General features: G+C 39.2%; 4 protein-coding genes, 1 non-coding gene and 2 pseudogenes across 31 annotated transcripts; 3 read left to right on the top strand and 4 right to left on the bottom strand.

The window, feature by feature from the left end:
* Positions 1–32,345: 32,345 nt before the first annotated feature.
* CASK (calcium/calmodulin dependent serine protein kinase) lies at positions 32,346–441,710 on the bottom strand. 20 transcript variants are annotated; one of them, XM_016942910.3, is made up of 27 exons: positions 441,085–441,710; positions 370,089–370,201; positions 304,163–304,268; positions 260,761–260,838; positions 254,553–254,625; positions 186,639–186,741; positions 180,489–180,664; positions 175,653–175,775; positions 151,858–151,941; positions 141,996–142,095; positions 138,006–138,023; positions 127,348–127,469; positions 106,918–106,995; positions 104,307–104,387; positions 95,725–95,913; positions 87,058–87,136; positions 78,955–79,040; positions 77,174–77,242; positions 74,424–74,492; positions 72,991–73,026; positions 71,108–71,304; positions 60,064–60,179; positions 52,290–52,355; positions 52,103–52,183; positions 48,410–48,612; positions 41,353–41,436; positions 32,346–37,999 (listed from the first exon to the last, which is right to left on the bottom strand). In XM_016942910.3, exons 1-27 carry the CDS (start codon positions 441,141–441,143, stop codon positions 37,823–37,825), a joined length of 2,766 nt encoding a protein of 921 aa, XP_016798399.1. In that variant the 5' UTR covers positions 441,144–441,710; the 3' UTR covers positions 32,346–37,822. The 20 variants fall into 20 exon arrangements, with proteins under 20 accessions (XP_016798399.1, XP_016798397.1, XP_016798400.1 ...); XM_016942908.3 differs by having other exon boundaries at positions 52,290–52,370; XM_016942907.3 differs by having other exon boundaries at positions 36,601–37,999; positions 370,071–370,201; positions 441,085–441,293.
* On the bottom strand, positions 88,323–88,429 carry LOC112207158 (U6 spliceosomal RNA). Its single transcript, XR_002941625.2, has one exon. It is a non-coding gene; the product is annotated as a U6 spliceosomal RNA (small nuclear RNA).
* LOC129138643 (14-3-3 protein zeta/delta-like) lies at positions 190,851–192,351 on the bottom strand. Its single transcript, XM_063803841.1, has one exon. It carries the CDS (start codon positions 191,630–191,632, stop codon positions 190,895–190,897), a length of 738 nt encoding a protein of 245 aa, XP_063659911.1. The 5' UTR covers positions 191,633–192,351; the 3' UTR covers positions 190,851–190,894.
* GPR34 (G protein-coupled receptor 34) lies at positions 204,076–214,732 on the top strand. Of its 8 annotated transcripts, none has more exons than XM_009438958.5 (4): positions 204,094–204,205; positions 204,864–204,956; positions 206,264–206,351; positions 210,674–212,301. In XM_009438958.5, the coding sequence occupies exon 4, from the start codon at positions 210,753–210,755 to the stop codon at positions 211,896–211,898; it is 1,146 nt and encodes a 381-aa protein (XP_009437233.1). In that variant the 5' UTR covers positions 204,094–204,205; positions 204,864–204,956; positions 206,264–206,351; positions 210,674–210,752; the 3' UTR covers positions 211,899–212,301.
* On the top strand, positions 239,372–244,030 carry GPR82 (G protein-coupled receptor 82). The gene is made up of 3 exons (XM_016942920.3): positions 239,372–239,509; positions 241,991–242,061; positions 242,209–244,030. The coding sequence occupies exon 3, from the start codon at positions 242,243–242,245 to the stop codon at positions 243,251–243,253; it is 1,011 nt and encodes a 336-aa protein (XP_016798409.2). The 5' UTR covers positions 239,372–239,509; positions 241,991–242,061; positions 242,209–242,242; the 3' UTR covers positions 243,254–244,030.
* LOC129138644 (small ribosomal subunit protein uS8-like) lies at positions 263,366–263,843 on the top strand (annotated as a pseudogene).
* Positions 437,430–437,525, bottom strand: LOC112207178 (U6 spliceosomal RNA; annotated as a pseudogene).
* Positions 441,711–576,716: the final 135,006 nt, after the last annotated feature.

A 576,716-nucleotide genomic window follows, 5' to 3' on the forward strand; every position in this document is an offset into this window, starting at 1 on the left:
GGAGGCCCCACCATCTCCACCCCAGAGGGCAGAAACTGCTTGTGACATTACATGAGTTTTTCAGATTCCAGAAGCCGGAGAGCTCCATCTTTGTCCCATTAACCCTGTTGGCCAGGAAATGTCCCTTCATCTACTACTGGCTCTCCTGGGTGATGGGTGTGGGGATGGCATGACCTTGTCCTCAGTGTCATCCAGAAAGGATGAGGGGGACAGGTGTCATAGCAGGAATATTAGTTCATTCTCACATTGCTAACAAGACATACCTGAGACTGGGTAATTTATAAAGGAAAGAGATTTAATTGACTCACAGTCCCGCAAGGCTGGGGAGGCCTCAGGAAACTTACAATTATGGCAGAAGGGGAAGCAAACCCGTCTTTCTTACGTGATGGCAGCAAGGACAAGTGCGGAACAAAAGGGAGAAAAGCCCCTTATAAAACCATCAGATCTCGTGAGAACTCACTATCACAAGAACAGCAGCATGGGGGAACCACCCCCACAATTCAATTACCTCCCACTGGGTCCCTCCCACAATAAGTGGGGATTACGGGAACTACAATTCAAGGTGAGATTTGGGTGGGGACACAGCCAAACTATCCATATCACCAGGGGAGGTGGTATTCTTGTGTTTAAGCAGCAGTAACTCCCCTCCCTTCCCCTCCCTTCCGCTCTCTTCCCCTCCCCTCCCCTCCTCTCTCTCTTTTCTCGGGACTGGGCTGATTTGAGGAGTCTTCTGTCTAATTCTCCTCTCCCTGGTCTCAAGCAGCCCCTGGTCTTTGGTGTCTGTCCCCACTGTGGTCTCGGGTACAGGCAGGGGTACCCAGCACTTTGGTGTCTGCCCCCACTGTGGTCTGGGGTACAGACGAGGGTGAAGTGTAGCCACTCCCGGTCAACTCCAGTTCCTGAACAAATGTTATTTCTATTCCATTTATGTTCCAGGCAGAGGAAATGTAGAAGCACTTAGACAAACATGTGCAATCTTCAAGAGAGTTCCCTTGACATTTTGCTGACTTTTACAACTGTGATCCTGAGAGGAGAAAAGGAGTTTTTGTTCACAGGCGGACTCACTGAAACACCAGCCTGCAGGGAAGCCCATGGAGGTCTTTCCTTCGTGGTTCCCATTTGCCTAGCAGGAGTTCCCTAATGGGCCTACATCACCTCAGGCCTAGGCCGGCTTGTGGCTCGCTTGCCATCCAGTAGCAGGTCACGTGGGTTGTGGCATCATTAGTTACAAGCTGCAATACAAAATGATAGTAACAAAGTAGATGGGGAAATTTCCACATGCATCACAGGTAGTAAGATAAGTATTACTTCATTAAACGTTTGCTTCAGTTATGTGTGTGTGCTTGTGTGCGTGTGTGTACACCGGATTACAATACAAAAATGAATCTTTCAGCTGGGTGCAGTGACTCATGCCTGCAATCCCAACACTTTGGGAAGCGGAGGCAGGAGGATTGCTTGAACTCAGGAGTTTGAGACCAGCCTGGGCAACATAGTGAAACCTCGTCTCTACTAAAAATAAAAAAAATTAGCCGGGTGTGGTGGTGCCTACCTGTAGTCCCAACTACTCGGGAAGCTGGGGTAGGAGGCTCGCTTGATTGCTTGAGGCTGCAATGAGCCATGATGAGGCCACTGCACTCCAGCTTGGGCAACAGAGTGAGACCCTGTCTCAAAACAAAACAAAACAAAAAGCGGCCGGTGCAGTGGCTCATGCCTGTAATCCCAGCACTTTGGAAGCCCGAGGCGGGCAGATCACCTGAGGTCAGGAGTTTGAGACCAGCCTGGCCAACGTGGTGAAACCGCGTCTCTACTAAAAATACAAAAATTAGCCGGTCGTGGTGGCAGGAGCCTGTAATCCCAGCTACTTGGGAGGCTGAGGCAGGAGAATCGCTTGAACCCGGGAGGTGGAGGTTGCAGTGAGCCGAGACTGTGCCATTGCACTCCAGCCTGGGCAACAAGAGCGAAACTCAGTCTCAAAAAAAAAAAAAAAAAAAAAAAAAAGCACCTTTTTCTGTCAGTCACAATCATATTTGAAAGCCAGTGTCAGCTGGGTGCGGTGGCTCATGCCTGTAATCCCAGCACTTTGGGAGGCCGAGGCGGATGGATCACTTGAGGCCAGGAGTTCGAGACCAGCCTGGCCAACATGGTGAAACCCCATCTCTACTAAAAAAAAAATTACAAAAATTAGTCGGGCATGGTGGCGTGCCTGTACTCCCAGCTACTCGGGAGGTTGAGGTGGGAGAATTGTTTGAATTCGGGAGGCAGAGGTTGCAGTAAGCCAAGATCGCATGCCACTGCACTCCAGCCTGGGGCGACAGAGTGAGACCCTGCCTCAAAAACAACAACAACAAAAAATTAGCTGGGGGTGGCGCACTCCTGTAATCCCAGCTACTCAGGAGGCTGAGGCAGGAGAATCGCTTGAACCTGGAAGGCGGAGGTTGCAGTGAGCTGAGATCGCGCCACTGCACTCCAGCCTGGGTGACAGAGCAAGACTCTATCTCAAAAAAAAAAAAAAAAAAAAAGAAGGAAAGAAAATCAGTGTCATAGATCAATATGATTCCTTATTTGTTTTCAAGGAGCATAAGATTGAAAGTAAAGTGCAGTAGTACTCCATTTCATTTGTTGCTTATTTGTCTTCTGGCCACTGTATTTTCCTGCACCACCACCACAAAGTGGACTTGCCTTATTTATACCATGTTTAAAGACATAGTTAAATCCAAAGAAGTAAGACTGGGAATTTTGAAGGTTACCTGGGCAGTCAGGAGTTATTAGGTTGGTGCAAAAGTAATTGCGGTTTTTGCCATTACTTTCAATGGTAAAAATAATGTAATCGAGGTACTCTTCAGCCTGAAAAGGCAGGGTGAATTTTTATGTGCAGAGCAGGCCACTAATGAGTGCTGGACTCCTGCAGTGCAATTCTGTTTCATTCAATATGTTAATAACTATTGATAAGAATGTCTTTGAATGACCTTCTTGGTGTCTTGCAGTGATACTTATCAAAGTACTCAATAACATGAAGAAAAAACCCCCACCCAACCACCCAAGGATGAATGATTACAGAGGTTGTGATCATTTAGGATAAATCCCATCGTGTCAGCTCTGTGTCCTGTTCCTAATACTGTATCTAACTGCCTTTCCAAAATTCTCCAATTTCTACTCCAAAATGGTTGTTGCTCTGGAAATCAAATGGTTACCATGATTGACTGCCAGGCAGGTAGTCAATGCGTAATCACCTTAGTGATTTAGTTCCTTTAACAATCCTCTGACATAAGCATTGTCATCCTCATTTTGCAGATGTGGAAACTAAGTTTAGAGAATTAAGTGACTTGCGAAAGGCCCAGAGCTAGTAAATGGCAAAACTGGGTTGTGAATCCAGGTCTCTAAGTTCCAGAAGCTCCAGACCCTGAGTAAATGTCCCTATCTCTAGATAATGAGGTGACATTTCTCTTCTGGGGCTAATAGTTGTAGTTCAGAAGAAATGACTTTTAAAAATTCCAAAAGAATTATACACCATGACCAAGTGAGATTTATTCCAGGTGTGCAAGGCTGGTTCAATGTTTGAAAATTAATGTAACTTATCATGTTAACAGGCTAATGAAGAAAAATCATATGATCATGCCAACTGGTGCAGGAAAAGCAGTTAACAAAATCCAACATCCATTCATGATAAAAATGCTCAGCAAGTTAGAGGGGCATGATTTCAACTTGATAGAATTTACAAGAAACCTATCACATTGGTGCAAAAGTAATTGTGGTTTTTCCCATTGAAAGTAATGGCAAAGGGCCAGGCGAGCTGGCTCATGCCTGTAATCCCCGCACTTTGGGAGGCCGAGGCAGGCAGATCACCTGAGGTCAGGAGTTCAAGACCAGCCTGACCAACATGGAGAAACCTCGTCTCTACCAAAAATACAAAATTAGCCCGGCGTGGTGATGCATGCCTGTAATCCCAGCTACTCGGGAGGCTGAGGCAAGAGAATCGCTTGAACCCAGGAGGTGGAGGTTGCGGTGAGCCAAGATCGCGCCACTGTACTCCAGCCTGGACAACAAGAATGAAACTCTGTCTCAGAAAAAAAAAGTAATGGCAAAAACCACAATTACTTTTGCACCAACCTAATATTACTAATATTAGCTGGGTGTGGTGGCACATGCCTGTAGTCCCAGCTACTTGGGAGGCTAAGATGGGAGGATCCCTTGAGCCCAGGAGGTTGAGGTTGCAGTGAGCTGGGATCAGCATGCACTGCACTCCTGACTGAGCAACAGAGCAGACTCTGTCTCTAAAACAAAAAACCAACAAGGAAACAAAACCAAGAAACCTATAGCAAATACCATACTTACTGGTGAAAGACTGAATGCTTTTTTTTTTGAGACAGGGTCTCAAAATGAGGCGAGGATGTCCACTCTTTTTTTTTTTTTTGAGATGGAGTCTTGCTCTGTCGTGCAGGCTGGAGTGCAGTGGCATGATCTTGGCTCACTGCAACCTCTGCTTCCCAGGTTGAAGTGATTCTCCTGCCTCAGCTTCCCGAGTAGCTGGGACTATGGGCATGAGCCATCATGCCTGGCTAATTTTTATATTTTTAGTAGAGACGAGGGTTTCACCATGTTAACCAGGCTAGTCTCAAACTCCTGACCTCAGGCAATCCACCTGCCTCGGCCTCCCAAAGCGCTGAGATTACAGGCACGAGCCACCATGCCTGGCCAGGATGTCTACTCTTACCACTTTTATTTAACATAGTACTGGAAGTTCTAGCCAGAGCAATAAAGCAAGAAAAAGATAAAAGACATACAGAGTTGAAAGGAAGAAATAAAACTCTCCTTATTTGCAAACAACCCAATTTTCTATGTAGGAAATTCCAAATAATCTACCCCAAAATTCCTTGAACTAAGAAGTGTGTTCAGTAAGGTCACAGGATGCAAGATCAATACACAAAAATTAACTGCATTTCTATACATTAACAGTTGTGAAAGGAAACTATCTTGGGCCCCCAAAATCACGAAGCTAAAAGGAAAAGTCAGGCTGGGAACTGCTTAAGGCAAACCTGCCTTCCATTCTATTCAAAGTCACCCCTCTGCTCACTGAGATAAATGCATATCTGATTGCCTCCTTTGGAGAGGCTAATCAGAAGCTCAAAAGAATGCAATCATTTGTCTTTTGTCTACCTATGACCTGGAAGGCCCCTTCTTCCTTCAAGTTGTCCCGCCTTTCCAGACCGAACCAACGTTCATCTTACATATGTTGATTGATGTCTCATGTCTCCCTAAAATGTATAACCACTTGGGCACCTGTTGTCAGGACCTTCTGAGGCTGTGTCATGGGTGCATGTCCTCAACCTTGGCAAAATAAACTTTCTAAATTAACTAAGACCTGTCTGATTTTGGGGGTTCACACAGTGAACACATGGAAACTGAAATTCAAAACACAACATTATTTACAGTCACTCCAAGGAAAATGAAATACCTAGGTATGCATTTAACAAAACATGTACAGGATCTGTTCAAAATGCTGATGAAAGAAATTAAAGAAGGCCAGGTGCTGTGGCTCATGCTTGTAATCCCAGCACTTTGGGAGGCTGAGGCAGGCAGATCACGAGGTCAGGAGTTCAAGACCAACCTGGCCAACATGGTGAAATCCCATCTCTACTAAAAATACAAAAATTAGCTGGGTGTGGTGGCAGGCGCCTGTAATCCCAGCTACTTGGGAGGCTGAGGCAGGAGAATTGCTTGAATCTGGGAGGCAGAGATTGCAGTGAGCCGAGATGGCACCACTGCACTCCAGCCTGGGCGACAGAGAAAGACTCCGTCTCAGGGGAAAAAAAAAAAGAAATCAAAGAAGACCTAAATAAACAAAGAGACATACTGTGCTCAGGGACTGGAAGAATCAACATAGTAAAGATGTCAGTTCTCTCCAAATGGTTCTAGAGGAGTAATGCAATTCCTATCACAGTCTCAGCAAGGTTATTTGTAGACATAGACAAGCTCATTCTAAAATGTATATCTGAAATGTATATGGAAAGACACAGTCCCTAGAATAGCTAAAGCAATCTTCATGGAGAAGAATAAAGTGAGAGGAATCACTCTACATGATACTAAGTCTAACTATATAACTACAGTAATCATGACTGTGGTATGGTCAGAGAGATAGGAACATAGAAACATAGATCAATGAACAGAATAGAAAACCCAGACATATGTCCAGGTGCAGTGCTTTACACCTGTAATCCCAGCACTTTGGGAGGCAGAGGCGGGAGGATTGCTTGAGCTTAGGAGTTCAAGACCAGTCTGGGCAACATAGTGAGACCTCGTCTCTACTAAAAGTAAAAATAAAAATAAATTAGCTGGGCATAGTGGCATGTGCCTGTAGTCCCAGCTATTTGGGAGGCTGAGTTGGGAGGATCTCTTGAGCCTGGGAGATTGAGGCTGCAGCAAGCTATTATTGTGCCAGTGCACTCCAGGCTGGGCAATTCAGTGAGATCCTGTCTCAAAAAATAATTTAAGAAAACCCAGACATAGATCAATGCAAATATGCTCAGCCAATTTTTGACAAAAGTGCAAAAACCGGATTTTAAGACATCATCTAGCTACATAATCAAGGCTCTGTGGTACTGGTAGAGGGATAGACAACAGAACAGCAGAACAGAGTAGAGAATCTACAAATAGAGCCACACAAATATGCCCAGCTGACTTTTGACAAAGGTGCAAAAGTAAATCAATGGAGGCTGGGTGCAGTGGCTCACACCTGTAATCCCAGCACTTTGAGAGGCTGAGGCTGGCGGATGACTTGAGTAGTTCAGTTTGAGACCAGCCTGGCCAATATGGTGAAATCCTGTCTCTACTAAAAATACAAAAATTAGCCAGGCATGGTGGCGTGTGCCTGTGGTCCCAGCTACTCAGGAGGCTGAGGCAGGAGAATCGCTTGAACCTGGGAGCTGGAGGTTGCAGTGAGCTGAGATGGTGCCACTGCACTCCAGCCTGGGTGACAGAGCAGGACTCCATCTCAAAAAAAAAAAAAAAAAAGTAAATCAATGGAGAAATGAGAGCCTTTTCAGCAAATGGTGCTGGAGCAATTGAACATCCATAGGCAAAAAAATGAACCTTCAACCTAAATTCACACCTTAGATAAGAATTAACTCAAAATGAATCATGAAATTAAATGTAGGGCTGGGCGCAGTGGCTCGCACCTGTAATCCCAGCACTTTGGGAGGCTGAGGCAGGCGGATTACGAGGTCAGGAGATCAAGACCATCCTGGCTAACATGGTGAAACCCCGTATCTACTAAAAAATACAAAAAAATTAGCCGGGTATGGTGGCGGGCACCTGTAGTCCCAGCTACTTGGGAGGCTGAGGCAGGAGAATGGCGTGAACCTGGGAGGCAGAGCTTGCAGTGAGCCGAGATTGCACCACTGCACTCCAGCCTGGGCGACAGCGTGAGACTCCATTTCAAAAAAAAAAAAAAAAAAAAGAAATTAAATGTAAAATACAAATTATAAAACCTTAAGAAAAAATAGAAAATCTGTAGGCCCTAGGGCTAGACAAATAGTTCTTAGCATTGAGGGAAAATTGACAAATTCTATCTCATCAAAATTAAAAAATGTTGTTCTGCAAAAGCCCATGTAAGTAGGATGAAAAGACAAGGTATGGCCTGGAAGAAAATATTTGCAAACCGCATATCCCACAGAGGAATCTCAAAACTTTTTGGTAAAAAAGCCAACAATGCAATTAGAAAATGGGCAAAAATTACAACAGATATTTCACCGAAAAGGATACACAGATGGTAATTAAGCACACGAAAAGAGGTTCAGCATCACTAGCCATCAGAAAAATGCAAATTCAAACCATAGTGAGATAACACTACACAAAAAGAAAAAATCATGACAACACCAAATGCTGCCAAAGATAGGGACAAACTGGATCACTCATAGATGGCTGGTGGTAATGTACAAGGGTATAGTCATTCTGGAAAAAGGTTTTCAGTTTCTTACAAAATTAAACATCCAACTGCCCTATGATCTAGCAATTGCACTCCTGGCCATTCATCCCAGAGAAACAAGAACTTATGTTTACAGAAAAGCCTGTACATAAATGTTCACAGCAGCTTTATTCATAATAGCTAAAAACTGAAACCAGCTCAGATATCCTTCAATGGGTGACTGGTTAAACAAACTCTGGGCTGGGCGCAGTGGCTCACGCCTGTAATCCCAGCACTTTGTGAGGCCGAGGTAGGTGGATCTCCTGAGGTCAGGAGTTCGAGACCAGCCTGGCCAACATGATGAAACCCTGTCTCTATTAAAAATACAAAAATTAACCGGGCATGGTGGCTGGCACCTGTAATCCCAGCTACTCGGGAGGCTGAGGCAAAAGAATTGCTTGAACCTGGGAGGTGGAGGTTGCAGAGAGCCGAGATCGTGCCATTGCACTCCAGGCTGGGTGACAAGAGCAAGACTTCATCTCAAAAAGAAAAAAAAAGAAAGAAAGAAAGAAAAAAAAGAAACAAACTCTGCTATCATTTTTTTTTGGCTTTCCCCTGCTCACCACTAGTAATTTTCATTTATATATATATTTTTGCTTTCTCTATTTTTTTTTAGTTTTTTCTTTAAACTTTTTTTGTAGATTTTTTTATTTCTCTAGTTTTATTTTTTCTTTATTGCTTTAGTTTTGTTCTTCTCTGGTTTTAAAATACATGCATCAAGTATACACCTACTATGTACCCACAAAAAATAAAAATTAAAACATAAAAAAATTAAATACATTCATCAGCAAAACAGAACATTGTGAATCATATTGTCAGAAGCTCCTCCCAGGGATGTAAAACTTTTCTCCCTCAAGCTGAGCGGTGGCATTGCGGGTTTGCCTGGCATGTTTTTGACCTTGTAAAACAGCATCCTGTGGTTAGGAGCTGGTCTCTAGACGAACGAACCCAATACAGCACTTTAGTAATTTCAGGTGATGGCTGACAAGGAACGGCGTGTGCTTTCTGGTTTCTCTGGCACATAGCTGACATCACAGGGCTTACTCCTTGTGATTTAGGCGGCAGCTGCAGGAACAGCCTTCTGGAAAGACAAAACCAGCATCATTTGTCTCACCTCTCCTCGGAGTGCTGAAGCTTCCTTTTCCTCATTAGGAACATTCCTTTTACCTCAAAGAGCTATTGTGAAGAATGAAAAGCAGAAATAGCTGGGAAGCACTTCACGCCAGCCAAGGAAATGTGAGTCACCGCTTGAGTCTCAAGTAGGATTGGGCTCAGCTGTGAGTAACATAAACCCTGAAATACCAGTGGCTTAAACGAGGTAGAAGTTTATTCCTTTTTCGTAATAAAGTGCAGGAGTGTGACAACATGGATGATCGTGGAGAACATTATGCAAGTGAAATTAACTAGTCATAGAAGGACAAACACTGCATGATCTCACTTACATGTGGAATCTAAAAGAGACAAACTGGAAGAGTGGAGTGGAGTGGTGGTTACCAGGGGCTGGGCAGGAGGGGTTGGGGAGATGTTGGTCAAAGGGTACAAATTTTGTACCTGAAGAGATCTATTACTAAAATGGTGACCGCCGGGCACGGTGGCTCACACCTGTATTCCCAGCACTTTGGGAGGCCGAGGAGGGTGGATCACCTAAGGTCAGGAGTTCAAGACCAGCCTGACAAACATGGAGAAACCCCGTCTCTACTAAAAATACAAAAAAATTAGCCCTGCATGGTGGTGCATGCCTGTAATCCCAGCTACCTTGGAGGCTTAGGCAGGAGAATCGCTTGAACCCGGGAGGCAGAGGTTGCGGTGAGCTGAGATTGTGCCGTTGTACTCCAGCCTGGGCAACAAGAAGGAGACTCCGTCTGGAGAAACAAAAACAAAATAACAATGTATTGTATACTTGAAAATTGCTAAGAGAGTAGATTTTTTTCTTATTTATTTATTTTTTTGAGACAGTCTCACTCTGTCATCAAGCCTGGAGTGCAGTGGCACAATCTCAGTTCACTACAACCTCTGCCTTATGCCTCAGCCTCCTGAGTAGCTGGGACTACAGGCATGCGCCACCACGCCTGGCTAATTTCTGTAGTTTTGGTAGAGACGAGGTTTCACCATGTTGGCCAGGTTGGTCTCGAACTCCTGGCCTCAGATGATCCACCTGCCTTGGCCTCCCAAAGTGCTGGGATTACAGGCGTGAGTCACTATGCCCGGCCACCAACAGACTTTGATCATGGCGACAAAAACATGCACACTGTGCCTTTCATATCAAGCCAACTCTGGGTTGCAACTGGCCTGAAAGTAGGAACCCCCACCCTTGGGAGAACTCACCCTTAGCCCTGTCCCAGGCCCTTGGGAGGTTTGCCCCATCTTGGCATGGCTGAAGGTAAGGGCAAGCACATGTCCTTGCTGCCCTTAGGGTTCTCATCTCCCTGCTCTGAGGGATTCCTCCTGTTTGCCCGGCGTTACCTGCCTGCTTTCAGCCTGGCGCTTGAACACTCCCCAGGTCCCAGAAGGGAAAACTGCTCTCACAGCCACTACTTCTCCCATTCCTATGGCCACCTGCAGCCCCATATGGGAGACATCGAGCAGTTTCTGAAAACATACAGGGGATGGGAGTTGGGATTCCTTCTCTCTAGAACCTGGTGGTTCAACATCTATATCAAGCATCCACATATGACAAATCAAGTGACCTTGAACAAAACTACTTAGCCCGGGCATGATGGCTCATGCTTGTAATCCCAGCACTTTGGGAGGCTGAGATGGGTGGATCACTTGAGCCCAGGAGTTCGAGACCAGCCTGGACAACATAGGGAGACCTTGTCTCTACAAAAAAATACAAAAATTAGCCAGGTGTAGTGGTGCACGCCTGTGGTTTCAGCTACTTGGGAGGCTGAGGTGGGAGGATCACTTGAGCCTGGCAGGTGGAGGTTGCAGTGAGCTGTGATTGCACCACTGCACTCTAGCCTGGCAACAGAGGGAGACCCTGTCTCATTAAAAAAAAAAAAAAAAAAAAGACACAAGGGCTTAATATGGAGATGTAGCGCAGGGCAGTGAAGGTGGGACGGGCCTGTGCGAAGAGGCATCAGAGAAGACTTCACAGAAGAAACGTTGCTTGAACTGTGGTCTGAGGTGAGCAGGGTCCCTGGCTGGACAAGGAGGAAGGGCATTCCCAGCTGAGGGCACAGCGCGAGCAAAGCCAGAGAAGCTTGGAAGAATGTGACCCAGGGCAGCCAATGGCAAGATGGCTGGGGCCATGGGTGCGTGGTGGGAGATGATGGGAAATGAAGCTGGAGTGGAGGCAGAAGAAGATTGGAAACATGTCTCCCGCACTCACTATGACCCTGGCACTGTGCTAAATACTTTATAGATATTGTCTGGTTGAAATTTCATAGTGACACTATGAGGGAGGTATTATTATTATTCCCATTTTACAGGTGAGTGCATTGAGACTCAGAGAGGTTAGGCATATTGATGAAGATTGCATAACAAGGACTCAGTAGGGCTGGGACTTGAACTAAGTCTGTTGGACACCAGGGCCTAGTCTCTTAAACAGTTAACACTTTTTCCTGCTGGCATTAGAGGGCTTTCGGAAGCTAGCTAGCTTGCTTTCTTTTGGTCTTTCCTTCTTTTCTTCCTGTTTTATCTTGTCTGCTTTATTTTTATTTTTATTTATTTATTTTTTTTTCTGAGACGGAATTTTGCTCTCGTTGCCCAGGCTGGAGTGCAATGGCACGATCTCGGCTCACTGCAACCTCCGCCTCCCGGGTTCAAGCGATTCTCCTGCCTCAGCCTCCTGAGTAGCTGGGATTCCAGGCATGCGCCACCACACCCAGCTAATTGTTTGTTTTTTAGTAGAGACAAGGTTTCACCATGTTGGCCACGGTGGTCTTGAACTCTTGACCTCAGGTGATCTGACCGCCTCGGCCTCCCAAAGTGCTGGGATTACAAGTGTGAGCCACCGTGCCCAGCCTTGTCTGCTTTATTGAGACATGAATTATATACCATATAATTCCTCCACTTAAACTATTCAGTGTTTTTTGTTGGTGGTGGTATTTTTGTTTGTTTCAGACAAGGTCTTGCTCTGTTGCCCAGACTAGAGTGCAGTGGCACAAACTCTGCTCATTGCAGCCTTGATCATCTAGGCCTAAGTGATCCTCCCACCTCAGCCTCCCATGTAGCTGGGACCACAGGTGTGCACCACCATGCCCAGTTAATTTTTATGTTTTTTTTTTTTTGTAGAGGCAGGGTCTCACTATGTTGCCCAGCCTGGTCTTGAACTCCTAGGCTCAAGAGATCCTCCTGCCTTGGCCTCCCAAAGTGCTGGGATTACAGGTGTGAGCCACTGTGCCCGGGCCTACTCATAGAGTTGTACAACTATCATCACAACCAATTTTAGAACATTTTTATCAACCCCGATCAAAACCCCATACCCATTAGCAGTCATTCCCCATTTCCCCCCAAATTCTGTCCCAGAACTGGAAACCACTAATCTACTGTCTGTCTCTATATATTTGCCTGTTCTGGTTAGTTCATATGAGTGGAATTGACATATGCATCCTTTTGTGTCTGGCTTCTTTCACTGAGCATAATGTTTCCAACGTCTATCCATGTTGTAGTGTGTGTCAGCACTGCATTCTTTTTTTTTTTTTTTTTTTGAGACGGAGTTTTGCTCTTGTTGCCCAGGCTGGAGTGCAGTGGCACGATCTTGGCTTACTGCAACCTCTGCCTCCTGGGTTCAAGTGATGCTCCTGCCTCAGCCTCCTGAGTAGCTGGGATTACAGGCACCCGCCACCACGCCCAGCTAATTTTTGTATTTTTAGTAGAGACAGGGTTTCACCATTTTGGCCAAGCTGGTCTCGAACTACTGACCTCAGGTGATCCGCCTGCCACGGCCTCCCAAAGTGCTGGGATTACCGGCATGAGCCACCGTGCCGGGCCCAGCACTGCATTCTTTTTTATGGCTCAATCATATTCCATTGTGTGGATGCACTGCATTGTGTTTATTCATTTGCCATCAGTTGATGGCTCTTGGAATCTTTTTAATATATTTTTAAAAATGTGTATAAATGTATGGGGTACATGTGCAATTTCATTACCCACATAGATTGCATAGTGGTCAAGTCAGGGCTTTTAGGGTATCCAACACCCACATAATATACCTTGTACCCATTAAATAATTTCTCATCATTCATCCCTCTCGCCCTCCCCTCACCCTTCTGAGCTTCCATTGTCTATCATTCCACTCTCTACATCCATGTCTACACCTTTTCTAGCACCCACTCATGAGTGAGAACGTGTAATATTTGTCTTTTTGTGCCTGGCTTGTTTTCACTTAAGATAATGACCTCCAATTCCATCCATGTTGCTGCAAAAGACATGATTTCATTCTTTTTATTGCCGAATAGTATTCCATTGTGTATATATGCCATGCTTTCTTTATCCACTTGGAAGTTTTTAAGCAAAGAAGAAATGGAGTAAGAGTTGTGATTTAGAAATATTATTTTGGTGAGTGAGGAGATGAGAAATCAGTTAGGATGCCATTTCCACGGCCTCCATAAGAAAGGATGAAGGCTTCCAAAGTGGGGAGGTTGGAAAATCTAGGACTGGAGGCAGAGATGAGGGGACACATTGGAGAGATGTTTAGAAGGCGAAAGTGACTTGACTTGGCCATGCTTTGGATGTGGGAAGTGAGGGAGGAAATGGGAAACATCTAGAATACATTTGTTTGTTTGTTTGAGTCGGAGTCTTGCTCTGTCGTCCAGGCTAGAGTGCAGTGGCTGGTCTTGGCTTACTGCAACCTCTGCCTCCTGAGTTCAAGCAATTTTCCCTGCCTCAGCCTCCCGAGTAGGTGGGATTACAGGCACCTGCCACAACGCCCAGCTAATTTATTTTTATTTTTATTTTTGTTTTTAGTAGAGACGAGGTTTCACCATGTTGGCCAGGCTGGTCTCGAACTCCTGACCTCAGGTGATCCACCCACCTTGGCCTCCCAAAGTGCTGGGATTACAGTCGTGAGCCACCACACCCAGCCTAGAACACATTTCAATTTGTGTCTTGAATGATGGGTAGATTTGGGGGCCATTCACTCTGAAGTGGAAGAAGACAGAGGAGAAGCAGGTTTGGGTAGAAGCAAGAGGGAAATAATGAGTTTGGTTTTGAGCTGTTGAATGTCATTTTGCAACCAGAACAAAGAATATTCTTCCCCAACTCTTTCTCTCAATGTTGGGGGTCAAGCATCTGAACATGATTCCTATTTGGGGGTATATTTCAAGGTAGGTGGGGAGGTGGAGCCCTACTTTCCAATTTAAATGATGAAGAGAGGCAAATATTCTTTCCTCTCCCTCTCTGGCAGGTGGGGGTGTGATCAAGGCAGCCCCAAATGGATACTCCTGTCTGGGTCTCTCAATCTTGAGAGAGGGACAGAAAGATACAGGCATTCAGAGATTATTCAGAGCAACTGTGCAAATAATCCCCCCAAAATTTGTTCTGGGATAAGATAAAGGGAAAAAATAACTGCTTTGGAATAAAGAAAAGATGAAAAAATTAAAAGAATAACATAAATATCTTTATTTTCCAAGTAGACAGTATCCGGGTTCCTGCTATTTGTGAGTTTTGTTCCAGAAAGCAAACATTATCACAACCTGTAACTATATACTAATAAACTGATCATTTACAAAATTAGTCCCCATTTAAACTCTCCTCTGTCTGAGAAGCCCTGCCTGGCCTTTGCTTCCATGTCTTTGTCATCAGTCTCTTGATGATTGTCTGATGTTGTGATACCTAATTAAACTGTACTAAACAGTACTATGCACTTGATTACAAATGGAAATTACAAACATTGCAAAAAGATGCAGATTTTATAATGTCAGTGAAAATGATGCTGAACTGCATTGCAAAGCTCTTGACAAATGAGCCTCTGGTAGTGATACCAAGTAGCAATTGAAGAATAAATTGACAATGGTGATGATGGGAACATCAAAAGAGCATAATGCTACAGTTTGAATGTCGCCTCCAAGACTCATGTTGAAATTTAATTGCCAGTGTAGTGGTATTAGGAGGTGGGGCCTTTAAGATGTGATTAGGTCATGAGGCCCTGCCTTTAAAAAAGAAAAAATTTAAAGAAAAGAGGTTTAACTGACTCGCAGTTCTGCAGGCTGTGCAGGAGGCCTCAGGAAATTCACAATCATGGCAGAAGGCAAAGGGGAAATAAGCACGTCTTCACCTGGCAGCAGGAGAGAGAGAGTGAAGGGAGAAGTGCTACACACTTTCAAACCACCAGGTCTAGGGGGAACTCTATCACCAGACAGCACTCGGGGGATGGTGCTAAAGCATTAGAAACTACCCCCAACCACCTCCCACCAGGCCCCACCTCCAACACTGGGAATCACAGTTCAACATGAGATTTGGGCGGGGGAACAGAACCAAACCATGTCAAATACAATGGATTTTTGCATGTTGACTTTGTATCTTGCAATCTTGCTAACCCCACTCATTGAATTTCATTGAATTTGCTTTTTTGTAGATTCCTTGGGATTTTCTACATAGACAACAATGTTGTTTGGGAATCGCGACAGGTTTATTTCTGCATTTTCAATTTGTATTCCTGTAATTTGTTTCTCTTGTTTTATTTTACTGGCTAAGAAAGACTCCCAGTAGATGTTTTTTTTTTTTTTCTTGTTTGTTTATTTTGAGACAGAGTCTTGCTCTGTCACCCAGGCTGGAGTGCAGTGGCGTGATCTTGGCTCACTGCAACCTCCACCTCCCGGGTTCAAGCGATTCTCCTGCCTCAGCCTCCTGAGTAGCTGGGACTACAGGCGCCCACTGCCACACCCAGTTTTTCTTTGTTTTTGTTTTTGTTTTTTTGTCTTTTAGTAGCGATGGGGTTTCACCATGTTGGCCAGGCTGGTCTTGAACTCCTGACCTCCAGTGATCCACCTGCCTCGGCCTCCCAAAGTGCTGGGATTATAGGCATGAGCCACCATGCCTGGCCAGTAGGTGTTGATAATAGGGGCAAGAGTGGATGTCCTCATCCTGCTCCTGGTCCTGGGAAAAGGATTCTCTCACCTCAGTACAGCACTGGCTGTACTTCGTCAGAGGTCTTTCTTAGATTGAAGAAGTTATTTTCTGTTCCTGCTTTGCTGGGATGTTCATCACGAACGCATGCTAAATTTTGTCAAACGCTCAACTGTCCGTTGCTTGATGTAAAAGGCTTACAACTGTGTTTTGGTGCTTTTTAACAAATCCCAGAGTCTGTGCTATCTCAGTGTTAGCGTTTACTGACTGTTGCTCTCCATTTAAATTGATATTTTCCTGGTTCACTTATGCCAAGTAATTTTGGGTTTTATCCTAAAGTTCAGGGTTTTTTTCTTTTTAGAGATGGGGTCTCTCTCTGTCGCCCAGGCTGGAGAGCAGTGGTGCGATCATAATTCACTGCAGCTTTGAACTCCTGGACTTGAGTGATCCTCCCGCCTCAGCTTCCTGAGTAGCTGGAACCACAGCACCTGGCTCTTTGACGAATAAACACTCCTTGGTTTGTTGTTTGCCTTTGGTTAAATTCCAAAGCACTGAAATGGTTGTTTCTGGCTTTCGTTCAGATTTACAGGTGCATTTTGGGGAGAGGGTTTGTTGACCTCCTCACTCCTTCACGCTGGAAATCTTTAGTATCTTTTATTATGCAATTCAATCTTCCGTCCAATGTACGTGTTGAATGCCTCCTGCGTGGCTGTCTCTGCCTCAGCCACTGGGGACCCAGGGGTGAACAGATACACCACCTTCTCCCACAGTGCTTGTGCAACCACCGAGCAAACACACTGGGTTACTTCCAACAGTGAAAAGTACAGCGATTAATATCCAACTTTCATTGAGCACCTGCCCTGTGCCAGATACTGGTCCAAGCACCTGCAGGAAGCATCTTACCTTCAAAGTCATCCCAGGAGTTAGATATGCCCATCTCATGGACAGGGACACTGGGGAACAGGGAGCCTCAGCTGCTGCCCTCAGGACTTCACCTGGCCACATCAAGTGCTGCCAACATAGTAGGCCTTCATCAAATATTAGTCAGCATTTCTATTTTCCTCTGCAGATGGTGATACTATCTAAGAGGCACCAGCTCCAGCCAGAGAGCTGGGCAGCAGCTGCCAGCCAGGATGAAGAGCCTCTGATCCCGAAGGCAATGGGCAGAGCTGGGCCACCAGGACCATGGGGCAAACATGCCACTCTCCCTCCAGGTGCCAACCAAGGAGCCCTGGGGGTCCAACCCTAGCTCTGGCTTTGGCAGAACTCTCTCCTTGCCCACAGACACCTGTGGCAGGAGGACAGTGCAGGTGGCGATAGCTCCCAGTGGCTGAGCGAGGGCTGTGAGCCTCTGCACTAGGAGGCCTCTCCCATCTAGTCCTCCCCACACACTGGTTAGGAAGGTGCCACCATCTTCCCATCCACAAGAGAGGAGACAGTGGCTATGGAATGGCAGGCAGCCCTTACAAGTGGGACTGGAAGCCTTTCCCTCCCACCCTGTGGGAAGCCTGTGGCCATCATCACCCTAGTCCAGCTGTGCCCTGTCCTTGTCCTCTCCAGCTGACTGTCCCTGTCAATGTCATCCCTGCCAATGATCACATCCCAGCAGCAACCTGGGCTGGACCGAGGCCCCCCTTTATGAATGGATTAATGTTGTTACTTCAGGAGTGGGTTAGTTATCTTGAGAGTCTGGCTCCCTTTTACTCTGTCTCGTGTTCTCTTGCCCTCTTTAGCCTTGTGATACCTTCTGACATGCTATGATACAACAAGAAGACCCTCACCAGATGTGGCCCCCTTGATCTTGGACCTCTCAGCCTCCAGAACCGTGAGCCAAAGAAATTTGTTTTCTTTGTAAATTACCCAATCTGTGGTATTCTGTTACAGCAGCAGAAAACAGACTAAGACATGTGATAAGCAAAAGATTGACAGAGACCCTTGGGAAAATCAATGAAGCCCCAGAACCTTTTACTGAAATGATTATCTTTCTACTCCAAAAGTCAATCATAAAGTAAAAGGCATAGTATATTCCATCATACAATTTTGTACAAAAATATATAAAAAATTTAATCTATTACTTTTTCTAAGTATCACAGCACAGTTGCAATTATGCCTTTTTTTTTTTTTTTAGACGGAGTTTCACTCTTGTTGCCCAGGCTGGAGTGCAATGGCGCTATCTAGTCTGACCACATCCTCCACCTCCCAGGTTCAAGCAATTCTCCTGCCTCAGCCTCCTGAGTAGCTGGGATTACAGGGATGCACCACCACGCCAGGCTAATTTTGTATTTTTCGTAGAGATGGGGTTTCTCCATGTTGGTCAGGCTGGTCTTGAATTCCTGACCTCAGGTGATCCACCCGCCTCAGCCTCCTAAAGTGCTGGGATTACAGGCGTGAGCCACTGTGCCTGGCCAATTATGCCATATTTTTGAGGGCATAAGATCAAATATATTCATTATTTTCATAAATTTTAGGTTTCATTCCCAAGATAAGAGTTTTAATCAGAACTTTTTCTTTATTACTTAACACAGTCTTGCTCCCTATTTCAAGTGGATTCACTTTTATTGATCTTTTTCTTGTATTGATTATCTGGATATTATGAGGAACTCTCAGGACTATTAAGAGTGTCCCCCAGAATGCAAAGATGGTTCACTACCTTTTTTTTCTTTTTTTGAGATAAGGTCTGCTATGTTGCCCATCCTGGAGTGCGGTGATATGATTTTGGCTCCCTGCAACCTCTGTCTCCCAGGCTCAAGCCATCTTCCCACCTCAGCCTCTTGAGTAGCTGGGACTACAGGCACATGCCACTATGCCTGGCTAATTTTTGTATTTTTTATAGAGACAAGGTTTCACCATGTTGCCTAGGCTAGTCTCAAACTCCTGGGCTCAAGCAGTCCTCCCATGTTGGCCTTCCAAAGTGTTGGGATTACAGGCATGAGCCGCCATGCCTGGCAGTTCACTCCCTTAATAGGGGAAAATCCATATAATTATCTCAATAATGGCCAAAGAATTTATTTGGGCCAGGCACAGTGGCTCACGCCTGTAATCCCAGCACTTTGGGAGACCAAGGTGGGTGGATCACGAGGTCAGGAGATTGAGATCATCCTGGCTAACATTTGAAACCCCGTCTCTACTAAAAAAACAAAAACAAAAAACAAAAAAAATGAGCCGGGTGTGGTGGTGGGCGCTTGTAGTCCCAGCTACTCGGGAGGCTGAGGCGGAGCTTGCAGTGAGCCAAGATCACGCCACTGCACTCCAGCCTGGGTGACAGAGCTAGACTCCAACTCAAAAAAAAAAAAAAAAAAAGACATTATTTGATAATGTTCAAAACACATTCCTGATAAACATTCTTGACAAACTAGGAATAGAAAATAAGTCAGCATTCTAGAATCAAGAACCATTCTAGCTAGTTTAAGTACAGAAGGAATGTATTAAAAGCTATTAGGTCCACACAAGGTAGCTTTTAATTACAAAGGGGAAAATCAGTAACTTAATAGTGGAGAAACTTGGTAGGCACCACTTTAATAAAGTGATCAATGTTCACATCACCAGAAATCAGACAAACTGACAACTTGTGCCTCCTGATATAATGCACTAAGAAGGACACACTATCACTTCTGTGGTATTCTTACAGAAATGCATACCTGAATTTAATCATGAGGAAACATCAGAGACACCAGAATTGAGGAATGTTCAACAAATAACTGGTACTCTTCAAAAGTGTCAAGGTCATGAAAGACAAAGGAAGACTCAAGAACTAGCCCAGATTGAAGGAGACATGATGACTAGGATGATGTGTGATCCTGGACCAGAAAAAGGAGGACATTAGTGAGGCAATTGGTAAAATTTGAATAAAGTCTCTAAATTAGATTACAGTAATGTATTAGTGTTAATGTCTTAATTTTCATCTTTGTACTGTTATAGTTTTACATTTTACATTTTTAAATTTTTATATATATATATATATATATATATATATTTTGTTTGTTTTGAGACGGAGTCTCACTCTGTCACCCAGTCTGGAGTGCAGTGGCGTGATCTTGGCTCACTGCAACCTCTGCCTCCTGGGTTCAAGCAATTCTTGTGCCTCAGCCTCCTGAGTAGCTGGGAACTACAGGTGCCCACCACCAAACCCAGCTAATTTTTTATTTTATTTTATTTTATTTTTTTCTGAGACGGAGTCTCACTCTGTCGCCCAGGCTGGAGTGCAGTGGTGCGATCTCGGCCCACTGCAAGCTCCGCTTCCCGGGTTCACGCCAGTCTCCTCCCTCAGCCTCCGGAGTAGCTGGGACTACAGGCGCCCGCCACCACACCCGGCTAATTTTTTGTATTTTTAGTAGAGACGGGGTTTCACCTTGTTAGGCAGGATGCTTTTGATCTCCTGACCTCGTGATCTGCCCGCCTCGGCCTCCCAAAGTGCTGGGATTACAGGCATGAGCCACCTTGCCCGGCAATTTTTGAATTTTTAGTAGAGATGTGGTTTCGCCATGTTGGCTGGGCTGGTCTCCAACTCCTGACCTCAGGTGATCCACCCACCTCAGCCTCCCAAAGTGCTGGGATTACAGGCATGAGCCACCGTGCCCTGCCTTTACTGTGTGTGTGTGTGTGTGTGTGTGTGTGTGTTTTTTTGATGGAGTCTTACTCTGTCGCCCAGGCTGGAGTGCAATGGCATGATCTCGGCTCACTGCAACCTCCACCTCCCGGGTTCAAGAGATTTTCCTGCCTCAGCCTCCTGAGTAGCTGGGATTACAGGTGGGCACCACCACGCCCAGCTAATTTTTGTATTTTTAGTAGAGACGGCATTTCACCATGTTGGCCAGGATGGTCTCAGTCTCTTGACCTCCTGATCCACCCGCCCCGGCCTCCCAAAGTGCTGGGATTACAGGCGTGCACCACCATGCCTGGCCCTATACTGTTATATAAAATATTAGCATTTAGGGAGTCTGAGTATATGGAAATTCTTTGTACTATATTTGCAACTCTTTTCTTTTTTTAAAAAAATATTCAGGCCGGGCACAGTGGCTTATGCCTGTAATCCCAGCACTTTGGGAGGCCGAGGCAGGTGGATCACCTGAGCTCAAGCGTTTGAGACCAGCCTGAGCAACATGGTAAAACCTCGTCTCTACTAAAAATACAAAAATTAGCCAGGCATGGTGGCGTGCACCTGTAATCTCAGCTACTCAGGAGGCTGAGACAGGAGAATGGCTTGAACCTGGGAGGCAGAGGTTGCAATGAGCCAAGATAGCGTCATTGCACTCCAGCCTGGGCAACAAGAGCGAAACTCCATCTCAAAAAAAGAAAAAAAATTCATTTATTTTTGTGGAGACAGGGTCTTACTATGTTGTCCAGGCTGGTCTTGAACTCTCAGCCTCAAACAATCCTCCTGCCTCAGCCTCACAAAGTACTGGGATTACAGATGTGAGCCACTGTGCCCCACCTATATTTGGAACTTTTTTGTTTCAAAGTATTTCAAGTTTAATTTTTTAAATTTAGAATTTAAAAAACTATTAGGGTAGATCAAAGAATCCTGGGGTGAGCTGGGCATGGTGGCTTGCACCTGTAGTCCCAGCTACTCAGGAAGCTGAGGTAGGAGAATAGGTTGAACCCAGGAGTTTGAGACCAACCTGGGCAATATAGCGAGACTCCATCTTTAAGAAAAAAAAAAAAAAAACAATTCTGGCATGGACCAGACATTCAACAGTGAAGAAAAAAAAAAAAGAAAGAAAATTCAAACTGTCTTGAGGGGTTCCTCCAGCGAAGCCCCATGGCCACTGCTGCTGGGCGTGGGAGTCAGAACCTCTGTCACCTCTGCCCCTGACAGCCAGATGCCACCACTGCCATCCTGATTATAAAGCTCCTCATTGGACACTTACTCCTCATGTTGCTTTCTTCTGAATCCAGGTGCCTTACAGGGGCAGAACCTAGATCACACACATGCCTGGTTGTCAGCTGCAAGGGAAGCTGAGAAAGAGAGCCTGTGGCTTCTACTTTGAGGAGATTTACTTATAATGTAGAAAATTCCAAATTTCAGAGGTTGTTCAAAATATGCCAGGCCCATTCTGTGGTTTGCCTTTTCAGCTTCTTCTTCTTCATCTTCTTTCTTTCTTTTTTTTTTTTGAGAGAGGGTCATGCTCTGTGGCCCAGGCTAGAATGCAGTGGCATGATCACAGCTCACTGTAGCCTCGACCTCCTGGGCTCAAGCAATCCTCCTGCCTTAGCCTCCTGAGTAGCTGGGGCCACAGACACACACAACCATGCCTGCTTAATTTTATTTTTTGTAGAGACGGGATCTCACTATGTTGCCAAGGCTGCCTTTTCAGCTTTTTATTATATCTTTTGATGAATAGATCTTAATTCTTAACATCCCAAATTTAATAGTCCAATTTATTAATCTCTTTCTTTATGGTTTGTGCTTTTGTGTCCTGTTTAATTTAGCTTGGAAGTTATACATTCTCATTTTTCTTTTAGTGGTTGCTCTAAGCTTGCATCCTTGACTTGCCAAATTAATTAATCCTAATCCCTTCTCCCTTGACAATGTAAATACTTTAAGACGTATTAACTCTATTTACCTCCTTTGCAACTTACATGTCAGAGTTATCATGTATTTTAAATCTTTTAAAAAATTTTTTTTGAGACAGGGTCTCACTCTGTTGCCCAAGCTGGTGTGCAGTGGCACAATCTTGGCTCACTGCAGCCCTGACTTCCTGGGCTCAAGCAATCCTTCCACCTCAGCCTCCTGAGTAGCTGGGACTATAGGTGTGTGCCACCGTGCCTGGCTAATTTTATTTTACTATTTTTAGTAGAGACGGTGTCTCACTATGTTGCCCATGCTGGTCTTGAACTACTGGTCTCAAGCAATCCCCCTGGCTTGGCCTCCCAAAGTGCTGGGATTACAGGTGTGACATGTATTTTAATTCTATGTATATTTATTTATTTATTTATCTATTTTTTGAGACAGGGTCTCGCTCTGTCATCCAGGCTGGAATGCAGTGGTGCGATCTCAGCTCACTGCAACCTCCACCTCCCTGGTTCAAGTGATTCTCCTGCCTCAGCCTCCTGAGTAGCTGGGATTACAGGCACATGCCACCATGCCCGGCTAATTTTTGTGTTTTTGGTAGAGACGGGGTTTCACCATGTCGGCCAGGCTGGTCTCGAACTCCTGACCTCAGGTGAGCCACCTACCTCGGCTTCCCAAAGTGCTGGGATTACAGGCGTGAACCACCGCGCCCGGCCTAATCCTATGTATATTTAAAACCCAAAAGATCTGATTGCTATTTGTTTATACAGATGTATCCATCTATTTACCTGTTTTCTCCTCATGTGCCTAATTATTTTGTGTCATTTGTCACATTGTATCTGCTAAATTGTAGACATTATTTAAGGCCTAGGAGTATGTTAACTTCCTCCAGGGATGAATGACATTTTCTTCTGGGAAGCACCCAGGACACAACCAAGCTGGGATCACTTCAATCAAATGTCAGGGCTTGAGAAGATCTGAAGGTGAGTAGTCGCTGTGAGGACCTGTTTGAGGTTCACCCTTCCTCCTAGGAGGCAAACTTTCAGGGTCCCCACTGAAAGTGAGAGAAGGACGCTAGCCCCTCTCACTCCAGCAGACACACCCGACTCCAATTCCTTCCCCCAACCCCTGTGCTGGTCAGCTTCTAGGCTGCCTCTTCTGGAGTGGGCAAATGGCACCTGAGGAGAAGTGGCCTTCAGTGCTCTCTCCCTCCCTTGGACATCAATTTTCTCCCAGATCCTGGCCCAAACTATCTTGTTAGTTTGCAAAAGTTTCCAAACAGATGTTTTAAATATTTCAATCAGCTGCTTTAGTTGTCTTAAGAATGAGGATTGGGTCCAAATTACATAGCGTGCTATTCATGAAATATAAAATATAATTTTTTTTGTAAATTTTGGAGATTGAGTATTGCTATGTCACTCAGGTGGGTCTTGAACTCCTGGGCTCAAGCGATCCTCCTGCCTGAGCCTCCCGAGTAGCTGGGATTACAGGTGTGTACCACCACACCAGAAAAGTGAATTTTTGAAGTTCTTTATAAGTTCTGGATGGCAGTTCCATGTGCTGCTAGTGTCTCCAGGCCTGTGGCTTATCTTTTTAGTTTGTTTATGGGAATTTTTTTTTTTTTTTTTTTTTTTGGTTAAAAGACAGGGTCTCACTCTGTGGCCATGGCTGGAGTGCAGTGGTGCAATCTATAGTTCACTGCGGCCTCAAACTCCTGGACTCAGGCCATTCTCCTGCCACAGCCTCCCAAAGTGCTGGGAGCACCTAGCTTGTTTATGCAGATTTTTGCAAATAAACTTTTCAGTTTTCAATTTCAAGAGATTCAACTTTATCAATCCTTTTCTTTCATAACTTATACATTTTGTGGGTTTTTAAAAATTGTTTTCATTGAGGTGTCTCTCTGTGTTGGCCAGGCTGGTCTCAAACTCCTGAGCTCAAGCAATCGTCCCACCTCAGCCTCCCAAGTAGCTGGAATTAAAGGCATGAGCCATTGTGTCTGGCACATTTTGAGTTTTATTTAAGAAATTTACCAGGCCCTGGTGGCTCACACCTGTAATTCCAGCTCTTTTGGAGGCTGTGGTAGGAGGATTGCTTGAGGCCAGGAGTTCAAGACCAACCTGGGCAATGAAGCGAGCTCCTGTCTCTACAAAAAACTTTAAAAAAATTTGCCAGGTGTGGTGGTGCTCTCCTGTATTTCCGGCTACTGGTGGGAGAATCACTTCAGCCTAGCAGGTCGAGGCTGCAGCGAGCCATGATTGTGCCACTGAGCTCCTGCTGGGAGACAGAATGAGACCTTGTCTCAAAAAATAAAAATAAAAAAGGAAAACAAAAACCACCCAAAGAAATCTTTCTTATCCTGTGGTCATGAAAAATATTTTATATTATATATATATGTACATATATATATATATATAGCCAAATATGCGTGTGTATATGTGTATGTGTGTATGTGCATGTAATATTTTAAGATTTTCACAGATCTTTCAGCCATCTAAAGTTTTATTTTTTATGTATCATGAGGTAGGGATCTAATTTTACTTTTTCCATATGAATAATTCTTGAAGAGTTCATGATTTCACCACTGCACTGAAGTCCCATCTTTTTCTTTTCTTTTTTTGAGATGAATTCTCGCTCTGGAGTGCAATAATGCGATCTCAGCTCAATGCAACCTCAGCCTTCTGGGTTCAAGCGATTCTCCTGTCTCGGCCTCCCGAGTAGCTGGGATTACAGGCGTGTACCACCACGCCCAGCTAATTTTTTGTGTTGTTAGTAGAGACTGGGTTTCACCACGTTGGCCAGGCTGGTCTCAAACTCCTGACTTCAGGTGATCTGCCCGCCTTGGCCTCTCAAAGTGCTGGGATTACAGGCGTGAGCCACCATGCCCGGCCTGAAGTCCCATCTTTGTCATCTTCAGTTTTTCATCCGCCCAGGCTCTGTTTCTGGGATCTCTATTCTGTTCCTAGGGCCCTGCACACCGTGTTCACTACTTCACTTAAGCTCACTAATATATTTTGTTCTCTGATTGGGCAACTCTGCCCTTAAGATGTTTATGCTTTTCAGCCTAGTACAACTCTGCCACTGCAGTTTGTTTAGATGAACAAGCTGTGTAGCTCACTCAGCTGAAAATTGACAGCTTGAGTTCTTAGGCAGAAATCCAAAGCACTTATTGGGATGAAGAAATTATTCGGACTGAATTTCATGTCTTGCTATGAGGTGTCCTTTGACTTCGTCCCTTTTCCTCTTTGCCACTCTGTGAGCCCCCAGTTCTCAGGTCTGGCTGGCTAGAGAAGGGTGTCCTCGCAGGGAAGCAGAAATGTTCCCAGGCTCCTGATGGTGGCAGCCAGGCCTAGTGACATGGTGAAAGCGGACCCGGAGAGTGGCTGGCGTCAGCCATTCCCAGGCCATGCTCTCTGCTACGCTCCCATCAGGCAGCCATAAAAGAAGTGCTCAGGTTGATTCACTTTAAAAACTGTACGGAGGCTGGGCACGGTGGCTCAGGCCTGTAATCCCAGCCCTTTGGGAGGCCAAGGCGGGCAGATCACCTGAGTCCAGGAATTCAATATCGGCCTGGCCAACATCGCAAAACCCCGTCTCTACCAAAAATACAAAAATTAGCCGGGCGTGGTGACAGGCGCCTGTAATCCCAGCTACTCGGGAGGCTGAGGCAGGAGAATCACTTGAACCCAGGAGGCGGAGGTTGCAGTGAGCTGAGATCACACCACTGCACTCCAGCCTGGGTGACAGAGTCAGACTCTGTTTCAAAATAAATAAATAAATAAGAATAATAAATAAATAAAATATTACAAGTAGACTTGTAAAATAAAGAAAAACTTCATTGATTATCCTATCATAAAGCACTGTTTAAATTTGGGGATATTTATTAATATTTATGGTTAAGAGCCCTCAGGTCAGAGGACTCAGGGTGGAGGTACGCTCAGGCATGCAAAGCACTCAGTGACCGGAACATCAGAGTGACGGCTCAGTCAATGGTACTAATTGCCTCTTTACAAAAATTTTTTAATCAGCATTTGCTATGTCGCCCAGGCTGGTCTCAAACTCCTGGCCTCAAGTGATCCTCCTGTCTAGCTGGGATTACAGGCGTGAGCCACCACACCCAGCTTGATTGCCTTTATTTTTATTTATTTATTTAGAGACAGGGTTTTGTTGTCACCCAGGCTGGAGTGCAGTGGCGCAATCATGGCTCTCTACAGCCTCGACCTCCTGGGCTCAAGTGATCCTCCTGCCTCAGCCTTCTGAGTAGCTGGGACCACAGGTGTGTGCCACCATGTCCTGTTTGCCTTTATTATTTTAATTTTTTTTAAATTTACTTATTTATTTTGAGACGGAGTCTCATTCTGTCACCCAGGCTGGAGTGCAGTGGCAGGATCTCAGCTCACTGCAACCTCCACTTCCCGGGTTCAGGTGATCCTCCCGCCTCAGCCTTCTGAGTAGCTGGGACTACAGGCGCATGCCACCACGCCTGGCTAATTTTTGTACTTTTTGTAGAGATGGGGTTTTGACATGTTGCCCAGGCTGGTCTCGAACTCCTGGGCTCAAGCAATTCACCTGCCTCAGCTGCCCAAAGTACTAGAATTACAGGTGCGAGCCACTGTGTCACTTACATTTTCTTGATCATTGAGATATTTTTCAATGTTTTTAATAGTAGCTCTCTGTATAGTCTGTGCAATGTTCATCATGTCCTTTGTTCATTTGTTGGAATGTTAGCATTTTTAACCACTTTATGTCTTCATTGTATAATAAATATATTAACTCTTTGTGTATTATATTTGCTGTAAAATGCCTTTCCTTTCTGTTTGTGGTCTACAAGTTTTCATATCAAAGCTGTAATGGTTTTGGCCGGGCGTGGTGGCTTATGCCTGTAATCCCAGCATTTTGGGAGGCCGAGGCGGGCGGATCACCAGGTCAGGAGTTTGAGATCAGATTCCTAGCCAACATAGTGAAAGCCCGTCTCTACTAAAAATACAAAAATACAAAAATTAGCCGGGTGTGACGGTGGGCACCTGTAATCCCAGCTACTCTGGAGGCTGAGGTGGGAGAATTGCATGAAACCACAAGGTGGAGGTTGCAGTGAGCCGAGATCACGCCACTGCACTCCAGCCTGGGCAACAAGAGCAAAACTCCGTCTCAAAAAAAAAGAAAAGAAAAAAATGCTGTAATGGTTTCATGGGGTCAAATCTTTCAATTGCTTTCTGACTTTTTTCTTCGGCATAAGGTTAAAAAGTTACCCTCTTCCAGAGTTTTACTGACTACTCATTCTATTTGTTTTCATTTTCTAGCACTGAATTTTAATATTTAACTCTTTAATTGGGCTGAAACTAATTTTGGTATACATATATATATATATATATATATACACATAATTTTTTTTTTTTTTTCTGAGACCGAGTCTCGCTCTGTCACCCAGGCTGGAGTGCAGTGGTGCAATCTCGGCTAACTGCAACCTCCCCCACCTGGGTTCAAGCAATTCTCCTGTCTCAGCCTCCTGAGCAGCTGGAATTACAGGTGTGCCCCACCACGCCCGGCTTATTTTTGTATTTTTTTTTAGTAGAGATGGGGTTTCACCACGTTGGCCAGGCTGGTCTCGAACTCCTGACCTCATGATCTGCCTGCCTCGGCCTCCCAAAGTGCTGGGATTACAGGTGTGAGCCACCGCACCCGGCCAATGAACAGTCATTTTATAAAGGCCCAGAAAAATCATTGTGTGGCATTTGATTTGGTATTATATTAAGCCTACATTAATTTGGAAAGAACTGATGCCATTAAAACATTTAATTCTTTCATCCAAAAACATTTCTCTGTTTATTTGCATCTTTTATATTCTCAGTGCAGCTTTGCCCTTTTCTCATATCGATCCCATGGATTTGTTAGTTTGAAAACACTTGTTGCAGTTGAGAATGGCATCCTTTCCCCACTTAATTTTCTAACTTTACTGTGAATATACAAGAATGCTATTGATTTCTGGGTGTTTTTGTATCTGCTCTTTATTATTTATTTATTATTTACTTTTTGAGACAGGGTCTTGCTCTGTCACCCAGGCTGGAGTGCAATGGCGCAATCTCAGCTCACTGAAACCTCCACCTCCTGGGCTCAAGTGATTTTTCTGTCTCAGTCTTCCGAGTAGCTGCTTTGTAACTCAGCTACTTGTTGTCTAGTTATCCTTTTTTGTGTTTCAAGGTATACAATGATATTATTAGCAAATATGGACAATTTTGTGTCTTTTCCAATGGTTATACTCTGTTCTGTTGTTGAGAAATGCTTTAAAAGCAATAGTAGCATTTTGGGAGTCTGAGACTGGCAGATCGCTTGAGCCCAGGAGTTTGAGACCAGCCTGGGCAACATGGCAAAACCTCGTCTCTATAATAACAAAATACAAAAATTAGCCGGGCATGGTGGTGCCTGTAGTCCCAGCTACATGGGGTGATGAGGTGGGAGGATGCCTTGAGCCCGAGTTTGAGGCTGTAGTGAGCTGTGATCACACCACTGCACTGCAGTCTCGGTGACAGAGTGGGACCCTAAAAAGATAAATAAATAAAAGCAATAGTAAATAATTATGATGGAGGAAGATATGTTATGTAATAGAACAGTGTGTTTAGTATGACTTTCTTACTGTATTAAAAATATGTATAGGGCCAGGTGTGGCTCACATCTGTAATCCCAGCACTTTGGGGGGCCCAGGTGGGAAGACTACTTGAGCCCAGGAGTTTGAGACCAGCCTGGGCGACATGGTGAAACCCCATCTCTACAAAAAATACAAAAATTAGCTGGGTGTGGTGGCACAGGCCTGTAGTCCCAGCTACTGGGGAGGCTGGGGTGGGAGGGTCACTTAAGTCCAGGAGGTTGAGGCTACAGTGAGCTGTGATTATGCTACTGCACTCCAGCCTGGGCAACAGAGTGAGAACCTGTCTCAAAAATGAAAAAAAAAAAACCAAAAAGCAAAACATATATATATATACACACACACACACATACATAAATTTATACTAGCCTGCTAGCCTGACAGATATACATAGATATGTTTATAGCAGTTGGCTCTGCATAGCAGAATGTGGTTGAATCTCCCTTTTTTTTTGTTTGTTTATCCATATTTTCTAATCATTCTATGATGATCACGTGTTATTTAATTTTTAAATAATGGCAATTTTAGTGCTTTTGTTCTGTCACTTCTAGGTGGATTATGTTGGCTGTGGGTTGAAACAGTTATTCTGTATATGTTAAGAATATTTCCTATCTTATTTTTAAGGGTTTTTTGTTTGTTTTTAAATTAGAACTGGGTGTTGAATTTTGTGAAGTGATTTTTTTTTGGCAGCTGCAAAGATGATCATGGTTTTCCTTGTTTCTTTTTTGTAACTGAGACATATTTTACAGAAAATAAAATGCACAGATCCTAGGTGTTCAGTCTGATGTGTTTTGACCATTGTATACACCCATGCAACCACCACTGAAAACAAGAAATGAACATTTCCACCACCCCCAGAAAGTTCTGAGGGAAATTCTGTGGTAAGCTGTTGATCTGTGTGGCTAAGCTGCTGCCACCTGCTTTGTACATGGTCTCCATTTCCCCATCTCCGGCCTCAGTTTAACATCCTGCAGGCCCGAAGCCACTTTTTTTTTGTTTTTTTTTTTGAGACTGAGTTTCCCTCTTGTCACCCAGGCTGGAGTGCAGTGGTGCAATCTCCGCTCACTGCAACCTCCGCCTCCCGGGTTCAAGCGATTCCCCTGCCTCAGCCTCCTGAGTAGCTGGGATTACAGGCATGTGCCACCACACGCGGCTAATTTTGCATTTTTAGTAGAGACAGGGTTTCTCCATGTTAGCCAGGCTGGTCTCAAACTCCTGACCGCAGGTGATCCGCCTGCCTTGGCCTTCCAAAGTGCTGGGATTACAGGCATGAGCCACTGTGCCCGGCCTGAAGCCACTTTTGAGGTCCCAGCAGGCTGCCCCCTCTGTCACTCTCAAGTTGTTCATCACACCATTCTGGTGGCAGAAAGGAGCCAGATTCTCTGCAGGGCAAGTGGCCATGGGGGGAGGGTTATAAAGCTGCCTTTGGAGGAGCGAAGAGGGCAACAGCAGTAGATTGAAGCCTTTCAAGATCCTGCCTAAGAATGCATCTATGGCAAAAACATTTCTGGGCACCACCGCCTGAAAGGTTTATTTTTAAATTTTTTTTTGAGATGGAGTCTTGCTCTGTCACCCAGGCTGGAGTGCAGTGGCACAATCTCGGCTCACTGCAACCTCTGCCTCCCGGGTTCAAGGGATTCTCCTGCTTCAGCCTCCTGAGTGGTTGGGATTACAGGCACGCGCCACCACGCCCAGCTAATGTTTGTATTTTTAGTAGAGACGGGGTTTCACCATGTTGGCCAGGCTGGTCTCGAACTCCTGACCTCAAGTGATCCACCCGGCTTGGCCTCCCAAAGTGCTGGGATTACAGGAGAGAGCCACTGCACCTGGCTTCAAAGGTAATGATGGGTGAGGAGATTAGGGAATACGTGTGGTGGGTGCAGTATTTCCGACAGTGCCACAGCCATGGGATTTTATCTGCAGGTCCCATGCCTTGTGTGTGTGCTCACTTGTTGTTAAAGTCACATACCACTTTCTGGAACATTCTCTCCCAGAGCATCCCTTCCTTTAGTGGCTGGGTGGCTTACTTGCACTACAACACTGACCTTTCATGGGGCTTGCAACCTTCAGTGACCTTGAACTCTGTCTATTACCCTGCACCAATCTCATTGCATTCTTTCTGCACGATGTGCTGTTCATAGCGGTTCATGGAATGATCCCTAGTGTTATTTCTTCAGTTTATCATGTTATAGCAAATTGGGCAAAAACACAGAAAAGACACGTTTATATTTTTCTACCAGCTTAATATTGCCATGTTGGATGTGTTTTAAATACCATGAAGTTCAAAAAATGAGCTTAATGGTGGTAGCATTTTGCTTTCCGTCCTCTGTATATCTAGGGTAAGAAGTCTGTACAAAGGTAACAGGATTTTCTGAACTAAAAGGCCAGGGGCTCAAATTTTGGGTCTGAATGTGGCCTAAACTCTTCTATACAATTTTTGTAGCGTGATATTTATTTGAGTAAAGCAAATAATCACTGGTAGTTTATGTTTCCTTCATATGTGTCTTCTGAAAGTGAGCCAGGTAAGCTCATTCAGGCCTGGGCTCTTTCTAGGGTGTGTGTGACACATACAAGTGTTGTCTCTGAAGCCACCATGGTTCCTTGCTTGGGCAAAGCGTAGGGCAAGGGCAGGGAAGGAATCGTGTGTAAACCAGGCTAGTGAGGCACGCCAGGAAGCATGTCCCAGACTCCAGCCAGAGACCAAATCAAACCATGAAATCACAAAGGCACTGGGCGGGGCGGCAGTCCTGGAGCAGGCGTCCTCCCACGGCTCTTGATGCAAATGTCAACCAAGGGCCACATTTTCCATGCTGTGGCACCTACACCACCGAAATCAATTTAGACTTCTATTTCTAGGAGATGTCACAACTTAGACTTTTTCTTTTTTCTTTTCTTTTTTTTTTAAGATGAAGCTATTTTAAGCCTGCATCCAAATGCAAGCAACTGAGCTGGAACTGCTTGCAGGATGCCGTCTGTTAACAGCCATGGCTGAAGACTGAAACCTGCAGGATGGGCACCAGGAGCCTGGGTCGTGCTCCTTTACAGGGCCAGGAGCTGTCCCTCTGCAACACCCCCACCCCACCCCAACCATTGTGGGAAGGTGTCTGAGGCCTAACTGCGTGGATGAACTCTGCAGAGGCCTTTAGACATCAGGCCATCCCTCTTCTTTTAACCCTCTGTTGTTTGTCCCCAAGCTGTTTGGCCTGCAATCTGAGGAGACAACTGCCTTTTCATGTTTTATACATTTTATTCATACATTTCTCCAACTTTGAAATGACAAAAGCCCAATTCTATGGTTTCCCATTACACAGCATCCTACAGGTATGTATATTCTACAAGGAATACTATGGAGTTTCTCTTCTTCCCCTGTCACACAAGATAACTGATTAGGGTTTCATCAACTTGTACTGTGCCGGCAGCGCACCAGCATTCTGGTTGTTCCGGCGACAGGGCAAAGGGATCAGGATGGGAGGGCGTGTGCTAAGGCATGTAAATAGATACACACAGAGAGAAAGAAAAGCAGGACATTTACAAAGAATCCAAACCTTTCCAATCCCTTCGGCTCCTGGGTGTTGAGGGACACCTCCTGCACAAACGCTCTTGCAAGCTAAGGCTCTGCTGTACCCTGCAAATACTTACAATTGGATACGGTGAAATATACAACAACCATTAACATCTCTCTCTTTTTATCACTGAGACAATACTTCAACACCTTTTATAAAAAGGCAATAATACATACAGAAAAAAGAACACGTTGGCAAAACTTTATGCAAAACCACCCCAGAACTGAGTTTGAATGGCGACGTGCCTACACTGCAATTAAACACGATACTCGGGTCTTAGCACGTGAGGATTGGGCGGCCTTCACATCAGTCACGCTGCCTGCTGCACCCGGCAGCCGCCTACCTGCCTGCACAGATGACATTCCGGGAAACAGCTAAGACTGGAAATCAATTCCCCCAATTCTTGGTCTCTTCCAAATAAAAAAAAATAGGGGGAGCCACTCACTGTGGAGGAATGCCTGTTTCTGTTCCCAAGGACAATTCCCGCTACAGAGGTTGTACTTCCTCTGGGTCCAGAGAGGGTCACCCCTAAGCCTCTGTCAGTAAGAACACTGGCGTGTTCTCTCAGTCACACACCAGAGAGAATGGAGCTAACACATAAGTAGTAGCTAAATTCTGAGTTTCTGAGCATACGCAGAGATGGAGTTGTGCTTGGGGCCAGAAAGGAGGTCTCCTGTGTGGTGACAAACATCTCTTTCCATTTTCTTTTGCTCAGTCCATTTGCACAGGTTCGAGGGAGTTGATGGAGGGTCAGACGAGAGGTGGTGGGAGCTCAGGATTTTCTATCCCCACAAAGAGCTAAGACTTAGGAGTGCTGGCCCCAGAGATGGTGCAGCCCTCTTTCTACTTCTGTTTCTGTGGGCTCTGTCTGCCCACCTGCTGCACAAAGCAAGGCAGGGGAAAGACCGGATGGGAACATGGTGGTGAATATCCTCTTTTTTTCCCTTTTCCCCCACTTCCTGGATGTATGTGACAGCTAAACTTCACCCACTAAGCTGGAAAATCTGGGACTCCCCATAGCTCCAAGTTTAAGGCAAACTGATGTGTGTGTGCACAGGCAAAGCCAATCAAGCCATGAGCTTGGAGGAGAGTCCTGTATCCAGAGATTCCAAACAGAGAGGGAAATCTTATTTCTAAAGGAGTTAGAAAAGGAAAGGCTCTGGCAAATGAAATGATCTGTGATTAAAGCTTGTAGCCTTTCTGTAAGCTGCAGTGAGAAGGAAAGCATCTTTTAATAGAAGAATTAATTAGAGGCGCAGAACAAGAAAGCCACGCTCAGGGACCTTTAACTTATTACAGGCTGTAATCGCTCTCAGTATTGTAAGCCCTAGTCAAGAGGATGGAATTAGGAGGCTGTGTTCAGTTCTGAGAAAACAAGAAACACACACGAGTTTGATAATAGGAAGCAAGAAGGAGGAGGGATGAGGATGACAAGGAGCTTGGTTTTGGAATGCCGATTCCAAGGTGCCTTCTCTTTCCAAAGAGACAGTGTGGGAGGCATTTCTATTAAGAATTTGTTAATCAAGCAGTTTTCTTGGTAGCTTTAGCAACACATTCTCTTTGCCCCAAGTTAAGAAACTGGCCTGAAATGAAAAAAAAAAAAGGACATGACATCAGTGGGGGACAAAAGAGAGCTGGCTTTGGGCTGCCTTGTTTTTCAGGGGCAGTTTCCACGCTGGGAATCTTCCTGGAGGGTGGTTCAATTGACTAAACTTTTTCAAGAAATAAACTTGAAGCCTTAATGAAGAGACAAACACAAGTGATTTAAAAACAAAAGAACTCTGCAGCGATCAGATCAAAGGCTGTAAAAAGATAACACTAGCTGCAGCCCAGGCCTGCCTGGAGCACAGGGGAAGGCTTGGCCCACTGGCTGTCTCTAGCAGCCTAAGAAGGAATTGGACGGGGAACAGGAACACCTCCTGCATTTCTACCGCAGTGGGGGACTTTGCGACATCTTTAGATATTCTGCCACCAATAGGATGGGCTGGGACGATGCCTTCTGAATGCAAATAGCAAGAAGTAGGTCAACCATTTCTTTTCCTCTCTGAGCAGATTTTAAATCATCTCACCTGACAAGAGATACATTTAATTGCATTTAAAAAGGCTACAATGTTATCTTGACACTGGGAAACTTCCAGATGAATTAAATTGAGTGACATTTCCCTTTTTAGCATTAAAATGGGATATGCTGTATGTGCAAAGTAATTACTGTCTTGTGACTGGAAAATCAGGACATTTCATCTTTTTAACAAAGAATTCAACATATAAAAACACTCCCTTTCTTGCTGTGGGGAATGGAGTTGGGTGGGGGAGAGAACCTTCAAAATGTGGCTCTCCACTACTTCAATTGACCACTAATAAGATTTAGTACTCTAAACATTCATTCTGGTCTTTAAAAGAAAGAAAGAAAGAAAGAAAAAAGGTTCTGCTGATGGAATGGAAGCAGTAAAGAAGCTTTTAGCAATTTTCTCTGATTGCTTAGTGGACAACTGTAATGTAGCAGTAGCAGCAGTAGCAGCAGCAGCAGCAGCAGCAGCAATGTACTGAAATTACTCTGAATTCAGAAATGTAAGTGTATGCAGCTAGGTCATAAAGACACTGCTTTAGAGAAGACATGTATTAGTGGAATGGAACAGGTAACATCTTTGAGAAGTCAATGAGTTCCGCATGCAGGGATTTCACCATCGGAATGATGGCAAGAATGATGCCTGCCTGTGTGCTTCTCAGAGGACGTATAAAGCCACTGAGGATGAGTGCTACAGTGCTTGTGAATTCTGGGGCCACAGACATTTAAGTTGGCATTGCTTTTCTCCTCCTCTGCTTAATCCACCTTTATAAATATGGCAGATGGCTTAAGACAGGCATCATCAGCATCTCTGGAGATGTGGGCTCAAAGGGCAAGTGGGGGCGTGGGGGTTTCCACTAGAGGGAGGGAAGTTTCTGTTCCCCATGTGTTAGTTGTAGTTGTCTTTGTGCTTCACCAGAAAAGAGGTAGAGTGCGCACCTTCACACTAAGAGCCCGAATTGTGGTCAGTACCATACCAGGAATGACTGTCTGGCCTTGGCATCTATCAGATTCGAATCAGTTCTAACACAGCCCTACCCAACTCTTTGAAGGTTTCTCTCTCTTTCTAGTGTGAGACCACTGTTGAGCTTATCTCTGGTTTGGTGGCTTGGTCACCCCACTGTGGGGCCCAAACAGAAGTAGTTCACTCAATACCTTGTTAGTAAGTTGCAGACTCATCTGGTCACTGGCAAAGAACAACATCAGAAAAAAAAAAATCGCCACCATTTAATAATAGGCGGTGGGGGGCGGAGGCGGGTAGGGTGTTGACAACGTAAAAGAAGTATACTAATGCCTTCTCTGTTTGGTCCTTTAAGAGGAGCTGTTCAGCTCAGAACACACCCTGCACATCCTGCCAAGGCACAAAGTGACAAGGCCATCTAACCTACAGGAAGCAAAAAATGATGGTATGTTTTCAAGGATCACAGGTTAATATAAGCACTTCACACCCTCACATGCTAATGAAAAACATTCTACTGACCTCTGGCAAAGATTCTGAGAACCCCAGCCCGAATCTCCTGTATTGGAAGAATGTGACTTCATGGAAGGGTTATGAGATGGTTAATGTCTCTAAAGCAACAAGGACAGATGATTCCCCTGTGCCAAGGGATACAGCAAGAGGAAGGAGAGACCACAGGTGGCCTCCAGTACACCCGTGGCCCTTGGGCGCATGGCTCTGTGCGAGTCAGACGTGGTCCAGCTGTGCTCTGGCAGGCTACTTTGTCACCCTGCCAACTGATACTCACTCCTGGGCCTTCAAAGGTTCAATGAGCATCTAAACAAATTATACAATTGTAAAGATTATCAGCTTGGAAGCCTGAACAAATCTATAATGAAATGAAGGACCCAAAGGCATTTAATTATTGAACACATAAAAGGAAGTATATTTAAAAAAAATTGGTCAAACTGTCCTGTTAGTTATCATTTTAAAGGAATTTACAGGGCTGTTATAGATGATTCTTTTGGAATATTTCAGTTTATAGCAAATGCCTAAACTGGTTTCTTCATTGCACAGTATTTTCTCTTAAAATGGGTGCTTTAAAACAATTACATACAGATTAAAAATCCTCATTTCTTTGCTTAATTAAAACGTTAATACTCTTAGACAACACAGATCTGAAATGGTGAAACCAGCAATTCCCCCCACCCCACCTTACAACAAATTAAATTGAGACAAAATTACAAACACATTTCACTACATGATTATTGTTAATAAAAATCAGTTTCTTTTTTTTTTATAAAGTTGCCCAAAATGCAAGGGATGTGCATAGGTTTACAACTTAGTCATAATAGCATTTTATTCTTATTCCCCTGGGTGTGCCCCATGAACGGAATGTAGAATGTACTTTGCTGTAGATTACAGATTGTTTTGTCCAACACAGACACACCGACAGCATAAACGCTCGCGACTGTCCACATGCATTAAGAGTCAAGACCCAACTTCAAATCTCTAAAAGGTTTACAGGGTGCTTCAAAGAGACAGTATCACATTATCTGGATGTTACATAAAGGACTTAAAAAAAAATACTATGCTAAAAAAAAAAAAAAAGAGAGAAAAAAGGCCTTTAAAAATTTATGACTGTTTTGTAATCACTACACTAATTATTTCAAATAAATAAAGGAAAGAAAGATATCCCAATATTCCAATCCATAAAATCAGACTCTAAAAAGAATGTAGTGTTCCACCCCCAGTCAAGGTAACAGAATCATTGTTTATTATTATTAAAATAGATTATAGAAAGCAGCATCTATTTTGTGCAGTTTTTAGGGGCCTTGGAAATAAAAAGCTATGATTTCCAAAAATATAACATTCCAAAGGATTGAATAATACATACATTTAAAGATACATTTTATTAAAGTTTAGGAGAACTGATTAAAAAAGATACTGTCTCTTTAAATTAGTGTGTAATTGTTTTTCTCCTCCTATCTATTCGGACATGACAATAATTATAAATGTAGGTCACACTACAACTAGGTAGTCTCTAGGGATCATGACCTGCTGACACAAGGCCGATAACAAAGAGGCTTTTCCACAAATGAGGTGCTCCCAGTTATGCTCAGATATCTGGGGAGAGGCCTAATAGACCCAGGAGACAGGGACCCACTGTGGGGCTGTGCACACGAGCTCAACAGCTTCCTCCAGATGTCTGATTGTCTCATCAATTTCATTGTTGATAATTGTGAGATCGAAGTAGTGTGCATATGTTCTCTGTAAGATGTCAGACTCCTTCTGCAGACGCTGAAGAGATTCATCCTAAATGGTGATGAGATGGAGGTAGGGGTGGGCATGAGAGGAGGGAAAAGCAAACAGAAGAGAGAAATCAGTTGGATTCGTTCTCTTTTCACATTTTTGTTCATCCCAGTGTCAGAAACAGTCAAGGCCAGACCCTGATATGCCATATGCCAGCATGAGGCCAAGTCCGCTCCATGACAGAGGAGACAGTGATTGCTCAACATGCAACAGAGGGTCCATGACAAAGCAGACGAACCAGAGAAAACAGATACTCTTCAGGAAACACGCCACCCCCACTCAGGCCTAGCTGTGCCTGTCCCCAGGGTCAGCCTTGGTAGGGCCATGCCAGGTGTGGGTTACAGTGGCTATGGTGGCCCAAACAGGCCAGCAGGAAGCCCCCCGCCCTAGCCTCAAGCCACTCTCCCAATTGGCGAGAGGGCTACGGTGGCAAGGCTGGAGCTCTTTGCCCCCCTCCCCTTGGTCCTCCACACTCACTGGAGCCAGGCCTCAGGGCCCAGCTGTGTTTGCACCAACAAGTCCCTGCCCTTGGATGACAAATTAAGTTGTATTTTTTCCTCTTCTACTTAAAGGTGCCACACGTTCTAGGAATTCAATTACATATAATGGCCCTCACTCAATAGCAGCTGATGCCAGAGGCAAAAGCTCTTTGAGTGTTACAAATAATGGCTGGAATAAGGCTGTTTCCCCAATAAACAGCACCTGGCATCTGATGAATCCCCCCAAATTGGTCTGCATTAGAAGTGGCTAGACAAATGTCACTGTTCGTAGGTCCTCATATCTCTCATGAAAAAAACAGAAGGAAGAGAACTCTAGGGAGTACTGAACTCTAGGGAGGTTTGCTGCAACAAAGGATGTTCCCTAAGCTGCAGCTTGCCACAGATTTTAAGAACTCTTGTAAGACGGATCCAACAGGAGGAGGGAGTTTAGGGTCCCAGCTTTTGTCATGCAAGTATAGCTTCTGCTACAGAGTGGCAGTTCTTTCAAGACAGGGGTCTCTTAAGAGCCACCAGAAAGAAGTCTGCCTCTATATCTTCGCAAGTCATATTTGTCATGCTGAACTCCCAAAGGGCAAGTTCAACCTTGACACTAGGGAACTTTGTGAGTCAAATTAACCACCCCCTACCTGCCAAACACTAGGTGGGTGAGCTCTTGGGCTGAGTCTTAAATATACATAGAGATAATGAAATACCTCTTTATTTGATTAGTGGCTATCTCTCCAGCTAGGGCATAAACCTGTCTTGTGTGCCCTGTAATTGCTGTGCCCCAGCATTAGGCATAGTGCCTTACGCATAGTAAGTGCTTAATAAATGCTGTCAAAAGAACAAGCACTTGTCTGACTAGTGCCAGTCATTATAGGGTTTTACAAGTATTAAATCTAAAATCAAGAGACTGAGCAATTCTTCCAGGAAATTGGGGCCCTGGGTGACAGAGACAGATCTCCAGAGAAAATAAAAGATGCGGTACCTTCAAGGACCTAGGAGCCGTAGTGCCCAGTACTGGCTTAGGGCCCCTCCCCTCCTCTCCTCTTCTCTAAAGCCCCTCTGTTATTGGCAAGAGACCTTTCCTGGGAGGCTGCTGGGAGGTCCAGGCAAGCCTCAGCTCTCTGGGTACAGCTCTCAAGAAAGGGGACTAGAAGTGAGATAAAGAGACTTGCTTGATTCTGTCCTGGCACTGCAGTGGGCATGCACAGACATCACAGCAGACAGGAACTCAATCTTTTCTCTCAGGGCACTCTGAACCAAGAATGTCCTACCTGTTTTGTCCTCTTTTACTGGCATTTCAAAGCAGGACAGGGCATGCTTTGAATGTTAGTGTTAAGTACTACAGTGTAGATAAGACCCCAGTTAATCATCACCTTCTAGTTCGGCTTGCACTTAAAAAGCATAGTATTTTCACTGTGGCTTTACTTTATAATCAACACAATGCAAAAAACGCCATTTTAGCAAATGTGCATTCACCCAAAGACAGGAGTGCTTCCTACCAGGATGAAAAGGAACAATTCCTACAACATCACTCTCTGGCACACGGGATTCTATTTGAATATATAGTCCTGAGCTTCAAAAACCACTAGCAGAGTTTATGATTTGCTCAGCAAGCTGGGCTGATGAAAATATTCAAGAAAATTTATGGCTGAAAGTATCACATTTTTAATGTAGGTCTCTTTACAGAAAAATAAAGCTCCCTCTTAAGAATCTTTTAAGACGAAGCTATATTTGTCAGTCTCTTCCTCGACAACAGCTTGTCTGTGTGCTTGACTCACACGTGAGCAGGGTTTAACTCAGTGAAAACAAAATGCCTTTATTCTAACAGCAAAAGCAAGGATTTGTGGGAACAAAGTGTCTACATTCTAAATCTATTAAAAGAAACACGGCTGTATTTCACCACCTCCTAGCTGGTACTTACAGGCAATTTTCTGCACCATTTTGGCAGCTATGGAAAATTAGTAAAGGCAGGAAAACAGGCAAAACAAAAACAAAGCAAAGATGATGATTCAAGAAAAATACATGGCAACTGAAGGATAAAAGCTAACCACAATGTGGAGTTTCAAACATGCTTATGTATTAAATAAGATGGGAAGGTAGAATTTTACAAAGGAATATACCTCTTGCAGATGAAATGACAAAAACATAATGACGGAAAATATGAGTAACATAGGTAAATCAAAATCCTGAATCTTCCTTAAAGGTACACAAAGGGAAAATTTCCAAGCCATGATTTAACTAGATTTTAAGCTTGAGTGAGTTTAGGTCAGTGTTGACTGAACAGAGTCAATCAAGAGTCCTCTGATGATTTCTAGAAGCTGTGAAAGCAATGGTCTTCAGGATAACTTTGTATAAGAGTCTCCCCTTAACTAAGGAACCTACAGAAGATAGGCACTGCTACACTTAGCAGACACATGGTAACTACCCTTTGATCTGCTCAGCAATGGAAAACCTTCTAAGTCGGCAGCCAAGTCTCATGAGCACCATGTCTGTGGCAGTTTCTGACTTGAGCTGGCTTGACAGTGCACAGAGCTGATTTCTAGGTTTGGTAGTCTTCAGGGGCCTGGAGAGAAATTCCACAAAGGTTCCGCTCCAGGGGCCACACAATCCCTATCCGGAGAGGGAATAGGCTGGCAGCCCTGGAGGTTGTGAGACACCTGGGATGCCTCGGTCCTGGTGGGAGTGAGGGTGTTTGTCCTCAGATTTTAGAAGTCAGCTTACTGATAAGACTGTCCCATGTAGCATTCTATTCCACATCCCATTTCATCAGAGCAGCCTTGCTGCAAATGTAGACTGACACGCTTCTGACTGTGCTGGGGAGTAAGGCTTGATCCTTACAGCTTATTCGGGGAAAAACAGATTGATTCTTACCTCATTTAAACCTGGAGTAATAGTTGGTGCAGCAATGAAAACAACAAAAGGAGCAAACTCTGCAGTTCTCAGGACCTTCAGTGCCTGTGTTAAGAAAAAAAAAAAAAAATCCCGACTTAAAAGAAGAAATAACTAATGTAACTTTCAAATGAGTCTATAAAAATTTTTATACAACTGAAAATTCCAAGCTCTTGGCTCAAATTTTTGGCAAGGTATTATTAAATTTACCAACTTTATACATAACTTATATTACTTTTTTTCTAAAGGATGGACAATAGCCATCAGAAAATAAAAGTTGGCTAACTGGACATTTTTCTTATGACTCACGAATCAATCTATTTTTCTTCATAAAAGTTAACACTGATTATGTTGGTTAATGTTCATTTAAACCTGGCTATTAGTTTTAGCCTGAATTTTAATCAACAGGAAATGCATTTAAGGGGAGACTTCGACCTGCCGGCTGGTTTTACCACTAATCTGGAGGCCACTCCCTCACATTTCAAATTTCAAATTGCTAGCCAAGGATTGCTAGCAAATCTGTCCACTGTAACTGTGTGTTGCTCTGCAGAAAAGCCCCCTGGGACTCCTGGGGAAGGGGGAACCTTGCCCAGGGCTGGAGTTAGGAGCCCTAGACTTTGTGTCTTAGTCCTGTCGCTAAAGACACTGTGTGGCTGTGGGCAATGTATAGACCCATGAGAAAATGCTGCACTCAAAGACAGAAGGGCCTCTGAGATCCCTTTCAGTTCCCTTCTAAGGCATTGAAAACCTCTAAATGCCAGCTACTAGTTTGGATAGACATACTGCAACGCTGCAATCAGACGCTGCGGGAGTTGATTCTGCTAAGGGATTACTGTTTCAGCTCCTCCCCAGGAGGATATGATTATCTTGGAGGTTACAAACTCCCTTCCAAGGAACAAAACCCAACACATACAGGTGCCCAATTCACAAGTGACTGACATGTGATTAATTCATATGCGCTGTGGTAAATATCTTGCTGTCACTTACACAAGAATTTAACTATCCTGCTCCCCACATATTTTTCTTTCTAAATGGTCTTTAAATTTGCTTGCTTCACGCTATTCCTATTGCTCCATCTTTTGCCCAGCTTATTGTAATAGTAATTAGACTGGTTGCCCTGCCTCTGGTTTTGCTGCTTTCCAATCCATACTCTACCCTGCTACTGGAATGATCTTTCTGAAATTCAAAACCCATGGCTCCCCTGCTCAGAATGCAACAGTTCCCTCTTGGCCTCAGGATAAAACGTATACTCCTCAGCATGAATGTCACCTCTCTCCCTCACAAGCATGCCTATGCTTAACCTCTTCAGCCTTTCTCTCTGCTCCTTTGGCTCCATGGACCAGCCTTCCTGAACTACTTTCAGTTCCAGAAAGGGCCAGACTCTCTCTGGCTTCCTGGCCTTTTGATTTACTACTCCCTCTGCCTGAACCTCCCATCCTCTCTTCCCCTTCCCCACTTGCTCTTTTGCTTGGCTGAGTAATCCTTCAGAACTCAGTACTGATGCTCTTTTCTTTGGGAAGTCCTTTGTGAGCTCTGAGACCCTCCCATGTGCTCCTGAAGTACCCATCACGTGGGAAACCCAAGACCCCAGGGACTAGCGGGTACCCTCCTTGAAGGGAGGGACTGTGTCTTGTTCAGCTGTCTCACTCATGCCCAATATGGCACCCAGCATAAACTGCCCTTATGAAAAAATTAAAATGTAAAAATAGTAGATATAATTTGCACAGAATTTATCTTGTCTTTTAAGGCAGGTTCATCTACAGAGCACTCTACTCTCTTGGCTGAAGGGACTCTCTTAGCCTCTTTGTATATACAGGCATGTAAGAGACAAATTTGACATGAAAGGTTCTTTCTTTTTTTAGTGCAAGGTTGGCTTTCACTAGGATTATATTTCTGAATTTTAGTCACACAGCATCTTCTTGTGGGTTTAGGGAGACTGGTACATTGTATTTATCCATCAAAGTTTTTTAACTCTTAAAGTCCTAGGCTCTGATTCTTCTGGTAAGAAAGCTCTTTAAGCTTGCATATGTTAATTTTTGAAAGAGGTAACTGGCAATTTCTTTGCCAATCCTTTTGTGGCTGAAGACTTAAGCAAGGAACAAACATTATGACAAAGTCCATATATAGCTCAAGCAAGCTAACAGGGATCTTCACTTAGAAATATCCTTTATGTCAGTATTATCTTAGGCCTTTTTTCCTTCCTTCCTACGCTCATAGATCAGGTGAATACAGGGTCAGCTGAGACAAGGTTTTCTCATCACCCCTACTCCCGGTCACACACATATACCCATCCCATAGCCTGCTTCTGGGCAACTGAGATGGGAAAGAATCCTATTTGCTTCTATCCCCAAAGCTACTCTAAGTGCTAGATGGAAGTCCACCCAGCCTGGATGCTGAACGGAACCCACAGATGAAGTAGAGAATGACACCCTGGGCATGAAATGGTTTTTTTCTGCACTCAGTGGCCCAGCCTGCCAGCTACCCAGTCCTTATCATGTTTTCCATTCCAGCTATCACATTACAACAGCAGAAAACAAACTGCTTGGAACATTAGTTTAGCTTCCTGCAGATTGCCCAACTCTGCACTGCATTCACACCCTTGGTCTATATCCATAGACTGCACTCACTGCATAAAACCATCAATGGTGGCCATGTTCCTCACATTGCCAAATGCCTCTTATGTCTACGAATCAGGTTATATTCCTTGATTTCCTTTTTTTTGCCCTGGTTGTCAGGAAGTTCAGAGCCAAATTTAATGTTTATCACAGTAACTAAAGTAGCCCTGTGGTTAGCATATTTGCTTTCTCCTCCTTTTTGTAGCTTTTTCTATTTCTATACTTTATTATTGTACTTTCAAAAATTCTAAGATGCCTCAAATCCTGATTGAGATTTTCCTGCCTAGTCAGCCTCATATTTTCAGCAGACTCACCACACATTTCCTCGCTTGTTCTTGAAGGTCTTTGGGCCATACTCTGCACTACTTACGGGTCTCAAGTGGGTGCCACTTTTGGTGCTGTGGTAGCCTGGCTGAGGTTCAGAGTTACTTCAGGGACAGGAAATGGAATTGCTCACAAGGATTCCCCTCTCTCAGGCAGTTAATAGGTGACTTAAAGATGAACTCTAAACCCTCTTCCTTTCTGACTCAGGATGAGGCACACATTTTTTAATGTTCATGGGCAAATATTTCTCTCCGAATCTCTCTGGGATTCGGAGAGAGAGACAGGGACAGAGAGAGAGACAGAGAGTGAGAGAGAGGGGGAGAGGCAGAGAGAGAGACAGAGAGAGAGAGAGAGTGTGTATGTGTGTAGAGAGAGAGAGAAACAGGGACAGATATGGACAGGGAGAGAAAGAGCATGCTCTAGAAAGATCACTGAAAGCATGCTAGATTCAGATAGTCAAAGTAACATTAATCTAACATTTGTGGAGATAAATTGATTCTATGGCTTGGCTATGGCCAATAATTAATCTCAGGTTATTATCCTCAAGGAATAGAAACTCATTTGACCCAAGTGTATAAGAGGCAGATATCTATTCTGGTTTGCAAACTTAAAAGGCACACAGAGGCAAGCATCTGAGTCATTTTGTACAAAAATCTAAGGGTTTAGGAAGAGTGCAGTGACCCCAGAACCCATCTCAAGAGAGCTAACTGATTTCACAAAATAGTCTCTGGTTCAGAACCTGGCTCTTGTTTTAAAGTATGGATTCCTAACAGGACTGTACGCTGCCTCTTGATGATGACCTCTTCCGCTGTGGGCAAAAGCAAAACTACAAATATTCTGCTACTATTAACTTTTTCATGCTACAAATGGATACATCAGAATAAAGTTAAAATCTAAAACCATCACATTAAGCTCTGATTACACACTGGGGCTATTACAGTTTCAGCTTTAGGGGCACAGATTATTTTCTGAGCCATAGCTTTATTTTCATGAGAAATAAATTCTACAGCTTTTCTTAGGTTTGACTGAATTATAGATTTTTCTGAATGTTAAGAAAAAATGAGGCTTTACATTGTACTACTATGGATAAGGTGAACCATCTTAAGGATTCCCAGGGTTACCTCTTCTAGGGTGGTACAGTGAAAGGAAGTGGGGATTTATTGTAAAAGAATAAAAATTTAAAAATCAACACAGTTCAACTTCACACCTCACTTTCAATTGGCTGTAAAGCCTTAATCGAGTCACAATTATGTTAAGCCTTGGTTTCTCCATCTACAAAACTAGATACTGATCTCCAGCTCATAGGGTTACAAGGATTAGGTAAGAAGTCATAACGCCTGGCAAAATATACAGCACTATAAGAACATAATCTATTACTATTTTATGAGAAGCTAGGTTATTAATTTCTTTCTAGTTTAATGTCTTTACCATCATCCTCTAGCTTTAAAGTTGGACCACAACATCTTATCATATAGTATTATTAGACGTGCTCAATTGGGCCTCAGTTGTCTGAAATAAGATGGCATAAAGTATTAGACCTGTACTAAAAGAGCTGGACATGTGTTAGGTGGTTTTCCTATGGTCCACATGTAGTTTGGCAGAAGTGAGAGGATTCTAAAAAATGCCACAAGGCCCTTCTGTTATGGACAGTTTTGGATGTACAATGAGGAAGGAATTTCATCCTCACCATCTTGTCTTCTGAACTGTATTCTTAGCTCCTGACCCTGTGCTTGACATATAATAAGGGCTTAATACAAGTTTGTTGGATTAAATTGTCTGTAAGATACAGTAGAGGGGTCATCTAAGAAGCTGGAGTGGGAAAGGGGGATGGAGAAAAATGTCCTAAGGAGAGAGCCTCCCTGGAGCAGTGAAGCTCTGCCTGAAAGCAAGTTGTTCATGGTCACGGGCATCCTGAAGGCAGGATGAAGGCCTTGTCCAGCTGAGGAGAGACTGGGCTGAGGGCAGAGAAGCCCGAGAGTGAAGCCCAGTCGGTGCAGACTGCGGGCATTCTCAGCTGTACTGTGGTATGCAATGGTCATTGTGAGACCAGGACTGGCATGAGGCTGGCCTGCGCAGGAGGGCCTGGGACCAGTGTAGTCAACCAGACCAACAGGAGGAGCAGGACCTGGGCAATCCCTATCCCCAGGGCCGCTGGCCCAAAGAGACTCAGGCAGCCAGGATGCTTATGGCCGGCCCTCAGGGCTAGGTGGATCTGAGAGATCACAGTTTTGAGAGGCAGGGACCCAGGAAGCAGGAGAGAAGAGTGCAGGTGAGCTCATCCAGCACTCAGGGGAGCAGAGGAGAGTGCCCAGCCGGGGTGAGGAGGTGCTTTGGGGCCAAGTGCAATGGGTAAAAAGTAACTGCTGTGGGTGTCCTGAGGAGGCTGAGAGAAGTGTCTCCCACTCAGCAGTGCAGAGCAATGCATGGCTGTGCAAGGGCAAGGAGACAGGGAGAGCTGGACGCTATGGGTGGAGCAGCAGCAGCAGCGGCAGCAGCAGCAGTGGCGGTGGCGGCGGCAGCAGCGGAGGCAGGTAAGGCAGAAAGCCCTCGAAAGTGGACTTAGGTAATGCAGAGGGAGTCTGAGGAGCCCTGCAGCCAGCATACTGCTAGAGACATTACTACCAGCAGAAAACGACGTTCAGGTGAAGACCAGTGTGGAACCCAAGGAGAGGATGTCGAAGACCAGGACCAGGATTGAGACTTTGCCTCTAGCCACCCCTGGCCAGAAGATTTTTCCAATCCCTAGTAAGGAGGGATTAGTAGTTAAACAAAAATCAATCTGTGGTACACATCATATATTTAGTTCTATATAGGTCCAAGTTAATTGTTAAGTAAACGGCAGTGTTCACCCTACTGCTGCTTTCCTCCCTAGCCCCTTAAACAGATCCTTTTGTGGTTTCCAAAGTTCCAAGTTCAAGAACTCCATCAGGTGTTGTAAACGGAAATGGGTGAACCCACTGGCCACGAATTAGGATCCTGGAGCCCAGAAACTGAGCTGTCAGGTCCCAGGTCACACAGACTCTGGCTATATAGGTTCTGTCCTTGCTTTAGGGATGGTTAGGGGACCAAGTCTCATACAGTGGCCCTTGAACAGGGATTCGCCCTGCCTAGGATAGCCAGGTAAGCCTCCTGATGAAACACAGCCTGCTTGAGGGAAGCTGGTCTACTATTTCAGCAGGTAGCATACTGGTTCTATTTCTAAGGGTTAAAGGAGATTTGGTACAGATCAGTCCTAGAAATGGCAGACCCAGGAGTCACATGGCACCCACAAGCCTCTCCTACAACCCACCTTGATGTCTACAACTCCCAAATCCTTCCTACTATACTTTACCTCCCATATCTACTTGGTTTGTACTCAGAGATGAAAAAACAGCTTGTCAGCATTTTTGATGTAAAGCCTTCAGCTTTCTCTTTTTCAAGTTTAATAATTCCTACTGCAAGACATATCTAGAAACCATTTCATCATCTCTGTGTCTGGCTCTCTTTTGAGTCCTCTTCCAAGTCTTTATCTCTCTCCTAGTTTTTGCTCAGGGTCAGGCATTGTGCTCAGGTAAGGAAATGGCAGAGGCTGAGAGCCACCATGGGTTTCCATCCCTGCTGTCTCTGACATCTGGGCTCACTCATGCTTGCTTTCATAAAGCTAGTGCTGTGTTTCAGATCCAGGCCCCAGGATCAGTTTCTCACTGGAGATTAACATAATGTGCTGGTAGAGGCTCTGATGGTCCAGCGTGAGCTGTACCCAGAGAGGGAAGGTGGCTGTTGTGATAACAAAGTGCCAGAGCCTCATCCTGAGGTCAGATGATCGTAGGATTTCTGGCAGGCGTAGACACAATCAGGAACCTTATTGAGCTTCTGCATATAATAAACCTCTTAAGAGAATAATCTCTGCTTCTTAAATACATGGTGTGTGCACTGAGTCCAACGATTAGTCAGCTGGCATTCTAGACTGTGAACCCCCAATGCCTCCATTACTGATACTTTTCTGCGGTTTATGAAATTATTATGTGACCTGTGACTTTCTGATGGCATTTTTGATTTCAGAATCTGTGCTTATTGGCATGCAGGCAGGATGTCAGACATTCGGGGAGGCTGGGCATTACCTGAGGCTCCACGTCCAGTATTGCAATCAGCCCCTGCTCGTGGATCTTCCGGATGGTCTCCAGTTTTGTCCCATACATCGCATCCTCGTGGCTGCCGTACTCCAAGTACTCGTTATTAGAGATGTCTTGCATCATTTGGTCATGAGATACAAAGTAATAATTCTTTCCATTTTCTTCGTCTTTCTTTGGAGGTCTGGTTGTATCTGCAAAGTCACATGGCACAAGAGGTTTAAAAGGCTGAGCTGATGAGCTTACTACGCTCCCAACACATTTACTCAAACCCAGTCTCTTCCTAAAAGCTGTGGACTCTTTAGCGTATATCTCATATCCCCTGTTCTCACCCCCAGTGGATTTGCAGAACTAAATTCTAGAAACCATATTTATCTGTGTGCATCACACCATAGTAGCCAGTGAGTTGTCTGGTTTGGTGAATCTTTCAGTGTTCAGGTGAGATGTATTTTATCCCTTCATGAACCACCACAGGAGGAAGACGTGAAATGACCCAAGATTAATATAACTCACTGTATGCCTTCATGCAGTTGGGTCTTGTGTAGAAGGAAAAAAGGAGAATAAAAAAATGGAAAACTGCATATGGTTAAATTTAAATAAGCCAAAATTAAATAAAATTCAAATTTTAGTTTCTCAGTCTCACTAGCGGCATTTCAAGGATTCAATAACCACGTATGGTTAGTGGCCACTGTACTGGACTGCACAGACATCAAGTACTGTCATTGTCACAGAAAGTTCTATTGAAAAGTGATGTTCTATAACATCTTGCAAAAGGAGAATGTTAGGATACAGCAAAAGACACGTTACACTGAAAACACAATGACTGTGGCCAGACATACCCATAATTATTATGGAAGACCTAAATCAGGAGGTGACAAACTGGCTTATGGGCCAAATATGGTCTACTGTCTTTTTTTAATTTTTATTTTTTTATTTTGGAGACAGAGTCCCACTCTGTAGCCCAGGCTGGAGTGCAGTGGTGCGATCTCAGCTCACTGCAACTTCCACCTCCTGGGTTCAAGAGATTCTTGTGCCCTCAGCCTCCTGAGCAGCTGGGATTATAGGCGTGTACCACCATGCCCAGCTATTTTTTGTATTTCCAACAGAGACGGGGTTTCACCATGTTGGCCAGACTGGTCTCAAACTCCTGACCTCAGGTGATCTGCCCGCCTCAGTCTCCCAAAGTGCTGGGATTACAGGTGTGAGCCACTGCACCTGGCCACCTACTGTCTGTTTTTGTAAACAAAGTTTTACTGGAACACAGCCATGTGCTTTTGTTTACATATTGCCTATGGTTGTTTTCATGAGACAACAGCAGAGCTAAGTGCTTGTGATAGACTGTATGGCCTTAAAGCCTCAAATGTGTACTATCTGGTCCTTTACAGAAAAGGCTTGCCCACCCCTCACCTAAGTGAGTGTAACTGAAGTATATGCCAATAAGCTCTAGTTCTGTGGATACTAATAGGACCAGTATCCTGCAAAACACACTTTAGGAAATGTTTTTCTAGATGAGCCAGGAACACTGGTTTTAATATTCTCTCTCCCTACCCCCCTTTCTTTTCTCCCTTCCTTCCCTTTTTTTCCCTCTCTCTCTCAATTTCTTTGCTTCCTTCTTTCTTTGAGAAAGAACAAATTTATGCTACTCTCTTCTGTGTACATGAGCCTAAACTAACGGGGAATCCCCCTTTCCTGCTAGCCTGTTAGAACATAAAGTGCTCGTGGTCATCAAAATGTGGACATTTTAAGAGAAGCCCTTTCTCTAGGCACATCAAAAGCTGAAGAACCGGCGTTACTATTTATTTATTTATTGAGACAGGGTCTCACTCTGTTGCCCAGGCTGGAGTGCAGTAGCAAGATCTCAGCTCACTGCAACTTCCATCTCCCGGGTTCCAAGCGATTTTCATGCCTCAGCCACCCTAATAGCTGGGACTACAGGTGCGTGCCACCATGCCCGGCTAACTTTTGTATTTTTAGTAGAGAGGGGGTTTCACCACATTGGCCAGGCTGGTCTCAAACGCCTGGTCTCATGTGATCCACCCACCTCGGCCTCCCAAAGTGCTGGGATTATAGGTGTGAGCCACCGCGCCCAGCCAAGAACTTACATAACATATTGATGTTGTACTATCTTCAGTCATCTCAGTAGTTAGATATATGTTATATACACATACAGGGTCAAATATTTCAAAGACTAGTCATGATTGACATCATCAAAGGTAAGTTTTAAAACCAAACTAGTTAACTGGCCATTTAATAACATGGAAGTTCAGTTGTTACGTGGTTAAGAAGAAGCTAAATGTTAGCTAAGCTTGCTGTACTCATGATCTAGACATAAGGAGAATTAAAAGAACACTTCAAAGTGTTTTACTAGAAAACCCCAGTAGTGCCAAATGAGACACTATTGGATACATTTCTTTTCTTGTGTAAATCAGACAGGGTTTTGGGATGAAGGTTGTCTCATGAAGCCTCCTGGCTCTCTGAGGTGTACAGATAACTGTAAGTGGTATTGACATTGCTTCAGGAAGGCATGTGAAGGCCCTATAGAATGGAGCCAATCTTCACATTTTCTCCTGTTGCTCTTAAAAAATAATTTTCCTTTAGCTCTTCCAACCCTGAGCTGCTAGAAAGCTTCTGGGGTTAAAATTTTATTTATTTTTTTTGAGACGGAGTTTTACTCTTGTTGCCCAGGCTGGAGTGCAATGGCACAATCTCGGCTCACCACAACCTCCACCTCCGGATTCAAGTGATTCTCCTGCTTCAGCCTCCTGAGTAGCTGGGATTACAGGCATGCACAACTATGCCTAGCTAATTTTGTATTTTTAGTAGAGACGGGGTTTCTCCATGTTGGTCAGGCTGGTCTCAAACTCCCGACCTCAGGTGATTCGCCCACCTCAGCCTCCCAAAGTGCCGGAATTACAGGCATGAGCCACCGCGCCTGGCCTAAAATTTTAAACTTTAGAATAATGATGATAATAATGAAATGATAGTGGTAGATAGCTTCTACTTATCCACCATCTGCTAAGTGCTTCATACACATGATCTCAAATCCTCTCTGCAATCCTGAATTACTTCATTTTATAATTGAGAAAATGAAGAGGGCAAGAGGTTAAGAATAAGATACAGAAAATAAGGAGAATTAAAAATCTTACAGATTTGAAAATCTTTACAGAAACAACTGTTAGCATATTGATTGGGTTTAAAAAGTGGTAAGAAATCAACAATTTAAATATTAATTAAGGGAAAAAAATTGTCATATCAGAAACTGTACAACTATGAAAACTTATTTTTCTGAAGAATAATTCATCTAGGTAATGTGTATGACATATTGTTAGAAAAATTGTTACAAACAGAATGGATAAAACTAATTTTATTTAAAACACACACACAGACACACACACACACACACACACACACACTTTATACACATATCTGTACTAAGACAAGCCTAGAAGGGTATACAACAGAGAAGCCTAGAAGGGTATACAACAAAATATTTATAGCACTTATTATAGGGAAAGAGGGGTTGGGATTATTGTTAACTCATTTTCCTCCTTGTTCTTTTTTTGATTTTACAAATTTCCTATAATGAACAGTTATACCTTATGTAATCAGAAAAAAATACATAAATTATAGAGTTAAAAAAGTGATAGGAAAAATATAATGAAAAGAGATTGAGACATTGCTTACGTGGAATAGGGTACGCAAACCGGTCTGGGTGCTTTGTGATGAGAGTGTTTTTTATGTGTCTTCTCCCAACACCATGTGCGCCTATGTCATTTAGAAAAAAAGAATGTTAAAACTGACAACTCTTAATAATGTTCACAAAATGTTTTGAAAGTGAGAATAAGCAACCCACTTACACAATCAAACTTACCTAATAAGACTAGTGTTTTCCTCTTGAATGCTGGCAGTTTTACTACTTCTTCATATGTGACAAGATCTAATTGATCAAACACTAAAACGCAAAGATTTAGAAGAAAGATAAATTTGTAGAATGACTATTTCATGTACATAAATTATAATTTTACTGGCAAAACTACAGTTATATTAAAACCATGTCTTAAAAATATGAATCCAACTTATGATATATGGCTTACATGTAATTTAAGTCATATAGCATCTAGGGAGAAATTTTCATTTTTAAGCCCATGAAAATGCTCTTTAGAACTAGGGGCATCCAAAGATGCTGAACACATGCATTAAAATGTCCAAATCTAAAAGATACTACATATCTTTTCATGTAGTATCCAACAAATCATATGAATTCATTTGAAACCACATGCTGTTCATATTTTTCCAATTCTAAGAAGTCAGCAATACTAAAAAGAAAAAGTCTACAGACAGTGACCAACATGAATATAGCATGAATGCAACTAAAGTTAACCAGGAGAGGGGCCAGCTAGATCATTTCTAGAGATGGATGAGAAATGCATGGACAGCTGGTCTTTAACTTCATGGTTCTTTCTTTCAACAGAGTTGATGAAGGTGGCATGCTAGATTCTAAGGCAAGTTCTGTAACTATTGCACAAGCTTATCAATGAGCATCTCACAAGCTTTACTGTAACCCAGATATCCACTCAATGGAAAGTCTTGAATATGTAAGGAGAGTTACATGCTTTCCTGGGCCTGAAAACTTGTCGCCCATTACATGGGCAGCCTGTGTATGGTGGATCAGGATGGAAAGAATCATGAAGCAGAGTCTGAGCTCAGAAACCTTTGCAAAAGTGGAGTTCTCTAATCACTACAGACTGAGGAGAAATACTTTAACAAATATTTTTCTGAAACCTGCCTCTTAACACTATGATAAAAGCAATTTCAAGCAATGTACAAAACTTTCCTGAGCAGATGCCCATTCCTGTTGAAATTCAACATGGTCCAATTCTCACACACATTTGGAAATTCTCACAAAGGGCTAAAATTGTATGTCTGTGTTTCCTGTAATATTTTTTGTATGGTCATACCCAAATGCTGTCAGTTACATACTGACATTTCTTTTTTTAAAGAATATTGAATAAACCCTGGATTTTAGAGGGGTTAAAATAAATCAGTAAAATTGATTTGATGATGTAATAAAGGAATCTGGGCTGCTTTATTATTTATTTATGTATTTATTTTTGAGGTGGACTCTCGCTCTGCCACCCAGGCTGGAGTGCAGTGGCGCGATCTCGGCTCACTGCAACCTCTGCCTCCCAGGTTCAAGCGATTCTCCTGCCTCAGCTTCCCGAGTTACAGGCACCTGCCATTACGCCCAGACAATTTTTGTATTTTTGTTGAGACGGGGTTTCACCATGTTGGCCAGGCTGGTCTTGAACTCCTGACCTCAGGTGATTCACTGGCCTTGGCCTCCCGAAGTGTTGGGATTACAGGTGTGAGCCATCGTGCCCGGCCGAAATCTGCGTTACTTTAGCCAATCATTTATTAAGAGAACCTTCTACTCCTAGAAACAATATGGCCAAATGACTGTGAATATCACCTTAGTTCTTAACATTAGTGATTTGCCCAATCACTTAAAATGCAAAATAAGATACTTGGGAATAGAATAGATCAGAAACAAACAAAAAGCACCATTATCACAATATATAAAAAAAGAAACATGATATATTAAAATAGAGGTTAGTGTATATTAATGGGTATTTGCACATTTGTTTTCTTTTGATAACTTGATTTATAAAGGTTGATTGAAAGTCTTTAAAGCATATCCTCTAGCAATAGCTAAAAACCAAGAAATGTTTTCTGTGTTCAGAATGGCAGACTCACAAAATTAAAATGAACATGAGGCTCTCTGTGGTAGGGCTAGTTAGTTATACTGCAGTAGTAATGGAGTGATGAGAGTTGCAAAAATAAAAGCAGGAGTGCTGATGGCATTATTTTTTAGACCTATTGCCCTCTGAGTGATATTTCCATCAAGAAAAAGTATGCTTACAGAAGAAGTGCATTGACAAGCAGATATGTTTTAATATATTTTAATAAAAATAAGCAAGCATCTCACAAAAGAGCAAGATGATGATGATGACACAAGCTTTCCGAATGGTATATACACACACCTATCCCTCTATAGAGCCCTAACTCTGATCCTACCAAATTTAAGACTTGTCATTTTTTTAAAAAACACATAAGAATGAGTTAGATGTCAACCATCAAAACCACAAACAGACGTGTTATGAAAATGAAATGAAACAGATATGTTAAACATCAATATCTTAACCATAAATGAGCAGCATGAAGAGGTTACTCTGGTCTAAATGAAATTGCCACACGGTCATAGGGTTGAGAAACAATAAAAAAAGGGTATTTTAAAATAAGAGATATCAATAATATTAGGAAAGCACTTAAAGGATGAGCTTTTAAAGGTTTTAAGTTGCTTGCTGATAAAAAAAGGACTTAATAAAAGAAAACCACCAAAAACACAGAGGCATAGTCATTCAACAGGTTACTTACATGCACAGAGGCCATTGGGAGTGAGACAGCATGAAAAATGTACAGGGGTCATTGAAATATGGCTTTTCATATATTAGTAAAATAAAAGTATAATATGTATAAAATAAACTTTATCATGCAATATTCTAAACACAAGGCAAATAAATCACATTAAGAAACAAACTCATTTTAATAGAAATTCGACAATATCCTTATATAAAAGCCAGCGGATTTTATATACTAGCATATGCATAGACATTTTATCGAGAATAGTTACAAGAAAACCTCTTCAGAGAGTGTAGACGTGGAAGCCTTTTGCTTTTCACTTTGTACCTTCCTGTACCATGTGTAATTTCTAACCATGTGTGCCTATTACTTTTATTATTATTATTATTATTATTATTGACACAGGGTCTCGCTCCTTCACCCAGGCTGGAGTGCAGTGGTGGGATCTTGGCTCACTGCAGCCTCCGCGGACCTCCTGGGTTCAAGTGATTCTCCTGCCTCAGCCTCCCAAGTAGCTGGGATTACAGGCGTGTGCCACCACACCCAGCTAATTTTTGTATTTTTAGTAGAGATGGGGTTTTGCCATGTTGGCCAGGCTGGTCTCGAACTCCTGGCCTCAAGTGATCTGCCCACCTCGGCCTCCCAAGGTGCTGGGATTACAGGCATGAGCCGCTGCGCACAGCCTATTATTATTTTTAATGCCAACAGGGCAGTGAGTTTATGGGCTACTTTTTGTTTCCTTTAGAGTTGCTTGTATTCCAGAAAAAAAAGAATAGCTTTTAAAGTCAATAGTACTAATTTGTGGTATTAAGCATAATTTAAGCACACCTATGAATGGTACTGTAGAAATCCCCTATGTTCAAATATGTGTACGTAAATAGAGTATTTCGGGGCTCTAACATTTAAGAAAACAAATTAATGAAGACTTCCTAAATTTTTAAAAAGTTTACACTAGTAACTTGATCTAAAATGACTTTTGGAAGTCCTGGGGGCTGAGGAATCTCAATGCCTCTAGAGTTCAGTTGTTCCAGCCACACCACAATGCTTTTTGTACCAAGTATACATGGCTAGAAACCTTCTATGTGTTACAGAAAATGTATTTGCTGTAAAAGCTACACACACCATAATCAAATCTATTCCCAAGGATTCAGAAATACTGTCTAGCATAGTTTGCTCATATTACCCTGATTTTCTGCTAAACTACTCAACATTCCAGACACTTCTTTTAAGTATTTATGTAACTACTTTCCAGGTTGAATTTTTTCCATAAAAAAGCCATTAACATTGAATCCTTGTCTCAGCTGGAAATGCTATCAAGATCTTCAAATACTATAAAGACCTCCAATTCAAAAGAGCATTGCACACTGGTAGCATTGGGTTAAGAAGTACATACTTGAATGCCCGCAGGGGTCAGGTAGCTAATGTGGTTGAATGAAGTGGGCCAGGTGCAAAAACAGGGAGTGGTGCGGACAGTGTGTGCTGGAGAATGAGCGTCCATTCAAAGGCCATATTAACCACCCAGAGTTACTAAAAGAGAAAGTGGACCTGGTATTGCTGCATTCCTTGTTCTTCTAAGGGAACTCTGAAACCCAAATTTTTATGTTAAATATCCTGACTTTCACACGTGATGACTTATTAAAACTTAAACACTGTGTGTGTGGGAGTTAGAGGGACAAAATTTACTTATGGGTCAAATTCAGCGAATAGGCTGTCACTTTATGATGGGAGTTGTAGGTAACACAGTTTGAACAGAATTCCACTTTAACAAGCTATGTAGAATTTCCTAATGACAAAAATGGAAATAATTCTAGTATTATCATTCCCACCAGTTCTAGATAATGACAAAATTCCCAACCTTCATTTGTACCACAAATACAAATAATGTCAGAACTTGATAAGGTTTGGATCTTGCCATCAATATATGATGAATTCTCAAAGATTTGAAGCAGGAAACAAAACATACGGCCCTTATTTTAATTTACTGAGTAGTAACAGAAGAACAGAGTACTGTATTTTACCATCAACTTCTAAAAAAGCCAGAAAAATCCTTTTGAGATATTGTTTGATCTGTGGCCCATGAGCCCATCTGGTTTGGTATGAAAGGCTATGATATCTCTAAGTTCTCAAAGCAACTGCCTCACCAATGGAAGTCAAGAGTATTTGTTTCTCACTCTTTTAGAGCAATTCTTTATAAGGACACTTCTGTATATTGGGATGACCTTTCATCGTAGCTAAAAGCAGAACAGCTGATTAAATACTTGACCCTATGATCTCTTGTAAAGCAAAGGTAATACTAAGCAAATGGTTCTTCTGGACTTTCTAATGAACAAAATGGAAGAGTTGGTTGATGACACAGAAGAAACCTGAAGAGATGGTGACAGAAAGGAATGCTAGGCTTTGCAGGCAGTGTATTTCAGAAAGTCAAGGAAGAAAGCTGGGAATCTTCTCCCAAAAAGAGAAACTAAAAAGAGAGCTCACAGTGATTATTTTGCAGGTGAGGGAAGCCTAACAATGATATCCTAACTAGAGAATCACAAATAGGCCTAAACACAAAGTTCTACAAAGACACTTAAGGGGCTCCGCAAGGACCATCTAAGAAGCTCAGACTTTCTTTCAAAGGAGGGCCTTATACACAGTGACACACACTGACATGTAGAACAACCCCTTAAGCATGGCAAGGAAGGTTCTGATGCCCAGAAGACCGCTGGTTAGGAAAATACTGATGATACCAAACGGGTGGTGGCAGTAGGCTCCCCTGTCCTCTCAACCCCTCCTTTCTTCATTCTAAGTTGACAAGAACTTAGAGAGGTCAATGGTTTGGGATAGGAGGTAAATGTCAAAAGACTGAGGAAAAAGCAATTCTGTTCTACCCCTATTAGGCTCCTGCCTTCTATGTCAAGGGTGACAGCTTTCAACCTGGATAGGCAATGTCTACCAGAGAGCAAGAGCCTGAGATAGACAGTACAAGAATACTTGGCTTCATTGAATGATCGCCATTTGTCAGGCCCAGTGATGAAAGAACCTGAGACCCACTGATCTTTAGAATTAGAAAAGATCTCCTTGATTGACTAACCTAATTCCCTCATTTCAAGGCCCGTAGGAGCGAAGTGATTTGCCCAAATTGCACGGTTACTCAGGTGTGCTAATTCCTGGTCCTATCTCCAGCTGCCTATTAAGCTTACAGGTGTGTTTGCAGGACCACTGTGCACCATCTAACGGGAATCAGAGAATGGGAGCAATGGAAGAAGATCAGTGATACCCTGGTGGTGAAAGAGTGGAAAAAGTGAAAACACTGGCTGCCAGATCGGATGCTGATTCTCTGGCAAAATTCTTAAATTAATGATTAAATTGACTCTTTGACAGCATTTAGAGAATTCTAGTTTTTCAATGAATTTCTTACTTTCCTCAGAGCTGAATTAAAGAATATTGGCAAACTGAATACTCATGTTTACATGACCTCTTTCAGTACAGCATAAATCTAATGATAAACTGACAGCCGGAACCAGCCATTTCTTTGCTTTTCTAGGTGTAAGTTAATTTCAATCCCATCTATACCTATGTATCATTTAACACTGCTGTACAAATTACAAGGTGAGATGCATACATTTCTCAATTTATATGACAACACATCTCCTTGTGAGCCTATTAGATTGTGTTAGACTGTTAGAAGCTGACAGAAGTAAGGGCAACTAAGGAGACTTGGTAATAACCACTGACGTTTTGTGTGAAGCAACATTCTGCTGATACTGCTGTGCATTTCTATTTAGTTTATTTTTATTTTGTATAGACAGGGTATTGCTGTTGCCCAGGCTGGCCTCGAACTCCTGGGCTCAAGCAATCTTCCTGCCTCAGCCTCCTAAGTAGCTGGGATTACAGGCACCACCATCGTGCCTGGCTCTGCAGTGCATTTCTTCAAATAGTATACTTGAGCATTTGCTTAATAGTTGCTACATTTTGTGTAACTAGTCTGCTTTATTTCTTCCCTTCATAAAACCAAAAAAGCCATTATGAAACTACTGCTCTGTAGTAGTACATAACCAGAAATTATACTGTTTTTGGAAATAAAAATGTGGTACAATGTAACTAATGCGAAGGGAATGATTCCTTATTTAGCTGAGCCATTTAAACTTAACCCATGTGGCCACTCACATTCATTCCACATTATACAGCAGTTTGAAATGTTTACTTTTAATCTCTGATTGAGAAATGAACAATTCAGAGTACGTTATAACATTTACAGAGAAAAATGCATTTCATACTTGTCAGAAACATTATGCCATCAATCTGGGTATGCATGACTAGATTCACTTGATTTTTTGGGCCACATTTCTAATTTTTGGAGTTATTTCTGAAACCTTGGGAACTAACCTAATGCCAGTCAGGACTTTCAATTCCTCAGAAAAAGTTCCTTATAAAAGGAGTTGTATTAAGAAGTTATTGAAAATAACTTCTTGTATTAGCACTGCTGTATATCACCATGCATTTTCTTTAGCTTAAGTTGCACCCTGTGAATCTTCTGGGGATTCTATTGCAACAACAGATCATGCCTTTTTGGTATTAATTCCAGTTTTCAACAAGACAAGTGAACATTTTGACTTAAGTTGAATACAAACTTCCATATGGGCAAACATACATACTATAAAGGGAAGGCCAAGATAAGATTCTTGCTCTTGTGGTAGCTTGGAAATACCATGAGGGAAGAAGACGACTCACAGAAATGGACAAAACCAAGTTAGTGTCCATGTCATTTGTACTCTTTCAAACCAACCACAGAACCATTTGTGGCACAGTTCTCTGATAAGAGCACACCTCTACCCTCAGATGTTTATCTCAGGGCCATGCCCAAGGGCCAAGCAGGAGCCAGGCGGGAGGAGATCTGTTCAAGACCAATCCCAGCCAAGGAGATAAGAATCCTGGCTACTCAGCAAACTCTCCAGCTTTCATTTCTCAGGGGAGGACTTAACGTGTTGGATTCTTTTCATTCCAGAGGATACTATTTCAAAATAACATTTTTGTCCTATAAAGTATAGCTCTGTAAAATATCTAGCAAATAATCAACATATTAATTGGAGGTAGGGTTTCTTAAAGGTTTTGAAAGTTGATGAAGATCTCATATGGTAGAATTTTTTGGATAGAGAACACTGAAGACTGAATTAAAATATTATATCTTTTTAGGTCTTGGAGATGCTTAACCCAGCCTCAGTAACAGTTGTGCTTTTCCCTACCTGCATTGTGCTTTGCCAAATATTTATCTTTGTACTGCTTCTTTTTCTTGCCAAACCAAGTACAGCTGGCCTGCTGCTCCTGTTTGGTCTTCTCCATGGCAATGCAAGCTACTCGCCTAGCACACACAAAAAGAAAAATAAAATAAAATGAATTTATAATTCTGGTTGATAAAATAGAAGAGTCATCCATTTGAAGAATTTATATAAAACAGCATAACCATACTCATCCTAATCTTTTAAAAAATTTGGACAAAGGCTATTCTTTGGTTTTCATGACAATTTCCTAGAAATGTTTTTAAAATATAGGCTTATATTAAAATGGCATGGTATTCCTTGAACATATACTGACAACACAGATTAGATGCCTAAACATGTGGCCATGAGATACAGTAGAATGTTTCAACACAGGCCTGGTTTGAATTCTGGCTTTGTCACTTGTTAGCTGGTACTGAGCACTTAATGTTAGACACTTTTCTAGGAACTTTACATGTATTAACTCCTTTAATCTTTCTAACAACACAGGGAATTGCATCACCATTTTACAGATGAGGGGATTGAAAGAATGAAAGGTTAAGCAATTTGCCCCAAATCACACAGCTAATAAGTGAAAGAGTGGGGAAGGTCTGGCACGAGAGCTCATGATCTTAGCCAGAATATTCTATCCGCAGTGTCTTTAAACTCTTGGAGCCTTTTGGATGGCTATTGTAAAGGTTTAGAACAAAAAATGTAAATAATTCCCTAGTACAGTACCAGGCACACAGTATATGCTTAATAAATGGCACTACTGCTACATGGAGATTCTAAGATAAGATATAAAAAGTGTGCTCTGATTAAATTCACAGTTATAACCACGATCAGGAAATTATAATTTTGATCTATAATATCCAGCATTGGTAACATAAAGATGATATTAAAAAGTTGCTCTTTCAGGTTCAGGCTAAACAAATACTTGCCTTTCAGAATATTGCCACAGAAGACTTTGCTCTCCTAATGATTTTGCTCATGGGGGCCAACCAAGGGTCCCCAAGTGAGTCACATATAAGAGTCCAAAATCACGATCAGAATGCCATATGGTGCTATTGTAAATGGCAAGTTGCTTTACAATGACATTGTACTGATTTACACTCCTACCAGCAGTGTATGAACATTCCTATTGTTCCACTTCCTTGGCAACACTTGGTATTATCCGTCTTTAACTTTAGCCATCATGGTGGATGAATAATGGAATACCACTGTGTTTTTAATTTACATTTTAGTTTACGTTTCACTCATTAGTAAGACTGATCATTTTTTCATATGTTTAATGGCTACTGAATTTCCTCTTTCGTTAAGTGTCTGTTCAAGTCTTTTGACCGTTCTTCTGTTCAGTTGTCTTTTTCTCGTAGATTTGTAGAAATTCTTTATATAGTCTAGATATTATGCTTTTGTTAGTTATTAATATACGTGTTGCAGATATCTTCTACTCTGTGGTTTGCCTTTTTGCTCTCTTTATGGTATCAATTGATGAACATAACTTATTAGTTTTAATTTAGTCAAATTTATCAGTCTTTTCTTTAATGGGAAGTATTTTTGATATCTTAAGAAATCCTCAGCCAGGTGCGATGGCTCATGCCTGTAATCCCAGCACTCTGGGAGGCTGAGGCGGGCGGATCACCTGAGCTCAGGAGTTCACACGAGCCTGGGCAACATGGGGAAATCCCATCTCTACTAAAAATACAAAAAGTAGCTGGGTGTGGTGGCATGTGCCTGTAGTCCCAGCTACTCCGGATGCTGAGACAGGATAATTACTTGAGCCTGAGAGGTGGAGGTTGCAGTGATTTGAGATTATGCCAGTGCACTCTAGCCTGGGCAACCGAGCGAGACCTTGTCTAAAAAAAACAAAAAAACAAAAATGAAATCCTTAGCAGGGGATTTCCCAACACTTTGGGAGGCCAAGGAGGGAGGCTCACTTGAGGCCAGGAGTTTGAGACCAGCCTGAGCAACATAACAAGACCCTATCTCTACAAAAAAACACAAAAAACAAAAAACAAACAAAAAAAATTAGCTGGGTGTGATTGGGTGTGATGTTACGTGCCTGTAGTCCCAGCTACTAGGGAGGCTGAAGCAGGAGGATGACTTGAGTCCAGCAGTTCCAGGCTGCAGTGAGCCAAGACTACACCACTGCACTCCAGCCTGGGAGACAGAGACCCTGACTTTAGAAAAATAAAAAATAAATAAAAATGAAAAGAAATCCTTCCTTGTCCCAGATGATATTCTCCAATATTACCTTCTCAAAGTTTATAGTTTTGTCTTTTACATTTTGGGTATTAATGTACTAGTACTGCTGTTTTTTTTTGTTTTTGAGACAGATTCTCCTTGTGATGCCCAGGCTGGAGTGCAGTGGTGCAATCTCGGCTCACTGTAACCTCTGCTTCCCAGGTTCAAGCAATTCTCATGCCTCAGCCTCCTGAGTAGCTGGGATTACAGGTGTGTGCCACCATGCCTGGCTAATTTTTGTATTTTTTTAGTAGAAATGGGGTTTCACCATGTCGGCCAGGCTGGTCTTGAACTCCTGCTTCGTGTGATCCACCTGCCTTGGTCTCCCAAAATGCTGGGATTACAGGCGTGAGCCACTGCGCCCGGCCTAGAACTGATTTTTGCTTATGGTGTAAAGGAGGGGTCCAATTCCTTTTTTCTTCCTAATGGATACCCAATTGTCCTACATTATTTAAAAGCCTGTCCATTCCTCATTGCTGTGCAGTGCTATTTCTGTCACACATCAAGTGTCCATTTACGTATGAGAGTGTTTTCAGGTTCTCTATTCCTTTCTGGTCTATTTGAGCATCTCTAAACCCATATCTTATTATCTTGCTTACTATAGCTTTATAATAAGTCTTGGTATCTGGTAGAGCAAGACCTCCTTCCTTGTTCTTCAAGAGCATTTTGGCTATTCCCGACCTTGTGCATTTCCATGTAGACTTTAAACTTAGCTTGTCAATTTCAAAACTGTTGGGATTGCATCTTATCTACGAAATCTATCTAGGAAGAATAGACATCCCTGCAATATTGAGACTTCCAGTCCTTAAACACAGTATGTCTCTCCATTTACTTATATCTTTTTAAATATCTCGAGATATAATTCCCCCCCTCCGCCCCGGCCGAGACGAAGTCTTACTCTGTCACCCAGGCTGCAATGCAGTGGTGCAATCTTGGCTCACTGTCATCTTGACCTCCTGGGTGCAAGTGATCCTTCCGCCTCAGCTTCCTAAGTAGCGGACTACAGGTGCATGTCACCCATTTATTTTTTTTTCTTGAGACACAGTGTCGCTCTGTTGCCCAGGCTGGAGTGTAATGGTGCGATCTCAGCTCACTGAAACCTCCGTCCTCCCAGGTTCAAGTGATTCTCCCTGCCTCAGCCTCCCAAGTAGCTAGGATTACGGGTGCCTGCCACCACGCCCAGCTAATTTTTATATTTTTAGTAGAGATGGGGATTTGCCATGTTAGCCAGGCTGGTCTCGAACTCCTGACCTCAGGTGATCCGCCTGCCTTAGCCTCCCAAAGTGCTGAGATTACAGGTGTGAGCCACCGAGCCTGGCCTAATGTTTGTATTTTTGTAGAGACTGGACCTTGCTATGTTACCCAGGACAGTCTCAAACTTCTGGGCTCAAGTGATCCGCCTGCCTTGGCCTCCAAAAGTACTGGGATTACAGGCATGAGCCACTGTACCCGGTCTCAATAAATTTTATAATTTATTCTGTAAATGTCTTGACATCTTTGTTAGATTTATTCCTAGGTTATTTTATTTTTTAAGACAGACTCTCTCTCTGTCGCCCAGGCTGTAGTGCAGTGGCACAATCTCGGCTCACTGCAACCTCCACCTTTCAGGATTGACATATTCTCATGCCTCAGCCTCTTGAGTAGCTGCGACTACAGGTGTGCGCCACTACACCCAGCTAATTTTTGTATTTTTTTTTTCCCTTTAGTAGAGACGGGGTTTTGCCATGTTGGCCAGGCTGGTCTTGAACTCCTGGCCTCAAGTGATCCGCCCACCTCGGCCTCCCAAAGTGCAGGGATTACAGGCATGAGTCACCACGCCTGGTCATTTTTTAATAAAGGCTTTGTAAATGGTATTTTAAGAAACACTTTGTAACACTAAAACTTTCAAACACATACAAGGATATAGTGTAATGAAACCCAGCTATCTACAACCCAGCTTTGACAATTATTAGTCATAGCTTATTTTATTTTTTCATTATTTATTTATTTATTTTTGAGACAGAGTCTCACTCTGTTGCCCAGGCTGGAGTGCAGTGGCACGATCTCGGCTCACTGCAACCTCCGCCTCCCGGGTTCCAGCGATTCTCCTGTCTTGGCCTTCCAAGTAGCTGTGATTACAGGCACCCGCCACCACGCTCAGCTAATTTTTTCTGTATTTTTAGCAGAGATGGGGTTTTGCCACGTTGGCCAGGCTGGTCTCGAACTCCTGACCTCAGGTGATCCGCCCGTCTCGTCCTCCCAAAGTGCTGGGATTACAAGTGTGAGCCACTGCGCCTGGCCTTATTTTATTTATACCACCTTATCATAGATTATTTTGGAACAAATCCAAGAGTACAGTTTTCTTCTGAAATCCCTTTAAAATCTATAGGTTCCCTCTCCCTCCTTTTTCTTTTCTTACAATTTGTTTGTTGTAGAAACTAGTTTGTCCTTTAGTTTCTGTAGAGTCTGGATTTTTCTGACTGTGTCCCTGTGGTATCTTTAGTATGTCTCTCTGTCCTTTGTATTTCCTGCAAATAGGTAATAAAACCTAGAGGCCTAATCAGATCCAGTTTTGTTTTTTGTGTGTGCAAGAACACTTTATAATATTATGGTGTTGCAAGTGGTGTTATGTATGGTACCCTTTAAAAGTTTTATTTTCTGCTTGTGGCTTGTAAATAGAATTGATTTTCGTATATTGATTTTTTTTTTTTTTGAGATGGAGTCTTGCTCTGTCGCCGAGGCTGGAGGGCAGTGGCGTGATCTCGGCTTACTGCAAGCTCCACCTCCCGGGTCCAAGCCATTCTCCTGCCTCAGCCTCCCAAGTAGCTGGGACTACAGGCGCCCACCACCACGCCCGGCTAATTTTTTTGTATTTTTAGTAGAGACGGGGTTTCACTGTGTTAGTCAGGATGGTCTCGATCTCCTGACCTCATGATCCGCCTGCCTCGGCCTCCCAAAGTGCTGGGATTACAGGCGTGAGCCACCACGCCCAGTCCCTTGTATATTGATTTTATATCAGCAACCTTTCTAAACCTTGCTACTAATTCTAATTGTCTACAGATTCCTTTGAATTCTACACACAGAATCATATCATCTGCAAATTTTTTCCCTTTCTAGTAATGTTAGTTGTAGGTTTACTATACATGTCCTTTATCAGGTTAAGTTCCCCTCAATTCATAGTTTATGAGACTTTTAATCTGATTGGGTTTTGAATTCTACCAAATGCTTTTTCTGCATCTATTGATATGACTATGTGGATTTTCTTCTTTAGTCTGTTAATCTAGTGGACTGGCTGATTGGTTTTCAAATGCTGAACCAACTATGCATTCCCAGTACAAACTCCACTGGCTCATAATATATTATCTTTTTGGTATATTACTGGATTCAATTTGCTAATATTTTGCTGAGGATTTTTACTTCTGTGTTCATGACAGATACTGGTATGTAGTTTTCTTTTCTTGAACTGCCTTTACTGAATTTTGGTATCAGGGTAACGTTGACATCACAAAATGATTTGGGAAGTATTATTTTCTATTTTCTTAAAGAGGCTGTCTTCCATATCTCTTACTCGCTCTTGTTCACTGAAGTTTTTATGTATTTATTTTTGGTTGGGGGAAAGACATTTATTGGAAAATACTGCGAACTCTCAGTAATAGTATCAAAGTCCATCTCCATATATTACCCACGTGGCATACAGAGGAGGCTGATAAAGGCTTGCTTTGGGGATTCTTTTGGTGCAAGTCAATATGTGCTATTAGTCAGAACTAAAAGGCATAGAATCTTTGGAAACAAACAGAATTGAGGAATTTTTTGACAGGTTAAGAGACAAAATCGTGTGACCTTGTGAAGCTTATGTTACAATGTAGAGAGTATCTTATAATAAATGTTCTTAAGCTTAAAACAAAAATACACGTTCCCAGGAAAAAATTGTGGCATAGTCTCATGTGGTGTGATGACAGAGGAATGAAATTGATTTTTACCAGACACTCCAGAAATAAACATTAGCTCTTTTAGCTCAGTAAGTGCACAGAAACTGTGTTAGGGTTAAGGTCAACCTGGAAGGAAATTTCAAACACATGCCTAACAATTTATTGATGGCTTAGATCAGGATCTTGTAGGCAAGGCAAGGGGAGGGATGACAGACTCCGGGAGCTAAAATATATTGAAGGACTAAATTGATGTGCCTAGAGTAAGGCATTTGGGTCCGAAAAAACTGATTTCTCATCTAGAAAATGTGAAGAATGTGACTTGGTAGCAATATATTTGATCAAAGTTTTGGGGGTCTGGCTGATACAATTGTTTCAAATCTTTCTTGTTAGTATTGGATGCCCACTGACATCCCAGAGGCCAATTCAGTTTCCAAGCAAAGGAAAATTGATCTTTCTCTTCTGCCAGGAATAGCTTCCTATACCCCCAAAGTCCTATTCAGGTCTTGGGGTACACACTGCCCAGTGGGCCTCTTTCTTATCATCTCAGTTAGAATCCTTTTCTCCTTCTATATATTTTTCAACTTTAACAGTTCAGTTTTTTGGCAATATATTGAACATATTTAAAGTATACAAATTTATCAGTTTTGATATCTGTAAACATCCCATGAAACTATCACTACAATCAAGAAAAACATATTCATAGCCAGGTGTGGTAGCTCACACAGGTAATCCTAACACTTTAGGAGGTTGAGGCGGGCAGATCACCTGAGGTCAGGAGTTCGAGACCAGCCTGGCCAACATAGTGAGATCTCATCTCTATCGAAAATTTAAAAATTAGTTGGGCGTGGTGGCGGGCGCCTGTAATCCCAGCTACTTGGGAGGCTGAGATAGGGGGATTGCTTGAATCCAGGAGTTCCAAGCTGCAAGGAGCCAAGATTGCACCACGGCACTCCAGCCTGGGAGACAGAGAGGGACCTTGACTTTAGAAGAATAAAAATAAAAAATAAAAAATAAAAATGGCTGGGCGCGGTGGCTCACACCTGTAATCCTAGCACTTTGGGAGGCCGAGGCAGGCAGATCACTTGAGCTCAGGAGCTCGAGACCAGCCTGGCCAACCTGGTGAAACCCTGTCTCTACTAAAAACACAAAAAATTAGCCAGGCGTGGTGGCAGGCGCCTGTAATCCCAGCTACTCGGGAGGCTGAGGCAGGAGGATCACTTGAACCGGGGAGGCAGAGGTTGCAGTGAGCTGAGATTGTGCCACTGCACTCCAGCCTGGGTGACAGGGCGAGACTCCGTCTCCAAAAAAAGAAAAACATATTCATTACCTCCAGAATTTCCTCATGCCCCTCTGTAATTCCTCCCTCCCTCCACCCCCATCCCTAGGCAACTGTCATTATAGATAAGCTTGCATTTTCCAGAAGTTTATGTAAATGGAATCATATAGCGTGTTCTCTTTTTTGCCTGGCTTCTTTCACTCAGCATAATGATCTTGTGTTTCATCCATACTGCTGCATATATCAATAGTTTGATCCTTTTTATTGCTGAGTGGCATTCCATTGTATGGCTATATCACAATTTATATTTACCCACTGATGAAACTTCAAAAAAATGTTAGCCATTCTAATAGGTGTGACCACTGAGATTCTAATTTTGTTACTGCATGTTTCCCCCTGGATGTTCCTCTGGTTCTTTTTAAAATCTGCTATGTCATTAACATTTTTTTTCTGCTCTCTGAAGATATTTTACAAGCTTATTACTGATTTTTAAAAACCTGGGCTAGGCGTGGTAGCTCACACTTGTAATCCCAGCACTTTGGGAGGCTAAGGTGGAAGGATCACTTGAGCCTAGGAGTTGGAGATCAGCCTGGGCAACATAGTGAGACCTCATCTCTACAAAAAAAAAAAAAAAGAAAAAGAAAAAAATTAGCTGGGTGTGGTGGTGCACGCCTGTTGTCCCAGCTACTGGGAAGGCTGAGGTGGGTGGATTGCTTGGGTCCAGGAGGTCGAGGCTGCAGTGAGCCGTGATCATGCCATTGCACTCCAGCCTGGGCGAGAGCACAATACCTTGTCTCAAAAACAAACGAACCAACCTGGTAAGCTTATTTTTAAAATCTTTGTCTCTTAATTCCAATATATGCAGTAGGTTTGAGTTTGTTTCTACTATCTGTCATTTCTGTTGGGTCTTACTTGTTTCCTTGTGTGCCTGATAATTTTGACTTGCTGGCTACTGCCCTGGAAAAAGTTTATGTCGGGCGGATAGGATGAAGTTAGTGGGGGTTAGGATAAAAGTGTTTGCCTTCAGAGACTTTCTGTTTATACCATACATCTGAAACTATTAGTAAAGAAAGGGGAAACTTCAAATCAAGTACATGGCTTCAGCTCCCCTGGCTGCCCCAGGCTGTGTGTACCTGGGTGCAAATCCATTCAAGGTGGACTGGTGGCCACAATTTGGAAGTTTGTTCCCAACTTCCTCATCTTTTGCTTTGCTCAGTGACAAGGCAGCTTTCTCTATAGTCCTCCGGTGTTGAAGGGAAATAAGGGTATGCTTATCTGTTTCCTTTTAGCCTGGAGGGACTGCCTCTTGCACTCCTAACAATGAGGAGGGTCTTCTAACAGATTCCCCAACTTGTACTGGCCTTAGATCTTAACCTTGGTTCTCTGGCACAGAAGTGTTCAGTAATGACAAATGCCCTGTTTGCAAAATGGGCCACTTGGTAACTCTGATATTCCACTTATCATTCTTATTAAAGGCTTTCACATAAAAATTGGTCACTGAGGCCTGGTGTGGTGGCTCACACCTGTAATCCCAGCACTTTGGGAGGCCAAAGCGGGTGGATCACGAGGTCAGGAGTTCACGACCAGCCTGGCCAACATGGTGAAACCCTGTCTCTACTAAAAATACGTGGTGGCAGGTGCCTGTAATCCCAGCTACTCAGGAGGCTGAGGCAGGAGAATTGTTTGAACCCAGGAGGTAGAGGTTGCAGTGACCTGAGATCATGCCATTGCACTGCAGCCTGGGCGACAGGGCGAGACTCCGTCTCAAAAAAAAAAAAAAAAAAAAAAAAAATTGGTCACTGAGCTCCCCAATACCTTTTTTTATTTCCCGGAGACAGAGTCTCACTCTGCTGTCCAGGCTAGAGTGCAGTGGCGCAATCACAGCTCACTGCAACTTCCACTTCTCGGGCTCAAGCAATTCTCCTGCCTCAGCCTCCCAAGTAGCTGGGATTATAGGTGCCTGCCATCACACCTGGCTAATTTTTTTTTTAATTTTATTTCAAGTAGAGACAGGGTTTTACCATGTTGGTCAGGCTAGCTTTGAACTCCTGACCTCAAGTGATCTGCCTGCCTCAGCGTCCCAGAGTGCTAGGATTACAGGTGTGAGCCACCGTGCCTGGCCCCTGATACCTTTTCAGCTATTCAGTGCTTTCAAGGTCATTTTAAAAACATATTTTCTGTGGCACTTTTCATTTTTTTTCATCAGGAGGATTTATCCAAATAATCTCATCCACCATTACAGGAAATAGGAAGCAAATCTGCTTTTTGCACTGCCATCACTCAGAATTCCTCCAGAGGACTCAGAGTTCTAGAAATTGGTGAAACATTTATATAGATGATCTGACTAGGCAGAAGAGGTCTGGAATCTACACAATTATTTTCAATAAATGCCCATAATATATGGTAACATTAAAGAAGACATTCTGTAAAATGTAAATATCAGTAAGAATATAATGGCATCATCATGACAATGACTTAAGAGATTGCTTTCCTCCTGCTTATGCTTGAACTGTTTCTCGAAGATCAGACTGAAAGACAATGCCAGATGGAAGGCTGCTGCTTCTCCATTTGGGCCCACGTTTCCTTATGTATAAAATGATGGCATCTGAAGTCCTCATCAGCTCCAACATTCTAAATTTAATACTATTTTTTGGGGAAACATGGGATAGCTGAAAGAGGCGATCAAGCAAAAGAGATTAACTGAGAAATCTCTTAACTAGTGAGAAAAATAGATAAAAGCAGGTAGAAATTTCTATGGACTCAATGTCTTTGGTCTCTTTTAGCTGGGTTCAAGTATTTTAGGAGGAACTGGCAGGATGCTTAATGGCTGTTATTTTTTGCCACATGAAACAAAACTCAGACATTATCTCTTTTGTGCTAGAAATAATCTGGTATATTGCCCAAGTACCAACAAAGGTAAAACCATCAATATTTTCCAAAAGACAGTTCAACTAAGGAAACGGTAACAATAATAGCAGAAATAGATTTTATCAAAATATACAGTGATCTGTGACTCCTTTTCTCTCAGTTAAAAACAGTGCCTAAAACCCCTAACTTTAGCCTGCTTTTAGGGCTTAAACTTTCTAGCAGAAAAGGTATTTTTAAAGGACTGGCAAGGTAAAGAACAAAGCTTCTGACTACCTCCTTCTAACAGTGAAATACATTTTATCTTCAAATACTCTGAGTGACACTGAAGCACTGCACCTACATTTTTTGCTGGTGGTGGGATGGGATGGGCATGAAAGCATGTAGAAGGGCAAGGAGAAGGTACATTTTTTAAATGCCATTCTAAAACAATTATAACAGCATATAGGAGTGGAGGGCTCTGCTGTGAGACCATGACTTGGCTCAGGGCTGCTCACCCAATCTCTTTCCAGACCTTCCTTTCTTTTTGTGTAAAATGAAGCCCTGACTCTGCAACTAGGATCTCAGTAGATACTGAAGATACAGAATTCTTGGATGACTAATTTAAATTTTGTTTGGCTCATAAAGGAAGGAATATATCAAACAGGTTTTACACTCTAAAATAATATAAAATTGGAAAATGGATGGTCAGGGCTTTGTTTTTATAACCAGGCAAAGCAAAACATGCATAAAAACATACCATTCCTGAAGTTCAGGAGAAGGAATGAGACCTGCAGTTCCATTTTTGGAGTTTTCCAGTTTACCCTGCCACCAATTATGATCATCCTTACTAATAATCTGGATGATGTCACCAACTCTGAATCGAATGCCAGCTTCTTTACAGGGAATGAGGTCATCCTTGGCTGGATCATATTCAAATTGTGCTCTTACGTAGATCTATAAAACAGGAGTTTGTAAGAAAGGATGCCATAGTGATGTGAAAGAGAAGTTAGCTCTAATGTCATAACCACACACCAACACTTACAATACAAACAGGACATCAGATGGTGAAAGCAAAAACGATGCATGGAAATACGACACAAAAAACTTCTACCGCTAGAAACAATGTACTAGTAATCTTTGATGAGTATAGCTTCAAAACTTTGCTGTTTTTATTTGGAAGGAACACTTGAAATACTTGTTTAATAAAAATAAAGACTTAATTTATGCTTTTACTGTTACAGAATAGGCCTCTAATTATAGAAAAGTATGCTCGCTCTTTTTTAAACCTGCATTGGTGATGCTGGCATTATGGATACGTTGTCATGACTGTGTGGCAGCCTTTAAGCCATAAATACTAGCAGTCAGGATAGGTTTTAACCCTAAAGCAGCACACGATATAAAATTAGCAAGAACTCTGGGTTGGTATCTTGCTGTACAATGCTTATATGACAACTGGCAGTGTGTCTACACACTGCTGATAAAGTTAAGTGTAACTCAAACAATTTTTTAAAAGTTAAAAAAAGCTTCATTTTTTTCTAATTTAGGTTTTAGGTTTGTATTTTACTCTTCTGAGAGAATAAAAATGAATTTGAACCCTAGCTTCCCCCAATGTAACACTTGAAATCAGCACAGAGCTTCAAGACATGCATAGTTCAAGGCTCTGAGTTTTATGATATGTGAGTTTACTTAGGAAATAGATTAGCATTCAAGGGTTTATTATATGGCAGCATTTTATGAATTATTTTATTTTTTAAATGCTTTAAGATAAGGTAATTCATACCCAATGTTCCATCAATTATACAGTCTTAAGACAAAATTATGGGTGAATTCTATCAGGTACTAATTTATACATATCTTAACACTAAATCTGATTATTTTTAATACCATATTTCAAGATAAAAATCCCATAAAAATTCTATCTCTTGAAATTAAAATTGAATATTAATGTTTAAGTCACTGTAAAACCAACCTGAAGACTTTGGAACCACTGTGTGATTTTTTCTGTTTATTTTCAGCAATCCAGCCTATAAAATTAACAAGTCTCTGCATTTGCATTTAAAATCTATACCTCTAAAGTGCTGGCAATTTGAAAGTTACTTGCCAGTATTAGGCAGCACTTAACTTTTCATGTTTGAACTAACACAGGTATATCAGGATGTGAAGCCAAGATAATTTATATTCTTTTCTTATTTTTCATTGCAAATGGCTTTTAGAAATACACATGCAAATACACATTTAAGAAAAAGCTTTCAACTTCAGAAAATTTTTGCTTAAAAATGTTCATCAGCATTTTAAGAATAACTTTTTAGTTAGTCTTAGAAGTCTAAGAATTTTATAACCTTTAAAATTCTTTTGCATGCCAGAGGCAGGCCCACAGCCACCCCCGAAGGCTGAATTCTTAACCATTAATATAAAATTATCAGGTTGAAATTACAATAACCATTACAGCTACAAAGATGTGAGGAAAAATTCTTTATAGAGAATTAGTCATGTGTAATGTGTTAAAATGAAATGGTACAAGCTCTCAATGCTCAAATGTTATGGTCCAAAATGCAAACATTATGGGATGGAAAGGGTTAATAAAGGATTGGCTATTAGCAGCTCAGTTTAGAGAAGTTTCTATAGAGGATATCTATTCACCTGTCGTCCTTTTGGTTGGGTAGTTGATGGCAAGTCCTGTAGAATAAAGCCAACCCAGGAGAAAAATTTTCATTTGTTTTTCAAGAGTACAAAGTACTTTGTGTGTTCTGTTACAATATGGTTAAAAAAAATGAGCTAGATTTAAGTTGTAAAGAGATAATATACATTATTCCATTTATCAGAAATGTTGAGTTATCAAAAAGTCAAACCCAGGCCATTTAGCAGCAAGCTGAAGAAAGCAGGTAAGTTTAAGCAGAGAGAAAATGTGTTCTTAAGAAACAACTCAGCATCTTCAACACAAAAGCCACTGCAAGTGAAACAGCCTATTAAAAAAAAAATAAATAAATAAAAGGAGCTGTTGCCCTTTTCAACTTAGTCACTGCAACCATTTAGATTTTGAAAAATTCAATGGCTATATGGCTTTTCATCATCTTAAAAGTATTAAATGTTAACTGTTATGAATGAATTCCTTTGGTAGCCTATTTTAAAGTTGAAAATAAAGTCATAGACAATTTTCTTTCATAATTTCTCTTACGATATACTTAGAATATCATTCCATTTGAGATAATTTCTAAATTATTTACAATTTTACCTGATAAAAAAGTTGATATATTCTCAAAGGGCAAATTAAAAGTCAGGATAGAAGAATACTGCTGCATTAGAACTCTCAATAATTTTAACTGGGTCATAAACAGCAGTATTAGCAACCAAAATATTGCCAGTCTGCACCTGTTAAGTGCTTCCATTTGTTTAAATAAGTTAAAAACAATTCTTTCTATATTCCAAAGTGGATAGTTCTGAAAAAAATTTAAAACTCCAAGTTCAAGTCAAATATAAAGTACTTTGTGTTAAAGATGTGATAACAGCGTGGCTTAAGTGCAGTTTGAAGCCAGTTCTTTTTGCTTTTCATATCCAGGCAAGGCTTATAATTCACAAAAATATGTGCACGTACCACAATAACAGAGGGCACACCAATTCGTAAACTTAGATAGCGGAAACTAAAACATGTTGCTGATATCACTCAGAATAGAAAACTACAAAGCCCAAGAATACCCAAATGCCTACTCTGCAAAATTCTTACATTTATCTTTTTCAAATTAAAAAATATTTAGAAGTTTAAACAAATTTCCGTTTACATCCTTTGCATAGGTTTGAGCAAAGTCATACATACAAGTGGGGTGGCATAGAAATATTTTTAGAATGACCAAAGCAGTCTTGAACTACATTTCTTCAAATTTAACTATTGAAGGGGATTTTTAATGAGAAGGAAATGTTGAAAAAGATTTTCCAGGAGTAAAGTGCATTGTAGCTGTAGTAGCCTTGTATATCAGCAGAAGACACTATTTCCACTGAACACATGTAACTAGAACACTCATGGCAGGTGAGCACCAACAAAATTGTCACACTTTGTTGTGTGGAGCTAAAGTTCTTACCGAAACAGAATTGTTAGTGCTGCTATGACCATTAGCTGGGGACTGTCTGGAAGTGGAAGGGGAATCTCTCTGAAATAAGACACAAGGTTCATTAACACAGAACACCAGCACAGAAACACAGAGATATTTACATCAACAGTAACAACCACAGTCTGACAACCATTTCCTTTGAGGTTTGAGCTGTATAGGTGCCATACTGACTTGCTTGCATGATTTCACAGAAGTACGAAAAAAATTTTGCAGTTCGAAGGCTCACATATTTTAAGTGATGACTGTGTCATTCATTAATCAATTCTTTCCTATCTCTAAAATTCTATACCTTTTCTTTCTTTTAATGAGACCCAGAAGAGTGACTTGATATTAAAACCCTATCAAGTATAAGATGACAAACATTACCATAAATTATCGTGCTGAAGATCCCAACTGCCTAATTTTTATTAAAGATTAGGTTTGAAAAGTATTTAATAATTTTTAGTACCTGTGTCAAGAGTTACTAACTGACCCAATCTGAAGAGAAACAAACCTAAGATTTCACATGTTACAATCACCTCAGAATCTTTCTATTATAGAATAAATATTATTACTAGTAAGGGTAAAAGAGATATACATCAGAGAAGAACTCTTTTTTTAAGACTATTTTAGCAGATTGATTAAAACAATAATCTCAAGCCTATAACAATATTACACTTCCAGCAAAGATCCTAGGAGCCACAGCCACTCTTCCTATATCCAGGCTCCTCTATCGCTTGCTTTCTCTCTACTATTCTATACACTCAAAATATTTTCCAGGCTCCATTCCCTTAGTGTCCAAATCAACTTTAACGATAAGAACAAGGAGAGGAAGGAAATAAGTACTTTTTAATTTTTGCTTCTGTAGAGTTCTTTTAAGCCTTAGAAATGTGCATGCCTTTTTAAAAGACATTTTTTTTCCCTAGATGACTTAAGAGCATTTCTAGAACCTGTCAGCCTTAAAGGTAATGAGATCCCTTAGAAGAGCATTCTCATATGTTAGTGAGCAAGACTGATCTCCAGGTGCCACCCGCAGAGACTCAAGTCAGTAGAGCCAGGGTGAGGGGCAGGGGTCTACTCTTTAACCAAGGACCTGGGGGATGCAGATGCAGGTGGCCAGAGAGCATTCTTTTTTTTTTTTTTTTTGAAGTATTGCCCTAGCTGGGAAGAGTCCAACCACAAGCTTGAATTCTGCCAGGGAACAGGAGGGCCAAAAAGGCTGGAGGTGGAGCTAGGAGAGAAGTATCATTATTTTTTCTACTATTCAAAGGCAAAGAAGGTAAGAGGGGTTCTTCTTACTCAAGAACATAGAATTTACATCTATGATACTGGTTCCACCCCAAACTAGTTCGACCACTTAAAAAAAAAAGAGAAACTTATGTTGTATTAATAACTAACAGTACCTTCTGGTTAGTTAGCCAAAAAGACAAAAGTCAATTGTATTTACTAAATTTCTTCAACAGATGAGAAATGATATAAGGACATCTGTAATTCTGGAATATTAAAATTATTTACATAGAATGTTAAGTGTGACATTCTTTGTTTCCCAGCAAAGTTTGTGTTCTAGGTAACAAATTTCAATACTCTGAATCCTGGAACAGAAGCAATTCTGCATTTTCTTTTGAAATATACTATTAATTGAAGTTCCATAAAAAGCCACCAAGAGGAGCTCAAGACCCGTTATAACGGACACCTCAATTGCCATGGCTCACCAAAAATATACTTGACAAAACTATACATTTTAATATGTGTCTTCAATAGGCTTTTAAAAAATATGAAGCCTCTGATTTTTCTTATGAAATTTACACCATCACTAGAGACTAGAAGTATGACAATTCTCTCTCAGGTTCTCCTAAGTACAAATCCAATAAGTTACTTGTCAGTCTTAAAAATAAACTTTAGGAAATGTGTACTTCATATTGATGCACACATTCTCGGAAGATGCACATGAAAGAACAAGCTTCAATAAATAACACTCGAGCTGAACGTGCAATGACCAAAGGATGATATCATTTATGCCCATTTATATTTCCAATACAAAAAGAATAGATTTTTGAATCTCATTTAACAACCAACACAAAACTGAATAATATAGGTTGGAAGAACTATAATTTCTACAGGATAAGCCTATTTTAAGAAAGAAACTTTGGGGCTGTATTACTCTAGAAAACTTACTTGTTTACAGATCACATACCATTCTAAATTTAAACAATTTTACAAAAGGTTGCAAAAGCCTATTTCCCTCTAGTGAAGTCAATTATCAATTCATTGCAGACTTAACTTCCATCTAGAGACCTGTCACAATTGTATGAACAACTGTATCTCAACAGAAATAGATCACTTCTCAGATCCTTGGAAAGAAGAACTATCTATGTGATTTCTTAACAAGGGAAGTGAATGAACTTCCTGGAAATATTACTGCAATTATGGCCTTTAGTTTTTTTCCCTCAGACACTCCGTTTTTTCCTTATTAAGCTTTATGTCATCATTTGTAACTTCTCTACATTTTGCTCAGATTTCAGCCTGCAAAAAGTTCAAAGTGCTGAGGAGATCCACATGGAAGCAGGGCTGAGTAGGTGGATGGGACCTACTCTGTTCCGTTATCTTTGTTGTAAAATTGGTGTGCAGTGATCTAACAGCACAGGCAGAAACAATTTCCCAGAAAGCAAAAACATACAGCCATCAGCAGACAGTTAGTTAAGAACTCAGAGCAGATGGGGGTGGTTTGTTAGAGTCATTACCTCACAGGACGAAGACTGAGTGCGGTAACTTGGCACAATCTTGAAGGTAATACTCCCCCGCATTTCCCTCTGGAGAGGGGGTGGTGGGAAAGAAAGAAAAGTTTTCTTACAAACAATTGTTCACAAAACCATGTAAGAAGCCACTCAAAACACATGGGGGCAATTAGCACAAGCCATCTGAGAGCACATAGCTGGAAAATGAAACGTAGTCACGAAGCAGGGACTGCTCGAGTTAACAGTAGAGTAAGTTCCTGGGAAAAGCCCAGCAGCCGATTGCCTTTTGCTCATACAGCAATGGTCTCACAGATCTTCAATGGTCACCTTTTTATAGATGTGAATGCAAAACTTTCTAAGTGACAGGCCTTTCAAAAGTGAATATACATTGAATTAGACAATAGACTAGGTAATTACATAAAAATTACATTGAGTATGCCACATTATAATGGTGTACCACATAGAATATGCTTTTTACTTTAAAAATTTTTTTATTTATTTATTTTTTTGAGACAGAGTCTTGCTCTGTCATCCAGGCTGCAGTGCAGTGGCACCATCTCGGCTCACTGCAAACTCTGCCTCCCAGGTTCCAGTGATTCTCCTGCCTCAGCCTCCCGGGTAGCTGGGATTATAGGCACGCGCCTCCATGCCTTGCTAATGTTTGTATTTTTAGTAGAGATGGGGTTTCACCATGTTGGCCAGGCTGGTCTCAAACTCCCGACTTCAGGTGATTCACCCACCTTGGCCTCCCAAAGTGCTGGGATTACAGGCATGAGCCACCGCACCCAGCCACTTTTTGCTTATTAATTTTGGCTTTTTTTTAAAAAAAAAATTTTGGGCTGGGAGTGGTGGCTCACACCTGTAATCCCGGTACTTTGGGAGGCCAAGGCTGGTGGATCACCTGAGGTCGGGAGTTCGAGACCAGCCTGGCCAACATGGAGAAACCCCGTCTCTACTAAAAATGCAAAATTAGCAGGGTGTGGTAGCGCATGCCTGTAATCCCAGCTACTTGGGAGGCTGAGGCAGGAGAATCCCTTGAACTCGGGGGGCAGAGGTTGCAGTGAGCTGAGATCACGCCATTGCACTCCAGCCTGGGCAACAAGAGCAAAACTCCGTCTCAAAAAAAAGAAAAAAAAAATGTTTGGTGAGTCTGTGAAGCTTATTTCATACTTAATAGGTATTCATAACCTGGGTGCTACTACACTGCAGTGGGAAAAGGGATCAGAGGCCCCAAACACCTCTGTCTGCTTGCTATGACAATGAACATAGGCAAAGGCTGTCATTTTGCCTTTTTTAAAAATCCAAAGCCTAATTTGAATACAGATTTTGGATATGTATGGTCAAAAATGGCCTGGTCTACCGTGGCTTTCCTCCCTTCTATGCTGTAGAGAAATCCACGACAGCTGGCTATGACTCAGCTCAACAGGAAAGAGGTTTCTGACACTGCTGATGTCAGGAGAGTTGAGGTCAGTGAGAAACTAGTTCACATGTACAAACACTGAAAAGGTTTTCTTTAATCATCTGCTTAGTAAGAAACAGGAGATAAAGGATAAAAGGAGAGTGTTAAAGCCCACACTGCTAAAGACAGGCAAAATGTTTGTAAACTCTGTTGTATTTCAACATTTTTCTAGTTGTCAGTTTTATGAATGTTATATAAGTTCAAGTCCACATAAATATGGTACCAGAAATTCTCTGATTACAGAAGAATACTCCTTATTTGTATATTTAAAAACAAGCTAACAAAGTAAAAGTCAATTTTAGGAAAGGAAAAACTTTCATTTACTTACAAGCATTTTTTGCAGTTGTTCCACTGTTTGGTTAGCCACACTGATGCCATTGATTTCTCGAATTTCATCACCAACATGAAGTGTACCTAAGAAATTATATAACATTATAAACATGAAATGATATATGCTTTCATAGTAACAAAATCCAGAGGCATCAATGTAATTTTTAAAAACTAAGTTGAATATTGAGGGCCAATATTTCAGAGACAGGTACAAGTTTGGTTGCAGCAGAATTATTTAACTCATGTAGTAACCTCATCAAAACAGATATATCTACTTGTGGAAGGCACAGTTTTGATGGATGGCTGCAGAAATCTATTTTTCTGAGAGAGGTGGTATGTATAGTGGTTTAAAAGTATGGCTTCTGGATCCAGACTGCCTGGGTTCAAATTCCAGCTTCCTTGCTTACTAGCTTTAAGATCTTGGGTAAATTACTGAAACTCTCCATACCTCAGTTTTCACATTTGTAAAATGGAGATGAAAATAGTACCCATCTCATAGGATTGTTTTAAGAACTAAACAAATTTAATAAATGCAGAAGGCTTAGAACTGTTCTTGGTGCATACCAAGCACCATGACAGTGTTTGCTGCTATTGTTATCTACCAGATATGATACGAAGGTTGTCAGTTTTCCAAGAGTTGTGACATGATAATATCTACATAACAGCAAATTCTGTTAAAGATAATTTAATCTTTTGATTGGCATTTCAGCATCTTGTAATACTTCAGCTAGAAAGAAATGACCAAGAACCAATGCTTAGAGTGTTATTTACAATGTTGCTTCCTTATTTATAAATTGTGCAGAAATGTACACACTGACCTGGCTTCATTACAAAAAGATACCTCTGCATGCAACAATTAAAGAATAAACATTCATCTTAAGTACACGTGGGCCATTTATAAAAACGATTAAAGTGCTATGCCATAAAGCAAGTCTCAACAAACCTCAAAGAAATGGTGTCATACAGACTACATTCTCTGACCACAATGTAATTAAGTTAGAAGTAAATTACAAAAAGATATACAGAAAATCCTGTTAAGTGTGAAAAGTAACAATTATAAATAATATAGGTCAATGAAAAATATCATAATAGAAATATAAAAATACTTAGAACTGAGTTATAAAAATGCTTCATGTCAAAACTGGTGGGATACATTAAGACAGTACTTAGAGGGAGAGTTTAGTCTTAAAGGCACATATTAGAAAAGAAGGCTGGGCCAGGCGTGGTGGCTTCCACTTGTAATCCCAGCACTTTGGGAGGCTGAGGTGGGCAGCTCATGAGGTCAGGAGTTTGAGACCAGCCTGGCCAATATGGTGAAACCCCGTCGCTACTAAAATATAAAAATTAGCCGTGCGTGGTGGTGGGCACCTGTAATCCCCGCTACTTGGGAGGCTGAGGCAGGAGAATCGCTTGAACCCGGAAGCAGAGGTTGCACCATTGCACTCCAGCCTGGGCGACAGAGCGAGACTCCATCTCAAAAAAAAAAAAAAAAAAAAAGAAAAGAAAAGAAAAGAAGGCTGGGCATGGTGGCTCATGTCTATAACCTCAGTGTTTTCGGAGGCTGAGTGAGGCGAGAAGATCACTAGAGGCCAGGAGTTTGAGACCAACCTGGGCAATAAAGCAAGACTCTATCTCTACAAGGTATTAAAAAAATTAGCTGAGTGTGGTTGCCTGTAGTCCTAACTCAGGAGTCTGAGACAGGAGGATTACTTGAGCCCAGGAGTTCGAGGTTGCAGTGAGCTATGATTATGCTACTGCATTCCAGCCTGGCCGATGGAGTGAGACCCTGTCTCAAAAAAAAAAAAAAAAAAAAAGACTGGAAATAAATGAACTATGTGTCAAATTTGTAAAGTTAGCCAAAACCAATAGAAAGTTAAAAAAAAAAGGAGATAATAAAAATTAGGTCATAAAACAATGAAACAGAAAATAAACATATAATGAAGAGAATGAACCAAACCCAGAGTGGGTTTCTGAACAAACTTCTGGCAAGGTTGATCAAGAAAAAAAGAGTAGGCACAAATAAACAATATTAGAAATGAACAGGGGCATAATGACAAAGATGGCAGAGAATAAAAAGATGAGAGAATACTATGAAGAAGCTCTCTGCAATATTTTAAAACTTATTTTTTTTAGGAAAATGTAATTTACCAAAACTCACTCAAGAAATAGAAAGCCTGGATGGCCTTTTAATGTTAAAGAAATTGAAGCAGTTGTTAAAAAACAAAAACAAAACTTTCTTAAAACTAAAAACCAAAACATTAGGCTGTGATACTTTATAGGCAAGTCCTGCCAAACTTTCAAGACACAAATCATTCCAATATTATATAAAGTCTCTCGGAGAACTGAAGAGGGAATACTCTCCAAGTCATTGTGTGAAGTAGATATAACTTTGAAACTAAAATCAGAGAAATACAAGAGAGGAAAATTAACTACGGGCCAGTCTCACTCATAAATGCACATACTGAGATCTTATAAACAAAACATTAGCAGACAGTCGGGCAGTACATAAAAAAGATAATATGTAATGACTAAGCTGAGTTTATCTGAGAAATGCAAGGGTAGTTTATCATTAGGAAATCTTTAAAAGACATTCACCACATTAACAGATAAAAGGAAAAAAACAAATGATCATCTCAGCAGATTCTGAAAGAGCATTTGATTAAATTCAAAACCCATGCACAATTAAAATGCTCAGCAACTAAGAATATAAAGGAACTTCTTTAGCCCTAATAAAAGGTATGTACTAAAAATCTACATTATTCTTAATGAAGAAATATTGGAAAGGTTCCTTTTTAAAAAAGCATTTTTTTCTAGAGACAAGGTCTCTCTCCGACACCCAGGTGAGTACAGTGGCATGATCATAGCTCACTACAGCCTTGAACTCCTGGGCTCAAGCAATCCTCCCACCTCAGCTTCCTGAGTAGCTGGGACTACAGGTGAGCGCCACAATGCCCGGCTAACTTTAGATTCCGTTTAAAAACAAGAATAGGACGGGATGTCTACTATACCACTCCTTGAAAGACTGCAGGTCCTAGCCAGTGCAGTAATATAACAAAGAGAAGTTAAAGAAATAATGATGTTTCCTGCTGTCAATATTAGACAGATCAATGAGACAGAAGGTTAACAAGGACATCCAGGACCTGAACTCAGCTCTGCAACAAGTGGACCTAATAGACATCTACAGAACCCTCCACCCAAAATCAACAGAATATACATTCTTCTCAGCACCACATTGCACTTATTCTAAAATTGACCACATAATTGGAAGTAAAGCACTCCTCAGCAAATGTAAAAGAACAGAAATCACAACAAACTGTCTCTCAGACCACAGACCAATCAAATTAGAACTCAGGATTAAGAAACTCATTCAAAACCGCTCAACTACATGGAAACTGAACAACTTGCTCCTGATTGACTACTGGGTAAATAACGAAATGAAGGCTGAAATAAAGATGTTCTTTGAAACCAATGAGAACAAAGACACAACGTACCAGAATCTCTGGGACACATTTAAAGCAGTGTGTAGAGGGAAATTTATAGCACTAAATGCCCACAAGAGAAAGCAAGAAAGATCTAAAATCGACACCCTAACATCACGATTAAAAGAACTAGAGAAGCAAGAGCAAACAAATTCAAAAGCTAGCGGAAGGCATGAAATAACTAAGATCAGAGCAGAACTGAAGGAGATAGAGACACAAAAAACCCTTCAAAATATCAATGAATCCAGGAGCCGGTTTTTCTGAAAAGACCAACAAAATTGATAGACCACTAGCAAGACTAATAAAGAAGAAAAGAGAGAAGAATCAAATAGATGCAATTAAAAATGATAAACGGGATATCACCACCGATCCCACAGAAATACAAACTACCATCAGAGAATACTATAAACACCTCTATGCAAATAAACTAGAAAATCTAGAAAAAATGGATGAATTCCTGGACACCTACATTCTCCCAAGACTAAACCAGGAAGAAGTTGAATCTCTGAATAGACCAATAACAGGCCGTGAAATTGAGGCAATAATTAATAGCCTACCAACCAAAAAAAGTCCAGGACCAGACGGATTCACAGCCGAATTCTACCGGAGGTACAAAGAGGAGCTGGTACCATTCCTTCTGAAACTATTCCAATCAACAGAAAAGAGGGAATCCTTTCTAACTCATTTTATGAGGCCAGCATCATCCTGATACCAAAGCCTGGCAGAGACACAACAAAAAAACAGAATTTTAGACCAATACCCCTGATGAACATTGATGCGAAAATCCTCCATAAAATACTGGAACGTCGAATCCAGCAGCTCATCAAAAAACTTATCCAACACGATCAAGTCAGCTTCATCCCTGGGATGCAAGGCTGGTTAACATACGCAAATCAATAAACGTAATCCATCATATAAACAGAACCAACGACAAAAACCACATGATTATCTCAACAGATGCAGAAAAGGCCTTCAACAAAATTCAATGGCCCTTCATGCTAAAAACTCAGAATAAGCTAGGTATTGATGGAACGTATCTCAAAATAATAAGAGCTATTTATGACAAACCCACAGCCAATATCATACTGAATGGGCAAAAACTGGAAGCATTCCCTTTGAAAACTGGCACAAGACAAGGATGCCCTCTCTCACCACTCCTATTCAACATAGTGTTGGAAGTTCTGGCCAGGGCAATCAGGCAAGAGAAAAAAATAAAAGGCATTCGATTAGGAAATGAGGAAGTCAAACTGTCCCTGTTTGCAGATGACATGACTATATATTTAGAAAACCCCATCATCTCAGCCCAAAATCTCCTTAAGCTGATAAGCAACTTCAGCAAAGTCTCAGGATACAAAATCAATGTGCAAAAATCACAAGCATTCCTATACACCAATAACAGACAAATAGAGAGCCAAATCATGAGTGAACTCCCATTCACAATTGCTACAAAGAGAATAAAATACCTAAGAATCCAACTTACAAGGGATGTGAAGGACCTCTTCAAGGAGAACTACAAACCATTGCTCAACGAAATAAATGAGGACACAAACAAATGGAAGAATATTCCATGCTCATGGATAGGAAGAATCAATATCATGAAAATGGCCATACTGCCCAAAGTAATTTATAGATTCAATGCCATCCCCATCAAACTACCAATGACTTTCTTCACAGAATTGGAAAAAACTACTTTAAAGTTCACATGGACCCAAAAAAGAGCCCGCATTGCCAAGACAATCCTAAGCAAAAAGAACAAAGCTGGAGGCATCATACTACCTGACTTCAAACTATACTACGAGGCTACAGTAACCAAAACAGCATGGTACTCGTACCAAAACAGAGATATAGACAAATGGAACAGAACAGAGGCCTCAGAAATAATGCCACACATCTACAACCATCTGATCTTTGACAAACCTGACAAAAACATGAAATGGGGAAAGGATTCTCTATTTAATAAATGGTGCTGGGAAAACTGGCTAGCCATACGTAGAAAGCTGAAACTGGATCCCATCCTTACACCTTATACAAAAACTAATTCAAGATGGATTAAAGACTTAAATGTTAGACCTAAAACCATAAAAACCCTGGAAGAAAACCTAGGCAATACCATTCAGGACATAGGCATGGGCAAGGACTTCATGACTAAAACACCAAAAGCAATGGCAACAAAAGCCAAAATAGACTAATGGGATCTAATTAAACTAAAGAGCTTCTGCATGGCAAAAGAAACTACCATCAGAGTGAACAGGCAACCTACAGAATGGGAGAGAATTTTTGCAATCTACCCATCTGACAAAGGGCTAATATCCAGAATCTACAAAGAACTCAAACAAATTTACAAGAAAAAAACAAAGAACCCCATCAAAAGGTGAGCAAAGGATTTGAACAGATACTTCTCAAAAGAAGATATCCATGCAGCCAACAGACACCTGAAAAAATGCTCATCATCACTGGTCATCAGAGAAATGCAAATCAAAACTACAATGAGATACCATCTCACGCCAGTTAGAATGGCAATCATTAAAAAGTCAGGAAACAATAGATGCTGGAGAGGATGTGGAGAAATAGGAACACTTTTACGCTGTTGGTGGGAGTGTAAACTAGTTCAACCACTGTGGAAGACAGTGTGGCGATTCCTCAAGGATCTAGAACTAGAATTACCATTTGACCCAGCCATGTCATTACTGAGTATATACCTAAAGGATTATAAATCATGCTACTATAAAGACACATGCACACGTATGTTTACTGCAGCACTATTTACAATAGCAAAGACTTGGAACCAACCCAAATGTCCATCATTGATAGACTGGATTAAGAAAATGTGGCACATATACACCATGGAATACTATGCAGCCATAAAAAAGGATGAGTTCATGTCCTTTGCAGGGACATGGATGAAGCTGGAAACCATCATTCTCAGCAAACTATCACAAGGACAGAAAACCAAACACCGTATGTTCTCACTCATAGGTGGGAACTGAACAATGAGATCACTTGGACACAGGGCGGGGAACATCACACACTGGGGCCTGTCAGGGGGTGGGGGGCTGGGGGAGGGATAGCATTAGGAGAAATACCTAATGTAAATGATGAGTTGATGGGTGCAGCAAACCAACATGGCACATGTATACCTATGTATCAAACCTGCATGTTGTGCACATGTACCCTAGAACTTAAAGTATAATAAAAAACAAAAAAGAAAAGAAAAAAAAAAAAGAAATAATGATGTTGTGGCTTTACTGAACATATAAAAATTATTAAAAATAGCAAACAAAAAACACATACTGGAATCTAAAACCAAATATCCTCCTGTGGGAGTGCTGTACACCCTCTACGCCTACAAGGATTCCTCTGAAAGCAGCAATGATGCCAGACATCATGTTGTGTACACAGTGGTCTCCTCTTATTCTCAAGAGGAGAATAAGGCACTAAAATGCTTAGAGTGTTACTTCTCGCTCTCTGGGGGTAAGGAAAGAGGTGTTAAGTACAAAAATAACCCTATCTCAAAGACAGAGAGTCTGCCAGAAGAATCATTTTTGGAACATCCTCTAAATACTAGTGCATATAACTCAATCCTTTCAAAGAAAAAGCCTAAATCCACATATCCAAACCCTGCCCATCCTTGAGAGTTAACTGAAGATGTACCTTCTTAAAAAATCATTCTTCGAGCTGGGCAAGGTAGCTCATGCCTATAATCCCACCACTTTGGGAGGAGGCAGGCAGATTGCTTGGGTTCAAGAATTGGAGACCAGCCTGGGCAACATAGTAAAACCCCATCTCTACAAAAATATCAAAAGTTAGCCAGGCATGGTGGTGTGCACCTGTGGTCCCAGCTACTCAGGAGGCTGAGGTGGGAGGATTGCTTGAGCCCGGGAGGAGAGGTTGCAGTGAGCCAAGATTGTGCCATTGCACAGCCTGGGTGACTGAGCCAGACCTTGTCTCAAAAAAAACCCCCACATCATTCTTTGTCTATTCCAGTTCTTAGTGAATTCTCTCCACAGAATGACTGCACTCACCATGGCAGGTATTAATAATTTAATCATCAATTTGACATCTCTTACCATTTAATTTTTGTATTATTTAACTCTATGATGTCCTAATTTATAAATAGCATATCTAATTCCTAAATGAATGAGAGAACACTTCTTAAATGGTTATTTATTTACATATATCTTTTACTCTAGAACAGATGTCTCTCCTACATTGTGAGGCCCAGTGTAATTATTTGCTTTATCTCCCGTGGTCCCCATAAGTAGTAATCTAATACAGAGATGCTCTGGCTAACAGAACTCTAATATATTCTCCCTTCATTATCTACATGCTGGAGCATGTGCAGATGAATAAGAAACAATGGAGGCCAATAATGATTAAAATCAAAGATGATTTTAAAAGATTCTTTATATGTATCCTTTATACTTTCTTAGCTGGGTGTGATGGCATGCACCTGTGGAAAGCTGAGACGGGAGGATTGCTTGCACTTAGGAGCTCAAGACCAGTCTGGGCAACATAGTGAGAGACCCCATCTCAAAAACAAAACAAACAAAAACATTTTCTTCACTAGGCTACAGGGAAAAAAAATTAAGGAAGGCAAAGAAAGAAATATATATGAAACTTACCTTGCCTGTGAATCATGCCCCCATGCATAATTCTTGCAACAATACAATGATTTAGTTCATTCATTTTTAAAGTGATTCCCTGTTAAAAAAAAATAAAAAATTCAGCAAAAGTAGAATTACTATGACAGTACTTCTCTTAATATTTGTGATTTTGCGGTAGATAATTTTAATTATCAAAGTTAAAAAAAATTAAAGAAAATATGGAAAATGGAGAAGACCATCCAGTATGCCACGCACACAAAATTGCTCCATGACAAAAATACTATTTTTGATTTTTTGATTGCTATATACATATATTTTATATAATGCTTTTAACACACTATTTTCTTTTCTTTTCTTTTCTTTTTTTATTTTTTTTTGAGACAGAGTCTCATTCTGTCACCCAGGCTGGAGTGCAGTGGCACGATCACAGCTTACTGCTACCTCCACCTCCAGGGTTCAAGTGATTCTCCTGCTTCAGCCTCCTGAGTAGCTGGGATTAAAGGTGCCTGCCACCATGCCAAGCTAATTTTTGTATTTTTAGTAGAGACGAGGGTAAGGAAAGAGATGGTTTACTATGTTGACCAGGCTGTTTTCAAACTGCCGACCTCAAGTGATCCACCTGCTTTGGCCTCCCAAAGTGCTGGCATTACAGGTGTGAGTCACCATGCCTGGCCGATAGTGCTTTTAAATCTTCTAATTATGATTATTTTCCCTGTTGCTCCATTTTTAATGTTGCCTATTATTTTTAAAAACAGTTTTCATTGATATATAATTGACATACACATATTTAAAGTGTACAATTTGATAAGTTTGACATATGTATGAAACTATGGCCACAATCAGGATAGTGATATATCTATCATTCCCAAAAGTTTCCTCATGCTCGTTGGTAATATCCTCCCATCCCTCCATACCCTCCCCACCACATCCCTAAGCAACTACTAATGTGACAATCAAAAAGCTGATAATATAGTTGTCGACCAGTCAAAGGCTGATACAGTCAACTTTTGCTGACTACAGATTTGTTTGCACTGTACATAAATGAAATCATACAGTATGAACTCTTTTTTGTTGCTTTTTTCACTCAGCATAATTATTTTGAGATTCCACCATGATGCTGCATGTATCAGTAGTTTGTTCTTTGTTCTTGCTGAGTGGTATTCCATTGTATGGACATATCAATTTATCCACTCACCCACTGAATTGTTTCCTGGTTTGGGCTATTGTAAGTAAAGCTGTATTCCTGGGTTAATCACCATTTGATTATAACATATATATATTTTAAAGATCTGGAACACTTCATGCATTTGTATGTCATCCTTATACAGAGGCTATGATAATATTTTCTGTACTGTTTATATTTTAGTATATGTGCTGCTGAAGTGAGAACATATTAACCTTTTCATATATTGTTGGATTTGCTTTGCTAAGATTTTGTTTAGAATTTTTACATCTACATTCATGAGGAATACTAGTCTATAGTTTTCTTTCTTTGTAATGTCTTAACTGGTTTTGGTATCAGGGTAATGCTGGCTTTCTAGAATGAGCTGGGAAAAATTCCTTTTTTTTCAATGTTTTGAAAAGAGTTTGTATAGAATTGGTATTATTTCTCCATTGTATGTTTGACAGAATTTACCAGTGAAGCCATCTTGACCTGGAGTTTTCTTTGAGGAATAGTTTTTAACTACAAATTCAATTTTCAAATAGTATAGGGCAATTCAGTTTATTCCTTCTTAAATAAGCTTTAGTAGTTTCTGTCTCCCAGGGAATTTTTCCATTTTATCTAAGTTGTTGAATTTATTGGCATAAATCTGTTTATTTCTTTATCATCTTTTTTATATCTGTAGACTCTGTAGTGATGCCCCTTCTCTCATGCCTGATGTTGGTAATTCATGTTTTTTTTCCCCGTGATTGTATAGCCATTTTTCCTGATCAGTCTGATCTTTCCAAAGAAAAAGTATTTTTTGTTTTATTGATACTCTATTGCTTTCTGCTTTCTATTTCATTAATTTCTACTTTGATCTTTATTATTTCTTCTCTTCTACTCATTTTGGGTTTAATTTACTCCATTTTGTCCTAGTTACTTTTAAGGTATAAGCTGAAGTCATTGATTTGAGATGTTTCTTCTTTTCTAATATAGGTGTTTAATGGTACATATTTCTCCCTAAGTACTGCTTTAGTGGCATCCTGCAAATTCTGACATACTGTGGTTCATTTTAATTCATTACAAAATACTTTTTAATTTCCCTTTTGATTTCCTCTTTAATTCATGGGTTACTTAGAATTGTGTTATTTAATTTTCAAGTACTTGGCGATTTCTCTCTCTCTGTTATTCATGTCTAATTTAATCCCAGTGTGGTCTGAGAATATACTTTGATATCAATAAAGTTACTCCATCTACCTTTTGATTAATGTTATCACAGTATATCTTTTTCTATCTTCTTACTTTTTTTTTTTTTTAAGAGATGAAGTCTCACACTGTCACCCAGGCTGGAGCACAGTGTTGCAATCATAGCCCACTGCATCCTCGAACTCCTGGGCTCAAGTGATCCTCCTGCCTCAGCCTCCCAAGTAGCTGGAACTGCAGGCATGCACCACCAAACCTGGCTTCTACCTTTTTACTTTGAAACTATTCTTTGTGTATGAAGTGCATGTTTTACAAGCAGAACATGATGATTGATACAGTCTGGTATAAATATATATTCTTGCTATTTGACTTCTATTTGTTCCACCTGTTCTGTTATCTTTTTCTGCCTTTCTTTGTATTATTTTTTATTCTGTTTTCTCTCCTGTGTTTTCTCTCACAACTCTTCATTTTGTTGTTTTAGTGGTTGCATTAGGGTTTATAGCATCTATCTTTAACTTGTCAGTGTACCTTCAAGTGATATTATACCACTTCACATATAACCCTTATCCCCCCCTACATCATATAAGAGCCTTACAATAGTATATAGTACTTCTATGTCTTTCTTCCTGACCTTTGTGCTACTGTTGTCATACATTTTATTTTTCCATATACTATAAACTCTAAAACACATTGTTATTTTTGTTTAAATTGCCAATTATAAGAGATTGAAGTAATAAGAAAAAGAACTTATAGATTTACCCATATAGCTATCATTTCCAGTGCTCTTTATTCCCTTTTTGTAGATTCAGACTTCAATCTGTTATCATTTTCCTTCTGCCTGAAGAATGTCCTAAATATACTGTGGGTCTTATAGTGTGGGTCTGCTGAATTCTTTCAGTTTTGGTATGTCTGAAGACATTTTTATTTTGCCTTCTTGTTCTTGAAAGATACTTCTGCTTGGTTTAGAATTCTAAGTTGAGAAATGTTTGTTTTTAGTACTTTATGACACTGTTCTTGTTTGTACTGCTTCCGATAAGACATTGATGTCATCCTTATGTTTGTTCCTCTCTGTGTAAAATTTCTTTTTTCTTTTTTCTTTTTTTTTTGAGATGGAGTCTCGCTCTGTCGCCCAGGCTGGAGTGCGGTGGCACGATGTCTTGGCTCACTCCAACCTCCACCTACCAGGCTCAAGCAATTCTCCTACCTCTGTCTCCCAATTTCTTTCTTTTTTTTTTTTGTTTTTTTTTGGTCTGTTTCTCAGATTTTCTCTTTGTCATAGGTTCTAAGCAGTTTGATTATGATGTAGCTTGGTATTGTTTTCTTCATGTTTCTTGTGCTTGGGGTTTGCCATGGTGTTTGGATCTGTGGGTTTACAGTTTTCATCAAGTTTGGAATGTTTTCAGTCATTATTTCTTCAAACATTTCTTCTTTCTTTTCCTCTCTTCTTCATGAACTCCAATTAACCATGTATTAGGCTGACTGAAGTTGTCCCACGGCTCAGTGATGCTCTTTTCATCTTTAAAAATTCTTTTTCTTGCTGTGTTTCATTTTGGATAGTTTTTATTGCTCTGTCTTCAAGTTCACTAATCTCTTCTGAAATGTCTAATCTGCCATTAATCCCACAGTGTATTTTCCTGCTAATTCTATTATCTGTCAGTTCTATGTCATTTCTGACTGATTATTCTCCATATTATAGGTCACACTTTCTGGTCTTTTTACACGCCTAGTAATCTTTGATTAGATGTCAGACATTGTGAATTTGTTGCATAGTTGATGTTTTTGTATTCCTAAAAATATGCTTATGTTTTGTTCTGAGACTTAGATCAGTTACTCGGACATAGTTTGATCCTTTGGGTCTTGTGTTCATGATCCATTAGGCAGGTCTGGAGCAGTTGTCAGTTTGGGGCTAATTACTTCTCATTACAGAGATAAGACTTCCCTGAGCACTCTATACAATGAGCCATGAATTAGAAATTTTTCTAGTCTGACTGGTGGGAACAGGTAGTGCAGGCGCTGTTCCTTCCAATCCTTTTGGATGGTTTTTTTTCCATCCAAAGTGGAGAGTGTTGGGGAGTTTCCTATTAGACATGCACTGATCAATACTCTGCTGAATACTTGAGGGAGATCCTCTACAGATCTGAGGTTCTCTCTGTGTGCAGCCCTCTCCTCTTCAGTACTCTGTCCTATGAACTCTAGTTGCTTTGGTCACCCCAGACTCTCAGCTCTGTCCCCTCAATTTAGGGAGTCTGCCTACTCTGCTTTAGTTCCCCTCCCTGTGCTGTGGCCTGGAAACTCTCTCAAGGCAGCATGGTGGGGCATTCATATGGGTCACCTTGTTTCCTGTCTCATAAGAGATCACTGTCCTTAGTTGCCTGATGTCTAATGTCTTGAAAACTGTTCTTTCATGAGATTTTGTTTTTTATATGTTGGGTTGTTTCAAATGAGAGGATAAATCTGGTCCCAGTTACTCTATCTTGGCCAGAAATGAAAGTTCTACAGTCACATTTAATGCCAGAATACTATTCTACAGAGTGGATTACTTTTTGTTTTCTGATTATCCACTATTAAAAAAAACAAGCATTCATAAACATATTTTTTGCACTAGATCTGGTTAATCCTAAGAATCACACAGGGAAATTTTAAATAATGCTGACTCTTAAACCCACTCTTTAGATTTAAGCTCAGGAGGCCTGGAATGGAGCCCGGAAATCTGTACTTTTTAACAGGCTCCCTTGCTGGAAAGTGGCCTTGAATTTGAGACGGTTAAGGGTAGGGACTGTGTCTTTTATTTTTCACTAGAGAATAACACTGTCAGAAAGCTTGATAAAAATATCTGAGACTTTATACTCTAAACTTAATTTGTACCATTCCACAAACTATAACTTTGCATGGTTCCTATTTTGCAGTTTTCAGAAGTGGTAGGTGAGCAATGTGAAAAACTGGTTTATCAAAATGTTTCCAGTCCTAAGATTCAATTGTAATATTCAAGTTTCATTTCCAACTTGTACATTCAATCAGCTTGTATGGTTACTAAGAAAAGTGTTCCTGGAAAAATGCTGTAAATTAGTGTGTAAGTCAAATCTAATTTCATAAGGGAAATGATAGTACAATAGAGGTTCCACCCTTGAAACTAATAGATTTATGTATTCATTCAACTAACATTAACGTGAATTTACTATGAGGCAGGCACTCTGCTAGGTACAGTAGCAAATGAGACAAAAAGGGTCTCCCATGGCCAGGAGAAGTTCACCTCAAACCAACTGTAGTTAACATTTATTATTCTGTAGGTCCCAAACATTTCTCTGTAGAGAGGAACTGATTCACTTTCTCTCTGTTTCCAAGTTCACAAATTCTAGGGAAGGCATTGGCATAGCTTGGGTTAGGTGCCTACTCCTGAACCTACCAGCTTGAGGGGAGATATTAGGAAAGTTATACTCCTGGCCTTTCCCTGTTTATATAAGCCTTTCCTCTATTTTGTATGCTAGTTCAAGCTTGATTTTTGTCACTTGCAACTATGGGAATTCCAATCAATAAAAAAAAAATTATGAGTATGATGCTACAAATGGGAAAACAGAGGTGTGTAACAGGAGTATGTCACCCTTGAGGAATGGACACATTGCAGAGGATCTGAAAAACAAAACAGATCATATAGGAATATCCTGCACAGTAACATAATGCTTTGAATAAGACAACTAAGAAAGCAAATAAAGTTGTATTAAATGCATTAGAGATTTACACTCTATTATTGAAAATATATATTTTATATTTCATATAAAATAATTCCTGTTTTCATGGAAACCCATCAAAAGGAGAAGAAATATACATCTTCACTAGGATCATCGAAGACAGAAAAGCTTTTGGAAGGAGACTTTTAGGGGAGACTCAAGACCATTTTACACTTTCTGAAAAAGTAACTCAGGGATGTAGTTTTATGCTTTTATTCAGTCTATGTTTCTTTTTTCTTTTCTTTTCTTTTCTTTTTTTTTTTGAAACGGAGTCTCACTCTGTTGCCCAGGCTGGAGTGCAGTGGCGCAATCTCGGCTCACTGCAACCTCTGCCTCCCGGGTTCAAGCAATTCTTCTGCCTCAGCCTCCTGAGTAGCTAGGATTACAGGCACCTGCCACCACACCTGGCTAATTTTTGTATTTTTAGTAGAGATGGGGTTTCACCATATTGGCCACGCTGGTCTCGAACTCCTGACTTCGTGATCCGTCCGCCTCGTCCTCCCAAAGTGCTGGGATTACAGGTGTGAGCCACTGCACCGGGCCAATTCAGTCTATGTTTCTATGTAGTGAGTCTTCATACAAACAATCAAGCAGCTGTCATTGGACTGCTTGAGAACTTAATGATCCCAAGACACTCTGAGGCCTCCTTCTTGTGGTCCCTTCTACCTTCTTGCCTGCTTTGCCTGGCTGAACATCACACCTTCTTCCTGCCTCTCCAACACAGCTTTCTCTCCTCTCCAGCTCTGTCATAACTGGGCTTGTTAAGTAAACCGTGCTAAGGTACAAATTTACTTGTTTAATGTAGCCAGCCCTGTGGAACGTGAGCTCTAGTAAGGGGCAGTGTCTTATCTGACAATAGATCACTGGCATCTAATAAGAGTGATTTGCACTTAGTAGGGACTTCAAAAATATTTGGTGAATAAATGAATGAATATATAAAATGAATGAATGGAATATTAGACTTTCAGAGCTAGGTGGGATCTTGGGGATCATTCATTTAGTCAACTATGCTTTTAGAGATGAGCCAGCTGAGGTCCACTGACATGAAGTGATTTGCCCAAGACACCCAAAACCTGCTGTAGCCTATGCTCTTAAGCCAAAGAGTTGCCTGGATAGTACCAGAAGGGGTGAGGTGATCTGCATGCTCCCCATGTGCTGCAAGATAATATTGTATAACTGGCAAAGATTACTAAATGAGGATTAGGACCAGAAATGTCTAAGCTGAGGGCTCTCCAAAAATCATGGTCATAGAGTCACTGCTATAACTTTTCCCTTAATCTAAAAGGCAACTTTCAGAAGTAGGTAATTTGTTTTTTTATATCCTAATATCCCTTTTCTATGTTCTGAGGAAAAAGATATGAATGCATAAATTTGAATTTTTTCCTCTTCTAAAGATATGGTTTCTCCTCCAACTTGGAACTTATCCAGTGTTCCCTGTCTCAACGTCCATTCAGTTTTAGAAGACTAAAGCTTAAGGGCTGTGCTTGATCCTTGCTTCTCCCTCAGTTCTACTGTCAATCCATTGTTAAGGCTTACTGATTTTACCTACTCTTTCATTATTTCTTAAATGTGTTCACTTATTTCCATCTTGACATCCATCCCTCAAGTTCAGAGTTCCATCATATCTGCCCTGCACTGCTGCAATAACAGCCTCTTAACTGGTTTCTGTACATCCACTCTTGACCCCTCTCATACATTCTCTAGAGTGATATTTCCAAAACAAAAATCTGATATTATCCCCCTGCTTGAAAGTCTTCAATAGCCTCCCATTGTTTTTAAGATAATGAACATAATCCTTAACATGTCTTCCAACACTTGTATGATTCTGTTCCAGCCACTCACCTTGCTGTCTGCAGTTCAGCCATGGTGCCTTCTTCCCATTGGGAAACTATGATAAGAGCCTTTTTACTACCAGGTTTACACATGTGCTATTTGGTTTGCCTGAATGGTATTCCCCTGCTTCCCCTCACTCCCCTTGCTCTGTTCAGTTAACATCAAGGAGCCTTTCCTTGATCTTCTCAGTCTACGAGAATTCTGAGAATGGAGGCAAGGTTCAGCATCAATTCTCTTCCAACTCTACTCCCAAGCACTGAGTAAATTGATTCATATTAAGTAGGTAGCTGGGAGTGGAAGAAATTTATTTCAACAGTGTTACTCAATTCTTTGAATGCCCCCTGAATTAATCTTCCTCTAATTTTGTTGAAGGCAAAAGATCTGAAAACTATAAGATTTATAAAAGGATGATTTTTACAATGTTACTAGACATTCACTTTCTCAATACCAATACCAATATTTCAAATTGTCCCTTTCTTTGCTGCCCCAGAGGTTTTTACACCCTGGAGGAATGTTACAGTATGTTCCCCTTTTTTTGGTTGAAGGGCAATTGTGAAAGGAGAGGTGAGAAAGAGAACCGGAACGCCTAAGACATAGTTTCAGGCAGAACAATTCTAGAAAAGAAGGGCAGGGGGGAACTGAAGATCTGGAAACTGATTTCTTTAAAACTATCCATGTCTTCCTTCCCTCCCCAACTCCTAGTAGCATAGGTTGAAGTTAGTTGATATAACTCACGCTGGGATTTTATGAGAGTATTGAAAACTTTCTCTTCCTACTTACCATTGGTTCATCTGTGTTCTTTTGAAACTGTACCAGCCGAACTCTGGTCACATTCTCCATATCCATGTCTCCGTTAGCACTTTCTGGAGAATCGCCGTTTAAATAGGGAGAGGTGGGAGGAGGTGTGACCCTCAATGCTTCATCACTGTAAACTTCATGTGCCACTACGTCGTGAGTCTGAAGTAAGGCCTAGTGTTTTATGAAGAAAAAAATTATTAATAACATTACTATTTCAGCAGAAATTTATTTTATTTATTTATTTATTTTGAGACAGGGTCTCACTCTGTCACCCAGGGTGCAGTGCAGTGGTGAGATCTCAGCTCACTGCAGGCTTCATCTCCTGGGCTCAAGCGATCCTTCCTTTGCAGCCTTCTGTGTAGCTGGGACCACAGGTGCATGCCACCACACCTGGCTAATTTTTAAATGTTTTCTTTGTAGACATGGGGCTGACAAATTTATCCTATAAACATATCTCATTCTTTTCCTCTCAAAGGTATCATTCATCTAAAGAGAACATAGAAAGTGTGTAATATCGACATCCAACTATCTCAATTTTTTTGTGACAATCATGATAAATAGATTTTTTAAAACGTAAGTGAATAAATGAGTGAATCAATGAAGAGATGTGTTTGATGATTATCTGGGTCAGAGGTGTTATAAACTAACTTGTTAAAATGAAGGTAGATGGTACAATTTCAAATAATTTAGCTAAAAGAATCATCTATAAATAGAGTTGGCAAATTTGTGCTGGGGCTTAGAATTGAAACAAATTTAAAAAGAAATGGTGCAACAATTGGAGTATTGAGCAAGTATCTTTCATCAATGGCATTTACAATGACACTTTTATATAACCCAAAGGATGAAAATAATTTATAGCATATGATTTAGAAAAAGAAAAAAATACACACAGATGTACCTTAAAAACGTAATCTTCCAAAATATCACATATGATATGGAACTCAAACTCTAAATACGTTAAATTTTTTTGTTCATTATATTTTTTGGAGCACTTGTTTAAATAAAAAATAAGTTGAGAATTATTATTATGACTTCTTTTTGCAAAGCCTATTAACAAAGAGAAAGTGATTTCTTTGAACTGACCTCTCTATTTGTCAGCTTGGTGAACTTCGACAATAAAATGTCCCTTGTTTCCCTAAAAAAGAATATCCTTCTACTCACCACACTTTTTGTGCCATCATAATAAACCCTCTTTATTAAGCATAAATATTTGAACATTTCTATTTCAAAGAGAATCTACAGCTATCAAAATGTCTGGAGCTTTATACAAAGATTATATTTTCTTATGTGCTAACTATAAATTTGGTTCTATTTTAATTTGGGATCTGTGTGGTAATATCTGCAGATAATGAAATGCAGTTAAAATTGCTTTAAAAATAATAACTCATAGCATCTGAAATTAAGTTATTTTATTAAAAGGCTTAAAAAAGTCATGACTTGGCTATTTAATTTTAAAGGCATGCATACGAGGCAAAAAAAAAAGGTAACAATCTGGTAAAATCATAAAGAAGATAATGCTGATTTGTTACCAGTAAAGAATATGCTTTCAGCATTATACACAGTTGGGTTTCTAATGGAAATGGCAGATATTTTCACAATCTCAGAAGGCTGGTCTAAACTGGGATTTGGGTGAGGAGCACCAAGGGGCACTAAGCAATACATAGCTTGAAAGTAGTGCTCCATGATGGCCCTGGGGACCTTGGCTTCCTCACCAGTGCCCTAACTGCACCTTGTACTGGTACTCCTGAGCCCAAGTATAGAGGCTGTGCTATGTGGGCAAATCCCTCTTTTTCTGATTTAATTGTGGTCACGTAAGAAACCAAGATTTAGGGCAAAAAGCAAAAATCAGTAACATAAAAACTGGAACATTTCATTTGCTAAAATTATGTTCGTCATATCACTGCAGCCTTGACCTCTTGGGCTCAAGTGAACCTTCCACCTCAGCCTCCCAAGTAGCTGGGACCACAGGCATGTGCCACCACACCCAGATAATTCTTGTATTTTTTGTAGACACGGGGTTTCACCATGTTGCCCAGGCTGATCTTGAACTCCTGAGCTCATGCAATTCACTCACCCCGGCCTCCCAAAGTGCTGGGATTACAGGCCTCTACTCATTCTTTTAAATTATATAAGCAAACATTTGTATTTAATGCATTATTTACAAGGAAGGATTAAGCCCACAATCATAAAATAATACTCAAACTGGACTCTAAAAGAAAAATGCTTAAATGATGTCACCAAATAAGGTCATACTCGATATTAACCACAATTTGGCACTGTAAATGATTGCTACCACAAAACGAAACTTAACCTAAAGCTCTAATTCATATCCAAACAGAAAAAGGGGGCCACTTACAGACTATCTTTTTAAAAGCCTAAAAGAGTATATAAAATAAAAAATAGGGAAACCAAAATTTGAACATTTTTCTTCAAATATGTTAAGACGTATGAGTGAGCAGTTGTCACTAAGCTGAAATAGCTGTCAGTTTTAACTACGTAACAATTGTGTAATAGGAAAAAAACACTTTCACTTTTTGTACTATAGTAAGGATATGTATAAGACAACTAACAACATCAGACAAGAGTGGAAAAAATCTGACTATTTAATGTTTCATATTTTACAGCTGCAATAAGCAAAGGAAATATTCTTTTTAAAAAGTCAGCCTTTCAAATGGAATAACTAAAAAAGTAATCAGTGAGATAATATTCTTTTATGATGACCTCTAAAGATACAGATTTTAGGCCAGGTGTGGTAGCTCATGCCTGTAATCCCAGCACTTTGGGAGGCCAAGGAAAGAGGACTGTTTGAGCTCAGGAGTTCAAGACCAGTCTGGGCAACAAAGTGAGACCCCCGTCTCTACAAAAAATAAAAAAAAGTAGACAGGCATGGTGGTGCATGCCTGTAGTCCCAGCTACTTGGGAGGCTGAGGCAGAAGGATTGCTTTGCCCAGGAGTTGAAGGCTACAGTGAACTAAGAAGGTGTCACTGCACTCCTGTCTGGGCAATAGAGCAAGACCCTGTCTCTTAAAAAAAAAAAAAACACAGTTTTAAAGTCGTTTAAATTTACCCTTATTTCCTCTTCCTTTAGTTACTGTAAATATCTACAAGTATCTGCATTTTCAGTGTTGGGTAATTCAATGTTAAATCCTCATGTTATAATAATCAGAAAGCAAAGAAAAATTCGGATGACTGAGCAAATAAGTGTGAAATTATAAATATGCCAAGAATAACTCCCAAACCTTGGCATAATAAAAAAATTGTAAGTATTAACATATTTCCCCTTAGCTATTAATATTTCTTTAAAAATACCAAGATTTTGAAGCCATGATTTAAAAAATGCTTATAAGATAGAAAGCCCCAGCATTTAAAAGCTTATTTAATATAGTATATATATATATATATATATATATCTCAGAATTATATTTCCCACATAAGATATTATCTACACATAAGCTTATTTAGGAATGACCAATGAGCTCAACTTAAATTTATTAGAAAACTGATTAGCATTATAAATCAACTGACTTTTAGGAGCATAGGCTTTGGCGCTAGCAGGATCTGGCTTGAACCTCATTGAGGCCACTGACTAGGTGAGTGACCTTAAGCAAGTCTCTTTACCTTGTTAGGGCACAATTTCCTCTCGGAATTGTGAAAAGGGTTTAATTACACCAGCTTCCATCCCAACCATCAGCAAGTCCTCTTGTATGTAACCATCTCCAACACAGAAACCCCATCTGCCCATGTTCTACCATCCTCACCTTTCTCCAAGCCTCTACAACCTCTCACAACAGCCTTCCAATTGGTCTCCCTAAACTCTTATCCCCCCTACAGTCCGTTCTCTACACATCAGCTCCAGCAAAGCACAGATTAGATATTTTCCTGCGTGCCATCACTTAGTGTCATCCTACTGCAATCAGGAGAAAACTGCAGACTCCTTACAATGGCCTGGAAGGCTTTTATTTATTTATATTTTTTATTTTATTTTTAGATGGAGTCTCGCTCTGTCTCCCAGGCTGGAGTGCAGTGGTGCGATCCCAACTCACTGCAACCTCTGCCTCCTGCGTTCAAGAGATTCTCCTGCCTCAGCCTCCTGAGTAGCTGGGACTACAGGCGCCCACCACCATGCCCGGCTAATTTTTGTGTTTTTAGTAGAGACAGGTTTCACCATGTTGGCCAGGCTGGTCTCGAACTCCTGACCTCGTGATCCGTCCACCTTGGCCTCCCAGAATGCTGGGATTACAGGCGTGAGCCACCATGCCTGGCCTTATTTTATATATTAAAAAAATAAATAAATTGGTCTGGCCTCTGCTGACCTCTCTTGGTACAGGAAGTACCACTCTCTCCCTTGTTAACTGTATCTCAGCCACAAAGGACTTCTGCTCCTTGAATCTACAAAGCTCTTTCCTGTCTCTGGGCCTTTGCATTTGCTCTTCCTCAAAGGAGTCTCAGCCCAAATATCTACTCCTCAGAGGGGCTTTCCCCTGACTATCTAAAGCAGCTCCCACTTTACTATAATCTCTGCACCATTATCCTTTCATTTCTTCATAGTTATTATTGCCATATGAAATTATCTTGTTAGCTTACTTGCTCATTGTCTACCTCTACCTCTCCTACCTGTCCTCCCACCCCACCTCCACTAGAGTGGAAGTTCCATGAGCGCAGGGATCTTGTTTGTCTTATTCACTACTAGGTCCTTAGTGCCCGGCATAGTGTGCCTGGCATACAGTAGGCATTTACTTATTTGATAAATGAATGAAAATGTCTTTTAAGCACCTAGCTAGGTATTCAATAAATTATAAAAATTACTTATTATTTCTGAAAATGTTTACTAATAGCAATGCACATATTAACTTCTCTCTGACTTCAGAAAAGCAAAACATATCGAGACTTAGAAGACAGATAAGCTGTCATACAATGGGCTATATGAGCCGTAATGATTTTGATGAAAAAAAAGGCTCCTATTTGGGTATATGTTAATTTATTTAGCTTACTTCAAATCTGAAAGATCTATTGGTCTCATACGGCCCTATATCATTCTCTGAATTGACCTGAGTTTACTTAGCAATTTATAGAAAGACATGTCTGTCCAAATTCATTTTTTATTTTTATTTTTTTTTGAGACAGAGTCTCACTCTCACCCAGGCTGGAGTGCAGAGGCGTGATCTCGCCTCACTGAAACCTCTGTCTCCTGGGTTCAGGTGATTCTTGTGCCTCAGCCTCTCAAGTAGCTGGGACTACAGGTGTGTGCTACCACGCCAGGCTATTTTTTTTTTTTTTGTATTTTTAGTAGAGATGGGGTTTCACCATGTTGGCCAGGCTGGTCTTGAACTCCTGACCTCAAATGACTCTCATTCCTCAGCCTCCCAAAGTGCTGGGATTATAAGCATGAGCCACAGTTCCTGGCATTTCTTACTTTTTGAGACAGGGTCTCGCTCTGTTGCCCAGGCTGAAGTGCAGTGGTGCCATCATGGCTCACTTCAGCCTTGACCTCCCAGGCTCATGTGATCCTCCCACCTCAGCCTCCTAAGTAGCTGGGACTAAAGGCATGTGCCACCATGTCTGGCTAGTTTATTTTTAATTTTTTGTAGAGATGGGGTCTCCCAATGTTGCTGGTCTTTGACTCCTGGGTTCAAGCAATCCTCCTGCCTTGGCCTTCCAAAATGCTGGGATTACAGGTATGAGCCACTGTGCCTGGTCCAAAATTTATTATATATCTGTTTCTAGCTATGGAACACTGCACAGAGCAGTCAGCCAAGGAGAGGCTAACCTATCTGCAAACGGGCAGTTCCTAATCTATTCAATGTTTTACTGATAACTTACTATGTGCCCTATACATGATAGATACTATGGAGCAACTAATAATAGGTATCAGATAACATCTATTAGGCATTAAGCATATGTCAAGCATTGTGCTACGCACAGTAGATATATCAGCTACTTAATTCTTATTCTGACTCCACGAGGTTGACTCAGAGTCAGAGTTCATAAAGTTACAGTGGCAAGGATGGAGTTCAACCCCAGGTCATCTGTATTCACATCTTTAACCACTTTTATAATATAGAACAGTGGTCCCCAACCTTTTTGGCACCAGGGACCCATTTTGTGGAAGACAATTTTTCCACGGATGGCAGGGTGGGTGGGGGTGGGGGATAGAGGTCGGGGAATAGTTTTGGGATGAAACCGTTCCACCTCAGATTATCAGGCATTAGATTCTCATAAGGAGTATGCAACCTAGATCCCTCGCATGCGCAGTTCACAATAGGGTTCCCACTCCTATGAGGACCTAATGCCTAGGCTGATCTGACAGGAGGGGGACACAGGTGGTAATGCTGGCTGGCCTGCTGCTCACCTCCTGTTGTGCGGCCTGGTTCCTAACAGGCCACGGATGGGTACTGGTCAGTGGCCCAGGGGTTGGAGACCCCTGCTATAGAAGACATGCTGTCTAAAAGGGAATGAATTATAATCTGGGGAAACACAGCACATATGCATGAAACAGTGAACAAGATAATATTAACGGTAATTTAACTGCAGATATTTGTGATTCATCACATTTGAGGATTATTAATAAAGCATATAGTTTCTTTATTCTCCTGCTCTGTGAAATAGAGATAATCACAATGACTAAATGAGATCATAAGCTCAATGAGAACAACAAAACTGGGCTGGGATATGGAAGGACAAAGAAAAATTGCCCTGGCTCATTCACTGGGAAGGGACTTGCTCTGGCAGGCCAGCAAGCATTAGAATGTTATGCAGGTGAATACAAACAAGTGGAAAAGAGTTAGAGAAGAGAAAGTTCAAAAGAAGGGTAGAGAGGTTACAAGATATCTTGATAAAAGAGGTGAGATTTGAATGAAGTTCTGTGTTTATACACCTACGTTGTAAAAATGCACTCATCTACAGGCATTAGAACCTGTATCCTAATTGTATTTCACTGGACAGTGCTGTTACCATAGAATAAAGTCAAATACTCTCAAGGATTATACTTGAATTCAGCCTTTAATGCTTGGGTGGGAGAGTTAGGAAGGATGAATATGGTAATTGCTTCTTTCCAGGTAGTTACTTTGAGGAAAAAAACTTTATTTCAATAACTTGGTTAAAAGTTTAGAAACACTATCATAAAGGGCCAGGCACGGTGGCTTACGCCTGTAATCCCAGCACTTTGGGAGGCTGAGGTGGGCAGATCACGAGGTCAGGAGATCAGGACTATCCTGGTTAACACAGTGAAACCCCGTCTCTACTAAAAATACAAAAAAATTAGCCAGGCGTGGTGGCGGGCACCTGTAGTCCTAGCTGCTCAGGAGGCTGAGGCAGGAGAATGGCGTGAACCCGGGAGGCTGAGCTTGCAGTGAGCTGAGATTTCGCCACTGCACTCCAGCCTGGGCGACAGTGCGAAACTCCGTCTCAAAAAAAAAAAAAAGAAAAAGAAAAAAAGAAACACTATCATAAAACAGCATATATATAATAACTCACAGGTAATTGCTTTGATACACATATTATACTGTTACTATTATTTTAAAAGTGTCACCTGTGGCCAGGCATGGTGGCTCATGCCTGTAATCCCAGCACTTTGAGAGGCTGAGGCAGGAGGTAAGGTCAGGAGTTCTAGACCAGCCTGGCCAACATGGTGAAACCTCGTCTCTACTAAAAATACAAAAATTATCCAGGTGTCGTGGTGCACGCCTGCAATCCCAGCTACTCGGGACGCTTAGGCAGGAGAATTGCTTGAACCTGGAAGGCGGAGATTGCAGTGAGCTGAGATCGCGCCACTGCACTCCACCCTGGGTGACAGGGTGAGACTCCATCTCAAAAGTAAATAAATAAATAAAAATTCAAAGTATCATCTGTAATAGTAGTTATAAGAACAAGGCTTTTAAGTCAGATTTTCTCCCAAAGGGCAGTGAGGTAAATTTCCACTTTTCACATATTTTTCACATAAACTGATGTGGCTAATGCTTTTAAAATGGTATATTCAACATGAATTTCCATCTGTAATTGTGTTTTTGTATTGCAGTTAGGTAGATAAGCATGGACCTTTTTCCACAGCAAAGTATCTTATCTATTTTGAGCTTTGAGCTTTGTTTAGTTATTTAGCTTTATATTTGGCTAAATACAGGTGTTATCCCCATTTTCCATATAGTAGAAATGAACCAAGAAAGTGCAGCAGTTTTGCATTGTCAAAAGAGATGTAATTCTTCCAATATATCACCTAGATTCAGACGATTCCTTATTATTGAAAACTGTCTCTAATTTTAGTTCTTTGTGGTTTAAGTAACATAAACAGTTCCAGTGACTAAAGGACTACCCCATAAGAAAGAAAATCCCTTGTCTGATGAGTACAGTCCCTGAAAAGCCACTTCACCAAGAGTATCTTTACAGTTGTGACACAAAGTAAACAAAAGAGTCTTAAAATATTTGGTATTACCTGGTATTGTAATCTTAATAGTCTCATATGATATGGATAAAAATGCATGAGATGAAGCTGGCTACATTTTATGAGGGTAGTTTAAAAACTTCTTATGAAAGTGAGGTTTCAGTTCTATGGAAGTTTAATTATTACTTACCATGAAATGAGGTTGTGTTAAAATACGCTTTAGTTCCTTTGCGTCGTTATTCTCAGGGTAACATGAAATTTCTTCCAATACCTAAAAAATAAACAAGATATATAATAATACAAACATGACATAAGATTTACAAAATGTTAAATTCTTTTAAGTTAAAAATTATGAGTGGATTTTTATGGCAGGCAAAACAATTATTTTGAAAAACTTTTCATTTTATTCAAATGTTATTAATACATAGAAGAACAGTATTGATGGTAATAAAAATGAAGCAAATTGTTCTAAAAGTCTGTCAACTATAACCTAAAAGGTTATTGAAAAATATAAAGCAAAATGACAAGCCTGCAACATATATTTATTACAGATTTATGAAACTTAACGGAAGAGTATCTCTGAATATCTTTTTCCAAACTCACCATAAAAATCAATATGGACAAAAAGTTAATAAGAAGTTTTCTTTTATATTAACAGCACTGCCAATTCCCTTTAGAAATGTCAAAATGACACAGGCACAAATAAAAACGATTTCAAGAACAGAACTAATTAATTAGACTACTTAATTAAGAATACACAAGAAATTTTTCTTTAAGTAATGTAGAAAATGCAAAAATGCCTGCCGGATCAATGTTTTTCCCCATAGTCATCTGCCCACACAGAGAAAGTCATGCCTCTGCTAATGGCTCTTAGGGTTAAACGCCAGGGAGCCTAAGAGAACAATTTTTTAAAGCCTTATTTTCTCTTTCCACTCAAATTTTCTTCACTAATTAGTCATTAACATTTTTCTGCACAGGTAAAATTGATTGTTTTCAAATAAAATTGTTTTAAAAAATTCTCCTTTACCACCAGGATGGAGTTTACCTGTATAAGTTATTTATGGGACATGAACCCATGAAAAAGCCTCTGTTCTTTTTCTGAGTAAACACCTGCTGCTATTCTAACTGCATATGGCTGGATTCAGAGGTTTGCATTACACTCAACTGAATTCCAACCATCAAGCCAATCAAGGATTGCTTCGGCACAACTGGATGGCAGGATCATACCACCATCCATCCAGGAGGATTCTCACCTCAACCTGTGAAAACCATACAAAAGCTTCCTACTGGGGCAGGAGGGGGATGTTGTGAGGTCACATGGCCCGAGCCTTAGATTTTAGCATCATAACTAGAATGTTCTGTGCTACTCAACTACTGCCTCAGGGAAGAACAAACAAACAAGCAAAAATGACAGAGCTTTCTTATCCGAATACCCTGTTCATTAGAGTGCTGGTTATGCTGTTAATTCATATTGTTTCAAGATGATAAACCAATTATCCTTGGTGTATTTTATGCTCCGAGTTTCTCTACTAGGGAAATGAGAGGACAAAACCACATACTCTCTCTGGGTCCTTGCTCCTCTCCTAGTTTATTTTTAAATACAGAGGTGTGGTATTTCCACCTAAGCAGGGCTAGGGGGAAACCAGCAGGTTTTCACTGTCCAGTTGAGCCAAAGAATTGTCCCCAGAGTCTCTCTGCTTCTATCTGCATATTGTGAAGACAGGGTGGTGATTCATGCCTCTATCAGCGATATCTTAATTCCCTTCTATGAGCCCTTGGTGGTGAAGTCAGAGACAACCCCTCCAAGCTAGTCCTGACCAAGTGGGCAGGCCGGGCAGCCTCCACTGCATGGGTTTCATTTCTCAGTGAACGTACACCATCTTCCAGTACAGACTTTCTGTCTAAAATCTGGTAGGGAAGGGATTATGTCCTTCATAGTCTTTCACATAGTAATTTCACTTTATAAGAAATAATTTTTCTAAAAGAAAAATGTTTATTTGCACAAAGACTGACATGATCAAAAAATGAAAAAAAAAAAAAACCCATGTGTCTAACAATGGGAGAATTGCTAATATGTTATACTTTAATAACAGCAAAGAAAAATATTGCAGTCATTAGAAGTTATATTTGTAAAGATCAAGTAGAAACATGGAAATATGCTTATTATATAACGGTAGGTTAAAAAAAGACACATTTTGATTACAACTATAAAAAAATTTATATGCAAATGGAGAGTGACTAGAAAACGATATATAAAAATGGAAACTACTGTGTTAGGGTGATGAGATTATGGATCTATTTTTATTTTCCAAACTTTCTGCAATGTTGTATTTCTATCATAAATAGGTTTTTAAAAGTTTGTGACAGATATAGCCACATACCTTGACAATTTACAAAAATGACTTCTTTGAACTCAGTATATTTAATTGCTACAGAAATTTAATTAACTTTCAAACATTACCACCTTCAAAAAGCAACTCAAATTTTTATAGCATGTCTATTTCCACCAAGTGTTGTAAAATAACTTTCTTTTTTAAAAAACAGAAAAAGAGAAGTAAAATTGATGGTAATGTATTCAAGTTTACATCACAGAACCAGAACTAGAAATCTAGGCAATATTGCCGCAGAGATCTTTTTTTCTTTTCTGTATGTTCAGTAATAAACTTAGAAATACTAAATCTGAATATAATGAGTCAAATTGTGACTCCAGGGAAACTGCCTCTTAATGTGCAACAGAAATGTCTTCAATAAAGGTGGCAAATATGATGATGCCAAATACTTCTATAAAATATATCACTTACCTCTTTGGCTCTCTGTACTGCATCGCTTGGAGGATTCCTGATTTGTGGTGAAGACTTTGTGTTAATTTTGTCATACAGCTAAAAAGCAAAGAAGAAAATCCAGTAAACACTCACAATTCTTTGCTAAAAATCAGAGCTTCATATTTATTATTTCACTAAACAATATTTTTCTTTTAAAAAGGCAGGCTGATGATTTCAGTGGGATCCTCTTGGTAATAACCTCTGAATTGTTCTGTGAAACTTGTCAGAATATGAGTCTTATGCATATCTTTTCAAAAAATCATCTTTAAATAGATGGACCAAAATTCTGTCAATGTGGCAATTTCCTTGTCATTTAAAATTCATCAATATTTCCTCAATCACAGTGTTTGTTTCCTCTGACAGAAGCAACTTTCAATAGCATGAATACAGAGTAAAATGAAAGAATGCTTTCTGGCCAAGGCACGTCTATACGGAGTAAAATGAAAGAATGCTTTCTGGCCAAGGAACGTCTGGAAGAATTTTCACAGAAACCTAAATCTTGGGAAAGGGCAAACCCAACTCCTTCTAGGAAGGAATGTTCTCACAGAGGTTTATGGTTGTTTTACTAGGGCTGTTCATTAACAGAATCAGTGCTGGTATCCTTCAGCAGGAAGTCAAGGACATAAACTTTTTTTTCTTTTGACTCTGCCAATTCAGAGTGGAGAAGACACTGAAAAGAAAGCAAATATACGCTGGGCGCGATGGCTCATGCCTATAATGCCAGAACTTTGGGAGGCCAAGGTGGGCGGATCACCTGAGGTCAGGAGTTCGAGACCAGCCTGACCAACATGGCAAAACCCCGTCTCTACTCAAAATACAAAAAAAATTTGCCGGGCATAGTGGTGGGCGCCTGTAACCCCAACTACTCGGGAGGCTGAGGCAGGAGAATTGCTTGAACCTGAGAGGTGAAGGTTGCAGTGAGCCGAGATCACACCATTGCACTCCAGCCTGGGCGACAGAGCGAGATTCTGTCTCCAAAAAAAAAAAAAAAAAGAAAGAAACTAAATATATTTCTAAAATTCCACAAACCTAAATGATCCAAAGTTCAGCTTTCTGAAGAACATACATTTAATTATTTTAGAAATACAATTAAAATATTAATTTCTACCTCAAATAAAGTGTTTCATAGTCAACAGTCTGCTTTGAAAAGTGAAAAGTTAAAGATGACCTCGGCTGTTGTGAACACTTTTATTTCCTAACTTCTCTAAAATAGGTGGGGATTTTCGTGGTCGGTTTTATTCTTTTTTTTTTTTCTTCACCTACTCTGTACACCAATGCTAGTTGAGAAGTCAAATACTGACTATAAACATTCTTCAGATTATAGTCAGATTTGCTTATACTAATGCAAGATAAATTTTTATGACTTATAAATATTTGGGCCACATCATACATAAAAATGCCTAACAAAAGCAATGTGAAGATAGAGCAGGGACAATTTTTTAAATGATGTATTAATTAAGAAAGCACTACTAAATCAGAGATTAAATAAATAGTATAAGTAGACTAGTAAAATGCTGCTCTATTTAAAACATTATATTAACATTTTAGGGAAATGGTGATTTGTGGCTGGTCCACAAAAGTTTGCCCAAATCCCTGTAAAATATATGTGGGCAGTCTCCATCTTCTGAATGCTTTCTATCTCTAAAGAAATGTCAATGTTGTAACTGGGATCATATTTTCCCACAAAAATAATGTTATAAATAGTGATTAGGTTTCCAGACTAGCCTATAGAAATGAATTGCACTGCATGCATGCAATAAAAAATAGTAAAACAACAAAAAACCACCACCCAAACCCAAACAAAATGCAAAACCAAAAAAACTAAGAAACCATAAAACACACATATACACACACACTACATTACATTTGCAAGATGAATAAGTTCTAGTGATCTGCTGTATAACATTGTGTCTATCATTAACAATACTGTATTGTGCACTTTGTTTTTTTTTGAGGCGGAGTCTCGCTTTGTCTCCCAGGCTGGAGTCCAGTGGCTCAATCTCGGCTCACTGCAGCCTCTGCCTCCTCGGTTCAAGTGATTCTCCTGCCTCAGCCTCCTGAGTAGCTGGGATCACAGGCGCGTGCCACCACGCCCAGCTAGTTTTTTTGTATTTTAAGTAGAGACGGGGTTTCACCATGTTGGCCAGGCTGGTCTCTAATTCCTAACCTTGTGATCCGCCCGCCTCGGCCTCCCAAAGCGCTGGAATTACAGGTGTGAGCCACCGTGCCCAGCCAACAATACTGTATTGTGCACTTTAAAATTTGTTGAGAGGGTAGAGCTCATGTTAAGTGTTCCTATCACAATTAAAAAAATACATAACACTTTAAAAACACATTTAGTCACCACCTGACGTGTCATAATATTAATTATCAAGCAAAGTTTAAATAATCTAAGTGAATACATAAAAATATTTTTATAAAATCTCAAAACCGGCTGGGTGCAGTGGCTCACACCTGTAATTCCAGCACTTTGGGACGCTGAGGCAGGCAGATTGCTTGAGCCCAGGAGTTGGAGAACAGCCTGGGGAGCATGGCAAAACCCTGTCTCTGCAAAAGAAATACAAAAATTAGCCAGGCAGGGTGGCATATGCCTGTATTCCCAGCTACTCAGAAGGTCAAGGCTGCAGTGAGCTATGATCGCATCACTGCACTCTAGCCTGGGTGACAGAGCAAGACTTTGTCTCGAAAAAAAAAAAAAAAAAAAAAAATCTCAAACCTGTTTGAGAAAAAAAGCAAATTTAATTTGAGGCTTTACAAGTTGATAGCACCATCACTTTATAATGTCTAATTCCATGATAAACTGTAAGTTTTGCCTTTTTCTTGATCAAGGACTATTATTTCCAACATTTTCAACTATGATTATGGTTCGTTTCTATTTAAACATTTAATAAATGCACATCAATTTTTCTCACAAAGAAAAAATAATCCCACAACTCCCCAAATTGGAGATAATTTTTGACCTGGTCTTACTATGTCATATACAGTTCCTTAGGTCTTATATCTGTAATTTCTTAAGAACGTGCGGCCGAATCAGATGTAGTACTTATGGAACATAGATTCCTGGACCCCCCTCCAGACCTACAACATCAGAATTTAAGAAGGAGGTCCAGAAATCTGTGCTTTAATAAACTCCTCAGGTATTTGAAAATCTTATGTCCAGTGCTAACTTTTGAGAGTACTAATAGTACTACTACTAATAGCAACAATATTACTTTTATTGAGCACTTACTAGATGATAGTTACTAGTCTAAGCTCTTAACATATACTCATTCACTTAATCTCAAACAATCCTACGCAGTTGGTTACCCCTACTATTCTCACTTTAAGATGAGAAAAATGAGGCACAGAGTGGTCAAGTGAGAACCGCTGTTCTATCCATACAACTTCATAGGTGGCACACAAGTGCCTGGAATCTCTTTTGAGGCACTGCTCCAAGGAAAATACTCAGACCAAATTTTCTTCCATGCCTTTGGTCTGGTCTGATCCAGTTCAATCACCTAAATTAAATTCAACTCACCTAAAGTTCAGTGGAAGTAGTGGCAGGATGAGGGGGAGGTGGGATGCTTAATATGAAAGGCAGATACAATGGAAAGGAATTAAAAGATGGGGCTTCTACCTGAGGTGGGGGCATTGGGCTCTGCTTCTTCTAAAAACTGCAGCTCTCAAGTCCTAGAAACTGCACCTCTCAAGGCAGCCACAGGATAGAGAGGATGGTGTCCATGTGGCAAAGAATACACTGTGAATCTTGGCTGCTGGCTCATCAACCAAAAGGGCAAGTAAGAACTGAGCAGGAGGGAGTGAGGAATGGGCTCATTTTGTCACTGTCAGAGAGAAGTGACCCTTTGTTGGTTCATCCACATACCCATCCACTCAATATTTATTGAAGTCTTACTAGGTACTAAAATGTGGGGTTCTATGTACTAGGGATACAGAGATAAAAAGATGAGAGTTTCTGTCTTCAAAGAGCTCACAAATTCCAAAAATCTGTATAACCAAAGGCCCAGAAATGTATGAAGGATTCATCCCTTTGGAGACCAGAGAGTAAGTAGTTTGGTCCCCAGCAATAACAACTGGCAATGATCTCAGTGGGCAACCCGAAGTTGGAAAGTATCTTGATGTATATGCATAATATGTCAACCTTCATTTCCCCCCACCAATTTCTACATTTTTGTCTTAGAGACTCAAAATACTTTAGTGATATCCATAGCATATACAAAGCATTTGAGAAATATAGCAAAGCAGGTAAATAAAAAGTCATCAATGGAAAAAAGTTCGAATGCGATGTAACATTGAAGTGTTTAAAAACAGTAGTTAGAAACATAGTGCTTTTGGATTTCTCATTCTCATGGGTCATCTGCATATTATATGCTGCCTGCAAAGATATGCAGGACTCAAATTTCAAATCTAGGTAGAGTTTTGTCAAGGTCTGGGGCAAATGAGAGGTAGCTGGGTTTTGAGAACAAAGGAAGACTGCAGCTTGTCTTTCTTACCCTTTACCCACCCCCCATTCTATCATATATAAAGAATATATAAAATGTTACTTGGGACCTTACCAGTAGTCTTGGACTTTCAGCTAAAGCCCAAAGCTAAGGCCAAGAGGAAGTAAATGGCACTGAACCTGCTATGAAGCTGCTAGACCACTTCTCCTGGGCTTGCTGAAAGGCAGTCAAAATGGCCCTTCCATATTCACCCCAGGACCCCTCATTCTGCCTATAGAGGCAGAAGTCTGGGATTTGTAGGAGTCACAGGACTAAGAAGAGCAAGTATTTGATTATTCCCTTCTCCTTCTTGTTCGGGAGGAAAGGAGAGGGGATTGCACCCTCCCTCATACAAAGTGAAGGATGGTAGATGCCCCAAAAGAACCACGCATTAGACACCGGAGGTGCCAGCCAGAAGAGCTCACTATCTCATTCTCTGGAGGGATGCTTGCTGAATTGTAGCAACTTATAGGCCCACCTTGGTACACTAGAAAGGATCTCTGTGTGAGAGAGAGTCCTTGGGGCAGCTTGACATGTAGCATTTGGGGTCCTAAGCAAAAAGAGACTGGTGCCTGCCTCTTTCATGGCTGGAGGCCGCCTGGGGCAGGCCATGCTTATAGTGTATGTTGAGTTAAGCACGTGTGTGTTTCCCATGAGTCAAGGAGACACTGCAGAAGGTAGCCTGGCTGGAGCCATCTGGATACAGCCCTGCCCAGGAGGACAAGAGGACTCAGAAGTAAAAAGCTATGTGGTAACCCCTGGGGGCAGGGGACGAGAACGTTTCTGAGACCAGGTGCTGAGTATACTGACGATGCAGAAACCACACGTCTGCAACTCAGGACAGAGCCAACACTGGGGTGTCTGCCACACCAAGGGCATCAACAGCCAAGAGGGAACTGAATGTCTGAGGTACATTATAGAACATGCTGTTTAAGTGGTTCTTTTTCTTTCCCACGACCAGACTCGGGTTCTCTGACATTAGGTAATAGCCCCTAGCGTGAGGCTGAGTACATAGTAGTGTTTAAGAAATGCTTCCTCTAGAAAAAATAAGTATTATATTTGGACTAGTACATAGAAATTGTAAATAGATTAAAAAAAATTCAGAGTAACGTAAAATAAACACACCAGGAATATTTATTTCAGCTTGTTTCTTTAGGAACCAGATATTATTTCTCTTCGATCCTGCATGTGCAGTTAAAAACTTTCCCTCAAAATTAAGAAATGTGTTTTGACTACATTTAATTCTTTCTTTTGTATCTTTTAAGTCTGACTTACTTTATACAATTTTCAAGGTAAAAGAGACCTTAGGGCTGGGTGTGGTGGTTCATGCCTGTAATCCCAGCACTTGGGGAGGCCATACGAGGTAGGAAGATCACTTAAGCCCAGGAATTCAAGACCAACCTCGGCAAGATAGTGAGACTCTGTCTCTACAAAAAAATAAAAAAATTTGCTGGGTGTGGTGGTGATTGCCTGTAGTCCCAGCTACTCAAGATGGGGAGGTGGGAGGATTCCCTGAGCCCAGGATGAGTGAGCTGTGATTGTGCCACTGCACTCCAGCCTGGGTGACAGAATGAGACTCTGTTTGGGGTACCAAAAAAATAAAAATAAAAAAAAGAGGAGATCTTAGATGTCAACATGATTCAACTCCTCCATTTTAAAAAGTCAAAAGCTGAGTTCCAGTCAGGTGAACTGTCATGGTCAGGGTCATACAGCCAGAGTAGCAGGGACCTGACCCTGCCCTGCTGATATGCTGTCCTTTCTCTCATCCAGATCTCCTCAGCTTGTTACTAGAATTCAGTAATACACAATGCCTTGTGCCAGGGAGATATCTTTGGCAAATACTTGGGAAAAGAGCTGTAAAAAATTCTATTTATAGGCTGCAGGGAAAAATACACTCAATATGATTTGAAAACTATTAGCCACTCAATTACAAGCCTTGCCATGTTAAAGAATGTCAGGATTCTCACCTGAGGTGAGGAGTTCGAGACTAGCCTGGCCAACATGATGAAACCCCATCTCTACTAAAAATACAAAAATGAGCCGGGTGTGGTGGTGCATGCCTGTAGTCCCAGCTACTAAGGTAGCTGAGGCAGGAGGATCGCTTGAACCCGAGAGGTGGAGGTTAAGGTGAGCCGAGATCACACCACTGCACTCCAGCCTGGGCAACAGAGTGAGACTCCGTCTCAAGAAGAAGAAAAAAAAAAAAAAAAAAAAAAAAAAGAATATCAGGATCCTAATCCTATCCTGGCAAGATAGGAAATATTTTAGGCTTTGCAGGCCATATGATCTCTGTCACAGCCACTAAACCCTGTTGTGTTGTATGAGGGCGGCTGTTAATAATCCATAAATGAATGAGCATGGCTGTGTTCCAATAAAACTTTATTTACAAAAACAGGCGGCCAGCTGGATTTGGCCTCAGGGCCACAGTTTGTGAATCCCTGCTCTAGAAGCTTAAATTCAAGTTGTATTGGAATGACAAAATGTATTTCCTTTTGCTATTTGCTTTCCTGAAATTTGAAGGTATCAGGTGTATTTGTAAAGCTGAGGTGTGAAGGGGGAGGAAGAGAGAAGGAAGAATGTTAATAAATTATCCCTAGAGGGAAAACAAGAATGAATCTGTTACTGTTTACTCTCTTTTTCTAATGAAATTACCATTACCCAAATTCAGCACTTTTTATTAAAAAAAAAAAAAACAAAAAACATGTACACACAACACCAGGGCAAAACAAGGAAATGTGAACAGCTGCAAGGGAAACAGGCAGTCTCATATTGTCTCACAGATAGGCCTGCTCTCTGCAAATCTCTGGCACTGAGTCAGATATGACCACACATAGCTACACCGACACGCTTCATTCATCTTTCTGTCTTAGGAAGTGTCGCCACAGTTCCATAAAGAGACCACATTCTACATTTGACATGGGTTTTCAAATGAAGCAGAATAAACTTGGTAGTGATATTAAATTCAAATCTCCTGAGATTGTACTTTCAAACATAAAGATGATAAAATCAGTTAATATGTCACCTTTTATTTACATTCAAAGCACTAAATCAAGTTTCATTTTTTATCATACTCATTATATCACATTATCTTCTGATTTCTTAGTTATCAAATAGAAACCTGTGTTTTGCTCATAGTTTATGTGCAGTATTTATCAAGATCAACATTTAAAACGGAATGCATGGTAAGAAGCTATAAAATAATTATCACTGAGTTGTATGTCCCACTAACTTTTTTTGCACAGAGAAAACCAAATCTAAGGACCAGAATGTATATTGTTTGAGACAAGTTTATAACTTTTGCAACTATACTGTAGGCATAGGCTTGTAGGGTTGCAAAGAACATTGATGTTCATTAGCAACCATCATCTTATCACTTACTTTATAGATACTGAAGAAGTTTCCTGCTGGAAAAGAATGAAAGTTTGCAAGAATCAAATATTTAGCTGCAAAATATTTAATGAATGTGTCTGTGATGATCCTAATAAAACAGATAATAACAGTGTGCACGGAATTACACTGTGTAGCAATAATGACCATTGAAATAACTTGTTCTGGAAACACTGACTATCTTATTAAGAACTTTCTTCAGTTTCTGTGAATTACGTGGGTAAATAGGAACAAAGTTCCAATGTCACATCTTTTCAGTGAACTGAGCAGATCAGCCATCAATACATAACAGGTATTTTCTCATATACATTTGAAATTGAGCAAAATATTAGGGAAAGCTGATTTAATACTGAAACACAGAGAAATGATATTCAATTACTGTACTGGAACTGATTTTCTGAAGTTGGAGATCACAGAAAACTTTGTAAGATCTAAAAATCTATTTTTCTTGCTCAAGTTTACATATAAACTTGTTGAGGCCAGCTGCAGTGGCTTGCATCTGTCATCCCAGCACCCTGGGAGGCCAAGGTGGGCAGACTGCTTGAGGCTAGGTGTTTGAGACCAGCCTGGGCCACATGTGGAAACCTCGTCTCTACAAAAAATACAAAAATTAGCCAGGTGTGGTGGCGCACTCCTGTAATCCCAGCTACTTGAAGGGCTGAGGTGGGAGGATTGCCTGAGCCTGGAAGGTCGAAGTTGCAATGCGCTATGATTGCATGACCGCACTCCAGCCGGAGTGACAGACTGAGGCCCTGACACACACACACACACACACACACACACACACACACACACACACACGGTCCTTTCAAAGATCCTTGGCATCATTAAACATCATGAAGTTCAAGCTTGGAGAAGAGCAGTGTATTTAGCAGTGGCCTAAAGATTGCATGATGGGCAACGTAAGTGTGAAAGAAACATTGCAAAATTTAAAATGGCATTTTCAAAAACTTAAGGAGCTACAATTAAACACTAGGAAGAAGTTTTTTTCTTTTTTCTTTTTTTGAGACGGGGTCTTGCTGTGTTGCCTAGGATGGAGTGCAATGGCACGATCTTGGCTTACTGCAACCTCCGCCTCCTGGGTTCAAGCAATCCTCCTGCCTTAGCCTCCTGAGTAGATGGGATTACAGGCACACACCACCACTCCCGGCTAATTTTTGTATTTTATTTTATTTTATTTTTAGTAGAGACGGGGATTCACCATGTTGGACAGGCTGGTCTTGAACTCCTGACCTCAGGTGATCCACCCACCTCGGCCTCCCAACATGTTAGGATTACAGGCGTGAGCCATGGCGCCCAGCTGGAAGAACTTCTATAACCTGTCCTTCTTACAAATCTAAACACAATTCTGTATCATTGGGATATTATAAGTTACAAAAAGAAATCAAAATCACTCAGGCCATTTTTCTTTTTTGACGTGCAAAGAATGCCTATCCTACCTGCACCAAAAATTGTTTTTCTTGAAATTTTATATTCTACAAAATTGCTAAAAATCAATTTATTTTAAATAGTTGAAAGCACTCAAATAATAGTCATACAGATGACTATCTGCATGGAGATAGCAAACTCCATTCATTTGAAGGGAATTCATTTGAAGATTTGAAGATTTCATTTCATTCATTTTGAAAATTTTACAAATCTTAAACTAAATTTGTTTCTCATCTTAAAAAGTGTGTAAATTCCTAAATCTAGTGACTGAAATCAAGGAGCAAGAGTTCCACCCTGGAATTTAGATTTTCCCTGGACTAAGGTTCAGGGCTGCTCCCAATACCATGGCCCAGTTTGTACTACATAACTCAAGTTGAAGATGGACATGTAACGGACAACTGCTTACTGTATTTAGTGGCCAAGAAGAATGTTCCTGGATGCTCTTGAGTTAGGTGTTCTGGGAAAGCTTTAGTTTAATAGCTTAGCAGTGAAATGCTAGCTTAAATCAAGTTTTAGTAAAATCATGATGGGGAATATATCCTTACTTGAAGGTGCAAGAAGGAGTGCAGCTGGCCTAGTAATACGCTGCTCTAAATCCATTATTAAAGTTTTCTTCTGTCAGCAAAAAAGGCAATTAAAAAATCAGTACATCTGGGCCAGTACAAGATTTCCTGAAAAAGCTACAAAAATCCTTTGGATCCTGACAGCAAAAGAACCTCTAAGGAGGCCCTTGTTTTGTTTAGGTTTTATTTGCCTGTATACAGGGCTGCTTTTGTTCTAATCCTATTAGAACATCGCACTTACAGGGATTTATTTATGAATTCAAGAAATTAAGACTTGCTTGACCTCCTAGTTCAATCCAAGAAGACTGTGCCTTTGGTGGCCTAACAACATAGGCCAGTGTGGCAGATTTCTGGTCAGTTGGCAGCTATTTCTGAGAAACTCAAACACTGGCCTCAGATGACCTAGCTTGAGTGTTCTCTATGCCTTTTTCAAGTGGGCAAATAACTCTAAAATTAAGCCCTGTAAAACACAAATCATAATGCCTATTCTTGAGCAAAAGAAAGCATGAGGAAAAAAACCAGTTACATGATATAATATAGGCAGATTTTATTTTGTTTTAATAAAATCTTCTGAAATACGGTACTTTTTAGTATCAGATACAAGAGCTTGCCCAACTATGAGAAATTTTCACTATGATATTAATTTCCTTTCTATTTTTTTAAAGTGTTAAAATCACATTTCCTAGCTTGGCTCTTCTTAAGCAACTACAAGAGTTAAATGATATTTACATTAAATGAACATACAATTATTAATGTGCTGCTTTAAAAGGTAACATTTATGTTACATTAGGTGTGTCAGATAATATTTTATTTAATTATTTTTGGCTTTTGCTAGCATTTTTATTTTGCATAGGTAAACACCAAGCATTTGTACTTGGTGTAGCTGTAGCAAAAATGAATTTCTGTCATGAAAAATTTAAAGAGAATAACACAAAGGCAGTCTGGCAGAAGAGTTTTATGAGATCATGTTTGAAGGGCCACAAAGAGAAGAAAACAGCTATGTTCTTGGATTATGAATGCTGCAAGCCACTCCATCGAACATTCTTTAACTGAGCATATCACATTCCTTTCTAGGGGGAAACCCCTCCTTTCCTTGAGCATAGCATAAAGAAGAATCAGTGCTTGTTGTACTTTGAAGGCTTTCTGCAAATTCCTTTGCCTTTTGGTAAAGTTGATCATGGTGTCATAAAAAGAGAATGGCACTCAGTGGGTAACACTGATACTGGTGACAAGCTGATTCATTATTCTTGGTATTCTAGAGTAAATTCTAAACCCTGCTTTAAGAAGTAATTTATCTGAACAAATAAGGGAATTGGAGGGACTCCCGTAGTCATTAATTAATACTTTCAGTGGAAATCACACATTCCTTCACGAAGATGTATAGCATAAGATCTAACTTGCATCCTAGAAAGAGTAATTGTGTGGAGATGGAACGAGGCAGAATTCCCTACGATTAGACAGCCTTATTCTGAGAATTTGGTTTTTCCTAGTACATAATTATCAACCACAAAACATCAATATTGGATGAGTAGACAAACAAAATGTAGTATACACACACGATGGAATATTATTCAGCCTTAAAAAGGAAGAAAATTCTAACACATGCTACAACATGGATGAACCTTGAAGATATCATGCTAAATGAAATAAGCCAGACACAAAAGGGCAAATACTGGATAATTTCACTTATATACGTGGTACCTAGAGTAGTCAAATTCATAGGGACAGAAAGTAGAAGGGTGGTTGCCAGGGGCTAAGGAGAGGGGTGAATGGGTGTCAGTATTTAATGGGTACAGACATTTAGTTGGGAAAGATGAAAGAGTTCTGGAGATGGATAGTGATGATGGTTGTATAACAATGTGAATATACTTAATGTCATTGAACTGTACACTTAAACATGGTGCAAGTGGCAAATTTTATGTTATATATATCTTGCCACAACAAAAAAGACCAAAAAATTGATGTTAAAAAAGTGTCAAAAAGCTGTGAATTTTTGGAAATGGCAAATATGTACTTGAATGTAGAAGGAATGAACTAAAATAAGTTGCTCTAAGGTGTCTTCCATATTGAAAATCTATAAAGTTATGTAATTCATAACATTTTCAAACAAAAAACACAATTTGGACTTCTTCCATAAGGCACAACTACACACTGGTTAATAAAACAGTTCTTGGGAGAAAAAACCATATTTAGTATTTTTGAATCAGTGGTAAATTCTTAGCCACAAAGCTAAATTTTAATTTAGTGTAATGGCCCTGTGAAATCTAGTGGGATGATAGTAAATTTATATAGTTGTACAACCACCATCTCAATCCAGCTTAAGAACATTTCCGTAATCCCCCCAAATTCCCTTGTGTCACATCTAAGAACTCTTTGCCTAACCCAAGGTAATGAAGATTTATTCCTATATTCTTTTAAAAGTTTTATAGTTTTAAGCTCTTAAAGTGAATCTATGATCCATTTTGAGGCAATTTTCTTTTGTGTATGGTATGAGACAGGGTCTAAGTTCATTTCTTGCATATGGATCTCCAACTGCTCCAGAACCATTTGAAAAAAAAAAGACTATCCCCTTTTCCATGTAATTGCATTGGCAATCTTGTTGAAAATAAATTGACCATAAAGGTGAGGGTTTATTTCTGGACTCTTTTTTGTTTCAGTGATCTGTATATCTATCCTTATGCCAACACCATACTATTTTGATTATTATAGCCTTATAGTAAGTTTTGAAATCAGTTATCCAATTTTTTTCTTTTTCAAAATTGTTTTGGCATTTTTATATAAATTTTAGGATCACCTTGTTGACTTCTACAAAGAAATCCTACTGGGATGTTGATAGGGACTGCACTGAATCTATAGATCAATGTGGAGAAAAGCGCCATCTTAACAATATTAAGTCCTCCAATCCAACAGTATATCTTTGCTCATTTATTTAGATCTTTCTTTCGCAGCATTTTTTAGTTTTCAGTATACAAATCCTACATTTTTTTTGTTCAATTTATTCCTATTTTATTCTTTTTATAATATTGTGAATATTTCTTTAATTTTATTTTTGGGTTATTTTTTGCTCACATATAGAAATTTAGATAATGTGTGTATATTAATCTGGTATCTTGTGACCTTGCTAAGCTTGCCTATAATGCTATTAGATTTTTTGTGGATTCCTTAGTATTTTCTACATGCAAGATAACAACTCTGGGAAAGGATGATATTACTTCTTCCTTTCCAATCTTCATGCCTTGAATTTCTTTTTCTTGTCTTAGCTGCACTGGCCAGAGTCTCTGGGGCAATGGTGAATAGAAGTGGGGAGTGGACAATCCTCATCTTGTTCCTGGTTCTATCAGTTTTCTATTGCTGCTTAACAAAGAACCATATGCTTAGTGGCTTTTTTTTTTTTTTTGCTAAGTTTATTGACATTTATTTACATTAAGAAAGAAGGAAAAATACTTTGAGAATATTCACGACATATGGTATTTCTAGCTTTCAGGTATTTTGTTTCATGCCGTACTTTTACACTGACAATACTACTTCAATACATGGAGGGAAACAGATATGGGAGGTTTTGCCCCTCCAGTTAGAAAACAGTGGAGAGACACTCAAATTCAAAGGGAACAGCAATGCGCTTCAGTCTACAGCCCCAGGAGGCAAGAAGCACAAAGACCACCACCACTGGGCAGGGGCCCACTGTGCAGCTGGTTTCATAATTGCCAAAGCTGACTCTTAAGACTGGATGGGGCCCTGAGAAATTACTAGTAGCTCATCCTCTGAAGGTCCTCAGATAGGCTTTATTATTCTAGACATTTAAATGCAAATTGGCTGGACCACAAATTCTTGGGAAACTTAGCTTTGGCATTTCCTGATTGGCAATCTCTTTAAATATCCAAACCTAACATTGTATTTTACTTACTTCTCAGACCCCAAATTGCTCAAAAACATTATCTCCAGATTATTGTAGAAGTTCCATCTTTTTCCTTTAGGAAACTTCTGAGTTCTAAAAATAAGCTCTTCTAAATATGGCTACTAATTTAATGTCATCTCAAAAAAGCGAAATAGTAAATCAAGAATTGTAGTTTTCCATGGCTAACTCCAGGCCAGATGGAAAAATGCTAACTCTCCCTAAACGGTAAAAAATTATAATAAAGATGTTGGCCATACAAAATATGAAAGATTCCAAGTATCAGTTAATTGCTAATGCAATATTTAAAAGTTACTAAGTCTATTATAAAAGTCTACTTATAAATTAATATTATAAAGACTCCTAAATTAATTGCTACTGCAATTTTAAAAATTCATCAATAAATTGCTATATTAATCTAATCACCCATTATATTTTCAGAAACCACAATTTTAAGACTTCTTACAAAAATAATCTTAATTAGGTGGGGGCATTTACTATGGAAACAGCAGTGCGTAACAAATGCTAACAGCTGTTCAGAGGTATGACAGACAGCCAGTTAATGTTTAAAACTTAGTTGTCAAAGTTTGGCAGAGAGATGTGTCATTTAACAATGTTTTGTAACACTGGTGATTTACAAACTAAACATTTATTATTTTAATAGGAAAATTTATACTAGAAACTGAGAAGACTGAAAACTACTACCAAATAATACTTGTAAAATGTTTTTAATCCAAAAAACATGGCTTTTCAGTCCATCAAAAACTCACCCACCCACTGACCTTCCAATGTATCACATACAAATTCCAATCCATAACTGATTCAAAATATCATTACAAGACATAAATAACACTTTAACACCAATTCCCAATAAAGCATAATTAATGGATGACAGGGTAACATTTCATTATTTTATATTAGATTTGTGTAATTTGCACTCACATGTGAAGAATTAATTCAGGGTTAAATCAGTTTTCCATGCTGTACTGGGGTGAATATTGTCCCTCACTCAAAATTTATGTTTACCCAGAACCTCAGAATGTGACCTTATTTGGAAATAAGTGTCTTTATAGATGTAATTAATTAAGATGATGTCATACTGGATTAGGGTGTCCAATGACTGGTGTCCTTCTAAGAAGGCCATGTAAATACACAGACACACACGCACAGAGAATGACATGTGATGACGGAAAAAGAGACTGGAATGATGCATCTACAAGTCAAGGAATGACAAGGATTGCAGGCAACCACCAGAAACTGGAAAAGACAAGGAAGGATTCTTCCCTGGATCCTTTGGAGGGAGCATGCCCCTGCCAATGCCTTGATTTAGGACTTTCCAGCCTCCAGAACTATGAGACAATCAATTTCTGTTGTTTTAAGCCACACAACTTGTGGTACTTTGTTATGGCAGTCCTAGCAAACTAATGTCAAATTGTACTTTACTAATTGATCTATACATTTCATACAAAGATCATCTTAGCACCAGTGCTTTTAATTTTTAAATACAGGCATACTGCAACAAGCTGGACCAAGCAGTTCCTCATGCCTCTGTATTTCTTCCCACGAAATGAGAAGCTGCGTATGTGTGCCAGGCTGGAACTACTTGGATAGCAAATATTTAGAGTTTTCTGTATCAGTTTCTAACTACAGATTAAACTAAATGTGTTTTACTCAAATTCAAAGGCTTTCAGAGAGCATTTCCCTTTCAGTAGAATCACAGTACTTCTCCATTTTAATGTAAATGTTTCAGTTTGGCAGTTTTGTTTCCTGTAAACAAATTCTAATAATGCTTCTTCAAATTTTGAGCTTGTTATTATTTTAAGAACATGACTAGAAAAAATAAAGTCATAGATAATCTTTAGTTTTTCTTAGGAACTTAATCCTGTTTCTTTTTGTCAGCCTTAAAATTATGGCTTCATACCTAGCTATTTAGAATGTTATTGAGTTAACAGAAATAACATAAAAATGGTAAAGATATTTCCTAAAATGGCTCAGTGGGATTAATTAGCCTTAATTAATTCATGGTCCATAAAACTATGCCCCCTGGGTGTCCCTACTTGGAATCCTTAAAAAGGAATTCATGCCGGGGCAATGACTCATGCCTGTAATCTCAGCACTTTGGGAGGCCGAGGCAGGAGAACTGCTTGAGCCCAGGAGTTTGAGACCAGCCTGGTAGCCTGGGCAAACATGGTGGGACCTGTCTCTTCAAAAAAAAAAAAAAAAAGGCTGAGTGTGGTGGTGCACCTGTGGTCCAGGTACTTGGGTGGTTGAGGTAGGAGGGTGCTTGAGCTCAGAAGGTCAAGGCTACAGTGAGCCAGCCTGGGAGAGCCCTGTCTTAAACAAAAAACAAACAACAAACAAAAAAAGGCAGAAGAATTCGTTTTGATTCTGCAAAACAAAACAATTCCAAATCAACCATGGTATGTGGAACATAGGAAGAAAGAAAAATGAAAGGCCCAATTTTTTTTGACAGAGTCTTGCTCTGTCTCCCAGGCTACCATGCAGTGGTGTGATCTTAGCTCACTGCTGCGTCCACCTCCTGCGTTCAAGCGATCCTCCTGCCTCAGCCTCCCAAGTAGCTGGGACTACAGGCGTGCGCCACCATGCCTAGCTAATTTTTGTATTTTTAGTAAAGACAGGGTTTTACCATGTTGGCCAGGCTGGTCTCAAACACCTGACCTCAAGTGATCCTCCCGCCTCGGCCTCCCAAAGTGCTGAGATTATAGGAGTGAGCCACTGCACCCAGACTGAAAATCCAACATTTTAACAGCTGCTCCTCAAGAGTTCGTCATAGCCATTTTTCTTCCTTAATGTATACCACAAACATTTAAATATTAAAATTTTTTAAACGATTAGATTTCTCTATATGGCAGTCACTTGAATTCTTCATTGATTATATTATTAAAATGTAGCCTGTTAGCTGTGAAATGAGCTTAATAAGCCTTATTTATGGGATGTAGGGTATGAGGGCACATTCTAATGATGGTTTATTTCATTCATGATGATTAAGCTTTCATTCATTCATTCATTCATTCATTTTTGAGACGGAGTCTCGCTCTGTTGACCAGGCTAGAGTGCAGTGGCACGATCTCGGCTCACTGCAATCTCCACCTCCTGGGTTCAAGTGATTCTCCTGCCTCAGCCTCCTAAGTACCTGGGATTATGGGTGCCCACCACATTTTTGTATTTTTAGTAGAGATGGGTTTCACCATGTTGGTCAGGCTGGTCTCGAACTCCTGACCTCAGGTAATCCGCCCGCCTTGGCCCCCCAAAGTGCTGGGATTACAGGCGTGAGTCACCGTACCTGGCCTAAACTTTCATTTAGAAATAGCTCAGTTTGGAGATTCAGAACCACATGCATGCAAATATTGTCCAGGGCTCGGCCTCACAGTCATTAATTTGACTGGAGTTCATGTATGGCACCTGTTTACAAAATTCAGAAGATACTGCACCTTTTTTTTTTTTTTAGAGATAGAGTCTCACTTTGTTGCCCAGGTTGGAGTGCAGTAGTGTGATCACGGCTCACTGCACCCTTGAATTCCTGGGCTCAGGTGATCCTTCAGCCTCAGCCTCTGGAGTAGCTGGGACCACAGGCATACACCACCATGCCCAGCTGCTTTTTAAATTTTTTGTAGAGATGGGGTCTTGCTTTGTTGCCCAGGCTGGTCTTGAGCTCCTGGGCTCAAGTGATCCTCCCACAATGACCTCCCAAAGTGCTGGGATTACAGGTGTGAGCCACTACTCCTGGTCTTATACTTCACCTTTTTAATAGGCATGGTTCATTTTCAGTCCAACAGCTCCTCTTTCAAATTGACCTGCACTGACAGGGCAGATACCAATAAGGCAGATACTTCTTTATAATGTAAACAAATGCAAAGGAAAGTTAAGTATGTTTTTCTCACTAACATCTAAGAATCTCTTCTGAAATTGTGACAATTTATACCAAACAGTGCAGCAGTTATTCGTGTCTGAATAGCTGCCCCTTTCTTTGTGTAAGCCAGTAATGTTCCTGCTTCTCCCCTGCAATCTCAAGCTTGATGTGCTCAGATACCTTGCTATATCAGTAAGAAAAAATACAACTTTGAAACCAATTTGGGCTTCTCTCAGTGTTTAAATTACAAAAAGTCTTTGTTACAAAAAGTCCTTGATTCAAAAGAAGGTCAGTAAATCTACCTGGCAATGACCTAACCACTGACCACAATAAAATAAACAAAATCTCCACACACTGCTGTAGCCTTTTCTAAATATTGCACTAACTAGTTCTAGTAAAGGGTATAAACTTCAGTGGGAAATACACAATTGTGAAAACTTTCTGCAGCAATGACAGTGAATAGATACTACTTAAGATAAATTACACTAAAGAGAAGACCCAATTCCTTATCTTCCTGAGCACATTTCTAAACTATGTTCCTCAGCTCTCACATCCAGGTGAGCACGTGACTAGCAGTTGCCAAAGAATGTGAGATAAACCCATTTCCAGGCTTGACCCTGCAAGATTCTCCATGTTCTCTCTTCTCTCATTTGCTGGCTAGGTACAAAGGATACAGTAGAAGATTCCAAGACCCTGGGAAATAGCAGTGTGACCTAGAGGAAGAGGCCTGGGTCTCTGAATGACGGTGTGGAAAAGACCTCCCTCATCTACCTGCATTGGACTGTGAAGTGAGCAAGAAGTAAACTTCTATTCTGTTAAGCCACTCAAATTTTAGAATCACATGTTATAACAGTTAGTCAGCCCTAATTAATATGTACACTATATACAAAGGCCAAACTAGCCATGAAAATCTGATAATTAATTTGAACTGACCACATTTGGGGAAAGAAGCAACTGTTAGATACCTACGGCTGCATTTAGTGTGAAGCTGAAGCATAATGCAACAAACACTCTTAGCTGAGCTTTTCCCAAACTGGTCCTCATCAAAACAGAACTCAACAGGATTGTGAATAAAAGTTTTGTGCCCAAATTAGTTTGAGAAATGCTGATAAAGAAAGTTAAAAAGGTTACTTTCCTTTAGATCATCTCAGAGCTATCAATATACCAATGCCCATTGTGGATCTGTATAAAAAGACTAAAGAATGTAGCATTTCCCAAACTTATTTAGTCAATAAATAATTTAACCAATAAATTTAAGATCTACTTCCCCCTCCCACCATGGCAACACCCATAGCAACCTCCCAGAGCAATGCTCTGTAGAACACATTCTGGGAAATTTTGCTTTAGCTTCATTTACATCATATGGTGAATTATTCAGCACCAAACAGTTCTAGGCACCCCAAAGCAAGTATAATTCTCTCATTAAGGGAAGATTTTTCTTGTAAAAAGACCAACATGTTCAAATACCATCGAAACCACCCAAGAGTTTTCATTGCTGAAGTGAACCAAGTTCTCTAAGAAAGGTATTTTACTTAAAATGTGACTGAAATGAAAATGGTCAGCTTCTGTTTTTTCCTTTGTATCCCAGTCTGCTGTCAGTGGAGCCTGTAATATTTAAAGATGGAGTATATGCTTATGTTTTAAGGAGAAGACATTGAATCTATGGAACAAAACAATGTTAAATATGAAATGTGTGTGGGAATACAGCCTATTGCACAGTATCCCATTTGCTTTTCTCTCTCCTATACTCATGCTGGAGGTATAATGTTTTAAAGTAATGTGCAAAGCAATAAAAAGTAATCACAGCTAACCTCAATGGATTCTTTTAACAGAAATACAAGATAATTCAGTAAAGTAGGATTGTACTCTACTCTTTTTTAAAACTCACATACCACTTGCATGCATTATGTACATATAATTTATAAATATAAAGATATATAAATTTTTCCCCATTGTAGCCTGCTAGGCTCTATTGCATTTGTACTGTACATATACTGTATTTCTTTTTTCTTTGTTTTTGAGATGGAGTTTCGCTCTTGTTGCCCAGGCTGGAGTGCAATGGAGCGATCTCGGCTCACTGCAACCTCTGCCTCCTGGGTTCAAGTGATTCTCCTGCCTCAGCCTCCCGAGTAGCCAGGATTACAGGCATGCACCACCACAACTGGCTAATTTTGTATTTTTAGTAGAGATGGGGTTTCCCCATGTTGGTCAGGCTGGTCTCGAACTCCTGACCTCAGGTGATCCACCCGCCTTGGCCTCCCAAAGTACTGGGATTACAGGCATGAGCCACGGTGCCCGGCCATATACTGTATTTCAATCATGAATTTTTGATGGATGATTTCCCACATTTCTCATAGACTTAAGGCAACTGAAAAGGATTGTTATGATAGACATCTGAGAATTCATGTAAAGTAAAAAGGTATGCTAAATATTCAATTTCTTTTTTTTTTTTTTTGAGACAGAGTCTTGCTTTGTCACCCAGGCTGGAGTGCAGTGGTGTGATCTTGGCTCAGTGCAGCCTCCGCCTCCTGGGTTCAAGTGATTCTTGTGCCTCCGCCTCCTCAGCTCAGTCCTAACTGGGACTACAGGCATGCGCCACCACGCCTGGCTAATTTTTGTATTTTTAGTAGAGACCAGGTTTCACCATGTTGGCCAGGATGGTCTCGGTCTCCTGACCTCCTGATACACCCGCCTCTGCCTCCCAAAGTGCTTGGACTACAGGCATGAGCCACCGTGCCCGGCCAATATTCAATTCACCAAAAAACAAGAATAATAAAAAGACAGACTTACATCTAGTAGTGTGTGAAGATGCTGATCCTGGAAAACACTGTGTAGAAAATCTAGGTCCTTTTCACTGCAGTCTGTAAGCGCATGAATCTCTTCCAGGCTGTCCAGCACCTGTGAGACTGCTCCTAAGGGGGACAAACAGAAAAGAAACAGCCAGTATAGAAAGTCAATGTCAAACTAACTTTTTAAACCTAAATCTTACACTTAAGAACAATGAATTCATATCAGAACTTCAAAGGCTAGTGTCTTTACTGAAGGATAGACTTAAATGAGTTTCATATCATTTAAGGACACAGTATTTTCAGAGAGTTCATGTTCTTATTAATGTATTTGTGTGCTCTTCATTTTTCAGAGGAAACTGCAGCTTATCTTCTTTGAATTAATGAAATTTATCAAGTATAACCTAAGCACTAGAAGATCTGGACACAGCAAGTTTTATGTCAGGAAGAGAGTATGGGTTTCAGGACTCCAAGATGTTCTGAAATATTATAGAAACAAGGTTGGCCTTTTACCCAGGTGCATTCCATCAAGAACTGAAGGTAAAGCCAGCTGTAGATACAGGGAACAGACCTTCAACTGGGAACTCCTGCTGCTTAAAATAGGCTTCTTAGTTTTTAAGACTCGAACTTTAGTTAACAAAAATCCCAGTCCACTCCTTTTTTTTCCTTTACATACAGACTCAAGAGACCCAAAGTCATTCTCATTCTGTTTTACTCTTACCCTTCTTACTCAGAAGATAAAGACAAAGTATAGGTACGCTGACTGACGCTTCCAAATACCGTATTAAATTTCAAGGCAAATCATTTTTGTAGGGCAAAGCAAATGGAAGTGCCATCACTTTAAGTTTCTTCTCATAACCAGGAAACCAGGTAGATGTCAGTAGGGAAAGATACACAATGAGGAGTAACAAAACCATTTACACAGCCTTAAAAAAAAGATCAGCCTCTTTTACATTGCAGGCGATATGCAGAATACACATATATACTCCACAAAAAAAGAGCTCCAAGGAGCTAAGCTTCAGAACATTAGTACACAGTAGAGAAACTCTAAGAATAAGTGTCTCATTGCACATTTAAGTCTTTGGATCAGTGGTTCTCAACCAGGGGCAATTTTGTTACCCAGGTGGACATTTCCCAATGTTTAGAGATATTTTTGGTTGTTACAACTACAGCGGGAGGGCAGCTATTGCTATCTAGTGGGTAGAGGTCAGGGATGCTGCTGAACATCCTACAATACCCAGGACAGCCCCCACAACAAAGAATTATCTGGCCCAAAATGTCAGTAGTGCTGTGGTTGAGAAATTATATTTTTGATAAAGATAAAAATCTTTATGCTCCAGAACTCTGTTTCTAATTCTTCCTGACTTAGACCTTATCCATTCTCATGCAATTATTGGTGAGAATATATATCAGTACCACTTTTCCAGAAAGCAATCTGGTAACATATATCAAAAAGCCTTAAAAATGTTCATGCACTTCGATTTAGTAATTCCATTTACAAAAACCCACCTTAAGGAAAAAAATGGAAGATTTATATATAATGATATTATCATACAAAATGGAAAATAAATCTAATAGAGGATGATTACATAGGTTATAGAATATCCATATAATGGAATATGTAGCCAAATGAAAATTGTTTTTGAAGAATTTCAAAGACACAGAGAAATCTTCATGATATAGAATTCAAGAAAGCAGAATGCAAAACTAAATAAACTGTATATTCCCAGTTACGATAAAAAACCAAACAAAACATATATGCAAACTCAGGAAAAACAAAAAACAGAATGAAACACAGCAAAAGTGTTACAGTTGTTATCTTTACTGTCCTATTTCTATTTCATTCTGTTCTTATCCATACTTTCCAAGTTTTTCTACAATAGCAAAACAAAACAAAATGCTATATAAGCTACTGATTTTTGTAGCTCTATTTAATTATGTTAAAGATTTGGGTCTTAAGCCACATACTGTGTGGCTGTCCACGTGGAAATTACTGTAGCTATTTTTAAAAATTTGACTTTTTATTTTGAGATAATTGTAGATTCACATGCAGTTGTAAAAGAAAATAACACAAAGGTCTCATGTACCCTTTACCCACTTTCCTCCAATAGTAACATCTTGCAAAACTGTAGTACAATATCACAACCTGGATATTGACATTGATACAGTCGAGCTATAAAACATTCCATTATCACAAAGATCCCTCACACTGCCTTTTTATAGCCATGCTCATTCCCCTCCTACCCTATCCCCTCCTAACCTGTGGCAACTACTAATCTGTTCTCCATTTCTACAATTTTGTCATTTTGATAATAAATGAGGCTCCTATTCTGGGCATACTGCCTATGGGGTAGCCCCGGTCTGCAAGGAGGAGTCCCTCTAAAAATTAAAAAATAAAATAAAATAAAATAAAAAGAATAAATGAAATCATACAGTATGTAACCTTTTGGGACTGCATTTTTTCACTTAGCATAATTATCTGGGGCTTCATCCAGGTTGTTGTGTGGATGTACCAGTTTGTTTGACCATTCGTCTGTTGAAGGAACTATGGATAATGTTTTTTTTTTTTTGAGACAGAGTCTCGTTCTGTTGCCCAGGCTGGAGTGTAGTGGCATGATCTTGGCTCACTGTAACCTCTGCCTCCCGGGTTCAAGCGATTCTCCTGCCTCAGCATCCTGAGTAGCGGGGATTACAGGTGCGTGCCAACACACCCAGCTAATTTTGTATTTTTAGTAGAGATGGGGTTTCATCATGTTGGTCAGGTTGGTCTCAAACTCCTAACCTCGTGATCTGCCCGCCTTGGCCTCCCAAAGTGCTGGGATTACAGGCGTGAGCCACTGCGCCTGGCCTGGATAATTTTTTTTTTTGAGGCAGGGTCTTGCTCTGTTGCCCAGGTTGGAGTGCAGTGGCATAATCTCGGCTCACTGCAACCTCGACCTCCTGTGCTCAAGTGATCCTCCCACCTCAGCCCCCAGAGTAGCTGGGACCACTACACCCATCTAAGTTTTGTATTTTTTATAGAGATGGGGTTTTGCCATGTTGCCCAGGCTGGTCTTGGACTCCTGAGCTAAAGCGATCCTTCTGCCTTGAGCTCCCAAAGTGCTGGGATTACAGGTGTGAGCCACCATGCCTGGCTGGATAATATTAAATTTTGAATTACGCCTGCCAGGCTATTGGTATCCTTTCACTGAAAACATTAAGTGGATATTAAGTGGGATAAAAGAGATAAATGGCAGAAATCAGTCCTCATCTCCTCTGTTATTCCTAAAGAGGTATTAACCCAATCCACTTCCTTCTACCTGATCTTCTCAGGATTTACTTTGTTCAGAGTGCCCCCCCCCCATCAAAAAATCTGGAAATTAGTTAAAAGCCAATTTTCTCTTCATCCTTTACTGAAAGCCTTGGAAAGCAAGAGATGATGTGAAGAAATTAGTCCCAAATGTCCCACTGAACCCCTGACCCCAGCATGTCATCAACAACAGAATTAAATGATGCTAGGTTTATCAAGTTACTAAAGCCAGTTCTAAACTTCTGGACTTATGAAACCACAATAACAAAAATACTAATCAAGTGCCGTTTTTGTATATTAAAAAATTCAGCTGATACCACAGAAACCTAATTATCATCTTCACTCAGTTATCTTAGTGAAATCTTACTGAGTTTTTTTTTTTCTTTTTTTTTTGAGACAGAGTCTCACTCTGTCACCCAGACTGGAGTACAACGGCATGATCTCAGCTCACTGCAACCTCTGCCTCCTGGGTTCAAGCGATTCTCGTGCCTCAGCCACCCAAGCAGCTGGGACTACAGGTTACCACGCCCAGCTAATTTTTGTATTTTTAGTAGAGACGGGGTTTTACCATGTCGGCCAGGCTGGTCTCGAACTCCTGGGCTCAAGTGATCCGCCTGCCTCAGCCTCCCAAAGTGCCCGGACTACAGGCCTGAGCCACCGTGCTCGGCCTTTTACCAGCATTGCTCATGCTGATATACAGTTTATGTAGCAGTTTATTAATAATATAAGATTAAAGCAAAAACAACCTTTTATCAAGTGAATACTAAGATGGTCAGTCTCAAGACCAGGAAGCAATTTTGGCTGTACCAGACCAGAGATGTATCATTTGTTGGATTGTGAACTTCCCAAGTGCTCCATGCCATTCCTGTACCACCAGCGCACTCCATGAGTTACTTATGTGTGTGCTTGTTCACTCTTTTTTCCCCTTAGCTGTAAGGTCCTTAAGGCAGCTCTTTATTTTATTCATTTTATAATATCTACAAAGTATGCACTGAATTAAGTACTTAAGGAAACACTAACAGCAGCTCCCAATTCTTGAGTGTTTATTATGTTCCAGGAACATCCTCAGGACAACACAGTAAGGCAGATATATTATCCCACCTTCTAGATAGGGAACTGAGCTTCAGAAGGTTCATGGAAGGGCATAACTAGTAAATGGTGGAGCCAGGACTCAATCCTGGGTTTGTTTGGCTTCAAAGTCTATGTTTTGCCTAACTTACTACACTAATAGGCTATGCTAGGAAACAAACATACAGGAAACCTTCAACAAGAAGTTGTGTGGTTTATGCATGAATATGGAGGTTGGAAAAGAACTTGAACAATGCCCTACTGGGTCAGACAATAACCAAAATCTTTTTTTTTTTTTTTTTTCCTGAGACAGAGTTTCACTCAGTTGCCCAGGCTGGCGTACAGTGGCATGATTTCAGCTCACTGCAACCTCCGCCTCCTGGGTTCAAGCAATTCTCCTGCTTCAGCCTTCCAAGTAGCTGGGATTACAGGCGCACACCACCACACCCAGCTAATTTTTTGTGTTTTTAGTAGAGACGGGGTTTCACCATGTTGGCCAGGCTGGTCTTGAACTCCTGACCTCGAGTGATCCGCCCGCCTAGGCCTCCCAAAGTGTTGGGATTACTGGCGTGAGCCACAGTGCCTGGCCCCAAAATCTTTATTGAATATTCCTGCTTTTTGCTAGGTACTAGGCAAGGGCTTCAGAGAAATCAGAGATATGATCACTGGCCCTGAGGAAGGGGCTCTCAGACTGGTGTGTGAAGTAGGCATATTATACCCTGAAGTAAACGGTATAGAAGAGGTAAAAACAAACTGACACACAGGCTGCCTAGGGAGGAGTTGGGGAGCCGCAGAGAGGTGGATGAGCAGGAATTCACCACCCCCACACAGGATCAAAGCTGTGTTGACAGGACCAGCAGATACTTTGCTGGAAAGCACAAAGGCATCTGTTAGCAGGCATTTAAAGTAGACAAGAGCCACAATTCCAACAGGTCTATTAAACCTCCTTGGATCTGTCACCTCTTCTGAACTGATTTATAGTCTTATCTTGTACCCAAATATGATTAACTTGATGGGTTCTCAATCATGAAAAGAAGCACTTCCCTAGTTGTACTCAAGTTGTCTATTTCAAGCTCTGAAAAGTGCCCCTATTTTTAAGTTTCTGTAATTAGGTAGAAAAATGAGAGTTTTTATTCCATTTCTCCTTCATCTTTTCAAATGGAATAAATACATATTTTTGGCTTAACCTCAAAATCTGTCTTCACCCTTGATTATTTTAACACCTTCCATTAACACCTGTTCTAGTTCCGTTATTTCTTTCTTTGGGTATGACAAACAGAACCACAGAACACATTCTTGGTTGGATAGATGTGTGTATAATTGATATCTGTAGTTCAGTACCAACCATCTAAAAACCCCATGGTGTTTCAATTCATTATAAGATATAAATAGACACAAAGACACTTCTCGGGCTTCTCCATTGCTATTTGTTTTAGATTTTAAACCCCGAGGCAGTAGTGATTATTAATATAACACATGCAGCACATGCTAATTAAGATGTTACTAGTTTTCATTTTGAAGATCAATACTGTCACATATAAAATAACTATTTTTCTCAAAGACTAAAAAGGCTGTTTTTCCTATAAAACCTCTGAATAAACTTGTAACTATCTTGAAAACAAAATCAATCAATAAAAAGTATACAAGTTCACCTCAGAGGGCAGTTGATTTAACGGCAGGACTGTAGGTATCCTATTTACCTCTGTATTCTGGGGTGTACTTTGCAGAGTCCTTTGTACCAAGACACTTCATAAAATGGCCTGATTAAAATGATTTTTTTCTGAGTAAATTCTGAAGAATTGAAAACAAAGTATGAGAAAGACTTAACCACAGAAAACAATTTCTTGTATAGTACTGTTTCCTTAAAGCCACATTTGAAATTATTTTAATACTTATATTTGTATTAACAGCTTATAATTTCCAGAGTGCTTTTATACTTACTACCTTATGTGATTCCACAATAACCCTGTCTCTGCAGGCAAGTGTTTTTTTTGTTTTGAGACAGGATCTTGCTCTGTTGCCTAGGCTGGAGTGTAGTGGCGTGATCCTGGCTCACTGCAGCCTCGACCTTCTGGGCTTGAGCAATCCTTCCACCTCAGCCTTCCAAACAGTTGGGACTACAGGCACGCTACCATGCCTGGCTAATTTTTTAAAAAGTTTTTTGTAGAGTTGGGGGTCTCTCTCTGTTGCCCAGGCTATTCTCAAATTCCTGGGCTCAAGCAATCCTCCCACCTCAGCCTCCCAAAGTGCTGGGATTATAGGCATTGAGCCACCGTGCTTGGTCAGCAAGTGTTTTTATATTTGAAAAACCAGAGGCTCAGTAGGGTTAAATAACCTTTCCAAGGGCCACAGGCAATAAGCAGAAGATCAAATCCTAGAACCCAGGTCTCACTCCTAATTCAGTGTTCCTTCCATAAGAGACTGCCCCCCACCCACAAAATCATGTTTTATCCTCAGCAATGCATCAGAATGATTTGCATTTGGTAATGAGGTGATGTCCAATTTCTTTTTTTTTTGTTTTTTTGAGACGGAGTCTCGCTCTGTCGCCCAGGCTGGAGGGCGGTGGTGTGATCTCGGCTCACTGCAAGCTCCGCCTCCTGGGTTCATGCCATTCTCCTGCCTCAGCCTCCCGAGTAGCTGGGACTACGGGCACCCGTCACCACACCTGGCTAATTTTTTTTTTTGTATTTTTAGTAGAGAGGGGGTTTCACCGTGTTAGCCAGGATGGTCTCAAACTCCTGACCTCGTGATCCACCTGCCTCGGCCTTCCAAAGTGCTGGGATTACAGGCGTGATGTCTAATTTCTGTTCTCTCTTTAATCTCAATTTGATTTACCATATAAGGTTTTTTCCTAGCCCTTGGTCCAAACTTCCACATTCATGAACTTATTAGATACTATAATGCCCTGCCTTCAGAATAGTATTTTGTTTTCATAATTCATTTGGCAATAAAGTTTGTATCTAAAAATCAGGTTTATAATCATACTTTTTTTTTTTTAAATAGAGATGGGATCTCACTATGTTGTGCAGGCTGATCTCAATCTCCTGGCCTCAAGCAATCCTCCCACCCCAGCCTCTCAAAGTGCTGGCAAGGCATAAGCCACCATGACTGGCCTGCACATTTTAACTTTGAGTACTTCTACTTTTTCAAATAATCTCACCAGTACAAACAAGTTTTTCAAAAGTTTTCTGCTACTATTATGAAATAATAGTCAAAAAAAGCATAAATATGTCAACTGTTTAAAAAATGTTTCTATTTCTTTAAAGAGAAATATGCTTTTAAGGTCAATACAAGCTTTGAGTCTAGAATAATCTCATTACGAGAGTGGAAGTCTCATAAAAAGGTTGACGAAGTAAAAATAACCCAAAAGGAGGACAGAAAAATAAACAGTCAAATGTTTAGACTAAAAATTTCTCAGTGTTAAAGTAGGCTGAGTATGTCTTAAAAGTTTTTCCCCTTACATTTTACTACGAAAAGCTTCAAACATACAGAAAGTTTGAAAGAATCGTGCCCACCACCTAGATCTTACATATGTTGACAGTTTGCTGTATTTGCTTTATCACATGTCTACCCATCTATCCATCAGTTCACGTATTTTTCATTCATTTCAAATTAAATGGCAGTGGCCAGCATTAGTACACTTCACCCTTAAAGACTTCAGCAAAGATTGCAATGCTTATTTTTCTCTCTGAGGTAAAATTTACATAGAATGAAATACACAAATCTTAAGTGTACCATTCAATGAGTTTTGATATACCCAAGTTTTCACTGTAATTGTTTCAAAAAAGATTTGTGTATTTCTTTTTTTTTTAAAAAATAGTACAAACTTTATTCATAAATAAAACTTCGTAAAGATAAGAGCAGGGACATTTCCTGTTTTTAAAAGGGAATAGTGGAAGGCAGTATGCCATCTTATTTAAAATCACAAGTTAGGTTTTTCAGATGGATGACAGTTGAGATCATTAAATCCCATTCCTGCTTCTCAGATTTTCACAAAATAACACATTAAATTCTCAATGTGTGTGTATTTCTTAATTTACAATGTATAGCTATGAAACTCAGCATCACTGAGCAAATCTAGAATCTGAATCTAGCCTAGCTTCTTCTAAGAGTAATCAATACCTTTTCTATTATATTAGTGATCAATTAATACATTGTATTACTACACACACACACATTATCACCTACTCAATCAAAGCCCCTCCTTGCAAGCACAATACTTTTAAAAAAAATCTGCTTACTAAGGTATACTGTTTTAAGTTAAAATTCGCCATTTAAGTGTACACTGTCATCACTTCAAAAAAGTTCTCTCTTGTCCCTTTGCAGCCAATCTCTTCCCTCTATCACCACACCCTGTTCAATACTTTTTATTCCCACTGCACAAAGCAAATTCTTTGTTATCAATCAAGTTATAAGCAATAATGAATCCTGTAATGGAAACTGTATTTTGGACATAAGCATCTGTGCCATATCCAACTCAAGTTATGAGAACTTACATATGGTGATACATGCTTTAGATTCTCCATATGTAGATTATGGTACAGATACCTTGAAATTTATTAAAGGAAGTAAACTCTGCATATGTATTCTGTCAGCGTATATAGATGTTATAATCTCTAATGCCATTATGATTATTAAAATAGTCTATGCTTCCATATAGAAACATCTTCGAGCACAGATTTTTCAAAGTACTTTAATAACATTCTGCTATTAAGTACCCACTCGTGTAAAGCTTTACAACTAAGGAAAATCACTACTGATACATCCAAGATGCCCATTCTCAAATAACATGACAGGTTGGCTGATTAAAAAAAAAAAAAAAAAAGAGGAGCGCTAAATCTAGATGGGAAGAATCTTACATTTTAATAGTTATTAATTTGTACGTGGTGGGCAGCCTCTAAGATGGGCCCCAGTAACCTGGTCTCCTGGTATTTCCACCCTTGTGTAATCAGTCCCCTCCCCTGGAGTGCAGGCTGGATTTACTGACTCATTTCTAATGAACAGAATAGTGCAGAAGTGATAAGACGTCGCTATGAGATTAGGCTGTAAAGACTGTGTCTTCAGTCTTGGGCACTGTCTCTCACTTTTGCCCCCCTCTTTTATCTTTCGTGCTGGGAAGTGAGCTGCCATGCTGTGAACAGCCAGCCCTGTGAAGAGGACCACAGCCAGTAAGGAACTGAAGCCTGGCAACAAACATGTGACTGAGCTTGGAAGAGGATTCCTCCTGCAGTTGTGCCTTCCGGTGAGATAGCAGCACTGGACCACAATCTCATGAGAGATCTTGAGCCAGAGGCACACAGCTAAGCCACACCCAGATTCCTGACCCACAGGAACTGTGAGATGACAACTGCTGTTTTAAGGTAATTCATTACCCAACAATAGGTAACTAATATACTATAAGATTTATATTAAATCAGCTGCAATTTGAGCTACAGATAACTAATGTAAGAAACTGTGAAAATGAATTCAATCATTAGTACCCAGGCTTTCTCATTTATCTTTGAGGTAAAGGTTTATTTTTTTAATTAGAATTTTTATTGAGATAATTGTAGATTCACATGCACTTGTAAGAAATAATACAGAGAGATCCCTTGTATTCTTTGCTCAGTTCCCCCGTTGGTAACATTTTACAAAACGATAGTATATTATCATAACCAGAATACTGACATTGATACAATCCACCCATCTTATTCAGATTGCCTCAGTTTTACATGTACTCAACTGTGTGTACATTTCTTACATTTTAATTTTCTCCCAAACTCAAATTATGCCCCTTTGTAATTAAAATCTAGCTATTACATTATTCCTTATAAATGTTCTATCTGATGGTAAAAGTTGTTAAGAGATATGATTTCAGAATTTATTTCACAGGTCCAAATAAACTGAAAATGGACTCAGTAACAGGAAGCAATAAAGACCACTTACAGGTGATGTAATTGTCAAAGAAAAATTCACTTACCCTGAAAGTTTTCTTGAAAGCAAACTCTAAAACAAATGTTACTCTTTCCCCAGAATTAATGTATTCGTATGTGAAATTCAGATGTGAAGTATTAAGTGCCGTTGAAATTTTAACACTGTCTTTTTTCCTCTTATGAAAGAAGTGAGAACTTAATATTGTTTGTGCAACAATGCCTCAAAAATCAATATATCCAAGTTTTAATTTTATGACCAGGCAGTGTTAAAATTAATACTTAAACAACTACACACAAACAGCCAAGGAAAAAGTCAAGCTGATTACGAACCATGCAAAGCCAAACACTTTTGCATAAAAGATACACCTTAAAGGAAAACAAAGGGATACCTACTTTCTGCTGCTAGAAGTCCTAGGAGGAAGGCAGCATATGGACAAACAACAAACAGTATGATTTTAGAACAAGCAGGTTATCACAGTTCGGCCCACTATATGAGCCACCAGAAGCATGGTCCCCCAGCCGACCCCAAAGTGAGCCCTCATGTTCCATGAGTACAATCACTGGAACTGTTTGGGATTTCAGACATCAAACGTTGGGTTCTGATTCTGAATTATTTGATTTGAAATATGAGAAACGAATATTTCAACATTGAATTTTTTTTTTTTGAGATGGGGTCTCACTCTACCACCCAGGCTGGAGTACAGTGGTGCAATCTCAGCTCATTGCAAACTCTGCCTCCTGGGCTCAAGTAATCCTCCTACCTCAGCCCTGGCTCCCTACCCTCCTGGTAGCTAGGACTACAGGCACATGCCATCACGCCCAGCTAATTTTTGTATTTTTAGTAGAGACGGGGTTTCGCCATGTTGGCCAGGCTGGTCTCGAACTCCTGACCTCAAGTGATCCACCCACTTCCACCTCCCAAAGTATTGGGATTACAGGAGTGACCCACCGTGCCCAGCCCCACTTCAAGCAATACACAGTTCAACATAAGATTAAATGAATTCTAGTAAATGCATAATGTATGAATTTCAATAATCAAAATAGAAAATTATCATTTATAGAAAAATTGTTTTACATCGTAAACAATATACCTAAACATGTTTGACTTCTTATTAGATGACAAGTTTTTAAACTGTTATTTTAAATATTCATATTTTCCTAAATGCATAGAGTATTACTCTTTTTATTTTCCTTTCCTTTTGTTTTTGAGATGGAGTCTTGCTCTGTCACCCAGACTGGAGTGCAGTGGCACGATCTCGGCTCATTGCAACCTCCGTGTCCTGGGTTCAAGCAATTCTCTTGCCTCAGGTGGATTACAGGCGCGTGGCCATCATGCCTGGCTAATTTTTGTATTTTTAGTAGAGATGGGGGTTTCACCATGTTGGCCAGGCTGGTCTCAAACTCCTGACCTCAAGTGATCCACCCACCTCGGCCTCCCAAAGTGCTGGGATTACAGGCATGAGCCACTGTGCCTGGCCCCTTTTCTTTTTTTTGAGACAGAGTTTTGTTCTGTCATCCAGTTTTGAGTGCAGTGATGCACTCACGGCTTACTGCAGCCTTGACCTCTTGGGCTCAAGTGATCCTCCTGCCTCAGCCTCCCTAGTAGCTGGGACCACAGGTGTGTGCTACCACGCTTGGCTAATATTTTGACTTCTTACAAAGTAGAGGGTCTCCCTATGTTGCCCAGGCTGGTCACAAACTCTTAGGCTCAAGCAATCCTCCTGCCTTGGCTTCTGAAACTGTTGGGATTACAGGCATGAGCCACCATGCCCAGCCTTTAGCTCCATTTCTAAAGATGAAAATGGTAGTAGAGATCTTGACCTAAAATCTCAAAGAGATTTATCCTAAATATATTATAAGCATGTGATTATATCATACAGCCACAGTATGACAATACAAACCATTACTGGATCCACTCCCCTTAAATAGGGTCCACTGTAATCTGAGTGTGAGGAGAGAAGACGGAGGTTTCAGCTAACAAAAGAAGTTACAGGTGGAGGAAACAAAATGGAGTGGAAGAAAAGACAGACGTGAAACAATAAGAAGCACTGGGGACCACACCTATAAACACAACTAGATCCCTGCCTTTCATGTGGGAAGGGCTCTGGATAATGACCAAGTCAGCACAAGAGAAAAATGGCAAGGCTTTCTCCTCAGAGTCTCTTCTCTAAGATTCCCATTTCTGAATGTTTTTGGAAATCACCTTCACTCAAAAGAGGAAGATTCACATCCTAATCGGTAAAGGTCAAAATGAGGAACTGTATAACTGCTGGAATGGGAAAGTTGATCTTGTCATTTTAAAAAAGTTCTAAATTTTTGTGGGTACATAGTATGCATTTATGGGGTACAGGAGACATTTTGATATGGGCATAATGATCACATCATGGTAAATGGGGTATCCATCACCTCAAGATCTTGTCATTTTGCACAAGGTACAAGCACATACTAATTGGTAAGAAATTCTGTGTGTATGTATGTGAATGTGTAGGTGCACACACATGTATAAACAGAGGAGAGGAGAAGCATAAATACTGACAGATGCTCATGGTATCAACAGGAAAGAAGCATTAGCACAGTAATTCTTCCTATATTACTAACTGTGGGACAAAAACCTCAGGCTCTAGGAAGGGCCCAGGGCCTCAGTCCCAGTGGTAATATATGAATATTGATGAAGCTAGTCCAAGAGTACAAAAATCAAAGATGACAAATATGGAGTGGCTCTAATGAAAGAAAGAAAAAAAGCTGAGGCCAGAGGACACATGATTCAGGAGTTAAGTAAATAAAAAACGCATAAATAAAAATTTAGAACGCACACACACACACACACACACACATTTACATATACATATAAATGGACCCTATGGGTTTTTAGTAAATGATTCTTGAGAATATTACACTGGTAAGATGGAAATCTGAGCATTTTATAAAATGGTTTCGGTTTTTTATTTTTTTATCTCTTAATTTTTTTTTTTTTTTTTGAGACGGAGTCTCACTCTGTCGCCCAGGCTGGAGTGCAGTGGCGTGATCTCGGCTCACTGCAAGCTCTGCCTGCCGGGTTCACGCCAGTCTCCTGCCTCAGCCACCCGAGTAGCTGGGACTACAGGTGCCCACCACCACGCCCGGCTAATTTTTTTGTATTTCTAGTAGAGACAGGGTTTCACCGTGTTAGCCAGGATGGTCTTGATCTCCTGACCTCGTGATCTGCCCGCCTCGGCCTCCCAAAGTGCTGGGATTACAGGCGTGAGCCACTGCGCCTGGCCTTTTATCTCTTAATTTTTAAGAGGCGAGGTCTCATTTTGTTGTCCAGGTTGGAGAGCAGTGGTGTGATCACAGCTCACTGCATCCTCAAACTCCTGAGCTCAGGTGATCCCCCTGAGCCGGGTGCCTCAGCCTCCTGAGTAGCTATGACTACACACGCACACCACTGCACTGGCTTATAAAATGATTTTGTGAACACTGGCAGGTTGTTTCAGGGGTACTTATATACAGCTCATCAAAACAAATAACTCTTCTGTGTTCTTCCCCTTTGGATACTTGTATGCATGTGTTACAGATTTTTTTTTTTTCTTTTTTTGAGATGGAGTCTCGCATTATCGCCCAGGCTGGAGTGCAGTGGCATGATCTCGGATCACTGCAACCTCTGCCTCCCGGGTCAAGCGATTCTCCTGCCTCAGCCTCCCAAGTAGCTGGGACTATAGGCGCAGGCCAGCACGCCTGGCTTTTTTTTTTTTTTTTTTTTTTTTTTTTTGTATTTTTGTGTTTTTGCAGAGATGGGGTTTTGCCATGTTGGCCAGGCTGGTCTCGAACTCCTGACCTGAGGCCATCTGCCTGCCTTGGCCTCCCAAAGTGCTGGGATTACAGGCATGAGCCACCATGCCTGTCCGTGTTATAGATTTTTATACAGAAAGAAGAACTTGGTAACTGTTTCAGGAGATAACTCACAAGACAGCTCTACACTGAAAGATTCCATTCAAAGCAGTGCTGCCCACAGTCTGATCTAATACGACTGACCTGGGGAAAAGCTTATATTAGAAGTTTTTGTTGAGAGAGAAGGTAATTAGAAAGATCCCAAAAGACTGACTAGGATGTTGGATTGGATGGAGTGCAATGCTGGGTCTAGAGTGTGGAAAGGGGAAGAAGTATTACTGAGGTGAAAAGAAAAAAAAGTGAAGTGTTGGTTTTGGAGCCACAGGAGAAAGCAACTTTGGTATTAAAATGAAAAGGAACAAGACACATGTAGACAGGATTTGGTTGCTGACAAACTTCCTTAGAATCCGTTGGAGGATTTAACTAAATGCACAGAAAAAGTTTATTCACAATGGGAGAGAATGGATGTAAATGCCAAATGACTCACACAGGTGAATAAGTGAATTATCCAATTACCTGAGGAGGTAGGGTCTTCGGAGAAATCTGGTAACTCTTCAGGGGGATCCCCATAGAATGAGTTGAATTTGTGACTTGACACAGCGGCTAGTACTGCACCCTAAAACAAAGAGATGAAAAAATAGATTATTAAAACAAATACACAAATATAAATAAGTTATTTAACAAATTATTTATCTTAAGGATTATCCATTAAGTCAATATAGGAGATGATGGCTAGAAGAGAGGTAGTTTTTAAATTATTTCAGATTCCTTGAAATAAATTACATATGCATATACCAGAATAACTAATCGGGAATTGTAGAAGTATATGAAACCACTTACATCTTGAATTCAAACATGTAACACAGGATGGAATATTCTGCAGTTATTATAAAATGATGTTGTAGAAGGGTGTTGAGTGGAATGAAAAGATGTCTGTGATTAATTACATGAAAAAGGTTTAAAATCAATGTATATTATAATCTCATTTTTGGGTAAAAAAGTTAATATGGATATAAAAGACTGCGTATACACCAGAATGTTAATAGCATTAATTATCTCTGGGTGGTAGGATTATGTGTCATTTTTCTTTTTAAGATCTTTTTTCCCTCTTTTTGTTTTAACAATGACAATGTGTTACTTTTGTATAGTAATTCTCCATCAGGCCACACAACAGAATCAACTACATATGACTCTTTTAAGCTATATGCATAGCCTCCCCTTATTCCTAGTTGGAAATCACTGCCATTTGAGTGCATGACATCCCTTAGGACTGTAGAGTGGAAAAATATTGGGAGTTACTACTTCAGTAAATCATATTTATTTTATTTTTTATTTAAACAGCTTTAGGGGTACAAGTGGTTTTTGGTTACATGGATAAATGGTACAGTAGTGAAGTGTGGGCTTTTAGTGAATCTGTCTTCTGAGTAGTGTACAGTGTACCCAACAGGTGATTTTCTATCCCTTGCCCCTCCACCCTCCCCCATTCTGAGTCTCTAGTGTCCATTATACTACTCTGCATGCCTCTGTGTACCCATAGCTTAGTTCCCACTTATAAGGGAGAACATGTGGTATTTGGGAGTAAATTATTTAACCTCTCTAGGCTTTCTTATCTGTAAAGTAAGAATATGAAAACGGGCCGGACGCGGTGGCTCATGCCTGCAATCCCAGCACTTTGGGAGGCCGAGGCGGGTGGAACACCTGAGGTCGGGAGTTTGAGATCAGCCTGACCAACACGGAGAAACCCCGTCTCTACTAAAAATACAGAAAATTAGCCCAGCATGGTGGCGCATGCCTGTAATTTCAGCTACTTGGGAGGCTGAGGCAGGAGAATTGCTTGAACCCGGGAGGCAGAGGTTGCGGTGAGCCGAGATCGTGCCATTGCACTCCAGCCTGGGCAACAAAAGTGAAACTCCGTCTCAAAAAAGAAAAAAAAAGAATATTAAAATGGACTTATCTTACAGGATTGGCAAAAGTCATAATGTATTAATGAAAGTGCTTTGCAAATTGTAAAGCATTCTGTAAGTGCATATCATTACTAACCCTACTAATAAAGATCTAGAACATGAGCACAGCCTTTTGCTGGTCTATGTAGAATCACTCATTTAGTTAGTTTATCAAATCACCTAAGTAGTCTAAGTCTAAATTTTAAATATTAACTCTTGAATTTTTCTGGAAAGATAAAACTTGTTTGTGTTTAGGTATCTGCTAATATGAGAACATTATTATTATTTTTTTGAGACAGGGTCTCGCTCTGTTGCCCAGGCTGGAGTGCAATGGCACAATCTCGGCTCTTTGCAGTCTCAACCTCTCAGGCTCAAGTGATCCTCCCATCTCAGTCTCCCAAGTAGCTGGGACTACAGGCGTGTGCCACCATGCCTGGCTAACTTTTGTATTTTTTTGTAGAGATGGGGTTTCACCATGTTGCCCAGGCTGGTCCTGAACTCCTGCGCTCAAGCGATCCACCCACCTCGGCCTCCCAAAGTGCTGCGATTACTGGTGTGAGCCACTGCGCCTGGCCAGAAAACATTAATAAAATATATTTCCACAAAGTTTACTTACTGTAGAAAGGGAAGGGCAAAAAGAGAGAAGTGATATTGATGTTAACATTCCAGGTAACTTTTGAGGTTTCCGAAAGTCTAAAGTTACGCATGAAAGGTTCTTATGCAGAATTATAGCTACCATGTTGAAAAAACAGTAGTGAATGTTGGGTTCTTCTTTTTATAAAAACTTATTTTACTTTACGTATTATACATGTTTCCTAAAAGCTGGGTGGGAATGGAATTTTTATATATCAAATCACGTTTCCCACACACGGAAACTAGGCTTTTAGAGATGCTTTATTTTTATTTCCAAATGAAGTACAACTGTATTTCTTAAGATGTTAGTTATACGCTTCAAGGCCTGTTCTTGCTACTATTGTCAAAGATCTGTAATAAATACCTATACTACTAGGAAAACAGTATCTAAAAGAGCCCTGAGATGCAAATGCTTTTGAAACAATAGTAGTATGCTTTAAATTTATCTGTCTTATGACTAGCAGTTTTGTTTATGTAGTTTTTTTTTTTTTTAAATAATAGAAACTGAGTCTCACTATATTGCTCAGGCTGGTCTCAAACTCTGGGGCTCAAGCACTCTTATGGCCTCAGCCTCCCAAAGTGCTGGGATTACAGGTGTAAGCCATGGTGCCCCACCTAATATTTAGTTGTCTGAACCCAGTGACTACAGGTGGTTTAAATATTCAATGCAAGCCATTATGTAAAACAGCAACATCATTCTGAAATAGGTCACGGATTCATATAATTTTATTAGTTTGAGAATCAACCTTAGAGATTATTCATTCTAAGGGACTCATTTTGCAGATGAGAAAACTGAGGTCCAGAGAGGCTTAGCAACCTGTTAAGGTCTCTGTCAACTTAGAGACATAATGAAGAGTAGACATAATTGACATTCAATGACTACTCTCCCCAGTTCAAGGATTTCTACTATACTAGGGGTCAGCAATTTTTTTTCTGTAAATAATCAGACAGTAAGTATTTTAGGCTCTAAAGGTCATATGATCTCTTTTGCAACTACTCAGTTCTACCACTGTAGTGTGAAAGCAGCCATGGACAATAAGCAAATTAATGTACTTTGCCATGTTCTAATAAAACTTTATATACAAGAATAGGCAGTGGGTTGGATTTGACCCCCAGGTCATAGTTTGCCAACCCCTGTATTACATTATTGCTACTGATTGCTAATAATGTAATATTGCTCATCGATAGCAATAATGTAATACAACAATTAAAAAATCAGATTTTATACAAGTAGTTCTTCAAACTTTCTGGTTTATTAAACCCTTGACAAAGAAGTTTTCTACCTGCTTTAATTTAGAAGGTATAATTTAGTATCTTTTAAGGGCGAAACGTAATACTTTTGAGTTAATTAGACTATTCACAATCTGTTAAGATAAATAATATTAAAGTTGTAATTTTCTATCAAGCAAATTAACCTAGAAAGGAGAAGGCAGATTATAAATTCAGAGAAAAAGAGCACCACAAGTTTTTAATTTGTAGTTAAGAACTAGAAAGAATTCTTAATCATAATTATAGTTTTCTTGAAATGTCAATATGTCAAACATCAAAATGGAATGCTTCTGGCTAGATGATTCTGTGTGGCATTTAAGGAAGTGGAAAACAAGAAAATGGTTAGGTCAGATTTCTGCTAAGTTTAACTACTGAATGCACTTAAGGAGGGAACAAAGTTATTGAGGAACACAAGAGCTGAACAAAGATGTATTGCTGACTTGAAGACAAAAGCCAAAAACCGAATACTCCCTTTTTGGTATTTCCTGAGCTCAGAAACACGCATCATGAAGTTTGATAGGCACAATGGCAGAAGGGTATATTTTTAAACCCTAAATACAAAATACACAAGTATTGGATATAAAATAATTGGCTTTGTACCTAAATAACAAGGTAATATATAGTCATATTCCTGAGTGAACAGGGAAATATACTGAGGGGAGAAAGTGTATCACCAGAACATACCAATAGGAGTGTGACAAAGAAATTTGAAAGATAATCATCCTATTAGAATTCAGATGACTGAACTCAAAAGCCCTAAAAAGGGTGGAGAATTTGGAGAGGTTGAGGCTGAACAGAGATGACCAAAAGTCAAGAAAATCATTTCAAGGTAGAGATGTTAAAGAATTTGGGTTGATTATACTTAATAATTAGGTCCTAGATGATAATTAGGTGAGATGATTAATTAAATCAGAACTTTTGATATGTCTCCATATAGCCAAAACCAGAGTTATCATTCAGTTTAGTCAGCATAGCCTATACATATATAATACTCAAACATAACCTAAACATAGGTCTAAAACCTTTAATTTCATAATTTTCAGTCAGGATATATGACTAAAAGAGGCTGCAGTATTTTCTCTAGAGAAAATGAAAAATGAGACTTGTAAGTGTACTAGATATAGTTATATTTAAGAGTAATTGCACAGAATAGATATCTTAGAAATTCTTTTGGGTCTATGTAAAAGTATTTTATAGAGATGGTCTTAAATGTACATAATTTTCAAAATCTATTGCCCAACAGGAAGTAATATATTCTACATTTCAGAATCATAAACTGGTGGGACATGGTGGCTCACACTTGTAATCCCAGCACTTTGGGAGGCCAAGGTGGGAGGATTGCTTCAGTCCAGGAGTTTGAGACCAGCCTGGGCAACAGAGTGAGACCCTGTCTCAATTAAAAAAGAAAAAACAACATATATCTATATATGTATTTCTTTTCTTTTTTTGTTTTGAGATAGAATTTCGCTCTTGTTGCCCAGGCTGGAGTGCAATGGTGCAACCTTGGCTCACTGCAACCTCCGCCTCCCAGGTTCAAGCAATTCTCCTGCCTCAGCCTCCCGAGTAGCTGGGAATATACAAACATGTGCCACCATGCCCAGCTAATTTTGTATTTTTTTTAGTAGAGATGGCGTTTCTCCATGTTGGTCAGGCTGGTCTCGAACTCCTGACTTTAGGTGATCCGCCTGCCTCAGCCTCTCAAAGTGCTGGGATTATAGGCGTGAGCCACCGCGCCTGGCCTATATATGTATTTCTTAAAAAAAATCACAAATTAATTGATTTGTAAAATCAATATGTAAGATCAAAATCACTTCACTTATTATTTGTGGAACTTTTCATACCAGAATATTTGCGGAACTGCTCATACCAGAATAAGTTTTCAGTTTTTAGAATTAAGGTCCCCACCCCGCTTATTTTTGAGACAGAGTCTTACTCTGTCACTCAGGCTGGAGTGCAGTGGTGTGATCACAGCTCACTGCAGCCTTGACCTCCCAGGCTCAAGTGATCCTCCCACCTCAGCCTTCCAAGTAGCTGGGACCACAGGCGTGTGCAACCACACCCGGCAAATTTTTTATTTTTGTAGAGCCGGGGTCTCCTTATGTTGCTCAGGCTCAAAGGTTACCTTTTGGATACCAGATTTAATGCTCTGATTAGCTGAAGCCCACAACGACTGCTGTCTCAATTTACTGCCTTTGTACAAACCCTTACTACAGAGAGGACTGTATGTAAATGCTGGGTTTCATTAAGGTACAAACGTCTTTGATAAATCTTTAAGTTAGTTTTTGTTGAACTAACAGAAAATTGCCAAAAAATATCTATTATAGCTTCCTGGTTGACCTATCAAAAAGTGCTGCTTAGGTATAAGCATTACTCTGCAGGTACCAAGACTCTATAGCAATACCATACAATAGAACTATCTGTGATGAAGGAAATTTTCTAAACCTGTGCTGTCTAATACAGTAGCCATCAGTCACACGTGGTATTGAGCATTTGAAAGGTGCTAGCGCAACAGAGCAACCAAATTTTACATTTTATTTAATATTAATTTATTAAAATTGAAATGTAAGCAGTTACATATGGCTATTTACTACTGTACTGGATAGTACAGCTTTATACAGTATTAGAAAATGGCACTCCTAAACAAACCTTTCGTAGTTATGCACAGTTCAGGAACACAAGTGACCAATCAGTAAGTCAGAGAATACTTTTGCAATTTGCAAAATTAATAAAGGCTGGGCGCGGTGGCTTATGCCTGTAATCCCAGCACTTTGGGAGGCCGAGGCGGGCGGATCACTTGAGGTCAGGAGTACAAAGCCAGCCTGGCCAACATGGTGAAATCCCGTCTCTACTAAAAATACAAAAATTAGCTGGATGTGGTGGTGCCTGTAGTCCCAGCTACTTGGGAGGCTGAGGCAGGAGAATCACTTGAACCTGGGAGGCGGAGGCTGCAGTGAGCCGAGATTGCGCCACTGCACTCCAGCCTGGGTGATGGAGTAAGACTCTCTCAAAAAAAAAAAAAAATAATAATAATAATAAAGAAAAACTGTAGGAAGTTATTAGAAATCCTTGCTTTCTGTATATATAGGAAATAAATGATTTTATCCTCTTAACTGAATCACGTGGACTCGACTCACCATTTCTTAAATGGACTGCAATAAACTTACCCAAACATAGAATATTGCTTCTATTTGTATAGAATTTCTTCAACACACTTTACTGTGGGGAATTTGCTTTCTAGGGGTAGAAATAATTGAAGAAGCAATAGGGATGACTTCAGAATACATTCCCTCCTGAGTCTCTTCTCTGGATAGATATCCTCAGATAACAACAGTTACCACTTTCCTCAGTACCTCCTTCAGTAGATGACAGCCAGGGTTAGAGTACAGGTGTGCCCCCTCAAAAGCCCCAGACCACAGAGCACAGATTTTCCACACAGCCTGGATATCATGCAGTCTGTCTCATGTATCCTAATATTCAGTTTGAGAAAATATCCTCATATTCAGTTCTGTGCTCAGAACGATGTAGTTTATTAAAGAAAGTATTGTTATCTAGAGGATTCTTTTTTTTTTTTTTTTTTTTTTACTGAAGTATTACAATTCCAGCGCTTAGTATGAATTAGGAGGAAAAAATTCGACACATGAAACATGTGGTAACCAAAATGGGGAAAATACATTTTCCATCATTCCATCATGACTAAGTTACCAAAGTAATTTTCTTTCTTTCTTTTTTCTTTTTTTTTTTTTTTTGAGACAAGGTCTCACTTTGTCACCCAGGCTGGAGTGCAGTGGCGTGATCTTGGCTCACTGCAACCTCCGCCTCCCAGGCTCAAGTGATCCTCTTGCCTCAGGCCCCCAATAGCTGGGATTACAGGCATGCACAGCCACCACACTTGATTAATTTTTGTATATTTTGTAGAGACGGGGTTTCACCATGTTGCCCAGGCTGGTCTTGAACTCCTGAGCTCAAGCGATTTGCCCGCCTTGGCCTCCAAATGTACTAGGATTACAGGTGTGAAACACTGTGCCTGGCCACAAAAGTAATTTTCTACCGCTTTCTGTGAACTCCCTTTTAATCACTTCCAAGGGAGTCATTACAAATTAAACTGTCACCCACCACTGAGGAGGTTAAGAATAGTGTCTGGGTAGGATGAGCACCTAGTTGTGTGAAAATAAAGTGTATGGTGGACTCTGAAAGCCAAGGAAGTTGCAATCTCTGTTCTAGAAGTCCACTGAAGAGGCAGAATGGGAATTAGTTCCTTGAGGATGGTAGGTGTGACATGTTTTAACAAGGTGGCTGAACTACTCAAAAGAATACAGCCTTATCAGAAGCCAAACACATTCACTAATGACCCTGCTGATGTTCCTAGTTCTAGGTTGTTTGGTGGGTCTTAAAACTTTAAATAGCCCTGCAAGGGGATGTGGTAAATCCACATGACCCCTCTCTGTTTTGACAGCTTGGCCCTGTCCAAATGAATCTTAGTCACCACTTTGGCTATTTTAGGTCCAAGTCTGATTCTGTGGCCCCGGGAGAAGTACAGCATGTGTTTCTTGTGATGGGGCAAGCCCAAGCTCTCTGGTGAAATGTTTGTATTTGGGCAATGAAAGGTTCAACCCCATACAGTGTAATGTCACATGAGGCCAAAGCAATTAGGTTTACAATGACTTATAGAAGAGTTGACAAAAAAGTGTAATAATAGTTTCTTTGGGGAGGAAACTAACTTCAAAAACAGTTGACCAAATTTCACTTTGGATAATAAAAGAGTTTTTTATTTGTAGGCTACACAGGTTTAGGTGGATATCAAGGCAAAAAGAATAAAAGTTTTGGGAAACTTCTTTGGCTACCATCTCAATAATGGCTTATCATTAATAATTATTTTGGCCAAGGATTTTTAAAGCAAATAGAGAAGAGTCACTTTGAACCCTTGACTGCAAAATCAGTGAGAAGAAAGGCTAAAATGGGAATAATCAACACCAACAATGATATGTTAATATTTCCCTTGTTCTATAGTAGCATGGTTGAATAGATCCTTCTGTAATGATGGAAATGTCCCAAGCTACATCTGTGCTGTCTAATATAGTAGCCACTAGCCAACTGTGGTTACTGAGCACTTGAAATGTGCTAGTGTGACTGGGAAACTGACCTTTTAATTTTATTTAATTTTAATTAATTTAAATTTAAATAGCTGCATGTGGCCAGTGGGTACCATGTTAAAAGTTTCAGGTCTATAGGATAATATTGTAGCCTAATAGTTTCCTCAAAATTCATATAAATGTTTTTATAAGTCTAGAGTTATACATAATAATTCACTAATTTCAGGGGTTGAAAAATAAAATGGTATTATTAGAATTTATGGCATATCTGAAAATACTTAAGAAGAAAAGTTTTATAGTTGGCAGGAGTCATGTGACTAAGGAAGACTACTATCTAATCAACCACTTAGAGAACAGTTAACATTTTTCAGTATCAAAAGTAAGTCAAACATAAATTAATTCTAAGAAGTTAAGATAATCAATTTCCCTTTGTTACTCTGGAGGGTTGGGTGGGGGATGCTCTCTCAGCATTTTCTCTCAGTGCTGAAAAGATCCCATTACTTTATGTCTGGTCTTTTTCAGAACCTTTTAAAGTCAAATGGACTCCCCATATGGGGTGATTACCAGTTTTCTTTTCTTCTTCTTTTTTTTTTTTTTTTTTGGTGAGGTGGAGGATAGGGAGAGTAGTAAGAGGGAGAAAGACACCTAGGAAGAATAAAGAAGGTGAGAAAAGTGATCTGAGCTGAAAATATTTTCTAGTAGATCAAGGTAGTGTAAGATTTTATTTACTGCTTTCTGATAGTTGTTCAATCCTAGTTCCAATTCTTTTTTTTTTTTTTGAGATGAAGTCTTGCTCTTGTTGCCTAAGCTGGAGTGCAATGGTGTGATCTCGGCTCACTGCAACCTCCACCTCCCAAGTTCAAGCGATTCTCCTGCCTCAGCCTCCCGAGTAGCTGGGATTATAGGCGCCTGCCACCAGGCCCAGCTAATTTTTGTATTTTTAGTAGAGACGGGGTTTCACCATGTTAGCCAGGCTGGTCTTGAACTCCTGACCTCAGGCAATCCGCCCGCCTCGGCCTCCCAAAGTGCTGGGATTACAGGCATAAGCCACCACACCCGGCCCCTAATTCCAATTCTAATTCAAAGTTATTTCCATTGAACTAAACATACATTTGTCAAAATATTTAAGTTTGAAAAAACATGGTCTAGATTCATATTCAATAATAATGGATAATAATATATCTCTGCTATAAATTTAAGACAAATCTAAAATACAACTAATCTTCTATTATAATTTATTGTTCAGACTCATACTGATATACTACCTTAAATAATTTAAAAAGCCAAAATCTTATTGAAGTGGTGGTAATTTTTGGAAATGAGAATTTAGCTACAACAAAAACAATGGCCAGCATTAGTACATATTTATGGGCACCAAAATAGAATAAAAACATGATCATTAACTATATCTGTTTGGCTTTTTTGCTGATTTGTTTAATTTACCTTTAGTTTCCTCCTTGCATTGAATTTCCTCAGCTGCTCTACTGTTTCTGGAAGATGAATCTTGTAGGCGTAACGATCTCGCTCCTATGTAAGATGAAAGATAATGAACATATATAACCGTTTAAAAAAGTGCAGAAGCTTAATCTAAAACAAATAATAAAGCTAAAATTCTTAAATATAAAACTCAGATTGAATTTTAGATTGGAGATTTTATTCCATGATACTGGTAAGCAATCTGAAATGAGGGATATTAAGGTTAAACTGATAGTAATAAAATAATATTTCATTTTCAGCAATAAAGGGCTGAAATAATAGGTCACGTAAATTTCATATATATGGCTATGTGGCTAAAATAACAAATCGTAATTATTATAAAGGCATTGTTACTTTTTTTTTTTTGAGACAGGGTTTCACTCTGTCGCCCAGGTTGGCGTGCAGTGGCACAATCATACCTCACTGCAGCCTGAAACCCCTGGGCTCAAAGTGATCCTCCCACCTCAGCCTCCTGAGTAGCTGGGATATAAGTGCACCAGCCTGGCTAATTTTATTTTTTTTAATAGAGAAGGAGTATTGCTATGTTGCCCAGGTTGGTCTCAAACTCCTGAGCTCAAGCGATCCTTCCGCCTCGGCCTCCCAGAGTGCTGGGATTTACAGGTGTAAGCCACTCTGCCTGGCCTCAGGTTACCTTTGACATGATTTGCCAGGTAAAACAAGCATTTGAAAAATCAATTCCACAACTGATTCAGCATTCTACATTGTCATGCACTATAACAATTACAGACTCTTCTAATTAGGACATGCTTTTTTTTTTTTTTTTTTTTTTTTTTGAGACAGGGTCTTCCTCTGTTGCCCAGGTTAGAGTGTAGTGGGCTGATCATAGCTCACTGCAAGCCAGGTGTGGTGGCTCACACCTGTAATCCCAGCACTTTGGGAGGCTGAGGCAGGAAGATTGTTGGAGCCTGGGAGGTTGAGGCTGTGGTGAGCTAGGATCTCACCATTGTACTGCAGCTTAGGTGACAGCGTAAGACCCTGTCTCAAAAATAAATGAATCCCCCATTATTTATTTATATATTTTTAGAGACAGGGTCTCATTCTGTCGCCCAGGCTGGAGTGCAGTGGTGAGATCCTGGCTCACCACAGCCTCGACCTCCCTGGCTCAGGCAATCCTCCCACCTCAGCCTCCTGAGTAGCTGGGACTACAGGCAAGTGCCACCATGCCTGGCTAAGTTTTGTATTTTTTGTAGAGATGGGGTTTTGCCATGTTGCCCAGGCTGGTCTTGAACTCCTGGACTCACACGGGGTCCTCCCACCTTGGCCTCCCAAAGTGCTGGGATTACAGGTGTGAGCCACTGTGCCTGGTCCCTCATGTGTATTTTAAACCTCTTCTTACTCTTCTCCCCACTTTGGTCCTACTCTAATTTGCCAATGTATCTTGAGGATTCATATGCTATAAGCACTCATTAATTTCATAAATATTTCAAGAGCTGATTATGCCAGGCATTGTCCTATGCATTTGGCATACATGAGGAAAACCAACAAAGATTCCAGCCCTCATGTAGATCATATTCTAGTGCAAGAAGATGAGAAAACACAAAAAAGGTAAATTGTAGAGTATGTCAAAAGTACTATGGAATAAGGCAAAAAAGTAAAGCAGGTAAGAGGGATTGGGTACCTTGATATTTAAAATAGGGTGGTTGGCTGGGTGTGGTGGCTCATACCTGTAATCCCAGCACTTTGGGAGGCTGAGATGGGAGGATCACTTGAGGCTAGGAGTTCAAGATCTAGCAAGAACCTGTCTCTATGAAAAAATTAAAAAATTAGCCAGGCGTGGTGGCATGCACCTGTAATCCCAGCTACTTGGGAGGCTGAGGATTGCTTCAACCCATGAGGTCGGGGCTGCAGTGAGCCATGACTGCAACTGCACTCCAGCCTGGGCAACAGAGCATGACCCCATTTCTAAAAAACAAAAACAAAAACAAAAGCAAATTGGGTGGTCAGAGTAGGCCCAATGGAGAAAGTGACATTTAGAAGAGGTGAGGGAGTGGTCTAGGCAGAGAAAATAACCAATGCAAAGGCCCAATGGAGGGAGTATGTTTGGAATTTTCAAGAAGTAGCCAGGAGACCAATGTGTGTGAAGTGATGTGAAGGGGTCAAGGAGAATAGTGGGTCAGATCAGAGAGATGACAAGGCTGGGGTAGGCCATGCGGGCCTTTGGCTTTTATTCTGAGTAGGAGAGGAAGCCAGTGGAGGGTCTTGAGCTAGAGTGACATGATCTGACTTTATTTTTATAGATTCTGGGGTTACATATGCAGGTTTACTATATGGTTCTATTGCATAACAGTGAGGTTTGGCTTCTAGTGTGCCCATCATTCAAATAGTGAACACTGTATTCAATAGGTAATTTTTCTTGTTTTCCCTCACTTTTATTCAACACAGTACAAGATATCCAAGCCAGAGCAATTACAGAACTAATAGGTACATTTTCAACCCTCAACTTTTTTTTTTTTTTTTTTTGAGATGGAGTCTCACTCTGTCGCCAGGCTGGAATGCAGTGGCGCAATCTCGGCTCACTGCAACCTCTGCCTCTCAGGTTCAAGCAAATCTCCTGCCTCAGCCTCCCGAGTAGCTGGGACTACAGGCGTGCACCACCATGCCCAGCTAATTTTTGTATTTTTAGTAGAGACGGGGTTTCACCATGTTGGGCAGGATGGTCTTGATCTCTTGCCCTCGTGATCTGCCTGCCTTGGCCTCCCAAAGTGCTCAGATTACAGGCGCGAGCCACCACGCCCAGCCTTCAACCCTCAACTGTAAATAAACATTAGTGGTTTTGCCGAGAATAGACTGGAAGGAGATGAGGGTTTAAAAAAAAAAAAGCGGGAAGACTAGTTAGGAGGCTTTTACAGTAATCCAGGTGAAAGATGATGGTGGATGGAACCAGTTGGAAATAATAAAAAGGGTGAAAGAGAGATAGACTCTGAATATATATTTTTTTGTTTTCTCCAAAAAGCTTTACTGAGGTATAATTACATACAATAAGCTGCACGTTTAAAATGTACAATTTGATAAGTTTTGACATATATTTACAACCATAAAACCATTACCATGATCAAGATAATGAACACATCCATCATGCTCAAAAGTATCTTCATGCCCTTTTGTAGCCCCCATCCCCATCCCCAGTCAGCCACTGATCTACTTTCTGTCACTTAGTTTGCATTTTCTAGACTTTTATATAAATTGAATCATATAGTATGTGCTCATTATTGTCCAGCTTCTTTCATATAGCATAATGATTTTGAATCTATCCATGTTGTTGCATGTATCAATAGTTCATTCCTTTTTAACACTGAGTGGTATTCCATTGTATGCATGTATCATAATTTATCCTTTCACCTGCTGATGGACCCTGAGTTGTTTCCATTTTTTGGCTATTACACATAAAGTTGCTATGAATATTAATGTCTTTGTATGAAGACGTGTTTCATTTTTCTTAGGTAAATACTAAGGAGTAGAATGCCTGGGCTATATGATAGGAGTATGTTTAACTTTTAAGAAACTGCCAAACTGTTTTCCAAAGTGGTTATACCATTTTACGTTCCTACTAACAGTGTATGAGTTTCCATTGTTCTTTTTTTTTTTTTGAGATGGAGTCTTGCTCTGTTGCCTAGGCTGGAGTGCAGTGGCATGATCTCGGCTCACCGCAACTTCTGCCTCCTGGGTTCAAGCGATTCTTCTGCCTCAGCCTCCTGAGTAGCTGGGACTACAGGCGCCTGCCACCACGCCTGGCTAATTTTTATATATTTAGTAGAGATGGGGTTTCACCATATTGGCCAGGCTGGTCTCGATCTCCTGACCTTGTGATCTGCCTGTCTTGGCCTCTCAAAGTGCTGGGATTACAGGTGTGAGCCACCGCACCTGGCCTCCATTGTTCTATATCTTTGTCAACACTTGGTATGGTCAGTCTTTTTGATTTTAGCCACTGTAATACATGTTTACAGGTATCTCATTGTGGTATTAGTTTGCATTTCCCTAATGACTAATGATGAACATCTTTTCCTGTGCTTATCTGCCATCTATATTATCTTCTTTGTTGAAGTATCTGTTCAAATCTTTTCTCATTTTGAATTGGGTTGTTGTTTGTATGTTTTCTTATTATTGAGTTTTGAGAATTCTTTACATATTGCAAATATGTTTAAGTTTACTACATATCTGACTGTGAACTCTATTTTTAGCAAACACCTTTTCTGCTCACCATTCACTAAGGTGATGTGGAAAGAGAGGTGAGGACAGAGTCAAAATGTATTTTTTTAAATAAAATTATGCTTCAATTATGATATCAATTATTTTCTAAGCTAGTAAAATTACAAGATTTAAAAAAAGTCTGTTAAGGTATCTCTTGTCTTTTTTTTTTTTTTTTTTGAGACAGAGACTCACTCTTGTTGCCCAGGCTGGAGTGCAGTAGCATGATCTTGGCTCACTGCAACCTCCACATTCTCAGTTCAAGCTATTCTCGTGCCTCAGCCTCCCAAGTAGCTGGGATTACAGGCATGCGCTATCACGCCCGGCTAATTTTTGTATTTTTAGTAGAGACGGAGTTTCACCATGTTGTCCAGGCTGTTTTTTCTGAATTAAATAGTATCTCCTGACACTAATAATAATAATGTAATATGAATTCAGAAAAAATTCAATAGTAATGTGCCTTGCACTTTAATGAAGTACATGATTCATAGTCCCTTGTGCACATGAGATTTGGAAAACACGTGTAATTGGTGTGTTCATTACCCAAAATTCAAATTGATTAGCCTGATATAAATATCCTTTTCACTTTTTTTTAAATGACAGTATACTTTACAGTCTATATATTAAGGCTATAGAGGGTGTGAGAAGAGCTCAACCATCTGTGAGGAAAATATAATCTTAGATGGCCTACTTTTGTTGGAATAAATATTCACACCAAGTATCATTAATTCAGAGAGATAAAGGTGTTAAATAGGTAGCATTTAACAGTCATAAGACATTAACATATTACTTGGTCTAACACTCAAATTCTTTTTTGATGTGAAATAAGTGAATAGAACTTTTTTTTGGTGGTTTTATCAAAGAAATAATTCCTATCTTTTTTTTAATTAAAAAACTTTACTTGTATTTATTTTTTTCATGTTATACATTTTTTTTATTATACTTTAAGTTCTAGGGTACATGTGCACAACGTGCAGGTTTGTTACTTATGTACACATGTGCCATGTTGATGTGCTGCACCCATTAACTCGTCATTTACATTAGGTATATCTCCTAATGCTATCCCTCTCCCCTCCCCCGACCCGACGACAGGCCCCAGTGTGTGATGTTCCCCACCCTGTGTCCAAGTGTTCTCATTGTTCAATTCCCACCTATGAGTCAGAACATGTGGTGTTTGGTTTTTTGTCCTTGCGATAGTTTGCTGAGAATGATGGTTTCCAGCTTCATCCATGCCCCTGCAAAGGACATGAACTCATCCTTTTTTAAGGTTGCATAGTATTCCATGGTGTATATGCGCCACATTTTCTTAATCCAGTCTATCAATGATGGACATTTGGGTTGGTTCCAAGTCTTTGCTATTGTGAATAGTGCTGTAATAAACATACGTGTGCATGTGTCTTTATAACAGCATGATTTATAATCCTTTGGTTATATACCCAGTAATGGGACGGCTGGGTCAAATGGTATTTCTGGTTCTAGATCCTTGAGGAATTGCCATACTGTCTTCCACAATGGTTGAACTAGTTTACAGTCCCACCAACAGTGTAAAAGTTTTCCTATTTCTCCACATCCTCTCCAGCACCTGTTGTTTCCTGACATTTTAATGATCACCATTCTAACTGGTGTGAGATGGTATCTCATTGTGGTTTTGATTTGCATTTCTCTGATGGCCAGTGATGATGAGCATTTTTTCAGGTGTCTGTTGGCTGCATAAATGTCTTCTTTTGAGAAGTGTCTGTTCATATCCTTCACCCACTTTTTGATGGGGTTGTTTGATTTTTTTCTTGTAAATTTGTTTAAGTTCTTTGTAGATTCTGGATATTAGCCCTTTGTCAGATGGGTAGATTGTAAAAATTTTCTCCCATTCTGTAGGTTGCCTGTTCACTCTGACAGTAGCTTATTTTGCTGTGCAGAAGCTCTTTAGCTTAATTAGATCCCATTTGTCAATTTTGGATTTTGTTGCCATTACTTTTGGTGTTTTAGTCATGAAGTCCTTGCCCATGCCTATGTCCTGAATGGTACTGTCTAGGCTTTCTTCTAGGGTTTTTATGGTTTTAGGTCTAACATTTAAGTCTTTAATCCATCTTGAATTAATTTTTGTATAAGGTGTAAGGAAGGGATCCAGTTTCAGCTTTCTACATATGGCTAGCCAGTTTTCCCAGCACCATTTATTAAATAGGGAATCCTTTCCCCATTGCTTGTTTTTCTCAGGTTTGTCAAAGATCAGATGGTTGTAGATGTGTGGTATTATTTCTGAGGGCTCTGTTCTGTTCCATTGGTATATATCTCTGTTTTGGTACCAGTACCATGCTGTTTTGGTTACTGTAGCCTTGTAGTATAGTTTGAAGTCAGGTAGTATGATGCCTCCAGCTTTGTTCTTTTCGCTTAGGATTGTCTTGGCAATGCGGGCTCTTTTTTGGGTCCATGTGAACTTTAAAGTAGTTTTTCCAATTCTGTGAAGAAAGTCATTGGTAGCTTGATGGGGATGGCATTGAATCTATAAATTACCTTGGGCAGTATGGCCATTTTCATGATATTGATTCTTCCTATCCATGAGCATGGAATATTCTTCCATTTGTTTGTGTCCTCATTTATTTCGTTGAGCAGTGGTTTGTAGTTCTCCTTGAAGAGGTCCTTCACATCCTTTGTAAGTTGGATTCCTAGGTATTTTATTCTCTTTGAAGCAATTGTGAATGGGAGTTCACTCATGATTTCGCTCTCTATTTGTCTGTTATTGCTGTATAGGAATGCTTGTGATTTTTGCACACTGATTTTGTATCCTGAGACTTTGCTGAAGTTGCTTATCAGCTTAAGGAGATTTTGGGCTGAGATGATGGGGTTTTCTAAATATACAATCATGTCATCTGCAAACAGGGACAATTTGACTTCCTCTTTTCCTAATTGAATACCTTTTATTTCTTTCTCTTGCCTGATTGCCCTGGCCAGAACTTCCAACACTATGTTGAATAGGAGTGGTGAGAGAGGGCATCCCTGTCTTGTGCCCGTTTTCAAAGGGAATGCTTCCAGTTTTTGCCCATTCAGTATGATATTGGCTGTGGGTTTGTCATAAATAGCTCTTACTATTTTGAGATAAGTTCCATCAATACCTAGTTTATTGAGAGTTTTTAGCATGAAAGGCTGTTGAATTTTGTCAAAGGCCTTTTCTGCATCTATTGAGGTAATCATGTGGTTTTTGTCGTTGGTTCTGTTTATATGATGGATTATGTTTATTGATTTGCATATGTTGAACCAGCCTTGCATCCCAGGGATGAAGCTGACTTGATCGTGGTGGATAAGCTTTTTGATGTGCTGCTGGATTCGGTTTGCCAGTATTTTATTGAGGATTTTTGCATTGATGTTCATCAGGGATATTTGTTGCAGGAAGTCAGAGACCTTAAACAGAAGGACTGGCTGAAACCATGGCAGAAGAACGTGGATTGTGAAGATTTTATAGACATTTATTAGTTCCTCAAATTAATACTTTTGTAATTTCTTATGCCTGTCTTTACTGCAATCTTTAAACATAAATTGTAAAGATTTCATAGACACTTATCACTTCTTTAATCAATACCTTTGTGATTTCCCATGCCTGTCTTTACTTTAATCTCTTAATCCTGTCAGCCAAGAAAGATGTATGTCGCCTTAGGACCTTGTAATAATTGCATTAACTGCACAAATTGTACAGCATGTGTGTTTGAGCAATATGAAATGTAGGCACCTCAAAAAAAGAACAGGATAACAGAAATTGTTCAAGGAATACGAGAGATAACCTTAAACTCTGACTGCTGGTGAGCCAGGCAGAACAGAGCCATATTTCTCATCTTTCAAAAGCAAATGGGAGAAATATTGCTGAATTCTTTTTCTCAGCATGGAACGTCCTTGAGAAAGAGAATGCGCACCTAGGAGTAAGTCTTTGAACTGGCCCCCTTGAGGCGTACTTGTCTCTTATGGTCAAGATTGCAGAGGTAAGATAGACTCTAGTCTCCTATAGCGCTCTTAGGCTTATTAGGAAGAGGAAATTCTTGCCTAATAAATTTTAGTCAGACCAGTTGATCTCAAAACCCTGTCTCCTGATAAGATGTTATCAATGACAATAGTGCCTGAAACTTCATTAGCAATTTAAAATTCGCCTCAGTCCTGTGGTCCTGTGATCTGGCCTTGCCTCCACTTGCCTTGTAATATTCTATTACCCTGTTAAGTACTTGATGTCTGTCACCTACACCTATTTGCACACTCCTTCCTCTTTTGAAAATCCTTAATAAAAACTTGCTAGTTTTTGTGGCTTGAAAGGCATCACAGATCCTACTACTAGAATCCCTTACAATCGCACTTTAAAAACCCAATTGTCCGAACAGTCTGAACAACCAAAACATGATTTAACAACTCCCCACTCCCAATTACATTTGGCATTGTTTACTTTAAATTTTTTAAATATTCCTAAAGATAATACTCTAACTGCAGCCGAATGCCATTATACAGGCAAAAAATTTTCCTTAAACGAAGGCAAGCCAGTGTTATGGAAAAACTCCCAAACCAATACCTAGGAACCTGGCACAATTATAATGTGAGGAAGAGGATATGCTTGTGTTTCACCAGGAGATCATCAATCCCCTGTCTAAGTACCCACCAGAAGACTCAAGCTTCAGGTGAATACTGACAATCAAAACCACAGAGAAAAGACGTCTGTGTCAGAGACTGCCTTCAGATGTGATGAGATCTGTGCCGATTCCTCAGAAACAGGCACATCAAATCACAATAGGTGTAAATCAATCCTCCCTGAAGGCAATGGAGACCCATCTAACTAATCCCACTTCTCCTGATTACTTTTCTTTTTCTCCTTACAAACCTAAAAATGTCACCATTTCTATTAGCCTGAAAATAACATCCCTCTGTTCTTCTCTTCCTCCTTCAGCACTCAATCTCGCTTACACTAGGTTTTATTTAATGATTCTCCTCGTTATACTTTCTGTCTCACCAGTTTCCTCTCACACTGATTTACCTGCTACACATAATTATTCTTATTAGGCTTATGTGCCTTTTCCTCCACTTATTCGACCTCTCACCTAGACAGATGCTCCTGCAGAAATCTACACTAACGATAGTGTGTGGATGCCTAGAGCCACAGATGACCGTTGCCCTGCTCAACCAGGAGAAGAAGGCACTGCATTTAATGTTACCATAGGTTATAAATACCCCTCTCTGCGCCTCGGACATGCACCTAGTTGCATCCATCTACGAACTCAAGTCTAGGCTGCTTATCTTCCGGAAACATCAGCTACAGATAAAACAGGACATTTAGTCTCCGGTCTCTCCCTTTCTCCTTTAAAACAAATGAAAGGAGGAGTAATAGGAGATACCCCATACTTTCAATATAAACCTGCAGGAAAACCATGCCCTAAAAATTTTGAGGGCCCATCTAAAACTTTAATTTAGGAAGATTGTGTTAACTCACATGCAGTAATACTAAAAAATGACTCATATGGTCTAGTAATAGACTAGGCACCAAAAGGCTATTTAAAAAACAATTGCTCCTCTGGTGGAAAGGAATGCCTGGAGGCTACTTATTTTACTTCTTATCAGGAGAATGAGAATCACCATTCTACTGTGCATACGAGGATCAGCTCATTCTTTCTCTTAAAATAGGAAGATAAAGGCATTACCCCCCGCCAGGCCTCGTATGATACTCCCCATTCTGAGCCCAGAACACCCAGAACTTTAAAAATTGGCTATTGCCATGTCTGGACTGCGAGTATAGGAAAAGAAAACTATTTCGACTGTTGTTCCCATTACCGTCCCACTCTCTCAGTATCAACGTAGACCCAGACATTCTGCTTTACTTACCTCCAACCTGACTATTCCCATACAGAGTTGTGTTAAGCCTCCTTACACACTGTTAGTAGGAAATATCAAAATTTAGACGAATAATCAAACTGTCCGATGCATCAATTGTCATCTATACACTTGTATTAACTCCCATTTTGACTCCAGGAAAAGTGTAATGTTGGTTCGAGCTCAAGAAGGAATCTAGGTTCCGGTAACTTTACCTAGACCTTAGGTATCCTCCCCCTCAATACATTTAATTAATGAAGTGCTACAGCGAATTCTAAAAAAAGATCTAAGAGATTTGTTTTCACTTTAATTGCTGTTATCATAGGCCTAATTACTGTCACTGCAATGGCCACCACTGCTAGAATGGCATTACACCAATCTATTCAAAGGGCTCATTTTGTTAATGATTGGCAAGCCAATTCCACCCAAATGTGGAATTCTCAACAAGGCATAGATCAAAAATTGGCAAATCAAATTAATGATTTAAGACAGTCTGTTATTTGGCTTAGAGATCAAGTAGTGAGTCTCGAACATCGCATTGCAAATGCAGTGCGATTAGAATACTTCGGATTTCTGCATCACCCCGTATTCCTATAACGAGACTGATAATTCATAGGAAAAAGTCAAAGGACACCTTCTAGGTAAAGAAGATAATTTATCATTAGACATAATTAAAGAAACAAATTTTTGAAGCCTCTCAAGCTCACTTATCCATTCTGCCTGGAGCTGAGGCGTTAGATCAGGTGGCAGAAAATCTTTATAGATTAAACCCCACGACTTAGATTAAGCCTACTGGGGGCTCCACTGTAGTAAATTTTAGAATTATGTTTCTCTGTTTAATCGGTTTATTTTTAGTGTGCCGGACCAGTCAAAGAATCCTGTGTCAAAATCGAGAGAACGAACAAGCCTTCATCGCCATGGCACATTTATATAAAAAGAAAGGGAGAGATGTTGCAGGAAGTCAGAGACCCCAAACAGAAGGACCAGCTGAAACCATGGCAGAAAAACGTGGATTGTGAAGAGTTTATAGACATTTATTAGTTCCCCAAATTAATACTTTTGTAATTTCTTATGCCTGTCTTTACTGCAATCTCTAAACATAAATTGTAAAGATTTCATAGACACTTATCACTTCCCCATTGTGATTTCCTATGCCTGTCTCTAATCTCTTAATCCTGTCAGCCTAAGGCTATGTCGCCTTAGGACCCTGTAATAATTGCATTAACTGCACAAATTGTACAGCATGTGTGTTTGAGCAATATGAAATGTAGGCACCTTGAAAAAAGAACAGGATAACAGCAATTGTTCAAGTAATACGAGAGATAACCTTAAACTCTGACTGCTGGTGAACCAGGCAGAACAGAGCCATATTTCTCTTCTTTCAAAAGCAAATGGGAGAAATATCGCTGAATTCTTTTTCTCAGCATGGAACGTCCCTGAGAAAGAGAATGCGCATCTAGGAGTAAGTCTTTGATCTGGCCCCCCCCACCCCGAGGCGTACCTGTCTCTTATGGTCAAGATTGCAGAGGTAAGATAGACTCCAGTCTCCCACAGCACTCCCAGGCTTATTAGGAAGAGGAAATTCCCGCCTAATAAATTTTAGTCAGACCAGTTGATCTCAAAACCCTGTCTCCTGATAAGATGTTATCAATGACAATAGTGCCTGAAACTTCATTAGCAATTTTAAATTCGCCTCAGTCCTGTGGTCCTGTGATCTTGCCCTGCCTCCACTTGCCTTGTAATATTCTATTACCCTGTTAAGTACTTGATGTCTGTCACCCACACCTATTCGCATACTCCCTCCCCTTTTGAAAATCCCTAATAAAAACTTGCTAGTTTTTGTGGCTTGAAAGGCATCACAGATCCTACCAACGTGTGATGTCTCCCCTGGATGCCCAGCTTTAAAATTTCTCTCTTTTGTACTCTGTCCCTTTATTTATCATGCTGGCCGACGCTTAAGAAAAATAGAAAAGAACCTACGCGATTATCGGGGCAAGTCCCCTGATAGATATTGGTCTAAAATTCTCTTTTTTTGTTGTTGTGTCTCTGCCAGGCTTTGGTATCAGGATGATGCTGACCTCATAAAATGAGTTAGGGAGGATTCCCTCTTTTTCCATTGATTGGAATAGTTTCAGAAGGAATGGTACCAGCTCCTCCTTGTACCTCTGGTAGAATTGGGCTATGAATCCATCTGGTCCTGGACTTTTTTTGCTTGGTAGGCTATTAATTATTGCCTCAATTTCAGAGCCTGTTATTGGTCTATTCAGGGATTCAACATCTTCCTGGTTTAGTCTTGGGAGGGTGTATGTGTCCAGGAATTTATCCATTTCTTCTAGATTTTCTAGTTTATTTGAGTAGAGGTGTTTATAGTATTCTCTGATGGTAGTTTGTATTTCTGTGGGATTGGTGGTGATATCCCCTTTATCATTTTTTATTGCGTCTATTTGATTCTTCTCTCTTTTCTTATTAGTCTTGCTAGTGGTGTATCAATTTTGTTGATCTTTTCAAAAAACCAGCTCCTGGATTCATTTATTTTTTTGAAGGGTTTTTTGTGTCTCTATCTCCTTCAGTTCTGCTCTGATCTTAGTTATTTCTTGCCTTCTGCTAGCTTTTGAATGTGTTTGCTCGTTTCTCTAGTTCTTTCAATTGTGATGTTAGGGTGTCAATTTTAGATCTTTCTTGCTTTCTCTTGTGGGCATTTAGTGCTATAAATTTCCCACTACACCCTGCTTTAAATGTGTCCCAGAGATTCTGGTATGTTGTGTCTTTGTTCTCATTGGCTTCAAAGAACATCTTTATTTCTGCCTTCATTTTGTTATGTACCCAGTAGTCATTCAGGAGCAGGATGTTCAGTTTCCATGTAGTTGAGCAGTTTTGAGTGAGTTTCTTCATCCTGAGTTCTAGTTTGATTGCACTGGTCTGAGAGAAAGTTTGTTATAATTTCTGTTCTTTTACATTTGCTGAGGAGTGCTTTACTTCCAACTATGTGGTCAATTTTGGAATGTGCGATGTGGTGCTGAGAAGAATGTGTATTCTGTTGATTTGGGGTGGAGAGTTCTGTAGATGTCTATTAGGTCTGCTTGGTGCAGAGCTGAGTTCAATTCCTGGATATATCCTTGTTAACTTTCTCTCTCGTTGATCTGTCTGATATTGACAGTGGGGTGTTAAAGTCTCCCATTATTATTGTGTGGGAGTCTAAGTCTCTTTTTAGGTCTCTAAGGACCTGCTTTTTGAATCTAGGTGCTCCTGTATTGGGTGCATATATATTTAGGATAGTTAGCTCTTCTTGTTGAATTGATCCCTTTACCATTATGTAATGGCCTTCTTTGTCTCTTTTGATCTTTGTTGGTTTAAAGTCTGTTTTATCAGAGACTAGGATTGCAACTCCTGCTTTTTTTTTGTTTTCCATTTGCTTGGTAGATCTTCCTCCATCCCTTTATTTTGAGCCTATGTGTGTCTCTGCATGTGAGATGTGTCTCCTGAATACAGCACACTGATGGGTCTTGACTCTTTATCCAATTTGCCAGACTGTGTTTTTTAATTGGAGCATTTAGCCCATTTACATTTAAGGTTAATATTGTTATGTGTGAATTTGATCCTGTCATTATGATGTTAGCTGGTTATTTTGCTCGTTAGTTGATGCAGTTTCTTCCTAGCATCGATGGTCTTCACAATTTGGCATGTTTTGCAGTGGCTGTGAACTTTAAAAAATTATATAGCTGGGACTATAGGTGCATGGTATCATGCCTGGTTTTTGTTTTTTTTTTTTGACACAAAGCAATGGTATTATGACTTTGGGTAGCCTTCATTACAAAGTTTTTCTTCATCTTATTTGTTTTTTTTTTTTCTTTTTGTGGAGACAGGGTTTTGCTCTGTCTCCCAGGCTGGAGTACAGTGGCATGGTCGTAGCTCACTGCAGCCTTTCACTCCTGGGCTCAAGTAATCCTCCCACCTTACTCTAATTACTTAGAGTAATTACTCAGTAATTACTTACTCAGCCTCTCAAGTAGCTGAGACAACTATAGGCTCAAGCCACTGCAACCAGTATCATTTTATTTCTTCAATTTGCAAGTTATCCAGGAGTTTTTCATATTTAAATTTCAACCATTCTAAAAAAATACCTCTTACATCCACAGTAATGATTTATAAATACACATGGACAAATAAGCCTGCTCTTACCAGCTGGATAACATTCTAATTGAGTTTTTCCATCTTCAGATGACATAAGTAGTGAAGTTAAACTGTTGTTTAGACATGGCATGCGATACTCAGCTCAAAGAGCCGTCTTAAACTTTTTCATTTAAGTTACTGACATTTTTTGTCTTTCTTGTGCTAGAAATTTATTATGTATTAAGCTCAAATTACTTAGAACGAGAACTATAATCATTGGCAGGAACAAAGGTTTCCAAAAATAAATATGCTATTAGCCAAGATAAGCTTTGAAAGCACTGTAAGTAGGTATGGTATAATGTTAAACTATCTTCTAAGAGATTTGAAAAATGACTAAAATGGCTGCCATTTTCATTGTTATTTGGCATTTAAACCAGCTTTGAATGAACAAAAGATCCCCGTTATGGAGAAAGTGAGAAAAGTAAAGGAGAAATAGGAATTACCTCTAAACTGTTCATTATATATCTGGGAGGGCAAAACAAACAAATAAAAAACAAAACAAAACAAAGAAAGTATCTAAAAATTGTTCACTACTCTTTTCTGGGGGAAATCAGGAATAACTAGCACTGAGTATCAGAGAGGTGAATGCATATTTTTGAAGTAGCAGTCCTCCCACCTCAGGCTCCTGAGTCACTGGGACTGCAGGTGCGCACCACCACGCTTGGCTAATTTTTTAATTTTTATTTTTGTAGAGACGGGATTTCCCTATGTTGCCCAGGCTGAGAAGTAATATTCTTAAGGAGAATCAAGATCCACTGAAATCTCAAAATTGTCCTGTAATACTATTCCATGTCATCACCTTAAGATACATTATTAATCTACTTTTAAAATATTTTATTGTTTTGCATAATCTGAGGAAGTAGCATGGTATAATACAACGAACATTCATTCATTGATTAAATCATTAATATTCATTGAGCACCTACTGCATGCCAGATACATTCTAGGTGCTAGACAGAAGTGAACCAAGAGCCAAAAATCCCTAGACTTATGCAGCTTATATTTTATGACCTAGACAGACAATAAACATATAAGTAACATATAGGTATGTCTTAGGGTGACAGATGCTATGGAGAAAAATAAGGGAGGGGAAGGGGGATAGGGAATACTGGTGGTATTCCTTCCCCCACATTTTAAATAGGGTGGTCAGGGAAGGTCTTACTAAGAAGCTGATACCTAAGCAAAGACCTGAAGATGGTGAGGGAACAAGCCATGATATCTGAGGGAAGAGTATTCTAGGGAAGGGTCATATAAAGGTGCTGAGGTGAAATGTGCCTGCAGTCTGAAGAACAGCAAGGAGGCTGATATGATGAGAATGGAGTAAGAAGGGAGAGTAGGAAGGGGTGACATGAGTCAAGTGTCAGGGAGCCAAACTGTATAGAGAATTAAGAAAGAATGCCTAGGGGGAGAGGCCTGGATTCAGGAGTCATTGTTGTACAGATAGCATTTAAAGCCATCAAAACTAGATGAGCTCTCCAAGGGCCGGAGTGTAGATGGACGTGATATTTTGAAATATATATTTGGTCTACAGCTCCGTTTCCTGGAATACAATTCCTAAAATCCTTAGAATGGCGTAAGGGCTATCTTTGTATGCCAATGACTGACTGATGGCTGGCAGCCCCTAGGCAGTTGCAGGATGAGGGGTGGTCACAGGAAAGACCAAGGAGGGATGAGAGGGTTGGGACTTTTGGCCCCACCCCCAACCTCCAGGGAGGGGAGAGGGGCTGAAGGTTGAGTTGACCTCCAATGGTCAATGGTAATGAAGCCTCCATAGAAACCCAAAAGGACAGGGTTCAGGGAGTTTCCGGATAGCTGCACACATGGAGGTTCCTGGAGGGTGGTGCATCCACAGAGGGCATGGAAGCTTCCCACTTCACCCCTATACCTACATCAATGCATCTCTTCATCTGTATCCTTTGTAATTTTCTTTATAACACAATGGTAAAAGTGTTTCCCTGACTTCTGTGAGCTGATCTAACAAATTAATGGAACCCAAAGAGCAGGTGTAGGATCTCTGATTTGTAGCCAGTCAGTCTGACATTCTGGAGGCCTGGACTTGTGACTGGTGTCTGAAAGGGTGGGAAGGGGAGGCCTTGGGGACCAAGCCCTCAAACTGTGGGATGTGATACTATAGTGTCAGAATTGAATTAGAGAATGCCCAGCAGCAGGGCTGATTACTTGCTTCTTAACGGGGAGAAATCCCCACACATTTGGTGAAAGAAGTCTTGTGTGTTGATTGTTGTTGTTGTGTGGTGCGAGAGCAGAGGAAAACAGTTCTGAGTTTTTCCACCTTCAGTTAGTGTCAGTGAAGTAGGGTTTGCTAGAACGGCCCTGGCTCACAGAAATATGTGGTTTGGGAAGAGAAAGAATGAAAGGGTGGGAGATGAGGAACCTTTGATTCCTGGTTCATTATCGTGGTCTTCCATGGTTTGGAGCTGCAACTGTGTCGCAATCAATTACTAAAGGTAAAAGTTACCAGTGGAATTTAGAGATGGATCCAACTCAGGGAGTTGGTTCACTGGATGCATAAGGATATGCAAACTAGTAAGAAAAAGATGAAATATTCACTCCCTTGGTGGTGGTTGTCTGTAATAGCTGAACGGAAATGAAACAAATGCTGGATGAGGCCTTGATGCTAGACCAAGCTCAGATTTCAGTCTATCTGAGCCCAGGCCACTAGCCTTCAAGCTGACCCCCAAAGGAAAAATTATACAGGGATGACAGTACCTCTACGACCTGTGGTTACCACGAAGGTAGTTGATGTGAGGGAAGGGCAAAACCAAGAAACTACTGAAACCAGAGGGTACAGTGTGAAGAAATTGTCTCATTTCATAGATTGGTATCATCAGTTTACTGAAAATCCTTTACTAAAATGGATTGTGAGAATAACTAATTTAGGGCACTTTCTTTGGTTTTAAATGCTGCAGAGTGGACAGGCATGTTTGGGTTGATGCAGGACCCACAGCTCACTATTGAACAATCAACAATGGGTATAATGTGATCCAGACACACAGGGAGTTATTCCTGAGGGAACAGTCAGCCTAGTGAATGGAATAAAAGCCACTGTAAGGTCTGTACACCCTGAGAAGGTAGAGACTGTCCAACTCTACCTATCAATGCCAAGTGGAGTACCCCAGGTGAAGCGGCTCATTTGGTTCCTATGTAGGCCATGTGGGACCGGCTTTATGATGACTGAGATATTCACTCACTGAATACATCCATTACTCTGGCTGTAGTAAATGCTATGGCTAAGGGAGCCTCTTTTGTATGGGCACCAATGAAAACATGAGCGTAATTAACAAAAGACTGGGGAAAGGCAGAGAGGAGAGTCACAGGACTCATCCCAGGAAGGTGGAAAGTTTAAATGGTTATTAATAAATAAGGTGAATGAAGAAAACAGTGATGGGGTGAAACTAAGAGAAAAAAGAAAGAGGAGAATCATGGGACTCATCCCAGCAGGGTGGAATCTTTAGAGGGCTAATAAGAAATGGGAAGAATAGGGCCGGATGCTGTGGCTCACATCTGTAATCCCAGCACTTCGGGAGGCCGAGGCGAGTGGATCACCTGAGCTCAGGAGTTTGAGACCATCCTGGCAAACATGGTGAAACCCCCTCTCTAATAAAAATACAAAAAAATTAGCCAGGCAGGGTGGCGGGCACCTGTAATCGCAGCTACTCGGGAAGCTGAGGCAGGAGAATGGCTTGAACCTGGGAGGCGGAGGTTGCAGTGAGCTGAGATTGCGCCACTGCACTCCAGCCTGGGTGACAGGGCAAGACTCTGTCTCAAAAAAATAAAAAAGAAATAAAAAGAAATGAGATGAATAAAGTGGAAATCAATGGGGTTAAAACAAAGATCTCAATATAATACTATCAAAGGTTGGTAGGGAGCTTCTGCTGTTCTCCCAATGTTAAGGGATTCCAAACAGGTTAGCTGTATTCACCCCAGTTTGGAGAAATTGAAAAAGTCAGAAGGCAGAGATTACAGTGAGAAAGCTGACCAACAGTTACTTGGAGTAATGTTGAGGCAGGTTAATCAATACAAAGATTGACAAAAGGGGCAAGGTCCCTTGGCTCAACCTGCTGTTGGGGACTCAACATCTTTTTTTTTTTTTTTTTTTTTTAAACAAGAAAGGGTAAAAGTAAGGGTTGATAGGAGTATGAGATTTGGAATGTTTAAACAGGATACACATAAATAAGTTATGTCTCCTTTACCTAAATGTTTTATGGAACTGGATAATTATGACTGGGTGGAGAACACTTCCCCTACCCAGTATTGTAAAACAGAAGAAATGTAAATCTGCACTTCGAGAAATATTAATTGGACATGCTAACTAGGCACCAGTAAGATTGCTTGAGCTCACACAGTGTGGAGTTGAGAAGCTGGAGTGCTGGTAGGGACAAATTCTCCATCTGCTCCCCCTTTGCAGGATGTTTACTGGGGCTTATGGCCAAAGTCTGTGAGCATCTCCCAGTGACAACTACTAGGACTTTGCACTAGAGAATTTCCATCTCGGTGCATTTACTACCTTGCTATGGGACATTAACTGAAACTATCCCTAATGACTGAAGGACGTAAAATGATCCTGACACCTGAAATACCCATGCTTTCTCACATGATGTCAGAGAAACATTCAAATGGGGATGGCAGCGCCCAGAATAGTTCCATAATAAAATGGAAATGGTTTATGCAGGAGCATCCTCTCCGGGAAGTGCAAGGAGGAAACATCCTCAAGCAGGGAGCCTCTTTTCCCCTAGGACTGACTCTGGAACTGTGTGAGGAACTGTGGGATTCTACTGACACTTGGACAGGGCCCCGTGAACAGCTCTCAACTGACCAACGAAGAGCTGCTTGGTGTGTGGATGACAGTTCCAAGGTGAATCGACAGCATCCTGTTTGGAAGGATGCCACTCTTGATCAAAGAAGGTAAGATCACATTAGCTTGGCAGTTGAATTGCATTCTGAAGAAATGAACAATAACAAAAGCTCCCGTGTTTGGTTTTTTACTGACTCATGGACAGTCACCAGTGGCCTGGTCACATGGTCAGGCAGAAGGGCAGTGGAAACCTGGCCTATTTATTAAAGGGATGCCCATATGGAGAATGGCCCTATGGAAATTTGAGGGGTGCAATAAGTAGAATATGTTGATGCCCATCATAAGAGCCTCTTTCTGGGTTTGGAAAATGATTGACATTGACAAGCAGAGAACCCTGTGTGCTCTCTCGAGGTGGCCACCTGGGTCCATCAAATGAGTGGATAAACGGGTACTGCAACAGTGCAGAGATGGGCTGCATCTAGACAGGTTTCTTTTGTATCATTTCAGGCACAAAATGCCAATAAGAACTGTTCTGTCTGCCAGCAAAAGAGACAGACACTGCCCATGGCTGTGGGGCAGATTTCCCTGGTGGGAAAGCCCTGAACAAGCTGGCAAGTGAGGCTGATGCTGGTAACCCTGGGAGGCCACAGATGGGTTTTGACAGGAGTAGACACGGATTCTGGACTGGGCTTTGCTTGCCCAGTGAAAGATGTGAATGATGAGAATACCATAAAAAAGCCAGAACAGAAGATATTGCACATATTTGGAGAGCTGAACACCATTTCTTTAGGCCAAAGAACACACGGTACAGCCCATAATGTTCCAGCAGTGGGCAGAGATATTCTTCTCAGAGTAATAGTTTGATAGAGACTAAAATGGGCAATGAAAACATTGGTTGTCTAAAACAGGGGGAGATGAAAGCAGGAAGGGCTGGCTTACTTGCCTTTACCAGTGTGTACTCACACTCAACATGAGTGGGGCTAAAGGAGTGTCCCCACTAGATATTCTTTTGTTTTTCTGATTGATCTGGGGAAGGGGGGTGGTAGAGGATGCTGTTATGACTATGCAATTCTTGACAAGAGGGGAGTATGCTGATATAATGACTATACTTTTTTCTTTCCTTCTTTCCCATATCATCTAAACTCCCCCTGCCCCTCCCTATGCAGTGGTTCTAGGACCAGAGCCATAACTACCAGTGTTAGAACCAGGGATGATTCCTAAACAAGAAATTGTAACTATGTTTTTAAACCTTGTGTCAGAATTCCTAAGGACCTGATGGGGGTGGGTTGTGCAAAACGGGTTAATTGTGAATGCAGCTATATTGCCTGGTGGTAAAAACGGTCCACTAAATTGGCACCTATGTAACCTTAGTCTCCCTGCATGGGAGTGGACTGAGGAGGAGGTAATTACTAGACTAATATTGCTGTCTGCCATCTAGACCAGCACAATGTTGATTTTAATGTTTCTTCCAAAGGTTATTAATAAAGTGAGGAAAAAATTAACAGCTGAGAGTAAAGGAATAAATACATGTGTTACGAATTCAGGGAAATCCATTATCACATTACATTAACACCTTGAAAGAGACTCAGAGCAAGAAAGGATACTGTTTCTTAGCTCAATTATATCAGGTGTCTGAAACGGTGAAACCAAGACCATTCCTGCTTTTAGAACCTGGCAAGATCAATGGAAAGCCTGCAAACCTGAGTGGCCTCATGCTGGGAGACCTATTCATACATTATGATGATGGACTGAACTAATTATCAATGCCTGAATGAGATTCTAGTAATGTGGCAGTGTCTTTTGAATTATATATTCTTTTATATTTCTTTTTTGTTTGTTTGTTTGAGACAGAGTTTCGCTCTTGTAGCCCAGGCTGGAGTGCTATGGCGTGATCTTGGCTCACTGCAACCTCTGCCTCCTGGGTTCAAGTGATTCTCCTGCCTCAGCCTCCCAAGTAGCTGGGATTACAGGCACCTGCCATCACACCCAGCTAATTTTTATATTTTTAGTAGAGATGGGGTTTCACCACATTGGCCCATATTTTTTTAATGTAAGGAATCCAGGTTTTAAGACCAGAGGTATACTGTGAAATATATATTTGGTCCTCTAGCTCATTTCCTGGCATACAACTCCTAAAATCCTTAGAAACGCCAAAGATGTCTGATGGCTGGCAGCCTCTAGGCAGCTTCAGGATGGGGTCACAAAGACCCAGGCAGGATTAGAGGGTTGGGACTTTCAGCCCCACCCCTCAATCTCTGGGGAGGGGAGAGGTACCAAAGGTTAAGTTGATCACCAATGGCCGATGGTTTAATCAATCATGCCTATAGTAATAAGGCCTCCATAAAACCCCAAAAGGACAGGATTTGGGGAGCTTTTGAATAGCTGTACACATGGAGGTTCCTGGAAGGTGTTGTGCCTGGGGAGGGTATGGAAGCTCTGCTCCCCTCCTCTCCTATAACTTGTCCTGTGCATCTCTTTATCTATATTCTTTGTAATATCTCTTGTAACAAACCGGTAAACATAAGTAAATGTTTCCCTGAATTCTGTGAGCTGCTGTAGCAAATTAACCAACCCCAAAGAGGAAGAGGCTGTGGTGTCCCCAATTTGTAGTTGGTTGGCAGAAGTTTCAGCGGCCTGGACTTATGACTGGTGTCTGAAGAGGTGAGGGTTGTGGGACTGAGCCCTCAATCTGTGGGATCTGATGCTATCTCCAGGTAGATAGTGTTTGAATTTAGTTGGGAGGACACCCAGCTGCAGTCTGCTGCAGAGTTGATTGCTTGCTTGTTGGTGGGAAGAAATCTCCACACTTCTGGTCACAGAAGTCTTCTGTATTGATTGTTGCTGTGTGGTGTGAGAGCAGTTTGAGTTTTTTCAGCTTCAATAGAGAAAAAGAGGAGGAGCAAGGATGGAGGCCTATGGCATTCCAGTGTGAAGAGGTGGGAGAGGGGAGATGAGGAAGAATCAGTAGGATCTGAGAAGGAGCAGCCAGGAGGTAGAAGGACAACCAAGAGAGCAGGTGTTCCAGAAGCCCAGAGAAGACAGTGTTTCAGAAGGATGGATGTCAAATGTTGCTGACAGGCCAAGCACAAGCCCTGGGATTTGAACACTGGACTTAGCAACATGAAGGTCAGTAGTGACTTGACCAGAGCTGTTTTAGTGGAATAAATAAGATTGTGATATTGACTAGACTGGGTTCATGGGAAAGGAATGGGAAACTGAACAATGTGAGTAGTCTATACAACTCTTTTCAGGAGTTGCTGTCAAGGGAAGCAAAGAATAGGGGCAAAACCTGGAGGGGGTTGTAGGGTCAGGAGAAGGTATTATGTCTATATAAGAGTGTGTATAATACAAATAACCTATAGCATGTTAGATCCAACAGAGAGAGAACTCTGATGATGCAGGAAGGGAGGAAGTTGTTGGGTCAATGTGGTCAAATAAAAAGGGATAGGATCTAGTGCACAAATCAAAGGGTAGTGGCAGGCTGAATTAGAATCCTGGTTCCACCACTGACAACTTCTGTGACTTGGTGCAAATTCTTTTTTTTTTTTTTTGGGAGACGGAGACTCGCTCTGTCACCCAGGCTGGAGTATAGTGACACGATCTTGGCTCACTGCAACCTCTGCCTCCCGGGTTCAAGCTATTCTCCTGCTTCAGCCTCCTCAGTAGCTGGGGCTACAGGGACCCGCCACAACGCTAGGCTAATTTTTGTACTTTTAGTAGAGATGGGGTTTCATCATACTGGCCAGGCCGGTCTCAAACTCCTGACCTTGTGATCCACCCACCTTGGCCTCCCAAAGTGCTGAGATTACAGGCATGAGCCACCGCACCCGGCCAACTTGGCGCAAATTCTTAACCTCTCCAAGTGTTAGTTTTTCTAACATCTAAAATGAAAATTGCCTGGAATTATTGGGCTGTATAATGTTTTAATCAAAAAGTACTGTTTCACTGCTGTCCCAAGTTATAATTTTCCTTAATACTCACTGGCAAGATGGGATATAAAATGAACTTTTAAAATCTGCCTTTTGGCTGGGCGCAGTGGCTCATGCCTGTAATCCCAGCACTTTGGGAAGCTAAGGCGGGCAGATCGCTCGAGTCCAGGAGTTTGAGACAAGCCTGGGCGACATGGTGAAACCCCCATCTCTACAAAAAATACAAAAATTAGCCAGGTGTGGTACTGCATGCCTGTGCTCCCAGCTACTGGGGAGGTTAAAGTGGGAGGATCGATTGAGCCCAGGAGCAGAGGTTGCAGTGAGTAGAGATGGTGCCACTGTACTCCAGCCTGGGCAATGTTGTCAGACCTTGTCTAAAAAAAAAAAAAAACCTGCCGTTTTCCTAAGACAGAAAATTTATACCTAGTATCTACTGAAAAATAGTTAATGCTATAAAGCACACAGTCACACCCAAAATAAAGATAGTTAATTTATTATAACATGGTATTACTTCAGTTGTTGATGTTGCATATCTTTGGAACACATGTTGGCAGAGAACAAAGAGGCCTTCCCCTGATATATTCTGTCTTAATCCTGTTTTTTACCCTCTGATAGCTGCATGACACTCAAATGGTATGTCTTCTATTCAGATGTTCACAGATGATGTGCAGGAACAGCAAACAAGATGAAAAAAACTAATGAAAACTGCTCCGAAAAAAGAAACGGTAAAAAGGACCATCTCATAGAGCAATGCATTCCTGTCACTGGAAGTGTTCAGATAAAGTGTAGAAGGTGACCTGTGAATGCTCATGTACCTTAAGCCATGGATGATTCAGTGCTTCATAAACAGTGATCCTTTCAGCTGGATCCAGCATCAACATGCGACGTACTAGGTCTTTGGCACTTTCAGAGATATGGCTCCACTGCCTTGGATTCATCTGAGGAGGAGGAAAGGAAAACTACATAGTTACCTTAAATGAGACATTAACATTCACTATTATTTAATATTCCTATATTGCTTCAATGTGAATAAAATTCTGAGAGCAAAGAACAGAAATTTGATTCTAAAGGCTTGCATTCTAAGAAAAGGACAAATGCAATTCTTCTGTTGTTCTTTACTACATAAGAATTTGTGTTAGTAAATATTCCATACCCATATTCTTGTTATGTAAGTGATAATATTTTCAATAATTGAAGACTAGAATGTTCATTATTCCAGTTTCTATCTTTAGATCCTTAGCTAGGGAGACTAGAATACATCGATCTAGAAAGAACTAAAATAAAACTTAAAATTTTTAAAGAAATATTTTTAAGATATGTTTTTAAAAATCGAGGTTAGCAATAATTGTGAACTATGCAAAGTTTTTAATAGGATATTTTGGTCACTGCATATCAATTTCGGTGTTTAGGAAAAAGTATTCTACTACCGTAGGTCCCACAGAATAACAGAGTTGCTTGAATACTGTCCTCAGTGAAGTTACTTTTGTCTTTTTTAGAGATGAGACAACTAAGCCACATGGTATATTGATTAAAATCAAACAAAAATAATTATGAATTGTTCAAAAGACACAGGACTTATGAGAAAGGCTGTGGATCTGTGAGCCAAGTGCTAGAAGGCTCCTGGGAAAAGGGATATGTCTGAGACCCAGAATCATTAAAAAAAAAATCAGAGTGGTTAGGGCATGGGGTTGGGAAGGCAAGTGGGGAAAGGAGACAGAGACAGAGTAGGGTCTCATTCCTTGTTCAATATCAACAGGTTTACTGATGGGGTGAGTTTATGTGAGCTACCCAGTGCCAGGACCTTCAAGCAAAGCCATGGCTTTAACAGGCAGAGACCTACATCACCTTCTAAGGAAGAAAGATGAAGAATAAACTCCACAACATTTTAAAGCCAAATGAAACTGCAGTACTTGCACTGCAGTATAAATGAATCATCACAATTTGAGCAAGGGCTAGCATTAGCTCTGACTAATGTGAGACTTTGTACTTGAAGATGGGGAGTGAAAAGTGTCTTTATGTTGCGGATAGCCCTTAAAATTGAAGTGTGCTTCATTTTTCCCCCCAACAGGCAGAATTTCAAATAGTAGCCACTTCTGCTTGTCAAATCCCATTAAGACTAATGCCATGAGGCTGTTTAATTATCATTATCCAGCCGGGCACAGTGGCTCATGCCTGTAATCCCACACTTTGGGAGGGATGAAATCCCACACTTTTCATCCTAGTGAAATTGTGGTCAACCGACCAGTTTGAAATGAGGTAAGTGATTAGACAGGGCTTGGGTAGACTTGTTTCCTCTCCCTATCCTGGAGCGAATGTGCTCTTTAAAGTCTGAATAATTTTTCCTTGACAAAGTGGTTGAGAAATCATCTGAAAGGGGTGGTAAGATTTCTGAAATGAGTAGAGGTTTAGAAGGATACTCCCTTGTCCTTTTTACAAGACAGTCCAATACAGGATTTTCTATTCCTTCAGCTGAGAAGAGTAGCTAAAACAAATTGGGGGATTGAATCTATACGGGGGAACAAAATAAGGCTATAAAACAATCTTACTTATTTGAATACCAAACCCATAGCAGCTTAGAATCTTGCTGTGTATATACTAACTGGTTACCTGTAATAATGATATGACATTACACTTCTTATATATGGTTTGGGAAATATATTTTTGCCCTTTACAAAGAAGTTAATTGAGGTTAAGTGTTAGCATATACTCCAGTGAAACAGTATTTTCTAATGTGGTCTCACATTTGCAACTGCTGGAGGTAAAAAAAGAAAAAAAAAGTACTGCATTTAAAAGGTGTCATCAAACTTTTCTTTAAAATATCCATAGAGATCAAGAATTTTGTTAATAGTTCTTTTGCTCAGAACCATTAGGGTGATGAAATGCGGCCGGGCGCGGTGGCTCACAGCTGTAATTCCAGCACTTTAGGAGGCCGAGGCAGGTGGATCACTTGAGGCCAGGAGTTTGAGACCAGCTTGGCCAACATGGTGAAACCCCCGTCTCTACTAAAAATACAAAAATTGGCTGGGTGTCGTGGTGCATGCGCCTGTAATCCCAGCTACTCGGGAGGCTAAGTCACGAGAATCACCCGAACTTGGGAGGGGGAGGTTCCAGTGAGCCAAGATCGTGCCACTGCACTCCAGCCTGGGTGACAGAGCAAGACTGTCTCAAAAAAGAACCACCAAGGTGATGAAATAATTTTTTTGAAATCTTTTTTTTTTTTTTTTTTTGGGAAGACAGGGTCTTGCTCTGCTGCCCAGGCTGAAGTGCAGTGGTGTGATCATGGCTCATTGCAGCCTTGACCTCCCAGGCTTAGGTAATCCTGCCACCTCAGCCTTCCAAGTAGCTGAAATTACAAGTGTGTGCCACCACACTTGGCTAATTTTTGTACTCTTTGTAGAGACCAGGTCTCCCTATGTTGCCCAGGCTGGTCTTGAGCTCCTAAGCTCAAGTGAGCCCAGCTGAGATCTGCTTTAAAATAATGTAATAATATGTTGAATACAGATAAAACAAGATTGTCTGTGTTACTGAAGCTGGGAGCTCATTATACTATTCTCTCTACTATTTTTGTTTGAAATTTTTGATAATAAAAGATAGAAAAATAAATGCTGACAGAATCATATGACAGTATACTAAAAGAAAAAGGCCGAGATTCATCATAGATGGTAGAGATGGATCTATACTTCAAACTAAGGTGGTGAAAACCTAGGCCTTTTGTAAGGAAAGTCCTGAAGATAAATGAGAGGTGAGGTTAGCCAAGTAAAAAAGTAAATAAATTATTAACCTCAAAGCTTCAAACCCCAGGTACAAAAAAAAATTATGATGTAGCTGCCACCATCCATCTGACTTACTATAATACTAGGAAGAGGGAATTTTTAAATGACTTAATTTTTGCACATATGTGAATAGTCTAAGTCTTTTTACCAAGAAACAAAAATAACTATTCAATGTTTTAAAAATAGATGAAATAAAATACCAGAGTCTGTTGGAATGAAGCACATTGCCTTGGAAACTAGGAAGTTAACAACTGAACAAACACAAAGGAAGAATTCTATTATTAGCAAATGCCTATAACTCAAAAACGCAGGTGGGGGATTATTATTATATGGTACCTACCTCACAAGTTGCTGTGAGGGTTAAATGAATTAAACTATTCTAAGCACTTTACTTATGTAAAGTATGCTATGCTATGTGCTATGCCTGAGTTAGCTATCATTATTGCTAGTATTATTATTATGCTGATGTATCACTAATCATGTTTCTTTTAAAACGTTAGTATCTGTGATTTCACTTGGCTAAATTCAACCAGAATTTGGCTGTGCATTCCTGAGAGCAACTTACAACTTCCCTGGATTGAAGAGGGATGACTACTTACAAGCAGTTTCCTGAGACATTTAGTTACCTGAGAAGTATTGATTTTATTCCCCAGTGGCCAACTGACTCTGGGAGGAGCAGAAAATGCTACACTGAAAACATCTTTCTCTGTTAACAGAGTTTTGGTATATATCTTAAACTAACTAAAACAAAAGACAAACTTATATGCACTCATAAACTGATGGTGAGTGAGGTAAATAAACCAACAAAAGTATATACCATTCTCATCTCCATAAACTTCAGTTATGGCTTAAAAGGATAAGACTGTAACTCTGGAACCACTTTACTTTTCTTCTTTTTAAATTTTATTTTTCCAAGTCCCATATAAAATTCTAACATTACCGAGGAATTGAAGATAAAACTTTAGGGGCCTCATAGTTTTACAGTCCAGTGTTACATACAGATGTTTTTGGTTTTATGTTGTCAGTCATGGCTGAAAATGAAACAGTGATGAGGTTGAATAGAAAGTATGAGTTTCAGTAATAATGAGAGGAAAAAGAATTTCCCCAACTTAAACAGCCTTAACCTGATATCCAGACACACACATCCCCATGCTTCCCATGCCCAGCCTCCTAGTCACTGTCAGTTGTATCTTGTGGGACAGGGCAAAGGAGTCTAAAATCTGGGGTAGTGAAATCAACTTTAAGCTTACTTATTTCCAAGAAGTCCTTAGGTGTTTGTGATATAGCTATTCATAATGTCAGTAATGAATTTTCAATTTTTTACTAGTTAAAGTAATGATTTACTAATCACAAGTCTGTGATAGTACATGAGGCTGCCAACACCTAATAGCCAAAGAAGAATAGGAATGTTTAAGCCACACTGAAATGCCTCTATATTGTATCATGAAATGCAGTTGTCATCCTGGCATTTCAGTTTATCCTGGAATGTAAATGGCAAATGTTTTCAGCTGTGCTGGCCTAAATTTAAAATTAAGATAAAGAATGACTAAAATTATACCTGGATGAAATTCCATTTTAACTTTACAAATTAAGCAGAAGGCTTTAAAAATGAAGCCCCTTTCTCAAATTACACAAAGAAGGTTCATAAATGTTTTCTTCACCAGGGTGATAGCTCAGCTGACAATGACTCAGAAATTTACTTGAGGCCTATGTTGCCTACCAAGGCCACTGGATCAATGATGTAAGCAAAGACCTTTTCTCTGATGGGGTAACTACCTGGCAGTCAATTAGTGGGCAAAGACAGACAGTAACTTCAAAAAAACATTTTTCAGGATAAATTAATCTCAATGGAAAAAGAAAATGTTCATGATGCATTACCTTATATTTTCCTTTAATAATGCCTTCAAACAATCTTTCCTTGGTTCCGTAAAAAGGCAAACAACCACTGAGCAGGATAAAAAGGATCACACCGCACCCCCAGACGTCTACAGGCTTTCCGTAAGGCTCTCTTTTGACCACTTCTGGTGCCATAAAATGAGGTGTTCCAACACGTCCTACATTTAAAACAACATTAAGGAAAAATGTTTACATAAAATGGGATTTTCACTTGAAAACTAAAAATAATAGAACAATAACAATCCAAATAAAAAGTTTACCAATACATATACTCTCACCACTCCTCCACCTTTCCATAAAATCAAGTTCACATAGGTGAAAAAAATTACTTATCTAATTGCTTCCTGAAAACATTGAGCCCAGAATAGGTATTCTGTCTTGTACATTGGCACTCCCTATTGAATTCTGCATGCTACGTAGTAGGTATTTATGTGGTTCTTACCTCATGAAGAAGTTTAAATTTTCTAATTTTCACATGGTTGAAAGTCACCAAATATATAGAGCAGAGGCAGGTGAAAGAGTCAACAGGCAGAGCCTGTAGCTGTCTAGGAAAGAGTTGGGAGGCCTACCCTGGGCAGAGGCAGAGGCAGGGGAAAGGAGAGGAGGGGGCAGGAAGTCATGAGAAAAAAATCGGTGGAAAAAAGATGACTTGACTGCCAAATGGAAATTCCCCAATGAAACCAAATGCTGAGAACTGTTATTTGAAATATGAATTTGACTCTGAAATCCTGTTCAGTTGATTTTATGGGTTAATTATAGCAATTAACAATAGTTAGTAATATTTTGTTATAGTAGGAGTTTTTAGCTTCCTCCTAACATTAACATATGAAGAGAATGAGAGCAAATATATGGCATAAACAAAAGCAAAATTATGAAGCTCCTCCCATTCAATCCTCTTTGACTTTCATCTTCTTTAAAGAGTTTTCTTTTGTTTCTCTATCAAAAATTAGCTTTCTGTAAGGAATCTGATACTAGCTGTTTGCACATTCATAACTATCTTTAACTCAGTATCCCAAAAGAAGTCTTCTATTGTGGAATGAAAGGCTTGTACCCTGCAGGAAGATCACTGTGGGATGGGGCACTGCCCACTAGACTTGGCAGCTCTTCTAGATATATGCAAGCCCAGCCACCTCCCTTCCTCCCTCTGTCTCTCTCTTTCATCATACTGAGTTCAAGATAATTTTTAGTTTGAAGATTGTGCAATACTTTATCTAGAACTCAGAACTGTGGTTTTAAAAGACCTTAGAGATCTTCTGGTTCAGCTAGAGAGAATATATCAAGTTCTGTTCATGATTATCAAACTCAGTTGGGATGCAGAAAGATAAAAGAGCTCTTAGCTTGTGTATCAGGATGTACCTTTGCTGCAGATCATATGGTTTCCCTTCCTCCCCCCATAATAGAAAAGCTTAAGTTCAGGGTTCCAGTAGTGAAAATATTTTCATTTAAAATGTACGATAGATCAGTGAAAACTATTGACTAGAAGGACCTGGCTAGAGAAATACTTTTATTTCTGTATTGCCCCATTTTGCTTCCTCAAGTAACATGAAGAAGCTGCAGGGATGGGAACTAAGCCTTCCATACTTCATTAATAGCCTGGACAGGGAGGGGCCACTGGAGAATTAGCCTTGTTCTGATGGACAGGAGCTAGCAGGAGTAGGGGAAACCAGTATCATTCAATTGGTACCAGGGTACCAGTTAGGTACCTGCTGACAGTTTGGATGATGCTTTGAAACTCAACTTGACTCCTACCACTTCCTGGGCCAAGCTGCTCAAAATGGGGGCCTTAACTTGGGAATAATCAGAGCGACCACGGCCAGTCCCAGCCATCCTGAGAAGGTTCTCTCCATTTAGCTAGACGAAGACTACCCAATTCTGGAGAATTAGTGTTCAATCTTCGGGAAGATGCCTGTTGTTTGGTTCAATAATTTGCTCATAGATGATAGGGGAAAAACCATGGTAGAAAGAATGTAGAGGAATGCTCTTTTATTTCATGTAAATCAGCAGAAGGTAAAAAGGACTGGAGTTAATCTTTAATATACACCAACTTCCTAAAAATCCTTGTTTTTGCTGATACTTCTTCTTGACTTTTAGGACTTTGACCAGAAAATTTTAAGAAAAGGAAACAAATTAGCAAACTAAATTAAATGGCAGTTTGAGATATTTTGGACAAATATTTAAATATTATATATTTTGATAATACAATAAAACCTTCCTACCAGAATCTCAGGGGGAGAATTGTTCTGAATAGCTACATTTTTAAATACATTGTGATTTGAATCTTTATGCGCACAATCCTTTTTGTTTTAATAATTTTTTTGCAGAGTCTCACTATTTTCCCCAGGCTAGTCTCAAACTCCTGGGCTCAAGCGATCCTTCTGCCTTGGCCTCTCAAGTAGCTGGGATTACAGGTGTGAGTCACAGTGCCCACCTTAGTTAAATAATTTTGTATGGCTTTCTACAATTTCCTGACTTCTTTTACACAGAATGCTGCTCATAATTTAACCTTTTCTTGATGACTCAGAGTTGTCATTGTAGATACTGATTAAAGACCTAGGCTGTAGAACAGAAAGCACCCTCAGGAACTTCAGAGGTATGCAAGAGTTGATTTCTTTCATATTGAAAGGCTGTTGCGCTTTCCAAGTTTTGGTGTCTGCTCAGTATATATCATATATATTTTTGTCAGGCTTTTATTTCTTTTCTCTCACTATGCTTTAGTTCTGCGTTCTCCTAATTTGTTGCTTTTATAATCTGCTATTAACTAGAACATGACTAGCAACCAGTTTATTTCATTTAATAGCAATTTCCTAAGTGCTTGCTAGGTCCTAGATACCCTCAGCCATGGTCCCCCTTACTCTTACAAATCACAGTCTTTGATGTAAGTCCCTGCATCCAATGCTACATGGAGGTATGTAGCCCAGATAGTTATGGGAATATAGAGAGAAGGAATAGGGCTATCCAACCCGGGATGGTGAAGGTAAGCCTGCTTTAAAGAGGAGATAATTGTTAGCTCAGCCTTCCAGAACAGTAGGAGTTAACCAGATAGATAAAATAACAAAAGGCACTCCAACTAGAAGGAATAGCATGTGCAAGGTATGAAGGAACACGAATCTATACAACTTTTTAAAACATGGGAGCAAGTCAGCCTTAGAGAGTGTCTTTAGATGCTCAATTGTGAGGAGCATGAGTGGATTTTTAAGGGTAGGAATAATTTTGCTGCTATTATAGTTATTTTCTAGGTTTCTAGTTGTATTCTGGATAAGTAAGTTTCCTAAATAGCTGAGTTTCAGGTAGGGGGAGTGTAAATATGTTTAAATGATTTTTACTATATGCAACATATAAAGAAATGAATTCCTTTCTATTTGGAGGACTAGGGACTGGGATTTCAAACTGACAGGAAAATGGCTTTCTGCTTTAAAGTTGATAAATAATTAAATGATTGACGGAATTTCTTTCTTTTTTTTTTTGAGATAGGGTCTTGCTCTGTTGCTCAGGCTGGAGGGCAGTGGTGCGATCTCAGCTCACTGCAGCCTCTGCCTCCCGGGTTCAAGCGATCCTCCCATGCAGCTGGGAATACAGGCTCTTGTCACCATGCCTGGCTAATTTTTGCATCTTTTTGGAGAAATGGGGTTTCGCCATGTTGCCCAGGCTGGTCTTGAACTCCTGGGCTCAATCTGCCCGCCTCAGCCTCCCAAAGTGCTGGAATTAGAGGCGTGAGCCACCGTGCCCAACCTTAATTACCAAAATTTCAAAAGTACCTTAAACAGCAGAAAAGCTTTTTCTAAGAGAAATAATTTATCTCTAATTTATTCATATTCTATTTTTTAAAACATAACATTCAGTTATTTCAAGAATACAAAAAAAGGTGTGCTAAGAAATGACAATATTTTGACCATCAGGAAGTATTTTAATTCTAGAAGCATGGAGAAAAATAAATTTTGAATACTGACATACCGGCGGTGGGCGGTGGGGGGGAGTTCAAAATTAGCTTTAAAAATAAACAATTTAGGTGAAAGGTTCATGGACTTTAGAAAAAGATTAATATGGAGAAAATGTCCAGGTAAACATAATGCATCTATTTCCTCCCCCCAGTCAAGATGTACAATAAAATACGAAGAACATGACATTCTAAATACCAACAGGATATAGATCCAGAGCAACAGAAACAAAGTCATTATATATGGCCAGTATATAACATATAAAATAAATTCATTTCATTTCATCCCATTAACCTTGGTAATATAATCACCAGAAATTATTTGTTATAATTACGTAGTCTTAACATAGAAATGATCTGTATAAGTACCAGAATTGAGAGAGTTAGCTTAACAGTGACATTTGTTTAAAAAATAATTTAGGATTTTCACTTGATTACAAGATCAGTATGAACCATCAGTGCTATGTAGTTGTCCAAAAAGCTAATGCAATTTGGGGAACTCGAGGGAAATTTAAGGCCCAGAACACAAAAAAGTGATAGCCCAATGCTACTGTGCACTGGATCGGCTGTACTGTACTACCTGTAGTTACAGTGTTCAGTTCAGGCCCTGTACTTTGTGGATACTGAAGAGATTTTGAACCAGTTTATATGAAGAATGGCCAAATCACCCTAGGGAAGTTAACTTGGATAAGACCTAGGGGGACATGGTAGTTGTCTACAAACAGATGAACGGTTATCATACGGAAGGATGAAAATTGTTCAGAGTGGTTTCAAAAGTCAGGATTAGGATGACTGGGTAGAAGTTACAGAAAGATGCAAAGATGAGCTTTTTAATACTTAAGGAGTCGTCCAAAAATGAAATGAACTGTCTTGGGATGTAGTGACTACTTTGCTCTCTGAGGTTTAATACCAGAACTCAATCTTTTCTTGGGAATATTATGGAAGAATTCAATCATTAGTTACAAGACTGGAGAAGTTAAGGCCCTTTGGAGTCCTGAGATTCTATGATTAAACTGTGCTTTACTACCTGACCCTTTGGTCAGTCTTGCAATCACTAACAGAAAGTTTTAAATTAGGGGAAAAAATTAGCATTCTTTGAAACTATACTCAGCTTGCAGTTTTGCATATTATTGGAAATGATTAACTGGAAAAGAATGTGAAACTAAAAGAAAATTTGAATGTAATTTAATTTTAGAGGGCATTGTGGTGAAAAAATTATTTAAAGAATACAACTATTGGCTGGGTGCAGTGGCTTACACCTGTAATCCCAGCACTTTGGGAGGCTGAGGCAGGAGGACTGCTTAGGCCCAGGAGTTTGAGACCAGCCTGGGCAATGTAGTGAGACCTTGCCTCTACTAAAAATAAAAAAAGTTTGCTAGGTATGGTGGCACACGCCTATGATCCTAGCTACTCGGGAGGTTGAGGTGGGAGGATCACTTGAGCCTGGAAGGTCAAGGGTGCAGTGCAGTGTGCCATGATCGTGCCACTGTGCACTCCAGCCTGGGTGACAGAGCAAGACACTGTCTGAAAAAAAAAAAAAAATTACAACTATGACCTATGGCTCATTTTTCTGAAGATGGTCTATGTTGTTACTGCTTGATGTTCTAGCTATAAGGAATTGAGTTATATGAAATGTGCTGTGTAAGATTATATAATTTGTAACTTTTTTCTTTTTATACTGACATGGGAATTTAAAAATTATGTTTTGCTTTGGCTAATAATAAAATCAGCCTGCATTCACATCTGCTTATTCTTTGCTAATATACAGGCTGATGGCTTGAGCAGGATTCTTTGATAAATGGAAAAAGGAAAACAGTATGAAATTAAAAATTAGCCATCAGTGTAAACCAGGAAGTGGCTAATCTACACATTTTAGATTTGACTTCATTTGGCCAGTTCAACTTTAAAAGGCACTATGCCTCAAACTTATTTTCTTTGAACACTGTTTTAATCTCGTACAGTCTCTTAAGTATTGGAGGTACAAAGAGAAAAAAGAGTCTATTCTTAAGGGACTAAAATTCTAGTTATGACTACAGAGTTATTAAATTAAAAACTATCTGATGATGCTTTTTGGGAGTTGGGGTGGGGTGGAATGAGGTATGAAACACTGAGGTTGGGCTAATATGTAGCTTGAAAGTTTTATACCAGTCGCAAGTGACCAGGTTTTGAAGAATTTTTTTTTTTTAAAGCAGTCTTACCTCCAGCTACAAGTCCAGACTCCCCTAATTGAATAGCTACCCCAAAGCCTCCAAGTTTAACAGGTGCCGAGTTTTCTTTTGAGGCAAGGAGAACACAGTGGGGCTGAAAAGAAAAACAGACGAACAAACAAACAAAAAACAAACCCGAAGATAAGGATTAATTGAAGATGAACAATGCAGTTTACATAAAATTAGATAACATGATAATAGAGAAACACATTAAAAACTTCTAAATTATTCTGGATGCTTGAATTATTTGTCATATTCTCACATCTGGCTGATTTCTCCAAATACATACCTGTTCCATCCAATGTTCTTTAGGTATTATTTGCTTGTAAGGTTAGAGTACAGTGCTAAGAATTACTAAGGAAGCATGGATGTTCAAGAAACACAGATACATTTTTTTTGCCTTACTATGCAATATTGTCTTCCTTCGAGTGACAGTCTAGATTTCTTTAAGAAAAAATATATTTTACACTTCCAAAATGTTTCTTGAAACCTCTGATTTTACCTACAGAGCCATTGTATCCTGGTTGTTAGGGGATAGCCATGGCCCTTTCTTTCTCCACCCTGCCCAGTCCTCTTTTCTTTGCTTTATTCATTCCACCCTTAAGCCAAGGAGTACTACATGGATGGGTCAGATTTAATGATTTTAATTAAGCCTTGTTCCCAGGGACTTCAACGCTCTTCCTGGGCATGTCTTCTCTGGATCTGCTTTTCCTCTCTGTGGGGGTGGGAGGTGAAAAAGGAGAAGGGGAAAGAAAACCACTTGCCTGATTTCTAGTCCAGGGCAAAGACATCCTCTCCCCAAGGGGTATCCTGCTTGACCAGGGCTCCTTTATATCATATGCTTTGTGATAACAATGAGGGTTTCCTTTGTAGGATGTTGTCCTCTGCATCTATTTCTTACTGGGACCTAGTTGGGGCTGGTGTCAGGAAAGAATTTCATAATGGGGAGCTCTGGTATCTGCTTAAACACTGTCCTCCCCAATATGACTAAAACTACATCTGACCGGCTCTCAAAACAGGGGCTAGTAAAAAAAGCAAGTCTCTTTAGTTATGGAAGACAAAAGGTTTTTAAAAATTCTCTCCTATATTTTCTCATTCATAAAAGGACACAGTTTTTGTTCAGTTTTAGCCAACATAATAGGTATAAAAAAACGTGTGCAATCATACTGAGCTGGTACACCTGTGTTTGATGATGACACACAGGTGGGAGGAATCCTTACTCTGCCCAATGGGAGCATCAGGATTCTACTTTGGAAGTTATTCTTTCTGTCCAAAGAAGTTTAAAGACTTTTCCAATAGTCTAGCACAAACAGAGATGAGCCAGGAAATACAAGTGTGTATGTGAGAGCCAGAGAAAGAAGGAAGGCAAGTGTAGAAATGAATAGTGAGCAAACCACAGCATGACACAAAGTAGCAAGAAGAGTCTATGGGAGAGCAGGCAAACCTCTACCGAAATCAACTGATAGACTGCTGTTAGTTAGAACTTTCTGTTGGTTCAAAGAGAGAACAATGACAACAGACTAAGATGGCAATACCCCTAGCATGATTCCAGTATGGGACACAGCAAGTGAGCAAGCCTAGAAAAGAATGAACATGATACAGAAGAAAAAAATGCAAACTAGACTCCAACAGGGTCTTCTGGCCATGCCTGTGTAACTGTTATCACCTTAGGAAGGAGTAGAAGCTGAAATCAGAACTCCAAAGTTCTGTATGCCCTTAATAGTATGTTGATGATGTTTAGGCTTAAGTTAATGTTACAAGGGAATCTATATAATTCTCCTCTGTGTAGATTCAGTCATTCTCGAATCCTTAAGACAAGTTATAAAATGTGAACTTAATTAAGTTAAATTAATTTATGTTTAAAAAGAGATGAGGGGTCTTGATATGTTGCCCAGGCTGGTCTTGAACTCCTGGTCTCAAGTGATCCTCTCACCTTGGCCTCCCAAAGTGCCCAGATTACAGGCATGAGCCACTGTGCCTGGCCTAAAGAGTTGAATTTAAGAAAGCAAATAGAGCCATAAATGCAAATTAACAGAATGTAAAGCCAGGTAGTATTACTTGTTAGGAAGTAAAATTAAGCTGGTAAGGAGGTGTTATAGGGATGGGGACTAGGGAACTGCTATTTTAGTTGGGGTCAGAGAAGGCCTCTCTAATGGGTAATATCTGAACAGAGACCAGAACGAAGTGAAAAAGCAAGCCACATGGAAGCAAGTTCCAGATGAGAAGAACAGCCAATACAAAGGCCCACAGGAATAAGGAGGGTTGTTTGGAGAAGAAGAAGGAAGCCAGTGTGTCTGGAAAAGCATGAGAGCAAGGGGCAGAGCGGTGGGAAATGTGATCTGAGGGATGATCAAAGGTGTAGGGCCTTGAAACTGTGGTGAGAACTCTGGGTGGTTTTTTTTTTTTTTTGCCTTCCATCATCAATATTTATTGAGCATTTACAGTGTACTAGGCACAATAGAACATACAGAAAACATTGTCCCTGCTCTTGAGGAGCTTACATTCTAAAAGAAAAAATATACCTCTTTTAAAATGGCATTTTTGTTTGGTGTTTTCTGCAAAGTACTGAGGAAATATTTTGTAAAGTGAGCTTTGGGTATAACTTAGCCCCATCATTATTTAGAGAACAGAGGAGGAAGAAAGAGGAAGGATTTTAAAGGCAGACAATGACAAACCATTCAGGATAGGCAGGGTTTTAAAGGGAGATAAACACAATCTCATCAACTAAGGAAGCCTTAGACACTGAGTGGAGCCAGAAAGGTCATGCGGCCTTTTTCCAAGTACATGGCCACCAAGTAGGAATGGTTGGTGACAAGACAGAAGGCTAAAAAAGGAAAGTAATCTTGTGCACCTGACAAATAGAATAAAGGATCAAAATTGAAGGCAGACTATAAGAGTATCAAGAAATTCTTAAAAACCAAAAAGTGATTTGGAAGTACAAAACTTATAGTTAATGCTACCCAATGTCATGACGGGCCAAGAACATTGTGGCTTCCTAAGTTAGAAAATGCCATACGCCAAAATTTTAAATGGAACATATTACATTTTTTTCTAGTCAATCTCCCCTCTCCCAAAAAAATTGGAACTCATTTTTTTCATGGTGGGGAGGAAGAGAGGGGATCACGGGACATGGAAACAGTAGTTATATTAGTAGTATTTTTGTTGTTATGATAAATTTTGTGTTTAAACTTGGTAAAAGCCCATTAGTTGCCAAGAGGGAATAAGGAATAAATTTCAAAAAATGTACAATTTCCTTTAGAGAAGTTTCAGAACCAAAAGACTAATTTACATGAAAAGCTGTAGAGAAAGTAGTTGAAAAGTCCATTCATAAAACTTTTATTCCACTTACATGAATTTAATACATGTGTTCTTAACAATTATGCTTGGATTGTTATACAGCACATGCATGTTAGACAAGTATCAAAAAAAAATCACAAAAGCAAAAAGCCTAAAAAAAAAAGTTAAATACATGGGTTTTTGTTTTACTGCTGTGCTTGATATAGATGAAGTAATGAATACCAAGCAATTCATTTTTCCTGCATCTTTACTTTTACATTTGTTCTTAGGTTGCCTAAAACATTTAGATACAAATAAAATGAGTGTAGCAAAAATAATGAAAGCTAACAGCAGGTAACTTTACAAATAATGGAATGTGAACCGTTTCTGCCCTTATCCAGAGTAAAATGGGTCACAACTTTGTCTAAAGGAACACTTCTGCAGTTGTAGTCAAAGGTGTGCACATTGAGATTGAGTATTCCACAGATATACATGGTTTAATATGTGGTATCCATGGGGTATGTTTCTACCACAGCCTTGTAAGTGCTCCAAACCTTAAAGTACCCACAATTACTACACCTGTGACTGGAACCAATGATCCCTTTTATTCCCCACCAGGACAAACCAGTATGTAGGCAGTTTTCTTTGCTTGGACAGGGAAGCAGTTTTACCCTGGCCCTTGTGAAGCCACAATGTACCAAAAGTACTATGCCAAACATTTATAACTTGTATAAAAATTCCACATCCCCATATTGGCCACCTCAAGATGAAAACAGGTAACTCCCTAAATGTTAACTGGCTCTACTCCCCTAATATTAAACATGAAAACCACATGGGAAATATAGAAATTCAAATAGAAGTAACATAAACCTGTCATAAATCGTAAATAAAAAACTTTGTGGGACAGCATGGATGACAAATGGTCTACTGTGTAAATTTTAGAATGAGGCACACAAAAGTTGGAAGGCCGGTTAATTTTCCCCTCCTTCTCCTGCTTCAGCTTCGTCTCCTTGGGTATCTGATGTCCACGATGTCAAGTTGTCTCTCAGTAATTGCATTATTAGCATGCTGTCTTTGTATGACTCTTCACTTAATGTATCAAGTTCAGCAATGGCTTCATCAAAAGCTGTCTTTGCAAGAGAGCAGGCTTTCTCTGGGGAGTTCAGAATCTCATAATAGAACACAGAGAAGTTAAGGGCCAGACCTGGTCTGATAGGATGTGTTGGTTGCATTTCCTTTTTGCTGATTTCAAAAGCTTCTTGGTATGCTTGTTGTGACTGACCCACAATCCCTTTCTTGTCATCACCAGCGGCAACCTCAGCTAAGTAACGGTAGTAATCTCCTTTCATTTTCAAATAGAAGACTTTGCTCTCTGCTTGTGAAGCACTGGGGATCAAGAACTTTTCCAAAAGAGACAGTACATCATTGCAGATATCTCTTAGCTCCGTCTCAACTTTCTCTCTGTATTCTCGAGCCATCTGCTGTTTTTTCTCAGCACCTTCCGTCTTTTGTTCAATACTTGAGACGACCCTCCAAGATGACCTACGGGCTCCTAAAACATTTTTATAAGCAACTGAGAGAAGATTCCTCTCCTCATTGGATAATTCAGCTCCTTGCTCAGTTACAGACTTCATGCAGGCTGCCATGTCATCATATCGCTCAGCCTGCTCGGCCAGTTTGGCCTTCTGAACCAGCTCATTTTTATCCATGATTGGATGTTCCCGCAGTGGGCTCCCCTCGCGCCGGCACGCGGCCTCGCCTGGGTCTACCTGGCGGGCGCCACTGGGCCGGGCCTGGGCTCTGGCCTGCTCTCCGAACTCTGGGTTTTATGTTGAGCGAGATGGGAAATCACCATAAGGTTTTGAACAGGGGAGTACTATCATTAGTTTTAGGTTTTAAAAGGATCACTCTGGCTGCTGTGTGAGGAGATTGTGAAGAAATAGGGAAAAAGGAGACCAATTAAGAGGCTACTGCAGTTGCCCAGGCAAGAGAAGATGGTGACTTGGACTAGACTAGAGTGACAGAAGCAGAGATGATGAGAAGTAGTCAAATTCAGTTTATGTTGTAAAGGTAAAGCTGACAGGAATTGCTACTGGATATGAGCGTGAGAGAAAGACACAAGTCAATTATAACAATTAGGTTTCTGGTCTGAGCAACTGAGTGAAAATGAAGATGCCATTTACTGAAACAGGGAACACTGAGGGAGGAGTTTGTAAGGTGGATCAAGAATTTGGTTTCAGGCTGGGTGCGGTGGCTCACACCTGTAATCCTAGCACTTTGGGGAGCCAAGGCGGGAAGATTGCTTGAGCCCAGGAGTTTCAGGCCAGCCTGGGCAACATGGCAAAACCCCATCTCTATTTTATAGAAAAATGAAAAAAAAAAAAAGAATTTGGTCTCATACGTATTGAGTTTGAGATTTTATAAGATGACATTAAGGGGAAGCTGGGATTAGAGGTGTAAATTTGGGAATCAACAGTACAGAGATGATATTTACAGCCATGGTAATGAATGAAATTGCTTAGGAAGTCATAGAGAAGAGTCAGAGGATTGAGTCCTGGTGCATGCCAATATCTGAAGTCAGAAGAAAAAATCTAGCAAAGAAAACAAGGTCTAGACAGTGAAGCAGGAGGAAAATCAGTTTGGTATCCGGAAGTCAAGTGAAGAAACTTTTTCAAGTAGGAATGATTAGTAGTCATCAATGTTACAAAAGTCATTTGAAATGAGAACTGAGAACTGACCATTAGATTTGGCAATTTGGAAGTTACTGGTGACCTTGATAAGAGTGGTTTTGGTGGCACGATGGAGGCAAAAATCCCCATTGGACCAGGTTCAGGAGAGAATGGGAGGAGATGTAGTGACAGTAAATACAGATATCTTTCACAGTCTTACTGTAGTAAAAATGGAGAAATGGGATGTAGAAGAAAGTGTGAAGCTGAGGATGCCTCTTTTTAACATTTACAAGTGGAGAAAATAGATTAATAAACTTCCATGTATCTATCACCCAGCTTTGGCAATTACTGACATTCTTTCAGCTCCTCCCCTGGCCTGCTGGGATGTATGGGCAACTTGCCCGTCTCCAAGCAAAAATAAAACAAAAACAAACAAACGAAAAACCCCAAAACAAGGACATTCTTTCATTTTTGCTTCATCTATCCCCAACTGTTTACTTTTTTTCCCCAGAAGTATTTTAACATAAATGTAATTTAACCTGTTAATAGTTCAGTATTTCTAACACAGGACTTAAAAATAACCATAATATCATTATTAAGTCCAACAAAATGAGCAATACTTCTTTAGTATCATCTAATACTCAGTCCACATTCAGTTTTCCTTGATTGTCTCAAAAATGTCTTTTCTCTACCAATAACTTGAAGGAGTAGAACAGACTAAAAAAAGAAGAAAGGCCTTATTACGGTTGGTTGGTTCTAGACAGGATCCAAGGTCTGTACATTGCATTTGATGACTATGTCTTGTGAGTGTCTCTTACTCTGTAACAGATCCCCTTCCTTATGCTTTTTTTCCCCCCAATGTTCATGCCATTGATTTGTTAAGATACTAGGTAATTTTTCCTGTGAAATCCCCCACAATCTGTACTTGACTAATGGTACCTACATGGTATTATTTAATGTTCTTTACTCTCCTGTATTTCCTGTAAATTTGTAGTTAGATCTAGAATCTTGATTAGATTCAGATTCAATTTTAGTTTTATGCACTAATACTTCATAGGTGATATATCTATTGTATTGCAACAGGAAGAACATAGCACCTGGCTATCTTACTTTTAGTGACAGGATTGAACAGTGGGTTCAGGTGTTGTCTGCCTGACCCATCATTATAAGATTCACCATCAACTTTTCACTCAATGATGTTAGCAGATGTTGATGCCTAGACCCATAATTAGAGGTGCCAAAATGGAGGTTTTCTTCAACATTTTGTTATGAAAACTATCAAACATATAGAAAATTGAAAGAATTATATTGTAAAGAGCCACCTAGATTCTACAATTAAATATTGTTACATTTGCTTTATCAAATATCTATCTCTTTATCCTTCTATCCATCTTACTTTTTAATACACCTTAGCACACATATCATTGAAATTTAATATTTGTTTAAAATTATGCCTCTACTTAAAAAAAAAAAAAAAGCCAGTTTTGGTGGCGTGCACCTGTGGTCCCAGTAACTTGGGACCAGTAACTTGAGGTAGGAGGATCACTGGAGCCTGGGAGCTTAAGATTGCAGTGAACCGCAGTTGTGCCACTGCACCCCTGCCTGGGTGACAGCAAGACCCTGTCTCTTAAAACTTCTATAAAAAGTAAAAAAAAAATAAAGTTATGCTTAAGGTAAAAAATGTATATACTGTGAAATGCACAAAAGCGTACCATTAGAGTTTTGATGAACTGCATACATTTGTGTAACCCAAATCCCTAAAAAACTTCATTATCCCACAAACCTCCCTCCCTCATCCCCTTCCCATTCAATCTCTGCTGCCATCTCCCCCAGTGCAAACCACTACTCTGATATTTTTTCACCATAGGTTTGTTTTGCCTATATTAGAACTTGATAGACACAAAACCATAAGTATGTATTCTTTTATGTAAGGCTTCTGTCATTCAGCATGTTCTGAGATTCATTCATTTTGTTGTGATCAGTAGTTCATATCTTTTTACTACTGCGTAAGTATTCCATTGTATGAATATATCAGTTTGTCCATTCTCCTGTTGACAGACATTTAGGCTATTTCTAGTTTTTGGATATTATGAATAAAGCTGTTATAATTTATTTCCAGAATACCAAGTTAGTTTCTAGGCAACCTCCAAAGGTGACTGATGAGGTTTTTTTTTTAATTATTATGAACTTACAGATTTTTATATATTTAATGTGTTTTAATCAATTGCTGCCTTTACAAATTTTTGTGCTCAAATTGTCCCATTTTGGGCCAGTGGGAGCCCCTTTAAGTCAGTTCTTCTGTATTTTTGTAAGACTCCAGAAGTCTGATAACTTCCTTGCTTTCAGTCACAAGATGATGTTCCAGGCTTGTCATGTCCATTTCTTGCCCCAGATCTGGAATCAGCCATTTCTCTAAGTAGCCCTGTTTCTTTTTAGTGCAAAAAACGATTTAAATCCATGATGTGGGCCAGGTGCGGTGGCTCATGCCTGTAATCCCAGCACTTTGGGAGGCCAAGGTGGGTGGATAACTTGAGGTCAGGAGTTCAAGACCAGCCCGGCCAACCTTGTCCCTACTAAAAATACAAAAATTAGCTGGGCGTGGCGGCACATGCTTGTAATTCCAGCTACTCGAGAGGCTGAGGCAGTAGCTTCACTTGAACCCAGTGAGCTGAGATTGCACCACTGCACTCCAGCCTGGGTGACAGAGTAAGACCTTGTCTCAAAAAAAAAAAAAAAAATTGGCTGGACGCAGTGACTCATGCCTGTAATCTCAGCACTTTGGGAAGCCGAGGTGGGCGGATCATGAGGTCAAGAGATTGAGACCATCCTGGCCAACATGGTGAAGCCCTATCTCTACTAAAAATACAAAAATTAGCTGGGCGTGGTGGCATGCGCCTATAGTCCCAGCTACTCAGGAGGCTGAGGCAGGAGAATCGCTTGAACCCAGGAGGCGGAGGTTGCAGTGAGCCAAGATCGCGCCATTGCACTCCAGCCTGGCGACAAAGCGAGACTCTGTCTCAAAAATAAAAATAAAAATAAAATAAAATATATAAATAAATCCATGATGTGGGTACTAGGCATATTATTTTTACTGGGTTATTATTACTTTGGCTTTTCAGTGGACAGTGCTGAAAAAAGAATGCATTTTTAGGAGAAAAATAAACCATGCTGGGCGTGGTGGCTCACGTCTGTAATCTCAGCAATTTGGAAGGCCGAGGCGGGAGGATCACCTGTCGGGAGTTCAAGACCAGCCTGACCAACATGGAGAAACCCCGTCTCTACTAAAAATACAAAATTAGCTGGGTGTGGTGGCGGAAGCCTGTAATCCCAGCTACTTGGGAGGCTGAGGCAGGAGAATCGCTTGAACCTGGGAGGTGGAGGTTGCGGTGAGCCGAGATCATGCCATTGCACTCCAGCCTGGGCAACAAGAGCGAAACTCTGTCTCAAAAAAATAAATAAATAAATAAACCACAAGTTCAAGCTAATATTTCTTCCTATTCAATTATAGCGTTTTTACTTTAATTCTTTGATTTGGCAAGTATAGTTCACTTTTGAACATGGGTTTGAACTGTGTGGGTCCACTTATACATGGATTGTTTTCAACAAAATATATTGAAAGTTTTTTTTGGAGATTCGTAACAATTTGAAAAAACTCGTGGACCAACCATGTTGCCTAGAACTATTTTAAAAATTAAGAAAAAGGTGAAGGATGACTTCTGGAATAAAAAATTAAGAAAAAGCTATATCATAAATGCATAAAACATATTTAGATACTATTTTATTATTTAGTACTATAAAAATGTACACAAATCTATTATAAAGAGTTAAAATTTATCAAAACTTACACCTACACAGACTGTAAATGGTGCCATTCAGTCAAGAGAAATGTGAACAAAGAATGCAATATTAAATCATAACCATAAAATTAACTGTAGTACATATTATACTACTGTAATAATTTCACAGCTCCCTCCTGTTGCTGTTGCAGTGAGCTCAAGTCTTGCGAGTATTCACCTAATATGTTGTGTGATGCTACTTATCTTTGCTTGAGCAGTTCATCTCTCCAATAAATTGCATATCACAGTAAAAGTAATCTCACAGTTCTCCTATTATTTTCACTGTGTTTAGTGCAATACCTTAAACCATAGGATCCATAAAAAGTGCCATTGGTGATGCTAGAAGTGCTCCTAAGAAACAGAGGAAAGTCATGACATTACAAGAAAAAGGTAGGCTGAGGCAGGTGGATCACCTGAGGTCAGGAGTTTGAGACCAGCCTGGCCAACATGGTGAAACCCCATCTTTACTAAAAACACAAAAATTAGCTGGGCATGGTGGCAGGCACCTGTAAATCCCAGCTACTGAGTAGGCTGAGGTGGGAGAACTGCTTGAACCTGGGAGGCGGAGGTTGTAGTGAGCCGAGATTGCACCACTGCACTCCAGCCTGGGTGATAAGAGCGAGACTCCATCTTAAAAAAAAAAAAAAAAAAAGAAAAAGCTGAATTGCTTGATATGTATTGTAGATTGAGGTCTGCAACTGCAATTGGCTGCCATCTCAAGATAAATGAATCCAACATAAGGACCATTGTAAAAAAAACAAAAAAAAAAAAAAGGAAAGGAAATTCATGAAGCTGCTCCTGCAGCTAACACCAGTAGATGCTAAAATCTTGCACTTTTTGTGAAATACCTTTTTAAGTAGTATTGAAAATGCAGCTTTTATGTGGGCATAAAAAAGATATACCTATAGATTCTAACATAATTTGAGAAAAAGCGAAATGGCAACTTAAAGCAAAAAGAAGGTGAAGGGGTCAGGTGTGGTGGCTCATGCCTATAATCCCAGTACTCTGGGAGGCTGCGGTGGGCAGATTACTTGAGTGGAGGACTTTGAGACCAGCATGGGCAGCATGGCGAAACCTTATCTCTACTAAAAATACAAAAATTAGCCCAGCATGGTAGCGCGTGCCTGTAGTTCCAGCTACTCAGGAGGCTGAGGCGGGAAAATTGCTTAAACCCAGGAGGCTGACACTGCACTCCAGCCTGGGTGACAGAACGAGACTGTCTCAGGAAAAAAAAAAAAAAAAATGAAGGATCTAAAAGCTGGAGAATGCAATGGTGGCAAAAGACAGTTTGATAACTTTTTTTTTTTTTTTTTTTAAGAGACAGGGTCTCACTCTGTCACCCAGGCTGGAGTGCAGTTGGTGCAATCATAGCTTACTGTAGCCTTGAACTCCTGGGCTCAAGCGATCCTCCTGCCTCAGTCTCCAGAGAAGCTGGCACTACAAGTGTGTGCCACCATGCCTGGCTAATTAAAAACATTTTTTGGGGGGTTAGAGTGTCTCGTTATGTTGCCCAGGGTCATCTCAAACTCCTGGCCTCAAGTGAGGCAGATAGGCTGACTCTACTGTTTTGTGCAAATGCAGTTGGAATTATATCAGGACTATGCTTATTAGAGTTAGTGTATCCCTTCCTGCCCTAAATCTTGGTGCTTGCTTCTGTTCCTTATTAATAGATGTTCTTTGTGGCATTTTCTTTCCAGAATAGGGCACTTTTCATCCATATTAACAGCCTGTTCAGGCAGATATTGCTCCTCTTCAATACTTTTCTGAATGGCATCTGAGAACTCATCTGCTGCCTCTTTGCTGACAAAAACTGATCCTCCTGTTATGTTGACATTCTTTAATTTTAATTTATTTTCAGAGGTGGGAGTCTCGCCCTGTTGCCCAGGCTGGAGCGCAGTGGCTATTCACAGGCACAATCCCACTACTGATCAGCACGGGAGTTTTGACCTGCTCCGCTGACAACCTGGGCCAGTTCACACCCCTCCTTAAGCAAGTTGGTGGTACCCCCATCCCGGGAGATCATATTGATGCCAAACTTCATGTGGACACCTGATTGGCATAATGCACCACATCCCAGAACTCCTGGGTTCAAGCAAACCTCCTGCCTCAGATTCCTGAGTAGCTGGGACTACAGGCATGTGCCACTGCATCCTGCTATTTTGACATTTTTAAAGCCAAACCTCTTTCTATAATTATCAAACCGGCTGCGAGTGGTGGCTCATGCCTATGATCCCAGTGCTTTGGAAGGTCGAGGTGGGAGGATCACTTGAGGATCACTTGAGGCTCCCTTGATGCATATAACACAAAATATGTGTTAATCAACTATGTTATTGGTAAGGCTTCCAGGAGTAGTTAAGTTTTGGGGGAGTCAAAAGTTATGCATGGATTTTCAACTGTGTGGGGATTAGTACCCCAATCCCCATGCTGTTCAAGGGTCAACTGTAATCTTGGTACCTAATGATACTAACATAATTACTCATTTGCTTTGTGCTTCAGAATGTGTGTGTATGTGTGTGTGAAAGTTTTAAAATAATAGTAATACCTACATTATCAATAACAACACCACTGAATGCTGTTTAAGATTTTGTGGTTCTTTTTGTCCTTAAGATATATCCCACTAGGTATGCCCGGTCAAAATTGCATTTTACCACTGAGTAAAGTAAGAATCCATGAGTCTATGCTGATGTAAATAAATAAACAAATACATGAATGGGGAAGGAGGAAAAGCTTTAAGTAGAAAATCAATTAAATGTAGAAGAAATGCTGGAATCTGTCAGTTTTCATTATCGTAACTGATTCAGGTAAGAATCATCAAGGATGCTAACTTGTGAGTGAAAGTTTGAAGAGTGGTAAGATATTTATGTGATCTCTAAATATCTCCCTACAGGATACTTATTAATTACAAACGGGAAACTAGTAATTTTACAGGGGAGAAACCCAGCAGAAACTAGCAAAGTTAACACTGCTTCTAATGGGACTGATTGATAGCATGTGCTTCCTGATATGATGCATTGAGAACTTGGCAACACTGCTGTGGTATTCCTGCCAAAGTACATAACCAGATCTAATCATGAAGGAACACTGGGCAAACCCAAAGAGGGACATTCTAGAAAGTAACTGGCCTATATTCTTCAAATACAGTTCCAGGTTAAAGTGATTAAAGGAGACTAAAAAGACAGATCTTGTTTTTAATATATATATATTTTCAAGACAGGGTCTCACTTTGTCACCCAGGCTGGAGTGCAGTGGCATGATCTCTGCTCACTGCAACCTCCACCTCCCGAGTTCAAGCGATTCTCGTGCCTCAGCCTCCCAAGTAGCTGGGATTACAGGAGCGTGTCACCATGCCTGACTAATTTTTTGCATTTTTGGTAGAGACAGTGTTTTGGCATGTTGGCCAGGCTGGTCTCGAACTCCTGGCCTCAAGTGATCCGCCCGCCTCATCCTCCCAAAGTGCTGGGATTACAGGTGTGAGCCACTGTGCCCGGTTTGTTTTTATTTTTGTTATAAAGGATATTACTAGGACAACTGATGAAATTTTAACAAGGTCTGTAGAATACATAATGGTATTAGGTCAACATAAATTAACTGATTTTGATAACTGTATTGCAGCTATGTAAAGGAATTCCCTATTTTTAGGAAATACATAAATGGATAAGAGTGAGAGATTGAGAAGGATTAAACAAATGAAGGAAAAAATGTTAACAGAGAGAATCTGAGTAAAAGGTATCTAGAATCCTCGTACTTGTTCTCATAACTTTTCTATAAGTCTAAAATTACGTAAAAACAAAACAAAAACCCCTACCCTATTTTAAAAGTTACCAAAAATAATTCTCCTTGTGGTTATGCTTTCACTTTGCAATAGAGTGAGGTTCATTTGTTTCAACTAGATTTTGCCTTAATTTGGTGTTTTAATTGTATAAAACATGTACATAGGTTCTAAAGTACAAACTGTAAAACAGATACTATTCAGAGAGGTCTAGCTTTTGCACTCTTCCCCCACTCCCAATCTTTTCTTTCCCATTGGTAACTATTTTTATCAGTTTTCAGTTTATCCTTCAGTTTTTTAAAAATAAGAAAATATGTACAAATATTCAAAATTTCCACATAACAATATATTCTATAGGTAATTCCATAGTAGTACCTAGAGCTTTTTTGTGGAGGTTTTAAAATTTTTTATTTTATTTATTTTGAGACAGGGTCTCACTGTCACCTAGGCTAGAGTGCAGTGGCACAATCATGGCTTACTGCAGCCTCCACCTCCTGGGGCTTAAGCCACCCTCTTGCCTCAGCTTCCTGAGTAGCTGGGACTACAGGTATGTGCCACCACACCCGGCTAATTTTTGTAGTTTTTTGTAAAGACAGGGTTTCGCCATGTTGCCCAGGCTACTCTCGAATTCCTGAGCTCAAGGGATCTGCCCACCTCAGCTGGCCAAAGTGCTGGGATTACAAGCATGAAGAACTGCGCCCGGCTTTTGTTTCTTAGAGAGAGACATTTGTATATACTAGCAGAGGTGGACACTGGAAGACAATAAAATTCTCTTCTGAGTGATTCTATTTTCTCAGTGAAATAAAAAGTGATCACCAGGTGGGAGTGAGGAAGGAGGGGGGTTCCTGGCAGTCTGAGAAGAGTACAGGTGTGAAAAAGTATTTTCAAGGAATAGAAGAATGAACTGATTAAGCAGTGGTCCTCAAACCTTAGCATCAGAATCACGCAGGTTGCTGAGCCCCATCCCCAGAATTTCTGGCTCACAGGTCTGGGATGAAGTCAGGAACAGGCATTTTTTTTCTTTTTTTATTTGAAACGGAGTCTCGCTCTGTCACCCAGGCTGGAGTGCAATGGTGCAATCTTGGCTCACTGCAATCTCTGCCTCCCGGGTTCAAGCGATTCTCCTGCCTCAGCCTCCTGAGTAGCTGGGATTACAGGTGCGTGCCACCATACCCAGCTAATTTTTGTATTTTTAGTAGAGACGGGGTTTCACCATGTTGGTCAGGCTGGTCTCGAACTCCTGACCCTCAGGTGATCTGCCCGCCTTGGCCTCCCAACATGCTGGGATTACAGGCGTGAGCCACCACACCTGGCCTTTTCTTTCCTTTTTTTTTTTTTTTTTTTTTTTAGGGACAAGGTTTTGCTATGTTGCCCAGGCTAGACTCAAACTCTCAGGCTCAAGTGCTCCTCCCACCTCAGCCTCCCAAGTAGCTGGAACTACAGGCGTACGCCACCATGCCCAGCTAAGAACATACATTTCTAACAAGCTTCTGAGTGATGTTGACGCAACTCGTTTGGGACCCCCGTTTTGAGAACCACTGGACTAAGGAAATATACTAGGACTGTTGGCAGCCCAGGGGCCCACTTGAGGTTTGTAGTCATGAATTTGAAGTGAGACCAATCAGCATCATTGAGTGTTTGTATCCAGCAGTCCTCATTTTACATGGCAAGGTTCAGGCCTGGAGTAGGTGGTGAGCTGAATTTAACCAGGGTTGGGATTTAAAGAGAACAGTGATATCAGTAATAGATGGCACCAAACAAGTGTATACATTTGTTCTTTTCTACTTCTATCTTAATATAAATACCTTATAATCCCAACAAGAGAAAGAGGAAGCGTGAAGGGAAAAGGACATATCGAAAATGAGCTAAGAACGCAGAGACAAACCAGAATGTTCAGAATGAACAGGAAAAAGCTTATATAAAGAAAGAACTAGAAAAAGATTATACTCAAATCTGGTGGTAGCTGTGCTGACTCACATTGAGGAGAAAATGTGGTCACAATATGAGGAAACTGAAGATTAAAACAATTAGTGTTTTGAAAAGGGTTGGCTTAGGTGTAGGAAAATAATATAGAAAAAAATATATTCATACTAGATTATATGAAATAGAATGCACATAGTTAAATGCCTATTTAGTCATTAAAAAATTCCTGCTAGGATCTTGAAGAGATATATGCATACTCATGTTCACTGCAGCATTATTCACATTAGTCAAGAGGTGGAAGCAACCCAAAAAATCCATCAACAGATGAATGCATAGGGAAAATGTGGTGCATATACAGTGGAATATAATGCAGTTTGATAAAAGAAGGAAATCCTGTAACATGCTGCAACGCAGATGAACCTCGAGGATATGACACCAAGTGAAATAAACATGTCACAAAAGGACAAATACTGTGTGATTCCACTCATATGAAGTGTCCAAAGTAGTCCAAATCAATGAAACATAAAGAATCATGATTGTCAAGGGCAGGGGGAGAGGAGAGAAATAGTTTAGTGGTGAAGAGTTTTAGTTGTGCAAGATGAAAAACTTCTAGAAACTGTTGCACAACAATGTGAATATACTTAACACTATTGAATTGTATACTTAAAAATGGTTAAGATGGGGCTGGGCGCAATGGCTCACACCTGTAATCCCAGCACTTTGGGAGGCTGAGGTGGGTGGACCACCTGAGGTCAGGAGTTTGAAACTAGCCTAGCCAACATGGCGAAACCCTGTCTCTATTAAAAATACAAAATTAGCCGGGCATGGTGGTGCATGTCTGTAATCCCAGCTACTTGGGAGGCTGAGGCAGGAGAATCGCTTGAACCTGGGAGGTGGAGGCTGCAGTGAGCCGAGATTGTGCCATTGTACAATCTCTTGTCGCCTGGGCGACAAGAGCGAAACTCCGTCTCAAAAAAAAAAAAAAAAAAGTTAAGATGGTAAATTTAATGTTACATATTGTACCACAATAAAATAAAATCCTGCCAATACAACAATATCGCAGGACCAATACAGCAACCACCTTCCTTCTCAGAGGTTCTAAGGGGAAGTAAGAGCTACAAAACATTTTTATTCTATTAATTTAAAAATATCCTGTCCCATATATCATATTTATAACAAACAAAAAGCTCTGGAGAATATAATGTTCAGAAGAGTGTACCCAGAAATAATCAGAATGTTAGATACAGCCCAATGAGTCAAATATTTAGTGCAAACAAGCTGCAGGATAACAATTATGGGGAGAATAAAAACTAACTTCTTCATTTCAAATGACAACAAAAAAAGGGAAATAACACTAAACTGCAGGGCCAGCAGTTACATAGATGGACAGATAGTAGTTATATTTTGGACTAGGATCAAAACCAAGACTGCAGAATCCCATCATTATTTTGCTTAAAATACAGGTGATGTTTTAATTTGCTCGGGAGAGTTTATCATAGTGATCAAAAGGGGAGAACACCATCAGAAATCTCATCTAGTCCTAATAATACAAGTTTGTTTTAGCAAAGGTCTTAAAGGAATACATGAAAATATGCTAAAATAATGTACAGATGAAAACTTAAACAGAAATTCAGTGCTTGTGCTTTGAAAGTCCATATAGCATATTATGTATCATTTCTTACAAAACACAGAAAATACATATTTCTGCTTAGAATTTATAAAACTTTTAAATTTTGAGCGGGGGGAGGAAAACGTTCCACAATTGTCAAGTTGGAAGGTATTCATAAAGAAGATATAAATAATTTCCTAAAGTTCAGTGTTGGTTGAGCTTAAAGTTGTTCCATGGTAGTAGGGCTTTTTAATATTTTCAAAAGGAATCTGAGAGTTGTCATACCGAAAAAAGAAAAAAAAAAAAAAGAGGGGGAAAAAAAAACCCTACCACCACATATGAACATAAAAAAGAAGAGAACCCCAACCAATTGCACCACGACCGGATGGAAGAGCCCAGCTGACACAACCAAGACGAGTCTCAGTGTCTAGGGAAGCTTGGGGTTCTGCTCCTTTTACTTCAGGCGAACCTGAACTGTGAGTATTTCTTGATTTCAGCTACATAAATGAACCTTCATTTCAGCTAAAATTTGATTATCTGAACATTCAAAGTGAAACGTGATTCGTGGTGATAAGGCTACTCTAATGTCAGCAGTTATTCGCTTTTAGAACTACTGAGTAAATTGCTTGAATGACACCTCTGCCTTGATTTCAAATGAGACTGTCTTTTTAGTTACTTTAAGTACTTTAAGACATTCAAGGTATTTAAGCTCCTACTGTCAATATAGTCACATTGTTGATACTGCATTTGGATACTGCCATCAAGATTTTGCAGATTTACTTGCATGAATTAAAAGTTATTTTCATATGCAATACATTTTATTTCTAATGTATTATAAATTATAACTTATTGACTTTAAGTTATGCTGTCTCCCTATTTTAAATTACTGTCTTTTCTTTATTATATTATTACCATTTTATAGTATTACCAGACCATATAACATTTAAGTTTGGTGTTTCAGAAGTAAATAAGGTGAATATTAGATAAGAGAGAAAGCAAAATACGCTTTAGTTCAAATAATAATTTTTAAAAATGTGTTTCTATGGACACAGTTAAATTTGTAACAAAACCTAACACACTACTAATAGTATTATTTCCAAAGTAATATGTTTTCAATTTTCATTTTGTATACAGCAGTTAATGCAATTTTGAAGCATGCCCTGAATAGATTCAGTCATTATCAAGTCAAACTAAAAACGGTGAAAGGTTGCGACTATTACCAAATAGGTATGTATTTCAACATAGCAATGTGATATTTTCACAAACATACCCAAACTGCATTTTAAAAGCTTCTGCTCATCTGGAGTCACAGTGGAATCTGTTGGGTCCTGCCCTCTGGGTCCAGTACTCCTACATGAGCCAGTTGAAAAAAAACTGCAGGAGTAGGTGGTGGTGCGGGGGTACAATGCACTAATACTAGGTTTTTGAACTTGTGAATAGGATTTGCCAAGTAACAACATTTAAAAAACACTATCTACTATTACAAAACTATTGTGACCACTTCAATATAGCACATGGGTCACAAGCAATGCCCACTGGGAAATTAATCCCCTATGTAAACACAGTGGTTTGTTTCTTGTCTTCACAAGCAATTCTTAACATATCAAACAGGTAGTTTTAAAAATATCAGTAAATAGCCTTATATAGTGAATGACATTGTAATGTACTAACCAACTTCAAAGGAGAAAAAAAAACAGTCACCAAGTTTAAAACAGAATGTAATTGTGATTTTTAATTAAAAAAAATTTTTTTTTGAGACAGACTCTCACTCTGTTGCCCAGGCTAGAGTACAGTGGCATGAACACAGCTCACTGCAGCCTCTGTCTCCCGGGTTCAAGCAATTCTCCAGCCTCAGCCTCCGGAGTAGCTGGGACTACAGGTGCGTGCCACCACGCCCTGCTAATTTTTTTTTTTTTTTTTGGTATTTTTTTAGTAGAGGCGGGGTTTCGCTATGTTGGCCAGGCTGGTCTTGAATTCCTGGCCTCCAGTGATTTGCCTGCCTCGGCCTCCCAAAGTGCTGGGATTACAGGCATGAACCACTGCTCCCGGCCAATTTTTTTTTTTTTTATGTTCTTTTTTTTTGAGACAAGGTCTTACTCCGTCACCCAGGCTGGAGTACAGTGGAGTGATCTAGGATCACTGCAACCTCTGCTTCCCAGGCTCAAGCGATCCTCCCACCTTAGCCTCTCGAGTAGCTGGGACTATAGGCGCACGTCACCATACCCGCTAATTTTTATATTTTTTGTAGAGACAGGGTTTCACCATCTTGCCCAGGCTGGTCTAGAACTCCTGAACTCAAGTGATCCTCCCGCTTCAGCCTCCCAAAGTGCTGGGATCACAGGCATGAACCATGGCGCTCAGCTGTCAATTTGTGAATCAATAATTGTATGCTAGCTGTCTAATACATAGTTCTAAATGATGGCCACTATTATAACGTAAACAAATGCATTGGTTTTGCTTTAAACTGAAGACTAAAGCAAAACCAGAAATGCTTACTGACAGATTTGTCCAACTATTACTTATTTTATTTGCAGATTAGAGCTGAGGCAAATGGTTTCAGGATATGTGCTTTGTGCTAACAGCTTTCTGGAGACATCTTGATTATGGCTATCGGGTCTAGAAGTAAGTTTAAAAAGATATGCTCTGTGGGTAGTGGCAATCATTCTGATGAATGATTTCCGATTCTGTAAACTCTGGATTTACTTCCTTATAATAATGGACATAGCAAATAAGATCAATACCCTTTCCAAAGAAGTAAAGCTAGATGGCATAACCTGTTCTTAAAATTGTTAAAGTGTATGTTAAAGGAATCATGTCACAATACTGCTGATAGAACTCAATATTAATAAAGAAAATGCTGATCCTATGTGATAAGGAGTGAGATTTGGTGAAAAGCATCATGGGCTCTAAAAGTCAGATCTGAGTCCTAACTTGGGCACTGTCATTTAACAGTTGTGTGGCCTGCTGGGTGCGGTGGCTCATGCCTGTAACCCCAGCACTTTAGGAGGCAGAGGCGGGCGGAAAATGAGGTCAGGAGTTCAAGACCAGCCTGGCCAACATAGTGAAACTCCGTCTCTACTAAAAATACAAAAATTAGCTGGATGTGGTCCCAGCTACTTGGGAGGCTGAGGCAGGAGAACTGCTTGAACCCGGGAGGCGGAGGTTGCAGTGAGCTGAGACCATGCCATTGCACTCCAACCTGGGTGACACAGTGAGACTCTGTCTCAAAACAAAAAAAAAAAAAAAAAAAAAAGAGTTGTGTGGCCAAGAGTAAAGATCATAACCTCTTGAACTTTCTTTCTTTCTTCCTTTTTTTATTTTAGAGACAGGTTCATGCTATGTTGCCTTGGCTGGCAGGCTGGTCTTGAACTCCTGGTCTCAAGTGATCCTCCAGCCTCAGTCTCCCAAAGTGTTGGGATTACAGGCGTGAGCCACTGTACCTGGCCAACCTTTTGATCTTTCATTACCTCTTTTGTGATACCTACCTCACAGAGTATTGCAAGAATTATGTAAAGGAAGTAATATAAATGTGTTTAACACAGTGTCTGGTACACAGAAAGTACTAAATAAATATTAGTTAATGGTTTGGCCATCTAGCTTAAGAGTTCAATTCTGACTGCACATTAAAATCCCCTAAGGAGCTTTTAAAGGAAACCAGTGCCTGAAACCCATTCCAGACCAATTAAATCAGAATATCTGGGGAAGGAGCCAAGCACTGGTATCTTTAAAAAACCCTCAAGAGGATTCTAATATGCAGCCAGGATTGAGAACCACTGATAATCCCTTCTACAAAGAACCCAATTGGTGGTAGTCTCAAAAATCTCCAGTGGTAAGATCCTTATATTGCCTCCCAAGAGAGATCATTTCATTAGAAAAAAATGATTTCCTTAAAAGGAGGCAACATCTGTCTCTGCAATTTCTATCATTGGTTCTTGTTTTGCTTTGTGAAGACACATATAACAAAGTGAAACCCTTTTCTCTATGGCTTTGTAAAGCATTCGCATCTCCAGGGTAAGGTGCCTATTTCCTTTAACTTGCTTCTTTGACATGATTTGAGTTCTTCTCTCCATTTGGTCCATGGCCTTTTCTAAGTGTGCTGCTGTGGATCAAACACTGCATTCCAGGTGAGACCCTACCAGCCTGGGACAGAAGCAGCATAGTAGTAACAATTTTCATTTCAGACACCACGTATCTAGGAATTCAACTAAAGATGGGTTTTTCGTTGCCACCACACTACGCTAGTGATAGAGCAATTGCAATTGTGTTTGTTAATGCAGCTAAAGCTCTTCCTGTACTTGTACAGTTGCTTTTAATATCCACATGTAGAACTTCATATACATTTCTACTAAATTCCCTCTTTGATTTAATAATATTTATTATGCTAAGCATTAGGTACAGAGAGCTGAACAAAATTGACTTGGTTCTTAATCCTAATGGAACTTAAATTCTAACATGAGAGAAGAAAAAAAATCCAAAATAACTACTCACAGGTGAGTTTTTCACGTCATTTCAGCTACTTGAGCTCTCAAAATCACATTACTTCTTGTGCCTCAATTCCCTGAACCTATGAGAGCTCCCTACATAACCACACAATATAGGTGGTTCCTCTACAGACACCCTTTTCCTTTTCCTGGTAATGCAGGTTGCATTATCAGTTTCATTTTTGGTAGCCTGACATTCTTTCTAGATTGCCCTTTCCTTATAGAATCTTAGATCACAGGTTGGGCATAGTGGCTCACACCTGTAATTCCAGCACTTTGGGAGGCCGAAGCGGGCGGATCACCTGAGGTCAGGAGTTCGAGACCAGCCTGGCCAACGTGGTGAAAACCCATCTCTACTAAAAATACAAAAATTAGCCGGGCATGGTGGCGGGCGCCTGTAATCCCAGCTACTCGGGAGGCTGAGGCAGGAGAATCGCTTGAAGCCAGGAGGCGGAGGTTGCAGTGAGCCGAGATCACGCCATTGCACTCTAGCCTGGGTGACAAGAGCAAAACTCTGTCTCAAAAACAAAACAAAACAAACAAACAAACAAACAAAAACCAGAATCTTAGATCACAAGAAACATGCCTATACCTTTCTATAAACTTTCTGAAATTTGTCTTCCTGCAGTTGAGACACATGACAGACTAGACTCAGTCCTTCCCCGCTCCCTTCCTTTCTCCCTCCACTTTCCTGAATTCTGGAAACAGGCTCTTACCAGGGATTACATAACTTCCTCTTCACCAGCCAGTTCCTCTTCTGTGGAATCAATGCTCCCCAACTTTACAACATTTTAAACCTTAATGTTACCCTCTACCAAAATGCTTTGTTTTTAATCAAATTATGTGTAGAGCTTTAAGAAAGGCTATTTTTCTCTGTGTATAAGATCAAATCAGGGACTTAATTTATGTAATTCAAATCCACTTTGCATGGTAGCAGTCAGGGTTTGAATGTCCACTCCTCCAAAATGTTTACTAATAGGGTCTCTGTCTTATTCACCTTCCTTTCCCACACAGTACTTAGCCAAGTGTGAGATATTTACTAAAATGAGATTAATCAAAAGGTGTTTATTAAAGCTAACTTTTATTAAGCAGTCACTATGTGCCAGGATTAAGTTCTTCTTATGCATTTTTCATTTTCACAAATGAGAAAACTAAGGCATAGAAAAGATTAAGTTATTTGCCCTTGGTCACAAGTTAGTTGGGTCTGATTTTGAGAACCTTGCTCTGGGCATCTTTATGTTAACCCTGCTAAGTGGCTGCTGTAGAGAAATAGGGCAGTCACTCTATGAGAGGAATGTGATGAGACCTCCAGAAATGCTTTCTTTACTTGTTATGACCAGCTCTCAGACTAAGCTCTTCACAGCAGTCAATGGGCCAATAATAAGTAGCTTTGCAAATATTCTCTGCTGCCATAAACAAGTAGAATTCAAACACTATCTCTTCGAAGGTTCTAGCAAGTCTCAAATTATTGAACCCAGGGCACATTTAAGCTTTGGTCAGGTTACTTTCAAAATCTTGGATTGCACATGCTGTTTCCCATCTACGTTATTACTCTATGCTTCTAGGTTAGGAGTGGCTAACTAGCAGCTGCCAGCTAACTTGGTTTTGTTTGGTTACTTTTTTCTCCTGTCCAGTGATACAAGAGTCTGTGTAACCTTGCAGGTGCTGTATTCTCTTAGTCTATTATGTTAATTGCATGCCCTAAGACCCCTACCTTGGTCTTAGGCTGAAAAGAAATTTAGGATCCTCTTCTTTATTCCCACTTATAGAATGAGACCACCACAAGTCACACGCCATGTAGCAATACATGTCAAAATGAATGAATGCCACATATGAGGGAAAAAGTCAAGGCAGGAAGTGGTTCTGAAGCTGGGCAGGGCCAGCAGTGGGCCCAGCTCTCTTATGGCTGTACATACCTTTAGAGAAACTGATGCTCATCTTTGAGAAATATGAGCTGTCATTTCTCTTCACCACCATCTGTATTCCCATAAGAACTTCCCTAAGAGAAGATGATCTCATAAATTGAGTTATTTTAATATAATACATGAAACAGAACTTGAATGTAGGCCATGGCCACAGGAAAGGTTAGAGCATGAAACTCCATGAGATACCACACTATGTGCTGCTTGTTTAATGATACAATAATGTTACTACATACAGTAGGATAAAAGTAAAGTTTCTCACAATGTCTGAAAATAAATAATTTATTATTTACACTGTCTTTTTTTTTTTTTTTTTTAAAGAGATGGGGTCTTGTTCTGTTGCCCAGGCTGGAGTGCAGTGGCTCAATTATAGCTCACTACAGCCTTGAACTCCTGGGTTCAAGCAATCCTTCTGCTGTAGCCTCCCGAGTAGCTAGGACCATAGGCGTGTGCTGGGAAGCCCAGCCTATTATTTACACTTTTAGTTAAAGTAACTGTTATTAAAATAGCAAATGACTCAATGTTTGGCATTCTGTTGTAGGAAAAATCTGAAGACATAAGAACTACACATGAGGAATATGTCATTTAGCACTTTCACTTTTTGATCTCCACAGAAGACAATGAGAAGTCATACCATAACAATGACGACAACTTCAGTCAGCAGCTGGCCTTACTCCTCCCACAGAATGCGCTTTATAACCAATCATAGCGACCAACCGCCACAAAACTTCTCAGCAACACCAAATGTTACTACCTGTCCCATGGATGAAAAATTGCTATCTACTGTGTTAACAACATCCTACTCTGTTATTTTCATCGTGGGACTGGTTGGGAACATAATCGCCCTCTATGTATTTCTGGGTATTCACCGTAAAAGAAATTCCATTCAAATTTATCTACTTAACGTAGCCATTGCAGACCTCCTACTCATCTTCTGCCTCCCTTTCCGAATAATGTATCATATTAACCAAAACAAGTGGACACTAGGTGTGATTCTGTGCAAGGTTGTGGGAACACTATTTTATATGAACATGTACATTAGCATTATTTTGCTTGGATTCATCAGTTTGGATCGCTATATAAAAATTAATCGGTCTATACAGCAACGGAAGGCAATAACAACCAAACAAAGTATTTATGTCTGTTGTATAGTATGGATGCTTGCTCTTGGTGGATTCCTAACTATGATTATTTTAACACTTAAGAAAGGAGGGCATAATTCCACAATGTGTTTCCATTACAGAGATAAGCATAACGCAAAAGGAGAAGCCATTTTTAACTTCATTCTTGTGGTAATGTTCTGGCTAATTTTCTTACTAATAATCCTTTCATATATTAAGATTGGGAAGAATCTATTGAGGATTTCTAAAAGGAGGTCAAAATTTCCTAATTCTGGTAAATATGCCACTACAGCTCGTAACTCCTTTATTGTACTTATCATTTTTACTATATGTTTTGTTCCCTATCATGCCTTTCGATTCATCTACATTTCTTCACAGCTAAATGTATCATCTTGCTACTGGAAAGAAATTGTTCACAAAACCAATGAGATCATGCTGGTTCTCTCATCTTTCAATAGTTGCTTAGATCCAGTCATGTATTTCCTGATGTCCAGTAACATTCGCAAAATAATGTGCCAACTTCTTTTTAGACGATTTCAAGGTGAACCAAGTAGGAGTGAAAGCACTTCAGAATTTAAACCAGGATACTCCCTGCATGATACATCTGTGGCAGTGAAAATACAGTCTAGTTCTAAAAGTACTTGAGGTAAACATACTAAAATGAATTATATAATGCAGCCTCTTAATTCTTTGAAGAACTAAAAAATTAGGAAACAAAGTTCTAGCATTTACAAAACTCAGATCTCAAAGCTCTGCTTGTATTTGTGATATTTCATTTGCTTAACTGTAAACCATTTCAAGGTACTATCTTTTAAATCTGTATGTAAAATCTTTTCAAAATACATTTTTAAGCTAATACTCTTAACATAGATTATGAAGTTAAGTGAAATTTATGGCTCTAACAGCAAAATAATTAAAGTGCCATAGTTTCTCAAGTGACTAAAGTAGTTATTAAAATCAAGCACTTGATACTAATTTGAAGTGTGTTTAAAAGTAAATGATTTGGGAACTGACAATGTGTCAGAAAATATATGTTCATTTATCATTTTAAAATCTTGTATAATTTGCCACTGTATTCATTTATGCCTAAATCTCTATAACAGATGAAAAGATAATTAATAAAATCCTAATTAAAAAATGAGATCACCCACTATCTATCACTGCTTAGATAAAAAGGGAAAGAATTTAAATACTGTACAGTAAAAATTAACAGATAAGCTAACGATTCAATAGCCTAGCAATAGGTCTTAAAACCACACCTTACTTAAAACAGGTTTATAAACAATAGGGTCATTTCAGCCACAGTTTGATAAAGTAACATTGAACATGCATATTCTGTGATCCAGCAAGTCATCTACAAGGTATACATCTTACAGAATCACTCAAATACGTACACAAGAAACATGTAATGATGCTTAGTGAACTAACATTCATAATACGAAACAACTGGAAATAAGTACATAACAGCAAAGGCATGGAGAAGTGAACTGGTTTACTCACGAAATGGAATATCATGTAGCGATGCAATGAAATGAACTACACTCACATGCATCAACACGGGTATATCTCAAATATAATGTTGAGTAAAAAAACCCCACAAAATTGCAAAAGGGTATGTACTGCATGAAATCATTTATGTAAAATATAAAAACATAAAACAATACCACATTCTTTTTTTTTTTTTGAGACAGAGTTTCACTCTTATTGCCCAGGCTGGAGTGCAGTGGCGTGATCTTGGCTCACTGCAACCTCCACCTCCCAGGTTCAAGCAATTCTCCTGTCTCAGCCTCCCGAGTAGCTGGGATTACAGGCGCATGCCACCACGCCCGGCTACTTTTTGGATTTTTAGTAGAGACGGGGTTTCATATGTTGGCCAGGCTGGTCTCGAACTCCTGACCTCAGGGTGATCCACCTGCCTCAGCCTCCCAAAGTGCTGGGATTACAGGCGTGAGCCACCGCGCCTGGTAGAAAACAATACCACATTCTTATGGATCAATACATATACAATAAAGATACAAAACATGTATGGTAATATATACAAGATACATACCAACTTAAAGTTAATGGTTATATCTGGAGAAATTTGAAGCAAATATGGCAAAATGTTAATGTCTTAAATCTAGGTAGTAGGCACGTGATTATATTATTTTTGGTAAACTCCTGGGTATTTGAAATACTTTACAAGAATAAAAACCTGCAAATTAGAATTAAAAGGAGCAAACTCTGCAATTTTCATGTACATTAAAAAATAACAGGACAGCAAGCTCTAAAAGAAAGCGGTCTTAGTCTTGTTCGTCATTGCCTCCCTGGAGCTTAGTACGTTTCTTGGCTATAGGAGATCAATACACATTTGTTGAATAATTAAGAAGAATGGACGGATGAATAAGATAGGGAGAAAGGGAAGGAAGGGGTGCTTACAAGAAAAAAAGTTGGGAGTAATTAGCTTTTTTCCTAGTCCATTTGAATATAGCTGTATAGAACACCATACAGTTGCAATCTAGTGGGTGTCATTAGGCAAACATTCTTGCAAGTTTGGCCAGCATTTGTCCAGTTCTTTGGTCATACACAGAACCTGAATGTTATTGACTGAATTTATGTAAAAGCATCTTAGGACAAACTCCAAGGACTCATCTGAAAGTTTCTATCATGGTGTATAAAATTTTTTTAAAGTCAGAATACTTCTTAAAACTTAAGGTAGGCCATTGGCTGAGAAATCAATGTGAATGACCATGAAGATTTTGATCAGAACTGAGTTTATTTTAATGAGATTTGGCTTGTATACAGTGCTCAGTTAACTATATATAGATATATTTTTTGAGATGGAGTCTCACTCTGTTGCCCAGGTTGGAGTACAGTGGCGTGATCTTAGCTCACTGCAACCTCTGCCTCCCGGGTTCAAGTGATTCTCCTGCTTCAGCCTCCCAGGTAGCTAGGATTACAGGTGCCCGCCACCATGACCGGCTGTTTTGTATTTTTAGTAGAGATGGGATTTCACCATGTTGGCCAGGCTGGTCTCGAACTCCTGACCTCAGGTGATCCACCCACCTTGGCCTCCCAAAGTGCTGGGATTATAGGCATGAGCCACCGCGCCCGGCCAGTTAACTATATTTCAATAAGTGCCCACAAATATAATTAACTGAATAAAGAATAAGTCAAAGCAAAAGTATATTTTAAAAATAAGTAATATTTGAGGATAAATACTGAAATTTGCAGAAAAATTAGAGGGTCAGAAAAAGGTGACAAAATTATATTAATTACTTTGCCCTGACAATGTTAACACATACCATCTAAATGAAATTTAGCATTTCTGTTTGTATGGTTTTAAGTTATGAAAACTTCTATTTTCCTTCATGTCCTCAAACTTAAAAATTTATTTTACATTACTGGTAAACATCTTACATATCTCATTGTATACAGTTTGGTGAAATTATATTATCAATTATTATCACTTTTAAGGAACATTAAAATGAATATAAATACACTCATAGTTCTAGAAGCTGTCTCATTATACTAGATGATTACTATAAAGCTCTGCACAATGGCATTCTTAAGAAAATTTTAAAGTATACTCAATTAATTATTGCTATATTATTTGGAATAAAATACATTTTGATATAAATCAATCTGTCTATTTATAACAGATTGCTTACGGAGAGAAATCTGATAACATGCCTTAGAGTAACTTGAATCCTGAGAAGGTTTCTAAATTTTTAGAAAAAATATGCTACTGACTTACCAAAGTTAAGGCTACCTATGACATATAATCTTTCATTTCTTACTAAGCATTAGTATTTGCAAGCAGGAAACAGTTCCTACCTCTCCTAACCCAAGGTTTAGTTCTAGAAGCATACAGGAAAAGGGAATTCAGAAGTATATACGTATCTTTACCTTGCAAAGACCTTCAGAACAGCTTTCTAAATAACATCTCATACATGCAAAACCAAATATGGGCAAAATGAATTGTCTGGCTGTCAGAGTGAGACCTCAGTGTTGACTATTGCTGTTAGTTTTAGAAAAGTATGCTGTATAGAGCCAGGTTTGATGGTGGTTGAATTTCTAAGATTAGGTCAGTAGAAAAAGACAATTCTCTTCCAGTACAGCTTTATTTTCAACTTTAAAAAATGGATTCTTTATTCCTGCTGACATAAAAGTAGAGGTAATATAACTATATGAATGAAAGACTTACTGAAAGTTATCCCACAAAAGAAAAGCAATATGAAGAGAGTTCTCCCAACAAGCAACCTGGATGCTGCAGCAACATGTTAATGGGCTAATTATTTTTTAGGTTTTCAAAATATAATACTTTATCAGATATTAAAATATATTCTTATCCTTCAGTAAGGATAACACTGGGGAGCAGACACAAGGATAAACTTATCTGTGGAACTGAATACACATGTCTAAGCAGATCCCAGATGATATATGAGAAAAGTACAAAATACGTATATGACTTTTTTTTTTTTTTTTTGAGACAGGGTCTCACTCTGTCACCCAGGCTGGAGTGCAGTGGTGCAATCTTGGCTCACTGCAACCTCTGCCTCCTGGGTTCAAGCAATTTTTCTGCCTCAGCCTTTGGAGTAGCTGGGATTACAGGTGCGTGCCACCATGCCTGGCTAATTTTTGTATTTTTAGTGGAGACAGGGTTTTGCCATGTTGGCCAGGCTGGTCTGGAACTCCTGACCTCAGGTGATCCGCCCGCCTTGGCCTCCCAAAGTGCTGGGATTACAGGCGTGAGCCACCATGCCCCACTGAGATTGCACCACTGCACTCCAACCTGGGCGACAGAGTGAGACTCCGTCTCAAGAAAAAAAAGAAAAAAAAAAAAAAAAGATCCTGTTAGTCAAGATGTGCTGGAATCTTGCAAAGGTGGGGTTAAGTGTGTTTTTGCAAAGCTCAGGTGACCCCCATACATTCTCCTCCCTCAGAGAAAATCACTGCATATATAGGAAACATCACAAAAAGCATCAGGAAGGAAAGGATGGATTAATAAATAATAGTGCTGTGCCTATTTAAAATAAAAGGCCAATTTACAGCCTTACCTTTTATCATACCCCAAAATTTATAAGGACACTCAAGAATTAAGTGTAAATAATGAGACCATAAAAGATTAAAAAATGACTAGCTCATCTGTAGATGGGAAAGAACTTTCAAACAAAATAACAGAAATAACTATAGGGAAAAATTCATAGATTTGACTTAAAAATTTAGATTCTTTGTCCCAAACCATAAAAACTGAAGCAAAAGTACAAAGCAGGAAAAATATTCACAACAGATATGACATTTACTGGAGAGCCTTTTATTTCAGCCACCAACAAACAAACTTCACTTGTAAAGAAGCTTGTAGGGGTATTTTTAATCGGAAGAAAAGATTTGAAACTCAGAATATAATCTGAATTATGTCAACTCAGACGAGAGATAAACTATGCGGCATTCCCATGTTGGATGATGTAGTGTCCTCTGTCATAGCTACATGGCCCAGCTGAGTGGCTGCCATAGTGCCTCAGTCAGTCCATGTTTTCAGATGAAGACTTGGAGAGCTGGTTGGGGATGGTAACAGTGAGCACAGAACTGGAAAGGAGGTAGTAAGTTTGTTCGAAACTTCTATTTTTCCTTTTATTTCCCCACTTCAAGTTCACGTGCAAGGGAATGGGAAGCAAAGTAACATCTGTTTATTTATGTGCCCTTCACTGTTCTAGGTGCTTCTCATGCATTATCATCAGTTAATCTTCATGGCATTGTGATGTAAGCAGCAACTGTATTTTACATATGTAGGGATGCAAGTTGGTAGACTTCCATTCTACTGACATTGTCTCTGCTAATGCTTTTCACTTTTGTTTATAGTTCTGTCCAAGCACAATGGTGATTGCTGAGATGTCTTTTATTTTAAAAAACATAAATTGCCATTAATATGTATTGGGGGTAAAAATTTCTGCTTACCACTCATCAAAATTGTATGATGTCAAAAAAAACACAAAATCTTTGCCGGGCACGGTGGCTCATGCCTGTAATCCCAGCACTTTGGGAGGCCAAGGCGGGTGGATCACCTGAGGTCAGGAGTTCAAGACCAGCCTGACCAAAATGGAGAAACCCCGTCTCTACTAAAAATACAAAATTAGCCAGGCGTGGTGGCGCATGCCTGTAATCCCAGCTACTCGGGAGGCTGAGGCAGGAGAATCGCTTGAACCCGGGAGGCGGAGGTTGTGGTGAGCCAAGATTGTGCCATTGTACTCCAGCCTGGGCAACAAGAGCAAAACTTCGTCTCAAAAACATAAATAAATTAATTAATTAAAATAAAATTAAAAAACATAAATTGCCATTAATATGTATTGGGGGCAAAAATTTCTGCTTACCACTCATCATAATTGTGTGATGTCAAAGAAACAAAATCTTTGCCAGGCGTGGTGGCTCACGCCTGTAATCCCAGCACTTTGGGAGGCCAAGGCGGGCAGATCACGAGGTCAAGAGATCGACACCATCCTGGCCAACATAGTGAAACCCCGTCTCTACCAAAAATACAAAAATTAGCTGGGTGTGGTGGCACGCAACTGTAGTCCCAGCACTTTGGGAGGCCAAGGCGAGCAGATCACGAGGTCAAGAGATCGACACCATCCTGGCCAACATAGTGAAACCCCGTCTCTACTAAAAATACAAAAATTAGCTGGGTGTGGTGGCACGCACCTGTAGTTCCAGCTACTCGGGAGGCTGAGGCAGGAGAATCGCTTGAACCTGGCAGGTGGAGGTTGCAGTGAGCTGAGATTGCACCACTGCACTCCAGCCTGATGAAAGAGTGAGACTCTGTCTCAAAACAAAAACAAAAACAAAAACAAAAACAAAAAACAATCTTTAAAACTAGTCTTCTAACCATCACACATTTATATACTCTGGAAGCTCTCTCTGAAACATGTACGATAATCCAGAACAAACTCATACAGGTTGAATAGAAGAAAAAAAATGGAATCAAATTAGAGCATCCTACCCTTATTAGTTTTGCTTCTGGCCCATGAAATGCATAAAGAACCATCAGAAGATGGAAAGGCCTTCTAATTATGGTTTGGATACAGGTGTTGATGATACACGGAATCTCTTTTTGCTTTAATAAGTCATGCAAGTTTTTTGGGAGCAACAGTTAACTGTTACACTTATACTCTTTTTTGGTAATTTCACATATAAATAGTTTTTAGTTATAAAACGTTTCAAACATACAAAAATGGAAAAACACAACATAACAGGCAGCTAAGTACCCAGCACCCCAATTGAAAAGATGTTAACGTTTTGGTTTTACTTTAAAGTTTTTTCATACCCATATACATCATCCAAAATGTTAGATATATTAAAGCTCACTTCACATCCTTCCCTGAGGAAACCTCTTTCCTGAAGTTGGTGTATATCACTCTGACGTATATTTTTGTGCTTTTACAACATACATATGCATAACAATATGCACTTTTTCTTTTAAAAATTTACACAAATGGTATCTTACTATTACATTCTTTGTAACTCTTTTCACTCAAATTTTGTTTATCTATGTAGACTCATGTAGGTCTTGTTCATTCATTTTCACTGATGTAGTGTTTTACTGCATGAATAAACAATGGTTCATTTCTCCATTTCCCCTAACAATGGGCAATTTGGTGGTTTCCACTTTTTCCACTAATTGAAACCATGCTCAAGTGAAGTCTTTTGTATACCCAATGCCCATGTGTGAAGTTTATGGCTAACACCTAAAAGCAGAAATGCTTGGTTGTAAGGGTATGTACATTTTCAGCTTATCTCAGTTTTGACAAATTGCTTTCCAAAGTGATTTTACCAATTTATGTGCCCATCTCACTACAAGGCAGAAATGAGTTCCTGTTTACCCACAACCTTACCAACACTTGGTTTTATCAGATTTACTAATTTTTGCCAATCTGGTAGGTATGAAATGGTATCTCATTGTGGTTTTAATTTGCGCTTCCCTGATTACTAGTGAAATGAAGCATCATTTCATATACTTTTTGCTCATTCAGTTTTCTTCTTGGGTGAATGGCCTATTCATATCTATACCCCTCCCCCTCCCTTTTCCCCTAATGAGTTGCTTATCTCTTTTTTTCCTTTTTCTTTTTAAAAAATTGTTGAAGTAGTTCTTTATATGTTCTGGGTTCTAAATCCTTTGTTATTTATATAGTTTGCAAATAACTTCTAACACTATGCACTTGTCTTTTACTTTGCTTATGGTTTCTTTTGTCAGACACTAGAAGCAAAGCTAAAAAATTTTCTAATCAATAAATGGAAATAAACACTGGCCCTTATGCATTCCTCAAGGACCAAGCTAAAGAACTTGCAGATGAAATTATCTTATAATTAGATTGCTTGGTATTTCAGTTAGTCGAAATCAGGTGTTCCTTGAGAACATGAAAATAGAAATGCTTTCTAAGAGTTCAACTACAAAATCCAAATACCTGAGTACAAATATGTAAAACAACTTCAGAGACAGAAAGTCTCTTAGACCAGGAGATGACCTGATTAAATGCATTAGCATATCTACAGAAAGAATTGGCTGTTCACTAGGGGATGAGGGAAAATTAGAAGAAAAAAAAGTGCTAGAAAAATGTTGGTATTGCCCATCCAACACAGTCCAGGGGATTGATCTTGGCCAATGTATATGGATTATTATGGTCCCATCGTTAAGGCCATGGCAAGAATTATGGTAAGGCTGAATCCAATAGGTTTTCTTATCCCAATAATATTAAGCATTATTAAATAACAAACTGAGAAGCAGCATAAAAGACTGGTTAAAAGGGTGAATGATGCAGTCAGACTGCCTGAGTTATTTCTGCTGCCATCACTTACAATGTAACATTGGGTAAGCTCTATTTCCTCTACTAAGAAAACAGGAATTATAGTAGTACCTAACTCATAGGGTTGTTATGAGGACTCAATGAGTAAATAAATGTACCTGGCCAAGTAGAAACATGCAATATATGGTATCTAAATACCCAAATGCCAAGGGAAAGGCAGAGAAAATACATAAAATGGAATGGCTAGAAGCTGAGGGTAAACATCAGAACTAGGAAGATACATAGTGGAAGTTGATCTGGATCAAGGGAGGTGGGGGAAGTAACTCAGAAAGAGTTATTTTATTCAGCCTCAGCTTTCACTAATAATAGCAATGTCCAGGACAGGAGAGGTAACAGATCCATTGTATTTTATGCTAATCAGAACCATACTCTGAAACTTGAGCAAGTAAGGAGGAGAGTGTGAGGGCACCTGGCAGGATGCCATTAGAAGAAATGTTGGGCCAGGCACAGTGGTTCATGCCTGTAATCCCAGCATTCTGGGAGGCTGAGGTGGGAGGATTGCTTGAGCTCAGGAGTTCCAGACCAGCCTGGGCAACATAGCGAAGCAGTCTCTACAAAATATTAAAAAATTAACTGGGCATGGTGGCATGTGCCTGTAGTCCCAGCTACTCAGGAGACTGAGGTGGGAGGATCACTTGAGCCCAGGAGTTTGAGGCTACAGTGAACTACGATCATGTTACTGCACTCAAGCCTGGGTGACAGAGATCTTCTAAAAAAAAAAAATTAGAAGAGATGTTAATACATATCTGATTCTTGGTTTTTCTCCGTGTAATCAGAGACACCAAACAGGTCACCATATTGCATTCTGAAGTGAGGACAAGGCACCTTCATCTAAACCTGGCTCCATAGCATGAACTCAGGCAGGCCCAGTAATCACGCAAATGTGGTATATTTTGAAATTTTGTCCAACAGCAAATTTCTAAACCAAAAGTTCTTAATGCCTTCCATTAATACTGCTGGCATAGCTATTATAGGCCCTTTGCAGACAGTTCCTTCCTACATTTCCTGCCTTGTCCTGTGTGCCATTACTTATTGAGACTTTCTAGCACCCCGGCACCCCTCCCCGTGGTCTGCTTTTTTCCTTTCCTGTACTCAGCAGCACCTCTCTCTTCCCCAATTCAGTTTGTCTCTTTGTTTTCCTAGTTTCTCTTTTAATGGCCTTTCTCACAATTTGGTGCCCTCTTCTCTTGGGTCCTCTGAACTGTCAGAAGATGAAATACTTCATATTTGTGTGGAAATTCAGTTTGTTCTCAAAAGAAAAACGCTGTTTCCTCTACATGAAAAACAACTTTCAGCTGGCTGCAAAGGGAACTGGTGAGGTTTGCATGCATGTTCATATTCAGTTCCCCTTTGTGGCTAGTGAAACTTGAAAAACACAGGAACACACAGGGTCAGCTCTTGTGGGGACTGATTACAGGGTTCCAAAAAGATGTGGCAAGTAGGGAGAGGATGCAGCTAAGTAAGTGAATGCAAGTCTCATGGCCCAGTAGTTTGACATTTATGATCCTGAAAATAATGAAACCTTGAATAATGGTAGGAGGGAATAAGCATGGTAGGAGGGAAAGCTACCCCACCACGCTAGACTAATCATCTTTCTACATCCTTTTAAGCTCTGGTATTGAAGATGTCAATGAACTTATCCAGCTCTCAGGATCAAACTAGCTATTGGGAAGCAAGAGCAACAGACTTTTCTTCTGGTTTTACTGAAAAGTTAGATTAATATTCTGGAAAGAGAAGGTAAAGGGAGAGGATTTATAGAAGATAAAAAGCACAAAGGAAATATCATGGATTCATGGCATATTATATATACATATACACATATACTTTTTTTTAGAGACACAGTCCCACTCTGTCACCTAGGCTGGAGTGCAGTGGCACGATCATAGTTCACTGTAGCCTCAAACTCCTGGGCTCAAGCGATTTTCCTGCCTCAGTCTCCCACGTAGTAGGGACCACAGGCAAGTGCCACTGTACCCAGCTGGATTCATGGCACACTGAATATACCTTTTAATACAAGAAACAACCAAAACAACATGACAGCTCCAAGACCAAAGTGGGACAGGGTGGGTATCTCTCACAAAGCAAAATTTCCTTTTCTTTTAGGAATATTACCCAGGAAACTATGAACTCTGAGATACACATACTATAGTAATCCCTAAAGAAAGAGCCAATTCACTGCATTTCAAGGAGAAAATATAACAAGTCTAGTTAGAACATTAAAGTTGAAAGCACATCCAAGGAAATGTGTTAGATTAAAAATTGCCCCCAATTCCTGGCCACTCTTCTCATCCAGAGGTGGAGTCTACTTTCCCAGTTGAATCTGGGCAGGTATTAAGACTTGCTTTGACCAATAAAATGTGGTAGACATTGTACGACATTTGAATAAGGCCTTAAGAGACCTTGCAGCTTCCAGTTTTGCCCTCTTGGAACCTGAGACCATCACATTGTAAAGAAGCCCAGGATGAAAGATCACATGGAGAGAGGGGCACAGCCTGCTCAACTCTTCCAGGTGATGCTCCAGACACGTGAGTGAGGCCATGTTGAACCAGCTAGCCTCAGCTGAGCTGACAGATGACTAAGCTGCATGAATGACCACCAGGTGAGACAAACAGAACTACCCAGCTGAGTCTAGAACAAATTGCAGAATTGAGAGTGAATCAATGGTTCTTGTGTTAAGCCACCAAGTCTAGAGGTAGTTAAGTATGCAGCAATAGATAAATGATGCATAAAAAATATAAATGAAGAATATGTGTAGCACTGATTTCTAAAAAGATGACAATAAACATAGTAATTTAACAAAAAAGACAATGCCTTGAGTTATTTTACTTGAAAGCTTTGTGTGTGTGCATGAGAGAGCGAGAGAGAGAAAGAGAGAGAGACAGAATGTACCTTCCAAACCAATGAAGGGCAGGGAGTAGTGGAGCTGCTGAAGATTTAGTAACAAACCACTTGTTCTAGAAGATAAAAACAAGTACATGCTCCCCCTGATGAAGAGAGCTGAATAAAGAGGGAATGGTTATTATAAGCTATCTCTTCACTTTGGGAGGCCGAGGTTGGTGGATCACGAAGTCAGGAGATCGAGACCATCCTGGCCAATATGGTGAAATCCTGTCTCTACTAAAAATACAAAAATTAGCTAGGCGTGGTGGCGCGTGCCTGTAATCCCAGCTACTCGAGAGGCTGAGGCAGGATAATCTCTTGAACCAGGGAGTTGGAGGTTGCAGTGAGCCAAGATCGCGCCACTGCAGTCCAGCCTGGCGACAGAGCGAGACTCCATCTCAAAAAAAAAAAAAAAAAAAAAAAAATTATCACTTAAGTGGAAGGGATATGTAGCGTAAGTTGTTACACTGACAGGAGGAAGTGACTATAGTCGAGGATAGAGGTGATTTCTCCTATACTGTCTTCATTAGGTGAAAATACTTTAAATTACATTTATTAATAGACATAACATGTTTTTATTACAAGCTTTTCAGTGTCATTTGACTTTTAAAACTATGTCCATCAATTTCTATGATTAAAAAAAGTTAAAGAAAAACTAAAAGATACAGTAATAAAAACTTTCACATACTAAAATGTAAGACTTTCTTTCTACCACTAGGATAACTGTAGTTGTGAATACTTTACAAAAGTAACTCTTGTGATAATCACTAGTACAAAACAAAACAAAAACTATCCCTAAAGGACATACCCTATTAAGGGCAGATGAGTGGCACTGGGCTTTCATCTTAAGGACAGAAATCCATTGTCTATACAATTACTTTTTTTCTATCATGTGTAAAGTGGTTTTCAGCTACTAAAAGAAATTTATTGTTGTATTAGAGCTTCAAAAAATCCCCAAACTTTTCTATTGCTTTATGTTTCTAGCTGGAAAATAGTGCAATGTGGGCAGTTTATGCGTCAGCAAAAGTGGTTTAACTAGGGCTGGTAATATATTGCCCTCTGCTGGCCAAGGCACTATTAAAAAAGTGACCCTCTTAAAGACTTTTTTCAGTGTTATTATAAAATTTAACGCAGGTTTCTTCTTTCCAGTTTTTTTTTTCTCCAGATATTTCTGGAACTCTAGAGAACTTATACTTCCCAGTTCAATACTTTATTTGTAGGTTTATTAAAACCATACATTTTTAGGCTGGCTTTTGATAGAGGAAAGGGAAGAAGAGGCAACATGAAAATATTAGAAACTATGCCACATACAGTGCTGTTTGAGAAATAATATAAAACAACAAGACTTGTTTAGAGTGATGTCTTAAAAGGACTACTTCAAATGTAATACATCCATTCACCAAAAGATGTCTTAAAAGGACTACTTCAAATCTAATATATCCATTCACCAAAAGATTACCAAGATGCCATCACCAAGGAAACAGCTGATTTAGGCAAGAAGAGAATCATCGAAGAATGCTAAAATCCAGTGGGTGAAAGGGAAACACAGTATATTCATAGAGTCTTAAAATATGACCTTCAGATTACTTATCAATTACAATGAAAACAGGGTACCTTTACAGTGGAGAGTTGGCAGGAGTTAATAAATCTCGAGATTGAAAATTGGAAACAAGTACATAAATGAGATATATTTTTGGTCATTGGGGATAGCTTGTCTCCTTATTTAAAGCAATAAACTAGATTCTATTGAGTATTACCATATATTATGAGAGTCCATATAAAACAGTAAAGAATGTGGGCTCTAAAGTCAGACTATCTGGGTTCAAATCTAGACCTTATAATATAGCAGTTTTATCACTGTAGGCAAGTTATCCTCTGTGGACCCACATCCATCATCTAGAAAGTGACAGTAATAATAGAATCTATCTCAGAGATATTTCTAAAATTATATGAATATATATATAAAAGCAGATCAGTGGCTGTCACTTATTATTATTAATTTTCTAAATGTGGTTCTCAGAGAAACCTGTGACTTTCATGCTTGGGGCGCTTAAGAGAAAATGAATACAGACACTAATGGGTATAGGAGGGAAGACGAGATATTCAATTCTTCTTTCTCTTCCCTTGACATCTATCTCTTTTTTTCCCCTTGATTAAGGACAGGAAGTTACATGCAGCAGGGGACTTCACCTTAAGACAATTGTATCCAGAAATTCAAAAGAAGTGATTGGTAATAAAATGGCCAGGAAACCTTGGTCCTAGAAAGAGACAGTGAAGTGGAGAATTCTGGGCACTGATATATGATGCCTTTTAAATTCGCTAAATCTCACTGCAATCCAAGTCACTGTTTCCCAGGGTATAGATTTTGTGTGTTTGTGTGTGTGTGTGTGTGTGTGTGTTTTGTACCTGGGGTGATACAATGGAACAGCATTATTTTTGGAATTCTATCCTCAACTGCTTCATTCTTAGAAATCTTTATCTACTTTTGGCTTTTTAAAGAATCTACAGAAAAGAATGGTTAGTTCTGAAGCATAATATGAACCAAGTTTGACTGATTTGAAGATGTCAAAATTCAAAATTTGTCCCTCAAAGATATTTTTGCCTCATGTAATTCAATGCTAAAGTTTCTCCCCTATTCTAAACCTGCTAATTTCGTGTCTGCTTTTCAACTACCACCCCTGAAATGATTCCAATTCTTATGACTGCCACTGAAGTCGCTAGAGTTTCTATGCTGTGCATTCCTAAAAGACAATGTTTAGCCAGCACACTCAAGCTTATATGAAAAGCCAAAAGCCAAAGCTGAAGGATAGTGAAACTTTGATGATCAGGTCTGTGATACTATAAAATATATATTTGGTCTTCAACCCTCTTTCCAGGCATACAACTGCTAAAATCCTTAGAAACTCCAGAATGATGTCTTTTTGTATGCTAATGGTTGACTGATGGCTGGAACCCTTAGGTAGTTTCAGGATGAGGCTGGTAGCCTTGAAAGACTAGGCAGGATTAGAGGGTTGGGACATTAAGCCCCATCCCCAACCTCCAAGGAGGGGAGAGGGGCTGAAGGTTAAATTAATCTCCAATGGCCAATCGTTTAACCAATCATGCCTACATAATGAAGCCTCCATAAAACCCCAAAAGGACAGTGTTCGGAGAGTTTCTGGATAGCTGAACTTGTGAAGTTTCCCGGATGGTGGTGCCTCTGTCCAGAGAGGACAGGAAAGCTCCGTGCCCCAGCATTATGCATCTTTTCATCTGTATCCTTTATAATAAACGGGTATATGTAACTGGTTCCCTGAGTTCTGTGAGGCGCTCTAGCAAATTAATTGGGCCCAAAGAGGGAGCCCTGGGATCCCTGATTTATAGCTAGTCAGTCAGAAGCATAGGTGACACAGCCTGGGGCTAGCCATTGGCATCTAAAGGTGGGGGCCAGTCTTGGGGACTAAGCCCTCAACCTGTGGAATCTGATGCTATCTCTAGGTACATAGTGTCAGAACATAACTGAATTAGAGGACACCTAGCTGGTGTCCACTGCAGAATTGCTTGCTTGCTTGTTGGTTGGGGAGAAATCCCCACACATTTGGTCACAGAAATCATCTTGAAAGAGTAGAAAAGTACTTTGTGAGTTTTGTTTTCTTTCCAAACTATGAATTGGTTTCAATGAGGTAGGGTTTGCTAGAATGGACTTGGCTCACAGAAACATGTGGTTTGGGAAGAGAAAGAATGAAAGTGACAGCAGCAGGAGGCAGACAAAATGCCTAGACAGATAGGGGCGAGTCCTCAGTGAAACCGACCTTCAAGCTGAAGACAGTTTAAAGCCTACCTACATGTCCCGGGTAAATCCATGGACTGGATTGAGAACTTGTCTTCCTGTTTGGTGCGCTTTCCTCTGATTGATCCCCGCCCCTCACCTATTTTACATATACCTACCCTTCCCTAATTGGTTTTCTACACTGTTGTGCCCACCTTTGAGTGGTGTCTTCGCTTTAACCTTTTCTGCATACTCACAAACCAATCAGCACACACGCCCCATTCTGAATCCATAAAATACCATGGACCCAGCCACACTGAGAGAGACAAACCACCCGACTGCAGGGGTGGGGGGGCCACCCCTGTGTCCCCTCTCTGCTGAAAGCTGTTCTGCTGCTCAATAAAATTCTTCCCTATCCATCCTCCCCCTTCAAATTGTCAGCGTATCCTCATTCTTCGTGGATAAGGACAGGAGCTTGGGAACTGCTGGACGCAGGTACAAGCCATAGCACAGGTGGGGTGAGTGGGCCTGACGCCTCAGCAGGCCCATGGCCAAGCAAAGGCCAGGTAGGGGGGCGTTGCTGGCCGTGGAGGTCCCTGATTGGCAAAGTGGCCAAGAAAAATCCTGCGTCAAAAAGGTGGGAGATGAGGAATCTTTGATTCCTGGGTGGCCATGTGGTTTCCCACTGTTTTGAGCTGCAGCTGTGCTGCAATCAGCTACTAAAGGTAAAAGTTACTGGTGGAATTCAGAGATGGATGCAACTCCCGGGGAGTTGGTTCACTGGTTGCATGAGGGTATGCAGACTAATATGAAAAAGTGAAATACTAAATTCTTTGGTGTTTATCTCTAATAGCTAAATGAAATTAAAGGAGAATGCTAGGTTAGACTTTGTCTGTCTGAGCCCAGGCCACTAGCCTCAAAGCTGACCCCCAAGGAAAAATTATGCAAGGACAATGAAGTACCTTTACGATTGAAACTGCCTTTGCAAAACTGTAACTAAGGAAATTATGACAGTGAAAAATATCAGACCTAACCAACTCCATCTTGCTTCTAACCTCTAAACTGTCCTTGTCCATTACTGGGCATAGACCAAACTAGCCTTGGGAAGGAATTTAATTTATAGTTTAAATAATAGCCCTTCCCAAAAGCTAAACTGTTCTTGTAAAACGAATGAAAGGCCACCAGCCACCAAGTACGGATGAGAGGGGCTGGAATTCTAAATGTTACCAGCCATTATTCTGGAGGTCATAAGATTTGCAACTTACATCACTATTGTGAACCTAAGATTGGCCTTTTGAGATATATTTTCAGGTATTTGCATTTCTAACAACTGGATGGCCCCACCTGGACCTGCCAACCAGTTCTGTGGCCCCCTACCCAGGAACTGAATCAGCATGAGAGGACAGCTTTGACTCCCTATGATTTCATTCCAGAGCCAACCAATCAGCACTCCTGATTCACAGGCCCACTACCCACCAAATTATCCTTAAAATCTCTGATCCCCGAGTCTTCTGGGAGACTGATGTGAGTAATAATAAAACTCCGCTCTCCCGCACGGCTGGTTCTGTGTGAATTACTTTTTTTCTATTGCAATTTCCCTGTATTGATAAATCAGCTCTATCTAGACAGCGGGCAAGATGAACCCGCTGGACAGTTACACAACCTGTGGTTATCAGGAAGGGTAGTCAATGTGGGGAAAGGGTAAAACTGATAAACTATTGAAACTGGAGGGTATACTGTGAAGGAACTGTCAGAGCAGTTTCTTTGGTTTTAAATGCTCAAGAGTGGAAGAGCATGTTTGGTTGAGGTAGGACCTGCAGTTCATTATTGAACAATCACAGATGGAAAGGTAGATTTCCAGACACACAGGAGGTTATTTCCAAGGGAATGGCCAGCGTGGTGGACTGGACCTGTTTACCCTGAGAAGGGGACTGTCCAATTTCACCTATAAATGCCAAGTGGTGTACCCTGAAGCAGCAGCTCATTTGCTTCCTATGTAGACCATGTGGGACTGGCTTTATGATGACTGAATATGCCTATTACCCAGGTCATGACAAATGCTGTGGCTAAGGGAGCCTCTTTTGTATGGGTACCAATGAAAACATGAGCGAAATTAACAAGAGACTGGGGAAAGGCAGAGGGGAGAGTCACAGGACTCATCCCAGGAAGGTGGAAAGTTTAAATGGTTATTGAGAAATAAGGTGAACGAAGAAAACATTGATGGGGTGAAACTAAGAGGAAAAAGAAAGGAGAGTCATGGGACTCATCTAAGCAGGATAGAGTCTTTAGAGGGCTATTAAAAAATGGGATGAATAAAGTGGAAATTGATGGGGTTAAAACAAAGGTCATCACTATAGAAGGTTGGTAGGGAGATTCTGCTGTTCTCCTAACGGTAAGGGGTTCCAAACAGGTTTGGTGTATTTATCCCAGTTAGGAGAAATTGAAAAAATGAGAGGAAGAGATTACAATGAGAAAGCTGACCAACAATTACTTGGAGCAGTGTTGAGGCAGGTTAATCAAGACAAAGATTGACAAAAGGGCCAAGGTCCCTTGGCTCAACCCTCTGCTGGGGATTCAAAGCTTTTTTCTAAGGAGAAAATGGTAAAATGGTCTGGGAGTGAAGAAGAGAAATTCTGGGACTGGGACAGAAAGTAAGGGTTGGTAGGAATACGAGATTTAGAATGTTTATAAACAGGCTTTATGTAAAGAAGTTATGTCTCCTTTACCTGAATGTTTGATGGAACTGGATATTATGTCTGGGTGGGGAACACTTCCCCTACCTAGTACTGTAAACTCAAAACCTGTTGGTAAAGTCGTAATAGAGGCTACAGTTAGGAAAGTAAGCATTGAGAAAATTAAGGTAAGTTGGTACATTTGAACACACTTTACATGAAGTGGTTGTATCTCTTTCACTTGACTGTATTATGGGGATATTGTGTCTGACTGGGGAATGTTTCTCTTACCTTGTATTGTAAAACACCCTTGTAGCAATATTAATTGAACATGCTAAATGGGAAACCAGTAAGATTACCCAAGCCCACAATCTGTAGAATAGAAGCTGGAATATCAGTAGGGACAAATTCTCCATTTGCTACCCCTTTGTGAGCGTTTACTGGGGCTTACTCAGAAGTCTGTGAGCATCTCCCAGTGACAACTACTGGGACTTTGCAGTAGAGAATTTCCACTTGGGGGTATTTACTACCTTGCTATGGGACATTAACTGAAGTTAACCCCTATGACTGAGGGACATAAAATGATCTTGACACCTGAAATACCCATGCTTTCTCACATGATGTCAGAGAAACATTCAAATGGGGATGGCAGTGCCCAGAACACTTCCATAATAAAATGGAAATGGTTTATACAGGAGCATCCTCCCTGGGAAGTGCAAAGAGGAAATACTCTCATGCAGGGAGCCTCTTTTCCCCTAGGACTGACTCTGGAACTGTGTGAGGAACTGCGGGATTCTACTGACACTTGGACAGGGCCCCGTAAACAGCTCTCAACTGACCAACAAAGAGTTGCTTGGTGTGTAAATGACAGTTCCAAGGTGAACAATCTTGTTTGGAAGGATGCCACTCTTGATCAAAGAAGGTAAGACCAAATTAGCTTGGTGGCTGAATTGCATTCTGAAGAAATGAACAATAGCAAAAGCCCCTGCATTTGATTTTTTTACTGACTCAGTGGCCTGGCCACATGGTCAGGCAGAAGGGCAGTGGAAACCTGGCTTATTTATTAAAGGGATGCCCATATGGAGAATGGCCCTATGGAAATTTGAGGAGTGCATTAAAGTAGAACATGTCAATGCCCATCAGAAGAGCTCCTTTCTTGGCTGGACATGGTGGCTCATGCCTGTAATCCCAGCGCTTTGGGAGGCCAAGGTGGGTGGATCACCTGAGGTAAGGAGTTTGAGACCACCCTGGCCGACATGGCGAAACCCCGTCTCTACTAAAAATACAAAATAATTAGCTGGGCATGGTGGTGCGCACAAGTAGTAATCCCAGCTACTTGGGAGGCTGAGGCAAGAGAATCACTTGAACCCAGGAGGCGGAGGTTGCAGCGAGCCGAGATTGCACCATCGCACTCCAGCCCAGGAGACAAGAGCAAAACTCTGACTTGAAAAAAAAAAAAAAAAAAAAGATCCTGGTTCAGAAAGTGATTGATATCACAAGCAGACAACCCTGGGTGCTTCCTTGAAGTGGCCACCTGGGTCCATGAAATGAGTGGATAAACGGGTACTGCAACAGTGCAGAGATAGGCTGCATTTAGACATGTTTCTTTTGCACCATCTTAGGCACAAAATGCCAATAAAAACTGTTCTGTCTGCCAGCAAAAGAGACAGACATTGCCCATGGCTGTGGGGCAGATTTTCCTGGTGGGAAAGCCCTGAACAAGCTGGCAAGTGAGGCTGATGCTGGTAGCCCTGGGAGGCCACAAATGGGTTTTGACAGGAGTAGACACTGATTCTGGACTGGGCTTTGCTTGCCCGGTGGAAGATGTGAATGATGAGAATACCATAAAAAAGCCAGAACAGAAGATATTGCACATATTTGGAGAGCTGAACACCATTTCTTCAGGCCAAAGAACACACGGTACAGCCCATAATGTTCTAGCAGTGGGCAGAGATATTCTTCTCAGAGTAATAGTTTGCTCAGAGTGCCATAAAAGCTAGAGCAGAAGATATTGCACAGATTTGGATGGCTGTCACTTCTTCAGACCCAGGAACACATTATATAGCCTATAATGTTCAGCAATGGGCAGACAGATGTCTTCCTCAGAGTAACAGTTTGATAGAGAGTGGAACAGGCAATGAAAACACTGGTTGTCTAAAACAGAGGGAGATGAAAGCACGAAGAGCTGCCTTATTTGCCTTCGCAAGTGTGTGCTCACATTCAACATGAGTGGGGCTAAGGGAATTTCCCCACTCAGTAGATTTCTCCGCTTTTCTGAGGTATCCGGGAAGAGGAGGTGTGGAAGGATGCTGGTATGACTATGCATTTCTTGCTAAGGGAGGAGTACATTGGTATAATGATCACTCTTTATTTTTCTTTCCCACATCAACTCAACTTTTTTTTTTACATTTCCCCTACCTGATGCATTGGTCCTAGGACCAGGGCTGCAACTACAAGTGCTGGAAGCAGGGGCAATTCCTAAGTAAGAAACTGCAACTATGTTTTTAAACTTTGAGTCAGAATTCCTAAGGGTCTGATTGTGGGGTGGACTCCTAAGGGGTGGCTTGTGCCTTATCCCATCTGGCAAAATTGGGGCTAACAATAAATGCAGCTATACTCCCTGGTGGTAAAAACAGCCCACTCATTCTGCTGTGCCTATGGGACCTTACCCTATCTGAATGTCAGATACAATAAGTTTCTCTTCAAAAGTTTGGCATGTTAACTCCCTTGTTCTTTGTTCTCAATCTCAACTTCCTTGTTCTTCATGTCTCCTTGCCCCTGACTGAAGTAAACAACCTTCCCACCAGTCTATAGTCCACAGCTGTTTCTTGCTCGTTGCCCTTAGTCACTCTGCAAATTACCTCTCCTGCCATAACAGCTCTTACCCCCAAAACTGCCCTTCCCGCCAGTGTAACCCCCTCCCTGCACACTTCAAATTAGCCAACCAAGACCAGTTTCGATTGTGTGGTCCAGCTCCATCCAATGGAGACAGGACACAGTAGTAGAAACTCATTGCATTAGGAATAAAAACCCCTGCTTTCCTTTGTTCTGTGTGCTCTCGCCATTGCTCCACCCGTGAGACGCACCCTTCTACAGAAGTTAATTTGCCTTGCTGAGAAAACTTTTTGCGGGAGTGCTGATTCGATTCTTCTTTGTGGCACCGCAAATTTATTTCTAACATGAATGGGAGTGGACTGAGGGGGCAGCACTTGCTAGACTAGCATTGTTGCCTGCAATCTAGATAAGCACAGTGGCTGATTCTATTGTCCCATCCAAAGGTGGAGAAGTTTGGGAGTTTATAGAGATAAGGAAAAATAGTAGTGAGAGTAAAGAATAAATGGGTTATGAAATGAAAGAAACCCAGTATTATATTAATACCTTGAAAGAGGCTTAGAGCAAGAAATGATATCTGTCTCCTAGCTTAATTATACCAGCTGCTGTAAAGGGTGAAGCTATATGTTTGCTGAGAGCACTCTGACAAGACTGAATGGAAGCCTGCAAACCTGAGTGGCCTCGCCTTGGGAGACATTCATATAATATGATGGGCTGGACTGATTATTACTGATTGAATGAGATTCTAGTAATTTGGCGGTATCTTTCGAGTTGTACATCCTTTTGATGTGAGGGATCCAAGACAGAGGGTGGACTGGATACTATGAAATATATATTTGGTCTTTCGTCTGTTGTCTGGCATACAACCCCTAAAATCCTCAAAAACTCCAAAGTGATGTCTTTTTGTATGCTAATGAGGTGACTGCGGTCTGGCAGCTCCTAGGTAGCTTCAGGATGGGGCTGGTCATAAGAAAGACCAAGGCAGGATGACAAGGTTGGAACATTTAGCCCTACTCCCAACCCTCCAGAGAGGGGAGAGGGGCTGAAGGTTGAGGTAATCAACAGTAGCCAGTGCTTTAATCAATCATGGCTGTGTAAGGAAGTCCCCATAAAACCCCAAAATGACAGGGTTCAAGGAGCTTCTGGATAGCTGTACATGTGGAGGTTCCTGGAGGGTGACACGCCCAGGAGGGCATGGAAGCTCCGCGTCCCTCTCTTCTCCCACACCTCACTGTATGCATCTCTTCAACTGTATCCTTTGTAATATACTTTATAATAAATCGGTAAACGTATTTCCCTGAATTCTGTGAGCTGCTCTAGCAAATTAATTGGACCCAAAGAGGGGCTGTGGGATCTTTGATTTATAGCCTGTCGGTCAGAAGCACAGGTGAAACAACCTGGGGCTTGCCATTGGCATCTGAAGGTAGGAAGAAGTCTTGGGGACTCAGCCTTCAACCTGTGGGATCTGACGCTATCTCCAGGTAGATAGTGTCAGAATAGAACTGAATTAGAGGACACACAGCTGGTGTCCACTGAATTGCTTGCTTGCTTGTTCATTGGGAGAAATCCCCACACATTTGGTCACAGAGGTCATCTGTTTAGACTCTTGTTGAATGAGAGAATAGAAAAAGCACTTTGGGTTTGTGTGTGATTTTTTTTCTTTTTTCTACCCTCAATTGGCATTGTTACCGATCATGGGTTCTTGGACTCTCAATGCAATAGAAATTGATATGAGGCCAAAAGCGCTTTCATAGACAAAGCTTCACTGGAGCTTATGCCCAAACAAAAGGGAGGCAGCACAAGAGAGAGAGAATTCCCGGGCTTCCTCCTGAAAAGAGTCATAGGGCTTTCTTATTAGGCAAAGTGCAGGAACTGGTAACAGGGGAAGGGTATGCAGGCTGGGCTGAGCAAAGCAGGTCAGCAGATCTGGTTGCTATGGTTATCTTGAGTAATGGGCCACCTGGTGGTGTGGCCTGTGGCAACAAGGCTGTAAATCAATTGTTCAGCATTCCTTCCTGAGGCAATCTTAGTTATCTCATAAGGCCAATTCCTGGAATTCTTTAAGAACTATTAGCATTTGAGGTAGTGGTGTGGGTTTTGTGATCAATGGGAGTGCTCTAGTGGAGGTGGGCTGAAGCCAAGCCTGTCTCTACTCTTTCTCAGTGTCAATGAAGTGGGGTTTGCTGGAATGGCCCTGGTTCAGGTTCATGGAAACATGTGGTTTGGTAAGACAAAGGATGAAAGGGTTGGGAGATGAGGAACCTTTAATTCCTGGGTGGTCACCCACAGTTTGGACCAGCAGCTGTGCTGCAATCGGTTACTGAAGGTGAAGTTACTAGCGGAATTTAGAGATGGATCCAACTCCTGGGGAGTTGGTTCACTGGATGCACAAGGAAATGCAAACTAATAAGAAAATGCCCTTTGAGTTTGTGTATGTGTTTTTCAACTCACCAAGTCCATTTCTGTTTTGTCATTAGTCTTTTCTTAAAAGCGTTTGAAATGCTTGTTCCCCGGTACCATAAAGAAATACCACTTGAACATAAATTTAATTTACTCAGCAAGGCCATTTTTACTTCCTGCAGAAAGGGTACACTCGCCAGCAGTTTTGCCACAAGAGTACACTGAACAAAGGAGACAGGGTCATTTATAAGCTGACGTGTCCACCCTACTGCTGTGTCCGGTTTCCATTGGCTGGAACGGGACCTCACATTCTGTATTTGTCCCGATTGGCTAGCAACTTAGAACTTTTTAAAAAAGGCAAAGGCAGAGGAGAACAAAGGAAGGAGGAAGTAACTTGTGGAATGCTGAGAAAAGTAAAAACCTTCAAATAAGGAAGAGGAACAGGCTATGACCCAATGCTTGCTTGCACCAGTATAAGCATGCCAGGGCAAATATTGAGGCTAAATTGTGGGAGCTAAGAACATAAAGTACATTGATTTCTTTATCACGGCTAGCAGATATTTAAGAATGTTAGCACAGGTCTTTGAATAAATTTCACTTCTAAGAGAAGTTACTATTTATTCCTAATTAAATGGGGAGGAAAGTCTTCGAAGAGGAACCTCTGCTTTACTTTTTACAAAAGCTGATAACTTTTCTGTGTTATTATAAATTTACAAACTTCAGACTGTATTTTCTGCTGTTTTTAAAAGTAATTCTTGAGAGAAACGCTCCCATTGCTTGCTGAGAAACCAGCTCTTCAGAACAAGGAGAGGTTTTTCTTCACACTCTGATTAAGGGTGGGACACCCACGATCAGAGCTGCTTGTGGCAGGCGGTGAGGGCCTGAGAACAGTGTGACTGGAAACAAGGCTGTGGCCAGACACCACTTCCTGGAGAGGGCAGGGGGCTCAGTGAGCCTTGAACAAACCATAGCTTTGAGTAACTGCACTGTGCCTCACTCCTCCTAAAGATAACCACTGGCTTGGGTGTATGTTGAACTGGACAAGGCTTACTTACCACTGCCCCTGATTTAAAGAAATACTTATCTTTTGAATATGATATTCTAATGTGTACTAAATTAGTCATGTCTTCTCTTTCTGCATACCAGCCTCCCAATGCCCTGCGCTCCTGATTGGTTAGTTAGAGTACTTAAAAGGCCAATTGCAGCCAGTTTAAACACTAGTTTGGATAGCCTAAAATAATTTCTAGATGAAGCACATGGCTTCAGGAATGACTAAGCTGTCCTGTGTCCTCTGGGTTCTGGCTTTGAGGGAAATTGATAAGGGACCCTAATTCTAACCCCAACAATCCATGTGAGTCAGGAAAGCTCTCATGTCCCCCTGCTATGTATAGCCCACCATGGATTGCCAAAATAAATGTCCACATGCCTGCCCTTTGATCATGGTATCTCCTCTGCCAGGTAAGTATGTGCCTGCCCTTTGAAACACTCTCACTGAACCACTCCAAATGAATTTTGGGGCCAGATTAAAAAACACACTTGATACACAAATCCATCTCAAAAGCAGGAAAATTAATACAAGACAGAACTTCAATTGTAGGACATAACTCTAACACCTCAAGGAAGTAAATCCTAAGGGTGACAGCAGAACACTTAGGAGATCAATATTTGGCAGATGATACAGGAATCAACTAGAACTGTTAGGCCAAGAGCATTTGGACTTGGACAATAGAAGGGGAACCTTGAAGAGACGGATGGGCAAGACGAATGAGAACCAAAGAAAACTACTGGTGATTTGAATGAGAAAAGTCCAAAGGGGCCACTTTTACAGAATACTTGTAACATACTTTATTAATCTAGTATTCCCTGACATTTACTCTTTTTACCAATTGTAACAATATTTCCTAATTTCTTAGAAGAATGAAAATAAAATTTACATATATTTCAATTGGGGAACTCAAAATCACTGAATCCTAAAGAATTTATACTGCCATTGTTGGAATAATAGTTTGCTTAACAAAGTCCAGAGTTTTCAAAGATAGAAAAAAACTGGACTTGATTTCTTCCATGGTCAGTTTCTGCTACCTCAAGTCTAGAACAGGATACACAAATACATAAATCAGAACAGGAAACCCTATCTGAATAAAGTTAAAAATACTTAAAACATGACCCTATTGTGAGTACCATAAGGTACCCTTATTGACCTGCTAGAACAACCAATAATTTCTTTCTAAGGCAGAGAATGAGGTCATTTTAAAGCTAATTTACTAATTGTATTCCTCTAGGCAAGCTATTTAACCTCTTTGAGCCTCAATTTCCTCCCGTGTAAAATGGGACTCCCACCACACATCTCTAGGGTTCTTAGGCATAAAATGCTCTGTCCCATACCTGGCACAAAACTGTCACTTACTAGGTTATGTTCTCCTCTCTTTCCTTCCATTTGCTTCCACAAAGCCTTTCAGAACCACTTTGAGTCACTGTTTCTGCCCTTCTCTAATTCACAGAGCATTTGAAATCTGTATCACATATCACATATTAATCTAAATTCTTGGCTTGCTTGTGGAATCCGCTCAATTTCCAGAGACCCTCAATTAGCTTGTGACTAAACATCCTACTTCTGTGACCTCCACATGCTGCTAGGAACATAGTAGAAACTCCAATAAATATTTGTTGAATGAATTACACTGTTTAACAAAAATAGACCTAAAAACCAAAATAGTGTAAGAACTGGCAAAACTTACACCTATCCAGGTATGCTTGTCCAATAAACAACCAGTAGACTGACAACGGTTTTTAAGCAGTACTTCTGACTCTTCCTTTGTTTCAATGGTTTATTGACATCTGTGATAGCCAGTTTCCAAGATGGCTCCCAGTGATCATCACCTCCTGATATTTACCCGTCCCACACTGATGCACGGCTGGCTCTGTGTGACCAATAGAATACTGCAGAAGTGACACTGTTGACTTCAGAGGCTAGATCACAAAAAGGCATTGCAGCTATGGACTTGTTCTTGAATTAGTTGCTTTGAGGTGAGCCAATCACCATCCTGTGAGGACAGATGGCTGTGTGACCTTGGGCAACTTATGAGATCTTTCTGAGTTTCAGTTTTCCTCACCTTTAAAATGAGACATTTCACAGGGTGTTGTGAAAATCAAATAAGACTTGGATGTAAGGCACATAGCGAGATATCTGGCACATAGTAAGCTCTCATGAAATGTGGCTAATGAATGATGGTAGTGATAGTAGAAGCTGTAGTACCAGCAATTGATTAGATGTGAGATGTGAAAGAAAGAGGAATTAAGGATGATTCCTAAGTTTTTGGCTTGAATAACTGAAGGAGTGATGGTATCATTTACTGAGTTTGGACACAATGGAGGAAAACAAGAGCGTTCTTTTTTCGGACCAAAGACGCTTATGCCTGAACAGATAATATTACAACTATCTTTCAATCACTTAGAAATAGCATTCCATTTCTGTTCTTCTCTAAATTAATTAAAACTGTTTTTTTGTTCTATGTAATTCCTTCCTGGAACATGATACATTACTGAAGTAAAAGTGATGGGAATTCTAAAAGCCAAACTACTCTGTAATGAACGGCCATGTAACCCTGGATGAGTCACTGTTCTTAAGTAAATGGTGGCAAGGCAAAGATGAACAGCAGCAGAACACAATCTGGACACTTTAGGCAGTTCTCACTTTTGTTTTGGAGAGAAATATTAGCAAACATCATAGAGAATTTATGAAATAAACATGAAATAAGGTAAGCATAGGGGGTTTATGAGAAATGGCAAGGTACTTCTGTAAATTTTAAGTGAAGATTTACTGATAACTAAAATGCTCAGGTTTGATGAAATTAGATTTCTGTTCTCTTTTTCAGACTCCCACTGGTTTAACTACTCAAGGATGAGAGGGAGTGCTTGATGCAAGTCTTCCTCCCCAGATGTACACACTTAGCTTTCATTTAGTTAGTAGGTCACAGACTGATTCGACAATCCTGAACAAAAAAATTGGTTTCACAATTCTATTTTTTATTTTTAAAATTTTTATTGTTTTAGACTAGTCATGGTTTCACAATTCTTTATAACTATTCATTTGATCTGAGGCATACTTGGCACTTCCCAGGATTTGCCAAATCCATTATGAAATGCCCCAGTGTATTATGTTGACAAATGGAGATAGTGCAGGGCAATTAGAAACAGAGTGGGTTAACTCATTAGTAACCAAACTGGGACCCAATCCTGGGTGCAGTCTGTGCTTACAGTGAGTTCCTCTGGGCCTCAGCTTCTTCAACTTTAAAACAAAGGGTCTCAGTCCACAGATGATCATGAAGTTCTATTTTAGCTCTATAATATTTGATTCTAGTAAGTTATAAGAAAACTTTGAGTTTTGTTTCTATTTTTGATAAAGATGGATTGCAAATAAGCCATCCACAAACAATTTTACAGACGAGTTTGCACCAATATTTGTATTGGGTTACTACAGAGTGGCTCCTTCTATCACTGTGTCATGTAAAACTGGCCATGGGGGATTAAACCTGTGAACTTAACTTCAGTCAATCATGCAAACAAAGGTTACTGGAGTGTAACTAGTTCATGAAATAATCATAAGGAAGTATAATATGTATATTGTTCACCAACTTCCTCCCACTACAGAAATAGAGAAATGAGGGTTTTTTGAGGAGGCAGTTGCCACATTGACCATAACTATTGAATTTCTTCAATATTCTGTTTAATTTCCCCTTTTCCTCCCACTGTAGTTGGTGTCATGCAAGAATCTATTCACACTGACTAAAGATATTGGAAGAGTGAAGATCAGAGAATTTTAAGTCTGAAATTTGGCATCACTGCCCTGAACAATATAACCTTAGTTGGCATAAACTACTCATACAGGTAAGAGTGATTATTATTCATTTTTCGCTTAAAAATTAAACTCTATAAAAATAAACAGGACCTAATGGTTTAAATTTTGAAAGCTGATCATTAAGAAAGGCAGTCAGCATATTAACTATGTAGACAGTCATTAGTAACTGAAGTTAAGAGTTGTAGAACTTTTTTCATTTGTCAAATTAGCAGAGACAAAATGTATGCATGAGTGACTTGAGATAGACATTCTCCTGAGGGGAATATAGACTTAGAGACATTTTCTGGAGACCAGTTTTGCATCTGTAACATGTAATTTTTATTTGATTTCTTAACAGTACTTTCCAAATTTTGGAAAATAGTTATCTAGTAGTTTTATGATCCAAGTTTATTTTTGAAGGAGATGTACATAGTAGATACAAGTTTGGGAAGGTAAAGATGGTGACCTAGTTGTTGACTGCTACACTGAGAGTCCTATAGAGACTCAACTTCTGTCTGATAAAGCTAGCCTCTGCAGAAGTCTATGTCCCTTTTGTTTGGAAGCATTTAATATTCATACAGAAGCACCATTACCTTTGCAGTTTTTAGTATACTATGCATTATCTGCACAAGGTAGGAGCTACTGCTTTTCTTTAACAGCATCATAAAAGGAAGCTCCAATCCTTATGTAAAATCAAAACCTACTGTGAGCAGATAATTTTTTCTTAAATAAACTGGCTCATTTCACTGTCTGACTGATTTTTGAACTGGTGAAGTTACAGATTAGGTTTTATATATTTATACCAGGGTCTACACTAACTGAAACCAGATTATAATTCATCAGGTTGCACTAGATTCAGATACAAACTTACAATGAAGCATATGGACTGTTTTCTAAATAAAAATAGCAAAGAAATAAAATTATAAAGACAATGGTAAACATTAATTAAGAATCTTGTTATTTAAACCCACAGACACTGCACAGTCCTCAAGTTTTCAAGACTTTGGGTGTGGATTGGCTTAAAAAGTTATTATAAAATTATAATATCATATTTGAAAAAAAAACCCAATTTCTGTAATCCAAGATGCAGAAAATAAATCAAACCATAATTCTGAAGGGGGTAGAGAGTAAAATTGCCCTGAGGGGCTGGGGGGATATAAGAATTTCAAAGGGCTGTATATGGTACAGTTTTTATGTTTATCAAAAGAGAACATGATTAAAAAGAAGATTGAGAAACCTTGCTCTAGATCATGAAAGAGTGGAGAATGTGGTGCTCAGAAGGCTATGGTGAAGAACACAGAGAATATGGCACATTCTGAATAGAGATCATGGTTCTTATTTGACCAGAATCCAGTAACTTTTGTTATTCTCACCTGAAAGAAGTGAGGAAATAAGGAGAAAAATAAGAATAAAAGCAGTTTGTATATGATTCTTCAGCACTTCATGTGTACCCTTTGAAGCGAGAAAGATTTAAATATAAGACAGAAAAAAGTAAAAACCAGCATTTATGTTGTGATTAAAACATCATATCCTTTAAAAAAATCCTCTGAAAAACTCAGATACCAAATTACACACAAGGACACTCTAACCAACAAGCATAGCAGCTACAGTTTTTTTTGTTTGTTTTTGAGACAGGGTCTCTTTCTGTTACCCAGCCTGGAGTGCAGTAGAATGATCATAGCTCACTGCAGCCTTGAACTCCTAGGCTCAACTGATCCTCAAACCTCAGCCTCCCAAGTAGCTGGGACTCCAGGCACATGCCAGGATGCCTGGCTAATTTTTTTGTAGAGACATGGTTTCACCATGTTGCCCAGGCTGGCCTTGGCCTCCCAAAGTGCTGGGATAACAGGCATGAGCCACCATACCCGGTCTAGTTTTTGTATTTTTTATAGAGACAGGGTCTCGCTATGTTGTCCAGGGTGTTCTTGAAATCCTGGTCTCAAGCACTCCTCCCACCTTAGCCTCCCAAAGTGCTGAGATTACAGGTGCAGAGCCACCACATCTGGCTGTAACTACAGTTTTGGCATACATGTGTAAACTTTTATTGAAGTATGACAGTTTAACATTAAATATTTGAAAGGACATTTTAAATATTCTTTGGTAATGACCCTGGGATTTTGGAGTCTGTCCTTGGTTGCTACACTTCTGTTCAATTCAGGATCTTGCCTGAATTTTTGTTCATGTGGAATTGAGTTAACTTCTGAAATATGAAAAGAGACTCTTCTAATAGTATTAGGTTATAAAGGAGTGTTTTAGCCTAGCCACAAAAAGACACCATTTTGAAAACTATATATAAGTAATGTGGTAATTAAAAACCAGTCAACTCTCTATTATTGTGGCCACAAAATACTTCTGTAATACTTTGGCCAACATGAATTGGTTACATGTGCCTTAACATTTTTAAAATTATATTTCTAGGAAAAATCAATCATCACTTACAAATTGTTTTACAATCTAAGAACTATACATTTCTCTAAGTAAAATTATAAATCCCAGGCATGTAACTATTCACATCAAATTTTGTTTTTCAGACAAAGGCATTATCCATCACAATAAGTAACGTTTTGTCTTTATTTCAACCGGACAATCGTGATTGGAAAAGGTAAGAAGCCATCTATACTTTCCCGTTCCATCCAATACATTTTTGTTACTATTTTATTTAATTCAATGTTTTTTTTTTAAAACCTATTCAGCTTAAATACTGTACCAAAAATAATTTTAATATTAAATATCTGCAATTCTATTCTAGCTCCTGTGACAAAATTCAAGAAAACCTGACATAAATGAACAACAACACAACATGTATTCAACCATCTATGATCTCTTCCATGGCTTTACCAATCATTTACATCCTCCTTTGTATTGTTGGTGTTTTTGGAAACACTCTCTCTCAATGGATATTTTTAACAAAAATAGGTAAAAAAACATCAACGCACATCTACCTGTCACACCTTGTGACTGCAAACTTACTTGTGTGCAGTGCCATGCCTTTCATGAGTATCTATTTCCTGAAAGGTTTCCAATGGGAATATCAATCTGCTCAATGCAGAGTGGTCAATTTTCTGGGAACTCTATCCATGCATGTAAGTATGTTTGTCAGTCTCTTAATTTTAAGTTGGATTGCCATAAGCCGCTATGCTACCTTAATGCAAAAGGATTCCTCGCAAGAGACTACTTCATGCTATGAGAAAATATTTTATGGCCATTTACTGAAAAAATTTCGCCAGCCCAACTTTGCTAGAAAACTATGCATTTACATATGGGGAGTTGTACTGGGCATAATCATTCCAGTTACCGTATACTACTCAGTCATAGAGGCTACAGAAGGAGAAGAGAGCCTATGCTACAATCGGCAGATGGAACTAGGAGCCATCATCTCTCAGATTGCAGGTCTCATTGGAACCACATTTATTGGATTTTCCTTTTTAGTAGTACTAACATCATACTACTCTTTTGTAAGCCATCTGAGAAAAATAAGAACCTGTACGTCCATTATGGAGAAAGATTTGACTTACAGTTCTGTGAAAAGACATCTTTTGGTCATCCAGATTCTACTAATAGTTTGCTTCCTTCCTTATAGTATTTTTAAACCCATTTTTTATGTTCTACACCAAAGAGATAACTGTCAGCAATTGAATTATTTAATAGAAACAAAAAACATCCTCACCTGTCTTGCTTCGGCCAGAAGTAGCACAGACCCCATTATATTTCTTTTATTAGATAAAACATTCAAGAAGACACTATATAATCTCTTTACAAAGTCTAACTCAGCACATATGCAATCATATGGTTGACTTTTGAATGGAAAACCCCACAATATTAAGAAAAGCATTCATGTGGCTTTATTAGGGACACTAAACTACATCATTAACATGTCACAGCTTGGTTGACAATAATCACTAAGAAAATCTCTTTGGTTTTTAAAAATACATAAACATATATTCATAAAACTCAAAAAACAGTTATACTGAACGTTGAGATGGCAGAAACTTTCAGAAGCAAAAATTAAGCATATTGAAAGGATCCCACTCATATGAAACTAACAGGCTGTTTTCTGTTTAAACTCAACTGTGAGTGCTTCTGTTCAGAACACGTTATTTCATGACTAGGATAAAGAAGCAAATGGTTTATGACTTGTCTGCTTTCTGGTAGTTAGAATACAAGGGTCAATCTATGGCTAGTGTTTACTGGTAATTTTAAAATCTTTAAAAATAAGTAGCTGGGCACAGTGGCTTAAGCCTGTAATCCCAGCACTTTGGGAGGCTGAGGTGGGTGGATCATTTTGAGGTCAGGAGTTCAAGACCAGCCTGGGCAACATGGTGAAACCCTGTCTCTACTAAAAATACAAAAATCAGCTGGACATGGTGGTGGGCGCCTGTAATCCCAGCTACTCGGGAGGCTGAGGCAGGAGAATCGCTTGAGCCCGGGACGGAGGTTGCAGTGAGCGGAGATCGTGCCACTGCACTACAGCCTGGGAGGCAGCGCGAGACTCTGTCTCATAAAACAAAACAAAAAAATAAAAATAAGTAAAAAAAAAAAAAGAAATATCCTCATTCACGTCTTACCTAAATGCATGAATAATACAGTGAAAAAAATCCAAGGTTTTATAAACATATTATTTATTTGAAATTATCTGGCTCATGTTATTGGGGAGAAGCAATATTCATTGACTATATTTTTAAAGCAGATGATACTTATAAAAATGCTTAAATATTTGGATTAGGCTTTGTCAAAGTAAAAAGCTATGTCATTATATGCCCATCTTCATCACATTGTGCATATTTTCTTCTGTATTCAATATAAATAATGTTATTAGTGACAAACAGTACCTGGCAGTTAATTTTTTGTGAAATAAATGAATGAATAATAAGGGAGTGTAATAGTATTGCAGTTAAGAGATTGATCTCTGAAGTTATACTTCTTGGGTTCAATCTGGCTCTACTTTTTATTTAGCTGGACAATCTTAGGCAAATTAACTTATCCTCTGTATGTGTTAATTTCTTCATTTGTAGAGCAGAAAATACTATCTTATTTACAGATCCTATTATTAAATCAGCTGTTACTATTATGAGTAGCTAACGCTTAGTAAGCACTTGCTGTTTGCCAAGCATTCTACTTATATGCTTTACATATATTATTTTAATCACCACAACTCTAAAGTATACTAATTTACTGATGAAAATATTGAAGTGGGCTGGGTGCGGTGGCTCATGCCTGTAATCCCAGCACTCTGGGAGGCCGAGGTGGGCAGATCACCTGAGGTCAGGAGTTCGAGACTAGCCTGGCCAACATGGTGAAACCCACCTCTACTAAAAATACAAAAATTAGCTGGGCGTGGTGGTGCGTGCCTGTAGTCCCAGCTACTCGGGAGGCTGAGGCAGGAGAATCACTTGAACTCAGGAGGCGGAGGTTGCAGTGAGCCAAGATCATGCCATTGCACTCCGGCCTGGGCGACAGAGTGAGACTCTGTCTCAAAAAAAAAAAAAAAAAAAAAAAAAAAAAATATATATATATATATATATATATGTATGTATGTATATGTGCATAGTTAAGTAAATCACCCCAATTTTTTCTAATATTTAAGTGAACATTTAAAGATAAGCATTTCTTAATGTTAATTTCTTTTCTTCCATGTAATCTTGTCAGTAGACAAATGATGGTGACTATATTCTGTAATAAGTACATATATTATGATTAAAAAAAAAAAGCGTGTTCTATCTGCCCAAAGAGATCATAAGCACTTTGGAGCTATAAACTTCTTGTCTATTTCTACTTCCATGGTACTGGTATTCTCTTCTCAGATAACCAAACAAAAACAGCTGAATAAAATCAACCATTAATAGTAACTTGCCACTTTGTTAGAGACTGCTTAAAGACTCATTTTTTTCTTCACATAGTAATTACTTCAGTGTCCAAAATGAAGTTTAAAGTAAGTTCACATAATCCTTCCAAGGCTTTAATCTCATAGCATGTTTTGTTCCTGAGTTAGAGCTGTAAAAGCAATTCACAGTACATTGCCCAAGAGCCATGTGTTCAAAAATCACCAGAGGTTATTCCAGGGGCAAAACAAACAAACAAACAAACAAAAAACCACACACACACACACACACACAAAAAAAGTAAATTTTTTTTTTCCTTTTCTACTTTGATGCTTAACTGAGACATGAAAATGTTCTAAGAAAAGTCTGGACACATTCTGGCTTCAAATATTTACAGTGAGTAACAATTCGTTTATAGTAGTAATTGGATTTTTGGCTCATTAATGTGCAGAGACAAAGGAGACTTGGGAACTTGAGGTGACCTCCCTGAATGCTAGCTGTAAATGGAAGTGTCCAATCTAGTGACTTCTAGACATGCAAATCATAGAGTAACTCAAAGTCCATCAGGGAGAGTTCCTGAGATGCACAGATTTCTCCACAGTTACAAAAGTAGTTTTATTCTTTTTATGAGATGGGGTCTCACTCTGTCACCCAAGCTGGAGTGCAGTGGCGTGATCTGGCTCACTGCAACCTCCGCCCCCCCCGGGGTCAAGTGATTCTCCTACCTCAGCCTTCTGAATAGCTGGGACCACAGGTGCCCACCATCATGCCCGGCTAATTTTTGTTATTTTTTTGTAGAGACGGGGTTTCGCCATGTTACCCAGGTTGGTCTCGAATTCCTGAGCTCAAGTAATCTGCCCGTCTTGGCCTCCCAAAGTGTTGGGATTACAGGGGCAAGCCATTGTGCCCAGCCTAAGTAGTTTTATTCTTACATGAGTTTTGAGACCAAAACTCATCCGACTAAGACAGTAATGTTTGTTTAACATAAGCTATACTGCATGTAATAATCTCACTGGACTTAGGAGTTTTAAAAAAATACAACTTCCAGTCAGGTACAGTGGCTCATGCCTGTAATCCCAGCACTTCAGGGGGCTGAGGTGGGGGGATCACTTGAGCCCAGGAGTTTGAGACCAGCCTGATCAACATAATGAGACCACGTCTCTACAAAAAATAGAAAAATTAGCTGGACATGGTGGCACATGTCTCTAGTCCTAGCTACTTGGGAGGCTGAGGTGGGAGGATCTGTTGAGCCCAGGAGGTTGAGGCTGAAGTGAGCCATGATTGCGCCACTGCATTCCTGCCTGGGTGACAAAGCGAGACCCTGTCTCAAAAACAAAAACAAAAAACCCAAAAAATACAACTTCTAAAAATAATTATTTAAAAAACAATCACTTTACAGCTCTACCACTACTTTAAACAAAAAATATTTCTAGAGATTCTTACATTTAAAAAGGCAGGAAAAGAGATATGCAATTTCTCTTTAAGTTACTCATTCTGATAAACTCACATTTTAATTTCCTATACTGAAGAATGAACTATATACTCAGCTCATTATCATCATGGATATCTTTACACATAGATGCTTTCCTAAACAGTTGATTTTAAATCATGTTGAATTTTTTTATGTAATTGAAGAACTGGCTATTTAATGTCATAGTAAATATTTTACTTAAAATATCACTTCTGTTTTTGGAGACAGGGTCTGTCTCTGTCGTCCAGGCTGGAGTACAGTGGTGATCATAGCTTACTGCAGCTTCAAACTCTTGGGCTCAGGTGATCTCACCACCTCATCAGCCTCCTGAGTAGCTAGGACTACAGGTGTGTGCCATCATGCCTGGCTAATTTTTGTATTTTTTTTTTTTTTTTTGTAGAGATGTGCTCTTGCTATGTTGCCCAGGCTGGTCTTGAACTCCTGGGCTCAAGCGATCCTCCCGCTTCAGCCTCCCAAAGTGCTGAGATTATAGGTGCAAGCCACTGTGCCTGGTTTTAAAATCACCTTCAAAACTTACCCTATTTTAAAGTTTGGATTTCAAAAAAACAGTGTTTTTAATGTGTCTGTGTGAGTTACAGTCAAACACAAATTTGGGGTTTCAGGAATCTCAAATTTTGACTCAAAGGCCAACAAGATTTTATCTTAAACTGTAGAAAACAGGCATACACATACTCTCATTAAGGCAGCTTTCAAACTATAATCAGGAACACAAACCATTAAGACTAGACAAACAAAATTTAGGATAAACAACTTAACAGGGAAGTAAGTTTCTACTCCCTGGATAGAAGAGGAAGATGGCCCATTCTGTTCAATTTGCTGAGGACTCTAGGCCTATCACTGGCCTTATGCTCTGTCAGGGTGGGAGTTACGGGCAAATCTGGGAAGACAAGGTGAAAGGAAATCCTGCTGGCAAACCACAAAGGGAGAACAGAGGGAACACTGGTAATCTGCTAAGCATAAGCATTTCAATCCAGCAGCCTAATGCCACAAACCTTCCTCTGATGGCCCCTACACTCAAATGGAATTGATAACACTGGGAAGAGTTACTACAGCTATAGTTGCACCTGACAGAAAAACCTCCGGCTATATCACACACGCTACTCCTGGCTCAGAAGGAGAGGAACAGTAAAAGGATTCACTTCTAATAAGCAAAAGAATTTTTTTTTTTTTTTTGAGATGGAGTCTCACGCTGTTGCCCAGGCTGGAGTGCAGTGATACAATCACGGCTCATTACAGCTTCAACCTCCTGGGCTCAAGCAATCCTCCTGCCTCAGCCTCTTGAGTAGCTAGGACCACAGGTGTGTGCCAACACACCTGGCTAATTTTTATTTTTTGATAGAGATAGGGTCTTACTGGCCAGGCGTGGTGGCTCACGAGGTCAGGAGTTCGAGATCAGCCTGGCCAACATGGTGAAACCCTGTCTCTACTAAAAAAAAATATATAAAAAATTAGCCGAGCGTAGTGGCAGGCGCCTGTAATCTCAGCTACTCAGGAGGCTGAGGCAGGAGAATTGCTTGAACGTGGGAGGTGGAGGTTGCAGTGAGCTGAGACCGTGCCACTGCACTCCAACCTGGGCAACAGAGCGAGATTCCATCTCAAAAAAAAAAAAAAAAAGGAGAGAGAGAGATAGGGTCTTACTATGTTGCTCAGGCTGAGAAACTTAAAACCAAGGAGTTGATTTCTTTTTTTGTAGGAGTAGGTTGGGCAAAGAGAAGTATAGCAGTTAGAAACACAAGATAAATTTATAATAATCATGTAATCCATGAGATCTTCCTAAGTACAATTATTAAAATGCCACATTAAAACTGAACGTGCACATTATGTTAAAAAATCTTATAAAAGAAATGCAGAAGATTAACCAATGTTAATATAATAATAAAGAATAGTGGCTGGGCACGGTGGCTCACGCCTGTAATCCCAGCACTTTGGGAGGCTGAGGCGGGCAGATCATGAGGTCAGGAGATCGAAACCATCCTGGCTAACACAGTGAAACCCCGTCTCTACTAAAAATACAAAAAAATTAGCCGGGCATGGTGGCAGGCACCTGTAGTCCCAGCTACTTGGGAGGCTGAGGCAGGAGAATGGCGTGGACCTGGGAGGTTGAGCTTGCAGTGAGCTGAGACGGCGCCACTGCACTCCAGCCTGGGCGACAGAGTGAGACTCTGTCTCAAAAATAAATAAATAAATAAATAAAATAAATAAAGAATAAATACGTTTTTGTTTTATGAGAATTTAAATTTCTCTATACAACATGATAAACTTTAGGGAGTTGTGGTATCAGGTGTAAAAGAAACATCAGTAACGGAGAACAAGAGACTACGGAATGCTTTAAGAAATCCACAATGTCATGCCAACCAGTGTTATATGATAAACACAAATTTATCATAAAGTCTGGCCTTAAATAGGTAAAAGGAGAACTGAGACCAGAAGGGAACCAAAAAGCAGCCAGGCGTGTTCACACAGGTTAGCAAGGAAAACCATTTAAAGGAAGCACACTCAGAAACACTCTGGCCTCTGGCTGAGTGTGTGTGTGACTGGGGTTTGCACAGTTCTAAGAACTAAAAACAGCACCCAGACCTTCTGGGCACAGGCACCATTCAGAATAGAAAGTGATTGTGTGTAGCAATTTGCATTCTCAGAGAAACTGTTTCACTTCAACTTCAGTTACTAGAATTATACATGAGTAGGTCAGAGTGACAGAAAGGTCTAAAACTAAGTCTCCCCACACCCTCATGATGTAAGACTGCCTGCAAGAGTTAGGAGAGAGGAGAAAATTCCATAAACTCTCAGTGCTTAGTAGAGCCCATGAAAGAAGGCAAAGAGCCAGGAGTTGCATTTACCTTGACAACTGTGCTATTTCTTTCTAAAGTACTTTTAATTTAGGGGTGAGAGGAAGAAAAAAAAATACCAGAAACATAATGAAAGTTTTCACATTCTTTCACAAGAAAAAGTAGAATTAAAGGGAAGAAGATGACAGAAAAAAATAGAAATTTATATGCATGCCTTAATCCCTGTAGGGAGGCAAATCTTGAGAATTATAACAGTCTATTATGACAGTGGGCCTTAACCAGGGACAATTTTTGTGCCCCAGGGGACATTTAGCAATGTTTGGAGACATTTTTGGTTGTCACAACTAGGGGGAGATGCTACTGGCATCTAGTGGGTGAAGGATGCTTAGCAGCATCCTACAATTCCCAGGACAGCCTCCCACAGCAAAGAATATAGCCTGACATGTCACTAAGTGTGGCTGTGGGGAGGCCCAGTACTATGTTCACACATCTCTCGAATTTCAAAGGATTATATGATTGCTTTTTATGCAGTTTTATGTGAAACTGCTTCTTCAGAGCAAGCAGTTCCCAAAAATAGATTACATGGTACCATATATTCAAATCTAACCAAATAATCCTTTTAAGACTCAGTTACAATGATTACAAAAGGAAATACCTTTTGTAAAAAAGTAAAGAAAAAAGTATGAATAAATATAATAACAGGATCCTTGGGAAATGTAATGCTTTTGGATCATATGCCAAGAATTATGAGAGAGAGAGAGAATGAGAATATTCTTGGCTAGATGAAACAGATGATAAAATAAATTTTTCTTAGAGAAATAAAATATTGCAATGCTCTTCTGTTTTCGTTATTAAATATAAGGAAAGAAAACTTAGACAAAAACTTTAACTGCAGAAACAAAAATCTACATACAAACCAAATCTACATACAGATAAGTCACTGAATATATATCTGAATGGAAAGAAAAGCTCATAGGTTGCTTTATTGGCAAAAATATTAACAAATCAAACCAAGTGAAAATTTACATTATTAGCATGTGAAATGTATTGTTCTTGAAGTTTTACAATGACCACTATGTTGGAATACCCCTGTAACAGGGTCTTGAATAAAACTAAGTTTTGCCTAGGTTACCAAAGATATATTAGGAAATCCTATTGGCATAATCTTCAAAATATATCAGGAATCTAACTAATTTTTTTTTTTTTTTTTTTACTACCTCCACTGCTACTACTCTGGTCTGAGCCAGGCAGGATCATCTCCTGTCTCCTTTTTACTCTCCTCTTTGCACATTTTGCCTCAGCCACACCGGCCTCCTTGCTGTTCCTCGAGCAGGCTACTTGTATTCCTGTCTTTCGGTCTTTGCACTGGCTGTTCCTTTTACCTGAAATGCTCTTCCCTCCGCTGTCAGATTAGCCCACTTCCTCTCTTCCAAGTCCTTGCTCAGATATCATCATCTCAATGTGGCCTGCTTTGACCACTGTATTTACAAAAGCAAGCCCTTCTCTGGACACTCCCTAACCTTCTGACCACTCTAGTTTTTTCTGTGATACTTTTCACATTCTAGCCTACTATGTAGTTCATTTGTTTACTGAGTATTGCCTCCCTGAACTAGAATGTCAGCTCCATGAGGGCAGTGATTTTTGTCTGTTTTCTTCACTGACGTAGCTCCGGTTCCTAGGACAGTGCCTGCCACACAGTAGGCACTCAATAAATATCTTTTGGATGAATGTCTTAAGAAAAATACACCAACATTAAAAATTTTCAATTAACTAAATGTGAGTATTCTATTCACCCATGTAAAAATGTGTGGATTTCGGCTTCTGAAATATAAAGAATATCAACACCGGGCGCGGTGGCTCACGCCTGTAATCCCAGCACTTTGGGAGGCTGAGGTAAGAAGATTGCTTAAGCCCAGGAGTTCAAGAGCAGCCTGGGCAACAGGGTGAAACCTCGTCTCTACAAAAAACTACAAAAAAAATTTAGCCAGGTGTGGTGGCGCACGCCTATAGTCCCAGCTACTCTGGAGGCTGAGGCATGAGAATTGCTTGAGCCCAGGAGGCAGAGGTTGCAGTGAGCCGAGATTGCGCCACTGCACTCCAGCCTGGGTGACAGGGCGAGACCCTGTCTCAAACAAACAAACAAACAAACAAACAAAAAAAGAATATCAACATTAACGTGTGCTCTGTGTTGAGTGTGTCTCCCAACTGAACAATGGCAATTTTTGGGGTGGTTTCTTCTTACTAATTTGCAGTTTGAGAATTACTCTTTTTCATTCCTTGGCATGTTTCTACGTGCTTCCTCTAAACTATTTAGCATGTACTTTAGAAATAATAAACTAATCTAACATACTCCAACGTAAGACTACTTTTGGGCCTTTGCACAAACTGTTCCTTCTGCCTGAAATGTCTTTTTGTCTCCATATAACTACCCCATGATTCAAGAACAAGCTCCAATGTGACCTCCCCCAGGAAACTTCTCTGACCTCATCTTTTAATGATACTTATCACCTTCTACCTTGCACAATAATTATTTGTCTTTCTAAAGGTGGCCACCAACAAGTTCTCCCATCCTTGTATATATCTGGCATTCCATCAATCAAAATATGAATCTATGTTTCTTCCCCTTGAACTCAGACTAGCCTTGTGACCTTTTTGTGAAGTATGTTTCAACTAATGAAATGCGTAAGATGTGACACAGTGTCAGTTTGCTTCAGGAGGCCTAGCACCTTCCATTTTTGCTCTTTTGGAGCCCTAAGACACTGTCTTGCTGGAGATAGGGCCACGTGGAGAGAGAGAGACGTTTTGAATGAGAGACCGCAAAGAGCGCCCAGCCAGCTCCCAGCTGTTCTAGTCACTTCAGTTGAGATGCCAGAAAAATGAGTGAAGCCTATGTGGAAACTAGCCACGCTACGTCACCAACATCCTGTGAAACAGAATTGAGCAGTCCCTATCAAGCTCTGCCCAAACTGCAGAATTGTGAGCAAGTAAGCGGCAGTTATTGATTGAAGTCACTATGTTTTGGCATGTGTTGATCTGCTGCAGTAGATAAGAGATACCGAGCCTTATCTCCCTACTGAGACCATAATACTTTTAGGGCTCCAAGCACAGTAATCTATATAAAGTAGGCACTCAAATATTTGTTAAATAAATAAATCAGAAGGTAAATTAAAAGGTGAGGTCAAATTATCTACTTTTGGATATTAATTAGGTTTAGGTTGTCATATCAAATACCAGTTAATCAAAAGCTGACTACATTATTGAAAGTATTACAGTAGAATATATTGTCAATCATTGTTTATTATATGATGTTGATATAATTATCTTTCGAGAATAATTCATTCAAAATAAAATTGCCTCTTGAGCAAAACAGTTCTTAACATAATGCTATTACATGAACACATTTTAGGTTTTTAAATTATCATTTTTTTCTTGTATATAGTTTAGAATATATACAAAGAGATATATTTTACTCTCTACATATGAACTTTCTTACATTAATTAATGCAAAATAACTGCACAGCAAACTACTACAGTTGACAATTTCCCGCCTTTTACCTTTCCACACTTTTATTTCTCTTTGGATAACTGAAGAATACTTTTTTGAGACGGAGTCTCGCTCTGTCGCCCAGGCTGGAGTGCAGTGGCACAATCTCAGCTCACTGCAACCTGTGCCTCCTGGGTTCAAGCGATTCTCCTGCCTCAGCCTCCCAAGTAGCTGGGACTACAGTCATGTGCCACCATGCCCAGCTAATTTTTGTATTTTTAGTAGAGATGGGGTTTCACCATGTTGGCCAGGCTGGTCTTGAACTCCTGACCTCAGGTGATCCACCCGCCTTGGCCTCCCAAAGTGCTGGGATTATAGGCATGAGCCACCGGGCTTGGCCAGAATACTTTTTCATAAAGGGGGACCCATTGAGATGCTCGGTGTTGAGTTCTGATAATAACAATATCATTTTCTTAACACATCTGAAAAGGATGAGTGAGATATTTTACAACTAATTTACACTAATGTGTATTTTGTGTATTTCTCCAGTGACCTTCATTTGCTATTAAAATATTTTACTAGATGGTTTTGGAATTGCTCATGTTTTCCCTCAGCTTTTAACTACAAGGATTTCTGTGAAAATTTCCCAAACATTATAGACACTTTAATTAAACTCAACTTAATTTTCTTAATCATTTAAAGTATTAAATACATCGAAGAAGCCAGGCCTTTAATAATATATCTTGAGGGAAGGAACACTATGTATGTGCATGCTGGAGGTTAGAGAAAGGCCAGTGACAAAATATCAGAGCTTAAAAGTGTAGCCCAGGGTCAAAGGGACCTCAGGGGCTCCCTAGTGATTCTGGGCCTTGAGAGAAGCTAGGGATCAGGAGGAAGGCCTACTGGTCTCATTTCTTGCCTCCCTCTATGTTTGGCTTGACACCGTTAAAGAACCAGGAACTGAGAGTTCTCATTAACCCGATACTGGGAAGAAATAGGCAGAAAGACTGAATAATGATAATACCGGTATTCCAAGCATAAAATCGTATTACATGTATAATTATGATTTCATACTATATTTAAAAACTATCTGCAAAAAAATACAATGCTGACTATTCTGCATTGCAATATTATGAAAATATGTTATGATTAACTTTTACTATATAAACCAAATTCTAATTTTCCCCCCAATTAACTCAGTATAGGATATTGTTTGGTTTTTCCTATTTATTGGATTTTTCATTTCTCTCTCACACACAATGGCAAAAGAGAAATAATACAATTTTAGATTGCATGAACACTTTAGTAAAAATAAATAAATTGAAATTATAGTGTTCCTAGTAAGAATTAGTACAATGACTTCCCAAATACAAAGCAGTTAAATACATTTTTGCTTAGAAGTAAAATTAAGATGTTCTTTATGACAATATTAAAGAAGAATTCTTGATTATCATTGTTATATCAGTATTTCTTCACAAACGTTAAAGTTAGTGATAACAAATGACTTACCTTCACATCCCTGTGAATTATGTTATTATCATGGCAGTAGCGTAGAGCTTCCAGTATCTGTCTCATATAATGGCTGTAAAAAACAAAAGAAATCTAAAAACTGTAAACAATTTTTATTTTAAAACTTAATATACAGTGCTCCTAGTTTATAACTCCCACTCTCATATTAGCTGTCCATGGACACATTTGATTTGAGCAGACAAGATTGGTGTAAAGTGAGGCTTAATAATGAAAATGTTGGCAGACTCAAAAGTTTATGGGCTTCATGAAGAAATAGTATGCTCTATATTTTCTAAGCTATCTAAGTCAAAAGAATTACACATAGTTCATAAGTAAATTTGCTTTGCAAACTAAAAATTCAAGCTTAAAACATGACAATTTTTTTCCCCAATACTCAGGTAATTCTACTTAAACTGGACTGCTGTTATGTAAACAGTGCTCAGGGCTGCCCCAAGGATTCAGACTCAAGCAGTGGGAGCCTTTGATCTGCCAGCAAATAATAAGATGCTCTTCATCTTACTTCTATTTAGCTGTGAGGACAAATGAGGGAAGAACCACCCTTATCGGACAATTTCTTTTTGTAACATAATCAAGTTTTAGTTGGGGCTCCCTTGAACAAAGTGGAGTTAATTCTAGGCACATGTCCTAGAAAGCCTGACTCCTTACATGGCCAGCTGAGGAGCCCTCATGGAGCACAGGTGAAGAACAAAGAAGAAATCAGCATTTTAAAGAACAGGAATTAAAAAATGGTAATGGGGTTAACTAGCAACCATGTGTGACAAGAGCAGTTGATTCAGTACCACTTTAGAACCTCCTTCTCCTATTTCTAAAGTTCTTCTATAATTGCCCTATTACTCTTTCTCTGAGTATCTGTTTCATTTTCTGTATTTTATTCCCTCCATATTTGTCTTTCTCTTTTCTTCCTATTCTCCTTCTTTTCTCATTTTTTCCCTTTTCCTTCCCAACCAGCATGACAGAAATGCAATAGACTTAACACTGTTCATTGTATAATATTTATAGAATTTTGTTTTGTTTCCAGATCTTATATTTCTGATACAAGTGACCTTGAACATGTGTATGTGACTCAGGACTAAAAAAAAAAAAAAAAATCCCTATCCTGGCTTTACAATTAAAAGACATTTCCATCAAGTTCCCTCTTTGGCATGATACCATTTAATCAAGCTCACAGGAATATTCCTCTAGTTAGCATATGCATTATTTCATGTATTACAATTAATTGGAAAGGTTCCATTTAAAAAATGAAAGGTAGGAGAAAAAAACAAAAACAAAAACAAACCCAAGCCTTGTTCCTGTACTAATCACAAGCCTTGTTCCTGTACTAATCACAGGCTCCTTACAACGGGGCTTTAAGCCAGAGAGCTAGGCTCATGTAATCATTAGCTCTGATGTTTTAATTTATCTTACTTTGCAAATGCACATATAAGGGGTTGTGCTCATATACTCTTTGCTTGGGCCATTGTAGCCTGTAATTAAGTTTTGTTTATTTTTTATTTTTATTTTTTGAGATGGAGTTTCCCTCTTGTCTCCCAGGCTGGAGTGCAATGGTGGGATCTCGGCTCACTGCAACCTCTGCCTCCTGGGTTCAAGCGATTTTCCCGCCTCAGCCTCCCAAGTAGCTGGGATTACAGATATGCGCCACCAAGCCTGGCTAGTTTTTGTATTTTGAGTAGAGACAGGGTTTCACCATGTTGGCCAGGATGGTCTCAAACTCCTGACCTCAAGTGATCAGCCTGCCTCAGCCTCCCAAAGTGCTGGGATTACAGGCATGAGCCACCACGCCTGGCCATAAGTTTTGTTCAAATGAGGGGTTAACTTGGTGTTGTGGCCCATTACTGGTTCAAATCAGGCTTTGGAAGATCTGTAACCCCTTGAAATGGCTAAGAGACTACACCTGTCAAAGTGCTTTGTAAACTCTAAACCATGCTACAAAGGTTAAGACATTATTATTACAATATTATTATTGTTAAGTTCAATCAAAGATTTAGGAACAGCTTATTTGTCCATCTAGATGTCAACATGGAAATACTGGGTAAATTTAAATTAGTTAAAGTGGACATAGCTTGTACCTACAGAATGAACTATTTTGGATACAAAGCACTGAGACAGCCACCTAAATTATCTTTAACCTAAAGAAAATTCCTATCTCAAAGTCTCATAACACAAAACCAAACTCAATGAATGAGGCTTTTTTCATTTGCATATGAGAACACTCAATTATTTGACCCAAACGTATGTACACAGCAGAATCTTTGCGGCGTGTGTGGAGACAGTAGAACTATTTTTCTTCCCAAGTTACAACAGAACTGAACTATCTTTCTCCACCCTCCCAGTCATGATCCTGCGAGGCAATGCATGTCAAAGTGTGCAAGCAGAATAAAACAAGAACTAAAATCTGCCCACATGTTCTAGGAAGTTGCTGACTAAACTTTTAATCAAAAAACTTCACTTCATGAAGCATCATAGGGACCTGTGCTTTCAGAGAAACTCAGCAATATATTTGTTTATCTTTATCTTTCCTAAGGATCAGCAAGATAATAACTCCATGGAAGGAAAAAGCTGGCCAGCAATGCATTTACTGACTTTGGAAGGAGGCATTTCAGGGGTGCAGCACGGTAGAAGAGAGGTGATTCAGTCTGCTATTCTTGTCAATGCAGGTGAAAAGCCTAATGCTATTTGCTAGGCAGAAGAGACCTTATCTCTGAAATGCCCTTAACAGGATATCTCTGGCTAAGGATTACTATGGTAAGTAGAACATGGGATCTCTGAGGCACAGATGGCTTCCTGGAGAATGTCATGGAGCTATCCAAATCTCTGGGGTGTAAAATGAAGATATTTGCAATGCTCCCCTTTGTGTGTGGAAACCCACAAACCCCAGTATAAACCTCATCTATTCTGGGCCAGAGGTGCATTTCTGAGGCAGTAAGAAGTGACGTGGGGGGCTGCCCTTCCCTTCTCTGCTTCACTTGAGCCTTCTGACTGCCTGTATCCTTGAGATTATTTAGTAAAGCTTGGTAGTAGTTAAGAAGATCTCTGAGAGTTTGATTTGATAATCTGATCTTGTGTGTTAGCTCACTCCACAACTCATCACCCCTGAAAGGATGGAGGTAATAACTAATTGGGTTGCACTAAGGACTGAACACAGTTTTATTTTATGCCATGCTTTGCTGCTCCTCTTGAAGCTCAGCCAGTTGGAGAAAAACAACATTATCAATTTGATTACTTGGTGTCTCAGAGTCTTCTTGCAGTCGGTCTCACTAGAATACTGATACAAGCTGAATTTCCTAACAATAAATCACAGAATCAGAGAGGACGAAGAAAGATTAGAAGTCATCTGTCATTAAACCAATGGAAGAATCTACACGCCCTTGTTGCATGGTCATTGATCCTCTGCAATAGCAAACACACATAATAATACTTTCTGAGTCCCCACCTACTTTTTTTTATTGTTCAGAGGAAGAACCTTTAATAAACTGCCTCCAAACCTCTCTCTTTGCAATGTCATCTACTGGTCCCAATGCTACTCTTTTCTGGTCCACTCTGGAAAGTTCCTTTCACCATTTTAACAGCTTATACAGGTGGCTTTAAAAATCAATAGGCTTTCATTTTGATGTGTATAAACATCTACCTTTTCTATAAATCTCAAGATTAGGAGAGACCACAAGTCATGTCATTGTATGACATCATCTCTTCACACTACCATCCTGCCTATCCTGACATGTAGCTCAGTGGCAGAGATAGGCTTGAAGTTAAGGAAAAGCAATAAAGATGACTGGGGACCACAGTAAAAGTGGTACTGGTTTCACATCAATCCTGTCAGCATACCTGCCAGGTATCCCCATGTTATTGTGGTTCAAGAAGGAAAAAATCCCCTTCTTCCACTGAGTTTCACTAGTATTGACTATTTTTGGTATGAAAGAATGCTTTAAAATTTTGAGGGACAAGAAAGAATAAAAATTTAAAATTGTAATAAAAACTCAAAATAATAGAAGATGGGATTTTAAAAAACCCTGGAATGTGCTTTAGAGAACATTGCACAAAAGAAAAGAGAATATTTAGCTTTAGTTCTACCACGTATAGATCAGAAGCCTAAAGAACACACATAAACTCTCATTTGCTCCTTCGCCCTAGCCCCAGCAGTACAAAAACACAGCAACCACACATTGAGCATATTCTTTATTTTGTGCTATAGCCATGGCTGCTCCATCCCTGAGACTAGGTCCCTTGCTCTTCAGCCAGAAGGAGTCAGGGCAATGAATTTGAAGACATTCAAGTCATGTTGAGCTCAAAGCTGTATTAAGGTGGTCTCCAAGTTGTTTCCAGCTATGTTTGTCTAAGATGCTATAATTGTAAAAGAAATGGTAAGACAGACGAAATCATTTAATATAACTGTTTTTCAAATGATAGAAAGTTTTCATAAATCCTAGGCTAGGAACAGTAGGTAGTTCATGCCTACAATCCAAGCACTTTGGGAGGCTGAGGCGTGCGGATCACTTGAGGTCAGGAGTTCAAGATCAGCCTGGCCAACATGGTGAAACCCCATCTCTATTAAAAGAAATACAAAAATTAGCCGGGCATGGTGGCGCATCCTGTAATCCCAGCTACTTGGGAGGCTGAGGCAGGAGAATCACTTGAACCTGGGAGGCAGAGGTTGCAGTAAGCTGAGATAGTGCCACTGCACTCCAGCCTGGGCGACAGAGTGAGACTCCGTCCCCCGCCGCACCACCCCCCCCGCAAAAAAAACAAAACTTAATATGTTTGTGAGTTTGAACCCTTCAACATACTATGGCTGGTGACTAAGGAGGGATGCTGTATTCCATGTATTAAAAAGGCAACCTACAGGAGTGGGTAATTATGATATGATTGAATGTAACCAAAACAGAAAGCTGTGTTGCTCTAAATGTATAAGCAAGTGGCCCAGCACGTGCATGGCTCCTGTGATTTTTCATATTTACTTCTTTTTTTTTTTTTTTTTTGAGACGGAGTCTCGCTCTGTCGCCCAGGCTGGAGTGCAATGGCACAATCTCTGCTCAATGCAAGCTCCGCCTCCCGGGTTCATGCCATTCTCCTGCCTCAGCCTCCCGAGTAGCTGGGACTACAGGCTCCCGCCACCACGCCCGGCTAATTTTTGTATTTTTAGTAGAGACGGGGTTTCACTGTGTTAGCCGGATGGTCTCCATCTCCTGACCTCGTGATCTACCCGCCTTGGCCTCCCAAAGTGCTGGGATTACAGGCATGAGCCACCGCGCCCGGCCCATATTTCCTTCTTATTTTGAGTCATTAGGTCTTTACAAACAACTTCTCCACTTAGAACAACAGCTGCCATTTGATTGGTAGGTCTCACACTGGCCTGAAGCAAATATATTTTTAAAAATGGTGCTTTTATTTCTCTTCCTTTTACTGTTCTTTACTTTTCCTTAATTATTGTGAGATAATTTGATATCACTAAAAGGCAAAATGAAGAACTAATGAGGCATATTTGCCAAAACAAAAATAAAAAAAACCCAAGTAGAATTCTACATGGTTCCTGAGCTATTAGGTCCCCGCTTCTTGTACAAAAATCATCAGAAATGGGAAAGACAGCAGTACTGAAAATGTAAGCCTGTATTATAAACCCATGTTTTCATTTTATTTATTTATTTATTTTGAGACTGAGTTTCGCTCTTGTTGCCCAAGCTGGAGTGCAATAGCGCAATCTCGGCTCACTGCAACCTCCACTCTGTCGCCAGGCTGGAGTGCAGTGGCGCAATCTCGGCTCACTGTAACCTCCACCTCCTGGGTTCAAGCGATTCTCCTGCGTCAGCCTCCCGAGTAGCTGGGACTACAGGTGCATGCCACCACGCCCAGCTAATTTTTGTATTTTTAGTAGAGAAGGGGTTTCACCATGTTGGCCAGGATGATCTCGATCTCCTGACCTTGTGATCTGTCCGCCTTGGCCTCCCACAGTGCTGGGATTACAGGCGTGAGCCACCGTGCCTGGCCCCTATAAACCCATGTTAATAGATAAACTCATTGTTTGGTATTTTGCATTTCCAGTGACTATCGGTTCTACTAACACATACTAAAACAGAGATGTTCCCTGTAGCAAAGAGCAGCAGCATGCTCTTTATCAGTTTGTCATGTGATGTCTTTGTCATTTTCTTTTTTTACTTTCAACTTGACCTCTGGTGATTAGATATACAATACATACCTGGCTACAGCTTCACTGTACACAAAACCAGCGTCAGCTCGCTTTACGATTTCAAAACACAGATCTGCTCCATCCATACTGTAAAAAAATGTGAAAAAGAACATAAGAAAAGAGGAAATTCCAGGAAGACAACACTGAAAGTGAATACATTGTAACTAAGTTATTAGTTGATTTACTGCTAAGGGTTATGTTATTTAAATCTCCTTTCTTTCAATGAAATATAGACATAAATTATAAAGGGCATGACAGTCATCTTCACATTGAAAATCTGCAGGGAAAGAAACAGGAAGAGTAGGCTAACAGTAATATCAAATAACATGAGTATATAAAATTGACCATAATTTTTCTTTAGGTTTTCACAAAAAGAAGCATCAGAAAACTGCAATGCTAGGGTTGTGTGCATATTTTTAAGTCAAATTCCAAAAATATTCAGTTATGTAGAATACAAGGATTTAAAAAAAAATCTTGCTATTGTTATTACCACTAAATGGAAAATTCAGGCTATATACTGTGGAAGGAAAAAACAATGACTTATATATAAAATAAAATTTATTTTTGTTTACACTGCCATTCTCAAAGTTCATCGCTACAAACATATTGTAACACATAGATGTGTTGGTAACACAATGTCACGATATTGTCTTAGAACTTACAGTAGTTTTCTATTTCTTACTAGATAAGTAAGGCCTCTTGTTGTCTTGGCCACACCTTGCCTCTTCTACCTACCTTGTCCACTGATGTTTCAAGAAAATCTTCCTCTCTAGGCAGAATGGTCTTATTATCACTCCCTGAGTACACCATTTTCTTTTTTACTTTTGTATATATTGCTTTTCATTTTCAAAACCTACCTTAATTCAAGGTTTCATTCCAATCCTACCTTCCCTGGAAGCCCCCTCAATGATTACCAGCCATATTAATGCCTTCCTTTGCTTTTCATTCTATAACAACTCTATATGGTCCATAACATTTAGCACATACAAACACCTCCCCCTCCCCCAACATACACCTATATATGTATACATGAATTTTGCCATATTATACATATTAATGAAACTATGCAAATATTAATAGCTAACATTTTCATAATGCTTTAAGGCTTATAACATATTTTTAAATCCAGTATCTCATTCATTCATTCATTCAGTAGTTCAGTTTCCCAATATACCTGCTGCAGATATTATACTGAGGAAATAGAAACTTCTGGAAGGGAAAGTAAAGGAACTAACATACTTCCTATTCATGAGGCATCATAGGAAGCAGTCCTTATTATGCCTCCCTTCATACTTATAACCACCCCATGAGGTCAGCATCATTTTCAAATAATTTGTCTAAGTGAGTGGACAAGTATGTGATAGGGACAAGATCGAAATCCCTGTCTAGCTATGTCCTGTGCTCTTCCCATTGATTATAGCTATACCTACTGGGTGTGCAAGGAACAAATGCACATCTTTAAGCCCTACAACAGTTCCATGATAGTGTAAAGTCCTAAAGAACAAGAAAAAATATATTTATACTTTCAATGTACCCCTACCTAATACTCAGCAGAAGACACACTGTAGACACCTAATGAACAGTTGATTCTATTATTTGATTCTCAGTGTGGTTTTATATAAATGAATGAAAATACTTTCACATTTATACAGGCTCTAAAAACTTTACCAAGTTTCCATTTCACACCTAAGGAACATTTTCCAATGTCAAATAGGATTCTTCTCCAAAATAATGTTTATAGTTGCCTAGTCTACTATAAACATTACTATAATGGTCTAGTCTACTCCCTAGTATGGCAGCACTCATTTTCCACCATCAGAAATAAAGCCTGGATGAACGTGATCATGCATCTTGGTGAGCAACTCTGATTATCTGTATCGTAAAATTCCTACAAGCTGAGTTGCTAGGACAAGGGGTATATACAATAGCATTTTTTTTTTTGAGACGGAGTCTTGCTCTGTCGCCCAGGCTGGAGTGCAGTGGTACATCTCGGCTCACTGCGAGCTCCGCCTCCTGGGTTCACGCCATTCTCCTGTCCCAGCCTCCCAAGTAGCTGGCACTACAGGCGCCCGCCACCACGCCCGGCTAATTTTTTGTATTTGTTTTAGTAGAGACGGGGTTTCACCGTGTTAGCCAGGATAGTCTCGATCTCCTGACCTCGTGATCCGCCCGCCTTGGCCTCCCAAAGTGCTGGGATTACAGGCATGAGCCACTGCGCCCGGCCTACAATAACACTTTTGATACATACACAAGACCAGAAACAGTTTAACAATTTATACTCCCACTACCATGTGTGAATGTGTCCCTTGCTCTACTAGGATAATGATTATTTTTTTTCCATCTTTGCCAATTAGATAAGAGGAAAAAAGTCATTCATGATTGCTTTAATTTGCATTTCCTTGATTACTACAGAGAGTAAATATTTTTCATTTCTTTGTCCTGTGGGGAGAAAAGAAACGCTATTTTAAAAACTGGCTGTAGTTTAAGCTGGTTAGTTGATCTATGAGGACGAAAAAACATCTCATAGTGAAGGAATCAGTTTTGCTTAGGCGTTTTCCTTTGTAATTGTGATACATGAGGGTAAGCACGATTCAACTTAGATGAGAGAGGGGTTAGGAAAAGGAGAGAGCTAAACTGACTGCATAATGAAGCAATAAGAATTTAGGCTCTTTCTGCCATCTCTGCATGCTGCCATAATGGTGTGCATGAATGTCCTGGCTGCTGCTATCCAGAGCATCAACAATACCAAAAAGAGGCAAACACTAGGTTCTTATTAGGTTGTGCTCCAAAGTTACTGTCCAGTTTCTAACTGTGATGATGAAGCATGGTTACATTGGTGAATTTGAAATCACTGATGATCATAGAGCTGGGAAAATTGTTGTGAACCTGAGGCAGGTTAAATAAGTGTGGAGTGATCAGCCCCAGATCCCAGATTTGATGTGCAACCCAAAGATCTAGTAAAATGGCAGAATAACCTGTTCCTATCCCACCTGTTTGGATTCACTGTACTAACGACCTCAGCTGGCATCATGGACCATGAAGAAGCAAGATGAAAACATATAGGAGGGAAAACCCTGGAATTCTTTTTCTAGGGATGTAATATATACTTACAAATAAAATGCCTCAATGGACTCTGGTGTTTCCAAAAAGAATTTGGGAGATGTTCTGAGAGCTAGAGGACTTTCTGGAGGGACCCAGAAGGGATGAGGGAAAAGACGGAGCCTGGGGAGGAGGCAGCAAAGTGGTGAGAAGTATAAAGACTAAGGAGGGAACCAGTCCGTGAGAAATACTTGGAAATTATTTACTGCCCTGTGCTATAATTATCAGCATGAATCAATCCATTTTGTCTGGTCATATCTGAAATACTGGTACTTGAAATGACAATCTCTACACATGTGCATACACACATGGGGGTATTTTTAGGTTTCTACTTTCTTCCACTGACTTGCCTATTCTTGCATCAAGTTACCATTTAAAATACTGTAGGGCCGGACACAGTGGCTCACACCTGTAATCTCAGCGCTTTGGGAGGCCGAGGCGGGCGGATAGCTTGAGGCCAGGAGTTCGCGACCAGCCTGGCCAACATGGTGAAACCCTGTCTCTACTAAAAAAACACAAAAAAATTAGCCAGGCATGGTGGCCTGCGCCTGTAGTCCTAGCTACTCTGAAGGCTGAGGCAGGAGAATCACTTGAACCCGGGAAGCAGAGGTTGCAGTGAGCTGAGATTGCACCACTGCACTCCAGTTGACAGAGCGAGACTCCATCTCAAAACAAAAACAAAAGCATGGACAGACAAAATAAAATACTGTAGTAGCAGATTTTAATATTTGGCAAAAAAAATCTCATTATTCTTCACCAATTTTTTTTTTTTTTTTTTTTAAGACAGAGTCTTGCTTTGTCACCCAGGCTGGAGCGCAGTGGCGCCATCTCAGCTCACTGCAACCTCTGCTTCCCAGGTTCAAGTGAGTCTCCTGCCTCAGCCTCTCAAGTAGCTGGGACTACACGTGCTTGCCACCATGCCCAGCTAATTTTTGTATTTTTTTGTAGAGACAGGATTTCACCGTCTTGGCCAGGCTGGTCTCGAACTCCTGACCTCAAGTGATCTGCTCACCTCGGCCTCCCAAAGTGCTGGGATTACAGGCACAAGCCACCACAACTGGCCTTCACCAACATTTTCTTATGATTTTTTTCTTCCCAGTTGACTTTTAAAATCATTTTGTCAAACTATAAAAAATCTTTGTATTTTGATTCAGATGGTAAATGTATACGTTAACTTCTAGAAATTAACATTTTCTAATATTCTCATCAATGAACATGATATGTCTCTCCACTTCCTTTCATGTCTCTAAGTTATAGTTTTACGATTTTCTTTATATTGGTTTAAAGTATTTATTATTAGGTTTTTTCCCTATACATGTTATATTTTAGTTGCTATTGTAAATGGGATCTTTCAGCCTTATATGTTTTTTTTAATTCAATGCTTCATAATCACAGATATCAAACAAAACCACCTGTGCAACTTAGTAAATATACAGGCACATTCTTTGAAGGGTTACTCTGAAAGAGAGGCATCACTGTGAAAATATTTTTCTATTATTAAAGCTATTTGATTATTTATAATATTAATTGATATTAAAGTAAAAGAAGCAATCCACTAATTTTAAATTTCATGAGATATAGAAATAAAAACTAAAAATACTGTTATTTATGCAAATTTTATTCAAAGAAATTTAAAATACACATATTCATAATACATACCATCCTGATATCCTAACCTTGAACCTTTTGAACAAAGTTGATGACTCAATTCTTTGATAAACTTTATTTGATAATATAATGATTCTACAAACTGACAAGGCATCTTTTATTGCTTTTCTCTTTGGCTTCCCATCTTGGGGTGCTTCTGGGGCTGTCAAGAACCCCCAAAGAACACATTGTGAATTTTCCTGGTTGGCTCCATTCTGAGGGAATGAAAGGAGAGGGAGAAGAAACCCTCCTATGGAAGAGTATGGGGGAGGTGGACTTCTATACTGTATGCAGAGAGAAATTAAGGGCAGTTTAGTCTGAATTGTGAAAAGTAATGGGATTATGAATGAGCTTAGCTGTCTCTCCTTTTCATCCATCTGAATTTTTAAAATTTATAATAAACATGCATTATTTATATAATTAAGAAATTATCCAAAACCAAACTCATCAAATAAACAAAACAGATCACAGGTCTTGAGGCACAAGGTATTACTGGCTGCACATTGAGGGAGATCAGAATATGCCACTCCAAAATATGCTGCTTTGGCAACAGGATTATCTGGAGTTGAAGGCACAAAATCATGTGCTATGATTTCACAGCAATGTCAAATTGCTGTAACAGTTTCTAAATGTTTACTGTCAATTTCTGTATGTATCTCATGGCAGACTGGTGACAGATTGGTACTTATCTGCAAATATCCTTGAAGAATACTGTTGTACAGAACAAATCTGGATTTTTCCAACCAGCATTTTTTCTGAGGATGACAAAAACGCCAACTACAAAAACTGTATGAAATGTTTAAAATTATTTATTTATTTTTTAAATGGAGACAGGGTCTCGTTTTGTCACCTAGAGCTGGACTGCAGGGGCACAATCATGGCTCACTGCAGCCTGGAATGCCTGGGCTCAGGTGATCCTCCCGCCTCAGCCTCTGAAGTAGCTGTGACTACAGGCATGCACCACCACACCTGGCTAATTTTTTTATTTTTAATTTTTGTAGGGACAGGATCTGGCTATGTTGCCCAGGCTGGTCTGGAATTCCTGGGCTCAAACGATCCTTTTGCTTGGGCCTCTCATCTTAAAGTGCTGGGATTACAGGTATGAGCCATTGTGCCCAGTCAAACAAAAAGTTTTTGTTAAAGCTTGTGAGAATTAACAGTATAGTGAGTGAAAAACTAGTCCTGAGAACAGAGAAAGGATTACAACTCAAACAGGTGAACAAGAGCTGCTTCTGCCCTAGGGGAAGAATGTGGGTTTTGGAAAGGAGGGGCACTTTTAGGAACTCTAGAGAGGTAGGAGGGGGTGGGGTGGTCAGATGGAGAATGACAGGGTCCAGTTGCTTTTGCACCAGGGTGATCTAAGAGGTTAAGGCTCTGATGAAACACCCTTTGCTCCTGGCTGGGACCATAGAGCTGCACTATGAAAAATGGGGTACAGAATATATTCTGGTATGTCATGTTGGTAGCACAGAAAAACTTCAATGCTGGTTGGGCATGGTGGTGGCTCAGGCCTGTAATCCCAGCACTTTGGGAGGCTGAGGCAGGCAGATTGCTTGAGCACAAAAGTTCAAGACCAGCCTGGGCAAAAGAGTGAGATGCTGTCTCTACAAAAAATAAAAAAAATTAGCTGGGTGTGGTGGTACACACCTGTGGTCCCAGCTACTCGAGAGGCTGAGGTGGGAGGATCGCTTGAGCCCAGGAGATTGAGGTTGCAGTGAGCCATGACTCTGTCAGTGCACTCCAGCCTGCGCAACAGAGCAAGACCCCATCCCCACCCACCAAAAAAACAAACAAACAAAAAAAACCAAAAAAAACACCCCAAAAACCTCAATGCTTACTATGGAGATAAAAGCTCAGTCTAAAAACTTCTGCAAGAAACGAGCACTCAGAGTATGTTTCCTAACCACAAAGTAGTTAGAAATAAATTAACAAAATAACTAGAAAACCCTAAATGCTTGGAAATTGAGAAATCATGCTAAATAGCCAATTAATCAAATAAGAAATCATCATAATGAAAATTAGAACTTTTTTTTTTTCCAAGACAGGGTCTTGCTCTGTTGCCCAGGCTGGAGTGCAATGGCATGATCTTGGCTCACTGCAGCATCCACCTCCCAGGGTCAAGTTATTCTTCTGCGTCAGCCTCCCGAGTAGCTGGGATTACAGGCGCACACCTCACGTCCAGCTAATTTCTGTATTTTTAGTAGAGATAGGGTTTTTCTGTGTTGGCCAGACTGGTCTTGAGTTCCTGGCCTCAAGTGATCCCCTCTGCCTCGGCCTCCCAAAGTGCTGGGATTACAGGCGTGAGCCACCATGCCCAGCAGAACATATTCCTAACTATGATAATGAAAAGAGTACTATCAAAACTTGTACAGGATTGGTACGTTACATTTCAAGATCAGGGTTTTGCCATTAATAGACCCACAAATATAGAAAAATGGCTGAAAGGAGAAGGGGCATAGGTCCAATCTTACAGGTTAAGAAGCTGGTGATCCATGTTACATACACAACTTGGCACTGGAGAAACCTTGCTTAAAGTAGGTAATCTACTATTGATAGAAAAATACACCAATACAACTTTCTGAAGGGCAATTTTATAATGTGTGACAAAAACCTTAAACATGTATATGTCCTTCGGCTCAATTATTTCCTTCCAAGGGAAATAATTAGGAATATTGGTCAAGTTTTAATGACAAGGGTTTATCACAGCTATTTATAATAGGGAGAAATTAGAAACAACCTAAATTCCCAACAGAATGGTTACATAAATTGTGGTAACTAGAGTAGAATATTATATTGCCATTAAATGATGTTATAGACATATATTTATTGACATAGATGTTCATAATACATTAACATGTATAAACATATATATGCATATTTATGTATAAGTAGATGCAGTGTGAAGCCTTTGCTATTAAAATGGGGTGTTAAAGACTGGGTAGAATTCTATTTGAAATTTTTTGTTTTCTTCTTTTTACCTTTACTTTTAAAAAAATGAATAGGCACTATACTTTTGTCATAGGAAATCAGTTCTGTTAAAAAAAAAAGCAGAATGCAGATGAAATGGTACTTACAAAGTAGTTTGTATCCATAAACTTGTTTTAAAACTTTAATTAGAAATTTAATAGAAATATTGTGAATGCTGACTTAAAATATTAGAAAATATGAAAAGTTACCAAGTCAGTGACATCTCATCATGAGACATGTTTTAAAAAACAGCAAATTAAACCCAATGAAGGTAGAAGGAAATAATAAGCAGAAATTAATGAAGTAAAAAGACAAAATAGAGAAAAAGCAAAGCAACAAATAGATTCTCTGAAATGATTAATAAAGGCCAGGTGCAATGGCTCATGCCTATAATCCCAGCACTTTGGGAGGCCAAGGTGAGAGGATCACTTGAGGCCAGGAGTTCGATATCAGCCTGGGCAACACAGTGAGACTCCTTCTCTACTAAAAATTTAAAAATTAGCTGGGCATGGTAGCACATGCCTGTAGTCCCAGATACTCCGGAGGCAGAGGTGGAAGGCTTGATTGAATCCAGGAGTTTGAGGCTGCAGTGAGCTATAATGGCACCACTGCACTCCAACCTGGGCTATGGAGCAAGACCTCATCTCTAAAAAAGTAAATAAATAAATTTTAAAGCAATTAATAAATCTAGAAAATTCCTAACATTTGGAAACTAGACAATATACTTTTATTACATATATCTCAGAATAAATCATTAGAAAATATTTTAAACTGAATAATAATAACAGTAAACACATCAAAACTTGTAAAATGTAGGTAAAGCAGTACTTAGAGGGAAATTTACTGCTATAAATGTACATATTAGAAAAGAAAGGCTGGCCAAGTGCAGTGCCTCACACCTGTAATCCCAGCACTCTGGGAGGCTGAGGTGGGAGGATCACTTGAGCCCAGGAGTTCGAGACCAGCCTGGGCAATATAGTGAGACCCCCATCTCTTCAAATAATAATAATAAAAATATTAGCTGGGCATGGTGGGGCCTGTTGTCTCAGCTACTCAGGAGGCTGAGATGGCCAAATTGCTTGAGCCTGGAAGGTCAAGGCTGCAGTGAGCCATGACTGCACCACTACACTCCAGCCTGGACAACATAGTGAGACCCTGACTCAAAAAAAGAGAAGGGCTAAACATTTAAGAACTAAACATCTACCTGTATAAGTTACGTAAAGATCATCAAATTAAATTCAAAGAAATTAGATGAAAGGAAATAGAAGCAGAAATTAATGAAATGGAAGACAAACATATTCAAGAAATTAACAAAGCTAAAAGTTGTTCCCTGTGAAATGATGAATCTCTGGCAAGACTGATAACAAAAAGAAAAGAGAAAAGACACATATAGCACCCAGTATTAACAATGAAGGAGATATCATTTCATATGCTGCAGAAATAAAAGATGATACTGAAACTTTATGTCACAAATTTAAAAATGTATATGAAACCGACAAATTCTCAGAAAAATAAAACTCACCAAAATTAACAAAAAGAATTAGAAAACTTGAATAATCCTTTACTGATTCAAGAAATTGAATCAGTAATTTAATCTTCTGAGACAGAAAACTCTAGGCCTAGATGCCATTTCTGACAAGTTTTTTTTTTTTTTTTTTTTTGAGATGGAGTCTCGCTCTGTCACCAGGCAGGAGTGCAGTGGTGCCATCTCGGCTCACTGCAACCTCCACCTCCCGCGTTCAAGAGATTCTCCTGCCTCAGCCTCCTGACTAGCTGGGACTACAGGCGTGCACCACCACACCCAGCTAATTTTTGTATTTTTAGTAGAGATGGGGTTTCACCATGTTGGCCAGGATGGTCTTGATTTCTTGACCTCGTGATCTGCCTGCCTCGGCCTCCCAAAGTGCTGGGATTACAGGCGTTAGCCACTGCACCCAGCCCATTTCTGACAAGTTCTATTGAACATTCTAAGGAGAAATAAAATGAATAAAAAGCAGGAATAGTTTCCAACTCACTTTATGAAAATAGTTTAATCCATATACTAAAACCTACTATGGACAGTATGAGATAATTAAAAGACAACCTCACTAAAGAATATAGATGCAAGTAACCTAAACAAAAGTTTAACAATCCCAAACAGGCAATATATAAGAATTACACCAGGTCCAAATTGGGTTTACCCGAGGAATGCAAAACTTTTAACATTTGGAATTAATATAATTGTGTACACTGATAGATTAAAGATGAAAGATTATGTGATCATGTCAATAAATGTCAAAACACTTAAAACTATGTATTTGTGATTAAAAAACTTAAAAAACTCTTAGATCAGGAACAAGCCAAGAAAGTCCACTCTAACAATTTAAACTCAATATTATTCTGGAGGTCCTAGCCAGGGCAGTAAGGCAAGATAAAGAAATAAAATGTATGAGAATAGAAAAGGAAGAAACAGTCATTAATTACAGATAGTATATATAGAATATCCAAAATAATCTAAGTTAAAATTAGAACTAATCAGAGTTCAGCAAAATCATTGTAAGTTATATGAAATTTTAAGAGTGTTTCTTTAAGAATGTAGAAATAAATCTAAAAGAAAGGTATATAAGATCTCTGTGGAGAAAAGTATGATTTTTTTAAGAGAAATTAAACAAACGAAATAAATGGAGAGAAAATTATCCTGTTCACTGACAAGAAGACTCAATATTGTAAACAGCCGATCTCTTCCAAGTTGAAGCATAGATTCAACAGAATTTGAATGAAAATCCCAACAGGTTTTGTGGAAACTCTAAAGCAGAATCTAAAATGTATATAGAATTGCAGAAGGCCAAGAAGACTCAAGATATTCTGGAAGAATAACACCTCTTGGAGTTTTTGCTGTACTTGATTTCAAAATTTAGCCCCCACCTCCATGTCCACAGGTACTATGTATGGAATGTCCTATAAAGCTCAGTAATTAAGTGTATGATATTGACACTAGGACAGACAACAGCACAGTAGAACATAACAGAGAGCCTAGAAACATAACCATACATATATAGAGGCTTGATTTATGACAAAGGAGGATACTGGGCAAACACAGTCTCTTCAAAGAAATGTGTGCTTATGTGGACCAGGATATGTGTACCTGAATGTTTATAGCAGCATTGTTCACAATGGTCACAAACTGTGAACAACCCAATGTCCATCAATAGTAGAATAGATAAAATGGGTATAGAATACTATACAGCAATGAAAGGAAATTAATTACAGCTACACAAAGGAATATGGCTGAATCCTGAAGATAAAATACTGAGTGAGGCAGATGTAGCCAAACCTAAACTGCTTGGTTTATTTTATATACAGTTCAAAGACAGAAGTAACCTTATTTTGCTGTAATAAATAATTAAAGCTAGCATTTATTGAGTGCTTACTACGTGAAAGGTATTTTCTAAGTCCCTTATATACATTAAATCATTCAATGTTTACACGAGAAGTCTACGACATAGGTATTATGACTACCTCTCCTATTTTACTTAGGAGAAAACTGAGAAACAGCAAAGGTTAAGTAACTTGACCAAGAGATCACACAGCTTGTAAGGGGTAGAGCCTGGATTCTAACTCAGGCAAGCTGACTTACAGTCCATGCTTTACCCTCCACAAAATGCTCAGGTTACAAAGAGGGAAACTTCCTCACTTCTGCTCCAGGCTTTCAGTTACTTAATGGAAGACAAGAGATTACAACTAAGTAGGTAAAATCATAATGTAAAGAAAGGCTCCATATGTGAAATCCATTTTCATGCCTATTATGGGGGCCCCATGTTCCAGAACCATATAGGGGGATTTTTAAAATACAGAGCCTATGTCCCCATCTTTCCAGATGATACATATGAATACTATATTATTGATATAATTTAAATGAATTGTCTATATTAAGTTTGTTGATAAATGCTGTAATCCTTGCATATACAAATCAGTCTTTTTTAAAAAAAACTTTAATTCTGTTTTTTTTCTAATTCAGGGCTTTGTTTGTGGTACTGTTTTGATGTCTTCACAAATGTCCCATAACTACCATCTTTTCCCAACACTGTTGCATTCTTTATGCTCCTGCCTGGGATGTCCTTTCTTCACCTTTCCACCCATCTGACTCCTACACTGGTGTTGATGCCCTTTATCAACTTCCTACAAGCCTGCCTGCCTATTCTAGCTCCTAACTGTTTCTTCCAATGAACTTATGAGGCCCTAACAATCTGTACCTCTCTACGGTCATTTAGACCTACACTACAAGTTGTTTGTTTGTGTGTACGTATGTATTTATTTATAAGTCAATGAATGGCAGTCTTGCTCTGTCACCCAGGCTGAAGTGCAGTGTGCAATCATAGCTCACTGTAACCTTGAACTCCCAGGCTCAAGTGATTCTCCTGCCTCAGCCTCACAAGTAGTGCTACCATGTCTGGCTAAGTTTTAAATTTTTTTGTAGAGATGGAATCTTGTTATATTGCCCAGGCTGGTCTCAAGTGATCCTCCCACCTCAACCTCCCGAAGTGTTGGGATTATAGGCGTGAGCCACTGCACCTGGCAGTTACTATTATTTATTTCATGGGTAGGTGCTTTCTGGTCTGTACAATTGTCTATAGACAAATAGAGAGCATAAACAGGTATTTTGTCTTCAGCATACTATCCCACATATTGATGAATATATACAAATATTTGTTGGTGGCGAATTCATTTCTGAAAGAAAGGAGTCATGTACGCACAATCTTTTTCACCCTTTCCCCATCTAAACTACTCCGTATTTGTGGGGGGATTATGTTTCATTCAGTATTCAATCATTAAACATCTACTATTTGTAGAGGATAGAAGGACCAGTTACATGAAGATCCCATCTTCTAAGAGCCTACATTACAGAAGGAGAGATTAAGAAAGTCTTCATGGGCTGGGCGCAGTGGCTCACACCTGTAATCCCAGCACTTTGGGAGGCCCAGGCGGGCAGATAGCCTGAGGTCAGGAGTTTGAGACCAGCCTGGCCAACGTGGTGAAACCCCGTCTCTACTAAAAATACAAAAGTTAGCCAGGTGTGGTGGCAGGCGTCTGTAATCCCAGCTATTCGGGAGGCTGAGGCAGTAGAATTGCTTGAACCTGGGAGGCAGAGGTTGCAATGAGCCAAGATCATGCCATTGCACTCCAGCCTGGGTGACAAGAGCGAGACTTCATCTCAAAAAAAAAAAAAAAAGGAAAAAAGGAAAAAAAAAGAAAGTCTTCATGGAGTAGTCAGCCTCTGAGACAGGTCCTCAAGAAGCAAGGGTGAGAGCATGGGGGAGTGGTGGTGACTACATGGTAGTTAAGAGGACAGCAGCATTTCAAGGCATTTGTTCCGACAAAGAACAATAAAGCCTGGAGCACCAGGAAATGTGTCAACATAGTAGGTGGGTTTGGGGTTGGGAATGTCTGAGGTGCTATAAATGGAGCTAAGGCCTCCTCTTGCACTGATACTGTAAATAGGATATAATCATATTTTTTCAATATGAATGGTGCTTATTCAGGATTGTTAATTAAGATATGCAAGTAGATAGAAACCTTCACCTTTTCAACGGAGAAAGGGAATATTCACTGTTTAATAAAGCAATTCTGATATACTGTCAAAGACATTAAAATGACTGAGCATATCCTCAAATGCCTCTTTACCAATTGTAGTTCTTTTGGTGGAAGCTGTCTATTCCTGTCCTTGCCTGTTTGTGTATGAAGCTTAATATCTTCCCTTTTGTTGGGGTGAACTCTTTATGTTCAATAGAATGTAAACCTTTTATGTCAAGATTGAAGCAAATTAATTTTCTAGTTTTTTCAATTTTTGTTGAATCTATTGATACCTTTTTTCTTTGTGGATCCCAGTTCTTTGAAGTTTTAAAAGCTCTCTAAAGATCTGTTAAATAATTTTATCTTTTGCTAGCTTTCCTATGATTTGATTAGCTTCTATCAACTCTATTTTGTTTGTAGTATTTTTGTTGTATGTGCATGTGTGTGGGGAAGGGTGAATCTAAATTGATTTCTGAACTGTTAACTTGTTTTCTCAACACTATTTAAAAATCTTTCTTTTCCCTGTTATATTTACTGAACTTTATTGTATATACTACTGAAAGGACTCGTACTGCAGAGGAATGCCTGGTGCTGCCTGACGAAAAAGCTGTTTCTTCTTTCCCCCTGTCCTGTATCCTTCTAAGTGAATCTGATGCCAAGTGTGTCCTGTGGTAGTTCTGTGGGTCTAAATGTTTAGTAGTGCAAATATCTGCCATTTTTAGCTTTTATAGTAGAATATGGGATTTTTTCCCCTATCAAGGCTCTTAAAATGAGGGATTCTCCAAATACTTGAAGAGAGTTCAGGTGTTGGGATGGCCAAAATCAATGAGAAATGCCCCCCCTACACATTGGTTTTAGGCTCAAGCCTGGCAGATCTTGGTCATGACACTTAACCTTTCTGGGTTGATCATGACTCCTCAATAAAGATGGGATTTGGCTTAGTAATTTCTAAGGTCTTTTTTCATATCCTATTTGTTTCTTCGAAAAAAAGACTGCCTTGAAAGATTTTGCCACTTCTAAAATTGATATGTAGTCTGAAATACTGTTTATCGAATTTTAGAAACTGAGAACTGTTCTAATGTCCATCTAGATAACAAAGATTGATGTGTCACAATTTCCAGGGTCCTATATTTACCTCTTTTTTCTTCTTTCTAGACATTTTTCCTCTCCAATTGCTTAAATGATCAAGAGCTCTTGACCCCTAATCAATGTTGTTTGACAATGGTGCCTCCTAGTGGATAAGGAAACTCCAGCTACAAGGGATAGCAAATAATTCTAAGATGACCTCTGGATTTGTTGTTTACGTTAACATACATATCTGTATGGCTTTCTAATAATTTCCAGAAAACAAGCAAGGCAGATAAGAGCAGTAGCCCCTATTCTGTTCTAGCTTCTACCATGTAGGAACTTCACTGTTAGCCCTCAGTGTACTCACTAATCCTCACAGCTAAACACCCACCTCCCTAACCTCTAACACTAAAGTGAGGGGTAGGGACCTCCAGATATAAATCACGATGAGTTACATCACAGAATCTTAGAACTGGAAGTTTAAGAGACTTGCTTTAGGTTAGTAACGAATTAATAGCAGACAGGACTAGAACCTCAGTCTCTTGATTCTCAGCCCGCTGTATAACTCCACGCTTCCTGTTCGCCTTTTTGAAGGAGGAGGCTGCTGTTGCCTTAACTTGGACTTAAGGGGGTTATCGAGAGAACAGTGACATTCTAATTCTTCAAGGGGATTATTTTTTTAATTACTGAAATCCTCACAAGTTCTTTCCCAACTGACCAGGAGACAGACAGGGTTTCATGGGGTTAGGTAGAACTAAGTTTCCAAGCTACTATTGTTTCTATACTCAAAATGAGCTCTGTTCAACTAGGACGTTGGTTAGTTAAATGGCCCCAGTTATGCTTGCAGTGTTTAAAGGCCCAAGTTCTCGAGTTTCTCTCTCTTCTACCCAGCCCTCTCTCCCCAAATTTTTAACTTCATTAATTCAAAAAAAATTATTATACAAATACCTTATGTGCAATTCTTTATCTACTGGATGTATTAGTTCAGCTAGTTTAAACACACTTTTTTTTAAGTTTCTTAGACCTTTGACCTAGTCCTACTTACTTTTGCAGGTAGAAGCTGGGATGGATCCTCTGCCACCCCAAACCAAATCAGTCATAACCATTGCATCAGTTTGCTTGCTATCCTGTGTAAGTTCTTGTAACTCTGGTATGGATGAGTATCTGCGATTGTTCCTAAGTCTCTCTAGCCCTTATTTCCATTCTTCTCTCTAGAAATAAGTTCTCCTTCTTGTTCCTCAAAACCTTCTCTTCATTCAGAGGCAGGTGTATCAGTGCAGCTCCTGCCATCACTAACAGTACAGCTCCTGATCTCTAGGAGAGGGAGTGCCCTTTCAAACGATGTAGATATGAAAACCACAACAAGTTCCTTCTAGTCGCTTGTGGAATTCATGGATTTTGGGTTATTTTTTCTGACAGTTCTACTTGTGTCATGTCTTCTGTTTATCTGCCTCACAGAACATCTAAATAACTGTAAATAACCATGCCAGCCCTGATATGGCCTTGCAGATCAGGAAGGTGGTACAGGTGAAGGATGAATCTGGAAAATGATCTCACCTTGAACAAACACACCAGGGATTACAAAATAATCATATGGTTAATTTTTTATTTTCTGCTTTCATTTTACTGCCATTTGCACTCTGAAATCAAACTAGCTCGTGTAATCTTACTTTTAGGCAAGTTTCTGGCTAAAATGAAAATGTCAATATTGGTATTTGTAAAACTATAGATGTATACAGATATAAACAAAAACAGAAGCACAAGCATAGGTATTTGCTCAAGATTAAATTGTTCCAACTTAGCAAGAAAAATGGAACCATTATTGTGTCCTCAGGAGAATATCCCATATGCCCATGAATTATTTCCAAGTTTCAGACATTACCAAGAAAAAAATAGAAGTCCTTGAATGTTCAAATAACATCATGAGCAATTTGCAAACAACCACAAAACTCTTTACATAGACAAAAGCCAGCAGTTAACTAAACTGATCCTTTGAGTATTACAGGAAGACACAGATACCTAAATTTATTATCCTCATAGACTATGATTTTTACATTAGTCACTCCTCTGAAATAAGATAATGAAGGTTCCTGTGAAATGCAGGTACTTTAATAGCTAATAGCAAAGATTTACTGAGCATTTAACTACATGCCAAGTGCCATTTAAAGTGCTTTACAAGTAGTAACTTATTTAATCCTCATAAAAACACTAGGAGACAGGTACTATTTCACAGATGAGGAAATTGAGGCTTAAGACAAATGTTATATAACTTGTCCAAGGTCACATGGTTACAAAGTAGCAGAGCCAGGATTCGAATATAGGAAATCTGGCTCCAGGTTCCTTAGCTCTTCTCCTCTAATACTGAGGCTCTATACTCAATAGAATTTATGACAATGACAATGAAGACAATGGTAAAACTATGTAGTGTTGTGATTATCAGAGTACTTTTATACTTCATTTCATTCTCAAAAGTTGCTAGGGTAGAAACTGAGGTGCCAAGAAGTGAAATGGACCCTGTGCTAATGGTAATGCCTCCTAAACTCTTATTGCTAGCCTAGGTTCTTCTCCTGGGGGCCAGACTCAGGCAGTTTGGAGTAGACACCTACAGGTGGGTATCCTACAACCACCATAAACTCAAATAATCCAAGAAAATTAGCAATTTTCTTCTCCAAACCTTACATCTATCTGAGGTTACAATGTTTCTTCAATTTGGGAAAGTTCTGGGCTATTATCTTTTTGAATAAGGTCTCTTTTCTTCATCATTCCCTCTATGTTCTACTTCTAGAATTCCTGTTTATGTGTGTTGGATATTCTCAACTGGCCTCTATGACTCTCAGCTTCTCTTTCATACTTATCGATGGTTTTATTTGTACACATCCAAACTAATCTCCATTCTCTCATCTTGCACCTTGTTCCAAAGTCATAGCCCACCACTATTAGCAGTGTCCCAACCACACAAGCTGGCTCATATTTCTGGCCATTCATTCCACATGCTCTTTGCCTGCCTGTAATGCCTCTCTCTTTTCCCACTCATATAGTCGATTTGCCATCTATATTCTATTAAACTCTCCCATCTAAAGCCCCAGCCCAAGCATGGAAACAGCAGTGGGCTTCTGTTTGCCACTGGTTGAAACAGATCCCTGATTCAAAAGAAGGTTATCTATAAGGGGGTCAGGTCAACAACTTAGGATACTCAGTTCTAGAAAAAAGTGGGGGAAACTGAGATAATCAGATAGATACATTCACTCATTCATGTTTATTTTTTTTCTATCTGGAATGTGAAGTAAGAAAAGCAGAAAGAAATTACTTGGGCTTCAAGGTCATACAAATTTTGGAAACTGGGGTGCCTGTTTTGGGGTTATGTGCAAGCGCTTGAGTAACTGGAGAAAGCTGGTTCTTCCAGAGCAAAGTAGACACAAAACCCCAAGGAATGAAGAGAACAGTAACTTGGATTCCTGAGATCTTTTTTCCTAGTTCCTATGAGGCCTGGCTTCATTCTATTTTCTTTCTTTAAATTTTATTATTTTGCCAGGTGCAGTGACTCATGTCTGTAATCCCAGCACTTTGGGAGGCGGAGGCGGGTGGATCGCTTGAGCCCAGGAAATTGAGACCAACCCGGGCAACATGGTGAAACCCCGTCTCTACAAAAAAATACAAAAATTATCCGCGTGTGGTAGCGTGCACCTGTAGTCCCAGCTACTTGGAGGCTGAGGTGTGAGGACAGCTTGGGCCCAGGTGGTCGAGGCTGCAGTGAGCCATGATTGTGCTACTGCACTCCAGCCTGGGAGACAGAGTGGGACCCTGTCTCAAAAAGAAAGCTTTATGATATTTCTGTATCTTTATAATATATTTACTGCTTCTGTCTAGTTTCATCCTTGCCATTACCACTTGGCAAACTCCTGGTCATCCTTCAATTCTCAGTATCACCTCCTCTATGACGGCTCTTTCTCTTCCTCTCTTTCCTTACTTCTCATTGTAATTGTTTCCATGTGTAGCCATCTCTGTCCTGAAATTCTAGCTATATCTCACAGATAATAGGCATAAAGAAACAAAATTACTAAATAAAGTTGGTGACAGAGCTAGGACAACAGTATAGGCCTTTCCATTTGTCCTCTAATGTTCTTTCACTCACTATGTCCCTCACTAAGGAAATGAGGTATCAGATAGGAACACCAAATGGCAGCAAAGAGATACCAATAGATACCAAAAGGCAGCACATCTCAGAAATGAGGCCGAATGGGAGCTGTGCAGAGAATGAACACTCGACAATAGTTGAAGAATACAGGAATTTAGTAAAGGATGGAACTAAGAATTACCCAAACCCTTCATTTTCCTATAATATTGTTCCTGATACACTTTTTTTTTTTCTGGCTTCTGCAACTCCTTGCTGTCGTGATTTTCTATCTCTTCAGCTATTCATTCTCTATCTCATTTGCTAGCTATTCCTCCTTTTCTACAACCTCCAAAATTTGGAAGAACCTCAGTCCTCAAGTCCTTTTTTCTTCTCCCTCTATATACTCTTCTAAATCATCTAAGTAGCAACCATTCCCAAATCTCTGTATCTACCCAAGATCTCTCTCTGTGCTCCTAATCCACATATCTAACTTCCTATTTAGTCCTTTCATTCAGATATCTTACAGAGACTTCAAACTCAGCATGTCCAAAGTATACTGCATCATCTGCTTCCAGGGTTGCCCAAGTTAGTCAATGGCACCATCATATATCAGGTGCCCAAGCCAGAGATGGCAAGTCAGCTTTGACTCCTCTTCCTCCTTTACTTCCTTTATCTAATCATCAAACCCTATCCTTTCTAATTCCTAATTCACTTCTGTTGCTCTCTGCTGACACTGATCTATCCTAGCCATCAATATCCATACTGAACAATGGCAATGGCCTCCCAATTCTCCCCATATCCAAATGTGTTCCTTCCTATACTATAGCCATACTGTAGCCAAAAAAAAAAAAACCTTTAAAAATGGTGATCTGATCATATGCCTTAGGATGGCATCCACATCTTCAAGATAAACCCCAAATCCTTGCCTTGTCTTAAAAGTCCCATCAAAATCTTGCCTTTATTTCCTGTGAACCTCTTGAGCTCTCAATGGTGTGTATAAGAAATATGAATAGCTTTAGTACTTTTTCGAGTCTGGCAAAAAGAGCAAGTATGTTTTTTATATTTCCTAATAAGATTCAATGACTCTGCCTACTATCTAAAGTAAACAAATGGCAGAGGGACAAATGACCTTCTCTCTATTTCTGAGTATTACAAATTTTCTTAGACCTAGTGACCTTACAATGATAAGAAACCCACTCTAGTTAAAAGCATTCTGGTCAAGTCCACAGATATAAATGAGGGCCATAAAATAAATCAGAATTTATCTATGACTCTCTTTGTCTAGCCTTATACATATGAGTACAGTTTTTTAATGAAGTAAGACATATACTAATTTATATGACAGAGATTAGTCCTTTAAATCACAATTTAAAATTGAAGCCTACAACCCTCAGACAGTGCTGGTGGCGATGCAAAATGACACAACATTTGAGGAAGGAATTTGACATTAGCAACAGTATGAAATAATGTATGCACAAGGTTATTCATGTAGTAAAAGAAGGCTGAAAACAATCCCAAAGTCCATCATTAGGGGAATGGTTTAATAAACAATTCTTTGCCATAATGGAGTATTCAGCAGGCATAAACAGGAATGAAGAAGATGTCTACTTACTGCCATGGAGTGATCCCCAGTGTTTTCATATTAAAATTTTTTAAAAATCAAGGTTTAGATGAGAATATATGGAAGTGTGTAAGAAGGGGGGTGGCACAAAATCATATACATATCTTCTCATATTTTCAAATAAAAATAATGGAAAAATAAAATAACTAATTTTTAAAAATAGTTTTCTTTAGGGCAAGAAAGTGAATGGGGACAGGGATGCAAACTAGACCTTTCTGAATGAACCCTATTCACAGGTTTGACTTTGTGTAATCATATACATGTTTTTCATAATCTAAAACCAAAATTAAAGCAAGGAGAAAAAAAGACAATTTTAAAAATTAAAAACAAACTGATGCAGATATCTGAATAAGATCAGTGGATTGTATCAATGTCAATATCCTGGCTGTGACACAGTAGTTTTGCGGAATGTTAATTTTGGGAAGAATTGGGCAAAGTCTACAAGGATCTATATTTCTTATAGCTGTATGTGAATCTAAAATTGTAATAAAAACTATGTAAATAAAAAAACAAACCGAAACAAACAAACAAACTTAAATCTATCTATATCAAGCTTGTGGCAAAACCACAATGAGAAGAGTTATTTAAAATTTCTTTAAAACCCAGGGTTTTGATTGTGCATTCCTGTGGGATATACCCTTTGGATGAAAAGAAGTGCAAAGAAATCCTAATCTGCATTCAATAGTCTTATTTTTATTGCATATTTAAACTAGTAGGATGAAGCAAATAAGTATATTAATGTGGCAACGAACCCAGATTTTCAGAGATAAGATATACAAATATAAAACTTAAAAAGTTAAAAACTCTGTAATTTCTTTCTCACTTAAAAAAACTTTATATTATGGAAAATTTCAAAAGTAGAAAATACAGAGTTTCATACATTCATTACACTGCTCTAACAATTAACAACACATTGGCCAATCTTGTTTCACCTGTATTCCAACATAGTACCCACTGCCTACCCACTGCTTGATTTTGAGGCAAATCCCGGACATCAATAAAACATTATGCATAAATGGCTGGGCGCACTGGCTCACGCCTGTAATCCTAGCACTTTGGGAGGCAGAGGCAGGTGGATCACTTGAGCTCAGAAGTTTGAGACCAGCCTGGCCAAAATGGCGAAACGCTGTCTCTATAAAAAATACAAAAATTAGCCGGGCATGGTGACGCGCACCTGTAGTCCCAGCTACTTGGGGGGCTGAGGCAGGAGGATCGCTTGAACCTGGGAGGTGGAGGTTGCAGTGAGCCGAGATTGGGCTACTGCATTCCAGCTGGGGCAACAGAGTGAGACCCTGTTTCAAAAAAACAAAAACAAGAGCATTATGCATAAATATTTCAGTACTTATCTCCAAAAGGTAAGAACTCTTTTTTGTTATATAACTATAATACCAAAATTACTTATAATAATTCCTTATAATTTAATAACTGTCTTGTAAATAAAAATCTGTAATTGCTACTTTAAACTGGAAATAGTGGTATAAACTCATGGTTTCTTTTTTGTTTGTTTAGAGTAAAGAAAACTTTTTATTTTAGAATAATTTTAGATTTACGTAAAAGTTGCAAAGATAGTACAGTTGATCCTTTAACAACACAGTTCTGAACTGTATGGGTCCACTTATATGCAGAATGTTTTCAACCAAATGCAGATAAAAAATACAGTATTTGCTAAATGCAAAACCTGCCTATATGGAAGGCTAACTTTCTATATATGGGTTCCACAGGGCTGACTGCAGAGCTTGAGATGCGTGGATTTTAGTACACGTGAGGTTCCAGGAACCAATCCCCTGCATACATACTGAGGAATGATTGTACAGAGAGTTCCTGTATACCACTAAATGAACTTCTTCTAGTGTTATCATCTTAGGTAACTATAGTACACTTGTAAAAGCTAAGAGTAACTCTGGTACATTACTATTAACTAAACTCCAGACTTTACCTGGACTTCATCAGTTTGTCAACTATATACTTTTTCCCTTGCCATTTAGGATTCCACGTTGCATTTAGTCGTCAAGATTCCTTAGTCTCCTCTGGTTGGTGACAGTTTCTTAGTCTTTACTTGTTTTTCATGACCTTGATAGTTTTAAAGCATGCTGGCCAAGTATTTTATAGAATGTTCCTCAATTTGGGTTTGTCTGACGTCTCCCTCTTGCCTAGGTCAGGGTTATGGGTTTCTTGGGAAGAATATCAGAGGTGAAATGCCCTTCTCATCACATCATATCAAGGAGCAGATGATATACACAGGAATGATCACTGGTAATGCTAATGTGATCACTTGGTGAAGATAATCTGTTAGTTCTCTCTACTGTAAAATTACTATTTCCCTCTCCATACTTTGTTCTTTGAAAGTGAGTTACTAAGTCCAACCTACACTCAAGGGTGGAGGGAAATTATCTATGCCTAACACTTGGAATTCTTCTTTTTTTCTCTCTCGATTGTTTATCTAATTATTTCTTTATATCACTATGCACTCATATGTATTTATTTTATACTTTGGATTGTAATCTAATACTGTGTTATTTTTTGCTCAAATTGTTCCAGTTTTGGCCACTGGACATGATTTCAGGTTGGTTCCTATGTCTCTCTGATATGCCCCCATCTTTTTGAATACTTCCTTACCTTCAGGCACTCTAAGATGCTTCATGTTTATCTTATATTTTCTCTTTTCCAGCCCTAGAATTTATAATCATTTTTCCGAGGATCCCTGGCTGCTTAAATTAGAGGAGGACATTCAGAAACAAAAATCTAGGTGTGGGTATGCTTTAGGCTCTTTAAGTGGACAGAGCTAGGAATGTATGTGTACTAACTCATGTATGCACATATAATTTATGATTTCTGTATATATCTGTACATGTATATGTGTATGTTTGCATGTGTGTGTACATACAATAAATTCAATATGATATTATACTGCTGTCTTCAACTCTAATCTAGTAGCTAAGAGTTCATTCTAGCCTTCCCTATTGCTTATCTGTAATTTTCTGACAGAATTTTAATGTTCTGCATGTTAAAAAAAAATCAACAAGCAAAATAAAACAGGCAGATTTGGGGAAAATATTTACAAATACACGAAAATGGTAAATATCTTTAGCAAATAAAGAATTCTTAGCCAGGTATGGTGGCTCATGCCTGTAATCCCTGCACTTTGGGAGGCCAAGGTGGGAGGACTGCTTGAGCCCAGGAGTTCAGAACCAGCCTAGGCAAGCAAGGGAGAGCCCATCTCTATTAAAAACAAAAAACAAAAACAAACAAACAAAAAAGAATTCTTACAACTAAAACAACTAAGGAAAACTAAACAACTAATGAAAGTGACTAGATGCAAAAGAAATGGGTAAATTTACTTTTAAAATATTTGACCACACTAATGACAAAATAAATGCAAATTAAACCAAAACATCCTTTTGACCTATCAAAATGTAAACATAGATACATTTATTTACCATGTGTGAATATAAATCGGTAAATCTTTATGGAGAGTAATATGAAAACTACGTTAAAAGAGTTTTAAATACATTGCTAGAGTTCTGCTTCTTGTAATGGTAGACTAGATGATGTCTCCCATTGAAGACAACTAAATAAGTAAAAAAAAAAGTACTTTTTTCTTTTCTTTTTCTTTTTTTTTTTTTTGAGACAGAGTCTCACTCTGTCGCCCAGGCTGGAGTACAGTAGTATGATCTTGGCTCATTGTAGCCTCCACCTCCTGTGCCCAAGTGATCCTCCCGCCTCAGTCTCCTGAGTAGCTGGGACTATAGGTGCATACCACCATGCTTGGCTAATTTTTAAACTTTTTTAGAGATGAGGTCTCACTATATTTCCCAGGCTGGTCTCTAATTCCTGGGCTTAAAAGGGAAAATCAGTGAGAATTCAAGAGAATCTGATAAACTCTACTCTCCAGCACTGAGCTGATGCCCTAAAGAGCTAGGGGTGAACTGGAAGCAATCAGCCCCTTCACAGACTTGCAACCTGGCTTTACATCTAGGTGGCACTGAAAATCTAAGCCTTAAATCTTGAGTAAGAAAGTCTTAAACAGCTAGGTGCCTGAAGGTTCGCAGTAGAAGCAGCAAATAAAAATCCTCTTTGGGCCAGGCACAGTGGCTCATGCCTGTAATCCCAGCACTCTGAGGAGGCAGGATGATTCCTTGAGCCCAGGAGTTCAAGACCAGCCTGGGAAACACAGTGAGACTATGTCTGTACTAAAAATAAAAAAAATTAAGTGGCTGTGGTGGTGTGTGCCTGTCATCCCAGCTACTCAGGAGGCTGAGGCAGGAAGATCACTTGAGCCCAGGAGGTAGAAGCTGCAGTGAGCTGTGATTGAGCCACAGCATTTCAGCCTGGGCAACAGAGTAAGACCCTGTCTCAACAACAACAACAACAACAAAATTCCTCTTCGGAGAAAGAAAGCATCATCTTAGGCCAATAATTTTCAACATAATTTCTAGCACAAGATCAAAATGAATAAGGTACATGAAGGGATAAGAGATCTCGACCAATAACCAGCAAAAATAACAGACAATAAAAGCAAACCCACAGGGACTTCATATACTGAGATTATCCAGCACAGATTATCAAACAATGAAGCTTACTATGCCCTAGAACATAAAAGCTGAGCTTGTTTTTTTTTTTTGCAAGAGAATAAAAGCCAAAAATAATACAATCTATTTATCTATCTACCTATCTATCTATCTATCTACCTATCCATCCATCCATCCATCCATCCATCCATCCATCCATCCATCCATCCATTTTTTGAGACAGAGTTTTGCTCTTGTTACCCAGGCTGGCTGGCTGGCTGGCTGGCTGGCTGGCTGGCTATCTATCTATCTATTTTTTGAGATGGAGTTTTGCTCTTGTTGCCCAGGCTGATGGGCTCACTCCACCTCCCGGGTTCAAGCGATTCTCCTGCCCTCAGCCTCCCAAGTAGCTGGGATTACAGGTGCTCGCCACCACGTCCAGCTAATTTTTTTTGTATTTTTAGTAGAGACGAGATTTCACCATGTCGGCCAGGCTGATCTTGAACTCCTGACCTCAGGTGATCTGCCTGCCTCAGCCTCCCAAAGTGCTGGGATTACAGGTGTGAGCCACCGTGCCCAGCCAAAAAATAATACAGTAGATTTTAAAAAGGAAATAGAAACATAAAACTGAAAAATATAATTAACATTTAAAAATTAGTGAATAGATTAACATCAGATTAAACAGTACTGAAGAGAAAGAGACCAGTAAGAGAGGACAGAAGAAACAAAAAGACCAAAGCATGGAGAAAAAAAAACATGCAAAATACAGAAAAGAAGGTAGAAGACATAGAAAATACCACAAGGTATACCTCTACCAATATTTAATTTGGTCACAAAGCTGACGAAAGAGATAAAGGGGCAGAAGCAACATTTGAAGAAATAATGGCTGAGAATTTTCTAAAACCATGAATAATATCAATACACTGATTGAAAAAACAAAGAACCTAAGGCAAGGTTCAAACACACATACGCACACTCTTAAGACACATCACAAACTACAGAAAACAAAAGATGATGAAATAATTTTTAATAACCTGAGAAATAATGACATTACCTTCAGAGAAGTTACAGCCCCTGCTAGCTGAATTCTCCACATCAATGGATGCCAGAACATAGTGGAATGATATCTAATGGAAAGAAAATGCCAATCTAGAATTCTCTACCCAGTGAATATCCTTCATGACTGAAGGGGATATAACAAATAACTGTGAAACTAAGAAAAACGGAAAGTTTGCATCCAGCAGACTGACACAAGGAAAATGAACCCAGATAAAACCTTAGAGATGCTGAAAGAATAAAGAACAAACAAAGGATAAGTGTGTGGGTAAATCCAAATCAATACAAATAATATAAGAAATAGGAGATGATATAAATACATGGGATTTATGTTTTTATACACATGAATATAATTTAAATACATGAAAAACATAGCCTAAAAGTCAAGGAAGGAATTATATAAAATTAACATGTTCTACAGTACTTGCACTGTTCAGGAGGACAATAATGGTATCAATATCAGAATTTGATGTGTTACGAAGCATACTGTAATTTCTGGGATATACACTAAGATAACAGAAAAGAGTGCTTAAACTTCAAAATTAATAGAGGGAAAATAGAATGATAAAAATATTCATTTGATTCAAATAAATCAAGAGAGAAAAAAACATGAAATAGGTGGTGCAAATAGAGAACACATAAGACCATAGATAAAACTCAAAATATACTAAAATATAATTAAATGTAAGTGGACTAAATGATCCAAGTAAAAGACAAAGATTGAGAGGCTGGAATAAAACACAACTATATGCCTTTAACAAGAGACACAAATAAAACCCAAAGATACAAAAAGGTTGAAACTAAAAGGGAAAAAGCTCCCAGAAAATTAAACCCAAAATAAAAGGATGGAAATAACCACAAGTAGAAATTACTAAAATAGAAAACAACACACAACAAAAAGAAATTACAGGCCAGGCGCGGTAGCTCATGCCTGTAATCCCAGCATTTTGAGAGGCCAAGGCAGGCGGATCACTTGAGGTCAGGAGTTTGAGACCAGTCTGGCCAACATGGTGAAACCCCGTCTCTACTAAAAATGCAAAAATTAGCCTGGCATGGTGGCAGGCACCTGTAATCCCAGCTACTTGGGAGGCTAAGGTGGGAGAATCACTTGAACCTGGGAGGTGGAGGTTGCAGTGAGCCGAGATCACGCCACTCCAGCCTGGGCAACAGAGTGAGACTCTGTCTCAAAAAAAAAAAAAAAAAGAATTACAAAGCTACAAGTTGTCGCTGAAAAGTATAATAAAACTGGTAAATGTCTGGCAAGGCTGAGAAAGAAAAAGAGAAGGCACAAATTACCAGTATCAAGAATGAAAAAGAAGACATGACTACAGAACCTGCAGTGGTATTATGAACTTTATGCCAAAACTGTTTAAAATTTAGATAAAATGCACTCATTCTTAGCAAAATACAGTTTACTAAAAGTGACACAGTAATGAATAAAAACCCTGAATATTCCTATAAATATTTAAGGAATTGAACTAAGATTGAAAACTCTGGCCCGGATGGATTTAGAGGTGAGTTCTACAAATCACATAAAGAGAACAATAGAGGCCAGGTGTGGTGGCTCACCTGTAGTCCCAGCACTTTAGGAGGCCGAGGCGGGAGGATCACCTGAGGTAACGAGTTTGAGACCAGCCTGGTTAACATGGTGAAACCCTGTCTCTACTAAAAATATAAAAAATTAGCCAGGCGTGGTGGTGCACACCTGTAGTTCCAGCTACGTGGGAGGCTGAGGCAGGAGAATTGCTTGAACCCAGGAGGCGAAGTTGCAGTGAGCTGATATTGCGCCACTGTGCTCCAGCCTGGGCGACAAGAGCAAAGCTCCATCTCAGTCAATCAATCAATCAATGGAACAGTAGTAACAACAAAAAAACCGAGAGAACACTCCCCAATTCATTTTATGAGGCAAGTGTAATCTAGGTATGAAAACCAGGAAGCCACAGTGGTTCATACCTATAATCCCAACACTTTGGGAGGCTGGGCGGACAGATCACCTGAGCCCAGGAGTCTGAGACCAGCCTGGGCAACATGGCAAAACCTCATCTCTACAAAATTAGCCAGGCATGGTGGCGCGCCTGTGGTTCCAGCTACTCAGAAAGGGGCTGAGGTAGGAGGAATAACTGAACCCAGGAGGTCGAGGCTGCAGTGAGCTGTGATGGTGCCACTGCCCTATGGCCTGGATGACAGAATGAGACCCTGTCTCAAAAAAAAAAAAAAAGTAAAAATAAATTAAAAAAGAGAGACACAGAAAGCCTAAACCAAACCCAACAATATGTAAAAAGGATTATGAAGATCATAAATCATGACCAGGTTTGGTTAACCCAAGAATCAATGCAATTCACTACAGCAATAGATTGAAGGATGGTATTATATAATTATTTCAATATAGTCATGTGTTGCTAACGATGGGGATATAGTCTGATAAATGCATAGTTAGGGGATTTCGTTCCTGTACAACCATCATAGAGTGTACTTACACAAACCTAGATGGGATATCCTACTACACACCTAGGCTACATGGTGTAGCCTATGGTTCCTAGGCTACAAACCTACATAGCATGTGACTGTACTGAATGCTGCAGGCAACTGTAATACATATTTGGGTATCTAAACATATCTAAACATAGAAAGGGTACAATCAAAATATAGCATAAAAGATAAAAAATGGTACACTGGTATAGGGCACTTACCATGAATGGAACTTGCATTCATGGAACTTGCTCTGGGTGAGTCAGTAAGTGATGAGTGAATGAGAAGACCTAGGACATTACTTTCTACCATTGTAGACTTTCTAGACACTGTACACTTAGGCTACACTAAATTTATATAAAAGTATTTTTCTTTCTTCAATAATAAATCTTAGCTTACTATAAATTTTTTATATAATAAACTTAAAAAATTTTAAAACCTTTTTGACTCCTGTAATAAAACTTAGCTTAAAACATACTGTAGGCCAGGGCAATTAGGCAGGAGAAGGAAATAAAGGGTATTCAATTAGGAAAAGAGGAAGTCAAATTGTCCCTGTTTGCAGATGACATGATTGTATATCTAGAAAACCCCACTGTCTCAGCCCAAAATCTCCTTAAGCTGATAAGCAACTTCAGCAAAGTCGCAGGATACAAAATCAATGTACAAAAATCACAAGCATTCTTATACACCAATAACAGACAAACAGAGAGCCAAATCATGAGTGAACTCCCATTCACAATTGCTTCAAAGAGAATAAAATACTTAGGAATCCAACTTACAAGAGACGTGAAGGACAAATGGAAGAACATTCCATGCTCATGGGTAGGAAGAATCCAATATTGTGAAAATGGCCATACTGCCCAAGGTAATTTATAGATTCAATGCCATCCCCATCAAGCTACCAATGACTTTCTTCACAGAATTAGAAAAAACTACTTTAAAGTTCATATGGAACCAAAAAAGAGCCCGCATCGCCAAGTCAATCCTAAGCCAAAAGAACAAAGCTGGAGGCATCACGCTACCCAACTTCAAACTATACTACAAGGCTACAGTAACCAAAACAGCATGGTACTGGTACCAAAACAGAGATATAGATCAATGGAACAGAACAGAGCCCTCAGAAATAATGCCGCATATCTACAACTATCTGATCTTTGACAAACCTGAGAAAAACAAGCAATGGGGAAAGGATTCCCTATTTAATAAATGGTGCTGGGAAAACTGGCTAGCCATATGTAGAAAGCTGAAACTGGATCCCTTCCTTACACCTTACACAAAAATTAATTCAAGATGGGTTAAAGACTTAAACATTAGACCTAAAACCATAAAAACCCTAGAAGAAAACCTAGGCATTACCATTCAGGACAAGGCATGGGCAAGGACTTCATGTCTAAAACACCAAAAGCAATGGCAACAAAAGCCAAAATTGACAAATGGGATCTAATTAAACTGAAGAGCTTCTGCACAGCAAAAGAAAATACCATCAGAGTGAACAGGCAACCTACAAAATGGGAGAAAATTTTCGCAACCTACTCATCTGACAAAGGGCTAATATCCAGAATCTACAATGAACTCAAACAAATTTACAAGAAAAAAACAAACAACCCCATCAAAAAGTGGGCAAAGGACATGAACAGACACTTCTCAAAAGAAGACATTTATGCAGCCAAAAGACACATGAAAAACTGCTCATCATCACTGGCCATCAGAGAAATGCCAATCAAAACCACAATGAGATACCATCCCACACCAGTTAGAATGGCAATCATTAAAAAGTCAGGAAACAACAGGTGCTGGAGAGGATGTGGAGAAATAGGAACACTTTTACACTGTTGGTGGGACTGTAAACTAGTTCAACCATTGTGGAAGTCAGTGTGGTGATTCCTCAGGGATCTAGAACTAGAAATACCATTTGACCCAGCCACTCCATTACTGGGTATATACCCAAAGGACTATAAATCATGCTGCTATAAAGACACATGCACACGTATGTTTACTGCGGCACTATTCACAATAGCAAAGACTTGGAACCAACCCAAATGTCCAACAATGATAGACTGGATTAAGAAAATGTGGCACATATACACCATGGAATACTATGCAGCCATAAAAAATGATGAGTTCATGTCCTTTGTAGGGATATGGATGAAATTGGAAATCATCATTCTCAGTAAACTATCGCAAGGATAAAAAACCAAACACCGCATGTTCTCACTCATAGATGGGAATTGAACAATGAGAACACATGGACACAGGAAGGGGAACATCACACTCTGGGGACTGTTGTGGGGTGTGGGGAGGGGGGAGAGATAGCATTAGGAGATATACCTAATGCTAAATGACGAGTTAATGGGTGCAGCACACCAGCATGGCACATGTATACATATGTAACTAACCTGCACATTGTGCACATGTACCCTAAAACTTAAAGTATAATAATAATAATAAAAAAATTTTATTTGGAAAAAAAAAACATACTGTATAGCTGTACAAAAATATTTTTTCTTTATATCCTTATTCTATAAGTTTTTTCTATTATTGAAATTTTTTATTTTTATTTTTTTACTTTTTATACTTTTTTGTTAAAAAACAAAAGCACACACATTAGCCTAGGCCTACACAGGGTCAAGATCATCAATATCACTGTCTTCCACCTCCACATCTTGTCCCATGGGAAGGTCTTTAGGGACAATAACACATATGAAGCTGTCATCTCTTATAAGGACAATGCTTTCTTTTGGAATACCTCCTGAAGGACCTGCCTGAGGATGTTTTATAGTTAACTTAAAAAAAAAATAAGTAGCAGCATACTCTAAACTAACAATAAAAGTATAGTAAATTGCTTTTGGTGTTTTAGACATGAAGTCCTTGCCCATGCCTATGGCCTGAATGGTAATGCCTAGGTTTTCTTCTAGGGTTTTTATGGTTTTAGGTCTAACGTTTAAGTCTTTAATCTATCTTGAATTGATTTTTGTATAAGGTGTAAGGAAGGGATCCAGTTTCAGCTTTCTACATATGGCTAGCCAGTTTTCCCAGCACCATTTATTAAATAGGGAATCCTTTCCCCATTGCTTGTTTTTCTCAGGTTTGTCAAAGATCAGATAGTTGTAGATATGCGGCGTTATTTCTGAGGGCTCTGTTCTGTTCCATTGGCAATGGCAACAAAAGCCAAAATTGACAAATGGGATCTAATTAAACTGAAGAGCTTCTGCACAGCAAAAGAAAATACCATCAGAGTGAACAGGCAACCTACAAAATGGGAGAAAATTTTCGCAACCTACTCATCTGACAAAGGGCTAATATCCAGAATCTACAATGAACTCAAACAAATTTACAAGAAAAAAACAAACAACCCCATCAAAAAAGTGGGCAAAGGACATGAACAGACACTTCTCAAAAGAAGACATTTATGCAGCCAAAAAACACATGAAAAAATGCTCACCATCACTGGCCATCAGAGAAATGCCAATCAAAACCACAATGAGATACCATTTCACACCAGTTAGAATGGCAATCATTAAAAAGTCATGAAACAAGAGGTGCTGGAGAGGATGTGGAGAAATAGGAACACTTACACTGTTGGTAGGACTGTAAACTAGTTCAACCATTGTGGAAGTCAGTGTGGCGATTCCTCAGGGATCTAGAACTAGAAATACCATTTGACCCAGCCACTCCATTACTGGGTATATACCCAAAGGACTATAAATCATGCTGCTATAAAGACACATGCACACGTATGTTTATTGAGGCATTATTCCCAATAGCAAAGACTTGGAACCAACCCAAATGTCCAACAATGATAGACTGGATTAAGAAAATGTGGCACATATACACCATGGAATACTATGCAGCCATAAAAAAGGATGAGTTCATGTCCTTTGTAGGGATATGGATGAAATTGGAAATCATCATTCTCAGTAAACTATCGCAAGAACAAAAAACCAAACACCGCATATTCTCACTCATAGGTGGGAATTGAGCAATGAGAACACATGGACACAGGAAGGGGAACATCACACTGTGGGGACTGTTGTGGGGTGGGGGGAGGGGGGAGGGATAGCACTGGGAGATACACCTAATGCTAGATGACGAGTTAGTGGGTGCAGCGCACCAGCATGGCACATGTATACATATGTAACTAACCTGCACATTGTGCACATGTACCCTAAAACTTAAAGTATAATAATAATAAATAAAATTAAAATAAAAACAAAACAACAAAAAAAGTATAGTAAATACATAAACCAGTAACATAGTTATTTATTATCATTATCAAGTATTGTGTGCTGTATATAATTGTATGTGTTATACTTTTATATGACTGCTAGCACAGGCTTGTTTATAGCAGCATCACCACAAACATGTGAGTAATGTGTTGAGCTATTATGTTATGACAGCTATGATACCACTAGTCGATAGGAATTTTTCAGCTCCATTATACTCTTATGAGAGCACCCATGTATATGCAGTCTGTTGTTGACTGAAATATCATTATAGGATGCATGACTGCATATGCAGAAAAAAGACATTTGATAAAATTCATGATCCATTCATGCTTAGCAAACTCTAAGATCAGAAATAAGTAGAGATAACTGCCATCACCACTGCCCTGAATGTTTTATCCATTGTAATAAAGGCAAGAAAAGATGTAAAAAAGTTGGAAAGGGCAAATCAAATCCTCCTTATACACAGATGATATGATTATGTATGGAGAAAATCCAAATGATTCTACAGATTAATTGTTGGAATTAATGAAGCCTGATGAATAGGAACACAAAGTTAGTACAAGGAAAGGGAAAGAGAAGGGAGAATGAGAGAAACTGACTTACCCTAAAAACAAAATACCTAAGAATAAATATGACAATACATAAATCTAATACAGATGTACACAACCTCTACAGAGGAACATATAAAACTTTATTGCAAGAAATCAAAGAGCTAAATAAATGGGAAGATAGACACTATGTTCACGAATTGGATGATTCAACACTGTAAACATGTCAATTATTCTCAAATTGCTATCAAGATTTGATATAGTAATTCAAGACAAAAATCTCAATAGTTTTTTTGTTTTGGTGGAAATTGACAACCTCATTCTAAAATGTATATGAGAAATGCAGACAAGTACATCCCTTAAAACATGGCGGAAGAACAACGTGGAAGGATCTGCTCTACAAAATAGTGAAATCTGGGAATCACCCAAATACTCATTAGCATTAAAATGAATAAATAGTGCAAGTGTGTTCACTGCAATACTACACAGCAATAAAATAAAGGAACAGCTGCACAAAGCAACCAGATGAATCTCAGAGACCAAAAATAGAGTATATACTGTAGGATTCCATTCAAATAAAGATTTTAGGCCAGGCGTGGTGGCTCATGCCTGTAATCCCAGCACTTTAGGAGGCAGAGGCGGGTGGATCACTTGAGGTCAGGAGTTTGAGACCAGCCTAGCCAACATGGTGAAACCCTGTCTCTACTAAAAATACAAAAATCAGCCGGGCGTGGTGGTGCATGCCTGTAGTCCCAGCTACTTGGGAGGCTGAGGCACGAGAATTGCTTGAATCCAGGGGGCGGAGGTTGCAGTGAGCTGATACAGCATTGCACTCCAGCCTGGGCGACAGAGCGAGACATCGTCTCAAAAAAAAAAAAAAAATAGATTTTAGCAGACGACAGTGAACTTTATTATTTGAGAATTCTGAGAATTCCTATTTTGATGCTAGGGATATAAAAGCACAGAAGTGAAGTCCAGATTAGTTATTTCTGAGAGAAGAAGGGGATTATCATGAGAAAGGGGAATTCAGGGGCTGTTGAGGTACTGGCAGTTTTAAAATTTCTTGACTTGGGTTATAGTTACATGGTTGTTCACTTCTACAATAATTCTTTAAGTTGTATATTTATGTGAATGTATTTTTCAAAATGTGAGGCATTGTACTGAGAAAAAGGTTAAATCTAAGTATGATGTATGTATTTGTACGTATTCATATACTCTTTTACCCAGTTATTCTACTTTCAGAAATGTATTCTGAGGAAACAAAGCAATCAAGGGGCATGAACAAGTAATTATGTACAAGATATTAATTATAAATTATTTCTAATAGGGAAAAACAATGTTAATGTTGAACTACAGGGAATTTATTAAACATGGCACATGCACACATTTAGATGTCTTAATGAAGTCATTAAAATATTGTATCCAAAAAATATTTAATGGTATAGCAAAATGCTTCCAATAGAAGGAAATGATCCAAAATGTTTGTGAATGACATTTATTTCTGTTACAATTTTTATAACAAAATTAAGACATTATTTTTTGTCAAAATTTTCTGTAATTTCTAAATTTTTACAAGTTATGTATATGGCAAAGGTTGTACACTAAGAATTTTTTTTTTTTTCAAGACTGAGTCTCGCTCTATCGCCCAGGCTGGAGTGCAGTGGTGCGATCTCGGCTCACTGCAACTTCTGCCTCCCAGGTTCAAGTGATTCTCCTGCCTCAGCCTCCCGAGTAGCTAGGATTACAGGCGCCCGCCACCACGCCTGGCTAATTTTTGTATTTTTAGTAGTGATGGGGTTTCACCATGTTGGCCAGGGTAGTCTCAAACTTCTGACCTCAAGTGATCCGCCCGCCTTGGCCTCCCAAAGTGCTGGGATTACAGGTGTGAGCCACCGTGCCTGGCCAATAACTTTTATTTTTAAATGAACAAACTATACTTCTTTTAAATAACAGAAAATTAACTGAATTTTCTTCATATTTTATATGTACACAAATTTATTCAAAATTATTTTAGTGGCTTGAAGATTAGTTGTCATAGACGAAAAGTTATCGGAGTGACAATTTCAAATGTATTTCTAAGACAGTAGCATCTGAATACAGTTTATTTTCTCATATAGCATTCAAAGTTTAAAATCTGTTCTATACTGTAACATCCCAATCCAGGATTTGTTTTATACAAAAATCTGACCACCTAAATTTTTTTTAACAGATATAAAAATGACACTGTATTTACAGTTAAAAAGAAAAAAAAAAAACCCCAAACTCCAAACCCTGTCATTATCTTTACAGTCAATTATATTTTGTTTGCAGATCCAGGAGTTTATATCAGCTCTTTTAAAACCCTTCTTCTATTTATCTCTATTTTAGTTTGTGCAGAAGAGTTAATATAGCAGGCCTAAACTACTATCTCATAAAAGGCTTGAAAGGCCTACTAAGGTTGGCCCTTGAGAGGTTTATCTGGGAACTTGGATTTCAGGACGGTCCTCTACATTCCTAACTGAAAAGACTGACTCACTGTGTCTAAACTGTTTGTGCTAACAATGTGATTTATGCTGAACACCTGCTTTCTTTCTGGGAGTCTGGAATTTGGTTAAGTGCCAAGTGGAAGATGCCTATGTGACCAGCCCCCAATAAAAACCCAGGGCAGAGTCTCTAATAAGCTTCCCTAGTTGGCACCATTTCACATGTGTTGTCACAACTCATTGCTGGGGAGACCCTTGAAAGCTTGTGCCTGGTTTTCCCTGGACTTCAGCTAATGTATCTTTACCTTTTGCTGATTTCTCTTTATATCCTTTAGCTATAATAAATCATAGCTGTGAATATGACTATATGCTGAGTCCTTTGAGTTTTCTTAGTGAATCATCAAGCCTGGGGGTGGTCTTGGGGATCCCTGACACACAGTTTGCAAAACTAAAATCAACTAAACATTTTGATACTGTGAGTCAAAAGAGATGTTTACTTTGCTGAAAGAACAAATAGCAATTTATATCATCACACATAAAAAGAAAAAAATCAAAATAGATTATATAAGACTAGCTATGAAAATATGAGCAAATCTTCAAATAGATTAAAATGCTACAGTACAGATATTTATTGCTTGGTATGAGACAAACATATTTTTCCCTCAAGCAGCAAGTTTGCTGGTAAGTAGTAATCAGTTCCACTCTATCAGTATAAATAAATTTCACAAACACTCCCTTTCCCAGGCATAAATACTAGACCAAAAAAAAAATAATAAAAAAAGAGCTTTCAGTTTATCGCCTTTGTGAGCTACAAAAACACAAACTGCTAATATTATTTTAAAAGATACAAAAAAATTAAAGATATAAAAGATAAGAATATTAAAGATAAAAAATTTAAAAGATACAAAAAAATTATTTTAAAAGATACACATCATGTCGGATGTGTTTTAAATCAATATTTAATTATTGTAAAAGTCTCCCCGTGGTATATGTAATCGCTCTGTAATAAGGTAATTAAAATTCCTTGGCCAGCCAATTTAGGATTTACAGCTTAACTCAAGTACCAGATACTACTAAAGACAAGCCCAAATGTGTCACTTAGAAATAAATATTTAACTTGTGGGGATAACCCAACTCAGCCTGTCTTCAAAACTGAACCTGTATTTAAAATATGTTTCAGCAAATTGCTACAGACAGGTTCAAATTTAAGTGTAATCCCAAAGTAATGGATGTGCAAATATATGCAGATGTCTACAAAACTACTGTGTGTGTTGGGACAATGACGATATAGCCTTTACGTTGTATTACCCCTATTTTAAAGGTCAATCATCTCTTGACCTGCCCGATCAGAACTCACATCTGCAAAAGTGAATGTCTAGAGGTGGGACCTGGGTACCTGCTTGTTTAACAAGTTTTATACCGGATTTTCTAACCTAAAATTTGAAATTTACTAATCTAATCTTTTCCATATCTAAAATTCTGGTTTTGTGAGTCTCTGTTTTTAAGCATGCTTTAAACTTATAAACCATTTGTGATTAAGTAGATATCTATTATTATTATTATTATTATTATTATTATTTTATTTTTAGAGACAGAGTCTTGCTCTGTAACCCAGGCTGGAGTGCAGTGGCGCTATCTTGGCTCACTGCAACCTCTGCTTTCTCGTTCCAGTGATTCTCCTGCCTCAGCCTCCCGAGTAGCTGGGATTACAGGTGTGTGCCACCACACCCGGCTAATTTTTGTATTTTTAGTAGAGACGGGGTTTTGCCATGTTGGCCAGGCTAGTCTCAAACTCCTGACCTCAAGTGATCCGCCTACCTTAGCCTCCCAAACTGCTGGGATTACAGGTGTAAGCCACCAAGTCCAGCTTATTATTTTTGAGACAGGGTCTCACTTTGTTGCCCACACTGGAGTACAGTGGCATGATCTTGGTTCACTGCAATTTCTGCCTCTGTGGCTCAAGTAATTCTCCCACCTCAGCCTCCCAAGTAGCTGGGACTACAGGTGTGTGCCACCATGCTTGGCTAATTTTTAAAATTTTTTCGTAGAGATGAGGTCTCACTATATTGCCCAGGCTGGTCTCAAACCCCTGGGTGATCCTCCTGCCTTGGCCTCCCAAACTGCTGGGATTATAGGCATAAGCCACTGAGCCCAGCCATCAACTAGTTCTAAGGATTTTCTAACACGATAAACAACATTCTCGGGCCATATAATTTCATGACTTCAGTTTAGGAAGAAGAAAAGGAGTGTTGGTTATACATAGTCTGTGGCAAAGACAGATATGGACACCATATTAAGAAACTCACTCATAATCCAAATATGTTGTTTTGTCTAGCCTTTTCTCCACCAAAATGATAAATGCTGCTTCTAAGTAGCCAACAAACAACAAAACTAACTGACTTAATTTTATTTTATTTTTTTGCCTTTCATTGTCTACACTGTATGGGTGTCATGTTACAAAAACTGTAAAAAGCATCCAGATAACCCATAACCTGAGCAATGAGCCCCTAAATACCAGGGGTAATTACATCTATTGCCAGAAACATGAGGGCAATTCTGGAGTAGCTTAGTCTACGTAGCAGCTATAGAAGCAATCTCTCACCTAGCCAGTAGGTGGAACTATACACAAGTGCATTGGCTTTGTTTTTTGCTCCACATGACTTTAAATCTTAGAGTAATCGATATTTTTGGTTTGTTTGAAACCCAGGAGATAAGGAGGATGCAAAAACCTGGGCAAGGCCAATTGTTGAGGTGAATTTACAAAACAATGATACAAAAGAACAATTTTCTATTTCTAGTTTGTTTCTGGCCCTTTTGAGAAATAACTAAGTTATTTTAACTGAATTTATAATCTACTTTCAGGTCCCTAGAGCTAATAAAACAATTCTAAATTCAGAAATCTGTCAGTTAAAATTCATGTTCAATCAGGGAAAACTGAGTATCAACTGATCATGACATGATATTAAGGAATTATTGTTGATTTTGTTAGGTATAATAATAATATGATCATTTAAAAAATCCTTATCTGTTAGAAATACAAACGAGATTATTTATAGGTGAAATTATAGTGCTTTAGAAATCTCCACGGGAGAAAAAGACATCAGGAGGAACAGAATAGGAATGGCAAAATGTTTTGATAACTATTGAAGCTTGGTGACCAGTATGCTGGGGTTTATTATACTATTCTCTCTTTTCATTTGAAATTTTCCACAATTACACTGTTAAAAAAAAAAAAAAGAAAACAAAAGAAAAGAAAACATAAGGCCATGTTCTAGTGATTTGGGTTAACACTGGGATCAGGTCACTGGAAAATATCCAATTTAACCAGGTCTCATCTCGATATACAGCCAACCATGAATTATTTCCATCACAACATACAAAATTAGTTACATAAAATCCCATACAGACTACTTCAACAATGAGGGACTAAAACTATCCTGTTAAAGCCACTGGAAATAATACTTTATAGTTAAAAAGCACTTCACCACTTACAAAGGGAAGTCACATACAGTTTCTCATCTAGTTCTCATAATCTTAGGAAGATTCTGAAGGTAAGCAAACTGAGGCTCAGGGAACTTATAAAACTTGGCCAACCTCACATAATTAGTAAAAGTGACAGAGCTGGGATGTTAACCCAGGTTTTAGGAAACCAAAGATCGTTTTTTCTCTACTACACTGTCACTAAGTCCCCTTTGATACAATTAGCATACATGGTGAAATTTAAGTGAATTTTTAAAATTTGCTTTCTGTGATCATTACTTTATATAGTATGTAAAACTTGCTTTTTAGGAGGCTGGGCGTGGTGGCTCACACCTGTAATTCCAGAACTTTGGGAGGCTGAGGGGTTGATCACTTGAGGCCAGGGGTGTGAGACCAGCCTGGCCAACATGATGAAACACCGTCTCTTCAAAAAATACAAAAATTAGCCAGGCGTGGTGGCATGCGCCTGTAGTCCCAGCTACATGGGAAGCTGAGGCAAAGAATCGCTTGAACCCAGGAGGTGGAGGCTGAAGTGAGCCAAGATGGCGCCACTGCACTCCAGCCTGGGCGACAGAGTGAGACTGTTAAAAACAAAAACAACAACAAAAACAACAAAAAACAAACCCAACTTGTTTTTAGTTTTCTCAGAAAGTAAACATACAGACAGAAATATATTTCTTGAATAAAGAATAAAATTAAACCAGATAAGTAATTTTAAAAGAATTATAATATCTTGGCCGGGCACAGTGGCTCAAGCCTGTAATCCCAGCACTTTGGGAGGCCAAGGCGGGCAGATCACCTGAGGTCAGGAGTTCGAGACCAGCCTGGCCAACATGGTGAAAAAATACAAAAATTAGCCAGGCGTGGTGACATGTGCCTGGGAGGCTGAGGGAGGAGAATCGCTTGAACCTGGGAGACGGAGGTTGCAGTGAGCCAAGATCGCCCCGCTGCACGCCAGCCTGGACAACAGAGCAAGACTCTGTCTCAAAAAAAAAAAAAAATTACAATATCTTAAAATTAGAAGGGATGTTAGAGGCCATCTCTAGTCCAAAATTAAAACCTTATCTTCAGGCCCCTTGGAAGGATCCAGCTTCAACCTGAGTGCTTCTAGTGAGAAACTACATAGTCTGTGAGACAGGCTGCTTCATTCATGGAGTAAGTTTAATCATCAAAAAGGTCTTCTTTAGTTAGAGGTGACGTCTGCCACTTGTTGATTCTAGTTACAGCCTCTGATGCCACACTGAATAAGCATATAGTCTTACATATGACAATCTTTCAAGTAACTGTGGACATTGATTATGTTCTATCTATGGGCTTCTGCTTTGGGGACTCTTCTAGCAGAATAATGAAACGAATACATTCGTGGATAACCAAAGCCTCCCAGTCTTTTCAACAGCTCTTCTAGGCCAGTGGTCTTCAACCTAGGATTTGGGTATCTCCAGGAATACTCAAAGTCCTTCCAGGAGACACATGAACTAGGATATTTTTAAGGCAATCAATTTCCATATCTTCATTTTCCATAATTTTGTCTGTTTGTAAACAAGTCTGTGGTCTGCTGGTTTTTCTTTTACATCTCCACAACTACAATCACCCATCTCCACATCTCCAGTTACCCATCCAAAAGGCAAACTACTCCTCCAACCCAAAAAGCCTAACTTCAAAGAGATGGCTGGGAAATGCACAGCCCCTGAGGGAGGGAAAGACCTTTGAAAGCAAAACAAAGAGAGTTTGAGAAAAAAAGGGAGGTTCCACCTTACTTTATCCAGGCAATATATTCATGGTAAGCTGTTTAAAGAATTCAAAATCAATACTAAGATGAGTGTCACAGGGATGTCCATTTAACACTTTAATTTTGTTTGAAAAATGAAGTCAGATTTTTTTTTTCCCTGACAAATGAGTCTGATTTGGCTGAGTGATTTGACAATAAGGACTAGCATTGCCATGTAGGTCACATAGCAGACATTTTCCATACAGTGAATGAGATAAACAGGCAATTCTACAGTTGTGTAGAAAATATATTTAAGGCTGGGCGTGGTGGCTCATGCCTGTAATCCCAGCACTTTGGGAGGCCGAGGCGGGCAGATCACAAGGTCAGGAGTTCGAGACCAGCCTGGCCAACTTGGTGAAACCTATCTCTACTAAATAATACAAAAATTAGCCGGGCATGGTGGCACGTGCCTGTAGTCCCAGCTATTCGGGAGGCTGAGGCAGGAGAATTGCTTGAACCCAGGAGGCGGAGGTTGCAGTGAGCCGAGATTGCGCCACTGCACTCCAGCCTGGGTGACAGAGTGAGACTCTGTTCAAAAAAACAAACAAACAAAACATATTTAAAAGAATATTCAAGATACTGAGAATTATATTCTCACAGTAAAAGTTTTTATATATCAACCTAAAAAATATGTGAAGGGGTACATACGTTTTTCAAAATTCTTTTTTTTTTTTTTTTTGAGGCAGGGTCTTGTTCTGTTGCCCAGGCTAGAGTACAGTGGTGCAATCATGGCTCACTAGAGCCTTGACTTCCCAGGCTCAGGTGATTCTCCAACCTCAGCCTCCCAAGTAACTGGGACTACAGGCGTGTGCCACCATGCCCACCTAGTTTTTGTATTTTTTGTAGAGACAGGGTTTCGCCATGTTGCCCACGCTGGTCTTGAACTCCTGAGCTCAAGCAATCCGCCTGCCTTGGCCTCCCAAGGTGCTCGGATTATAGGCATGAGCCACCACGCCTGGCCTCAAAATTCTTTTAGCAGGTTTGCCAGAAAAGATTTTGAAGGCTGTGTCTCTATGACACAATTTTCAGGCTCCTTTCCATTCTGGTTATCCTATTCTGCAGACATTCCAGTGTCCTGCTTACTATGAATGGTCCAGGGTGAACGGAGGGAGTATGACTTTGTTCTGAATACTATATACTCCTAATTAATATAGCATAACCTTCCATTCAGCACTTTTTAAGCTGTTGCAAACAATAACTAAAATGTTTACATCTTTTTTCACATAATCACAACTAAATTCACACTGATCTTGCACTTACTCATATTTGAATGAAGGAGTTAACATTAACTGGTCTTAAATTTCACCTTCTTTGTTTCAGCTCCTTTGCTACAAACTTGTAAAAATATTTTTGAATTTTGATGTAGACAGCCAATATGTTAGCTAGCCCTTTGTAGGGGGCAACTTGTGAAATGCCTCCCAGTGATCCTCACCTCCTGATATTCAGGCCCTGGTATAATCCCATCCCCCTTGTGTATAGGCTGGATCTAGTGACTCATTTCTAACTGCAGAAGTGATGGTGTGTAATTTTGGAGATTAGGTTACGAGACTGTGACTTCTGTCTTGCTCATACTCTCACTTGTCCTCTTGCTTGCTCTGATGAAGCCAGCTGCCATGCTGGAAGCTGCTCTATGGAGAGGCCCAACGGACAAGGAACCAAGGGAGGCTTGGGCCAACAGCTCTTAAGGAATTGTGGCTCTCAGTCCAGTAGCCTGTGAGGAAGGTAAGACTGCCAACAATCATGTGAGTGAGCTTGGAAGCAGATCCACATTGTAGTGGAGCCTCAAAATGACTTCAGCTCTGGCCAACAGCTTTATTATCACCTTGTGAGAGACCCAGAGCCAGAGGACCCTGCTAAGTTGGAACACACATTCCTGATGCACAGAGACTGAGATAATAAATGTATGTTGTTTTAAGCCATTACATTTTGGGGCATTTTGTTATGAAGCAATAGGTAATGAATATAACCTCTGACCTTGGTATCTTTTGAATATTTAGCAAGTGTATCTTCTGTTTTTTTTCCTAATCAAAGTCACTGATTACAACCTTTTTTTTTTTTAGAAAAAAATAGAGATAGGTTTTGGTATGTTTCCCAGGCTGGTCTCGAACTCCTGGCCTCAATGAATCCTCCCTGCTTCAGACTCTCAAAGCACTGAGATTACAGGCATGAGTCACCACTCCCGGCCTGATTACAACTTTGAACAGAATAGGATCAAAGATAAAACCCTGTAGGATGCTGTCCTATAAAGCTTTATATAATCTCTTTGGACACAATCATCCGACCAGAGCTGGATGACCCAGTTGTACTATCCTTAGCTCACAATTCTCCATCTTACCAACAAAATGTCTGTGACAGACATATCGAGTGACTTATTGAAATCAAGATACACTGTGATCTATAAAATTGCCCTTATATGCCATATGGTGATTATATCAAAAGAGGAACTAAGTCTGTCGTTACTTGTTTTTAGTTGCCAAGAGTCTTGCTACATGGATGCCTCCACTTTCATCCTACTCTTCTTCACTAAGACTTCTACTGGTCAGAAGTTTATATTTTGGGGTCCTCCTATTCCTCTGAACTCAATTTCCTTTTGGAGTCTCTTCTCTGAAGCATGCTGAAAGCATGAAGAGTAACTGAATATGCCCAGCTTTTGCTTCCTTTGCCACTGTAAACCTTATGATGACATAATCCTTTTTTCTTGTGACTTTAGGTCTTTCTGAACAGATAAGTTCACAACTACTGCTAAATTTCAAGAGAAAAGTGTTAGCATTATCCAACACCAACACTGCTTAAAGTTTTACCATTTAAGAATTAAAATACACACTCACAATTCGAAAACCATGTAAAGCATTCCATCTGAGCTATATGTCTCCAATAACTCTACAATGTGTGGATGTTTCAGCATATGACAGATACTGGCTTCCCGCTTTAGATCTGTAAAACAAACATACAGCATACTTCATTAGGTAGGAACAAAAGACAATTAGAGTAAATGATGAATGAATGGATGTGATCTATGGTAACATGGATACTTCTCTAACTAGAGAGATGAAATCCCCCATTTAAACTTAGCTTAACTTTTTACCCTTTAAAATCTTTGACTATAGCTTTTCATATTTTTTGCAAGCTTAAATCTATATACAGTATAGAGTGAGCTTTTAATAAAAAAAGTACACATTTCTTAATACTTTCCCCAAAAGCAAAAAAAAAAAAAAAACCACAAATACTTTCCCCAACTCTTCTAATAAAATCTTAGCCTCCAAATTTGTAACTCTTCCTTGATCTGCTAATAAACTAATAACTCAATTTACTGTTTTGATTTTTACCTCTTTTTCTTAGTTTTCCCTAAATAAAATAAAAATATGTTGTCTATTCTTTAGCCTAAAATCTAGCATTTATAGACCTATCAGGGAAGTTATACGGAATAGGGAACAAAAAATAGTATGGTTTAAACAGAAAAGGCACTACTCCTAGAGTCAAAGTCAGAATTTTTAAAATATCATTTATAAAATGTGCTGGGGCCAGGCGTGGTGGCTTGCACCTGTAATCCCAGCACTTTGGGAGGCCGAGACAGGTGGATCACTTCAGGTCAGGAGTTTGAGACAAGCCTGGCCAACATGGTGAAATCCCATCTCTACTAAAAATGTAAAAAATTAGCTGGGCATGGTGGCGGGCACCTGTAATCCCTGCTACTCGGGAGGCTGAGGCAGGAGAATCACTTGAACTCGGGAGGCAGAAGTTGCAGTGAGCCAGGATCGCGTCATTGCACTCCAGCCTGGGCAACAAAGAGTGAAACTCTGTCTCAAAAAAAAAAAAAAAAAGTGTTGGATAATTCCAAACTCTACCTACCTCACAATGTTACTTTGAAGAACAAATCCAAATAATGTATGTAAGACTACTGTGTAAACTCTATAATACTATTTGGAAAACAAAGTTGTTAATATCATCATCATCATCATCATCATCATCATCATACAAAACAGTTTGGGCATGGAAATCGCTTGCCATGTCTACATGGAATAGAATAATGAAAGCCATCCAGTGCTAATAGCACTGGGGCTTTACCCGTTTGCTGATGACTAAAATCCAATGTGACATTTTTATATTAGAAAGTAGAAGGGAGACAGGTAAGGAAGAACCAAGGCTAAGGATGTACTGCAGAAAGCAAAATAGATAATATTATCTCCTTTCTGATTTATTAATTCAACTTAGTCTTGTCAACAGAGCAATGATCGTAGATGGAACCTTAGAAGATTGACTTACATAAGGGTAGAATGAGAAAAAGAAGTCAGAAAATTTGACAAAAGAGAAGCCACAAGGAAAGGAAGAATCAATAATATTAAGAAAATCAAGAGAATAGAGGAAATTAAGTTGTAAGTAGCTGGAGAAGGCTGAAAGCTGAGAAAAGACCACAAGATTCAGCCAGAAAAGGTAATGAGAATCCTGAGCAAGATCAACTTTTGGGGAGGAGTCAGGGTTGAGGTCAGTATGCCAGAGACAATTATGTAATAATCAATTAAAATTATCACACCTCTCATTGGGCTAAGTACTTAATATAGTCACTGTCACTTGATGTCCCAACCACACTGTGAGGTAGGTATTCTACAGATGGAGAAACTGAGGCTTAGAAACGTGTTCAAGATCACACAGCTATCATGAGGGTAGGTTTTGAACCCTGGCCTGCCCAATTCCAAAGTCAGCAGTCCTTCCAATAATGCCATGCTGGGTTTGAACACGATCATATTAGAAGAATCTGACAGTAGGAAAGAAATAGCGGGGTCAAGAGAAGGTTTTACTTGTTTGTTTTTTTAAAGGAAGCACTCCGTGTGTTTGTAAGTGGCAGTGAGGAAAAGCCTACAGGATCTGGAGTCAGAAAATATGGTGCTGGTCCTGCCTTTGTCCTACCATCTGCAAGCTGACTGCTAACTTCTACAAATGACTTTCTTAGAGTCAATGAAATGGGGCAGTGACAAGTGATGTGGTACCTGCAGAGTCTACCAAATCAGTTGGAAAGGGCAGTGTTAAGATTCTAATGAGAAGCTGGATGTGTGGAGCCCAGCATGGCAGGGCTGGGGGCTCAGTGTTTACTGCAAAGGAAGAGATCAGAGGCACAGGAAAGATGCCTCCATCTCCAAAAGTACTTAGGAAGGCCCCGCAGGAGGGGAGGATGTGAAGCAGCTGTGGGGTTTGTGCTGGGAAGTCATAACCATGAGGAAAGCTTTTAACAAGTGTGCTGGAGGGCCAGGCTGAGCCAGACAACATCAATCACATGCCTGCACAGATTTTTCCTCTCCAGGAGTGTTCTGCCTTCTAATTCTAGGAAAAGCTTAAAATTTTTATTACTCATTTTTATGTTTATCTCTAGCTTCCCATTTTTATTAGAACTCACCCTTTCATATCTTCTGTTTTCAACTTAAGTTTTTCTCTTTCCATTCCTCTCTAATCAAAAGCCTGATTTTAACTCTATCCTATGACACAGGAGTCATGAAGTAAACAGATTTGGTGTTTGCCACAATTAAAACTGATATTTTCTCTTTATTTTCAGTTTATTTTCTATTTTGCCTCTTTCATGTAACTAAATTGTATTTTTCCTTTTTTGAGACAGAGTCTTGCTCTGTTGCCCAGGTTGGAATGCAGTGGCGTGATCATGGCTCACTGTAGCCTCCACCTCCCAGGTTCAAGAGATTCTCCTGCGTCAGCCTCCTGAATAGCTGGGATTACAGGTGTGCACCACCATGCCTGGCTAATTTTTTGCATTTTTAGTAGAGACTTTTTTTTTTCTTTCAGAAGCAAACCATCACAAATGAGGACTTTTTATTTGCCACTATTTTAAGTCTGAACTTTAAACAGATTCTTGGACTGGTGGTTCATATCCATCAGCTCGTTCAACTTTAGCACCTGGAGATGGGGTTTTACCGTGTTGGCCAGGCTGGTCTTGAACTCCTGACCTCAAGTGATCCACCCTCCTTGGCCTCTCAAAGTGCTGGGATTACAGGCATGAGCCACTGTGCCCAGTCTAAATTGTATTTTTATCTCCACATTCACCATTTGCTATGTGATACATTGGTTATACTGAAAGTTTGTAAGCAGAAATGGATGCTCCATTTCTGCCACACATTTGGCTCCATTTGAGCCTCACATTTTGATTTGGTAAATGGCTGAACAAGTCCTTGGTCTAGTCTCTTATCACCTACCCACTCTCAAAATAAAGGCAGAATTGCTGGGGGGCCAGCCTTCAAAGCAATTTAAATGTCACCGGATCTGACATTTCAGAACTAAAGTCAGAACACTGATTTGACTTGATTTGCTAGTATGAAACTAGCAACATAAAAATATATTTCAAATGATAAGGGCAATGATCTAGAAAAATTGTGGTCATGTTTTCCTGAATTCAAGTATAAATTAAATAGCTCAAATAGCACAATTAAAAACACAAATATATCCATTCCAACTATAGATTCCACGAATATTAAACTCAAAATGTTTGTTTCTAAATATGAATGTGAATTAAAGATATATGTATTAAGTGCTATTAAGTCCACGCTGATATAGCAAACTAAAAACACTATTTGCCTACAAATCAACTCTAGAGGCAAAGTAGGAAGGAATTTGAAAGCAGGTGATGAAAATATGGTTTAAAGTGGTGATTATCTGACTGCTTACAGATGTTAGCACAAAATGTACCTGTGAATGACATGACCCAGGGTTACCATCTCTATTTTGAAGTATTGTTTTGTTTATAGACTAGTAACTGGTACCTCTCTTCACTCTCCTTTGTACTTTCTTTTTTTTTAATGAGTACATTTTTTCTTGTAATTTCAATAGCTTTTGTGGAACGGGTGGTGTTTAGTTACATGGAAAAGTTCTTTAGTGGTGATTTCTGAGATTCTGGTGCACCCGTCACCCAAGCAGTGTACACTGTACCCAATGTGTAGTCTTTATCCCTCACCTCCCCTCCCACCCTTCCCCCAAAGTCCATCGTGTCATTCTTATGCCTTTGCGTCCCCATAGCTCAGCTCTGACATACTAGTGAGAACATACAGTGTTTGGTTTTCCATTCCTGAGTTACTTCACTTAGAATAATGGTCTCCAGCTGGGTGCAGTGGCTCACACCTGTAATCCCAGCACTTTGGGAGGCTGAGGCAGGTGGATCACCTGAGGTTAGGAGTTCGAGACCAGCCTGACCAATATGGTGAAACCCCGTCTCTACTAAAAATACAAAAATTAGCCGGGTGTAGTGACGTGCACCTGTAGTCCCAGCTACTCGGGAGGCTGAGACAGGAGAATTGCTTGAACCTGGGAGGCGGAGGTTGCAGTGAGCCGAGATCACGCCACTGCATTCCAGCCAGGGCAACAAAGGGAGACTCCATCTCAGATTAAAAAAAAAAAAAAAAAGAATAATGGTCTCCAACTCCATCCAGCTTGCTGTGAATGGCATTATTTTGTTCCTTTTTATGGCTAAGTTGTACTTTCTTTTTTGTAATTTCTCAGGAAATTTTAAAAATATTTTAAACTAATCTATTTCTGTGTTTAGTGTCCTTATATTTAACTATGTGCCTATATTTATTTTATCAATTTATTTCCCTTTAAAAGGGGAACTAGTAATACAGGTAGCAATATTTAATTTTCTAACCCAAATTAGAAACTTAAATGAAATCAACCTGCCATATGGCATTAGAATGACTATTATTTTCCTAAAAAGTCTGGGCTCTCCAACAATAGTAAAGCAAGTATCCCACCAGGGTCTGCCTATCAGACTGGTCAAGTAAGGGAAAGTTAGGGAAGCTGGTTCAAGTGGTCTGTTTTAAAAATGATTTTCCTGTAAAGTATTATTTTACTACTATTTTTCTTGAAGAACTAGAACTTTTCATTCTATCTGTATCTGAACTTAAAAGATCTAAATTTAAGATTTTGTTTGCTCGAGAGCATTCAATAAGGATTTTTTTTTTTTTTGAGCTAGGGTCTCATTCTGTTGCTCAGGCTGGAGTGCAGTGGTGTGATCATAGCTCACTGTAACCTTGAACTCCTGGGCTCAAGGGATGCTCCCACCTCAGCCTCCTGAGCAGCTGGGCTACAAGCACGAGCCACCACGCCCAGCTAATTTTTAAATAGTTTATAGAGACAGAGTCTCGCTATGTTGCCCGGGTTGATCTCGAATTCCTGGCCTCAATCAATCTTCCTGCCTTGGACTTCCAAAGTGTTAGGATTACAGGTGTGAGCCACTGCACCTAGCTCAATAAAGATTTTGATCAACACCATCCAATTTAAGTATAATGTAAGCCATGCATATAATTTTAAATTTTCCAGTAGCCACATTAAAAAAGTAAAAAGAAACAGGTAAAATTCATTTTAATAACATATTTTATCCAATTCAATGTATACAAAGTATTATTTCAACATATAATCATACTAAAATTAATAAAATAAGTTACTTTTTTGTACTATATCTCTGAGATCTAGCATGTACTTTTACACTTATAGCAAATCTCAATTTGGTCTGGCCACATTTTAAGTGCTCAATAACTGCATGTGGCTAGTGTCTACCAAATTGGAATGGTGCCACTCTAGATAAGTTGACTTGCTTTAATTCTTATCCTCTCCTGATTGTGAGTTCTGTAATTCTTACAGATATTTATAATGTCAGTCATTCCAAAAAGAATCTAAATTCAAACAGATGTGTTTTTAAAAAATACTTTCACAGAAGGAAATCCTATAGCTTCTTTTAATAACCCAAATCCATCATTTAATAACTAAATCTGGAATTTCTTCACTATTGTTAATCTAATGCAAACTTTGAGACTTTAAAGTGCCCCTCTATAAGTCCTCATTTGTTATTGTAATAACCCTGCATGACATACATGTACATATACACATACATATATATGCACATATATCTCCCCATTTTACAGAGGTAGAAACTGAGGTCCAGGGCTCAATGATATAAATCACACAGCTAGTAAGTGGAGGAAGCAGGACTAATAACCAAAGCCCTTTGCTCTTTACATCACACCTGGGTCTGCATAGTTTTTATATATCCTAAGATCCAATCACACAATAGTGCTAATATGGTAATACTGACTTGAATGACAGGCTATCAAGACTGTTACAGAACCGGCTTATTTCAGCTGCATTGTAACTAGTGATAGTCAGAAACTAGATACTGCGCTTTTCCTAACAAATATACAAGTATTCTCATTCATTTCCAAACAATGTCTAGGTTGTGTTAGAAATTCAACAGTTAAACAAAATTCGCTAAGAGCTGACCTGGACTCAAAATCAAAATAAAGAATATTCTAATCTAGTCATAGAAAGAACTAGGACAAGTACTAATGTGTTCATTTCAATAAATATTAATAACAAAATAAGTAAATGAAAGTCATTATTGACTCAACATATTTTTCCTTAGTGTACTGAAATTAATGACCAAATGATACTTTAAGAAAGGAATCCAAGCAGAACCTTGGAAGGATTATAGTAGCAAAGTCAATTTCTGCTGCTGGGTTCTACCTTTATCTAATAATCAAGCTGAAGAATAAAGATCCCAGCTGCCTTTGGCAACAACACAGGTCAGGTTGGCTTTAATGAGGCTATCTTCCTCATTGACCTTCAGGAAAGTTGACCTCAGCTAGTGAAGAGTAGAGGCCTAGACAGGCCACCATAGAAATCTGGGTCAACTGCAAACTCATAATTTCTTTGATTTTTTTTTACATGTTTCACTACTAGCTCTATACATTTTGTTGTCTTTTTTCACACACACAAACAGAAATCCAAGCAGCTTCTAATTTATTTGAATTCTTGCCCACTGAAAAAAAATTCCTATGGCCCCAAATATCATCTTCAGGTGAATAAAGAAAGGAAGTAGCATACCATTAATTCAGTGTTTGACTGATGTGAAAATTTTCTTAAATAGGCAAATGTGTATTAATTAGAAATCAATCTTAACTGCATTAAGCATTTACAAATTAATGGGGTTTTGGTAATATATTTCCCAAAGAGTTTTCAGTTCTGATAAGTGTAACAAATTTGTATATGACAAAAATAGAAATACAATGCTCTAAGTTTGTCTAAAAGGTGCAATTGCTCTGTTGCTTTTCATTTTGGGAAATGTAAACCAAAGGGGGGAAGATCAGGGCATTTGACTATTAGAAAAACCAGACACCTATTTCAACATGGTATTCCTTACTTTATACAAGAAAATTAGAGAAATATCAGTTTATAACTCAATTACTTTTCAATATTAAAGTCTTAAAAATCATACATGTTAGAGCCCGAAGGAACTTTGTGGGATGACAGAATGCATACATTTGTCAAAACTCACTGAAGTGTACAATTAGATGGGTACATTTTATTGTGCATACGTTCTTCAATAAAATTTAAAAAGCAAACGAGAAGTTACTGAAATAAAATGGGAATTCAACTAATATGTCAAAGAAAAAAAAGTTCTTCACATACCTGTGCTTTATACTTTCATAATTGTGTTATCTATAATTTACTTTCTATATTTATTAACTGATAGCTGAGGAGCTCAACAAGGACATGTTGACAGGATAGATTTCCTTACCACCCATTTCTCCCCCAAATCTCCTTCTTCCAGGATGGGGCCAGCCCAGGAAATACTGACAGCAGGGCCAAAACTTTTCCCAGAAAGCAATTTGTGGTCTGTTTCAATATGTAAAAAATGAATGAGGTAAAAATTCTGTACGGCATAGTGAAATGATTATCTGAGGTTTTTTTTTCTTTTAATAATATGGGTTTCCCCATCCAGCTACAGAATCCTTTTGTCAACAAAGTCTCATAAAAATAGTATAAAACAAATTTATCGTAAAGAAATAACTACCAATATGTGATACTTATTTGAAAAAGGACCAAGAAAAATGAGTTAATTGTTTTGATAAATACTTTGAAATCACAGATACTGACAGCCCTCCTTGATTTTTCCCTGAATAGCTCTTTTGCCATTTCATCAAATTTGGAATGGGCAAAGCATAAGTTTCCTTAAAAACTGAGTTAGAGACGAGGCGCGGTAGCTCGTACCTGTAATTCTACTAGCACTTTGGGAGGCTGAGGAAGGTGGATCGCTTGAGCCCAGGAGTTTGGGACCAGATTGGGCAACATGGTGAAACCCTGTTCCTACAAAAAATACAAAAATTAGCTGGGTGCGGTGACGTGTGCCTGTAGTCCCAGCTACTCAGGAGGCTGGGGTGGGAGGATCACCTGAGCCCGAGAGGTGGAGGTTGCAGTCAGCCAAGATCATGCCACTGCACTCCAGCCTGGGAGACAGAGTGAGATCCTGTCTAAAAATAAACAAATAAATAAATAAAAATAAAAAATAAAATAAAACTGACTTAGAAGCAAAGGCATCTAGTATCTGATTCACACACAGTTGAGTGTAACTGCAGCAAGGCAGGATGCTCAGAGCCAGTGAAAACAAACAGATGGAAGGAAGGCGGGGCCTTAACTCCTCTTCACTTAGGAATCATTTGTCATTTAGCATTGATGACACAATATTATGGGAAAGAAATACAGTAAATACCTTATTTAAGTCATTCTAGATAATGGTTTATTTCATATAAGTGACTTTTCTGGACAGGGTACCAACCTGTCCTGGTTTGCCTGGAACTTTCTCAGTTGTGGCACCGAGGATCTTTCCAGGTTGAAAGTCCTGGGTTCTGAGAACCCACCCTCATTCCCAGGCAAACCAAGATGACTGGTCACCCTACTTCCACAGATCTGGCATCTATCCTTTTAAGCACTAACACATTCTGCTGGCAGGCAGTTATGATATAATAGATAGGGCAACAGACTTGTAGCCAAAAGACCTGTCTTTCCTGTCTTCATCACTTAGTAGCTGCATAACCTTAGAACATCTGTTTCCTCATTTGTAAAATAGAAAGAGTAAGATAACAACTCCTATACAGGGTTGTAGTTAGGCCTGGATGATTAATAAAGTATGTGAGAGTGCACATGCACAATAAGTTTTGTTTTCTTTTCCTTTCATCATTTTTGGTGGAAATCATTCTTTCCTATGTTTAACAAATGTCAATCAAACCGAGTTTGACACCAAGAAGGCAGCAATGTGAACATCTATTAGTAAACCACACTGCTATATATAGCGTAGTTCTATGCCTACTTTAACTTTGCAGTTTTTCATCTACAGTTTTTTGGGAAATCACATATTTCGTAAAAAACCTCAAGATGACCATAGGGTTATTTGGGAAAAGAACTAGACACACTCAAAATGTTTAATAATAAGGACACTACTTAAGAAAAGTAAAACAGAACCCATGTAGCTGTATGTGTGTGGCCTACTGATTACCAAAATTATTAATCTTCCAGACAGCCCTTGGAGTCATCTTCACACCATCTACCACTTCTCCTCTACTTCCTATATGCAGCTGCCAAAACCTGTCCATTCTATTTCTGCAACACCTGTCAAAACTATCTTTCCCTTACCGCGGTTACCCTAGTTTCAGCCCTCAACAATTCTTGACTGGATCACAGCAAAGATCTTTAAATGGGTTTCTTTGCCTCTAGTTTCTTCTCTTTAGACTCATTAAAGTGTCATCATAGTTTTACTCTAAAACAGATATTATATTATTCCAAAACCTTCACTGAGCTCCATTCCATACAGCAAGACATTATAATCCCTAAGCATGGCTTTGAAAGCCTTCCAAAAAATCTTTTAAGTCCAACAACTTAACTAGGGTTCACAGACCTATTTAACAGTATAACTGGAAATAGAAGCTAGCTCTCCGGCTTCTTAGTCAAACAATTTAGCTCTTGCTTTTCTTTTTTTGAAGTCACACATTTATACATTCCTTTCCAGTAGCTTCTTCCTTCAGCCTCCCTGACCCCAATCCTGAACCACCCGCAGCTTGTGCACCGGCCCCCTGCTCTCTGTCCCCTGACAAATGTTGTTCCCTCTGTATGATACGCCACGTGCTTCCTTCTCTGCCTGGTAAACCCCTACTTGTTCATCAAGATCCCACTTAGACGTTGCCTCAAAGTTCTCTTTAACAATCTCCCAAGCTGAGGGAGGCATACCCTGCTGCAATCTAGCAACCGCCTCCATAGATGCCTCAAGATCTTGGCATTTACCAAATCATTCCACTGCTGGTGATTTCCATTCCTGCCAATCCTGCTAGAAGGCAACATCAAGCATACAGGACCCATTTACCCAACTTGGACTCAACATCTATTATACATCTCCTGTCTCACATCAAAGTGTATGTATCACTGAATCAGAGAATGTTAGAAACAGAAGTGACAGTAAGACAGTCATCATCACATGCTCCTCTCTATCCTCAAATTTTACTCAGAAGGAAAATGAGGCCCTAGTAAGACATGCCCGAAGTCACACAGATATTTCATAGCAGAACTGGAAGATGAACCCAGGTCTCAGATTCCCAATCTAGCAATCTTTCTGTTACCCCATAGGCTATGTGGAAGAGGATACTAAAAATGCCAAAACTTCAAGGAAATCTACTCCAGGTGGCATATCACAATGATTAAAGACTTCTCAGAGAATGACCAAGAAATGCCATCTACTTGCAGATAACTGGGTATGAATGTTAAAATGGAAAACTTCAAGGTGCTACTACTACTGAATGCACTTGCTTTAAACAAAAGTAATATATGCCTAACTTTTTATGTCACTGGATGGTTTATATACTATATTATTTAATATTATAAATTACATGTCCCCAAAAAAGTTTCACTTGGAAAGAATATTTAAGATTGTAAGTTTTAACAATTTCTTAAATCCATTTATGTATGTGGATATTGTCTTTGGTTAATTATTCAGGGGTAATTTTATTAGGTTAAATGATCACAATTCCAAAAGCAGCATGTTTATGCAAAGAGCCTATCTAATTTTCTTCCACTAGAGGGAACTAAAGATCATATTATAGCTAGTTGGGCACCCAGCGTTTCACCAAGGTCTCTGGCTTTAGACAATATTATTGGTCTCAATAATAAAATACAAAGATGAGATGATTATTTGCCTTTAACGTGTCTAACAACAATAACCATCAGCTAACATTTACTGAGTACTTACTATGAGTCAGGCTCTATTTTAGATGTGTTGACCCATTTAACCTCGCAATAATTCTAAGGGGCAGATGATGCTCATGTTATATATGAATAGACAGAGAGCAGTTAAGTAACTCATTCACAGAACTAATAAGCTGCGGCCAGGCGCGGTGGCTCACGCCTGTAATCCCAGCACTTTGGGAGGCCGAGGCAGGTGGATCATCTGAGGTCAGGAATCTGAGACTAGCCTGGACAACATGGTGAAACCCTGTCTCCACTAATAATACAAAAATCAGCTGGGTGTGGTAGCACATGCCTGTAATCCCAGCTACTTGGGAGGCTGAGGCAGAAGAATTGCTTGAACCTGGGAGGCGGAGGGTGCAGTGAGCTGAGATCATGCCACTGCACTCCAGCCTAGGTGACAGAGCAAGACTCTGTCTCAAAAATAAAAATAAAAAGAACTAACAAGCTGCAAAGCAAAGATTGGAACCTAGGTAGAACCAATAAGCTGCAAAGCAAAGACTGGAACCTAGGTAGTCTGGCCCCAGAACCTATGCTCTTAATAACTCTGCTATATTGCTTCTTAGGTCTACAATGACTCAATTCTGAAGATGAACTTTATAGGTTAGCTATTTCTCTGAATTAATTCTAAAAATGGAAATATAAAGTCTTGATTAAAATAAAGCTCAATCAAGCAAATTTCCGTAATAAAATCATACCTTTCAAAAAAATCTTAGGTTTCAATTTCAATTCAATTTTCAATTTCAATTCAGTTTTCAATCTTAGTCCTTTCAATTTAAGTCACTTGATTATATTTGTGTAAAACTAGTTTTCTGTTAAGACAGAATCATTAAAAACACAATGACAGCCAGGTGCAGTGGCTCACGCCTGTAATCCCAGCACTTTGGGAGGCCGAGGCAGGTGGATCATCTGAGGTCAGGAATCTGAGACTAGCCTGGACAACATGGTGAAACCCTGTCTCCACTAATAATACAAAAATCAGCTGGGTGTGGTAGCACATGCCTGTAATCCCAGCTACTCGGGAGGCTGAGGCAGGGGACTCGCTTGAACCCGGGAGGCAGTGAGCCGGTTGCAGTGAGCTGAGATCACACCACTGCACTCCAGCCTGGGTGACAGAGCAAGACTCTGTCTCAAAAAAAACCCAAAAAACCCCCACAATGACTAGGTGGGACTTCTGGAATGGCTGTATAAAGGAGCTCAGGGATATCTCTCCCCTGGAGAGACATATATTTAGCTGGTCAAAAATCACAATCATTCAAAGTCCTTGGAGACTGATCAAAGGGCTTACAACAAATAGAGAAGCATTTATTCAATAGAATCTACAGAAATTCGATAAGAACAATAAGAGGCTGTAGCATTCGAGATAGGGACCACACAGGGACTGCAACTGTCCCCCCACAGCTCTGTTTTGCCAAAGAACTGTTTTAAGGAGTTCAGCAGCTAAGGGCAGATCCGCCCCTTGAGATGGAAGAGCTACTCGGGGTGGATTTGGCAGCTAGTAAACATTGGCAGATCCCATTTTCCATGGCTCCATGCTGTGGAAGGCCTATATAGAGCAAGCGGCAGAAGCTGATGGCAGCAGCCATTTCTCCCCCCTAAACTCCAGCTAAAAACAGAGGAATCAGGTGAGGAAGCTGGTAGAAGCTGGTAAACAGTGTAGTCCCCCCTGCCCACACAGCTCTGTGTTGTCAAGAGAGCTACAGAGATGTGTTTGGCAGCTGAGTGGCAGCTCCCATCTCCTTCAACTTCCTAGGGTGAAAGAACTATTCTGAGTACTTTCAGCACCTGGTGAACACTGACAGATATCATACTCCCTGGTTTTGAGCTGTGGAAGATCCACACTGAGTAGCAGCAGAGGCAAAAGGAGGCACAGTTCATACCTCCTCCTTCCCGGCAACACAAAAACCCTGCTTCAGAGGGAGGATCTGGGTGGAACAGCCAATGAGGAGTGAGTTCCCCATTTTCCCCAGCTCCTACTCTATAGTGCAGAGATTCTGCTCAGGGAAGGGTATAGCAAGTCTCAAAGACTAGAAAAACTTGTCCCTGACAAGGGACTCAATTTTATTTTATTTTTATTTATTTTTATTTTTTCTTTTCTTTTCTTTTATTATTATTATACTTTAAGTTTTAGGGTACATGTGCACAACGTGCAGGTTAGTTGCATATGTATACATGTGCCATGCTGGTGTGCTGCACCCATTAACTCGTCATTTAGCATTAGGTGTATCTCCTAATGCTATCCCTCCCCCCTTCCCCCACCCCACAACAGTCCCCAGAGTGCGATGTTCCCCTTCCTGTGTCCATGTGTTCTCATTGTTCAATTCCCACCTATGAGTGAGAACATGCGGTGTTTGGTTTTTTGTCCTTGCGATAGTTTACTGAGAATGATGATTTCCAATTTCATCCATGAAGGGACCCAATTTTAATTGGATCAGACTATGGAGCAATTTATACCACAAGGCATTGTCAAAAAGAAGGGAGCAATCAGCTATCGATTGGTTAAGTTTAACACCAATAGAGGTAGCAGAGAAATGCATGGATAAGGACCACACCTGTCCTGAAGAGGGACATCAGAGGTTGCACTGAACTAGTCCAGCAAGTAACTAAAAAAGAATAACCTTGGAGTGGAGGAAGGTGTCAGTATCCACAGTTGCTATAACAAAGTGTTAGGAGACATGCAAAATGCAGAAAAGTGTGACCTTTACAAAGGAGGGGAAAAAAAAGCAGAAAATAGAAACTGCCTTTGAGGGAGCCCAGATGTTGGAATTAGCAGAAAAGACTTCAAAGCAGCTATTATAAATACTCTCAGCTGGTGACTAAGAGCAGCAGGAATACTTAAGCAGGCTAATTCCTGTGAGATATGGGTCTCTGATGGTCAACTTTGGCTCAAGGACTCCCAGTAGGCCTTGCCAAAACATCCTTGAAACTGCACCTTGGTCAAATAATTTCCCCACCCAATCCTCCTCTTTTTCTTCCCTTTTTCCTCCAACGGGGTCAGACCTGCATAACCTGTGATGGTTGTCCCGGCCTCCTCCAGCTCCCTACCATTCATTTTCACTCTCAATAAATTTCTTGCACATCAAATCCCTTCTTGACATCTTTTTGTAGAACCTGAACACAAGCTTTCTGTAGAACCTGAACACAAGCTTTCTGTAGAACCTGAACACAAGCTTTCAATAAGGCGAGCCAGTAAGAAGCACGCTGATACGCCTGTCAAAATGTCCCCAAGAAAGGTTTAGCAATAGGAAGCACCAGGTATCTTTGAGGGCAGGGTTGCATGGTGGAGCAGATAACAGGAGGACTGGCTGAACCTTTAAAGGTATGCAGTATGACCTTGGATATCTTTGGCCAAGCAAATTATCCTTACCCCACTTTTTGGAGACTTTGGACACCAGACCCCTAGCTCACGTCAAACTGAAGTGCTGTACTCAAACAAGAGGATTAACTGGAAAGTTCCATGTATTAAACATGTTAAAATAAAGACCCTCAGCCTTTATCTCTCAGAACCACTGCAGTCAGACTTAAATGCCCCTATGTACCCTTTCTCCCCCTAATACACATACCCTTAGCCCAAGGTAGAAGATCAGAAGATTCTTCTGTCAAACTGACCTGCTTAAGAACAAAAGATCTACAGATAATGGATATCCATAAGGCGCTCAAAAAATGGCCTAGTCTTTGTCTGATCACTGATAATGAATTTACCCATATACAGAGTGTTCCCAGGCACCTATTTAACACTTCCCTCTTAATATTTTTCTGAGGAAACTGTTCCCTGTATAAGGCAAAGAAAATTTCAAAAATATACTACTTTGAGATAGATAAGAATATGAAACCTATGAAGACAAGAGTATGAAACTATATAATAGTTTAAAAGAAAAACATTCAGAAAAAAGTCCTTGAAAATAAAAAATGAGAGCTAAACCACGAGACTCAAACAGAAGGGTTAGAAGATCAAGTTGAAGAAATCTCTCAAAGTAGAGCAAAAAGATAAAGAAAGAGGAACAGGAAAGAAAAGGTTAGAGATGAAGCCCAACCTTATAAGCCCTTATGTTATTTGAATCACAGCAACTCCTGAAAAGAAGAACAAAGAAACTGGAGAAAAGGATGTTATCTAAGAAATATTTTAAAGAATTTCTGAACTAAAGAACAATGAGTTTCCAGATTTAAAAATATTTCTAAGCAATCAGTATAACGACTTTTAAAAGGGCCCACAGTAAAGCACATCATTGTAAAATTTTAGGGCACTGGGGTAAAGAGAATATCATTAAAGCTTTGGGAGAAAAACGGCCAGGCACTGCCCTAAGTGCTTTACATACATTATTCAATCAATCCTCTCAATAACTGTAAGGGCAGGTAAGATATTACGCCTGATTTTTAGATGAGAAAACTTAAGCACAGAAGGGTTATGTGTTCACACACAGCTGGTTAAGTGTGATATGAACCTAAGTAGTCTCGTTGCATCATATAAACTTTCACCTATATGCTATATATTTTCAAAATTGTCACCTAGAATTCTACACCCAGCCAAACTATCAAGTTGTAGAGTAATATAAAGACATTTTCAGGTATCTCAAAAAAGCACCTCTTCTCAGAAAGTTACTAGAGGGCATACTTTATCAAAATGAAGAAGGAAGCCAAAAAAACCAAAAAAGCAAAAAAACAAGAAACCTAGGGAACAAAGACTCTAGCACAGATGAAAGGCAAAAGGAATTCTCATGACGAGCCCAGCAGGCCAGGACAGCAACCAACTTACAATGAAACAGATGGAAGGCTCACAGGCAGGGGGCCCTCTGTCACCAAGAAAAACAATGAATGTGATAAATTATCCAATGGGGTTGAATGTACTGAGGAAAGTTACACAGTTTAGTGGGACAGCCTAGGGATAAATTAGCAATAATACATAAAATAACAAGCAATCGGGCTGGGCACGGTGGCTCACGCTTGTAATCCCAGCACCTTGGGAGGCCGAGGTGGGCACATCATGAGGTCAGGAGTTTGAGACCAGCGTGGCCAACATAGTGAAACGCCATCTCTACTAAAAATATAAAAAAAAATTAGCCAGGTGTGGTGGCACGCTCTTGCAATCCCAGCTACTTGGGAAGCTGAGGCAGGAGAATTGCTTGAACCCAGGAGGTGGAGGCTGCAGTGAGCCAAGATCACGCCATTGCACTCCAGCCTGGGTGACAGAGCGAGACTGTCTCAAAAACAACAACAACAAAAAACTAAGCAATCAAAGAAATGAGTCAATGATTCACCCCAGATATAACAATAAATTACACAAGAAATACAATCATATTATATGAATAACTGAAATATGAATATTATAAAAATGGGGAAGGGAAAGTAAGTAGGGACCAGGAAGTGGGGTGGGAGGGTAGCAACATAAAACAGCTACATCTTTCATAGCAAAAAGGCAATAACTGATGATATCTGAAACTATGAAATCAAGAAATAGTAATACATGTTGTTAGTTACAGAAGAAACAGCAAAAATGCTTAAAGTGGTGGAGTTGGAACAAATTAGGAGAGACACTGCTTTTTTGTTGTTAGAAGTAGCATGATTTGACTTTTAAAACCATGTGCTTACATTACTTAGATAAAAGTAAAACCCAACCATATAAAGAACCAGAATAGAACTTTCTATATGGTCCACTAAAAAGCATATATTTATGATAATTGGCCAGGCGCGGTGACTCATGCCCACAATCCTAGCACTTTGGGAGGCTGAGGTGGGTGGATCATTTGAGGTCAGGAGTACGAGACCAGCCTGGCCAACATGGTGAAACCCTGTCTCTACTAAAGATACAAAAATTAGCCAGGTGTGGTGGCGGGTGCCTGTGGTCCCAGCTGCTCGGGAAGCTGAGGCATGATAACTGCTTGAACCCGGGAGGCGGAGGTTGCAGTGAGCCAAGATCACACCACTGCACTCCAGCCTGGGTGACAGAGGGAGACTCCATCTTAAAAACAACCAACCAACCAACCCTCAATAGGTCACATTCTCCCAAGAATTCCCCATGCCATATTGAGCTCTGAAATTGGGGCTGTGTTCAAACATTTTCTTACATAGGTGCCACCATCTGCATATTTATTTACATGCCCATACATAGAGACACACACATTAAAATAAGAGAGCAAAAAAACCTTAAAGCATGAAACACAGAAAACAGAGAGAGCACAACTGTGAACTACTGTCCCTAGAAATCCCATCTTTCTCACTAAAACTACTAAGGTGACACCAGGGGCATGCTTGCTTTGTAAGTAGTTCAACACAGGTCCTGGCTCTCTTCTTTTTTGGGAAGGGTTATTTTACATGCTACAAATTATAAAGCTCCCTGTCAAGGGTAACAATGCTGATGTAATTTGCTGGGGCTGCAAGAGCATATCACCACCAACAAAAGCAAGCAAATTCTAGCTGTTTTATTTCTTGTTTAAACTTCATTTATTTAGTCAATTTAGTGTTTGTTCTCTATAATAACAAAAAAAAAATACCTTTCGGTAAAATAGACACTTAAGCATTACCTAATGGTGGTAATACTCATTCAGGTCTGGGATACTCTAATAAATACAATGCTCTGTACTGCAGACTGATGGCTTTCCTACTTTAACATAAGCACTCATTTTATACTGTCTCAATTCATAAGGAGCTTGATGCACTGTTAATGGAGTACTAAAAAACACAATTAAAATGGCCTTTTCTTGTTTTATTTCTTGGTTAATTACAATGTTCAAACAGACTACTGGAAACAACTCCCTTTTAAAATTCTCAGTTTTGCCCTTTTTATCCTTTGTTTTAAAAAATATGGCATGGCTCTCATTAATGTCATTAGTTGCAATGCCTGATGAGAGAAAATGCTGACTTAGTGAACCTGGAATCAATTTTCTGAATTAAAAAAGGTTTTTTTGTGAGACTACTTCAGGAATAGTATTTATTTTCTCAGAAGCCTTCACTGTAGGAAATGCTTTAAGTAGTACAGTAGGTGCTAGATTACCACATCTACATTCATGTAGTGAAATCATATGAAACTTCTTGAACATGTTCCTTCACCGCTTTTCAGCCATTTAACCTTGCTGCAACCTACAATTGTATGAGGAAGCATACAAAGACCTGAGAAGTTTCCTTCTCTAGGAAAACTAGACAAGTAACATGTCTTAGCTTTATATTTGTGGATTTAGGGACAAGGGTTACGCTTGACTAAAGCCATACATAGTGTCAGGAAAGAAATTAGAAAACCTAGAGAGCAACTGGGGAAAGGGGAAAGAGAAAGGAAAGGGGGCATTATATGCAGAGTTCAAGAGCAACTAGGTTAACAGGTCCAGGATGGAAGAGCCAGGAGTAGCCAAATGATAACATGGATAGGCTTCAGGGCCACTACTGGAGGACAGGCAAAGAAAAGGAAAACCCAAGGTGTAACCAAGATGACTTTAAGGAGAGACACCATATTCAAAGATGCAAAGTCAGACTCAGGACCCTGAGAGACGGAGTGCCCCTAAGAGCCAACAAAGAGATAGGAAGGACAATACCTAGCACAGATATACCCACTCCTGTGACAAAGTACCATAGGTGAGCTGCTTTCAATAAGTCTAGGCTAGTACCCCCACAGCCCCAAAGCCTAAGTCTTCAAAGAAAAGTTCAGCATCTTATGAGGTACAGACATTAAAGAAATAAGAAATATTGGAGAAGAGTACAGATGTGAGTGAGGTACAGAACAGGAACCTGTTACAATGATAATGGTTGGAGTAATATTGGGAATAAAGAGGTGCCAAGTTTTTAAAAGGATGGTATAATTACAGTAATTTGGACTGTCTGGTATATTCTGACTTTAGAGTGACTAAAATTAATAGCAAGTATTTAGAAATAGCATACATTCATATGATGTACTTCTCTGCCTCACACTTTACAATCATATATCTAAGTATTTTAAATGTTGGGATGTGTTCCTAGACTGCTTATAAATACTACTGAAATGACATTAAATATAACAGAAACAATAGACGGCAAAAAAATTTTTACTCTGTTCTCTAAAAAGGAGATGGGTAAAAATAAAAATAATTGTTACTGGATCAGCTACTGTGAGAGGTACACATTTTTAAAAGTATTTTAAAATTCTGTAAGTTTCTTGAGGGTGAAGACTATATGTTGTTCATTTCTGTTTGCCCTACAATGCTATGCACTACCCTTGACAGATGACACACACAGTAGACAATAAATGTTTATCAAATGAGATTTTGAAAAATTTAAATCCAGTGGAATATCCTGGAGCTTTAAAAAGAAAAAAGGACAATCTTAATACCATGCTATTGAGTGAACTCCAGAGTATCTACGACTTAATAAAATAAGAAGATGTAGAATAGTGTGTAGAATATGCCACCTTTTATCCAAGGAAGAGGGAAATGTGTGTGTATGTATGTGTATGTAAAAACACACACAGCTACAATATTTACAATTTTAAAGCAAAGACAATGAGTATAAGCTGAAAGCTAATGAAAATGATTACTTATGAAGGAGGGTGGGAACAGGGATAGAAAACATACTTCTTTGAATATACTTTCTTTTATAGTTTGCCTTTGGAACCATGTAAATGTTTTACATGATTACAAAAAATTAAATCACAATAAAAAAACCCCCCAAAATCAAAATAAAACAATCTAAGAATATAGGAAGCTGGTGGCTAAACAGAAAAGAGACTAATTATTTTAGGTAAATTTTTCTTAAAAATCTTTTTATTTTGAAATAATTTGAGACTGAGAACATCATTGACTGTTTTGCTTTTATAAACCTAGCCACCACTTTTCCAGTAATGTAATTCTGCTCCCATGGTACCTTATCATTCTCAAACAACAACAACAACAACAAAAAACACCCCACTTTAATGTAGAGTTACAATAAAAAAAGATGGTCAGTGACAAGGTTCCCAAATGCTCTTAGATTTCCAATCATATTCAGATATAAGGAAGATGCCATCAGAACCTACCCATAAATGTTGCTTAAAAGATGTCTGACTTGACCTTTTGAAGTAAAGAGCAGTGAAAATGTGACCCAAGAAAGACTGCTGTACAAAACCTGAAAATGGCCCCCAAAGCATTGCATCCCAGACACTTAGTACTGAAGCTGATTCCTTAATTGTCCCAGCTGCTCACCCACTTCAAAGCAGCATACTATGGTATCATAGTCTGTTTTCTGCTGTTATAACAGAAATCCACAGACTGGGAAATTTATAAACAACAGGTTTATTTGGCTCACTGTTGTGGAGGCTGAGGAGTTCAAGAGCATGGCATGAGCATCTGGTAAGGTTCGTTCCATTGCAGAAGGGCAACCAAGCACAAGACATAGAGAGAAAATGGGCCCAAGCTCATTCTTTTATCAGGAGCCCACTCCAGCAATAACTAGCCCACTCTCGCGATAACAACATAAATCCATTCATGACGGAGGATTCCTCATGACCTAATCACCTCTTTATGTATGTATGTATTTATTTATTTATTTGAGACGGAGTTTCACTCTTATCACCCAGGCTGGAGTGCAGTGGCATGATCTCAGCTCACTGCAACCTCCACCTCCCAGGTTCAAGCGATTCTCCTGCCTCAGCCTCCCAAGTAGCTGGGATTACAGGTGTCTGCCACCATGCCCAGTTAATTTTTGTATTTTTGGTAGAGATGGGTTTCACCATGTTGTCCAGGCTGGTCTTGAACTCCTGACCTCAGGTGATCCATCTGCCTCGGCTTCCCAAAGTGCCGGGATTACAGGTGTGAGCCATCGTGCCAGGCCAATCACCTCTTAAAGGATCCAGCACCCAATACTGTTACAATGGCAATTAAATTTCAACATGAGTTTTGGCAGGGACATCCAAACCATAGCACATGGTGATGATAAGCAAGGCCTTGGCAGTTTGACAAGATTGAGTTTGAATCTAGGTTTTGCCATTTACTCGACTGATATGTGAGCTTGAACAAGTCACTTAACTGTTTTCAAGCTGCAGTCCTCCTTTCTGTAAAATAGGCATAACATGGCACCTTTATAATAGGATTATAATGGGAACTGAGACACCTCTTAGCAAGGTGTCTCACATCACTGAAATGCTAAATAAATGTTAGCTTTGTTAGATAAAACTCTGTAATAGTCTGTCTCTATTTGAAAGTAATATCATTAGAATTAAGATTCTTTAAAATCACATTAAAACTCATGATAAGAGCTTCTAGGGGGGCAGTTCCAAGATGGCTGAATAGGAACAGCTCCAGTCTACAGCTCCCAGCGTGAGCGACGCAGAAGACGGGTGATTTCTGCATTTCCAACCGAGGTACCGGGTTCATCTCACTGGGGCTTGTCAGACAGTGGGTGCAGGACAGTGGGTGCAGCCCACCGAGTGTGAGCCAAAGCAGGGTGAGACATCGCCTCACCCGGGAAGTGCAAGGGTTCAGGGAATTCCCTTTCCTAGCCAAGGGAAGCTGTGACAGATGGCATCTGGAAAATCGGGTCACTCCCACCCTGATACTGCGCTTTTCCAATGGTCTTAGCAAACAGCACACCAGGAGATTATATCCTGTGCCTGGCTCAGAGGGTCCCACGCCCACGGAGCCTCGCTCCTTGCTAGCACAGCAGTCTGAGATCGAACTGCAAGGCGGCAGCAAGGCTGGGGGAGGGGTGCCCGCCATTGCTGAGGCTTAAGTAGGTAAACAAAGGTAGGCCAGGAAGCTCGAACTGGGTGGAGCCCACCGCAGCTCAAGGAGGCCTTCCTGCTTCTGTAGACTCCACCTCTGGGGGCAGGGTATAGACAAACGAAAGGCAGCAGAAACCTCTGCAGACTTAAATGTCCCTGACTGACAGCTTGGAAGACAGTAGTGGTTCTCCCAGCATGGAGTTTTAGATCTGAGAACGGACAGACTGCCTCCTCAAGTGGGTCCCTGACCCCCGAGTAGCCTAACTGGGAGGCACCCCCCGGCAAGGGCAGACTGACATCTCACATGGCTGAGTACTCCTCTGAGACGAAGCTTCCAGAGGAACGATCAGGCAGCAACATTTGCTGTTCAGCAATATTCGCTGTTCTGCAGCCTCCGCAGCTGATACTCAGGCAAACAGGATCTGGAGTGGACCTCCAGCAAACTCCAACAGACCTGCAGCTCAGGGTCCTGACTGTTAGAAGGAAAACTAACAAACAGAAAGGACATCCACACCAAAACCCCATCTGTACGTCACCATCATCAAAGACCAAAGGTAGATAAAACCACAAAGATAGGGAAAAAACAGAGCAGAAAAGCTGAAAACTCTAAAAATCAGAGTGCCTCTCCCCCTCCAAAGGAACACAGCTCCTTGCCAGCAACGGAACAAAGCTGGACAGAGAATGACTTTGACGAGTTGAGAGAAGAAGGCTTCGGATGATCAAACTTCTCTGAGCTAAAGGAGGAAGTTTGAACCCATCGCAAAGAAGCTAAAAACCTTGAAAAAAGATGAGACGAATGGCTAACTAGAATAACTAATGTAGAGAAGTCCTTAAATGACCTGATGGAGCTGAAAACCATGGCACGAGAACTACGTGACAAATGCACAAGCTTCAGTAGCCGATTTGATCAACTGGAAGAAAGGGTATCAGTGACTGAAGATCAAATGAATGAAATGAAGCGAGAAGAGAAGTTTAGAGAAAAAAGAGTAAAAAGAAATGAACAAAGCCTTCAAGAAATATGGGACTATGTGAAAAGACCAAATCTACGTCTGATGGTGTACCTGAAAGTGATGGGGAGAGTGGAACCAAGTTGGAAAACACTCTGCAGGATATTATCCAGGAGAAATTCCCCAACCTAGCAAGGCAGGCCAACATTCAAATTCAGGAAATACAGAGACCACCACAAAGATACTCCTCGCGAAGAGCAACTCCAAGATACATAACTGTCAGATTCACCAAAGTTGAAGGAAAAAATGTTAAGGGCAGCCAGAGAGAAAGGTCAGGTTACCCACAAAGGGAAGCCCATCAGACTAGCAGCAGATCTCTCAGCAGAAACTCTACAAGCCAGAAGAGAGTGGGGGCCAATATTCAACATTCTTAAAGAAAAGAATTTTCAACCCAGAATTTCATATCCAGCCAAACTAAGCTTCATAAATGAAGGAGAAATAAAATCCTTTACAGACAAGGAAATGCTGAGAGATTCTGTCACCACCAGGCCTGCCCTACAAGAGCTCCTGAAGGAAGCACTAAACATGGAAAGGAACAACCGGTACCAGCCACTGCAAAAACATGCCAAATTGTAAAGACCATCCAGGCTAGGAAGAAACTGCATCAACTAATGAGCAAAATAACCAGCTAACATCATAATGACAGGATCATTCATTCATAACAATATTAACCTTAAATGTAAATGGGCTAAACGCTCCAATTAAAAGACACAGACTGGCAAATTGGATAAAGAGTCAAGACCCATCAGTGTGCTGTATTCAGGAGACACATCTCACGTGCAGAGACACACATAGGCTCAAAATAAAGGATGGAGGAAGATCTACCAAGCAAATGGAAAACAAAAAAAGGCAGTGGTTGCAATCCTAGTCTCTGATAAAACAGACTTTAAACCAACAAAGATCAAAAGAGACAAAGAAAGCCATTACATAATGGTAAAGGGATCAATTCAACAAGAAGAGCTAACTACCCTAAATATATATGCACCCAATACAGGAGCACCCAGATTCATAAAGCAAGTCCTTAGAGACCTACAAAGAGACTTAGACTCCCACACAATAATAATGGGAGACTTTAACACCCCATTGTCAACATTAGACAGATAAACGAGATAGAAAGTTAACAAGGATATCCAGGAATTGAACTCAGCTCTGCACCAAGCGGACCTAGTAGACATCTGCAGAACTCTCCACCCCAAATCAACAGAATATACATTCTTCTCAGCACCACATTGCATTTATTCCAAAACTGACCACATAGTTGGAAGTGGAAGTAAAGCACTTCTCAGCAAATGTAAAAGAACAGAAATTATAACAAACTGTCTCTCAGACCACAGTGCAATCAAACTAGAACTCAGGATTAAGAAACTCACTCAAAACCGCTCAACTACACGGAAACTGAACAACCTGCTCCTGAATGACTACTGGGTACATAATGAAATGAAGGCAGAAATAAAGATGTTCTTTGAAACCAACGAGAACAAAGACACAACATATCAGAATCTCTGGGACACACTTAAAGCAGTGTGTAGAGGGAAATTTATAGCACTAAATGCCCACAAGAGAAAGCAGGAGAGGTCTAAAATTGACACCCTAATATCACAATTAAAAGAACTAGAGAAGTAAGAGCAAACACATTCAAAAGCTAGCAGAAGGCAAAAAATAACTAAGATCAGAGCAGAACTAAAGGAAATAGAGACATAAAAAACCCTTCAAAAAATCAATGAATCCAGGAGCTGGTTTTTTGAAAAGATCAACAAAATTGACAGACTGCTAGCAAGACTAATAAAGAAGAAAAGAGAGAAGAATCAAATAGACGCAATAAAAAATGATAAAGGGGATATCACCACCAATCCCACAGAAATACAAACTACCATCAGAGAATACTATAAACACCTCTATGCAAATAAACTAGAGAATCTAGAAGAAATGGATAAATTCCTGGACACATACACCCTCCCAAGACTAAACCAGGAAGAAGTTGAATCCCTGAATAGACCAATAACAGGCTCTGAAATTGAGGCAATAATTAATAGCCTATCAACCAAAAAAAGTCCAGGACCCGACGGATTCACAGCCGAATTCTACCAGAGGTATGAGGAGGAACTGGTACCATTTCTTCTGAAACTATTCCAATCAACAGAAAAAGAGGAAATCCTTCCTAACTCATTTTATGAGGCCAGCATCATCCTGATACCAAAGCCTGGCAGAGGCACAACAAAAAAAGGGAATTCTAGACCAATATCCCTGATGAACATCGATGCAAAAATCCTCAATAAAATGCTGGCAAACCGAATCGAGCAGCACATCAAAAAGCTTATCCACCATGATCAAGTGGGCTTCATCCCTGGGATGCAAGGCTGGTTCAACATATGCAAATCAATAAATGTAATCCATCATATAAACAGAACCAAAGACAAAAAACACATGATTATCTCAATAGATGCAGAAAAGGCCTTTGACAAAATTCAACAGCCCTTCATGCTAAAAACTCTCAATAAATTAGGTATTGATGGGACTTATCTCAAAATAATAAGAGCTATCTATGACAAACCCACAGCCAATATCATACTGAATGGGCAAAAACTGGAAGCATTCCCTTTGAAAACTGGCACAAGACAGGGATGCCCTCTCTCACCACACCTATTCAACATAGTGTTGGAAGTTCTGGCCAGGGTAATCAGGCAGGAGAAAGAAATAAAGGGTAACCAATTAGGAAAAGAGGAAGTCAAATTGTCCCTGTTTGCAGATGACGTGATTGTATATTTAGAAAACCCCACTGTCTCAGCCCAAAATCTCCTTAAGCTGATAAGCAACTTCAGCAAAGTCTCAGGATACAAAATCAATGTGCAAAAATCACAAGCATTCTTATACACCAATAACAGACAAACAGAGAACCAAATCATGAGTGAACTCCCATTCACAATTACTTCAAAGAGAATAAAATACCTAGGAATCCAACTTACAAAGGATGTGAAGGACCTCTTCAAGGAGAACTACAAACCACTGCTCAAGGAAATAAAAGAGGACACAAACAAATGGAAGAACATTCCATGCTCATGGATAGGAAGAATCAATATCGTGAAAATGGCCATACTGCCCAAGGTAATTTATAGATTCAATGCCATCCCCATCAAGCTACCAATGACTTTTCACAGAATTGGAAAAAACTACTTTAAAGTTCATATGGAACCAAAAAAGAGCCCGTATTGCCAAGTCAAACCTAAGCAAAAAGAACAAAGCTGGAGGCATCACACTACCTGACTTCAAGCTATACTACAAGGCTACAGTAACCAAAACAGCAAGGTACTGGCACCGAAACAGAGATATAGACCAGTGGAACAGAACAGAGCCCTCAGAAATAATACCACACATCTACAACCATCTGATCTTTGACAAACCTGACAAAAACAAGAAATAGGGAAAGTATTCCCTATTTAATAAATGGTGCTGGGAAAACTGGCTAGCCATATATAGAAAGCTGAAACTGGATCCCTTCCTTACACCTTATATAAAAATTAATTCAAGGTGGATTAAAGACTTAAATATTAGACCTAAAACCATAAAAACCATAGAAGAAAACCTAGGCAATACCATTCAGGACATAGGCATGGGCAAGGACTTCATGTCCAAAACACCAAAAGCCATGGCAACAAAAGCCAAAATTGACAAATGGGATCTAATTAAACTAAAGAGCTTCTGCACAGCAAAAGAAACTACCATCAGAGTGAACAGGCAACCTACAGAATGGGAGAAAATTTTTGCAATCTACTCATCTGACAAAGGGCTAATATCCAGAATCTACAATGAACTCAAACAAATTTACAAGAAAAAAACAAACAACCCCATCAAAAAGTGGGTGAAGGATATGAACAGACACTCCTCAAAAGAAGACATTTATGCAGCCAACAGACACATGAAAAAATACTCATCATCACTGGCCATCAGAGAAATGCAAATCAAAACCACAATGAGATACCATCTCACACCAGTTAGAATGGCAATCATTAAAATGTCAGGAAACAACAGGTGCTGGAGAGGATGTGGAGAAATAGGAACACTTTTACACTGTTGGTGGGACTGGAAACTAGTTCAACCATTGTGGAAGTCAGTGTGGCGATTCCTCAAGGATCTAGAACTAGAAATACCATTTGACCCAACCATCCCATTACTGGGTATATACCCAAAGGACTATAAATCATGCTGCTATAAAGACACATGCACAAGTATGTTTATTGCGGCACTATTCACAATAGCAAAGACTTGGAACCAACCCAAATGTCCATCAATGATAGACTGGATTAAGAAAATGTGACACATATACACCATGGAATACTATGCAGCCATAAAAAATGACGAGTTCATGTCCTTTGTAGGGACATGGATGAAGCTGGAAACCATCATTCTCAGCAAACTATCGCAAGGACAAAAAACCAAACACCGCATGTTCTCTCATAGGTGGGAATTCAACAATGAAAACACTTGGACACAGGGTGGGGAACATCACACACCGGGGCCTGTTGTTGGGTGGAGGGAGGGGGGAGGGATAGCGTTAGGAGATATACCTAATGTAAATGACGAGTTAATGGGTGCAGCACACCAACATGGCACATGTATACATATGTAACAAACCTGCACGTTGTGCACATGTACCCTAGAACTTAAAGTATAATAATAAAAAGAAATGCAAATAAAGATTTTGAAGGAAAAAAAGAGCTTCTAATCATGCAAATTTAATTGGAATAGGACTTTCGTTAACCACTGAACTAGAAAATTGAATAAGATGTATGAAACAAATATTATCAGGCACTGAGACAATAGGCAGTAAAAGATTGTGATTCCTATGCAAAGGGAAATGAATGGAATGAGTACCAAATGAGAGCCTGGCTTCTTCCTGGAAGCAATTTCCAGTATGCAGCACAGGGAGGGGAAGCAAAGCAGTGCATGCAGTGTCACTGAGTAGAGAAAACAGAGATTATGGTTTGGGGAGGATGAGGGAGATGGAATGTTCAGGAGAGGGTACTGAAAGAAGGGACTGAGGTATAAAAAAAGTCCCAACAATACTTTAATAATGATTTGTCCTTGCATAACTTGAAACTCCATGAGGCTGGTCAAAAAGAGCAGGGAGATACTGCAGTTCTAACCAGACACAGTAGAGAGACCTCACTGAAATGCTAAGGATAATTCACACCTAAGTAGTGGAGCTAAATTTGGCACTAAAATAATGGCTATTCTAGATATAGACTAATGAGGAAAGCAGCAAATTGTAAAATATAACCAAAAGAAAAATAGTCAATACAAATAGACCTATAAATCATAGCTATGTAGGCATTACAAGGCAGGAATTTCAAAATAGCTTATGAATATGCTCAAAGATTTAAAAGAAAGCATGGACACAATGAGAAAAGAAATACAAAAAAATAAATAGGAACAAAATGGAGCTTCTAGAATTAAAAAAATATATTATCTCAAATGAAAAAGTCACTGGATGAACTAAACAGATTAGACAATGCATGAAAAGTATAAAATTAAAATACAGAAGCTTAATGACATGTGGGACAATATAAAGGGGTCTAACATACATGTAACTGGAGCCCTTCAAAGGAGAGAAGAGACAAATGGAGAAGAAAAATACCCTGAAGAAATAAAGCCCAAAAAATTTTCAAAGGTTATGTAAACTATAAGCCCATAGATATAAGAAGCTCAAAGAATCTCAAGCAAATTAAAATACAAATAAAAAAAAGGCACTAAGGCAGATTATCAACAAATTGCATAAAACCAGTGATAAAAACCAAGTTTTTTTTTGAGACAGGATCTGGCACTGTTGCCCAGTATGGAGTGCAGTGGTGTAATCTCGGCTCACTGCAACCTCCGCCTCCCACACTCAAATGATCCTCCCACCTCAACTTCCCAGGTAGCTGGGATTACAGGTACACACCACCATGCCTGGCTTATTTTTGTATTTTTGTAGAGACAGGGTTTTGCCATGTTGCCCAGGCTAGTCTTGAGCTCAAGTGATCCACCCACCTCGTCCTCCCAAACTGCTGGGATTAAAGGCATGAGCCACTGTGCCCAGCTAAAGAAACAAAATTTTTTAATTCAGAAAAAAGGATACACTGCATAAAGGAAGAACAAAGAAAAAAGATCAGTTCATGATAATAACACAGTCAACTCATCAAGAGGACATAATAATCCTAAATGTATAAGTATCTAATAACAGAACTTCAAAATACATAAAAGACAAAAGTGATAAAAGTATATGAACAGACAAATCCAAAATTATAATTGATAAAACAAGTAGGCAGAAAATGAATGAGGATATAGGAAAGTTGAACAATACTATTAACTAACTTGATCTTAGTCTCCAACTTAATAAACTAGAAGATGAGAAAATTAAAGCAAAATAAGCCCATGAAAGGAAAAGATAAAGACCAAAGTTGAAATAAATAGAATAGGAAAAAGTAAATCAACAGAAAACATAAATGAAACAAAAAATGGGTTCTTGAAATAGATCAATGAATTGATAAACCTCTAGCCAGGCTGCTCAGAAAAAAAAAAAAAAAGAGAGAAAACACATGAACTAATAATGTTAAGGACAAAGAAAGGTAACATCACTAAAGGTTTTACAGATATACCAAGAATAATGAATGTTACAAACAACTCCATGCCAATAAATTTACCCACTTAGGTAAAACAGACAAATTTCATGAAAGAAACAACCAAACCTCACTTAAGACGAAATAAACTGAATATTCCTATAACTATAAAAAATAGAATTTTTAGTTAAAAATCGTCCTTCAAAGAAAACTTCAGGCCAAGATGAACTCTACCAAACATGAAGAAATAATACCACATCTACACAAACCTTTCCCCCAAAATTGAAAAGGAACACTTTCTAATTCACTCTATGAGCTCAGCATTACCTTGATATCAAAACCAGTTAAAGACTATTATAACAAAAGAAAACTAGAGGCCAATATGCAATTTTTAGAATACAGGTTGGTTGATCACTACAAAATTAATCAATATAATTCATGATGTCAATAAACTAAAAAGGTCATCTCAATAAATGCAGAAAAAGCATTTGACAAAATCCAACATCCATTCCTACTGAAAATTCTCAGCAAACTTGGAATAGAAAGAAACTTCTTCAACCTCAAAAAGGTCATCCACAAAAACCTACAGCTAATATTAATACTTAATGGTAAACAATCTAATGTTTTTTCTCTAAGATAAGGAATAAGAAAACATTTGCTGTCATGACTTCTATTCAACATTATACTGGAGGAGACATCTAGCCAGTCAGTGCAATAAGGCCAGAAAACCAAACAAGAGGAATCCAGATTGGAAAGGAAGATGTAATTAATGCTGATTGTATTCAAGATGACATAACTGACATATAATCATCCATGGAGAAAATCAGAGAGAGTCTACAAAAAAGCTATTAGAACTACAGGTTGAATATCTCTTATCCAAAGTCCTTGGGACCAGAAGTGTTTTGGATTTAGGTATTAGCTATGGAATATTCCAGTTGTGATGTCATATAGGCACTCAAAAAGTTTCAGGTTTTGGAGCATTCTGAATTTTTAGACTAGAGAGCTCAATGTGTTCTGAGTTTTGTAAGACTGTAGAATACAAGACTGATATACAATTGTGTATCGGTTGTATTTATATATTCCAGAAGTTAAAAAAAGGATATTGAAACTAGAAAAATTTTGTAATAGCATCAAATATATGAAATACAGAGAAAAATTCTTACAAAAGGTTGAAAAAACATTTATACTAAAAACTATAAAATGCTGCTGAGAGATATATGAGAGATACAAATAAAAGAATGATATTGGGTTGATGGGTTGGAAGACTCAGTATCATTAATATGTCAGTTCTCCCCCAAATTATTCTACATATAGGCCATACTTACTTTGCACAGTGCTAGTACTGTGTTAACTGAAACATGAATATTGGAACTGTGCATGGTGAGGCCTTGGTTTCAATATGCACGTTTCATTTAACATAGTGCCATGCAAGGTGAGGACTACCTGTATTCAACATAATCCCAATAAAAATCCCAGGAGGCCTTCTGTGTGTGTGTGTGTGTGTGTGTGTGTGTGTGTGTGTGTGTGTGTGTGTGTTTGCTGAAATGGACAAACTAATTCTAAAATTCATACGAAAAGGACCTAGAAAAGTGCAAACAATTTTGATAAAGTAGAACAAAGTTGGGACACTGACACCTGATTTCAAGACGTATAAAACTACAGGGCTGGGTGCAGTGGCTCACACTTGTAATCCCAGCACTTTGGGAGGCTGAGGTGGGTGGATTGTTTGAGCCCAGGAGTTCAAGACCAGCCTGGGCAACATGGTGAAATCCCATCTCTACAAAACATACAAAAATTGGCCAGGTGTGATGGTGCACGCCTGTAGTTCCAGCTACTCGGGAGGCTGAGGTGGGAGGATTGATTGAACCCGAGGGGTCAAGGTTACAGTGAGCTGAGATCACCCCACTGCACTCCAGCCTGGGCAACAGAGAGATACCCTGTCTCTATTTTTAAAAAAATCCAAAGACACATAAAATTACAGTAATCAAGATAGTGTGGTATTACCCTAAAGACAGATCAATAAGTCTATGAAACAATATAGAGTTTTGAAACATACCCACACAGGTATGTACAATCAAATTTTAACAAAATTGCAAGGGGAAATTCAATGGAGAAAAGATAATCTTTTCAACAAATGATGCTGGAACAACTATATATATGGAAAAAAAAGACAAGACCAAAAAAAAAGACAACTTGTATCCAGACTTCACAAAATACCTAAAAATTAACTCAAAATGGACCAAAGACCTAAATGTAAAACCTAAAACTATTAAATTTCTATTAAAAAAAAGGAGAAAAGCTTTCTAACCTTGGATTAGGCAAAGATTTCTTAGAAGGAGCACCGAAAGTACAATTCATAAAACAATACATCGACAAATTGGACTTTATTAAAACAGTGATAGAAATTACCCAGAAAATGAACAAACAATAAAGTTAATGATACCAAAAGCTTGTTCAATGTATGATCAATGAAAATAATAAACCTCTAGCTAAAAATGATAAACTGGAGTTTGTCAATATTAAGAACTTCTGCTCTTTGAAAGATTCCATTGGAAAGATTTTAATGATCAAGGAAAATGAGAGAAGACAAAAGTTATCATTATCAGCAATGAAAGGGGAGACATCAGTACAGATATGTCAGACAAGAAAATTATAAGAAATATAATAAAGATATACCAATATATCCAACAAATAAAATGAAACTGACAAATTCCTTGAAATACTCAAATTACAAGAACTATCACAAGAAAAAATAGAAAATCTGAATAGCCCTAAATTTATTACAGAAATTACATGTATAATTTAAAATAACCCCACAAAGAAAATCCCAAGCCCAGGAGATAGTGACACTGGTGAATTCCACAATACACTAAGAAAAAGTAATAGCAATCCAATACAAACATTTTGAGAAAATAATGAGCTAATTACATGAGACCAGTAAACCTGACTCTACTGATACCGAAGCCAGTAGAAACTTTATAAAAAGAAAACTAGAAAGCAATAACCATCATAACCACTGATGCAAAAATCTTGTAAAATATTAGTATTTTTACCACATGGGTATATAAAAAATGTAATAAACCATGACCAAGTAGGGTTTATCCTAGGAATGCAAGGTTACTTTAGCATTCAAAATTCAATCAACGTAAGTAACAGAATAAAGGAGAACTATACAAAAACTCAATTCAGAAAAAAAGCATTCTAAGAAATTCAACACTTATCCATAATAAAAATTCAACAAATTAGGACGATAAAACAAATTCTTGAATCTAATAAAGGGCATTTAAGAAAAACCTGCAGACAATACTTAATGGTAAGAGACTGGTTTGCTCCCTAAGATTATTGAATTGTATGTCCTAGCTAGGGCATCAAGGTAAGAAGAAACAAAAGTCATACAGAATGGAAAGAAATAAAATAACACAATTGTTCAAATAGAAAATCTTAAGGATTTTTTTTTAAAGCCACTAGAATAAGTGAAATTAGCAAGGTTGCCAAATATGAGATCAATATAAGATCACTGAATTGAATGTCCTAGCTAGGGCATTAAGGTAAGAAAAAGAAATAAAAGGGATACAGAATGGACAGAAATAAAATAACACAATTGTTCAAATAGAAAATCTTAAGGATTTTTTTTAAGCCACTAGAATAAGTAAATTTAGCAAGGTTGCCAAATAGGAGATCAATATACAAGAATCAACTGTATTTCTATATACTATCAATAATCATTAAATTAAAAATTTAAACATAATACTATTTACCATAGCATCAAAAACATGAGGCCCTAACAATAAACGTAATGAAATATGAATAAAATATCTACTCTTAAAACTACAAAGATATTTTCTGGGAGAATGTAAAAAAATCTACATAAATGGAGTAGTGTTCATGGATTGGAGGACTCAATATGGTTAAGATTTCCATTCTCCCCAAATTAATATATAGATTAAAAGTAACACCAATCAAAATCTCATGCTTCATTGCAGAAATTCACAAATTTACTCTAAATTGTTTATGAAAATTTAAGTAGTTAGAATAGCCTAAACACAAAATCCTAATTGTAGGATTTTGGCTGCTGGATTTTAAGACTTAATATAGAATAATCTAGACAGTGTGAATCTGATATAAGGACAGACATACAGATCAGAATAGAAAGTGCAGAAAATAGACCAACACATTATTTTTGATAAAGGTGCTAAAATAACTCAATAGGGTTATTTCAACAAATAGTGCTGGAGCGAATGGCTACCCATGAATCTCAACCCTTACACTTCATACGATATACAACTCTTATGCTAAAGTGGATCATAAACGTAGCCAAAACTACAATTATACAAGAAAATATAAAGAAAATTTTCACAAATTTGACGTAGGTGAAATTTTCTTAGGTCACAAAAATCAGGAACCATGAAGGAAAAAAACTGTAAACTGGACTTCATCAAAATGAAAAACTTCCACTCTTTTAAAGATTCCATTAAGAATATAAAAGGGAAAGTTACAAACTGGGAAAACATATTTGCAATATGTATATTTGACCAAGGAAGTGTATCCAGAATATACAAAGAACTCCTACAACTTAATACAAAAGACACACACCTCAATGAAAAATAGACATCGGTGTAAGATCTGAAGATATACTTCAACAAATATATATGAATGGCCAATAAGTGCAACATTTTTAGTCATAAGGTAAATGCAAATGAAAACCACAAGAAATATCATGACATACCCACCAGAATGGCTAAAATTAAAAAGGATGGCGATACCAAGTATTGGCAAGGATGTGGAAAAGCTGTAACTCTCATACATTACTGGTAATAACATAAAATAGTGCAACCACTATGGAAAATAGTTTGGCAGTTTCTTAATGACCTAGCAACTGCACTCTTGCATTTATGTGAGAGAAGTGACAATATGTCCAACTCAAAAGATTTACATTCAAACATTCAAAGCAGCTTTACTCAGCCCCAAAGTGGAAACAACATATATTTCTAAGAACAAGAAAATGGATTTAAAAACTTTGCTATATGCATGAAATGGAACATTACTAACCAATTTAAAAAGTACTAATACAACAGACATGGGGATGAATCTCAATACAATTATTCTGAGCAAAAGGATGTCTCTCTCAATATTTGCCCTTGGAACTCAGCTGCCATGCTATGAGGAAGCCTTTTCACACAGAGAAGTCACATGAAGTGTAGCCAAAGTTCCCAGGTAAAGTCTCTCAGTCAACAGCCAGCATCAATGGCCAGATGTGAGTTAGTGAGCCTTTAGAAGATTCCTGCCCTAGCCCTCGAGTCTTCTGGCTCACACCCCAGATTTGCCCTGTCTAAACTGCAGAGCCCCAGAAGCTGTGAGTATATTAAATAGCTGCTTTATGACACTAAGTTTTGGGGTAATTTGTTATGCAGCCACAGTACCTTGAACACCATGTGGTGAAGCAAAATATTCTAATCAAAACTGGCTATTGTAACATTAAATTAAAATTAGAGCAGGCACTGACTTGTTTCTTTGTGCCAGAATGGCATCTCTAATGTGTTGTATTGCACCTTATTTCTTGAAATATCACTTCATATTAAATATTTGTTGAGCATTTACTATGTGTAAAAATTCAGGTGGCCAGGCGTGGTGGCTCACGTCTATAATCCTAGTACTTTGGGAGGCCGAGGCGGGCGGACTGCCTGAGCTCAAGAGTTCAAGACCAGCCTGGGCAACATGGTGAAACCCCATCTCTACTAAAACACAAAAGATTAGCTGGGCGTGGCGGTGTGCACCTGTAGTCCCAGCTACTTGGGAGGCTGAGGCAGGAGAATCGCTTGAACCTGGGAGGCGGAGGTTGCAGTGAGTGGAGATGGCGCCACTGCACTCCAGCCTGGGCGACAGAGTAAGACTCCGTCTCAAAAAAAAACAAAAAACAAAAAAAAGAAAGAAAGAAAAATGCAGGCTTGCTTAGAAGTTAGGTAACTTTCACAAGGTCAAAATAAATAAATGGCAGGATCATTACTTGAACCCAAGTCTCCTGAAATTAACTTCCTTTTCTTATTTACCATACTATTGTCCCTCTTACGGTGATGTCGTGAAAACTATTGTGACTGGTGAGGAGCCTGACCAACCAGAATATGTTTGATGCACCTCTAATATCTTCCTCCCCATCCAGCTCCATGGTCTTTTCTCTTGCTATTACTATTACTTTCATCTCTCTTGATTCCTTTGTCCATCATGTCTGCTGTGTGTAATACTTCTCACTCTAGCACAATCTACCCATACAATTTTCCTTTCCTCAATTGTAGGCTACTTAGTGTTGCTGAGAGAAATCATATCTGCATGTTGATAAGTGCTGCTACAAATTCCTTGCATTTAGCCTCAGCGGGGGTGGGGGGAGGGGCCTTGAGGCAGCCTAGCAATTTCTCTTATCTCTCTTAACCTGCTATTACTTACTCTCTTATCTCCCTACTCTCTACCACCATGCCTACTCTCAGCAGGTGGCTCTGCCTCCCACCTGCTGAAAATCAGGCCATCAGCTGAGGGACATCCTCTGGTTCCTTCTCCTGCCTGCAGGCCTAGCTCTATCAGTACCTTGACTTTCTTTTGGTCTTGATGGAAGAGGGGCCCACCCTCCACCTGCTGCCTATCAAAGATCTCAGTCCATCAGTGCACCCTTTTCTTTCCTCTTAGCTCTCTCTTCTGGCAAAAAAGGAAAAAAAAAGATACTGGAATCCTTCCCATTTTAATCTCTACCCCTGCCTCCACATGCCCCTGCATCTATGACTGTTTCTCTCTCCTCTTCTCAGTCTAGCCATTTGAAAATTATCCTGTATTTATTTTCCCTGCTTCCTCACTCCCCATTCCTTCCTCTGCCTACTACAATCTTGTTTTTGTCCCCAGTGCAATACCGAAATTGCTCTGGCCAAAGTTCACACTGGTTTCCATGTTGCCAAATTCCATAGACATTACAGTTGTTCCCTCATTTGGCTTCTTTATAGCATTTGACAACACAGAAAATCTTTTTGATCTCAGCGTCTATGACAGCATTCTCTGATAATAATTCTTCTACTTCTCTTTCCCCCTCCTGCTTTCCTCTGTCTCTTTCCATCCTTTCTTTAAATTTAGGTGTTCGTCAGGATCATTCCTCATGACCATTTTTCATGACCAAAAATGGTTCCTCATGGTCATTTTTTTTCATTGTGGCCTCTTAATATACTTTCTTTAAGCAATCACAGGTATTTCCGAAGTTTCGTCTATTACCAAAACGATGAAGATTTTCAAATCTTTTCTCTTTTGTTCAGATTGTGGTCCTAAATTTTAGACTAAAATATTTAACTGATCAACATTTATATTTCAAAAGTTACTGAGATGCAAGATGTCAAAAAGTCATTTATTCTCCCTGACCCTTTGATAGTATCCATTTGAATAAAATAAGTAGCACCACTATCCAACTAGTCATATGAAGCAAAAACGTGGGCATTTCCTTCCTTAAGCCCTATACTGCTAAGTTGTATTGAATGAATCTCCTTAAAGGAGGGGGAAAAAAAAGCAAAATGAAATAAAAACATTGCCAAGTATAATGAATGAGGTTGCTTGATACATGTCATCAAAACTATACTCACTGTCATATACACAATCTCTCCACTCCTCATGCCACTTATCAATCTATTGTCTGTCAGCTCCAAATCCACACTTCATTGCCTGCTCTGCACTACTGGAGATTGACTGTGAATATTTTTCCAACTGGCACAACATTAAGCTTTGTCCATTAAGGGCACTGGAGGGGCACTGGAGGAGAAAGGGTTCTGTTGTCCCAGTTCCAGTGTTTTTCTCATCCGGCTCCTGCAGTGTGTGCAGTTTATCTGCAGTGCACAGTGGCCAGCAGCATGCATCTTTCCATGTGCAGCTTCTCTTGGAACCCCCTTCAGGTGCCTTTACAGCAGAGCGCTGCTGGCAAGGTACTCTCCTTGTTACTGGCTTCCTCCAGCAGCCCCTCAGTGAGCTTGCTGCATGTTCAGAGGTCTGTCCCTAAGGATGGCTTCCCCTGGACTCCAGAGGGCAGATTTCCAATGAGTCCCACTAGCATGGTGTCTCAGTGAACCTCACTGTGATCCAGTGAGTCATGGCCATATTTTCTTCAACAAGGTTCAGATCTTAGTGCTGCCAGGAGGAAGGCCAAACCTCTTCCTTGAGCATTCTATCTCAGCCGTTGGAATAGCGGCTGTTCCTTATGCCTGTATTTTTCACAGTTCTCTAATTCTTACTAGCCAATTACCCCAACCCCTTGGCAATAATTCCTTATACTAAACTTTGCATGTTCAAATTAAATTACTATTGAAAAAGACCTAGTATTCGATATTACAACAGGGTGACTACAGCAGATAATAATTTAATGGTACATTTAAAAATAACTGCAAGAGTATTATTGGGTTTTTTGTAACATAAAGGATAAATGCTTGAGGGAACAGATACCCCATTTTACAGGATGTGATTAATACACATTGCATGCCTATATCAAAACATCTCACGTACCCCATAAATATATACTCCTACTCTGTACCAACAAAAATTTTTAAAAAGTCAAAAGAAACACATTAAATTACTGTTTGGTTTCTGTCTCCTAACTGGACCCTGTCTGATATACTACCCCACCTGTGAAAAAAATAACCAAAACTGTTATTACTGGGCTTAAGAGGCCTTTGATTAGACTAGATTATCTAAAGTGATAAAATATTCACTCTAGATACCCAGCAAATTCTTTGATTGCCCTGAATCATAAAAATTAAACTGGTCACATATAGAATGAAAGGAAAGACAAATATCAGCTTTACAATTTTTGTTTCAGACTCAAACGTTTTAAAATGTATTATAAACCAAAAACAGCAAAGTATGTTTTATTTCATGAAATGCTCAAAGTTAATCCACCAATATCTGCCTATTATGATGAAATCAAACTAGCTCTGCACTCAGCTCCAAGAATTTCCTTACATGACAATTTTATGATGTGTTTCAGGAGTCCTGAGCCTTCCAGTGGATACTCTACCACTGGTTAGCAGATGACCTGTCTTTTCAGATAATTTTATAGACATAAACCTCTTACTAAAAATGAAAAGCACTTTATAGTTCAAAAGGCAATCACTACCTGTTTCCTTATATTATTATTCATTCTTAAGAGAAGAATGCCAAAACAAAATTATAAAAACAGCCTGCCTGAAATAATTTCCCTATCTTTTGATTACAAAAATATTACAATTCTGTTTTAACAAACAGTGCCAGACTGGATTTCAAATAGTCTGTAATTGTGCAACATGGTATGTCCTTATTTTAGTCTCCTATTCACAGTGACAAATTATTCACTGCTGTCATATGTATCCTGAATTGGGACTTAATGAGGACATTGGATCCTCTGGTAGGATTTTAGTACTGCCTCGGAATGGAGTAGCATCAACTACTACAATCTCACTCAAACATTAAGGCAACAAAGTTTAAGTTTAAAATTAATTGATGTGGCAGATTAAAGATGGCCAGAAATTTTTTTGTCATCTCTCCCATCCAGAGGTGGGATCTACATCCTTTCTCCTTCCAACCAGGTGGCTCTGTGACTTCTCTAACCAATAAAATATAGTGGAAACAAAACTGTGCCAGTTTCCCTGTTAGCCTGATAGAGTATTTTCCTCAATATATTCTTAGACATTAATCAATGGTGTGTTATCACTGCGTCCTCACATGGTAGGTGGAAGGGGTGAGTCAGCACTCTGAAGTCTCTAAGGGAAAATATAAAATATTTCCCTGTCACCATACTGCTTTGGCCCTTGGTTTAGTTTTTTGTTTTGTTTTGTTTTGTTTTTGAGACAGGGTCTCACTCTGCTGCCCAGGCTGGAGTGCAGTGGCGCCATCTTGGCTCACTGCAATTCTGCCTCCTGGGTTCAAGCAATTCTCACACCTTAGCCTCCTGAGTAGCTGGGACTACAGGTCCATGCCACCATGCCTGGCTAAGTTTTGTATTTTTTGGTAAAGACAGGGCTTCACCATGTTGGTTGGCTGGGCTGGTCTCGAACTCCTGACCTCAAGTGATCTGCCCACCTCGACTTCCCAAAGTGCTGGGATTACAGGTGTGAGCCACCATGCCCAGCCAAGATTAGTTTTAAAATACCAGATTTTGTGTATGGCTAGTCTAATAATTGTCAATTTTCACTTAAGAGAAATCTTTATAAGACATAAATATCACTTTAGTGTAATTGTATCCCTTTCATTATTCTTGGCTTAATTTTAATAATTATTGACTATTTAATGGAACCCATCATTTTCAATGTGCATTGGTGAAACTGTTATTAACTCCTCTTAACTGAAATGCTAGCAGTTTATTAAGGCAAAAAATGTTTTAAAAATACAATGTAATGCATTTACTTTAAGAGAAAGATCTAAAAGAGATACCATATAAAATTGAAATGGAAGAGGGAAGTTCATTTAGTATCTGTTAATAATCTTGAGAAAATTTTTAAGAAAAAAGTAAACATGAAAATGCCCTCAAACTAAATCTAAGTCACAGAAACATACACTAGAGAAAAGAGGGGTTCTGACTAGTAAAATAGCCATAGTTAAATACGGTAAGCCAGAACATAAAAGGGCCCTGTCTTAGTCTGTTTGGGCTGGCTATAACAAAATACCATAGACTAGGTGGTCTATAAACAACAGGAATTTATTTCTCATGGGTCTAGAAACTGGGAAGTCCAAGATCAAGGTACCAGCAGATCTCGTATCTAATGCAGGCTGCTCTCTGGTTCATAAGTGGCATCTTCTCACTGTGTCCTTACATGGTAGTGGGGGCAAGTGATCTCTCTAAGGCATCTTTTATAAGAGCACTAATCCCATTCACGAGGGCAGAGCCCTTCCAAAGGCGCCATCTTCTAATACCATCACCTCGACAATTAGGATTCAACATATAAATTTGGGGTGGGGGACATAAACATTCAGACCATAGCAGGCCCATACTTCCTAAATTAGCAGTCTTCAATAAGCATCTCAGACTAATGAGTAGAAAATTTATTTTATCAGCCACCCTGCTGACAGAGTTTAGAAAAGATGGTAACTTCCTTGAACATGTTTGGTTTTTTATTTAAAGGTTTTTTTGGACATTTGTTTTAACACTATTAAAAGAAGAAAAATGTATGTCTTGTCAGAGTACAGAAAAACTACTCTCCTGTAGCTTTATTTAGGAAAAAAGTAAGAGGAAGACAAAATAATTAAGATAAACAAATGGAAATTGTAGAGAATGGATTGAGGTAGGCAAGATAAAGATAACTCCAGAATTAGTAGAGGATATATCACAACAGAGAACAGGAAAATTACTGACCACCTACAGTGTGCTAAGCACTAAGCTGAGATGCTTCACAGATATCATCACCCTTAATCCCTGCACCAGCCCCATGAGGACAGTATCATTCTCCTCATTTGACAACTAGGAAAGCTGAGGTTTATGGAACTACTTAAGGTCACATTGTACAGGACAGATTTGGAATGTCTGGTATGTCTGACTCCAACTCTTCTCATGGTTTTCCCACTTTGATGGATCTGTAAGAAAAGCTGTAAACCCTTTAACTATCATCCACTTAGTACTTAAATTTTCTTTGGATTTTATAAGAACTCAACAGGACAGCATTGTTCTTAGTCTCATGCGAGAGATGGGTATTTTCAAACGACATGAGGGGAGAGGATCATACTAAAAAGACAAAAGGTTCATTTCCAAAGCTCAGTAAAAAAAATCACTGAATGAACAAAAGTGGGGATCCAGGAGAAACTTGGTAGTATTTTCATTCATATATTAAAACTGTTTAAAAAATACTACACATTATAGAGACAAATTGGTGAAGCTCCTCAGAAAGCTGGCATTGCTTACTGACTTTACACTTAAAAATGGGTAATTTGGCAATCATTCCTCAATCAGTAGTCTTAAAAATCCCCTGGCAGTTATTTCTGAAGAGTAAACAAAATAGATAAAATCTACTATACTGATGGGGAGGAAATTTAAGCTACCCAAGAGAAAGCCAAACACCACAGACAACACAAGGCCAGTTCAAATAGACTAGTGGAATTTTCTCCCAAACGCTTTAGAAATGGCACTTACGTTGTAACTTTAGATACATTTTGCACCAATGCCTTCTGTCATTATTTTAAAGTAACCAATAAGGATAACAAAGCAGATTCACCTGTACACGGAGTCACTCTGTCTCTTTAGCATTTACTACTGAGGAAGAGAATCTTATGTCTGGATTATTAGATTTAAAGATATCTATGTTTTCTTTCTATTTTTACATATCCCAGTACTTAGCATTTGGCACAGAACAGGTATCTCATCACCCTTTTCTCCCCAAGACTGAATGAATACTTTTGTGAACAAGTCAGATCCCCATTATGCAAAATATAAATATTTAAATAGCCCAGACAGATCTTTATGCCAGACCACATGAGCTGACAAAATAAAACTGCTCCACTCTTTCCCTTTGGACAATGTATACCTATCCTTCCTACAAATATCATAAATGTACAGCTTGATGAATTTTCAGTGAACTTAACCAGCATCCAGATCAAGAAACAGAACATGACCAGCACCTCCGTAGCTCCCACCATGTCCCCTCCCATTCACTACCTTCCCCCACCGGTAACCACTACTTTGACCTCAAACTTCATATATTAGTTACACTGTTTTTGTACTTTATATAAATGGAATCATAGAGTTGGTAGTTTTTTAAGCCCGGCTTCTTTCACTTATCATTATGCTTGTGAGATTCATCTGTGTTTTTTGTGTAACAAAGTTCCATCCATTCTCATTGCTTTGTTGTGCTCCATTGTATGAATACAGTGGTATTTATTTATGTCATTCCGCCACTGTTGGACATTTGGGTTGTTTCTAATTTAGGGCTATTATGAAGAATTCTGCTAAAAGCATTCTTGTACATTTTTTTTTTTTGGGGGGGTGAACATATGTTAAGACATTGCTGTTGGGTATATACCCAGGGATGCAAATGCTAGGTCACAAGATATATATATATGTATATGTATATGTGTATGTGTATATATATATATATGTCAGCTTTGGTAGATATTCCCGAACAGTTTATCAAAGTGGTTAAACTAATTTGCATCCCTATTAGCAGTAAGAGTTCTGGTGGCTCTTCATTCTCACTGCCACTTTACAACCGTCATTTTCATTTTTTAGCCATCCTGTTAGGAATGCAGTGGTATCTGGTTTTAATTTGCATTTCTCTGATGACTAATGGAGTTGTGCCTTGTTTACTGCTCATGTGGATACATTTTTTTTCTGAAATATCTTTTTTTGTTTTGTTTTGTTTTGAGACGGGGTCTCACTCTGTTGCCCAGGCTGAGTGCGGTGGTGCAATCACGGCTCACTGCAGCCTCAGCCTCCCAGGCTCAAGCAATCCTCCTACCTTACCCTCCCAAGCAGCAAGGACTACAGGCACATGTCACCATGCCTGGCTAATTTTTTTATTTTTTGTAGAGATCGGGTCTCACTATGTTGCCCAGGCTGGTCTCGAACTCCTGGACGCAAATGATCCTCCTGCCTCGGCCTCCCAAAGTGTTGGAATTAAAGATATGAGCCACTGTGCCCAGCCTCTGAAATATCTTTCAAGTCTTTTGTCCATCTCTGAGACTTCCTAATCTGTCTCTGGGATCACTGCAGAATTTACTTTGAGGATACCTAAACATCTTCCTCATAGTTTGAGAAGGGTCACCATCTACTACCATAACTAATTATATGACCTCATTATATTAATAGCAAGCTGTACAACAAGCGTGTACAATAAAGTAGTTTGGATAAACTAGCATGCCAGCCAGGTAAGAAGTGATAGATGGCCGGGCGCGGTGGCTCACGCCTGTAATCCCAGCACTTTGGGAGGCCAAGGTGGGCGGATCACAAGGTCAGGAGATCGAGACCATCCTGGCTAACACGGTGAAATCCCGTCTCTACTAAAAATACAAAAAATTAGCCGGGCGTGGTGGCGGGTGCCTGTAGTCCCAGCTACTCAGGAGGCTGAGGTAGGAGGATGGCGTGAACCCAGGAGGCGGAGCTTGCAGTGAGCCGAGATCGCGCCACTGCACTCCAGCCTGGGCGACAGAGCAAGACTCTGCCAAAAAAAAAAAAAAAAAAAAAAAGAAGTGATAGATAAACATGGATTAGAATAATGTGTTTTTATAGCCCAGCTTTGTAGTCCTGACCATGAAAGTGTTACTCAGCCTATTTACCTTTTACAGATGTAATCTTTGCCAAAAAGCAGAAACCTTCCTTTGTTTATCAACTGTCACACTGTTCTCTTATTGCACCATCCCGAGACTCCTCAGTAAATTCACAAAACTTACGTGGCATTCCTTCATTCACTCAATAAGTATTACCTATATTGTGCCAGACATGGTTCTAGGTGGTCAGAGTAAAGCTGTGAAAAAACAAATCCAGAAAAACAAAACTCTCTACCTTCACTTCACACACATACCACTTTTGGGTTTAGGGGTGCAGGACACATAAAGTAGCTGGGCACTAGGATATAAAGGGTGAGGGCTAACAGCTTGAGATGTGGGAAAAATACAGCTTTTGCAGTCCAAAAGACAGACCAACTTGGATTCACCTGGCTCTACCACTTCCTGTGCATCAATCCAAAAGTTATTTAACTTCTTTAATCTTCAATTGCAAAATGTAGATAAAGTATTTTTTTGCAGGGTTTCTCTGAAGATAAGACAACAGATATGAACAGCACCTAGCAACATGCCTGGCATTTTAAATAGTGTTTGATTAGTACATGGCAGTAATTAAAAAGGAGAATATGCTTACTGACTCAGTTATAGATAGAGTCTTTACTACAAACAAGCACAAAACTGCTTCTGTTTGCAGATACTACTCTTTTTGATGTACTATCACTAAAATCTTTTAATTATATAGTAAATTATTCATGCTATTGAAGAAGTAAACAATTGAGATATTATAAAGCAACAGTTCAGCTGGGCGTGGTGGCTCATGCCTGTAATCCCAGCACTTTGGGAGGCCAAGGCGGGCTGATCACCTGAGGTCAGGAGTTCAAGACCAGCTTGGCCAAGATGGTGAAACCCTGTCTCTACTAAAAATACAAAAAAATTAACTGGGCATTGTGGTGCACGCCTGTAATCCCAGCTACTTGGGAGGCTGAGGCAGGAGAATCACTTGAACCCAGGAGACATAGGTTGCAGTGAGCTGAGATCGTGCCACTGCACTCCAGCTTGGGTGACAGAGTAAGACTCCGTCTCAAAATAAATAAATAAATAAATAAATAAAAAAGCAACAGTTCATATGAAAATGCTTTTTTAAAAAACACGAAACTTAAAAAAAAAAACACTAAGCTTTAACCCACTTGTAGGCTCATCAACTTTCTATGTAAGGCTTAAACTCTCTAGATTCAATCCCATAAAGCGGCCATCTAGGAACTGGGAAAGAGGAAAGTGAGACAGATGGTGGAAAGCTGGTATAATAACAAAGAAAACAATCTACTCTAGGAAAATTACAATTGAACAGCTTTGGACTTTCCTGAATGTGGTGATTTCTTCCACTTGGGCATGTCTCTTCAGGGGTCCTTGGAAGTTATGTCTATGGAAGTGTCACAAAAGGTGACATTCCTGTGTGTCATGGGGTCAGTTCCACACCAGTCCAACAAGGATCTCATTTTCTTGCATGTGGTAGAATAAGACAGGGCTCAACACAAATTCTATTCCTATTTTCACTTTTATAGATGTGAACGCTGAGAAACCTTGTTCACAAAACAAGCAATGTTATCATATGACCTAGCAATTCTATTCCTGGGTATACACCCAAGACAACTGAAAATGTATGTTTACATGAAACCATATACAGTCGATCTTCATTATTTGCAGTACTTATATTCTATAAAGTCAACACAAACACTGACTGAGGAAACACAGAAACACTGTTCCTTAGGGAAAATACAGGTTACTGTGAATCTCTGGTTGCACCATATTTGTCCACAGATCAATATATAACCTTATCACATGTGTATTTCAGTTTAAAGACATGTTATTTCATATATATTGTTGATTTATTAACACTGAACCCATGGCCAACAGCCCTATAACTTATGCCTGAATGACACTTGTCTAATACATTTATTTTCTCTGTAAGGCACATCACAGCCTTCTCACACTTAGGAATACTAGACAGCACTCAACACTATGCTTGGGGGCCACTTTAAGAAGCAAAATCACCAGCAAAAAACACAAAAATGTGAAAAAATGTGGAACTAAGTAGACATAGAAAAGGGAACTCATTTATGGTATGAGAGCCCAAACAACAAGATAGAAGAGTGTTGCCTTGTCCGACCTTAGCTGGGAATGTGCATGTTGAATGATTCAAATTTGTTGTCACTTTGCACCTGTCTGTGCGTGACGCCAAGAGTATGAGTTTGGGGGTTATAAATATTATCAAGTAGGTGAATTTTTAAATAAAGAATCCTTGAATAACGAGGCTTAACTACACATGAATATTCATATCAAGATTATATATAACAGCTAAAAAACTGATACAACCCAAATGTACATCAACCAATGAATCGATATATATCTACACAATGGAATACTATTCAGTCATAAGAAGGAATAAAGTACTGATACCTGCTACTACATGGATGAACCTTGAAAATATGTAAGGCGAAAGAAGCCAGATGCAACACATATTCTATGGTTCCATTTATACAAAATGTCCAAAAAAGGCAAATCCATAGAAATAGAAAGTAGACTGGTAATTGCCAGAGGCCGGGAGGGGGGAAAATAGTGGGTGTCTATGAAAAGGTATAGGGTTTCTTTTGGGGGAGATGAAAATGTTCTGAAAATAGGTAGCAATGACAGTTGCACAACTCTGAATATACTAAAATCCACTGAATTATACAACTTAAAGGAGTGTTTTATGGTGTGTGAATTATATCTCAATAAACCTATTTGAAAAAAAACCAAGTATACGGGAATAGATGGAGTTCTGTTAAAGCAATCTCTTTTTGAGTTATATACCATGAATTATAATGACTTAATAAAAATTATGCTTTTTTTTGAGGCAGGATCTTACTCTGTCACCCAGGCTGGAGTGCAGTGGCACAATCACAGCTCACTGCAGCCTCGACTTCCTGGGCTCAGGCGATCCTCCCACCTCAGCCTCCCAGGTAGTTGGGACTACAGGCACATGCCACCATGCCCAGCTAATTTTTTGTATTTTTTGTAGAGATGGGGTTTTGCCATGTTGTGCCCAGGGTGGTCTTGAACTCTTAGGCTCAGGTGATCTGCCCACCTCTGCCTCCCCAAGTGTTGGGATTACAGGAGTGAGCCACAAAAATTACTCTTAATAATCCATCAACTTACAAATTGATAAGGTCATCCATCAATTTTGTTGAAAGCAAAGCAAGAATAGATCTAACTTGAAAAAGTATGTTATTGGTCTTTCAGAGTCATTCACTTTTTCAACACTGATGCCAATTTTCAAACTGTCCTTTTGTTTGGTGCCCTGGAGATTTTGATATATATTACAACAGATCTTGTAACACACTACAGTTAAGATTCTGGATGGGTAAGAGGAAGGACAATAGTAAAATGAGAGAAGAAAAATTTGTGAAAGGGGATATAAGAAAGGAGAACTTCTATGTCCATTACAGACATTTTCTTAAGCATATCAACTTTACGAAGAGTATATATAGAAGTAAGAATTTGAAAAGTGGTTCCCTTAAAACTATTCGTGATTGATATTGTATAGAAGTTTTTGTGAACAATTAGGAGCTCTTGTACCCAATTTGAAGTTGCCTGTTAATCAAACTGGTTAAGCTTCTCTCCTTCCCCCAGGCCTTCCCACTTCCTCCCACCAAGTTCTTTCTAGTCTTGTTTATTCCTCCCATAAAAGAAAAATATTTTTTGCCTAACCCTTGAGATACTCATAGACCTTATGGTGAGAGTGTTCTATTAAAATAGACCCCACTCCCTATTGCAATAGTTTCTCCCCCTTGCGATAATTCTTTTGAATAAACTGTCTGCTAAGTTAGAATTTATTATATTTTCTATCTGACATGTATTATTTAATTGTGTAATACAAATTTCTTACAGAGAAAACTTAACAAAAGACACTTCTTAGGTTATTTCCAAAGGTTATTCATATAGATGGGATAACAGTAACTTATTCAATACATCTAAGAACACCCCCATCTAATTCTTCAGACTCAAATTTTAATTAGCAAGTATACTCCAAAATTCATCTTGTACCTAGTGTACAGACTGAATTTTCCAGCTACTGTAGCCCATATATCAAGGGTTATGTCAACCCACCAAATTCCTGTCTTTATCTATTTTCTATTCCCACAGCTTCCTAAGGAATTCTCTACGTCACATAATGTAAAAGCTAGCAAAATGCAGATTTGAAAGAAAATAGGTAGCTATTTGTATAGAAAAAGAGAAAACAATGATAAAAATCATTTTGAACTTGTGAAACACAAATTCCACTTATAGTAGAGGAAAAACATTAAAAATAAATATTTTTAGTAAAGACAGGGTTTCACCATGTTGGCCAGGCTGGTCTTGAACACCTGACCTCAGGTGATCCACTCACCTTGGCCTCCCAAAGTGCTGGGATTACAGGCATGAGCCACCATGCCTGGCCACTGTACCTGGCCTGGAAAAACATTCAGAATAAAAAATGAGTAGAGAAACTCATGTCACGTTTTTTTTCATATTGTTATATTTCCCGAATGCAACATTAAGATGATACTAAGAAAAATTGAATATATGAGCCAGTGAACTTTGAGAGCTCTATTATATAAACATGAGCCTCCTCATCTACATACTGAAGTCATATGAGATGAGAAATTCAGGTTAAGAGACATTTACAAATAAAATGTTGATATTGGGGATTATGGCCAACATGTTATATGTAATATCAAGCCATGTTTACACCTAGAATTATATTGAACAAGTATGAGTCATTTTAGTTAACAAATAGCCACATACTTTCAGAAGTAGGTAATCTACACTGTCTTTTAAAAGGCAAAAAACAAGATGAAAGAAGTAAGTTTTCTTTTCCCATGCAGTTGATCTCAAGCATAATCACTATAAATTGTCTTAGGTTTAGAGATTCATCAGCAGTTTTTCACAGAATAGCAGGATCTGATTAGCAAGACAAGTATAAACTTTACATTTGTAATATTTGTATCTCATTTTAAATAGTTATCCAGAAATGCTTGTCATAATACAGCAAAATTAATCATTAAGAAACAGACGTATTTAAAGTTGACTCTCATTAGCCTGAAAAAATTCAAAACAGACACACATACACAAAACCATTAGGAAAAACAGCCAAGATGTACAGTTTGCTAAAACAGTACTCATAATTTATTGTCTAAGGTCTACAGATAGAACTTTCCCTGTGGGGAAAAAAAGATATAAGGTCTACAGAAATATATGAAATTCTATACAAAGAATATTTGCTTTAAAAGTGAAGAAAAACAAACAAACAAAAAAACCTAAGGGAAATCCCATTTAGGAAAATACTAGCCAATGAGCAAAACAATAATTAAATGACTATTATGATCAGGAACTGTGAAAAGGAGGTGTTTCATTGAAAATTATTACAGCAGCTAGAAGCTGGTCTCTAGCAGTTTTGCTCAAACTATTCCAAGAAACACAAAACCTTTTCCCCATAGAACCACAATTAACGAATACGTTTTTTAAATACTAGCCAAGTTTAAGGATTTCATCATCCTTAAGAATCTATAATTAATAATACCAATGCTCAAAATGATTATCTGACAACTAAAAAACAAAATATTGCACATTTATATTATGTGACGTATTATGTCACATAATGAACATAATTCATTAATGTTTCAAAGAATGAGTTTTCATTTTAAATATTAAATTTATAAACTATAATTTGATATATTAAATATGGGATGGGAATTTAAAAATACATGATCAAACTGTTCTGGAAGCATATTCTATAGTATTTTGCATGACAAAATTAAACAAAAGTATAAGCCTTAATATCTTGAAATTTGCTGGATTACTTCTAACAATATCAATTGCAAGCCATAGTCAAGCAAATGATGACACTAAGAAAATGCAACTGCAAATAAAAGGTTTTGGCAAATGATTTCTGCATGCAAAAGGAAGGTATACAGATTTATTAACTAAACCAGTAATTATTCCACAAAATGAATACAAATTTCCTATGTAAATTAAATCTATTAAATATTCATGTTTCTTGAGGAAAACGAGTGACAGTTTTTGATGATGCTATCAGTTACATCAGTCAGGGTTTGCCTGTACAGAACAATTTGGAATGTTTGGAAACCAAAGCCTTTAGTTAAAATGCTTTTACCTATACTCCTAAATATTTGTGGGCTAATTATCTCTTTCATGGAAGAGCATACAGTTCATAAGGGAAACCTTACAATTTTTTAAAATTTTAAAATAATTGTACATTAACAGAAAGTTACAAAAGTAGTACAGAGATTTTGTGCACCTTTAACCCATGTTCCCCCATAGTAGCATATAACAGTAGTACAATATCAAAACCAGGAAACTGACTATTGATACAACCAACAGACTTTATTTCGATTTCAATAGTTTTACATGCACTCATGTGTCTATGTGCACAGCTATTCAATTTTATCACCATGTGTAAATTCAAGTAGTCACCACCAAAATAGAGATACAGAACTGCTACATAATAATCCCCCACAAAAACCCCAAGTGCTAACCCTTTCTAGTCACACCCACTCACCCATCTCACAATCCTCACCTAAACTTTGCAGTGTCCCACACCTGACAATCACTAATCTGTTCTCCAGTTCTATAATTTTATCACTTTGAAACTTATATAAAGGAAATCATACAGTACACGACAATTAAGAGTTTTTTTTAATGAAGTAGAATTTCTTGGGATCTATCCAAGTAGTTGCATGCATCAGTAGATTTTTCATTTTTATTGCTCAGTAGGATTCCACGGTATAGATGTATCACAATTCGTTTAACCATTAACCCATTGTAGGATATTTTGGTACTTTCCAAATTTTAGCTATGACGAGTATAGCTGCTATAAAAACTTGATTACAGGTCTTACTGTGAACATAAGTTTTCATTTCCTTAGGATGTACATTTCCCAGGAGTACAATTGCTGGGTTGTATGGCAAATGTATGTTTTAGTATTTTAAAGAAGCTGCCTAACTCTTTTCTGGAGTGACTGTACCACTTTATATTCACACCAGATATATGAAAGATCCAGTTCTCTGCATCCTTGCCAGAATATGGTATTGTCATTATTGTTACTTATTTTTTTTAAGAGACAGGGTCTCCCTATGTTGCACAGACTGGTCTTGAACTCCTGGGCTCAAGCAATCCTCCTGCTTCAGCCTGTGAAAGTGCTGGAATTACAGGTGTGAACCACTGCCCCTGGCCTCACCTTTTTATTGTAGCTGTTCTATTAAGTGTGGAGCGATATCTTATTGTGGCTTTAATTTGCATTTCCCTAATGGATAATGATGTTTAACATATTTTCATGTAATTGTTTAGAACCTGTATAACCCTTTTTGGGAAAAATGTTCATGTCTTTTAACCACTATCCAATTGGACTATTTGTTTTATTTTTTACTGTTGAGGTTTTTTTTTTCTTTTTTCATCTACGAATTGTGCATTTAGTGTCATGTCTAAGAATTCTTCATCTCCCTCCATGTCCTAATGATATTAGGGTACATTTTCTTTCAAAAGTATGTATCTTGGCTGGGCATGGTGGCTCATGCCAGTAATCCCAGCACTTTGGGAGGCCAAGGCAGGTGGATCACCTGAGGTCAGGAGTTTGAGACCCGCCTGGCCAACATGGTGAAACCCCGTCTCTACTAAAAATACAAATAATTAGCCGGGCATGGTGGTGTGTGCCTGTAGTCCCAGCTAGCTACTCAGGAGGCTGAGGCACAAGAATCACTTGAACCCGGGATGGGAGGTTCCAGTGAGCCAAGATCGCGCCACTGAACTCCAGCCTGGGCGACAGAGGGAGACTCTGTCTCAAAAAAAAAAAAGCTATGTAGCTTTATGTTTTATATTTAAATCTATGATCTATTTTGAGTTAATTTTTTTATAGGGCATGAGGTTTAAATTGAGGTTCATTTTTGGCCTATGGATGTCCAATTGCTCCACCATCATTTGTAGAAAAAAATTACTCTTTCTTCATTGAATTGGGTTTGAATCTTTCTCAAAAACTATTTGGCTGTACTTGTGTGGGGGTACTTATGGGTAATCTAATCTGTTCCATCAAGCTACGTGTCTATCGCTCTGCCAGTACTACTCTATATTAATTCCTATAGCTATATAAATCTATATAGTGGGTAGAATGATTCCTCCCACTTTATCATAGTTTTTCAAAATTGTTTTAGCTATTCTTATTCTTTTTCCTTTCCAGAAATATTTTAGGATAAGCCTTCTATATCCATAAAAAATCTTCCTAGGATTTTAATTGAAATTGGGTCAAATCTAGAGATAGATTTGGGGAGAAATTATATATTTACTATGTTGAGTCTTCCAATCCCTGAACAGAGTACATCTCTTCATTTATTTAGATCTTTAACTTCTTTCACCAGAGTTCTGTAGTTTTCACCATACAAGGTTTGTATATGTTTTGTGGGATTTATACCTAAGCATTTCATTTTATTTTAAGCAACTGCAAATGGTACTATGTTTTTAACTGTGGTTTCCAGGTGTTCTTTGCGAGTATAGAGAAATAACTGATTTTTGGTATGTTTATCTCATATCCTTGACAAACTCACTCACTAGTTCTAGGAGTCTTTTTTTTTTTTTTGTAGATTCCTTTTAATTTTTCTGCGTAGACTGTCATGTCATCAGCAAACATGGACAGTTTCATTTCTTTCTTTCCAATCTATAGGCTTATATTTACCTTTCTTCCCTTACTGTGGTAGCTTCCAGAAATATACTGAAGAAGAATGGTGAAAGTGATCAACTTTGCCTTATTCCTGGTCTTAGGGGAAAAGTATTATGAAAAAACTTATTGGAAAAATGTAAGGTCTATGTCTAAATTCATTTTTATTCAAGTGGATGTCCAGTTGTTCTGGCACCACTTGTTGAGAAGACTTTTTCCATTGGTTTGCCTTTGCTACTCTGTTAAAGATCTATTGACAATATTTGTGTGGATCTACTTCTAGGGTCTCTATTCTATTCTATGGATCTATTTACTTATTCCTTCACCAATACTACACTGTCATGATTACTGTAGCCTTAAAGTATTGAAGTCAAGTACTGAAGTCAGGTAGTGTCAGTTCTCCAACTTTATTCTTATTTTTCAATAATATGGTGTCTATTCTGAATCTTTTGCCTTTCCATATAAACTTTAGATCAATTTGTCAATATCCACAAAGTAACTTCCCGAAATTATGCTTGGGATTGCACTGAATCTACAGATCAAGTTGGTAAGAACTGATTCTTAACAACATTGAGTCTTATCCACAAACGTGGAATATCTATTTATTTAGATCTTTTTTTATTTCTTTCATCAAAGTTTAGAAATTTCCTTTGTATGTATCTTGTATATATTTTGTTATGCTTATACATAAGCAGTTCAACTTTTTGGTGTTAATATAATGTGTTATATTTTAAATTTCAAATTCCACTTGCACATTGCTGGCATGTAAGAAAGCGATAGACTTTTATATGTTAACCTTGTAACCTGCAACCTGCTATAATCCCTTATTTGTTCCAGGAGTTTGTTGTTGTTGTTGATTCTTTGGGACTTTCTACATAGACAATCATGTCATCTCAGAACAAAGACAGGTTTACTTCTTTCCCCCCAATCTGTATAGCTTTCATTTCCTTATCACGTCTTATTGCATTAGCAAGGGTTTCTGGTAGGATGTTGAACAGGAGTAGGGAACAGGAACATCCTGGCCTCATTCCCAATTTTAGGGGAAAAACATCAGTTTCTCATCATTAAGTAAGATGTTAGCTGTAGGGTTTTTTTTGTAGACTTCTTTATCAAGTTGAGGGTGTTAGATTTTGTCAACTGCCTTTTCTCCATCTACTAATATGATCAAGTAATTTTTCTTCTTTAGCTTGTTGACGTGATGGATTACATTAATTGATTTTCAAATGTTGAACCAGTTTTGCATACTTTTAATTCTTTTTTAAGGTTGAACAATAAATCTTCTATTGTATGTAATATTCGTTTTGTTTACCCATTCATCAGTTGATGACCATTTGGTTTGTTTCCACATTTGCCTGCTACAAATAATGCTGCAATGACTATTCATGTACCAGTTTTCGTGTGTACATATGTTTTCAATGCTTTTGGGTATATACCTAGGATGAGAATTGCTAGGTCATAGGGTGCTCTAAGTTCAACTTTTGAGGAACTGCCGAGCTTTTCAACAGCGGTTACATCATTTTGTATTCCCAATAGCAATTTATGATGGTTCCAAATTCTCCAAATTCTTGCCAACACATGCTGTTGTTTTTTGTTTTTTTTGTTTTTTAACTACAGCCATTTTAGTAGGTGTGAAGTGGTATCTCATTATGGTTTGGATTTCCATTTTCCTAAAAGCCAATGACACTGAATATCTTTTCATGTGTTTATTGACCATTTGTAAATATTATTTGAAGAAATGTCTATTCAAATCCATTATCATTTTAATCAGGTTATCTGTTTTTGTTTATTGTTGATTTTTAAGAGTTCTTTGTATATCTGAGATACTAGATTATCAAATATATGATTTGCAAATAGTTCCCCCAATGCTGTGTATTATCTTTTTCCTTTTTGTTTTTTTTTTTTTTTTTTTGGGTGGGTGGGACAGTCTCGCTCTATCACCCAGGCTGGACTGCAGTGGCATGATCTTGGCTCACTGCAACCTCTGCCTCTTGAGTTCAGGAAATTCTCATGTCTCAGCCTCCTGAGTAGCTGGGAAGCTGGGATTACAGGCATGCACCACCATCCCTGGCTAATTTTTGTATTTTTAGTAGAGACAGGGTTTTGCCATGTTGGCCAGGCTGGTCTTGAACTCTTGACCTCAAGTGATCTGCATGCCTTGGCCTTCCAAAGTACTGAGATTATGGGCATGAGCCACCACGCCTAGCCTCTTTTTACTTTCTTGATAGTGTCTATTGAAGCATAAAAATTTTAAATTATGATGAATCCCATTATCTATTTTTTTCTTTGGTTGCTTGTGCTTTAGGTGTAATAATGAAGAAACCACTACTTAATCCAAGGTCACAAAGATTTATGCCTATGTTTTCTTTTAAAATTTCATGGTGTTAACTCATACATTTAGATCTTTGATCTACTTTGAGTTAATTTTTGTATATGGTGTAGGGTAGAGGTCCACCTTCAAACTTTTGCATGTCAGCCTCCAGTTGTCCCAATACCACTGTTTTGAAGAAACTATTCTTTCTCCATTGAACTGTCTTGGCACCACAGTTGAAAATTATTTGACTGTAAATATATGGATTTACTACTGGATTGTTAATTCAATTTCATCAATCTATATGTCTATCCTTATGCCAGGGTTACACTATGTGTATTAATGTAGCTTTATAGAAAATTCTGGGCCAGGTGCAGTGGCTCATGGCTATAATCTCAGCACCCTGGGAGGCGAGGTGGGCAGATCATCTGAGGTCAGGAGTTTAAGACCAGCCTGGCCAACATGGTGAAACCCCATCTCTACTAATAATACAAAAAAAATAGCCAGGTGTGGTGGCACACACCTGTAATCCCAGATACTTGGGAGGCTGAGGCACAAGAATCACTTGAACCCAGGAGGCGAAGGTTGCAGTGAGCCGAGATTGCACTCCAGCCTGGGTGACAAGAGTGAAACTCTGTCTCCAGGAAAAAAAAAAAAAAAAAAAATTCTGAAGTTGAAAAATGTGAGTACTCCAACTTTGTCCATTGTTTTTCAGGATTGTTAAGGCTACTCAGGGTACCTTGCTTTTCCATGTAAATTTTTAGATTAGTTTGTCAATTTTTGCAAAAAGCGCCAGTAGGGATTTTGATAGAGATAGCACTGAATCTATAGATCAATTTGGGAAATATTTTCACTTTAATATTAAGTCTTCTAGTAGGCAAACACGAGAGATCTTACCATTTACTTAGGACTTCCTTAATTTTTCTCAACAATATAGTTTTCCATTTATAAGCCTTGCACTTCCTTGGTTAAATATCTTCCTAAGTATTTTATTCTCTTTGATGCTGTGGTAAATGGAATTGCTTTCTTAACTTCATTTTTAGATTTTTCACTGCTTGTGTATACAAATACAATTGGTTTTTGTATATTTATCTTGTATCCTGCAACCTTGCTAAGCTCACTTATTATATCTAAGTCTTTTTGTGAATTTCTTTGGATTTTCATATATACATGATAATGTTATATGCCAATAGAGGGCATTTTAAGTCTTTCTTTTCAATCTGGATGCTTTTATTTCTATTTCTTGCATAACTGCCTTGGCTAAAATTTCCAGTACAATGTTGAATAAACATGTTGAGAACAGATACTCTTATCTTATTCCTGATCTTTGGAGGAAAGCATTATCTTACAACATTAAATATAAAGTTAGACTTTGGTTTTTCTTAGATGTCTTTTAAAAGGTTAAAGAAGTTTCCTTCTATTTGTAGGTTGTTGAGTGTTTTTATCATGAAAGGGGGTTGAATTTTGTTAAATGCTTTTTGTTTGCTGAGATGATCATGTGGACTGTTGTTCATTTTTCTATTAATAAGGTGTATTACATTGATTTTTAAATGTTTAAACAAGCTTGAATTTCTGTTATAATTCTACTTACTCGTGGTACTTAAAAAATCCTTATTCAGGTACAATTAACTTCTCATACAATTTGCCCACAAAGTATACAATTTAATGGATTTTAGTATATTCACAGTCATGCAACCATTACTGTGTTCAAATTTTGAACATTTAATCACTTCGAAAAGAAATCCCATACCCATTACCAGACACTCCCCATCTCATCTTTCTCCATACCCTGGGCAACCACTAATTTACTTCCTTCTGATAGATTTGCCTATTCTGGAAATTTCACATGAATAGAACATATGTAATCTCGTGTGACTTGCTTCTTTCACTTAGCACAATATATTCAAGATGCATTCATGTTGTAGCTTATATCAGTATGTCATTCCTTTTTATGGTTGAAAAAATCATTCCATTGTATGGATATACCATATTTAGTTTATACATTCATCAGTTGGTAGATATTTGGGTTCTATCTTCCAGCTATTATGAATAATGCTGCTATGAACATTCATATACAAGATTTTATTTGGATATATGTTTCATTTCTCTTAGGCATATGTCTAGGAGTAAAATGGCTGGGTCATATAACCTTAGATTTAACTTTCTGAAGAACTACAGAACATTTTTTAAATTGCTAAACTCAGTTTGATAGTATTTTCTTGAGAATGTGTGTGTTTATATTCATAAGGGATATTGGTCCTTTCTTGCAACGTCTTTGTCTGGTTTTGGTATCAGGGTATTGCAGGCCTTATACAAAAAGTTGAGAAGTGTTCCCTGTCTTATTTTTCAGAAATATGTGTGAAGGAATTACATGAATTCTATAAACATGTAGTAGAATTCACCATTAAGCTATCTGGGCCTGGGCTTTTCCTTATGGGAAAATTTTGAGTACATATCAGTCTATTTCTTATTACAGGTTTACTTAGATCTTCTATTTCTTCTTGAGTCAGTTTTGGTAGTTTGCCTCTTTCTAGGAATTAGCTCATTTAATCTAGGCTATCTAATTAAGTGGCATACAATTTTTCAGCATATTCTCTTATAATCCTTTTCATTTTTATAATGTCAGTAGTAATGTCCCTTCCTTTATTATGGATTTTATTACTTTGGGTTGTCTCTTTTTTATTGGTCAGTTTAAAGCCTACTCAATTTTATTTTTACCTTTTCAAAGAAACAACTTTTGGTTTTATTGACTTCTTCCATTGTTTTTCTAGTCTCTATGTCTCCTATAATCCTTATTACTTCCTTATTTCTGCCTGTCAAGTTTAGTTTTCTTTTCCAGTTTCTTAAAGTGAAAGGTTAAATTATTGATTTGAGCTCTTTCTTACTTTTCAATATAGCCATTTACAATAATAAACTTCCCCCTAATCACTGCTTTTGCTGCATCTCATAAATATTGGTATGTTATATTTTTGTTTTCATTCATCTCAGAATATTTTTAAAGTATTCTTGTAATTTCTTCTTTGACCCACTGGCTACTATGTTAATTTCCACATCTTTGTGAATTTCCCAAATTTGCTTCCGTTATTGATTTCTGATTCCATTCCATTGTGGCCAGAGAAGATACTTTGTATGATTTCAGATATTTTAAAATTGATTGAGACATATTTGATGGGCTAATGCACAGTCTATCCTAGATAATGTTCTATGTGTACTTGAAAAGAATGTATAGTCTCCTGTTGTTGAGTGGAGTGTTCTACAGATGTCTGTTAGGTCTAGTTGGTTTCTAGTGTTGCCCAAATCTACCTTCTCTTTCTTTAATGATCTTCTGTTTAGTTGTTGAATCCATTATTAACTCAGGTATTGAAGTCTCCAATTATTATTGCTGAATTCTCTATTTCTCCCTCCAATTCTGCCTTTTTCTGTTTCATGTATTTTGGAGCTTTGTTCTTAGGTGCATATATGTTTATAATTGCTAAATCTTCTTGATGGATTAATGCTGCTATTGTTATAAAATGTCCTTCTTTAGTAACAATTTGTTTGACTATTAAATTTCTGATTTATTATTAAAGTCTATTTCATCTGATATTAGTAATAGCCACTTCAGAGCTCTTTTGGTTACTATTTGCATAGTATATCATTTTCTACTCATTTACTTTCAACTTATATGTATTTTTTAAATCTGAAGTATGTCTCTTCCAGACAGCAAAAAACGACATGAGATACCATCTCACCTGTTTTTCATCCATGTTGCCAATCTCTGCCTTGTAATTGGAGTGTTTAATTCATTTATATTTAATATTATTACTGACAAGGTACAATTTATGTTTCTAATTTTACTACTGGTTTTCTATCTGTCTTTTTTGTTCCTGTATTCCTCCAATACTGCCTCCTTTTGTGTTAAATAGATATTTTATGGTGTTCTACTTTGATTTCTTGTCATTCCTTTTACTATACTTTTACTACACTTCCTTTTACTATACTTAGAATGGCTTTTATCTAAAAGTTAGGCAGTAACAAATGCTGGCAAGGATGTAGAGAAAAGGTAACCCTCGTACGCTGTTGGTGAGAATGTAAATTAGTACAACTACTATGGAGAACAGTTTGGAGGTTCCTCAAAAAACTAAAAATAGAGCCATCATACAATCCAGCAATCCCACTCCTAGGTATATACCCAAAAGAAAGGAAATCAGAATATTGAAGAGGTATCTGCACTCCCATGTTTACTGCAGCACTATTCACAATAGCCAAGACTTGGAATCAACCTAAGTGTCCATCAACAGATGAATAGATAAAGAAAATGTGGTACATATACACAATGGGGTACTATTCAGTCATAAGGAAGAATGAGATCCTGTCATTTGCAACAACATGGATAGGACTGGAGGTCATTATGTTAAATGAGATGAGCCAGGCACAAGAAGACAAACATTGCATGTTTTAACTTATTTGTAGGAGCTAAATATTAAAATAATTGAAGTCAGGAGGATACAGGCAGAAGAGTGGTTACCAGAGGCTGGAAAGGGTAGTTGGCGGGGGGGAGGGGCTAGTAGGGGGTGGGGAAAGTAGGGATGGTTAATGGGTACAAAAAATAGAAAGAATGAATAAGACCTAGTATTTGCTAGCACAACAGGATGACTACAGTCAAAAATAATTTAATAATTTAATTGTACATTTTAAAATAACTGAAAGAATATAACTGGATTGTTTGTAACACAAAGGTTAAATGTTTGAAGTGATGAATACCTCATTTACCCTGATGTGATTGCATGCCTGTATCAAAATATTTCATGTGACCTATAAATATATATACCTACTATGTACCCATAAACATTAAAAATTAAAAAAATAAGTTTTCCTTTTAGCATAAATAACTACTTTTAGTATTCCTTGTAGGACAAGGAAGCTAGTGACAAATTCTATCCGTTTTTCTTTATCTGAAAATATCTTCATTTATCCTACATGTTTGAAGTATGGTTTTGCTGGATAAAGAATTCTTGGTAGATATTATTTTTCTTTCAGCACTTTGAATGTTATCCTGTTGCCTTTCAGTATCCTTGGTTTTTGAAAGAAATCTGCTGTTAATATTTTTATAGATCCCTTGTATGTGATGATTCAGTTCTCCCTTGCTATTTTCAAGATACTCCCCTTGTCTGTAGCTTTTGACAACTTGATTATGGTTTGTCTTTGCATTTATCCTACTTGGAGTTTGCTGAACTTATTGGTTGTGTAGATTTATGTTTTCATCAAATTTAAGAAGTTTTGGACTATTATTTCTTCAAATATTCTTGCTACTCCTTTCTCTCCATTCCTTTTGAAATTCTCATTATGCATATGTTGGTATGCTTGATGGTATCCCCAGAGGTCTCTGAGGCTCTGCTCATTTTGCTCATTCTTTTATCTTTCAGTTCTGAAGACCAGATAATTATAATGAACCTATCTTCATGTCTTCTGGTTCTGATTCTTTATTCTGCCTGCTCATATCTGCTGCTGAGCCTCTTTAGTTACTGCATTTTTCAATTCCAGAATTTTGATTTGATTTTCTCTTTTTTTTATAGTTTCTATCTCATTATTGATACTTTCCATTTGGTAACTCTTTTTCTAGTAAGTCCAACATCTGGCTTTGCTCAGGAACAGTTTCCATGGATTGCTTTTCCCCCCAAAGTATGAGCTATATTTTCTTGTTTCTTTGCATGCCTCATAATTTTTTGTTGAAAACTGAGTGTCTTAAATAATATTATGTGTCAACTCTAAAAATCAGAATCTCCTTTTCTGCAGGATTTATTGTTGCTGTTTATTGTTACTCCTGCTCTTTGCTTAGTGATTTTTTGGGGGAACACATTCTGCAGTCTGTATTCTTTTTTATGTGTGGCCACTTAAGTCTCTGCTTATTTAGTTTAGTCTTTGCTCAAGGGTTTTGTGGATGTGTAGGGCATACCTTCAACACTCAGTCAGGGAGTTCACATTTCTACCTTATCATCCAATTCCTGTTTATGTAGCCTGAAAGTCAGCTAGAGGTGAGAAATTAAGGCCTTCTTAGATTTTTCCTGAGCTTGTTCATAGCCTTATATATGTGCATGGCCTTCTTAACATAGTATTTTCTAGAGAATACGTTGTAGCTTTTTCAAAGCCTCTATGGGCATCTCATTAGCTAGCTTTTTGTTTTAAGCTTTTAGGTTAGCTTTTTGTTTGCCCAGCTGTTATCTATGCCTCAGGCAGCAATGAAATTAAACAACTACCTCTAAAGGTTTTTGGCAAATGCCCCCAGAGGAAACTTTTTTTGCACTGGGTGATCTCTGAGTCAGGCCAATTAAAGATGGTATTGCAAGAGGGGTTGCTATAGTTGGGATGTTTGTCCCCTGAAACCTCATGTTGAAGACTGATCCCCAATGTTGAAGGTAGGGGCCCAATGGAGCTGTCTGAGTCACGGGGGTGGATCCCTCATGAATGCCTTGGTGCCATCCTGGCAGTAACAAGTGAGTTCTCACTCTGTTAGTTATCATGAGAACTGGTTGTTAAAAACAACCTAGTACCTCCCATCTCTCTCTTGCTTCCTCTCTTGCCAGGTGATCTCTGTAAACACTGGTTCCCCTTCCCCTTCCACCAGGATTGGAAGTTTCCTGAAGCCCTCACCAGAAGCAGATGCTGGTGTCATGCTTCTTGTACAGCCTGTAGAACCATGAGCCAAATAAACCTCTTTTCTTCATAAATTACCCACTCTCAGGTATTCCTTTATAGAAACACAAATGTACTAAGACAAGTCTTCCAGGGAACTACCAGACAAGTAAAAAAATGACAATATTATGGGAATGCGGCCTTAGAGGAGCTCCATCCCCATTCAGCCTCCTTTGATGGCTGTCAAGTTGCTGGTTTTCATCGTGATTGTGAACTGTTTGTTTTCAAGGTTACTACAGAACTGAAAGAAAGGGGGATGTGAATGGGACAAATTATTATACAATGCTATGAAGTTCACTGTTCTTACTAAGAATCAGTCAGTTTTCTTGAATAAATTATTCCTGGATAGCTGTAAGCCTTTGGTCAATTTCCAGAGCCCTGAAAAAGTTGATTCTGACATTTCTGTCAGTTTTCTCTTTTTTTTAAATGAAAAGTGAGAATTGTCAAGGTCCTTACTTCTTCAATTTCACTGATATCACCTACTATCTGGGACTTTAGAATGAGACATTCTTGAAGACTAAGCAAACTGGAGCCCAAAATATACTCTTTCTAGAACACAATTTATAATACTCCCAAATAAAAACAGTTAATTTTGGACTTTTATAATAAACCATAAAGAATTGAGTCCTATCAAGAACTCAGAACTTTGATAATTTAGTTTCCAATTCTATACATCTTACTTTCCTTTAGTTTCCTTATTATAATTTGTCTGAATTAATTTTGATACCTATTTTTAAGACAAAAACTCTAAATTAGTGGCTCAGTAGAGTAAGAGACAAAAAGTATATTAATTAAAAGTTCAAGATAATAATCTAGGAAACTCATTAATGGAAGCTGTGTATGTAAGTATAAAAAATCCCCCAATCAGAAGTCATATCCTAATATAAATTCATCCAGTTTTGATTTAGTAGAAACTTCTTATTCATCTCATGTTCATAAGCATGAATTTCATTTTTTCATACATGTGAAAGGAGAAATTCTAAATCATTTAGGAATAATATGCCTTTTTAGGAATCTAATAAGAGCTATGGACTCTCTAAAAAAATAAACATAATTCTGCTTACTATTTCAAGGGATTATTGAATAGTCGGCAACCTGCAAGTTAAGAAGCCCTATAAAATAAAAATTATGATTTTGATGGCAAAGTAGAGAAAAGATATTCAAAAATATCTCATCTGTTATGAAATGTCTCATCTTTAGCCTCACCAATTATAATATCTCATCTTCATTAGAGCAATGAGAATTTAAAATATTAAAACATGTACAGGTGGTCTGCAACGAATCAACACATTTCATTTCAAAAGTAAATTTGTGGGCTGGGAGTGGAGGCTCATGCCTGTAATCCCAACACTTTGGGAGGCCGAGGTGGGTAGATCACTTGAGCTCAGGAGTTTGAGATCAGCCTGAACAATATGGCAAAACCTCATCTCTACAAAAAATACAAAAAATTAGCTGTGTGTGGTGGCGCATGCCTGTAGTCCCAGCTATTCAGGAGGCTGAGGTGGGAGGATAACCTGAGCCCAAGGAGGTCGAGGCTGCAATGAGCCATGACTGCACCACTGCACTCTGGCCTGGGCAAGAGAGAGACCCCATCTCAAAAAAAATTAATTTGTAAATGATTTACTTCAAATTTATTACACATTGTTTTCCTAATAAAAACCATGTTATAAACAATGGTTGGAGACTATTAAAACATAGGTCCCATAAGGCTAGGGGCTCTTTTTATTTATCATTTGTATTATAATGACCTATCCAAATAAATAGCATATGGTAGGTTCTTAGATAACCCTTTAAAGACCTATTTCACTCAATAATGTATTTGAATACAAGTACACTAGGAAAACAAGAAAAAATATTGAGGTAATTAACAAAGAGCAAACAAACCACTAAGCCAAAAATAAAATAATAAAATGAAACAAAAAGGAAAGAATAAAGAATAAAATAGATTTTAAATTATCTGTTGCTTAAGAGATAAGTTTATTTGGGAAAGAATGTAACGGTAAATATAGATATTTCTAGATATTATTTGAACTTATGGATTCCTTTTTACTGTGTTAAATTTTACTTCAAAATATGTGTCTTCTTATGTAGCATCTCCTTCTATGCTAAGCCATGAATGAGGTCATTTTTGGACCCTAACAATTTGTAAATGGACCAGAAGAGCAGAGGAGTTAAGATGTGTTGCCCATAGTGACTGGAAAAGGGTTGAAAGAAGTTGAGGGAGGGGAAGCACTGTTCATAGAGACTTTATATAATGAAATAATTTACTATTTATTACATATATTATACATCTTATAATAAAATGTGTCCAAGTCAGAATCAAGAAAGCTTGTGTGAACATGAGCAATAGAGGGCATGGGAATCCCATCGCAAAAAAAAAAGGTGGAGGTGGTGGAGATGGAATTTTGATTGTTTCCTAACTTTATACTGAGTCGCTGTGCTAAAGAAGATGGAAAAACTTAATTCTGGTGCCATAAACATAAAGGGCCAATTGCATATTTTCACTTGAATACCACTGAACTCCGACCAAAATCAGATAAAGTCATGAGTAATATCCCAAATCCAACTGGATGTCATTTAATATCTATACGCTGTGGTCCTACCATATAGGAAGGATATGAAAAGAGTACAGGATTCTATTAAGTTCAAGGAGGCTTAAGAGTATGAGGGATCAATAGAATGGGTGGCTTTGTCTTCAGAATAGGACTTGAAGACATTTATATAGCCAAAGCAATGGCAAAGTAATGAAGGAGTGAGCTATAACTTCAGCAACAGACTCCCGTATATTATATTAAATGAATACAGGACTTAATACCAGGTATATGAACTATATACTAAGTCCTTTCCCCTTTTGTAAATTTGGAATTTGACTCCCTGACCAAGTGACAAGAGACAGGTTCAGCTTGGCATTCTGAGTCTGTAGCTCAAGAGATCTGGCTGAAGAAATCTGTCAATAAACAACCTCAGCCAATGAGAAGGTAAGTAATTGTTTCCTGAAAGAATGTCTTTAGCCTGGAGAGATTTAGAATTTGGTACAACAATGAGATAAGTCAAAACTCTGGTATTGATAATTTTGGGTTGAAAAAGAAGCTATTAATATTTATTTTAATTATTTATAACAATGCTTAAGAGAATTTGGCTTATATTATTCCAATTTAATATTGGTAACTGAGTAACTGACTTAGACTTGTGATTTAAAATTGGAATCTTACTAAGTTTATAAACAGGATCAGAACATATGTTTAATGAATTAGGTTTATACAAAATTACCTCAGTATTTGGTCAGACAACAGAGGTAGAGAAAAATCAAATATAGAATATTAAGCTTAAAGGCAGTTAAAAGTGTAAGGAAATATAATTTTGTTCTAAACCCCACTTAAAAGTCAATTTTAAATGTTGCTAGATTTATAAAATAATTTATATTCAAAAGCAATAATAGCCAATTCTAGAGCATAAAACCATAAAATATAAAATCTCTAAATCTTACCATAATATTTTAAATATTAAAGCACTAAAAACAAATCAGTTATTCTTTGTGAGTAGCAACTTCTAAGAATCTTCCATAATCATTATATGAATAATAATAATTCAAAGGGTCACAAAAGTATTTAAAAGAAAAAAAGATCTCCAGGAACAGATAAACTTGAAGCTCACAATATGTGGGCTTCTACTTCCCAAAGTAAAATAACTGGATAAAATATAAATAGGCTACACTGCCCTAGATTTTCCAATCTAAATTATCAACTGTATTGCTCTTGGGATTAAAAAGGGAAGGACTAAAGAAGGATTCATATTTTACTGAACTGTGGAAAAGTGAAAAGTTAGTAATGGGCTAATTAGAAAAGTTAGTATCATGATCAATTGTGCCATCTGAAGTATGAGCATGTACGTCACAGTTACATGAAACTATGGCTTAAAAAACAAACAAAATAAAACTTTAAAATGTTTATGTACTGTTTATAAATATACATATAAATATGATTATCTATAATAATGTATTGAAACAAAATTTTAAGTCCTGAAAGTCCTAACAGTACTGACCTTTCAAATTTTTACACATATATCATATGTGACTTAAGCCAAATGTGAGATATGAATCTTTTGATTCCACTAAATCATAATCCTAAAGGTAGTAAGTGATGCATTTTGAGGTAACTAAGTTTCTTCTGAATCTTCAATTATCATCCTTGCCATTATTTCACCTCCTTCCTTTCCCGTCCCATGACCCACACAATATAATTCAAAATTAGACCCTAAAAAAAATGTCCAGATTTTTGCTTTCTTCCTAGTCAAAAAACATAGGCCCATAGAAATCCTAGATGATTTTATAACTCTGTAAATTACCCTGTCTTTCAAATACTATGTCCTAGAATTCTGACAAACTAGAATAGAGTTTAAACTGTCTCCACCCACTTCCCTCTACATCATACCCTCTGCTTCCCCACCCCCAGATGAAGGTTAGGTTGGTAAATGGATTTTGGAGATGGAATAAAGCCAGACATCAAATAACTTACTTGAAATCCATCTCTTACCTTCTGTACTTAACCCTGGACTTGATGTGAACTTGGCTACATCAACAATTTTTACAGCAAATTGTTGCCCAGTTTCTCTGTTGATACATCGTCGTACAACACTGAAGGGACCCCTATAAAACAAAAAGTCAATTTTAATTCATTGATTCTCTTAAGTTCCTATTTCCCATTAATGTCTTACTGTTTCATTATCTATATAATATAGATAATGTTTAAGATAATATATATAATATGGCTATATAATAGCCATATTATATAACCACAAAGCCATTCTACTTTAGACTCCAAATTGAACACAGTTTTCAAAATAAAATTTAAGTAATATAACTTCCAACATATTTTTCTATAATTCATGAGATAATAATTTAAAAGGTTACCAAAACCATAAAAATGACCAATAAATTTGCAATTTGCAGTAATTTTTTAAAAATTCTAAATAGTAGTCTTATGCTCAAGGCAAATAATGACTGTACAATTCTATATAGATTATCAACATCTTAAACAAAATAAGTGAAGTCCATAGTAATGGTAGTATTCTTATGAACCAGAAACCCAAGCCATTCTTGACACTTCCCTCTCATCTTACCCACCATTTACCTAATCATCACTAACAAATCCTACTGAGTTTATCTCAAATATCTCTTGAACCTGTCCTCTTCTCTCCATGTCCCACATCCTACCATCTTCTACTAGAACCACTGAAAAACTTGTTTCTCCCATTCATTCTTGTAATGATATTTAAAAAATGAAAATCTGATATGATATCCCTGTTTAAAACACCAGAGAGAGAGAGAGAAAGTATTTGCAATATACAGTCCAAGTCAAGAACCAAAATATATAAGTAACTTGTAAATACAATAAGAAAAAAAACACACTCCAATAAAATCTGGGCAAAAGACTTGAACAAACACTTTACAAAGAGAAAGGCCTGCGTGGTTTGGTCTCCAACCCTCTCCAGTTTCACCTGAAATCACAGAGAAATCCTTAATTTTCCTCAAACTTCAAATTAGAATTGTTTGAAATTACTAGAGGAAAGGAAGTAATTTCTATGAGCACAGCCACTGGTCTAGCTATTTGCTGACCCAGACCTCACAGTTGAATCAGCTGAGATGATTTAAAGATGCCCATACCCTGGTCCAGGGAACATGTGCGCGCGCGCACACACACACACACACACACACACACACACACACACACACGGTTCCCTGTGGTTAACAGTTATAAAAGAAATATCTGAACTCAGTTAAGATAATCCAAATATAGATTTGTGTGTGTTTGAATTGACTATAAAATACAGAATGCAATAGCAATGTGATTGGTTTATTTGAAGGTTAATATGGTGGTCATTAAATACATGTGTACATGTATACATGCGTGTATTTTCCCCCTCCTGGGGAGAAGGCAAACAAACAAAAAAACCACCTTCATTCGCTTATTACAGGTACAAACAGTACACCTAGATGCATGTGCTCAATTAGCAGATAGAGAAAAGTTCTTCATTTACAGTACTACACTTGTGATACTGCTGGCCTTAAAGTTTTTCTTCTTTCAACTACAGGACGAACTACTAAATTTAATCTTAGACTTAAACATTTATCCAAGATGACATCATGAGGACATCAACTATACCACAGCTTCAAATCTCTCTTTTCAAGCAACCTAAAAAAGCTAACCTGGGAGGAAAAGAAATGGTAATAATATATCTTTCAAAACTCTACAGAAAGAGGATCCTTTTGATAATCCCTCAAAACTGTTCAAAGATTTTCCTCTGTGAGAAGACAATATTACAAACTGAGGGACAAACGTTTTCATTCTCAACCTGGATGTCTTACTTCTGATTACTTATCCTGACAATAGCAAGCAATTTCAGGAAATGCTTCATGTAATTGGTTTTTGTCCACACATAAACCCTTGGGACTCTATTTATGATACATTTGTGTAGTCTGCTTCAATTCACTATATCTTTTTGGGAACTTCCCGACACCTGTATGTGGGGTTGATTGTTCATGGTCAATCGAGTCAATTCTTTACTTTTTCCTGCTTGAACAAAGGTGAGGAAGAAAGCATATCTTCTCCCCCCTTTTCTTTTAGTAACAATAAAATTAATAGAGCTAGGGAGAAAAGAGAATACTTAGACAACAAAACACAAACTTTTAAAAATCTGTGAATAAAAATCAAATCAAATCCCCAATTCTTTAATTTTATAGTATGAGGCAAAGAAAATAATTATATCTATGAACTACTGAAGACCTGAAGACAGGTTACAAGTAAAGCATTTTAAAGGTCTGTCCGTCAATGACATCCAGGGGGTTAACAATGGTAAACCAAATTTAACACCCTAAAAAGATACTAAAATATGTTTTGAGGTTTTTGCGATTTAACCCATTAACTGGAAACTCAGCAGAAACTGATAAAAAATTTAAAATTTGGCTTGGTTTCCCATCTTAAAAAGGGAGGAGTGATAAAGTAGTGTAACACACCTACTATATTACACTTATTACTTATGCTTGGATGACAGTTTAGGGAACAGCAAAAATTCAGGAGGTATAGGTTTCAGTCTGGCCTGTACCTTTTATTGATGTTTGAAATCACCCTTAAAATTTTAAATCTAAGGTACAGTCAATTCTTGAATATTTATGTGGGGGAAAATACTGGTAGAGATAGTTATAAGCCGTCATCATAAACAACTATCTTTCTCATATTTCCACTAATTATGACCGTATTAAAAATGGAATAAGATAATTGACAGCATTTCAGATTTAATGAAATATATATTCTTTATTCAACTCTTTACAAATTCTGAATACTGATTGGGATGGTAAAACAAGGTTCTACTTGAGGCAGATGGCTGCTTACAGCAGTCTATGTTTTTAAGCAAAAAGGTAAATTAAACCAGAATATGTTAGAAGTGAATATATCACTACAATATCCCCTAAGGTTTTGAAAAGAATTCAACTATGTCCCTATGCAGACACAGACTAATAGCCTCTAGTTTTCATTTATGTGAAGAAAACCTAAGTCTAGGAAATAATTCTGATAACAAAGGTAAATATACCAAAATAAGACTAGAATTAAATGAAATTATGCTAGAATACAGCATGTTGGTTTCCAGGATCATGGGATAGATTGAGCACAATGTATCTAATTTATTTCCCTATCCAAACTCCACTACAATGATACCAAAGGGGTTTTTAAAAAGGATTGGGAGTACAAGAGAGGAGATAATAGTAATAATTAAATTTGGAATCCAAGAAAGCAGATGGAGAGTGGTAATTGACTTGGCAGACCTGGAAAAGCTGAACTGCAAAGAGAAAATAAGGAAAGTTCAGAACCAAACCCATCTATACTGTAGAATCCTCAAGAAACTCATGAATGGGTTCCAGATAACTCTGGAACTGGAAGTGAAGAGAGGGTAGAGTTAAAGTAACAAGGTTTGAATGAAATGTGTTAGAGAAGCAGTTAGAGCCCTAGGTGGTCTCCTGTACTCCATACCATGGATAACTGCCGCTCCCTCATCCCAACAGGTTAATTATCTGGAAAGAGTAAATAAAACATAGGGTCTCTGAAAAAAAGTAGCTGGGCTTGGTGGCGGGCGCCTGTAGTCCCAGCTACTCAGGAGGCTGAGGCAGGAGAATGGTGTGAACCCGGGAGGCGGAACTTGCAGTGAGCCAAGATCGCACCACTGCACTCCAGCCTGGGTGACAGAGCAAGACTCAGTCTCAAAAAAAAAAAAAAAAAAACCAAACTATAGGGTCTCACAACTGGAAACACAAGGCTGTTGAGGAAGTGGGAATTATATGAAAAGCAAGGGTATTATGTGGTCACATATACACTGAACGCAGACAGCCCGAGTCCCTTTTTGACTAACAGGGGGAATATTGGAAGCCAGATCTTTACCCTTAAGGCAGGAGATGAAAGACTTTTCTATTGAATATCTGACTAGCTCAGAAGAAAAGACCTAAAGATAATGAAGAGGTTCTCCAAACTACTCAACTAGATCATCCTCCAACAAAACCCAAAGTCAACACGTTCCACCTGCACCTTCGGAGCTCTCTTAATCAGCTTTGAGGCCCTCTATTATAGGGTTTCCAATATCAGCACTATTAACATTTTGAGCTAGATAATTTTTTGTTGCGCAGGGATGTCCTATGCGTTGTAGGATGTTCAGCAACATCCCTAGCCTCTACTTACTAGATACTAGTAGCATAGCACCCCCTCCAGCTTTAACCACCAAAAAGGCCTCCAGATATTGCCAAATATCCTCCTGGGGTGCGGAAGGTTCAAATTGCCCCCAGTTGAGAATCATTGCTCTATTTCTAATCATAAGTATACAACAACCAAGGCTCCTAAGACATCTGAAGAGTCTCTAATTTGGAAGATAGAACCAAAAACAAACAAAAAGAGCAACTTAGAGGAAACACACTACACAATAAGACTTCAAATTACCATTAATATCCTCAGAAAGATATCACAATTGTGAAACAAAAACCAGAACTTTCAGAAAACAAAAGAGCCCTTGAAAAACACACAGAGAAATTTATCAATAGAAGCGTTGGCCGATAAATTTGGGAAAAGCAGAGCATAAATAACAAAGAAAATGAAGGGGAAGAAATTAAGGGAATAATCCAAGAAAACTTCCCAGAATTTAAATCACAAGGAGCTCAAATTAAAAGGACCCACCAAGTACTCAGCAAAATAAATGACCCATGTCCATACACACACTGCTGTGAAATTTAAAATCACTGTGGACAAGGAGATTGTCAGGTTTCCAGAAGTGGGGGTAAAGATGTGCAGCGAGGAAGGATGACACAATTCACCCAGAATAGCTTTGGATCTCTCAATGCCAACGCTAGAAGACAATAGAGCAACACCATCATAATCATGAAGGAAAATGATTTCTAATCTTGAATTCAACATCCAGCCAGACCATCATTAACCATAAGGACATTTTCAGACACAAAAAAGCTCAATAAATTACTTGCCATGCACACTTTCTGAAGAAATTATTGTAGGATGTGTTTGCTATAACAAGAATAGACCAATAAAAAGCATGCCTGGAGACAGCAAATAGGAGATCCAACACAGAAGAGAGATGAAGGGAATCCCCAGGAATGCAAGGAAGGGAAATCTCGGGCTGACAGCTGTGCCTCAGGCACAGAGGACAACCAATCCAGACTGAGAGCCATCAGTTTCCCACTGCCACGGGCCACCTTTTTAACCTGAAAACAGAATAGGTAGGTGAGCTGCATCCAGATTCTTCCGTTTTTCTTTTCCTGACAATTGGCTGAGGAGATTTCTGTCCTTCTCTGCTGCCTAGACTAGCAGAGGACTCTTAATTTCACCCTACAGCAGTGCCTGCTTTGACCTATTCCTGAGAATGGGAGGCAGGCATCAGGGAGCTGAAGAGCAGGAAATGCAGGGCAGCCAGTGCCCCCCACCACATTCCTGCTGGGTGCTCAGTACCTCCCCCTATCCTGCACTACAGTGGAAATGTCCTGCCTGTGAAGAGCCCCTTGTCTTGGGATTTATTTGTGCATGACCTTGCCAACCGACTTCCCAGAATGGGCTCCTAACCACTCTCAGAACATCTGAAGCCAGACTATGAACAAGAGCTTGTTCAGCTTCTCTTCTCCTAAGTCTTCATACAATAGCAGTAATATTGTCCTTTCTTTACCCAGCTAAGTTTGTGTTTGCTTAGTTCTAAAAGATTAAACAATATACTCCTTAGAGATACAAACATAGGGGGTAAAGCTATAAAGAGAATTTAAAAAGATTAATATAAAAGGCAGGATAGTGGTTTGAGGGGGAGGGGGTTGTGATTGGGGAGGAGCACAAAGGGCTTTTGAAGGCACTTCAAAAAAACACTGCATCTCAAACATAATAAAGTCAATATGAATTGTCAGTTGTAATTTTATATCTAATTGTAATCTAAAATAATACTTTGAGTTGCTACATATAAACTTTGGAGTTACGTGTTAAATTTTCACCCTATGAGAGGTCTATAAACAAAAACACATCATGTCTCAGGAAACCTTTAATAAACGCAATGAAATTTCTGTCCATAACAACAGGCCTAGAAGCCCCATTACATTTATAATGAGTTGTGCAATGTACCACAAGATAGGTAGGAAAACCGTGAATGATTTAAAAAAGAAAAGACAAAGATGGGGAAAGTGAAGGCCAAGAACAAATTTTTACACACATATATACACAACACACACACACAAAGTTGATATACAGCTGATCCTCATTACATTGCAGAGTGCATGTCTGTAAATTCGCCTACTTGGTAAAATTCACTTATAACCCCCAAATCAACAGTCATGGCACTTTCAGTCGTTTACAGGCACGCATGTAATGGTGAAAAATTTGAATCACCCAATGTGCATGATGCCAGCTGAGGGCAAACAAGATGATGCTCTGCCTTCTTGTTTCAGCTCTCATGCCATCAACAAGTCATCTTTTCAAAGTCTATTTAAAGCATTTTTTTGCATTTTGCGCTTTTTCTTGGTGATTTTGCTGTTTAATATGGTCACCAAGCATAGGGCTGAAGGGACTGTCTAGTGTTCCTAAGCACAAGAAGGCTGTGATGTGCCTTATGGGGAAAATACCTGAGTTAGGGAAGCTTCCTTCAGGCATGAGTTATAACAATGCTGGCTGTGAGTTCAATGTTAATGAATCAACAGTATATATTACATGCAGTATCTTTAAACAGAAGCACACATAAAACAAGGTTATGTATTGATCAGTTGATGAAAATGTTGTGACCAGAGGTTTGAAGGAACCCAACTTTGTACTTCCCCTAGGAGCAATGGTTCGGTATTGGTTCATTCAGCGTTCATGGTAACTTTATAGAACACAACTACCATGAATAATGAGAATAAACTGTGTGTATTCACATATATACACACATACATGTATTTATATTATTTCATATATACTTATAATATGTAATGTTATATTTATGTGTGTGTATTCATATTAAAATATAAACTTAATGAGTATCCAGTACACATTAGGCCCTCAAAAAATATCTGGTGAATGATATAAGAAAAATGACAAACTAGAAATGAATAAGCCATTGATACATTTATTAAGTAACACAATTTTATGTAAGTACATAAAATTTTGAGAAATCATGGTGCTTCTAGATATTTCTCTACCCATTTTCTAAATCTGTATCTTCCTACTACTTTTTATACAGTTCTGACGTTAAGAATTGAGGGACATAGACGGTGGGTAGGCAAAAAGGAAACAAAGCTAAAATAAAATAACTATAAATGACAACATTAGCAGTAAGAATAAAATCTTGAAAATTATAGACATATATAAATTTATATAAAAACTATACCAATTAAAGATAACGATGGTCTGTTCCCTATTTCAACACTATTTAGTGTAGTCATTGCCACTAAAGAAGAGCTTATGCATATAATTTCATCAATAAATCCTTTCCTTGTCTTCCTGTGCTTTGTGATAGCTTTGTGAAAGCTTTTCAACCTAAAGGTTTACAAAATCAGCTGTGACAATGATTATCGCGGTAATCAATGTGATAGCAGTAAGGGAACAGAGATGCTGTCCTGACACTTTTTAACACTTCTGGTACCCATCCCCAGCTCCAACACATATGCTTACATACATTCACCAAGCTGAGTTGCTTTAGGTACAGTGATTAAACCAAAGAAAAAAAAGTTTTCCTACTCATTGCTACCGCAAAAAACACACACGGAGTGGAAAATTATTAAAATAAAAGTCTCAGGAACTGTTGCCTAAATGTTAACAATTAAAGACTTGACAAAGGAGTATGATTCAGATCATTCCTTGAAAATAGAAGGGGGAGGTTTATTTGAAACAGCTAGCAATGAATCTCCAATAAGCTAATGGAACAAATCTAGCTCACCTGTCAAAGCTGAACAATTCAGAGTTAAGACTAGCATTTACTAACTCAGTACTTATATTGACATAATTAGTACCTCTGTCACACCTTGATACTTCAGTGAAGTTTAGTAGACTTCACTTTAGATTTCATATAGCACACCATCTTCTGGTCTGAGTCTAACTATAATACACTCATCATTTACTACTTTTATGAGAGGACTGCCGGTCACATAAGGCAATTTCTGCTCAAAGCAAAGGTTCTGGAAAATTTGATTGGGGTGTGTGTGTGTGTGTGTGTGTGTGTGTGCGTGTGCATGCGTGTGTGAGAAGGGCTGGGGTTAGAGCCAATGTAGAGGGACATCGATTCTAGGTCTTTGTTAGCTCATACTTGATGGAGGATATATCAAGAACTATTAATAGAGAAGAAAAAAGATTTTTATAACATAAGAAATGTGAAGAAGGAGATTAGACATGCATGGAAAGAAACAAGCAAGAAAACATATTAAGATAAACCTTACAAAAGTGAGAAATCTGACCTGGTTACACACTTTAGGCAATCTTAGCTAAATCAAAAATAAATATTAAAGCACTAAGATTTTAAAAATTCTATTGACATTTGCACATTTTATCTTATTTACCTCATTTCCCCAATGAAAATAAAACAAAGAATATAAAGAATAAACAAGAAAAAGATTAATAAAGCAATTCTTGTCCTCAGGGAACTTCCAATCTAGTAGGCTGCTGTTGACATATGTGTGTGCGTGTATATATACACATATATAATGTATATATATTACATGTATATATGTGTATATATGTATATATAATGTATATATTGTATATATGTATATATACATACAATATATACATATAATATATAGTATAATATACATACAGTATATATAGTATAATATATAATATATAGTATATATACATTATATGTATACATACATATATACTATATATGTATGTATACATATGTATATATACATTATACACATACATATATACATTATGTATGTATACATACATTATATATACATACATTATATATGTATATATAATGTATGTATACATATACATTATATATAATGTTAGTGTAAAGTTATAAAGTATAGAAATAGTATAACACTATGAGTTTTAAAAATCTGTGGATAGCATGGTACTGAGAGAAGGCCTCTATGACACACGGACATCCTGGAGGGCTTGAAACAATGAATAGGAGTTTGTTGAGCTAAGCAGGGAGAGGATTCCAGAGGTAAGTAATAGCCTGTGCAATGGCCTACAGCCAAGTCAAAACACAGGGCACGGTGTTTTGGGCCTTGGCAGGGCGCAGTGGCTCATGCCTGTAACTCCAGCACTTTGAGAGGCCAAGGCGGGCAGATTACTTGAGGCCAGGAGTTCGAGACCAGCCTGGCCAACATGGTGAAACCCTGTCTCTACTAAAAATACAAAAATTAGCCAGGCATGGTGGTGCATGCCTGTAATCCCGGCTACTTGGGAGGCTAAGGCAGGGGAACTGCTTGAACCCAGAAGGCGGAGGTTGCAGTGAGCAGAGATCATGCCACTGCACTCCAGCCTGGGCAACAGAGCAAGGCTCTGTCTCAGAAAAAAAAAAAAAAAAAAAAAGTGTGTGCTGGGCACTTCAAGCTATTTGGTACTGCTAGCATGAAAAACTGGAGGGTGAGAAGTGGCTGGAAAAGGAAAAGGGGACCAAAGATCACTATGACAGAGAGTGAGAGACGTTGTGGAGTGGGTGGGAGCCACTCAGGAAGTTATTGCATTAGCCCAAGCAAGAGGTGATAAAGTAAAGGCGACAGAGAGATACTTAAGAAAATAAATTCACAAGATAACACAGTGAATGATTAGCTAGATGGTGGTTGGGGTTGAGTTGTAAGAAAACTTACAAATTTCTGGCAACAGTTACTGGGTGAATGATACCACCAAATGAGAAAGGAATTACAAGAGAAAGAACTGATAGAAGGCTGAGAAAGAAACGAAGCACATGGCTATGTTTGGAAAATATTGGTTTCCATGGAATATCCAGGCAGAGATTTATAGAGGGCATATAGATAGGAGTATAAAGTTCAAGGAATGGGTCATGATAATGAAGACGTCAACAACTGTCATTTATAATATAACATGTCAGCAGCAAGCATGCTGCTAAGAAGTTTACATAGATTCTCGTTATTTATTGTAATTTATTTGTCATCATAGCTAATATAATATCAGCCTCATTTTATAGATTAGGAAACTGAGGCTAAGAGGTTGTCTGTGGTCAAACAGTTAGTGGATGTTAGAGCTAGGACTGGAGCCTAAACATATGGAACTTTGAAATCTAAATTCTTAACCTCTATACTCCCTAGGTAGCATGAGTGAATGAGAGGTAATTGAAGCCATTGCTGCTAATGACAGCACTTCAGGATACAGAGGACAGAGCCCCAGAAAACATGAATATATCCCCAAACCCCTCCCTAAGGGACTGCTGGAAACATCCCCATAGAAAGACTGTAAGAAACCCAGAAAGGAAAAAGAAAAAGTGCTAAAGGCAAGCTCTTAAGGTACAATATCTTGTGGAAATAACAAACAGGAAGGCCCAGCAGTGTCTGCCCTAAACAGGAACACTCCTCTTAAGGCTGGTGCAAGAAAACCATAACTTTCATTTTTATGTTAAGAGCTATATATTCACATTTTGTTATTTTCTAAATGTGGGCCTATACATCAGAAATTGGCCCAATGAAAATATTTAGTAGAGAAACAACTTTTTTGAAATTCACTATTGACCTTTTTCTCCTCCTCTTCACTCCTCCTTCTCTACTAGTGTTCATAAACCTAATTACTTTTAACTAGTACCTAGCATTATCACAATTGTCAAATTCTCTGTGCATAATCCACTCTTTGTAAATGGAAACTAATAATTATGGAAGTCTGGAAGTCTGAAATTACATTGTAAATCATATTTCTAAGGGGTGTGTTCTGTTAATATGCCAATAACATAGGTTGTTTTCCAAATGCTACATTATCCTATAATAGTATTGTTGCAAGCCATTAATCACAACTCTGCAGCTAGGGGGCGGAGGTTAATATCTGCACTCTGAAGTTGTTGTCCTCCTTAAGAGATTTTTATTTCAGTGATACTTCTGTGGAATACCGTTAATCTCTTCTCATTTAAAACCATGTTTTAAAGATCTCCATAACCAGGTAAACCTACTTCTAAATTAAATAAAATTAAATTATCTAATTTAAATAAGCTAGCGAAAGATATCTCAAAGCCACCAATACGCCTCTCTCTATTCATTTCAGTTGCATCAGGATTATACCAAATTATACTGTAAAACAGAAACAAAAATGTAATTACCTAACACTCTAAGTCAGGGTTTCCCAAATTGGCATCTTGTGGAGTCCTTAAAGAATGAAAGTTTCTCGTTCAAGTAAGTTTGGGAAACACCATATAAAATACCTACCTCCTGCCCCCGTACTCATATTACACATTAGCAGTCCAGTCTTGTGGTTAAGAAACCTCTCTCTTCTGTCACACTCCACCCCGTTGCCCATGTAGCATTTATTATCAGTGGACTTTGGACATGATAATCGAAATTTTAGTATTTATAATAACAACACAAATACAAATTATGAAATTGAAATGGCTAAGAACCTTCTGATTTCAAACAACTTTTTTCTGTAAGAAATATTCCCTACCCAAATGTGGCATGGAAATTGTCAATTAAATTCTTATGGGGGGTAATCCAATTGTTTGCTTAGCAAAGGATGGAAAAGATTTAACTATGCAATTTAAATGCCTATTCATTAATACTCCCAAAAGTAATTTACTTTTTTACAATTGTTAATATAAGCATATTCAGCAGGCAATAATGCAACCTCTGGTCTTTTAACCAAAAAACACTTAATACAAAGGCAAAGCATGCAAACGAAATAACCATTTACACCCAATTACTCAGCTCAGTGCAGGGCAGCAGAAAATAGGTTTTGAATCATAATTGTAGTAATCAGTTTCTAGGTCTAAAGACATAAAGTAGATGATCTGGAAAATAATTGCTTTAGGGGAAAAATTTTGAAAATAAGAGTATAGTGGATGTAACTGTTTAGGCGACATAGTAAAATCAAACATCTAAACACTTGGGGAATTTTTCAAGTTAGGTAAGAAACCAAACTCCCTGCATGTGAGTATGCAAGTTAGTAATGCTCACTTTTAACGAGTTTCCCATGGATGGACCAACCTCTCAGTCTCTGTAATGACTCCTGCTAATCAATAAGGCACACAAGAGAGCATGGAAGACAAGAGAAAGGGCAATCAGATCCCCCAAAACATCTGAGTGAACTGAGCTTTCTAATCTCTCCTCTTGCTATCTCAGTTGAAGGCAACTCCGTATTTCCTTCTGATAGCTTAGCCAAAAATTATGGCACCATTCTTGACCCTTTTTTTTTCTCTGACATTCCAGTTCATTAGGAAATGCTCTTGGCTCTACTTTCCTGAGATCTTCTATCTTTTCATTTGTTCAAGAAAATTTGCAACTGACTGTTGGATAAATTGCATGACAGCTGAATTAAAAACCTCATCAAATTCCCATATCTGATTCAACTGGGTATTGGCATCAGTTGATGTCTTTTTTCATTCATATTGTATCCTAGATATTTTGTGGTGCTTGCTATGACAAGTGGTTTTCAATTGTACCCTGGATGTTTTGCTTATTGTTAGAAGACTTGATGACAGGATCTTCTATTTTAGCAGGGTGGTCACCCTGCTTAGGTTTAGTGTGTAGGTTCTAGACTACTTTTGTGGGCTTCAGTTCCAATGACAGTTTAGTTTTCTGAGCCCTCACAATGCTATTTTGGTGTGCTTCATTCTTCTGGTGATGTTGGGACTCCCACTCAATCCCTGCTGATGCCATCTGCAGGGATAAAAGGTACTTCCCAGGGCCACTTGCTATTGCTGGGAAACCTTGAGGGGGAGGGGGTCACCTACTGGGGCCTGGGTCTCCTTAAGCCATGAGGTGGAGGGCAGGAAGACACATGGCTTCGCTGCGGCTGCAGCTGCTTACTGCTCCCTACAGAAGAGACCACCTGCTGGGGCCAGTTGGAAGCAGAGGCAGTATAGCCTGGGCTTTGCTGTTGCTGCTGCTGTCTACAGAGCAGACTACAGGGGCTGAAATGGTCTGGTCTTCACCGTAGTTGGCAGAACAAACCACCCGTCATGGCCCCAGTTGTAGAGCAGTGGGTGGGAGGGCCAGGGGCTTTGCTGCTCCTGCAGCAACTGGGGCCATAATGGGGACAGATCAGAGTGCCCACCGGGACCCACTGTGAAACAGTGGGGATGAGCACTCCCACTTAGGTCTTTGTTGGGCTTTCCCTTTCCTGGTCTTCTAGCCAGAGAAAGCAGGCTTTTTGTTCTGCTTTCTTTGCCCACTGGTGATTCTGGGTTGTAGGTCTCTCCAGCACCCAGTCTAGGAGAAAATGGGAGATTAAAAGAAAACCCAGTGAACTTATACTCATTGTCCTCAAACTTCCAGTCCTGAGGTTCCAAGCTACTCTGCTTTCTTCCCAACTTTCAGAATCCCTTTATTGCTGTCAGTTGAATAATTTCCAGGACATTTAGTTATATTTATAGAGGAAGGAAGGGGCAGTGAAAAGTAAGTCTACGCCTTTTTGTTCTGGAAACGGAAATCTGTGCATTTTCAACCTATTTTATTCTGGCTAGCATTAGGAGTCCATTCTTTTTATTGTTGTTGTTGACAATCCCTATTACAGAAAGAGTCCAGTCTATTTAAAATGAGAGTACAAGCTACAGTTCTTTTATGATCAACATACTCAGTTAAAAATGGCAGGCATTAAACTCATCAGGTCCATAATGTAGTCTTCCATGATTCCTCACTCTACCTTAGAATTTTAGGGTCTCAAACAACGATGTTTCTCAATCTTTTGGGGTTTGATGAATACCAACTAACCAAAGCATACTAGACTAGGGGTTCTGCTCTGTTGTCTCCTCATGCACACACATATACATCCTCACTCACTCACTCACCTTCACAGTCTTCCTGAGTCAAAAAGGAAATCCAACATCGCCACAGTCTATTTAGCATATTAAAATCATGGCACACTGTTTGGGAATTGGTGTTTTTAATAACAATTTCATCACTTGGCCTTCCATATTACACAAATAGGAAAGTTAGGGGTTACAGTATTCTACATAAACACGGTTATGCATAACTGAAGGTCAGCTCTTAATAAAGGACCTACCAGTTGACTAAACTAGTTCTTTGAAGGCAGGAATTTTCTCTTATCCATCCTGAGTCTCTAACATTTAGAACTGTGCCTGACACTGTGCTAATGAAGACCCAGTAAATGCTACTGGATGGACAAATAGATAAATCCATTTTAGGATGCACAAACATGGGTGCCATCTTCCAGACACTTACATTAGCATAGTTACATTTAAGTTAATTTGAAGCTATAGCTCTCTGATACCTTGGGGGAGATTTTCACTTATCTAATACAAATAAAAATGTTAATTTGTCAATGCCAATCACTGAAAGGTAAACAAAAGCTGTAAAATCATATAACATGTTAACTATTTTTTAAACACATCTTTAAAAATAATTTTGTTTTACTAGAGACATTGATTGCTAATTCAAAATCCTTCCGGTGATACCATAACTAAGACTCAGAAAGCAGACTTTTTAACTTTTACCATGTAATAACATCTGTTCTTAAATACTTTAATGATTTAAAATAGGCCTTATAAACTTGAGGCATTTTACAAAATAGTATTTTGTAATAGCAGAGAACTGAACCAAACATAGCTCCTAAAATTCAGAAAGCTTTTCAACCTAAAGGTTTACAAAATCAGCTGTGACAATGATTAGCTCAGAATTAATTCAAGCTTTTTGTTGGTTTGGATGTTTTAATAGTTTGCTTAAAAATTTCAGTTTGTATGATCTGGCAAGATGAAATATGACACTCAATCACCATAATAGCTTACCACCAGAAAATATCATTAAATGGAAATAAACTACTTATATTATCCACATGATCACTTTTTTGTGAAGTTAGAGGTATATAAACTCAATTAAGACTCAGATGACAAAGAAAACTTCATGGTTCCTAATTAATGCTGGACTGAAGACTGACAATTTTGAGCACAAATTTAAACCAGTAAATAGACACAGGATGAGATCATAAAATTAGAAACATTTTGGCCAATGACTGTTTATCAATTCATTAAAAATCAAGACATATGAAATTACTATGCCCTGTCCTTTAATGGAATCCTTTATTTTATATCAACCAGTAGGGAAAAAATAAGGAATGAAACATGAAGAATATCTATCATAGATGCAAACAGATGGCTTGAGATCATGTAAAAGAACAAGATGTTTTAACATGAATTTTTTTAGGCAGCTCCACTGAGAGACCATTGAACTTTTTAAAGAAAAAATAATTTATTCTATTAACCAAGAATCCCTGCACATTAATATTTTACAATGAACTTACAACTTCCTTTTGGCAAGCCCAGGCAACCTGGAAGTACAGACACTCCAGCTGCAAACACCCCATAATTATGGGAAAGTCCCCTTGAGAGAATGCACTTTAGCCCCTGATAGACTTTTAACTTTTTCCTCTTTGAATCAAAGCCACCACAACATAAACAGAGCAAGGGCTTGATAGCTCAAAAGACCTGGGGCTGCATCCTGGATGTGCCCATTACTCATTACTAACTATAATGAGAGGCCAGTTATTCAATCTCTCTGGGGCTACTTTATTTACACTGTGAAATGGAGATAATAGCTACTTTAGAGGGTTCTCAGCAGTACAGGAAATAACAAGGCATAAAGGGTTGTGTCTGGCGCATACGAACAACAGGAGACTTCTTCTGGGGCTCATCTGCTATTGTACAAGTACTTCTTCATTACTTCTCCCCTAAAAAGTATCATGTCTGCCATACCAAAAGGGTACCCTTTCACTACCAAAACAAAGAAACAAGGAAGAAGCCAGAGAAAGTTCTGCTTCCAATGATCATGAAATAGATAACCTGCACTAGCCTTCCTACTGAAAAACAAAATAAAACCTTCCCCTCTCCATCATTTTTTGAAAGTATCAAATATCTTATAAGGTACTTAAATTTTGCCAGTTGATGATCTAGGAGAAAAAGGGAACTCACAGTAGTGAGTTCAATCACATAAAACTACTTTTGCCTGGAGGGTAATTCTCCACCCCTGGGAAGCAACTGCCCCATAGGACTCATAGGGCCTCATAGGAATGAATGAGTGAGTGAAGACCTACAGTCCATTTGATAAACCAACCTCCACCTTATTCTGGTTTCTTCTGAAAGGCTACGCCTAGGGTGGAGGTGAACCCAAAACAAACCTGGCCTCGCATGGACTTGGAGCCTGGCTCTCTTTTATCTGGTGGTCCATGGAATTTTAAATCTTAAAGTTGGATTAAAGCAGTCCTGGCCATGAGCTGTCCTATCCCCTAAACCTGGTAGGCAGATGCTCTCAAGAAAAGATACCGTATCTTAGAATGAGCAAAAATAAAAGACAAAATACATGAGGTATTGAAACAAACAAAAAATACAGGCTGGGAGCAGTGACTCACGCCTGCAATCCCAGCGATCTGGGAGGCGAAGGTAGGTTGATCACTTGAAGTCAGGAGTTCGAGACCAGCCTGGCCAACATGGTGAATCCATGCCTCTACTGAAAATATAAAAATTAGCTGGGTGCAGTGGCGCACGCCTGTACTCCCAGTTACTCAGGAGGCTGAGGTACAGGAATTGCTTGAACCCGGGAGGCAGAGGTTGCAGTGAGCCGAGATCATGCCACTGCATTCCAGCCTGGGTGATGAAGTAAGACTCTGTCTCAAAAAAAAAAAAAAAAAAAAAGCCAAAATTTAAAACTCAATGGATGGGTTTCAGAGGAACTGAAAGCTGAATAAAATTAATGAAGAGAAATATAGGTCAAAATAAATGATCCAGGATACACCATGGAGAAAAACAAAAAGGTGAAAAACACAGAATTAGGGTAAGAAACTTAGATGAAATAATGAGAAGATTTAATGTATGTCAACTGGGGTCCCAGCAGGAGAGGAAAGAGAGAATGAGTTAGAGAAAATCTATGAGGAAATGGCTGAGAATTTTTCATAGGATCTTTTTATAGAATTTTCATCAGATGTGTCTATCTACAAATTCAAGATTCCACTGAATCATGGCAGGATAAACAAAAGAAATCTATACCTAGACACACTACAGAAAAATAAAGACAAAGCAAAAACCTGAAAATAACCAGAGGTAATAAAAGGACAGAGTATCTCCAAAGAAGTGACAGTTTGACAGTGGACAATAGAAATCAGAAGACAACAGAATGATGATGTACCTGATGAGCTAAAATAAAGTGCCATCCAAATAATTTTATAACCAGGGAAAATAATCTTCAATGATGAAAGTAAACTTAAGACAACACAAACAGAGAGTTTGTCATAGCAGATCCACACTACACAAATTTCTAAAGGATACTTCAGGCAGAAGGAAAACTACCCCGGATAGAAAATCAAAGATACAGCAAAGAATGAAGAGTAAAATAAAACATAAATATGTGAATGAACCTAAGTAAACTGACTATGTAAGTAATAATAATGTCTTGCTGAGTTTTCAAATACAGAAAGAATTAAAATATATGATAGACATTAACATGTAAATCAAGAAGGAATAAAGTTAAAATGTCCTAAGATCCTTGCATTGGCTGAGATAAGGCTAATGAGACTGACTAATATTATACTTGGTAAGTATATAATACATGTTGTTATTTTAAGGGTAACCACTAAAAGAACTGAGACACAGTGTTAGGGGAACTGGTGGTGGTGGTGGAGGAGGGCATGGTCTCTGTTTGAAGAGCAGTAAGAACAAAGCCTATAGGCTGTATTAGTTTTTTACTGTTGCACAACAAATCACTACAAATTTACCGGCTTAAAACACACATTTATTATCTAACAGTTTCTGTAGGTCAGGAGTCCAGGTGTCTCAGCTAGGTTGTTTGCGTAGGGTCTCACAATGCTGAAATCAAGAAGTTACTTGGGCTGGGCTCTTATCTACAGGTTGTAGGGAAGAATCCACTTCCAAGCTCATTCAAGTTGTTGGCAGCTGTAGGACTGAAGGTCCATTTCCTTGTTGGCTACCAGCCAGGGGCCACTCAGTTTGTGCCACAACCCTTTCCATCTTCAAGCCAGCAATGGAGAATCTCTCTCATACCAATTTCTTCTCATAATCTGAATCTCTTTCTTCAGGAAATCTCCTTTAAGTTGACTCTCTTTACTTAGGTAATTTTTTTTTATTATACCACTTTCATTAACAGGAAACAGTATCACTTGCCATAAACAGAAGGTAACCTTAAAAAGAAATAGAACAAACTAAAACAATAGCACTACAAAAGTCCAGGAAAGTATTGTTCCTTTCCAAATGCTGTGAGCTTGAGGGCTATTCTCACTTAAACAAAAACCAAAAATAGAGGCTATGTTGGTTGTTTATGCTACATTAAAACTAAATTTTCTCAAATGTATTAATAAGAAAGACTGAAAGAAGACTATATATAATTGTTTATTACTGTTTATTTAATGACTTATTGGGGTACCACCTAAAAACACAGCCTACCACAATACCTGTCATGCACTTGGGAAAATACTACTTTAAGCCCTGATTAGAAATTTCGTTGGAAAGAGAAGTGGTATAGGGTTTCCCTAAAGGATTTTGAATACTGTGTCATAGTAAAATCAGTTAAGAATAAACAAATAAACAAAAAGACCATAATCAGACTAAATCTAAAAAGAGTGTGGTTAATAAATTGCTCTGAGTTCAGATACATAGACCTTGGGGTTTCCAGAGGCACAATGACCATATGTACAAGTAAATCATGTACTTCTGTCCCTCCATTGCTGCCATTTCTACTCTCCTTGAAAACAGAGGGAAGGCAATATTATTCTATCTTGCTCAGATTGCATTCCTTTTTGAAATAGATATTATAGTACACCTAATGGAGCTGGGCAGTATGATCACTTAGATCAGGGGTCAGCAAACTACAGACCACAGGACAAATCCAGACTGCCACCTGTTTCTGTAAATACAGTTTTATTGGAGTAGAGCCACACTCATTCGCTTACGCGTTGTATATGACTGCTTTTTTGCTACAGCAGAGTTGAGTGGTTGTGACAAAAACGGTATGGCCTGCAAAGATTAAAATATTTACTGTCTGGCACTTTACAGAAACAAGGTTGTCCACCCCTCACTTAGATGTTCCCAACAAGTTTTAATCTCAATTACATAATGCATTTGGAGTAAAGGTTTCAGGTTATGCTAAATGACTATGTTTCCTACCTCTTCAATTCTGCTTCAAGTGAATTCAGCATGTCAATTTGACTTAGAATTGCCCTTGTCCAAGAATTGATACTGCACTACCAGGATTATCACATTCTAGATCTCATGGCATACCCCTACCTATGCTCCTTGTGCTTTTATTAAACAGTTATCTTATACCTTACTACCAAGGGGTCATCTAAACAGAAAGATCACCTCTTATGATGCTGTTCTTTTAAAAGAATAAACTTTATTTTTCAGAATAGTTTTGGATTATCAAAAAAATTACAAAGATAGTACAGAGACTTCCATATACCCTGAATCCAGTTCCCCTATTATTAACATCTTCCATTAGAATGGTACACTTGTTATAATTAATGGACCAATATTGATACATCAGCATTAACTCAAGTCCATTCTTTATTTGGATTTCCTTAGTTTTTACCTAAATGCCCTTTTTCTGCTCCAGGATCCCATCCAGCATACCAGATTACATTTAGTCATCATTCTCCTTCAGCTCCTCTTGGCTGTGACAGTTTCTCAGACTTACCTTGTTTTTGATGACCTTGACAGTTCAAATCACCTCATGGAACTAATCTAGCACTAATCCTGTATAAGATGTCTAACACATTAGCTGGGGCCATGGGCTACTCCTTATTTCTTCCTGTGTCCTCATATAATCAAATACTTCATGGCTGAAGAGTAAAATAAATGAAAAGCTTACAGAAAAGTGCTTTTGTCAGAAGTAATAACAAACAAAAGGACTGAAATGATGTCATTTGAATATTACCTAAAATGCAAAATTTCAGAAGGGGTTTTTATAAAAAATATGTAGATTCTACTACAATATTTTAGCTAAAGAAGAAGAAGTAGTAGTAGCAGTAGTAGTCAGTATTTTTGACCCTGACCCAACTCTGACTCCATTCAAGGAACAACAACCTGGGAAGAAAATGCAAAGCTAATGCTGACCTTGCTTTCTTCCTCACAAAAAAAAAAAAAAAAAAAAAAAAAGAGAGAGAGAGAGAGAATCCAATTATGTCACCTAGAAAGACACATTTATACTGCTTAACATTAAGTGCTCCAAATCAAAGACTAAAACTGAAGTAAAAGGTGAAAAATGCATGCAAGAATCAAGACTTTAAAACAGTACATCTGTTGTGCAATTCATTGCAGGGCTGTAGGCAATTAGAGTTTCCTCAAACAACTTTCAAAGAGCCAGCTATAACAGAGAAGAAATGAGTTCCACTGCACATTCCTATTTTATTTTGGCTGTAATATTAGCAAATAACACCTAAAGCACTAAATAACAAAAAGTATATCTACTGAAAAGATGATGGACCACAATTCTTTCTAGGGAACACATCAAAAAGCCATTATCATTTCATTTGTAAGAAAATTCTGGTGCTTCTACAATACACAATGCAGAGTTACTGTGCTTAATGAGATTGTATTAGGTTAGTGCAAAAGTAATTGCAGTTTTTGCTGTTACTTTTTTTTTTTTTTTTTTTTTTTGGAGACAGAGTCTCGCTCTGTTGCCAAGGCTGGAGTGCAGTGGCACGATCTCGGCTCACTGCAACCTCCGCCTCCTGGGTTCAAGCAATTCTGCCTCAGCCTCCTGAGTGGCTGGGTCTATAGGCGCACACCACCACGCCCAGCTAATTTTTTGTATTTTAGTAGAGACGGGGTTTCAGCATGTTGCCCAGGCTGGTTTCGAACTCCTGAGCTCAGACAATCTGCCCACCTTGGCCTCCAAAATTGCTGGGATTACAGGCGTGAGCCACCATGCCCAGCCAGTTTTTGCTATTACTTTTAATGGCAAAAACCACAATTGCTTTTGCACCAACCTAATAGTCTGTTACTACCATATAACAGACTAGATTTTTTTTAAAAATTTTAAGTTCTGGGGTACATGTGTAGGACGTGCAGGTTAGCTACATAGGTAAACGTGTGCCATGGTGGTTTGTTGCACCTATCAACCCATCACCTAGGTATTAAGTCCAGCATGCATTAGCTACTTTTCCTAATGCTCTCCCTCCCCCGCTACAGGCCCCAGTGTGTGTTGTTCCCCTCCATGTCCATATGTTCTCATTGTTTAGCTCCCACTTATATGTAAGAACATTCAGTGTTTGGTCTTCTGTTCATGTATTAGTTTGCTGAGGATAATGGCTTCCACCCATGACCCTGCAAATGACATGATCTTGTCCCTTTTTATGGCTGCATAGTATTCCATGGTGTATATGTACTGCATTTTCTTTATCCAGATATCAGACTAGAATTTTAAGCATGTTTTAGACCTCTGATTTCCCACAAATATTTAGCTAATCTGCAATACAAACAATCCAAAGTACTATATATCTCCTGCTTTCATTTCCTGAACAGATGAAATGGATCTCAACACCAGCTAAGGAAATTGCATTATGCTAAAAGTCTCATCTATAGGTAATACACTATTGATCAGGACTAATCATTCTTTTTGAAAGTGATCACTCAGCTAAAACCTCAACTCTAGTAGATAAAATGCATTATAATGATCAGAAAATAAAGACAGTTGTAGTGATCAGTCCAGTTAGCAAAGGCTACTATTTCAATTACTGCTCAAGATACTCTTAGCTCTGCAATAATGTTGCTTTTCACATAACAGACAATCACGAACGGTAACAGATGCTTACTGGTTTGGATTAGTGGTTGATTCAAATACGCAATGCTTAATGTTTATCAATCTTAATAAAACATTACACTATCAACCACAGTGTATAACACTAAAGCCATTAGAGCAAATCTGTTTTTATTGCTTTATTTAAAATCTTGGTGAGTCCTACCGTAAACCAAGAAGTCATTGCTTAGCAGAATAGTTTCAATAATGTGATCTTTAAAAAGTGAAATTCTGCATTATATATTTGCCCAGAGTAGAACTGATGAGAGAACAAATATTTGAAAATAACCATGGAAATACTCTTTGGTTTTTCCTTAAGTTTCAGTGAGTCTTCTTTACCACTTAACTAAACATTGTGGCCTCCTTTTCCTGTTGAAATGCCTCTCTTCATAACTCAGATGCTGTAGAGCATTTGCAAAATCATTTTAGCTTTCTTCCTTTTCCCACCTTTATCCTCTCATGCAGAACATCTTGGTGTACTCCAAGACTTAGCCATGCTACTCTTCTAGTCATCAGAAACAGCACTATGGGGCCATTTCACTTTCACCCATAACCTACTGTTTATGCTCCCTCACTCCAGAGTTATTGAAGAAAGTGATGTTAAGAACAATATGAAGGTTGGGGGTGGGGATTGGTGGAGAGGACTGTAGGGGACTGCATTTTAAATGAAGCATAATCAGGGAGGCATAACAATGCTTCTTTAAAAAAGCTATATTGGTTAGTACATTAGTGTATAATGATAAAGAAAAAAATAATGTACTTCAATACCAGTACAAAAGAAGACTTAAAATAGTGGAAACCATGATTAATACAATTTGATACTTTAAAAAGCCTGGTTTTAGTATTTAAACAGAAAAAAGTAATCCCAATGAATATACTTTCAGGAACATAAACATGAAAATGGAAAAAATAGTTTAACTGCATGGTACAGAAAACTGATCAAGGAGCTGGCTTAGTGGAACCATCTGGACTGGGAAATATTTTCTTAACAAAAAATTTCATTAATAGTTGTTTAATTATGATTAAAATATTTGTATTTAAATCCAAGTAGTCAAAAGCATCCACAGGTAAAAAGTCCTATACTTACCATAGAAGCATAAAAGGATTATCTGTTCACATGTCACCTTTACCATAATCTTCCAACAAGAGCAACAGTAGCAATGATAAAATTATTAGTAACAGATACTTTATTAGTATTAGTATGTATTGGTATATTATTATTATTACAGCTATTGAGTACTTACTATACGCCAGTCATTTTTCTAAGAGGTACTGGTATTAACTCACTTAATTCTCATAACTCTCTAAGGTAGCATATTTATCCCCATTTTACAGATAAGGAAATCGAGTTTCAGAGAAGTTAAATAACTTGGCTATAGCCCCAGATCAAGTAACTGGTTCAGTGAGAATCCGGGTCCTAAAAATTCCAGATCCAAAGTCCATGACTTTTTTAATCAATATGCTATCCCTGTCTCATACCTATTATCAGACATATGCCAAGGTCCCCTGTTGAAGTTATCTAATCTTTATCTCTTTCATTAGAAGCAAATATTCACTTATATATTGAGAAGGTGTACAGATTTCAGTTGCCTTATATGTTTATGTTCTGTAGGACTTTAGGCTTTTAAAAAATAGTATATAGTAAGTATTCACTTATATGAGAAAAATACTGTATATGTACCCACCAAAATGTATAGAAAGCATCTCTCTTTATAATCAATGTTTACTTTAAAAACAATTTTCACATTTATTAAAGTGAATTTAACACTGCATATTGATTTAGATTCCTTTCTGCTGAAAGACTGCACTATTAACTGGCACTAAAAACATCTTGTTCCTAATTGGTTAGAAGGTGATACAAAACTAGAATATCAAAAATATTTCTTTTGAAATAATTCTACAGTAATGTGGCACTGACAATTCCACTAAATATCTTGTAGGCAAATAAACTATTAGAGGCAGGGCCAGAGTCACACTCTCATATATTTGGCACTAGGGCAAAAGTCAAGACATACGGGTGTCCAGTTCTAGCTTTGCAACTAACTGGTTATATATTTTTAAGTTACAGTCACTCTGCGCCAGTTTCGTCATTTTTAATAGAGTGGGTTAGAACTAGATAAATACTTTCATTTTGTCAAGCTCTAAATTCTGACTTCAGGAAAAACCATAAGGCACTGGAGGTTTATTCATAGGTTTTTCTGCTGACCCTGTCCCTCTCTGTTTCTTCAACCACCACAAGACAATCAACTTCCCTGATTGGAGATTGGAACAGGTGTGTTCTAATTCTAAATGCATCACTAACTATTAGTTCCAACTCTCTGGGGCTTCCTTCAAATAGGGGAATTAGACTGGTCTCCAATCTCTTTGTACAGATGAGTAACTTTATTTACCCAAAGATTTAGTATTAACAATCGGGAGCAGGAGGGAGAATACTTATGAGACAACAGCCATTTCCACAGTGGAGAGGAATGGTTTGTTCCCAATAGAAGTTACCAGATTTCAGTCCCATTGCCAAATAGATATTATGAGCAAGGAAGAAATCTATAGTAGTAACTTAAGACCACCAGAAAGATCAAAGCCCAGAGGGTGAGGGTATGGCAATAAACATTAGACATATCTCTAACCCTCTTTTGTTTGAAATACTCATTACCCTGTGGTACTGGAATACCTGTGCCTACAAAAGCAGCTATTGAATAAGGTACTTGCTGGTTTGAATTCTGGCCAATCAGATCCAACTATAACATTTACCAAAGGATTTTCTTAATCCAGATCTAAAATAATAAAACTATCTTAAGAAATCATTTAACAATTCTATACCATTGTAGATATTATGGGAAGAATTTTTCCTTCTTCCCATAATATCTACGTAGGGTAATATAGCACAAAGGTATAGACATAGTGGTGATGGCTACACAACATTGTAAATGCAATGAATGCCACTAAATTGTACACCTATAAATGGTGAAAATGGCAAATTTTATGTTATATAATTTTACCACAATTAAATTTTTAATGGGAAAGAAACAAAAAAAAATACATTTTAAACACAATGTCTCTTATTTTCATGAGGTGTGAAGATATGTTTTAAAAATTAACTAGCACGTGTTTTAAGTGAAATAAGTAGATTCTGGTGCTTCAATTTTAAAGCACCAACTTCTTCACTAATAGCACTAACCAATATCAATCACATAATAGCACAAAATGTTCTTAAAAAAAAAAACAGAAAATGGTATTTATTTGGGAATAGGGCATTGCAATGAAAATATGTGTGCCACAGTAAACTATGTGTGTATTCAGGGAAGTAAAGGAAGACAAAGGTTTTCAAAGATAAAATGAGGAAGATTACATAATTGTTTTTAGGTCATTGTCCTTGGCTTCAAGGATCAATAATAAGGGTGATGCCAGTCCAAGGCTGGGCAGTTGTCCTCAACAGAAGTGTTCTTTTTTTTGTATAAGGTTGCAATGGCCTTTGTGCAAGGTCATGGTTTTTGCAGTCTTTCCTGACTTTTTTTAAAAAATTTTATTTCCATAGGTTTTTGTGTATTTTTTGCAAAGCAAGCTGCCAATAAATTATTCACAAATTCAAAAAATACCCTTGTAGAGAAATCACTGTGGGTTCCTTTTCAAGCTGAGTTTTGTCAGTTTTTCCCTCAAATTCATTCACCTGTAACTCACATGTAATAAAGTCTTCAGAAATACAACAAGTGTAAATGTAACAGTTTTCAGAACTGTAACATGAAGTTCTTAGAATGTTTCTATGAATGATACAATGGACTTTGGGGACTGGTGGGAGGGAAAGGTCGGGGGCGTGAGGGATAAAAGGCTATAAACTGGGTTCAGTGTATCTTAAAATCTGGAAATCCTGCAAAAGAGCCAAATGTTTATTATAAATAAAGCTGCTCTATTTGTCTATCCCTTATAACTGTACTGCCTATGTTAAAGACTTCCTTAAATTATCAATCAAAAAATTTACTAAACTTTTGAGCTCAGCAAAGATAATTTTATATATCAAAGACAAAAATATGCTAATAAAATGATCTTACCTTATAGAAATTAAAAGTCTTAGTTCACTGTATACAGGTAAAGGACAGAATAGATCTTAAGGGGATCTAATAAGATACCTGTGGCCGGGCGCGGTGGCTCACGCCTGTAATCCCAGCACTTTGGGAGGCCGAGGCGGGTGGGTCACGAGGTCACAAGATCGAGACTATCCTGGCTAACACGGTGAAACCCCGTCTCTACTAAAAATACAAAAAAATTGGCCGGGCGTAGTGGCTGGCGCCTGTAGTCCCAGCTACTCGGGAGGCTGAGGCAGGAGAATGGCGTGAACCCGGGAGGCGGAGCTTGCAGTGAGCCGAGATCGCGCCACTGCACTCCAGCCTGGGCGACAGAGCGAGACTCCGTCTCAAAAAAAAAAAAAAAAAAAAAAAAAAAAAAAGATACCTGTACAGGGAGATGATGGAGAATTGGAAAGCAAATAGGCCTGCTAGAAAAATGCAGATTATTGTGGTGACTACAGCTAGTGTCGTGTAAGAAATGGTATGCATCAATCTGTTATTACACTAAACAAAATTGAAACTTTTTCAAAAAGTGCTACAAGAGTACAGCAGTCCCCTACCCTTATCCACGTGGGATACATGCCAAGACCCCCAGTGGATGCCTGAAACTGTGGATAGCACCAAATCCCATATATACTATGATTTTTCTGATACATACATACATAGCTATGACAAAGTTTATTTTATAAATTAGGTGCAGTAAGAGACTAACAACTAATAATAAAATAGAATAATTACAACAATATACTATAATAAGTTACAAAAATGTGGCTCCCCCCTCTCAAAATACTTTATTTTTGAACTACTGTAATATTTATGAACTACTGTTGACCACACGTAACAAACCATGGAAAGCAAAACCTTGGATAAGTGGGGACTTCTGTATGTAATTTCATTTATGATGACTTTGTTACTTTGAAAAAAATCAATTTAGCTAATGGCATTAAGAACATGAAGGAGGACTTCCCGTTCTAAAAGTATTCGTAAGCATTCAGATTAACAAAAAGAGACTCAGCATCAGACCTCTTGAAACCCAAACAGAAATATTTGGTGAATTCAAGACTTATGGCTATTTTTAAAACAGAACTTACTTTTATTTCAGGAAGCTACCATTTCTCCAGCATCCTCAAATAATGAGAATAGTTTCACATTTTTTGAACAGGTAAAAATACACAAGTTGCTCTCCTGAATCCCAAGAATGACACCTTATAAGAACAAAAGACATCACATACACTATGCCCATGCATCCTTATGATTCATTTTAGACAACTGTTTTGTCCTTTGCTTTGTGGTTTTCAGAGTTATCTCCTTACGCATCCCCAATTTAACAGGTTTACTAATAATACTATAAGTAAGCTCTATGTACTTCTACAACTTTGGAAGCTGGTCCTACTTCCTAGCATCTCATTTCACTTGTATAACAACACTGAGAGAGATCAAGGCACTTTTCAAGTTGTCATTTTCTCAGCGCTTCTAAAAGTGAAGAAGACATTATTACCCCTATTTTAAAGATTAAACAAATGGAAGTACAGGTAGCACAAAGAGGGCTTCTGGTAACATTCTAGTTTCTTGACTTGGGTGCTGTTACAGGAATGTGTTCAGTTTGTAAAAGCTCATCAAGCTACATACTTATAATTTATATACTCTTCTGTATGCCATGTTATACTTCAATAGGAAGTTTGGATTCAGATTCCAAAATACCCAGAGACTTGCCTATGGTCAGTGGTAGAGGCCAGCTCAGATGCAAGCCATGTGTCTCCTACATAGTTCTCAGTGCTCTACATCAAACTGCCCATGTTGCTTTCACTGTTAATAATTTCCTCCCACTTGATCTCTTATTTCTCCTTTGATCATTAACAAAATATTCTGCCTCACCATTGGAATATACCTGGAACACCACACTTAAACCTTCTCTTCAGGCAGACCCAATCTTATACACACGCAGTAATATGTATTTCTACAACACTCAAGCCTCAGTCTAGCCAGGAGATCCAAATGTATTTCACTAATTAATTGCCTTGCTTTGGATATCTGACTGCAACCCTTAAAATTACTGCATTACATACATTTTAAAACTATAAGATATCTCACTATACATCTATTTAGGCCAATCCTTACACTTTATTTAACAATGCTAACAATTAAAATATGGGGGAGGAAAGAAAATCTCATATCTCTTAGATCCTCTGAAATATGGGGAAAAGTTAATAGACCAACTCTACAGAAACCAGATTTGGTTACATAAATATTTCACATCTTCTATCTATCTTTCCAGCCTCATCTCTCAATACCATCTAGACACACACCGCATCCAGCTATACTAACCATAATTATCTTTAAAGGATTATGTTCTCATCTGCCCCCAATGACTTTGTGTAAACTTTGTACAAACCGTTTCCTCTGCCTAGAATATACTTCCCCTGGTCTAATTCCTCTCTACTATCCCTTCAAGATTTAGCTTAAGTATCTAAGAATTGTTTTCATTTCCCCTCAGACCAAGTTAAGCTCTCTTCCCCTTGGTGCTCACAAAGCACAAGACTGCAGTATACTAGTAGAAAGAATAACGATCAAGAATTACAAGACTCACTGATATTAAAGTATGTTATGGAGTTTGAAAGACAGCTCTACTCAAGGTGAATCACTCCCTTGATTCTTACTCTTGAAGTAGGTTCAGTTCCCTTTTTATACTGTTGCAGCACTTCCATGGCTTCCTTCACAGCACTCACCACCATTGAATTTTAAACAATTGTTTGTAGAATTATTTAACCTGTCTCTCCCTCTCTAACTTGCAAGTTCCATGACAGAAAGGACAGCTTCTATATTATTCACAACTGTACCCTCTGGGCCCAGAAGACCCTGGACCATAATAATTGTTCAATAAATTTCGTAGAGTGAATGTTTCCAAAAAGCTTCATGACATTTTGGGTCACTTGATATGCCATTTTAGTTCACTACTTCAAAAATGATATTCTGACATCATACCAAAGGTGCTTCATATGTGCCAACTTACATTTATAGAAATGATTATTATGAAATGATCATAACAACTATGGCCAAACTAAGAAAGGGAAATCATTCAATTTATTATTTCCGTGTTTACTTCCTCTGTTAAACCAAGTTCCCAAATGGCAGGGACCATCTACAATTATAGCAAGGTAGCTACACAGTTCGGACTTTGGAGTTGAACTTCCTTAGACTCCTAGCTTTACCACTCAATAGCCTGGTAACCCTGGGCAAGTGGCTTACAACTCTCTGAGCCTTGGTTTACATATATCCATAAAGCGAAGATAACACCACCTATCTCTTGGGATTGTTGTCAGGATAAAATGAATATATATAAGATAAAATGTTTACCACTGTGCCTGGTATTTAATAAGCACCCAATAAAAACCAACTACTATTTACTATTATTAAGCCTTATGGTGTAGTAAAAGGCTGATAGTTGGTGTTCAAATGTTTATTGTTTGATAACTCTTCCCTTCATATCTCATAGGATATGAAAATATTTAAAACATTATGGAAAATAAGATTCTAATAAAGGCCAGGTACTATTTATTCTCTTATTTGACATGTTAATTTTTTTAAGATTAAAAACAAAAGAAATACCTTGAAGAATCCTAATCAAGAAACACTGAAAGGTAGAGAAGTCACAACACTACAACATATTAAGTTAAACAGCATAAAGGATTCTTTTGTAGAACTTGACTTTTGAGACTAACTCTCAGTCTAGGATGCTGTTAAAAGGTAGAGCTCAGGAAGTTTAAGTCTTACTAAAATTGATTGAGCACATTTACATAAAGGTAAGTTTAAGAATATATAAGATAAGTACTAGAGAAATCAGCCACAAGAGAATGTAATACATTTCATTTAGAGGAGAAAATGATTAGATACCATCCGAAGGGTAAATGTGGGAGAACATATAAACTCCTGGTTGTAAGTTCACTTTCTTCTTAACCATGGTTCCTCTCAATGAGGACTGGAACCCAGACCCTGGGTAAACTGCATCACTTGGTGGCTGAAATAGGAAAATGGCTGGCACAATATATATTAACAGGATCACACAGAGATCACACTGTCCATTTTTTCTTGACCATTTACCCATCACTGATGAACTCCTTTCTTGGCAATTACATCCACATGTTTCTTCCGTCATACTTTTTCCTTGTCTTTTATAAATGTTCATGTCCTTAGAAAAAATCATTTCCCTTAGTCCTAATTTCTCCCAATTTATAAGTCTAAAAAGTAAATAAACCCCAAGCTGCCCATCAACACTTGGAATAGACCTACATCAAGGAAAAGAAAAGACTTTAAGGAAAATTAGTCTTAACTAATCCCATCAGTCTCTAACCAATTCACAGTGACTCTTAAAGCTGGTTACTCTTGTTAGGTAGTGGCAAAACATTTGGTAATACCATATGCCAAATGAGGCTACAGTTTATGGAAATGTAGGACAGTTTCGGGATATGGATGTATGATGGTTTCCTCTTTCAGCTTCTGAGCCCAGTCCTAGGAGAGACCAAATAGAACTTGAGCCAGCCATTCTGTGCCTGCAGCCTTCAATCTAAATCGACTGAAAGTCACATAATTTGAAGCTTTGGAGGACTATAAACATCAACAGCTCCTGTACTCTCAAACTGAGGTGATTATAAGCAGTAACTCAGAGAAGTGGCTGTCTTAGCAGGAGATGAAACCACAACCCCAAGTTGTTTTAAGAGTTCCCTTCAGGACAGGAAAGAAAACTAGCCAGCAAAAATCAGATTAAGGGTGTTGCCTACCTCGAGGCAGCTGGCTATTAACTCAAAAGCTGAAAGAAAAGGGCAGAGCACAGAGGCCAGTAAGTAGAAGAATTTTCAGGCTAAGAAACTATGTCTAGATGTGGCTTCTCCCCCGTGGAGCTTACTAAAAACAAGAAGAAAAATATCGACATTTTTTGACGAAACAATATTGTCATGGAAACCCCAAAACTGCCCTGCAGCAGCCAATAGCTATTAAATCTCTAAAATAATTCATGGCTCCAAACCCTCAACAGTAATATGTTAGCTATGAAAGCTGTGTAGTCCCCAAGAAAAATGTGCTCCCCAACGAGCATTTCAGATAGGGCCATGGAGAAGAATGGACAATAAAGAATCTCCAGAGAACAGCCAGGGGCCTGCTTAGAGCAAAAGAAATCACCCTGTACTAGTCAGTTCATTCTAATTGTTGCTTTGACTCTGCTGTCCATTTCAGTAACCATACCTGCCCTTCCTTTGGCAATTAAGTGCTACTGGTCCTTGCCATCCTGGGATCCAATTACCCTCATTGTATTTAGGCTTCCCAATCAGTGGCCGCAGTTCCCGCTGTTAATTTCTCACTGATCACAGAGTTCTTCAAGGATGCTGGGGCTTCCCTTACAAATTTCTTTCCCAGGCAAAGGAAATTCCCCTAGAGCAGAGCCAGGGCCTGCCAAATGGGCCATCCAAGAAGCCAGGACAGAGAGTCTTTGCTTTTCCTGCCCAATAGGATCTGTTAAATGCTACGTTTCCTACTCTCCTTTTTGGTTGGGTGGGAACTTTTACTAAAGTTATCCTATTCTTTTTCTATCTATGTAACAATGAAGGAGGGGGCAGTTTGTGGGACACCAGACCACAAGAAGCCACACCTAGACCTAATTGAGAGGACTGTACATCACCAAGAAATCAAAGACTTAAAAGTTGGATATAGTAACTAGATAAGACTTTGGAGGTGTTTCCATTAAGGAAGGGGTAAGCATGTTCTTTGTGTGGGAAGATAACTGAGTAAGGACTGGATAGCTAAAGAGGTGTACTGTAGCAAAGATTATTAATCATCCATCTGCTTCTTTTTTTGCTGTCAGAAGGCCATTGTTGCTGGGTTCCAATGTGCTTAAGTAAAAATACATTCCCTAGCTTTGCAGTAGATGAGACAGTCATGTGATACAGCTTGGCCAATGAGATAAAAGCAAACTTCAATAGATGTGGTTTACAGCAAAGCTCTTTTAAGAGGTCTTACTCAGCTGGCAGGCACCATTTTGCTCCTCCCTGTCTTCCAGCCTGCCTGGAACGCAAATGGGATGACTGGAGCCTCAGGAGCCATCTTATAACTAGGAGCACACAACAAGGATGGCTGGGAAGAAGGTGAGAAGGTGCTTAGGGCCCTAATGACATCTTGGAGGCACCCTATCAACCCTGGAATGTTTAATTCTCTCATTTCATTACAGAAAAATGAATCCAAATTTACTTAAGCCACTATTATTTGGGTTTTCTGTTCCACATTGCAAAATTCAATTCTTGATACATACAGAATCCTGTAACTTAGTGAGGAATTTGCCAAATTTAATAGAAACTCACGTTAGACAGAATCTGTAAAAAGCTATATTAGGTACTTTCAAAATGCTATATCAAGTTACTGAGTCTGACTGCCACATATTTGTCATCTATATGTTGCCCCATGTCCACTTCAGGCATGGTTAATCAATTAGGGCACTCTCTGCCAATAAACTGGAAATAAGTCAATAAAAATGTCTCAACTCCAAGTCTCAACAGCTACAATTGGTATTAACCTGGCACTCAATAAAGAACCTATTTTCCATTTGTATCAACTTAAGTTTCTCTCAGCTCTAGAATTCTAGGATTCTGAGATAAAATTACAAATCTTACAATGTCGAAAATTTGTCAAGTAAAGATTTCTACACATATTAAGTAACTCAGATCTGTTTATAAAAATCTAATTCTACAACTTTGGGCAAGTTGCATTTTCACAAAAAACCTGTTTTTTTCATTTATGAGATGGAAAAAGAAAAATCTAGTTACCTCATACAGTTGATGTGAATGTCATATATAAAATAAGTGTTAACAAACTTTGAACCTTAAGTTACTATGTGTAAATTATTAATAAATCTATAAGTAATTTATTCCTCACAATTAGCATAAATAATTTGCCACCCATTAGGAACACTCAACATCTAAAATTAAATCTATTTCAAGAGCATGGTTACCTTGTCTTGTGTAGTGGTACGAGAACTCTACTAAGATTTCATTCTTCTGATTTTATACCAAAGAAATAACGGACCAGGGTGGAGGGAGCACAAAAAGTTCAAGGTTATACCCTAATGGTCTCCATTGCTTTAATTTGCCAGATAGAAAAAATACCACCATTCATGGAAGAATTCAGTTTTTACTCTACTGGGTTAATATTTTACAAAGAATGAAGAAAAAGTAGTTTCATTATGGTGAAGGGGAGTTTACCACACATATGTGGCTTTTTCTTAATTCAAAGAAAAGGGGAGAAATCTCTTCTGCTCTACAGACCAAAATTTACAATAAGGTAAAAATAACTAAGCAAGTTTAATTAAATCAGCAAGCATTTGGTTGCCTACCAATCATTATAATCTGTTGCTGTTACAATAGTGAATAACATAGGACCCCCAACCTCAAGAAGAGCAGTGAAGTAACCCCTTTGGATTCAAGTCTTAGTGCCTAGGATAAATGTAATTGAAGCTTCAGAGCTTAGAGAAGGTTGGGTAATATATTTTAAAAAGTACTCAATTAACATCTCACTATCAGCTGCCTTTAAAACAGCTGCTACCATACATGTTTCCAGTTGAAGCTTATTAACATATTCCAAAGCTTACTTCAATTTCCTTTTCAACACTTTGGAACTCCTCGGAAAGTCTAGAATGTAACTTAAAGAAGCTCGGAAACTTAACTTTCTGAAGGAAACAGTAACAATGTAGAACAAGTTACAAAGACATCTTTAAAGTCAAGCTTGACTAGATAACTTTTAGAGTAACTTACACACTGATTATATAAATACAGATCTCAACTACAGAAAATAAAAGGCATATATGCAGATATTGCAACTGATTGCTCTACAGGTGCTATAAATTAATGTGCCTAAATGCTATAGGATAGTTTTAAAAATAAACACATAAGAACACGCAATAATAAACACATAAGAACTCTTGTTAGGAAATTTCAAGTTAAAATCAAAACATTCTGGCCAGATGAGAAGATATATCTTCTTTCAAAGACTTAGCTACCTGCCAGAGATAAAAGCACTACATATATCATGTTGTCTAATCCATCCTTCTAGTTGGCTGATATAGACAGAAATGCCTTAGTAACTTTTTAAAAGCCGTAATAGGTATGCTGTAGCGTTATCTTTGACACCAGGCATATATACCCACAATCAGGAGACATATGTTAGAAGCTGTGATATTAACAGCTTTCTTCCTTGCTATTACTAATCCATAATGGCCACCATCTGGGCAAATGATTTAGAGATTTGTACACACAAAAACAGAAGTTTCAAAATATATTGCATACTCTCCTGTACAAATTTATCTGTAAAGAGCTACCTACAATGATACTAGATTTTGCCAATCTGGAAATGCCAATTTCTGAGGAAAATGGTCAAGAATTAAAAGCTGTATCAAAACATAAAAACAAAATACTATACAACCTTCAAAATCAGCCACATGGAAGAGAAATCAGAGGGCAAATTCTTCATCATAGGTACATCCCAAACTAAGTTTTCATAGGTTTTTCCCCTCTAGCTTCTAAGAGGCATTTATCTTTCTTTTAGGCTAGTTGAGTCCACACACACACACACACACACGTGTCAAATTCCAACCCAAATACTCAAATATTGAGTATTTCTGAAGTCTTTGTCTGCTACCTAAGCAAATAAAACTGGGTATGATACATCTCTATTATTTCCAAGAAAAAGGCACTTAAATATTCTAGACATGTCCTAGACATAGAGTGAAATGTTAAAACAATGTATGAGGTTGAAGAATCACCTTGGATTTAAAAAGGGCAGTAAGCAACACAGTGTGCATGAGTAGAAGGGAGTAACTGAAATCAGGACCATTTTACTCTTTTCAGTAAATCATAAGACTTTTTTCTTTTAATGTATCAGGCACAGCAGGCTCAGCCAACATTGAATTAAAAGTTTAACAATCTTTTTAAGACCTATACAAAGCAATGATGTCTTTCTAATTACTCTAAGCCACTACTCTGAAGGCACCACCAATAAAATCATATCTATTAAAACCATCAATACAGATGCCACTTTTCCTCAGCTAATTCTAGGTGAAGAAACGTGACTCTTAAAAAAAAAATCCATCACTACCACCATGACCAACAAAAAACCCCAAACAGTAACAATATCATCTATAGTCATACTCTTCTGAGAAATGTCAATACTTCGTGAACTTCACAGAAAACACCACAACCTTCAATGTCTTCTTTCTCCATTTCATTTTCTCTTCTATTCTGGAATTTAAAAATAACATAAAAGAAAACCCTGACACAAGGATCCCAGTTTAGCCATCTGCCAATAGATCATAAGGCCTTCTGAAGTTTTAGGCTACATAGCAGCCACAGGTAGCTCCAGATGGTCTAAAAAACTTGGGGACACTGGCTGCATGTGCTCTGCCTACGCTTTCTAGTAAGAATCCCCAATATCCTACAACTGGGAGGAGAAAAGAGGCCTTGGAATTAGTACTTTCCAGAGCAAGAGAAGAAAACTACTTTAAGAAACTAAGGCCCTCCAGCTGAAACAAATCTCCCATATTGGTTGGTTGGTGGTTGGTGATTCATTTATTTTTTTTTTATTTCTGAGATTTTGATGCACCCATCACCCAAGCAGTGTACACTGTACCCAATGTGTTTTATTCCTCACCCCCCTCCCACCCTTTCCCTTGCGTCCCCAAAGTCCAATATATCATTCTTATGCCTTTGCATTCTCATACCTTAGCTCCCACTTATGAGAACATACAATGTTTGGTTTTCCATTCCTGAGTTACTTCACTTAGAATAGCAGTCTCCAATTCCATCAAGGTTGCTGCAAATGCCATTATTTCGTTCCTTTTTATGGCTGAGTAGTATTCCATTATATATATATGTATGTATATATATGTGTATATATGTATGTGTATATATGTATATGTATGTGTATATATGTATATATGTGTATATGTATGTATATATATGTATATATGTATGTGTATATATGTGTGTGTGTGTATATATACGCAAACACACCCCACATTTTCTTTATCCACTCATTGATTGATGGGCATTTGGGCTGGTTCCATATTTTTGCAATTGCAAATTGTGCTGCTATAAACGTGTGTGCAAGTATCTTTTTCGTATAATGACTTCTTTTCCTTTGGGTAGATACCTAGTAGTGGGACTGCTGGATCAAATGGTAGATCTACTTTTAGTTCTGACCTTCCTCTCCCAAGACCCAGACCCACTCAACCCCTATTCCAATTGTTGAGAACTAGAAATGACATTTTTGATCTGTCCCTTTGAAGAATGCAGTTATGCTGTCCTGGAAAAAAAAAAAAGGCACGTTATCTGAGGGTGGAAAATCTATTTAGATGTTAAGGAATCACCATACTGTTTTCCATAGTGGTGGTACTAATTTACATTCCCACCAACAGTGTAAGAGTGTTCCCTTTTCACCAAATTCATGCCAACATCTTTTTTTTTTTTTTTATTTTTTGATTTATGGCCATTCTTGCAGGAATGAGGTGGTATCGCATTGTGGTTTTGATTTGCATTTCCCTGATCATTAGTGATGTTGAGCATTTTTTCATATGCTTGCTGGCCATTTGTATTTCTTCTTTGGAGAATTGTCTATTCATGTCCTTAGTCCACTTTTTGATGCTGATTGGTTATTTTAATGCAATGCTGGTGAGTCAGTATGAAGTGACTCATAATACAAATAAATGTTGGGAAAAGTAAATAGAACCTATCAACACCAAACAATATTTTGAAAGTAACATTTATACAGTGGTCATTTAAAGATAAAATGTTTTAAAACTTAAAACCAGCATAAACACCGCTGTATAATAAAATTTTCCACTGGTAACATTTGCTTCATAGCAGCTTCTTAATATTAATCTCATATTTTTCATACAGTACTTCAAGGCCATTCATAGCCTTAAAGAGTATTATGCCTAATATTTCACTAATTGACCTAATGCTATGGCCCAGGAAAAAGCAATGATTGCACTGAGAGAAGTTGACTTATTCAAAAGACTGAGGGAATGATCATAAATAATTTCCCAGTAGAGACTGGCAAAATTGGTGGGGAAAAACATGCTTTCAAGTTTGACAGCTCTGTAGAACTTTGCATAATTACTTCCTTGTTGGCATACCTTTTATTAATAAACAGTAGCTTATTAACTATTTAGGTTTATTAAAATGCTTAATAAACTACTTTACCTCACTATAATTCATCAAATAGAGCCCAAGTACCCTTCAAATTTTCATTTTGGAAAGGGCCTGCATTCTAAAGAGGGTTCCTCATACAATATCCTCTTCCTACTAGCTCTGTTATTATCCAATTTCTCAGTTATCTTTTTCTCCTTATCATGTGTATGTGCATGCGTGTGTGTGTGTGTGTGTGTGTGTGTGTGTGTGTTTTACATTCCACTCTATGCTCTGCCTGCCCTTCCCCAACCCCAAGGACCATACTGACCTTCCACTCCCAAGACCCAGACCCATTCAACCCCTATTCTAATTGTTGAAAACTAGAAATTACATTTTTGATCTTTGCCTTTGAAGAACGCACTGGCTATGCTGGGGAAAAAAAAACAGCACATTATTTGAAGGTGGAAAATCTATTTAGATGCTTACATCCTTACTTCTTACTAAAAAACAAAATAAATTTCAGATGAACTAAAGAGTTAAATGTATGAATCAAAAGAAAGACAGAAAAATGTAGGTGAATTTTCACATAACTCTCAAGAAGGGAAGGACTTTCTAAGCATGGAAACAATCACAACAAAGAAAAAGACTGATTAGATTTTGACCATGGTAGAAGCACTCTTAATTGACCCCACTTAACAAATTTCACAGACTGATCCATTCTCCATTCCCTCTGTAGAAACCTAATGAATGCCTGCTGCATGCTGACTGCTCAATGCTGACAGGGTACTGTGTAGTACATATGAGCCCATGAACCCCACAAATTAAGTTGTCTACATACCAAGAGCTATTTGTATTTGTTCCTAAATGTGTACCTCTTTATGTTGGTTGTGTAGGTGTTACTATAATTTCTTTTTTTTTTTTTTTGAGACAGTCTCAGTCTGTCACTCAGGCTGGAGTGCAGTGATGCAACCTTGGCTCACTGCAACCTCCGCCTCCCAGGTTCAAGTGATTCTCATGCCTCAGCCTCCCAAGTAGCTGGTATTACAGGTGCATGCCACCACACCCAGCTACTTTTTTTTAATTTTTAGTAGAGATGGAATTTTGCCATGTTGGTCAAGCTGGTCTCGAACTCCTGACCTCAAGCGATCTGCCCACCTTGGCCTCCCAAAGTACTGGGATTACAAGTGTTAGGCACTGCATCCGGCCTGTAATTCTTAATTATATGTTACATATATGTTACAGCAATTGAATGTGACTACAAAAGAGAAGAACTGGCTGCAAAGACCAGATAAAGGAGATACTGAATTAAATGTGGGTGACAAAACTGCAAAAGACTGGGTGGGGGGGCGGGGGGAGCAAGGATCTATAAAATATCCAAAAGGATTTTGCACTCAAATTACAGCTCATTAAGTCATTACCCCATTTTAAATAAATCAAAACTGGACATCGTTGATGATGCATTTTGGATGAGATATATAAAAGAAATATAGAGCAGGTTTTGAATCAATTAGACTTATTCAAAGAAAAGGGTCACACAATATCAAAGGATTAGCTACTTAATGTATATTTTGTCTTTAAGTTAAAATATTGAAGAGATATCTGTAGACTTTTTTTATACTCCTCCCTCTTTAGCAGACCAGTTGTAATATCCAATCATATCGAACAAAGAGGCTTCTTCTGTATGATTTTTAGTTTCTGCACATCCAAACTCATCAGGAACAAAATGAAAAATTTTTTAAATATATAAAAGACAATAATAGATAAATATCTTTGATATATAAAGTTTACATAAATTAGCGAGAAAACCATTAGGCAACTAAGAGCAAAATGGGGGAAAAACAAATGGCCAATTTATAGAAAGAATTTTTTTTAAAAAGTATGAGGAAAACGAATACTTTCATTGGTTATCGAAGAGATACAAAATAGCTGGGCATGGTGGCTCATGCCTGTAATCCGAGCACTTTGGGAGGCCAAGGTGGGAGGACTGCTTGAGCCCAGGAGTTCAAGACCAGGCTGGGCAACATGGTGAGACCCCATCTCTAAAACAAACAAACAAAAAATTAGCTGGGTGTGGTGGCACACACCTGTAGTCCCAGTTACTTGAGAAGCTGAGATGGGAGGATCATTTGAGCCCAGGAGGTTGAGGCTGCAGTGAGCTGTGATTGCACCACTGCACTCCAGCCTGGGTGACAGACTGAGACCCTGTCTCAAAAAAAGACACAAAATAGTTCAACGAGAATTTTTTTTTTTTTTTTTGGCCAATAAGGTCAATAAAACTTGAGCAACTAGCACATCTGATGTCGCCAAATATACAATGCAACAGATAAGGATGCTGCTGAAAAAACAGGTTCTCTTTTTTTTCTTTTCGAGACAGAGTCTGGCTGTCACCTAGGCTGGAGTGCAGTGGCGTGGTCTTGGCTCTCTGCAACCTCTGCCTCCGGGGTTCAAGTGGTTCTCCTCCCTCAGCCTCCCGCATAGCTGGGACTACAGGCACGCGTCACCACACCCAGCTAAACTTTTTGTATTTTTAGTAGAGACAGGGTTTTGCCATGTTGGCCAGGATGGTCTCGAACTCTTGATCTCAAGTGATCCACCTGCCTCAGCCTCCCGAAGTGCTGAGATTACAGGTGTGAGCCACTACACTACACTCGGCCAAAAGGTTCTATTTCGATAGGACCTTTTAAGAAATCAATCTGGCAACCTATGTCAAGAGGTTTAGAAATGTCTATATCCTTTGACCAAGCAATTCCATTTCTGAAATTCCATTCTTAAAAAAAATCTGAAATCTGAATACAGTTTTGGCAGTACGATCCACCTCAAAGTGTTATTTATAACATTTAAAAAATTGTGGGGTGACCTTTATTTAACAAGAATTACTGTGTCAGGCACTGAGGATGAAGTAGTAAACAAAGCAGTCCCAGGCCTCATTCAGGTTAGAGCCTGTTGGGAAAGGCAAATTACACCAGTGATTATCTGAAGTCCAACAATAGGGGAAATTACCAAATCAATTATGAGACATTCAAATGATGAGAGCCAGTAGAAATTAGTTATAATGAGTTATCAAGAACATGATAAAATATTTATACTAAATGAAAAGCCACAAAACTATAAACAGCTATAAAAACACATTGAAAACCTAAGGCAGAGGTGGGGGGCAGGACTTCTGGAATGGCGGAGTGAGGACCTCAGCTACTAATGATCCTAGGTAAGACCAGCAGGGTCTGTGACATTTTAATTTGGGTCCGCTTCTACCACAATTCGCTGGCCTTGTAGCTTTGTGGACAGTTCCACTGAAGGAAGCTGACTTGATTTGGAGCTCCAAGAGAAAGCCCCATGGCCAGGGGCACTGTCAAAAACAATAGCAATCATTAGAAACAATCACAGCTGCTTAAGTCTGCAATACTGGTTGAGGTAAGCAAGACACTAGCCAACATGTAAAAGGTAGATGTGGGGAATGAGACAGCCATAGAAAGCTTAAAGCTCTGACATACTTGGGGGTTCTGGAAGGTTGTATCCATTTGGAGGGCTCTGTGCATGCATGCATGTTCAAGAGAGACCAGAAAGATTCCCAATTATCTACTGCTCCTGGCTGACTGTGAGGCCCTACACAAGCAGAAAGTGAAAGCCAAGGCAGACTTTTAAACTGCCTGAACTTTCAACGTATGCCCCAACCCACACAGATTCCTTCAGCAAAAGATGGAAGGCTTATTGGCTCAAAGTGTTTAAGGAAAACTTGTGGCCAACCATTGGATGACCAAGGGGAAAACCCTAGGAAGCCAGGCTTAAAAATAAAAACAAGAATTTAAAACAAAACAAAAAATCCTAGCAGAAACTTCAGTGGCCACACATTTCAGCAAAGACAGCCTCTGTAGAATTAGTCCAGGCAAGTCATTAAGCAATGGAAAAACAAAAGTAAAAACAATAACCACTACCTGAGCGGATCAGAATCCAGAGTTGCTACAATATATTATCTAAAATGTTCAGTTATCAACAACAGAAAAATTATGAGACATTCAAAGAAACAGGAAAAGATGGCCCATACAGAAGAAAAAAAGCAGCCAATAGAAACTTCCTGAGGGGGCTCAGCTGTTAGACTTAGTAAAGACTTTAAATTAGCTATTATATATATATTCAAAGAATTAAAGGAAACTATACTTAAAGAAGTTTTTTAAAGTATGAGGATAATGACTTACCAAATAGAGAACATCAATAAAGAAAAAGAATTCTTAAAAAAAATAGAAACTGAGGAGTTGAAAAGTACTATAATTGACGAAAAATTCACTAGAAGGACTCAACAGCAAGTTTAAGTTGACAGTAGAAAAAAATCAGCAAACTTGAAGCTAGGTCAATAGAGACTATCCAGTATGAAAACCAGAAAGAAAACCTGTAAGATAAGACAGCAAAAGATTGATAATATATAGTTAGATTACTAATTTTTGTTATTTATAATTTAAAAAATTTCAACGAGTAATCCATTTATTCTTTTCAATAAACAGTGACTTAAGGCCCAGCATGTGCTAAGCACTGGATGCAGCACTGAGTAACAGAAATGTGGTCCAGGCTGTCATGGAGCATATAGAAAAAAGAGAATGCAAGAAGAAACCACCCAAATATTAAAAAAAAAAAAAAAAAAGCAAATTAGTGAAGGTTGGGGTGGGAGGTAGAGAAAGGAGGTGAAAAGCAGACCCAGAACAATTCCAAGTTCAAAGTCATTCAGAATTAAGTAGGGAGCTTCAAAGAGGGAAAAACCTGTAAATATTAATAGATAAAAGTGGGGGCAGGGATGCTGGTGCTTAGATCAAATACCTCCCAGGTAAATAAACTGAAAAAGAATTAATCAGAAAGCGCTTAGCATTTAAAGCAAGGTAATGACAAGGTTTCTAGCAGTACTGACTTTAAGTGGAATTTCTAATGGTATATGTGAATTATCTAATTTATGTACATTGGTTTTCATTTAGATTTTTGTTTCTAAGCAGCATCAGTGAATCTTTGAAATGGTATATCCCACTTCTCTATCCTATTCCTCCTAGTTATGCTAGGCAGAATAGTATACATACCAGGCTCATTAGGAAAGGCAGACATGGTATCTAGAAGGCACAAAACTACCTTTCTAGAACCTCAACAACTTAGTGCTAGAAATACGCCCAACTTACTCTTACTTTGCACATTAATTTGAATAGCTCTTAAAGCCAAATACTTTACCAACGAGGAAATCAAGAAAGAACGATCCATTCTTTTCCTTCACGAGACACACTGTGGATAAAAATAAGCAAGAATCGAGGAAAGAGGAGAGCTTCCTAACTTATCTGTAAGAGAGACTTCACTGTTTTATTTGAAATTATTTCTCAAGTCAGAGAAATCTATAATTGAAAATAAAGGTATGTTCATTTATTTAATAATCCTACTATACTCCAGGCATTATACAAATGCTGGAGCTATTAAATACCCTGGTTCCTGCCCTTGACAAGCTCTTATTCTAATGGTGGAAACAGTCTAAGAAACAGAAGTCCAAGAAAAAGAGAAGGTGTCAAGGGAGGGAGGCGCTTTTGTTTAAACATAACGGATCAGATACAAGCATTTATCTAACTCCCTCTACAAATCAAAAGACTGAAGAATTAGAAAAGATATAAACCAACAAGATGAAGAGAGTGGGGAGATGATGACAGCAAAGGAGACAGGCCCACAAAATTTAAAATGAAAAGCATTTGGAAAAGAGGTAACTGACTTGATTGTATCTTTCTTCTTTGTGCCAAGTACCTGCAGTGGGGGAATCTAAATTGAGGCAAGTAAGCCAGTTCACTCCTGAGCGCCCTGGAAGAACAGAAGGTAAAAGCTCAGGAATTGCAGCTTATGGGCACATTTGAAGAAAATAATCCTTTTTTTTAAAGCAACTGGTGGGGGGATGCTGAAAAATTGTTTAAAAAAGAGAAGTAAGATTTTCACATACTCTCACTCCAACCAGAGCATCTGGCAACTGCCTTTTCTCCACATAGCAGAGGGCTTAAGTTACTCTCTGGAGAGGTTGAATCAGAGCCCCTGAACTCAGGAACACCAGCCATAACTGAGAACAAAAATGGGATGCCTTACTGAAAACAAGGATTAAATAAGTCTTTGCAGCCAATGATTAAGGATCCAGCCCTAGACGTGAGCTTATTACTCCCAAACTCCCTCCCACAAAAGATTCAATTTAGAAATCCTATTTAGAAAAGCTGACTGGCTTAAGAAAAAAGAACTGATAGGCTCCCCATAAATAGCCAGGTTTCCCTCAATCACACCACATGAGGTCCATCACTGAACAAGCCACAGTCATGAACACAGTTTCCAATAAACTTTTCCTTAATAGCAACAAACAGCTAAAGATGCTTGAGAAACACCTCTAACATGAAAGACAGACAAGTACCAAAGCTAAAAAACAGGAAAAAAGAAAATAAGAGAAAACAGATAATATAGGGAAAAGACAATGTTAAATTAATTATAATTCCATTTCCCTCTCTCGGAGGACATTAGACATAGCATACAAGAAACAAAATCTTGAAGCTATATACAAGAAGAGAGAATAAAAAAACCTCTTAGAAATGAATTACATATTTTTGATTCTATTGTAGATCAGACTTTCTTGATTTCTTTCTCAGTTCATTGCTAGTGCATACAAATGCTATTGTTTTTAATTTTTAATTTTTATGGGTACGTAGGTGTAGAGATTTATAGGGTACGTGAGATATTTTGATAGAGGCACAATAATCACATCAGGGTAAATGGGATATCCATTACCTCAAGCACTTATCATTTCTGTGTGTTACAAATATTCCAATTATACTCTTCTAGTTATTTTCAAATGCACAATAAATTATTGTTGACTGTAATCACCCTGTTGTGCTATCAAACACTACATTTTATTCATTCTATCTAACTACATTTTGGTGACCATTAACCATCCCTACTCCCTCCTCCCCCACTATTAATTTTTGTAGGTTGATTTTGTATCTGCCACTTTAGTGAATTTGCTTATTAGTTTTAACAGGTTTTTTTGGTGGAGTTTTAAGAGTTTTTGATATATAATTTTAAGTCATCTGCAAACCGAAAATTTTATTTCTTCCTTTCTGATTTGGATGTATTTTTCTTGTGTACTCTGGCTAGGACAGACTTCCCATATTATCCTGACTATAAGTGGTGAGAGTGGATATCCTTGTCTTCCTAATCTTAGAAAAAAGGCTTTCAGCTTTTCAGTATTGAGTGTTGATGTTAGCTGTGGGCCTGTCATATACAGCCTTTATTGTGTTAAGGTATGTTCTTTCTACACCTAATTTCTTGAGAGTTTTATCGTGAAAAGATTTTGAATTTTGTCAAACATATTTTCTGCATCTATTGAGATGATCATATGGTTTTTGTACTTTATTCTGTTAATGTGATTTATCAATTTGTATATGTTGAATCATCCTTGCATTCCAGGGATAAATCCTCTTTGATCATGCTGTATAGTCCCTTTTTTTCTCCCATTCATGCTGTCAGAAATTTATTAAAAAGCAAATGAAGTGTGAGAATAGTTTTTAAGTGAATTTGACAGGTAATGAAGAAAAAAGGTAAAGTCATGTAGTTAATGAATTAAACACTTAGAAATTATAAAATTACTCATTTCAGAGCTCAAAGGGACTTTAGAAACTAATGGAGCCAACCTTCCCATTTTCCCATTGAAAAAAACCTAAAGACCAGAGAAGTAAATTTATTTTGTTAAGGTCACACAGTAATATTTTGAGCTTCCTGTACACTAAGAGGTAGTGACGATCAAGAAGAAACCAACCATAGAGAAAAGAGTCTCTTCAGATATATCTGTTGTACCAAGCATGCATGATTTTAATATGCAGTTGAATTCGGCTTGCTAGTATTTTGTTGAGGACTTTGGCATCTATATCCATCAGGAATTTTTTTCTTGTATTTTCTGTAATTTTCTTTTCTTGTACTGTCCTTGTCTAGCTTTAGCATCAGGGTAATGCTGGCTTCATAAAATGAGTTTGGAAGTATTCCCTCTTCAATTTTTTGGAAGAGTTTAAAATGGACTGGCATTAATTCCTCTTTACAGGTTTGACAGAATTTGCCACTGATGCCATAGGTTCTGGGATTTTCTTTTGGGGGAGGTTTTTGATTACTAAGTCAATCTCCTTTCTCATTATAGGTCTGTTCAGATTTTCTATTTCTTCATGATCCAGTCTTGATAGGCTGTATTTTTAGTAATTTGTCAATTTCTTCTAGGCTATCAAATTTGTTGGTATATAATTGTTTATAGTAGTCTCTTATAAACCTTTGTATCTCTTTAGGTTGCAATGTCTCTTTTATTTATAATTTTGAGTCTTCTTTTTTTCTCAGTCTAGCTAAAGATTTGTTGATTTTACTTTTCAAAAAACCAACTCAGTTCTGTTGATAACTTCTATTGTTTTTCTAGTCTCTATTTCATTTATTTCTGCATTGATCTTTATTATCTCCTTCCTTTTTTGGCCTCGAGCTTAGTTTGTTCTTTTTCTAGTTCCTCAAGGTGTAAAGTTAGGTTGTCTATTTGAGATCTTTCTTTTTTCTTCATGTATTGGTATTTATCATTATAAGCTTCTCTCTTCGAACTGCTTTCATGGCATCCCATAAGTTTTGGTATGTTGTGTTTCCATTTTCATTTGCCTCAAGATTTTATTTTCCTTACAATTTCTTCTTTGATCCACTGGTTGTTCAGGAGTGTCTTGTCTACTTTCCACATATTTAGGAATTTTCCATTTTCTTTTGATTTCTAGTTTCATACCACTGTGGTCAGAAAAAAACACTTGGTATGATTTCAATCTTCTTAAATTTGTTAAGACTTGTTTTGTAGCCTAACATATGATCTATCCTAGAGACTGGTCCATGCACACTTGAAAAGAACATTGTATTCTGCTACTGTTGGATAAGATATTCTGCAGATGACTCTTGGGTCCATTTGGCCTACAGTGTAGTACAAATCTGCTATTTCCTTATTGATTTTCTGTGCATTGTTGAAAGTGGGGTATTAAAATCTGCTAGTATTATTGTATTGCTATCTACTTCTCTCTTCACTTCTATTAATATTTGCTTTATATATGTAAATGTTCTGATGTTGGGTGCATATATATTTTATAATTGTTGTATCGTCTGGATGAATTGACCCCTTATCATTACATAATTATCCTTTTTGTCTCTTGTGACAGTTTTTGACTTAATAGTCTATCTTGTTTTATATAAATATAGCCACCTCTATTTCTTTTGCACAGAATATCTTTTTCCACTTCACTTCCAGCCTATGTGTGTCCTTAAAACTAAAGTGAGTTTCTTGTAGGTAGCATATGGTTGAATCTTATTTCTTTTTATCCAGTCATTCACTCTGTGTCTTCTGATTGAAGACTTTAAGCCATTTAAAGTAATTATTGATGGGTAAAAACTCACTACTGATACCTTGTTTTCCGTTTTGTAGTTCCTTTGTTCCACTCTTCCTCTCTTGCTCCCTTCCTTTCTGATTTGATGATTTCTCTGTAAGAGAATGCTTTGATTCCTTTATCTTTTGTGAATCTACTACAGATTTTTTCTTTGTGGTTACCATGAGGTGTACATAAACCATCTTATAATTATAAAATATCTTACATTGATAACTTCAACCACATACAAAAGTACGACACTTTTTCTCCTCTGCCCCACTATTATTGATGTCACAATTTACAGCTTGTATATATTGCATATCAACAAATTATAGCAACTATAGTCATTTTTAATATTTGTCTTTAACGAGCTTCTGCACAGCAAAAGAAACTACCATCAGAGTGAACAGGCAACCTACAACATGGGAGAAAATTTTCGCAACCTACTCATCTGACAAAGGGCTAATATCCAGAATCTACAATGAACTCAAACAAATTTACAAGAAAAAAACAAACAACCCCATCAAAAAGTGGGCAAAGGACATGAACAGACACTTCTCAAAAGAAGACATTTATGCAGCCAAAAAACACATGAAAAAATGCTCATCATCACTGGCCATCAGAGAAATGCAAATCAAAACCACTATGAGATATCATCTCACACCAGTTAGAATGGCAATCATTAAAAAGTCAGGAAACAACAGGTGCTGGAGAGGATGTGGAGAAATAGGAACACTTTTACACTGTTGGTGGGACTGTAAACTAGTTCAACCATTGTGGAAGTCAGTGTGGCGATTCCTCAGGGATCTAGAACTAGAAATACCATTTGACCCAGCCATCCCATTACTGGGTATATACCCAAATGACTATAAATCATGCTGCTATAAAGACACATGCACACGTATGTTTATTGCGGCATTATTCACAATAGCAAAGACTTGGAACCAACCCAAATGTCCAACAATGATAGACTGGATTAAGAAAATGTGGCACATATACACCATGGAATACTATGCAGCCATAAAAATGATGAGTTCATGTCCTTTGTAGGGACATGGATGAAATTGGAAACCATCATTCTCAGTAAACTATCGCAAGAACAAAAAACCAAACACCGCATATTCTCACTCATAGGTGGGAATTGAACTATGAGATCACATGGACACAGGAAGGGGGATATCACACTCTGGGGACTGTGGTGGGGAGGGGGGAGGGGGGAGGGATAGCATTGGGAGATATACCTAATGCTAGATGACGAGTTAGTGGGTGCAGCGCACCAGCATGGCACATGTATACATATGTAACTAACCTGCACAATGTGCACATGTACCCTAAAACTTAAAGTATAATTAAAAAAAAAACATTAAAAAATATATATATTTGTCTTTAACTTTTATAATAGAATTAAGAGAGATTTATGCACCATCATTACAGCATTAGAGTATTTTGAATTTAACTATATTCTTACTTTTATAGTGAGTTTTACACTTTCATATGTTTTCGTGTTGTTAGAGTCCTTTTGTTTCAACTTGAAGAACTCCCTTTAGCATTTCTTGTAAAGTAGGTCTAGTGGGACATGAACTCCCACAGGGAAGTCTTTATCTCTACTTCATTTCTGAAAAACAGCCTTTCCAGGTATATAATACATGGTTGGCAGGTTTTTTGTTTTGTTTTGTTTTTTTCTTTCAGCGCTTTGAATATATCATCCCATTCTCTCCTGGCCTGGAAAGTTTCTGCTGAGAAATCCACTGATAGTCTTATAGAGGTTTCCTTGTAGGTGATGGTTTGCTTTTCTCTTGATGCTTTTGAAATTATCTTTGACTTTTGAGAATTTGATTATAAAGTGTCTCAGTGAAGATCTCTTTAATCTAGTTGGAGGTTCTTTGGACTTCATGGATCTGGATGTTCATTCATGTCTCCAGATTTGGGACATTTTCTGTCATTATTTCTTTAAGCTGTCTTCCCCTTTTTCTTTCTCTGCTTCATCTGGAAATCTCATATGCATTTATTGCTTTGTTTGATGGTATCTCATAACTCCCATAGGCTGTCTTCACTCTTTTTCATTTAGTTGTCTTTTTCTTCCTTTAACTGGGTAATTTCAAATGACCATCTTTGAGCTCACTAATTTTTTCTTCTACTTCAAGTCTACTATTGAAGCTTTCTGTGTTCAGACACTGTGTTCTTCAGCTCTAGAATTTCTGTTTGGTTCTTTTTTTTTTTTTTTTGAGGTTTCCTTGTTGAACTTCTCATATTGTTTGTGTATTATTTTCCTGATTTTGTTGTCCATCTATATTCTCTTTTAACTCACTGAACTTCTTTTAAGATGATTATTTGATTATTTTGAAATCTTTTTTTTTTTTTTTGAGATGGAGTCTTGCTCTGTCAGCCAGGCTGGAGTGCAGTGGCATGACCTCGGCTCACTGTGACCTCTGCCTCCCAGGTTCAAGCAATTCTCCCGCCTCAGCCTCCCAAGTAGCTGGGATTACAGGCGCATGCCATGACACCTGGCTAATTTTTGTATTTTTAGTAGAGATGAGGTTTCACCATGTTGGCCAGGCTGGTCTCAAACTCCTGACCTCAAGTGATCCACCCACCTTGGCCTCCCAAAGTGGTGGGATTAGAGATGCGAGACACTGCACCTGGCCTTGAATTCTTTATCAGTCAATTCATAGATGTCCATTTCTTTATGACTGGTTACTGGTGCTTCATTTTGTTCCTCTGGTGATGTCATGTTTCCCTGATTATCGGTGATCCTTGCAGCTTTGCATTAGTGTCTGCACATTTTACAAAGCAGGCACTTGGCTGGGCATGGTGGTTCACGCCTGTAATCCCAGCACTTCAGAGGCCAAGGTGGGTGGGTTGCTTGAGGACCAGCTTGGGCAACTTGAAGAAACCTTGTCTCTACAAAAAATACAAATATTAGCCAGGCCTGGTGGCACTTGCCTGTGGTCCCAGCTACTCAGGAGGCTGAGGCAGTAGGATTGGCTGAGGCAGTGGTATTGCTTGAGCCTGAGAGGTCAAGGCTGCAGTGAGCTGTGATCACTCCACTATACTCCAGCCCGGGCAACAGAGTGAGACCCTGTCTCAGGAAAAAAAAAAAAAAAAAAAAAAGAAGTAGGCACTTGCAGTCTTCACAGACTGGCTTTGGCAGGAAAAGCCTTTTACCAGTCAGCCTGTCCAGAAATTCCGGAGGGCTGTCTGGCAGGTGGGCTTGCTGCTGGAGTTTTCAGGTGGGCTATCCTGAAACTTGGGTCCATTAGGACAGGCCTACGGCTTGAGTTTGCTGGGGTGGATCTGAATCCTGGTGTGCATGGGGAACAGCCTAGTGCCAGGGTCCACTCAGGTAAGCCTGTCAGCTGGGCATGCAGGGCAGGCCTAAAGCCTGTATTCACAGGGGCCAGCGTGAATCCTGGGTCCATAAAGCTCAATCTGGTGCTGCACTGGGCCTTGAGCCTGAGTCTTAAGGGACTAGCCTGGTGCTAGAATGAGCCTGGCACCTGGATTCAAGGATGTAGGCTTGGTGCCTGGGATCACGAAGGTAGGCCTGAAGACTGGGTCTGCAGGGGCAGGCCTGGAGTCTGAGACAACCAGGGATGATCCTGGAGCCTGGATCCACCAGGGTGAGTCTGGAGGCCAAGTCTGCTGGGGTGGGTTTGGAACCTGAGTCCATGGATGGTGGGCCTGGGGCCTGGGTCCACTGTAGCATGGAGCCATGGAGACTAGTATGTGTACATATATATTAGGTCTACATAAACTATCAATCAAGTCAAAGGGCATAATGACATTTTTATACATGGTGTATTCATAATTTCCTACTACTGTTGTAATAAACTACCACAAACTTAGTGGCTTTAAACAACACAAATTTATTCTCTTACAGTTCTGATCAGAGATCAGAAATCTCAAATCAAGATGCTGGCTTCAGGGGAGAAGCTTTTCCATGTTCTTGAAGCTGCCTGCATTCCCTGGTTTGTGGCCCTCTTCCTCCATCTTCAAAGTGCATCACTCCAAACTCTGGTTGATTCCATTGTCGTGTCTCCTTTTACTTACTTTGACCCTCCTGCCTTCCTCTTATAAGGACCCTTGTGATTAAACTGGGTCCATCCAAATAGTCTGGGATAATCCCCCATCTCAAAATCCTAAATTTAATAAGATCTGCAAAGATCCTTTTACCATGTAAAGTAACATACTCACAGGTTCTAGTAATTAGGATGTGTACATCTTTGGTGGGCCATGATTTAGCCTACTACATGTAGTCTTAAAATTTGCTTCCCATTAAACCTTTCTTCAGAAGCTACAGGAGTACATGCTCCATATAAAACCAGAGAGTAAACTGATGTTAGCATAAAGTTAGAAAATATGACCTCAGAATCAGGCAAAGCCATGAAAGCACTTCAGAATTTAATCAGATATCTTTTTACCATTAAGGGTTTTGTGAGCAGAAAAATATAAAAACATGGCAGTATCTCATCAAGTTCAAAAAGCTTAAGCAGAAAAACATATGAAGAGGCAAAGAAAGGCAAAGTTCAGTCAGGTACTGTAGCAGTGAGGGTAGGGATTAAAGAAGGCTGTGAATGGAAAGGAGATAATGTATAAATGGGAGCCAAGGGCCTGGACTAGAAGACCACTTCCCTGTTAGAGTCACCAACACAGCAGCTATGAATTGGGCTCAATGTGTCATAGTGTCACAACAAGAATCCTGTCAGCATTCTTGCTTATATCTTGCGACATTATGTAACCTTAACCAGGTGAGAGAGTAGCCCCTAAAACTGTGGTATCAGATAGCTTCACATAGGAAGAGAGATGTGCACCACACTTTCAGGTAACTGGGGCCAGTAAATGTGTGCACATGCACATACTAGTGTTGGGAGACGGCAGAAGGAGGAAGGAGGACTAGCATCTGCTATGGCACAAAAAGAACTGTGCATTTAGGGTACTGAAAATAGCTCTATTGGGCTAGCAACAAAGTGGGAGTGAAGGATGGTTGGTAAGAAAATCAAATACCATAAACAGAGGTAAACAATGTAACAGAGATTATGTACCTAGGTTAGAAATTTTGCTCTACCCTTACTACACAAATATCTTAAAACTCATATAATTCAATTATAAAACGTGAGTATAACAGTACCTACCACAGGCATTTGTTTTGAGAATAAAATGAAAATCATGTTGAGGACTCCTAGTAGAACAGTCAAAGGGCAACAAAGGGTAAAATTACCCCAAAGTAACATTTCTTCAGAACATAATCTGTTCTCCACTCCCTGTGTTTTTTAGACTGGTTTTTCTTCCTTTATTTTTTGGTCTCAGATTGAGACTCTTAGATCAGTGCTGTCTAACAGAACTTTCTGTGATGATGGAAACGTTCTAAATCTGCACTGTCTACCATGCAGTCACTAGCCACATGTAGCTACTGAGCAACTGAAATGTGGCTAAAGTAACTAAGGAACTGAATTTTTAAAAATAACATTTATTGAGATATAATTCATACCATAAAATTCACCCTTTTTAAGTATACAATCTGGTGGTTTTTAGTATATTCACAAAGTTGTGCCTTGATCACTAAGAACTACCTAAATTCCATTAAAATTTTCATAACCTCAGAATGAAACCCCATACCTATTAGTAGTCACTGCCCACACTCTCCTCCTCCCAGTCCCTAGTAAATAGTAATCTAGTGTCTATATCAACAGATTTACCTACTGAGGCCATTTCTTAAAAATGAAATCATACAATATGTGGTCTTTTGTGTTTGGCATCTTTTACTCAGCATAATGTTTTTGAAGTTAATGTATGTTGCACCATGTATCTGTACTTTATTTCTTTTTTTGGGGAAAGGAAGTCTTTATACACAGATGATATGATCATCTATGTAGACTATCCAATGCAATATACATCATTCTACTAGAATAAGTGAATCTAGCAAAGTTGCAGGACATAAGAGTAACATACAAAAAATCAATTACATTTCTATATACTAACAACAATCAATCAGAAATTCAAATGAAAAACAGATTTACCACAGCATAATATATGAAATATTTAAGAATGTGACAAAAGATGTACAAGACTTGTACTTTTAAAACTACAAAACACTGCTGAGAGAAATTAAACAATACCCAAATAATAGAGATATACCTTGTTCATACATTGGATGACACAATAATTTAATCAATTCTTCCCAAAGTGATATTTTTTTTCCTCTTTCCAACTTTTATTTTAGGTTCAGGGGATACATATTACATGGGTAAATTGCATATCACAGGGGTTTGGTGTACAGATAATTTTGTCACCCAGGTAATCAGCATAGTATCCTACAATTTTTCGATCCTAATGCTCCACCCTCAAGTAGGCCCCAGTGTCTATTGTTCCCTTCTTTGTGTCTGTGTGGACTCAATGTTTATCTCTTACTTATAAGTAAGAACATGCGGTATTTGGTTTTCTGTTCCTGTGTTACTTCACTCAGAATAATGGCCTCCAGCTCCATCTATGTTGCTGCAAAGGATATAATCTTATTCTTTTTTATGGCTGCATAGTATCCCACGGTATATATGTACCACATTTTCTTTATCCAGTCCACCATTGACAGGCATCTAGGTCAATTACATGCCTTTGCTATTATGAATAGTGCTGTGATGAACATACATATGCATGTGTCTTTATCTTAATTTATTTTATAGTTGAATGATATTCCATTGTGTGCAACTACCACATTTTGTTTATCCATTCATCCATTAATGGACACTGGGGTTGTTTTCACCTTTCGGCTATTATGAAATGCTGCTATGAATGTTCATGTATAAGTTTCTGTGTAAATATACATTTTTAATTCTCTTGGGCACATACCTAGGAATGGAATTGTTGGGCTGTATGAAAACTCTATATTTAACTTTTTGAGGAACTGCCAGTGTGTTTTCCAAGGTGGCTGCAACATTCTACATTCCCACCAACGTATGAGAGATCCAATTTCTCCACATCCCTGCCAACCCTTGTTATTGTCTTTTTGATTCTAACCATCCTAGTGCACATGAAATGGTATTTCATTTGGTCTTGATTTGCACTTCCATAATGACTTGATGTTGAGCACCTTTTCGTGTATTTATTGGTCATTTATAAATCTTTTTTGGAGAAATGTCTGTTCAGTGAATTTTAAATTTTAATTTTAATTAACTTGAAATAGCCACATCTGGCTAGTGGCTACAATATAAAGCAGACGGCAGGATTTGGCCTATGGCCCCTTCGCTTTGCCCAAGGCTGGGTGGGACTAGCTAGGTGACTGATTAGGAAGCTCTCAAAAATTACTGTCGATGTTGAAAACAATTCATGCTCACTGCACACCTGCAAGTCTCCAAGGACTTCATACTCACTATCTTATTTAATCTTCAAACAATACTATCAGTTAAAGTCTACTGTCTCCATTTTACAAGCAATGAAATAGTTTTAGATAGATCAAGTAAGCCAGTCATTAGTAATTCCACTCACTATAAAATTCTCCATTCCATTTCAACCTTAGAAACTTCTTTTCTTCATCTAATTAGAGCATTGGTCTTATAGATCTCAACTAGGGAAACCAGGTATTATTCAGGATTCCACTACTATGTTCGGCATATACTATACAATTCTATGTCTACTAACCTATTTCAAAAGAACATTATGAGAACTAAATGGTTTTGAAGCAGCAAGATATTGGCACTAAAAGAAAATATGAACTTCTGACTTTGTGCATTATAGGCCATAAATTTTATCTTTTCTAATGTGTTCAGCCACTTCTTCCCCTTGTTTGAACTGATTCAACTATATACTGAACATCTACTATGTACCAGACACTACTCTAGGTTGTAGAGATACAACAATGACTATGATAGCCAAGAATCCTGACCTAATGAAGCTCAAAATATGTATTTAACATATGGTTTTAAAAGTACACAAGTTCCAATAAGTTTATGTCACATGGAGGCCTTGTTGTAGTATCTATTTCACAACGAACCTTATCCAATACTGCAGCATAAGTACCCTTAAATAATACTCTCTGCCTACTAAAAAATTTGAGTCTGAACACTATAGCCTTTAAAATGGTTCAAAATCTACACATTTGGCAGAACTTTTCTACAGCAGTTGCTACTCCGGAAGTAGCACCCGGCTCCTAAGCACAGCCAGCTGCCAAGGAACCCAGGGAAATTATTAAAGCTTACCTCTAGCTCTTGGGGCTGCCCCAGCCTCCTATGCACATGAGGGCAGGACAACACAGAAAGAGTCACCACAGCATTTCTCCTGCCTAATGCATGGCATGATTTCCCAAGCTTTCATCATCACCTACCGCTGACCCCTATTTCAGGTAGATAAAACAGAAATGAGGAGGTTGTTCAGATGATTCATGTGGGTGGCTATTGTGCTAGCTGGGACAGTAACACTGCTCTTTTTTAAAGAGTTCACATTTTATTCACTGCTAAAAATAACAATTTAGTTTTTAAAATACTGCATTTCCAACACTATACTGCAGAAGACAGTAAAGCTCAAATTTTCCAGTAGATAGGTTGCCTTTGGCGACAGACCTAAGTAACCACATTCTGAGGGATGGCCTTTGCCTGACCCCTCTTCTCATTGTTCCTCACCTCTGGGATGAGTAAGCAGGGCAAAAGGTATGAAGTAAGTTGATTGGGAAAGCCTAAATTAAATGTCTAACTCAATCATTTCTAGTCTCAAACTCACTATTTCCTGTATCTTCCCCAGCATCTACTACTAAAGTATTCAACCCAGATTTACTGAAAGAAATCAGGAACCAAACAAACTCACCAGTAATATAGCTCAGTATCATTTGGCAAAGTCATATTTCCTGACTTAAAACATCAGTTACATAAAGAAAAATACAACCATGGAGTCACAACTGCAAAAACAACACTTTTGCCTGACGTTGCTACCAGAGCCAGTGGAGACTACAAGAAGGCCTTTCTTTCAAAGGCTATTATACTTCCCTCAGTGATATGCGTAAAGAGAAACATTCATGTGCATCAATAAGAACAACAGTAAAATTCAGTTGTATTTTATACGAAGTTGACCACCAATCACCTTAATGGCTAAGAACAGGTACAAAGGAGAATCAAGAGTACAACATGACATTCCAGCTACAAAGAGAAACAGCTATCCTTGGAGGGATGTGGGAAGGCTAACTTTTAAAACTCTCCCAGTAAACATTCTAAGATTGCCCGAAATATTCAATATCTATGTGCTCACTAACATCCTGGTGAAATACCCTAACATCCTGGTGAAATACCAGTGACTACAGCACTCCAGGACAAGGGTAACAATTTTCCAGAAGGGATGGCACTATTTCAATGGCTTAGAACAGTGGTACCTAACCTTCTTGGCATCAGGGACTGGTTTTGTGGAAGACAATTTTTCCATGGACAATGGGGACCGGGGTGGGGGTGGGGGGTTCGGGATGAGACTGTTCCATCTCAGATCATCAGGCATTAGATTCTCATAAGGAACATGCAACCTAGTTCCCGCGCATGTGCAGTTCACAATAGGGTTTGTGCTTCTATGAGAATCTAATGCTGCCACTGATCTTACAGGAGGCAGAGCTCAGGCAGTAATGCTGGCTGGCCTGCTGCTCACCTCCTGTTGTGCGGCCTGGTTTCTAACAGGTCATGAACCGGTACTGGTCAGCGGCCCAAGGGTTGGGGACCCCTGGCATAGAACACACTAAACAGTCCCAGCACTTTGGGAGGCTAAGGGAGGCAGATCACCTGAGGTCAGGAGTTCAAGATCAGCCTGGCCAACATGGCGAAACCCCGCCTCTGCTAAAAAATACAAAAATTAGAAAAATTAGCCAGGCGTGGTGGCCTGTAATCCCAGCTACTCAGGATGCTGAAGCAGGGAGAATTGCTTGAACCTGAGAGGCAGAGGCTGCAGTGAGCTGAGATTGTGCCACTGCACTCCAGCCTGGGCGACAGAACAAGACTCTGTCAAACAAACAAACAAACATTCCAAACAGCTCACACGAATCCCTAAACTTGGCAGTCACAAGGTGGGTTTTCTCTTGAGGAAGTAAAAAGGCAGTAAGAATTGGGAAAAATGAAGATTACAATACATGATTAAGTTAGATTACACTAGAGTACAGAAAAACCAAGGACACACCAGCACACAATCAGTGAGAAAAGGTCACGGAATTGTTAAACAGGCTACCACCACTACCTAACAGAAAAGGAAAGGGTAGAGTAGTATGTTATTTTCATTTACAAGTCTCTACTCATTGAATTAATAATTTGATATTAGAGAGAAGAATGGATCTGTAGAAATAGGAGGGTCAGGTGTAAAGGCAAACACAAGTGTTTACCTAATGATTTTAGCTGTTCACAGTTCAGAATTAAAGGAAAGAAAACAGCACGAACGCTTTATCTTGAGTAGGGATTGGCAAGCTTTTTGTGTAAAAAGCCGGAGGAATGGTTAGGGCTGTATGGACCATTTGGTCTCTGTCATAACTAATCAACTCTGCCCCATAGCATAAAAGCAACCATAGATGTTACTTAAATAAATGACGGTGGCTGTGTTCCAAATAACTATTTACAAAAACAGGCAGTAGGATGATTTGGCCCATGGACCATAGTTTACTGACCCCTGATCTAGAGTTCTAAGACAGTGGTTCTCAATCTTTAGCGTGCCTCAGAATTCCCTTGGAGGGTTTGTTACAACAGAAATAGCTGTGCTCCAACCCCAGGGCTTCTAATTCTGTAGGGCCAGAGCAGGGCCTGAGAATCTGCATTTCTAATGAGTTTCCAGATGCTGCTACTGGTCAGAAGATCCACACTTTGAAAACCACTGATCTAAACCTCACTGACTAAACAGGATGTTCAATATCAGACGGAACAGGATGTGCCATCTGATTGGCCACAAACATTTGTCACTTGTAGTAAGTTCCACACATCAAAGCTCCAACAAAATTAAGCAATTTAAAAAGAAGCTGGGGAAAACAAAATACTCAGAAGTCTTTCTTTACTCTGACTTCAGTGTAAATTTATCATTGCCCCATTCATTCTCAAATCTCTTTATTCAATATTTTCACCTAACATGTTCTGAGCCCTATAAGGAGTTGAGAAGTATTAATGTCTATAAATCAAACAAGAAAATAAAATCAGTTTTAAAGACAAAGGTAAATGATTCTTACAAAATCAAAGAAAAGTCAACAAAGCCCATGTTCTTGTTTTTTTTTTTTTTTTTTTTTTTTCTTAGTCTCGCTCTATCGCCCAGGCTGGAGTGCAATGGCATGATCTCGGCTCACTGCAAACTCTGCCTCCCGGGTTCAAACTATTCTCCCGCCTCAGCCTCCCAAGTAGCTGGGATTACAGGCACATGCCACCATGGCCGGCTAATTTTATGACATTTTTAGTAGAGACGAGGTTTCACCATGTTGCCTGGGCTGGTCTTGAACTCCTGGCCTCAAGTGATCCACCCACCTTGGCCTCCCAAAGAGCAGGGATTACAGGTGTGAGCCACCGTGCCCAGCCAAAGTACAAGTCCATTAGAAGTGTTTTAGTTTGGGCCAGGCACAGTGGCTCATGCCTGTAATCCCAGCACTTTGGGAGGCCGAGGCAGGCAGATCACCTGAGCTCAGGAGTTTGAGATCAGCCTGGCCAACATGGCAAAACCCTGTCTCTACTAAAAATACAAGACTAAGCCGGGCGTGATGGTGCACATGTGTAGTCCCAGCTACTCGGGAGGCTGAGGCAGGAGAATTGCTTGAACCCAGGAGGCGGAGGTTGCGGTGAGCAGAGATCACACCATTGCACTCCAGCCTGGGTGACAGAGTGAGACTCCATCACAAAAAAAAAAAAAAAAAAAGTGTTTTATTTCAATAAAATTGAAATAATAATATACGTAAGGTAGTTTAAGACTTAAGAATTATGTAATTTTATGTGCATGAGAATCTCATGAGGTAGATAATATAGCCATTACTATCCTTCTTTTACAAGATGAAGAAACTGAAGAAAAACCAACTGGTGATATCACACAAATTATTTAAAATGTTTCCTTAAAATCCCTTTTTCCTAGTAACTCTTAAATTGCATTTTTCAAATCCAACTTACACATATCTTTTTAGGACCATGTTTATGGATGTGTCTTTATCGGGGAAAATATTGTTCTAGTAAGATCTTCAAGTCCATATTCATATTTGTGGGCCTAATTCTGAAGCCACCCAGGCAAGTCTAACTAAGAAACCTGAACTTTAATCAGATGGCAATTTAAAGCCCACTCTACCATTAGAGCAAGTGGGTCACAGATTATGGAAGTATGATGATCCAGCAGTATAACAGAAATACTCAGCAATGGGAGAAATATTAATGTAGATAATCCAAAAAGTAGAGCAGCAAGTTTAGAATGCTCCCTCTCCAGATACCCACACTCCTTCTGCAATGATAATGAATAGATATTTTCATTTGAATACATATTTACACAGATTACTTTCACATCCATAAGAGCAAAATGTTTTGTTTTTTTTTAAAGCTTTGCCTATAATATGTATGGTTGGTAAAGGTTTTTTCTATCTTTAGCATACTGTTAAAAATGTTATGTATGTTGATTATGTGAAATACATTCTCACTTTAACCTGTGATTTTAATATTCTAGTAACAGTTCTCTTAAATTTATATGAAATGTAATTAAAGAAAGTCCTCAGTGAAAACAGCTTCTTGCTTGTTTTACAAGTATCTAATTATTCTACAACTGACAAAATTTTTAAAAAATTTATTAAAAAGATAGTCTCAAATTTAATGCCACACTATACTGCTAACAAAAACCCAGTTAAGAAGATACTAAGCCTAAGATGAGGACCAGCAGAGATTCTATATAAAGGCTGATGATTCTGCTTTTGAACTAATAACTCAGATGGAAGTCAGCAAAAATTTCTAACCTAAATAATGCAATATAAATAATACTGTCCAAGGATTTCTGAAACCAATCTGAGCAGTATTTCCATAGAAGTGATCTAAACAGACCAACCACTCAATTTCAACATGATCATTCTTACACCTGACAATGTAATAAGAACTAGAAGATGAAATACTGTTCTGTGGATTTAGGTTATTTAGATTCAGTGCCCAGTAGTGTCAGAGACTACAACTTCAGAAACTTTCCACCTCATTTTGCTCACTGTTAAGATGTAGAAATTGCTGTTGTAATAAAAGTTTGGGAAATTACATAAAGGAACACTACAATATTCATAAATCCTATATATGGGTGTTTCTGAAATATATATTCTGGGATTTTCCTTTTTTCAGTCTTGAAATTTCACATTATGAACAATTAATTAATCTGTCAATTGTCTAAATGCAAACATAAGAAGTGTGATACAAAATTCCTTCTTTTAACAATCTTGGGAGTTTTTCACAACACTATGGAATTATAATCTAGAACAGACTTGGAAACAAATTATGAAAATCTGTAACTCAATACTGTATTTTCTATGTACATAAGAGGCAATGACAGTTCTTTTTTAACTTTTTTTTATTATACTTTAAGTTCTGGGATACATGTGCAGAACGTACAGGTTTGTTACATAGGTATACATGTGCCATGGTGGTTTGCTGCACCCATCAACCCATCATCTACATTAGGTATTTCTCCTAATGCTATCCCTCCCCTTGCCCCCCAACCCCCGACAGGCCCCGGTGTGTGATGTTCCCCTCCCTGTGCCCATATGTTCTCATGGATGAAGCTGGAAACCATCATTCTCAGCAAACTAACACAGGAACAGAAAACCAAACACTGCATGTTCTTACTCATAAGTGGGAGTTGAACAATGAGAGCAATGACAGTTTTAAAAGAATTTTTTTAAGACAGTGTCTCGCTCTGTTGCCTGGGTCGGAGTGCAGTGATTACAGCTCACTGGACAGTTTTTTTGTTTTCTGTTTTTTTTTTTTTTTTTTTTGAGACAGAGTTTTGCTCTTGTTGCCCCAGCTGGACTGCAGTGGCGCAATCTTGGCTCGCTGCAACCTCTGCCTCCTGGGTTCAAGCAATTCTCCTGCCTCAGCCTCCCAAGGAGCTGGGATTACAGGCACGCACCACCATGCCCAGCTAATATTTGTATTTTTAGTAGAGACGGGGCTTCACCACGTTAGTCAGGCTGGTCTCAAACTCCTGACCTCAAGTGAGCCACCCACCTCAGCCTTCCAACGTGCTGGGATTACAGGCATAAGCCACTGCACCCGGCCTGGACAGTTTTTAAAAATACAGAAAGCACTCTTCAATATATTTCTTAGGCTGGGTGCAGTGGTTCACGCCTGTAATCGCAGCGCTTTGGGAGGTTGGGGCAGGAGGACTGCTTGAGGCCAGGAGTTTGAGACCAGCCTGGGCAACATAGTGAGACCCTCTCTCCCTCCCTCTTGCAAGTAATTTATATATATATATAAAATATATATAAAAATATATATAATAATATATAAAATTTATGAAAGTTATACTTTTTTTAAGTAATATATATGACTTTATTAAAATTTCTTCAATTTTCCCTACCTGTATTCCTCTACTCCTTTTTATAAATGAGGAAGCAGGCCTACAAAGATAACATGAGTTACCCAAGGAGAAGACCGACAAATCATTCAAGCCTCACCTCCTCTGTAATGATTTCCCCAACTTCCTTCTCCTACTAGGTGGTCACACAGTCTCTGGATTTCTCAGTTAATGTACTCACTCATTCAACAACTGCTGACCAAATATTTTACTATGTGTCTGTTGGTTACCAAGTTATGCAGAGGATATGTGCATGAGTGTGTGAATAACTCATTTGAGCTCCCTGAGGCCAGAGAACTCAAGTGTTTGGTGAATAGCAATACCTAATGCTAAATGACGAGTTAATGGGTGCAGCACACCAACATGGCACATGTATACATTTGTAACAAACCTGCACGTTGTGCACATGTACCCTGAAACTTAAAGTATAATAATAATAAAGTTAAAAAAATAATAATAATGACAATGGCAATTAAAATAACAACCTTTAGACATTTCACATAGATCATGCTATTCAATCCTCACAACAACCTTACAAAGTGTATACCATTAACCACATTTTACAGATAAAGAAACTGAGGGTCAGAGAGGCTAACTAACTTGCCCAGGACCTCATAGCTAGAAATGAATACATAAATGAACAATGAATAAAAGTTAACACCACTAACAATTTTACACACATGGTAGAAAAGAATGTTCATTTCACCATATTATTTATGTAATAGAGCCTGTGTTTAGCACTGAGAATGTGCACATTTGGAAATTGTTGAAACTTACGTACATAACTGCCAAAAGTAATTTGAGTATCTCAGAGACATTCTAGAAATAAAAAATACTTATGCTGCACTTTACAATTCACTAATCCACACAAATGGTTTGTGAAGCAGCTATCATTCCTTTTATAAATAAGGAGAAAATAGCCACACTGTGCCCAAAGGTTACCAGATCAGAAGGGGGCTGCTTAACAAGCCACAGAGCAACCGCATTCCATACCTTTAGGGGAAATCACATACCAAGGGTAAGAAAGAAGGCCAAGAATTGATGATGTTTGCTAAAAACACAAATGAGAATCTATGAAATAGCAGTAGTATAATGGTAATCTGCACACCATGGAAGGACTAGAGAGAGAGACCTCTGTAACTGAATGAATATCATCATCCTTTAATTTAAGAAAACATTAAAATCTGCATGTAGTTGAATGGTAATACAGTGTACTTCTATCCTAGATTTAAATATACCAAAATACTCTAACTTCAGGGTTAAAAGCCTGAAATACAGACTGAACATAGTATATTTTGGATATTATTAAACTACATGAGAGACAGAACAATCCACATTCTTACCTGCAAATGATTCAAATACTCAAAACAATGATTACAAAGCAAAAAGGAAAGAAAGTATATTAAAAGAAATCACAAAGATTGGGAGAAAAAACAATGTACAACAGCCCAGTAATAAATAGAATACAAGAAGCTGAAGTGAAATAGCACGCACTTAGATACCAAAAAACTGGCTTATGTACAACGAAGCAATCGTTTCTTATTGTGAATGGATGTGGACAACCAAAAATAGCCAATGAACAAATTTAGTTAGGAGGTGACGGGAGAAGAAATGTGAAAGAGGAGGACAGTACTACATTCATCCAACGTGGACAAAAATCCTTGAGGCTAGAAAGAATTCAGTTTCCTATAGTAGAAAGATATAAGACAATAACAGTGGTTTGACACATACCAAGAACTTAAAGTAAATGTAAAGTATCTAAAACTTACTTTGTCACTTCATGAAAGGCTTCCATTTAATTGACAGTCATGCACAAGCTCGGGAATGAAAAGGACATAATCTTAGGAAAACCAAATGATTTTACCTAAAAGCCAGTCATCAGAAATCTGCAAAACACAATTAGAGTGAAAAAGAAATCTACTTTGTTTTTACCCTAAATATGTTGGTTCTGAGATAGATTTACAGAGAGATAGTATAAAATTACTAGTATCCACAGCAAAGAAGCCAGACCTAGCTTTTCAGACACATCATGAATTGACTATTAAACATAATATTCATTTTGATAAGTGCTTTAAATTGTCTCTCTGTTATAGCCACATGTGTTCTTAGTCCTCAGAGTATATTGGCATTTTACATTATTGATCCTCCCCCCACTTTTAAACTTCTGTGCAGTCCATTATCCTGATTCTTCTAACTCTATGAGTTATACTCCAAACCACGAGCCCTAGAGCAGTCAACCCCCAAGAACTTGTTCACTCAGTTTTACTTCCACACAGATGACTCCCAAATCTTCACTGCCATTCCATACCTCTCACCCAAATTCCAGCTCAGCATTTCCAGCAATGTAGAATTACAAATGGCTTGCACTCAATCCAAAGCCAAAGTAACAATCCATATGACAGAATACTGGGCAGCAGTTAAAGAGGAGATAGAGACAGACAGATACATTGATGGATATGACAAGATCATCAAGTATATACTATTATTAATGAAAAATCAATATTTCAGCATAGTATACAAATATCTCACTTTTAAACAAAAAGCTTCCAGAAAGATGGAGAAGAAACTGAACAATGGTTACCTCTAGAGAATGGGGATATGGATGGTAGGAGAACTGAGACAGACTCACTACTTATCTTTGTATCACCTATATTTTAAATTGTATGGCTGGGCACAGTGGCTCACGCCTGTAATCCCAGCACTTTGGGAGACCAAGGCAGGTGGATCACCTGATGTCAGGAGTTCGAGACCAGCCTGGTGAAACCCTGTCTCTACTAAAAATAAAAAACTAGGCTGGACGCAGTGGCTCATGCCTGTAATCCCAGCACTTTGGGAGGCCAAGGCAGGTGGATCACGAGGTTAGGAGATCGAGACCATCCTGGCTTACATGGTGAAACCCCATCTCTACTAGAAATACAAAAAAAAAAAAAATTAGCCAGGCGTCTGTAGTCCCAGCTACTCGGGAGGCTGAGGCAGGAGAATGGCGTGAACCTGGGAGGCGGAGCTTGCAGTAAGCCGAGATCACGCCATTGCACTCCAGCCTGGGCGACAGAGTGAGACTCCGTCTCAAAAAACACGCACACACACACACACACAAATTAGCCAGGCGCGGTGGTGCATGCTTGTAATCCCAGCTTGTTGGGAGGCTGAGGCAAGAGAATCACTTGAACCCAGGAGGCGGAGGTTGTAGTGAGCCAAGATCGTGCCACTGCACTCCAGCCTGGGAGACAGAGCGAGACTCCATCTCAAAAAAAGAAAATAAAATTTACTACGTGCACCATTACTTTTATAATTTACTGTATAAAAACTAATTAATAAAGAAAAGTAATACAAAATTATTAAATCTCAATGTTGGAAATAAACATTAACTTCAAAACAAACTAGCTTCGGAAATGAAATTTTCCCAGGGTAGAAGTCAGAGACTCTATACTGACTTGGGCTCTACAACCAATACCATAGTGGCTCCAGGACAGAAAGGAAGGAGAGCAAGTTCTGTAGCATCTTAAATCCCACAGCATAAATCCAGAGCCATATTTGGTGCTTCTAGAATCTTCACTGTCGGTTGCAACTAAAAAATAAAACCAAAAAATGTGAGAACAGCACATCCCATCAGCTTGTTGGCTGGGGTCCGGTACCTGCTCTGCAATAGTTAACTCAGTCTCTTGATTATTTAAGGTGTACAGTGCTGGCAAACAGCTAGAAGCTCACAGACTCAGCGGCTGCAGCTCACTACACGGTTTTCAGAATCAGAGAGAACAATCTCCGTATTTTTATCACAGGATAAAGGAATAACTATCCTTTGGAAACCACTCCACCCCACTTCCAACAAACATCTACCTCTGAAACCTTATTACTTCTGGTTTGGCAAGTTAGGGGTAATTAATCAACTATCCTGTCTGTTGGGGCAAGGGAAATGGAAGAAAAAATTTGGAGAGTAAAAGAAGTAGAGAAAGTTCCAAAACAAATTATATTTTGGACAGATGGCCAAGAGTCTATATTTCCATTGCTAGATTTACCAGTTAGTTTGGTAACAAATGCTGATATTTCATTAAAGAGAAAGACAAAAACAAAAAAGAAACAGATGAAAGAATGAATAGTATATGGAACCTCTACTGAAGAGATAAGAAATTTAACCAGAAAGTCAAACAACTAAAATTTGCAGTATAGAAACTCTGAAAATGAAGACGTGTCTTTAAGAAAATCCAACACAGTATTTTCACAACTTGAATTAGCAGCAGAATGCAGCATGAAATGAATAGACTTTAAAACCATGGAACCGCGTTGGAATCTGTGTGATCTTAGGCGAATTACTGATCACCCCCTCTGAATCTCAGTGTTCTCTGTAAAATGGGTATGATTAAATAATACATCCAAAATGCCTAACATTAGAGGGATAAATGTCAATTCCCTTTACAAAGTAAGCTTTAAATTATAAAAGTTTTTTAAACAATCTTATGTCAAAGTTCCTTTAAATGCAGTGCTCCTACCACATTTAAAATGTGAAAACGTTTACGAAAATGTAATAATTCAAGAATAATTTCAAGAAGCAAGGTATATCTGCTCCTTTAATTTACTGAGTAGAACTACAGCTGGAGACAGAATTTTCAGTTTAAAGGAAATATCCAGGTACACAATTTAGGGACACTTGAGACGTAGTTCATCAGGTGAAACTGTTGCAGATACAAGGAAAAAATGGAGAGAGCTGAACTGCGTATGTCAAGTACATAGAAGCGTGTTACGGACATAAAAATTAAGGGAGTCCACAGGAAGTATTTATGAAGACAACTTCAAACAACACACCCTAAAGCAATCTGTAAAAAGCAGACAGGAAGAGACTAGAGAAGGTTGTATACATGCAGAAAAGCAACGGAGTAGCTCTGTTCTCCCTCCAAATGATCCTAGGATCATCAGGAATCAATATTGCTTCCCCACTCCCATTGAGGCCTGCTATCTGTAGGATCCACACCCTGAGTTCAAAAGGTTTTTCCTCTGTAGAAGTACAGCTTAACTCCCATGGCTTGCATTCTTTCTGGGCCACCAACAATTTAGCTGCTGATCACTTCTTTTACCTTGTTACTTGGCTGTCACTGTGATCATGCACTGCTTTCACGATCACTGGTATTTTTGGAATATCTACTCATTTCTGGAAAATTCTCGGTTCCTTCAGGCAAACACTTGATCTTTTCCTAACATTAAAAACTAGTTTACCTACAAAGTCTAGTTAAAATTTCCGGGAAACATTTTTTCAACACAATGCGAAATTCTCCCTATGGTACTAGAAACCCAAATCACTGCATGAATCAATACATGTGAAACTCATAGTAATTACTACAAATTAGTAAAGCTGAATTTTTCTGTATGCTGAATTATATACTTTACATATTATTAATCCAGTATTTACATAAAGGCTGCATTAACTCAATTCTCCAGCTAACAGCATTACTGGAATCACAAGTATGTAATTTAAAGCATACAAGCAACTTAACCATACTCTTTTAATAGAGTGTATGTACAAACACAATCCATACTAAACTGATAAATTTCTTCATATTAAATCAAGCCATTATAGTGGAAAACCATCATCAACTGTTATTGAAGCAATCCTTGTTCTGTGTTGTTCCAAACATCAGACAATCGCCATGTTAGCATCAGATGAGTGTCATAAATCAATGTGGATCTTAAAAGGCCCAAGAAATCAAAGCCAAACACAAGCTAAAACTAAATTTTTACACAATAAGGCTGGGAAACACAAGTGCATAGAAGATAAAATCCATGTTTTAGCCATTTAGCTTCAATACCTTCCAAAAAGAATTTATTCTACTTTGTAAGAATTGCAAGCCTCTGAAAAGCCAGTCCCAAAATATTACATACATAATCTAAGTTTTAAGCCAATGATTCCTCATTATAGCTGCATATTAGAATCACACAGAGAGCTTTAAAAAAATGTCAGTGACCAGGACCCAGTCCCAGAAACTCGGACTTCACAGCTTTGACACAGGGCTCTGGCGTTGATCTTTTTTAAAAGCTCCCTGGATGATTCTAATATGCAGCCAGGTGGAGAACCACTACTTTAAACTAATGCAGGCTCTTGGGACAATAATTGCTCTGAGGTTGACAAACATGCTTTTTTGCCTTTTAATGAGATTTTATTAAAACTACTCAATTCATTCCACAGCTAATGAAAGGCAGTTACATCGCAAGCACTGTGTTAATGGAGAAAGATGTGTAAGAAACATTCCCTGCCCTCAAGAAGCTCCTTATTAGTGAACTAGAGAGATCCATAAATAAATAACTGTAATTAAATAAAAGTGCTCTCGAGGTGTAAGCAAATACAGCATGCCTCACAAAGTTGCACGTCATCCTTAAGCAAGGGTCATGCTGCATCATTCCAATTTTAGTGTATGTCCTACCAGAGCAGGAAAGTCTGAAGGTACAGGCTACTAAACAGGGCAAGTATTCACCTAACACAAGGTAAAAATGGTATGTATTTTGTTATTCCCTTTCATACACACTGCTGTACCAAGAAAGTAGGCATTTTTCTATGTTTTAATTTCGATGAATTGTCTTAAATTTCCTTCATGTAGTATTACCGGTTGTACACTTACTTATAATTGTAAAAGATACAGTAAATGATCATGACATAAAAATTAGTCATTAACCTTATTTGCATAACGCCTTTCCTTTCCAGTAATTGCTACATTTGCTAAGACAAGAAGTTTTGGGACTATGATAAGGTCGTATTATTGGAGATTTGTTTCAGTCATTTAAAAGATAGTTACATAGAAAATATTATAGAACCAACAGGCATTCAAAGGAGTTTCTGCAAGATTTTCAAAAATGAGAAACACAGGGAAAAGAGTTTTAATTTTTAAAAAGGGAAACGGCATCCTTCCAATATTTGTAACAAATTGGGCACATGTTCCCTCAAAGACAGCTTTAACAAGGATAAAGGCTGCAACCACTGGAAAGAAAACATATTCCAAATAATGATCTTATATTTCAAAACCTCATTAACTCTGTAAGTTATCTTTCTCAACCAAGGGGGAAAAAAACACACTGAAGGGTCTAAATTAAACGAGAACTTTCATTTATGCCATCAAGTAAGGCCAAGTACACAGTGGGTAAGTGAGTAGGTGGTTGCGTAGGTAGAGGAGTGAGTGGGTAGTCAATTAGTCTTGAAAAGTGAAATCTATTTTAAAGTACCTTAGTAAAAATTAAAACCTATTAAGATCTAGTGGTGAAAAACAACTTGTGATACTAATTTGGTAAAAAAGAAAATCAAAATTCCATAGAACTTGGATAGAAATCAATAAAAAGGTTTTCAGTACATGTGAACATCTTCAAGGGCTTTCTGTTCAAATTCAGAGGTGAACAAATTATAAGTTAAAAATGTATGCTGTCAAGGTCCCTGCAAGAAAATCTCAAGCTAATTTCAATTTCCAGATCAATATATACTAAGACAATTTACTAGAGAAACCTTCAACCTTTACTCAGATTGAGGAACACTATTATTACATTCTTTAACAATAAGGCTAGCTTGAATTCATTATTTCACATAATGGCATTTTATAATTGGCACTGACCAAGTCAGATTTTGTAGGATATGAATGAGATTTCACAGTTCATAGTAGTTAAGGTAGCCATAGAGTACCTATCACCTCAAAATTAGCTTGCTGCCCCTCTTTATGCAGCTCTGAAACAGTCAGAAAAGATGAATTTTTTTCTCCCAGGGGTGTTTCCTGAAAAATATTCTATCAATTACAAATCAGCGGAATACGGACTGTGTTAACGTGATTCTGACCATTTCTTTTCATCACCCTTCCAGACTTTAAGTAATCAGAACTAGTTACCAAAACTGATTCAGAGATGGCTATTTTACATCTTCACAACATAATTAACATTTTGATCTCAGATTTTCCAATTATGACTTTGTTAGTTCATTTACATCAGCTGTAACTAAGATGCAACAAACATCATTCACCCACACATACAGTCATTTGGAGGCTTTTGGGAAACACCTAATTTATCTTCACTGGGTGCTCCTAAGAATGAGGAAACCAAGGAGATTTTTGATACATTTTTCTCTCTAGAACTGTGCTATTCACATGTGGCTACTGGGCACCTGAAACGTGGCTGGTCCGACTGGGAAACTGAATTTTGAATTGTATTTCATTTTAATTAATTAAAATTTAAATTTAGAAAAAGGTACTTGATTCGGTTATTGGAAAACTTTTATGTATATTGGGAACAACTTGGGTATGTGAATATACTTTTGCAAACGCAAATTTTATGAAACCTAAATACAGATTAAGTATTTCTGATTTTCATCAGAAATGTAGCTTAGTGTCAGAATTGAGATGTGCTATTAGCGTAAAATACACATTGGGATTTCAAAGACTTAGCATAAAAGATGTAAAATATTTCATTAATATTTTTTCATATTGATTACATGTTGAAATGTTAAGTTTGGATCTACCGGGTTAAATAAAATATTTTATTAAAATTAATTGCACCTGTATGTTTTTATTAAATGTGGCTACTAGAAAATTTTAAATTACAAATGTGGCTCATAATATATCTTTTGGACAGTGCTGTTCTAGAACACTTCCACAAGCACTTTAACAGGACACATCTGGATACTTTCCTTTTAAGTCTGGCTGGTCATGTAACAATAGGGCAAGCAGTAACATGTCCTCACATCAATTGGGTCTGAGTAAAGTGTGTAGCAAGCTCTACCCACAATTTCACCATGTGAGGCAACACTGTAATACCTCAATATGGAAAGAAAAGGAAACAAATTAGCACTCAAATTGAAATTGAGTACTGCAGACAACTTAAAAGAGATAGGGCCAACTGCTCTAAGGTCTTGGTTTCATTTCCCAACTGTGGACCTTAAAATAGACAATAAAGCACCGCTTCCAAAAAAAAAAAAAAAAAAAAAAAAAGAGGTAAGATATTTCAATGTTAGCTCTAGCGATCCTTATTAAGCAAAAATTGGCTCTTAAATCTTATCTCCTCAACTTCTAAAGCCGCAGAATACACGCTGTGTTAGGAAATCAACTTCAGATTGCCAGCATTTCCTTCACAAGCAAATTAGCAGGATTGTGCACTTGGAATACTGTTTGACAAGAATGAAAAGGAAACTATTCAAAATAGATTTAAGGAATGGACAATTAGATGAGGAACTGCAGATTTAATTCTCAATCAGCACTGTGATTAATCTGATTCCCTGCTTTTCCCCAGCGTAATTATACAACACAGATGAAAGGATGAGCATTTGGACTGTCAGTTCTATATTCTAGACCAGCCCGGTGACTCAAAGCAGACGGCTCTACCACGCTAACCACCATCCCAACAACAGTCGAGGGGAGCCTCGAGCACTGATTGAACAGTCATTGCATAACAAGGCATTAAAAATTCGAATGCCCCCAACTCTTTCCACGTTCGTGTACACCAGGAGGGAATTTGCTGAAACTGAACGCACCCCGTCTTAAATGACCCCCTCCAATCCGAGCATGGGGTGTACACAAAGGCATCTAATATCCCGCACAATAGACACACACCCCACAATTAAAACCCTGGACTCTCTCTCACCACACAAGCAAAGGAAATGCAAGCTGCTCTGTTTCAAAAATGGTCTATGGTACATGCAAGGTAACAATAACCCCAAACTGAAGCAACTATAAAATCGGCTGTGCCACGTCCCTGTGCAACCGTCAGATAAAATGCAGGCAGCCGGCCCCACGCCTTACGGGGTGGCCAACCTCGGCTCGGTGGCCTCAATGGACCGCTGAGAACCCCCAGGCCCCGCCTGGCAGGAGCTCCAGGTACACGTCTATAAATACTCCAGGATGAGAAGGACGAGAGGGGAAGAGGGGAAGGAGGGAGGGCAGGGGGCAGGCCCCGAGCGGGTGCGGGAAGACCGGGGCATCACTGAAATGCATTTTTCCACACTCCCGCTCCCTCGCGTGGAGACTCACTTTCCGATCACCTCGCACAGCTCGTACACATCCTCGAACAGCACGTCGTCGTCGGCCATGGTCCGGAGGGGATAGCGGCCGCAGCGTGGAGGGCTTCGAAAACGGGGGTGGGGGCGCCCAAGAGCTCAGTGCCCAGCCCCGGGATCGCCTCCTCCCCTCAGGACCCGCGAGCCCTCGGTGCCGAGGACGCTCGAGTGGGGCCGCGAGGCCCAGAGACTGCGGCGCCTTCCTCTGCAGGCGACCGCCCCGGCGCGGGCGGCGGGGCCGGGGCGCGGGAGCGAGGGCGGCCCGGGCCCGGCGCCGCCCGCCCGCCCGCCCGCTGCTTCTCGCGCTGCTCGGGCCGCGCTGCCCGGCGTGCGGATCCTCGGGGACCGCGCGGCGTCGCGCTCTCCGCTCGTCAGCCCGCGCGGGCCGCGAGGCCGCGACCGCTCCCTCTGTCCGAGGCCGGCTCCGTCGCGTCGCGGAGCAGCTCGGGCTACAGAGGGGGCCGCGGCAGGACCATGGAGCGAGGATCGCCGCGGAGGGAGGTGGCGGCGGCGGATCGGCGCTGGGGACCAGGAGACGGCGGCAGAGACGCTCCCTCCTCTTTCTCCTCCTCCCGCAGCCGCCACCGCCCGCCCGGGAGTGGGAGGGGGCTTCGCGGGACTGGCGCTCTGTGCGGGCGGGAGCCGCGGCCGCCGCCTTCTGCTCCGCCCCTACGCCTCAGCAGCCGACCGGCTCGCCAGCCCCGCTCACCCGCCTCGCGCAGACACGCCCTCCTTCCCCGTCGGCGGCGCGGCTTCCAGAACCACAGGCTCCGCCCACTCCAGCCCGTCGGGAGGCGGTGGCCCAGGGAAAGGGGAGCGGGCTGAGCGGCGCATGCGCGGGGCGCCGGCGGCGTCACGGCGAACGGGCGGGCACCGGGATTCTAGAGGGCGCGGGGGGTTGAGCGGGGCGCGCCGGCTGCAGCTGCCGAGGCGGGGCTGGTTGGGGTCGTCGCCTCCGCGCCTAGCCGCGACCAAGCCGCGAAAGGGGCTGGAGACAAAAGGTCCACGGCTGCACGCTCGTTGTCCGGCAAGAGGCACGAAACTCTGGCCGCTCCCCTTTCCTTCTTTTGTAATCGCAGGGAGCCTTTCCCAGTTTTTTGCTGGGAAAAGAGGCAGGGAAAGGGTGCTAATGAATGAGAAAGCTAAAAGAGAGGTGGAGAGAGGTTGTCACTGAATCCGTGCTTGGCAACGGATGCTTTTAGTGCTACCCTGTCATTCCTTAATGAAGATGAGGGCTGGGGGTAAGGGGAGGTCGTCCAAGAAAAGGACTAAACAAAAACTGCCTAGGAAGGCGTGCGACAGCAAACGGTCATCTATAGAGACAGCTTCTCCCACGTTCTGCCCCAAACTCAACAAATATCTATCCAGCGCCTACCCTCACTAGAGACCAACCTAGAGAGAAGCTAGGAAGGCAGGGACAAACCGCGACTTTAAGCTCCTTTGTATATTGTCCTCAAACTCCCAGGACCTACTCTGCTCTCTATACTCCCTATAAATGTTAGACTTGTCAGGAACAAAATGCAAATAGAGGGAGTGCAGGCACAAGAGCAGCCAGGGAGTGAGGTTCTGGGTGTTGCCGCTGTGCTAGGTTGCATTCAATATGAAGATTTCTGTTCAACTGAGCATGTGCGGAATGAGCCAGCGCCATCGGACAGGTATATGCCTCAGTTGAAGACCAATAATGTCTTTGTTCCTCCGCACAGCAAAAGTGCCCAATTAGTTCATAAGTCAGTTTCCAGAAATCGTCTGGTAAATTTCTCAGTGCAGTATTTTTTTTAAAAAAAGTATTTATTAATACCAAAGTGGAGGGGGTGATGTGGAGACTCACAGCCTATTTTCTCTTCAGAAACGTTTCGTGCAAACCCTTGACCACTCCCTCAAAAGGCTGAGAGATTTGCCTGCTAAGGATTTGGGTACTAAACCTTTTTTTTTTTTTTAAATGCAGATCAGAGGACAAGTGTAATTGCACACGGTTTTCCTCCTTTCTCAAAGAGCTTGTGCATTCTCTAGAGACGGGGGCTTCAGAACTTGAGAAACATTGCCTCCTTTAAGGGTCCAAGAGTTACTCACCACAAGTTGGCATGTCCAGCTCATGTCTAATGAATAAGGCGTCACTCCATTCTGCCCTGAAGTGCACAGGGACCCTCTCAAGTCACCTTGTCAGCTTCACTTCTTTTCCCCATCCCAAGACTGAGCTATACCAAGCCTTGTCGACTTCATTTTGGGGTTTGTTGTCTTCTACAGGGACCTATGCTCAGAGGTAGAAAAGGACAATTATAAAGTAAAACAGAAAAGAAAGTGCAGGTGAAAAAAAGAGAGACAGACGATTGCAAAGATAAGTAAGTGCTCTGCTCATAGGATCACAGTTGGTTTGGATCTGGAAAGGACTCCCTCACTTACAGATGGAAGAATGTGGTGGTTGCTCTCCCAAAAGCCATCTCACCCCTCTCCCCCACCATGGGGTAGCAGCTCTGGACTTGAGGTGAGATTGTAACCATCTTTACTGGAGAGGTGGGCTCTGATTAATTAAACTAACACATGCAGCCCCCTTGCCACAGCGATAAGCCTAATTTAATCAGCTCTTGGCACTCCCTGGTCACAAGCTTTGAGTGGTTTGAGGTCTGCCAATCAGCACAAAGCTGAGGACTTTTTCTCCTGATCTGTACTTAGATCTCCCAGTTCCCAGTGTAATATTTAGTCATATAGAAATTCTCTGCAATACACATCCCTCAGAAGTTGTACCATGTATGATGGTTAGAAGTAGATCCTCTCTGCTTCGGGGACTAAAATAAGCAAACCTTTTAAATTAATTTTTCTCTGGGTGTCTTCCAAAAATCCAATACTGTTCCAACAAATAAGCCCATGTATTAGTGAGTCAGGTGTCAATAATTTGGTTCTGTTTTCGTTTCCACAAAGAAAATGTTAAAGTAAGTGCATCTATTAGATTGTGTTCAGATGTTAGCAACTGAATATTCAACTAACAGTGGTTTAAACAAATGCAAGGGGGCGGGGTGCTCTTTTCCATGTAGCAAGGAGATGTGTGGTTATTAACATTGATCAGCTATTCAAGTGCGTCATCAGTGACCTAGGTTTATTCGTTCCACTCTGCCATTCTTGTAATGTTAGCATCTCATCCTCAGGCTTGTTGCCTCATCATTATGAGATGGCTGCTGCAATTTCAGACATTAAAGGGAGGAAGCAGGAGGGCAGTAAGGACAGGAGAGGCCTTTCTGCTCCGTCTCTCATCTATTAGGTAAAGAAAATATCTTTTTCTCATCTCACGTGCCAGGACAGAGTCACAGGCAGCAACACTTACCTGCAAGGGAAGCTGGGGACACGGGTATTTGTCTTCTCCTGCCTCCTCTTGGGAGGTAGACAAGGGAGAAGTAGGGGGAAAATGGGCTTCGGCAGCAGGCTGGAGTGCAGTGGCACGATCTTGGCTCACTGTAACCTCCACCTCCTGGGTTCAAGCGATTCTTCCACCTCAGCCTCCCAAGTAGCTGGGATTACAGGCACCTGACACCATGCCCGGCTAATTTTTGTATTTTTAGTACAGGCGGGGTTTCACCATGTTGGCCAGGCTGGTCTTGAACTCCTGACCTCAAGTGATCCGCCCTTCTCAGCCTCCCAAAGTACTGGGATTACAGGCTTGAGCCACTGTACCCGGCCGATTTCTAATGCTAGGAAAATTACCAATAAAACAGTTCTACGTCTTCATCATAATGTAGCTATACCTCTAGTATATAATTGATAGGCCTTAAAAAATTCAGAAACATCTAAAACCCCACAAGGATGGAGTTGGTGCTAAACAAATTTGATTCTCAGATGTCAGTGCAAATTTTCAGTGACTTCGAGGTCTTGGACTTTCCTCACAACTGCACTAGACATTCTCAGGTTGTCGGGCTCCCACATCATTTCAGCATGACACAGACGTACAAGGGAAAAACACACTCCAGAGAAATATTAGCATGAGGGCCACACACAGAGGTCAGTGTGGCACGGGGCTAATTTAGGCAATTTAGAGTTCAGCCTCACTCCGTAGTATGATTGTTTAAGGATATACATTATTACTGAATTAATGAATAAAATTGAGAATGACACTGTTCTCAACTGGAATAGTTATTGCCTCACAGTATAAACAGGATGTTCTAAGCTAAAATGAAAGACACCCTTCCTCTCTCCAGAAAAAGCTACATATATTAGACTTATACTCTGATATCATTTTGCAAGTTATTTATTTTATATTTATTCAATGAATGTCTGTGTTAGCCATGGGGGCTATAGCTGCAAATGGTTCCTGCCCTCTCTGAACTTCATTCTAAAAGAAAACAAGTTGTCGGCAAGTAATTACATTGAAGAGTGATGTTTGTTAGGATTTGGGAAGTATGGGGAACACATATTGAGAGGACTTATGGGTTGGGGAAGGCCCAATTGAAAAAATGTTTAGAACAAGACTATAGAAATTATAGAAATTAATCAGGTGAAGGGAGTAGGGGCCAGTTGATTATCGGTAGAGAAAACAACATTTCTGAAGTCTTGGAGGTGAGCAAGCATATGCTCTTCTAGAAGAAGAATATGCTCTTTTGGAGAAGTAGATCACGGCTAGATCATAGCCTATAGGAAGAAAGAGGCCAGAGGGAGTTAGAGAAATAGGCAGGGGCTAGACACTGAAAGGCATCAATTACCATTTTAAAGAGTTTACTCACTGAAAGATTACAGATTTCAGTGGTACTAGAGTCTTATGTGTAGACTGAGTTACCCTGAAACCCCAAGCATTAACAGAATTCTACTTTTAAGTAATTATTCCCTTTGCACTGGGTGCATGTTGTTCTCTCCCTTGCTTTTAAAAATCCAGATACTCCTGTAGTAAATATGAAATCCTTTAAATGGTTTCAGCAGACACTGTAGGTGCTCCATTCAAATTCCCTCGGATCCCCTTTCCCATTTCTGTGTGCCTCACTCCAGCTTCAGTGTATTTTTGCTTCCAAAGTTCATACCTGTGACTCCAAAGGACTTCCCACAAGCTACTGGAATCATTTTGCCCACGCGGAAGTGCCTGGGAGTTTAGGTTGATTAGCTGTTAGCCAATGACCCATAGTGCAAGAATATGAAAGCCTTGACTGGGGAAGAGGGGACAACTCTGAAGGGTTACTTACAGTCCAGAGGTCCTTTGTGGGATCAGGCTGAAGGTACCCTTCCCAGGACTTTGCCTGAAATCCGACCCTTGTTTGGTTCCCTTTCTTACTTCTCTCATTACCTACCAAGTTTCTCCTGGGCACACTTCCTTACTAAATCACTTGCTCATGAATACCCTATCAGGATCAGCTTTTGAGGAATCCATCCTAAGACAATGGCATTTCTCCAAGTGATAACTGCCTCAGAATCACCTGGAAGCTTATGAAAAGTGTTAAAAATGTTGATTCCTGGGCCCCACCCAAGACATACTGAACCTGAATCTCCTGGAACATGTTGCAGGGATCTGTATTTATTTTTATTTATTTTTATTTTTTGAGACGGAGTTTCGCTCTTGTTGCCCAGGCTGGAGTGCAATGGCGCAATCTTGGCTCACTGCTACCTCCACCTCCCGGGTGCAAGCAGTTCTCCTGCCTCAGCCTCCTAAGGGATCTGTATTTTTATGAGCTCCACGAGTAAGTCCAGTACACCTAAAAATTAAGAACCACTGTCCTAACACTGGCTGTTGAATAAGCTCTCTGGAAAAAAAGATCCAGGGTTGACCTCATCACTAGGGTGGAGAAGGCATAAGAAATGCGAAAGAACACTCCAGGGAGCAGAAGAGGACCTCATTACAAATGTGTTTCCTTCCCAATTTCTTCTGGTGCCAGTCCCGTAAACCTGTGTCTAAAGATTCATTTTGTGTGGTATATATACATACATATGCATACACACACAATGGAATATTATTCAGCCATAAAAAGAATGAAATCATGTCTTTTGCAGCAACATGGATGAAACTGGAAAGCATTGTCTTACATGAAACAACTCAGAAACAAAGTCAAATACTGCGTGTTCTCACTCGTAAGTCAGAGCTAAATAATGTGTGCACATGGACATGGTGTATAGAATAATAGACATTAGAGACTCAGAAGGGTGGGAGGGGGTCAGGGATGAGAAATTACTTAATGAGTACAATGTACATTACTCGGGTGATGGTTGTGCTAAAAGCCCAGACTTCCCCACTGCCACTACATGATGTATCCATGTTACAAATTGTACTAGTACCATACAAATAAAAACGATTCATTTTGCCCTTCTTTCTTTAATATCAATGAACAAGTCACTGGAAACTTTGACAGTGGAAATAATATTGCCTTTGGAAACAGCACAGTGTCAGATTCTTTGAGTTGCAAGTGACAGAAAACTTAAACAAGCTTAAAAATACAAATAATCTATTGGCTTACATAATTGAAAATTGAGATGTATGCTAGCTTCAGGTGAGGCTTGATCAAGGGCTCAAATAATATCACTGAAGATCCACTTTCTCCCAGTCTCAACATTATGCATTCTGTGGTATTGGCTTTATCCTTACTTAGGTGCAACAACGTAGCACCCAGAGCTCCAGGCTCTCCCTTTGATGTAGCAAACCAGCTGCCACTGTTTCAGACTTCATCTCCTTATACATCTAGGACAAGAAAAAAGGAGGCTTCTCCAATAGATCCTGCCCATGTTCTATGATTCACTCTCTTTCATCGGCTTGATAGTGGGGCACATAATTATCCCTGAACCAATCAATGTAGCTGGGGAATGAGAATCACTAAATAACTTAACCAATCAGGGTTAAGTTATTAAGCTGGGGGTGGGAATGGGGATAGGAAAAATCCACAAAGGAAAATCAAGACACTTTCAGCAGAAGAAGGGCAGAATGAATGGTGGGAAGGCTCCCTATTCTCCTAGTCCTCCAAACACTGGTATTGGCTTTTTCTTAGCACTCTATTTTTTTCCACATTTCAGCTAGTCACCACACCCTGTCAATTTTTTATTTCAAAATTTCATTTAGATCCTCCTTTCTTTCCCCTTTCTTCAGTCCCCACCCCAATTCGCTTCCCCATCAACCCATACTAAAATGTCACTCCACTTTACTAACTGGGCCCCTCCCTCCAATTGCTTGTCCTATCCTACTCACCCTGGGGAGGCTCAATTCACGTCCATGAGAGAGGATTCTCAGCATCTAGAACAATGCCTGATGTGTAGTAAGCATTCTAAAGGCATTTGTTGAATGTGGAATGAATGAATGGCTTCATATCCCTTATCACTTCTTGGAATTCCCTTTTATTCATTTTGTTTATATACTTTTTTTTCTCTTCACCACCAACTCCTAGAAAGTGTCTGAAGCATAGTGGGTACTCCATATATATTTGGTAAAGAAATAAATTACTATGTATTTATTGAATTAGAGAATTATGCATAGTTAGGAAAAAGAATGAGAAGTCAACGGAAACAAAGTGGTTCAATTCTTGGGGAGAAAATGCCTAACAGAAGAAACAAGATTTTCTCAGAGGAGGGGAGAGTCAACAATATTAGAGCTGAAAAGGTATCAGAGAACAGGGACAGAAAAGGGGGCACAGGACTTATATCTACTAATTGAAAATAGTTCTACTAGCTATCTTTTATGTAGAAAAACAAAATTTCACACATCACTGGAATTTTTCCTTCTGTTTTTAGCTATGAAAGATTTCAAAGGTAAACGTGAGAAATTAAATCTCTCCCTTAAATTATTTTATCTGTATTTCTTGGTGCTTTCTTTCCAAGCTGCCATGAAACTGTCACACAACATGGTAAAAACACACAATCAGCTACAATATGTTCACTGGGTGACTTATATTGAGCCCAGCCCTGGTTAAGTTGCAAAGAGTCATGTAAGTCACCCAAGTCCCAATAGAAATGAGTATAATTTACTATGCTAAGTGCACTATGGAAAAGGTCAAGTAATTAATAAGTCGCCAATATGAGATACAAGCCTATCAACACTGGAAGGTTTAATCATTTACTCTCCTTGGGGCTTCGGTGAAGCAGATCCTTTCTGGGGGTCTTTTCTGGCAGTTTGAGTCTATAAAACTCTTAAGGAGATATTTCCTTCTTAGCATACTTTCTCGTAAAATGATATCTTCTTAAAAATGGAGGCGCTCTTCCTGAAAAATCTTTATTCTCACAGAGGTAACCTATGTCAGGATCTGCACTAATGAAATATTTTCCATTTTGGTCAAGAGAAAAAATACGCAGGCTGTTTGTGCTAATTTCCAGGTCTGTTAGGAACTCTTTAGTAATATTTTACCTTAAGTGTCCTAATCGAATATTTTCCATTCAGGCTTATTTACCTTTGTCATCGCTTTTAAATTGTCTTATAAATGGAGACAATAGCTAAGACAGTAGCATTTTTAGAGATGGTAGCAAAACCAAACTAAGGGGAAAAGATAGAGATTCTAATGATCCATAAAGAAATAACAGAAGGACCATTTATTGGAGGCTTATTATAAATGCCGGACACTATGCAAAGACATTACACATGTTTCATTCAACCCATATAACAAACTTATAAGATAAATATTATCACCTTCATTTTACAGATGAGGAAACTGAGACTTGGAGAGAGGTTGATTAATATGTCAAAGATCACACAACAAGAAAGAGACAGGACCAATGCTTGAACCAAATCTGCCATATCTCAAAAGCTGAATCATTGTATACTCTGCCTTTGGCTTTTGTGTATTTCTCTGAGGCAGTAAGTCTTATCTTCACTTTCTTCATATTAAGCAATGTATGCCCCAGGCAAAAGGTACAATAGGTTGAATAACAACAGCAATGACAATAATCATTCCTGTCTATTGAAGTTTTATTTAGTGGCAGGCACTGTGCTAAGTGTTTTTCAAGCATTTATTGGCTTATTCAATAAAACTTTATTGAGCCTTTATTATGTACTGGAGATTAAAGGTACAAAAGTGAGTAAAATCAACAAGATTCTTGCCCTCTTGGAGCTTATAGCTCAGTGAGGGAAGTAGACATGAATCAAATAATCACAAAAATAAATGTATAATTATTTTGGCAAGAGTGCCAAGACCATTCACAGGGTGGAAAGATAGTCTTTCCAACAAATGGTATTGGGAAAACTGGATATCCACATGCAAAATAATGAAGTTGGAGCCAGCCTTACCTTATACCATACTCAAAAATTAATTCAAAATGGATCAAAGAACTAAATCTAAGAACTAAAACTATAAAACTCTTAGAAGGAAACATAGAGGAAAGTTTCATGATATTAGATTTCTCAATGATCTCTTGAATAGGACAACAAAAGCACAGGCAACAAAAGCAAAAACAGATAAATTGGACTGCATCAAAAGTAAACCTTCTGTGCCTCAAAAGAGTGAAATTTTTCTGTGCAATCAACACAGTGAAAAGGCAACCTAAAGAGTGGGAGAAAATATTTGCAAATCACATATCTGATAAGTGGTTAATATCCAGAATATACAAGGAACTACAACTCAACCACAAAATGCCAAATAATCCAATCAAAAATGGATTTGAATATTCATTTCTCCAAAGAAGATACACAAATGGCCAAAATGAGTATAATGCAAATAAAAACCACAATAAGATATCACGTTATGCTCATCGGATGGCTGCTCTCCAAAAAAAAAAAAACAAAAACAAAAACAGGAAATAACGTGTGGTGGGGATGTGGAGAAATTGGAACCCTTGTGCACTGTTGGTGGGGATGTAAAATGGTGCAATTGCTACGGAAAACAGTATGGTGGGTGCCTCAAAAAGTTAAAAATAGAATTACCATATGATCCAGCAGTACCACATCTGGATATACATCTAAAAGAATTGAAATCAGGATCTCAAAGAGATGTTTGTACACAGATGTTCACAGCAGCATTATTCACTATAGTCAAAAAGTGTAAGCAACCCAAATGGCCATTGACGGATGGATGGTTAAACAAAATGTGGTATACACATGCAATGAAATATTATTCAGCCTTAAAAAAGAAGGACATTCTGACACATGCTACGACATGGATGAATCTTGAGGATATTATGGTAAATGAAAGAGGCTAGTCACAAAAAGGAAAACACTGTATGATTTCCTTTATATGACGCATCAAGAGAAATCAAACTCATAGAAACAGAAAGTAGGATGGTGGTTGACAGAAGCTAGGGGGATGGAAAAAGGAGAAGTTGTTTAATGAGTATACAGTTTCAATTTTGAAAAATAAAAAAGCTCTGGAGACTGGTTGCAAAATGTGAATATAATTAACATTACTGAACTGTACATTCAAAATAGTTAAGATGACTGAGTGCACTGGCTCATGCCTATAATCCTAGCACTTTGAGAGGCTGAGGTGGGAGAAGTGTTTGAGGCCAGGAGTTGGAGATCAGCCTGGGTGACACAGTAAGACCTTGTCTTTACAAAAAATACAAAAATTAGCCCAGTGCAGTGGTGTGCACCTGTAATCCTAGCTACTCGGGAGGCTGAAGTGGGTGGATCACTTGAGCCCAGGAGTTCAAGGCTGTGGTGAACCATGATTTTGGCCTCTGCACTCCAGCCAGAGTGACAGAGCAACACCCTGTCTCAAAACAAAAACAAAAACAACAAAAACAAAAAAAACAAGATGGTAAATTTTAAATGTGTTTTATTGCAGTTAAAAGCTTTTTAAAAATTTAAAATGTAAAATTAAAACATTTATCTCCTTTGATCTTTTAAACAACTCTGTGAGAGAGCTTTTTATTGTGTTCATTTTATAGAACAAACTCAGTTTTAGAAAGGCCAAGTCACTTGCTCAAGGTGACACGATTAGTCATGGGTGGAGATAAAATTTGAGCCCATTTCCTGTGCTTAACGTTCATGCTCTAAACTGTTACCCAGCTTAGATAACCAGGTCTTCAAATGAATGAACAAAACCACCTCTTGTTGGGTTGAATCACTGCCGTTAAAGAGATCACAGAGCAACAAGTTTAGAGTATGGGTACCAGTGTATATCAAGGGTGCTCATAAAGGGCTTATCTCTAATAATGACGACAGTCCCTCTACCCACCCCGCCAATGAGAAATGCATCTATGTGCAGAATCAGGATAAAAGTTTTGGGTTTTCTTTGTTTTTATTCCAATAACTTTCTTTCCTTTTGCACCAAAGATATAACACTTTTAAACCCTGGTGGAGGTAGAGCCTAGATTTTTTTTTAAAGTAGAGTAGCTGCCTTAAAAGCCTGTTGTTGGCAGGGCAGAGTGGCAACTGAGGGCATGACTTCCTAAGACAAAGACCTGGAGTTCAGGTTAAATCACAAAGTTCAGGTTAAATCACAGATTGCTTTCACTTAAATAAGGTAGTTGGTGGGTGTGAGCTGGACAGCGGTTCTCCCAGGGAAAGGAGAAAAAAATGGCAGATGCCCTGGCTGGATAATCATGGGGACTGTGTGGGGGTTATGACCTGTTGGAGCTACTGAAGCACTTCAGACTGAAGCTACTGTGACATTAAAGAAAGTCATTCACACCCGGGCACGGTGGCTTACACCTGTAATCCCAGCACTTTGGGAGGTTGAGGTGGGCGAATCACCTGAGGTCAGGAGTTCGAGACCAGCCTGGCCAACATGGTGAAATCCCATCTCTACTAAAAATACAAAAAATTAGCCGGGCTTGGTGGTGTGCGCCTGTAATCCCGGGAGGCTGAGGTGGGAGAATCACTTGAATCAGGAGGCGGAGGTTGCAGTGAGCCGAGATCGTGCCATTGCACTCCAGCTTGGGCAACAAGAACAAAACTCTGTCTCAAAAAAAAAAAAAAAGAAAAAGCCATTCACACAAAATTATTGAGCAGAGCAAGGTTGATGGATGCTGTGCTTTAGGCCAAAGGAGAAATACTGTCAGGCAGCCTGGGATCAGGCAGTGGGTGTCAAGAATGGAGTTGGGGAGAGATGGACCTGCTACTGGCTTAAGTGGGACCAAACAGGGACAGAACTTGGGTCAAGTGAAGGAACATAGTCCTGCCATTCCTCTATAAGCTCACAAATACTGGGGTAACATGGAGGTGGTAGGTGGAGTTCACAATTGCACACGCAGGTTAGAGCTTCATTCCCAGAAGGCCTAAGTCTCTAGAAATTCTTTAGGGCCATGAACTTGAGGATATAAAAATGGCTGGAAGAAGAATCTGGGCGTGTTGATAAAACAGCTTCTCTGCCAAATGTGATGCTTTTCAATAGGAAGAAAAACCTGGGCAAACTGTCCTCCCCTTAGCCTGTGAGCTATTTTCCTTACAATTGCTTTTTCTGAAAGCAATGTAAGAAATGTTAAAAAGAATGCTAGAATCCACAGTGGTTTGGAATAAATGTTTTCAGGAGATAAGGCATCATTTGAGCAGATTTATCACATGAAAAATCATATAGAGTACTTGGAATAGTAAGTTGAGGCTCTCCAGCCAAAGTACATGATGCCCATTGCCTTATAAATACTTCAGTTAAGGAAACTAAATTGGCCTAGGCATGGTGGCTCACACCTGTAATCCCAGCACTTTGGGAAGCCGAGGTGGGCGGATCACCTGAGGTCAGGAGTTTGAGACCAGCCTGGCCAACATAGCGAAACCCCAGCTCTACCAAAAATACAAAAATTAGCTGGGTATGGTGGTGGGCACCTGTAATCCCTCCTGCCCAGGCTGAGGCAGGAGAATCGCTTGAACCCAGAAGGCAGAGGCTGCAGTGAGCCAAGATCGTGCCACTGCACTCCAGCCTGGTTGATAGCATGAGACTGTCTAAAAAAAAACAAAAAACAAAAAACAAAAACAAAAAACAACAACAAAAAAACCCCATGAAACTAAGAAACTAAGTTAGTACTAGGCTTGTGGAAAAATCTACTAAACTGGAATGTTTAGAATTTACATACTTCTAAGACATAGGGAGTCATTTTTTTAGGCCTGGGGTTATTGGAAGTCATAAAACCCACCATTAAAATTCATTACATATCAACATACATACAAAGAATTATACCACCAAGTACTATGATCTCTTTTTATATCAGCCTATAGATTGAGAGGAATAAATACTGCAGCTGGTCTGTAAGTTGAAATTTCCTGAGTCATGAATTCTTCTCCTTCATGACCTGAGAGGTAGGACAAATGCAGAGGAGGGAGGCAGGGAGAGGCTCCTGGTTAAGTCATCATTTATGTCTAGAACACGGAGGCAGTTTTATTGTACCTTACCAGGCACTTGTGGGAAGCATTGACTCCTCTGGGAGACCAGGCGCTGAGGCTGTGCTGGAGAAAATGGTTGCAGGAGAATGATGGAAGGCGTCATAGCTCTCAGAAATGAAGGGATGGAACACATTTTGGCAAGGAAAAAACTGCTTTCTTTAGCAGGTTCCTCTATAACTGGATTTTAAAGCTAATTTTCTTTCCCATATCCACTTTAGCTTCTGCTTGAATTCAAAAAAATTAACTCAATTTCAAGGTAATTTACTAATATTAGACTTTTTTACATTTACATAATTTATTTAATATGTCTTTCATTCTTTTTTTTTTTCTTTAGTGCCTACTGAGTTCCTAGCACAGTGCTCAGCACAGGATACACATTGGATAACAAAACAGACGAAGATAACTTCATCAAAGGATCACACCAAATAGATAAAGAATTACAACCTAAGAGAAGTACACTCAGGAAAGACACCATTGTGTATAAAATGGAAACTTAACCTACAACTGGGGGTGTGACAGTGGGAGGTCAGGTAAGCCTTCTCCAGAGGAGGTGTGGACTAGGCCAAGGGTTGGGTGGGGAGTGAGGAAGTCCAAACAGAAAAAAATAGCACATACAAAGGCCCTGGGGTTGGAAGATGCAAGGCATATTGTAGGAACTGAAAGAAGGCCTGTGGTGGCAGGAACAATGGGAGTGAGGAGAAAATTAACCCAAGATGAGATTGGGGGTATAGTGAGGATTTTGATCCTTTTGGAGAAGCCATTGATGGGTTTTAAACAGGGATTTACCATAATCAGATTTGCATATTGGAAAGATCACTTCAGCTGCAGTTTGGAGCACATACTGGAGGGGAGCCAGAGTGGATGGTGAGTAACCATTTAGGCTTTTGTGTGGTGGAGGGATGGTGATCGATGGTATGAGGGGGCTGTGCTGGACGTTCTCCATCCCCCCTCCCCCAGTTTTGCTCTCCACCTTCTTCATCCTGCTTTATGCCCTGGGAAGCTGAACTGTATGAACTACAGAAACAGCATTCTATGCCTTCTGGCTTCTGGCTGAGTTTGGCCAACGGGAAGCCCCTGTAGGAGAGAATGAGATCAGGGTATTATTTTCCCCAGTTCCTTTCCTCCTGGGCTGCCTCTGGCTGGCTGTGTCCTTCAACAAGAGATGTATTCCTCTCAAATTTACCTTCTGCACACGGCTCTCTTCCCAGGCTCTAGTAACTGCTCCCTCCTCTGGTCCCTTCAGGACTGGGGGTGGTAAAAGCTTTGCTCTTGTTGCCAAGGGTTTCTATATGTTCTATTTGGTGTGGTTTCTCTGCACTCACACTTTTGTAAATAAATCTTTTTCCAATTCTCCTAATTTGAGTGTGTCACATGTTTCCTCTTGGTACCTTCAGTGGTGTAGGTGGTGGCAGGGTATGAAGGGAAATGAACAGATTAGAGATGTAGTTAGGAGGTTAAGTTAGCAGATTTGCTGACCATTAAAAACATTATTTATAGACATAAAAATATTAAAGTAATAGTACTTTTGTTTTTATTACTAACAAAATAGATGCCATGGACAATTAGCTGAGAATAATAATATTTGTGTTCATTGTCATTTACAGGAATCATGATTTTCAAAAGCAGCAAGATTCTAATAGCAAAAGGGAGATGACAGTGATGGAAAAGTTGTATTTGGGAATTCCACTTCAACCCTCCTTTTTTTCCTTTTTAGTTTGCTTGTCTTCTCCTTCCATAAATCTGTTGTTGAATATCTTAACAGGAAAGTGAGTCATATAACTTTAGATCCAAATTCTAGGCAAACACTTTCTCCAATTATTCTACCTGTTTTTCTAACACATATTCCCTGGTAGCATCCCCTGGGCTTTGCTCCTAAACTCTTTCTAATCACAGAGAAATATAAACAAATCTATTGCAAGGTCACTTGTGATCTGCGCAACTCATAAATGTTTGGTGTTGATTTTGCTTTCAGCTGGATTGCACCTAAACCATACCAGAGTGGTAAATTAAACTCCCCCAGTGTTTAAGTTCCTTCTGAAGAAGACACCGCAATTTTCTTTGGTGAATTAAAATGCCTAATGATGTTACAAATCTATGCCTCTTCCTGATTTCTGTGGAGATTAAGACTAGCTTGCCATTATACGATGAATAAAAAATGTTCATTTGCTTGAAAACTTGATCTTTCCAGAATTAACTGCTCCATTTCCTCGAGTTAACCTTTAGCTTCTGTAATGGTTTCCTATTGCTGTGGTAACAAATTACCACAAATTTAGTGTCTTAAAACAACATACTTTTTTTTTTCTGTCACAGTTGTGGAGGTCAGAGGTCCTCAAATGAGTTGGCAAGGAGGTGCTTCTTTTGGAGGTTCTAGGGAACAATCTGTTTCCTTGACTTCTGCATTGTTTGCTCATGGCCCTGTCCTCTATCTTGAAAGCCAACAGTGTAGCATCTTCTTTCCCTCCCTCTCTCTCTGTTTCTCTGTCTCTCCTTCCATTATCACATTGCCTATTGTCTTCTGTGTCTGTGACCCTCCTGCCTCCCCCTTATAAACCCCTTGTGATTACATGGGGCCCACCCAGATAATCCAGGATAGTCTCCCCATCTCAAGATCTTTACCTTAATCACATCTGCAAAGTCCCTTTTGCCACATAAGGTAACATCTTCACAGGTTCCTGGGATAAGGACATGGACATCTTGGTGGGGAGAAGGCATTATTTGACTTACCCCAGCATCATTCCTATTTGTCTATTCTAAACATACATCATTTTCCCAAATTCACCTCATTTGCTCCTATTGCATAAGTGTTCTGCTACTACCTCTCCATGTATCAAAATCTTCCTTCAATTCAATGGCAATTGAACAAATATTTTCCGAGTATAGTGCTAGATTTGGAGGTGCAGTGGTGAACAAGACACTGCTAATATGTTCATTCCCTCTGAAACCTCCCCATTGTGCTTATTCTTTGCGGGGAGCGCTAAGGATGGGAGTGAGCTCTGGGTTTTAATACACATCTCATCTTCAAGTTCTCACCACCCTAATCATCTCAGCATTTTTTTTTTAATTTTACAGAGAGAGAGAGAGACAAGGTCTACCTCCATTGCCCAGGCTGTAGTGCAGTGGGATGATCATAGCTCACTGTAACCTCAAACTGCTGGGCTCAAATGATCTTCCCACCTGAGTCTGCTGAGGACTTCAGGCATCTGCCACTGCACCCTGACTAATTAGAATTCGTATGGGTCTTCCTTTCCTCATCCCCTTTAGTTTTGGAACCTGGTACAAGACATACTTCTCTAGTAATGTTTTTAAATGTTTCAGGAAACAATCAAAGAAAGATTAATCAATGATATGATTAATAATATCTTTGCAGTCACAGAGGGGGCGCGAGGAAGGTATATTTCTGGGTGATTTTTTTATGCTTTATGTACTTGCCAAATATTCTACAATAAACATAGTTATCTAATTTAAAAAATACAAAATAAAAACACAAAATATTTTCAGTTTCCAGATCTTAAAATTCAAATTTCCTAAAAATGATTAACACTAGATTTTGCATAGACCCAGAAAACAGACCTGCTTCATAGTTTAAGCAATTGTTTATAATCAGGACAGACCACATAATTTGTGGGGTCCATTGTAAAATGAAACCTTGTTAAAAAATTATTAAGAATTTCAAGTCAGCAACAGCAGAGCATTAAATGAAGTGCGGGCCCCTTCTAATTGTAGAGTCTTGTTCGACTGCATGGGTGGTCTGCCTCAGAAACCAGCCCTGGTTATATTTATTGTCACACATAGATACAATGTTTTATTCATTATGTTAGGCAAAATCTGAGAGCTGGAACTAAGTTTTGCAAATTTCAGTGATGAGAAACAAACTACCTGTGGTGATAATTACCTTTGCTAATTTTTGGTATTTTCCTCTTCTTTGTACTGTTTTGATAATAATTACTAGTTTGGCTGTGTCTACCTGACACCAAAATTCATAAAAAATATGAAACATTCGGGGCCAGGCGCTGTGGCTCACGCCTGTAATCCCAACACTTTGGGAGGCCCAGGTGGGTGGATCACGAGGTCAGGAGATTGAGACCATCCTGGCTAACACGGTGAAACCCCGTCTCCACTAAAAATACAAAAAATTAGCCGGGCGTGGTGGCACGCACCTGTAGTCCCAGCTACTTGGGAGGCTGAGGCAGGAGAATTGCTTCAACTCAGGAGGTGGAGGTTGCAGTGAGCCGAGATCGCACCACTGCACTGCAGCCTGGGCGACAGAGTGAGACTCTATCTTGAAAAACAACAACAACACGACAAAACAAAAAAACAACTAAAAAAAAGTGAAACATTCAATTAGTTACCTGGATCTTTCCCCAGAGCTAAATATTTCATATTATGCAACAAACAAATGGGTGCTCAACCTTCAATAACTAGACTCAACCTCAGGGTACTGCCTCCTACCAAGCCTGCCATTAGCAGATTGGAATATTTTCTTCAACTAACAAGCACCTTGGCCATCAAGTTAGTGGTTAAAATATGAGCCCCTAAGACTGCTGAAGTTTCTTTCTGGCTCTGTGTTTAAATGACTTTGAATAGCTTATTTCATCCTGCTGTGAAAGGGAAATAATTAAATTCTTCAAAGTCCCAATCCAGAGAGGAACCAAATGAAGCCAATGCTTAGAGAGTCTCAGATCAAATATGCTGTGAAAATACAAATCTTCCTCCACTTCTTCAGCCCTGGCTACTTTTTAGCTGAGGGGTCACTTCTGTCTAGAAGCCTTTTTTTTTTTTTTTTTTTTTTTGAGATGAGTCTCGCTCTGTCGCCCAGGCTGGAGTGCAACGGCGCAATCTCTGCTCACTGAAAGCTCCGCCTCCCGGGTTCACGCCATTCTCTTGCCTCAGCCTCCTGAGTAGCTGGGATTACAGGCGCCCGCCACCACGTCCTGCTAATTTTTTGTATTTTTAGTGGAGACGGGGTTTCACCGTGTTAGCCAGGATGGTCTCGATCTCCTGACCTCGTGATCTGCCTGCCTCGGCCTCCCAAAGTGCTGGGATTACAGGCGTGAGCCACTGCACCCAGCCTAGAAGCCATTTTTTGATCCCCTCTCTGGCCCAGACTCTGCTCTGTATTTCTATAGCAACCTACACACACTCTGTCATAGCTTTCCCCATATTGTGATTAGAATTACATTTGGGTTATGTCCTTCCCACCAGACTATGGCAGACACAGCGATGCACTGCCCAGATCCTCCTTTGAGGGAGGACTTGCTGTCCAGTTGCAGGGAGGGTGGCTAGCTCCTTCAGGGTCTGTTTCTGCTGTGGCATTCCCTTGCCCTAGGTCCCTTCCTAGGCAGCCCACAATCAATGACTGATCAAGCTGCTGGTGTTCAGCCTCACCCAGTTCAGATTCGGAACAACTTCGATGAACAATTCTTGCTTCAGAGCTCCCTGCTGGGTTGAGAGAGACTGTCAGACTTGGATTGCACTTCAACTTCTCTCTCGGCTCAATCCCACTCTCCCCATGTTCCTTTCACAGGTGTTGATCACTAACAACCAAACCTTGTTACGGCCACAGTACACACCCAATAAATGCTAGTTGAACTGAACGGTTTACTATGGACTTAAGACAGTATTATTCTTGATTTTCTCTCCCCCTGTCACAGAGCATCATATGACAAAAATCATTGTGCAGATTTTTAACATTGTTAAACATACAACCAATAAAGAAAAATGTAATAAAGTGGTACTGAAATATCTTTAAACAAATTATTCAGTCAATATAATCTTTATGTGTTATCTGTATAATTTTTAACATGATAACATCAGCGTTTTAATATAGTATCAGACTTTGCCAGTCTCTTTATAGACTGTTAAAGCAGTGCCTTTGTTTAAGCCTTGGGAAAATGTTTATTTGTTGGTAGAAATGAAGGCGATCCCCAAAGTGCCTTTTTAATATGAAGAATGCAGCACGAATTCTTAGCTGTGGGTTTTCTTTGTAATACATTTTTGTTTGTTTGTTTGTTTTTGAAAAAGATGCTTTAGAAATCAGTTTGGAGGATCTGAAGGAAGCAATGAAGAAAATAAATAAACAAGTTGTGAGCAACGTCAAGAGGCTGTGAGTGACGTTACAGCTGCTATATCAGTTCCCACGGCATTTAGCTTAGGGAATAAAATTGAAGGGAAAATCAAAAGAAAACAAAGCAAGTGCCAAACAACATCCCTACAACCACCCTCCTGAAGACACTTCTCTTAAAGCCACAACAATTTACCTACCCAATAATTTAACATCATACCAAGTACAGCAGGTTTGATTTCCAATTAATAGACAGTAAATTAATCCAAATGCCATGTGTTTGCAGCTTAAAAGATGCCAGAAGTAGAGGGAGAGGGGTATTAAAGTGCACAAGAGTAAGAAGAGGCAAATTGGGGTAAGACTAAATTTGTGAGAACACAACAGGATCTGATACATAGGTTGTCTATTCAAAAAAGCAAGTTTATCAGTTTGTAAAATAATCTCCATTTCTTCCTTGGAAAACAATAGAAATTTTGATAAAGCAAAATATTATCATTTTCAAATCCTTTACAAGTGTTTGTTCAAAACAATGTTTCAGTCAACACTGTAGAGACAGTAAAAAGATCAATGGTTTCAGGGATGGGAGGAGCGAAGGAAAAGATGATTGGTGGGCACAGAGGATTTTTAGGGCAGTGAAACTATTCTGTATGATCCTGTAATGGTGGATACAGCCATTATATATTTGGCAAAACCCATAGAATATACAAAACCACGAGTGAACCCTAATGTAAACCATGGACTTTAGTAAATAATAATGTACCAATATTGATTCATCAGTTGCAACAAATGTACCACACTAATGCAAGATAGGGGAAATGGAAGGGGAAGAGAGGGAGTATATAGTATCTCTCTGTACTTTCTGCTCAATTTTCCTTTAACTGTTCTAAAAATAAAAACCAATTAATTTAAAAATAAACAAACCCTGTTTCTGTCTATGTTAATGACTGCTAAAATTGATAGGAACAGTTTTGTTTTTGTTTGCCAAGAGCTCCTTCTTCCATACTTCTGCTGGTAGCCAGACCCCTTTACCCATCTCAGTAAGTGGGTAAGTGACCCAGACCTGGACACTTTTCTTTGGTCACAAGAATTGGTCCAGATCATATGAGTCAAAGGCAGACCTCTCAGAGACCTTCCTTGGGATTTTTCAAACTGGAGCTGGGAGAAAGGAGTAAGTCCTCTTTCTACCAGCTGCCTGCCTGCAATTCCATGCCCCAAAACCTGATGAATGTTTCAAAAAACAAAGCAGAGTGAAGCAATGGGCAGAAAGACAGTGTCCAAAGTCCCAGCATCCAGTCACCTGAGGCCAGCTTACCCATGTTCTTTGTTTGGTTCCATAGCCCAATATAAACCCCTTTCTGCTTAAGCTTGTTTGAATTGGGTTTCTGTCCGTTGCAAGCAAAAGAAAACTAACTAATGCATGATGGGTTTAATGCCTAGGTGATGGGTTGATAAGTGCAACAAACCACTATGGCACATGTTTACCTACGTAACAAACCTGCACATCCTGCACATGTACCCTGGAACTTAAAATAAAAATAACAATTTAAAAAAAGAAAAAAGAAAAACAAAATTTTTGTTTCTTTCATGTTGAGCAAGTAGCCATTTATTTATTGGACACTTACTATGTGCCAGGCACTTGCTGCATGATATCTCTTATGGTTTTCACAGGAAATTTATGAGGGAGCTAAATTGTATATGTGATGAAATGGGAGCTCTGCAGGATTAGGGAATGTGCTAAACATTGCACACTAATAAGAGGCAGGATTTGAACCCCAGTCTGACTCAATCCAAAGCCGATACTCATAACCAGCATGCAAAATGTGTACAACAAACCTTTATTGTCTACTGAAGCAAAGTTTATTCAACCTGGGCCACACCTATTAGAATCACTTTGAACCCACAAGCTTTGTTCTCAATCTGGATTCAAAGCTCCACTCTGATATTTACTATTAGTTTCAGTCGGATAAAATTGTTGATATTTGACCATTTTGACCTGCAGAAACAACAGTTTCATTTAGTTCAACCTAGCAGCTATGTGGTGTGGTGTGCGTTACCTATCCACTTAGAGTCTCAGTTTCTTAACCTATTACATGGTGATGTTGTAACCTAAGAAGAACCCTGAGATAAACATTTGGTCAGTAGGCTCCGAGACAAAGATTTAGGTATAATTACTTTGTTTCGGAGAATTTTGCAGGAAACCCAGTGAAGGAGTGGGGAAAGTGAGACAAGGAAAGGAGAAAGCCAGCAGAGGATGTGTTGATGAGCAGGTGACTGCTATGGGCAACTGGGGTTCAATCTTACTGGGGACATTCTGAGGGACTGTGTAGCACGCACCTTGAAAACATTGCCAATGAAAGCCAAGGAAGCAGGGGTATTTATCCACCATCCCTTGTCACTCATTGGATGAGGGGCACTTCCAGCCCACACCTCCTGCAAGTCTGGAAGGTTCCTGTACCCAGGGAATGTCCCCAGGCAAAGAGATGCAGGAAGCAGGGCCTGTACTGGAATTTTCTGTAGGTCACCTCTGAGGTGGGTCATGGGATATGAATAGGGCACTGACAGTAACTACTCTAGAGGATGCTATTGTCCAGTTTGTGGAATTTTTGGTAAGGGCGAAGTATATATAATATATAGTTGTCAAAATAGCCAATCAATTTAGTTGGAGGGTAAGGGCCAGATTAAATAAAAAGATTCTATGATGTCTCACGGATTTGGAAACTCAGTGGTTTGATTTCTAGGTATTTTATCTGCACAAATAAGCATACCTATGTTATGAATATCCAGCCTCCCCTTTGTTTTACACATATGGGATCATACTGAACATACTGTTTTGCAATTTGGTGTTTTTTTTTAAAAAATATATCTTGGACTTTTTCTCTGTCAGCCCATATGGCTATATCTCATTCCTTTTAATGCCTACATGCTATGCGCAGCATTTCATTCTATGGTTTTACTATAATGTATTTAATCTTTACACTGTTGATAGTTAACTTATATTCTAGTTTGTCACTATTACAAAGAATGTTGCAATAGAAATCTTATATATATATATATAGTTGTACCCTTATGCAGGTATGTCTGTAAGATAAATTCCTACTAGTGTATTTGTTGGGTCCAAAAATATGTACATTTAACATTTTGATAAATATTGACAAATTGGCCTCCAAGAAGCTTGCTCCTATTTGCACGCTCACTAACAGTGTGCAAATTGCTATTTCCTCACACATTTGGCCATGCTGCTTAGGGTTTTAGATGCTATTTTTGGAGGAGAGCACATTTGGAAAGAATCTTCAAATTGTGTGATGAGCTTTTGCGGTTTAAATATTGCACCAATAATAATAATAACGGATGGGATAAATCATTTGTTGATTCATTCAACCAATATGTTTTAGGAACTACACGTAACAGCATGGTGCAAAAGGTTGGGGCTTGGAGGCCAGCAATCACATTGTTAAGGATTTATAAATTCAGTTATAGTCACTACTTCAGTGGCAAACTGGAGTGTACAATGAGAGAGGGTAATGGTTGCTAATGGCACCTTGCCTGAATCCCCTCACTCTTACAACCTTAAAGCACATTGGCCTGAAAGTTTTCTCTGACCTCCAGGGCCTACTTTGCCATTCATGTAGCAGGCCGGAAGTACAGGAAAATTAATGCTCCCCTGGGAGTATTGCTTATTCAATAAAGAACAGGAATTGGTGTATAAATACCCCAGCTGTCTGGACCGTTGTGTGTAACAACTCTCAGGTGTATGTGCTCCATTGCCTACCAGGATTCCTCAGTGAACCTGAATTCAAGTCGCCAACGTGAAAACAGGCAGTTTTATTGGCTCCTTTCTGTTTCCTGTTTTACTTCTTCACTCTGCTTTTGGGTATTTCATTTGCCTTCCAAATAAACGACTTGTACTCCAGTTCTTTTCTCAGGAACTCCTTTGGAGGGACCCCAAATTAAGGCCTATGCCTAACCTACATTTTACCCTGATGAACTGTCCTGTAACTAATCCTTACTCCTAGATGTTGTTTTTATAATCTCTACCGTTTACAATCCATGAAACAATAGTAGAGTTGATTCCTAAGAGCTTACTTTCAAAATATCTCTCAAACTCAGAGAGTTCATAATAGGCATTGGCGCTTTTAGTTTCAAATGATTAAAGGAAACTTTTGAGAACAATCGTAATGCTGTTGATTCTTCCATAGCTCAAAAATAATCTTTTCCTGAAGTGTAGAGGTTGTTGTTCTCATTTGAATGTGGTGTTTTCTCCCTCTAGCTTCCTGGCTGTGACAGATGCCTGTGCCCTTTGTCCTCTGAGATTTTAAAATATGCAACAATTGGCACACGTGGCCTCCCGTTTTAAATCTTTACAACCCTTTATGGCCTTACCTGACTGCTATGTTTTTTTGCTATGGTCTTTTCTTTTGCTAATTCTGCCCAAGCAATGTGAGTGCAAATATTTAGGGTTCATTTGGATTCTCCAAACTTAAACTCATCTTATAAGCAGTCAGTGACCAAACTGAAAAGATTTCTTTGTCCCTAGTGGATTGATTAAACATGGAATTCCATAAAGTTACTACTGTCCTGTGAACTGTGAGTTGGCAATATGTTGAGTTAATTTGTTCCAACAAAACGTTACAGGCTCCATTATATGTCACGATTTTTAGATATAGTGCAGTGGCACTTTCTGCAGCAAAATAATTTCATTTCAAAGCTATAATGCAATTTAGACTTTTTCTTTCAGATTTTAATTACTAAATTTCCACCCCCTGAGGGTTGTGAGGGAGAAAGGCCAAAAATAAAGAGAATGTTTCAGAAATTGAGGTCTTTAGACACAGAGTAGGTGAAAAGGATGTATACAATTTCAGGAGCAAATAGACCTGAAACACTGTTGTCATAGCACCTACAGGAAAATTTTTTATTTGCAAACAAAAAATAAGTTTAAAAGGGAGAGCTTCTCAAGGAAATGCTGGAGGAGGGTACTTAACCACTGATGATTCATGAAGGTCTACTGGTTGGCTTGGTTCTGGTGCAAAATGGAAATGCAGGGTTATGACGATAGCATAGGCATAACAGAACAAGAAATGTTGCTTGCTAGATACTCTCTGGTGTCAGCCTAGGTACAGAGGGCATAATCCAATTGCAGTTGAATCTCCCAGTTTTTTCGCTGTGAAAGGAAGCAACAATTCCTTTAAGGACAGAGCAAACAGGAGAAAGAGAAGTGTCTTATCTGACCTTCTGGGCTTGCTCCTTTCTCTATGCTTACAGTTTCTCCCCCATCTGGCCCTTCCCCCTTAGCGTTAAATACCACCAGGCTGCCTCTGAGGAGAGGGGATCAAAGGGACTGTGATCTGCAGAAGTTTCTCTGTGTAAGTCCTGGAAGCATTTAATGCAGATGCTGTCTGGAAACCCCAAGTTTTGAAAATTTTATGTTGAAGGTTTGAGGATAAACTTGGTTTCCTTGGCACTAAACAGACCCCATGTGGAGTATCGTGACTGATATCTAAATTCTTTCTCTGTTCCATATTCTGCCACCAAGTCTGTGACAGGATCCACACCTGATTCAGCTCCCGAAATTGTAGTTGTTTTAAGAAAACAGAGGATGGTTATTTACTACGTTATAGTTAAAAGTATAAAGATATAAGTTATGTAGGAAATGACAAGTTTCAGGAGAATAAACTGAATCTACTCTACCTGCTTGGCATGGACAGAAAGCGGTAACTTCTTTCATTAAAGTGATTTTCTCATATTTCCAGTCCTGGTTCCATTAGACTTCTTACATTGCTTCATTCTTCATTTATTTAATTTCTAAATGTTCTGTGCCTCAAACTTCTCTTAGTGGCTTCTATTCACCTTTATTTTTCTTTGCTATTAGCTTTTTGGACTTAATAGGCAGTGACATAAATTTCAACACTGGCTCCTCAAACAAAAATTTCAGAAATAACTCCATGTCCCTTGCCAAATAAACAAATTTCTATACACAAATATCTTCCATGGCTCGAGCCTCTTCTTCCCTTTCCCTTGTATTCTTCCACCATGCAAGTAGACCACCTACTTGTATATATATATTTTCATATCCACATGGATCAGAAGTCAAATAGATACACAGTCTACATAGCAAAATGTTTCTTTTTAATTCTTATTCTCACCCACCCAGTTCTCCTGCCTGGAGGTGATCATGTTAGCAGTTTGTGTGTGTGTGTGTGTGTGTGTGTATTTCCAGATATACTATGCATACACAAGTCACATGCATACACATATATACTTTATACATACACACACAAACATGTATCTATGTTTCTTCCCCCATTTTTACAAAAATGGTAACATGCCATGCATACTGTTCTGCATCTTGCTTTTTTCCACTTAACAAAATGTGAAATAATCCCATTTTAATGCATAAAGAGCCACCTCATTCTTTTTTATGGATTTATAGCACCTTATTTCATGGATGTTTCATGGTTTATTTAACCAGCCCCTTACTGGTGAAAAATTAAAATGTTTCCATTCTTTTTTTCCTGAGACAGAGTTTCCCTCTGCTGCCCAGGCTGGAGTGCAATGGCGCGATCTCAGCTCACTGCAACCTCCGCCTCCTGGGTTCAAGAGATTCTCCTGCCTTAGCCTTCCAAATAGCTGGGATTACAGGCATGCACCACCATGTCCCACTAATTTTTTAATATTTTTAGTAGAGTTGGGGTTTCACCACGTTGGCCAGTCTGGTCTTGAACTCCTGACCTCAGGTGATCCACTCTCTTCAGCCTCCCAAAGTGCTGGGATTACAGGTGTAAGCCACCATGCTCGGCCCCCATTCTTTTTTTTGTTTTTTAACAAACAGTACTGAAAAGCGTAACTTGGTATGTGCTTCATTTTTCCCATGAGGAAATCTATCTGTAGAAACACAAATTAAATGATGCTAGTGTCAGGTTAAAAGACAGCAAATACTAGTTTTTGTTTTCCATGGCCTCTGTTGAACCTCATCACTGGTTTATCTCATAGACACAGGATTCATATCGTGTATGAGTTTTCTAGTGCTGCACTGCAAATTACCACAGACTTTATTTTAAGAAGTAGGAAATCATTCTTAGAAGTAGAATTGCTAGGTTAAAGGTCATATACTTTTGTTGGGCTGGGCGTGGTGGCTCACACCTGTAATCCCAGCACTTTGGGAGGCCGAGGTGGGTGGATCACCTGAGGTTGGGAGTTCGAGACCAGCCTGGCCAACATGGAGAAACCCCGTCTCTATTAAAAAAAAAAAAAACAAAATTAGCTGGGCATGGTGATGCATGCATGTAATCCCAGCTACTCGGGAGGCTGAGGCAGGAGAATCGCGTGGACCCGGGAGGCAGAGGTTGCAGTGAGCTGAGATTGCACCATTGCACTCCAGCCTGGGAAACAAGAGCGAAACTCCATCTCAAAAAAAAAAAAAAAGGTCATATACTTTTGTAATTTGGGTAGATGTGGTCCAATCGTCCTTCACAGAGTTATTCCCATTTGCTGGTGTTATATTTCCTTCTGAGCAACATCACTGTATCTGAATCACACTTGCACATTTGCTCATATTCTTTTCAACTGCCACACCCAGGACGCTCTTACATCAGTAACTCTTTTCTTCTTTTTGTCAAGCACACATCACACAAAATATTTTGTTCTCATTATGAATAACGATTTAAAAAGAAAATAAAAAAAGGAAATTGGGATCAAAAGACTTGGATGCAAACCTTAGCTATATTTCTTACATGCCTTGTAACATTGGGCAAATTACTCATCTACTCTAAACCTAGTTTTTCTCATGTGTAAAGCTGGATAAGGCCCTCATCTCAAAAGCTTTGTGAAAATTAAGAGGCACTAAATAAGAAGCACCCAGTATTGTCCTGGAATTCAATGGGAATCTCATAATTGATGGTTCCTCCCCCTCTTTGTCCTATTCCTATCTTGATTTTCTTATTTTTAAAAACAGGCATTAGGTTTCTGAGATTGTGAAATGATAACTATATTGAAATGTTTTGTAAACTATGTATGATAGGCAGAACTCTAAGATGACCCACAATGGCTCATATCTTTATATAATCTCCTCCCCTTGAGAGTGGGAGGGAGCTATATATGTGATGGGATATCACTCCCATGATTACTTTATGTTATAAGACACAGTTGACTGTAAGAAAGGGAGATTATCCTTAGTGGGGCTGACCTAATGCAGTGAGCCTTTTAGAGCCAAGAGTTTTCTCCAGATGGTCACAGAAGAGGAAGGCAGAGTGATACTGGCTGGCCCAGAAGAAAGCAAACATCCACGTGAAGCACCTAGGGTCTATATGGTAAGGAACTACAAGCAACCTCCAGAAACTGAGCACCGTCCCCAGCCAACAGTTAGCAAGAAAATAGGGATCTAAATTATATAACTTCAAGGAAATAAATCCTGCCAACAACCAGTGATCCTGGAAGAGGACTCCAAGCTCCAGATGAGAGCCACAGCCCTGGCCAATTCCTTGATGTCAGCCTGGTGAGACACTAAGCAGAAAAATCCAGGTACACTGTGCCCAGGCTTTAACCTACAGAACTGTGAGATAATATATTTGTGTTGTTTGAAACCACTAAATCTGTGGTAATTTGCAGTGCAGCACTAGAACACGAATACACGATATGAATCCTGTGTCTGTGAGATAAACCAGTGACGAGATTGAATAGAGGCCATGGAAAACAAAAACTAGTGTTTGCTATATTTTAACATGACATTAGCATCATTTAGTTTGTGTTTCAGTTGATTCAATGCTTATTATCTTCTTTCTAGGAGCCAATTTCCCCAAGCAGAAGAATGTGCATGGCACCATAATAGTCCTTTTATATTTTTAGGGCCTTGCATTCACTAAATGCTCATTGCTTGCTTCTAAGAAAACTCTTTTTACTTTTCTTTTTCTTAACATAATTTTTAATTAATTTGTAACTTAACTGTACTATGTTTCAAATGACAAAAATCTGACTTGAAATACACTGATGTGATTTTTGGTAAGTTTCATTCTATTTTTCAGGGACGGTAGAACTAACCCTCTCTCAGTCAAAGAGTAGGCTGAGGATTCCATGTTCTGATTTTGTTATTGTTCTTTATTATCTATACACATTGCATTTATTTAGTGTATTTTCTATCTCTTACAAACATAATTGTTCATTCTAAGTAAGATGAGCAGCTAGTTGTGCGTTTTCTTAAGAGAAAGGCATTAGGTGACTTGACTTCAACTAATATCGGTAGTATCCATAAGAACAAAATTATGAATCAGGAGAGCATGTAGAAGCTTAATTTGAAAGTTTATGAGGGGTATAAGACCAGCTATTATATAGAAACAATTGTCCGAGAGATAAAACTGATAGATCCTATAAATGTTTTAAGAGTGCTGGCTAAGACTTCTTAACTTTTCAAATTATCGCCTTAGTCTGGTTTTTTAAACCCTGGAAAATTAAAACAATTATTATTCATTAAATATATATTTAATAAGAGCAATATAATAATCAGATATGTTTTGTCTAATTTTCAAAATTGATTACATTTTAGGGCACAATGTATGAAATTTTATATTTACAATTTAGCATTCTGAGTCCACAGGGTAACGTGGAACCTTATGCCCTGAGCTATTTGGACGACTTAAAAAAGGATTTGGTGTGCGTGTGTCCTTGGATAATCTCTATCTCTTCTAGAGGGTTCAAAAAAAAAAAAAAAAGGGGAGGGGGAGAAATTTCTAGATGGCACATCTACTCCTGGTTGTTAACTTGATAGATTAACTGATTAGGAGTTTCTAACATAGATGTCTGTATCTGGCAACGATAGATGGTGCTTATGTTTATTATTCTTTATTCTTAAAGCTATTGATTCTTTAAAAACTAGTTTTTGATGGTTTATCTTTCCTAAATAAGAGAATGAAAATGTCAACACACAGGCAATCTGCTTTTATAGTGGTCTATTAGCATCTAGTTAATAGACTTCGACTGTTGTCTACGTACCTCACTGTTCCCTTTGGAGCTCAAGGGATTGTACAATTAATCCTCCTAACATCCATTTACACTTGATTAAGAACAGGTGGTAGTATCTTCATTTCACAAATAAGACTCATACACGTAAAGAGGTTAATGATTTGCTGACAAGCCAGCAACAAAACCGGTCCTCATGGCGGCTCTCCCAGCCCAGCATTCTCTGCTCCACACCATCACACTTCTATCTCTGCAGTCATACTTTCAGTGAAACTAGTTTTCATCATTAACCACATGCTTGCTTTGGGGATGAAAATAGAAAACCAGATAAAGTAGACCTTTTATAATACTGTTTTTACCATATTGTTACAATAGTCACTGGTCAATGTTTGTGTTTATAAAACCATTTTTCTTAAGACTTTGTCCCCTCTTTTGTTCCTCTATGTGAAGATGTTAGAAAGAAATGAAGTGGTCTATCATATTTTTATTTTTGACAAATGCCTCTGGAATGCTATTATTACAATATACAATTTTAAGGTGAAGGGCTGATGTGGGATTATCCTCCTGGTAACATTAACATAGCCGAATACCAAAGAAAATATTTTTTATTCCATCAGTATTTCATGAAGTGAGCTTCCTTTGTAGCCATGTTTGCTGCTGGAGACACTGAGAGATTTTATACAGTCATGATTATAAAACAAGTCTTAGAATTTGAGGAAACATCAGAACACCTCAGGACCGCATTGTGCTATTTGAGTAGCCCGACCGTGTTTTAAATTTTAAAATGGAGAGAAGTAATTGCAGGCCTCACTTTGAAGATATCAAACATGAAAATTTCACTCAAGCTGTCGTTCCTCTTTCCAGCTGGCAGCATCACCACCAGAATCACAAACAACAGCAGGTAATTTTAGCAGAATGTATCTCATCCAAAAGGGAAAAAAAGTTTAGTTGGACCAACAGACAAGTATATTCAATAATTTAGCAACAATTAACAAATAATGTGACATCAGTTCTATAAAGAATATTTGAAAATTGTAACTGAACGTGGGAAAATGCAAATTAACTTTGTTGGGAAAAATTGATCCAAAATACAGAAAACTCATAGTTGTCTAATAGAGTCAGGAGATGGAATGTTCTTGTAAATCAACATTTTGATTAATAAAGGTAGCATGGCATTACATAAAGAATTTTATGCAATTATGTTTCAGAAGATCAACTCTGCTTCTGAGATAGCCGGGTGACATTTGTCCATTCATTTGACCTCACCAAATTAGTTTCTTTTTCATCTGTAAAATGGGATAGTGGTGGGAATAATGCATACTTTTTCTATCTCACAGGATTATTGTAAGGAACAAAAGTGATTGTAAATACAAGATTTTTTCAACACCATCCGCAGGGGGTCAGTTTTAAATGATTGGGCTAGAATAAACTGTTTATGGCATGAAAGCTAAACTGTATGTAAATATCTCTTTGGTAAAGCAAGCGTGTAGCATTAATGAATGTCAGTCCACAAACCCATGCGTGCAAAAAATGACCTTTTGTAAATTTTTCTAAAATGCCACTTTCATCATTTTTTGGTTTGCCTTCCCTAAAGCCTATTTAATTCCCATGGCTGGGATCTTACCTCGAGTCAATATACTGTGTATGTGGAAGTGTCCATCTGGTGCTCTGTGATTGGTCCACACTGAGACATACTCTAACCTTGACCATGTGGTGCCCTTTGGTCCCTTAGGTGTTGCTCCCTCCCCAAGGGCATTGCTGAGAAGCAGGGCACCAATCCCTTTGCTCTAAGGTCCCATGAGCCCTTAAGTCTGCCAGTTTCAGGAAATCTCTTTCTAGTCTGAGGGAAATCCTTTTCTTTACATGTTTCTTCAAGAAACTCTATATAAACCTACAAATCTTTTCCAAAAGACTTAGGCTTTTAGAAAACAAAAGTCAGGAAGATTTGCAGGCTTTTTCCACTCTCTGTCTTGTCACATACCTTCCCTGAGGTTCAGATCTGGCTATCTGATTGAAGGTGTGAATGAAAAAAAAAAAGGAAAAATTCCAGATTATGAATTTGGAATTATGAAATTGCAAAATATCCATATTCATTAATTCATTTAACACATGGTTATTGAGCATCTACTATATACTAGGTACTGTGCTATGCCCTTATAATATACAATTTGTAAACAAGTTAAGTACAGTCTCCATTTAGGTGCTTGCATTCTAGAGGAGACAGACATGAAAGAGTGATTTAAATGAGTATACAGTTACACTTGTAGTAAATGCTGGAAAGGACATGCTGAAGGTGTTAAGAATGGGTAGAAAGGGAACCCACTGAATCTGGGGGTGGATATTTCTTTGAGGAAGGGCCATTGAAGCTGAGCTTTGAAGGATAAATAGCAATCCATTTGGGGTGGGGAAAGAGCATTTGGGTAGAAGGAATGGTGTGTTTCTTACAGACGAAAAGGTGATAATGGTTCATTGAGCCAGGTTGACATCACATATCATGGCCCAAATGTGCAAATAAATATAACATCATTTTTTGTTATCAAACTCAACTTTAGCTATGTATTAGTCTGTTTTCACACTGTTCATAAAGACATACCCAAGACTGGGCAATTTACAAAAGAAAGAGGTTTAATTGGACTCACAGTTCCACATGACTGGGGAGGCCTCACGATCATGGTGGAAGGTAAGGAGGAGCAAGTCTCGTCTTACATGGATGGCAGCAGGCAAAAAGAGAGAGCTTGTGCAGAGAAACTCCAGTTTTTAAAACTATCAGATCTCAAAAGACCCATTCACTATCACAAGAACAGCACGGGAAAGACCCGCCCCCATGATTCAATCATCTCCCACAGGGTCCCTCCCACAACAGTGGGAATTATGGGAGCTACAAGATGAGATTTGGGTGGGGACACAGAGCCAAACCATATCAAGCTAGATCAAGGAAACTTTAGCTAAAGCAGATAACTTATTTTATCATTTTCCACTATATTTATTAAATATTTCCCCAAATTCAATAACCATTATTTGTCACTACCAATTCAAAAGGATGTCAATTATCCTTATTTGCCACCATCCAACACCACTCCTGATATTCCTGGATTCTCACACAACTATCTGAGTTTGCACTGTCCATCCCAGGTTTTGAGCCCAAGGTGGGGTGGGATCCTGGGTACTCCTGGGCAAACTTGTGTGTTAATTTTCCCTTTCTCTGTAGAATCCAGAATGGATATAAGGGATGTGAAAGAACACAGGAGACCATCTGCAGTGGTCCAGGTGAACAATGGCAGTATTTGAATCAGAGAGATAGGAGTGATGATGAAAAACGTAGATGAATTTAAGACATATAGAGGAGGGTGAATAAATAGAGCTTGGTGGTTGATTGGATGTATGTTTGAGAGGAATATTTAGGGAAAAGATAGTGGCTTCTGGGTTTCAGGATAGATGGTGTTGCCACTTACTGAGATGAGGAACATTGGAGCAAGTTCAGCTTTGGAGGAAGAAAACTGGCAAGGAGTCTCTTGTAGGCAGATACATCATCAAAACGTATCTTTCTGGCAAGGGTCGGCATCCTTTGAATTGAAGCCTAGCAATTATTTGGCTAGATTGCTGTGTTGTTTCAGATCCTGAGAATTTTCTGATGATACAACAGCCTCCTTAGCAGGTCCACTTGGTTGTGTAATTGGCATCGTACACAAAACATGTCCCAAACGGAGTTTCCAGTCTTCCTTCTAAAACTGCTCCTCCTGCAGTGTCCCTTATCTCAGGAAATAGCTGCCTTTCCAGTTGCTCTGGCCAAATCCCCTGGAGTCATCCTTAATGCCTCTCGTCTACACCATACACATGCGATCAATCAGCAAATCCTATCATTTGTACCTTCAAAATATATCCAGAATCCAGCTACTTCTTCTCACTTCCACTGCTACCCCATTTGCTTCAAACCAATATCATTTTAACCTTTCTCTCCTGGACTGTTGCAACAAACTGCCACTGGCCTCCTTTCTTCCACTCAAGCTCCCCATCCACAGAGCAATCAGAGTGATCCTGATAAGCCGGATCATGTTACTCCTCTTATCAAAACCCTCCAGACTCCTCACTCTTGTCAAAGTCAAAGTCCTCATTGTGGCCTACAAGGCCCTACATGATCTGATTGCCATTAGAGGAGTCCTGCATTAGGCAGAAATGGCCAGTCCCTGGTTCTTCTGCCATGATGAGTCATTGGCTGGGGTTGGTTGAGCTGAGGCAGATGCTGAAGACATTACATCTGGGTGCGGTCAGCTGCCTGAGCTTCTTGCAGCTGGATGACAAGTTTTTTCTTGAAGGATAATCTGAGCAGCACATCTCTATGACTGCCACATATACTCACTTTATTGTTATTATTTTGACTACTCCTGGATCTCCAAATTGGCCCATGGTGGATTGGGGAAGAAAGAACAGGGAAGGCAGGCTTACATAATAATTCACTGTGTCTGGGGGTTGTAGGCCTGCCCTCAATTTGCTGAGGAGGGGTTGGTGGCAAGATCTCTTTTCTTTTCTTTCTTCTTTTTTCCCTCTTTGGCTGGGGGAGACAAGAACCAATAATACTGGATTTCGTGAATTTGCTTGAGATAACTGCCTTAAAATAGGAGCTTTTGAGCATTAACCAAAGCCTTATCTTTTAGTGACAGATAGGGCAATCCAGGGCTATGGGAGAGCGTCAATCCTGTTTACATATTTTAAAATATCTCTTACAACGAATGCAAATCAGATACCTTAAAATTTTCAGTCATTCCCACCAGTGTGCACTTCAAACAGTGAACTAGCACTGGTAGTTATTACATCATCTTAAAAAAAAAAGCCACTCTCTTGTAATCAATTAAACTCATTACACCTGAATAATCATTACCAATGATGTGTAATTTAAATTATCTCTGCAAGATGACTTATTTATGACTATCAGGCCTACTAACAACTTTCCAAATCATCACTCAGTAAAGTATTATAAACTTTCCTGCCGAAGACATTTCAGACTTCAGAGATTTTCCAGTATTTCCCTGGGACAAACTGTTACAGACAGGAAGAACAGCCTATGAAAATGACCTAAGTGTCTTGCTTTCCTTTATCTTCCTCCAGCTAGGCACTTTGGAAAGAATTTGTCTTTTTCTTGATGTTCTTTACTTAATGTAGCTCAGTCACTCAGACATCCTTACATTTGGCTACCAAGTCCCCTAAACCCTCCTCCTCGATGGGTGTCCCTTCACAGGCACTTGAGACTGCTGGCTATAACTTAAGCAGTTGCTTTGCCACCTATACACGTATTGCCATTTTCCCAGCCCGGGGCTGGGGACACCTTATGACCACTGATTCTACCATCACTCTATGGGTAGTTTCAGATTATCTCTCTATTGTATGCAACTTCATTCCTATTTAGACATGTTTGATAGCAAGAGATAAAAATCGACTCAAGCTACCTAGAAGTAAAGCAGGATTTATTGTCACATAAAATGCTACAATCTCATAAGCACTCAAGGATAAGAACTGGACTGTGGCCACACCACAGAGGAATGGGAACTGGGACGTCAGGCACCGAAGGGGGTCCTGCCAACTCTTGTGGAGCCACAGCACAATTTCTTCTCTTGGCAAGGTTGCTTGGTGCTGTCTTGCATGGCTTTTTTTAATACATCCAGAACTTCAGCTCATGTGTGGATTTAGCTTGCCATGGCACTGGCTCCTACCCTGTTTCTACTCGATTTTCTATCCGAGATTCAGTCTCTCAGCACCCTGATTTCTGAATTCAGTTTCACCATGTTCCAATTCCAAATTTCCAGGAGAAAGTAACTGATTGTCACAGATTGGGTCAGGTGTAATCCCCTGGTGCAATCAACTGTGACTAAGGATGGGGATGACATAACATGTGATGTAGTAAGCTTGCCATTTCTATGGTGGAAGATAAAGCAAATTTTCAAAGAAGAGAATATAGATGGCAAAGTAATGACTGGCATGACAACTGAAGGCTGAGATTCAGTTTCTTGATTCTCAGAAAGTAATTAGGAAGAAGAAGAATTTGAATAAATGTTTAGAATAATTTTGTTATCTAAACATCAAGAGGCAGTATAGCATAGTAATTAAGAACATGGACTCTGGAGTCAGACTTAACAATCTATGTGACCTTGGACATGTTATTTAACTTCACTGTACCTCAGTTTTTTCATCTATAAAATGGAGATAATGATATCTATCTTATAGCATTGTTGTCAGTTAATATATGTAAAACATAATACATGTAATTAATTAGTTAATTTGGAGTCTCCAACACAGACTTCATTGGATGACTGGGTGTCATTGACTGGATAATAGGTCATAGGCTTATGGTGCCTGGCTCATATTAAGTGTTAAATAAGCATCAGTTATTGTGACTTTATATTTCTTATGTTCCTTACTGAACTTAGGTTCCTTACTTAGCAGTCAAAACTTTATTTACACTTTACTGTTCAAATTTTGTTTATATAAAATATATGTTATTCATGTTATCTTATTGATATCAACTGATTGACAAATAGTTGGTGTGTGTAGACAGGTAAGTTCAGTTTTATGACTATTTGGAGGCATTTGCTTTATTTCACAGTACAGTATTTCACATTTAAGTCGTGTAAGTACTGACTTTTGTTTTATTTTACCACTTATCCTACTACTTAATATTTGTCTTTAAATTAATAAGCTTAAATGAAGAAAAATGTTAACTATGTTACCTTAAAGGAGGAAACACTTCATTATCACCATAAATGAATACCCTGTATCACTTGCCTTAAATAGAAGATTACCATAGAGAAAAATATAATGAAAACAGCACAGGGTTACTGAATTCTAACTAGATACACTTGCTTGCTCAGGGCCTGAGATCAGCTTTCTGTTGAGAGAGAGAGAGAGAGAAAGAGAAAGTGTTACAGAGTATTACAGACTAGCACACTGAATTGAAACTTTGGTAGTGATGTAATCAGAGGATTAAAAAGAATTGAACAAGGAATAATGCTGTCACTATGTGACTTAATGTTATTTAATGGTAGGTGTGAGGCCTGCCAAAAGCCATCTCTGAAATTATCTCTCCTACCACCATCAGTAGTACAAATTCCACACAATGGGAAACCACTGTTCTGAAGAGACTAAAAGCCTAGAATCAGGGAGAAGAATCAGAACAGTGCTTTATTTTTTTTTTACTCCATTTTCTATACAGGAGAATTATAACTCAAGGAATATCTCAAGCTGGGGGGTCTGGCATTCAAATCTTTTCTGCAACACTTACTAGCCTTGGAAGTGACTTATCATCTCTTAGTTCCTCACCTTTAATGTGGGGGAAAATAATAATGACCAGTTTGTAGTGTTATTATGAAGATTAAATATGACAACACACGAGGAGTGCCTAGCACAGGTTCTGACTAAAATAAGTCCTAATAATATGTGTTTTGTATTACAAATGCGATCATGCATTACTGACTTGCTTTTTACTTGCAATAATAACTTCTCTCTCCATGTGAGTTCCTATAAATTTACCTCATTTTAAAAAATGACTGCATAGAATCCCAAATTATGTATATTCCATATCTTCTTTAACCACCCTTTTGTTGGGGTGTATTCAAGTTGTTTTGCATGGATTTTTTTTTTTTTTAACAAATGAGGGGATTGAGGCTCAAAGAGGTAGAGAAGCCTGATCATACCAAAAGTAACACCACTTTCTGTGCCTCTACACTTGGAAATATTGTCAATAGCAGTTTCATCCCCACCAGTGATGATGCCTTATCTACATATGCCAGAAATATCAGCTGCCCCTGAGTGTATAATTCCTAAACTGTAGTCAAGGTAGATTCGATTGACATGTAAAGGGGCAAATGATATTACTTAAGGGGTACGGAAAAGATCTGCCTTAGGAAGGAGCTTAAATGTGTGGAGTGGAAGGGAAAGAGGGTAGCCAGAGGCTAGAGAGAATTGAGAAAGACTGGAAGGATACCTGGGAGGTGACAATACCAAGACTCACCAGAAGAAAAGTGAAGAAAAGAGGCAGGAAGAGCTTTCTAGCCTCAGTCTACCCACATCTTCTTTTGTCACCTGTTTATGGTGTAGAGAAAACAACAAAGGACATGTCAGTGCCTGCCTAGCATGATACCTCATCTTGCAAAAGCTCAACAAATATTTACTGAGTGGATGAAGAGATTTACATTCCTGATTATCTAAGACCCAGGGAATCTTGAGCCAGGCATCCGGGAGTGGCAGGGACGCCATCTGGGAATGAAGGCACCATTCAATTTGGCCCCACACAGATAAGCCAAGTGAGAGACTAGTGGGCAGAAACAAGTACTGACATTTATGGGTGCCACATGGAGTTAGACACAATTAATAATGTTGCCTCAAGTGCTACCAGAGGAAAAAAAATCTTGAAAGAACCATTACAAGACTTCCCATGCCCTTTGTGCAGCACCATTAAAACAGGATATCTCACCCAAGTTTATGATTCTAGTACAAAAGAAAAATAAAGCGATAGTAAATCTAAGAAAAGTGATTGAGTACACATCACTTTGTCCAAGCTGGTTTGCAGAACATACTGAATTGGGCTATGTGGCCCCCAAGAGCAAAATCTATGAATTATTTTTAGTGGAGTGAGAGCCTGTCTAAGTAAGTACAAGCCTGTCTGCCTTGCGTTGCTGTTTTTGTGCAGCAATAGTATCCCCTTTATATATTGGTCATGTTTTCAAGGTGCAATACTTTGAGCACAGGCAGGCTGCCTCCAGGTCAAATAGCTGTGAACTGAGTACTTATAGAACAGTGTCTTAAATTGATTAGAAGTAGTTCAAGTCAAATGTGGGCTATGGAGTTTGAATTCTGGTTGTACCTTGTCTCAGCTCTGTGTGTTATTCATGATTTTGCTAAACTAATACTGTGTAACAAATAACTATCAAATCTCCCTTATTTTTCTCACTAGTAAGCCATTGGGTTGACTGTGGTTCTCTTGAGCTCAGCTGGAATCAGCTGGGCTTAATTCCAGGGTGCAGATTGGATTCAGGTCTGTTCCATGTGTCTCCGTATTCTGGAGAAGTTACTCAGGGCATGTTGCCCCATGGCAGATGGGCAGAAGTTTAAGAAAGAAAGCCAAACTACACAGGCACTTTTAAAACCGTTACTTGTGTTACGCCAACTAACATTTGATTGGCCAAAGCCTATGTCAATGGAGCAGGGAAGTATACTTCTCCTATGGAGGGGGGACATGGCAAGAAGCAAAAATTGCAAGCAAATAATGCAATCTAACACACCACGGGACTTTGGTTAATATGGCAAAGCTCTTTGTACCTCAGTAGCCATCATCTGCAAAATGGGCATCATAATGTTATTTACTTTAGAGGGCTGATTGGAAACTTATATGAGTTAATATGTATAAAGTAGTTGGAACAGTCCCTTGCCCATAGTAAAAACTCAATAAATGTCAACTTTTCATACTTAAGCTATTTTCTAAGCAAGAAAAGTCAAAAGTTCTTGATTTCTAGTAACCTGAATTCCAACAAGTTTTTTCATAATTATTTTGTTCATACTGGTGAACATAGTAGCACATATTCAGAAAAATGATAAAATAGAGCTGGAATAAGTACAACCTTGATTAATCAGAACTCAAGTAGCATGGCTGTAAAATTTTAGATTGTAGAAACTGCAGGAGACATTGAAGATCCTTTCTTCTGAAATAACATGGGATTGGGGTCTACAGATAAAGGTTAAGATTAAGTCTTTATTACTTGGGCATGTCCTTAAACATAATCTGAAACATCTATAAAGTTGGGATAATGAGGTCATTATTATGATCAATCAGCTGATATGCAAATATTGACTGAAAAATGTAAAACACTACACGAAAAGTATTACTCTTTTTTTTTTTTTTTTTTGAGACAGAGTCTCACTCTGTCACCCAGGCTGGAGTGCAGTGGCATGATCTCCGTTCACTGCAACCTCCACCTCCTGGGTTCAAGCGATTCTCCTGCCTCAGCCTCCCGTGTAGCTGGGATTACAGGCACGTGCCACCACACCCACTTTATTTTTGTAATTTTAGTAGAGACAAGGTTTTGCCACATTGGCCACGCTGCACTCGAACTCCTGACCTCAGGTGATCTGCCTGCCTTGGCCTCCCAAAGTGCTGTGATTACAGGACTGAGCCACTGTGCCCGGCCTAACAGTATTGCTTTTAACCCAATCTCTTTTATATGAAAGAAGGCAGAATTGAGGCTCAAGAAAAGACCCAAGTTGTACGAAGTCATCTAGCTTGTAGCAGAGCCAAGGCTAGAATATAGACTACTAACTCAGATGTACTAAAAATACAAAAATTAGCTATTTGACCTGGAGGTAGCCTGCCTGCGCTCAAACTATTGCACCTCGAAAACATGTCTAGTATAGAAAGGGGATACTACTGCTGCACATAAAGAGCAACCCAAGGCACTATTCTTTTTTTTTTTTTTTTTGAGACGGAGTCTCGCTATCGCCCAGGCCGGAGTGCAGTGGCGCGATCTTGGCTCACTGCAGGCTCCGCCCCCTGGGGTTCACGCCATTCTCCTGCCTCAGCCTCCCGAGTAGCTGGGACTACAGGCGCCCGCCACCACGCCCGGCTAATTTTTTGTATTTTTAGTAGAGACGGGGTTTCACCGTGTTAGCCAGGATGGTCTCGATCTCCTGACCTCGTGATCCGCCCACCTCAGCCTCCCAAAGTGCTGGGATTACAGGCGTGAGCCAGCGCTCCCAGCCGGCACTATTCTTATAAAAGCAGAAAAGCTAACCAATATATTTTTTAAAGGATGCCAAAAATTAAGGTTGAAACAAATAAAAATTTCTAGTTGATCTACAAATTACATGTACTTTAATACATGCAGTTGTTATCGTTCATCAAGGTTTTAATCCATTTATAAAATGTGACAGTTTTGGTGTTGAGAAATTTTCTGCTGGAAAATGTGAGCTACTGACTACAGTGAGACCATGAGAGGTAGCTTGATTCAGTATAGAGAATATAATCGTTGGGGTCAGAGAATTAGGTTCAAATTCCAGCTCTGACACTTAATAGCTGTGTGGTTTGGGGCAAGTTACTTAAGCTCTCTGGGCCCCTTTGCTTCTTTGTGCCTTGCGGAATCATGTCAAGGATTACAAGAGAACATAGCTCCTTTCAGGTAGGAACTTTGTTTTGTCCCCTGTTGTATCCTTAGGGCCAAAACAATGATTGGCAGAGTAAACATTAGAGATAAACTGTCAAGTGTCCAGCACAATATCCAGCACAGAGTAGGTGTCAATTCAAGGTAGCCTCTTTTATTATCATGAGGAGACAAATAATGTTTTTGGGAAGACTGTATAATCTCTGTTTCTAGCCAAGCGGGAGGTACAGGGTTCAAACACAGGGTAGAATTTCAGGAAGTTGAGGAAAGATAGGCATGGAGCCAAAGGTGCTAAAAAAAGCTACAACCAGGGCCAAAGCTGAAGCAGACAATTAAAGAGCTAGCCCTAGGGAAATACTACTCCAAAGCAACTTGGCAGAGAATAGAAAATTCCAGCATCAAATTCAGTGCCTGGCATATAGAAGGCTTTGACAAGTATTTGTTAAATGAATGAATGAGTGAATGAAGCAATGAGTCTTTAACTTGAGGCCACAAGATGGAATGCGTGACTGGGAGAAGAATGAGAGGCAGGGTCTGGAAATGTTCTTTGATCTAGTTCTGACAATCTGCAACAAAGGATGGAGTGGGGGTGCTTATAAAAACTATTGAAAGAGGAGTAGGAGGACAATTTACAAACTGCCTGTCCATAGGGCATTCTCTGGTAGGGGAGAATTATATGACAGTATAGAGGGACTTGGGGACAGACCAGGTGGACTGAGCACTGCTCACTGAAAGAAACAGCCTTGACCTTAGTTCACAGAAATTACTGTGATATTCTGAGGACAGGATGAACAAAACTAATGAGAATAGAGGGAAAAATTAAAGAAGCAACAAATAGCGATTACCCTATAAAAGTTGCTCAAGAAATAGAGAAGTGTTCAATTCATTTTCAACAAGGGTGTCAATGCAATTCAATGGGAGAAGAGCAATCTCTTCAACAAATGGCATTGGAATATCCACATGTAAAATAATGAGGTCAAACCCTTACCTGACATCATATACAAAAATTAACTCAAAGTGGATTAAAGGCCTAAGGATAAGAGCTAAAACTTAAAACTCTTAGAAGAAAACATAATGGGAAGTTCTGCATAACCCAGATTTGGCAGTGGTTTCTAAAATATGACACCAAAAGCACAGGTGACAAAAGAAAAAAGAGATACATTGAACTTCATCAAAATTAAAAACTTCTGTCTATCAAAGACACTGTTCAGAGAGTATAAAGGCAACCCACAGAATGGGAGAAGATATTTGCATATGCTGTGGACAAAATATTCATGCCTACCTAAAGTTTGTATGGCGAAGCCCTATCCCCAATGTGATACATCTGGAGGTGAGGCCTTTGGGAGGTAATTGGGTTTAGGTGAAGTCGTGAGGGTGGAAACTCATAATGGGATTGGTGTCCATGTAAGAAGAGGAAGAGAGACCAGAGCATGTTTGCTCTCTGTGCTGCACAAAGAAAAGAAGTGGGATGGTAGCTACCTGCAAGCCAAGCAAAGAGGCCTCAGAATGAAACCTATCTTGCCAGTGCCTTGATTTTGGACTTACAAGCCTTCAGAAATGTGAGAAAATAATTTTTTTTTTTTTGAAAGACAGAGCCTTGCTCTGCCTCCCAGGCTGGACTGCAATGGTACAATCTTGGCGCACTGCAACCTCCACCTCCTGGGCTCATTCTGCCTCAGCCTCCTGAGTAGCTGGGACTGCAGGAGTGCACCACCATGCCGGGCTAATTTTTGTATTTTTTGTAGGGACGGGGTTTTGCTATGTTGCCCAGACTGGTCTTGAACTCCTGAGCTCAGGTGATTTCCCCGCCTCAGCCTCCCAAAGGACTGGGATTACAGGCGTGAGTCACCACATCCGGCCAAATTTCTGTTGTTAAAGCCACCCAGTTTATGGTATTTTGTTATGGCAGCCTGAGCAGACTAAAACCTCATATATCTGATAAGCATTTAATATCCAGAATACATGAAAAACTCGTACAACTCCACAAACAAAAGACAAACAACTTAAATTTAAAAATAGGCAAAGGACTCTAATAGACATTTCTCCAAAGAAGGTATACAAATGGCCAATAAGTGCATAAAGACATGCTCAACATCATTAGTCATTAGAGAAATGCAAACCAAAACCACAGTGAGATATCACTTTGCACCTGTTAGGATAATTTAAAAAAACAGAAAATAACAAGTGTTGGCAAGGATGTTGAGAAATAGGAACCCTCATACATTGCTGATGTGAATATAAAATGGTGAAGTTGCTGTGGAAAACAATTTGGCATTTTTTCCAAAAAGTTAAACATAGAACTATTGGTTCCTGCTTAGAATTATATGTCCCTGTAATTCTACTCCTTGGTATTTACCCAAAAGAACTGAAATCAAGGACTCATGCAGGTACTTGTATACTAATGTCCATAGCAGCATCATTCACAAACTAAAAGGTGAAAACAACCCAAGTATCCAACAACAGATGAATGGATAAATAAAATGTGGTATATACATATGTCAGAATATTATTCAGTCATACAAAGGAATAAAGTGAAATAAGCCAGATGCAAGAGGGTAAATTGTATATGATTCCACTTATATGAAATATCCAGAGTAGGCAAATTTGTAGAGACAAAAAGGAGATTATTGGTTACCAGGTAGAGAGAGGAATGGAGAGTTATTGATGAACAGTTATAGAGCTTTGGTTTGGGATGGTGAAAGGATTTTGGAAATGGTTAGTGGGGATGATTGCACAACATTGTGAACGTACTTAATGCCACTGAATTGTACACTTAAAATGGTTAAAATGGCAAATTTTATGTTACGTATATTTTACAACAATAATAATAAAACGAGAAACAGAAGCAATGCTCTCATGTGGAGTCACTGCAGCAGGCTGAATAAGGCCCTCCTCCCCCAAAGATGTCTATATCCTAATCCCTGCTGTTATGCCTGTATGTGTTATATTATCTGGCAAAAGGGACTTTGCAGATGGAATTAAGGTTAGGGATCCTAAGATAAGGGGATTATCCTGGATTACCTAGGTGGACCCAATGTAGTCACAAGGGGCCTTAAAGGTAGAAGAGGAAGGCACAAGAGTAGGTCAGAGAGATGTCATGGAAGAAGAGTCAGGAGAGACAGGCAGTGTGAGAGGGACGTGCCTCACCCACTGTTGTTGGCTTTGAAGCTAGAGAAAAGAGGCCATGAGCCAAGGAATTCAGAGACCTCTAGAAGCTGAGAACAGCCCTCAGCTGACAGCCAGCAAGGAAATGGGACCTTAGTCCCACAAGTATAAGGAACTTAATTCTGCCAACAACCTGAATGAACAAAGAAACAGATTCTCCTTTAGAGCCTTGTGGAAAGGAACACAGCACTGCCAACACCTTGATTTTATCTGGTGAGATCTGTGTTGGTCTTACAGAACTGTAAAATAATAAATTTGTGTTTTAGAAAAGAAAAGAAATATAGAAGCTATTGCAGAGAAGGCTTTTACTGTGTGACTGGAAGATAGCCAGGGCTCAGACGAGGGGTTTTGCTGAGTTGTTACAAAACAGAGAGCAAAAATGACCATCAAAAGTGTTGTAGCAGATTGTATTTTCCAAAGATGGCTACAACAATATCTCCCATCCCACATGCTCTTCTGCAGTGAGAACTTGCCACTTCTCCATCAAGGGGCCCCTCCCCTTGAATATGGGGTGGCCATAGTGACTTGCTTGTAACCAATGGAATGTAATGAAAGTGATGCTGCACGATATCTGAGGCTATGTCAGAAAAGACCAGGCAGTTTCTACCTGCTTCCCTTGAAATACTAATTCTGTACATGCCACTTCTCAGGACACTGCCTCTTGGAAGTGAGGCTCTATGCTGTAAGGAACTCCAAGCCACACAGAGAGACAACATGTAGGTACCCTGGTCAACAGTCCCAACCGAGCCCAGCCTTGAAGTCATCCCAGTCCAGGTGCCAGATGGGTGAATGAAGAAGCCTTCAGATAATTCCAGCTCCCAGTCATTTGAGCCACCTCCAGCTAAATCTGAATCTGTGTGTCCCCCAAATTATAGCACATAGACAAGCCATCCTTTCTGGGCCCTGTCTAAATTTCTAGTCCACAGAATCTGTGAGCATTAAATGGTTGTTGTTTTATGCTATTGAGTTTGAGGTGTGTATTAGTGTATTAGTCGGGATGCTCCAAAGAAACAGAATAGGATATGTGTGTGTGTGTATGTGTGTGGTTTTGCTTCATAATTAAGGAGGCTGAGAAGTCCCGTAATCTTCTGTCTGCAAGTTGGGGATGCAGGAAAGCTGGTGGTGTAGTTTAAAGGCCTGAGAGCTGGAGAGCTGATGGGGTAGATTCCGGTTTGAGTCAGAAGGCCTGTGAACCAGGAGGGCAGAAGAAGACTGATGTCTTAGTTCAAGCAGTCAGGCAGAGTAGCTTGAATCCAACCTCCCTCCACACTTTTGTTCTGTTCAAGTCCTCAACAGGTTGGATGATGCCTACCCACACTGGGGAGGGCCATCTGCTTGACTCGGTCCACCAATTCAAATGCTCATCTCATCCAGGAACGCTCTCATAGAAACACCCAGAAATAACATTTCACCAGCTACCTGGGCATCCTGTGGTCCAGTCAAGTTGAAACATGAAACAAACTATTGCAGGGTGTTTTGTTACACAATAATACATAACTAGAATATGTGTGAAAGAAGAAAAAACAGAATTTAGTAACACCCACAGGGAGGCATGAGAGTGAAGAGGCAAAGATCATTCCTGAGTCTCTTGCTTGAGGGCTGAGGGAATGGTGGTCCTCATTACTCATGACATGCAGATTGCCAGCGATAGCGAAGAATCAGGGAAGGACAGAAACGTGATCATCACTTATCCCTCAGAAGCAGCATCAAAGTGAGGGATCCCTTCTGTTTTGATAAAAATCTCCCTGTTGCCATTCTCAGTACCATGAGGAACACCACAGAAATTCTCAAAAGTATTAAAGTTTCAATTCATTGCAGCAAGGATGACCCTGAGTAAGGATTGACCAGCGCACAAGAATTATTGTCAGTTGGATAGAGTATAGACCTGCATATTGAAGTGCCAGTAAGGAATGCATTCTAACATATTGAATTCTTATGAAAACTGTTAAATAATGAAAACTACCACTGATGCTTGTTGCAGACCTTTTCAAATAAATTATGACTGTTCAATAAATATAAAACTGAAAAAATTATGAGATGGAAGAATTATGTCCAGAATCGAGCCATCTTCAGAAGATACAACAAAAATGCTTTAATAGCCTCTTAGCATTCCACAAACATAACTATACTAAGAAATCAAGCTGTGACGCAGATTAAAATAGGAGAGCCTTTAGCTGAACTACAGATTCATCAAATTGGTACCCATAACCTTGGCTAGAAGACAAATTAAGGAAAAAGTAGACTACGGGTAATTGAGGTTTAACAAAAGATTCATTGAAAAGAACCTCATGAAAAGCAGACTTTTTTCTTTTTTAATTAGTAAAGATCCCAATAGGTGGCCACACCTATGTTCTTTAGAATCCTCTGGAATCTGCATTACCATTCATTAGAACTGTGTCATTTAAGAGCACCATTAAAACCCTTTGGCCAAAGCCAGTGGCACAAATTTAACTTTCATTCTTAACTACTCCGCTGTGCTACATTAACTACTTGAATCTCTTTAAACCTCTCTTCTCTGTTAAATTCTGACATTAGTTGTGTTTTTTCTTATCTGTTTGACTCTCCTGTGTCTTTGCTAATTTTTCTCCTCCGTTAATGATAGTTGGCTTCTAAGCCCCATCCTGTGGTTTCTGTTCTTTTCATTTTGGGCTTCGTACCTTCAGGAAGCTTATCCACGCATACGATGTCAGTACTCCTTCAAGAACTACTTACTGATTCTTACATCGGTAGCTGCCAGTTCTTTCTCCTATCCCACTTTTCACTTCTGTCCCTCCACTGAGCTGTTTTTCCCAGTTTAAAAAATGAAAACACATTATATAAAGTGGCTGGAAGGATTTTTAAGTGGAAATGGTCATCAAACCATTTTATTTTAATCTAATTAATTCGCTTTGCGAATCCTGTTTGCAGTAGTAAGCATTCAAGTAAAAACCCAGTCAGCCATTCTGAATTATTCTGATCCAAATTATGAGGATTTTAAAAACAAAGACAAAGTCAATGTTAGATAACATGGTATTATTTTGTAGACTTTGGGGGAGAAAAATGGGAATTCTCTCTCCCCATTAGCAAGAGAAGGTTGGAGTAGATCACTGCTTGTTAAATTGGGCCAAATGAGCACTAGGGGTTTTCTGACCTGCCTTCGAGGGTGCCAGTGGAATGTGAGGGAGAGGGCACACAAAAAAAGAGAAAACCCCTCAACTTTTGCCCCGTCACAAGTGTCAACTCGAACAACTCCACTTTCAGCTGTTTTTGCTATTGTAAGATTTTGTTTGCAGAAAGATTTGAGTCTGATTTTTTTTTTTTAAACTTGCAAACAAGTTGATCTCTTAGACGTTCTCTTACTTTCTGTGATTCTGTCAAGTCACTGGAAAGAGGATATAGGATCAGGACTATAAACAAAATAGTTTAAATAAATCTTCATAATATACCTTCATGCATTCGACAAGTTCAGACAGCAAGTGCAAAGGGAACGTTATTGTATTGTATTGTGCAACTCTGCTGAGGCTCTTGATTTGCAAAGGCTTCACTACAATTCTTTTTTTTTTCTTGAGACGGAGTCTCGCCCTGTTGCCCAGGCTGGAGTGCAATGGCGTGATCTCAGCTCACTGTAACCTCTGCCTCCTGGGTTCAAGTGATTCTCCTGCCTCAGCCTCCCGAGTAGCTGGGATTACAGGCACGCGCCACCATGCCTGGCTAATTTTTTTCTATTTTTAGTAGAGACGGGGTTTCAACATGTTGGTCAGGCTGGTCTCGAACTCCTGACCTCTTGATCCGCCTGCCTCGACCTCTCAAAGTGTTGGGATTACAGGCATGAGCCACTGCACCCGGCCACTTCAGTACAATTCTTTAGGCAAAATAAAAGGTGCTCACATTTCATAACCTCCTGTGCCACTCAAGGTAACTTTGGGCTTTGAATAGCTAGACCTCAAAGACTTAACAATCAATGTAGCAGATGCTGCTGGTACTCACCTATCTTTTTGTCCTCACCGTTCCTGCATATGACCATATATATATATGTCTGGTGCTGGTGTCTTTGTGCTGAGTGTCTTTTTCTCTAAAAGTCTCACCGGGTCTGGACCCAGACCCATGAGGAAGGGGTACTGGCTGCCTGGGTGTCTCTGGGAAGGGAACATAATGAGACTGGTTCTTGCCATAAACACCTGTGACTCTGCCTGAGGGCTTTCTCTGACCATAGGAGCAAGCTTAGTCACTGCACAAAGAAGACTGGAGGTGCTAGGGAGTTAATGTCTCCAGGACTACCTCTCCAGTAATGAAGGACAGGAGCTGGTGGATAAATACCCTAGCTTCATCATCCTGAGGCATGTTCTACAGAGTCACTCAGAGGCCCCCAGCAGGGTTAAACCCTAATTGCCCATAGCAGTAACTTCATAACCCACCCTGTATTGCCTTCCTTCCTTTCCTTGTCTCTCCTACTGGTTATTCTTGGTATCACCTCCAAATAAACTACTCCCCAATAAACTATACTCCAAATAAGCTGCTTGGAAAAGAAAGGGAAAATGGCAGATAGGAGGCAGGACTAGATTGCAGCTCCCACTCAGACAGTCAGAGCAGCATGTGGAGACTCGCATTGTGAACTTTTGCTCCAGACCTACTGCAGAAATATACAAGGAAAGCTGAGAGAATCCACAGATCCTCTGAAGGAAGTGGATTGTTCCTGCAGGATCTGGGAGACAGCTCAAATACTGTGAGTGCTAAAGCTGTGAAAGTGGGAAAGGGGGATTGTCCGCCTCCGAACACACACCCTCACTGGGGAACCTGAAGGTCTAGATCACAGGAGAAGGATTCAACCTTAACTGAAGCTGAGTCAATTTAGAGAGCTGAGTGAAATACAGGGGTAGAGGAAGCAGCAGGAAAAGCCCTGTGGGCTTTCTGGGTCCCCAGGGAACCTATTTCTGACTTGTCTCACAGGGGTCCTTGGGAAGGGCTGCCAGAGGTACTGGGAAAAGACCACAGAGAGAAGGAAACCTCCAGCTGAACTTTGTAACAATTCCAACTGATTGCAAAGTCTCCTGGCCAGAACTTGGGGGGAGGGCTTGAATCCAGTGTGCAGACTTGACAGGCAGGGAGGCGCAAAAGCCCTGCTTGCTTTCTCAGCTGGGAGGCTGGTAGCCTGGGGCAAGTTCTCAGACCTGCTCACCCACTGCCTGGAAACCAAATAAACTACTTGCGTTCACATCCTTTTTTCAGGGTCTGCTTCTGGAGGGAATCCCAAGTATCAGTCTGGGTCTAGTCAGGAGACAGAAATCCCACCACTTATTATTATTATTTGAGACAGAGTCTTGCTCTGTCACCCAGGCGGGAGTGCAGTGGCATGATCTCGGCTTATTGCAACTTCCACCTCCTGGGTTCAAGTGATTTCCAGCTAATTTTTGTATTTGTAGTAGAGATGGGATTTCACCATATTGGCCAGGCTGGTCTCAAACTCCTGACCTCAAGTGATTTGCCTGCCTCAGCCTCCCAAAGTGCTAGGATTACAGGCATAAGCCCCTGCACCTGGCCCCCCACCACTTATTTTAACAGAGAATATACTGTAAAAATTGTTAAGTGTAAAGTAGTCAACTTAGCATTTATATTATTTTTTTGGGGGGCTGCCATAACAAAGTACCACAAACTGGGTGGCTTAAATAGTGAGAAATTTATTGCCTCACATCCTTGGAGGTCAGAAATCTAAGATCAAGGTGTTGGCAGGATTGGTTCTTTCTGAGGGCTATGAGGGAGAATCTGTTCCAGGTCTCTCTCTCTTAGTTTCTGGTAGCTTCAGGCTTTCCTTGGCTTGTAGATGGTCTTCTCCCTGTGTCTTCACATTGCCTTCTCTCTGTATATGTTTGTCCCTGTGCCTCAATTTCCCCTTTTTGTAAGGACACCAGTCAAATTGAATTAGAGCCTATCCTAATGGCCTAATCTTAACTTGATCATCTACAAAGACCCTAATTCCAAGTAAGGTCACATTCACAGGTACTGAGGTCTAGGACCTCAACATCTTTTTAGGGGACACAGTTCAACCCAAAAAATACTTAAAGAGGCAAAAAGAAAATTCTAACATATCATGTAGGTAGCAAGTTTAGGAAACAGCTACCATCCCTATGGCCGAGGAAACAAAGGGAGGAAGTTGAAATCATTAAAACTTAAAGGCCAGGAGGAGGGACTACATGAGGCTGAGCTGCAGATGCTTGAGGAAGGGACACCAGCCAGTTGGCTGGTGTTGGTGTCTTTGCGCTGAGAGAAGAGGTTTCATGGGGCCTGGACCCAGCCTCCTGAGGAGGGGGTGCTGGCTGGCTGGGTGTCTCTGGGATGGGGGCACGATGAGACTGGTTCTATACGTGTGGGAAAAGCTGCAAACTGGATTCAGCTGCTGCTACAGGTAGGGACTGTCACTGCTGGAATTAGGAAGTGAGGTTGGGGTGACTCTCACAGAAGCAAGAAGCAGATAGAAAATCCCAAATAGAGGAAGTAAACCGGAAGGAGCATGTCTCTTCTTCCTCTTCTAATCTTGTATCTCTCTCTAGCATTCCCTACAGGCAGTGCCTAACAGGGAGCAGTTAGCAAAGCAGAAATGTGGTTTGTATTTATTTGCATCATAAAACAAAGTATAGAAGGCTGGATTTGGAGCTGAGAGAGAATAGCTTAAGAACTGGCACAACAACTTTTGACAATAAGGCAACTCAGAAAAGTTAAGATTTCTATCCCAAGGAAAGTGAAGATCAGGCCTAAGAACATTAACATGAGTGCTTGATTAATGGCAATTAATGAGGCAGTATGTGAGTGAGAAAGAAACACCTTATGTAGAGGTGTGGCTATAAAGTAATGTGATTGAATTTTTAACAACACGCTAAAACTTCAGCATACAAATGAGAACCATTCTCTTCAAAGTAGTTTCATGGGAATTTTTTCAACTCATTCTTTCAATATGGCCATGGTTCAAAGAACCTTTGAAACTCCTACTTTGAGAGCCTGTGGCCTGAACTTTTGAATCAGTCTCTGTTGTCACTTGTTTGTCTTTTGAGGGTGAATTAACTTTTTGGAAATAACTTAATGTCATTTCCAAGCTAAACATCGTAAATACAAGTTATATAATTAGGTTTGATTCTACTTTTTTTGGACAGGTTGGGAAGAGGGATTTTGGAGGTGATGTGTTAAAATCAAGGTGTAATTTTTGTCTTAAGATGGCATCTGGCTGGTGGTTTCTGCTGCTATAATTCTTGTCAGTAAAATAATCATGAACACAGAAAAAGATGAAGGCTCATAATAACCAAGAAAATCAAGACTGACATTTTGTCGTTTGCCAACTCTGTAGAATTTCACTTAATTACAAGGGTGATATACTTGTTTGAAAAGTATAATTTGTGATCTGGTACTTTGCCATCAATTACAGAAAACAAAATCTGCCAATGTTATAAAGGAGGTTATTTCGTGCTTCCTTCACTTTCTGTTCTGTGGCTCAGAATCATCAGGTATGACCTACCAGAAAACATGGCAGCCACCCATTTGCTAGTGGGGAGATTTTATGAGACAGCCAGAGCATTCTTTCTTGCATATCTACTTTTATATTAGTATATCTCTTCTTATATTTAGTAGAGACCAAAAATCTTTCAGAAAACAGTTAATAATACCTCATTGCAGTTGAAAAGACCAAAAGAACCCTTACATGTATATAAGGGTTGCACTTATGATTCAATCTATGTTGTCATTTGTCTTTTGGGGGTGAACTAATTTTTTGGAAACAACTTCATGTCATTATAGTTTTCCATGTTCTTTATTGACTTAGAGCATTACAAAACTAAGCTATAGGGGTGGGAGAAAGTTCCAACTTAGTATATCAGAGTTGCCCAAAATTAATATCTTCTGGGCAGTGAAAATTGGATTGAGAACAGTGAATATCAACATGATTGAACTCTCAGAAGGTGAACTGAGCAATACCCAAAGGAAAATGAGAATAACCAAAGTCTGTCTTTTGTCAAGAACTGGGCCAGGCTAGGTCTCTCTTTATTTTTGGAATGTGCAAATAGAAAAGAGGTACATAGGAACCTATGAAAAAAACTGTGCAAAACAAGAGAAACACCACAGTGAAGACTCAGGAGAAAAATAGGACTGTGGAAACGATTTACTATTGAAACCAGTAGAAAAGTATATCTTGTAGGTGTGCAGTCTTAAATTAGTTCAGCCATTGTGGAAGACAGTGTGGCAATTCCTCAAAGACCTAAAGACAGAAATACCATTCAACCCAGCAATCCCATTACTGGGTATATACCCAAAGGCATATAAATAATTCTATTGTAAATACACATGTATGCATACATTCATTGCAGCACTATTCACAATAGCAAAGATATGGAATCAGCCTAAATGCCCATCAGTGATAGACTGGATAAAGAAAATGTGGTACGTAGACACCATGGAATACTATGCAACCATGAAAAAGAACAAGATCATGTCCTTTGCATGGACTTGGATGGAGCTGGAGGCCATTATCCTTAGCAAACTAACACAGGAACAGAAAAGCAAATACTGCATGTTCTCACTTATAAATGGAAATTAAGTGAAGAGAACACATGGACACATACAGGGGAACAACACACGCTGGGACCTATCAGAGGGTAGAGGATAGGAGGAGGGAGAGGATCAGGAAAAACAACCAATGTGTACTAGGCTTAGTACCTGGGTGGCAAAATAATCTGTATAACAATCCCCCATGACACAGGTTTACCTATATAACAAACCTGCATTTGTACCTTTGAACTTAAAATAAAAGTTAAAAAAAGAAAATCATATCTTTAAGGCTAGAAGATGTGACTTCTATCAAGGAGGATCTGAAAGCTTAGGGAAACTAACAGAAATGAAGAAAATTGTAAGAGAATAACAGAAAAACAATTGAGGTAAAGAAAAAAATTTAAAAAAGAAACCATGAGAGAGCTAAAACTTCAATAGCAGAATCAAAAATCCTTTCTGGTGATGGAGAAGAGCAGAATTGACACTAAAAATTGAAGTGGTAATGCAGAAAACAAACACTTTTTTTGCCCTAGAATGTATGGAACAAGTAGAAAAAAGTGAAACAGCATGAGTAAGAACAATTATCAAACCTAAAAATTATAGATATACTAGAGAAAGAGATCAAAATGATTAGAATACAAGCAATAATCAGATATAATTGCAAAAAATGCTCATGAGTAGAAAAAGATCTGATTGTGAAGATTGAAAGAGTCTAGAATCTTCCAGGCATGGAAAATAAAAAGAATTTCCCACGTAGACATATCTTGTATCCTAAAGATTTAAACATATTCTTTAGTCTAGATATTTAATTAATTTGCATATAAAAGAAGAAAAAATAAGGCTAACGTCTGTATTTTCCACTAAAGCAAGTGCTAAAAGATTACAAAGCAATGACTAAAATGTTTGGATAGAAAAATATTTGGTTCAAGTAGTCAATTTTCTTTTAGGAATGAAGGCAATAGAAAGACATGAATATCAGGGACTCGGAAAACATTCCATCCGTGTTACTTCTTGAAAAATAAGTTGAAGATATATTCCTTCTGTGTAAACATTTACTATATGGATTACACATATATATACACACACACTTGCTGAAAGTGAAGATAAATTATTAAGATTGTATAACTGGCGGTGGCTCACGCCTGTAATCCCAGCACTTTGGGAGGCCGAGGCGGGCGGATCACGAGGTCAGGAGATCGAGACCATCCTGGCTAATACGGTGAAACCCCGTCTCTACTAAAAATACAAAAAATTAGCCGGGCGTGGTAGCGGGCGCCTGTAGTCCCAGCTACTTGGGAGGCTGAGGCAGGAGAATGGCGTGAACCCGGGAGGCGGAGCTTGCAGTGAGCCGAGATCGCGCCACTGCACTCCAGCCTGGGCGACAGAGCGAGACTCCGTCTCAAAAAAAAAAAAAAAAAAAAAAAAAAAGATTGTATAACTACCAACAAATAATAAAAATTAGAAAATGGCATAACAAGTGAGGGCAAGTTAAGTGGAAGAGCCAGAGGATATCATACTACCATTTTTAACTTGGAAGACTAAGGTACTAGGTTAAAGACTATTCTTTAAAAAAAATTCTCTTTAATATAAACAAAGTTTATATTTTCTAAATGACCAAATGAGGTAAGCACAATGTGTAGAATATATGTGGCTTTAAAGGAACAATGAGAACATGAAAAATGTCATAAAAGCAACAAAACATCAGTTATAACAAACATAAATTGCTAAAACTTCTTATTAAAATACAAATACTCTGTGATTAGATTGTAATATAAAAATACCTATATATTGCAAAATAGCATACAAAAAGACACTAAATCTTAAAAAGAAAAAGACGGACAAAAATTTATCTTTTTCACAAATGCAAGCAAAAGGAAAGCAGAGGTGGCAATATTAATTTCAGGTGAAGTGGAATTCAAGACAAAAAGCATTATACAGAGCAAAGATATAATAAACTGTATATGCTAAATTACTTAGTGTCACTATTATAAAGCAGAAGCTGTTAGAAACTCATTGACAAATTCACATAAATCTAATAGCTTTGAGAGACTTTGATACAACCCTATTATTTATAAAAACAAAAGGATGTGTAGAATTTGAATAACATAATTAATAAAGTTAATTTAATAAAAATATTGAACTTAATACCCTGCAGAGAATATATTTTCTTTCTAATTAGCCACACCATAATTACAAAATTGATTTTACTATGTCTTAAAGAAAACTTCAAAAAGCGAAATCATGCAGGCACTGCATCATGAGCTGGGGATAAAATGGTGAACAAGATAGACACAATTCTTGTCCTCATGGAACTTACAGTGTGGTGAAAGAACATAGATAAGCAAACACTCAATCCACACAGTTATCCCACAATACAGTATAATACCCTATGTTATGAACAAGTCATTTTTGAGAAACTGAAAGAAGCTCAGTATTCCTGGAGCACAGGGTTTGAAGGGCTGACTGATGAGAGATAAATTAGGAAGAGGTTAGCAGGGGCCCCTACCATACAGGACCTTTACAGGACCTTTTAAGCCCAAGGAATCTGAAATTCATCTTAAATGCAATGGGGATCCATTAAAGGATTTCAAGCAGAAGAGATTTAGAACCAGATTTTCACTTTGGGAAAATTACTGTGGTCGCAATATAGAGAGTGGTTTGAAGAGGAGAAAATTGAAGTATAGTTTGTAGACAATTTTAATAATCTATTTGGAAGTATATCTTCTGAATCCAGGGGGATGGAAAAGGTGGGTGGATTTGGGAGATATATAAGAGGCAGACATTACAGGACTTTGTAACTGATTAGACATGGGGAGTGAGGGAGAGAGAAGAGTCACAGATGATGCCAAGCTTTCTGGTTTGTACAACTGAGTGGATGGTAATGCCTTTCACTGAAGAGGGGATTCAGGAGGGGCAGGATTTAAGGAGCACATCACCAATTCTGTTCTGGATACATGCAGGTTGAGAGAATTGTGGGGTTTCCAAGTAGAATAACATCTAGACAATTGGATATATGGGTGTGAAGCTTAGAAGAAAACTCTGGGCTACAGATACAGATTTGGAAACTGTCAGCACGTAGAGATGGTAATCAGAGCTATGGACATCCATGAGAGTGCCCTGGAAATATATAAAGAGTGAAAATAGAAGTTGCTACTTGGTTACATCATAATAGCTGCTGAGGTGCCACAGTTTACCTATCCAAATGAGCAGATTGAAGGAAATAGTAATTTTCATATAGAGAGTGGACACTTATTTGCTAACTACACTAATGCTCTAAATTGTAAGGCTTTTTTTCTGGACAAGTGAGCCAAACCATTCCATACCTAGAGACAGCCATATCCCTATTTCCTTCAGTGAAGAAAGTCTATTCCATGTAATCGACAGTAGGCTTCATCTTGAAAACCACCAATTTCTTTGAGTTTTAATTCTTGTTTTTCAAGATGAAGTCCACTTTTCCGCTTTTTGGTTCACTGCATGGTCCAAGATGATTTTATGAACCATCGCAAGGACAGTGGAACAGTCTTTCTGTAAAATTACTGAACTATATCAGTGTATTGTAAAACCATATGAAACAATATTCTTTTAACCCCAGCAAAACTCAAATATGTACCCATCTCGCCATTATTCTAAATTCCCCTACTCATAGAAGAATGCTGAATCCTCCACTGGAAATATTTGGGGCAGAAACTCAAATACTGACAAGCTTCAAGGACTTCAAATAGCTATTTCTCATGTGTCAATAGATGCTCAAGGTTGTTGGTCTAGAAAGGAACAGGTACATATATTCTTCAGAAAGAAAGCCAAGATTTTGTTCAATTCATCAGAGCCTACCAGACTAAAGTTGCCAGAATCAAAACACAATTTTGAAGAAGATCCCCTTTGCATTTATTAATTGTCAAATAAGCAGTAAGATTTTTGATTAGAATGTATAAATATTTCATAATCTTTGGGCTTTCATTGAAAAATAATAGCCTTTGGAGGTTGAGAAGGAATTGTGAGTGACTATATAAAAGCATAGCCCCGCTTTTCTTAACTAATTTGTTTACTGAGAGAAATATGTGGAATAAAGATAAATCTGGATCATTAGGCAAATTGGCCATTTTCCTTTGTTTTTAATGAAAATTCAAATAAAGAAAGTTGGAAAAACAGAACAATGGACACCCATGTACCATGTACCTAGAATCACCAATTATTTACACTTTCTCAAATTGGTTCTCTTTTTCTCTCCCTCTTTCTCTGTATACATAAAAATTTCCCCCAAACCATTTGAAAGTAAATTGTAGCCATTATGACTCTTCACCCCTAAATACTTCAGCACGTATTTCTTAAGAACATGGCCATAATGAGAATACATAATGAGCTACCATTTTTACACCAAAGAAATTAATATTGTTATAATAATATCTATTTTGAAATCTGTATTTAAAATATCCCCATTGTCCCTAGTAACAGCTTTTATAGCTATTTTTTAAAAATCCAGGATGCTTTTGAGGACCGCATATTGCACTTAACCATGGTGCCTTTTATTTTCTTTAATCTAGAACAATTTTTGAAGTTATTTTCTGGGAAGGTCGAGGAGGGAACTTTTACGACAATGACATTTTTGAGGAGTCCGGACAAGTTGTTTTGTTGTCTCACAGTTCAAATTTGTCCAAATATTTGCTTATGGTTAGATTCAGTTACACATTTTTTGCAAGAATCGCTAGTGTGTAGTGTTCAGTGCATCACATCGGGATGCATATTGTCTCAGGCTTTCTCATCATTGCACTGAATTTGAACACTTGGCTAAGGTAAGTACTGAGTGGATTTCTCCATTGGACCTTTTCTCCTTTGCACCTAAAAAGTGTTCTATGGTCAGAGGAGATCCGGCACGTTCAGGTTGGTATGGAGAGGGAGAGCATTAGGACAAATACCTAATGCATGTGGGGCTTAAAACCTAGATGACGTGTTGACAGGTGCAGCAAACCACCATGGCACATATATACCTATGTAACAAACCTGCACATTCTGCACGTGTATCCCGGAACTTAAAGTAAAAAAAAAAAAAAAAAAAGTGGTTTATGGTGAAGAAAGCAAGACTGTGTGTAAATATCTTGTTCTTCAACAAGCTTTTCACCAAAGTTTGAATAAATTATTACAGTGGTGGTTGCAAAATGATAACATATTAGTCTGTTCTGGCGCTGCTATGAAGAAATACCTGAGACTGGGTAACTTATAAAGAAAAGAGGTTTAATTGTCTCATGGTTCTGCAGACTGTACAGGAAGCATGGTGGCATCTCCTTCTAGGGGAGCCTCAGGGAGCTTTTACTCATGGTGTAAGGTGAAGAAGGAGCAGGAGTCTTACATGGCAGGAGCAGAAGGAACAGAAAAAGGAAGGAGGTAGTAGGTACTTTTAAATAACTAAATCTCATGAGAACTCAGAATTTACCTACTATCAAGAGAACAGCATCAAGAGGGAAATCAGACCCCATGATCCAATCCCCTTCCACCAGGCCCCACCTCCAACATTGGGGAGTATAATTTGACATGACATTTGGGCGGAGACACAGATCCAAACCATATCAGATAGTGTTCTAATTTTTATCATTTTCTTATGGTTGTTAGCTGGCATTCTTCTGAGAAAAAATACTTTGCCTCCCTCCTCTTTTCTAGAGTATCACTGTAGACTTTTGAATATTTATTGTAAAAGTCAACGTGTTATAATGTATTACCATTATTATTTACTTTGATGTTCAAATTGACCCAAAGTTGTCCACTCTGGCCATTTTTGTTTGAGAAGGAATACAGGTAGAAGTCAAGGGAATACAGTTACTCATACAGTAAAGAAGGGGATGATCAAAGATGAAATGCTGGAATATTAGGATACATTCCAATCTCATTATGCCACAGGGCTTAGGAACATCTCTTTCTTTCCTTCTCTGAAAACAACAAAGACTTGCTTCCATACTTCTCAGCTTCTCTAAGGAAGGGTTTTAATATTCCTGCTTACAGAGACTGCTGGCAACTACTTTCCTCCAAGGTAATTTGGTCCTGCCTCTAGGCCTGGTCTTGGCCCATCCATCTAAGATAATACCTTGTCTTATCCTTATTTGCTGCTATGACTGAGCATGGTGTGGTCTAATCTCAAATTCTGTTTTTCTGCCTGCTACAGGGTTGATTTTGCTTCCAAAAAAAAAAAAAGAAAGTATCTATACTAGTTAGGATATTGCTACAGCTGTTGTAACAGAGAAACCCAAACTAATAGTGGCTTAAACAAGATGGAAGTTTTTAATTTCCTTTTAATATAAAAATCTAGGTAGACCATTCAAGGATGGTATATTGGCTCCATAATCATCTTGGACTCAAGCACCTTCTATCTTGTTTGTTTCTCCTCTACATTTAATCCATTGCTTCCAACTTATGTCCAAGATGTTTGCTTCAGTTCCCACCGTCATGCCAGCGTTCTAATAAATAGGAATGAGCCAAGTGCAAGGTGAGGGCAGGCCTCTGCTCTATAAGGGCACAACCTGAAAGTTGAACATACTACTTCCATTCACATTCCATTGGCCAGAACTGGATAATTTATTATACCTAGCTGCAAAGGTGGTTGGGTAATGTATTCTGGGTGGTCATGTACCATTGCCATCACTATGAAAGTCAAGGAGAATGGACTTAGGAGGACAACAAGCAGTCTCAGCCACAGCCTCTTGTTTAAATTCTCAGAAATAAATTCTCAGAAAATTTACACAGCGATAATTTTAATCATGCAAAAACCAGTGTCAGTTTTCAACTGAGCCTCACACCCTCCTATACAAACCCATATAGAAGGGATGCAAGAGGGAAAGTGTCAGATGGCATTGGTAGGCTTCTGACATGTTCTGTTTTCTAGCCATAGGGCTGTGTGTATGCCTAAAGCCCACCAGAGGAGTCTACTTGGAAAAATTAGATCAAACACATCTGGGGATAGAAGATCCATTAATATATAATGTTCCAACTTTAGAGATGCTTGATCCTAATTTCTTTAAGATTTTATAGCAGTTTGAGTTTCATAGACAGAAACTGCTGAGTCACAGTGCAAGCAACCCAGACTATCTTGTCATATATCTTTTTTTTTTTTTTGGGCTGGAAAAATAAGTGGGTGGGAGCTTAATTAGTATACACTATATGGGAATGAGTCACGATCAGTTAAAAACCTTTTCTTTTTTCCTGGCCACACCTACCTAATATTCAGGCTGATGTAGGCATGAGCATATCACTCCAAGCGAAATGTCTGGGCAGCCACCTCCTTCTATCCCCAATTCCCCAGCTTCCTTATAACAATTAGAAAGACACTTACTTCCCTTTACTCTTTTCTTTCTTTCCTTCCAACCTACCACTGCTTTATTGGAAAGCATTAGCATTGGAGTAGGTTGTTGAAACAGTGAAGATAAGTTGTTAGATGGTAGAAATAAAGCCTCATGACAGTTCTCAGGATTGATGGCATTAATAGTAACAAATATCATGTACCCTACTCTTAATTGCCAGCGGCCTTGTTTAGCAATTCATCATCCCTACTCAGAAAGGAACAATTGTGATACTACTAAAAGGCAGCTGGGTGGAGAGAACCTATGTTGTCTTTCAGTAAATGCCTGAGAAGGTCAAGGACTTTACAGATTAAAATTCTTTGTATGAGTTAAGTTCAGTAAAAAACTAACATTGATAAAGATTTTGTTCAACGTATTATTTCCTAGAATAGTGAATTTTAATCAGAAGCAGTAACTATGAAATGAGTCAACTTAAAAAAAGAACTTAGTATGAATATATCAAATTTTCTACATCTAAGGGATGGTTTCCTTCAAAGAAAGATGGAGATCTACTCAGTGAAATAAATGGTTTAGGTTTAAAAATCTACAATGACCCCTAGACCTTTGCACTCAGGCTGTGTACTTAATGAATGTAGCCCTCAAACTGAGATTTCAGGGACTGTCTTGTGACTAAATATCTAGCTAAATTAACAACAACCTGAGTAAGTCTGTGATGACCTAGTGAGCCAGCCTAAAAAGAAAGAAAACTCAGAGTCTGGTTCCAACAACACAAGGCAGGTATGTGCCAGATCCAACTGCACTTCTGTGCTGTTCTAATTTCTGGTTGGACATGTGATCATTACAGGGAGAGAACTCTGTTTTGTCACGAACATGGAAGTAGAAAACGTGGACATGTATTCATGCAATTGTCCTTTCATCTAACATTTATTGAGCTCCTACTGGGAGTCAGACATTCTGTTAGGCTGTGGGGATAGATCAAAACCCTTTTCAGTCCAGCCAGGGGAAACAGACATATAATCACATACATCACGTGATAAATGTTGGGTCAGTGCTTCTTAAATGTTAATATGCATAAGAATCACCTGGAGAGCTTGATGAAACACATGTCCAGATGGAAGCACATGCAGGACATGGTAGGTACATGAAGAGGCAGCCATCTGTTTTATCTGAAGGCAGTGCTTGAAGGGAGTCTCAAAAAATAAAATATGTAGATATTCATCAGGCAAAAAAGGGGAAGTGGGGAGAATTCAGAAACACAATTTGCTATGTTCAGGGCACAATGTGTGACAGATAAGAATGTAGAGATAGGTGTGGGTTACATCATGTGTCTTAAGTGCCATGCCGAGGAGTTGAAATTTTATCCTGTGCACAATGGAGAGCCAGTGATAGTTTTAAGCAAGGGAATAAGCCATGCAGGTATTTAGTGAAAAATATTCCCATGAGAGGAAACAACAAGGGTTAAGACCTTGAAGTTGAAGTATCCTTGGCCTGTTCATGGACAAGCAAGGAGGCCAGTGTAGGTGGAATACAACGAGTGAGGAAGGCAATACTAGGTGATGAGGTCAGAGAAGTTATCAAGGGGCCAGATCATGTAGGGCCATAGGGATCATGGCAAGAACATTGGCTTTTATTTTAAGCCTTTTGAGCATGGGTGTGATATGATATGATATGACTTAGATCTGAAAGTATCATTCTGGCTACCATATGCACTGTAAAAGGGCAATACTGGAGGCAAGAGGGCAGTTAGGAGACCACCGTAGGAGTCTAGGGAAGAGTTGATGGTGGCTTGGACAAGGGGGTTTTTGACAAATTCATATATCCACACATCCACCACCAAAGTCATGGTATAAAACAGTTTCATATTCTAAACATTGCCTCATACTGCCTCTTTGTAGTCACATTAGTCCCTCAAGCCCAATAGCTGGTAACCACTGACGTGTTTTCTGCCCCCATGGTTTTGTCTTTTCCAGAATTTTACATAAATGGAATCATATGGTTTGTAGACTTTTGTGTCTGGCTTCTTTCTCTAAGCAAAATGCATTTGACATTCATCTATGATGTATGAATCAAAGTTTATTTATTTTATTAATAACTGCTGGGTAGAATTCCACTGTATAGATGTACCTCAGTTTGTTTTTCTATTCACAAACTGAAGGACATTTGGGTTGCTTCCAGTTTTTGGTGATTATGAATAAAGTGTCTATAAATATTTGTGCACAGGCTTTTGTATGAGCATAAGTTTTCATTTTTTGGTAAATGTCTGGGAATATGATTGGTATATGTGGTAAGTGCATGTTCAACTTTATAGAAACTGCCAAACTGCTTTCCATAGCAGCTGTATCATTTTGCATTCCTGCCAGCAATGCAAGAGAGTTCCAGTTGCTCTGTAACCTTGTCAGTATTTAATATTGTTGGTACTTTTTACTTTAGTCATTCTCTTAGGTATGAAGTGCTATCTCATTGTGATTTTAATTTGTATTTTCCTAACAACTAATGATGTTGAGCAAAGTAGAGCCAGATTTACTGATGTGATGGATGTGGAATGCGAAAGACAGTGAGGAGTTAAGGATGATTTCAAGGACTTTGGCCTGAGCGAAATAATAGTGAAAGAGGTGGATAGAATTTAGAAACAGGGTTAAATGTGACATGATCTCAGTGGTTCTGGAAAAACTCGGAAATAGTCATTAGGAAAGAGAAAATGGGTGTTGTTATTGGGCAAAGGAAAAGTGATAGCATACTTCTATCCCACATGCCCATCAGGAACTGTGAATAAGATTTATTCAGAGCAAATAGAACTGAAGATGATTAAAGAACTTTTATGGGTGGTGTGTGGGTGGAAAATGAAAGGTGTTACCCTCAAGGAAAGACATGCCAGTCTGGGAAAAGCAGGCTCCTGTTCACATCGCAGGGATGTGATTCACTATGAAAACCTGAAACCGGTTTTATAGCCTGCGTTGGGTGGTGGCTGGGGCACAGTTGTTTTAACTGACACAGAGTAGGCAGAAGGTGACCGATTGGATAATGGAACCTGGTACCTGAGTATAATGGACCATGGCGTCATCTTGAATAAGCAAATCTAAGGAAACGGTTACACTGGCCCATACCAAGCAGAATCACAGGAAAACTGACAAAGCAAGGAGGCCTGCCAGAAATATTATGCCCTGGTTTCTTCTGGCTTCTCAGAGGGACCCAGGCTAATTATTCATGGTTGGATTGCCAGTCATCTCTGGTTCAGATATTGGTGATGGTCATTTAAGAAACAATAAAAGAGAGATTATCTGGAATCTTCTGACTCTGGTGCCATGGTGACAGGTTCCACTAAAAGAAGACACAGAGAGATTTTCTCACCATGTTTCTGGGATGCTTCGTTGCCCAATTTCTAATTCTACTTTGGCTTTTCCCTCCATTCAGCTTTCCACCTTTATTTTTACTTATTGTTTTACCAATGAAAATAGCTTTTAAAACATTTTTGCTTTTCAAAAAATTCAAACTATTTAGAAAAACATGTATGGAAGAAAATAAAAGTTTTCTGAAATCTCACCACCCCAGGATCCTCACCATTAATGTTTTGGGAGACTATCCTTTCATGTTGATGCATGCATATTTACATGGGTACTTTTACTTAAAAGAGAAAATATGATACACACTATCTTTTAAATTGTGGACAACTTTTTTTGAACAGGATTTTTCTTTTTAAAAAATTTAAATTTTTTTATTCTTAATTTTTGTGGGTACATAGTAGGTGTATATATTTATGGGGGTACATGAGATGTTTTGATACAGACATGCATTGAAAAAATGCATTTTGTTTAATTTTTTATTGATACTTCAACCTCCCACTGACACCTCCACTAACCTGTATAAATGACTTGGTATTTATTTTCCCAGACCTTTTCTCAAGATCATAGAATTTCACACACACACACACACACACAGAGTTAAGAATCATTTAACAGAAACAGGATCTAGGTATGTAAGCACTATACTTCAATACAATGAAAGCCATATATCACAAGCCCACAGCTAACATCATACTCCATGGTAAAACGTTGAAAGCCTTTCCACTAAAAGCAAGAACAAGACAAGGATGCTCACTTTTGCCACTTCTATTCAACATAGTATTTGAAGTCCTAGCCCGAACAATTAGGCAAGGAAAATAAATAAAAGGCATCCAAATTGAAAAGTAAGAAGTTAAATTGTCTCTCTCTGCAGACAACATGATGTTATATAGAAAACCCTAAAGACTCCACTACAAATTGTTAGAACTGACAAATGAATTCAGTAAAGTTGCAGGGTATAAAATCAACATACAAAAATCAGCAGCATTTCTATACACTAACAACAAATTGTCTGAGAAAGGAATCAAGAAAACAATCCATTTACAGTAGTATCAAAAAATACTTAGGAGTACATTTAACCATGGAGGTGAAAGATCTGTACACTGAAAACTATAAAATGTAGAAAGAAATTGAAGGAGACACAAAAAAATGGAAAGATACCTCATGTTCATGGATTAGAAGAATTAATATTGTTAAAATGTCCATACTACCCAAAGTGGTCTACAGATCCCATGCAATTCCTATCAAAATTCCAATGACATTTTTCACAGAAATAGAAAAAACAATCCTAAAATTTGTATGGAACCACAAAAGACCATGAATAGCCATAGCAATCTTGAGCTAAAAGAACAAAGCTGGAGGCGGCCGAGCACAGTGGCTCACACCTGTAATCTCAGCACTTTGGGAGGCTGAGGCGGGCGGATCACGAGGTCAGGGGTTTGAGACCAGCCTGACCAACATGGTGAAACCCCGTCTCTACTAAAAATACAAAAATTAGCCGGGTGTAGTGGCGTGCGCCTGTAATCCCAGCTACTCAGGAGGCTGAGGCAGAAGAATCGCTTGAACCCGGGAGGTGGAGGTTACAGTGAGCCGAGATCGCACCACTGCACTCCAGCTTGGGTGACAGAGTAAGACTCCGTCTCTAAAACAAACAAACAAACAAACAAAAAGAGCGCAGGCAACAAAAGCATGAATAAACAAGTGAGACTGTTTCAAACTAAAAAGCTGCACAGCAAAGGAAACAGTCAACAGATTAAAGAGACAACCTATGGAATGGGAGAAAATCTTTGCAAGCCATACATCTGATAAGGGGTTAATATGCAAAATATGTAATGAACTCAACTCAATATAAGAAAATATATAGCCTGATTAAAAAAATGAACAAAGGGCCTGAATAGACATTTCTGAAGAGAAGACATACAAGTGGCCAACAGATACATAAAAATACGCTCAATATCACTAATCATCAGGGAAACGCAAATTAAAGCCACAGTGAGGTATTAGTGCATACCTATTAGAATGGCTATTATCAAAAGGATGAAAGATAACAAGTGTTGGTGAGGATGTGGAGAAAAGAGAACTCTTGTACACCGTTGGTGGAATTTAAATTAGTACAGCAATTATGAAACCAATATACGGAGGCTCTTCAAAAAATTAAAAATAGAACTACAATATGATCCAGTAATCCCACCACTGGGTATATATCCAAAGGAAATGAAATCAGTATATCAAAAACATATCTGCCCTCCTGTATTCATTGCAGCATTATTCACAATAGCTTAGCTATGGAAGCAACCTAAGTTCCATCAACAAATGAATGAATAAAGAAAATGCAGTATTCTATACAATGAAATACTATTCAGCTCTAAAAAATCTGTAATTCATAACAACATGGATGAACCTGGAGGAAATTATGCTAAGTGAAATAAGCTAGACACAGAAGGGCAAATACTGCACGATCTCACTTACATGTGGAAACAACAAAGGTGGAACCCATAGAAACAAAGAGTAAAACAGTAGTTACAAGAGGCTGGGGGAGTGGAGTAGGGAAATGTTGGTCAAAGGGTACAAAGTTTCAGTTAGAATGAATAAGTTCTGGAGATCTACTGTGATCTATTGTGCAGCATGATGACTATTATAGTTAATAATAATGTATTACATATTTGAAAATTGCTAATAGTAAATTTTAAATGTTCTTACCACAAAAATGGTATGTGAGGTGATGAATATGTTAATTAGCTTGATTTACTCATCCCACAATGTATACATATATCAAAATATCACATCGTATATCATAAATATATGATTTTTACTCATCAATTTAAAAATCAATTAATTAAAATGGAAAAACCCAAATCCCAGAATCTTTGTGATGTATCTTCCTTTTCTCATTGTACATTGCTTTTTTTTTTTTGCCTCATTCTTTTCTATATCTGCCTAATATTCCATTCTCCAATTAGTTTACATTACTTTATTTTCATGGGTTTTTTTGGGGACTACTAACATTGCTGCAATAAACATCTTTGGATATATTCCATATACATGGGAGATTTGTTTTTCAATTGGTGTTTTTATTTCTATGCATTAGAGTTCAAGGAGTAGGATTTCTGAGTTGAAAAGTATATGTAATTACAGTTTTAATAAATATTGCCAAATTACTTTCTAAAAAATTATTCATGATATCTTCTTCTTATATTTTTAGTGTCTTTTGGATCTGTAATGATGTCCTCTTTTTCATTCCCCATATTGGTAATTGATAATTTTGTTCTCTTTATTTCTTGATCAGTTTTGCTAGGAGTTTATTGGTTATATTCATCTTTTTAGGAAATATTTTTTGGCTGTGGTAATTTTCTTTTTTGCCCAATTGTTTTTTATATTATGGTGCTCTATTCTCATCTTTATTATTTATTTCCTTCTTCTTTCTTTGGGTTTGATTTGCTGCTTTTTTCTTAGCTTTCTGTGGTGGATATTTAGATGACTTATTTATTATTCAGCCTTGTTTATTTTCTAATTTATGCATTTATGGTTACATGTTTCTCTCTAAGCACTGAATTCTATAAGCTTTTGATATGTTGTATCTTCATTACCATATGGTTCATATATTTTCTAATATCCCTTGCAATTTCTTCTTTGTCCCATGGATTATTCAGAAGCATGCTGATTAATTCTAACACATTTGGGGATTTTATTTCCAGTTTAATTCACCTGTTTAGGTAATTCAATTTGTGTCTGATTTTAACCATTTGAAATTTGTTGAGACTTGACTAATGGCTCTACCTTATGTTCTATTTTGGCAAAAGTTCCATATTCACTTGAAAAGAATGTTTATTCTGCAGTTTATTGCAATGTTCTATATATGTCTATTAGGGCAAGTTTTTAGTCCTGTTGTTCAATTCTTCTACATTCTTAATGATACCATTAGTTACTAAAAAGAGGTGTATTAAAATTTCTAAATATTATTTCTGATTTCCCTATAATTTTCTTCTAAGCTTTGCCAATTTTGCTATACATATTTTAAGCTTTTTTATTAGTCACATACAAATCCAGGATTGTTGTAGCTTCCTGTTGAATTGAACGCTTTATTGTTATAAAATATCATTCTTTATCTCAAATAATATTTCTTGCTTTAAATAATATTCTATCTAATATTATAGTTGTACCAGTTTTCCTTTGGTTAGTATTTTTCCTTCCTTTTAGTTTCTTACTTTCTGTGTCATTACATATAAAGTGGTCTCTTGTAAGCAGTGTATAGTTGATTTAAAAATTCCAGTCTGATAAATTTGTCTTTTATTTTCTATTTTACTTTTTTTGGTTATTATTTTTAATTGATACATAATGATTGTATACATTTTGGAGATACAGTGTGATATTTCAATACAAGTATATAATATGTGATGAGCAAATCAGGGTAATTAGGATAGCCATTACCTCAAACATTTATCTTTTCTTTATGTTGGGAACATTCAAAAACCTCTCTTCCAGCTATTTGGAAATATGCAATAAATTATTAACTATAGTCACCCTACCAAACTATCAAACACTAGCTCATGTTTCTTCTAATTGCATTTTTTGTACCTATTAATCAACCTCTTTTCATCCTCCCTCTCCCCTACCTTTCCCAGTCTCTGGTAACCACTAATCTACTCTGTAGCTTCATGAGATCCACTTTTTTAGCTTTCACATATGAATGAGAAGATGCAGTATCTGTCTTTCTGTGCCTAGCTTATCTCACCTAACACAATGTTCTCCAGACTCATCCATATTGACATGAATAACAGAATTTCATTCTTTTCTATGACTGAATAATGTTCCATTGTGTATATATACCACATTTTCTTTATTCACTCATCTATTGATGGATACTTCAGTTGATTACATATGTTGAATTGTGAATAGTGCTGCAATAAACATGGGAGTGCATATATCTATTGGACATAGGGACTTCCTTTCCTTATGATATATACCCAGCAGTGGGATTGCTGGATCATATGGTAGTTCTATAGTTAGTTTTCTGAAGAATTTTTATATTGTTTTCCATAATGGTTGTACTAGTTTACATTCCTACCAACAGTGTACAAGAGTTCCCTTTTTCCACATCCTCACCAGCATTTTTTTTGTCTTTTTTATAATAACCATTTTAACTGGAGTGAGATGATATCTCATTATGGTTTTTATTTGCATTTCCCTAATGATTAGTGATGCTGACCATTTTTCTTTTTTTTTACATTTATTCTGGCCATTTAGGCACCGAGAACATACACTGGGTAAAGAACAGTTTTCAATATATGGTGCTGGGAAAACTGGATATACACATGCAAAGGAATAAAATTAGAACTCTTTCCCTCACCATATACAAAAATCAACCCCAGATGGTTTAAAGACTTAAATGGAAGACCTGAAACTCTGAAGCTACTAGAAGAAAACCTAGGGGAAATGCTTCAGAACATTGGTGGGAAAAGATTTTATGGATAAGACCTCAAAAGCACAGGCAACAAAAGCAAAAATAGACAAATAGAATATATCAAATTGAAAAGCTTCTGCATAGCAAAAGAAACAATCAACAGATTGAAGAGACAACCTACATAATGGGAGGGACTATTTTCAAACTATCCATCTGACAAGGGGTTTATAACTAAAGTGTATAAGGAACTGAAACAACTCAATTGCAAAAAAAAAAACAATCTGATTTAAAACTGAGTAAAAGATGTGAATAAACATTTTTCAAAAGAAGACATACAAATGGCCAACAGGTACATGAAAAAATGCTCATTACTACTAATCATCAGGGAAATGCAAATCAAAACTACAATAAGATATCATCTCACCCCAGTTAAAAGAACTTTTATCAAAAAGACAAAAAATAATGGATGCTGGTAAGAATGCAGATTAACGTGCAGAACCCTTGTACACTGTTGGTAGGAATGTAAATTAGTGCAGCCACTATGGAAAACAGCAATGAGTTTAATCAAAAAACTAAAAATAGAACTACTATATGATCCAGCAATCTCACTGCTAGGTGTATATCTAAAAAAAAAAAAGGAATTAATATATCAAAGAAATATCTGCATTCCTATGTTTATTGCAGCACTATTCATAATAGTCAAGATGTGGAATCAACCTTGGTGTTCATAAACAGATGAATGAATAAAGAAAATGTGGTATAGAGACACAATGGAATATTATTCAGCCATAAAAAAGAATGAAATTCTATCCTTTGTGGAGACATAAATGAACCGGGAATAATTAGCGAAATAATCCAGGCACAGAAAGGCAAATATCACATGTTCTCACTCATATGTGGGAGCTAAATAAGTGGATCTCATTGAGATAGGGAGTAGATTGGTGGTTACCAGAGGCTGGGAAGGGTAGGGAAAAGGGAGAATGAAGAGAGGTTGATTAGCAGGTGTAAAAATACAGTTAGATAAAGGAATAAAATCTAGAGTTTGATAGTTCAGTAGGGCAACTATAGCTAACAATCATTTATTGTATATTTCAAAATAGCTAGAAGAATTAGAATGTTCCCAACACAAAGATAAATGTTTGAGGTGATGTATATCCTAATTACATTGATTTGATCATTACATATTGTATGCATTATCAAAATATCACATGCACCCCCAAATATGTACAACTGTTATGCATCAATAAAAACAAAACAAAACAATCTGATTTAAAAGTGAGCGAATGATTTGAAAAGACATTCTCAAAAGAAGATAATCGATTGATAACTGTGTTTTGAGAATTTAGTTCATTCAGATTTAATGTAATTAATGATAGGGTTGATTTTGTCTATTTTACTTATATATTTGTCTAATCTGTTCTTGTTTCCTTTTTCTTCCTTTATTGACTTCTCATACACTATTGAAGTATTTCTTATTATTTCATCTTCTGTTAGCTTATTAGTTATATAGTTTACAGTTTTATTTTAGTATTTCCACTTCCAGTATGATAGTGTGACAAGCTCTGTCACACTGTGCTGGTCCAGTGGCCCTATGGACACACAACAAATGACTAAACATATATTTAAGAAAATCTTCTAAAACTTGGTAAGAATTGCAAGAGTCTTTGGTATTTGAACCAATATCTGTGCCATCCTTCCCCTTCCCACTTTGGTGAGATGGAAGCTCCACTCCAGACTGGTAAACCAAGAACACAAGGTTCCCTCTCCCCAGCTCCCAGAAAAAAGGCTAGCTTCCAAGGAGAGGCAGAATGTTAACATTTCTCATCCTGCTCCTCGCTACCTGTTGCTGAGACTAAGTTTCACATGAGTGGGGCTGAGAGATGGGGCCCCCTTCTGCCCAGCACTACTTGTGAGATGAAGGCTCTACCTTGGGCATGGTGCTGCTTAGAATATTGGGGTCCAGATTGCCCTTGCACCCAGCCCATAGGGCAGGGGCTCAGTGCTGAAAGGTGTAAGCTGATGCTCTCTCCTCCCCCATCCATTGAGTGCTCAGCTTCTAAAGCAGTGGTGTCACTGGGAAAGAAGCATGTTCTCTCTATACTCAGTGCTAGAACCTTGGCTCAAAGGTTTGAGCTGGGAAGAGAAAGCAGACTGTAGAACATAGAGCTACAAATCTCTACTCCCAAAAACTAATTTTATTTGCAACACACCTGGAGCAATTCAAGCCTAGGAAGCTCACAGAAACAGTGGAAATGGTAGTGAAAGGCAACTGCAAAAAGATTGATTGATTTATTAGACATATAGGCCATGTTGCTAGAGAGAAACAGGAGAGACAGCTGGGGAGACCTCCTGGGGTCAGAACAAATTTCAAACCCTGACCTCAGGAACTATCTCTTCAAAGGAGCTAGAATTGCAATTAATGGAGCTTAAAAATGGGGTGTGGTCAGAGAATGAGACAGTCAAAGAGAGCTGTGGAAAACCACTGTCATCCTAGAGTGACTCTGGGCATATCCAAGGCTGTATCCCTGAGGAGCAACATCAGAGACTTCACACTACAGGGGAGAAGGGAATAGAGTTCCTTAAAACAAGCCATTCACTAAACTAGTAAACAAGCAAATAACAATGACCAGGCCCAGACAGGGAGGATAAGTACCCAGAATTGCTACAATATATTATTTAAAATGTTTGATTTTCAACAAAAATTATGAGATATGCAGAGAAACAAGAAAGTATAGTCACTACACCAGAAAAAAAAAAAGCAGGCAGCTGAAGTGTTTGTGTAAAGTGACCAGATGTCAGAATTAACAAAGATTTCAAAATAGCCATTATAAATATGTTTAAAAAACTAAGGGAAACCATTATTAGACAAGCAAAAGAATGTATAATGACAATGTCACATCAAGTAGCGAAAATGATAAAGAGAAATTTTAAAAAATGGAAACTCTGGAATTGAAAAGTTCAGTAATTTAAATGAAAAATTTACTAGAGGTGCTCTTAATGTATTAGTACTGGCAGGAGAAAGAATCAGCAAACTGAAAGACAGATTGAAAAAGATTATGCAATCTAAGCAACCGAGAAAAAAGAATGACGATAAACAGAGTCTTAGAGAAATGTGGGGCACTGTTAAGCACGCTGCCAGTGAATGAATTAAATAATCCAATAAAAAAGGCAGTGATTTTCAGACTGGGTAGGAAAACAATATCCAACCATATGCTGTCTATAGGAGAAACACTTTGGATGCAAATATACAAAGAAATCAAAAGTAAAGGTATGGAAAAAGATATATTATGCAAACAACAACCACAAGAAAGCTGGAGTGACTGTACTAATATGAGAAAAAATAGACCCTAAGAGAAAGAATATTACTAGAGATAAATAGGGACATTTTGTAACAATGAAAGGGTCAACCATCAGGAAGACGTAAGAATGATAAACATATGTATATCTAATGGCAGAACACCAGAATACATAAAGTAGGAACTGACAGAAATAAAGGAAAAAAACAAACAAACTGGCAATTCTACAGTAATAGTGACTTCAATACTCCACTTTGAAGAATGGAAAGAACAACCAGGAAGAAAATGAGCAAGCAAATAGAAGAACTGAAAAACACCACAAACCATCTAGACCTAACAAACATCTCTGCATCTAACACAAGAGAATAAACGTTCTTCTCAAGAGTAGATGGAGCATTCTCCAGGATAGACCATATGTTACATACATTAACTGAATACATTTAAAGTGACAGAAAAATACAAAGTATGTTTTCCAACCATAATGGAACAAAATTAGAAATCAGTAACAGAAAGAAATTTTGGAAACTCACAAATGTGGAAATTAGTATATACTCCTAAATAACCAATAGATCAAAGAAGAAATAAAAAATGAAATTAGAAACACTTTGAGATGAATAAAAATGAAGACACAAGATGCTAAAATGTATGGGATGCAGCTAAAGCAGTGCTAGTGGGAAATTTATACCTGTAAATGCCTATATTAAAAAAGAAGAAAATGTCAAATCAATAACCTAACCTTCCACCTTAAGAAACTCGAAAAAGCAGAGCAAAGTAAAGCTAAAGGTAGCAGAAGGCAGGAAATAATAAACATTAGAAAGGAAATTAATGATACAGAGACTAAAATGATATAGAGACTACATAACAGAGAAAATGATTTTTTACAAGGGTACAAAGACCATTTAATGGGAAAGAAGAGTGTTTTCAACAAATGATGCTGGAACAACTGGTTGAAAAACAATATAGTTGGACCTTTGTCTTCACACCATGTAAAATAATTACCTCAAAATGGATCAAAGACCTTAATGTGACAGCTTAAGCTATAAAATTCTTAGAAGAAAACATAGGGGTAAATCTGCAAAAGTACAAAAAAAAAGTAGGTAAATTGGATTTTATCAGAATAAAAAACTGCTATGCCTCAAAGGTCACTATCAAGAGAAAGCATAAATATCTCATAGAATGGAAGAAAATATCCACAAATTATATATCTGATAAAGGATTTGTTTCTAGGAAGTATAGTAATCTCCCCCTCTTACCTGCAGGGGATATATTTCAAGACCCTCAGTGGATGCCTGAAACCACAGATAGTACTGAATTCTATAGGTACTATGTTATTTTTAAAATCTGGTAACTGAGGTGGCTACTAAGTGATGTTGGCTAGTATATACAGCATTGATATGCTGGATAAAGGGATGCTTCACATTCTGGGTGGGATGGAGGACGATTTCACGCAACTCAGAATGGAGCGCAACTTAAAATGTAGACTATGTCTGGAATTTTCCATTTAATATTTTTGAACTGCAGTTAACCATGGGTAACTGAAACTGTGGAAAGTGAAACTGCAAATAAAGGGGGGGACTAGTGTATAAAGAACAATTATAATTCAATAATAAGAAAACAAATCACATGATTAAAAATGGGCAAAGAATCTAAATAGATATTTCTCCAAAGAAGATAGATAAATGGCTAATAAGCACATGAAGAAATGCTCAACCTCATTGCTTGTCAGGGAAATGCAAATCAAAACCACATGGTGAGATACCTCTTCATACCCACTACATGACTATAATTAAAAAGTAAGATAATAACATGTGTTAGTGAGGGTGCAGAGAATTTGGAATTCTCATACGCTGCTTGTGGGAATGTAAAATGGTGCCACCACTTTGGACAACAGTCTGACAGTTTCTCAAATGGTTAAACATAGAGTTAACCTATGATTCAGGAATTCTACTCCAATGTATATACACACAGGAAATGGAAACATATGTCAACGCAAAAACATATTCATGAGCAACATTATTTATAATAGCCAAAGGGTGGAAACTACTCATTTTTTTCAACCAAACACAGGATTAAAAAATGTGATATATCCTTAGACTGGAATATGATTTAGCCATAAAAGAGAATGAAGTACTGGTATATGCTGCAATATGAATAAACCTTGAAAATATTATGCTAAGTGAAACAGACCAGTCACTAAAGATGTATGATTCCATTTATATGAAACATCACGGATAGACAAATCTGCTTAGAGCTGACTGGGATGGGGAGATTGGGCAATAGCTAAAGAGTACAGGGTTTTGGTTCTTTTTTTGAGGTGACAAAAATGCTCAAAATTGAATGTAGTGATGGTTGCCCATATCTCTGAATATACAAAAAGCCATTGAACTGTGCACTTTACGTGCATGAATTGCATGGTATGTGAACTACACCTTAATGAAGCTGGTATAAAATTTTTAATTTAGTGCCCGTTCTACAGATTATAACATGCATAATCAACATATTACTGTTTAGTTTAAATGAATGCTTTTATCATTTCTTGAGCAACCTAATAACTTCATAACCTTTTTTTGAGACAGGGTCTCACTCTGTCGCCCAGGCTGTATTGCAGTGGTGTGATCACAGCTCACTGCACTTTTGACCTCCTGGGCTTAAGTGGTCCTCCCACCTCAGCCTCCTGAGTAGTTAGGACTACAAGTGTACATCACCATGCCTGGCTAATTTTTGTAGATACAGAGTCTCGCTATATTGCCCAGGCTGGTCTCAAACTCCTGGACTCAAGCAATCCATCTGCCTCAGCCTCTCAAAGTGCTGGGATTACAAGTGTGAGCCATTGCACCTGGTTCTTTATAACTCAACTCCATTTGTTCTCCTTCACATTTTTGTGTTACTGACATCAATATTTACTTCTTCATATATTTAAAATTTTATGAGGATATATTAAAGTTATCATTTCAAACCCTAAGGAAAGTATACATTTAGATTTAGTCACATATTCTTCCCAGTGCTTTTAATTTCTTCTTGAATTATTCTATCTGAGATTATTCTCCTTCCATCTGAAAAACTCCGTTTAGTATTTCTTTTGGTGGAGTTTTGCTGGAATTGTCTTATTTTTATTTGTTAGAACATTTAGTTTTTGAAATAGTTTCACTGAGTGTAGAATTCTCTGTCGGCACTTTTCTCTTAAATCATTTAAAGATGTCATTCCATTGTCTTCCGGATTCTACAGTTTCTTTGCAAAAGACAGTTGTTGGTGTTATTACTGTTTTGATGGTTATATGTCATTTTTCCCCTCTGGAAGCTTTAAATGTCTTCTATTTGTGTTGAGTTTTTAGGAAGCTTATTATAAAGTATCCTGTTAGGAGTCTATAGAGATTCTTGAATTGATATTTTTATTATTAATTTTTTTTTTAGTTTTGGGAAATCTTGGCCAGTATTTCTTTAATCATTGTTTTTGTTTCCTCTCTCTTCCTGGGACTCAATTACACATCTTAGATCCTTCAATTTTGTCCCATATGTTTATTTTCTGCATTTTCCATCTTTTTATTTTCTCTCAATTATGGATATTTTCTATTGATCTATTTTTCAGTTTGGCAGTTCTCTCTTCTACTACCAAATTCATCTATTGAATTCTTCATTTCAATAAATGTGTTTTTCAGTTCTTGAGTTATATCTATATATATATATATAATTTCTTGAATTATATATAATGAAGTTCTTGAATTATATGTATGTAATTTCAGTTTTCTGGTGAGATTCTTCATCGTTTGTTTTCTTAAACATATTGTTCATAATTATTTTAAGTTCCATGTCTGATAACACCAACACTTAAATCGCCAATTTTTATTGTCTGGTTTATCTCTTGATTTTCAGGCATCTATTCATGTTTCTTGATGTGTCAAGAAATTCTTATTAATTGGATGCAGGACACTGTGCATGAAAAATTGCGGCTGCTTCAACTGATGTTAGCTCACAGGCATACAGCATTGGAAGAGCGCCTTGATTCAAATGATGGCAGGTGTTAGCCTTTGTCATGGCTGGTCTATTTCCAGTTTGTTGTTACTGGCAGAATATTACCTTTACACTTAGGGATTTTCCCTTCTGGAGTCCCAACTTAAACCCTTGTATGCTTAAAAGGACCATTACACTTTGCTGAGCTTGAACTTCATTCGCTGATTCCCTAGCGCTATTAGACTGCTGAAGTCCTTTAATAACTCTTTAGCCTCCCAGATGTGGCTTTCGTCTTGGTTTCTGGGACTCTCACTTAAGCATGCACACAACTTAGGAATTAGAAAACATCTCAAGGTGAGGTTGATTCTAGAATTTTTTTAGTTTACTTCTCTCCTCTTATTTGAGACACTGGTCCCCTGGGCAACACCAAACTAACTCTTTTCTCTGCAGCCCAAAGAGATTTCCGCAAGCCCCTGACCACTAATTTCTGCTAGGCTCCAACTTTCATTGCAGTGAACTTGCAAATGTCCTAAAGGAAAAGTCACAGGTGAATGTGGGGCTCACCTCAATGTATCTCCCAATTCTAACATTTTGACCCTTGAAGTTTTGCCTGCCTTGTTGTCCAATAATGTTAAACAGATACTTGATGTATCCAACAACTTTTATAATGGTTGTTGGCAGGAAGATTATTCCCAGAAATATTGCTCCTTTGTGGCTGGAAGTTGAAGTTCTTTGCATTGTGTTTTGTAATATTTTTCCCTTTTGATCTTTCATACCATCAATATGAGTCTCAAAAGTGTTCATTTTCTCTTTCATTTCATCCACTGATTTTCTTAAAAGTGAAAAAAAATCATGTTTATTGGACTCAGAAACTCTTATTTTGAACTGTTTGACCCTCATTCGGTGGTTTTTTTTTCCTTTATGATGTCCTTTAGGACATCTGTTTTAGTACTGCAGCTCCTCCTGGGCAAGTTGTTTGCTACACTGTTCACTGTCTTTTCAGAATGAAAGACCAGATCCTCGCAATCTCTCTGGCATCGAGGACTCACCTCCAGATTTAGCTCCCTGACAGCTCCTCTCTGGACCACACCCAGTGGCTTTCACTACCCTACCTCTGGGTGGGGTGAGTTCTGAGATTTTTAGGGAGCAAACATATCTCTAGGAATTGAGAAGCTCTGGTTCTCAATCCTAGAGTTTCTTGCCACAGGAATTTCCTAGACTCTAGTTCAGTCTGGAGGGAAGCAAAATTGTGTGAAAGTTCCTTCCTCAGAACTCCGAGATGTCTGACCAGGCCTTCCTCACACTTTTCAGCCCTCACCTGCTCTCTGGGCCCTGTGGCTGCCCCTGTGCACATTGGATTGGCGATGTGAGGCATTGGGCAGCAGGGATGCATGTTTCTGTTGACATCTTTCTAGAATCCTTTTTAACCCTCTTTCCACCTCTGAGTGTAGGGGGTTCCCACAGAAAATTAGGTCAAGGCCATTGGTGCATAGAAAGCCATGTGAGCTGAGAGTCTGAACAGTATTGAACATTGCTTAGGTTAAGGCATTCAAAAATCAATCTCATCATTAGCAAACAACTGAAAATATACTTGAAAAAAATGAAAATTTGGCTTAAAACTCTGAATATTTGGACACTAGCGAACATGTTTTAATTTGGCTCTGGGTCTCTATGAAAGAAGAGTACATTTCATTAAAATTAGAAATGCATCAATATCAATTCCAGCACTTTCCAAACTGGCTTTAACTGGGAGGCTAATAAGGGTGCCAAATAAGTTTGGTTAACTCTTAAACAATGTTAAATAGGTTTTGGTTTTGCCACTTGACTTTTTTTTTTTTTTTTTGAGATGGTGTTTCACTCTTGTCACCCAGGCTGGAGTGCAGTGGTGTGATCTTGGCTTACCATAACCTCCGCCTCCTGGGTTCAAGCGATTCTCCTGGCTTAGCCTCCCAAGTAGCTGGAACTATGGGTGTGCACCACCAAGCCCAGCTAATTTTTTGTATTTTTAGTAGAGATGGAGTTTCACCATGTTGGTCAGGCTGGTCTCGAACTCCCAACCTTAGGTGATTCATCTGCCTTGGCCTCCCAAAGTGCTGGGATTACAGGCATGACTCATCGTGCCTGGCATGCTAATGGACTTTTTAATGTTGTCCTTATCCTAATGTGTATTGTAAATCTCCAAGAAGAACAAATCAGTGGTCACAGATATCCTGTGTATAGCTGTTTGGGGAAATGTTGCTCTATTCCAGTGACTTGTGAAATAACAGATCATTCTGTCAGTCATCAGTAACATTCCCACTTGGCTGAGTTATTGTGTTTTAGTTTGGATTCCCCAAAAAGCTGATCTTATGAGTAGTCTGAGTGAAGAATTTTACATGGGAGGTAATGTTGGGAAGCACTGCTAGGGACATAGGGAAGTTAGACAAGGAAGGAAAATTAGCCAATACATAGTCTATTAATGTGGGTAATTGGGTTCTATCCTGCTGGGGACCTCTAGGAGAGGGTACAGTACATCCTACTTGAGAGGTGAAGAAGCAGAGGAATTGATTAACCAGCTTTCATGCTTCTGCGTCTGAGGGTTGTGTGTAGAGAACAGAGAGTTACAAGGGGATATGGGTTGAGTGTCAATAGTGTCTGCCACATATCGTAAATAATATCGCAAAAGCTCATGCATTTACACTGTATATTTTCTGCCTTTTTCCCTTTATTCCTGGTACTGCTGCTTCTTGAAATCCTAACCAACTTTACATTCTATGTCAAATACTATGTCTTCTCTTGTGTAATTTCCTGCTATTTCATTATAGGTATTCATAAGTAAATTCTCTCTCTCCTACCAAGACACTTGCAGAGAGATAGATGTATTTCATTCATTTTTCTAGACTTGTAGCACAGTGGCTTGTGCCGGACAGGAGCCCAATCAATGTGTGTTGACTGAAGGTCTTCAAATTCTGGAATAGAAACAGTGTTAGCACAGTATGAATTAAAGCATGAAGAATTCACTTGCGACTTCTACAAGCAAGTGGATGGTTTGAACAACTTATTTTTGGAATGGTAATTCTTATTTGTTGGATAAAGTTTGTATCTGGACAGCCAAACATTTAAATAAATGCCAGGAGGGTCTTGGAAGTTTCATCATTCCATCTGGACTGCAAGACACGTATATGGGTACGTCTGTTCTGAAAGCATGCTTAGAAGTAGTTAAGTATATCCTTGGGAATTTTCTGACTTTATTCAGACAGATGTTTTCTCTAACTAGTATTGGCCTTTGTTTAGACAAATCTAAAAGTCAGGATAGTTCCATTTTGCTTTTTAAAAATAGAATAAACAGTGTTTCTTCTGCATTCATAATGAATGTTTATAGTCATTTATATATATATTAAATGCTATTAATCAAGAGAAGTAAATGAGTTAAGCTATTGCCCTAAATAGGTAAAAAATGGGAACATAATTGGAAATGGCCTCCCCTTTCCTATTTTTGTACTGTTCTACTTAATATTTAGCAGATGGAGTATGAATAGAAATGCTTAAGTTGGAATGCTTTATGGGGTTATAAACTGTTGTTAATTAGTTGTGAAATAATTTTAATTACTTAAAAATTCCATTATGACAGTGCTTCAAATATGTGCCACATATTGGCATCCTATTACAGATCATCATTTTGTAAATCCAAACTGGAGTGCAGTGGTGAGATCACAGGTCACTGCATCCTTGACCTCCTGGGCTTAAGTGATCCTCCCACCTCAGCCTCCCGAGTAGCTGAGACCATAGGCATGCGCCACCACATCCGGCTTTCTTTTAATTTTTTTGTAGAGACAAGGTCTTTCCATGTTGCACAGGCTGGTCTCAAACTCCTAGCCTCAAGCAATCCTCTTGCCTTGGCCTTCCAAAGTGCTGGGGTTACAGGAGTGAGACACTGCCCCCAGCCCGTAAATCATTTTACTTACACTTCTATTGATGGAAGGAAAATAAGGTGAATCTATTCGATATATTTATAGAGAAGAGATTTGACAGGATAAAGAAAAATAGTTTACCTCAAATTGGGCTATAAAAATACTGAAGCCTTTGGGATTTTATCAGCCATTCAAAGCAATTTCTTTAAAAAAATGGAAAAAGTAATGTGAAAGAAAGAGGAAGATCAATTGGATCTAGCCCTCTTCTTCTAAGCTCCTCTTTTTACTCTATTCTTCATTTTATCTATTTGTAGTTTCACTCCTAGCCTAGAGGAAGAAGGTATCAGTCATGACTACCAAAAGTAGCCTATTTTATTTTTTTCCAGCTTTATTAAGATATAATTGACAAATAAAAATTGTATACATTCAGGTGCACAAAGTGATATTTTGATATATGTATACATTGTGAAATGATTATCACAATCAAGCTAATTAACATACTAATCACCTCACACAGTTACCTTTTTATGTGATGAGAATACTTAACCAAAAATTTCAAGCAAACAATACAGGATTATTAACTATTGTCACCATGCTGTACATTAGATGTCCAAAACTTATTCGTTTTATAAGTGAAAGTTTGTACCCTTTGACCAACATCTCTCCATTTCCCCCACTCTCTGACCCCTGGTAATGACTCTCCTACTCTCTTTCTATAAGTTCAACTTTTAAAATTTGTGTGTGTAAGTGAGATCATGCACTGTTTGCCTTTCTGTGCCTGGCTTATCTCACTTAGCAGAACGTCCTCCAGGCTCATCCACGTTGTCACAAATGGCAAGATTTCCTTCTTTTTAAGGTTGATAAAGTATTCTCTTTTTAATAGCTCTGGGAAGATTTTCTGAGGAAGGATGATGTTATATATAAGGCACTGGGGAGTAGAGAGAGATTCATCCCTTACTTCATTCAATCATTCAAATATTTGTTGAATGAATAAATGAAAGATTAAGAAGGCAGTTTTCAACTTTAAGGTATTTATTATCTAGTATGAGACAAAACATATGTAGTCAAATTATAAATTTATAAATATTATAAATTATAGACTGTGTAAGTACTCAAAGACAGGTTAAAAATGTTAAAAAATAAAAGAAAAAAGAAAAAAAAAGGCTGGGTGCGGCGCCTCCCACCTGTAATCCCAGCACTTTGGGAGGTCGAGGCAGGCAGATCATGAGGTCAAGAGATCAAGACCATCCTGGCCAATATGGCAAAACCCTGTCTCTACTGAAAATACAAAAATTAGCTGGGCATGGTGGCATGCGCCTGTAATACCAGCTACTCGGGAAGCTGAGGTAGGAGAATCGCTTGAACCCTGCTGGTGGAGGTTGCAGCCAGCTGAGATCGTGCCACTGCACTCCAGCCTGGACTGCTGAGTGAGACTCCATCTCAAAAAAAAAATGTTAAAAAAATATAAAAGAGGGAGACTTTTAACTAAGTATATACTTACAGTTTGGGTTAATGGTGGTGGAGTCTGGGAAGACTTCTTTAAAGAGGTAGCATTTGTAGAAAACCCTAAAGTCTTGACTGAAAGGCTCCTAGAGCTGATAAACAACTTCAGTAAAGTTTCAGAATGCAAAATCAATGTACAAAAATCAGCATCATTTCTTTACACCAATACTGTTCAGGTTGAGAGCAAAATCAAGAATGCAATCTCACACTAGCCACAGACAGACACAAAGTACTTAGGAATACATCTAACCAAGGAGGTGAAAGATCTCTACAAGGAGAACTACAAAACACCGGTGAAAGAAATCATAGATGACATAAACAAATGGAAAAAACATTCCATGCTCATGGATTGGATGAATCAATATTATTAAAATGGCAATGCTGCCCAAAACAATTTGCAGATTCAACACTATTTCTGTCAAACTAGCAATGTCATTTTTCACAGAATTAGCAAAAAACAGTTCTAAATTTCATATGGAACCAAAAAAGAGCCCGAATAGTTGGAGCAATCCTAAGCAAAAAGAACAAAGCCAGAGGTATCACATTACCCAACTTCAAACTATTCCACAAGGCTACAGTAACAAAAACAGCATGGTACTGGTACAAAAACAGACACACAGACCAATGGAACAGAATAGAGAATACAGAAATAAAGCCACACACCTATAACCATCTGATCTTTGTCAAAGGTGACAATAACAAGCAATGAGGAATGGACTCCCTATTCAATAAATGGTGCTGGGATAACTGGCTAGACATAAGCAGAAGGTTGAAACTGGACCCCTTCCTTTCACCATATGCAAAAATTAACTCAAGATGGATTAAAGACTTTAATGTAAGACCTCAAACTATAAAAATCCTAGAAGAAAACCTAGGAAATACTATTCTGGACATCAGCCTTGGCAAAGAATTTATGGCTAAGTCCCCAAAAGCAATTGCAACAACCACAAAAATTGACAAGTGGGATCTAATTAAACGGAAGGGCTTTTGCACAGTAAAAGAAACTAACGGTCGGGGGAGGAGCCAAGATGGCCGAATAGGAACAGCTCCGGTCTACAGCTCCCAGCGTGAGCGACGCAGAAGACGGGTGATTTCTGCATTTCCATCGGAGGTACCGGGTTCATCTCACTAGGGAGTGCCAGACAGTGGGTGCAGGTCAGTGGGTGAGCACACCGTGCGCGAGCCGAAGCAGGGCGAAGCATTGCCTCCCTCGGGAAGCGCAAGGGGTCAGGGAGTTCCCTTTCCTAGTCAAAGAAAGAGGTGACGGACTGCGCCTGGAAAATTGGGTCACTCCCACCCGAATACTGCGCTTAAAAAACGGGCTTAAAAAATGGCACACCACGAGATTACATCCCGCACCTGGCTCAGAGGGTCCTACGCCCACGGAGTCTCGCTGATTGCTAGCACAGCAGTCTGAGATCAAACTGCAAGGCGGCAGCGAGGCTGGGGGAGGGGCGCCCGCCATTGCCCAGGCTTGCTTAGGTAAACAAAGCAGCCGGGAAGCTCGAACTGGGTGGAGCCCACGACAGCTCAAGGAAGCCTGCTTGCCTCTGTAGGCTCCACCTCTGGGGGCAGGGCACAGACGAACAAAAAGACAGCAGTAACCTCTGCAGACTTAAATGTCCCTGTCTGACAGCTTTGAAGAGAGCAGTGGTTCTCCCAGTACGCAGCTGGAGATCTGAGAACGGGCAGACTGCCTCCTCACGTGGGTCCCTGACCCCTGACCCGTGAGCAGCCTAACTGGGAGGCACCCCCCAGCAGGGGCAGACTGACACCTCACACGGCAGGGTACTCCAACAGACCTGCAGCTGAGGGTCCTGTCTGTTAGAAGGAAAACTAACAAACAGAAAGGACATCCACACCAAAAACCCATATGTACATCACCATCATCAAAGACCAAAAGTAGATAAAACCACAAAGATGGGGAAAAAACAGAACAGAAAAACTGGAAACTCTAAAAAGCAGAGCGCCTCTCCTCCTCCAAAGGAACGCAGTTCCTCACCAGCGACGGAACAAAGCTGGACGGAGAATGACTTTGACGAGTTGAGAGAAGAAGGCTTCAGACGATCAAATTACTCTGAGCTACGGGAGGACATGCAAACCAAAGGCAAAGAAGTTGAAAACTTTGAAAAAAATTTAGAAGAATGTATAACTAGAAGAACCAATAGAGAGAAGTGCTTAAAGGAGCTGATGGAGCTGAAAACCAAGGCTCAAGAACTACGTGAAGAATGCAGAAGCTTCAGGAGTCGATGCGATCAACTGGAAGAAAGGGTATCAGCGATGGAAGATGAAATGAATGAAATGAAGCGAGAAGGGAAGTTTAGAGAAAAAAGAATAAAAAGAAACGAGCAAAGCCTCCAAGAAATATGGGACTATGTGAAAAGACCAAATGTACGTCTGATTGGTGTACCTGAAAGTGATAGGGAGAATGGAACCAAGTTGAAAAACACTCTGCAGGATATTATCCAGGAGAACTTCCCCAATCTAGCAAGGCAGGCCAACATTCAGATTCAGGAAATACAGAGAACGCCACAAAGATACTCCTCGAGAAGAGCAACTCCAAGACACATAATTGTCAGATTCACCAAAGTTGAAATGAAGGAAAAAATGTTAAGGGCAGCCAGAGAGAAAGGTAGGGTTACCCTCAAAGGGAAGCCCATCAGACTAGCAGATCTCTCAGCAGAAACCCTACAAGCCAGAAGAGAGTGGGGGCCAATATTCAACATTCTTAAAGAAAAGAATTTTCAACCCAGAATTTCATATCCAGCCAAACTAAGCTTCATAAGTGAAGGAGAAATAAAATCCTTGACAGACAAGCAAATGCTGAGAGATTTTGTCACCACCAGGCCTGCCCTAAAAGAGCTTCTGAAGGAAACGCTAAACATGGAAAGGAACAACCAGTACCAGCCGCTGCAAAATCATGCCAAAATGTAAAGACCATCGAGACTAGGAAGAAACTGCATCAACTAACAAGCAAAATAACCAGCTAACATCATAATGACAGGATCAAATTCACACATAACAATATTAACTTTAAATGTAAATGGACTAAATGCTCCAATTAAAAGACACAGACTGGCAAACTGGATAAAGAGTCAAGACCCATCAGTGTGCTGTATTCAGGAAACCCGTCTCACGTGCAGAGACACACATAGGCTCAAAATAAAAGGATGGAGGAAGATCTACCAAGCAAATGGAAAACAAAAAAAGGCAGGGGTTGCAATCCTAGTCTCTGATGAAACAGACTTTAAACCAACAAAGATCAAAAGAGACAAAGAAGGCCATTACATAATGGTAAAGGGATCAATTCAACAAGAAGAGCTAACTATCCTAAATATATATGCACCCAATACAGGAGCACCCAGATTCATAAAGCAAGTCCTGAGTGACCTACAAAGAGACTTAGACTCCCACACATTAATAATGGGAGACTTTAACACCCCACTGTCAACATTAGACAGATCAATGAAGCAGAAAGTCAACAAGGGTACTCAGGAATTGAACTCAGCTCTGCACCAAGCGGACCTAATAGACATCTACAGAACTCTCCACTCCAAGTCAACAGAATATACATTTTTTTCAGCACCACACCACACCTATTCCAAAATTGACCACATAATTGGAAGTAAAGCTCTCCTCAGCAAATGTAAAAGAACAGAAATTATAACAAACTATCTCTCAGACCACAGTGCAATCAAACTAGAACTCAGGATTAAGAATCTCACTCAAAACCGCTCAACTACATGGAAACTGAACAACCTGCTCCTGAATGACTACTGGGTACATAACAAAATGAAGGCAGAAATAAAGATGTTCTTTGAAACCAACGAGAACAAAGACACAACACACCAGAATCTCTGGGACGCATTCAAAGCAGTGTGTAGAGGGAAATTTATAGCACTAAATGCCCACAAGAGAAAGCAGGAAAGATCCAAAATTGACACCCTAACATCACAATTAAAAGAACTAGAAAAGCAAGAGCAAACACATTCAAAAGCTAGCAGAAGGCAAGAAATAACAAAAATCAGAGCAGAACTGAAGGAAATAGAGACATAAAAAACCCTTCAAAAAATTAATGAATCCAGGAGCTGGTTTTTTGAAAGGATCAACAAAATTGATAGACCGCTAGCAAGGCTAATAAAGAAAAAAAGAGAGAAGAATCAAATAGATGCAATAAAAAATGATAAAGGGGATATCACCACCGATCCCACAGAAATACAAACTATCATCAGAGAATACTACAAACACCTCTACGCAAATAAACTAGAAAATCTAGAAGAAATGGATAAATTCCTTGACACATACACTCTCCCAAGACTAAACCAGGAAGAAGTTGAATCTCTGAACAGACCAATAACAGGATCTGAAATTGTGGCAATAATCAATAGCTTACCAACCAAAAAGAGTCCAGGACCAGATGGATTCACAGCTGAATTCTACCAGAGGTACAAGGAGGAACTGGTACCATTCCTTCTGAAAGTATTCCAATCAACAGAAAAAGAGGGAATCCTCCCTAACTCATTTTATGAGGCCAGCATCATCCTGATACCAAAGCCTGGCAGAGACACAACAAAAAAAGAGAATTTTAGACCAATATCCTTGATGAACATTGATGCAAAAATCCTCAATAAAATACTGGCAAACCGAATCCAGCAGCACATCAAAAAGCTTATCCACCATGATCAAGTGGGCTTCATCCCTGGGATGCAAGGCTGGTTCAATATACGCAAATCAATAAATGTAATCAAGCATATAAACAGAACCAAAGACAAAAAACACATGATTATCTCAATAGATGCAGGAAAGGCCTTTGACAAAATTCAACAACACTTCATGCTAAAGACTCTCAATAAATTAGGTATTGATGGGATGTATCTCAAAATAATAAGAGCTATCTATAACAAACCCACAGCCAATATCATACTGAATGGGCAAAAACTGGAAGCATTCCCTTTGAAAACTGGCACAAGATAGGGATGCCCTCTCTCACCACTCCTATTCAACATAGTGTTGGAAGTTCTGGCCAGGGCAATTAGGCAGGAGAAGGAAATAAAGGGTATTCAATTAGGAAAAGAGGAAGTCAAATTGTCCCTGTTTGCAGACGACATGATTGTATACCTAGAAAACCCCACTGTCTCAGCCCAAAATCTCCTTAAGCTGATAAGCAACTTCAGCAAAGTCTCAGGATACAAAATCAATGTACAAAAATCACAAGCATTCTTATATACCAACAACAGACAAACAGAGAGCCAAATCATGAGTGAACTCCCATTCACAATTGCTTCAAAGAGAATAAAATACCTAGGAATCCAACTTACAAGGGATGTGAAGGACCTCTTCAAGGAGAACTACAAACCACTGCTCAATGAAATAAAAGAGGATACAAACAAATGGAAGAACATTCCATGCTCATGGGTAGGAAGAATCAATATCGTGAAAATGGCCATACTGCCCAAGGTAATTTACAGATTCAATGCCATCCCCATCAAGCTACCAATGACTCTCTTCACCTAATTGGAAAAAACTACTTTAATGTTCATATGGAACCAAAAAAGAGCCCGCATCACCAAGTCAATCCTAAGCCAAAAGAACAAAGCTGGAGGCATCGCACTACCTGACTTCAAACTATACTACAAGGCTACAGTAACCAAAACAGCATGGTACTGGTACCAAAACAGAGATATAGATCAATGGAACAGAACAGAGCCCTCAGAAATAACACCGCGTATCTACAACTATCTGATCTTTGACAAACCTGAGAAAAACAAGCAATGGGGAAAGGATTCCCTATTTAATAAATGGTGCTGGGAAAACTGGCTAGCCATATGTAGAAAGCTGAAACTGGATCCCTTCCTTACACTTTATACAAAAATCAATTCAAGATGGATTAAAGACTTAAACGTTAGACCTAAAACCATAAAAACCCTAGAAGAAAACCTAGGCTTTACCATTCAGGACATAGGCATGGGCAAGTACTTCATGTCTAAAACACCAAGAGCAATGGCAACCAAAGCCAAAATTGACAAATGGGATCTAATTAAACTAAAGAGCTTCTGCACAGCAAAAGAAACTACCATTAGAGTGAACAGGCAACCTACAAAATGGGAGAAAATTTTCACAACCTACTCATCTGACAAAGGGCTAATATGCAGAATCTTCAATGAACTCAAACAAATTTACAAGAAAAAAAACAAACAACCCCATCAAAAAGTGGGCGAAGGACATGAACAGACACTTCTCAAAAGAAGACATTTATGCAGCCAAAAAACACATGAAAAAATGCTCACCATCACTGGTCATCAGAGAAATGCAAATCAATACCACAATGAGATACCATCTCACACCAGTTAGAATGGCAATCATTAAAAAGTCAGGAAACAACAGGTGCTGGAGAGGATGTGGAGAAATAGGAACACTTTTACACTGTTGGTGGGACTGTAAACTAGTTCTACCATTGTGGAAGTCAGTGTGGCGATTCCTCAGGGATCTAGAACTAGAAATACCATTTGACCCAGCCATCCCATTACTGGGTATATACCCAAAGGACTATAAATCATGCTGCTATAAAGACACATGCACACATATGTTTATTGCGGCATTATTCACAATAGCAAAGACTTGGAACCAACCCAAATGTCCAACAATGATAGACTGGATTAAGAAAATGTGGCACATATACACCATGGAATACTATGCAGCCATAAAAAATGATGAGTCTGTGTCCTTTGTAGGGACATGGATGAAACTGGAAATCATCATTCTCAGTAAACTATCGCAAGAACAAAAAACCAAACACTGCATATTCTCACTCATAGGTGGGAATTGAACAATGAGAACACTTGGACACAGGAAGGGGAACATCACACTCTGGGGACTGTTGTGGGGTGGGGGGAGGGGGAAGGGATAGCATTGGGAGATACACCTAATGCTAGATGACGAGTTAGTGGGTGCAGCGCACCAGCATGGCACATGTATACATATGTAACTAACCTGCACATTGTACACGTGTACCCTAAAACTTAAAGTATAATAATAAAATAAAAATAAAATAAAATAAAATTAAAAAAGAAACTAACAACAGAGTAAACAGACAACCTACAGAATGGGAGCAAATATTCACAAACTATGCATCCAACAAAGGTCTAATATTCAGAATCTATCAGGAACTTAAAAAATTCAGCAAGCAAAAAGGAAATAACCTATTAAAAAATGGACAAAGGGCACGAACAGAAACTTTTTTTTGTCTTTTTTTTATTATACTTCAAGTTCTAGGGTACATGTGCACAATGTGCAGGTTTGTTACCTATGTATACATGTGCCATGTTGGTGTGCTGCACCCATTAACTCGTCATTTACATTAGGTATATCTCCTAATGCTATCCCTCCCCCCTCCCCTCACCCCACGACAGGCCCTGGTGTGTGATGTTCCCCTTCCTGTGTCCAAGTGTTCTCATTGTTCAATTCCCACCTATGAGTGAGAACATGCAGTGTTTGGTTTTTTGTCCTTGAGATAGTTTGCTGAGAATGATGGTTTCCAGCTTCATCTGTGTCCCTACAAAGGACATGAACTCATCCCTTTTTTTATGGCTGCATAGTATTCCATGGTGTATATGTGCCACATTTTCTTAATCCAGTCTATCATTGATGGACATTTGGGTTGGTTCCAAGTCTTTGCTATTGTGAATAGTGCTGCAATAAACATACGTGTGCATGTGTCTTTATAGCAGCATGATTTATAATCCTTTGGGTATATACCCAGTAATGGGATGGCTGGGTCAAATGGTATTTCTAGGTCTAGATCCTTGAGGAATTGCCACACTGTCTTCTACAATGGTTGAACTAGTTTACAGTCCCACCAACAGTATAAAAGTGTTCCTATTTCTCCACATCCTCTCCAGCACCTGTTGTTTCCTGACTTTTTAATGATTGCCATTCTAACTGGTGTGAGATGGTATCTCATTGTAGTTTTGATTTGCATTTCTCTGATGGCCAGTGATGATGAGCATTTTTTCATGTGTCTTTTGGCTGCATAAATATCTTCTTTTGAGAAGTGGAACAGACACTTCTTAAAAGAAGACATATAAGTAGCCAACAAACATGAAAAAAAGCTCAACATCACTAATCATCAGAGCAATGCAAATAAACACCACAAGGAGATATATCTCACACCAGTCAGAATGGCTATTATTAAAAAGTAAAAAACAACAACAACAGATGTTAGTGAGGTTGCAGAGAAAAAGAAATGTTTATACACTGTTGGTGGGAATGTAAATTAATTAAACCACTGTAGAAAGCAGTCTGGAGATTTCTCAAAAACTTAAAGCAAAACTACCACCATTTGACCCTGCAATCCCATTACTGGATATATACCCAGAGGAAAATAAATGGTTCTACCAAAAAGACACATGCACTCATATGTTCATTGCAGCATCCATTCACAATAGCAAAGACATGCTATCAACCTAGCTTCCCATCAGTGATGAACTGAATAAAGAAAATGTGGTACATATACACTATGGAATACTATGCAGCCATAAAAAGAATGAAATCATGTCCTTTGCAGCAACGTGGATGAAGGTGGAGGCAGGTATCCCAAGTGAGTTAATGCAGGAACAGAAAACTGAATATCACATATTCTCACTTATAAGCAGGAGCTAAATATTGAGTAAACATGAACATAAATATGTGAACAATAGACACTGGGGACTATGGGGGAGAGAGTGGGAGAGGAGCAAGGGTTTAAAAACTATCTATTGGGTACTATGCTCACTACCTGGGTGACGGGATCATTTGTACACCAAACCTCAGTGACATGCAATTTACTCATGTGACAAACCTGCACATGTACCTCCTGAAACTAAAATAAAGGTTGAAAAAAAAGTAAAGAGGTAGCATTTGAATCTTATCCTGACAGATTTGTAGAATTATTTCAATAGGCATGCAGGAGGACATTCACAAGAGACATATTACCCAGTCCCCTTCCTAATTGTACCCTACCCTTACAGCCCATGTATGTTGGAGAGAGCTGACCCCATTCCAGGCTCCCGGGATGGCCTCAGTTGACTTAAACAGATCTGCATCTTTTGTTCCCTGGGCTGAGTTAGAAGAAAAGCCAGGGTAATTACTGGGTCAGAAATTTACGTGAGGTCTCTGAATCAGAGACCTGGACTGAAGGAGGATGGAGAGCGAGAAGTTGAAGTGATTGGGCAATGGAGCTGTAAGAGTGTTAGGGACTTGGGTTGAATAACAAATGTCCAGGATCCATAGCTTAGGTCAGCAAAGCTGATTTGACTAACAGAGGGAAATTATTCCCATGATGTGTCTAGAACTCACTGCCTTTTTAACACACTGGCTCTGTTGCACCAAACCATTCAGCTTGATTTTCACTGGGCATCCCCCTGAATGCAGTGATTAATTCTTTAATTGTATCTTCATAAATTTCTCAGATCCGTTCACTTTTCTTTGTCCCCACTGCAGCTGTCCCGGTTTCCCCTTCATTATTTCTCACCCATATGACTGCAATCCCCTCTGAATTGGTCTCCCTGGTTCCCATCTGACTTCTCCCTATTCCAGAATGACGTTTTCAAGACAAAAACTGAATCATGATGATATTCTCAAGCCTTGTCTTTCATCACTCCTCAACCTCTATCTGTGTCCCACACATCTGAACATGTAATAGCTTCCTAAAAACAACAATGCTCTCTTCCTTTACACATGATGGTTCTTTGCCTGTAACAATTGTGGCCCCTTCCCTCTGTCCTCAGATTATGCTTTAATTCTTCCCCAGAGTGTGACTCCCCCACTCCTCAATTCTCAACCCACAAGGACTCCAGGGCATTTTGCATTAGTCTCCTACTGTGACTATGGGGGTGAGCACTGGGTAGTAGAATGTCAGCTGGCTTGGGTTTGGTGTTTAAGGAAATGTGGTGCAGAGCTGAGCCCCCTATTCTTGCTCCTGCCCCAACTCTCATGAAGCTAATAGTGAGTGAAGCCAGGGCATTGAACAGGCTGACCAAAGCAGCCAGAAGTCAGGGTCTAGAGGAACACAGACTCTAGAGCAGTGTGGGGTTTTGAAACAAGACTGGTAGGGCAAAGAGTTGAAGGTCCTAGACTCTAATCCCTCATCTGTCCCTTGGTTTTTGTCTTGTCTAGCTAGTCTTCACCACCCCCACCTCCTAAAGGTGGCTGATGAAAAATTATCTTGATGCTTAAGGAGACTGTTTTGCATTATTTTAAAGACACCTTATGAAATTTAACAAGAACTTCTAGGTTTTGAAAAATTTACATTTGAAACATTTTCCAGCAATATTTGTCTCTAAATTAATTTTGTTCTATAGGTAGAGAAGGCTAATTAAATCATTCATAAGAATGAGCATTTACAATAATTCCTCTCTTGCCTCATGCCCTGTGGAATTTTAACTAAATACCAGATAAATTAGTTCTGCCTCTGTGGCGTTTTCCATAACTAATGTTTTACAACTGTTCAAAAACATAATCAGTCATTGTAGGACAGCAGTTTTTGCAGCTGCATTACAAAGAAAGTTGCATGGTCTAGATTTGTCATGTTTACCAATCTTAATGTTATTGCTATTAAACTCACATTAATAAAGATTAAATAAACTCAGTAATTCAACAACTGTTTATTGAGCCCTTAGTATAAACAACACATTGTTTTAGGCACTGGGAGGTATACAAAGATGTAGAAGACCCATTCCAGCTTTCAGGGAGAGAATCTGGTAGGGAATATAAGACACATAGAGAAAAAGTAAAATAGAAGGAAAGATGTAATATGTGTCACTAAAGAGATGTAAAGTTCAATAGTCATTCCACTGGAATGATTGAAGAAAAATTGAGTCTTTGATTATCTGTAGGGAGCAGAGATGGGGAGAGAGATAAATGTCTAGGGAGAGAGAATTCCATGAGTAAAATCTCAATGATAAGAAAGTATAGGGATTGCTCAGTGCAGTGATAAGCAAATATTTGGGAAATGTTGATTTTAACAGATTATCTAAGGCTTTTAAAACATGCCAGTGTAAGATGCTTACTTTTTTTACCAGTATTTCTTAAAATGGGATCCACAGACCTAGTCTACAAGATCCATGTCTTTTCTTTTAGATTATTTTTACAGCAACAAAGGGTTATTTCCAGCTCACATTACATCTACATTTTGGGCCAGTTGTGGCTCTGCTTTACCCCAGGGCCCAAGCTTTTACAATGGCATCTATCTGGAACATTCCTGGTTGGCAGGGCCGAAGCAAAGACAACTATGGGAAGCCATACAATGTCCTTTGAAGCTTTTATTCAGAAGTGATGCATTTCATTGGCCAAATAATGTCTATGAGAATTGAAGAATTTTTTGTTTTTATCTAAATGACAGTCTAAAAAAAATAAATTCAATGTGTTCTGGATGACCCTTTAAACTGAGGACAGCCATAAGATTTCAGAGGCTGCACTGGCTTCAGTGATTAGATGGCACAAAATAATACCAACTGAGTTGTTTTATTAGGACTCCCTAGGCAATTAGAGACAGTCGGAAAAAGTAAATGATCCTAATGTCTTTGCCCTAGTTGAAGCCAAATGACATCACCAGTGTACAATGAAGATGTTCCAGGGCTTTGAATAAAAAAGTGGGAGGATTTAGTCATCACAGGTGCATTGCAATATAGGTGTGCCAAAAATAACAGCAATAGCCACCACCACCACCAAACTTGGGCCATAACATTCAGTTCCACACTTAAGTTTAAGAGGATAATTTAGTGTAAGCCAGTTATTATCTGTTACACTAAATTATTGTAGTTTGACTTTTATTGATTTGGTGATTTTGTTTCATTTAATTAGTAAATTACATCATCGGATCTACTTGGATTTATGGATAAGTTTTATTGAAATTGTAAGCAACAGATCATCCTAATTTTCCACAAAGTCTTATTCAAAGTCTTCTAGAAAAGTTAGCAATTGATATACTTCCCAACTTATTCTATAAGCTTGTTACCAAAACCAGACAAGGACATTATAGCAAGAAATTACAGACCAATCTTATTACTGAATCTATGCAGACATCTTTAACAGACATTAGGAAACCCAATCCAGTCACGTATAAGAAAGGTAAAAATAGGATTTATCCCAGGAATGCAATGGGTAGCTCAGAAAGAGACCCATACATATATGGAACTATAATTTATGCTGTGGATGTCCTTGCAGATGAGTGGGGAAAAAGAGGAATTCTTAAATAAATGGATATTAATGTATATGAATACATTAAAAAGTGAAATTGGATCCCCACCCTACACCATATACAGAATTCAAATCCAGGTGGATAAATGAGAAAAATGTAAAACGCAAAAGCTAAAAACCTCTAACAGGAGATCTAGAAGAATATATTTCAGACCTAGGGGCATGGAAGGATTTCTTAAACAAGATAAAAAGTTTCAAACTACAAAAAAATTGTAGATAAATTTGTCTACATTAAAATTAAGAACATCTGTTTATCAAATGACATCTGAAAAGCAAATGAAAAATAAGCTACATATTGTGAAAAGATATTTATAACACATAAAACTGACAGTATGTGAAGAACTCCTAAAATTAATAAGAAAAGGAGAGCAACCCATTAGGAAAATGGGCAAAAGACATTAGTTAGCATTTTATTAAAAAGAGAGAGAGAGAGACAAAGAGAGAGAGACTATCTCAGGCTAGATTCTCTAGAAGCCTGAGACAGGGATTCTTGAGTGAGAGGGGAGTGCTGTAAGGAGAAACCTGTAAGGAAGTGAGAGAAGTAGGACAGAGCAGGAGAAGAAGCCAAACAAGAGATATGTTCTCAGTCTGATCCCATGGTATGGCACTACAGATTTATCTTAAACAAGATAAGTTTCAAACTACAAAAAAATTGTTGATAAATTTGTCCACTAGAAGAGAAGGGACTGGGCCTTTTTATTCCTATATGGCCAGTCGTTGGCAGTGAGCTGCCCCAGGCTTCTTCAGGTGAGATGACTCACATTGGCCAAGAGCATTTCTCCAGAGAAGAGAGAAGCTATGAGCCACTAGCAGCCAATCTGGCTGCATCTGAAGGAAAAATGCACTGGCCCAATAAAGGAGATCTGCTCAGGGCACCAATAGTGTCTGCTACACTCACTCTTGTTAGTAGTCAGGGAAATGGAAATTGTGACCAAAATAAAATATTAAAAACATTTTGGCCAGGCCCGGTGGCTCACGCCTGTAATCCCAGCACTTTGGGAGGCTGAGGAGGGGGGATCTTGACCTCAGGTCAACAGATTGAGACCATCCTTACCAACATGGGGAAACCCTGTCTCTACTAAAAATACAGACATTAGCTGGGCATGGTGGTGCGCACCTGTAGTCCCAGCTACTCGGGAGGATGAGGCAGAAGAATCGCTTGAACCCGGGAGGCGGAGGTTGCAGTGAGCCGAGATCCTGCCACTGAACTCCAGCCTGGCGACAGAGCAAAACTCTGTCTCAAAAAACAAAAACAAAAACAATAACAACAGCAAAAACAAAAAAATTCTTAGCTTGTTAAGATACAATTTACATACAATAGAAGTCACTCATTTTAAGTGCAGTGTGATGAATTTTGGTAATTGCATACATTCACGTAACATCCACCACAATCAAGATATAAAACAGTTCCATCATCTTAATGATCCCCTCTTCTGGCCCCAGCAAACACTGACCTATTTCCTATCACTAGAGTTTTGATTTTTCTTCAATTTAATATAAATGGACTCATATATCCTTTTATGTTTGACTTTTTTCACTTAGCATGTGTTAATATCTGAGATCACCCATGTTGTTTTGTGTATCAATATGAAATAAGATTTTATACTCACTATATTTGTAATAATGATGCAGTCTGACAATACCAAGTGCTGGAGAGGATTCAATTAATGGGAACTCATATGTTATTGATAGATTGTAAGTTGTTGCAACCATTCTTGAAAAAATTTTGGCATTTATGCTGTAGAGTTAAGCATTTGCTTACCCTATGAGCTAGCAATTCTTCTTTTTTAAATACCCAAAGTAAAATTTTTCCTGTGTGTTCTAGGGAATATACACACATGGAAAAAACATAAAACAAAATCACTGAATGTTCCACAGAAGAATGTATCAAAATGTGCTGTATGTATAAAATCGAATATTATACACAAATGAAAATAATATTCATTAAAATAGAATATTATGCACAAATGAACTATATCTCCAAGTGACAATATGAATTATTTTGGGGAACATAACGTTAGTGAAAAATCTAGCTATAAACGTTTGTACTTTTTTTAGTAATAAACTTTTCCTATCACTAGAGTTTTGATTTTTCTTGAATTTAATGTAAATGGACTCATACAGGATTTAGCCCATATTACTTTTTTAGTAATACACACTTTTATACTCAAAATAAGGAAGCTTAATAATATAGGGTTCAAGCACACATACATATTTGATAAAACTGTAAAAAGGAATAGAATGATGAACACAAAATCAAGATAGTAAGTACTTCTATAGGGAGGCGGGAGACTTGGATAGGGAAGAACACGTAAGTAGCTACAAGTTATTTACAATGTTATAGTGCTTAGGTAAGGGTTTCATTGACTTTTATTACATTCCTTCCTTTTTTAAACTTAAGCATTTCATTTATCTTTTCACATGGATAAAATATTATATAAAATAAAAAGAAAAGCACAATATTTGAAATTAATAATTTACAAGTTGGAAGTAATTTTTTTCCAAGTGAGCCATTTGATGACAATTTTTATCTAGATTCCTTGAGTAACCCATCCTTTCCTCAAGCTCTTTATTCATAGTAACTCGTGTGTCATATTCTTTTTCTTTGGAAAAAGTTCCAGAGTAAATATTTGATCATAGCTGCTTAGCAGTTTCTCCTCAAAAAGTGTTAGTCACCTGAAACTGCCACAAGATTTAAACAGCCCCAAACTGAAAAATTTTCATCCAAGTAAACCGTATTGGAGTATGTCACTGTCATATAATAGTAGTTCATTTAAAAATATGACTTCATTTACTTTCCATTGGTCTGTCATGTTCTGTGAAGTATTGGTTCATGGGGCCTGGGAAGATTAAGAACCAGATAAAGGAAACTCTGAACTAAAGGATGACCTACACAGATCAAGTGATGGCTTGTGAAGAAAAACCATTATATTATCCTCCTTCCTCTTTCAGATATAGCTGCTCTTTTTCTCTCCAATTCGGACATTCTGGGAAATAACTTTTCAAGAAGTACCTTCTGTTATGAAAATTTTGAGATGTTTCTGGGTTTTCCACTTAAACACTTAATCTGCTGATCTCTGCTGAAGAAAATGAAGCAACCTTGGGGATAACATCACAAATAATAATGGCCTCTAACTTTAGCTGACTTACAATGCTCATATCAATCCGCCTACCGCACCTCTGCCCTTTTACTTTCAACAGATGAAATGAACTGACAATTTCAAGGAGAAGATAGATAGATGTTAGACATGAAGACCCACAGTTTTACACTCCATCTCTGTAAATTTAGGAATTTTCAGTTTTTTTTTTTTTTTTTGAGGCGGAGTCTCGCTCTGTCGCCCTGGCTGGAGTGGATCTTGGCTCACTGCAACCTCCATCCTGGGTTCCAGCGATTTTTCTGCCTCAGCCTCCGGAGTAGCTGGGACTACAGATGAGTGCCACCACGGCTGGCTAATTTTTGTATTTGTAGTAGAGACAGGGTTTCACCATATTGGCCAGGCTGGTCTCAAACTCCTGACCTCGTGATCCGCCCGCCTCGGCCTCCCAAAGTGCTGGGATTACAGGGTTGAGCCATTGCGCCCGGCCCTGACTTTTCAGTTCTTATTTTACTTTAGCTGTCTGTAGCACTGACCATGCTGGGCAGGTAACTTAAATAAGAGCAGTGAACAAGCGTAAGATACTAGGGAGGGTGGGGACTGGCTAAACTGAAGAGCTGATTTTTGCTGTGTGAGAATGTGAATTGAGGTCTTCCGAGTTTTCAAGAGAATCTGGATCTATGGATGTTAACCAGGTATTGAAGCCCAGAAACATCTATTCCTTGTGACTTCCCCATATGATGAAAACTTCGTCTCTTTCTCCATGCTGTATTCTGGTTTCTTAAAAGAATCTATTGCTACTTGGGCCACAGTTGGACTACAGTATATCCCCCCACCTCACCTGCTGTAATCTTTGTTGGAATAGTGGAGGTGGGGGTGGCCCTTTTGTGAGTTAGAAACCAGATGCATTTTCTTGTAGGAAATAGGACGCTTAGTACAATTTTTCAGGTACATTATGGGTTAAATAGACCAACAGCTCGGGTTGACTTGGGAATCTAAATAACCTTTTATGACACTGCTCCTAAAGAAATATGCACACACTGTTCCAAATGATGGACTTAAAACATGATTTTAAAAACACAGTCAGTGCCTGAGTTGGAAACTGCTTGTTTTGGAAGCTAGAAATGTAGTTGTTTTTAAAAAGTGACTTTTCCTCTTCTTTCCTTAAGTCAGCCATACTTTTCTGAATCTTGCTTTGTGTGTTTTACTACATCAATTAAAATAGTTTTCTTTGATATTATACTAGAACATCTGTTCATCCATCCATCAATATGTCCAATTGCTCCTTTGGATAATATGCTCATTTTTGATGTGGTATTGATATAGTATTTTTAAAGCATCTCTACTTTTGAACTATCCTCCTACTTGCAAATAACTTTTCTCTTTGCATTAATTGTGTACAGTTTTAATGTATGAAAGTTAAATGGAAAGTTCCAATGGTCTATAAGCTTCTCTACTGGATTGTAAGATTCTCCAGAATGGGACTAAGTCTTATTCTTTTTCGTATACCCTTTGCTTATCATAGGTCCTGGATGGTAAGTGCTGAAGAAACCTTTCTTGCAATGAACTGAAATACTATAGTAGTTCTGCTCCATTTTGAAATATGTTAGCATGACAACTGGCAATGAGGAAAAACTACCTCATTATAACTTTCTTGACTATTGAGATTAAACAGGTTAAAAATCTCAGTTATGTTATAGTATTTTCAGGAATAAGGAAATTATTTTATATCCTTGCGACAGAGAGTGCCTGCTTGCTCATCAAACCCATTTCCTGTTCTTGGGTTCACAGCTAGAGTGCATTTCCTGAGATGCTTTGTAGTAAGAGGCAGACTAAATTCTAGGCAATGGAATGTGAGTAGAACATTTTCTGTATATACCTTCCTATGCTCTTTCCCCATTTGTTGAGTGTGTGGAGTACTCTGAGGCCCAGTAGAAGGTGGATACCCAAGATGGAAGACCACCCAATGAAGAACACCACTTTTGGATTTCGTATGAGTAAAAAATTTTATTGCATCCAACCATCAGATTGTGGGCCCCACTCTGTCACCCAGGCTGTACAGTGGCATGATCTTGCCTCACTGCAACTTCTGCCTCCCAGGCTCAAGCAATTCTCCCATCTTAGCCTCCCGAGTAGCTGGGACTACAGGCGTGCACCACTAAACCCAGCTAATTCTTTTGTATTTTTAGTAGAGATGGGGTTTTGCCACGTTGCTCAGGCTGGTCTCAAACACCTGAGCTAAGCGATCTGCCCGCCTCGGCCTCACACAGTGCTGGGATTACAGGTGTGAGCCACTGCTCCCAGCTCTAAACATTCTTGAGTACTGTTTTGCCATTTGTATATGCAGATGATGGTTTTGTTCTGACAGCAATTATCTGACACCAACTGGTTGTCCTGCTATTCAATTCAATTGTGACATTAACTACTCAGGAGTTAGTGCAGACCCCACAGGTTAAGGGTTTCTGTCTCACAAGGTGTGCCCTGCTTCAGATGCCAGTCACAAGTTCTGGGTGTTCCCAAGCCACCTGCACTTCTGCCCAGCCGGCTACGTATTTGGGGGTTCTTATGACCACTCATCCTTTCAGGTTCACTAATTCATTGGAATGACTCAGAACTCACTGAAAGTGCTATACTTATGATTATAGTTTTATTATAAAAGATACAACACAGGGACAGTCAAATGGAAGAGATGAATAGGGCAAGGTCTGGGTGGGAAATGTGTGTGGTGGGAGGCACAGAGCTTTTATGAACTGTCCTCATGAAATCAGGGCACATCACCTTCCAAGAACATCAGTGTGTTAACCAACTAGAAGCTCTACTGAGACTCAAGGTCCAGTGATTTTACTGAGCTTTCATTACATAGAATGAATGATTAAATCACTGGCCACATGATTGAACCCAATCTCCAGTTCCCTTCCCCTTTCTTGGGGCTGTCTTTCTGATGACCAACTCTTGTCCTGAAGCTATCTAGGGAAGCCACCATAAGTCACTTCATTAGCATAAACTCAGATGTGAAGGAAAGGGACTTGTTATAAATAAAGACACTCTTATGGGGAATTCCAAGAGTTTTGAAACTCTGTGCCAGGAACAGTGGACAAAGACCAGATATATTCTTTATTATATCACGATGGTAAATGACAAAGATCAACCTTTTATTTTTAGTAGAGATGGAGTTTCGCCATGTTGCCCAGGCTGGTCTCAAACACCTGAGCTCAAGCGATCTGCCTGCCTCGGCCTCCCACAGTGCTGGGATTACAGGTGTGAGCCACTGCTCCCAGCTCTAAACATTCTTGAGTACTGTTTTGCCGTTTGTATATGTAGATGATGGTTTTGTTCTGACAGCAATTATCTGACACCAACTGGTTGTCCTGCAATTTAATTCAATTGTGACATTAACTACTTGGGAGTTAGTGTAGACCCCACAAACATTTGTTGTTTGAGCTTATTGACCAAAGAGTCTCTGGACTGAGGCTTGCCCATGAGACCTTTCCTCCCAAGCTCTAACATTTTCTTCTTCATCCTGGATCTTAGTTTCTCACCCCTATTGCAGCTTCAACATGCACTTGCTTTCAAGTCAGAAGGAAAGGTCACACACATTTGACTGACCAATAGCCTGTTTACCTACTTTAACTTCAGTATTGGTTTGTATCATTTTGTGTCCAGAATTCTACTATGTTGGTAATTTACTTTGTAGAAAATGACTCAAATACCTCAAAATAGACACATACACTCATGAGCATGACACATAGATGGAAGAAATGATGTGAGTATGCTGCTACTTGGAAATATGTATACAAAATAATGTTAAGTGAAAAAAGGACAAGGTATAGGAAGTATACACTGGCCAACTAAGAAAAAATATATTGCTGTATATTGATAAAAATTGAGAGAGGATTTAGAGTAACATCAATATTGGTTATTTAAGCATATGAAAGCCTTTTTTTGTAATCCTGTTTAAGTGTTGTGCCAATTTACCTTTTAAGCTCACTCCTTCAATTTACCTCTGGAGAAAGGAGGACTTATTGTTTGAATGTCTACATACTAGAAATAAAGAGTAGGAAGACATCAGCAATTGATGTGGTTCTAGAAACCAGTCTTTCTCCCTCAGTTCTGTGCATCATCTTTGCTTCACACAAGGATCTGCCCTGACTTGGCTTTGGTCTGTTCTTTTCTTTTTTTCTACTGTCTGCTTCTTCTTCTTTTTTTTTTTTTTTTTTTTTGAGATAGAGTCTCACTCTGTTGCCCAGGCTGGAGTGCAGTGGCACGATCTCTGCTCACTGCAAGCTCCGCCTCCTGGGTTCACGCCATTCTCCTGCCTCAGTCTCCCGAGTTGCTGGGACTACAGGCACCCGCCACCACGCCCAGCTAATTTTTTTGTATTTTTAGTAGAGACGAGGTTTCACCGTGTTAGCCAGGATGGTCTCGATCTCTTGACCTCGTGATCTGCCCGTCTTGGCCTCCCAAAGTGCTGGGATTATAGGCGTGAGCCACCGCACCCGCCTTACTGTCTGCTTCTTATAATCCTGTGAGGCACTCAGGATTATAAGTAACTCCAAGTTACTTTATGGAGTGAGGTGCTCTGATTTTCTTGGGAAATGTTAACTTGAAGGCTAGGGGTCTTGAGGGTACTGACTAATCTTGGGCCCTCTGCCTAGTTCTGCCCAACTCATGCTACCAATAAATGACATAGTACATGGCTACCTTGACTCACCTCTTCTGTGAAGCCATAGGCCATGTGGTTTCCTCAGAAGTTAAGGCAAGCACATTTAGCCTATAAAAGTGTATATGTTTCTTTAAGTAGTAAATGAGCCTCCAGGTGTTTGAAGTTCAAGTAATATAAAGAAGATATTTGGGAAAGACTTGCCCTTAGGCCATTGAATCACCAATTGGCTCCTTATACCATAAATGAGTAAAAAATCAGTAAAAAATCAGGTTTTAATGACAGAGCCACACTACTTCATCAGATCCTCCTTGGGACAAGATGTTAAGGTGGGAGATGGGAAGAAAGACCTGGGTCAGACAGACAAAGATAGGAATGTCAGTAGAGTAGCTTCTAGCTTCTCTCTGTGCAAAGAAACTAGCTTTCCTGAAAGTGAAATCTATGATTTATAGTTTGTGAGCCTTGTATTGTAACTAAACCAAGTGTCTCTCACTGAACATATTCCTACACCTTTAAAATTTCCCAGAGTGTGAAAAAGGTCTGTGCTTCCATCTTATGGCTCTACTGTATTATGGCTCCAAGGATGTCCTGGTGTCAAGGGGCTGGAAGACAGTGTCAAGAGAAAGCATGGAGGATCAACCATGTAACCACCAGACTTAGTCCATTTGTGTTGTTATAAAGGAATACTTGAGACTGGATAATTTATTTAAAAAAAAAAGAGGTTTATTTGGCTCATTGTTCTGCAGGCTGTACAAGAAGCATGGCTCTGATATCTGTATCTGGTGAGGGCTTCAGTCTGCTTTCGATCATGGCAGAAGGGGAGGCAGAACCAACATGTGCAGAGATCACATGGCAAGAGAGGAGGGAAGAGGTGGGGAGGTGCCAACCTCTTTATAACAACCAACTCTCTGGGGGAACTAATAAAATGAGAACTCACTGATTACGTTGAGGACAGCACCAAGCCCTTCATGAGGGATCCACGTCCATCACCCAAACACCTTCCATTAATTAGGCCCCACCTCCAACATTTGGGATCAAATTTCAACATGAGATTTGGAGGGGACAAACAAACCAAACTACAGCACCACCTTAATTTGGAAGTAATGAGCATCAGTTCCACTGAATTCCATTGGCAAGAATTAATCACATAATCTCAAATAGTTGCAGGATAGGGGCAGGAGGAGCTGGTGAGTGTAGTCTGTCTGGATAGCCACGCTCAAGCCCCAACTCCATACCAGAGAAAGGTGTATTTTTATTGGTCAGTTAGCTGTCTCTATTACACTCTCCTAACTTGTTTTCTGGTCTGCTCTATCTCCTTGATTAAATCTAGCCTACACATTGATAATGAATTAAGTAGCTCTAATTATAACAGTTAAATTGCTCAAAGATTCTGTGACATTCCACCGTCTGCCCAATTAAGTACCAGCTCCTCACTCTGGTATTCAACCCCCAAAGAACATAGTCCCAAGCTAATAACTTGGCTTCATCCTCCAATATTTCTCTAACTTTTAAAAATGTCTCAGCTAAAATGGACCACTTGCTGTTTTTCAAACACAAGATCTTTGATTCATCCTCTGTTCCCATCTGGTACCTGTTTACCTCACCATTCTTCCTCTCATGGGTGGTATGCATTTTAAATAAATTCAGAATATTACTTATTTTATGCCTTTGTGAGTGCTTGATTGAGGGAAGCCACCAAATTCTAAACTGTCAGGGTCAAAAATTGTGTCCCTGTTTAACATTACAACACTTGGCAGCAGCGGGAGGCTCAGCCCACCAGCCCAGGGAGCTGGGTCCTTTCACTGACATGTTACAATTAACACCCATGGAAACAGTCCCTTACATACAATCTACTGTGCATAACTACTAGTTGAAAATGTCACCGTGAAGTCATTTCCTAGGGTACACTGCCTACCATCTAGACCTCAAAATTTTACCTTCTTTATAAAGCAAAATCTAGGACATTTCCTGAGGAGTACAAGGACTCATCAGCGTATAAGAGAAAACAAACTTAAAGCAAGAGGCCTTATACAGAATACAAAAGACAATGAGGAGAGTGGTGCAACAAAGAAGGAGAAAATTATATGAGAGCTTCTAAAAAGAGCTCTTTAAACTTATTAACCTAAGGTTCCCAGTACCAAAAAGCTAATCTAGCTGCTGACACTTCGTTACCTTCCTGTTTAGTAACTCAGTTTACCAGGTTTTCCTGATGTTTCTGGTTTTTGAAAATTCTGTAGAATATTGCCTCCAGGCATCCAATCAAACCCATCCATCTATGCAGACCAATCTTTGCTGTAGTCACCATTTCCTTCCACTGGAATTACCTCTCTATTTCTCTCTGAGTTTCTCAGTCTTCTTCTGAAGATGTAGACATTATGTCTATTAGCTGTCTTTTCAACATTTACTTTACTGCACCCTGAATTCATTTGGACTTGGCAGGCTCAGAGTACTTACTCATTTTTGTAATAGGTAAGCTCCCAAGAAGTTTGCTTAATATTCATTTGTTAGGCTGAGATGAATGTTAAAAATGATGATATAAAAAAAGTTACATTCGTAGTCTTCAAGATACGAAGTACCAGAACCGATATCCAGGTTCTCTAAACTAAATTATTAAGTAGAAAACATGCTTTGACAGTGTCCTTTTCCCATCACTTCTTTTAACTACCCATTTCTCCATCCATTTGTTCATCTATTTACTGTGTGCTTATTCTGTGTAACCATTGTACTAGGTGCTCCCGCAATAAGACAGGAAGTTTCTCACTCTGTACCTACTCTATTTTCCTTTGGCAAACTTCCTGATATTGTTTGAGCTGTTTTATTTTTAGGTTTGATCATAACTAGACTAATAGCACTGACTGTGTTACTTCCATGATAAAAAAAAAATTCAATTCTTTTTTTTTTTTTTTGAGATGGAGTCTGACTCCATCACCCAGGCTGGAGTGCAGTTGCCTGATCTTGGCTCATTGCAACCTCTGCCTCCCAGGTTCAAACGATTCTTGTGCCTCAGCCTCCCAAGTAGCTGGGATTACAGGCCCCTGCCACCACGCCCAGCTAATTTCTTGTATTTTTAGTAGAGACGGGGTTTCACTACGTTGGCCAGGCTGGTCTCCTACTCCTGACCTCAGGTGATCCACCCACCTTGGCCTCCCAAAGTGCTGGGATTACAGGCATGAGCCACCACACCCAGCCTAAAAATATTCAATTCTTTAAAAACAAGCGAAATGCTCCAAACCTACCACATAATGTAGAGGAAGTGAAGTATAAATCTCACAACTTGGCACTCAAAGCCCACTATCATCGGGGCTTTACCTTGTTTCCCCAGCTCATCTTTTGGTCAGTCCCCTTTGTTTCATCCTGACTGGACTCCTTGTAGTTCCTTGAAATTCTCTCCTGCATGCCCCCACCCCAAGATGTTTCCTAATATGATCTTTTTTCCCTTGATGCCCTTTTACTGAACTCTCCTGTCAAAATCCTAATCGTCCTCAAAGGTGTTGTGCAAATGATGGAGTCTTAAAGTTTGGTTTTCAAATTTACACCAAATCCATTGATCCCTCTCTGTGAACACTGATAGGGTTTAGTATGTTATGTTATGTGATGTGATGTGATGTGATGTGTGTGCACGTTTTTGTGTATACTTCTCTCAAGGCACTTACACAAATAACACAAATACACAAATAACTTTAATTTAAGGGCAATTGTTTTTTCCCTCCAATTAAGGACTATGTCTTTCAATTATCGAATCTCAGAGAACACCTAGAATAGTGTTATGCACAATTAGGTTTGCAATAAATGTTTTTTGGCTCGAATAGGCAATGTTCAGTCATTTAAGGTCTGTGAGGAGGAGGAGAGAGAGCACATATCCAGACTAGAAGAAAGAGATGATAAAGGACAACTAGGAAGCCTTTGTTGTGATTGAGACATAAAAAACATTTGGGCCCCAACCAGGGTGGGAATGGAAACAAAGGGGTGAATGGATATGAATGTCTACACAGAGAATAGATTCTAGGAGAAGGGGAAACGAATAGAAATAACATCAAGGATTGGAGCCTGGGTAACTGGGAGAATGGTGGCATCCTGAGCAAAAATAAGAAACTCAGAGTGGAGTTGTTTGGGCAAAGGGGCAGGGTAGGTAGGAGATAATGAATTTAGTGTTTTAGGTATTGAGTTAGAAGTGTAGGTGGAACCAGGTGGAGAGGTACAGCAGGTGGCTGGCAATGTGGCATTGCAGCCTTGGAGGGCCACCAGCTTGGAGGCGATGGTTGAAACCGAAACAGTGAAAGAGATTTCACAAAAGAAAACCTTGTAGAGCCAAGGAAGAGGGCTATGAAGTAGACCCTAGTGAATGCCTGGATGCACAGAGCATTGCCACGGGAGATTCCTTTTTTGTGACAAGATTTGCTGACATAAATTACATCTAGCACTTAGCCATCTGTTTCACTGTAGCTGTTGAGATGATTTCTCTGGTTGTGAGTTTTCTCTCCTTCACCTAGACCTTACGCTGAGGGAAGGAAGCTATTTACAAAACCCTCTGATCTTGCCTTTCAGAAGGCACCAGATAAAGTAGTTACTTTTTAACCAGAGATAATGAACTGAATTCTTCTGCATATCAGAATTAAATGTACTTTGAACTTGGAGTGGCGATCAAAGAGAAATACATAACTGGGATGGGAGCTGGATAAAATAGTCCTTGGGAATTCTATGTTTTGGTAGAAGCCAACCCAGAAACTACCAGCCTTTTTTTGTAAAACTTGGGAAAGCCTCCTAAACAGACTCAAGAAACATCTATTAAGCATCTATTTTGCTCCAGGTCCTGTGATCAGTTTTTTATTTTGGCATAATTTTCCCCAAACCCTGTGAAGTAGATATTCTCTTCATTTTCAGAAGAGAATGTATCCTGACATTTAAAAAATAGTGAACCTTGAACTATCTCTGCTAATACCGTTGCCAAGGGCCACTGGTTGTTGTGCCCACTGCTCCCACCAAGTGGTAGATTCCATTGTATCAGAGTCCTCAAATGCTGGCTCAGACCTCTGATTGGCTAAGCCTGGGTCACGTGCCTGTGTCCTGTCTGCAGCTTTGTGGATTTTGTAGTTGCTTCCTCCAAGGTTCACACAACAGGATCTTCTCCCCTATGGGAAAGGAGATCAGATGCTGGGAAGCCTCCAAACCCCATTAGTAAATATCTACTCCAATGAGGAAAGCAGAGTTTATATGTCCAAGGACAATGGTAAGCACTGGAGCTGAACAAAACCGAGGCCTTCGAAGTCTGACTGATCTTTCCATTATACTATAGCTGTTTTACTGCAACTATTTGAAAGAGGACAGAGAATTCATTTCCCTCACTTTTCCAAAACTCTCCACAATTAACAAAACTTCTTTTTGTGTACTTTTAATGTACCAGACACTGTTAGGTGCTTTACATACATTGTTTAATCTCTATAAAAACCATTGGAGACAAAGATTATTGGGAGGAATTAGAATCCTCATGTTACAGATTAAGAAAACTGAGGTTTAGAGAGGTTATGTGGTTTGGTCCAAGATTGTCAGTACATAAAGGGCTCTTTCTATCTAATTACAAAGTTAGAGGTCTTTATATATCATGGTGCCATCAGAAGCTGTCTGGGTAAGGGTTTGAGCCTTATTTATATTTGCTGTTTCTCCTACTTCCAGCTCCTAATTCGATGACTGGCACATATCAAGCTCTCCATCAATGCTTGTTGAATGAGTGAGTTGGTATGCCTGAACTGAGTGGAGAGGGGAGGGAAGAAAACTTTAAAGAGTGATAGTGACGATTAACAAGGAGGCATTTGGGATGCAGGTGAGAGGAAATCACTCAATGAGGTAGAATTGTCTCTCACTAGATTAAATCAAGCAAGGTAAATAGGTTAAGAGTTAAGGCTGATTTAGAAAGCTTACCCTGTGGTGGTTCCACCTAGGAGTATCAAAGCCCAGCTCCCTTGCCTTAAGTCTGGACAACTCTGCAGTGTAACTTACACTCCAGAATTCTCCTCTTGGGGCCAGAATGCACTCCTCTCCAAGGGACTTCACCTGCAATCACCCTCTTGCTTGGCTTCCCCCCAATCTCTGTCTTGCTTCCCCCACTCCCTTCCTGGCTTCCCTGGAGGGCAAGTTCTTATTAAATCTCTTGCACATGAATCTTCAACTCAGGGATCTGCTTCTGGGAAACCCAGCCTAAGCCTGGCAGTCATTCTAGAAAAGTTTGCAGTGTGCCTGGAACTGGTAGACACTCAATAAACACATATTGAATGAATGAATGAATAAATGAATCCTAGAGCTGTCCCTCTCCCTCATGACAAATGTCCATAGGGCCATAGCTCTCTCTTTTAAAACTTTTTTTTATTTTTTAATTTTTCCAGAAGTTATTGAGGTACAGGTGGTATTTAGTTAAATGAGTAAGTTCTTCAGTGGTGATTTTTGAGATTTTAGTGTACCCATCACCCAAGCAGTATACACTGCCCCGTATTTATAATCTTTTATCCCTCATCCTCCTCTCACTCTTCCCCGCAAGTCCCCAAAGTCCATGGTATCATTCTTATGCCTTTGTGTCCTCATAGCTTAGCTCCCACATATCAGTGAGAACATATGATGTTTGGTTTTCCATTCCTGAGTTACTTCCATTAGAATAGTAGTCCCCAGTCTCATCCAGGTCACTGCAAATGCTGTTAATTCATTCCTTTTTATGGCTGTATAGTATTCCACTATATATCTATCTATATATATGTATATAATGTATATATATACTACAGTTTCTTTATCCACTTATTGATTGATGGGCATTTGGGTTGGTTCCACGATTTTGCAATTGTGAATTGTGCTTCTGTAAAAAAGCATGTGCAAGTATCTTTTTTGAATAATGACTTCTTTTCCTCTGGGTAGATACCCAGTAGTGGGATTGCTGGATCAAATGGTAGTTCTACTTTTAGTTCTTTAAGGAATCTCCACACTGTTTTCCATAGTGGCTGTACTAGTTTACATTCCCACCAGCAATGTAGAAGTGTTCCCTGCTCATTGCATCCACGCCAAAAATCTACTGTTTTTTAATTCTTTTGATTATGGCCATTCTTGCAGGAGTAAGGTGGTATCGTATTGTGGTTTTGCTTTGCATTTCCGTGATCATTAGTGATGTTGAGCCTTTTTTCATGTTTGTTGGCTATTTGTATATCTTCTTTTGAGGATTGTCTATTCATCTCCTTAGCCCACCTTTTGATGGGATTGTTTGTTTTTTTCTTGCTGATTTGTTTGAGTTGTTTGAGAAAAATGTGTATTCTGTCCTTATTAGGTAGAGTGTTCTGTAGATGTTTGTTAGTTCTAATTGGTTTGTGGTGTTGCTGAAGGCTTCTATTCGCATTGATCTTCAAACTAGTTGTTCTGCTCATTATTGAGAAGAAAGTATGGCAATCTCTGTCTGTCATTGTTGAATTGTCTACTTCTCTCATTATTTCCGTCAGTTTTTGCTTCATGTATTTTGGTACTCTGTTGTTAGGTTCATTTATCTTCCTGATGGATTGAACTTTTTGTCATTATAATGTGTCCATCTTAATCGCTAGAACTTTTTTGCATTAAAGCCTGTTTTGTCTTATATTACTAGAGTCACTTCACTTCAGCTTTCTTGTGGTTGTTATTTGCATGATATATCTTTTTGCATCCTTTTGCTTTCAATCTATTTGCACATTTGAATCTAAATTGTTTCTTCTCTAGTTAGCATATAGTTAGATCTTATTTTTTAAACCCAGTCTGACAATCTGTTTTTTATTAGATTGTTTAATCCATTCACATTTAATGTTATTATCAATATAGCTGCATTTATATCTGCCATTTTACTTTTTGTTTTCTATACGTCTTCAGTCTTTATATTTTTCTTGTTCCTCTGTTCCTGCATGTGTGCTTTCTTTGGCATTAAATGAATATTTTCTAATGTAGCATTTTCATTTCTTTAATGATTTTCTCATGGTATATTTATTAGTTATTTATCAGAAATAGCTTCAGATTTATACTAATTTAATTCTAGTAAGATACAGAAATGTTACTTCTCTATAGTTCTCTTCTTTTCCTACTTTTTGCAGCATTATTATACATATTACATCTATAAATGTTAAAAATCCAAAAACACACTGTTATAATTATTATTTTATAAAATTCTATGTCTTTTATGCAGTCTAAGAGAAAAAGGAGAATAAGTATATATTTGTAGCTTTCAGTATATTAATCTTCTTATTCATCATTTCTGGTTCTCTATATTTTTTCTTGTGGATTCCAGTTACCATTTGGAATTCTTTTCTTTAGCCCAATACAGCTTACTTCCACCTACTTTTTGTGCTTTTATCGGCAAATATATTACATTCCTATATGTTATAGGCTTAATGATACATTATATACACATTGTTTAATAATATTGATTTTTAAAAGCAGTTAAGCAAAGAAAGGAGAATAAATATGCATCTGTACTGTCATTTATAATTACATAATTAGCTTTATTGATGTCCTTTGTGTTTTGTGTGTGGATTAAAGTTACTACCTGGAGTCACTTGATTGCAGCCTAAAGAACTTTTACTATGTCTTGCAAGATTGCTGTGCTAGCAACAAATTATCTGTTTTTGTTTATCTGGGAATTTTTAAAATTTTGTCTTCATTTTTGAAAGTTAGGTTTGCTGGATACAGGATTCTCCACTGACAGGTTTTTTTCCTTTGTGCACTTTAAATGTTATTCCATTGTCTTCTGACCTCCATTGTTTCTGATGAGATGTTAGTTATTTTTATTGTGGTTCTCATGTAAGTGATTGTTTTTCTTTGTTTTCAAGATTTTCTCCTTGTCTATGGCTTTTAGCATTTTTACTATGATGCATCACTTTGTAGATCTCTTTGTACTTATCCTACCTAGAACTTATTGAGCTTCTTATATGTATAGATTAATATTTTTCAATAAACTTTGGCAGTTTTTAGCCATTATTTCATCAAATATTTTTTCTACTCCTTTCTCTCTCATTTTTCCTTTTGGTACTCTTGCTATACACATTTTGCTTTACTGGTATTTTATATTTGGTGCAACATTGTTTCCATACTTCTATAATTATTATTTCCTTTAGTTCTTTGAATGTATTTATAAGGGTATGTTGAAATCTTTGTTAAATCTGACATCTGGCCACCCTCACAGGCACCTCCTGTTGCTTGATTTTTCCCCTTTAGCATATGGGTCATACTTTCTCGTTTCTTTGAATATCTCGTATTTTTGAAACTAGACATTTTCAATAATACATTACAGCACATGGGCACTTCCCCATTACTGTCTTCAGGGCTTGTTATTATTACTTGCTTCCTTACTTATTTAGTAACCAGCTGGATTATTTTAGTGAAGTATACTTATTCCTACACTCACAGCATGAGGCTCTGATGTTGCTCCTCAGAAATGTCAGTCTTGAGTATGCCCATAGTCACCTTGTGATGATAGTGGTTTTGGCAGTACTCTCTTTGACTGTCTTTTTCCCTGACTACACTCAACTGTTAAGATGCTTCTCTAATTGTCAGTTGAATGTTCTATTTTTTTTCCAACAAAGCCCTGGTGCATAGATTACTTCTGAATCTAATCCAATCACATTTGGACTCCTTTAAAGGAATAGTTCCTGAGGTCAGTGTTTTAGATATGTTCTGACCCCAAGAGAGGTCTTTTCAGCTGTTTCTTTCCTTGTTTCTCTCCAGCACATTAGTTGGCCTACAATTTAGCCTATATCTCCAATGAATCTACTAATCATTTCCCCATGGCTTTTCAGCACAACTTCCACTGTTTTTGAGAGTGCCCTTAGGCTTGAACTTTTTCACTCTCTGTTCCAAATGAAGCCAATTCCTTTGTAGTGGGATTTGGAACTCTGTGTTCTATGGATTGCTTCTCCCTTCAGGCAACATCTCTTAGTCATGGCTCTGGTGCTGATGGTAGAGTCAATGGCTGGTCTCTGAATGACATCCTTGTATTAGGAGCTGAATGCTTGGTGGATAGAGTGGGGGCAACAATCCTGATCTCCTAGACTTGCCTATTTTGGCATGAAAACCCTGTCCAAGGAACTAAGGCAAAGACAACTGGGGCTCCATTATTCTTAGAGGCACTGAACCAAAGGTGGAACTTCTATTTTGTGAGTAGTGGCTAGGCAGAAGAAGGGAGCACATACCTCTCTGTCTCACTCACCTGCAATTTAAATTTAGCAGCAGCTAGCTGGGGGCAGGATGTGAAATGCTGTTTTCCTGCTCCCTTCCTTGGATGATAGCCCTCTGACTGGGAGCATGGTAAAGGGGAGTACTGTATTCCTGGTTGTACCAATCTGAAGTGGAGTTTCCAGCTCACTTAGTTTGGAAGTGGAAGGGCATACGTTTTGGTTCATATACTACAGACTCTTACAGTTCTTACCAAGTTTTAGTAGGTTTTCTTGAGTAAACATTTCTTCATTTGCCATATGCTCATATGGCCATTTCCAGAGGATTAAAAGGTTATTTTAAAACAGTTTTCACCAATTTCTTAATAGCTGAGGAGCGGGTCCATGGAGCTTTTTGTGTTGTCATGTCAGAAGTTGAACTCCTCCAGTGATTTCATTTCCAAGCATAGATTATTGTTTTTTCCATAACCAGATTCTGGCTGTATTGATTTCCATAGTCGTCTATCTTAATGTTGTCCTCTAATCAGCAGGAGTGAAAAAACACTAAATCAAAGTCTTCTATACATTGATTAGGACTATCTACAAGTTTAAAAAAATAAAAAAGAAAGGTTAAACTGTGTTTTAAAGCATATTTCTAAGCTATGAACAATTCTAAAATTTTTAATGGAAAATTTGCTGTCTCATCCACAGGTCAGTGCAACCTATGGTCACATATTGCCCTGAGTGAACTGAACTAAACTGAGTTGAATTTTGTTCTGGGCATTTGCCAGTCACAGTGCAGCAGGTGAGCAGGAAGCCTCCTTTTACTGCCTGAGGACTAAGTCTTGGTGATTTCAGAGTTTCTAACATGGCCATCAAGAGTTCAGTTTCCCAGGAACTATTTTGTGGGTAATTGCTTTAGTTGTCATAGAACAAGGTTTTGGCATATGTGGATGCTCCCACATAGGCAGAATACCTGTCATTTGGCAGCAATAAACCTCTTCGCAAATGAAGGACAAGTGTGTTCATGCCAGCTTTTAATTCTCTGTGTTAATTTAGTTCAGGGGAAACGCTTGCAAAACTGCAATCCACATATGAACCCCTAAATCCACATATGAACCCCTAAACTAAATTTAGTTAATAAACCCCCTGGCTCCTCAACTAAATTTTATTTTAGTCCACAAACTTGAGTGGATAAGAGACAGTACATTGCACTCTTTATTTTTCTAAAATCAAATCAAATCTGACTCTAGTCTCCATCCTGCCTGGGCTGTGAGAAATACTACCTCAGATACAGACAGGTCCTTATCTCTTCCTTCCCTGGGCTGTGTTGGAGACTGGTTTTTAGATCACATGATTACTACTGCCTTTTTTTTTTTGAAGTCTAGGCTGCTTCCAGCTCAAGCAGCCACTGGAAATTTTTCTTGGGGCTTCTAATGCCATGGTGCAGGTCTCTAGGTGGTTCTCTAGTCTCTCCCTACTGAGATCCTCTCCAAGTGAGGGGTCAGGGTTCCATACCAGACTCAGAGATGCCCTCTCCTCTGATTTAGCTGCTTCTACTCTTGAATTCCCCAATGCCAAAGGGGATAATCCCTTTCCCCTCCTTTCTAGGATCTAATTTAATCACCCCAATAAGCTCAAGGATTTGAAAACCAAATCCAAAAAGTGTGTGTGCCTCCTGCTTTCTGCTGTGTAACAACGTCTTCCCCTCTTGCTTGCACAATCTTTCCATACCCCACACAAAGGAATACAAAGGCATTTGTCCTTTCTTTGGGGAAAGGAAAAATACAGCAAAAGCAAAGTCAAATCAGCTCATCAATAAATAATTTTTTCATGGTTACTAATAGCCTGTAGGGACCACTTTCTCCTTATTCCTTGTCTACTCTTTAGTGGAGTGTCTTAGCAAGATGGTTAAAGAAAGAGAGAAAAAAGTAAAGAAGAAGTTTAGGGGACTAAGTTAATTTAGCATGCTCGATGAGTAGGCTCCTATGTTATTAATTGATATTAAACTACATGTGTAGCAACGCTAGGCATGAACAGTATTTGGTAACACTTCAAATATTCTTTCTTCCCTCTCCTTATACCTGTGGTGGCCACACTGACCCCTATGCTCTCTCAAGGGTTTGTTTTTTGCCTTAAAATACCTGGTATGCTTTAAGGGTGATTACCCATAGGCCCTGTAACTCTTCAAAAATCATCCCCACCAGCAGACTGATTCCTGCAATTCCATCATCAGAGCTACACCTTTCTTAAAAGTGCAAATGAGAGGGTTATATTAGTTTCCTGTGGCTGCTGTAACAAAGACCACAAATTTGGTGTCTTTAGAAAACAAATGTATTCTCTCATAGCCCTGGAGGCTGGAAGTCTGAAATCATCTTGTGTGCAGCACCACGCTCCAGCTCTGAAGGCTCTGGAGGAGACTGTCCCACATCTTTCTTCTAGCTTCTGGTGGTTGCCTGCGATTCTTGGTATCCCTTGGCTTATAGCTGCATCACTTCAATCTTTGTATCTGTGGTCACATGGCCTTCTTCCCTGCCTGCCTCTCCGTCTCTCCAAATCTCTTTCTTCTTATAAGGACAGCTATCGTTGAATTGAGGGCCCACCCTGATCCTATATGACCTTGTCTTAACTTGATTACATCTTCAGTGACCTTATATCCAAATAACATCACATTCACATGTACCAGGGATTAGGATTTAGACATATCTTTTGGGGGATGCAGTGGAACCTACAATAAGCGTTAACACTAATTATTGTCAGTTACTTGCAGTTTAGTGGGAGCAGTTTTAGCAGACTTTATTTGAGAAGGAATTCAGAATCAGAGACAGGATAGTGGAGAATGGGGCAGATAGAAAAGAGTGGAAATGAGCTGTTAACTGCACATTAATGTTGAGGGTGGGTCTGCTGTGGCCCTGTGACTCTCTGCCAATTTGACCATAAGAAAAAAGAGGAGGCTGAGAAGACACAGTAGCTACAGCTGGACAGAAAAATAGGAATTAAAGGACTTTGGTGATATTTCAGATGAGTCCAGAAGGAAAGAAATCTTGGTACAATGATCCATGATTTGAGTAAAATACATCTCTCTAATTTAAATAGATTTGGGAAGTGATTGAAATTTCACATTCGTAAGTTTTTAAATTTTGCTTCATCATTGGTTGTTTCATAGTTGAGCTCCTAAAAGTTTAGCTTTTTGTTTCCTTTAATAGGATTTGAGTTATAATTCTAAAGAACTATAGAGTCTTTATTCCTTCTTGATTGTATCATCTTAATTATTTAACGTTTAGAGAAACTATCAAAACAAAGTGTCAAAGACAAAACTAAGTCTGTGGCAAAATTAACCAAGGCTGTTTATTCATCAGCTTGCAGCAAGGGAACCCTTGCTCAGGTCATTTCCATTTCCGCACAGGTTCAAAGGTGTTAGAGAGGAGAGTCAGTTTTATAGCTACTGAAGAAATGCTGAGACAGTCTGATTGGCAAGCATTCTATCAAGGTGAGACTTTTTGGAAGGGAGGGAGACTTTCTAATGGCCCCTAGGTACATTTAGCAGTCATAGGTTGGCTGCAAGGGCAAGTGAGCTGTTTGGGAATATTTCATAAGAGGAAGGATTGCTTAGTGTTGGGATGAAGGGTTTTCTTTTCTTTTCTTTTCTTTTTTTGAGACGGAGTCTCGCTCAGTCGCGCAGGCTGGAGTGCAGTGCTGCGATCTCGGCTCACTGCAAGCTCCGCCTCCCAGGTTCACGCCATTCTCCTGCCTCAGCCTCCCGTGTAGCTGGGACCACAGGCGCCCGCCACCACGCCTGGCTAATTTTTTGTATTTTTAGTAGAGACGGGGTTTCACTGTGTTAGCCAGGATGGTCTCGATCTCCTGACCTCATGATCTGCCCGCCTCGCCTCCCAAAGTGCTGGGATTACAGGCATGAGCCACCGTGCCTGGCCAGGATGAAGGGTTTTCTATGGCTGGCCATATCCTGGAAGGAGAGGGTCTCATGGTGTGCTTTTTTTTTTTTTTGAAGTCAAATTGTCACTGTGGTCTTTACCGGGGAGGGGGAAGCTACCATGGCAGACAATTTCCCAGAAGCAGTGAGAGCTATAGCTAATACATCTCATTGTAATGGGATGGAAAGGATAAAAAAGAAGACTACAGGCCGGGCGTGGTGGCTCAAGCCTGTAATGCCAGCACTTTGGAAGGCCGAGGCGGGGGAGATCACGAGGTCAGGAGATCGAGACCGTCCTGGCTAACATGGTGAAAACCCGTCTCTATTAAAAATACAAAAAAATTAGCCGGGCATGGTGGTGGGCGCCTGTAGACCCAGCTACTTGGGAGGCTGAGGCAGGAGAATGGCGTGAACCCGGGATGCGGAGCTCGCAGTGAGCCGAGATCGCACCACTGCACTCCAGCCTGGGCGACAGAGCAAGACTCTGTCTCAAAAAAAAAAAAAAAAAAAAAAAAAAAGAAGACTACCAAATGGCAGTTTGTAACAAAGCTAAATTTATTTGCTTGCCTGACAACACAAATACTGGATCAGCAGACTCTCTTAGCAGAAATAAAGGTCTAGGTATGGAGTGAAAAGGGAGAAAGTACATCAAATGATGAGACATTCTGAATTCAGGTCTCCGGCTGGCTCATAAAACAGATTGTAAATTCTTCTATGCCAGTGGCTAGTTTCAAGTGTTTCATCACTGAATGCCCGGAAGCTGAGTTTCAAACAAGTTCAAGATGGGATGTGTTAAATTCCAGTGCCTAGGTTAATTCAGCAGAATGCTCATATGCACATGCAAGCAGCTCTGGCAAGCTTTTTCTTCAACAGGGAAAACAATATAGCAATATTAAAAAAAAAATTACAGGCAAGAAAGCATCCACCCTCTTACAACCTTACTCACTATACAATGTTTTATTTTGGGATATTGCTTTTGTGTTCAATACACACATTTATTTTTTATTTTTATTTTATTTATTTATTTTTTTGAGATGGACTTTTGCTCTGTCACCCAGACTGGAGTATAATGGTGAGATCTCGGCTCAATGCAACCTCCACCTCCCGGGTTCAAGCGATTCTCCTGCCTCAGTCTCCTGAGTAGCTAGGATTACAGGCATGCGCCACCAAGCCTGGCTAATTATTTTATATTTTTAGTAGAGAGAGACAGGTTTTCACCATGTTGGCTAGGCTGGCCTCGAACTCCTGACCTCAAGTGATCTGCCTGCCTTGGCCTCCCAAAGTGCTGAGATTACAGGCATGAGCCACCGCGCCCGGCCAGTAAACACATATTTAATAGTTATAAACATACCACGTGTACTGTTTTGTATTTCCAACTTGCTTTATGACTTGAAAATAATCCTAAAATATTTTTCAATGTTATTACATGGTCTTTATTATTAGGATTTAATGACTAAATAGTATTCTTTCAAGTCAATATGACATCAACTATTTATTCATGTTTCCTATTTTTGAACATTTGGTGAGTCCAATGACCTCTGTGTAATATGCGTGCGTGTGTGTGTGTGTAGGATAGCAGTGAACATCTTTGCTGATTCAAGAATTTATTTTTTCTCTTAAATTATTTTCTTAAAATCAATTCCCCCAAAGTGAGTATTCTATGTCAAAGTGAAGGAACTCTTGCTGACTCTTAATATGAGGGGCCAAATTTCTTTCCCATTTCCAGGGGTATTTCCCTCACTCTCACCCTAGAGCAGTAGAAGTATACCAGTTTTATCCCTATGTTGCCAGCACACAATGTTCTTGCCATTAAAAAATCTTGCTAATTTGATGTAAGCATAAAATAACAGCTCAAGGTTACTTTAAAATGTACTTCTTTACTTGGAAGGATAAACATTTCCTCATATCTTTATTTTCTAATGTTAATTAGTTCTTTATGTCTTTTGCTCATTTGATGTATTTGATTTTGAACCAAAATAACACACTGCACACCCTTCCACCTATCCCAATGAAGACTTAATGTAAAATAACGCTCTTTTGTTTTTCACCTTCTGCATGGGGTGGCTGCTCACAGCAAAAGCAGTCTTTATTTTTAAAATTTTCCTCTTGAAGTTCAGCCCCTGCAATATAAATAAGAGTTCTTGTCCTTGATGAAAAAACAGATTTCTGCTAGCAAAAGAGCCTCTCAAGAATAATGCAAATGTCTTTAGCTTCTGATTTTTTCTCAACCAAATTAAATGGTATATTTTAATGTCTATGATCTATTTAGTCACGTTGTGTGCCTTCTAGCCATGTGCTATACAAAAGTGTTCCTCCTGAATTTTTTTTAAACTTTGATTTTAGGTTTGCAGGGACATGTGAAGGTTTGTTACATAGGTAAACTCATGTCATGGGGGTTCGTTGTATAGATTATTTCAACAATCAGGTATTAAGCCCAGTACCCAGTAGTTATCTTTCCTGCTTCTCTCCCTCCTCCCACCCTCCCTTGTCAAGTAGACCGCAGTGTCTGTTGTTTCCTTCTTTGTGTTCCTAAGTTCTTATCATTTAGCTCCCACTTATAACTGAGAACATGTGGTATTTAGTTTTCTGTTCCTCTGTTAGTTTGCTAAGGATAATGACCTCCAGCTATATCCATATCCCTGCAAAAGACGTGATCTCGTTCTTTTTTATGGCTGCATTGTATTACATGATGTATATGTACCACATTTTCTTTATCCAATCTGTCACTGATTGGCATTTAGGCTGATTCCATGTCTTTGCTATTGTGAATAGTGCTGCAGTGGACATCGAATTGTCCACTGAATTGTCCATTGAACAGTGCTGCAGTGGACATTGAATTGTTTTGATTTGCCACCAATTGTAGCCAATTAATCTCTTTGGATACTCATCACCCTTTGTGCCCCTAGCACCCCTTCCCTACCCTGATGTTGGAACCACCAACCTACTTTCTGCATTGGAAGGGATATATCAGAGATTCATCACAAACACTTTTCCCAGATATTTTCACTTTTTCACAGACTCTGTTTTAGTAGAGATTGATTATTTGGTATTTATACTGTAAATGGAATGAATGTGTGCAGAGCCTTGTACATTCAGTCCCTATTTTGTGATTTCATATAAATTATACTTTCATTCATAACGCTACCCCAAAGTCAATATAAAATTTTACCACCCAGCAAACTTTTTCTGTAAAGGGCCAGGTAGTAAATATTTTAGGCTCTGTCAGCTACATAAGGTCTCTGTTGCTTTCACTGCTTCTGCCTCTTCTTCTTTCTCCTCCTCCTCCTTCTTCTTCTTTTGCAACCCTTTAAAAACCATTCTTAGGTCTAGGCCTTACAAAAAATCAGGCTGTGGTTGGATTTGGATTTGGCACATGACCTGTAGTTGGCCATTGCTGATCTAGAAGAATTCAGAAAAAAAAATTAAAATTTAAATGTTTTCTTTGTGAGTTAAGTAATGCATGACTAGCATTAGTTAGCTGGTTGTTTATTTTTTCTTTTTAAACAATAGCAAAAAGCATATTCATGGCAGTGAGGATGGGCCCCATTTGAATGGCTAATATTCATCTCAACACAGCTATTTTTGAGTAGTTGGTGATATTTTCTTACAAAAAGGAAAGAAAAGAAAACGAAGCTGCCAGATAGTACTTGAAGCTTGGGTTTATTTTCTCCACCACTGCAAGAAGGTCTTGCAATGAGAACCAAAAAAATTATATTTTCTGATGGCGCATTGGGAAAACTAGTGGTGATTGTAAAAATGTATTTAGAGTTTAATTAAAACACAGTCACTGCAGAGGCTTCATAATAATGTATTGTTTTTCTGCTTAGATTTGTATCATCAGTGTGCTAGCTACTTGTGCTTTACATTGGCCAAGAGGACATACTGCACAAGTATGTGGATGAAGATTACTGGACTTTTACCTTAGAAAATATTTCTCCGTAGGCCACATAATGAAGTATCTCCATTAATTTTTCTTTTCTAATACTATATTTGAATTTTTAAAAGTAATTTCTTACTTATCCAGTAACTCCACTCTGACATAACACAAGCAGAATATGAAAGTTGGCAACCCCACTGATACGGTTTGGCTATGTCCCCACCCAAATCTCATCTTGAATTGTAGCTCCCATAATTCCCATGTGCTGTGGGTGGGACCCAGTGGGAGATAATCAAATGATAATTAATTCCCTCATACTATTCTTGTGGTCTCGTGGTAGTGAATAAGTCTCATGAGATCTGATGGTTGTATAAGGGGTTTCCCTTTACACTTGGTTCTCATTCTCTCTTGTCTGCTACCATGTAAGATGTGCCTTTTGCCTTCTGCCATGATTGTGAGGCCTCCCCAGCCATGTGGAACTGTGAGTCCATTGAACCTCTTTTCCTTTGTAAATTACCCAGTCTCAGGTATGCCTTTATCAGCAGCATAAAAAAGGAGTAATACACCCACCCTCTTTCAAAAAACAGAGGCAAAAACACAAAAACACTTCCGTATGTGGTCTGTGTCTGTTCATGCTGCAGTAACTGAATTCCAAGGACAGGATGGTTTAAACAATAGAAATTAATTTTTTCACAGTTCTAGAGGCTGGAAGTTCAAGATCAAGATGCCCTCAGGGCCAGTTTCTGATGAGGTCTCCCCTCCTGGCTTGTAGATGGCCATACCTTTTCCCTGTGTCCTCACATGGCCATTCCTCTGTACACACATGGAGAGAGGGAGAGCTCTCCAGTGTCTCTTCCTCTTATGAGAACACTGGTTTTACCAGATTAGGGTCCCACCTTTGTGACCTCACTTAACCTTTATTCTTTCTTTATAGGCCCTGTGTCCACATACAGTCACATTGGGGGTTAGGACTTCAACAGAAATTTAGGAAGACACAACTTGGCCCATAACACAGTCAAGACAGATATTTCAAAATTATAACATTCCTTGCTCTCTCACCCAGAATCTGCTTACCTTTCAATTCTAAATTTTTCTGTGTGTGTTTTGAGACGGAGGCTCGTTCTGTCACCCAGGCTGGAGTGCAGTGGCACGAACTTGGCTCTCTGCAACCTCTGCCTCCCGGGTCCAAGTGATTCTCCTGCCTCAGCCTCCCAAAGTACTGGGATTACAGGCATGAGTCACTCCACCCAGCCTAAATTTTTTTTATTCCATTTCTAAGGCAACATAAAGTTTGTAATAGCAAATGAAAGTGAAAAAGGAGAGGAACTGCTGTGGGGAGACATACCGATTGACCCCAGGCAGGAAGGGACATTGGACAAGAGGTTGCCAGCCATCAGGAGACAAAAAAAAAAAAAAAAAAGGAAAAGAAGATTCAAACATTAGTTTAGCACTGTAGTCTAGGGCCACGGATTGCAGAGGTAAATGGCCCTATGGATTTTGAAAGAACCGTAAGGTATCACTCACTGGAGCTGCCCAGTAATGAATGTGCATAATGACTACGACAAGAAGAAAAGGTGCCTTGTTCAGGAAGGAGGAATGAATGTAACACATTTTAGACAGGATAGTTTAGGACAAGCAAGTGTGATTGCTTATAACAATCAACCCTTAAGTCCCCTGGAGAGGGCCTGGCCCATCTCTAGGGTCTTTTCTTCCTGGGAAGCACAGTTTAGAGCCCAACCTACTAGATTTCAGAGCCCAGAGTTGAGAACTGTCCCTGCTCTTCTTGTCTTTTCCCCTCATCTCTCCTTAGAGGAATCTTGCTCCAATCTGGGTTCTGAAATCTTTCTCCCTTCATTTTTTTCCTCAAACTTTTGTTCTGCAGTTCAGAGGCTCTCTCTTCTCCTAGGTCCTAGGGGATTAGGCTTTTGTAAACTGAAGCTGGGAAATGTGTAGACTATTTCAGCTTTCAGCCCAGTTCCTCTCCCCACCCTTCCTCCAGGCAAGGAACTTAAAGCTGACTCTAGGCTTGAATGGGAAGGGAGGCTGACCAACCCTGGAAAACAAAGAACACATACATTGTCTCCCAGACACTTCACAACAACCTTTTGAGGTAGACACTGTCACCATCCTCATTTTTCAGAATAGGAAACTGAGACTTAGAGGGGTTAAGTTGCCCAAGGTGAAACAATTACTTAAGTGATGAGGTGTTAGAGAGAGGCAGGATTCAAACTCAGTTGTGTCTGCTTCTATGCCTATAGCCCCTCTGTGCATCCTCAGAAGGTAGAAAGAAGGCAGTTTCCTAATTGATGTTATGAACTTTGAAGGAATTAACTCTGCATTAATTACTTAACAAGTAAGAACGTCTGCAATCCTACTTTATGAGATCTCATATTTTCCAGCAGCAAACCTGGGGCAGGAAAATGATTTTCCTGAGAAATGGGGCTCAGCAACCAGAGCCAATCACAGGAAAACCAATGTCAAAACAGACAGATCATGTGGCCCAAGTTGTTGGGCCTTGTTGGGACATTAAATAGCACGGTAGATACACCAAGGATATGTCCTAATTGTATGAGTCCAAGGGCAGTATTTATTTTCTAAAGAAAGCAATGAGTAGCCTGCATAATTAGAAATTAACTACCATACTTGAAATTATGCAAACAGCGTAACAGGCAGAAAGCTAAACAAAAATGTAAAAAACTCTTGTCGGCAATATTTGTACTTAACTTGAGTCTTCAAGGTTGACTTCTGCACGGAGTGCTTTTTTTTTCTTCCTGTGTTAGTGGCATTCTTCATGTGGAAGCTGTTGGTCTCGATCCCAGATTCAAGAGCTGGAAGCTTCACCTTGCTGAAAAGTTTAGGCTGGCATCATTCAGCAGGCTGAAGCTTCATTAATGGCAACATCTCTCAGCCATATGTCAATAAATCAATGCTCTAACAGGAAACAAATGCAGAAGGCATATCATCAGCTTCCTGTCTCCTCCTTAGGAAAGCTGAGTTCGTCATAATGAAGGGCAATTTCACCCCTTTCTCTTCACCTTTGTATAAGTCCTGCTTCCCTTGAATTTCCAAGGCAAGTGCAAGCTCAGTTGGAAGCAACAAGTAACTTAGATGGCAAGTTCCCAATGGAATTGGAAGTGACCACCACAGACAAGGACAGCATGAAACAGAAAACAAGCTGCCACGCAGCTGGTCGGTAGATTCGGAGGCCACCCTTTCTTAGAGTCTGGATTTCAGAATGCTTCGTAGGATGAAGTAATCATATAAACAACCAGCTGTGGAAACTAAATAAGCCTTTTCATAGTTTCCATTTTTGCAGCTGGGAAAAAACTGTAAAATAAAGGTGAATTTTGTCTGACAGCCTAATGTTAATTAGAACAGGGCCTTCAAGGATTGAAATCCATTATACTTTAGGGAAGGGTTGATTATCCCTCCCACTTATCCATTTAACAAACCAAATTGACTTGTTCTTAAGCATGGAAAGAATGCATAGCACCTCGGGATAGATTATTGAAATCTTAATCCTGTGGTCCCATCCATTGAGGCCCCATAGCAAGCACTATTGAAATTATTTTTTCATCCAATCAGCAACTGGTAAATACTTTGCAGTCATAGACTTGGCTAATATGTTTTGTTCAGTGACCATTTCAATAGGCTCTCAGCCACGATTTGCCTTCATCTCTGAGGGGACACAATTCACCTTTACCAGGCTACTCATGGGGTATCTCAGCAGTCCTGCTGTCCCACACAATTTCACAGGTAAAATCTTAGCCACATCTATCTTTCTCAAGGAACACAGGTATGACATCAAACTGATGACATCCTCCTCTGACGGGATTCACTTGACATACTTATTTAGGCCGTACAAACACAAAGGAACTCTCGAAAAGGGGATGGACCATTGCCTCACACATAGTACTAGGCCCTGCTATCTCAGTTAAATTCCTGTCGTTGTCGGGAAACAAACATTGACTCTCTTAGTGCCCACAACGTTAAAGAAAGCCCAACATCTTTTAGTCATTTTTGGGTTCTGGAGGTAATGCATTCCTCATGTACAAATTTTATTAAGCCCATTTTTGTTACTTACAAATTGGCTTACCTTGAGTAGAGTCACCAACAACAAAAGCCTCCAGAATCTGTCCAAATTTCAATAAAACAGGCACTCCTGTTCGTGCCCCACCCTACCCTGAGACTCCTTTACTGTAGAGGCCTTAGCAGTCTCCTCTTAGGCCTCCTGGAGTCTCTGGACCACCCATGATGGTCATAAATTGCCAACGCCTTCTGGTGCAAGAAACTGCCCTCCTTTCCCCCGTCATATATACACCATTAGAGGGAAAAGTGCTGGCCACATACTGGGTGCTTCTGAAGATGAAGGCTCACATAGACCTTGAGCCTATGACCTTCCACACCCAGCTGCCTATTATGTCATGAGAGCAGCACCCTGCAAGCTTGTCATGGACACTGAGGACTCCTTGCTATCCAATGGAGTCAAACCTGGGTCTTCTGGTGTATCCCACTTGCAGAAGGTGGTAGATAGCTTCCTCTGTCCTTGGTTTCTTGCTAGATGCCATGGAGCTGGAGGTCACCCCTTTCCAAGTCCCCGTTGTTTATCTGGGAAACCCCTTGGGATCAACTGAGTGAGCGACAATAGGACTTTATACATTTTATGTATGGTATCCCCACCATTACATACAATGAATCTTGTGGGAGAGCTGCTGTTTTCATCCCTTAGCCAGATCTTACCTGATCAAGGATGATACCTCAGCACAATTGGCTGAACTTCAGGCAGTCATTTTAATAATGAATTCCCTGGCCAATAGTTAGCCCCATTTGCACATTTATACACTCATGGGCCATTGCCAATGATCTGGCTGTCTGGCTTGGGCAATGGCAGCAGCAACAATTCCTTGTCCAAGCTTGCCCTCTTCAAGGTAAGGAGCTCTGGGAAGCTCTTGCCTCGTAGAGCCTCAAAGTATAAATGAATATCACATGTGTCTACACATCTTAAAGTCATAGTACAAGACTTCATGGACACACTCATTATCCCTTTCAGAGTTCCAGACATTATGGAGAGGGACCAAGGCACTCACTTTTTCTTTCATCTTCACTCAAAGTCATTTTCTGACCTTGTTGGGAGCCTGCCCAGAAAGCCTCATTATGTGAAGTAATAAACCCTTTTGTATGTTCTTGGTGTATGTGTGGCATCAATCTCAATATCCAAACCAAATTTTGAGTGGTGGTCCATTCTGTTTCTGCCAAATAACTACGACATGTACAATGGCTCCAGTATAATAGAAGTTTATTTCTTGCTCATTAATATTCCAATTGGATATTTCTCATTAATTTCATTAATGGTTGGTTTTCCTCTGCATGACGATTCAGGGACCCAGGATCCTTCCACCTTATAGTTCAACTATACCCTAGGACCTTATATTCATTATCTGCATATAGCTATGGAAAGGGAACGAGTATGGTGAAGGTACACCTGTTTCTTAAAAGTCTTGGCTTGGAATGATGTACTTCATTTTTTGTTCTCATTCCATTGGTAATGACTAGTTATATGGCTACACCTAAATAATAGGGGATGCTGGGAAATGTAGCTTTGTGTGTCTTAGCAACGTCTATTTTATTGAAGGGGCAAGAACTTTAGTGGACAAGTAATTATTTTTGCCTCAGGGACATAGCCATATCTACAGATGTTTGAGAATCTGAATGGAATATGGCCCTACCCTGACATAGGAGAGAATATACATATGAAAGCCTACTCTCTAGACTGTGGAACAACCATTTTTAGAGTGGAGTTGCTTGCTGGGAACAGGTGTTTCAGTGGCTTAATTTTTGCTTTCCCTCAAGCCATCCCTTCTTGCTGCTGCTTCTTGTCTTCTTTTCCCTTCTCCTTCCACATTCATGAATAAAGGCCAAAATGGCGGGCGATAATGGAGTTGGGAAAGAGAAGCATGGATAAATCTTGCTTGCCCATATTAACCAATCCATCCTCCCATCTCTCTATTGCAAGAGCTCAGCCAAATTCCAGTGAGGCCTGTATATGAAAGCTTTTGCTGCTGTTCACGTGGTCTTGAGCTCCTCAGCTACTTTAATTTCAAGCAATTAATTTTGGAGACAATCAATTTGGGGACAAATATGCTGGCTACTGAGAAAAGAGTCCAAAGAAATACGTATTTTTATTTGGCTCCCCATATCAACTCACTGTTTGCACAGTGCCCCCGACTGCTTCCATTTCTCTATTTTATTTCCTGAGAGCTTAAGAAAAAAAGCACTATGATGGCCTGAGAGCTTTGATGACGCCACCTAGATTATCCTTATGTTAGAGTGTTTTTTGGTTGGTGTTCAAGTAATCACTTCCACTGTGTTCACGCTTATGTACTGCATTTTAACACTGCACCATGAATCAAAATATCAATAACGAGCTAATAAAATAATATCGAGCTGGGGTTGAATGAGGGGAATCAGTGAGCCACAGGACTTTCATGCTCTTCTTCGGCATATAGATTTAACATCGCATCTGATTTAAATCCATACAGTAACTAAGCCCACCATGTGCTGTTTTCATTTAAAAAAAAATCCTCCTCAGACACATCTTGCCAGGTCTATCTCTTTTTCACTTTAATACCCTTTAAATGATTGAAAATCAGATTTTCCCACTGACTGTGCCTTTTGTCCCGAATGATAAATGATGATTTCTGTCTCCTCCTTTCTCCGTCTGGTTCTGAGCGTTGTTCAAAATAAGCCGGCTCTTTGCACTGAGTTTTTGCTGCTGTCAGGGGATTTATGTAGGATGTGAGCTGAGCTATGGCAACTGCAATGATTGGATAACGGTTCCTTCAGAGCTGCAAGCAGAGCACAAACCATGGTGGGTCTTTTTTTGGTTCTTCCCCAAATAGCTGCAGTTCTTGTTTGGGGATTTAAAATGTTCATGTATTTCCAAGCCAAAGAGGAATGAAAAAAAGAAAACTCTTGGCAATTTAGGATTTGGCAAATGACCCTTACTTCATTACAGTGGAGGCTGACTTTGGGCAAAACATTTAGCCTTTCTGAGCCTCAATTTATTTATCTGTAAAATGAGGAGATTGGTGCTGCATGAATTTTAAGATCCCGTCCATGTATGAAATTCCATGTTCTATATTTGATGCCTTAAATTGCTTGACTGAAATTGTCTTTAATAGCTCTTTTCCTTCTCTTTAAGTAGGGAATTCAAGAGAGGGATGGTATTCTTTTGCACTCTGTGTTCAAAAAGTGAATAAATAGCATTCCCCCATACTTAAAATGTCCAATACTGAACTCATTATGTTTTTCTCCACAAATCCCCTCTTCTCTAGCATTCCCCGCCTTGGGTAACAGCACCACATCCACCCAGTTTCCTGATCTAGAAACTTCCAAGTCATCCTCCCTGTCAGCTCCTTCCTGCATCTCCTAACCATGCCTTGAACAGCAATCAGCCATTCATTGCATTTGTGAAATGTGTTCCTTGGAGGCTAGGCCTACCTTGCTGCTAGGCTGGTCACAGAAGGTAGAAATTCTTAGTGGAAAAATGCCTGCATCTAATCAGACAGCCTGGGCTCCAATCCTAGCTCTGCCCCTTGCTATTAGCTCCATGACTTGTCCCAGGATGGTCTGGGAAAGCTTGGCTCCTAGAAAGTAGGACAGGCTGAGCCCCATGTATGAGTGTGGCACTACGATTACTAGCCTTATGACATTTCCGCATTATAATTTCTTTTCTGAAAAATGCTTATAATGATAGTACCCAGCTCTCTGGGATTTAATGTATGTGAAGTGCTTAGCCCAGTGCCTTGATGTATAGTAAGTGCTTAATAAATGTTAGTAGTTATCATTACTATTATTACAGTAGAATGCTTATTATCAGCCTTAGCTGCCATGTGTGGTAAGGCCTAGAATAAAACATTGCTGCCCAAAACCTTCTGTTGGTTGGGTTAGGCATTCACTCTGGGTGTCTTTGTGACCATGAATCTGTAGCTTATCCCACCACCTTTCACTGCTTGCGATGGTGAATTAATAGGCTCTGATTCTTCTATCTTATTTATTTATTTTTTGAGATATGGTCTCACTCTGTCGCCCAGGCTGGAGTGCAGTGGTGTGATCACAACTCACAGTGGCCTTGACTTCCCGGGCTCTGGTGATCCTCCCACCTCAGCCTCTCGAGTAGCTGGGACTACAGATGTGCCCACAAAACCCAGGTAATTTTTTATATTTTTTGTAGAGATGGGGTCTTACTATGTTGCTCAGGCTGGTCTCAAACTCCTGGGCTCAAGTGATCCTCCCGCTTCGGGCTCCCAAAGTGTTGGGATTATAGGCGTGCGCCAACACACCTGGCCTGATTCTTCTACTTTTAAAACTCCTATCACGTTGCTAGGTGGGTGGATGGTCAGTAGAGAGTGGATGAACTGCTTTGACCTGGTGCCACCTCCCACCCGACTTTGAGAATCACCCACCATGCCCTGCACACAGGACCTGTGCCCCTGAATTTTTTTTTTTCTTGAGACAGGGTCTTGCATGATCTCAGCTCACTGCAGCCTTGACCTGCTAGGCTCAAGCGATCCTCCCACCTCAGTCTTCTGGGTAGCTGGGACTACAGTTGTGTGCCATGATGCCCGGCTAATTTTTGTATTTTTTGTAGAGACGGGGCTGACCAGGCTGGTCTCAAATGCCTGGGCTCAAGCACTGCTGCCTCGGCCTCCCCAAGTGCTGGGACTACAGGTGTGAGCCACTGCGCCCTGCCCTCTTGAGACGTTAATGACAGTCTCCCCTACCTCTGACACAGCCATAGTGCTGCTAGCTGGGCCTTGTCCATCGAAGGTCCATTTTTCCTCAGACCCTCTTCTGCCTGTCCCCACCTTCCTCCTCTCCTTCCCCTCAACGTTGCTGAGATGGTATTTTCCAAAGATAGCCAAACCAAAGCTCCCATCCCACAGGCTCTTCTATGATGGGACTTATCACTCCCCCATCAGAAGATGAAGTCTAATTTCACTCTTCTTGAACGTGGGCTGGCCTTAGTGACTCTTTCAATAATTAACATTAAGATTCTTATTAATTAATGCTATTGATGATTATTTGGCTGGCTCTCTCATCACTCAGGAGTCTAGCCCATGCTTTTTTACATGGCTGCAGGAGCATTCCAAGAGAGCAAGAGTAGAAGTGGCAAGGCTCTTGAGGTCTAGGCTCTGAAACTCACAGAGCATCACTTCCACCACATTCTACTGGGGAAATTTACTTGTAGTTTTTATATTTATGAAGGTTAGTTATTAATAGAATGTGGTAGAAATGACTACTTGTGGGCTAGGTCAGAAAGGGCCATGTAGCTTCCACCTGGGTGTCTTGGAATCCTAGCTCTCGGGGCGCTCCTTCTCAGGGCACTTCCTCCCAGAACCCAGTCCCCGTGTCATGAGAAATGTAAGCCATATGGAAAGGCCACGTGTGGGTACTCCAGTCAAAGTCTCAGCTCAGCCTGTCCTTCTGCCATCACAGACCAGACCCACCTGCTGTCATCTGAGGCCTTCGAGTTCCCATGGGCCCACCCTGTGAGCATAGCATGTCCTGTTCCTTTTCGTCCTGCATCCACGTGACTCTGCCTTCATTTGGGTCTTCATTGTCTTGTGCCTGAATCTGCACCACCATCTCACACCCACTCTTCTTACTGCCAGTCTTTCATCCTCCATATGAGTGAGGAAGTCATCTGGGAGAGGATCCTCCCGCCCCAGCTATTTGAGTTGGTCTTAGCTGTTCAAGTCATTCTAGACATTGTGGAGGAGAGATGTCTCCACTGTACTCAGTCCAGATACCTAGCCCACAGAGTCCATGTGCATAATAAATTGGTGGTTCTTTTATGCCACTTCACCTGCTCTCATTTGAGGCCTTCAAGTTCGCATGTGCCCACCCTGTGAGCATAGCATGTTCTGTTCCTTTTCATCCACCATCCACGCATCTCACACCCACTCTTCTTGTTACCACTCTTTCACCCTCCAATTCAGTGTCACACCCCTGCCAGGGTCATTTTTCTAGAAAACAAGCCCAGTCATATCAATTTCAAAGCGCCAGATATAGCCTTCCCATTCTCCACCGTCTCTAACTCGGCAAACAAGGTTCTTCACAATCTAGTTTCAACAAAACTCTGCAGCCTCATCTGCCTGCCACTTTCTTACTGGAATTCTATACTCCTGCCACCCAAACTTGCTACCATTCCCTAAACACATTGTGTTCTTTCACACTCTGCAATGTTGCATTTGCTGTTTAGAATGACCTTTCCCCCAACTTTTTCTTTTCTCTTTTTTCTTTTTCGTCTTTCTTCCCTCTCTCCCTCCCCCTCTCTCTCCTTCCCTTCCACCTCCTCCCTCTCTCCCTCTTTCCTTCCTTCCTTTCTCAAATAATGCCTAATTCTTAGTTTTCTACTGTTGTGTAACAAACCACTGCAAAACTTACTGGCTGAAAATAACAGTAATTTATTATTTCTCATAAACTTGTGGGTTAACTGGGTGTTCGCATCTTGACTCACTCATGCAGCTGCAGTCAGCTGCCAGCCAGCTGGCATTGGAAGGTCTAAGGTGGCCTCACTCACATATCCAGGCTGCCAATCCAGATTGAAGAGGTAGGGAAATATACTCTACATCTTAATGGGAGGAGTTGCAAAATCTTGTGGCTACATTGATCACAGCCCCATATATACTTTAAGGTCAAGTTCATCTGCAAGCATTCCCTATTCATTAATTATTTTTAAATTCAGCCATCCATTCTGTTATTTCACTTGAATTTGAAGATTTTTTTCTCTTATTTACTTATTTATTTCATTAATACATAATAGCTGTATCTATTTTGGGGGCACATGTAATAATTTGATACATTCAGATAATCAAATCAGGGTGATTAGGATATCCATTAGCTTCAACATTTATTTTTTTCTTTATGCTAGGAACATTATAATTATTCTCTTCTAGCTATTCTGAAATTGATTCATGTTAACTAGAATTGATTACTGTTAATTATAGCCACCTTACTGATCTATCGAACAACAGGTCTTATTTCTTCTATCTAAGTATATATTTGTATCCATTAACCAACCTTTCTTCATCCCCTCCTCCCCCTACCCTTCTTGGCCTCTGGTAATCACCAGTCTACTCTCTATCTTCATGACATCCACTTTTAGCTCTCACACATGAGTGAGAACAGGCATTATTTGTCTCAGCCATCCATTCTTCCATTTACTTAGAAAACACATCTAGCATCTTCTATAAGCCAGGTACTGAGCAGTGAAAACCCAGAAGCAAACTCCTTATTGTCCCACCACCTTTTGTCCATACTTCTTTATAATTTGTGTCTCATTATGTTGTAATTGTTTACACGTTTTATGCTTTTAGTAGTCTGTGAGGTCCTGTAGGGGAGAAATGATGTCTCCTCTCATTTTGGTAGGAGTAACAAAGTATTTTTTAAAGCTAACAATAATTATTTTGTTTGTTTCCTATTGTTCCTGAAGGGGTAGCTGATTAGTCTGTGGAGGATCCTACACTGCTGTTTTACTTAAGGGGAAAACACTTTGATGAACTTTTTGTCTATGGAAAGCCTGAGCACACACAGTTCATAGAGAAGTTAAGGGCAAAACAAAAGTGCAAACCTGAACATGCTTCCTGAAGGACTTCTCTATTAGTGCTTGCCGTGTTAGGAAGGAAATGAAAACCCCCGAGTGAAACCTTCGGGGAATACTAAGCGGGTTTCTCCACAGAACAGTGATCAAGGCTCTTTATTCTTTGGATGTCATAATCACATTTCCTGCAGTGAAATGTTGTTAAATAAGATGATCCAACAATTGGACTTCATAGGGATTGTTTCTTTCATATCCTGGGAAAATATGGAGGGATGTTTTTATTAGTTCCATAGTTTATACAACCGGGCAGGTACTTTGTTTGCATGGTTAAATGATTTCGTTTTGCATTTGCCTTTTAGTTTGACTTCTCATTTTCAAGTTAGTTTTTTCCATCTATAAAAAAGTCTGTGGCCGGGCCCAGTGGCTCACGCCTGTAATCCCAGCACTTTGGGAGGCCGAGGCGGGCATATCACAAGGTCAGGAGACGCAGACCATCCTGGCCAACATGGTGAAACCCTGTCTCTACTAAAAGTACGAAAGAATTAGTCAGGCGTGGTGGCGGGCACCTATAGTCCCAGCTACTCTGGAGGCTGAGGCAGGAGAATGGCATGAACCCGGGAGGCGGAGGTTGCAGTGAGCCGAGATCGCGCCGCTGCACTCCAGCCTGGGTGACAGTGAGACTCCGTCTCAAAAAAAAAAAAAAAAAAAAAAAAATTGTGACCCATTTTGCTTAATTCACAAATATATCTACATACAAATATATCTGTAAGCTTATTCACACATCCACACGCATTATAACCTAGATGAAATAGTTTAAAGATTTATAGTCTTTTTTTTTTCTTTTTAGCAGAACTGGGATTCTAGTGTGTAAAAGCTGATGTACATATATTTTCTCTTAATATTATCATGAGCTCTTTCCCATCTAATTAAATGTTCTTTGAGGAAAGAATTTCCAGTAATGCAGCACAATTTATTTAAACATTTTCCCACTGTTGAGTAGTTTTTAGCTACTGTAAATAATGTTTCAAAATATTTCCATGTACATAAATGTTTGTGTTTATCGCCATTTCCTTGGGATATGTTTCTTAATGGCAAATTATTGGGTCAAAGAGCATGATCGTGTATAAGCTTCTTGCTCTATATCACCACATTGCCCTTTAGAAAGGTTGTAACACAATTTCATGGAAAATAAAGAACTTGAGAACTTTCATTTTTCTCTAATATAATTCCAGTTTAGGAAGAAAAGGAAGGTTGTAACAATGTACAATTTTTCATATAGTGTAGGAGAGTCCATTTCTGTGCAGTTTATTCTCCTATATTGGTAATTTCATTAAAAATCACTTTGATAAGCTGATAGTGAAAATGCTGTTGGTTTTATTATGCCCTTTTTTGCTGTATTGATATACGTTCTTTTTAAATAAACTGTGGGCTTCATCTTCGGATCCTTACAATCAGAGAGGCACAGTATGTCTGTCTCCTTGGATTCTGAGAGTTCACATTCCCATTTTCTGAGCTAGAACTTGACTCTTTTTCATTGAAAGTGAAGGCCAGGCACAGATAGCTCCATAGCAACCTCTCTGAACTCCCCAAGGGGAATTTACTCACACAAAGCAAACAGTGTCCAATTCACTGAAGCTTTTTCAGAGGAGACAGAAGAGAGAGAGCTGGTATTGCACACCTCACTGCAAATGACTTGAAATCTTTGGATGTTTTACTTACCTCCAAGTTCCTCCCTTTCCTTTCTCTGTTGCCCCATAGTCCAAGGTCTTCTTTCAGTTCTTCCTACATATGGCACTCAATCTCACCAAGTTCTTCTCAGTCTTCAAATGTCCTTTACTCTCTCAGCCAATTAGTGACCATAATTTGTGAATCAGCCATGCCATTTGAGGCTGTCATCCCCACCTCCAAGGGATTCACATTCCAAGGGATTTTTAATATTTTCCCATTGTGAGGAGTGATTCTGATGTAGCAGCTGTTAAAAGAACAATATTTTTGCACATTGTTTCAGAAACATTATGTAAAATTATCAATGAATTTAAAAACAATGTATTTCTTAGGCCAGATTCTCAGTTTTTTCTGTATATGGGAGTGTGTCCTTAGGATCAGAATTTTTCAGAGATAAGAGAAGCATGACTGGGTAGACGGAGGAGTTAAGTTGAGATGCAGTGACAACTGAGGCCTCAGCTGACCCTGTGGGGAGCTCTGAAACTGGCGTGGTCCTTCAGAATTACCCCAAATTGAGACAGGGGGCCAGACTTTCATATCCCACACCCATGGACCAAACCTTGAATTTGACTGTCCTTGAGTGAGTGAGTGTAACTTTGGCAAGTTCCTGTTTACCAAGGGCAAATTCTTGGAAGGGACTCAGCTTCCAACCTTCAGCAACCAACACTCTCAACAAGAAGAGAATGTGTCTTGGCTCTGGAGGGGGATCTGGGTGATTTTCTCAGGGACTTTATTGTTTTTGAGATATACTTACAGTGCAAACCTTTCTTACTCTAAGGTATGCTTAAGGATTAAAGCTGGAGGTGTGTTCGAGGTGGCAAAGTAGAGTGAGGGCTTCAGAGTTGGATGGAGATTGGGTCAGAACACTAGTTCTGGCTGTTTTATCTGTATGGTCTTATGCAAGTCACTTATACTCTCTGAGCCTTTTTTTCATCTGTAAAATGCTGTAAACAATTTCTTTCCCTTTAAGGGGTAAGATACAAGAATTTCAATAAGATGACTAATATTAGATATTTAGCACTGTGCCTCCTGGCACTTTGAAGATGCCCAATTCATATGAGTTTCCTTTCTTCTTGCTCCTTCCTCATCCTCTCTAGCATTTCTCTCAAGTTTTCTTCCTTTTGACAATGTCGAGCTTGTGTACGCAATATTCTTGCATAGTTCTTCTTAAGTAGAGGCCTGGGTTTTAAAATTAGGAGCTTGGATCACGTGATCTTTAAGTTTATGTATTTGGCTGTTGTTGCATTTTTACAAAGGAATACCTGAGACTGGGTAATTTATAAAGAAAAGAGGTCTAATTGACTCATGGTCCTTCGGGCTATATAAGTATGGTGGTGGCATCTGCTTGGCTTCTGGGGAGGCTCAGGGAGCTTTTACTCATGGAGGAAGGAAAAGTGGGAGCAAGCAGGTCACATGGCAAGAGCAGGAGCAAGAGAAGGGAGTGAGAGGTGCCACACGCTTTTAAACAACCAGATCTTGCAAGAGCTTACTATAGCAAGGACAGCATGAAGCCATGAAGGATCTGCCCCCATGACCCAAACACCTCCCACCAGGCCCTACCTCTAACATTGGGGATTATTACATTTCAACATGAGATTTGGGCAGGGACAAATATCCAAACCATGTCAGTTTAGTTCCAACATTTTAAAGTTCTAACATTTGGCGATTCAATGCATTAGAGCACACTGCATGATTAATTCTTATCTCATTAGTATTCTCACTATTATCACCTTGGTTTTAATGAGCTACATTGGCTATCCCAGTACTCTGTGTATTCAGATCTTTCTGGTAATTAGAAGAATTACATGAAGAGAGTCTTTTGGGACAGTTTCAGGACCAATGGCCCAAAATGATATTTCTTTGTTGTCAGTTTCTTGTGAGGGAAGCACTGATCCTCTATCTTTAAAGGAAGAGTTCCTACTACATGAAGGACATTAAATGAGAATATTTAAGTATTTTATATATTATACATTAGCTTTCTCTCCCTAACTAGACTGCGAGCTTTTTGTTGGGATGAATGGTCTCTCCTATTTCTTGCAGGACCATTTTCTTATTGATTGATTAACTCTAAAACCCCTGTGACCAACCATCACCATTAGAATCACACAGATACACACACAGACACAGGCACAGACACAAACTTTGGTTAATTGACATTATAGCAGCTCAGTCAGTTGGCTGCTGTGTGTACTGATAGATCTTACAGATGATTTGGGAATCACTTTGTATGCTCTGTACTTCCAAAATATCTCTTATTAGTCTGCTTGGGCTGCCATAACAAAATGCCATAGATTGGGTGGCTCAAACAACAGAAATTTAATTTTCTTACAGTTCTGGAGGCTAGTGAGGCCTCTCTTCCTGGCTTGCAGATGGCTGCCTTCTTGCTGTGTCCTCACATTGCTCTTCCTCTGTATGCATGTAGGGAGAGAGTGAGATCCCTCTCTTCCTCTTTTTTTTTTTTTTTTTTTTTTCTGAGACGGAGTCTTGCTCTGTCGCCCAGGCTGAAGTGCAGTGGCGAGATCTCAGCTCACCGCAAGCTCCACCTCCCGGGTTCACACCATTCTCCTGCCTCAGCCTCCCAAGTAGATGGGACTACAGGCACCCGCCACCACGCCTGGCTAAGTTTTGTATTTTTAGTAGAGACGGGGTTTCACCATGTTAGCCAGGATGCTCTCGATCTCCTGACCTCGTGATCCGCCCACCTCGGCCTCCCAAAGTGCTGGGATCACAGGCGTGAGCCACCGCGCCCAGCCCTCGCTCTTCCTCTTCTAATAAGGACACCAGACCTATCAGATTAGGACTTTTCTTTTATGACCTGATTTCACCATAATTACTTCCCTAAAGGCCCTAGCTCCAAATACGGTGACACTGGTTGTTAGGCCATCAATATATGAATTGGAGTCGGGGACACAATACAGTCCATAACAATCTAAATTTGGTATTGGCACTTGTGTAATTATCTAGTTACTAGACAATCAGTTAAGCAAATCACTCACTGCTGTAATTCATTAGCTGTTCATATGGAAGAGTTAGCTATACATAAGTGAATACGCACAAAGTGACGTTGACTTTCTCCTAAATAATTATTCAAGAATATTAAGTGTTCACAGGCTCCACATTGTCAAAAGGAAGAAAACATCTTCAGACCTCTTATAAGGTTTGTAGAATGAGGACTTGTTAAATTTGGCTATTCCCAGTTGGATGGTCACTTGGGGGTGGTTTAAGTTTTTAACTTTTAATTCCTGTTTTCTATTCAAATTTTCTTTGTATTTTAAACTTTTTTTTCCTGAGCACCGATTTGCTATGTTATGACTAGTTTTCAGAGATGAAGCTCTTCTGTTTCATTTAGGTTGAAAAGTTGCTGTTTGAAGCTGTTTTATGTGAATTTTGCCCCCTCTTTTAGAGCAGATAAGTTTTGTTTATTTATTTCAAGGGAACTATTTTTCAGAAAAATGATTCCCTGCAGGTTTGTGATGGTTTTAATACATCTATAAACAAGGCCATTTCCCCAGAACTGCCATTGTCACTTGAGAGAATTTTTTATTTGTCTCCACTCAAACCTATACTGTATTTGAAAATAATAGATTTTTATTTTATTTTATCTATTCAAATCTCACTTTAAGCTGTATTTACTCATTTCCAAGCACCTTGGAAAATTTGACAGTAGGTACC

This window comes from Pan troglodytes, chromosome X (genome assembly GCF_028858775.2).
Source record: "Pan troglodytes isolate AG18354 chromosome X, NHGRI_mPanTro3-v2.0_pri, whole genome shotgun sequence".
Taxonomy (NCBI): domain Eukaryota; kingdom Metazoa; phylum Chordata; class Mammalia; order Primates; family Hominidae; genus Pan; species Pan troglodytes.

Coding starts and splice junctions, on each gene's coding strand:
- LOC129138643 (XM_063803841.1), bottom strand. CDS start 191,632: ATGGATAAAAATGAGCTGGTTCAGAAGGCCAAACTGGCCGAGCAGGCT.
- CASK (XM_016942906.3), bottom strand. CDS start 441,143: ATGGCCGACGACGACGTGCTGTTCGAGGATGTGTACGAGCTGTGCGAG. Junction 79,041..87,057: donor GGGCATGATTCACAGGCAAG/GTAAGTTTCATA, acceptor ATAATTTCTTAG/GTACACTTCATGTTGGTGAT. Junction 41,437..48,409: donor TACTGGACGTGGAGCCTCAG/GTAATGCCCAGC, acceptor TTCTTAACACAG/GCACTGAAGGTCCTGAGAAC.
- GPR34 (XM_063803792.1), top strand. CDS start 210,753: ATGAGAAGTCATACCATAACAATGACGACAACTTCAGTCAGCAGCTGG.
- GPR82 (XM_016942920.3), top strand. CDS start 242,243: ATGAACAACAACACAACATGTATTCAACCATCTATGATCTCTTCCATG.